At 42.2% G+C, this 471773-nt stretch overlaps 4 protein-coding genes and 1 long non-coding RNA gene across 14 annotated transcripts; 2 read left to right on the top strand and 3 right to left on the bottom strand.

Moving 5' to 3' along the window:
* The first annotated feature begins 79223 nt into the window (after nt 1–79223).
* lrrtm4l1 (leucine rich repeat transmembrane neuronal 4 like 1) lies at nt 79224–143706 on the top strand. Of its 2 annotated transcripts, none has more exons than XR_005077978.1 (3): nt 79224–79791; nt 106397–108093; nt 141839–141894. XR_005077978.1 is itself a non-coding variant. In XM_037116204.1 (3 exons), exons 1-3 carry the CDS (start codon nt 79788–79790, stop codon nt 141902–141904), a joined length of 1701 nt encoding a protein of 566 aa, XP_036972099.1. In that variant the 5' UTR covers nt 79224–79787; the 3' UTR covers nt 141905–143706. The 2 variants fall into 2 exon arrangements, 1 of the variants encoding a protein (XP_036972099.1); XM_037116204.1 differs by having other exon boundaries at nt 106397–108027; nt 141839–143706.
* Nucleotides 128893–133008, bottom strand: LOC119029412. The gene is made up of 3 exons (XR_005077979.1): nt 131469–133008; nt 131137–131347; nt 128893–130850 (listed from the first exon to the last, which is right to left on the bottom strand). It is a non-coding gene; the product is annotated as an uncharacterized LOC119029412 (long non-coding RNA).
* A 21028-nt stretch (nt 143707–164734) lies between the features above and the next one.
* si:ch211-127i16.2 (probable flavin-containing monoamine oxidase A) lies at nt 164735–210321 on the bottom strand. 2 transcript variants are annotated; one of them, XR_005078228.1, is made up of 13 exons: nt 210043–210321; nt 209830–209917; nt 207620–207800; nt 206942–207056; nt 204883–205040; nt 203510–203599; nt 200359–200443; nt 189835–189935; nt 181909–182067; nt 178581–178667; nt 176745–176845; nt 176233–176484; nt 167212–167347 (listed from the first exon to the last, which is right to left on the bottom strand). XR_005078228.1 is itself a non-coding variant. In XM_037117725.1 (12 exons), the coding sequence occupies exons 1-12, from the start codon at nt 210158–210160 to the stop codon at nt 167011–167013; spliced, it is 1620 nt and encodes a 539-aa protein (XP_036973620.1). In that variant the 5' UTR covers nt 210161–210314; the 3' UTR covers nt 164735–167010. The 2 variants fall into 2 exon arrangements, 1 of the variants encoding a protein (XP_036973620.1); XM_037117725.1 differs by lacking the exon at nt 176233–176484 and having other exon boundaries at nt 164735–167347; nt 210043–210314.
* Nucleotides 210322–216063: 5742 nt separating this feature from the next.
* Nucleotides 216064–237299, top strand: vsig8a (V-set and immunoglobulin domain containing 8a). The gene is made up of 8 exons (XM_037117458.1): nt 216064–216101; nt 216256–216387; nt 217803–217978; nt 218514–218718; nt 225258–225410; nt 227272–227394; nt 229672–229813; nt 235401–237299. Exons 2-8 carry the CDS (start codon nt 216294–216296, stop codon nt 235588–235590), a joined length of 1083 nt encoding a protein of 360 aa, XP_036973353.1. The 5' UTR covers nt 216064–216101; nt 216256–216293; the 3' UTR covers nt 235591–237299.
* Nucleotides 237300–237844: 545 nt separating this feature from the next.
* Nucleotides 237845–466307, bottom strand: vav2 (vav 2 guanine nucleotide exchange factor). 8 transcript variants are annotated; one of them, XM_037117175.1, is made up of 30 exons: nt 464880–466306; nt 404594–404710; nt 306737–306795; nt 292920–292988; nt 282648–282753; nt 281977–281991; nt 279988–280086; nt 277783–277851; nt 276376–276476; nt 267552–267651; nt 265111–265206; nt 259898–259966; nt 259598–259684; nt 258222–258310; nt 257556–257688; nt 257133–257147; nt 256700–256809; nt 256343–256444; nt 253948–254036; nt 252923–252936; nt 252720–252738; nt 251521–251648; nt 250166–250237; nt 249939–250000; nt 249528–249644; nt 248874–248961; nt 248626–248749; nt 244355–244441; nt 243706–243860; nt 237845–240828 (listed from the first exon to the last, which is right to left on the bottom strand). In XM_037117175.1, exons 1-30 carry the CDS (start codon nt 465081–465083, stop codon nt 240781–240783), a joined length of 2643 nt encoding a protein of 880 aa, XP_036973070.1. In that variant the 5' UTR covers nt 465084–466306; the 3' UTR covers nt 237845–240780. The 8 variants fall into 8 exon arrangements, with proteins under 8 accessions (XP_036973070.1, XP_036973071.1, XP_036973074.1 ...); XM_037117176.1 differs by having other exon boundaries at nt 258222–258307; nt 464880–465083; XM_037117179.1 differs by lacking the exon at nt 257133–257147 and having other exon boundaries at nt 258222–258307; nt 464880–466307.
* Between the last annotated feature and the right edge of the window lie 5466 nt (nt 466308–471773).

Here is a 471773-nt window from a genome sequence, read left to right on the forward strand (position 1 = left end):
GAAAGGGACAGAAGATGGGAACAAAAAATTAGTTCATGTTCAAAAGATGGTGGCTGCAACAGTGATTTACTGCTGTTTATATCTGCTGCGGAAGCACAAAGACAAGTTTCCTGCACATTCAGATGGTTTGCTTTGCTAAGAAAATGACTAATTTGCTGTTGATACTGCCAAAGAAAAAGGGGAAAAAAAGAAATTCCATCTGTATCCTTCATTTGATATAAAAGTGAACACTTTTTATAGAATTACACAAGTGCAAATAGTTCCATCTCCATTGGGTGTTTTTATTTTTTCAAGAATTATTTGCAAAACCACATTTCCTCCCCTAATTACAGACATCAGTCTCAGGGGGATGTATGTTGGGCAGAGTATTCCAGTTCATGCTCAAGTTGTGCACACTGGATCGCTGATCTCTGATGGCCCATCCACTGCCTATGAAATTGTATTCGAGATAACAATTTTAGGAGCGTGTTAATGAAGCGGCAATCACAGGTTGAGTGCATTTTGTTGTCGAGGTTTTCTCCATAGTATTGACATCTTGGTACAACACAAGACAAGCAAACTTCTGAAGGCACAATTACTTCGACTGTAATTTACTATTCACTACTTGATTATGGTAATGTCTTTGATGTGAAAGGCATTAAGTGTGTCTGTGGGAATTGGAGAGAAGCGGGAGTATGAATGATAATTATTTATTGGGGAATTAGATGCACATACGAATAAACTGATAGGCACAGAGACGTGTATTCTGTCAACATGTGGATGTTGTCGTTGATGATGCTTGAGAGTAACAAACAAGGGACCAGATTTATTCAAAATGAATGATAAAGTGCATTGATTTACCAGAGGCACAACAAGACAATGCACTCAAGCTTCATTACTTTTTGAGCAGCTGGGAGATCCTGCCCTCGCTCAGGGCAAAAGTGCCATAGACGTAGTCACTTCGTCGCCAAACTTCTGGTTCAACTTGAGTTTCTGTGTGTGTATCCCATCAACGGTTTCTCCTCTGTTTGTGTGAAGTACCATCTTCCACAAGTTACTTTTTTAAGTGGTACTAAATGGCAATGTTTTGTCATAGGGGCTTCCGTTCTTAGAATCCCAAAAACGACTTTAGAGGGTGAAAGGGGAAGGCTAGCAACGGAGTATGCAAGAGTTTGATGGTTCGCAATCGGTCAGAGTCACAGATTTGCATGTCAGAGTCCACTGGAGCTGAACTCCCTCTGCAAGCCAATCCTTGGATTGAGGAGGTCGCTTTAAAATGTATTTGTTTTGGGCTGAGATGTCGCCATGATAAATGCTGGGGTGCCTGAACCCTCCCAACCCGAGACTGAATTGATAACCCGCAGAACTTTTGCTAATTACAGTAAGTAGAGGCCCTGTTTACTGTGCAGTCAGTGAGCTCAAAAATCTAAAAATAATTTGCAAAACCTGCTGAGTCATGAGGTGGTCAATGTGCAGCAGGCAGTTTGGCGGGGGGGGGGGACTGGGAATGCCACCGCCCTTGTTAGAGAGATGACCAAAATGCAACATTCCCGTCAACCTGCCACCTGCCCTCTTGATTGCTGACTGGCTAAGGGTGTGCAGGGACGGAGTGGTTGTTTTAGCTGAATATCAGTGTCAGTCTGGTCTGCCTGACTCACCGATCCTTTCTCTAACTGAGGTTTGTGGTGGAATGTATGCCCCCGACCGAGGCTCTGAAACCAAAGGAACCAAAACCAAAAAGAGACAGTTGTCAAGTTATTGGTGTAAGACATGAATCCGGTTGCTTAACCCTGTTAAAAGAATGAACAAGCCTTATTGGTGATGTGGAAATGTGAGTGGGCAATTATAGGGCAAAGAGGAAAAAAAAAAACGGAATGAGACAGGGAGCGTCCTCTTGGCATCCACAACAGGTGCAAATTTAGTGATTTTATTGCACATGGTAAAAAGTTTTAGATCTATTGCCCTCAGACCTTGGGGAGCCTATGCCCTCACCCATAAGTAGGCAGCTCTGACTCTGAATATAAATGATGGTAGGACCTTAAAAAAGGTTTGAGACTGAGCGCTGCTGCTCACAGATAATCTTACAAGGCTACCTTTTAATCGACTTGTTCAATCAATACCAGCCCATGAGACCAAAGCATAAAACAGAGATGACTGAGATATTTGTACAAGTCTCAATTTTCTAACTATATTGAAGACACTGGCGCCTCTCAGGAAATACAGTTGATGGTTATTTTGCGAAGATTTTTTATTGAAAATTAAGTAATCAGAAAGCCGGAGTCAAGAGTCTGCAATGCTTGGCGTGTTTTAATCAAGACAGAGCAGCTTTACGCCATGGAGTCCATTGTATCCTCTATTAATAGCACAGTTCGATTGTAATAAATTATTGCATACATGTCATGTCTCAAGCTGTAGCATCCCTCAGGATAAGTATTGTGAGATAACTGTAGTAGTATAACAGCAGCTTTGTCAAGACATCAGTTTGCAACATTGATTTGTTTTTTTGAACTGGGAGGCCCAGAAGCACCGAAATGAGCTGACTGATGCAGATAGCTACCATCACATTCTATATCGAATTGTTAGTGCTAGCATGTTAGCAATCACATCCCTGCATTCCCTCCTGGCAGAGACACAACAGCATTGTCCTTCATTTTCAGATCACGTTGCTACCCATCTGATGAATGCAAGTCCCAAAGTTTTGGTCTCCGCCTGCTCCTAAGCAGCAATCTCTGGCTCTTAAGCAGCTAAATGTTCTATTTTTTTCTGACCAGCTAATCGCTAAGTTAGCGCTTGGCAGGTTGTGAACAGTTGGTTTCTCGCAGCTTGTTTTGTGTGAGCAGCTGCCTGCTGCTGTGAGCAGGATTCATTAAAAGAAAGAAATCAGATTGAACCATGTGCTACATAATGCATAATTTCTCTCTGATTCATAGCTATTGACATTACTCAGAGCCATTTGAGTCAGTCTTGTAATTACCTTCAAAGGAATGCATCAATTCATCAAAGAACAGTCAGTTTTACCTTTTTCACATAGAGTCAACCAGACTCAAGAGTTGATATCTAATATACCAAATTCGCCCCCTCCCTTTTAGTCAGTCACTTGCTAGCATAGTAGTGGTGATGTTGGAGATGCAGCTGCTAGAGATCGACCAATCAGTTTGGCTGATTGAATTAAACAAATCACACAGACAGATAACTGCCGTACATTAACGGTAGGTTCTGAGGGTGGCATTCAAATTCTTGTCCATGTGCACATAGCCCCCCCCACAGGTTATATAAAATTGCACATTTTAGGATCTTACTTACCCCAGGAATATGCACATTGACATTAATGGTTTATAAGAGTGGCATTTAACAGTGCAACAGGAGGATTATTCCTGGCCATTTCAGCCACAGAACAGCACATCGTCCACTGAAAATAGAATGGATTTCAAAGATGTAATCCACTAATTCACATGGTTCCAGACCTTGTGTCTTGATATCAAACACACAGCTACTGCTAGCTTTTCAACACAGACCAAAGACTGCGTCCTGCACATTTCTAAAGTGACCCTATTTTACTAACGTTACAAAGTCAGAGTTTCACCATAACTTATCACTGGGATGGTGGGAGGGGCGAGAGAGACGAATGTAATGTTTGGGTCAACAGCTCATAAGGTAATACCAAAGTTTGGTCAATTTTGACAGTGTTACATAAAAAAATTCATGAAAACATTTAAAATATTATCATAGATAATGATTTGCCTTAAAGGCCATCAAGGGAACTGCACTTGTATACCTCCAACCACTGATAAGACCACATGCCCCAGCCCAAGTACTTTGGTCTACTACGTCAGCTGGCCAGCTCGTACTGCCATCGCTGAGAGCAAACAAAGCTCGCTCAGCGAAGTTGGGGCTCCTCTCTGTTTTGGCACTTCAGTGGTAGAACGAACGCCTGACCAGTGTCAGGACAGCGGAATTACTCGCCATCCTCGTCAAAAGACTCAAGAATAATTTGTTCAGACTTCATCTTGATCCAGCATAGCCGGGACCTGGGAACAAAATGTATGTTCTTCTCCTTAGCACTTACATCACAGCACTTATGCACTTAAGGTATCCTTGATAATTAGCAGCTACGATGCTCAGACGAGGGCTTGGAAATAGTTTCTATTTTTTTTTTTTTACTCTGTCGACAGTGTTTTGGTTTCTTTCTTGTGACAAATGGACTTTATGTAAGTCACTATGGACAAAAGCATCTGCTGAATGCCCTAAATGTAAACGTTAATGTAAAATATGAATACAGATGACGATGTACCTATCCAGCTTTTACCAACCCAAAAATAATAATAATAACAATAATGATAATGATGATGATAATAATAATGATCATAATAATATATCTTGTTATTATTATGTATGTTATTTTTATTATTGGCCAATTTATTGCCTAATATGACCACACACAATTCTGACCTCCCCAAAACAGTGGTTCCTACCATCTGTACACACTGTACTGTACATACTGTGGCAGAAAACAGAATCAGATTCTTTAGCTAAATTATGCTGTTGATTAGATTGTATCCATAACAACAGCAAAAAGCTTTCAGGAGAATAGACAGTGCTATATCGAGCATCAAATGGAAGAGGCTATGCTCATCCACATATCTCCCTGCGCCAGTTTTTTTTTTTTTTTTCCTGACTTGACAGCATCCAACACTGACGTCTGAGATAAGAGCTGTTTTCTCATATAGAGAGTCATCCGTGGAAACATGCCGTGTTTATGTTTCCATCCTTTTATCCACTGCTGCTACGCTGCACCGAGACTTTTTCCCTTGCACAAAAGCATCTTGAGAGAGCTACATTTGAAGTCTCATCATCTTGCAGTCCTCACAGGACTCTATTCAACATTAAACTGTATTAAATATTTCATTGTCACTTGCACTGTCATTGACACTGAGTTATGGCTTTGTCTTGACAAGAGTTTTATACAGTGTCTCATGCCTGGCTACTTGTCCAAATTCATTCAATATACTCAGACCTATTACACTGTGCGTCTTTTATGTACCACAGGTATACAGTGCTATTGTCCTGCCTGGGGCTGATCGACAGTAAAGTTATAGTTGCAATTAAAATAGGGTGTTTGTTTGATTTTTGTTCGTCCATGTTAAAAAATGTTAAAAATGGTATTTGTTGAGTCAGTAAGACAACTGGATGAATTATACTCAAAAACAAATACTGACCCCTGCAGACAAATGTTAACCTCATAGCAGCGTTAAAGAAAAAACATGTACAGCAAATTTTGTGTCAGTCCATCAGACAGCTGTTGGGATATTTCGAGACAAAAAACATTCTGATTACCAAGATTATCTGTACAACACTTTATATTAATCACCCAATAGATGCTGGGATATTTCAACAGTTTAAATTGCCTAGATCAAGGTTGTGGACCAACCCAGACAGACCGACCAGCAGTGCCTTCTCTCGAGCCATGCCACTCGCATGCCTAAAAAAAAAAAAAAAAAAGCTGCTAGACGGCTAAAATAGTCCTTGCACGAAGAGCTCACAGTGCATCCATAAAAGCTTTGTTCCCCCAAGAAACTAAGAAGGTTTTTTTTTAAGTGTATCCACCTTTTCAAATGTCTATATGGATTAGTTGCACCCTGTGGAACAACAAAAGTAGCTAAAAGTCAACAAAAGTCAGACAGCTTTGGCTGATCTGTCCCCTGACAGAGCAGGGCTCTGGTTTTGGTTGGACTGCTTTATGTCTCCAGTTGTCTCGCAAAGACAAGTAAAATTAATGGGTTTGCATATGTCCATGTATTTACAGAGCACACAGGCCTCGACAGCAGATGTCAGGCAGCTGTTGCTGTATTGCTGTGCTTCTCATATTATGAGGCAAAAATAGACATTGTCTACTCAGAGTCATTGTCTGGCATTGGCAATAAGATTTCAGCAAATAAAATGTCATCTTTTGTGGGTAACACTTTCAGTTGGTGCCCTTGAGTTACTTCCTTCACAACATCTGCACAGAGAAACACATAGCAGACCAAAACCCTCTGAGAGAATGGTATGGACGAGTAACGTTTGTAAGAGCGGACAGTTAGAAAAGAAATCATGTCAAGTGGGAGGCAAGGCTGAATGACACAACCACAGCAGAGATGGAGAAGTGGAAAATTTAGGAAATTACAGTGAAGGTTTGGTACTGTGTGTATTCTAAAACATGTGGGATGGTGTTTCTTGTTTTCAAGTGTTTTGTTGCTGCTGTTTTTTCATCAGAACCTACATGAAGGTCTTTGCTCTTGAAATTGAATAAGAGCACATACTCAAAATGTTCATCTTCCGTTTTCAATGTGAATCGAAAGGAATAAAACAATTTAAACGCCTCCGCTTTTCGTGAGTAAGAGATCATGCACCATATTTTAAGGATATAATCAAGAAATCCTTGAAAATGAAATTAGGATGCCATATCCAACATGCTAGGAAAATGCAACACTCAGGGCTCTGAGTAGCCCACTCCGGAACTGGATATTGGACTTCCTCACAGATAGACCCCCGACAGTTACGACTGGCAGTCACACCTCCTCTACATTAGAGCTCAACCCTGGAGCACCCCGGGGTTGTCTGCTCTGCTCCCTATTGTTCACGTTAAATGTACTTCAAGACATCATGAGAACTCCAAAGTGAAGTATGCAGACAACACCACCCTGCAGGTGAAAATTAAGAAGAAAGTCCGTTAAATGATAAATAAATGCTCTTTGTAGCCTTTTAACCTAATCACACGTTTTTCCAAATGTATTCAGGGCTAATTTTAGTTAGTAGATTTTTGTTATCTAATGTAAGCTGTTACAACAGAGGCTTGACAGATTTCTTTTTAAAACTTCAGTTCTATTCTCGTAGTGGTGACGACTGGTTCTAATAGTAACAATTGCAGAGAAAACCTGAAGATATATGGAGCGACAAAAAAAGTGTCACTCCCTATTTATCTTTACTTTTACTCGGGAAAAAGAATAAGGAAGTTAAAAACCCAACTGTGATGTATTTAATCATAATTTGGATGTACAAACTTTTATTTGTTATTACTGATGTTTTAAATGAATCCAGCTGTCACGAATTGTGTGTGGTAGAGGTATACTGACATATTATAATGGCTAACTTGCATTTAATCTTTAAACCAATACAGCTGCTGCGTCTGCAGACGGCATTTTCGATTCACTCGGCTGCAGCAGCAACTGAGTTTGATAAAGTGCCGCTGACAGCTGCATTGGATTCCTCTTCCAAAAATCCTGTCACTTTAAAGCATCTTCCTGTTCGGGGACTGCAACATTCAACACAGCTCCCACTACAACAGCCTCCCGCTTATCCGTCTTGTCATATTACTCAGACTAACCAAATCTGCTCTCAAATTGAGAGTCAATAGAGATTGTTGAGCTGGCACAGTGGGAAGATTGAAGATTATTCACTTCGCTTAGCCCTGTCAACAAGTGCTGTTTGTAAGAGGCACAATCAAACCGGGAAGTCACAATTCTTCTCTCCATGTCGGTGTAAAAAAGGGTTACATTTTCATATCCAGCATGGTGATATGTAGTTTGTACATACATGATTCATTTACTTTTCGATTGCATGATAGATGTCAAAAACATGAGGTTCTTGAGGGAGAGCGACTTTCCAGGTTGGGAAATAAAACGATCTGAGGAGCATATGAACGCCAACAGGTTATTACTAATCCAGAGCCAATATAGATTACATTGCTGTGGCCGAAGCTACAAAAAAAACAAAAAAAAAACCAAGCCTAACCATAGAAGTCAGATTTGTCTGGGCTGTTCAGTATAATATAATGATGATGATAATGATAGTAACAATAAATGAATCATCTCCCTCTATTGACCAACTGCCCCTGAACAAACTGAACAAAACTACAGGTGGGAGAGAGTGTACTTAGTGCCTGAGGCAAAACTTTGCTCGGTGGCCATAACATCTATGCACACAAAAACACACATGCGCGCACATGCAAACTCAGCCGTGTCAAATAAATGACATTTTTTTTTGTTGTGAATTGATTAAAACAGAATACAGACGCTTGTGCCAAACCGATATTGCTACATCGCAGGTTTACAGTGAATGTGAGACATGGATAGAAAATAATAGATGTTCTTTGACAGTAGTTTACAACCTTTTTCCTCTGACATACTACCCATTTCCAATAGGACGAGTTCAAGTGCCCCTTTGTAAATGTGCTAAGTTATGCTATAGATTTTGTAAGGAATATTATAAACTTCTCTGAATCAGTTTCTGTTGTTCAGTAATACCTCACTTCCTATTTAAGTAAATACTGTATATTAATATACTGAAATCACATATCAGCTATTTGTGCTGGTGTGGTAATTGAAAGTGACACTCACTTAAGTATTCACTTCTTTATTAGCTTCTACGCTGCTGACACTTTTCTTTTTGAGAGATAAAAAGTGAATTTTGTCTGCTTGTCTGCGTGCGATCACACAGCAGTGTCTGCTCTAATTGAATTTATCAAACCACCTCATTTGGTAACACTTTGCGCGAGGGGTGCTTGATTTATTATGAATTCATGCACAAAGAGGAATTGATTAATTTTAATTCATATAGTATTTCATGAGTTAATCACAAGATTAACAGTATCTCACGCATGACTTGACAACAGCGATGTTGAGACAAATCTGCGGGAAATGGAACAGGCCCAAAAACTGACCACTCACAGCAGTGCACGCATATACATCATGTTGTAATCATGACCAAGTCACCAACTATGTGAGGGGCCACAAGCATGATTAAGTCATGAAAAAGTAATGCTTGGTAAATCATGACAATAACACTTCAATTAAACCGAAAATAAGTGTGCACTGCGGCGACTGGTCAGTTTATGGCCTGTCACTTTAACTGCAGAAGAAGAAGAAGAAGAGGAGGACGGGAACATGATTAATAAATCATGCCTTTGCTGCACCGCAGGACTTTCAGAGTCATGATATCGCTCTGCTCTCCACACTACACAACTCTCTTCCGGTCACCTGGGACTCAGACATCACATGCTCACACACATGTGCCACGGGGAGTGACGCAGTTATAGTAGATTGGCAGTGAAAAACAAACAAGAAAGTACAAGAAAAAGATTAAAGTTGCAAGCAGCGATGAACGGGCCCTCGCAGTCCACGCGCTTCGGGGTTGTGCTGCGTGGATGTGTTCAGGGCAAGACCCTCTACATGTCTGAGCAATCTGGAGTAGATGGCAAATTGTATGTGGAAGAATTGAGTTGATGGTTTTATGGCGAAGCATCAAAATGGAGCACGTCACCAGCTGTGACGTAGGTGAAAGCTTTTGATAAGTTAAGTCCACAGATGATACTTGCAAAGTTTGTTGCAAATCAGTCAAATGGCCGAGGAGGAGTTCGAAAAAGTTTGTTTGTCATTTTTTCACAGAGCCTTAGTGGCTCATGGGGAAGTAGTCACCTGAGTTTCATGTCATTGGGACAGACCAATGTGGCGATATATATGTACAGGAGGTTGTTATTTAATAACTTGAGTATTGTTTGGAATGTCAGAATTCTTTTAATAACTTCTTGTCAGGAAAGTCCATAGATGCTGTGTGCAAAGTTTCGTGCAAATCAGAGAAATTCCCTGGAAGGAGTTCAAAAAAGTAGGTTTGCGACATTTGGAGAATTTGGTAGGCGGAAATGGGCGTGGCCTATATCTCAGCGAGAGAGAGAGGGAGAGAGAGAGAGAGAGAGAGAGATCTGCTCTGACTGGCTGTGGCTCGCTCGTGGCCCTGTGACTCGGCCAGATGTTCGGCCTGCGAGGTCTACAACGCACAGCGAGCTGTCCCCGAGCTCCTGGATTGTGCTTTTCAAAAGGTTCACACATACACACAATTGTTCACGGGGCAGAGCTCTGGCTTTTTTTTGTCGCTACTTCTAACAAACCCTCAGGGAGTGGTAGGTCCTGTGGCGTGAATTTGGCATAAGTTGTAGCATTAATTTATACATCACTCTTGAATTAAGTCATGAGCGGGGCATGTTAACTCTTACCCATTGCTGAATGTTCATTTAGTATTACACAGGTGAAATTAATCTGACCTTTTTCATGCATGAATTCATGAGAATAAATGTTCTTCTAATTCATGTCATTAATGGACCCGCTCTTACACAGTCCTTTGGAATTCTTATCATTATTCCGATTATCATTATGATTGCTATTATGTTGTTGTAAGAAGCATCATAAGGATTTTTTTCGGAACTTTTCACACAGATCGGCAGTTTTAACCACCTCCTCATCATCAGCATCGTTGCTTCTTGTATCTCCACAAAAGGAAGAATAGCCCATCATCACTATGAACCTCAACAAAGATGGCCAACCTCATTAGGTATCAGCCTCATGAGCAGAGCCGTTTCTTGCTATATACGATCTATGCAGGTGCATAGGGGCCCCGCACCACTAGTGGGCCCCCTCAAGTTGCAAGGCCAGCCTCAATATCTGAGGAGTGTCCCGACAGAAAAGGTGTGAAAAGTACCTGGCACCTGGCTCGCTGATGGGTCAGATCTACTCTCTACCGACTGGTCAGGTCCGGTGTCTACTGAGCCTTGTCGCTATGACGACCAGTACTACTAAGCAAGGAGAGGCGAGGTAAGTTGCGTTGAGCCGTCGGCACTGGTTATTTTATGGCATGGCGTCCAAACAAACCTATTCATCTGGTTCAGACAAAAGAAAAACGCTCACAGGATGAAGGTAAGGTTTGCTTTCATGATGTGGGATGGAGGGAGATAATGCCGAATCTTTAGCTAGCTTAAGTGTTTGCTTTAGGAAGGTGCTAAAATAAAATGTAGACATCACATGTGAATGCCTGAAAACTGATTGACTGAGGATGTGTTGTTACTCAGGTGTCTGTCATGTCCGCTGGATCCTCATCCAGTGGAGCTGCTGTACCATCACAGACCTCCTCTGATGTTCAATGTTTGCCTCCAACATTCCTTTGGGATTGTTTTAGTGTGTCCTCAGTTTATAGCTCTCCAATGTGAAGTGTGCTAAACAACACTGATATGCATTAGGCCTATTGTGGATTATTATGGCAGTAGATTACTGCTCTAGGTGGATTATTATTTACTGAGTTAGTTGCAGTCTGTCTTTACCACATTGATTAGAATATTTATTGTGACCATATAATTTGAACAAATGTGCCTACATTCCTACAGTTTAGTTATGTTTTGATGTGTTACTTTATCAAATTAAAGTCAATTTAAAGTAAACTATACTGTATATGACCATTAGTTCTGCCCACAGAATATAGTTTAACACCATATCATCAGTTAGGCACAAATAGTCCACTTTGTAATACCCTTAATAATATTCCTTCAGTATCACATAGTGCTCATCAGTCATTTATCTTCGTTTCATAACTCTAACAAGTACAATGTGTCGGAAACTGCTTAAAAGTGACAACTTTGAAATTGGATGCATGCTATAAAGAGACACTGTACTGTATATTATAATGTTTAAAATAAAAGCAGATTATAAATTTCTGCAAAATAACTCACTTATAAAGCTTGAATATTTGCTTAGGATCTACTTTGCTTGGTAACCTGAGGACTTTTGTGTTTGCAAGAGCAAGTCTGAAATATTTTGGAGCTGTGGACCAGGAAGCAGCATAGCCGCCTTCAGCACCACCGGACCAGGATGTTTAAGTTTAAAAGTGTTTTACAATTTAAAATAAGCATTTTTGAGAACCATCAGTTTCATTTACTGACACATAGAGGATCCCCATTGTTTACCCTGTATTATCATTTTCAATCAGTTCAACTTGCTAGGGTGAGTCAACTTAAGATGCTTGATTTTAATTTGAGAGAGATATTTATGACTCTAGCCTGTTTTCCTCTTAAAATGTAGGAGATTGTTGCATCTTTGTGGATTACCTAGAATGGTTAGTAATCTATCCATCATAGTTTGACAACATAGAGGCCACCAAACAGCATCTTGCATAGGGCCCCCACAAAAGACAGAAACAGCCCTGCTCCTGAGTGAGGACATGGCTGTGACGAGGCTTCCTGTCACTGACAGAATGATGATCATATTTTCCTCTGCATATTGACTCGGTGATGTTTTGTAACAAAAAGTCTTGGTAACTTTAATCTGTGATACTGGTGGTTGGATGCTGTCATGCGTAGCTAGTCAGAAATCTAAACTAACACTCGCTTAAGCTGGTAGCAGTAACAGTCCATGCCTATGTTTCTGGAATGCATTAAAGTGTGTGTGTATAACTGAATGCGTTTCATTTTCAAACATTAAGGCAGATGTGAATATGTTTCTTTCATTAAATGATAACAAGCTTAAGTTGGACATTCTGACATTTTGTTTAGTTTCAATTTTGACTTCTGTGATTTACTACAATATCTAGCCAACACTCCACACACACACACACACACACACACACACGCCTTTCTGAAATCCCTGACATGTTTTCTAACCACACCAGAAGAAAGAAGGCACTGTAGATATCATAACCAGAGTAAGCATGCCACAGCTGTTAGCGTTCTTTGTGTCAAAAAATGTAATTCTGCTAAAATGTGATAATCTGGGAGAGGTCACTTTGTGTTCTGGAACACTTGCATTAGCGCTCAATCAGATAACTTCATGCAAAACGAGCTCAGTGTCCCCATTTGCTTAAAAGCTGTATGAAAAAAATGACAAGGACAGAAAGCTGAATAAGAAGATGTATAATTCATTGATATCTAATGAATTCACAAACATTCATTTAAAACACAGTAATAAATATAGCAGTAACAGATATAAAGTGGACATTAATGTATTTACAGTCATTTAAAACACTCATTTAACATGTCGCAACATTTTACAACATCCATTAAAATTCAACCAGTAGCGAGCAACTATTGGAAGAACTCATTATTAATTAGATTGCCCCTTAAATTCTCCATTCTGTTAAAATTGTAAGCCATTTTGAAAAAATAAAACAAAAAAATCAGCGAGAGACAATGAGATGAACTGATAATGAATTAGCTTTTCATTAAAAACTCTCTCAGTGTGTATTTTTCTTTTACCCAATAATGAAATCAACTTTAACACTCCTAAAATAATAATCTCTTTAATTTGATTAAAATAATGACACAAGTGATAATAGCTAGTTGAGATAGTCGACAGTCCCCCCCCCATAATATAACAGTCTAGGCACAGTGAATGATGAAGTCGGTGCTGTTATTAATCCGGGTATCTTGCTTCATTGACATATCACAGAATCACACCCACTACAACGCAAGTAGGCCCAACAGGGAATTTCAGTCCAGCAGCTTACTTCCTTGCAACCGCAGGGCACAGCCTACCTTTGCAGCCTTTACTTTTATTTATTTATTTTTTCACTGCCTTTGACCTGTAACCATAGACAACATAAGCTTCTACTAAATCCTCCAGCGGCACTGTGAGCACTACAACAAACACAATGTACTGTGCGTCTGACCACTGCACTAGCATACCATATCACTATCTTCTTAGGGTTTTACAGTCTTCTTTCTAAAAATCCCTGACCGATGGCAGGCCTCATTTTGCCCCCCTGGCCCCTTCCTGCCCCTTCATACCGATAGCTTTGACAGCCTGAAAGCTTTGAAAAGCTTGTCTCAAAAGAATGAATAGCAGGGTGTCTGGACTGGCCAGATTTTGGAACTTTCTGAAAAACTGTCAACCCAACAGCCACCACTCCAAAAAGCAATTAGCCAGGTGTTCACAGGTATAAAAAAAAAAAGTGGACAGAGCTTTGAATACACTTTAGGAGTTGGCATGGATAGAGTTTTTATTCAAAGAACAGATGGAGAGAGTGTGTCCGAAATCCAAAAAAGTCTCCATACCGCAGCAAAACAGAAATAATGGTTAGAAAGTGCCATCCAACAAAAGAATGTCAAATTGACTCCTGCTAGCATTTAATGATCTGCTACCTCTACGGTTAGTTAAAGGAATGGAAATATGTTTAAATCAACAGTTAAAATTCAGTTAGAAGGTAACACTTGTACCGTTATACCCATTATCAATATATGGTATTAATTATTTTACTGTTAGTGTGATGAAATGCTTTACAAAAACGTTGATCAACCACTTGCAAACTAGTCTAAATATCACCACTGTACAAGAGACAATTACTTAATAAATGGTTTGTAAAGCATTTAATTGTTAGTTCAGAGTAATTGTGTGAAATGTTTGCTTTTTATGTAAACATATTCCCATAAATATTTAATGTATATGTAAAAAAATATCCCTTATCAGCTTTTTTCCCCCCCTTTTGGCCTTTTTTATGGCTTAATTTGATAGGACAGGCAGAGAGTGACTCCCCCGGGGCCGGTGTGTGGAAGACAGAGGCCTCTGTTCATCCGGCCAAAACACTCTGCCAATGAGATACTGAGGCGCCCCAATTTTCCATCATTTTATTTTATGGCAGATATGGGCTTCCATAAACCCGAGCTTAACCTTTACATTTTCTGTAGTCCATTCATGATGTCTTGGACCGACAAATAATCCAACATCATTCCTGACTTCTCCATGAGCGCTCTACAAGAGCTTATTCAACTTGAGCTTTGTTTCAAATATTATATTATCTATGCGGAAAATAGGAACCTTATCATAAATGTCATCCAAATAGATATCTCTTTTAATTTTCTTTCTTACCCAAGAAGATCCTAATCCTTTATCAACAAGAGAAACTGTCTTCATATCGCTGTGGATAATCAACAACAGACCCATCCCCCCAATCCCCCAGCCCTCTCCAGGAGGATTGCTGATATTACGTGTAATGTACATCATATGTAATGGATTTGAGCTATTATAGTCTTCCAGGTAGGACATTAATGGGTAAAATCTTTTCAAATTCTCAGAGCGTGTTCTTGAGAATAATTCTTATTTTCTCTTTAATGCAGTTTCCGCCGGCTCAGCCAGAGTTTAACAGCTGGAACTTTCTTCTTCTTCCAAAATAAAAGCCCATTAGATAAAAGCCGTTGCTGAGCTACCTGCCGTCTCCTCAGTCCGTCTGATCTAAAAATCCACATCCAGAAGTTCTGAAAAGTGGTCTGGTAACATTTCTCACAGTGTGGTGAGATTTCAGGCAATATCCAGTGTCATGCATATTATACAGTGTAATTGTATTGTAATTGTATTAATCAGTGTCCTGTATTAATAAAACATACATGTACATACTTGGCTCTCATCCCAGATATCCTCAGTTGACTGTTCATCCAATTCTGTTTCCTTGCCCTGATGCTGTTGATCATAGATGGGGTTATTCTCCGCAACAGACCGTACAGACAGGAAATATTTTAGACACATCAAATGCTCTGTATATTTAGTTTTAGCCACCTCTCCACCTGTTTTCCACGCAGTTTTACAGTGCAGCAGTACCGACCGATAGGCAAACCTAATTGGGGACTTTCTCGAACAATAGACATTCTAGCGAAGTTTTCCAGTCTGTCCTTAGTCTTACACTTGGCAGCACCTGATCGCACAGTCGTTGGCAGCCGGCCCAGGGACGAAGAATCTACTGACTGAGCTGCTGGCGTGATGGAGAGAGGAGAGAGCTGGGGTGAAGGCGGAGGGAGCGAGAGGGAAAGAGAGAGAGAAAACGAAAGGATATTTAAACCCTACCCTCCATCTATCCGGTTGGGGGAAAGTGAGATCACTGGCAAAAAGAGATTGATGAGCTCCCTGCCTTGGTCAGGACCCAGCGGGGATATTGTGAATGCAGAGTTATGTGCTTCACAGAGTCTTTGCTACAGGGGAATACACCAGACTCTATGATCACACTCAAGGGTTTGATGCAAGCAGACACAGGGAATCAGAGCAGTAAAAATAAAGGAAGGGGCTTTTTTTTTCCTGTTTAAGTAATAATCTATCAAACACATCCTTTTCTCTGTGGAGATTTTTTCTTCCTGGGAAAGAAGAACGTGAAAATTGGATCCCATCTAAGAGGTTTCATGAGCAGTGATCACCCTTGTACAGGATCAGTCAGCACAGCCGGTTGTTTACAGTGCTCCATCTCCTCGACGCTCATCAGATAAGTGAAATGCAGGAGCAAGGTGAGATGCTAAGGGTATATAAAGCTTCATTAGTGAAAGTTCATCAGTCGATGACATCAGCAGGTGCTCCGCTGATTGGTTGGAAGAAAAACTCAAGCACTCTTTACCCTCTATGGATATTGATTGGACATCACCGGTGGAGGTGACTGAATACACATAAGCTGAACATATGAGGAGGCTGGAAAAGGTATTAGACATACGTCATTTTGGAGAGTGTAGTTCCAGAGTGAAGTTCACAGTGACAGAGACATTTCTTGCTCTTTTGGGTTGTCTGATTTAACTTAAAACCCTCATCATCAATAGGAAGCAGATGCGCTGGTATACACAGCTGAGCTACATCAAGTGTGCGGGTGGGTGATGTCAGTGTCCTGAACCGAGGCAGGTTTGTTTGGCTGATGGACTTGCATGTAGATTACACTGTATACACACCTTCTGTATATCAGCACTTAGCTGTCAGAGCTAACAGCAGTATTTAATAGTGCTGAAACTCTTTATCAGACATGCATGGATTGACAAAGAAAGTATTCAGCCATGTTGATAGTAGATCAGGGGGGTGTACCGTCACTGAAACAGGTACATGTCAAGAGCGTAAAGAGGAACAGGCGGATGGTATTAAAAGAGAATCCGTTTTTCAAAATAAAACAACTTTCAGAGTATGAAAGTCAATATAATGGAAATAAAATAACATATTAATTCTTTCTCTGCGGCCCGGTACCAAACGACCCACAGAGAACAGAGAACAAGAACCAGCAGATGAGTCATCTACTGCAGTGGTCCCTAAACACCGGGCCGCGGACCAGTACCGGTCCCGGTGTTTGGGGACCACTGCAGTAGATGACTCATCTGCTGGTTCTTTTTCTCAAATGTGAAGATTTTCTGCTTTTGCTTGATAGTTGTTAATTTAAAAATTGTGTTTTGGAATGTGCTCTGGACTCCTGGACAGAAAAAACAAGCAATCTGAAGTACCGTGGCCTTTTTTGACTAATGTATACAAACTGAAGACAGAAACAATTATGATCGGCAGATTAAATATACTGCAATAACTTTTAACTGGCTATGAAACTATTAAGTTATTGATATTGCCTGCCACTGTCTGAAATTTTGAAAATTAAAACAATTTGTTTTGGTGGAGTGCTGAGGACAAACTGAGGTGTCTTGCATGATCGATGATGATTGCTATGTTAGTGTTGTTGCTGGGACAACATAATTAAAGGTCATATTGATAAAAAAATAATAATAATAATCTGTTGACAAACAATGTTTCAAAAACAATTCATCTACAGGGCTCGCAGAAAGGTGAAGAATAAAAGTATTATTTTTCCTTGAAAACATTATTATGACTGTTTTGCTGGGTCCAGAGTGATTGTTACATTTATGTCTGTGTCAGGATTCAGAGAGCCTCTATCGAACCTTGTGAACCAGTAGTAATGTTGTTGGTATCACAGGGGGGTATCTGTGTTTTGTCAATGATCAACAGTCTTGGTAGTTGCCAGTTTGTGGAAAAACGTAGAAATGGCTGAGTTTTACAGTTTGCGCCCAGCATATTGTGTTTCCCTGAGAGAGTTTTCTTTCCTTGGAAAGCAGAACTGGAGAATTGGATCCCATTTAAAAGCTTTCATGAGCAGTGGATTGGTTGATCACACGGCACTGCAAGTTGTTTACGGTGCTCAATCTCCATCTCTCATCCAATGATATCAACAACACGTTGAATTTAGCTTTAGAGCCAATATTGCAACTGACCAATCACCTTTATGTGATGTCAAATGTATATGACTCAATGAAATAACCAGAAAAATACATGCATGCTTTCAAAACCTTGTTTTCCTTAACCTAATCAAGTATTTTCTCTCCTAAACCTAAACACATGGCAGAAACAGAACTATGTGTAAACATATTAACTGATCAGTACAAAATAAGTATAGTATGTAGTATAGTATATAATATATAGTAAAATAATATAGCATAAGTATACAGTGTATACAATAATAATAATAATAATAATAATAATAATAATAATAATAAAAATAATAATAATGAAAATGATGATTTGTTTCAACCAGGATACAAACAGATCGCTTAGGGCATTTTCTCATAATTAGAAATGAGAGTGGCAAATCTATACAGTATGATACAATACAACTTTATCGTCAGTTCACAGTGAAATTCAAGATGTATGCAAATTAGACATCACAACAGCACGATTGGTTGCTAGCAACGCTGGTTCTGAGACAACACCAACATGAATACCAGATACACTGAGGAGTCTCAAAGCCTGAGAAAAAAACCTGCTCTATAGTCTGGTTCTACGTCACAAATGCTTCTGCAATGCCAGATGGCAGCAAAAAAAAAAAAAAAAAGAAAAGAAAAAAAAAACTTGTTACATAACATTTAATTGACCTTAGATTATATCTAACATAGACACAAACTATAAGGTCACTTCTTAAGGCTTATTTTGTTTCACCATCCTCATATCAGACAGTTACATATTAAGGTTACATAGTTAAAAATATATAAAAGGCCTCACTGTTTTGCACCCTGCAAACACATTTATTGAAGAGAGAGTAGCTATATCCAACATGCTGATTTGAGAACAGCGGCATGCACCGGCCAAATGTTATTCCTGCTTCAATTATAATGACATTTTCTTCATGGTGCATGCCATCAGACAGAAATAGTGCACCGTTTTCCAACAGCCAGCCTCTGGATCACAATGGACATGTCGAGGAATAAGTGAGCTTTCAGGATGATGGAAAGCCAAAGGGCCTTGCCAGTCAAAAGAGAGCTGAAGAGGGGGCTAAAGCACAGCCAGAACACCTAGTGAGAGAAGACTGACAGCACGCTGCCGCAGTGAATCGAAAAGCAAGAAGCAGGAAAAGAAATGGTGCACAGTCAGCCGGATTATCAGGTCCATCATGTCCGTCACACCCGGGGGTCAGAGCCGCAGTGCTCTCCCCTGTCTCTGTCTTCGAAGGATGCTCGCCCCAGCCCGTGGCCTCCTTGTCACTGCCGCCCAGGTGAGGCAGCGGTTGGGTGCGAAATGCTAGGCAGCTAAGGAAGGCATGTCATGACTGCAGAGGAAGTAGGTCAAACTTACATCCCCCTCAGAGGAAGGTTCATGCAGTTTCACACCTTGATTCGTGAGACTCTGGCGTGAATCTTAGTGACCTAATGGGCCACGTGCAAATTCAATGTGTGAATGACCCAAAGGCGCAGATGTCTTATGAGCGCACAGTGTGGGGTCTTGATCTAAAGAGCACAAAATAAGAAAGTCATGGAGCTGATTTGCTCCCATGGACCTCTGTTGCATGGCACACCCCTCTTTCTTCCCTCATGTTTTTCTGCCTCTGTCTCCACAGCAAATCATCTAAAAAAAGACATAGTATATAAAAAAAAAACAACAAAGAGGGAGAGATGGATATAGTCAGTCTGTCTTCCTGCCAATTTGTTCCAGTATCCCACTGTGTTTTTGTGGCAAAAAAAAAAAAAAAAAAATCCACTGCAACACACAAAGCATTTTCTCTTTAAAAGGACAAACCATTCAGATTTAATATTCCAAAACTTTCTTAGAGCTTTTTTCAAGTGCATGTCATTATCTGAGTCCAGGGAGAACAAGCCATGGGTTCAGCGGTATGAAGACAATAGCATTTTCAAACCTCTTTTCCCCGGTGTGACGCTGTGAAAAAGTTGATAACCTGTCGCGCTGTCCCTGATTGGTTAGTTGTCACACGGAGGAAAACACAAACTGAGTGAAATGCATCAATAATGCCATGTGGGCAGATTCACTCAACCCACTTTTTAGGAGTGTCTGGGGGCAGGAGAGAGAAAGCAAACACAGGAAGAAGGTGTTCTAGGTTAGTGAATTAATCTGTGAGAAAGCATTCTCCAGGTTGTTGCAGTTATACAAAGCCCCTCTTGAGCAGACACTCAAATCCTCTCTCCGTCAGCTGCAGGAAGAACTCCAATTTTTTTTTTTCAGTCTGGTTTAATGAAGCTGGAAGGTGCAGTCATGTGCCAAAATATCAAGAACACAATGCTTTTCATTACTGCTTCAGGTCCTGCCCATACTCTCTCCCAATGCGACAAATACAGAGTCAGAGGCTCAATGCATTATCTATGAAGCTCAAGGTGCCCCTGGGGCATCATTTCTGGAAGGCTCCCTTTTGGCGTGAAAGTATAAAAAGTGAGAAAAGTCACCATCAAGGTCACAGGACTTCCACCCAGTAGACATAAATTTGAGTGTATAATCAAAAGTGGCGTAATTAATCTCACATACTCGTTTTAACCCTAAACCTCATCCTAGCCAAGTAGTTTTGGTGTTTAAACGTAACAAAACTATGACCATTTCCAACCTAAACACAAGAATAAATATGTGTTTGTGTAAACCACGGATGTGTTAATATAAAATATATGTTTCCTTATTTCACAACTTTCACAATGAAAAAGATCATCTGTTGGTTTGAAATACCTGTTTTGGCTTGGCACGAGGTCTTGTTAAAGACAAAAAACAGCTGGTTTTGTCACTGCAAGCTTCACTGGCGATGTCCCGACTTCTGGTCACAAACAACTCTTTTTTTGTGTTACCACAAACATGGCTGGAAGATGTTACCAGGTCCTTCTCAAAAACATCCAGTGGTGTCAGAATTAAAAATCTTGAAACCCTGTCCTGAACTGTGGTCACTGGCTCCCAGTTTTCCTATCTGTAGATCAGGAAATCAGAAAGTCAGGTCATACAAAAATGTTGTGAATGTGATGTGACACGCACTGTAGAAAGGTCAGTATGGTACTTATCCTATGAATCGTACAAATGCAAATGTATTGGTGGGTTGCAGAAACATTGCAAACATCTTATCCTGGCTGGAGCTGAGCTTTTCATGACATTAACAGTCCAAAAGTCATGATACGTGACATGTTACCATCAAGTAATATTTTGAAAGTCTGACCGAACGTTGCCCTAATTGCATGGATTCAATAGAGAGTTAGGTATAGCGTCATAGTTCGAAGTTAAGAGACCACTGACCAAAGCTGCCATTTTTGACGAGCTGGGATTAAGAACATGTTGCCAGGTCCCACGTCCATACATTCTGAGGCCAGTCGCTACAGTAGCATCTGTTGATTTGGCTCATCCTTGTCCAAGTATGCAAGTATGTGAACCTGGCAATGTGAGTTGTTTATCTCAGACTTGCAGAGCATATCATATAGTTGAGTCAGATCAAGGCTGGATCACATTCCCACCACAATGGAACCACTCCAAGGTTAGCACATGATCGGATGGAGGATTGGAGGAAAAGATCGTCCTGGTCAGCATCCAGGGTACCAATGATGTGCCTGCTTCTGTCCAATGAATGGTAACAAAATATATTTATTCCCAAAATAAAATTCTTTGGGAGAAAAACAAGCCCACACGCTGGTGGTAGGACATGCTGCATGGCCTGGCTGGTGCGTTGAGCCATGTGAATGTACACAGCTGCCCCGATTTCCACCCTTGACATCTGTCAGCGCTCCAGAAAAGCAGCAATTTTATCGCATGCTTGCAGACTGGCACATCTATGCCACCGACTCTCAAATGGTTATATGCTGCGCACGACATTGCAGGAGCATGAATAATACTGATGAGATGCCAAAACATGCCATTTCGGAGTAGCTTAAGCTGTCTTGAAAATAGCAATATATGGCGTTCCTGGCTGGAGCATATTGACTATGCAATTGGCCTAGAAATAAAGGGAGTGAAAGACAGCCTCGGGTTCAAAAGGTTAATGGGACTCATTGAGGGATCTCTGAAAGTGCTCTAACATCAGTGTTGAAACAGCGTGAATGCAAAGTGTTTAAGCACCATTTGGCGGTGTGTGTCTTCTCGCTCCTTCTCCAGCACCACTCACACTCTGTTGTGGAGGTGGACAAAATGATCACTATGCAGGGTGATGAGGTGAGGCTGGTACACTGCTACAAGAAGTTGGTAGAGCACGGCGGCATAAGAAAACTGGACTCGTGTGCACCTTCGCAAGGGAGGGTAGGCTCAGACAGTGACTTCAGGTCTTTTAAAATATGAGTAAGACAATATTAAATGTTCTACCAGTGACTTGCGGCGGGGCTAAATTGGTGCACTGCCTGCTGCAGTGGATGAAGAAGCTACAAAAAGACATGGGAAGGAAGGTAGGATAAAACGGCATGAAGAAAAAGCCTGACACCGACTGTGTGGCCAACATCCTCGCAACCCACAGTGATTCTTTTGATCCTTGAAAACAACAAGGAGGCCCATAGGATAGAGGTGTGGGAGCTGTACCTGTGGTGTGAAGAAAATAGCCTGTCTCTCAAAACTCATTGATTTTTGGGAAACTTTATTTTACCTTCACTTCACTGTCTATCTATGGTGTTGCTGTTGAGACTTGGAGCAGTTTTCAATTTTTCAAGATTTCAGGTGTATTACAGTCCTGCACTTGGACAGCCAAAAAAAAAATCCTGGATGTCTTTTGAAAACGGCGTGCCAATTAAAAAAATATGGTTAGGTTCTACTGGTGCACAACTGAAAACACCTGAAGGCTTAACAGTGTCACATGGCACCTCGACTGTCACATTTCTGAAGCAGCTCAGAGAGGCTGTAGTCTTGGTTTCATTAATGAAAGGAATGTGGCCCTTGGAAAAGTACAGCAAACAGTGTTATTATAATGAGGTACCTATCCAAGCCGTCATCTATTTACTACATTGTCACCATCTGAGGGTTGTTAAACACTATCAAGGCTCACACCACCTGCTTTAGGCGGTGAGACTCATCAGCAGTCAGCCCACGGGGTCACGGATGAGATACTCGCTGCTGATTATTCACGGATGAAATCAGTGGAACGTGTTGATTCTTAGCCACGTTGCGGTTTAAAACGATGGAGTGAGCCTATCTCGAGTCCCTCCTCTGATGATTTAATGTGTAAAATTGAAATGTAAGTGTTGTCATATTTGTTTAATGTGCAGTGTTTTGAGTTTCAATATGCAAAGTTGCACTCTTATTCATTCATTCACGGTCGGCTGGGTTGTAAGCTGTCCAGAGGGGTGTTGCCAGAGCTCAAGCATTTAATCGCATTGGAAGGCCTCGCTGTGCTTTTTAATGCGTGTGACAATAAACTGAACTGAAATGGTTCTGGGTCCAAGCTGGAGGAAGTGAAGAAAAAAAGAGCTGCCAAATTGGCCACCAGCGATATTACAGACCAGCCGACTGTGAGGTATTTGTTTACATTGCATATATTCATGCATATCAGAGGGAAATTAATGTTGATACTCTAAATGCTCTGTGTCAGCTGATGCTTACAGACAAAAAAAAAAAAAACCCTGAAGAAATCAGAAGTAAAACATTAATGCAGTTGCTCATATGAGGCATCATCGAATCGTTAGGTTAGGAAAATGCTGTGAATTATATTCAAGATTCATAATTAATTTAATCAACTTCATGCAATTCCAAGATTGTATAATAAAACTTGTGTTTGTCATTCCCTAAGAAAAGCTATACAGAGGAATCATAAATAGTGATAATAAATCAGAAAAATAAACTATTGATAGTGGAGCGTGGATGGTTAGGGTTGCTCTCACGGCCTGAAAAAGCAGCTGCTCTGTAGTCTGGTGGTGCGTCAGCGGATGCTTCTGTATCTCTTGCCAGGCAACAGCAGGTGGAGCAGGCTGTGGCTGGGGCGGGTGTTGTGTTTTTTAGTTTCCTTTGGGCTCTGTACAGACACCTCACCTCACCGATATCACTGATGCCAGTTATGTGCTGGATGGTTTTAATTACATTTTGCCGGTAATGTTGGTTTATGAATAAAAGTCTTATATATTGCTCCTTTATTGTAGGAATTTGAGGTTCCTCCAACCTGTGTTTCCAATTTGTGCTAATAAGGCCTTTGTGATGTGACTAGAGTGCCTGTGCCTACATCCAGCCCAGGACAGGAAAATGTTTTTAGCCTGTTTTTTCTATCATCAACACCCACTCCTCCCAAAATGAACTCAACTCGTTAAGCGGCCGATGATGGTGTTGTGATCTGCATACTTCATAATTGAGTTACCTCCATGTCTGGGATCGCAGTTATGCGTCTGTGTTTCGCTGTTGCGAGGTCTGAGCACAACCGAGCACCTTTTAGGAGACCTCTGAGTAATATTCCACCACACCATCATCAGAGCACTGACACAAATTAAGAGAAAAGTTTTTGGAGGAATACTGCTCATCCCGCGGGTGCCACAGACTTTTTAGAATCTATGACAAGAAGCACTGAAGCAGTTCTGGAGGCTCCTTACTGAGACTCTTCATGCTGATTTTTTTCTTCTCTGTTTTCCTGAATGTTCTGATGATGGTTAGAGCTGAAACACTTTGCTGATGTGTGTATTATACAACAGAAAAAGTATCACCACTTTTTAAATAACCAGTTAATTATTTGCTATTTCTAGCTTCACAAGAAGACATTGTTTTACCTTTTTCAGTTTGATGTCGCTACCTCCACCAAGGAGGTTACGCCGTCACGCATGGATGATTTGTTGGTTTGACAGCAGGGTTTCACAAAAACCACAAAACGGATTTCCACAAAACTTGGATGGAGGATGGGTCTCATCCCAGAATAGACCTGATTAACTTTTGGTGCTGATCCACATAAAGGGACGGAGCTTTTCTTACTTCGATTAACTTTATGAGATAGGGCTTTTTTTCTATGTCATGTTCATTTCCCAGGAATAATGCATGGCTTAGTGGGTGTATGAAGATGGCTGGTGTCTATGAGTGAATAAACCGCCCAGTGATGGGTGGCTTTTGAGTGATGGGTGGTTTTTAGAGTGATACAGGCCTATTCAGTGTGACTTGGTTGAATTGAAGGGGACTGTTTGGCCTTGGCAGAGGTATGTGCTCAACTGAGTGTCATTCTAATTAAATACTGAGCTTCACACAGTCGGTCTGTATATTTTTTGCTCATCTGTATTCAGTGGTAAAAGATCTGTAAAGACTGAAGTACTGAGTATTTAATAAATTGAAAAATGAACAGATATCAGTTATGAATAGAACTCCAAATGTCTCATGTATGAAAATTTTTGTTAAAAAAAAGGAACAAGCATTAATGAATGACAAAATATTTATGGTGTGTGTATTTCTAAAACATTTACATTTTTTTTTTTGGGGGGGGGGTTCTTTTATTGTGGAAGCTATATGTAGCAACATAATTTAATCTTTGTTCCTTGAATCAGGCTGCGCGACCCGCCGAGATTACTTTCCGCCATCTGCTTCATCATCGCTCGTCGTCACTCTTTCTAATATTTTCAAATCTCAATTCCCCCGCAAGTTTGGCATTAGGAGTGCAGCATGTGATGCTTTCACATTTAATTTATACAAACAGCTAATCGTCATGCATAATGCAGCGAGGCAAGTGTGGAAACAAGCTCACAGGCTTTGGGTAATGTTAATTGAATTTGAAGATGCAGTATCTCATAGACAAATTGTTTGTGACTTCATCTCATGCTGTAATCACTCATGTTAAATGAGAATAAAAAACACGGGACAATGTTAAAAATGCATTCCTCCACATACAAAAAAAACATGATATTTGCATTTCAGTCTCTCAGGGATTGCACATAATGCACATGGGCCATCTGCACGCCTTTGTTTATGTAAACCTGTAACGAGCGCACACGAAACTTTATAATTCATGTACACATTCAGGGTAAGTTATATACTACAGCTGTTTGCTAGGGAGCAAAGACTACAGTGTGCTGAGATGTCAACCTTTAGAGTCGATATGACAGTAACAATGAGAAAGTGCTTTTATATCTGTGTTAAACATGCCTTTGTTCGCCCACTTCAACCACTTTTTTTCTCAATAAAATTCTGAACAATTGGTCAATTCTTGATGTTCAATTCTTTAATTCAGCGACTCCACCAAAAAATGAAGTGATCAAAAGTCAGCGGCACGCTGTGTTTTAGAAACCGAGCACATCTTTCATGAAGTCCTTACAAAAAAGAAATCTTGTCTATGTTGTCGCTCTTCCAAAAGACGGCAATTAGAGTTACGGTTCTCATAGCTGCCAAATGTCACCAGAAAATGCTTGCTTCCAGCTAACTATCAGCTCATTCATGTAACGTACAGGCAATAATAATACCACAGAATATAAAGCGCGCTGTCAGGATTAATGAGACTTCCCCACACCTCCCACCCATGCATTCTGGAGCAAGACAACACACACACACACACACACACACACACACACACACACACACACACACACACACATACATACACACATACACACTGGGGCCACTGCATTTAAACTTTAGTCCAGTTGAAACAGATTGTATAGCCAATTGGTCCGGTCAACCAAAAAATGATTAACCCAGAGTAGGTTTCAACCCGATGAACGCGCCTTAAATGCCTCTGTGTCAGATAAAAACCTTCAAGTATTTTTTTTCTCAGCAACCTGGATCAGAGCAGCTGCTGACATGTCTATAGAAATGAATTGACACCTAACGAAATGGGCAAACAATTTTGTACTTACCCATAAAAAAACAAAGTCTCAACTAAGCTGGAGACCCTGTGATGCTCAAGTTGTGATGTTGACACTGATACAGCTTCTGGCTGAGTGGGTGGCGAGGCCCTGCAAGGGTTTCTGCACACTGTCTTCTGCTCAACTGGCAGCCTTCAGCCCAGTTCCCTTTACTCCCTTCTTCTTCTTCTTCCTCTTGGACTGCCTGTAATGTTTGGCGGGCTCCCAGCACGACTCATATTATGAAAATGTGTATTTCCCCTGAATCTATAGATTGCTAGTACAGAAGGCGAAATCTGTCAGTCTACTGTAGCACTGGTAAAACTATCTCATGATTTGCAGTGGTTTTCTTTATTCAATATTCAATCAATACTGAGTGTCCTATTGTATCTCATAAGAGCTGCAGGGAGCAATTCTGGAAAAAGACAGTTGATTATCTCTCTCCAGAATCTCTTCTTGCAGCTTAAAGGTTACCCTTATGTTAACATGTAGTGTTTCCTCACCACTTGCATTCCAAGTGTAAACCCACACGAGGTGACCATGAGAACCTGTCAATCACAAGGCTGCCATGCCCTGAAGCGTACCTTGCCTTATCGTCTGTTTTACCCCAAATGGGACCGTAATTTACAAATCAGCATAAAACTGAATTGAGAAAGACTTGAAACTATAGATTGAGAACATTGCATTCCTTAGGAAACTGTTTACTGAGGTAATAATTCAAGGCTGAAGGAGCATAATTTTCTCATAAGCTTACATATAATTGGACTTATTTTTGAAAATGCCGACACATCCTCACACATTACTGAATGAATAGGTCTAGGTCTGCCTCCCAAACCTGCATATACCAGCGTTCCCAACAACATGACCATTACAGCAGTACGGTACCACTGACATGCGTACGAAGCTGAACATTCACAGTTTGGTTAGGGTTTAGGCAAGAAAACTACTTGGTCATTTATGGAAACATTCTGGTTTGGAAAAAAATAACTGTTCCTTTCTGTAACTTGAGTTACAAAAGTACCTATGTTACAACCGTAACTTGAGTTACAATGTGTACATGACGTAACTTCACTAAATTAGCAAGTTTAAAGAATTCGCTATTGTCTTGTGGTTTCACACTGAACACAAACCAACCATCCCCAGCCTCCTCCCTAGGCAGACCGCTTCACTGCTGACACCACTTCGCCTGGCTTCCACCTTTCCGACTGCTTTCACACCCGACTGGATTCATCTATATTCTCACCCATATTTATTCTGCCACTTACTCAATGACACTTACACGATGGCTTCAGCTTATGTATTCAGGTCTCATTCTCCAGTTCCTCCGGTGGGAGGAGGCATTCCCAGTACAGATGGGATACATTATCCCACCAGCGTCTTCTGGGTTTATCTCATGGGTCTCTTCCCAGGTGGACATGACTGGACTGTAGACCTCTGAACATCCAATCTGGTATTAGGGGCGCATGTGGGAAAGAGGATTACATCCTTAAATCTATTACACGAAGAACTGGTGCCCATCATGCTGGACGAGTCTTGATTTTACTTTTTCATATCTGTCAAAAGGCTCAAAAGAGGTTATAAAGGGTTAGGATAGAGGAACATTATTTTTGAAGATGAATCCCAGAGGCAGAGTGCAGTGCAGCCATGCGTGCGTGTCTATCATACTGCCGGTTGCTGTTCGGGATCAACTGGATTGCAGTAATTGGTCTGGTTCCTTTTTGATGTGAACTTCCAGCGTATTTGCGGCTGTATCAAACTGTGCCTCCTGACATCACACGGTGGATTTTTCTGTGGATTTCCTGCCGCTCTAGCATCAGCTTATGAAACCCTCCTTGCGCTTGAAACTTTTTTCTCCCCAAAATAAGGCAAATAATCACTGCTTGAGGGCTGCTTGTCATTTTTTGTAGAATGGCGTTTTGTAGCCCATAAAAAAAAAAAAAAAAAAAAAAAAAAAAAAATTGAACATATTTTTTTTTTTCTTTTTTTTTGGTGCAAGGCTTGATTTGATGATTTGGAGTAGGAGAAAATATGTTGACACTTCTAGGTAAGAAGCTGTGTGATATCTGATTGAAGAGTTTTTTAGACATTCACGGTCACAGTATAACCTTTAACACCAATTTGTCTTGACTCCTGTTTGTGTTGTTCTTTGTTTCTGGTTTTTAGTTTTGGGTTTTGATTTGGGGTGGCTCGGGCATCTGTTTCGGATGCCCCCGGGACGCCTTCCACGGGAGGTGTTCCTGGCATGTCCCACTGGGAGGAGACCCCGGGGAAGACCCAGGACACGCTGGAGCGACTATGTCGCCCAGCTGGCCTGGGAACGCCTTGGGATCCTCCCAGAAGAGCTGGAGGAAGTGTCCGGGGTGAGGGAAGTCTGGGTGTCCCTGCTCAGACAGCTGCCCCCGCGACCCGGTAACGGATAAAGCGGTAGAAGATGGATGGATGGATGGATGGTTTTGATTTCATGTTCTTTTTTTTCTATGTCTTGTTGTGTTATGTGCTTTATTTTTCCTTGTCTTGTGTCTCATGTTCTGATTTTTCCATGCCCTCATGTGTCCTTTAAGTTCTCCTATGTTCTCCCCTCTGGCTCCCTCTGTCTGTTGTCTTGTTCCCTCCTGGTCTGTTCCTCTGTGCTCCTCCCCCTCATTATCACACCTGGCTTCCTTCCTCCTCTCTACTCACCTGTTCCTCATCATGTCATTAGTGTCTGTGTATTTAGTTTCTGTGTTCCCCTCACTCCTCGTCCAGTCATTGTTTTCTGTTGGCTGTTCTCTGTTTTCTGAATGCTCCTGTCCATGCTCCTGCCCCAGTTTGGTATGTTTTGGTTTCAAGATTTCCATGTTTGATTTGTACTTTGCCTCTTTCTTTTGTACTTTGTTGAACTGTTTTATTTTGCTACTTTGTCTAGTTGGTTTTGTTTGCTACTTTGCCTTTTGACCTTTTGTCTGCTTTTGGTTTTTTTGTAACAGCTTTAAATAAAGCTTGTCTTTTGTTCTCCTTATCTTGCCTCCATTAACTGCATTTGGGTCCACCTCCCTTTCCATAGTCTTTCCCCTTTAAAACCCCCACCTGACACAATTCAGTGACACTGTTTCAGCGTGTAGTCAGACACGTTTTAAATAAAACAGTTTCTGAAATATCCTTGAAACAAAACTGCACAATCTTTGATTCTGCAATCAAATTTGTCCCAGTCATAAGAGTCAGATATGCTTTGACCTTCATGTAATGTTAAGCACAGGAGGCATTCTTGTGACACGTTATCAAAGGAAAAAGAAACATCGGGTTAAGACGGATCAACAAGTGGAATCTTAAGCATCAGTCGCAAAATAATTCATGGCCTTCAGAACTGTAGTCTCTATGCCATGATGTTTTCAAAAGCCTGACTGAAACCTTCCATCAAGGAGTTTCTCATTTAAAGAGGAAACTCTGCCGTGCATAGACCACTGTCTCCAATACCTTGAAAAAAAAGGTAATTTGGTCCCAGAATCAATTTCTATGGTCGCGTCTTCAAATCAGGAAACAGGCATTTGAGATGGTAACGGACGGTTTTCATTTGTTGATCTTAGCAGTCTCCATTTCATTCACGATTGGTTCTCTCAGTTAATGGAGCGGAGAGAGGCACTTGAGACGAAGCACTCGAGAATGAGCATAGTCAGTCAGTCACATACTTTGGACTGTTGCAGAAAATCAAACCTCCTTCAGAAAGCGATCCACAGTCCGAGCAGCCTTAAACGTCCTAAACAAGGTTACAATCAGACCAGGACAGAACAGCACAGTGTCCGAAAAGATGGAGTCCAATTTGACAGAGGGAATACAGTACCACGGTGTTTTTCCTGCCAGAGTCTGAGTCCGCAAGGACCGCTTCCCGAGCTAACAGCAGCGAACCATATTCAGCAGCAGTAAATGTTTACTTTAGCGGTGATGCTACTGGTATCTGTCTACCAGAAAGATCCATAAATCAACATGGTACTCCAACAGGCCTCCGTCATTGTTCTCAGAGGACACGTATGGCCACGATCCAGAGGTGTTCACGGAGAAGCTGCTGGTTATCGGTAGATTTTTTATTTTTTTTTTGGCTTTATTGATAGAAGAGCTGAAGACTTGGGCAGGAAACAGGATGAGATAGAGAGGAGGAGTGACACGCAGCAAAGGGTCCCAGACTGGGAGTCGAACCCAGATCGGCAAAGTACACAGCCTCTGTACATGGGACACTTGCTCTACCAACAAACGGCACCCCGTCATCGGTACATTTTTAAGCGTAAACAAGCAACAAGTTAGAACAAGTAAAGTCCACATTACCTGTCCAGATGCTCAAGGCACTAAAACTCTAAAGAACCATTAAAAATACCTATCAAACTGCATTCTTTTGGCCTCGGTTGGGCCTGATGCTATGTAAAAAAAAACAAAAAAAAAAACACTTAAACATTTTGATTTCATGGGGACTTTAAGGAATCTGTCCTGAGCCCCTTCAAGATATCTGAGCCAAGAGGCACTGCATGAGAACCTCATTTCTGCCACGTGCGTCTAAGGCGCCATGCCGGTGGTCACTACCCACAGCTTGTCACGATAATTGCGGGTTGAAGCGCAGATGGACTGGTAAATTAAGAGCTTCAGCCTCAGCTCCTTGTTCAACGCGACAGTCCTGCATCTGCATTCCTCGGGATGCAGCACCAGCCTGCCCGATGAAAGCAAGCTCTATTTCATTCTCGCCAGGACCCTTCGCTCAACACCTCTCTCCCAACCCAGCCCATCCCCTCAGTCAGTATACAGAAAACACCACTTCGGACTTCAGACGAATGTTAGGCGACCAAGTGAGAAAGTTCAAGCTTGAAGGTGCAATGTGGAAGAATTGGTCACTCGCCAAATTTGTTCTCAAAACAAACAGGGGGCAGCATATCACCAGAGATGGAGTTATCATAACTAAGGATCAGGAACTGGACCACACCTAACCTCTCACCGACCTGCCACCCAGGTACACCTGATCAGACCACCTCCGCCTAATCAGCTCAACCACCTCCACCTCCACTGATCCCATCACCTGTGAAACCTACATAGGTAAGCCAAACCATCTCTCTCCCTTGTCTCAAGTTCTTATAACCCTCCCCCATCACCTATTAGGACGTGCACCTATCGAGACATACCCTCTCTCTGAGTCCTGCAGCCCCTCTAAAAGCCCTCTCTTCATCCACCAACCTCGACCCCTTTTCCTCATCCAACCACCCCGACACCTCTTCACTATCCTCTCCACATTTTTCCAACGTTTAAATAAACTACTTTAGACAGTAAAACTTGGCGTGGTCTTGTTAGTGAACAGCCGCTAACTGCTGCTCACTCAAGCTGCCGATAGCATTTTAGCTCAATTAGCCATGCAGTTAACATACTCGACTGAGGGCTTGGTGCAATGAGAAGGAGCTGGTGTTTACACCGCTAGCACAGCAGCTTTGGCTCATGATGGACAGAGGCTAGTTGGTTAGCAAGCTCACTTAATGTAGATATCATTGCAACACGATACAAAATTTCTTCAGATCTGTTTTTCTACATTTTTTATGTTTTCTACCAAGATTCTTCCGTATTGCACCTTTGAAGGACGTAACATATTCAACCCTGTGAAAACACACCTACAGTGGGTAGCTGTCGCTACGTCATGTTACATGCGGCACAAAATGTCATTTTGAAGGATCGAGAGAAACAGACTGAGTCAGTAGCCTCCGCTGCTGGTGTATTTTGCAGCTGTGAGCACTGAGCGGAGCATTTGAAGATTCTCGAGAAAATAACATCACAACGAGAGAAAACACCAATGCGGGCACAGGGGAAATATTTCTATAGCAGATGAAATCATCAAAACACTTCTGTCCCCCTGCTCATAAAAAATGAGCGTATCTCAAGAAGCTAAAATATGTATGTCACCCTCCGCTTCTGAGAGAACGCCGACTGGCGTAACCTCTCCACCGCCTCCCCAGGCGCTGTGATGTTTTAGTTGTAGTGGGGTGTTGTGGGGAGATGAGGGAGGCACCAGGCGGTTTGTGATCATATTTGAGACCTCGACTGCACTTTATTGGCTCACTGTGACAATCATCGTCTTTGCTGCTTTCCATGACAGTGACTGCTGACCTCATCACCTTTGTCAGCTGAAAGCAAGCTTCTTTTTTTTATACACAAATCTCACACTCAGACAATAATCTGGTATGCAAAAATAGTACATATAATTAAAGGGCTGAAATAAGTTCTGGGGTTACCACCGTGATATTGTGATATTCTCGTTTTGTTCTACGACATAAAGGTCTGCAAAGTGAAAGTCCACACCACAGGGAGTCAATGCTCCTGCACTGCCTGAAACACCTGGACTGGGGTCGGGCCTTTACTTCACCTTCTTATGTTCATCAGTTGTAACAGGCATTATATATAAAATTCATACATTCATATATATTCTAAAATATATAACAATGTACTGCAGTCATGCTTACCAGCTGTAGCTGTGTCGTTCTGAATGATTTATAACATCCCTGGATCAGACTATGTTGCTCAGCACGACCTACTCTGCCTCCGTTGGCTACGTCCTGCGCACCAAGCAATGCACAAGTGCAGCTCTCATCAAAGATTGAACAGAGGGGAGATGTCTCACACGGTAGCTAAAACGGAGCGTTCGAGACACGGTGAGGAAAAGGGATGCTGAAGTGATGCACCATATGAGAGTAATGTGTTTCTTTTTAAAATTAATATATGTTAACCTCTTCTATTTGGACCCCCCAAAATAAAAGTATGAACCTGACTTAGAACAAGATGACCTCTTGAAAAATATCCTTTGCTAACAAGTGGCTAAATGAGACACGGAGACTCATCTACTCAGTAGTCCGTCTCTACAGGCAGACAGTTACAAACTATTCTAACTTACAACTTGTAGTGAGATGCTTAGCGGCGACGTTCAAGTCATTTGACCTCAGTATAGCCTGTTTATAGCCCAACATTAGCTTTTTATTCTACCTTATTGAAAATCAGAAAAGTGGTGAACACCAGTGAAGATTATCTTGCTGAACAAATCATGTGTGTATCGCAAACAAAAATCCCACAGACTTTTTGTCATTGCTGGGATTTGGCGGATCACCTGCTTGCACAGTTCCCTTTTGTGCTGCACTGCCTAAACACCTGTAGCCCTCTTGACATTTTTCACTCAGACGTGGTCTATGGATGACATTCACATCACGAGGCGCGTGCTCCTATTTCTCTTTGCTACTTTCTAGCCTGGAGTGCTACATTAATCCTCCCCTTAAAAGGCCTGATTTAATTAAAGAAAAAAAAAAAGAAAACAAAAAAAAAGCAAAGCGCAGAGAATGAGCCGAAACTTGTGTCTTGTTTACCTCTCGGCTATTTGCTTGCCTCAGTTTAAACTTGTACCTTCCTTTAATTGGTTCTTGAAGTGCATTAATCCCTTAGAGATAGCTTTATAGCGCTCTATATTCAATGGCGGGCATTAGAGAGCCTGCAGCAGCACCTTGCCTCCTCCTCCTCTGAGACGGGGGGAAACAGTGGGTGCTTTCTCCGGAGAACAGACAGCCGTATTCATTAGGATATTCACGGGTGCAGAGGGAGCAGCTCACTGGCATACAGTATGCAAAGCAACAGTTTCACCAGGAAGGTGAGCGCTACACGAGTACATTTCCTGCCAATCGTGGATACATTTTACTCGATGACCACATGCACATGCCCTGTCCTTAAGTCATTAAGCCTGCCCCTGCTGCTGTTGCCAAAGTGTTCTGTCTAACTGTGCACAATAAGCAAACAAATTGTCTTTTAAGGCTGCATGTTCTTTTTTCCCCCCTGCCAGAGAGAAAATGTAGTCTCGACAGAGTTTCCATGGATGCATTCTGCAGCTTTTAGGCTGATGTGCAGCAGCGGGCAGCACCCCCCCCCCCCGATACAAAAAAAATACAACGTTGCCAAAAGAATGCTGCAAGGACACGCTGCCTGTCAGTGGCGTTCACCAGCCTAGACTCTGCATTTGGATTTCCACCTTTTTATTTATTTATTTATTTCCCCCCCACACACACACACACACACACACACACACACACACACACACAACCACGCACACACACAAACACACACTCATCCCATCCTACGTGCCCTCCCCCCACGGGAAAAAAGTGCCATTGTGGTGGAGTTTGAGCTGCAGTGCGAGTTAAATTGACGTGGTGAACACTGTGCACTGTTCACTAACAGTCATCAGCTGCCTGCTGAGGGGAGAGATGGTGATGACAGTGATGGCCGTGTGCGTGTGTGCGTGTGCGGAGGGTAAAGTGAGAGATGGGGGGGATTGCCATCACTCGCTGTGTCAGTGGGAGAATTAAAAAGCAGGCCGAGGCAAGGAGGAAGATATCAAGAGACAGCCAGAGAAAAGAGGTGAGGCGGGCTGCTCATTTCAGAACAGAAGGAAATGTAGCACTGTGTAGCTCTGGGGAAGAAACTTTCAACGAGAAGCAAAAGATCTTCATTGAGTGTGTTTTCATGCCTAAACAAACTTATTTTCATGTTTTCAAAAAACAACTGACCTTAAAGGACAGCACTGTTTCACGCTATTTTCCTTTGTTTATATGTGGCGGACCCAGCCACCTTTCTAGCTTCAAACAGTGTTCTGGGAACCTTAGTTTCGCCCTGAGAACAGCTTGTTTATTCAGTCACGGAAAACAACAATTCTCACCTCAGTAATACCGTATATTTTCTTTTTTTTTTTTTTAATTCTGAGTTTGAATTTCTTCTCCAAGAATGCACATTTGAAACTATTCAAGTCTCGAACAGTGAGGTAGAACGGACAAGAAAGAGTGCTGCAAAGAAAGGCGGTGAAGCGGAGCTGAGCTTCAGCATTTTGTGGAAGAGAAAACCTCAGGGGTCAGGACTGAAGATAAACACGTTATGTTGACAGTGAATGTTACCAATTACCAAAATACCAATACACTGTGTGTGTCCCGCTGGGGACCTGACTCCCCGGATGTAGACTGTCGGCAGAATTCAGACACTTTTTCAGTCTGCATTCCCCTCTTTTATGCTATCTGCATGTTACATGCATAAAAACTAGGCAGCAACCTACATGCTGAAATTGGTAAGGCAGGTTTATAAGCACAGTTCACAGGGCACAAGGCAACTCAAAGTGCTTTACAGTGGCATACCTTTACATTAAAATAATTTTAAAAAAGTAGGAAGACACCAAGAAACAACATTCAAACAAGTTGAAAATGGGACATGACAATAAAAGTTACAGTGCAGTTCAAGGTACTGATCAAAGCTTTAAAATTGCTGTGATAAAAGGCAGTGGGGAACATTTTTTCATCTTTTTTGGTTAGGTTTTTCTTTAGTTTTCAGAAAATATTTTGGGCTTCAGCCTTCAATCGCTTCTGGATTTGAACAGTGCTGAGGAAAATGTCAAGTTACCGTCACACTAGCCTGGTCACTATCTCACGAACGTTAACCAGCTTTGCTGTTTCTGGTGGAGGTTTAGATGTCTTAATACAGTACCAGGTTTTGCTGTTACACATGCAGATGATCGGCCAAAACATATACCCCTGACATTATTTTGCTGGGTCTCCTTCCATTGCTCTGTGGTCCCATGCAGAGCTGTGATGCATCGTGTGTCCTTCCACCTTTCTGTCTGAACCAGCTTTAACTTTTCCAGCAATTCGTGGTGCAGTAGCTCTTATGTGTTATCGCAAAACAAACTTTAACTTTGTTAAATACCATGTTTGGTTCATCCATCCTCGGAACATTAGCCTCCCTGATGAAGGCTGAATGACCAAAACATCATTTTGAATAAAGCTGATGAATGGCTCCCCGGGTGGAGCTCACGACTCATGCAGGCTACTGAGGTTGAGGCTCGGGGTTAGAATACACCCTGTAGCTTTTTTTGCATGAACTTCTTTCGACATCTGCAGCTGAAGCTGAGAAGACGTCTGAGATTACGTTGTTAAAACTTGACTTTGAACCCTGTAAAGGATGTCGCTCAGACATCAATAGCGAGCGCTGAAAAGACATCTGAGAAATGTCACAGACGCATTAATTTTGGCTCTCCATTGTGTCTTTTCAGTGTCATTAAAGATGCTGAATCGAAGTCTTTTGGCTATGCGTTTGCTCGCCATGTGTGCACTAACCGCTGCAGACGGGGAACACCCAACGAGACCTGCTTTTGGCCCTCGTCAAAGTCACTTTCGATCCTTTACGCCAGCCCATTTTCCCCACTTCCAACACATCGACTTCGAGGACAAAATTGCCGCACGCCGCCTAATATATATCCCACCCACTGACAGGTGCCATTGTAACGAGATAATCAATGTTATTCACTTCACCTGTCAGTGGTTATAATGTGACGACTGATCGGTGGATGGCCGCCACGAGCGCCACGAAATGATTCACCCATTTAGAATTCTTCCTCCACTTTATTTTTCTCTCAACAAGATTTTAGAATTTCATCCCTATGCTGATCAAAGTTTGCTTGCGGTATTAATCCATCAGATGAATGGAGAAAATAAAACCCGGGAAAGGCTTCGCTTAAAAAAAAAAAAAAAAAGAAAAGAAAAAATCTCCTCATTTAAATGAAAAACAACAAAGACTGCATGAATATCATTGAGCTTGACAGTTCATCCTTGAATAAGTGTTGCTGCTATAGTCCTGTGTAAAGTATAATATCATACTCCTCGCTGTGGTCTAGATCAGTGTGACTGGGGTTACTCTGCGTTTACATTTCACATTTAGATCGCTGTCTCACACGTGATATCAGTGCAAACATCCTGCACAACATCTGCATGATTGACATCTGACATGTACGCTCCTGCATGTCGAACAGAGGTGTGTGTGTGTGTGTGTGTGTGTGTGTGTGTGTGTGTGTGACTACGCAACCGTCCCAGTGTTACATGAAGAATGACGGGCTGGTCTCCTGTCTCATTAGGGGGAATGAGAACAGCTCGCTATCAGAGAAACATCTCTGTCACTCCGGCCGCCATATCCCTCCCCGCGCGCCCCGCCGCACGAGCTATTATTAGCCACCAGATGAAAGGTTGGACACCATTGACATATCATTATCACACTTTAATGAGAGGAAACACCTGAACTTATCACAGTGACATTTTTTGCTATGATTTGATGTGCAGGATTGGGGGTGGGGGGTGACATGGGGTATAATCAGCGTGACGCGGTTGCTAATTCCAGCTTAAATAAAAAAGGTTAATAACCGAAATATGAAATCTTTTTGCAGTTGAATACAGTGAAGCTGCTGTGAGGACCGGGTCTCTCAGTGCACTCTGTGTAAATGCTCAATGCTCAGTGTATTTTCAAGTTAAAAAAAAAAAAAAAAAAAAAACTGTAAGAGGAGCAGATAAAATCTAATTGACACCTCAGAGAAGCATTAACAAAAAGGTGTGAATCGCAGGCGAGGAACATAAGGATGGCTGAACCCTAACGTGTGCGTATGCAACACCTTATTTTTTTTACAGCCTGCTTCTTCTGATCCGCGCACTCGTAAAGAATCAATGAAATTTTAATTTCCATCTGCACAGAACTTTCAAAACTGCAGATCACTACATTTCAACCACTCCAGGAGCCCTCTTCCCATCGCTTTTGACGATTTCTTTTAGCAAATTTCCCCAAGTCAGATTTGAAGCTTTCTAGAATACAAAGCTGAGGCATTAAGCGTGAGGGAGAAAATGATAATTTGGGGAAAAAGAGACAAAAGCAACCGAATTATTTCTGTTCGGCAAATTGTAAGAGAAACATCAAAGCGGATCAGCTGTAAGAAACCAAGCTGTTTCAAGTCAGACATTATACTCTATCTGCCAGTTTACTTAAATGCGTCTTGACTCAACGAAGGCAGAACATTCAACAGCGACTATAATGTATAGGAAAGAACAAATAAAACAAAGGGAGAATCAGCAGCACGGGGAAGAAAATTCTAAGGTTCACCATGAAGGCGATGAACAGGTCTCAATAAAATAGCCTCAGTAATGAAATGAGGAGGACATTTAGAGCTGCAGCCATTCAAGGATACTGTACAAACTAAAGCTGCAGCATCCAATCAACTAAGCATTTCCTTTAAAGCAGAGTACTAACACTGTGTGAAGACTATCATGTTGCCGATATTATGTATATTTTGAGCGCTGCCGGGGTGATGCAAAGTAGGTACTGTGTGCTTACCGTGTTCTGCATCCTAGTTATCAGTGTTAGTTTGCGGATATCTGCTGATTAGTATCAAACCAGGAGCTGTAATACAGCTGAGACTAATGGGAATGTGATAGACTTTTTCAAACTTTGACTTTGATCTGGATGAAAAACCAAAGGATCACCAAAGTTATCACAGGCACATGTATGTGAGGGCCTGCGCCAAATTTCACGGCAGTCCATTTAGTCTTGTGCCGGATAGGTGAAGACTGTGACTTGCTGAGAGCGCGAGATGAAAAATCTGGTGGCGACTAAAGTAAAATTCATCCTGCGGGTACCGTAAATGTATTAGATTTCAGAGTAACCCCTCCAATAACTGTTGAGATACAGTCTGGAGGAAAGTGTGGAACAAACAACCGAAAGCTATTTGTGAGGGTTCATCTAATTTAGCTCGAGTCACCTTGACCTCTCCGCTGTGTTTGTGGTGTTTTAATGCTTATGTCGGACAAATGCCACGGTCCGCCGTACAGTTAATTGGACAAGCTGGAGCGGGAAGTGTTTGTAAAATCAGCATTTAATACCATACATTAAGATGTTTCTTTCTGTGTCAAAAGTGTTGGTTGGTCGTGGCATTGCTGTTAAAGCCAGTTTATTTTTCCTGTTTAAAGTTCACCCTGTCTGCTTCCCTGTCTGAAGTGCTTCTTGCCTGCCAGCAGCTGTTTGAACGCACTGTTGCAGCTGATTTCACCATTTGCGTCAGCAAACATTAAACTAATACAGGCTACTTCTTTGGAGGAAAAGGAAAGTGGAGAAAGTCACCAGATCCCCTTAGAAAAATCCCAATTTTGAGACTTGTTGCATTATGAAAAACTGTATGAACTGTGAAGCACTCTAAATGACACATCCTTGACTATGTTGGGCTTCTTGTCCATTCACCAAATGTTAAACATGAGTATATCTATATCTTTAAGAACCATTGTATCCTTCCTTTTGTCCCAGTCTTGCTCAGAATGCATCTGCTATCACCCTATGCATCTACATCTGTTCTTTTTAATTTGTTAATCATGTTAAGAGACTCCCACAAAGCTCAGACTATAACTTGAACCCTGACTGGAGGAACAAACAGCCAGAGTCAGGCGAGCATGTCTTCGGTTTAAAAACTGGGAGCAAAACATGGATTTATCCTTGGGTAGGAAAAGAAGAGACACCGGAGGATGATAGAAAGAAACAGAGCATCTAGTAGGTGCTAGTTTGGTAAGAAACAAACATGGTTCTTGAGAAACCTATGGGTGATGTCAGGGTGGCTGTGTCCACTGTTTTTACAGTCGATGCTTGGGAACCAGGGATCTGTTCTGACCGATACTGGATTATGAAGGAATTTTACTAGATTACCGACAACTGAGGGTTTTTCTAACCACTGTCACCTTCGACCATTAAAAGACACAGCCCTACATCAGTGGCAGAGGCTGACATGACCCACGATATTTCTCTGCTCAGCCATCCGCAAACACAGTCAAACACAGATGGAACAGCCATCAGGAGCAATTTGGGGGTTCAGTGACTTGCCCAGTCATATTTCAACATTCAGCAGGAGTGATCCAGTATCACTGACCCTCTGATTGGTAGACGGCTGGCTCTAACCTCATAAAAAAACCCCGACATTTGCATGTCGTTTACTGGAGTTTGTAGTAGTGCTGTGTTCGATCTCGTCTTTGTTTGATTCAGATTTGAATGGAGACATCAGCTCGGTTTTTCAAAAAAAAAACAAAACTAATGTGTGCTGCAGTTCACAATCTATTGCACAGTTTGCGATAACAAATTGTGTCCCAGATGGTGGGATTGGTGACTGTTGCTGCTTTACGCAAACGCAGCTTTAAAATAAATTGTTTAAAATGCAAAGAACTTCTCTGTCTATATAGACGATCAGAAAAACAACAGCTTCAGTCACATGCTGACAGATGGTCAAATGATTAATCAGCAAGGATCTCTTAGTTGGTGACTGACAGTACTGGATAAACAACAGCAGCTGTCGGTGAACAACAAACGACAAAGCACAGAGTGGGATGGAGTCAAGTGTCATTGTCATTTGTCATGCGCAGGCTCAAGAAGAATCAGGAAGGGTTTTCACGTCCAACAATGGAAACTGTCTCTGAAAAGAAACACGGCTGCCAACATGACCATACTCAGTTCCACTCTCAGGTCACGTGATCTGTGGTGACTGAGCGAGAGCCAAGCCCTAAAATAGACACAGTGCTGTTTCATGACAGAAATGTAATTACTGTTCAATATAACTCTATCCTGCTGATACTTTTATTTGGGGTTACTACTAGAATATCTTTACATGCCTTAGTGCTCGAAGAGCACATAAACCTTGTACCATCCAGTGCTGCACTGTATTCTCCCTGTTTGGAACGCTGTTTTAGTCTCTATAAGGCCCCGCCTCCGGAATACCCAGTCTCCTGTAACTGGTCATCTCACACATGCCCTGAGCCAGAGCAGCTGTGCCAAATTAATTATTTCGGGCCAAACTAGCTGCAAGGCATAAAGTATGTGGTTGAGTGACAAGGTGAGGTAGTTTGATGTCACAAAGTCATGGAATTAAATGCGGGACCACTGATGAGGCGTTACAGGAGCAGTGTTTTCAGTGTGAGAGAGGAGCTCTTCGTTGGTGCCAACTTTGGCCTTTGACTTTTAAGACTCTTGTAATGCACAAGAACATCTATAACACTGTGACGGATAAAGACAAATAATAAAAAAAAAGGAAAGAGATTTGCTTCAAAGGGGCACTATGTAGTTTTGGAGAAGAAATTTGTAATCAGAATTTCAATATTTACAATAACAATGACGTAACGATACAAACTCAGAAATGTTTATTCTTTCTGTATTGTATCTGTACTGCTTGTTTATTCAATTATGCAAAAAGTAAGTATTTCTGAGATTGTATTCTTTCCTCATTAATATCATAAATATTAAAACTTTGATTTTGAATTTCTTCTCCAAAACTACACAGTGCCCCTTTAATGTTAGGTGGACTGAACCAAGGCCAAGATGAGACTCTGGGAAGGGGTCCCTCGTCAACATTATACCATTTCAGCTATTCAGACACTGTGTTTTTCTTGGTTGGTATCCCACTGTGTTTTTGTGTCTTCAGCAAAAAAAAAAAAAAAAAAAAAAAAAATCTGGATAAAAAGTGTGTGCATGCACAGAAAATCCACAATAATGTATTCCGCAAACTTCTACCACTGTCAACCTTACTCATGCCGAGTTTCTTCTTGTTCCTCATTACCTTGAGACATGACTGCAGAAGGATGTGGGATGTGAAGCGCATAAAGGACAAGGAAGCACAGGTGGAGAATAAACGCTGATCCGGCAAAGGAAAGTGGATCCTGAGGGAAAGGCAAAGAAAGCACATATAAACAATATAAACAAGTTCCGTACACACATACACACACACGGAAAAATGTCGTTCTGAGACTTTCTTCACTAACTGTTGCACTTTTTCAAGAGTTCTTACACATTGAAAATATGGTTATGAGAACAGCTGATTGGATTTCGCCACTCTAATGTCAAAGTAAATAATCATCATAATTTCAGCACAGTAAGGCCACAGTGATAAGACACTGTTGCATGAGGCCGCTGCCTTCATAAGCCAAATGTAATGTTTGGAGCACATTCAAGGTCGGAACTTTCGTCTCGCCGATGCTGAATTACTTAAAACAAAAAGAGCGTCTGCCACGGTGGTGATCACAGGCGCTCTCATTCCACTCAGATGGTGACATGAAGCATGAACAGAGTTTTGTTGTTTTTTTTTGAGAGAGAGGATTTAGAAGTAAACAAATGCCAGAGTTGATGCCCCCCACCCCCCCATTATTGAGCGTGCCATATTGCCTCTAACTGCAACATAAATGTGCTGTGTGTCTATATACCATCTCCCCTAAGAGCATAAAGAATAAAGGGGAAAAGGCCTCCTATACCTTCTGCCTCGACTGTAAAGCTGGCCTTGTGTCTGCGCAGCTGTTCGCTAGATTTCCTTTTTGGCTTTGAAAGTGCATTTATTATCAGTCGAAAAGGCCTGGGGGGCCTGTCTCACAAGGCAAGTTGAACTACAGGGCAATCCTCTTCAGCAGTCTTCACAAACGCAAACAATGGCGAACCTGAATGAACCATCCTGAACCTCTGAATAGTCACTTCAAGGCAGCAGAGTGTTTGAGATGACCAAAACGATTAGTCAGACGTCCATTAACGACAATTTGGATAAGTGATTAATCGTGTCAGCCATTCCTCTATTCCATCCTGAGCGCTCGCTGCCTTTTATTAATCGAATATCTGTGATTTGGACTGCTGGTCGGACAAAACAAACAATTTGAAGTCATCAGTTTGGGCTCGTATAAACTGGGTCGGCCATGTTTGACTCCTGTTTGTTACTGAACAGACTAAATGATTAATCCATAAAAAAACAAAACAAAACAAAACATCCACATTCAAAAAATAATGTTTTTTTTTTTTCAAACGCGCTCCTTCCAGTTGCAAAGTGTCTGCGAGGGAGCCGAGGAAATGACGAACAATATGAATACGTGACCAAAATCTGAAAAAAAAAAATGTTGGAAGTAATAAAACAATCAGAGCAATATGCTGAATAATTGCTGGATATGTTAACACATGCGGGCAGACATTTTCGACAGATTAAGCAGACTGTGAAAACTGATATACAGCAGGGGAAACAAAATGACGTGTTCTGTGAAGAGGAGACAAACTATGTTGTGACTCTGCCGCCGAGCAATGCAAAAGACACACACACTGCTGCTGCTGTGGCTCAATTGAGAAAGGACCGCAGTGGGAAAAAAAAAGTGCCTTTAGTGAGAGTGTGTAAACAGGCTTATCACTGCCTGTCATTAAGGCGCAGTGTGGAGAAACCATCCATTGATACAACTCTGCGTCACAGCGAGTCTGGGAAAAAGATCTCCCATTCATCTGGTATTCTGCGGGGCTGTGGCGAGCGAGATACGGGGACAATCTGCTGCATCAATCACTGTGGGGGAACCTATGAAACTTGGGTGCATTAATATGCAACAGTAAATGTCATCCGTGATGGATAACTGCAGTCCGGCTACCTGAGAATCCTGAAACTGTGACAAACATTTCTGATGTGGTATCGATGATACTATTAATCATAGTGTAAAAACTAATGAGCTCTGAGCTCCACTGGCCTGCGAATAGACCTCCGCACCAAGTTCACTCTGCTACACGTCTGAACTCCTCTAATTAATTGTCATCCACTCATTTGAATGGAACCATTTTTCACTGCAGCGCAAGTTATTTGAATAATGTTAAAGTCTTCTATTTATAGAGCTGATTGCTGAGGACTAGGACTTACTTTTTGCAAAAAAAAAAAAAAAAAAGTAACAATTCATTTTTAATCTATTCAATGCTTTTTATATGTTACCGCCAGAATCTTAAGCCTCAGAAACACGCCGAGCAAAACAGTGAGGTGTCCCCCGTGGAACTGGGCCACACAAATGTAATAAATGGAAAAAAGCGGTTCAGCTCTACGCCTTGCACTAGAAAAATTGAGATTATTTTTACCTTTTATGTGCTCGAGCGAAAAACTGCTTGAAAAATAGGATGCACAAGACAATGGGATTGCTAGGCGACGTGTTTCTATGTAGCTCGAGATTTACTCCTCATTACCTTCTACTTGCTATTGAGTATAGACAGAGATATATTTAAATCCATTTGCAAGTTCACCACACCACTTGCTTTTGTCATTTCAATGAGAGTGAGATTTCAAGTGTCATTGCAAAGTTGTCAAACCGGTCAGCAAGATGGGGTGGGACCGAATCATTCTAGGAAAATTTGATTGATGACTACAGTGCACACGGCAGAGCGAGGAACGCTACTCGGCTGCAGAGAGTAAACGACATAATGTCATTTGATGTTGATGGAGCTGTGTGTTTTTCATCATGCTGAATGCTACTGTTAGCTGCAAACTTACTAGCCCCAATCTTAACTTTTGGCTTTTTACGTTTTTCTTTTTGTCTCTTTACCCTCACCTTAGTTACACCGCACTGATTTGAGGGTGGAGAGATGCGTGATGTCCTCATATCTAACCGACTAAATAGGTTGATTGCAAGAATGGCATATGTTGATGTAGCCTACAGTATATGACCGCTGGAGAGGACGGGCGACATGTGTTATGGACCTTTGCTGTGCCAAAACAGACGTTTGTGGTCACGGTCAAGGTGGTTGATATTATAAAATGTTTGCATACGTTTTTGCTTTAGACACTAAAGTTACTAGGTTTAGGAAAAGATCATGTATGTGATATAATTCAAGTTACATAGTTAGGTCTCATGATGAAGGTCTGGATTTTTTTTTAACCATCCATCAACCCGAGCCTCCTCCCGATAAGGACCTTGTCACTCTTTATCCCACATCACTTGCTCTATTCATTGTCGTCCCTTGACACAGCAGACATTTTGACTCAAAGCAAGACAAGCACGTGGAATTTCTAACATTAATGATGCCTCGTTTCGATTTAGTTGTGCTAGTTCCAGGACTCTGGTATCCTGCATGCTCACTGACTGACATGGCTTACTGTGAGACTGAATGGAACGGAGCATTTTTGCTGCCTAAATCCTACCCAAATATCTCTGCTGTCCAATCCTAACCACATTTTATTTGTTGCCTGAATCATGTTAAAAAGTGAGCCTGGGTGGAGTAACATTTCATCCCATTGAAGGGAATGTAGGTAGTTTCTGGTGACTGTTGCAGTAGGTGGGAAGGGTAAATAAAGTCAGAGTGACAGTGAAGTGACTGCAGTTGCGGCGCTTTTCCGAGATGAACCTGACATGCAGAGCCTCATACATTCTGTTTAATTTAAAGAGATTTGGAGATTATACCGGAATGGAAATATCTGGAGGTGCCACAAGAAAGTTATTAATGAAGCTTGTCACAGCTGGGCTCACACGTTTTCTCTCTGAGGAGCCGGTCTGACATGTGTGTCGCCTTGGTTCACGAGCAAGGCCGCTCCATTTACGGAGTTTTTACAATAACTCTGCCTTAATTGCAGCCGTCAGCTCAAAGGAAATTTGCATAACACCAAAAGGAGCAAATTATGAACTTCTAAGGATGTCATGCAGTAATCTGATATCAGTGACATCCTGTTAAATCATGTTTTGGAGTTTTTTTCAATAAGGCAAATTTATTCAGTGTTTTTTTTTTTTTTTTGCACAGGGATAGAAGCGAGTAGGCTACAAACAACAGGAGAACAGACAGGACTCTTTTACGTAAAGCTGATGACATCAGTGAAACTTTATTAAGTGTTGTGTGTGAATCTTTGAGGACTGTTCGACTTGAAGCATCGCAGAGCATATATAATCAGAATTAGAGGCAGCCGAAGCCCACAGAATGTCTGTGGTATGAAAAAAAAAAAAAGTGATTTAAATATCTAATTTTGTAAAACTGCTATAGGCTGTTATTCAGACTGTCTAATATGCTTAACAGAAGATACAGATCTCCGGAATATCAAAATTGTGAAAGTCCTTTTGTGTGTTCATCGCAGACACACTTGGGTCCAGCGCTGAAAGCGGAAAAGAACATGCAAGCCCATTCTTATCAACATAAGAACGTAGGGCAGCACGTACTGCGAGATAAGATTTTTCAGGAAACCGGGCTTGCGATGATGTAATTTCCCCTTCTTCCCCACGGTGTATAAAAAAAAAGTAGTTCACGTACAGAATTTAGTTTCTATATTTAATCATTAGAGGAGATCAAACCATTTGTATCATCAGCAGAAAACCAGGAAAACATTCCCTCTTTTTGTGTGAAACTGCAATTATTTCCCATGAAAGCACCGGTACAACAGAATGCTAGGTGTCGTAAGACAACTGCTCGCTTGCCGCATCTGATCAAGACGTATCATAACGACGGGGGGTGAGAGTGCCCCTGAGATCCTGTAACGCACATTCTTTTCATTACAAACATGACAACAAGACTAACAAAGTCAACGTGAAACTTCATGTCAGTGCCTTGCAGCAGTTTAAATGCTGCCAAGGAGCAGCACGCCCAATTAGACACTGGAATCTGAACAGCATCGCTGCTGAAAAGCCAAGCTGCCGGGGGCACAAATATTCCTAAGTGGCCTGGTAAAAACGTCAGCCATATATCCCAGGCTACAGCGGTGGAAGCTGCTCGGCTAAAACATTTAATTAGAGGGCAGGCTGCTATATTTTTCTGATGTGTCCAGGTCCAAAGGCAATCATCTGAATACCATCAGCATTCATGTCTTCTTTATCTTTAACCTGCTCTGGGCCACAAGGGATCAAAGAGGTCATGCACAGTTCAGTCGTTGCATGCAGTCTTATTGAGATCATCATGGTGATCACGGATGACAGTTTTACCAAGAGCTAACTTTGAGTAAACTTTGCATCAGTAAACGATGATGACGATTACGTCAATTACTTGACAAGAGCGATTATCAGCAAGAGCGGGGTCGAGTACGAGTTTGACATTAAACATCCTCTAGTTCCACATGCCATTATGCAAAATATCACGTCTAATGTATAATGTCATGATTCAGATGACCTTTAATTATATATATAATTATATATATATATGGTATGAATCAAGACTTGACTCACCATCCGATTAATCTGATGTTATCTAGGAAAAGTTCAAATGTTAAACATGCCACCACAGGGGTAGTGGTTGACTCTGTTTGAGGGGTAAAAAAATAAATAAATAAATAAAAGAGCACCAGCTGTGTGAGGTAGGGCACCGGCTCACAGGAAGTGGTCTGGTTTCATCGTAATCTAACTACCATAGGGGCATCCAAGAGGGCACTTTCACCACATTGTTTTGTGTTTTTTCATCACTGGGGGCACCAGGAGTGGCAGGTCCACAACAACAACAACAAAAAAGGTTGGTTATGCGTCTGAGATGTTACTTGTAAACCTGACCTGACCTTTTTCTGGAAAGTAATGCAATCTCATCTAGTTGTGCACAACACTAGCTAATCAAGACATACCAAAAAAAGAATTCCAGGTAGATTATTTTGAAATGCAGCCTCTCTATCCTTACCTTTACCTCTTTAGACCTCCTGGATAAGTCACAGTCCGACTGGTCAACACAGCTCCATAGAGATGCACAAGTCCTCACCTGATCCTGATATTTAAACAGGGGCATTGGTGATGTTTTATCTGATACGCTGCATTGCTACTTGTTGTTCCTGCGACATCACTATTAATGGGGCTCCAGGACCATTATGGCAAATGACCAACAATTCCACACAGAGCTCTCTCTCTCACTCTCTTCTGGTCAGTTGCAATAATGGTCCTGGTGCACCATTAATTGTGACATAGAGATCAGAGTTTGTGACCCGACTGGAGCATATCTTCATCTTGGTTGGGTTCAGCCAACAAATATAGGAAGGTTTGGTAATAATATCGTGGTTTGGCTTTAAATAGACTGTATTACAATGTCAAACAAATGTTAGAAAGGTTTACCCATATTTTCAATTTGTTTCCTCCCCAGGTTGGAAAGCCATGACCCTACAAAAATGTGATTGGTCAATTGCAATGATGGTCCTGGAGCAACAATAAATATGATGTTGCAGGAACTACACCTTGACATTAGATGTGCACTGGCTGATACCGAGCACAGACACGACACTTAAAGCCCATGAAAAATACAGAAATGTTTTTCTCTATATCACTTAATACTCATGATGCAATGGATCCAAAGCAATTTAATATTCTATCCCAGCTGGTCACTTTCTCACTCTCCTTTCTTCCTTCTCACTTTCTTTAAGGTGGCGAGATAGGGCGTTTTGATATTGTCTCAGGGAATGATGTACGGATCTTCCTGAAAAATAAAATCAGGTGTATTTATGTTGCTGGCATCTATAAGTGAGTATAATTTGATGGGGATCCCAATAAAAGCCTGTATCTTGCGGTTTTAAATTTCAGGCTTGATTGAATTAAAAAGGAACTGTTGGGCATTGGTGGAGTTTAAGTGCTCTCCTGAGTGCCATTCTAGTTTTCAAGTGTTACCCGGTGGCCAACATTCATTCAGCCAAGAAAAAAAGGCAAATCCTCTAAAAGAGTTTTTAATCCTGAGCTAACTGACCAGCAAAATACAAAAGACAAAACTAAAGATATCCAGTGTGACTTTTACTGTCAAACAGCCACAGCAGGACCCCTGTTAATGCAAATCCGCCCAGTCCCTCTTCAATTTATGAAAACTCGCCGTTTTCTCAAGAGCCAACTCCAACAATGCCTCAAGCTTTTCCTTTTTACCCCCACTTTCACACATGGGAGCCAATCACTACTCAGCGGGATCTTTATTAACCCAATCAGCTGCTCCTGCAGCCAACTGGCTTAAGCGGCCAGCGCTGGTGCCAACATCCGACCACCATCCTCCTCACCGGCATCCATCCAGGCTCACTGTGATTATCACCCGGCTGAGTGGTGACATCGCTCTCTGACTGCGGAGTTAGCTCTGAGTGGAGTCCATGGCAACGTTTGTCATATTCTAATAAAAACATCCAACACAAAGGCGTGACGTGACCATAAAAATGTGAAGCGTTTGTACGACTAAGCCTTACGGATTGCAAGGAATTTTACTTGTACATCAGTGGCAGCATTCACAGACATTCTCAAAGTACGCTTGGAGGGCCTTAAAAATGTAAGCAAGGAGTCCTAGCTAAGAAGAGATTTAGGAAACTTCTTTGAGCAACCCTGGGCAAGGAAGGGAAAGGATCTTTTATCTCAGTGAGGCATGATAGATCCCATTATTTGATGTGAAAGTGTCATTTTTCGTTCATTGTCCTTTAGAGAGCCTGCACGTGCCACTGCCATGTTTGACATGTTGTGACCCCCGTGACTTACCGAGAAAAAATAGACAAGGCAGTTTTAAGAGCGCCTTTGCTTTGAACCTTCACATAAGAAAAGGGAATTCTTCTCTCCGGGGCATCTGAAATGTGTTTACATAGTCTTCCTCCTATACATTTCTCTGTCTTTGTCTCACTCACCCAGGAGGACGAAGACAGCTGACTACAGGCAGCACACTGCCAGAAACAGGTGTTTATAACTAAAAGGGGAAAAAGGGTGAAAAATAGTCAGATATACAGGAGAAATACAGAACTGTGAGAGGAGAGAGGGCAAAAAATGGGCCTCCCCAAGGGAAAAATCTGGAGGGCTTGGCAAGTATATGGATATCTCTGTTGAAAAAATTATGAGCCGTACTTTAAAAAGGAGCCTGCAAAATGTTTGAGAACGGCATTGTGCCATGAGCTATTCACTTACTTGTAGACAGCTCAGTGCTATTTACTTACTTGTGCTTGACATGATGGTAATTATAGTAGGCCTACTTAATCTACAGTAGTTGGTATTAACAAATGTAAATCCAGTTTTCAAAGGAGCACACCGCAGTGTGATATGGGGGGGCGGGATGAAAAGCGCTGAAATTGCTTGTACAATTTCTCCACTGAAGAACGCCCTGTTGCATATTTACAGTTGCCAAATGTCTTAGTGCTGTGATCACTTTAATTTCGGCAGTTAGCGCACGATTGCTTTGGGTTGGCCCTTGGTCTTCGCCGCCATTTCCCCCTCCGCTCAAGATACTCATGAGGCTCTTTAAAGTCCTCCTCCAAACTCCTAACAGTTTTTCACCTCGGAAGCTGTCTTGGAGGTGCTTTTGATCACATTCAGCCGCTAAATGGGCAGCTCTATCTCCGCTCTTCCATCGCATTCACTTTACAACAGGGCTGTTGTTTGATTCAACTGCCGCCTCAAGCTGCTGTCTGTTTGTTGCCCTACCGGGGGGGAATACCGCTAATGATCCCAATGCCAGCTAGCCAGCATCAGGGGAGTGCAGAATACTGGGTGCACAGTGGTGAACTTTCCCACAACCCTGGCACCTGCCAAGATTCTTGATTTCTGACGAAACACAGATATACAGGAAAAGATATGCTTTTTTTCTTAACCTTTCCACAAGCTCTGTAGATGAATTAAAAAAAAGAGAGAAGACATAATTGACATAACACTGTCAATATGACCTTTAACGGTTGTTTTCGAGTCTTCACTTTAAAGGAAGTCTCCAAGGAAACCCCATCATTTCATCCCCAGGACCGACTCTTAACACAGGGAAGCTTTCTGAATACGGCCCCTGACTTTCATTCATTAACGCCCCTTCAGTTCTACTCATGGCTCTTTGATTTGTCAAAGCAAAATGACGGCATTATACAAAGTCAACCTCATGCATAGATGAGCACTTGAGGAAACAGTTTCACCCTGACAGGAAACCTAAGTGGTGTCATTGTGCTGATGTAAGATTGTGTAAAAAATGCCTTTCCAATTAATTTTCTTTTTTTTTCTTTTCTTTTCTTTTCTTTTCTTTTTTTTTTTTTTGCTGAAAAAGCTCTATAGGGAGAAAAAAGTTTACACAAGTGTTTCCTGCAGCAAACTGACTGGATAAGACTCCAGAGTTCCTTTTCGTGTTCTATAGGTTCACAAAAAAAAAAAAGGGACAAGAACAATTAAATGTCTCAATCTTTGCAAATTGCATCACACACTCTGCAATAAGCCGCTGTAGAAAACCTCTGTGAAATCCTTAAGGGACTAAGTTATGGTCCATCAGCTCGGCTATAAAGTCAGTGCCACGGGCTGCGTTTCAGTTGTGCTGAAAATATTACAGTCTCTTTGAGACAAATCACTGTGTGTGTGTGTGTGTGTGTGTGTGTGTGTGTGTGTGTGTGTGTCTGGTTGCTGGCATGCAGAAAGACAAAACATAAACCACTATAGCGGGCCTATGAATAAATTAATGTATTTCATGAAATTGCTATGTGTCTGATCTTCTTCACTGCGGGGATTTTATCCGCTCAGGAAAAAAAAAAAAAAAAAACCCATTCAGTTCATTTATTTCTAAGTATGTCTCAAAGGTGTTTATAGAAATATGTTTATCCAGATTAACAACAGCCATTACTGCGGGCTTGTTTCTCGGCACAGTGTGTGCATGTGTGATGTATGAAGAACAATATGTTGAATAAATTTGCAAATTTGTGATGCGGATTGGAAAGTATGGCTGGTATTTTAAGGAGAGTGGATAAGGGCCTAATATTGTGAAGACAAAGCAGCCCGGGTACATTCTGCGCAGATCAGAAATTCAGTCTGCAGTTTAAACTGAACTGCTCACCTCTCCACTGAGGCACTTCAGATGAGTTTGCTTGCAAACAAGCGTGAACGGTGTTCATGAGGTCAATTCAATCCGTGTAGTGTGTGTCATATTAGTCATTCGCTGCTTACAGACATCTGCTGGCTCCTATCCTATTCACCGGCTGCAAAACGACGACCTGGCACAATTATATCGGGGCAGGATTCTCCTTTCAGCCAATGTCGAGGGAGGTGAAAAATCAATGCCTGCTTATCTTGTCTGCTGTCACACGACTGGAGCAGCTGTTAGGAGTACGCTTTTCCACACAGACACTGATGCATGGGCAGCCCGGGAGTTTCATGCTGCTGGGTGTCTGGTCAACAGATTCACTTACCTCCTGCACCATGAGAAGCCATTAATGGTTTATTCTCATGAGCCAGAGGCAACGCTGTCACTCCTGCTCGTTTTCAGAGTCAGAAAAAGGAGAGGCATCGCTGTCGGGCGGCCGTGAATGAATCTCATTGACGGGCAGTGAAAAAAAGGCCGTCCAGGTCGGGGCGACACTTGGAATGTCGCGGGCACAGTGTTGACTGGAAGTAGGCCGAGGGGCGGGATTTGCAACTTGACAATTAAACGCTGCTGCGCTGGTGTGCCATCCACCAGGCACTCAAGAAAAATGGGGATATTTAGAATAATGAGCATCATCTATGCAAGCTGTCTTCCCTCTGGTTATAATCAGAAAGCCTCTCGTGCTTCCGCCCACACAGTGTGTTCTCAGCGCAGCATGGAGGCACACAACGGTTACCGTCAGCTGCGTCATATGTCCAGCCTCTGCATGGCAAAACTCGTATTTAAGCAATTGTTTCTCACCTTTCGTTTTCTTTTTGTTTTGCTTTAAAATGTGGTGGGGTTGGGGGGGGGGGGGGGGAATTTACTGCTGCTCCATGATCTGAGGAGGAGATGTTTTCAAAGCAGACAAAGATGAAGAGTATTTTCCCAAAGTATGTTCAAAGAAGTGAAAGCTACGGTTGAAGCCAATTAAAATTCATACAAAAGTGGGAAAAAAAGTATTTCTGAATATCAGAGGCTTCAAGATGGTGCGGACAAACTTGAGTGTCTCAGTCAAGGTGATTCTTTTTCAGCTGCTAAGACATACCATTAAATATTTAAAAGATGATTGTTATTTGAGCTGCAGACAAATGCACCATCCCCTTTATTACAATGACTAACAGTACTTTACAGTCGTGCTACACTGCATGTATGCTTTAATTTGATCTCAATTTCCTCTATTTCAGCAGCGACGCAGACGTTAAAGATTCACGTTTAAAAAGTGAAACGTTTTGTCGAATTCTTGTTGGTCCGCAAACACCTGTTGGTCTTGCATACAGCATGTTACATTACGGCTATCTTTTATTGGGGTTGGGGTTATCTTCCAAAACGGTTACATTTGAGAGCTCTGCTGCCAGGATTTTAACTACAACAAAAATGAGAGTGCATCGGCCTGTATCACCGGCTCTTTGTCGTGCTATTTTGTTTTATTTTATACAAGCTGTTACAAAAATACTACATTTTGCAGCTCATCTGTTGTTTAACCATGCACCAAAACTGGATCTTCCTACACTATGAAACATGCAAGTTCTGTGTATATCTTTAAATGACAAATGAAAACATATTTTTTTTGCCATTGCTTTTAACTCACTGGCATCATCCTTGTTTCCCATTTTGGTTTCAACTTGTAGTCGTTGTAGTTTACCTTTTTTCTCATTTCTTCACTTTATCAGAAAGCACCTGGCAACACAGGCTCACGTCAAAACAGCTGAATAGGTTTATTTGCCAGTGACTCACAATGTAGTTCTCAAAACAACATGAGAGGTGACGCATGCCAGCAACAGGTGTACTGAAGCTTTGTCACATGCTGGCAGTGTGACTAGGTTCAGACACTAACACTACTTTGTTAGGTTTCGGTAATAAAAGCATTTTGTTGGATTTGGAAACCAAATGTTTTTGTTAAGGTTTAAGCACTAAACCAGCTTGGTTAGGTGGAGGCACTAAAATTATTTGGTCAGATTTCAGCACTAAAATAATCTATTTAGATTTAGAGACTAAAACTACCTGGTTAGGTTTAGGAAAACATTGTGGTTTAGGTTAAAACCACTCAGGTACTTCTGTACCTTCAGTTACGTATGTAGCTACATTACGTTGGTACCTTCTGTTACAATATATAGGTGACCTAACCTACCAACATTAGCATGTCAAAAGAACTTCCTGTTGACTTCTGGTTTCACCCTGGACTTGAATAGTGATCTACTGGGTGAAAGTCCTGTGCTTGTTAGAGACCAACTCTCTACACAAACTTCGCTCATTATACCGCTTCACTTCCTCCTCTGCAGCTGTAATGATTACTACAGCTACTAGAAGTTGTCGCCTAAAGAGAAATGGAAATGTGGGTCTCAGTAAGCTGTTTTCATTTCCCTCTGCTTTTTGAATAAATCTTCTTCTTCTTCTTCTACTATGCCACTCACACTACGTGTTTGTTTGATTTGTGGTGATTAATTTCCTGGGAACATCTGTGGTTAAATTGGCTTCAGAGCCAAAGATACTGCCTCATCCTTTGAGCTCAATCTCGTTTAAACACCTTTTTTTCGAGCGCAAACTTTTGTCCTCGATCTTCAATAGGTGACGAATTCCTGGTCGGTGGGCTGCTGCTGCAGAGTGAAGTGTGTTTGATAGAGTCTGCGGGGGGTCCTGCTGAGCACCACCGCAGGCGGTCTTCTCTGAGCGACAATCACATGCAGCCAGCGGGAACCCAACTCACCCCTGAGGTGGAACTCCACCATGACTCGGGCAATCAATGGAGGCTTAAGTGCATTGTGGATGTCCAGTGGCATTGGTGCGGTCAGAAGCAGGGAGGTCCTGACATGGCTGCTGTATAACTAGGCCTACACTACCAGACATATCTTAACTGAGCTGACCTAGGACAGTTCATGCAGAATCACCCATTAATAAGGGGTGAGTGATGGGTTATAAAATCTCACCTCAGGGTGTATGGAATTTTATAACACAGTGTTAGTGATGTCCTTTCAAATTAACTCAATTAAGGAGAAACAAATAGTTATTTTCCACATAAGAATGCCTGTGGTAACTATTTATTCTAGCGTTCATTGATAAATGATAAATTCACAGTTAATTAAAGCTCTGGCTTAATCAGTAAATCAAATGCCTGCCAAATGTACTGTAAATTACCCACAATGTCAAGTGGCGCCACCTTCACAAGAAACCAACCCTACTGCCAGACGTGAACATCAATATTGTGCAAAGCTACCAATAACATTCAACTACAGTAGTGCATAACCGTGAAGTGGTTAATGTTTGAGTTTACCTTTATTCAAGTATGTCTTGTATGTACATTTGAAGCACTGTCTCTTTAAATCGCCCCCATTCATTGTGTGTGTGTGTGTGTGTGTGTGTGTGTGTGTGTGTGTGTGTGTGTGTGTGTGTGTGTGTGTGTGTGTGTGTTTGTGTGCGTGCGCTGTGGAAAGTTCTACTTTTCATTTTTTTCTGTTTTTCAGCACTGAGATGCGGGCCAAGGTCCACAGTCATTTGAAAGTTCAGCAGAAGATGGTCTGTGCAGATGAAGTGTGGGTCCTCCAAACTTCCTCTTTTTTTTTTTTGCAAGGCAAGGCAGTTTTATTTATACAGCAAGTTTCATACTCAGGGGTAGAATAAAGGTAGTATACAAATAAGACAGAATGACACAATCCAAAGTTGAAACAACATAAATGAATATACCAAAATAAAAGAGATAAACATAGAAATTACATCATACCTTAAACTAAAAAGCTTTAATAAGTTTAATAAATGAATGATGAGATTTTATTATTATTAATAGATTATCAGGCTTCGGCCACATAGTGCCCATAACTGCTTGATTGTGGTTATGGCAAACACGGTGTTGTTAAGCAGTGGTTAACTAAAACACTTGCATTCCCTTTACTGCACTTCATACTGTACTGCCTCTGTTGTGAGTGAAGTGTATTTGTTGGAGTAGTCATTTGGATGCCGGTAAGCCACGGCTCAGACTGCAGTTGTGAATGCTGATCTGAGGTCAGGGCATCAGAGCACTGACAATGAGCTGACTGAGGGTTGTGAGTTTGTCTGTTTATGCCGCGTGAATTCCCAACAGGTTTAACTTGATGAGCACTGTACCACAGAGTTGTCTCAGACTTTTTCTTTTATTTCCCAGTTCAGAGGCGGACAAAAAGTTCATGCACCCCACCTCACATTTTGCTTCAATGGATCATTAATACAGATCGCGAAGCAGATATTTTTTTTTTTTAAAAAAAGGACCCAGGGTTAATTTCAGCGGAGTTAAACTCCGACAGCATTGGCAAACTTGTGCTTGTTTGCCGTACATGGATCATGATGATTCAACTTAGTTCCACGCAGTAATTCTCCCCTTGCTCATCCACCACCACCACCCAAGCTTCCCACAGTTTGCCCCCCCCACCTCAGGTTGAGAGCCCCTGGTATAGGGTGTCACGTATCAAGACTACAGGTCCTCCTGCTTTATCCAAGTCACACTGATAAATATGTGCATTTGTCACTGACAGCCTTTTAACCACACGTGGTCTCTTTCAGGTAAGAGTCGAGAAGTGAATACAAATGTATAATGTATATTTATCGGAAGATTTATGATGACATTTTACATCATTACCTCCTAATTAGCCCAAATGAGCCGTGAGATATTAGATGTTTTCTTTGGAAATGTCAGGTTTATTCTTAGCCTTAGGTTTTCATTTGCACAAGTAATGTTCTTCTTTCAGCGTGCCCTCTGTAATACATAAGGGTTTGTAGAATTATGGGACAAACACAAGTTGTAGCCTTTATAATTCTTGATGTATGGTGTGATCATGATATGTGATTACTGCAAAGTGTGAGGACTCTGACATATCTTATTTTACATGATAGCACAGGAACAATGCATAACTGTTGATTTATTTGCTAAATGAAGACAGCAAGCACTATAGATTAGTTTTTTTGTGATCACACCGATAAAGACTACGTTGATCTGGTTTACATATACTTAATCATCTAATCAGGAGAAATAAAATACAAGTAGAAATAAATGGTAAAAAAAAAACTGAAGACTTTCTTTTAACGTGGTCATATAGTTTTGTTCTGTTTTGTACTCTTATTTGATTAGTTATTTTGAGGACTTACTTGCCTGAGCACTTGTTATTGTAAAGTAGCCAAACTTTCACTTCAGCTCACCTGTTTTTTTTTCACCGTGCTCACCGACACGCCCTTAATTTTCGTATGACTACGTGAGGGTTGGATGGGGGCTGATGGTTACAGACGAGAAGGCTACCAAGCCAGTGACCACAGCTCCAGACTGCGTTTCAACATCCGTAACTGTGAAACCACTGGATGACTTTAAGGAGACCTTTGAGAACATTTCATGTTTCATGTTTGTGTTGCCAAAGATCAGATATTTTTGACAAGCAGGGGGGAATCCTCCAGTCATGTTTGTGGCAACCAAAGCAGGTACACCAAAGTGAAAAAATAAGAGGTTTTTCTCAACCCGAGCCAAGTGGTTTTTGTGCATAAACCATAACCAGACCATAACCACAGTTATGTCAGTACATTTGACTGAAAATTGAACCTTAAGAAACGAAAAGCTGCAACATGACTAAATGCAAAAACACACATTCCCAACATTTATTCTGGTGAGCGGGTTGAAGAAGAACAAATATTTTCCATTAGGAACATTTCTTTATTATGTGGTTATTAGGTACAATGTGTCAGAATTGGCCACCTGTTGAATTAACTCTTCAAACAAGTGGGGGGCAGCATATCAACAGAGTAACTGCTGCCAGCTGTAGCGGCAGTAAGGCCAGTAAACTCAGTTAGGTTAGCAGTCAGTGTTCGACACTGGGTGCTCGGAGCATTTGGGGAGTATGGGTGTTGTTTGCACCACTATTACATTCGTTCTGGGCCACCAGGAGGCGGTTTCAGATAGCAAGAAGCAGGGCCATAACAAAATGTCAGAAGCAATTTTTTTTCTTCTTTTTTTTCCTTCATCATGTTGTTAATCTTAGTTTTACATTGTTTAAAACTTAAATTATTACACGTTGCACCTTTAAAGGGAATATAAACATATGTACAGGAAGTTTTACTGTAAAATATACTCTGGACAAACTGTAACGGTAATGTGAAATGAGAGGCTGTTTCTCAATCACCTCAAACACATCTTTGCATTTCTCTTCTCCGGTGTCTTGGTATCGTGCTTATGAATTGGACCGTAATAGGTGTATCTGTGATGATCACTGACTCCCTCGCATAGCTATTAATTTAATGACTCACCAATTTACTCACCTATTCATTTACCTCCCAGCCCATTTCCTTAATTACTCATTTACACACAGCAGACACTCCGTTTTAATTGATAGGCAGGTTAATTAAAAGTGGCAAAAAAATGTTTAAAAAAATATCGGGATGAGTCTCTGCAAACGCTTCAGGTGAGTCCAGGTGAGACAGATGGTCGGGTTAGCGGGAGGGGAGAAGGACTGGGACATCGCAGAGTGGGACAGAATGGGACAGGTCATATATTTGCACCTCTTAAGTGGATTTCCATGTTTGTCTGGAGACTCTGCAGAAACAGTGCCCCAAAAAAAAAAAAAAGAAAAAAAAAGGAGAACTCGATTCCTGCGTCCCTGAGTGCTTCTTCAAAGGTCACTATTCACAGCGTAATAATAAAGTGTGCTAATGGACCCCAGCATGGTGCGGGGTTAAGTGCATTATGTTTTCTAGGACACCAAATGACAGGAGAGAAAACTGTCATCAGTTCAGACACAGACTCAATGATTAGAATTGATTCGGCCAAGACTGGTTGGTCGCGGCAACCGATGGTCGCTTTTTCTGACGCGGAGCCACTTAGCCATTAGCATTAGCATAAATAATTAGAGGCACTGTTTCGGAGAGTGCTCTTAAAAAATAAAAGGGGGCGGGGGGGTTTCCACACACTGCTCCCTGCGCTGCTCGCAGGAGTGATGACAGTTTATAACCTATTCTTTCATTTGCATTCCTTTCCATCTGCAGCTGATATGCTGAGAGTGCTATGTTTAGGCTCGGTGACATCCTTTGGGGGAGGGGGGTGTCTCAGTGGTATCTCCTCTTTGAACAACACTAACAACGGTGAGGTGGAAGTTGGGAGTCGCCTGTAATAGAAACAGCACAGCATACAAATGTGCGTATACTCGCTGCAGCTTCGTGTTCCTCTCCTTTTGTTTGTGGATACTGGGTGGCAGCGGAGCATGTGCAGATTAAAGACTAATGGTAACCTGGGGAAAGTGGAAACGGAGGTGACAAACAAAACAAAACAAAAAAAAAAAAAGGAAAAGGAAAAACAATAATGGGTCTGCCGAGGAAAAGAATCAGCCACAAAGGCAGCAAAGGGAATATGAAGGTTAGGAATGTTTTATCAGAAGTTGAGTGGATGAGACTTTTTTATTTGTAAGAGTTTGACCCAGAACAGCTCAGAAGAATGCCAACAAAGACTTCTGCCCGGACTCTGTTTTGTATCAGAGAGAGATATTTCCTAGGAATTGAAGAAATTGTAAATATTCCCCATTGAGCACAGTCGAATTGCGTTTGACTGAACACTGAGGTTTTTTTTTTGTTTTGTTTTTGCCGATAGGTAAAAAGAAGAGAGGCGCCACAGGTTTAAACAAAAAAACCTCAGCGCCTGATTTATCACTGCAGGCTGATCACAGCGGAAAAGGAAATCACCTGAAATTTTACTCCAGAGAAAACATCCGAGTTTCTTTGCTCATTTGTGTGTCTGTGCATTTTCAATTTGCAGGAGATGGAAATCCAAATAAAGCTTTCAGCTCTGGCTGAGGAGGAAACTGATATGCAACAATCTCAGCCAACTCAATTAAAGACAGGGTGGGGGTGAAAAGACAGACCTGATCATTAGATCTGTGTAGAGCAATATGGACAATGTAACCTCTCTGAGGGTATTGTTGGAAACAGGGTTTTGTCCACACAACACACATGAAAACACATTCAAGTATTCACGTACACTGGGCGCGCCTGCTGTGTTGACAGGAGACCGATTCCATACTATACTCTGGTTGGCTGCTTAATTATAGAAAATACTGTGAACGAGGCAGAGAGACATGACTGCTCTCCACAAAACGTCTTGAACAACTTGTTGGCAAAACGCTACTGCCGTCTATTCCAATGCGCTATCAATGTCAGTTTGTGTCTTTCTAAATATACTGTTAAATGATACAACATCCGTTCAGTCATCATGCAAACTCTGGTACTCCGGTTCATGTCTTCCACTAATGTCACAAATACTGATGTCCTCCTCTTCATTTCCAAAAATCTCCTTTTCTGCCCGTCCAGGCATGAAACATTTCTAAATCTTCTCCCTGAAAGAGGTTTTCAAAGAGCACAACGTTCGGCAGCCTTGAGCGCTGTTTATGTGCATGAAAAAGTCAGAAGTGCATTGAAAAATCTTTGTTTTAATAGAAACCCGTGTGTGTGTGTGGAACATGGCATCAGATTAATACTTGAATCTAACAAACAACATATTTCCACCATGTTTTCAACATTGTTTTCTTTCATTCTCGGTCCGACTGGCACTCTGGAACTTTGTCATCCTGTTGCGCTCTCTTGTTCTGCAGTTTTTATGGCAACAGCCTGAAGAAACTGGTGCCACCGACTGTTTCTCTTGACGCACTCAGCTACTGATAATCACACAGAAGCAGTGGATGGAAGCGCACGTTCACCAGCATTTTCTTCTACATTCCTTTTTAAAAGATCGCACAAACTCTGTGTTGAAACATCACAGGTGATTGGAAATAGACAAAGTGAAAAGATGAACACAAATCAAAATGACGCGTGTTCACTCTGTCGGAGCTCTCAGCTCAGCACGACAACACGAGGCAAAATGAGCGACTTTGAAATGACTAGTCATTTTTTCACCAACCTACCTTCCCCTCTTGCCGAAGTTGCCTCTTGCTTACTTCTCTTGATTCATGCAGGCTGCCAGCAGTGATAGTCCGGTGCCACGTGACTGCAGCAGCCAGCAATACTAATTAAGGAGGACATTATTTATTTCTCATCCTTATGCAGAAACAATCCAGACTAAGGAGCGCGAAAAAGCGCCTCACTTATCTTTCGAGATTCAGTCGATCGCTGGTCCTTTTGTTGCGCCGACAACACGACGCCATTGTATGGTTTCCACTTATACAGCAGTTTAAGCTCTTGCAGGACCGATCGAGGCTTGCATTCCAGCATCTTTCTCAGTGGCTCTGGCTAATAATACCCCGCTGTAAAGGACGCTAAAAGCAACTTCGGACCTTAAACATACTGTATGTGCTAAACGTTTCATGGCGAATGTTTTCGGCTTTTTTGATGCATCACCTCATCTGTCACCCTGTCATGGCAGGTTCACCGTCGGACGCAAGGAGCGCCAGCTGAAAAGACATGCTGTATGAAATTGCACAGCATCATAACAAGCAATACAGATGAAGGCCCACTTTGAAAGAAATACGTCCTCTCCTCGCATTGGGGAAGCACAAAGATCACAGAGGTGGGAAGTATTTTTTCCACAGCAACATTTATTTTCTCCTCCGACTTATTCCATAGGCACAGATCATAGGCGTCAAACTCAATCACGGAAGGGGGCAACTGAAAAAAGCGAAACTGAATTTTGCTGGCAAGATGAGCTGGGGCACAGCCAGAACTTTCCACTGGCGTGGACGAGGCCGGACCAAGTGATTCCACTGGGGCGGCAAGAAATAACTTCCTAATAATAACTGAGTGATCCTCTCACACTGGAAGTTTTTAGCGCCACACATCGCTTCTGATGTTCCTCTTTTTGCACCAAACTGCTCTGCAGAGGAGAGCAGAGAAACCAAGAAAAGGTAAGGGGGATCTGGTGGCGTGGCCTCTGGGAATTTCATTGAAAATTACCTTTAAAATCCTAATTTTGGCTAATTTGCATCTATTTGCATTTCCAATTAACAGCTGGGTTTTCCTTAAGCGAGTGAGTAAATGATCGTTTCACTCGTCGGAACACCCCTCCTGTTTCAGTGGGTAGACATGGCAACGGGTTGGCTGAAAACGCAGAATGCTGCTGGGGTGTCTGGGGCATCGTGTTGTGGACAACACTGAAACAGGGAACTAGTCCGTACACAAATCCGGGGATATAGATGTAGACATCATATGCAACACATAACAACAAGCAGTGTTCAGGCATTTGAATGCAAGCTGTCCTAAGACGTGAAGACGCTTTTAACTTTAACTTTTTTAACCTGCTGTCTGTGTAACGTTACACTCGACGAGAGTGTCTAGGAAATCCCTGCTGCTCCAACAGAGGTGACAAACTTCAACACACAAGCCTTTACTATATGGATAGTGCCCCTGTAGGAGACCATTAAATGTTATTGATAAACTTGTCGCTCAGAGGACCAGCAGTGGATTATTGATAAATTATTATCATGACTGTTATAGTCAGGCGATGAATGACAAAATGCCAATGAAACAACAAAGCATGAAGTTGTTGTTGTTTTGTTTTTTTTATAATTCTTTTTTTTTGATAGTGCAGCTGGTCTCTTCAACACTGTCAGCTGGTATTGTCTGTGTGTGTTTGTGTGTGTGTGTGTGTGTGTGTCATTATGGCAAAATATGGTCTTCAGGACGTTTAGAGGGAATTAACACTGTAGTAATTTTGAGTACTTTATAGTTTATATGTTTGTCTCTCAGTGCCCAGATTTTTGTCACAGTATCACAACTATGCAAGATACAGTCATGAAATGTTTAAAGGTGACATTGGCCAGCTGCAGTTTGAGTCATTTTTAAAGACACCTGGTGACATTTCCGAATGTTTTTGTGGCGATCAAAATAAGCTATGTACCATAGAACCTCCGTATCCCTACACATTAGCACAACAGGGCATCCCCGCTCGCAGATTACCTGCATGGGTCAGAGTTTCAGCGTAGGGATACGGAGGTTCTACGGTTGAGAAAATGTAGTGCCAAAAGAAAGGGCAGTCTGACGGCGATGTAAAGCGGTGTGAATTTTCTCTATACAATGTACACTTGAACTGTTATAGATTTTTTAGGAGAGCCTTGTTTTAGGTGGTTAAATTTCGCTTTGCATCTGGACCCCGTTCACTGCAGTACAAAGCTTCTCCAAACTCAGGCTGCGCTGATTACCGTGACCGTGATTACGGTAGGGAACAGACCGACTATAGATATGCACCTTATATGACCCCACTTCAAAAAACACAAGCTATCCCTTTAAGATTACCACCCATATGGCGGCCCGAGCGTCACCAATCCACCTACCCTTGCTGCTGTCACTGTCAGCAGGCAGCACTGAGTCACTATGACTTGCCAACGCAATCATGGCGGCGCTGCGTGGTCGTCGGATTCGTCTACAGGCTTGAGAATTGGAATCATCACGCAGGCTGGTAAAACTTGTCCGACCAGCGGGCCTCGAGTCTGAAGCATATGATCTTGTTCAGTTTAATTGAGTGGGGAAGAGAGGGGCTGGACTACATCCACACTTTGAACCGTGCAAAAACCCAGACCTCTCCCGGTATTCTGCTCCACTCTGACAAAGCCGTGGCGCTGACACGCAGCTGGGGGCTGAGGTGTGCTGCTGGCGGGGGGTGGGGAAGAGTGCGGCTCCTGCCTGCAGACACCCCGCGGACCTGATTTTTGATTGCAGACAAAGAGGTTATATACATAAATGTTTGGCATGGCTTTTAAGTTGGGAAATTTACTAGGGCTGTCAAGACCACCCCTGTCGCACAATGCGTACGAGTTGAATGTGTGTGCTGCGGTGTGTCTTCGCCTAACTGGATGTGCAGAAAGTCCTGAACACTTTTGGAAAAAAAAGAAAAAAAAGCTTTGTTACACCTGTTAACCTTTTTTTCATTGTTTCCCCAGGGAATCGATGAATTTAAAGAGCTGCGATATGACATTCAGAGTAAAACACAAAGGAAAAAAACCACAACATACTGCACAGTGCCGACGCTCAGCCTCTGTGCGGTAGCCACACTGAGGGTAGTTGGTGCCATGTGGACTGAGGTAAACAGCAGCACTGAAAAGAACCTTTTCTTCTGCTGCTGCTGCGGCGGCTTCTCCCTCGCTGGTTCCCTTCGATGCGTAGCACTGTACACATTCACGGCTGCAGCCTAGCAACCAAATCTGCAGCTTATGCCTTTACATCAAGAACCGGGGACACCTACTTAGAGGCGGACAACACTGAGCAACATGGGAAACGCTCATTAGTTTGCCTCCCTCCCGCATGTAAGCCCCGTGGCATTGAGCAGCCCTTGTAAATATTGTCATGTATCCTGCTTTTCCTTCCGACACACGGTTAAACAAATATATGGCTGTTTAGCTGACCTTCATATCAATAACAAAAGCAGCCACTCTGTTCACCTGTGTGTGCTTTATAGCCGAGCTACACTCAGACTGTTTGCCACAGGAGAGCCATACAAATGAACATTGATGACTGTCTGCCAGATTGATGAGGAGTAGCATCTTTTCTCATTGTCTTTCCCTGTGTTTCTCCCTCTCCCGTCTCACACACACACCCACACACACACGCACGCACACACACCCACGGAAGATTCTATTAAGATTATCCTGTATGAAACGGTGCGAATTGAAAAACTGAAACTTCATCTTCGGCTCCAAATAAAGTACACTAAGCAAGAGGCTCTCCTTTTATCAGCTCGCTGAAAAGGAAGTCCTTGATTCTTTATCCTCAACAGATTAAAAACATCGAAAAAATCGCCTCAGCAATCTCTGAATACTTGCCAAGAGAAGTATGAAGGCACAGTAAATGTCGTTGATGAATTTAGGCATGAAAAACCTTATATGACCCTGAGAATCACCTTTTAAAAGTGTTTGGCCAAGCATTACACATGGATTTTGTACATTTTGTGTATTCTTAAATACACAATTTGTCAGACTGAAAAAAAAAAAACCCACACCACATGAAATGTATTATGTATTATTCATCCTTGAAATAGCAAAGCACCACTATATGTCCTTAATGCAGATAAATAAAAACATTGATTTTCGGCACAATGCATGTACACATATACACATCTTGGTGTCTTCTCAAAGTAAATAAAAGGCTGCTGTGGCTAAGGAAGTCAAGCAGGTCATCCACCGATCAAAGGGTGAGTCCACACGTTGAAGGGCACACACTTGGGCACAACGCTGAACCCCAAATTGCTACCAGTGGTCAAGTTCAGCACCCTGTCAGTGGTGCGTACATACATGGGTGACTGAGAGGCAAAAACTTGTCAAACACTTTGGATGAGGGTGCCATTTACTATTTATAGTCTACCCCTAGCGGGAAGGGCTGTGTATATATCTTTTCTTTTTTTTTACATTTTGCATCAACGTCCACTCAACATTGTGCCACTCAAAGCTGTTAACTGAACTTTCATTTTGTGTTGAGTCTGGCGGCCCCTGTGGACAAAGGCAGCATGAGCACCAGGGACTCCCGTCATGAACATTTAGATCAGTCTAGCTGTTCAGTCCATTTTTGACTAACTTTCTTTTTGGCAATCAGCATTAGGCAACACATCCTCATGTCAAAACGACTGAATAGGTCAATTGTCAGTGACTCAGTGTATAGAGTGCCAATGTCATCCCCCTTCTGGTGGACCTCATGGGACCATATTCCAAAATAATATTGTACAGTAGTTAGTTAGGGGAGACAAATGTATTTTGGATTGTGTCTGACTTGTGCCATGCTGTTTTCCAAGTCAAGAAAGTCAGTTTTCCGTAAATAAAGCAAAATATAGACAGTTTTGTGCTCCAATGTTCTGTGAACTGCATCCTCTCGCTCAACACACACGACATGGCCGCCAACTCGGCAGAGAAGAGGTACCATGAAATGTGAAAATCACAATAAATCTGGCCATATTGGCAACTGCAGTTACGTGAAAAGATGGGTTGTCAGTTTTGTGAGCTGCTAATATCCAAGAACAAGGTTTCAGTCATAAATTAACCATAAAATAGTTATTTTCACGGTTATATCTTATTATGGAAATTATCTGTAAAATGACCATCCATCCTTGGATACAATAACTCTTTGCTCTTTATCCTACTTGTCCTACAGGCCTAGAGGTTAACAGGAAACGCACATGTGGGTCGTAATAAGCTGCATTCACTTTCGACTATTCTATTCTGATGAGGACAGGCTCCAGTTAGGTTATCCACCTTTTTCATATGTGAGGTTAGAGCTCCAAAATGACGATGGTGAAACAAATTCAGTTCAGTTTTAGTCCCTTACAGTACGACCAGATGACAGCTTATTCCACTATAGCACTCCGCCATAGCAGTTTTTTTTTAAATTGTTTAACAATTTTAATTTTAATTTGACTTATTCAACCTGGATCCAGTACACTGAACTGTAATCCTTGTACAGAAATATCCAATCTTCTCGCTGATGGTATAGTTTCCTTATGTAGATCACATAGATGAAAGGTTTTTTAGTATATTTAAACGTTCAACAGAATGAAATGATAGGGTTAACGTTCAAAAACCCTTAAAAAGTGCTCACAGTGAAGGAGCAAGGCTATCCTCCCTGAATTCTGTGCTTTAATGTGAACACAGAAGTTGCCTTCATTTAAACTCACAAGAGCAAAAACAGGCGTATTAAATATTGCCAGGAGTCTTTGATCTGACAGGTTTTCCATCTAAACTATTCATTTTCTCGGCAGTGCCATCCCGCTTTTAGTCTGGCTGTTATGATTTTCTCTTGGTCTACAGTATGTGTTTTCAGCAGTCAGCTCTGCTTTTACCCGAGGTGCAGAGTCCAGTGTTCAACCATCAATGTCAGCAAGCCATAGGTACTTTTCACTGCACTGCCTTCTTGCATTGAAACTAAACATTACCATTGGTTGTAAATTGGCACACACCAGTTTGAGTATCTATAATTGCTAAAAATCTCTCTGTACCAAAGCTTTTTCACTGCCAGAGGTGGTGCTTTGCACAAGAGCTGCAGCCAGGCCCAATTATTTAACCGATGTCAACTGGTGGCCGTGGGAGTTGTGTGAGTATGGAAGAGAAAATGTTACAAGTCCCGAGCAAGGGTGTCCATTTATTTTAAGCTGACTCCCTGGCACTGTGGTCAAGCAGGGCGCTTTTTCTTTGGCTGTGCTTTTATTTTATATATATTAAATTCTATTTAAAAAGCAGGAGAAGCAGATTTGCAGTATTATTGGATTATTCATTGTGAGATGTGACAGAAAGGAGCGATTGCATTGTTTTTTGGGGTTCTATATAGCCTCCTAGAGTTTATGTATTAAAAACACAACACTGGCACTGATTCAGACTTTCGATTATTTTATGGTTCATTATTTTTTACTGCATTAATAGAATACAAAAACTATACAAATACAACAACTACTACTACTATTACTACTACTACTTATAATAATAATGTCAATCTTAATAATAATAACAAAGTTCTATACATGTGAAATAAAATACAAAAATGAATGACACAATTTACAAGAAAAGCAGATGACAAACCATGACAAACAAACCATTAAAAAAATGAAAACCAATAAAATAGACAGCCAAATTCAATAAAATCAGGGTTTGCTTTCCAGTAACACTACGATTTCAGAGGAGACTTAGACATGAGACATGGACTCAGACAGCCTTACTTCCCTGCGGCAGGTCATTACACAGCCTCAGGGCCCTGATGGCGAGAGCTCCGTCCCCTTTAGTTTTTATCCAAGAGTCTGGGAGAGATAGAAGACGAGTGCCCGAGGATCTGAAAGTGCATACAGGTACATTAGGGCTTTAAAGTTCTGAAGTACAATCTGGAGCCAGGCCACAAAGTGCTTTAAAGGTACTCAGTAAGATCTTAAGAAACATGATTCTAAAAAAACAAAGAGAGCAAATGTAAAGAGGCTAAAACAGGTCCGCTGTATCGCACTTCTTGGTTCTGTACAGTCTGCAGTCATTTCAAAGCTTTATGGTGAAGAGAAGAAAAGAGGCTGTTGAAATTTGCAAGGTTTAAGTGCACAACGGCAAGATATACTGTCGAAAACAAGTGACGTGAATCTAGAAGAAGTCTTATCTATTATGTTTCAAAAATAACATAAGCTCCTGTGAGCTATTAGCAAAGACTTGATATCCATAGTGGCAATTATTATGTAGATTATGTAGACATAGATTATGTCATTTCGAAAAATGCATTAATTCACCAAAACAAAATGAAGAGTAATAATTGATAATAGCCTCTGAGGTTCAAACCCCAGGGACCCTAAGCTGTAGTAGAAACTCAACAGTTGCGGTGTCGATGGGCTGAGACTGAGATGGAAAGTTGTTTTTAAGTTTGCTACTCCAGCAATGTTGAGTGTTTCACTGAGTCTCTTTGGCTTTGAGTCTCCACTCCACACTGCAGGAAGATGTGTTTGGAAGCTCAAACCATGTGATTGCCTCTGGAGTAGTTGAAACCAAGTTGTGAGAGTAATCTCAGGTAGCTGTGGTTGGTTTACTTTTCATTGTCTCCCAACATGGTGTGCTTAAGAGATCCACGGTTTACCTTGGCCTTTTTCAACCTGGACATGGTCATGATAGATCCCAATCTTATCTTGGTATTGATCACCTCAGAAAGTGGCTGAGGGTGCATACATGAAGAGCAATTGCAGTCTGCCAGGTTGGTGGATCTAAGCAGCATTTTTGTTTGCTGGCAAGCTACTTCCTTCTGTGGTCACCAAGAAGGCCAAGAAGTCAGGACCCATTGCCAAGACAGCAGACTTCTTTTATTGGCAACCGTCCTCTACACGGCTCCTCAATGCCTTGTTTGCAATTATATTCCCTCATTGCAAGACAGAGAGGTCGGATTGTGCCCTTGCATTCAGCTGAGGGGGATGTTTTATCCAACTGGAGTCTCAGACAACATCTTTTCTGACCAAGATGTGGGGAGGTAAGAAGGAGATGTTGGGAGCAGTGATCTAGCCTATAGTGTTATCTTTCTAGGAACGATAAAAATCACATGTAAGGAATTACAACTGGGAACCATTATAATGCCCATTAAAGGTCCCATATAAAGAGCGCAAGCTTTATGTGCATGCTTCGCTCCTTCTTCTCCGTTTTTGATGAATTTCAAGCACCACCTTTAAGGCCTGGAATATGAACTGCAGCGTTTTGAGTCATTTTCAGTGGATCCGTTTGGACACAAATATTCTTGAAAGGATGCCGAGGAAGACAGAGGAAAAAAAGATAATTTTGGTACATGTGGACAAGGCCTAAAAGTCGCTCAAGTGAGCTCTACTGACAGCAGGCTGTTTCTGTGCCTGCAACTTTAAATGCTAATGAGCTCTGTATGTCAATGCCTGCCTCGCCTGCTACAGGTCCCTCTACCACTACGAGAATGCCACTACACTAGCGGTAGCATTTGCTAATGTTTACGGTGGATGTATGCTATGGCTAGCAGAGATGCTTTCGTTCAACCATACCAGTTTGACCCAGAATCGGACCCAGAAGGAGAGGTTCCTGAAGTAGTACAGACTCTGTGGCTGCAGCAGGACGTTTCAGAATGGTTAGTGTGTCTGCATAATGTTAGTTTGTTTTTATGTGTTGTTACAGTTACTACAATGTAGCTAATGGCTAACTGCTAGCGAAAGCTGTGTTTGTCTCCAACACAGTCTCCAAACTCAGGCTGCTCGTTTCCAGACGTTTTACAGTGACAACCAAGCTCCATCGTAATATTATTAACATTAAACTCTCCGAAGCGGAGCTAACTAATTAGCCAATTTCCAGCTTACTTCACTATACTCATAGGCAACTGTAAATATTCTCAACTGTAGTGGCATTTTCCTTTGGCTCAGGTGCAGTTGCTGGGTCCTGTATGGTTGGGACTGATCCTTTTAAGAGGGTCAGTGTCAAGGCAAAGCCAGCTTTGTACTGACCCTCGTTACTGAAGCAGTCCGATGTGAAGTGGTTAGCAACCGTATACAAAAACTTACATGATCCACAGCCGGCACATTGTCATTAAAAATTAAACGCAACCACTGTCTCTTCTGTTGTTCAGTAGCAGAATAACAGAATATAGGCACTAATTTTGATTTTTACAACCAACAACAGAGTAATTTGCGTGTCTATCCTCAAGATCCTCAAGGCCTAATTTAAAAGTCTGTTCCAACTTTAAAGAAATTGCGGCAGTACTGCAGAGAGAAGCTAGCAGGTTGCGATTCATGCTGCTCCATAATGTTAGCTATAAACTATAATTTAGTGGGCAAGCTTACACTTGTGATTGAGCTGTGCATGTTTGCCGTCATGTTACCTTTCCCAGTCCTACATCACATGTTTTGCTGCTCTAAGTGGTTGTAGGTCTTGGAAATGATGAAAGAACTGAGAGGTTCCTGACTAATTTGCATCCTCAAATTGGTCTAGTGAGGCCAGGCTAGGGATAAGCTCATATCAGCTGGTATACGCTTGTAAAATGATCGGTTCAGTTCTGTTCTGAAAGAGGCCTATTTTTATGGATCATAGCCCCTTTTGCACAAGCATTCTGTTTGTCATCTGGTGAAGGGCATAGCAGTTCAGAGTGCACCCACCTGGGATTTTGCTAGCCTCCCTGTGTATCCACATGATGCATGGCAACTGCACTGGCCCTGCTGCAGGCAAGAGGAGTGTGAATTATCCCACATGTAGATGACTGATTGTTATTTTCCCATTCAAAGGCAATGAGGGACATCCAGCATCGGTGTCCCATGGTACTGATCATGGTGGCGATGTCAGTTCAACATGGTGTGTACTTGCATTTATTTTGAGGCTAGCTGACGACCGACCTCTTCTCCCCATATAGGCAACATTTGTTTACTTCTTATTCAATTATTAAAGGACAGGACCTTGCTGAGACTAGGGGACACATTTATGACTGACTCCTCAGTGGTTCTGCTGGATCTTCAGTCACTTTTGCCTCTTTAGATCTGGTTGACTGGTCTAAGTTAAAGGCTACAGAGTAGAAAGGATAACAGTTTAGTGTCTGGTTTTTAAAAAGTTTCAAGCGTGCTCGGGTCTTCTACAGATGGGCCTGTGGCGTAGTCATCTGTGATCGCCAAAATCACAGGTGACTCTACAGAGTACGATACTTAACTTGCATGAGATATCCAGCTTCAAAGCACAGCTCCTCGTACCGTAGTCATCCAGAATTCACAAAACCATCGTCTGTATCCCTACACCTTCATTGAGAAATTGCATTTCACACTAATTTGAGATAATACATGGGAATTATTTTTGGCTGTCAGTTCCATATTGACAAAACTTCATTGGACAGGATGACTGGTGGCATATTATGATAATGTGACCTTATCTGCTTGACTAACCTCCGCGTACAGCATTGAATAATTGATATGCGTGTTCACAAGTCATGTCAAATTTCACACGTACTACTTAGTCTGGTTGAGATCAAGATAAGGCCCGAAGCCTTAGCATGTAATTCTGAACTGATTTTATAAAGGGCATCACCCGCACTTAGTTTTTAATTGACTTGGAAATGACATGTTTATCCAGATTAAGCAACCATTGTTTTTCTTTTTTTTTTATCTTTGATGTGAAAATCTTTTTTTTAATATTGAATAAAACATGATTTATCTGTATATCAGTGTATTCAGTAAACTGTGGCTGCCTCTGTTTTTAATTTGTGTCTCACAAAGAGACATATTTTCATTGTTTTGCCATGTAAATTGATAAATCAATGTGTAACTCATTCAACCATTTGATCAGTAATCTGTGTCTCACCCACCCTCTTTATATCTCACACACCACCTGCATTCCTCTATCGTGACTCATGTTGAGCTGTATTGTCTTTACCTTATTTGGCACCCGCTGTTCCCATCAAGGGGAACAATTAATGAAAATGAATGAACGACAGAATAAGTAGCAGATGTAGAGAAATAAGTTTTTGTAAGCTTTGCTTCGTCACTTCACTATACATTCAGAACAATGCAAGTTAATGGAACTGCCCTGAAACGTCTGTAAATCCATAAAACAGTGAGACGACACTCGAACTATCACTTATGTGCCGTGTGTTTTCTCCTCAGAGAGCTCAATAAGGTTTGACGTGGGTTGCTATTGATTTTTGCTGCAATTTGAGTCATCCTTACAACTGATGTCATGAGTCAGGACATTTTTCAGCAGTCAATTAAGAAATGCTTCGGGGGAAGGTACGAGTGGTTTACTTTTGTCCTTCTATAAGTTGACATTGTTCACTGGTAAGATGGGTGGTTCCAAGAATATCTTTTCCCAATACACACTGGCTTTTGAGGTGTCATTTGCTTTGTGTTGTGAAATGTGACTGGAGAAAGTCAACAGCCTCGGTCGCTTAAAATGAACCCTGGGAGACTGAAGAGATTAATATCATGAAAATAATGACACAGAAACTTGTAGACAGCGGTGTCCTTAGTCTTACACCTAGCTGTGGATCGCAGCTGCTGCATTTCATTTCAGCCATCTAATAAGGGTATGATTTCAGACTTTGAAAACCAGACAAATGTAATTGTCAACTGAGCAGGATGGAAAACCAGCAGGGTTCTGTCTCTCGTGGGCTGACATTATGGAAAATATGCCTTGTTATGAGCTTGGCTAATGAAAGAAGACAGGAATCAGGGAAACAGTCAGACTGAGCCACACTAAAGTTCGACAGCACTGCCAGTGCCTCTAAAATTCACTAATTAACACATCTGATCTCTTTTGTTGAATTTATACACAAATCGAAATGTAAAGATTGCAAGTTCTGGAACAACCATAGGCGGACTGTGAGAGCAGCTTGTTCTGACACATATTTACGTTTACTGTCAGGCAGTGACCCCTAGTGGCCGCAGACAGCAGCAAAGGAGGAAGTCAGGTGTCCTAGTCGAGGGAGCAACAACCTCTGGGCTGGGAGGATGTAGAGGTAGATGGTGGGAGTTAAACAGACACTGGATATTCACCCAGGCGACTACTGTTTGTGTTTCTTGTGAAATTACAAATCATTGGTGAGTTATTTGAAATCTGTAGTCACACACGCAGCTTACATAATGTAAATTAAGTCACTTACATAACCTGAACCTGCGTATGTTAGTGTTACTAACTTAAGTAACATAATTATATCCCAAATCCCAACTTTCTTAAACCTAAGTAGTTATATTGCCTAAACCTATTCAAACTTCAGCCGTATGACAGAGGTTCAGTACGCCTGTTGCTGGTTTTCCTGCAATGGTGTAATGATCCTGTTGCTTTGGGAGTCACTGGCAATCAGTGTTTAGGAATGAGGATGTGTTGGAAGATTCATGTGAAAAAGTCTTCTACTCTAACTAACCCACAGACCTCTCCCTCAAACATAACTGGTATTTTTCTGTGAATTCAAGTGTTTCAAATGTCATGTTAACTTTATTGGAGTAGTGCTTGTCTGTTCTTACCCTTAGCATTTATTCATAGCACTCATGTCCTTAAGGTATCCTTGATAAATAGCAGCTATGCTACTATAGCTAGCTCCTATGCTCAGACAAGGACTTGTTTCCATTTTCTCATTCTTACTTTATCGACGGTGATATGCTGCAGTTTCTTTCGTGTGACAAATGTACTTATTGTAAGTCACTGTGGACAAAACCGCCTGCGAAATGTAAATGTAAATGTAGTGCTAAAGTATTCATTCAACTCTTTGATTGATGCGAATTTGAAAAACAATTTGGATCATCCTGGGCATATGGAGTAAGTCATTTGTAAGTAAGCCACTGCAGCAAGTCAAGCAATTGCAGATTGTTTTAGTGACATCCATATCAATATAAATTTTGTATCCTTGGGGTTTTTGGACTGTTTGTATGTTGAAAATAAGTGATTTTAAGAGCAAGCAATTAATCAACTTACGCGAAAAAGTATCTTCAGATTAACAATAACAAGTAAAATCATCAGTAGCTGCTAAATTTGTCGCAACAAAGGAAATCCCATTAACCTTTATTACAGTTACCAGCTCAAAACATGATTCTCAGGTGCAAATATAAAAACATCTGTTTGACTAAACTATAAAGGTGAGAGGGAAATATTTCTTTTGCATGCTATTCTTTAGCACTGAACAACAGTTCAGTTGCAATGCAAAAGTATATAATATATTCACAAGTGCATACTGGAACTAAAACTTTCATTTCATTTCAACCCAGTGAGAGAAGGTTTTCTACTCAGTTTTTACTGCAGCCTTGTGCTACCTCACTCAATCTGCACTTGTACTATTTAATAAAAAAATACTAGACTATTTAATGAAGCCATTCTTCTTTTCATTTTTGCTCCTTCTACTTTGTATTCTTGTACCACTGACCTTAAAGTGCATTTTACATCACCAATCAATTTGAACTCAAATGATATGATAGAAGCCATGTTTTAAATCTGGATTCTACATAAAAAATGAGAGCGCCCCCCATTCTTCTGTTCTTCAGAGTGGCTCTCTGGTGATCATTTTCTGACAGTAATGGCTTACAGCAGCAGGGGTGATGTGATGAAGAAAGATGGCTGCCTTGTTGAGACATTTAACATTTGTTATGCACAGTGCAAGATTTTGTTGTCCCAGATATGACAAAAGTTTTCACAGCTGAATTAAACTCGCAGCAGATTCAGCCACAGAATCACGCACAGATCCTTATCCTGATCACATCAAAAAACATTGTAGCGGTGAAAAAAATGTGGGGAACTCTGACGTCAACTTTAATCCTAAGCTAAATTAATGCAGAAATGTCTTGAAAGGAAGCGCCTCTTCTTGACACCCTACTTTTACACAACCTCACAGAAATTTTAACAAGTGGAGTTAATATTATGCAGAGTACAGAGAGCTCAACCTGTAACCAAATGCAATAAGAGAATTTCATCATGCACACCTGCAGGGGATGGACTTTGAAGGTGTTTTTGGGCTCTTGTACCATAACAGTTTTTATTTGTGCAAAATATTCTCATGCACAAACCATCAACAGAGGACACATCTCCCTGTGCTCCCAATGGACAATGGACAAGGGTTGTTCAAAGGTGACATCATGATACTAGGATTCCACAACTTTACCAGTCCATTGTTTTCCCTGTCCCAACTTTTGTGAAAAACACGTACTGTCAGCAAAATTAGAATAAGCATACATTTTTCCAAAGTAAATGATGAGGTTTATATATATATATATATATATATATATATATATATATATATATATATATATATATATATATATATATATATATATATATATATATTATTTAGTATTTTGGAATACTATATATATATATAGATATATATATATATATATATATATATATATATATATATATATATATATGTATGTATATAGTATTCCAATTAGGAGACACGAGTGAATGAAGTGAGGAAAATGTCTTTGTTGCTTAGTCTCTACTGGGAGATTTCATAATTGAGGTCCATCTGCCCTTAGCAGCAGCCCTAAGAATCCCCCCATGGAGTCCAGATACTTGGTACTTGGTGAGACATGAAAGCTGATGAGGCTGAAGAATCCGCCAAGACGTGGCAGTGATGGGGAGGTAGAAGGCGCATGGGACAGCGGCGCAAAGGCTGCGGTCAAACATGTGCAAAATCAACATTCACCTCCTGTTCATTTCCTTAGCGTGGAAGTGAGCGGAAAGGGGCAACAAAAGCATTCACACCCAGTGGAGAGGAAATTCCGCATCTTGGCTTCGCGCAGGGTTCAGCCAATAGTGAAGTGTAACCCCCCCCCCCACACGCACACAAGGACTACAAACAAGCAGACTGAATTCCGTTTTTCTTGTATCCTGCACTGAGACACAAACTAAAGGGAAAGAGAGAAACATTTAAAAAGGGGCAGCAGGAAGGTGATAAGCTAACATCGTGCTGTAGGTGTGTCGTCGTGCTCCTGGACAGATGGGAATCGAGGTAAAGGGAACATACTCAGCAGTGCAGGAGCGATGGTGGCTGACATCCTTGGCTTCTACTAAAAAGTATGTTTGGCACAAAGTATGTGAGGCTTCTCTCGTTTTCCCTCAAACCAGAATGACTTGGCCTCAATGCCTGTTGCTCTGCTGTGTTCATAAACAGAACATCATGAACAAATCCTTCGTGTTTTGTGTCCTTGCTCTCAACTTATTGAGGCTATATACTTCTGGAACCTCTCTAATAAACACTGCTTCACCTGGCATCGCCATTATTCTCATTGTCCAACCTAGTAATGGTAACTAAAGGAGGATGAAGGTTTCGATCAATTGCTGTTGTCGGATGTCGTTTTTGCTCATTCGATGATGTCGGTTGTTTTTGGCAGGACGCGCATCTGGTCGCACACCACTAAAGATAAAGTATGGAAATGCATTTGTTGTTATCGCAGACACCATATGTTGTGTCTCATGTCGCTCCTGTCACACGTTCGAGCTGCCAGCTCACCTGGGTGGTGTCACCACTCCTCCCCTCCGTGTTTAAACGGTTCCCGTCTGTCGCGCCGGCCTCCTTCCTGTATTTACCTGACATCTCTTTGCTGACACCACACTCTGTTGCAGCCTGGCCCTCCTCCTCCTTCTCCTTCTCCTCCTCCTCCTGCTCCTGCTCCTCCTCACCACCGGCATCAAGGCCCCAGTCCGTGGTCAAGGCGAAGGAGGGGGAAGGGGAGGGGGGAGATTCTCCGTAGCCCCGCTGATTTACGACACCGCCTCCTTGTGACTCTGGCTGCAGGCGGCCTGGGGCCAATGTCAAAGCTCCATCGGGCAGCTCCCTGCGCTTGTTAAATTCATTTTATGGCTCTTGTCACTCCTTGTCTCAAGTGTCTCTCCTAACCGAGCCACACTTCACACGATACAAGCGGATTATTCTTTTTTGAAAGATTGCAGCAGGACCTGGATGCTGTACAACACTATACTGTATGTAAAGCACTGAAGGGCCGACCCTGCGTAAACCTTGTCAGCTTGTCAGGGGAAGTTTGTCGTCTCCAAAAAAGTGCAGTTCCTAGCTTACGTGACTGGCTCAAAGAAACTGAACCGATCTGACATTCGGAAGGAGCTCTGACCCACAAAAGCATGTCGTCGTGACCGTATCACAAACCCAGATGCTGCAGCTGTTTTGCCCACAGCAGTGACAACAACTCGTTAGGAAGACATCGTGTCGTGTATCTCCGTTGCTTAGTTTCTGTTAAGATCTTTTCAGCTCTTCTTCCTGAAAGGCTTTCTATTTCAGATGCCTGCTGCTTTTAAATAACCGACCGAAGAGACAGAAATCAAGTAAGTGTGACTTTAAAGAACTGACACTCCTTAAGACAATGTTTCCTTTCAAGAATGAAAACAATGTTCGTTCAAGGAAGTCATTATGCTTCTTCAATTCTTGCTCCTTTGTTTATTTACATTCATGTCCATGTAAAAGATCTTGAAAGTTAAATAGTGCAAAGATGGCACCAACCAAACCCCCAAACCCCTTGTCAGTCATCTCACCTTAAATTCCGTGACCTTGTGACATCACACATCATCACCATGTCGCACGTTTGCATAATTTCTGCCTATATCCTCATGGTAGAGGTGAAACTAACTGGAAGCTGAAAATGTGACGGAGCCGACCAGCGACACGGTGAGCCTTTCTGGCCCAGGCGTGTGTGAGTGGACCAATGGGAGCAGACTGGGTCGTTGAGAAGGGGGCCTTAAAGGGACAGGAGTTCGTGGACGGATTGCATTTTTATGTCGAGAAATCAGTTTTTCAAAACTGCAGAACGTGTAGAAAGGTGCGAGATGAAAGTAAAAACATTGTGGTGATTGTAAAATTTTAATCCAAAAAATTTGTGCGGTCCAAAATGAAGGTTTTGTTTATCTCCGTGTCGGAACTCTGAAGTCTTGAGGCCTCCAACAAGGTTTGTGTACCAGTGGTATGACGCCTTGTGTTTTGTCAGCAATCAAGAGTCTTGCAAATGGGGAATAAAAAAAGGAACAATTGGTTAAAACGCCCGATTTCTTCATTATGCATCCAGCATACGGTGCCGCCTAACGTCAGCTAGCATTAGCAGTGTTATCGTGAGCTACAACCAACTGCCATCCACTTGAGCCTGCAGATGATTATAACGACAGCTGTATTGAGACATGAATGCAACGGGAGGGGGAGACGGAATGCCACATTTAGTATCTTAGTCTCATCAGCGACCCCTATAAAACAGAGCGATTAAGACAGAGCGTTATGAGAAAAACAGATGCACGTTAAAGCATAAAATCCTATTCTAATAGTATCCTAAAATAAGATCTGGTGCTTTGTGGAAAAGGTGATCAGGTGGTGGGTCCACCTGAACAGTAGGCTACATCGATATGTGATTGTTGAACATGTCATTACAGAACCGTCGGCATTAATATGCTGTAACAGCCCCGGCAGCTTAAATTTTCTTCTCAAGGCAAACCTCAAAGCCCGGCTGGAGACGGGGTGTATCGTCTGTGTTTGCTCACTTTGAGGCTCGTACTTTCACTGCTTTGCACTCATAAAACTTTCACTACACAGTATAACAAGGCTAAACCCAAAGTCAAGTCAGGCAGCTGTTTCATATGATATATCTTTTTTTATTTATTTATTTTTTTTGTCTCTTGTGTCTGAACCCTCCAAACTAAATAGCGACTGGAAGGCACCATCCCATGAACTGACCACAATGTGAAGTGTTCAAAGAACGTGGAATCTATTTAATCCGACATTTGACTGCATGAATAAAACTTCGAATTGGGGGGACATGTCATTGCAGGAAGGCTCTTCTGTTGTTGCCCCCCCCAAAAAACCCCTCAATTTTTAGTCATCCAAAAAATTGAAAAAGACATATCAGGGCTCCAAACAAACATCTTCCCCTCTGGATGGAACAATAGCAGGCTTCTTAATGAGAGGGAGAGTTTGCAAATGCTTCACCACAGTATAAATAAAGAAAATGTCTTGGAAAGCCCGTCCAACAGTCTCCTGGCTTCAGCTGAACTCTTGCATTTAAGCCTTCCCATCACAATAATTATGCAACAGGAGGTGGGATCAGGCAGGCTACCCACTCACGCTATAATGATGACCACATATATCCCTCAGCATATCCTCCACAACACCTGCATAATGGACTTACAGGAGAGAGAGAGAGAGAGAGAGAAAAGAGCATGGCAGAGCAGCAGACAGCTCCTGCAACGGTTTGTTTGTGTTGGTGTTGATGATGATGATGATAATGATGATGATGATGGAGAGCAGAGCAACAGAAAAACAAAAAGCAAATCCCAATCTGCCCGCAGCTCTTAAACACTGCATTAGATGCTCTCTCTCTCTCTGTCTCTCTCTCTGTCTCTCTCTCTCTCTCTCTCTCTCTCCCTCCTTTTTCTGTCTCCCACGTGCGCGAGAGGCGCGCACACGTCCCTCACGCAGCCGGGGCGCGCACACGAGAACCTGCTCGCCGATGCACCGCACAGGAGCCCTTGACAGTGGCCGTGTGCCTGCCCGTGATCGCTGCTGTCTGGCCGTCTCTGCCGCTCCTCTGGATGTTTGCGCAGAGGACACACGGCTCTGCGCTGAACAGCCCTCCACCTCTCCACCCTTTTTTAACTTTTGCGACGTGTGACGGTTCTTTTTTCTTTTCTTTTTCTTGTTTTTTTTTTTTTTTTTTAATCTGCTGACGGGCACCTGTTCCAAGACTATGTTCCCGTCGGCTGAGAGACATCTTTAAGAGCCAGGCGGTCTGAGTCTTCCAACTTGATGGCATGGTTTTTTGTGACCGGTGTGGAAAGTTGCGCTGCGCCAGGGAGCATGGGCGCAAAGTTTACGCTTTTTTCCGAATCGAGAGACAGTTTTTAGAATGAAGACAGGTGAGTCACCCCTCGCCTGAGAGGCGCGCACTGCTCCGGGGCTCTTCAGATACTGGGAAGGAAAAGAGCGGAGGAAGTCGTGATCTGTGCGGCGGATTGCGCCACGGAGGACGGAGGGAACGGACCGATGAGACATCATGGGTAAGTAAGCGGAGGGCTGCCTCACACTGAGACGAACGCGCGCAGATGATGAAGAGCCCTGCGAGTCTGCGTATTAATAGTTGGGCGCACTTGCGGTCAGAACAGTGTGGTTTGATTTTTCCTCCTCTGGCGCATCAGTGAGTGTGTGGATGATGAGAAAATCCCCCCCTCCACACACGCACACACACACACACACACACACACACACACACACACACACACACACACACACACACACACACAGAAAGCCTTTCGCGGCTTATTCCTGCGCAGCATCTCCAGTGTTCCAGAGCAGCACCTTTTTTTTTTTTCTTTTCTTTTGCAAATATTTCTAGAGACTTGAGACCAGCATCAGCTCTGGGTTTTGTTTTTCTCTCCTTTTTCTTTTCCAGAATGAAAAGAAAAGAAAAAAAAACAGAAAACAGAAAAAATACTGCGGGCGGGAGTGTTGGCGCTACTTGGGGAGGAGAGAGACAGCAATGATCTCACCTTTATGATGTGGATTGTGGAATGAGTTGAAGGCTTCACAGTAATCTGTCAGATGGCGTCCTTCTGTATCACCAAATCTCAATGTGACTTTAAATGGCCGATATTTGGTGAGATGTATGGATGAATCTGTTTCCTCCTCCTCCTCCTCCTCCTCTGCTCCCCCCTGACATGTTTTGACTCCGTCTTTTCTCTCTCTCTCTCCCCCCGCTCCCCTTCCTCCCCTCTTCTCCTGACAGCTCTGGGCACCTACAATCTTCTCATCCCACACTGCCTATCACCTCCTCCATTTTTACTGGCTGTGGGTGCTCCAAAATCTAAATTCACCGCTCAGCCTCATAATGCTCACAAACCCACACTTCCCCTCGGTGTTCCAGGAGCTCTGCGTTCCGCAGCCCCACTCCAGTTTTTCTTTTCTCTCTTTCTTTCTTTCTTTCTTTCTTTTTTTTTTTTTTAATTCTTGAAAATCTTCCTTTGCATAATTCCTTGAGGTGGGAGGGGGGGGGCTCGGAGAAGCTGTGGGTGTTCGGATTGTCACCGAGTCTGCGACGGCAATGATGTCGACTCTCATGCCGCATGAATAGAGAGTCGTCCTCACGATTGTTTCGAGCGTGCTTTCTCTCAGTGCAACTTCTGCCGTCAGGCTCCTCAGTCAAGGACTGCCATTCATGCGTTGGCACGCGGACGGACGGACGCGCGCGCACGCTCGGCACGGGGCACGTTTCATAGGTGCAGGGGAGAGAAGAGCCAGCTCCAGCTGTGATTCACTGTGTTTGTCTTGACTTCTCTCTCACTTGTTGGATTTGTGCTGCTGTGTGGTTCATTTGTGTGTGTGTGTGTGTGTGTGTGTGTGCGTGTTTTTGTTTGTTTACGCCTAAATTGAGTGAAAGGCTGACACATGCTGGAGGGATGCATGCTGCCCACACATCTGTGCAGAATGGTGGCATTTTTCCAAGTAATGAGCAGTTCAGTGCGACTAATGAGAACATGCTATTACAGTATGAATTGTGTCATCACGATTACTGTAGGCCAAGAGGAGCAGCGCTGTAAGGAAATACCCCGAAATTAAAGACATGGTGTTAACAGTATCACTTTGATAGGAGTCCCCGATACATATAACGCTGGAGTAAAAGTCTCGAAGCATCTGATATTAAATGTGCTCAAAGATGCATTAGAGTTGGGCTTGTTAGTTTATCTTCTCTCGTAATTTATCAAAAATGACGCTTAACGACGCTTCTGAACCACGAGTCGGTTTCAGTACGCAGAGGGTTTGCTGGCAATAGTTTTTACGATCTCTTAGTTCATCCATCGCAGTTGTTATGACGCCAACGAACAGAAGCCTAAATAATGAACAAATGAAGGATAAACGTGGGAATCATCCCTACGTGTATAAATTAATGATACATATCATTGCATGTATGTATCCAGGGATCGAGCGGTCATCGGGTCCTAGATTCAGTGTTTTCATGATGGTCAGAATCAGTGTTTTCTTTTGTTTGTTTATTTTTGCAGAAGAAATAAATGTAACTAAAAATGTGCACTCTACAAAGTAACTAGTAACTAAAGTTTGTAAAGTCATCAGATTAAAATGTACAATATTTGCCTCCAAAATGTAAAAAGGATTGGAGATAGTCAAGTGCAGTTAAAATACCTCAAAACTGAACGTTAGTGCGGTACTTGAGAGAATGTATTCACTAGAAATAAGTGGTTGCATTTGTCAGGATGTCAACACACTGAAGCCTGCTCATCGCAATGTCATCCAGCTGCTTGTTTTACTCGTACACAGGGAGACCATATGGAAAAGAAGAGTGTGTGTTGCCTTCAGGGATGGAGACTTCTCCAAGTAGCGGCAACCGCTAACGCATTTTTAAAGGCTACGGATAGATATTTGTTTGAGTGGTCTAATAATAGCTTCCATGTGTGAATAATGTCCCATCACAATTTCTTTTTAACTCCCGTCTGACCCAATGAACAACCTGCAGCACCAAAGTATTCAATTTACGATTATGTAAAAGCCACAAATCCTCCCATTCGAGAAGAGGAAACTCTAGTATATGTGGCCTGTTTGTTCAATAAATGAACGTGATGTTGTAGTCAAAATTGCATAAACCGATGCCAAGTCATGAAAAAACACATAGGGTTTAAAGGGTTGAGGCGAGAGCAAGATTTTGAGGTGTTGACACCAAGTCATGACAGAGACCAGACTGTATTGATATTAAGATGAGGCCAGACCTTTAGGGCTTGAGACCAAGTTTTGACAGGAACCAAAGTGTAATGACACCTAGAAAAGACCAAGATTTTAAGGTGCTGAGACTGAGTCATGAGCAAGACCGCAGTGTATCGAGATCAAGACACGATCAAGACTTTGAGGCACTGAGAGCAGCGCAGCCCAGACCAGTGTGAATCCCTCGCTGACTGACGCACAATCATCAGGCTCTCTAGGTGACTCATCTTTCAGTACACACCATCATGAAGTATTTTCCAAAAAAATATTCAGTGTGTGGTCTTTAGTGGTCTTGAGTGGTCTTAAAATAAAATCCAGAGTCCTCTTTGTCTCAGATCAGTCTCAAGACCACGATTACCGTCTGGTACGAGAACACATCTATTATTTCCAACAAATGTTCAAAATGCACTAGTTCAAATGTCAGTACGGTACTTGAGTTGATGTAGCCACTGGAAATAAGTGGTTGCATTTGTCAGGATATTAATACGCTGAAGCCTGCTCATCGCATTGTCATCCAGCTGCTTGTTTTACTCATACACAGAGAGAACATATGGGAAAGAAGACTGTGTGTTGCCTTCAGGGATGGAGACTTCTCCATCAAGTAATGTCATTTTATTTTCAAACGAATAACATCACTGGTCTGATCTTGACAAGGAAGAAGAAACTTCTGACAAACAAGACACTGATGAATCAAAAGTATATACATCCCCTCCTGCCACAACAGCATATCGTCCAAAGACCAAAGAATAGCGGGGGAAAGCAATGCAGGAGTCATTATGAATAACACAGAGGCCTGATCATCTCTGGTCAGACTGAATGCACTTGACTGTTGTAGAACTGTTAAGGCAAGAGCAATGTGGCAATTATGCTCAAATATCCTTCAATTTATTCAATAATCCATCAGCTTCCTCGAGCAGAGACAGTAATTGGTCCACGGAGCACATTTCTGTGAAAGCTAAGCAGGATTTCTTTTTAACAAAAGTAAAGTTTGTCTTTGTATGTCTTCGAGCCTTTACTAATGCACATAATTAGATGCCTCAGTGTTTGCCATTGGCACAAAACCAATAATTTTCCCTGGAGTTTGAAGACGATGAACATCGCCCTGGACAATGGATGTGGGTCTAGTTTCCCAGCTCTGTACATTGACTTTCATGGTCAAAATTGCCAAGATTTAAAAAAAAAAATCAGATAAACAGCTTAAACTGAAAAACAAGGTCTCTCTATTCTTTTAAGACTTAAGCACAAACACAACATAGTCTAACTGCATGCTAGACAGAAAAACCTGCCTTTATGAATAAAAAGGGAGATGCAAAAAAAATAACTAACCTTGAGTCTAAATGGCTGCAGCTGTAGCTCCCTTAAAAAAAAAAAAAAAAAAAAAAAAAAAAACTGAAGCCATCAATGAGGATTACTCTGTCAGTGTGAGGCATGTTTCCTCATTCTGAGCCTGACTGAAAGACTCCATCAGGCACTTTTTCGCAGCAGTTTGGGAATATTCATTTCACTACCACCCACACACGCATTCAAACCGTCATAACACGGCACATTACATACACTCTTTCACTCTACCTCTAGGTCATTCATATGAGTTTTAACTGCTGGACTGTCACGGCAGCATTTCTGAGTTCTGGTCTTTCTTCTCCTCATTTTCCCTCAAATTTGGAAATAACCATGAGAGACTTCACAAAACAATGTGTTGTCCTCCACGTTCAACTGAGACATGGGCAGAGGTGCCCAACTGAAAACAGTAGCAGTAAGCACTGAGCGCTGAGCTTGCAAAAAAAAAAAACCCGACTGCAACAAGAGGCACATGATATTGTGTTGTGTTTTTTGTATTTTGCTGAAGCACACTCCAGCCCACGTTTGGTTGTCATGGTTTTTCACATTTGATTATGCTGGCTTTTTCATATTGTGGATATATTTTCCAAGGTTTTAGTCCCTCAACCTAAATAACAAAAAGATCTTTGTCAATGCATTGCACAATAGTGTGTTCTCTGATCCACCACCAACGTGGTTACTGTTTGATTTAATCAATTAAAACTACTTATTTAAAGGGTAACTCCAACAATTTTACATATTTAAACAGTGTTTACAAGTGCTGGGCACAAGTACTGCATATCAAAAAAAAAAAAAAGAAAGAAAAAGGAAAAATGGTATGGAGACATTTTTTTTAGTCCAGATGAAGCTGCATGCAGTCTGATGAATTCAATGTGGGTATTGTAGGCAGCAGGCTTTGACAAAGAAAAATAAACTGTGAATTAAAAAAAAAAAGGCCACATCTCCTGTTCATCTGTATTGATTTTAGTCATTTTGTGACATTAGACCAGTGGACTGCTTTTTAAAACCTGGCGCCTACATTACCCACAATGCAACTAGTCTTGGTCATGGTTAAAAAGTAGGGCTACAACTGAGGGTTATTTTCATTCTCTATTAGTCTGCTGAGTATTTTCACAATCAATGTCTTCAAATGGCCTCTTCTGTCCAATCAGCAGCCCAGACTGAAAGCTTGTTTTATTGCTCTCATCATCATCATAATGGAGCCAGCAAAGGTTTGCTTGAACAGTGTGCAACTAATTTTCTTTCATACGAAGATCAAAAGATCGTTGCAGCTCTAGTCAAAAGAAACCAACGCCTACTGTTGCTGGTAGACAAGATGTTACAGTCACGTTATAACAACATGAAAATCCTCTGGCCTTTACAACTCAGTGACAACAGTCTCGATCTGTGCAGCCACAACATGTCGCTTATCAAAAAAAACAAAACAACAACCACCAAGGGTCATTTAAGTGTTTAAAGCCCCCCCCCCCCAAAAAAAAAATAACAGGTTTGAATACATATGAAAATATAGCACATTTTCTGGAGATTTGTATGCTTATATAACATGGTAAGGCCTCTCTCTCATTACATGTTGATTCATATTCTCAACAAATGCAAAATGTACTTGAGTAAGTGCATTGTATTTGCAATGCTATGTGCTCAATTGTTTTGAGCACTCGACTGCACTTTCGTGGCTCTCATCTGTAGACTCTCTCTGTGCTGTTTGAGGTGATTCTTGTGTGGGCGGCGAGAGAGGTTTCTAATGTTTGAGTCTGTTGCAGGGACCGGTCTGTGGGATAACTTGCAAAGTACGTTTTTTCTGGACTGTGTCAGTCATTTCATACCCAAACCACATACACACGATAAAGGCAGACCCTCTTTTGGATACTCGACCCTCTTTTAGCCTTTTGACCTAAAAGAGTGGCTCCGGTGTCTCATTCACTCCTCTCACCATTTGTTTGTGTTGCCCTAATGCAAATTTCCAACCCTCATCTGTACGTGCAGAGCAAAGTGTCCAAATGAGGAAAAAACATTGCCAGAAAGAGTGTGATTTGCAACACAGCAAAATAAATGATAGCGCCTATTACTGAACTGTATCTTTTTCTATCTTCACGGGATATATATATATATATATATATATATATATATATATATATATATATATATATATATATATATATATATATATATATATATATATATATATATATATATATATGATTGATGCACAACATCGCCTCTTTCCATCAGAGCCCCGCCCATGACAAACCTGTACCACCGATGTTGAATAGCCCGCACTGTTCCACCAAGTTCGGCAGAAAAAAAAATTGTGAGTTCATAGAGCAGCCAGTAGCTCACAATAAAATGCTGATTTAGAGATTAGGTCTCTGGGGCCTTTAAACAAATGACCGTTGCTTTCATTTTTCTGATGAGGACAGCCTCTTTGCGTGAAGTATGAAGCCCCAGAAGGGACATGGAGAAAAATAGAGATAGCAAGGAAGCTAATTTAAACATGCAGGCTAATGTTCACTGGGACATCTGGGAAACGGCAGTAACACGTTTTTGGTGTGCACCTATGGTATGAATGATGTTCAGATCAGGAGGAGTAATTTGATTTGTAAGCTATGTAGTTTTTCAGCCAAATGTTTTGTTTTTTTTTTCATATTGAGTTGCATTCCTTTACCATCTGTGTGCGTGGTGCTTTTGCATTTCATGCCTGAAAGAAAAATGGGTCTTTAACAACAACAACAATAACAACAACAACGATAGTAATGATAACAATAATAATAATAATAATAATAATAATAATAATAATAATAATAATAATAATAATAATAATACATTTATTTTATATAGTGCCTTTCAAGGTACTCAAAGAAACTTTACAGGTTGATCCCATCTACCATGTTTCCCTCCACATCCCTTCCAGCGGCTCCAGTTAGGTCTGGCGCGGGGCAGGGCAGCTCAGAAGGTAAGAACCCGAGGCTCAAACAAATAATAAATAAATATGTCGCTATAATTTATTTCACAAGGCAAAATGAGACGGTTACAGAATGTGCAGCAGGAATTATTAACTAGACTGTGCTCATCAGGGCGGACTAATCACTGACATAATGTCCTGAATTCTGATGAAAAGGGGTATTGCTTCCCACTCTCCTGAATTGGTTCGCTATTGACCTTCACTGACTACCAGAATAACTCACGCACACACTTATCAGTCATGATGTCGACTCCTCAGCCTTTACAACAGGCTCGCCTCACAGTAGCAAGCTTAAACATCTCGGGTTTGTGCTGATCTTTTGACACTGGCACTCATATCGATCAACAGTGCTCTATGCCTCGCCGCACACAGTTCTAAACCAATAACTTTTGTGTGTGTGTGTGTGTGTGTTGAGGTTCAGAGGAAGGCCAGAATCAGTCAAGGCCCTGATGTACGTGATACAATGGTGCCTGAGAAGAGTTTCAGCTGTCACTTTGTGACAGACCGAGTCTGGATGTTAAACGCTGTGGGCGTCAAGGTTGAAGACTTCGGGTGATATGGCTGATTTACTGGGTTTGACTATCACAGACACAAACTCTCTCCCTCATGCAGTTCCCTGCTGTATAATACAGAATGTGTGACTTAATAAACTCCACAGTTTGTACGCCTCCGTCCGTCTGTACGTCCTTCCAACTCTTGTGAACGTCCATCCAACTCTTGTATCTCAGGAACGCCTTAAGGGAATGTCTTCAAATTTGGAACAAATGTCCACTATGACTCAACTGATTAGAATTTGGTGGCCAAAGGACAGAGGTCAGGTCACTATGACCTTACAAAACACATTTTCATACAAAATATACAGTAAAATGTGTCAAACGTCAAAGAGGATTATCCAAAAGGTCAGAGGTTAAATGCGCTATGATACCATTATATTCTGCAAACAGTGCTCTGGCCATTATTCAACTCCCTGGAAGTTTAAGTTGATGGGTTTGCAGAGGCATGCAACCACGATTCAGTAATTCTAGTCTTATCAAGGAAATGTGTAGCGCCTGTTCCTTTATAAGGTGATCGTTTAACATATAGCCTAATAAGGATCAGGTCAACTAAAAGTCTAACCCCAACCAGTCAAACTTTCTTGAATATCTGAATCCAGGCGTGGATTGGCCATCTGGTGCATTCGAGAGAATTCCTGGTTGCCTGGCAAGCTAATTGGCCGAGAGTGTAAGAACTGTGTTAAAAGAGGAAGAAGAAAAAAAAGGTACACCGAAGAGAAAACAACACAGGGCAGCTAGTTAATAGTCAGCCTCTGATTGTATGATCCGAGTCTGCAATCACGGCGTAGCGTGTCGAGAAAATGGACAGCACAGGAGGGAGGGAGAACGAGAGAAAGAGAAAATGCAAAGCTGTGAAGGAGCGTATTAAGAGGAAGAAAAGCTCAGGAAAGTGCTTTGAAATTACACATATCACAGCAGGGGACATGGTTGGTGTTTAAAGTCGAGGGCTGCCCTCAGCACGCCATAACTACCTTTCCCAACTTGATACTATGTAATAGAAACTTAATCATGCTGTGGAGAGCAGAAGATGCAGATGCATGGACATGATCTAAAGAGCTGAATACAATTTTCCTGTGAAGAATGCACATACTTAAAAGTGCAGAATGCCAGACTTATACTCAAACAAATAGGGGGTATAATATCACTGGAGTAGCTGCCAACTGCTGCTAACTTTAGCTGCCATTAGCTACTGAGCTCTGTTAGCCCTAGCCAGCAGTCTGGACTGGGTGCTGGGAGAATGGGAGAGTGTTGGCGTTTAGCCAGGCTAGTGGGTTGGCATGCTAACGTCTGCAGCACCTGGCACAGACGTCATTGCGTCAAAACTGTTATTTCCTCTCATTCAGTTGATAATCCAAGCCAAAACTCCCCCCCAGCTAAAATTTGACGCACTGCCTCTTTAAGTATGGAATAGACAAACGCTTGACACTTGACTGGTTTTAACTATCTTGGATGTTTGCATCGGCTAAAAGTAATAGATATGTACTGGCACGAAAAATAATCTAAAAAATAATGGGGGGGGGGACAAAAAAACGCAGTCTGTGGTCTCTCGCGAATGCAGTGAACATGGACTGATAGTAAGATCCCCGCCTGAATAATTATCCCAGCCCGCCCCTGTCTGAGTCTTAAATTTAAAGATATTTCTTCCATATCAAATAGTTCCCACTTTGCTTTAATTAGCGGAGGGTAAGTAACCATTAAGCTTTGTGTATCTTTGACGGCGGAATGAAGCTACTGCTCGAAAAAAGATAAGAAGCGCGCGGTGGCTGGATAAAAAAGACGGGTATCAAGGCAAACATGCATACACTGTTTAATAACACAATTATATATTGCAGCAGTGTTTACGTCTTTCATGTATCTTTATCAGGCACCAACATCCCGTCGAGTTAAAAACATAGCAGGAGTAGATAGTTAAAGTTTTAACGGGAATATGAAGCAGCGTGCAGATGCCACTTTTGCCCCAACGTCACTTAAGTAGTTTTCACTTTCAGTTTTGCGGTGCATGGCGTTTTTGCGATGTTTTCATTAAAGCAGTGGGGCACACAAACCTTAAACAGATGTAGGATTACTGGATAATCACAAGGCTCAAAGTCACTGAGATATCAGGCAGCACTGCGGCTGAGAGGAGCCAGAGGCACCGGACCAGAATGATTTGGCCGAGGCTCCTCTTAAAGTCAGTTTTCCAAGTGGACTTCTGTCCAATATGTTTCATTAAGGCAGCATTTTTCTACAGCAGGCAGCTTTCACGGCCAGAGAAAAAAAAAAAGAAAAAAAGAAAGAAAAGAAAAACTGCTGGTGTAAAAATGTTGACATTCAAAAAATAACCAATTAGCCTTCCTAAAGGTTCCCTCCTCGCAAATTATATTTCATGCAAGCTGTGATTGCAAGTGATTTCTACAAATAACCGTCGGGCAATGATTTCTCAGACAACCGCGTCTGATTGACCTCGTTCATACCAACAGGAACTATTTATGAAGTATCTGTAATATTCAATACAGCTGCTCTGCTTCCAGCTTCCTATATGTGATGATTTGCTGCTTTTCAGTGTAAATCAAATGGCTTGTTAAAAGTAAAAAATAAACACACATGTTTAAGATGCCACTTCGAGTTCTGGGAAACAGCAGTTTTTTTCTGTTGTTGCTCAGTTCCTTAACTTGAACTGTGGTCAGAAGCACGCCTCACTGAAAAAAACAAACAAACAAAAACAAACAAACAAAAAAAAAACAGTCTAAATAAGGTTTATGAATGTTGAAATAATAACCATACACATGAAGACACCATTGCAATGACAACTTAGGAGGTTTTATTTTCCATCTACTATGTGCACTTGCCAACAAAATGCCCCTTTTACTTAGGTAACAACGATGTTTACCCTTGCTTTTAGGGTTTGGCACTGAACTGTGCACTTTCAAGGGGACCGAATTGCGTCGGTGCTACCAAGCACCAATTCACAATAAATCCAACAATGCCAAATTCTCATAAGCACGTGGGATGGAAGCAAAACGTCTCAGTGAGTCACTCGCTTTAGTGTTTGTATTGTAAAACGCAAAGTTGACCGAGGCAGTAGGTCTAACCTGAGGAAACGCCAGGTCAGAGGCACGCATTTAAAAGCCAAAGCGTGAACACTGTTCGTCAGCCTGAACTACCTGCAGCACCTCGGGGTCGTGTTAGCACGCCTGCAGCCAGCCAGTTAAACCCTCTCATGAAAGGGCAAGAACTTGAGTGAAGCTTCAACAACTTCATTAACATCTTGAAATAACTAACTAACAAACTAACTAACTGTAGAAGTTGTTGCTGGAAAAAATGCACTTTTTCCAGTGTCTTGGTGGACGTTATCTAAGTATTTTTACGGGGTCAAAAAAGGTCAAACTCAGCTGCTGGCCGTGACCGTTTTTCCTCACCGACATGCTGTTTAGTGCGACCAAACGGTATGTGAGATTTTTTTTTTTTTTTTTACGACATCCCAACCCCTTCAAGAGGAAGCCATCTGGTGAACTACTTTATTAAAACTTTCCGGCTGAGACGACATTAGCATACTCCCTCTCACACAGGCTGCAGTTTAATCCTCTCTCCCTCCACCTTTCTCTCTTCACTCTCACTCCTGTCCCCGTCGTCACACCATGACTTCCCCACATGTATGTATGTTCTACGTATCCCTCCGCTGCTGGCTTCACTGTGGCAAACACAGCTAATCATGACATTCCCGTGTCTCCTCCTCCTCCCACCGCGAATTGACTCAAGCGACAAGGTCTACATTGAAATGAAACATGTTTTAAATGAGATTTCACTGGTTTTCACATCGTGGGTATTTATTCTACCTTTTACGCAATAGAGCAAAACTGTTCAGCAAAGAGTCGCTGTCGCTGTCTTCAAACAACATGACGGTCTTAGGAGTCAGCTTATGCTGCGTGGTTACCAGAAGTCACGCCGTTATTCACAGTGGCCATGGAGTATATGAGAAATGATAAGACAAGTCAATCGATAGACATGGAGTCCAGCAGGGCAGGCCTGAACTTCCAGCGAGAACTTGATGTACGTTACAGGCAGTTCCTCTTCTAGATAAAAAAAAAAAGGAAAAGGAATTCTATATGTTGCTAATCCCATTGATCCTGAATGTTAGTGCCCAGACTTAGTAAATCAATACACCTAATCATGGCATTAGGTCTTTAAGTGGTTATAATTCAGAGCCTTCTCTTTTTTTTTCCCTACGAAGTGGCCAGCAGGCAGAGCTGGAGCAATCCGTCCGTCTTCATTACCCTCTTTCGCTGCTACGCTTGAGCGGGTCATGGACCACTAGACCTCGGTCACTACAGCCCGCGCTACTCCAGAAAGAATAACTAAGCAAACAAAATTGGCCGCTCATTTCAATTAAACTGGAATGGATGGCGCCCTGTTCAAGTGGTATTTTGCCATTACTGGTGTGATATTAACCGGCCGCGCTCCATTTTTTCCCCCTGTTGTAACATACAGCGAGGATTTCCAACTGGCAGCCTCCTCCCTTCTCCGCATGTTTGTGCAGCTCAAGTCATAGTAAAATAAGCTTTTATCGTAAATCAGCCATTTTATACTGCTCCGTGCATTTTGCTGCGAGTTGGAATTACAGCCGATTCCAATTTTCAAATTAATGGGCGTAAAATAATGGCTTTTAAGTGTGTAAAAGGTACTCCATTTCAATATTGTAATGCCACCGAGTCCAATTAATCACCGTAGCATGAGGGTGGCCCCGCGATCGGTAATATGTAACATACTTCTGTGCCCCGAAAGTATTTTTAATTTTACGTGCTTTAAATCTGAGTCAACACACTCAATAATGTAATAGATCACACATGCCGGGGTGCACAGAGATTCTGCTTGCCTAAGCTCAATCACGCGACACATGGTTTCAAAATCCCCCCACCCCGGCTCCTCCGTCAAGGAGGACGACAGTCTGGGAGGGGGAGGAAGGCAGGGGGTGGGGTCGGAGAGAATAATAAGTCCGTATCTGAAGCTTCAAGTTACGTAAAGGAGCACGACATCATGTACGGAACAGCCTCCCGGTCTTTCCCTCAGAAAAAATGCACCATGTATGTCTTTTATAGGCCATATTTTTAAGGAGGGCTGTCAAATTATAATTACAACAAATAATGTGCAATAACCCATATTTCAACATTGGCATTATTTTTTACACTATATATAGATACATTTCTAGTAGAATGCACATTTCTTATATTTTGATTCCATTTTTATTTTTCTTGCTTATATATAGTTTGTATTTCTCTGACTTCTGAATGGGAGCAGCTTTAAGGCGAGCGATTTTCCCCTCGGGGATCAATACAACAGTATTTCTGATTCTGATTCTGAAGATTAGAAAAAAGTGTGTTTGAGGTGGGGGAGCCACTTTGAAGAGACAAGTCATTTAATTTATTAAAAGAAAACAGTTTACAGCAAATTCCAGAAAAACGAACAGTTGCACATACAACTGTTAGTGAAAATAAAGCGAAATAAAGGACATAAAACAGGGTGAATTTGCATAAATATTTTTACGAAATATAAAATAAGATAAGTAAGTAAGGACATGGACAGATGGGTACATAAACAGGCCAATATAGACATCATTAGGATACATTTATTTTGAAATTACTCGTAAATGTATTTGTTTTATTGTTATTCGTGACTTCAATCAGTTATTCATGAGTGTATGAACGGTATCTTTAAGGTTGAAAGAGTGGACAAAGTTAGTAGGCGACCCTAGGTCTCAACAGATTTTCTGTCAAAAAAAGGGAGAGGTTGTTTCTATACTTTGTGTACAAAAGGAATGAGACACATCAACATCTGTAAATGTAGCAACGCAACATCTAACAGTGTGTTCAGTATGTACAATTTTGAAATGCTTCCTAAGCCTGGTTTGACATACAGCATATGCCAGGTCAGAGTCCAGCCCTTCTACATTTTATGTTCTCAAGCTTAGATATCTGGGAAAAAAAAAAAAAAAAAATCTTCCCAAGCAGAGTGTAATGACTCAAAAGCAAAGGTAAAAAGTGTAGCATGTAATGACTAAATCTATATCTAAAATGTCAGTTGTACATTTACGTGTATAACCTTGAAAAAGATGCCACAAAGGAGGCTTTCCTCCTAATGTGCTCAACCTTTGCCACAGTGGATCATTTAATAAGAAATGGTAGATACAGTGTATTTAGTTTAGGGTTTTTTTTGCGCACTTTTCATTTCTTTGAAGTGCTCCAGCATGCGGCCTTAGCACGGTTGGCCAACACACTCGGGCACTCTGGGTAATAGCCTTTGCATCAGTGCTCAGGGCAGCGTGCATTCAAATGAAATATCAACTTGTCGCACGGCCAAGGAAGAGGACAGCCGACTCCTTTGGTCCTGCCAGAACCCACTCCGTCCCCGGGGAGGGGAGGCGAGCTGAGGTGAGGGGAGGGAAGGGGAAGGTGGGGGGGCGACTGCTTACTTTTATGGGATTTCAGAGAGGTTGCCATTGGAACGCGACCGTAGGTGAGGTAATTGGGGTAAAAAAAAAAACAGACATGTTGGAGGGGACTGTATAATAATAAAACTCCTGCTTTGTTGTTCCCCATTTCAGTTGACATTTAGTGTGAGTGTTTGAGTCTAACTTCAGCTAACTGCTCTTAGTCAGTCAGTAGTTGAGCCCAGGGGGACACCGGAGCGCCGTGCCTGCTTTTCCTTTTTAATTGATATTTATTGGCTGCAATGGCATCTTCATCACACGTAATTTGTGTCGGCGCTTTGTTCGTGACAAGCACAGTAAAAAAGAAAAAGGAATCGTGCTGCAGTTCGCTTCGAGGCACAGCGACCCATTCCCCTGACTGGAGTGCAGTACACAGCGTTTGACTGGCTGAAGAATCCAAATTTTAAAACACCTTGAATAGAAGGATTTTACCGTTCCAAAAGAATGCGTGTTAATGAAACCTAGACCGAATAAAGACTTCAGAGGGATCAGCACCATTTTTTTATACCTCGAAGTCTATTTATAGGGTCTTGGGGAATAACAACTGCACAAAAAAAAAAGTTGTGTAAATCCTTTTGTGGCTCCAGAGGGGGAATGCGCAAAATCTGATAAACTGCCTCGAGTGATGGGAGAAGAATGCGCGGAATAAAAAAGGCTGATGTCTCCGCTTGTGCCGCATCGATCGCTGCACTAACTGCCCATCACAACACAGTGCTACAGGAGCGCAGCGCCGATACTGGTGCAGCTGTCTTCTTAATATGGGATCTGATCAATGCTTTAATATTAACCTCAGATTCAGATTTATCGCCTTCATCAGAATTCTTGTATTTTTTTCCTCCGAGGATTAAACAGAGATGCAGTTTTTTGAAGGATGGCAGAAAACCTTTGTTGGCCGAGTCTTAGAGGTGGAGATACCGCAGGCTCGGTCCGCTGTTCTGTGATAAAAAAAATATAAATCTAACACCAGCTTCTGACAAGAAGCTGAAAACAGCGGGAAGAAAATGACTCCAGACTTGGAAGCTGCTCGGAACAGATTTGCCCAAGTGATAATTGCACGAATGTGTCGTTCTGTGTTGCTGTAGTACAAGTTGTTCAAATCTCCAAGATACAACCTCCACCAGATATGAAATCTCTGAAACCCTCCGGGCGCTGATTGGTCATGCTCGGCTAAGAAGGGAGAGCCAGGTAAACAGATGTGGTTGTGTGTGTGCAGCTTACCACATGAGATCAGATCCAGAGGGGGAGCAGATAGCGCTGCCGGTCTGAACCACGGCTGCGGCATTTTATTTATTTATTTTTTTTTTAAGGCTCCGACCTCGTGTGTTTGTCCCGCGGTGAACACGAGAGTACAGATTTTGTATAATTCTGCTGGATAAAGTGTGGCATGTGTAGTCTGTGGTGCATAATGCTCAGCTGAAGAACTGAAAAGTCTGTTCCCATGAGCGCAAGACTGGAGTCGATCATCAAGCTTTATTTCACTTCGTATTTTCTTTGAGGCTGTGTTGGCGTCACTGCCGAGAACCACAAATCCCTTCGCACGTGGGGTCTGAAAGGACATATCGGGTGAATTTCAACCTTATTTCCCTGTATTGTATATATTGGGGTCGTGCTAACTTTGCACCTGCCACCTTGGTTGTAGAGATTTTTCGTGACGAGGACTCGCCCAAAACAATGTGTATATATATATCTGTGCAGGCCTCCCACAGCTTTTGACAATGGACTTGATTTGCACACAAATAAACTGAAACACGTGTCGGTGCGGACTAGAATTAAAATCAGAAATAGGCTGTTGGGGACGGCTAATGATGGCTAACTGCACAGGGATCCACAGCACATCTGGGGCCCTTATCATCCCGCACATCATGGCAGAGGAGACAGCTTTAGACCGGCAGGTGCTCAAAGTTGGAAGGTTGGCAACCGGAATATGATTTTAAAACACCATACACCAATATAATTTAACGTTTTCTAAAAAAAAGTGAAAGCACATACTCAGAAATACATGTGACCAATGACAAAAGACAATGAAAGTCTAGGGTGTGAATCTTTGGCAGTCCCATGATTCGATTTGATTCGATTCCGGTTTTTGGATGTTGGAGCAAGAATCGATTTTCAAATCTTAATCAGCTTTCGATTCTTGAGCGATTCTCGATTCAAGGAATAAAAATGGGGCACCATTTTCAGTCTTTGGCTTAATCTGCTAAAATTCAATGTGAAACACAACTGGTATTTAAGATAAATGATCTACAGCCCTTTAAAAAAAAAAGAACGAAAGTTAACAGCATCAGTAACTAAATGAACTGAAAGTAACTGAATTGTCAGCTGCTCTCGTTAGTTACTGCTGACCGCTGCTCCACTCTGTTAATGTTATATCCTAACATCTCGTGACACCATAAAAAGTATTCACCAACATGTTGCCTACATCAAATTCACCTCACTAAGGTAATTATTCAGTCACTAACAAAAAGTGATGATCGCAACCACTGCCTTTTTTGAAAGATGAGTAACTACCGTGTGCATTTAAAATTGTCCAGATGCTGCACTGCCCTACAGCTCAGGTCCGCATTCTTCGCTCCGTCAACATTACTCTATTATTCAACACTTTCAAAATGATTTCTGACAGTCATGAATTGATTCTTAGATTTCTTTTACCCACCCTCACAAAAGACTCACACACAGTGAGAGCGAAAATTGAAGCGTGTCATTCAGTGCTCCTATGGCTGCACAGCAGGCGTAAGATTTGACAAAGCCAACACCACGGAATCAGCAACATTTTGAGAAGAGTCATGTTGTACCCGTACTCCGTTTTTAGTGGCGAACAAAAAATAAGAACTCTGTTATTCCAACAGTCTCCTGCCTCCTCACACACACTCGCGAGGAGGCGACACTCGCATTTTTACATTTACTGAAATATCACAGATTTTTGCAAAAGCTTAATTTTGGTCATTACTGATGAGAGATTTTGAGGCACGGGGTTCAGCACCTCAAATTTCTCTCTCTCCCCCTCGCTGTCTCCTTCCCAACATGCACTGTGGCTGCAGAAAAAAAGCAACCACGATCACCGGGTCCTCATTTGACGTCCCGAATCAAAACCAGGTCAGAGTATTAGTTGCCAAGGCGATTTGACACGCTGCATAATGCTTCTGGCGTGCGTTCGGCCATTTAAAACAATAGGTGTGCTTCAAAAGACGTGCGTCAGGCGCTTTTGGCCCTGAAGACGAACAGAAACGAGGCGGCTGTCAAAACCTGCTCATTCTTTTATCCCTAACAGCAAAACTGTGTCATTACCCGGCAGCTAACTTGTACTTCTTGTGAAGTACGAGAACAACTTGCTCTCTACGTCTTGTAAACGACTGCAAACAATGCACACACAATGCCGCTGCGAACAGTTACAGGCAGTGGAAGTTTCCACAGTGGAATAAAATCCTCCCAATTATTTTATTTCTCCAGCTCATTTTATTAATGGCTCAATTATTACTAATTGTGAAGTGTCTCCCTTTATATTGGCCACAAGCAAAAAATATACTTTGCCGTGAGTGGACTTTGGACATCACTTCTACCCTTCTCCACACACTTCCTGCCGTTTATTTGCACATGCCAGTTTCTTCACAGTGACGGTTTACCATATTTATTCAGAGCACCCAGGCGAGAGGCCCGAATCAAATGGAAGAGGAGACATATGAATGGAGGAAGAACAACAAAGGCAACTGGACCGTGGAGAAACCTGTGGCGTTCCTGCGCTCGCTGGTCTCTGCAATCCAGTGAGGGGGAAAACGCTTGCTGCAGAGTGGGACTTGTTCATGCCAGACTTTGAAAATAGACGTGTCCACGGATGAGAGTGTCTGCAACTACAACAGATGGAACTGCAGCGCTCATCATCGCTGTCATCCTGTAAAAAATCTTCTGTAAGAAAAGGCCAAGGTTGAGGTCCATGAGGTAGAAAAAAAAAAAAAAAAAGACATTGCTAAAATACAAAAAAAAATTATAGCACCGGGTCACGAGTCATATCAGTGTTCACGTTAGCAGCAATGTGCTTTCCGGAGGTTACAATAAGAGTTCCTGCAAACAGAGAGCTCTGTTTTTCAGCAGGCCTAGCGACCACTTTGTCATTTACTGGTGTCATTTTTAGGTTCTGATATAAAAAAAAAAGTGTGGTCACGTGTTGCCAGAGATTGTCGCTGGAAGCTGTCTCTTGTTGTGGGGGTTTTCTCCATCATGTCATCGTGGTCAGTAAACAGGTGGTGCTCCTTTTTCTTCGACGCTGCTAGAGACTTGGCATCCACAGTAAAGGTGCTCCTCCAGGCTCTCCCCACCAACACTCGATGTCCACATTTGTGTGGCAAAGTACAATGTAGTTTACTGCCTGCAGTATATACAGTTTTTAATAAGAAATGTGAAACACACTCCTACTTTTTGAAACTCTCCTGACATGTCCAGTTCCCAAAGCGTCGGTATTTGAAAAGTTGGTTTGAGACTTGAAATAAATCTTTTTTTACATTCGGGCCCAGATAGACGAACAGGATGACAGCCAAACAGCTGTGTTCTGAGAGACAGAGAGCCCGTCAATTCACACCTGGCTTTAAATGCGTCTGGAGTGAACGGATCTCACTTCCTGGCTGTAGACCTATATGCAATTTTTTTTTACACAATCCAGGAAATATATTCATGTATAACATTTGCCAAATGAGCAAGAAGGCCTTGAATTATTTTGAGATTCTACAGCGTTTCTCAAAGTTTACACAGTTTCTTCTAAAGCAACAAGTCTCAAAATTGAGTGTTTTTTTTTTTTTTTTTCAAGAGAGTATTGTGGCTTTTTTCACCTTGTAGACAGGAATGCAGACAGGGAAAAAAACATCTCAGTGCATTGTATTTAATGCTGATTTTACAGAGAGGCACCAATTATTTATACTTTCACGTATCCGTTTCTCAAAGTTTGTTGAGTTTCTCTTACTCTTAACTCTTAAAATCACACGATTCATAAGGGAGTCTGGGACATTGCCGTTTCTAGTGACGTCACTACATTACCTGATCCATGTCCATGGCTTTCACATGCACACACACAGCATCCCACTCCTTGCAGCAATCCTGTAAAGCAGATCACAAAAACAGTCATTTCATTTAAAAGAGAAAAGGTATGACGGTACACACCCCAGAGAGAGAGACCTCCGTGGTCACTGTCATTTATGAGAGAATGTTGCGTAGCTCTGCCAGAAAATGTGATGATTTTAACCGATTTAAATCACCATTGTAAAAAAAAAAAAAAAAAAAAAAAAAAAAAAAAAATTGTTGGTTATGTAACAGTGATCCCCGCAGATGTATGATTTCATTGGAGCCCAGACCTGACCGTATGGGAGCTCAGCTTGATCCCTGGACTTGAAACCTGGATAAAGCGATCCACAGTCTCACACGTGTCAAACGGTGCACTACTTGAGCTGGATTTGTGGTTAGCGAGGCGGCTTCAGGGTTAACTCTGGGGTTCTCAGTGTTATGAAGCGGGATTCATTTCTTTCTGGGGTAAATCACCATGGTAACCTTTGCTGCACACCTTGCCTGCCCTGCAGCAGGTTATGTTAGAGATGAAAGATCAACACATGTAAATGCACTGCCTTGTGACGACCAATCAATACCCTGGAAAAGGGCCTCATCATTCATAGAAGATCCCGTAGAGCTCTTGCGAGGATTATGATTTTAACAGAGACGGATTGAGACCCTGATGACTTTGCTGTAAGATATAAAAGTAGGCAACTGCTTTGAATTACTTTTTTCTTCTATTTATTTTTGGATTTGTATTCAAGTGCGTTTGACACTGCAGGGGGTTGCAGCTGAAAGAGTAAAGCTGAAGCTAAAACTGCCACTCACACGCCTTAAGAATACATCAAGGCAACACGTTAAAGGAGCACTATGTAGTTTGGGGGAAGAAACTTCAATCGGAAGAGGAAGACCTTTACTCACTGTTTTATGACTCAAGAAACTATATAAATAAACTGTCTCACGTTGAAAGGACAGCACTGTTTCATACAGGTCTACTTTGTTTAAATTTGGTGGACCCTGTCACCTTTCTCGCTACAAGGGACCTTCAATAAATATGTCTGAGTTTGTTTATTGCCTCATTGTAATAATATAATAATTCATAATATTAAAATTCTGAGTTTGAATTTCCTCCAAAACCTCATAGTGTCGCTTTAATTCAATGGAATACACACATGTAGCCTAATCTAAAATCTGCCATCTTGTGTGCTAATGATGGGTCAGGGATATTGCCTATGAATCAACACATTCAGCAGTATGCAGTTTCTTTTTCACAGCTTTTCTTGTACAACCATGTTGCTTTAAGCCTGAACTCTGTGTTTAACTTCCTCCTCTATTCGTCTGATGGCTCGCTCTTGTTAAAGTATTCTGCTCCACCGCTAGTAGACGTGGCCATGTTTGCAATCACAGCTTCGTGTGACCGCTTGGCATGATCCTGACTGTTAAGGTCAGTAAAGCCAGATAAGAGAAACACATATCCAGGGTTTGTGGAGCTCGCTCCGTAACACAAGGCCGTACGTGCCGCTGTGATGGTCGTTCCCGGCAGCTCCCTTTATGTTCTCACTCAATCTGACTCAGAGTTTGAAATGATTCACATGAAAGTCATGCTAATTTGGAAACATGTAGGAGGGAACCCCAGTTCGCCCCATTATACATTGTTCAGGATGAGTCATCGTTCCCCTGAATCTCTCGGAGAGAGGGTGGTGAGTGCACAGTTACTATGGCCAGTTAATGCCCGATAGCCACTTCACACAAACTGATGCGTTAAGCGGAGAAAAACCTGTGGCTCAGAATATCGCATTGCATGAGTGGATTACCGTTAATCACAAATCTCCTCATCATGCCCTGTAAATCCTCCCATGGGAGCCCGGTGTACACATGTCCAGTGGGTTTTCATTACTCTTCTGTCTCCGCAGAAATCCATGCTGAACCAGTGAGTGCTAATTAAAAATGCTGTCATGCGGAGGCATCAGTGAGCCAGTGGCTGAGTGTTGTGGCTTTCTATCGCATCGCACAGCCTGGAGTTTTTCCGCCCTTCTAAAATATGTATGATTCCCCCCTCTCAGCTTTTTTGTTAGGGGTACAAGAACGCGAGTGTAGTTTCAGTGATACGGCGTGGTGAGGGTCTCCCTGAGGGGTTCACAACAGACCCCTCTAAATGCTCCAATGGGATTATCACTTAGGGAAAACTGATGACTGTGTATAGTGCAGTGGATGCTTGGCCACTCCACAGAGCACCTAATGGAGGTGATGGAAGTGGTGGTGCATCAATTGCTTGGAGGACCCTTATTTATAGCACACTCATATGGCTTCACTCTTTCTCATAGAGTCACAGTCATTAGAGCATCCGCTGCTTTTTTTTTTTTGTTGTTGCCTGCATTCTGGCACAATTCTTCCTCTTCGTAACTCACACTGAACATGAAGTCTAGTGCAACGCACTATTCGGTTGTCGGTCTGGTTGTTAGTAATTAGGAAATCTTAGAATTAACGGTGCACAAGTTTCTGGGAATTTTTGCCATTTAAACTGCTGCTTGGGTATGCAATGTTGGTCTGTCATGATGCACATGAATCACTTCCTGACACTGTGTATTATTAAAATTAAATTACAATGGATGGTAATTGGTATCTGCTTTAGAGCATATCCTTTAAATAGAGCAGGTCCATTAAGACGTGCAATTTTATGCTCTAGCACGCATACCCTAATTCATTCATGCACTTATAACTACCACATACAGCTTCCATCCACACCGTTCCAATGAATATGAGCTGCAGGCCACAAACCAAATTATGTATAAATTTGCAGATGCTGCTAACCGTTCCACCCTGGATTCATGGCAGCATCGAAGACATTCAAGCGGCAAAGGCAGTGAAATGCAGTGGCAAATGTTGGAACAAAACATGACATTTTATCAGGCCATTTCCCTCTTTGTTGTGCTTGTTCTTTGCTTGGCAATTTTATCACCCAAAACAAATCTAAATGAGCCAGAGCATAGCAGAATGCAGTGATCTTAATACTTTAAGAACTGAATAGGTAGATTGCCTTTGACTCTCAAACAATGTATGCGGTCGTTACCAGAACAACATGATGCTTAGAGTGTGCCAGCACCAGGTTTCACTGACTTTTGTTGTACTGTCACTGTTTGATTGCGTTTAGGCAAAAAAAAACAAAAAACTACTTTGTTGGGTTTCATTAACCATGCAGTTTGCCTTGAATTAACCAACCTAAGGTACATACATTATGTACCTATGTGGTGTTGTGGTACTCGAGATTGGTGCTGGTCTCAAGACTACCTTCTGAAGGTCTCATCCGGAACTCAACCACGTTTTTTACTCTGCCTCTGACAAAGAGTGTGACTGTTATCATATCAATGAATTTCAAGACCCTTCAAGACAGTTTATGTAGTTTATATTTTACAGTTAAGCATTAAGCTCACACAACCTACATCAGTTAACTAAAACAGTAGACTTTACTGTAAATGTACGGATGATAAATCACTCCGAGCATCTTTTTCTGCATGATGTTCTCTAAAGCCAAAAACTTTCACATTAGCTGACATTGGAAAATACATACACTGACACAGATATATCTGCTGGGCAATAATATATATTGCAATAAAAGAGACGATGCGTGTTTGCCACTGATTTAAAGAAACAGTTGTCACAACGCTGTATCATGCTGCTCAGGTTTTAGTATAATGATGCATAACAAGACAACACAGGAAGTTTTTTCTTTTCTTTCTTTTTTTTTTTTTTTTTTTTCTTTTCAGCCCAGATCAGCAGGTTAGCACACTAGTACACAGACTTGACTGTCTTTGATTTCTTTCTGTACATGAAACACTTCTGTCCCGGAGCTTCGCTTTATATCAAAGGGGCTCTGTGGAACTTCTGTGTTGTGCTGGAAGCCGCTCGTTAGTTGATATTAGCATGCGCCATTTGGTAGTTACCGCTGGTCTGTGTTTGCGGAGCAGAGAGGTGAGAAGACGAACGAGCATTTCACAACTAACTTACAAATCGTCCACAGGCATGTATAGGCCACCAAGAGGGACAGAGAAGTTCTCATTTTTCACGTCACATTACAGTGCGCACAGAAAGCGATTCAATCATGTTAATTGCTCCAAGTGCCCCAAGATTGTACTGAACATTTACACTATACTGTTTATTTACAGCTTTGTGAGGACTTGTCAACGTGCCTCACCAGTTCACGCAATTACCATCGTTATCGTAGTCTCGGTCAGTCTGTGTCTTTTTATTACCATCAGTCTGTCCACACAGTTTCAGAAAGCAATGTATCTCTCTCAAAATGATGTTGCACATTCTAGCACTATGGTGATGCATTTTTTGTTTTTGTATTCATGTCATTCACTTGCTGTCCTTTTACAAACCTGGTCCAAAGTCAAACAGTGGCTTCCTATGCATATACAAAAGAAAACACAGCATTTGGGCTGGCTGTGTGTGTGTGTGTGTGTGTGTGTGTGTGTGTGTGTGTGTGTGTGTGTGAGTGCTTTCCTACTTTGATTTTTTGTGGAGATCCATGAGACCTCAGCAGAGAGGACATTTTCACAAAGTGAGGATATTTTGCGCAGTCAGTACTTCTCTGAATGGCTGTTTGGGGGTTAGGACTTATTTTAATGGCTGAGGTGAGGGTTACGTTTGGATGAGGATTTAAGGGTAGTAGTGCACGGCCAATTTTTAGCTGCTAGTGAATGCACTGAGTCGGTGAGGGTCCTCAGAAGTGTAGTAGCACAAATGTGTGTGCCGTAAAACGTAGTATGCTACTTCAAAGCACAGATCTGGGACGGCTCACAGGAGGTCAACTGTTCATAAGTTACTTGAGCATGCATGAATTAATGCTAATGTTTCCTGAGGAATATCATTCCCCTGTTCTTTAAATTACATGTTCTCTCAAATTGGCAACCGCCGTGTTAGAGAAGACAAAGGTGATTGTATTCTTTTACTTGTATATAAAATATGTAGAGGAAATATGTGAAAAAAAAAAAAAAAAAAAAAAACATTAATTAAACATTGAATAATAACTGAATAAAAGCCACCATGTCAGCTGGGATCGGTTCCAGCCCCCCTGAAAAGGATAAGCGGTTTCAGATAATGGATGGATGAATGGAATACCTATAGCATGGTTTAATACAGCAAGATACACAAGTCGGAAGTTTTTCTCCGATGTATTTTAAATGCCCCACGTAAGAAATGTTTTCTCTCTCTTCCTCAAAGTACATAACTATCACTCCCACACACACATACAGATACACACACACACACACACACACACACACACACACACACACACACACACTTACCACCATACCAAACAATAAACCCTGAAATCCCCTATATTATTAAGAAAACAAATTAGATCCCTGTTCCGACTGCTGCCTTATACATCTCCACAATGCTGCTTGTCGTCTCTGCCTTCACCCACTTCCTACTCAGAAACACTGCCGTCTCAGCCTGTCCAAACATAATTAACACCCTTCCTCCCTTTATGCAGCCACAGACTGGCTCCTCATTGTTAATTGTCAAATCCGAAGGTCTTAATAGCAAAGCAGCTGCTGAGAGCAGACATGTGCCTGACGGCCAGTCCGCATTGCCTGTGCGTGCATGGCCGAACCTCTTGCTTTTCATTTCAGCATACATGTAAACAGGTCAGGGAGCGGCCACACAGCTTGCGCGAGCCTCGTGGCTTACGCAAGCTGTGTAGGGTAGGGGCTGCGGTGGCACATAATCTAGAGATTCAGCATCTTGCCTGTTTTTTTTTTTTTCTGCATTATGTATGTGGTTCTCGGCAAAAATAGACCTTAAGATGATTGGCATTTCGACAGCATACCAGCGTTTTTCATCATCTATAGAATATGTCACAGATATGAAAAGAACGTACGCATCTTGTGAATTGCAGTTTTTTCTCTCTCATGCTGCTTGTGCAGACAGTGTGACCCAGGAGCAGAGGTGGGGTAAAGGTTATTGAAAGGCACTGTTGTCCTGAGATAGGAACATCCTTTGAGTGGGCATTAGTAAAAGTGAGGTCAGATGAGAGCCCCAGGTCCAGTATGTGTCCCTTGACATACAGCGCAGTCAGAATTTGTTAGTACAGTGACACATCTTCTGACACGTTGGCTCTGTACCGCAAGATGTCAAATTTCAATTCAAACACGATTATAAGGTTAAAAGGCCAACTGTAAGCCTTAATTTGAAAGTATCTTATATCGAGTGAGTGACTTGGATAATCAAGAACAGTTGATGTTTTGGCAATAAAACAAAAAGAAAACCCTGGTTTAAGGCAACCTGTATATTGAGGATTATTGTCCAGCTGCATTAGTAATACATTAAATAATACATTTATTTTATATACTGCTTTTCAGGTACTCAAAGACGCTTTAAGGTTAAAACAGAAGTATGAAAACAACACACACGAAATAGAAAGAAAAGAACAGGAATAATAATAATATAATCAAAGGACTATGTATGTAGGGGGGCCCAAGAGAGTTTACTTGCTCTATACAGCTCTATACAAAAATTAAGATTCATATGATCTGTTGTTTCTGTTCCTTTTTAGGCTGGATCATACAAAGGACCAGGTGATTTAAGATAGAACTAATTTGGAGTGGACCATGAGTGGAGTTGGATCACATCCTCCAAACCTTTTACGAAAGAGAAACTTTATATTCATGCCAACTTAGTTATTCAGAAACTGAAAAGTCTGTGTAAAGGTCAAGACCCTGGAATCTTGTTCATTAATGGATTTTGGAACTATAGCGCTGCCATTACCCCAGTGTCCTTTTAAATATTCAAGTGGATGGAGGATTGTTAAACCTTCTTAAAATGGGACATGGTGTGGTCTAGCTTGTCTGAGAAAAAAGGAGACGGAGAGTGCCGACAACTCTGGAAGGAGAGTAAGAAATATTAGAGCATATCTCTCTGTGAAGTAAGAAAAGTGGCAAATTTTCCTTTAACACAGTGAAACATGTATCCAATTCACTTTTTAAACAGACACAGCAGTCAAAAGCGACTTGCAAATCACGGCAGATCTCCAAACCTGAGTGTGGAGGGCTTGTGCTACAGTGAACAGTACTTTGACATCACACTGCTACTCCTTGGTCTTCTCCGTTGATTACATCTAAGCTGTGAGTCTCGCGGCATCTTAACACTCGACAGATGTGTAGAATGTTTATCCAGATGGTCATCATCCTTGAGAAGCTTTATGATGCGAATATTAATATGTTTGCCAAGAGCAGCATCTCAGAAAGTTCACTTTTGAAGAAACCGGGGTTTTGATCGTAGTCTAGAATGTATTGTTGTTCTTTTCAAGTTATTTTCAAAACGTCAATAGATTGCAGTCAGCTTTTCCATGAATATTTAACCAAAAAAAATCCCTTCTCACACTGTTAATCTGTTTGAACAGTTGTGAATTATTTTTGCTTGAAAGAGGATGCACAATTATTGATTTGTCCTCAGCTTATTTGGACACCTTCGAAAAATGACTTGAACTTGAGTTCAGCCCTTAAATTTCTCTCCTCTGTGTCTCTCTGTCTTGTATTCTCTTCTAGGTTCATTGCTGTGTGATGGACGACTGACACACCTCCTCTTTCCTCTCCTCCTCCTTTTGCGGGCTCCCCTGTTGCTCAGCTTCGGTGAGCGCACCTGCCCCAATAGCTGCCGCTGTGAGGGAAAAACTGTCCATTGTGATTCAGCTGGCTTCGTAGATGTCCCAGAAAATGTCTCAGTAGGCTGCCAAGGCCTTTCTCTGCGCTACAATGAACTGCACACCCTGCTACCGTATCAATTTGCTCACCTCGGCCAGCTTCTTTGGATATACTTGGACCACAACCAGATTTCAGCTGTTGACAGCCGAGCATTCCAGGGGGTCCGCAGGCTTAAAGAGCTAATACTGAGCTCCAACAGGATCACATCCTTGCATAATTCAACATTCCATGGAATTCCCAATCTCCGCAGTCTGGACCTTTCATACAACAAACTGGAAATCCTGCAGCCGGGGCAATTCCATGGGTTACGAAAGCTACAAAACCTACACTTACGCTCAAATGGCCTCTCCAACATCCCAATTCGAGCCTTCCTGGAATGCAGAAGTTTGGAGTTCTTAGACTTGGGCTACAATCGAATCAAGGCTCTTACCCGTACCACCTTTTTGGGGCTACAGAGGCTGATGGAGTTGCACCTGGAACACAACCAGTTCTCACGGATCAACTTTTTTCTGTTTCCACGTTTAGCCAACCTGAGATCGCTCTATCTGCAGTGGAACCGCATTAGGGTGGTCAACCAGGGCCTTCCATGGACTTGGTATACACTGCAGAAACTTGATCTTTCTGGAAATGAAATCCAGACCCTGGACCCAGCTGTGTTTCACTGCTTGCCCAATCTTCAAGTCCTCAACCTGGAATCCAACAAATTGTCCAATGTGTCTCAGGAGGCAGTGTCAGCATGGATCTCACTAACCACCATCAGCCTTGCTGGGAACATGTGGGATTGTGGAACTGGCATCTGCCCACTTGTGGCTTGGTTGAGGAATTTTCGAGGAAGTAAAGACACCACCATGATATGCAGCAGCCCGAAGTATCTCCAGGGAGAAAAAATTATGGAAGCCACCAGGAGTCATGGTATTTGCGAGGAAACTGATTACGTTCTGACAGAAACCCCCTCACCAATGTCTGAGCTCATTTCTGAAGCAACCGCTGAACCAACCTATGCCCCTACGAGTGGGTCTCCACCTTTGCCACCAACCAATACCTTTGGTCCTCCTCCACCATTCAGACCTCGACCTATCCCTCATCCTACCTTTCCAGGGCATATGAGCAAAGACCCAAGAGACTCAGTTGCTCGCACTCGCCCCACTCCTATACCGCCCCCAGAACTGGAGCACATGACTCTGCACAAAGTGGTGGTGGGCAGCGTGGCACTCTTCTTCAGCATGTCCCTACTCTTGACAATTATCTATGTGCTGTGGCGGCGCTATCCAGGTGCAACCAGGTTGCTGCACCAGCGATCCATGGTGGGGCGGAAGCGTCGCAAAAAGAGTCCAGAGCCAGAGCAGAACCTGAGCTCCCAGCTACAAGAGTATTACATGAGCTACAACCCTGCTGCCACACCAGAGGCATTGGAGGTTCTAGGCAATGGCACTGGTTCCTGCACTTGCACAATTTCTGGCTCCAGGGAGTGTGAGGTATGATCCATCGCATCAGCCTAAAAATAAAAACTCAAAATCAAAATACAAAGGCTCAACAGAGAGGTAAATCCTTTATCAAGTATGCCCTGTAACAAGACACTGTTGAATCACAGCTAAGCACCCTTGACTATTTGTTCATAACACGCTTGACTTCAAATGTTAGATGTCTCCAATTATTCAGGCTTTAGTTTCAAACCCCTAAAGTGGGAAATAGAAAACAACTAATCTGGTCCAGGGGAAGCAATCTACAACATGGGTTCAGCTCTGAGGTTAATTGTGTGTGGCATTAATTACTCTTCTGCAACAAAATATTTTCCTCTCATTTGTTATCTAAATTTCCTTTTGCAAATGTTTTCATGGTTTGTCTACATCAAGGGTCCATGAATAATTGGATACTGTCTAACTGTGTTGCAAACACCTCCCCACATCAGCATGGCATGGATCGTACATGTTTTAAGCAATTTGTTTGGATTGCACTGATTGTTTGTGTGTGTGTGTGTGTGTTTGTGTGCGTGTCTGTCTGTGCATGTTCAGGATGGGATAAGATGCACTGCTACGTAACTGTGTCTACAGAACTTATTCTTATAATGGAAGATAATGGAAGATTCTAAATTGCCATAAGTCTATTCAGTTTGAAAGACACAATGTTGTCAATTTGTACAAAATTCAAAGCGAGGGTGGATTAAATGCACTGGTATTGATTAAGACTTGACAGTCTTTGCACGGCGAGTTTTAAGACACCTTTCACAGCTCTAAAAAAAGAGGAGCATGTTAACGTGTTCATAACATCCCTTAATGATGGCAAGGGTTTGTGATCTGCACGGCCCCACGTATGAATGTGCAGTGTAGCAGCCCTTTAGTGTAAACCTGGGTACCTCTGGAACATACTCCCTTGCTTGTGGGGGAAGATTTATGGTAACCTGCACGGAGGCGAGGCGGTACAGTAATCCCAAAGCTTATGTCATGGCTTAAAAGTTGATCCCTCCGCTGTGATAGGGAATATATTTATAAATCTGGGTAATTACAATCCCCAGCCTGAACACTAGTGGGTCGTCTTTATTTGTGCTCAGGAATCGTGCTTTTTTAAGAAAATGAGTGTACAGCTATGGCAGATTCACCAATGGGTCGGACAGAGGTTAATAAAAACATTTTTTGCTTCCTTCTTTCAGGCATTTTAAAAAGTACTCTGTCACTGTAAATAGTCCTAATTCGAGGAAATTGCCATAGCTTTGACTCCGTTTTCACAAAAAAGACTGAATTTGCTATATTCAGAAGGTATGTTCCCAACTTTGGGGCCAAATTGTATTATCTCATTATTGTGAAGGTACAGTAAATCATACATTGGCAGTAAGAAAAAAAATTGGATGCAAAAATTGAATAAGTAAGGATACTTTGTGACATTCTGAATTTGCTAATTACCATGTGCTAGATGATGTAGTTATATAAGGCAAGGCACATTGCTATTCATTATTGATTCGTTATCATCATTCAAAGCTTGGCAGTTACAAGGGATTTAGGTTACCTCTGTGATTGCCCCAACGTTTGGAGCTATAGTCAAATTGTTGTGATTGTTGTGGATTATGATTACATATAACATTTAAGTCACGGGTGAGAAGCAGTATTATCAGACCAAACAACATTGCGATGCACCGCTTAAAGTAAACAAACATGGAACTGCAATTTGTGCTTGCAGTCTAAGGTAGCAGCTAATCAAGCAATCAAAAGTGAGCAGGGCTTTCTTTGAGGTGCTTTCTTTGAGTGGAGGAATGCATCAAAAGGGTACACAACAGTGGTGGTTAAAGGACCAAACCAATGTAAAATAGCCAATTAGGACGCTATTCATGCAGATTCCTTTCAGACATTCAGAAATTCCACTCACATACTTTCAATTGCAGCTCATGTATCTGTGGCAGGGTGGAGAAGATTTCTCTTTTCAGTGATTGGAAAATTGTTATGTTGTGAGATGAGATGAGCCACAGTTCGTTGTAGCGCATGCCACAGAACTTCATTGTCACCCAAGGAACTACTGGAAACACATACTGTACAGTAATGATACCTTTGGTTTTGTCAACACAGAGCTGACTCCCTGAGCATGCCCAGCGGCATCTGCCTCTCCAGAGATTGAGAATGCAGTTGGCAGGAAGAAAGAACTAAAAATCTGTGCATGTGTGGGCTCGGCAGTTTGCTTACCCTGCTTTAACACCAAATATGCAAGTTTGTGTGGTGCGAGGACATTTTCTCAGAGTTCAGATTTTCTTGGCAGAATAAGCGGTTAAAGTTCAACTTGGACGTGCGCATTCTGGAACTGACAGCGGGCAGATGTTTGGTCTGTATGTTGATTTTGTGCCTCTCTCAATTCAGAGTTAATAAGTTCTACTCAACAGTCCCAACTGGACTTCGGTGAAAATACTCTGCCATTGCAGATGATTAATTTTGGGATTATTGACGTTCATAATTGGATAGCAGCATACAAGTTTTCTGCTTTGCAGTCTATATAAAACAACATCATTTATTTTTAAAGACACATAAATTAGATATGTCCCCAACCTGTCATTCATGTATAATCAATTTGAGGCTGCTGCTATGCTCTCTGCTAAATATATAGTATGTCATAAACAAATTAAGATTATGACATACTGATCTATTCTGGAACCTAAATAAGGTATAAGCACCCATCTCAGGCCGTGTTATGTATGATCCTGCTGTGTTAGTCATACATCTGGCACCAACAAGCAGCTCAACTGCAGTTTGCTACGAAACAAAAGCGGCGTTCTAATTTTCTCATCAACCACTGCAAGTATTTCTGGAGCAAGCAGCGCCAGTGTATTGTCTCTCACGATGCAACCCTAATCCAAATCTCATCATCTCAAAAACAATCTTTCCTTTTCAGCATCACTGACGGGTGTCACAGCATTTTGTTGCGGTGGGTGGGTGGGGGGGTAGGGGGGGGTCTACGCTGTTGCTTATTTCAGCCGTTTAATAATTGAGAAGCTGGCGTAAGCCTCGTTTAGTTTGATGAAAGTGCCACCTTGCTGGCCGGCGCAGCTGGCTGTGCCTTTCATTATGGCCCTGTGCAGCGCCAGCAGTCCCTGCGGATGGCAATGTGGAAAAACAAAAGGCAACACAACACATTTACCCTGCTGCGGCTAGGATTCAGTGAGGTATTGTGAAGACTGGCACAGAATAGTGTCAGTGCCCAGCAGGATACGGTTTCCGCTTTCGCACTGGTCCTGAAGGTTTTGCGGCTTGAGACTCCTAACTTAATAGGCTCTGCAAACCCAGACAGGTGTTATCATTTACTCTGGCTGATTAGACTTCTGCCAGGCTGAAGTTGGATGCAGCTTTGCAGGGAGTTTGCTGAGATCACCAGAATTCATTCACTAATGCCCCATTCATTTCACATTGTGCAGAATGTAAATGTGAGCGGTAAATACACTTCAGGTCGTCTCGAGGCAGAGTTATTTGGATTTTCTGACAGCTACAATATCTCTTACTTGGAGAAAAGAACAATTGAAGTGCAAACCAAGTGGTCCTGAAACGTCGGCAAAGCCATTAGCTGCAGACACACAGACAGTAGACATCAGCACATCCAGTAACACAATCAGCCATTTAAAAGAGAGCCTACATTTACATATGGTATGGCGGTATATTTAATTATGACTATTTCCCAATTATATTTCAAAGAGTGTAATATGTGAACCAAGGAGCTATATCGTACATATTTAACAGTGCCTGATTCAAATAAGACTGGAGGTTCTTGTCTTTTGCAATTTCAAATCAGTTTAGAGAAGTTAATCTTCAAAGAAGGCCTGTTTTTGGATCCGTTTCAGAGTTAAGAACTTGATTAATTGCTTTGCAGAGTGGAGTACATCATCACCGTTCAGCGTTATCGTGTGGATTACTGAACTCCAACGAAAGAGCTGACAAACCTACACACACCACTGCACCCTCTGACTAAACTTCATCCGAATCTGTTGAGGCCGAAGAACGACTCAGCTTGTTTCACTGTGACAGACCTGCGTCCGTACTGCTGCAGGCTTGTAGCACAGAGGGAATTCTCCACTGCCAGGGGTGTACGAACACAAGCTAACACTTTTTTTTTTTTTTTTTTGCGTACTCTGGAGCACATAAATCAACTTGTGCTTTACAAAAGACATTAAGTAAGCCAGCACATTAACATTACATTTCATTGGACAATGCTTATACAAGCAGAGGGCTGTAATATGCTTCCAGATGCAGTTAGTTTGAAATGCTTTCACACAGTTTTCTCTGCTTTATGCGTTCAGGTCAGACATTGAGACCAGTTAGCTGAACTGAGCTGTAGATCATTTATATTGTATTTCAGGGGACTGATTGAACATGTTAGCTGTGGGCTTGGTGAGCATTTCAAATGTAAACAGGACAATTTTAACAAAGGTCTAGGCGTCCCACCCTTGATAATGCCTTTTAACAGGTGGTTTAATACTTTATCTGGCTGTAGTAGCATGAGAAAAGTTATCAGAGAAAGTTGAAGATATTGAAATATGGAAATGTATTCAATGACTAATTTCTAATAGTTTTTTGGCAGAGGCTCATGAGGCACTATACTTTTTTGGATAAAAATACATATCTGCTAACATTTCAAATTAAAAATAACTTGAAATTCACCACATAGAACCAACACATTTGACGAAATATCTAAACTAATGAGGCAGTGAAGCACAAACAGTGACTTTTGCTGTTGCTTAGATATCCTAACCTCACACCATTACAAAGTGCCCAGTTGTATCATCTAATGTGAAGCTGGCACTGCAGTAACAGTTGCGACTTAAAGATTATGATAAAAAATTCCAAGCTTACAGCTACAGCTCCTGCCTTCATAGCCTTCATCCCTTTTTGTTTAGTTCGCCTCTTTCTTCCCTTTCTGTCTCTCCCTCTGCATCTCCTTTGCCGTATTCCGTTCCTCTTTCCTTTCATGTTTTCCCTACTTCCCACCTAGTTTATTATGTTTGTTGGAGGCTTTTTGTGGTGACACCGTCTGACCCACCTTCTCTCAGCTTCTGGGCATCTGCACTTCAGTGACTAGTTAACGTTTGTGGTGCATTGCTTGTGTGTGCTATTTGTCAAGCCACCTCGGCACGAGAGAGTTAAATACATTTTTCTCAGTAAGCAAGTGGAGCCTATTTATTAGCTTGTGAGGCGCCTGCCCAGTGCACGAGAGTAAGAGCCAGAATATCATGCAACAATATCGTTGTTTCATGCTTTTCATCTGTTGCTCAGTCAGGACCTCCAGGATTCAATCCTGTCAGTCTGTGAAGCTAACATGAAATTAAGCTCGAGCAGCTCCGGGGCACAGCTGTCAGCTGTATCACAGGGTAGTCTGAATAATATCAAAACATTGTCGGATGCAACTTCTGTGCTGTTTGACATACTAAATAGCTGTTATCAGTGATTAATTTTGAGTGATTATTGAGTAATGTCAAGTGTACCCATTCTGTAATATCTTCCTCAGAGCACTCAGAGCAACACAACAAGCAGTTCTGTTACTTGATCTGATTTTAAACATGTTTAAACAAATACAGGCCTGGAGCTTTATACCGGCAGAAAATAATATACATTTAAATTGTAATTGTAATAGCATCTAAACTCAGCGGTGCGTCTTTGAAGGCCTATTTTATTTGTAATCTATTCCAAATCTATCTGCAGTAAGACGCTTGGTGGTTGTTACGCCATGCGACTGCAATGTGGTTAAAAAAATCATCGCTTTTTCACTTCTGGGAATTGTAGTTGCCCTTCAAAAAATCATAAACGTAGAGATGATCTTGCTTAACAAAATAATTTCATTAATAATTTCTTTTTTCTTTAATAATCAAAAATCCAATTAAAACAATACCGTAGGCCTTTTGTCGAGGGTACCAGGGTGATGCTAACTTCCCTGTTGTCCTTCAAAAATGTGTAATCTCTGCAGCACTCCAAATTCTCCACTTGCATATTGTAGCGTGCCGTGTGTCAAATCTACAGTATATCTCTAAAGTTGTCCCTGTGCTTTTTCATCCATAACTTAAAATCATCCACAGTTAAAATACTTCACTTTTCGCAGTTCATTTCGTATATAAAGTTTACTGTTCATTTTCATATGTAGTGTTTTTATATCACCCATCAGATCTTCCAGTTGTTAAGGAATTGGTAACACAATAAGATAACAGTCACATTTTATTTTACTGTTGTGACTCAAAAATAGAAAATGGCAGTAAACCGCCAGGCTGTTGGCATGTTTCCCCCCACTCTGCTGTCATTAAGCAAATGTGTAAGTCAGAAAATGTCAATCAAGCTCAGTCTTTACACACCCACAGTGTCATTTGAAGGTCTAATCAGACAAAAACAGTCTGATTAGACCTATTCAAATAAGGATGTGGGTGAACCACACTCGAGATTTAAGATATGCCAAATACACAATCCACGGTGCGGTATGAAGTTTGGCTCCAATATACGTGAGATTACATTATTTTATAGCCCTCCTCTCAGATTTCTATTAAATTGTAATGTGGCACCAGAGAGTTTAAGGTCCATGTGATTGTGTTACAATAAGTCTCGACTGTGCTTATGAGCTTAGAGTCTTCATTCGTGAGCAGATGAAACACTGTGGTGTGCTTCAGGAATTGATAAACTAGGTTAGCAGTTAAAAATAATAAGTCTCATTTTCAGATGGGAATGTCCTTGGCTACATTAGGAGCTGTGGGGAAAAAAAAGCTAGTGTTCCTGACATAGTGAGTTCCTCAGTGGGATCTGTTTGTATTTCAACCATAACTGCTCTGTAGAACTGTAGTGTAATTGCTTTCAGGATAACATCTGTCTCATGCTCCAAGACTAAATGGAATATTTCCCTCATAAATGGAGCTTGTTTTATTGATTTAAGGTCTGGATTTAAAGCTATATCCTCTTTTTAAGAGACCACCAGAGCGTGATGAATAAAGTGAAGAGAAATGAAAAAAGATGATCGAACAGGAGCTTTCCAATGCCAGCTGTGGTTAGATAGCAGCTGCGGCTTGCATGAAATGGAAGCAATTTTAAAAAGGCCTAATTTTGATAAAGAAAAAATCAAAAAATTCAATTTATGAATTAGAGGAATGGTAATGGTTGCATTTCTGTAGCGCTTTTTCAGTCTACTGATTCCTCCAAGCCGACATGCTCATCAGGAGCAATTTTTCAGGGTTCAGTTTTTTGATCAAGGACACTTTGGCATGCGGCTAGGGGAGTTGGGATTCAAACCAGCGCTATTATGATTACTAGACAACCTTCTCTACCTCCTGAGATACAGCCGCCCTGCACTGAAATTCAATAGAAAAGGGTGTGACCTGTTTGTCCAATGTTATAAATTCATATGAAATAAATTTACTACACTGTGGTCAATTAGTACTTTTCAGCACACTAGTCAGTCAAGTAGTCTGGGTATCTGTTTTACTAGCTAACATAGCTTTTATTAAAACATATCCATTAGTTTTATTCATGTATAACAGCAATTCATCTCTTACCTTAATGAGCAGGTCCACTTTTTTGTGTGTGTTTTTGAGGGTTTTTATATCTTTCTGTAGTCTCCCAGTAGCGTTCCTTAAACAGACATTACGTTTTTTATATATAGAGTGGTAAAATGGGAACTTTTTGAGTCCTTTTTGCTACATAGAACAAAACAGTCTCTTTTATCATGTTGATGATGACTTGAGGAGCCTCAGCCTGGGGAATGATGCTGCTCCATAGTCTGGTAGTACGTCAGCAGACACTTCTTTGTGTTTTGTCAGATGGCAGCAGGGTGAACTGGCTGGGCTGGGTGTTCTCTTTTTTAGTGTCCTTTGGGTTCTGTGCAGACATCTCACTTGAGCGATATCACTGATGCCTGGTGGATGGGTTCCAATGATGTTCTGGGCAGTTTTAATCACCCTCTGTAGAGTAATGGCTATAGAACAATGACACCATCTGTGCTAAGATTGGATTCCTATAAACCCCGCTCTCGCTAAGCAATTTTGTCTGCCACTCGGCACGAAATCTCCCAAGAAAATGAAGCTGGCCGCTGGTGAGCTGGTATTTCCTGCTCTGAGGGAAACAAAAACCGATCAGGTTGTGTTTGCTACAGCGGCACCAACAATTATACGGTTGGAAATGCTAGGGCAGGGGTAAAGTTGTCTGTTTCTACTTTTAAGTATTCAGGTATTTTAGATTCAAAAACCTATTTTGCCAAGCCCACCTGAAATCTTTTTCCCTCATGGCATGTCTAGGTTTTTGCATGAAGACATTGCTTCATATAAACCCTTCAGTCTGCCAATGTGCCAGGACTGTGTCTGTCTGAACATGGCTAGGGGTGCAGCTGATCAACACACAAAGAATCAGGGCTGGCCAGCGGCCACTCACACAAAAGCTGGCAATGAGGCACCTTCCCCCAGGATTGTTTTCTGTTCTTTAGAATGTAACCGCCATCATGTAATGAAAAAATAATGTTTAATCGCCCTGATTGACTGCCTAGTCCAACTACCGTCGCTCCCTCTCCCCGGTTGGTAATTGACCGCTTGACCTCTGCTGCTCACTTTCCCTTGTTCTCCAATCTCCAATTTGTGTTTTTACAAACAGCAACCAACAAATCTTGCATAGTGTGCCTGTCAGTATTAATGATAATATAGCATCATCTTCCCAGCACCCTCATACTTTCAGTGTCAGCAGCCATCTGTGTCAGTTGACGTTGTGGAGGGGAGGGCATCAGTGCTCTGACCTGCATCACTGCTGTTACCATCGGCTGAATAGAGATGGAGGCGCTTTTGAAATTTGCAGAAAATTGCGAATGTGTCATTCCACCGCTGCCTGGGCCCTCAAGTGCCGACTGTAAGCAGTGTGCACATAAACGCATCAAAGCAGCTGCTGAGAAAAGGTATGAGAATGTCAACATAAAGAAGTTTTTGCATTTATGTCAGATTTTTCAACAAATATGGTGGCAAATAATACAAAACTGGGATAAAATGACATGTCTTTGCAGTGTCTATGGGCGTAGGAGGCATTTGAAACCCAGGTGGGACCATTTTAAAAGAGGGTCAGGGGTTCTCCCCTTGGAAATCTTTTAATAGAGTACATTTCATTTCATACATTCTAGTGCCATTGTAGGCCTACATTTTGCCTTTTCAGCCAGAGGAAATGCCCCAGATCAGATATTTGGAGATGATAAAAGGCAAAATGTATGTTAATCTATTCAATTTACTGTTCATTTATGGCTATAATACATATTTGCTAACATTTCACATAGAAAATCAGTTCAAACTGAACACACTGAACCAAAAAATCTAATGAAATATCTAAATTAATGTGAAGCAATTGACCACCACTAACGACTTTTGCTGTGTTCCATTTCACAAGTATCATAACCTCAGACTATTATAAAGCACCCAGTTGTATCATCTAATGTAACGGTGGCGCTGCTCGCCTTTTCCTTTCCTTTCCTTCCTTTGTTCCTTCTTCACCTCTTCCTTTCATCCCTTTCTTTTATCTCCCTGTTTTAGTCTAACGTTTGCCTTCTTCCCACCTAATTTACTTGGTAAGTGTCCGTAATGATCAGCAATTATTGCACCGCTGAAATGATCTGATGGGTTGGGTGAAATTGAACCAGAGCACGTGCAAGTCTGAAAGAACCCCGAAAAATGGATGGAAACACTCGGTACGGCATAAATGTGGCATAAACCATCGCAGGAGCAATCCAAGTAAAATCAGCACCACGTCGCCAAGGTTGGGGTTGTCTCTTGTTAGGGACCGGAAAAAGCGATTTGAGTTCACCACCTCTCTCCGGTCTTTTTCTCAAGCGCTCGCTGCCTCTTGGAGACGCTGCGCCCGCACCCCTCCTCCCCTCAGACAGCTTTGAAGACAGAAGGATGTCACACAGCCAGCCGCGGCGCTCACTTTGCATGTCCCCTGGCTAATTTTCCCCTCCAGTTCCGTTCCACTCGACAGGCGTTCCCTCTGAAAAACATTTAAAAGAACACTTTCATTTTCCGCTCCCTCTCCCCTTTACCTCATCAGTTTTCAGGAACCATTAAGGGCTTAAGTGTGAGCAGGCGTGCGCGGCGGAGAGATATCTCAATGAATATACAGTAGGCGTCATATTCCCGATTCCAGTAAAGTCATTCGCTTTTTTTTTTTTTTTTTTCATCCTCCTCCCATACTCATCCTTACCAGGCTCTGAAACAGCAGCTTTAATGTGTGCATCATGAAATCCACTCGGGCCTTGAATTATTAAATTCATAATTTCTGTGATCAAGCGAGATAAGAGTTTTAAAAGACTGAATTATTAAGAGGCTTTTATAGTTTATAGAAAGCTTTCTGTTGCTGTTCAATGCAGTTAATAAAATCCCAGCATGTTATACTTGAGTGGGAGTCAAGACTGTGAGGCTGCTTTCAGCTGTAAATGAGCCACTATTAATGGCAACAGGGGGCTAATGAAGACAAGATATATGTTTTTCATTTCTTGGCTCAAGTGTTTTGTTTTTCTGGTTGAAGAAACAGAGAAAAACGTCTCCATTCGTCATCGTTTTCAATATGCGGACAGTGAGAAGAGCAGCTCGGACGTCAATGCCGGCGAGCCCCTCCGTGATGCTCTTTCCACTTATCCGGCACAACAACCTCTAGTCTAAACCATCTCAGAGGGGCAATTTCATGCCCTCTTCCCTCGATTGCTGGGTCATCCTCAAAAGAAGTCGTCCCTGCAGAGGCCTGCGCCGGATGATGATGATGATGCATGTAGTGAAATGCTATAAATGTGCCTCTGCACCCCAGGCGCTCCTCCCTATCACACATGTGGAGATACAGTCGTACATAGTCAACGCAAACCCCAATGAGCGGTGTATTGTTAGCAGCATCTGGAGCTCGGCTTGGCCCTGCAGCGAAGACAAATAGGGATCTTATGTTCTTCTACTGGATATCACAAGTGAAGCAGAGAGAAGAGATTCTACAGCAGATTTTTGAAAGTGTGTGTGTGTGTGTGTGTGTGTGTGTGTGTGTGTGTGTGTGTGTGTGTGTGTGTGTGTGTGTGTGTGTGCGTGTGTGTGTGTTTGAGCCTTAAACTGTAAAGGGGAAAGCAGCCCAGTGGCACCTTACATAAAAAGATACACCCCCTCTATTGCCCTAAATTGAATTTTATAATCTCCTATCTGCCCCCCCCGTTTCCCTCTTGCCACAGGCTTTGGCAGCTGTGGCGTACTTCATCCTCAGATAACAGTAGCATCAACCCACCCACCTTCACTTGTTCTGTCAAAAACACACAAACATCTCATTCCACCACGGTCTTTGTGACTGCGAAAGTTGGCACCAGCACTTCTATATACTGGATGCGTGTATACTGGATTGTGAGTGATGAATGTAAATAGCGGTTCCCTTACATTACAGCGGTGCGCAGTGGAAGTGTAATTAAAATGAACAACACACCTGCCCACACACACTCACGGAGTCTCCTTACGAATAGCTTTCCTGCGATTTCACACATAGAAAGTGGTGAACTCGTTATGGCGCTGCAGCTGCTGACTGAATGACGGGCTGATCTGCATAAACATAAAAAAAACATTTTGGTAATCGTTTTACCTGTCTCGGTGCTATGAAAAGGCGGAGTCAAACATCTGGTTGTATTAATAATTAGGTGTGTTTTAATACTCACTGATCTGGTTGAGGGGCGGCTGTAGCTCAGCGGGTAGAGCAGGTCGACTAGTGATCGGAAGGACACTGGTTCAAATCCCGCCCTGGGCAGAGCTGAGCTGTATGTTGAAGTGTCCTTGAGCGAGACACTGAACCCCACATTGCTCACTAGTGAGGGCCCTGCGATGAGCTGGCGACTTATCCAGGGAGTACCCTGCCCTCGCCCTGAGACGAGGCTGGGATTGGCTCCAGCAGCAACACCCCGCAACCCCATGGAAAGGGATAAGCGGTTCGGACGATGACATGACATGACATGACATGATCTGGTTGAAAGAATGCTGGTCTGACTCTTGTTTTTATTAGGGGCAGATCGACATGACCTTTTTATTTGATGAATTTAGATACTGCATGGATTCAAATTATTTCATCGTTTCGAGGCTAGTAATTGTGATGTGTTACATTCTTTCAACCAGATCATGTCATGTCATGTCATTTCAGATAGTGTTGTGAGCAGGACATTGTGAGAGAAGACGTTGCATAAAAGCCAAAAGCAGCAATTTTTGTTGGTGTTTAATTTATTGGCAATCTGACAGGAATTACTGGGAAAAATGCTGAATATCAGCTGAGAAAATCCACCAGACCGATTATCGGTCTATCCCCAGTTACTGTCTCACTCCTTCTTCACCTGCTCCACCTCCTTGATCAGCAGGGTTCTTTTTCTTTTGCAGTGTAGAGTGTCCACAGTTACTTCAATTAATCCATTTTAACCTGGGGATAGTGACCAAGGAAAACACTGCCACTTTCTGTTTTGGTTGTGCAGTGGCAGACTTGCCAACTTTGTCCTGTAATGCGACCTTTATTGTTTTTAGTGCAGTGAAACCAAGGTTTATCAGTAACGGGACAATTCATAGACGATGACATTTTTCAGAATGATCAGTTAAAGCAAAAACAAACAAAAAAAGTTGTTTTTTGCGACCTCATAAGAGAGTTCAGTTGTAGGTCACATTGCAAGAAATTCCAAGAGAGTGCGTCACTAACACTAAAAGCAGTCTGTCTAGGATAAGTGCTGGCAAGAAACACCTGAAGAACCACTCAGTTACTGAAGCAAAGTTGACAACAATATGCAAAAAAAGAAGCAATCATGATGGTAATTACCAATCAGGACTTCAAAGATAAACTGATAGCAGTGATTAATACCTCTCCCAGACAGAGAACACCAACTGACCTTATCGTAGAGGAAGCGGTGGTAAGAATTGTTGCTATTATCACTTATAAATCTCAGGGCCGAGTGGCAGATAAAATCTAAGGGCCAAAGTGTGGAAAGAGCAGCATGCCTGTAAATAAAAAAGGCAGGTTCCTCATGGCCAGCTGTACACAATCCACAATACAATATATAACAGTATCAACAGCAAAAAAATGGGCCTGACTACAATCCCCAGAAGTGACACCACACATGTCAGTCAATTGTAAGCAGGATCATTAAAGATATTCAGATAGCTGGATTTGAATACTTAATTCTGCCTGTCCAATCTGGATTGAACATCTTGTACATGTATGCTGAAAGAGTCATCAGTTGCTATAACTGGCATGTGAAGGTCTGAAAAAAATGTATGAAAAATTAATGGGATGGTCAGAAAATATTAATCAGCTAAGAGACTAAATCCAGCTTTCAAATGTTGAAGATTCTTCTTTCTTTGTCTTTTGTGATAGTAAATGGAGCATAGATCATTTTGGTCTGCCATCCATCTGGCTACCTCCATGAGTCTTTCAGCTAGGGGAAGACCAATTACCGGATTGGCACTGGCCAGTTATTGGACTGATATTCACAAGAACCTCACACACAATGTCCCACCCATGATACTGTCTGATTGGTTACATGTTAAAATGAATAGCCTGTAGACACTGAATATTGGTCCCAAATATCAGTTTTCAGTCTTGATTTCTAACTATCTGAATCTGTATCGGCACTGGAAAAGCCATATTGGTTGGGCCCTGCACTCAGCATATGTGGCATGTATAAATAATCTGACAACCTCTCAGGTTTAGCCCTTGGAGGAGTTCCGAATCCTGGCCTGGAATGGCTGGACTAAATGATTAAGCACTAAAAATAATGATAAGTGTGAATGAAAACAGTTGTTAGATGGACCCCCAGTGTACCATTTCACTCCCGCAGGGATTTTCGATACACACCCGTAAACCCATTTGTCTTATGTAAGCTTCCCTTTGATTCCTCGTTTGCGGTTTTAGTGCCAACCGTGTGCCAGGTTAGACAACGTCAGAAAATAAAAGCCCGCAGGAAATCAGCTGGAATCAAAAGGGGAAAAGGAGGAGGCACCGCGCTACTCCAAGTGCTATTTGTGTCATGATGAGGTTGGTGGATGTGCAATCAGGCAGAAAGTACCATGAAATCACCTCTATGCAGGGGGAGCAGGGCTGCAGCTCCTTAAGGAGGTTTACAGCAATGCCCACTTTTGCCTATGAGGGAATCAGACAAAGCTGTCTCTGCCCGACATACTGAACGTCATGAGCCTCGAAACTGTGTGGGGTTTCACATGAAAGCCCAGACATGCCCAGCTCTTCTCTCTAGCTGAGTTAAATGTAACAGCAAGAGCTCTTTCTTAGAAGTTAATAGTATAATTTGATGTAATTTGTCATGTTGTGCTTCAAGGCCTTTTTTATAAAAAAACATGTTCATCCAGAGAGTTCAGACTCACTCTTGTTGTAAGGACAGACATTATTTTGTTTGTCCCCATTTTTTTTTTTTTTTTTTATCTGCCTTATTTGGGCCACAGTTGGATCCTATTATTCTGGAGTGCCAGTATTATTACAATTGCGAATATTGTACAACAATTCTTATCTTATACTTTGTGGCCTTTTCTTTCATTGGTCTTTTTGATGAGAATGTACTGTATTCGCAATATGTTTTGTTTTTTTTTCCTCCCTCTTGTCACATTAATTTTAATTTCACAAGGCTCTGCCTCTTTCTCAGCAAATGTTTGAATTATTAAAGTGTGGTTTTCAGAGGGGAGCAGAGACATTTGCGGAGATCACATATTTCTGAATGGTGCCCTATAGGCATATTGTTCATTTGCTGGAATCAGGCAGCAGCCACAACCACCCACGGAGGCTACTCCTTTTGTGTAAAGTTATTTCTCCACTTAAAGTGACCCCTGACAGTTTGAAAAGTTTTGTTATTCCTTTGTAACAGAGGGAAGAAATGTAGAGAGGAAATCTTGTTCCCTCTCTTGACTGTCAGCTCCGTCATGCCATTTAGCGTTCTGGAAAACAGCCCGATTCTCAAAAAGAGCTGCATTGATTTGTCGATCAATCGATCTGGCGTTAATAGTTTCCAGCTATTTTGAGAAACTGTTTAATCCTTTCAGTCAGTTGTCAGGCAAAAATGTGTGTCCTGAAGGAGGAGTCTTTGGGTTTTGGACTGCTGGAAGTAATCTGGAGACTTCAATTTGGGCTCTGGGAAATAGAGATGAGCATTTGACAGGTTTTTTGACATTTTATGAACTAGAGGATTAAAGGATTTATCATGAAAATCAGATGAATCAATGATGGGATGATCATTATTTGCAGCCCTTAGATTATAGGTTAGGTTTTTTTTTTTTTTTTTCAGCCGCATTTAAAATGCTGAGATAGCTGCTGTCAGCAACAACTATACTGCACAGTGGCGGAATCAGTACATTAAAGTATGTTTTTCGCCCTTGTGTTGCCACAGGGCTGAAAAAATAATAGTGCATCTCCTGTTTGCAGTGGGGAAACAGCTGGCTGGAAGGCGTGATGCATTTATACCCTAGAGGGCCGTTTATCATGTTTTATCTACACTAGACATGATAATAGAGTTAAAATGAAGTGAAACTATATAAATGTTAGATTATCATATTACATTTGCATTAACATTACATTACCAAATTCACTGAACAGGAAATGTAAAGCAGCTGTGATATGTGACTTTGTGAGTACAATATGTAGTGTATGAACAGAAACTAGTGAAAGGTAGTATATAGAGTAGACTGGTAATGTCACATTGAATTCAGTTTCAGATGACATTCACTAAACTGTGCTGTAGGTTTGGACTGCATGTTACCAAATATTGTACATTATGTGGCGCTAGTTAATCTGGCACAGTTTGTTCGCCATTTTACATGAGCAGACTGAATACATATTGTTTCTTCTTCCACACAATGTACCAGATTGCTCAGTTGCCGTTGGACTTCAATCAGTTCTTGTTAAAGTTAATGAGGCAAGAAACCCGTTAAGGCTGCACCCAACATGAACCTTAGCTCTTTACTCCACACGAGGCGTGTTGATGCCAACACATCATCACACATAAGAGCTCCACTTAAATGGCAAACACATGTAGAGGGTCAGTCTGAGGTTGCGGATCTACTGCGGGAGGAAAAACACACAAATATTCTTATTTCATGTTATGACAAAACATGTTTCTCAGTTTGTGTATTTAATTGTTGCAATTCATTGTGATCCTTTTCCTTCTATAGGTTTTATTTTTTATTTTGACTGTAAGTCAATGTGGCCAGTGTTGTGTCTTTTGGTTAAAAGAGCCAATCACGATGCACCAAGTGTGTTTCTGTATTGTGTCTTATTGTGTTTTTTTTTTATCACATTCATGATCATGATATAATTTGCATCACATATTTTGGTTAATGTTCAATACAAAAGCAATTTATGAACAAATGAGTGTCGTCATTTTCTTGTATTTACTCCAGACAACGTATGAAGAATCAGGTTTTGACCAACAGACGTTCCTTAATCTATTCTCTCCAGTTAACTAGTTTTTGGCGTCTCTGGCTACTACCACACTAATATGTTTTTGAAGTTATTGTGTCAAAATTTTCAAAAAATATATGTGTGGTCACTGAGTGTGGCATTCCATCACCTCTCATTTCCGAACACTGCTGTTATTCGAATCATCTACTCCCTTAAGTGGTTGCCAGTTTGTTGCGCTAGCTGTTGTTGCTCACAATAGCTAGCAAACTTTAACATTACTGACACTAGCTACCTAATGTTAAGTTTTGCCACTGTTGCTTCCGCTAGCTAAAAAATGTTAATGTTGCAAACACACAGTGCAGAACCTTTAAAAAAAAAAAAAAAATCTACAAACTGGCAACTACCAAGACTTAATTGCTGATGAAACACAGATACAGTGACACAAATGACGTTAACTATTGGCTGACCTTGTTAGAAGTTGGAACCAGTTACCAGAATTATTACATACATTTTTTTAAATGATTATTTTATGATCAAACAAATATATTAAGGGAAAGCAATACTTTCATTTCACTTTCTAGAAGCTGTATATATTTAAAAAAGCAATAACAGACCACCAATATAGATGAGCCCTTTTTATCATCTAACTAATTCAGACATTTGCGTTCTCGCATACAACTCCTCTGGGTAATGTCTAGCTAAGTCCAGGGTTGCGGTGCATGTGTGAAAGGGAATAATGACACTGTCACTAGTAGTTGTGGTAGAGTGCTAATTGCGCAATTGCACCCTCTGGCAAGTGTCAAAAGCCAAGTCAGTGGGAAGGGAAGGGAAATGTCCCCTGCAGCTACTTGGCAGTTCTTCAGGATCAAGTCCTATTATATCATGAAGTCACTAGTGATCTGAACAGGATTTGGATAAAGAACTTTTAACAAAGGACAAGAAGACAACAATCGTATGCCTTGCAGATGTCACTGGTGTCTAAATACATTACACAGAGCAAGACACAAACTGTTATTGGTACTGCTTCTGCGTGGCAGGGTTCACGCTGAAATTAAGCATATTAATTAATTTAGCTGTACAAAATTGAATATGTAAAACTTGATTAATCAGGCATGTACTTTTGGCCAGAGAACTAGGAAAATAGAGGCCTAAAAGCCTAACTTCAAAGAGCCCTCAGCCACAGTCCTGTTATATTTGGATGCATTTAAATGTCCATAGCATGTCTGTATCATCCCTTACAGACATCTAATTTGGGGCTATTTGAGTTTCATAATGTCATGTTCCATCCAATCTTATCCAAGCTGGGGAGCTAATGAGAGATCATGAACATTTGGCCCTCACAGTTAAACAAATCATTAGAAGTGACATGTCTATTTTTTGAAATACTGAAATGAAAATTCTATGTCATCAGATAGAAAGACAGATGCATGTCATAATTAACACAAGGCCACCCCGATCTTCATCAGACCGATAGAAATCTTTGACAGGCAGCCTTTTGATTAAAAGGTCAGAGCTGTTGCAGATTGAAGTGTGGAGAAGTGTATGAGTAACACTCTATTTCAACAAGCACAAAAAAAACAACTCATTCACTCTGAGCCTGGTCTCTGGTGAGTTCAGGTAATTTACACCAATGTCTTCAAATGCAAATGCCCTCCTTGCAGCATGTGAGAAAATTGTATTTTCCTCAGAGTGGAAGGTTTGCATGAATGAGATGAGTAGATGTGTTTGTTCGGAACTGCAATAGTGATGTATATAAGAGAAAACTTGACACTTTGGCCCCATTAGACGAGTCATTTCAACTGTCTGGCGTTATAAATTTAAAAAGATAAGATTTAATACACTGGGCAGCATATTTGTGTCTCTGTTGGCAGGATTGTAAACATGATTAACACAATCCATATTGGTTTTCCCGGAATGGCTTTCCCGGTCGGCTCTTCGCCACTCAGGGGTTGTGGTATAATCATAAACCTGATTGGTAACTACCAAAACTGCCCAAAGAGGAATGACATCTACACTGCGCAGCAATTTAGTTAGAATGCTCTCCCACCACATGAATCATTTGATGTTGCACTGATCAGGGATCAGATAAACACTACAACCGTTCAGTGTATCTTCTGTATGGTTGTATGTGGAAACTACTTTTGTTCTTTTTTTTCCCCGCAATGAGATACGAGCAGTACTTTGGTTCAAAACTCTTTACAATAGGGTACCTAAAAATGTGTGTAGGTACTAAAGAGCAAGTACGGCATGAATCAGGAATGAATTAATAACTTTATGGGATTCTATAGTAGATGATGATGAATTACTAGACACCAAACTGGGATATTCCATATGAATCAATCGGTAATGATGAGTTCGCTAATATCCGAAACGACATACTGACCACTTTCTTCATGAGGTGGTACTGATTAACTATAAACCGGCAATAATTACTTACTCTTTATGTGCACCTTCAAGTGAAGTGAAACTTAATACTTAAGTAGTTACCATAAAGAATATGTTTTAGCTTTGCAAAATAATTCATGATTTATTTGTATGATTAAGTTATTTAAGTAACTAGTATTTAATGAGTCCACTTTGTAACTACTTTGTATTATGTTGTTACTTGAAAGTACACAAAAAGTAATGATGTAGTAATTTGTAATTGATGAGTCATTACTAGTTTGTGCCACTCAGCAGGTGATAATCAGTAACAAATGTGATCAGAAGGTGGATTCACAGATATTTATGAATTTATCATTACTTAATGAGTCATTATAGTGTCTCCTAGTTTGATGTCTAGTAACTCATCATCATCTGCAATAAAGCCCTTGAATCAAAGTTATAGATTGGGCCTCATCTCTAAAAATGTTCTTAGATTTGTACTTGAGCCAAGATCATTTCTGATGGGGTGCTTACGTCACTTAAATCAAGACTAGACTTTTCTTAGAGATGAGATCATTTCAGCATCAGAGAAAGGTTTGAAATTAATTACTTTGGTTCTCTGGTTTTCTAAATAAGTCATAGCTGTGATCAAAATGGATCATAGGTCCTGGTCAGAGCTGCTGTAAATCACCTCTGTTGTCAAACTGGTTTCTGTCGGTCTCAGTCGGGAGGCTGCTGAGCCCCATTCCATGGTCTGTAGTGTACACACCAACACTTGCCGGTTGCTCTGAGTTACTCTGCTAATGTGGCCACTAAATGCATTGCTAACCGAGCTAGCTGTATCTAACCAGACTCAAACCACCTACAGTGTAACTGGATTTCAATCTCCCATAAATGCATGACATGAGAGAGCATTAATGGGCTCAGTGACATTGTTGCTGTGGTTTAATATCAAGTCCTGTAAAAGTCACCTGTTCAGTACCTCAGTATAATGTCATTTACTGCTGAGTAGTAAATCCAAGGCATGATGTTCTGTGGCAGCTAGCGTTTGACCCCCAAAATGTTCTTAGTGTGTTTAAATGAATTGGAAAACCCCTTCTTCTGCCTTGATGCCAAAGTTGACTCTTTAATACAAAGCCACCATCCATGTACAGCTGACACTGTAACTAAGGGCCCATGTCCAAATAACATGCACCAGCATCAGAATGTTTGCAGCAGTGTTGGGCCGCCTAGAGAAAGAACACCTCACCCAGCGTTTTCACAGCACTTTGCTGCTCCTAGTTGAAAATCCTTGAACTTTTCAGAAAGCTGCTGGGGCCCGTCACTGTTCAACCCAACGCTCCTAAGCTCACTGTCAGTGCTTTTCTACTAGAAAGAAATGTTATGGCTGGGTGAGTAATAATAGCCTTTAGTCAGCAGTTAATTAGCTTTGGTGAAAGTTACACCACATATTGTAAAACACCAGCTATACGTTTTAACCAAGAGCACAACTCTAGGATTGGGACCGTCTCACATTATCTACAGCCCGCTGTAACACTTCCATCAAAAAGCTATCAATATAAAGTATCTCCACTCACCAGCAGCTCTGCGTGGTCAAAATCAATTACTGAAGACACTATGTATAGTATATATGCTGTAGACTACAGCGGCGTTGCATTATGAATAAACAATGGCCCGTCTGAAAAAAGGCTTAACTCGAGTTGACTGATTTCTGTTTTGCCTCCAACAAAATGAGACCGCACCAAAATCTGCCCAAACAGAATATAATTCATCATCTAAAAAGGTTTTTATCAAGATCATTACATTGAGTCCATTTTAATTTACATCTTTTTCTCCCTCCTATCGATGCCAAAAGCTCGCTCCTGCAGCTAGTGGCCAAAATACTGTCCGATAGAAATAATGGAATAATAAAAGTGTTTACAACAATTCTATCATACTTAATCATCTTAAAATGCATCATATTGTATTGCATCGAGACAGGCCTGCACTGAATTTCAATCAGTCAACGAATACAGATTTGGATTCTATATAAAGATGTTTATTGAGTCAGTAGCGGGATACAAAACCAAAAATAAGTGACACTTTCTCACATCATCGAGATTAAAAATATCTTGTAGGACTGAGCACGACACACATTTTTGCATCACACTATAAAATCACAGACCAGGCTGTCGATTCTCTTTGTGAGGCCTCTGTGTGACTTATCCTTTCTAATGAAATGATGATGAATTGAACCATCTGCGACCACAGGAATAACACACATGAACTCTGATTTAGGGCGACCTCTCCTTTCCCCAATAAGTTATTATTGCATCACTTCTTAAAACAGGTCATCACGGTCCATCAGTGTCATTTCAGTCGAAAATTAAGCACATTGTGTGGCGCCCTCGCAGCTATGGTTAATCATGGTGTATTGACACATTTTACCTGTTACCCAGCTGTGACCCGCGACTCCAAAACACAGCTGAGGATGACCCAGAGGCTGGATAAACCCTTTTTTTTTTTTTTTTTTTTTTTTTTTAAATCGAGAACAAGAATAGAAACATAGTTGTAGAAGCTGACTGTTAGTGACAAAGAGGAGCTGAGGGAATGTCTTGATCAGAGGGAGCCAGAGGATCTGCAGGGAGCCAACATGACATACAGCAGAGCCCCTGCATGACTCAGTTTCAAACTGGGCCCCTTGAAGCCTTGAGGGAAAAAAAAAGTGATTCTGATCTTAACATATAGACACAGTCTTACTGTAGGACAGTGCACAGTATGAAGCGCAGCGTCATGGTATATGACTAGAGAAGATGGAAATTTGCCAACTGGCAAAGGATTTCTAAAGTGTTTCTTGTAAAGCTACCCTTGAACTATATGGAGTTGTATTAGATCATTCTATTACAGTAGGACTGCTTTATCAGGTATCAGGCTGAAGAATCTTTATAAGAAATTCCGTCCCCTTCAGTGAGTTTTATAGGTTCTTGTGCAGGTTTTGAATGTAAAGAAGCTCAAATGCCGCACCAGCAGTCGCTCCTCTCTCCCACAGAAAACACTGCTCCTGAAACGCCTCGCCTGTAGTCCCGCCTTTAATTCTGTGACTTGCTGACATCACTATGTCGCCATTGTTTTCATGATTTGCGGCTATTTTCACGATTGAAGTGCAGCTTACTGGAAGCTGGAAACAGGACAGTGGCGACTGGGGACATGGTGAGCGTTGCTGTCTCAGGCATGACCAATCAGAGCACACGGGGCATTTCAGGGAGGGGACCTTAAAGAGACAGGAGCTAAAACACAGCATCTGAGACAAAGGGGGGATACAGGGCTGCAGCCCTCACCAGTATGAGAAAACTGATTTATCCATCTATCCATCCATCCAATGAATATAATCATAAATATATATGTATGATAAATAAATCATTAAAACCTACTTCTAAGAGTAACTCAAATGAAAATTATGAACCTGAGAATGTGCAATATGTCTGCTTTAACTGGATCAGCCGCATAAATACATTCTAGTCCTGTTATTTTATCTGTCAACACATTCTTTGTTGGATTTCCAGAAAAAGTTATTCTCTCAATCTTTAGATGCAAGGATGAAAATGTTTGTTTTTCACCTATACAAACAATATGTGTTGTGAAAAGCAGTGAAGCATACCCTTAAGGCTGTGCTAAGGAGAAGGCAAAAATATGAAAGTATAAAAAAAATATAAATAAATAAAAGGAAAGAAGTGATAAATAAGAGTATAAATGCAGGATGTAAAACACATGCTCAATAATGCAGGGGGCATACCGAGGTCACCGTATGCAGTCCTGATGGCCTGAGGAAAGAAGCTTTATCTGAGTCGGTCCCTGTTGGACTGGTGGCTGAAGAGGTGTTGTCCTGAGCCTGGAAGCTTGAATAGCCTATAGCTATAGGGTAATGAGGAACCTCCATAATCTTACTAGTGCTGGTGCTGCATTTTGTGGTAAGTCCTGCAGTGAGGGGATTGAGCATAGATGGGCTCCTCCACCGGCGTTTTGGCCAAGCCGCAACACGCTGATTTGCGTTTCCATTTCCAGTTTTACCCAGATGTCTCACGACCGTGGCAGCCTCAGTTCCCGCCCTCAAACAAACAAGCACGTGAGGCAATACTCAACTCATGTCTGTGCAGGAAACCTAACCATGTGCGGCTTCAAACCGAATCTCTTTAGTTTCTGTCCCTGTTTCAGAATCTACTGTCACTGCTGGTGGAAACCCAACATTTCCATTATTGTGAAGAATTCATTGGAAGTGAAATGTGTTTATCACCTAATTAGATTTAACAAATAATAATACTGCAGGAAGGAAGCGTATTTACAGCCCTAACCCCACCCCTACTCAAATCAAGTGCATAGGTTTTAAAGACACACCTTTCAAGCTGGTAGCCCTGCTCAGCTGACATGCCGTATCAAACCGAGTCAAGCCAGGCCAGTCACCGTCACTTCCCAGAGGTGTGTGGTTCCTGTGGTGCTTCTTACCTGAATCAATGTCCAAACCCCCCTGGTTAAGTTGCCATCTAGTAAGTGCGCTTTTCCAACACGGATTGTCTCAAAGTGCACAATGTGGTTTGGATCTGTTTTCCTAAACACGCAGAAGAACTTGAGTGGATTTCAGAACAGCATGAAAATAACTTGCCGTCCCCTGAAAAGGACGATAAATGTCAGAGGATGTCGAGTATAAAGAACCGTACTTCACCACTTACCTGCCAAGCCGAAATAATTTGACTGGGTTTCTCTGAGCAGCGTGAAAAAAGATAAGTGTGAGGCAGTACAAGCGGCTTCGCTGATCACAACCATATAACTCGCTTCTGTAGGTGTCCGCAGGTCTGAAGGACAGATGTAGGTGAAAAGAAAAAAAAAAAAAAAAAAAGAAATTGTGGCCGAAACTGCTGAGGCTAACACGTCTTCACTTGCACAGATAATGGAGAGATGGGGAGAGTTCACAAGTTCAGGTGTGAGAGAGTGAGAGAGAGAGAGAGAGAGGGAAAAGAGAGCAGGAGGTCTAAAAGTTTGCCTTCTTGTGCACATGATAACTGAAGGGAGATGTAGAAAGTGTGATGAGCTGGTTAAACAGGGTCGCTCTCTGTTCGAGAGAGCCTTTCAACATCTTGCATCCTCTGTTCTTGTTGTCTAAGTGTGCATTTGCGACTTCGGAGCAGATAATCTCTGAAGCTGTGTATGATGAAACTTATTTCAAAATTGGTCAAGATTTGGAAAACAAAAAAAAAAAAAGAAAGAAAGAAAAGAAAAGCTGTAATCCCAGCACGGCCATAGACTTGACAAACTAATATCAGCCATGTTTAGCATTGGCTACATGTTGCCTAGCAACACAAGCAGCATGAATCGGAAGGCACAGGGAGTATTACTTTTCATGGTATTTATAACAAAAGAGCAGGATCAAAGCAAAGTTACACAAGCCTCCCAAAAACAACATGTCCAAAAATAATTTTAATATGATGACGTGGCACTTTGTAAGCAAGTATTGTATCATTGTAATGCCATGAGTAATGGATAATCCCTCCAGATGATACATGTGCGCTAACACGGCTGAGAAATCATTCCTCTGCTTTATTTATTTATGTATATTCATTGCAGACATGTAGAGCTGAATTTATTGTGCACCGCATAATATATATACAGCGAGAGACTTTGGGGAAAAAACCTCCTGCCGCTAATGTGGTCATCCATCACCTGCAGAATCACAATCATCATAAATCATGATGCTCAAGCACACACAAACATGCATGTGCATGCACTCACATAAATATGCGCACGTGCTGTGACATTTCCAGCTGGACGTGCTCAGTTTGCTCCCAGCCACAACTCGGTGGATCAGACCTCCTCGGGGAGATCTCCGGGCTCTGCCTATGGAGCACAGTTTCCATTGCTCGCTTAATGCACACACACACACACAATATCGCTCTCTGTCTGACATCAGATGATGTTCTTTTAGCGCAGCTTACTCTCACTGGCCCACTTACATGTGGGTCACTATGTCCTCGCTTCTTATGAATTTCACTTTGTGTTGTTAGAGAATGTGATAGCGGAGTGCGTAAACGCAGTGGAGCTCAGCAAAGCTTAGTTCTCTGCTTTTGTATAGTGAAATTACGCAACAGTGTGATGTCTTCATTATATCAATTTAAAATGAATAGTAATTCCACAAAAATACAGTGGTACTGCTGTGGTTATTCTTACAAATTAAAGGAACAGGTCAATGAAAATTCATTTTTGGGTGGCCAATGTGAAGCCAAGTCTGGTAGTCCACAGAACATTTATGGAGCTTCACATCAAAACAACATTGCAGCTCTCCTAAACAACCAAAGAATCAAAATCAGAATTCCTTTATTCATCCCACAAACAGGGAAATGTATGTGTCACAGCAGCCAAAGGACAGTAATATTACAATAAACAATGATAATAGTAAAAAGATTTAAAAAAAATAATACAAAGGTAGGTAATAGAATAGACATGTATATACATAATGTTGTACAGTATGAACAGTGTAAATGTAAACAGTAGATGTAGGTGAGGGACTTTGTGTTAAAAACAAAGCAAAAAACCTAAGTGAATAGAAAATAAAACAATAAAAATGACATGGCTCCATACAGCTAGTGCGGCAAAGTCTGCACACCTTTAAATGACAGTCCTGCACTGTATCCTCCAGCTAAAAGCATTAGCGCATGTAACAGGCAACAGTGATATACTAACACTGGTAAGTACAGACTGAGAGGAACTGTGTCATTAGTTAAAAGCTACTGTTTTACTAGCTGATGTTTTAAAAGACAGACGCATATCAGGTGCATTATTAACTATGTGACACAGCTACCCTATTAAATTTTGGTGCATGAGCTTGACCGCGTATTGAGGGCGTACATAGCGTCTTTTCAAATCAATTCGGGGCTTGTGATTACACTGGGCAAACTGTATGCCATTTTATGTTTTTTTTGTTTTTTTTTTATCAAAATTTTAAAAAAAGAGAATGCTACAATGCCATTTTACCGTGAAGCTCCAGAAACCGTTCGCTGAGTATGAGACGCCCAACCTTCCATCAGCAGGTGGCTTAGATACATTTATAGTCACTTTTGGGTGAACTGCTGCTTTAAATTTATCAATGGAGTTATTCCAGTGAAATAGAAAAAGAAACAAACAAACAAACAACAACAAAAAAAAAACAGTGTCTACAATTAAACAAAGTGGCTGTGACTGAATACGCGTCAGTTTGCGGCGACTCTGTTCACTGCACATCCAATGATTGCATGCGGATTTTGATGATGTATTCGTGGTGTTTTATCCACACAGTTTGCTCACCATCTGTTTTCCTTGCATATTTTCTTTTTGCTTGTCATTGCAAAGTTTGCATTTTTCGAGTCTAAGTCATAAAGTCATAAAGCATGACTGGAGGCAAAATATTGCAATAGCTGTCAAGATTTATATATTATACATCCATGCTCTCAGCACCAACATTAATCTGGGCACATATTATTTATATATTAAAAAATAGAGATAAGTGGGAGGCATTTCAACAAGAACATATATTTTGCATGATACAGTTTATGTATATCATTTTCTACCCTTTAATTCATATCAGACATGACATTTCCTCCTGGAAATAAGAAATGGGAGCCATAAGTTCCACAAAAAAGACACAATTAAGATAATTGAATTTACCCTTGATACATGTGTCGCGTCATTAATTTGTTGTGTTAATAGCCAGGCATGACTGCTGTGACCTTGCAGAAAACAAAATTAGAGGCCCTTAATGAATGGCTTTTTGTCAGACCATTAGCAGGAAGTCCATTAATTTAGCTTTTTATTTCCTCTGAACACTGTCTTTTTATCAAAGACAGGGTCCCATTACTCCGAACCAAACTCCCGCAGGCATTCACGGACATCTTTGTTTCGCAGTGGCTTATGCACCGTCATGTTCTTTTACCCACTCGTGAAACATCAAACAAAAATGAATCGACACCGCAATTTATTGAGAAAGAAATACCACTCAGTCTTCATATACCAGAGGCTTGAGTGTGTGTGTGTGTGTGTGTGTGTGTGTGTGTGTGTGTGTGTGTGTGTGTGTGTGTGTGTGTGTTTGGGAGGCAGTGAGGGAGAGCAAGAGCTTAAGAGAAAGTCTAAGTATCTGTGTTTGCAGAGATCAAGAGCTTACAGAGGCATCAGGCTCCCCACAAAGAGTCTCTTTATAAAATTGTTGTTCTTCTTTAAGCAGAAAGAAGTATATAGTGGACATGTACCGTATATATGTATATTTACATATATATATATACGGATGCATTTACAGAAAAGAGCAGCTGTGTTCATTGTAGACCTTGTTATTTCCGCACCAAATTTGCAGATTTTTAACCGTCTCACTGACTTGATTGTTCATGAGTAATTGGCACATTCAGTCCATTTCCTACTGTCGGCCTCTCTTTTCGTGGTCTTCGGGGAAAGAAGGAGCGTACGAACGTATACGGGCTGCAGGCGGGGAGATGGAACGGGGTAATTGGAGCCCTGAGTGGAGTAAGAGGCTTGTGATCCCTTTGAGAGTGGCTGGCATATGTCTGTGTTCCAGCTGCCCTGACCAACTGAAAGCGAGCTAATTACATCATGTTTGTATCCTTCTAATTAGTAGCCTAATTAAAAACACATAAAGGCGTTGAAGGGGGGGCGGATGAAAGTAGGTACAGCTCCGGACACGTAACCTGTGTTCTTGAAAAAAGCAGAGCTTAGCCCCGGCTCGTTTTCCTTTGCACTGGCTCTGCAGCGAGGCGACAGGAATTCATAATTATGCGCCTTTCAATTATGATTATCTATGCTGTTTTGTTGCGTATGCAGTGATCTCAAAGCAATGCGGACTGACCCGCATAACTCAAACTTTTGTGCTGGGCTATTTTTTTTGTTGTTCAGTTTCAGTATTCATCCAAATGAAAATACCCACAGTGCCTTTTTTTGTTTCTTTGAGAAAGACAGATGGATTCAAAATCGATTCGCTCAGGGAGTTTACACCCACACAAGCCCCAAAAAGTTGGTTTCCAGGCATAAGAGGACAGTGGTACTGAAATAAGGTCGTACTGTGACGGTCACAGCTCCAGGATCGCATGTGTGTTCTCTGAAGTGAACCGAGAATGGATTTTGGTTATTTTGTTCTGATGTTTGCAAAGTTATATTTCGTGGCCACATTGGGTTGGTATAACCAAACCTGCAAAATAAGAGAGAGAATTTTAATGTAATGTAGCGCCATACGAAATCCACCCTGGATCTCCTTATCAGATTTAGATGATGGACCCCCAAATAAATATGCTTTTCAGTTTCTGACTCTGGTCAAAACATCTTGATGGACAAATATCAAATAATGTTATTGTGGAAAAACAAGAGATACCAAACATTTTTGAAACTTCCAGCAACTATTTCATCCTCAGTTGCGTCCGCTGCATAATTTATTGAAACCAAAATGCTCTTAAAAAAAACAAAACAAAAACAAAAAACAACACCAATGCAGAGAGACATTGTATACCCTTTCACAGAAGGACCATTTTTTTCTGTGTTCTGACCAATGATATCACCCACTGCTGTTCATAGAACATACGAATAGTACATCCATGAATCCTTGTAAAGCGTAAGAATCATTCAAGTGCAGTACAAGGCTCTCTGTGCTTTCAAGGGCATTTTTTGTGTTTCCGTGTCAGTGCCCACCACTACCGGAGACAGTTCTAGGCTCACAAACCCTTGCCTCCCGGGATTTCACACTCTACGTTGGATGCTGTGAATGTCATTCATCCATTGTGACAATGTGTTAGCATACTGACCAGGCTGGTGGCCACTTCGGCCAAGTATCTCTGCCCTTCAAGGGAAGCTGTCCAGTCTGAAATTACCAGGATCACAGCTGGCTTCTTGTTGTCTTCGTTTCCCGACAACTAGAAGCTCATCCAGGAGATAGAGGGGGGTAGAGAAGCCTGACTTGCTGTAGCGTGTGTCCAAGCACAACACTCCCACGGGTGGATTGGTGGGACAGTTGGTGTTTGTCCCCGGGGTAAACACTTCCTCTTTCTCTCCAACGCTCGAAATCAGACTCAAATTTTCAGGATGCATCATTTCAACTCTTGGCTTGTCTCTGGACATCACATTAGCCCTGGAGTTTCAGTTGCCTGAAATCTAATGTGCTCTGTTGCAGAGAAGACTCCTTTCAGCCCAGGGACATGGGTTGCCTGAGATCTTGAACCGTATTAATAGCCAACAGCTACTATAACAACAAGCCGCAATCCTACTTGGTGGGAAGGAAGGACCCCGATCATGTTTGCCAAGGTTTTCCCTGAGCCCTTGCCAGCGTGTCTTAACTCCCACTTTAGCTAAGACCTTAGCCTTGAATAACTTGCCTTACTTTTGTGCTGTTTTCTTGGGAGTAGCAGCAGCTTTTTCAGCGGCTGCGACTGGCTGAAATTGCCCCTTCAGATGCCTCAAGATTGTTTCTCTGTTATGAACAGCCACTGGTGCTGTCAAGATTTCCTGGAGAACAATTCAGGAGAACTGGCAGCAAAAAGTTTTAGCTCCTTTTCTATCAGTGGAAATTTCCAGTGCTGAGAGAGTGCAGAAGTGGAGCTTGCGTCCCTGCTGACAGATGACAAAACCTCCTTCCTTGCCTCCATCAAGGAAGTGAGCGGTCAGTTTTGAACGCCAGCAAGAGGTAGTGATGAGGATTGGTGGGGTGTGGCAACAGCAACATAAGCATCAATAGCCATTTGGTCCTCTCTTGCAAGGTGATGTAAAACCACCGTCTCCAACTTATGGCAGAAAGCCATCAACGACTGACAAATGGCTTCCTGCAATTCAAGTGTCTGAAGAGTTGTGAGCAGGAGAGTGAATTGCAGCCCTCATTTAACCAAACACTTCACCATAATGAAGGAGAACAATGAGTTGAGTCAGTCAATGAGTCTGTGTCCATGAAGTAAACATTTGAGTTGTGCTGAAACAATACAGTGACAGCAACAAACTAGAGAAAACAGGAAATAAGGCCATAAAGTGAAGGGCACTGTCACTGAGAAGTGTAATTGCCGTGAGGTTGTATACATGTCTACAGTGGTGTTTGTTTGGGTGGTTGGGTGTCAAGTGGCATCCACATGAGTGCTATGTAGGACCCAAGGTTTCCCGGTGGAACATTACATTGTACTGGATGATAACTGTTATTTTCTTCCTCTGTTGGTGGTTTTAGCTTCTCTTAAGATATAGTTTAACACCTGAAAGAATGAAGGCACTTGCAAATGACATGGTAGTACAACATGCAAACTTTTTTTTTTTTTTTTTTGAACTGAAACACTGGCAAAGAGGAAGATCTCATTCTCATCTCATTTCATTCTTAACTACGAAGAAATCAAGTTTGACTTTTAACCAAACAGTAATACTAATCTCGTTTACTAAACATATATTCAATGCTGATCCATAGTAGAAACCATAAAGTGCACCTTTGGATTGATGGCAGAAACAACACTGAATGAAAATGCTCTTGGCTCATCTGGCTCGAAAGAATTTCAGTTACTGAACAGTTTGGGCTATACTTGCTCCCAAATTTGAACTGCTGACTGGACTGAAAACAAGTAAAACAACAGAAAAATATTCCAGACTTAAACAAAACAAACATTTACAATGATCTCTGTGCTTTCTACTCCCTGAAAGGAAAAGCAATTCAGACAAGCTTTCACAAAAGGCACATTTCAACTCACATGGCGGATGTAGCGCCTTCATGCTCATGTTAAAAAAGCATTACTTATTGATTATTGGGTTGTTTTGAATACCGTCAGAACAAAACCATAACTGCTTTTAGCAAAATCACTTGCACCAACTACACGGACAAAGTGGCTGCGTGGAAGTGTGTGGGATCGGCTCTGGAGAAAATGTCACCTTCAAATAAGGCGTAATGAGCCGTACAGCGGTTGGCCTTGTGACCACTACAGTGCATTCCTCCAGTCACTTACCTGGCGGCTAATGTGAAGAGCATCTTGTCGATTTAGATGTGACTACGATTACCTCCAACTTGCTGCCATGTTGCTGCATATGACCGCAGACTGGATCAGTTCATGTCTTACAAGGCAACATGTAAAATGAACATTCAGAGCTTTAACCAAATGCGAAACAAGACCGTAATATTGAACAACATAGTAGTTTGTTCACCTTGCAATCTTTTGCTCATCTCATACTAAACCTTTTGTAGCTCTTATTTCCATAGCGATAACGGAAAAACAAGCCTCTCAATGCCGGTGCATGCTCCATTACCAGTGGACCCATCTTTCTAACATTAATTCTTCTGTGTAATGACAAAAATGAAGTGGGTAGATGATCTACTCATTTCATGACATTAATAATCCCATCGTTCTTTCACCTCCTCATAGAATGAAGTGTTTCCTCCTGCTCAAAGTGTGGTATGCATCAGCTTTTGTGTGTATGTGTGTGTGTGTCGCTGGCTTCAGAGTTAATGTGCATGTGTTCACAGCAAATCCTGAGCGTCTGCTGCAAGCGGCTTCTGTTTTTTGTGCTCCGTCGAAATTGTCTGAGGTATGACAATTTGTGCGGCTGTCTTCGCTTCGCTCACATGCACCTGAGAGCTAGATAAAGAGTTGAGTGAAGACTTATCGGCCTGTTTGATACAGCTTAAATAAAAAATTCCGCTCAGGGCATACTCGTCTGAGCCCTGTGTTACAGAAATCTGCTTCACGCTGACAACAATCTCAGCGCAAGCAGCAAAAAAAAGTTGAGACAGGATAATTTCGAAGCAGATACTGAAAGCTTCGGTAAAACTGCTTAGTCCGGCAAAAAACTTGCAGCATTTGTGTTATTAAGGCAATGTGGATTTACGTGTAGCCAAGTAGCAAATAGGCTCTTTTAAAGGTTAAGTTGTAAAGTAGAGAGATTTTTTTTTTTTTTTTGTTTTTGTGGAGCACACAATGCTCAGAGGCAAACTCGGGTATGTGGGCTGAGTGTGCCTCTGCTGCTCTCAGTGTGGGGATCAATTCAAAGCTCGTGGCTCTTAAATGAGAGTAAAATGTCAAATTCTCTTACTAATTTGCAACATCTCAACAAGCTTGAGTTGACCTGTGGGAAAGGGCTGACATTTAAAGGTCCCCGAATCATTCACTTGTCGTGACTTCTAATGTTCTGTTCCCAGTGATACAAATGGGTTATGTGATAGAAACGAGCCTGTTTATTTCCAATAAACATGCTTTATAATGAGTATAACAACCATACATATTTGCATTGTCGACAAGTATTGTTTTTTTCTACAGTTTTTAGATTAAATCAATAGCTAATTTGGCCACTCCTCCGACCCCCAGTGTCAATAGTTCTATTGGATGAAGAAGAAAATGCTCTTGCAAACTAGCTCCCTGTTCAGGATAGGTGCGGTGATTTAGCTAATTATTAGGGTAGCTTGCTCATGTGATTGCACAGGGAATTATGGGTAGCCAACCAGAAATATATTATAACTTATTGTTTCACTGCTTCACTGAAAGTTATGCTCTGAAAGCCCTGATACCATTCCCACCTGGAAGTTTCCCAGTACAACCACAGTCTCATTTATGGTCACTGATTAGCTCCTCTGGGGTGGTCGGGGTTAAGGGCACCTTAGTAATGCTAACAATAATTTGGTGGCCCCCCTACAATAACTCGGACTCCCTAGAGTTCATGGGCCCCCTGTTAGAGAATCAGATTCTAAAGATAGACTTAATCTGAAAACAAAATTCTGGGGGAAAAACATGTGTTCACACTTGTCATGTAATTAACTTACAATATAAGATTTTTTGAACTTATGTATCTAAATCAGTTTTACAAAAACATTGTAGGAATAACCAATGGTACTTTCACAAAATATGAACATAATAGGGGGTTCTTGATACACACAACAGTATGAAATATGGATATGATGACTAAAGCTCTATTCACACAGATACTTGCAAGTATTACCAGGGAACTTCATGTGATTTGGAAATTATTCACCATTGTAGTGCCTTCACACAGGATAAATCATGTCTGAATTTCACTTGAATTCACTGACAGTATCCCCTGGATATGATGTCGAGGCATCCATCAAGTTTTCAGACCATCTGTTCTTCAGCAGCCACAGTATCTATAAAGTTTAGTGTTGTTTTGCCCTGCCATCTCTTTCAATTGTCACTCTAGCTGATCTCCCAGCAGACCTGTTGACTGCTGTTCAACACATTATGAGCTGTGATCAAATTCCTTTCATACAGAAAACAGATGTAAAAATCATCACGGAGATGTCGATTTGCTTGGGACTGATTATTATCTCGTCACCTCTGTTTGTGGTTAAATCAAGATTGCGCTGGATTTTTTACCTCACAAATTGCAGACATTGCAGGGGATGAAGATCACCGACAATAGCCACAATTATTTCAAATTGCTAGAGGTCCCAGTGTAATACTAGTCCTGTGGGAAAAAAGCTTAAGTGGTTTTCAAGACAAGTATTAGAACAAGTAGAAAGGTCTGGTAAGTGGAGAAAATGGCATCACTAATGCAGCCTTTAAAACAAGGAAAAGACAACACTTATGCCATATCCTGGTACAGCATTATCCAAAACCTGTGCAGATAAGAATTATATTGGTATCCTGCAGAGCCCTACTTACATACACCGAAGTAGTGAGAGTTGCTTTCCTAGCCAGCGTTCGGATGCTCTCAGCGCTCGACAAGAGGACTTTTGAAATATCTATTGTTACAAACTGTTGAGGTGGGCAGGTTCAATAGAACACATTTACTTCCACTTTAATTGACGTTTTGAAAAATGAACACTTGTAAGGGTTCTCTGCGCTGGGCTTCCATTTAATCTCTGGAAGACATTAGGGGAAGTCAGTCCAGCCTTCTAAGCTATCTCGGCACATGGGATTTCATCATTTGCTTAATTGCTCACCCTAATTTGCTTTGCTGGCACTGTCACAGCCCCATTGTACTGTTATCAAATCGCTGGGCACTGTAATTAACTTTACATTGTAACCACCACCTCTGTAAAGGGTGCAGACCAGCTGTTAAGCGGTTTTAATTGTATTGTCTTTTTTCCCCCCTTTTTCTCTTGTCTTTGCAGAATGACTACACATGTCCACGCCCCCTACCTGGTGCCTGGCTGGGAGATTTGCCGACCATCCATTAACCCCCGAGACAGGAACTGCTTTGGATGGTGCAGCAAACCTACAGTGAAACAGGGACACAGGAGCGAGAGACATATGCAGAACAACCCATCAGGATCCGACTCCCATAATTAACATTCAAGGATGCATTAACCAATGGTCCTCCACGCTAACAAGGGCAACCACTGACCAAGACAGAGAGGAGATAACACCGTCTTTTTTTCTTTTCCTTAAGATTTTATAACATCGTTCCTTTTTGGCCTGGGGTCGCTGGCCATCGGCTTTGCTGCATTCCATCACGCTTCATCACTAAACAAACACTGACACAGTTAGTTGTGGGAATGCGAAGCGGAGCCTTGGAAGAGACTCGTGAGCACTAATGGATGGTAACAACCAACACGGGAGCTTATTGTATAGACGTTAATAGCTTATTGTCTCCATGAGGACAACGTGGCATTGTTTTGAACGGAGGAAGACTGAACACATCCAAGAGGCTTTAAAAAAAAGTGTAAACTGAGCAACAAAACATTGATGAAAATGCACTGATCAGGTGGCTCTGGCCCCTCTGCGAACACAGCTGTGTATAATTTAAAGTGGGTTTCCATATTTTGATTCCATATGAAGCATCATGTTATCATCTTTTCAACTTTTTTTTTTTTTTTAAGAAAGACTAATCAAAGGCTAGGATGATGTACATGTGCCTCACTGGAGCAGAAAATTATGAAAGGAGTCACTGAGCTTCTGCACGCCTGTCAGTAAAGAGGCATCAGGTGGATTTCGAGTCAGCAGCTGGAAGATTGTTTGAAGCCGGCGAAAAAGTTGTGAGCAGAAAGCAAACTATCCCCCAGCCAGTGACTCTCTGTGAAGTTTTCAGGTTTTTTTTGTTGTTTTTTTTTTAAAGGAAATTTTTTTTTTTCTAAGTTGTTTCTTAATTGCAATCAAACCTCGACTATCTAGTTTGATTCGGAGGACTGAAAGGCCAATCAGAAGCAGGAGAGGGGAAAAAAATGAAAAAAAAAAGCTCCTGTCAAGGGTAAAATGTAATTTTCTGAAATTATAATGTTGTTAATGTTGTACTTTATGAATATGTGTTTCTGCCATTTTCAACACCAAATACCAAAGAGCCAAATGGAGCAATTTTTTTGGGGCTTTTGGCTCTCCCAGTCATGGGTTGTAACAGATCCAGGATTTGCTGTCTTAAAAGAAATCCACGATGACAAAAAAAAAAACAAAAAAAACAAAAAAAAAAACAAAAAAAAAAAGTGAAATAAGCCTCAACTTCCCTCACGTCCAAGCAGTGCTCCGAAACCGAATTGGCTTTTTTTTTCTTTTTTCATGTGTGTAACGTGTAAGTCTTTGTGAACAAACGGTCCTGCGGTGACGGCCTTCGTTAGGAAGCTCCCGTCCGAGAGACAGCTTCGAGCACTGCTTAAACTTTATGACTTGCGTTGAATTCATGCTTCACTTTTCTTAAAACGACCAGCCCCGTCTCCCCCCTCCACCCTGCACCCCCCATCCACCCACCCCGGGAGACTTGCAGATGTTGCTGTGCGCCGTTCCACGTGTGCTTGTGTTTCATACGTTATATGAGTTTTGAATTCTACTTCAGACAAATTGAGTTGTGGATTGTTTGTTTTCAACCTTCAAAACATAATCTTTCTACACCGGAAAATGGTAATTTTCTATTGTAAATTTCTGCTTTCCCCCCTTGGATTTGTTGATATTTAGTAAGCAGCTGTATTTCTTTGTTCACTTTCAACAGTATGTTTTATAATGAAAATAATGACTTTATTGGTGAGCAATATGAATTGGTCAAATTAAAATATTCATCAATCACTTGCTGTGTTCAGGCTGTGTGTGTGTGTGTGTGTTTGTGAAGCCTTTCCTGTCCACTGTAATTATTAAGCTCCTACCTTGTACCACGTCTCCGTTCGCAGGCGTTGGAGTGGTCCTGTTCCCCCGTGGATTTCCGGTGACGAGGCTGTCACATCAACATTAGCCTCATTAATTTAGAGAGCAGAGCATTGATCTCCGTTCGACCATTCTGTTCACGGTGACTGTGGGCCCCACCAGCCCTCTAATTATGCTTCCTGTGTAACGTGTTGCAGATCTCAGGAGGGGGGCCGTGCTTGGTGAATTTGCTCCATGTTCGCTGCACTCAGAACATGTCAAGCTGTCAGCTCAGAGATCCAGATGGCCGATCGGCCTGGCGCTCCCTGTGGTATTTTCACATACTCCTCTCTACCTATCTCCCCCTTGCTACCACATTTCTCCCTCTGCTCGTCTCATCCTCCTCTCCCACATCTCACTCACTTTCGGTTTCTTCTCATTATTCATGAAGTTTCTGGTCTTTTGGAGCTCTGTTTTGCTTTAATCCCTGCTCACTCCCCGTCTGTCTTAAAGGGTCAGTTCCCTCATACAACTGTAAGAGGTTTTTCCTCGAATCCCCAGCAGCATCTAGCCATGCAGTTAGTTTCAGTTTTACACCCAGTTGCCTGTGAATGGGACGGACAAAAAAAATGGACGCTTTCAACCCAAACAGAGTATTGTATGTTTCGTCAAGATAGGTTTTATGGAGGGACTGCTGTGTTAGACTAAAATATAATGGCAATCGAGAGTTAAGTCAAAGTCATTTTTGGATACGTCTTGCAACTCATCAGCCATCCTGGCAATGCCCTGGGCAGTTATTTCAGGATAACAAAGCTGGCGTCATCCTCAGCTCATCCCACCAGAGCACATGAACAAATGCGAGTTTAATATATTTGAATAACGTCACCATTCTCGGTAATCCTGTGCATTAGAGCGTTATCCTCCTCGTCCATGCTTATTAGAAATCCGTCTGCACCAACGCCAAACTGCGAATCACAACTGTGCACTCGCATCAGTGCAGTAATTCGATTGGCTGATAGGTTTCCTTTGTCAGCTGCTGTTATAAAGCTGATGATTGGCTTTGGGGTGAAGGGGCGGATACATGTCATTCAGCCACCATCTCTGGCGTCAAATTGCTTTAAGTGGTTTGTCTCCTCTCTTATTAATAGCTCTGGTGCAGCGCATGTCAAGGTTCTGGGAGTTCAGCTCCTACCCTGGGGATGTATTAAAGTTTGATTGCAGTGGTCGAAGCGCTGAAAAAAAAAAAATCCCACGAGAGTGCTGACAGTATAAATATTATCCAACCTAAACATGTTTCTGCAAAATCACACAATAATCAATTTTGCCAAATTCTGCAGCAATGATTTGGGACAAAACCCCATTTATCCACATTGTTTTGGGCTAGCAAAAGAACTCAAGAGATGGATTTCTCAAAGGCATGGTACCTAAAAGTAGAACTACCTGAGCCATTAATCAACAACGTGAGGAGACATGGGGAGAAGGGGCTGCAATTTATAATTATTTTAGTAATCCATTAATCCTGAATGGAGAAGTAAGTCTATGTAAGTGTTGTAAAATTATCTCAGTCCAGCATCACATTTTGACATGTCTTGTTTTGATAGTTAATTCATTGTAAATGTGTTATTCCTGAATAACTGTGATTCAAGGACTATTTGGTGTAATGATCAGTTACTGGAGAAGAGGCCACAAGATACCATATTGATGAATCATCAAGTAATGATTAGTTCATAAATATATGTAAATCAACATAATGACCACTTTATTCATGAATTGTTACTGACTGACTGCCAACTATCAACTATTAACAATTAATTATCTACCAAGTCATTCCTTTCTCACGTTTTCACATGCATCATTGTGAAAGGTTAGAGATTAATAAACTAATAGTTGCAGTGGCTGGAATCATTTACATTATGTGTATATTGAACAGCCATAAATGCTTCATGATTTTAGTCATTTATTAAGCAAAAACTCCACAATATATGCTGTGAGGGTTGTGAACTGAACATACTTGCATTTTGGAGTGGTGGTATGGAAAAACTACACACTTGCAGACATCACCTTAGGCTGTATGTAATTGCGAGGGTCCATTTTGTAAAATAAACATTAAATTAATTACAAAAAGAAAAACAAATTACCAGAATAGCCAGTGATGAAAAATAATCATTAGCTGCGGTCCTTGAAGTGCTGCATGAGACATATTTTTCTGAATATGAGTGAACTGACCCATAAAGCAGCTTGTCTTTTTTCCCCCTGTCATGCATTTTATTACATCTCTGCACTTGCTATTATCTTCTGTATATCTCTGTCCCCCTCTCTCCTCCCTGTGTATCCGTCTTATCCGCTGCTGTTCTCTATGATCTCAGTAACTCAGTCTCCGTCTTTGGCGCTGCATGTGCAGTGGCAGCACAGACAGGGCTGTATGCCTGCGAGCAGACGCCATGCATAATTCATGCGGCTTGGGCTCCCTGTTGACCCGAGTCCAAACAGTTGGCAGTCTATAACGCTTCCACAGAAAGGCCCCGAGAAGAAGATGTTGAGCTAGAGCAGCATACACCGATGTAAGATTTATTAAGCCACTTGCATGACAATATATACAACTTTCAGACACTGTCCCTATCTTCCATCTCAGATGAAAGGATAGGACATCTTAATGCGTGTGAAAGCGTTTGAAGCAACGACATACGGACCGAGCAAGACAATGGATTACAATACAGAGACGTGGGAACGATTTAAGCACAGAAGATTTGATAAGGAGGAGATTATCGTGTAACTTTATGGTGATTCGAGAGATGGTCAGATTCTGTTGCACGCCACAACGAAGATCAGAAGAAATTCAAAACAGGAACATTTTCTTAACCTCTATAAAAGATTTAACGGCATACAAAGGAGCAGCTTCTGCGAGAGACGATATCCACACAGACCAGGTCTGTGTGAGAAAAAAAACAGCCAATATCAACAACGCTTTTGAGCCTTGATGTATAGTCTTTCATCCCTTGGAAGACTTTTTTTTTCTGATTGGCAAAGGCGTAAAAGAAAACAAGCCCTTTGATTCCCGTGTTCCTCCTCCTCCTACTGGTCTCCACTTCAAACAAATGTGCCACTAATAACTTTGCGTAACCTGACGGCGGCTGACTCACCGTCAAATCATTCTTTTCAAGTAAGCCATGTTAATACGGTTTGACATTCGAATGTGAAGTCTCATTCAGGAGGCATTTTTAAAACAGCCGTGTGTGCGCCTCTCTAGGAATGATTCCTGATCACTCATAACCTCCACATAATCTCCAAGTTGGACTGCAGCTCGCCGGGTGGCTTTCACTTTAATTATGACCGTCGTAGCAATTAGTCAGCTACCGCTCAGGAGAAGGGAGTTAGACACTGAAATACCAAACTCCATCATCACGACCTTTTACATGAGCACCAGTTCTTTCAAAACTGTCACATCGCTGTTTTCGCAACCCACACCAGGAGTGCCGTTCAACAGATCATGTGCTGCAGCCATCTGCTCCTGACTGGGGGGGCTGCAGCGTTCTTGTTGAGATCATCTCCGATACCATCATCACCAACTGCTGGTCTGCTGCTTTCTGTCTGTTTCCGCCTTCTTTTTTTTTTCCATTTTTTCCAACCTTCAACCAGGATGAGCAAATAGTGCCATGGAAACTATGGAAATGTTTGCTTTCTGCCCATGTTTCATAGATTCTGAGAGCGCAGACTGTGAAGCAAGCCCCAATCCTCGGCATTCATCAAAGCGCACATCTGCAGCCTCCTCCAGAGCCCAGCAGCTGTTAGCACTCTGAGCTATGGTGATGAGATAAAACAGTTTACCTCCCTCCACGATGTTTTTTAAGAGCTATTCCAAAATGAAAACAGTTGGGATCATAGAGGAATGTAGGAAGATGCTGTACTTTCAGTTTAGATTTTGGGGGCCTGATGCCTGTAGCAGGGACTACAAAATTCTGTTTTCAATATATAAGCCTTGACTTTGGCAATGCCATTCCCAACAAGAACAGCAATCGTGGCAGTGTTTGGGCAGCATGCTCTCACTCCCAGCTGGCCAAATACAGCAGCTTGGTCAGTGGCTTTAAACTACAATGCTCTGCCTACCCCTCTAGCATCAATTTTGTCTGGAAGCCAATTATCCATAGTCAAGTTAGCAATCATGTGTTAAATGCATTGTCCAGTTAGACTTTCAAAAATAAGCTTGATGAGAAACACTTCACATATTTTGACAACCCGGGGTGTTGTTACTTTTGTCAAATGGTTGCAGTTTGGTTAGGTTTAGGCACAAAAACTACTTTTGTTTTAGGAAAAGATCATACTTTAGGAAAAGATCATACTTTGGGGTGAAATAACTACATTCAATCTTGTAACATCCATTACCTAATTATATCAGTAACATTAGTAAATGATGTAAGTTACGTCATTTACGTGGGTAGTAACTGACATTTAGTGTGATTTGGCGACAGGAGACACTTCTTATCCTATTATATGTCAGTATATCATCAAAAGGTTTCTACAGCTGTTCTGTTATGGTCAAATTGTGGCAAAATGCCACTTTAACCTACTTACGTAACATGGACTCATGGTCATAAACGAGACACAAACTCCAGTCCATGGGAAAGTCAACCACCATAAAAAGCTATGATGTCTAACTGTTAGACTCAACCCCCGGAACACAGCACATCTAACCATCGCATGGACACTCTATCTATACAATCGTGACGAACGGAATAATCCACCTGATATGCAGCAGCAGGCTGAGACATGTCAGCATCAGATGATTATCACCTGACGGATATTAAAATCAGAAATGTGTGCCTTGCAGGAGCAAACAGTCTCTTTTTATGAAATGTCACTTAGAGTTGGCACTCAGCAGATGACCATCAGTGAATAGCTACACGTTAACAATTTGCCATGAATGCAGCTGAGTGAAGCAGCAAGGTAAACCATTGAACAGGACCTCAGCAGTTAGATGGAATAATGACACAAAGAATAGCTACACCAGCTGTGGTATGAACACATTGATTTGAGCTGCATTATTTTCCTTTTCTATCGCAAACTATGAAGTTTGTAGGGAAAATGTGGAGGTGACAACCTCTCATGTACTGTATGAGATATTTTGATTGTCCTATGAAGCCAGTGATGGAAAATATGTCCCTGAAACATGACTACCTTGATGATAGATCAACATTTCCATTGGGCCAAAATAATTATCTCAGTCACAACTCACAATCAATACCAATACACAAGCACAACTGAGATAAAAGTATGGCATGACAGAAGAACAATCCAGTCACACACAAGGCGACAATCACAAGCTGATGACACACACCGACTAAACAGAGCCATCTGATGATTCACGTGTTAGCAGAAGCTGTTCTTGACTTGTTGGAGTAAAGCAGTGATCTCTGGTTGATGCTAAATCCCCTCCCTGGGAAAACTGAGGTGTTGACAACAGGGCAAGGAAAAGGCAGTTTGTGGGTTGAAGTGGCATTTGAGGCCAAGAGCTGTAATAACCATTTGCACTCTGAAGAGTGCCCTCCCAGAAGTGTGTTTTCTCCCTTCAGAAAAATGTTCTGAAGCGAAACAGTCACATAGTTGACAGGCTAGTGAGCTTAATGATGACATTCTACATGGGCTCATGATGCTGTGTTACCGTAGCCTAATTTACACTTCACACTGTAGACTTAGCAAAGGCGATGATCATTAAAATGTTCCACTGCTTTGCAAAAACGCTGGAAATCCAGCCAGCCACTAGCCAGTGGAGTGAGTCATGTGACTATAGCAAGGTGTCTGACTTGTTTGCCTTCGTTGCAATCACATTTAAGATAATAGTTCTTAAATATACCAATCATACATTTTCAATGTGGTTTTATGATTCAAGTATCATAGCCTTTTAGGGGGGTTGGTTTGATTTCAGTGGATTTCTCATTTCAAATGGACAGACCTACAATGAATTATAGAAATGTGAGACTGTGCTCAGCAACACATGCAAGTTGGGGTAGCTTTGTCCATTTTCGAACAGGAGTAAATGGCTGCCTGGCCACAAAGAACATCTTATTACAGCTAAAAAGTATATGAAAAGATTTATCTATAAGCATTTGCAGCATGAAATGGGCAATGCAGTAACAGAATCTTGATTCTGTATGGATCAGCCATGCCTAGTTTAACTTTTTGGATGGATCTGCTGAACGGACACAATTGGATAAACCTACAACCAATCCGAGCAGCCAATCCTGTCACATGTTTTTTTTTCTTTTCAAATCTTGACCAATGATGATCCTCCAGGGTTAGGGTTAGGGTTAAATACTAATATATATTATACAACTAACTACAGATTTAGCTCCAGCTAATCTGAATGAGATTGACATGTTTTAATCCTACAGCTATTCTAGGCTGTCTAAATGTAATCAGACCAAATGGATTTAATTATGATTTTGACTCAAGCCATTTGTGGATTTGTGTGTGTCCATGGTTTTACAGCTGCCTTTTCACCATGTAAGCTTATGAGAAAAATTCTTTCAGGGCAGCTGTGCATCACATGGTATTGTAATTTCACATCTTGGCCACTTATCGGCTTCAAAGTCTGCCACTCGTTCAGTAGGGGCTTGTTCTCCTCTATCAGTCATTATATGAAATCTGCGCAGCGTTAGATAAACAATTGTGATTGCCCCATCACAAACTAGGAGGAAGTGAAATCTATCTAAATTGATGGTCAGATGGATCTGCCAGAGCAAATAAACTGTGAACTCATAGATTCATCTGGTTCCCAGATGATTATTTTGCATCTTAACCTCCCTTTGTAAATACGTTTGGCATACTAATTTTTTGTTTTACAGTTTGATTGAATTGTTAAAGGTCTAATTAGTTCAAGGTAATTCAAAGACATAGTGGAATCATTTTGAAACTTGGCTGACAAATTTGACTTCTCAGGCCCTCAAAATGATCTAATACATTGTTGAAATATTTCCATTTATAAATGTTTTCAATGACGGCTCCTTGAGCATTACCTCATCATGTTACCTTGGCAGGATTTCTAACAGCTACCAATGAATATGTTGAGCATGTAATGACCAAATTAACCAAACTGACAGAGTGTCCATCACCCGTCTGTTAGAAACAGGTGTGCTGATATTTTCGGATATGAGTGCCTGAGATTAGCTTGCACACTGAAAGTGGGCCTTCATTTTTTTAACTGTGCCTCTGGGCAGTTTTGTGTGACAGATTGTGCGACAGTGTGTGCGTGTGCGTGTGTGAGCGCTGTAAGTGCCCAGTGACATTCTTGGTGCTCTCCAGAGTAATGGCCGTCTTGAGCAGTTCTACATAATAAAGTGATTTAAATGTTGACTCAATTAACTTCGGGACAAAATTTCTTCAGGGAGACTGGGATGTCTGAAATGAGAGTATATTTATTAAATATGCATGAAAAAAATCCAAACTTTTCATATAAGCATAGTGTGTGTGTGTGTGTGTGTGTGTGTGTGTGTGTGTGTGTGTGTGTGTGTGTGTATGCATTACATATATGCATTACTTTATATTTCTATTTTTCCCACATAGATGAATGGCAAATCTCTGGTATCTCAGTCCAAACAAAGTAAAGTTTATCTTAAAATCCGAGTTGAAAACAACAGTGGGTGATCAAAATGCTATAACACCACAAACCAAATACAGTTTTTCACAGCTGCAAAACAAATGATCATACATGCACAACACAAACATAAATACATTTACAGCCATGCTGACTTGCATAAGAATGTGTTTTTACATATTTGACTCAATAAGGTCTCTCGCGCAGTCTGGGGCTTTCAACCTCAAAAAAGGCTGAGCTCTCTGTGGAATCACCTAACCTAAAAGGACTGGGCCACCCAGCCTCTTTAAAGACTTCAAAACAAGCAGCAAAAACACTACAGTAACACAGAGTCAAGCTGGGAGCCAGTGAAGACAAAGCAGTATCAGGGTGAGGTCAAATCATGTTAGTGGTGTTCTACAGCAGCTGTAGACAGGACCCAGACAGGAAACTAATGATGCTGAAAGGGGAGTTCCCTCTCAATGGGAGACTATGTGAAAGTGGGTAAGCTCATCCATGACATTTCAGGGAAGTAATGCTGCTTTGACGGTGATCCTAGCTGAAATATAATGCTAATTAAGACGTCTACAGGGCTGCCTTAAAGATCAAAACAACTTTTTTGAAGGGTGACATAGATGACATCTGTCACTTTCTTAGAGCCTGAAGTGCTCATGCAGCTGGATATTTTCCACATGGCAACTTAAAGTTCCTTAATGTGAAACTCACCAAAATGCAACCTAGGCTTTTTTGTGAATGTATATGAGTCAAATCTTTGTGTAAAAGCATAATTGAAAGAGACACTTTTAAGATTTACCGTGTTTTCATTTTTGGGTTTTGTTCTCTCTTTTTATTAAACTCTGTGTACACAAACAACGTTCTCAATGCTTGTGTTCATGTTTAGAGACCTTGGTGATACTACGAGCAAAGTTTCATGTTGTGTCCAGCCTTCTTATTGTTTTTAAAATAGCAATTTTGATGCTATCGCTAATTTGCCCCAAACACTCCCATTGAAAATTAGTTTGACCCAAAAACGAAAATATGGCAAATCTTAAAAGTGCCTCTTTTGTCGTAATTATGCTTTTACACTAAGGTTTGACTCATATACATTCACAAAAAAAAAAAAAAAAAAATGGCAAGAGTTTCACTTTAACAGACTGAAGTCAATTAGTTGTGTCTCAGAAAAGGAGACATAAGGATGGATAAATAAGACCTAGAACTTATTCCTGTCAGTGGACATCCCAAAATGACATATATCACCATTCAGAAATACTACATGACTATTGCAGCAGATCAGTGACAGTCAAATCAGACTGATGTATGGTCACAGTTTCCCTAGGTTTAGGCTGGAAAACCACTTGGTTAGGTTTAGACAAGAAATATACTTGGTACAGTTTAGGTTAGAAAACTACTTGGTCAGGTTTAGGTGAGGAAACTAATTGGTTAGATTTTGGTAAGAAAGCCACCTGGTAAGGTTTGGGTTAGAAAGTTACTTGGTTCGGTTTAGGTAAGAAAACCACTTGGTTAAGTTTAGGTTAGAAGGCCACTTGGTTCAGTTTAGGTTAGAAAGCCACTTGGTTCGGTTTAGGTAAAAAAAAACAAAAAAACAAAAAAAACAAACACACTTGGTTCAGTTTAGGTTAGAAAGGTTTAGGTAAGAAACATACTTGGTTAGGTTTAGGTTAGAAAGCCACTTGGTTAAGTTTAGGTAAGAAACCCACTTGGTTCGGTTTAGGTTAGAAAACTACTTCGTTGGGTTCAGGTATGTAAACTACTTGGTTAAATACAGGAAAATATAGGGTTAAAATAAGTGTCACTTGCGTAACTAAAGTTACGTTTGCACATTATGTATGTGACTTCAGTAACTATGTTAGTAAGTTAAAATATCTCACTTGTGACCCTTGGTTTCATAATTGACAAGAACAATGATTTTATAGGTCTGTGCTTGTTTTACAGAACTACCAAGAAACATAGATATGGCTCATCATAAGCTGCTTGCACAGTCACTAGATGTAGTTATTCTGATGAGGATGAGCTGAGAAGGTAGGAGTACTCGTAATTCCAAGCTAAGAATTCAAATAGGTATGATAAAAATGTTCTGAAGTATACATATACTTTTGTTCAGCTGTCAACAACCTACGAAAAAATACATCAGACAACATCCTTCTTTGAGCACTAGACAAAACCACACACAAGCATCTATTGGGAATGGATCAAAGTCTAGCAGTCAGTCAACAGCTGCACAAAGGTCAAGGACTGTAACACATGTCTTGCCAGCTACAGTTTAGTAAATCTTCACAAGAATAATAAATTCTTCACTCTCGCACTGTCTCTTTCATGCTGATTTTCTTTTCGGTCCATTTGACCTTAGTAATTATTGAATATATATAACATGTTCCCTTGAAAGAAAATGTAAAAAGATGAATGAAAATGGGCCATCATTCCTCAGAAATGGTTCATACCAGATACTGCAAGGACATGGTTTAGAAATATTTATAGCAAGTAAAAAATGATTATACACCAATCCACCACAACAGTAAAAAAGAAAAAAAAAACACTGACAGGTGAAGTAAATAACATTGAATAAATGGTTAGAATGTGATTTTCTGCAGGGAAACCTTGAGTCCTGGCACCACTCACCCAAACCCCGTTGCACACCAATTTTACCCCTTCATACCAAGTGGCAGTGCCCCCCTTCAAGTAGGACAATGCACCCTGACCCACCACAAAATGTGCTCAGGAACGGCCAGAGGAACTTCACAATGAACTCAAGTTGGCCACCACATTCCCAGATCCCCAAATCACAAACTGAGAGAGCAGGCCCCACGACACAAGCCAATAGGAAACAAAGGATCAGCCACCAACGCCCTGGTGCCCAACACCACGGGACACCCATAGAGGTCCTGTGTCCATGACTCGACGGGTTTGAGCCAAGTCTGATCCACGGTTAGGCCTCCATGGATTGAAGTTGTTCAGGTATGCTGGATCGCATTGGGATGTGGGGAATTTGGAGGTTGGGTTAGTGTTTGAGATCTCTTTCTCACTCTTTGTCCAGTTTTTAGGTGTCACAGGGAGCATCATCCTGCTGGTGAGGCGACTGCCGTCAGGGAGTACTGTTGTCATGAGAAGGTGTACTTGGTCTGCAGTGGTGTTTGGTTGATGATTTACATCAAGTGGCATCCATTGGAATGCCAAGAGCCAGGGTTTTGTGCAGAAAATGTGATTTTAACAAGATAGTCAATGATAATCTTTCACCTGTCAGTGGTTTTAATGTTGTGGATGATTGGTATATTAATAATTGACTTGTTTGTGTATTCCATGGTGAACTACTTTTTTATTTTTAATAAATTTTTTTTCAATGGTCCTGGACTCCTACTGGATTTTCATAATCAAGGTAATGCATCTCACTCCATCAACCCATCCATTCACTTCACACAGTATATCACAGTATATCTGTGGCGGGGGGGGCTGGAGCCTTTCCCAGCACTAACTGGGAGAGAAGCCGAGTTAAGAGGTCACCAGTCTATCACAAACCATAAATAACCATGAAATAAAATTGTGTGCACACATGATTGATGAGATGAGCATGTGTTTGCCTCACATCCTGTAAACACATTCACTGAGCAGATTGAGATCATTTGCCCACTGAGCTCTAGGCATCTCCTATATCATATCTATAATATTGGCAGATGGCTGAGAAGTTAGTTCATTTTTATCCTCATCAACCATTCAGTGACTCCTTGCTTTTTTAACTCTCTTTGGATGTCTCTCTTGTTGTTTGTGCGCAACTGCACCTGCTCAGCGCGGTATGTAACAGACCATGATAGGATGTAAATTGTTTGATTGTGTCATGCAACAGAAACATCGCATTTGTTATGTTTTGCAGTCATTCGGGTCATTCAATCCAGCCATGACTTGCAATAGGAACAGGATATTTTTCAAAACATTTCCAATGTAGAAGAGCTCTCAGAATGCACAGACCTCTACCAAGACCAATAGTCCACCCTTCTGTGACATACAAATATGCAAGTTCAAACTTCACAGTGAATATTTAATGCTTGTTATCGTAAAGTTTAAACATTTTTCCTGAACTCTGATAGGGTTTATTGCTGATAATTTACATTTGGATGAGGTTAAGAGAGCAAATAACTGCATTATTAAATAGATATACCTTAATTTGAGATAAATGTTTTGTTACAATTGTACCTGTGTAGGTTGAGGTGCTGTTAACCAGCTGTGAATATGCAATATATCATTATGGAACATAACAGTCAAAAGTTTGGACACACCTTCTCATTTAATGGTTTTCTTTATTTTCATGACTATTTGCATTGTAGTTTCTCAGTGAAGGCATCAACACCATGAATGAACAGATATGGAATTATGTAGTAAACAACAAAGTGTGAAATAACTAAAAACCTGTTTTATATTTTAGATTCTTCAAAATAGCCACCCTTTGCTTTGTTGACAGGCCCTTGGCCTTCTCTCAGTGAGCTTCATGATGCAGGCACCTGAAATGGCTTTCACTTCACAGGTGTGCCTTGTCAGGGTTCACTGGTGTAATTTCTTGCCTTCTTCATGGGGTTGGGACCATCAGTTGTGTTGTGCAGAAGTCAGGTTGGTACACAGCTGACAGCCCTGTTTGACTATTAGAATTCATATCATGGCAAGAACCAATCAGCAAAGTAAAACAACAGTCCATCATCATTTTAAGAACTGAAGGTCAAAAACTTTGAATGTGTCCCCAAGTGCAGTCACAAAAACCATCAAGGACCACCCCAGGAAAGGAAGACCAAGAGTCACCTCTGCTGCTGAGGATAAGTTCAACAGCCATAGAAATCACAAGTTAACAGCACCTCAGATTAGAGATGAATGAATGCCACACAAAGTTCTAGTAGGAGACACATCTCTACATCAACTGTTCTGTGGAGAATCAGGCCTTTATGATCAAATAGCTGCTAAAAAAAAAAAAAATACCTCTGCTAAGGAAAAACAACAAGCAGAAGAGATTTGTTTGGGCCAAGAAACACAAGGAATGGACATTTAGACCAGTGGAAATCTGTGCTTTGGTCTGATGAGTCCAAATTTGAGATCTTTAGTTCCACCCGCCGTGTCTTTGTATGATGCAGAAAACGTGAACGGATGGTCAGCAGGACAATGACCCAAAACACACCTCCAGGCTGTTTAAAGGCTATTTGACAGAGAAGGAGAGTGATGGAGTGCTGCGCCAGGTGACCTGGCCTCCACAGTCACCTGACCTAAACCCAGTCGAGATGGTTTGGGATGAGATGGACTGCAGAGTGAAGGCAAAAGGTCCACCAAGCGCTCAGCATCTCTGGGAACTCCCTCAAGACTGTTGGAAAACCATTTCAGGTGACGACCTCATGAAGCTCATGGAGAGAATGCCAAGAGTGTGCAAGGTAGTAATCAAAGCAAAGGGTGGCTATTTTGAAGAATCTAAAATATTAAACATGTTTTAAGTTATTTCACATTTTTTTGTTTACTACATAGTTCCATATGTGTTCATTCATCGTTTTGATGCCTTCAGTGAGAATCTACACTGTGAATAGTCATGTAAATAAAGAAAACACATTAAATGAGAGGGTGTGTCCAGACTTTTGACTGTTAGTGTATACCTACAGTAGGTCACATTGGGACTTTTACCACCATCCACCAGATTTTATGATAGATTGTTTTTTAAATTGTTCTTTTCCAAATTTATAAAACCTATTTGGGAGAATGCAACCTGAAATAGGTGGCCATATGCAAGCAACAATGCGGTCAATTTAGCAATGTTTTGATCTATGATGGGTAAGTGTACATATATATCCCCTAAATTATTCGATGGGATTATTCTAAACCTAATAATCCCCAGATAATCACAGTTCTACGTTATATTTTGTTTAAAAAAACTTGAATAATGTCAAAAGATCATGTGTATGGAACAGGAATTGAGGTTTAACAATGGCTTGTTTGTTGGCAACCAGCAACAGTCTCACCATGCTTGGATCTTAATTTTACCAAAGTGAGACATTTCTGTTACCAACAAATATGTTCATCTTCCTTTTACTATCCTCACCGCAAGAACCCAGTAAAATAATAGAAACAAGAAATAACACGACCCTCTGAAACTCTCTCTCTGAACAGAACTCTCTGTTCATTACTTGTTGAGACGGCATCACAGACCACCAGCTCAAGATAAGTTTAGAAAACTAAAATTCTGTCCTTGAGACACTTTTTTGAGGTTGTAAACATGGTCACTGCTTTTCTTTGCCAATTCATATTGATTCTTTGGTTTCCTCCTGCCACACTTACAACAGTCATTTTAGGGTTTGTGAATGATTCACCAGTAGCAATATTCTCCTCTTGTTGAACCCTCTACAGCATGTTGTTATGACTTTCAATTTCTGACTGTCCCCTGAGGCATCAGCAGTGTGGAGTTCAATGACCTGGATGGAAACAGAAGGGATCGTAGAAGTGAAAGTGAAGAAGAAGTGGATGGCAGAGGCGGTAGGAGTTAGCTTGGGAGGAACGGAGAGTGTATCCTATCATTTTTGGGGATGGAAATATGCTAGTTTGGTGTGATTATTAAGCGCAGATGGTCAAGGCAAAGGAGCAATTCCGGAACTACAAGTAAACTGGGGGAATGGAGCTTGAAGGGCTGCAAGCTTGAAGGGCTGCAAGCAGGTGATTTCTAGATTACTTTACAGTGTGAGCATCAGGGAACTTGTTGAAAACTTGCAAGTGCTTAACAGTGCAGTCAAGAGTCCTAGGATAAGAGGTGTGGAGGAAAAGAGAGCCTGAAACAGTTTTGGTTGGATTATATACCAAGAACAGTGTATTTTTGGTTTTTAAAAACTAAATTAAATTGTGGCAGTAAACACAAGTGAGCAACTGAAACACTGTAACTGTGGAGGTGAACAGAGTGCTTCATATAGGGTTTGCAAAGTAATGAAACCTGAGGCAGAGGTCCAACAGATAAAAGTGAAGGAATAAGTCTCCCAAGCAGAGGTGGTTAAGATGCCTGGCCAGGAAAAACGGCCAAAGGGGAAAAACCGTAAACAAAAAGACATCTGGCATTAAATGTACAGTAGGCGTGTGGGCACAGAAAAATATGTTCCAAGGAACTGAAACAAGTCCAGTTGCCTACGATTCAGCGCTTAGAATTGTGTGAGTGACCTTTACAGGAGGAGTGGGAAACACAATAGCTCAGATTAACTTTCAAACTGAATTATTAAAGCTGTAGCAGTCCCGTCGTTTAAGAACTGCTGTCTTTCTTTGTTTTGGGCTGACTTTCAAACTCGCTCTGGACTAATTGCAGGGGATTCAGATCGCCTGTGTTCAGGCTGGGGCGACTGAATCAGCTGAGGATCAAGCTGAAGCAGCTTGGGGCATTTCCCTCCCAGCCAATCATGGTGTGGCAATGTCCTTTTTGTGAAGGCTTTAAAGAGATGGGGAATAGTGCACAGTTGGCTCTCACCCTCTCATTCTGAATCGGTCCCTGACTAGATGAGAAGCTCGGCCCCTTGGATTATGTGGAAACTGAGTTTATTCTTGAAACCCAAGCCCCTATACACCTTGAGTTTGACATTGTATTTCCCTAGTTTGATTATACCCTGAAAAGGCATTTGTTTATTGGTTTATTGTCCAAGTAGCGGACATTGGGCATTCCCCCTAGATTTACGTTTTTTTATATATATATATATATATATATATATATATATATATATATATATATATATATATATATATATATATATATATATATATATATATACACATATACATACATATTTGTGTTGACCTTCAGGGCCACCATATAAAATGAAGCATCTGGGAAATGACATCATCTCAAATGTGTATCTTCCTATTGTTGCTTTGTGTAATTATTATGCTCCTAAAACAAAAACTGGTGGACTGTTGGTGTCTTTACATTCAGTTTGAGTGAGCTGTCATCCTTATATTAAATGGGAATCACTAGCAATGAGATCTTCATTAGGTGTTTTGAGAAAGGTAGCCCTGCACATTTACAATTACAGTTTATATGTATTCATTTTTGGTTCTTTTATATAATTCCTCCTCATCTAATTATTGTAAATATCTTCAGATATTCACATAAATATGCACATAATAATGAAAGCCATCAGCTGCTCGAAAAATGTTGCCAGATACACAAGGCAACTGTTTTTTTTTTTTTTCTTTTTCTTAGAGATAGATTTGTTACCTTGACTGGAAAGTCTTCAAATTAATGTTGATCTCCTACAAGGAAAGCTTAAGATCATTGAATGCGGGTCATGAAAGTCAAATCAGTGTTTGCCAAAAATCACCATGGCATTCTTCCACTGGGTGAATTATGCACAGCACTTCTCATGACCTGGGCTGAAACCCGGTCATGGATAAAACACTTCCTGCCGACAGTAGAGCTCTCGTGTTAACTCTGTTCCGTCACTTGTGGTCTTCGCCAGAAATTGCATTAATATTAAGTGGATGCAGGATGACGTCTGCTAATCTTAGCCAGCGAAGTGTTGCTTATGTTAGCTAACTGCAATTAGAATCTAGGAGGCTGTTATCTTACGATAAACATTTACTAAAGCTGTTAACATTAGAGTCTAGTGACTGGATCATAAAAAGCAGTCATGTCATCAGCCTACCATCAAGAAGGTTCAGGAAACACCGCAAATGAGCAGGGTCCGATGCCAGATACTGTGTCGCTTGCGGGAACAGTTTGCTCCCGTCTTTTATCACTTGAATGATGGGCCTGTGACATAGCGATTCAAGCTCTCACGCTGTAAACACAGCTTTACCAAGCTCGTTTATACAAACAGACCTGGCTCAATTGCAAGATTATCAATTTAAGAAGCGAGACTGGTTGGGATTCACTGACAACACAGATGCTAACGCATGTTCCCATCAATTATGACAGCACTGCCACGGGCATGTGATTCCTCACTGCATTCAAACATGCTCTATCTGTTACTGGCACATATGGAAAAGCTGGTTTCAACTCTCACGCAACATCATTGAGCCGTGTTCCACTCATGGACGGCCCAGTTAGTGCAGCTGGCATTGAAGTGAGAACTTCGATAAGTGCACTAATGACTGGAAAGCTGTCATCCTCACACAGCTCAGCACAGACACGTACTGCCTTCAGCATTATTTTTTTGTGAGTGGAATTGATTTTTTAACCCGTGTTACTGCTACTGCGCCTCTGTGTATTGTTTATGATGACAAATAGATGTATGCCTGTATATATGTCTTACATCCACACTGTCTCACACTGCCTGTGTGTGCTCATGAATGTTCGCTCTGATTGATCGCATCCAGCTGTTACGTGCATGTCCCCCCTGTGGAAATCTGAACAGAAATCTGCCTGTCAGACACACAAGCGTACATGGAGATGTTGACTTGTTGGCCTTGATTCAGCCTGGAAAGGCTTAAATGAAACCACTGGAGAACAGGCAGCTGATCCAGTGTGAGCTAGTGATAACAAAGACAAATAGTAAGCCATGGCACCAGGCGACTGGTTTAGTGGGTGTTGGAGGGGACAGTCAAAAATCCTTTCAATCAACGGTGCAATCAAGTGATAACGACAAAAACACTTTCATTTAGATGTTTTCATTGTATGACTGGTCTACGATCAGGTCAGTTTTGCCATTTTTAAACATTAAATCCCAAATGAACTGGCATGTGATAAGGTGAATTCCTCTTCATCCTGTGCTCGACTCGTCTGATACAGCAAAAAGTAGTGCAGGGAGCCTCCCTCAGTAAATCAAACTGCAGGAAGTTTTCGCCTGATTCTGATCTCAAATGTGATTGCTGTGGCAGTGGACAAGCAAACCTCTGTCATATGTTTTGGTCTTGCCCTAAGCTTGGAACATATTGATCTGTAATCTTCTAAATACTTTCAAAGCTGTTGAACAGCAGCATACAGGCTTTCCTACAGAGTGGTGTAGTCTGTAGTTTCTCCATAAATGAATGGCACAACACAGGGATCCCACCCCTCTGGTCAGGACTCTGCTGTGCAGAGAAAAATCATCCATTTGAGGACAAAGTAAACATGTTGGCCTGAGAAGACAGATGGAAAGAGGAGGAAAAGACTGGGATGACCGTCTTTGTACAGAGGAGGCGGCCTACAGCATTACTTATCACCCACCAACAATGCAGCACTGAGTTCTCTCCCCAGAGAGCTTGATGAGCATTCACACCTGGGCTCACCTAGCATAAGCAACCCACATGAAGGTGGGTTTGACCAACAACCCACAAGTGACCCTAACGACTGTGAAACCAAGAGCTCACAAGTGTCCTTAACAACTCTGTAAGGACACTCCCACACGGAGGTTAAAAGCCTCCAGTTAGAACTGTAGAAGTCCAGCTGCCTACAATACAGCACCTAGATTTACCATGATCTGGATGACTAAGAACCTAGACATCAGTCTGTACTGTTGGTCCTCCGGTTCCCTTGTCTCAAATTCAGTGAGGTTTTTGAGTCACAACATGGAGAACATCAGTTACAAACTATTCTGTGTCTAACTTTAAAACTTGAAGATTAACCAATTCACAGAAAACGTGTTTCACTGTTGTGTAGTAAGATGCTTACAGCACTGTGTTCTGGGAATAAAGCTTGAACTATGGTACCTGTACCCCGGGAGTTGTGTTAATTGTTTGCACATGCTTTTCACTGATGACAATCTTTGAAAAGGAGATTAAAAAATAAATGGATAAATTAAAAAAAAAACAAAAAAAAAACAGTGATCTGAAAATATGTCATTGCAACTAGAATATCATGGTATGTTAAGGTAAAACAGCTAAGAAATACTGCATCAAAAAAGCATTAACGTGGGAGTCCGCAACACACCTGTTTCTCACACCAAACTGTTGGCACTTGAGTTGTCATGCATTGACAAGGAAGAAGGCATGGAATTAAAAAAAACACATCCCTGACTCATCTATCAAGAGTCCAATGGGGAAAGTACAATGCTACATCAGTGGACTGCTATTTATTAATTATGGTCACGGTCATGGATACCAGTGAATGGTGGATGGCGCAGCGTGCCCATCAGCCCCCTCAGCTCCACGCCGTTACTTTCCACTTGACTAGATAAAGGACATTGTTGAATGTCGGTAAATTGGTGCTGCCGAATAACACAGTATGAACCTAATTCCAATGAAAACAAGTCCTTAATTTTCAGGCAACTTAATCACAGCTGCACAAGCAGCTGTGCAAATGACTCATTAAGTTTTCAAAACAGCCTCAAAAATCATGATGTATGTTAAATACAGGAGAGCTGCTTTGGCAAAGAGGAGCAGGGGCCATAAGTAAACACTTGCTAACATTAGCTGAACGGCACTTGAGACATTTGCATAAGAACGGAATGGAATGCAGTCTTAACAATGTTGCCAGAGTTAAAATCAACACCCTGCTGACATAATTTGAAATAGATTAATATTATAAGTTTAAGCATGTCAGTATTTATGCCAGTGGTGCTGACTTGCGTAATCATAATGGTTGTCTTGTTACAACTCTGTATGACTAGACAAAAGTGAGCATAACGTAACACCATTGTATGACAGTGCTGTACGTACATGTGCTGAGACAAACGGGCTGCGGTCTTACTTCTGAGAAAACAGTTGTTTTCACAAATATTGATTACACCGCGCTGCGGCGTATGAATTTTTAAAGTTGGTGCTATCGCCCGAAGGCAAACACTAAGGCAAGTGCTATGACATTTATTTACAGGGGCTACAGTAATTACAGCAACATTTCCGGAAATCTTTTATTGGATATGTAAAGGAAACGAGGCAGAAAATGCTGCACACAGAAACACGTTCCACTGGGCAGAGTCGGCCGTGAAGGTGAAAGATGCTCATCTGTTCTGCCTGTTTTTAATTCATGTGCTATGATTTTTTTTTTTTTTTTTTTTTTTTTTTAATTTTGAGGATCTGAAAAAGTTACCGTTGAATTTCGTTTCAGCCAAAACAATCTGCCCACCTTGGGAGCATCGAAATATAAAGCAAACTGTCCTCCCTCCTGAGTCACTGCGAAACAAAATGAATACCCAACATGATGAGTGTGTATTGTATGATTCAAAATACTGAGGCTTGAACAAATGATGCTGACTGTAAGCATTCAGACGTCATGAAGGCTGAAGTGGCGAAATGTGACCATGGCCTTCATTAAACAATGATAGCTGTTGCTTTATTTCTTCAAGTCTAAAACATCTGTTATCACTCCCGTACGCAATGTCAGTTCGAGTGTTAAAACTTCACACAGAAGCGTGCAAGACTTGCTCTATGAAAACGCTCATCCTTTCACAATGATCGTGCATTAATCGCACGACCTACAAAACAGCTACTGAGGCAAGCTGCCAGTTCCCCCAGATGGTACATTACTGTATGCATGCCTGGAGCTGGAGATACAGTGTAAGAGGGAACCTCAGAGCAGGACTGTGAAGTCCTTGAAATGTCACGCCCATCCACTATACCCTTCCTCTCAGTGGGGTCAAGTCATAAGTGAGGGAAGTATATATCAACTTTATCTTAAATTAAACTCGACACTAAGAGCCACGTGTTGTGCCATTACTCTTGTGACAACCAAAAGCGACCCAAATCAGTGACCAAATGGTGCCAAAAAAAACAAAACAAACAGAAATCAAATCTTACGTACTGACATGTTAAGCTGTTGGTCTTGATTCAGCCTGGACTGGCTTAAATGAAACCAGGGAGACTGGGCAGTTGCTCCAGTCCAAGCTGGTGATAAAGACAAATGGCAAAGCATGGTTCCACTGGACTACCGTGCAATGATCAGTGGGAGTTTGAGATACTCTCCGGGAGAGACATGGGGACTGACAAAAATCCTTTCAATCAACTGTGCAATCAAGTGATAGCGATTAAATCACTTTCTCTGGGACGTTATCATTGTGTGACCGGTTCATCCATCCAACGCTCAATCCGAATGTCTGTGTGTTGGTGGTTTGGTGGGCGAATAAACGAGCGTATGGCTCTGCTCCAAGCCTCTCAAGCAGGTTTTATGGCTCTCTGGGAAACAAAGCAAAGACATGGAGTATATGGAAGCTCCATTTTCTCACCGCAAACTGGTTTATACACGACATGATCGCTCCGAAGCCCGGAAAGCTTACAAGCACAGCCTAAGTGTTACGGTCACAAATTTTAAATGTCACACCGGCAAATGGGATACAATTATGCCTCAACTGTAAATACCTCTGGTTAATTTCTGTAGGTATTCTTTTCATGTCACAAGATGACAAATAATGATAAAATAATTTAAGTAGAAAAAAAGAGGAGAAAAGGAAGACAGAAAAAAAGAAAACATTGCAAGTGAGGGTCTCACATTATAACACATTTTCTACCAGAGGTTTTATTCTAAATTTGCATTAGGAGGGGAAAACTTCAAAAAAGGATTTGGGGAGGAGATGATTCTTTTTTTTATGAAAAGTCATTCAGTACATCATGTTTCATTAATAAACCAGCGCACTTTTTATCCTGCGAATACACTTAGTGCGGCTGTCAACATTCACAAAGTCTGAAAGCATAGCTGAAAATGCAGAAATGTGAAATGAAATGATGATAAAAGCTTGCTGTTTTAGAAAGGTAGTGAGGTGTCATTGAAGCATAAATGTCCCCCAAAGAGTTGAATATTTTGACATTATCTACGAGTCATTGTACAGGAAGCAGTATTTGGGTGGAACAAGCCTTTTTTTTAAACATCAACCATGGTTCCAGTCAGCGTTCATTAAGCAGACCTCCCTGGAGTCTGAAGCAAGGTCTGCTGTGTGTCGCAGTCCACTACAACCCTTCCTCCTTAAACAAGTTTGCTATCAGTCGGTCTGAGAATAAGTTAAGATTGGCTACACAAAACAGAATTAACTGTGAATAAATAATATTTTCTAATCTTTTGATCAATGACTATTAACATTATGCTGGCAAGAACCAAGTACCACCCACCTCCCAAAGAAGGGGAAATATCACCATCAGCGGGCGCGTGCCCCGGTGCGCTGCGGTGCAGTGCACTCTGGTTGTCGTAGGTTTTCTACCTTTCGCGCAAAAGAGAATACCACACCTCCTTTTTTTCCCGTTATCTTTTTTCCCAAATCCAAACATAATGTCTTTCTGCAGCAGTCCAGTTTCATGCAGGCGCCATCTTTACAGCAGCAAAGTACTTATTTAAATAATATATAAACTGAGAGAGATATAGGTTCAGACTTGAGATCTGCATTAGTAGCACTCTAAAAAAACAGAGGACTTCACTGTCGAAATAGCTTAACATAAAGTGTAAAAATGGCAGGGAAATCACACGCCTCATTCTGGCTCTTCGGAATCCTGTGTGTGACGTCACAGTGTCTCTGTCCACTATTTTGTTTATTTTTATAAGGGTTTTTTGTTTGTTTTTCTTTTTTTTCAGTTTTTATGTCAATAGTTAAATACTATTTCCTTTAAGCACTGCACAATTCATCCACCCCAAAACAGATGGTCCTCCAGCACGCACCACGTGACGCTGCATGCTTACTTGACAGCAGCACTGCCCTTCAGACCTGACCCCTGATAAACAGTCACACCTGACACCCCAGTGCTGCCACTACAAACCTTCTTCATTTAAACAGTTTGCTCCATCTGTCAGTGTCAGAGTGAACAGATCTTGGCCACACAAAACAAAATCAGCAGAATCATACAAAAACAACATTTACTGAGTTGATTATTAATGTTCACATAGAAATTGTAGAAAATCACAAATGTGTATTAATGAAATTATTTTGGAGCTTTAGGTCTGAAAATGCTTAAAATCAGATGTGTTAATGTCACTAAAGAGCTGAAGATGTGATGCAGAAATGTGAAATGAATTGTCTGAAAGATTATAAAACTGAATGATAAACTACATGGTCAAAAACCTGGAAGTCAAACTGTGTTAGCCTAAGAATGTGGACAAAGAGATTAAGTGCATTGCAAGGAAAGATTGGAGGTCACTGGATTATTGTCAGAGCTAAAGACTGAAATGAGTTACCTGGAAATGTCAATATTGCGATGACAAAAATGAATAAGTTGCAAAAAAGCATAGTATTTTAAAAGCATTATAGGAGGGAAACGAAGGAGAAACAAGTCACAATCACACTTACACTCAAACTGTAGGTCCCACGTAACCTCACTGTGATCAATGCCTTGCTGAAGAGTTCAGTGTAATAAAGGTAAATCCCAGTTCAAGGAGTCACCACATTTCTGTTTTTCTGAAGACTGTGAACTGTAACTATGATTGGAACCTGATGCTGATACTGGAACAGATTGGTCCCATCTCTGTTTTTAAAAAATCAGAAAACAGAATGTTGTTTATCAACATTTGTTTTTGCAGTACATACGATAAACACCATAAAATAATGATGCCATCATAAATATACACCAACAGCAACGTTCTAAATTAAAACAGTCATATTTTTGATAAAAGTTTTATATTAAATACCAGAATACACATATCATTTTCATGATACAGATATCAAAATTCATCTAGCTCAGTCTAACTTGTTATACATTTGCAGTGTGTGGTCCAAAGCCCAGGAAAAGGAAAAGGGAAAGAAAAGAAAAATATCAGAGATGAGGATGTAATTTGTTCTCTGGAGCCCCAGCAAAAACCCTAAACCTGAAATATGAAACTGTTTTCACAGTTTCCTCTTACAATAGGAATATGTTATGCCGGGCTGTTGTGAATACATTCGTCAGGTAAGTTTTGACCTTTAGCAATGCATTTTGATGCCGCGCCAGCAACAGAGCAGCACCGATCGTCACTGTTGCTATGACCATAGCCCTGCTTGTAGACGTGAGTTTGGGTGATTGAGTCAGCTCGGCCCCGACGTTTTCCCTCTGCTGCAAAGCGTCCTGCTCCTCCTGGGTCAGGGCCATTGGGCGGAGTTCAGCGAGCACTTCTAAAGCTGCTCGCTGACCAGATTGCACCGCGCCACTCATGTACCCACACCACTGGGTGGCTGTCTCCGTGCCTGCCCAGTGAATCCTGTAAATCGAGAAAATCAGTGAGCCGTACACAAAACACAAAGTGAAGAAAAAAGAAAAATGCATTCAGTTTAATCTCTTTCGGAGCAATGATTTCCCGCTTTGCACATTTTATATTGTCATTTAACAGCAATTTGCATTATCAGCTTTGCAGCGTACATGTTCGAAGGTGTTGAGTGGTAAGATTTCCTCTCTGTTGAACTGATACAGGTTACATTTTGCTCTTTAAGGGTCTCCGCCTGCTTCAACGCTCCATTTCTCTTCGCACTCAAATTTGCAAGTACACGCACAGCAAATTAGGCTGAGCCTGTTCAACCGTGTAGGGGGTTGATCACTAGGAAAAAAAACAAAAAAAAACCACAATAACAATGCTACTCCAAATCCACTTTTCTTCTCCTTGTAATGACAGCAAAGTCAAAGTCGTCTTATAAACCTCATGCATTTACTGCCCACGGTTCCCAGGTTCGTTGTCAACATCTGTCCACATCATGTGGAGTTGAACACGCTGCTGTCACAGCTAAATGTCAGCCGGAGTATGCAGCCTGCAGGGCTTTGTCATTGGCAAGATGGTAGCATTGTGGGTTTGATTGTGTGAGATCAAATGTGGCAGTGGATGCTGCCGCTGCCAACTACCAGCCCCCCCGAGAGGTTAAAGACAATGGCTACGGAGCTGCACATGACGCATTGCTGACTTCCTAGCAGTGGTATCTTGGAAACACACCACTCACAACCCGCCCCCAAATGGAGGCACCTTAGCTGTTTTTTTTTTTGTTTTTTTTTTATCAAAGCCTGAGTCCATTTGCCAAGGAAGCAAAAGTGAGGAGTGGTAAAGAGCTTTTGTAGTCGATCTTGTAACCTGTCTGGCTACGAGATGGAATGCAAATGCGAGCTTGCGAGATGAAGCATAAAATGATATAAAACCCTTCCTCATCCCTTGATCCTGACACCGTCACCATGCCACACTGCATGGGGTGGTGGTGAAGAGCAGAGAAATCTCAGTGCTCTTCCTGCACTGTTGGTTCACATGGAAAAAAAAAAAAAAAGGGAAGGCCACTGCTCTGGTGTACAGATGGAGGGGCTGGTCTTTTGGCCAGTTTCTGAGCCCCGGCTGATTAATGAGATGGGGCCAAGCCAGATCTTAGCCTTCTACAGGATACTCTACCTGTCAGAGATGGCGAAAACAGAGGTGGGAACAAAAGCGGCCTACCAGAGACCAGCTCCTGCTCCACAGCTGGCTGGCTGGCTGGCTGGCTGGACTGATAGATATCAAAAGTGATGGCATGGAAGTGGAGTGGATGGGCACTTTGATTAGGTTATGTTAAGCTCCTCAGTTTTCCTCCGAGGTTAGTTGAAGGACTCACTCACTCAGTCTCTTCAGATAATAGAGAGGCCCTGATCTAGGGGGGGTTAAAGTGCTCCACAGACAGTAGCAATTTCCTCAAGACTGTTATTTAGTAATTGTGTAATGGTGGGATTATAAATAGGCATTCCAATCGGCTGTCTTTGGATGCTTGTGATTCCGCATGCCTCAAGGCTGCAGTCTGCTAATCTAGGGCATAAGGATTAGGCACGTTCACTTGGCTTTCTTATGTTCTTTTACCTACGTTGACTCAAACATTATGTTACCCGCTTGCTGACAAGGAACTGCCTCAACTTATCCATTTGCTTTACACTCGAGTCTTCCCAATGCAGCGTCGGGATATGGAGGCTGTTGTCTCCCCTATAAGCCCCTGCACACTACTGTAGCACGTCTTAAGTGTAATGAGGCTATATGTGTTACATGTATAACATGCCTCTGGAGAGCTATAATCCCGGCCATACTGAGGGAGGATAATGGACTAAACAAGCTAAGCGTCTGGTTCTGTGCATTTTAAACCTATATGCAGCGCTGGAAATACAGAGGTTGGCAGGGATCGCTGTTCCCAGAGCAAAAGTTGGGGAGGGGAATGGCTTTCCAACTCAGATTTTGTAAATCTAGTCAATGTTTTTTATAGATTGCTGCTTTCGGTTTTGAAGAAATTAAAATATTCATTTTTCTTTTTTTTTTTTTTCACTACTTCCAATCCAGTAGAGAGATCTGTCTTATTTATAAACTTGTCATCCGTGCGATGTCTCCCAGCAGCTCTCAGACCCTGCTCCGAGGATGATGCGTTTAAAAGTCTGGTTGAACTTGACTAGAATCAATGTGGACAATGCTCGTTGCCACAAGAGTATCAAGTCTTTTGCGTGTAAGGGATGGAAACATCTAGCAAGAGCGCGTCAGAGACATACAGGTAGACCAATGCACAGTTTAGTCTGGTTTCCCCACTTAACTATACAAACGTGTGGTTAAAAGTAACCACTGGCCATCTGATTATTGAGCTATCAGCTCTAGTCATAAATGGCTTCTCATAAATTCACAGAGCCTGTGTCAGAGTGCTCAGAGCCTCGTTTGTATGGAAGATATTTTGTGGTCATAATTAAAATGAAAAGTCCAAACAGAAAGTTAAAAGAGATCAATTAAAGGAAAGTTTTATCGCACCAGGCAACTAGGAATAATGAGGCTGTCATTAAACTTAAAAAGAAAAGGGAAGTTGAAAAAGAAAAACGCTAATTAGAAAATGTAATGTGAGTAAAACAATTTGAAATGCAAAAGCGAAAGTGGATATGCTCGAGATGAAAAGCTTAAATAGTGAAGATGAAATCGTTTCAAGTCTGACATTAATAAAAACAAGGGGAAATAATCAGTTTGATTAGCATCATCAACTTGTGAAATAGCATTAACCTGATTATTAAAAGAAAAACTGTGAATGTAAGTGATTAGTGACTATCTATAGTGTTACCCCAGTAAAACACAGCCACTTCCGCCACTGCCTGTATGTGCTGCTGAGCCACAAAATGTCTCACTAACTCACCATTTAAAGGACCGTGTACACATATGACGGATTACTCGTCACGTATTCCTGAGCTCATCGCGCTTTAATCATCAGCATCATCATGCTTTAATGCTCCTCCACAAAACCAGCTCCCACCCGTCCTACCAATCAGGAGCAGAGAAGGGCTCCCTCTTGGCACCTTTAATCTGGCCAGGATCCCCAATGATTAATTTCATCATCTAGGTCATCTGAGCAGCACCAGAGGTAGAGGCCTTGACAGCAAACAGACTGGCTCTGGATTCCACACACACACACACACACACACACACATCTCTGATGATGTTCTAAAGCAGGACATGACAATGAATTCAAAGGGATTTTACCTTCCAGCGAAGGTGCTCAAAAGAAATTGGGTGACTAGAAAAGAACAGATGATCAGTGTGTGCCAGGCTGCAATGAGAAATGTTTAGAAGCGTTCTGATTGTTCAGTCCAGCCGACTAAAAGATGCCACGGGAGGTTTTATCAGCAGAATGTCTGAGACTTTTAGGCCTCATACTGAAAGGCCCTTTGGCAACATGTCAACAAGCTTGAAGTTTGGTTAAACACACCACCTGCCTGCCTTTCCTCTGAGAGCCTGTCTGCTCTCCTCAACGTGATGAACACTAAGTTTTAGACATTCTGAAGAACTTGAAGTTTTTGTTACAGAAGTCAAGCTGGCTTCCCCCCCTAAAGTTTTGCCCTTTCACAAGTCTCAGTCGACTTAAATGCTACACGCTCAGCAAATTAGACTGAGTCCGTTGAAGCGTGTAGGGGTTGATCACTGGAAAAGCACAATAACGATGCTCCTCCTCGCACCTTCTTGCGATGACATGACCCGTGATGCAAGGTTTGCTGTCAACGTCGCTTCACGTCGCGTGGAATAGAACAATGTGCTGTCGCAGCTAAATGTCAGCTGAAAAATGAGTTGGCTGCTTTTGTTGAAGTTACCTGACACCATCCCGGATGTAGGGCCATTTACAGCAACATGTGGATATACTCTTTTGTCTGAGGGTGCTCTGTAAGGGGCTTTATTTGGCTGTGAGGCAGTGGGCGACATACCCAAAGATCACCGAGATGTACTATATAGAAATGCAAATGAAAACGTAGAGGAGTGCATTCAGCAAGTACAGCGACGAGACATGGTAGAGGCAGGACTGCTGTGAGGAGAAATCAATCAACACTGCGTTCACAATGGCAGGATTATGAAAAGAAGAGTGAGACCTTGATAAATTGATAGTCTTATTGAGCCTTGATTGGCGTGATGTTTACATCGGTGATTTATAAAGCAAGAGTCAAAGGAGACATATAATGCTTCATGTTTTGTTTTTTTTTCTTTTCAGTTCCCTTCCATGTGTTATATAGGGTCTAGTGTAGAAGATCTTGAAAGTTAATAAACTTGAAGTCCTTGCCAACAGTAAACACCACTCCTGAAGTGCCTGAAATGCCTCGTCAGTGGTCCCGTCTTTAATTCTGCGACACTGACGCTGCAGAATGGAGATGTGGTGAGTTGTGCTGGCTCAGGCGTGCATCAGTGGACCAATCAGAGCAGATGGGCATTTGGGAAGGGGGGGCCTAAAACAGAGCGTTTGAGCTGATGTGGTTTTTTTTAGCATTAAAGCCTGAAAACCCTCTAATAGTAACCCGACATAAAACTATGACTTGAAAATGAGCACAGTATGTCTCCTTTAAGGAAAACCGATCAATTGGCATCACCCACTGCTGTCGTGCTCTGTCAAAATTAACACTATTCTTTGTTTTTTGTAAATTACTGAGAAGGGTAAAGCATGCAAATATAGAGGTCCAACTTGGGCAAATCCAAAAATGCACAATTATGAGATTAATCCAATCTCCAAACATGGGAATAAAGATCAAAGAAGCCCTCTGAGCCAGTGGGATATCATTTTTTGACCTCCACTGTGTACAAACCATTCTGCTGTGTTCAATTTAATCATATTTCCCAGTGGGCTGAGTCAGATACCATAAAAGCAGATGAACAAAATGGATTTAGAAAGAAACTGGTCCACATTGTCACATTAAGCACTAATACAGACTCAGGGATGAATACCGCTTTCTTCCTATTTCACCGTTAACCTTTCTCAAGCATTTTATCACGCTGACTAAAGCATTCTCTGGGATGCGCTGGTGTTTCTTGTTGTCAAATAAAATGAAATCCCTTATGTCGGTGTATGGGAATATGAAGTGTTGCATAAACTGTCTGACAGATTAAAATTAATATTGATACTTTAGAGACGAGGACTTCATTGTATCCATGTCCCTGCTATAATAAAGTGTATCTGACACTCAGTGCCCAAATAACTATGAGTGCTTATATCTCTCCACGACCTAATGGATTACAAAGACAGACACCTTCATCATCTTTCAGATGTTCTAAATTAAGATCTGTTGTAATGCCCATTGCTTGATTGTCTTACAGATGGTTCCTCGCTGCTCTTATTATCCAATCTTGTCACTGGTACGCTCAGGGAGACATAATGCAATAATATCTCAGCATATTGCTCTGAACTGCACTGACAAGAAGTTTCTATGTGGTGGATACTTTAGGTGTATGGATCACGGGCAGATATGTGTTCAGTGTTGCAAAATCACACATTTCAATTCATAAAATCAATTCACACACTTGTTCTCAGCCTAATCTTTGTGTATTTTGTAATATTGTATAATTCCCTGATGTGTGAGTGTTAGTACAGACTGCAATTAAAATATTTAATGCACTGATTGAATTTGAACTATTATAATGCCTTCATAACGTGTCTTCATCCAAACTTTAGCTCAGATTTCTGTCCTGTCAATGTATAAAAAAACACATATCTAATTAGATAGCTCATATGTATATCTTAACATCACATACCAGAAAACAGACAACCTATTGTGCTTTTTTTTCTTTACTTCAGTGTGTTATATAAGTTCTTGCAAATGTAGAAGCTTGAACTAGCAGGAGCTCCTCTCTCCCCCAGAGAACACCGCTCCTGAAGTACAGTCAGTAGTCCCGCCTTTAATTCCGTGACATTGTGACATCATGCTACACCAGCATGTCTCATATTTGCATCATGTATGCCTTGCTGCTAGTTCGACACGTAAGAATTAATATTGTTGCTGTTAGCAGTACTGGCTCAGCCGTGTCTGAGCTGACCAATCAGAGCACACTGGGCATTCAAAAGGGGGGCCTTAAAGAGACAGGAGCTAAACAGCATTTCAGACGGAAGGGGACTACAGTGATTCTGCACTGGACCATATGAGAAAACTGATGTATTATTGAGTATTAAAGCATGTAAACGTATTCTAGCGATAACCCCAAATAAAGTTATGAACCTTCAAATTAGCACTATTAGCAATACTGTGTGTCTCCTTTATCACAAGTAATAACCCCTGTAGGTTTCATGCTGATATCTGTAAGATACGTTTTTCGCGCTGTTCCCCATTTTCTGTCTAAAATGGTATGACATTTTACAGTGCATACCTTGTAAGGCCATTTTCTCAAAATGTGTTGTGTCTCATAGTCTCAGCCATAAATCTCCACTTCAGTAGCATTTACCTACACCAAACTGTCCAATTCTCTTATTATCTACTGTATAGTTCTAAAGTTATTACTGAGGGGTTTGTTCAGAAATCATTCATCGCATATTCAAATGTAATAAACTTGTACTGTAATACAAAAAAATAATAATAATTGTATTGTATAATATTAAAAGTTCTCAGACTCTGTTGTTTTAGCTGAAAGTTTAACGTGCATTGTTTCCCCCTGAAAGACATCAGTAAATGTTTTCATCTGTCAGCAATAGTGTCACAGCTTTCAGGTTGCTATTGTGCGCTGGCAGGATTGTGTTGTTTTGCAGAATGAGGTCCTTTCCCCCTCTGAGTTATATCGGAAGATAAGTGAGACTTGTTCTTTCAACAACTTGTCAGTTGGCACCAGGGGAATCTCACTGTTTGCTTCTTGCTTACTTTTCCATCTCAAATTCATTTAATTGGATTGTCCTTGTATAAACAGATGCTCTGCTTTTGGCCTTTGTGTTGACATAGCACAATCACACTGTATGTGTTGGCAGTATGAAGTCCTGCCAGTGCTTTTTCTATGTAAAGCAGCATTTTTGCCGTCTCAGTGTGGGGTGAGTGAGGGAGATTTGTGCAGCACTTCTGTGGCTACAGATTTGACCAGTTGTATGTTGAGGCATGTTGCCCGCTAATGTGGCTACTCCCAGTCTGGTGCGATGTTGGACTAATGCGTGACTTTTAAGTCTTGTTGGAGCAATCTATATTATGAGCACAAACTTTTATAACAGCAATTGTTTTTTCGTGACACTTTTTGTGTCGATAACGTTTCTGCAGTGCTAGCTCAGCTAGCATAAGCTTAGCTGTTATATGAAACCTGTTTTGCCATTGGAGGCTCATTGGTATGTGCATGTGTGTTGCTGCTGTAGGTACAAAAAAAAAGTCAATCTGCAGATAACATTCAAAAACAGATCACATTCCTTCTTAAAGTTGTGGGGTGATGAAGTTTTCGCTTTTAAAGCAGTTCTTGTTGAGATATTCACAGTAGAAGTGGCTCTGAATAAGGGCTAACATTTCCATTTTTGAATTTAAAACTGAGACATATTCAGTTTCGTCAAACAAAATTTAATGCAGTATTGACAAAAACTCTCAGAAGGACTTCATGGTCCATTTAGGCGTGCTCCGTGAAAGACATGTGCGCTGATGGGGGCTTCATGTTTCGTTCAAGTGGACCTCGTAAAAAAATGTTAAATCAAAAATTTAGGCTGGAAAAAAGAGACAGGAGCTAAAACGGAGCATGTCAGACCGACAGTGCTGCAGGGACTGGGACTTAAATTGACATTGGGCCTTAAGTGCTTGTGCATGTTTTGTTGCCCAATTGCAACATTTTAGTATACGGGGTACTGTGCTTGACCTTATGATAAGACAGAAGGAGCATGTTACGCAGCATGCAGTCATTTTTTTACATGTGCATACTCGAGGTTGGCACGAGGCCTGTGTAAACAAGAATAATTGGTGTTGTTACTCTCTTTCTTTGTGCACAAATGAGACTCACTAAAGAGTCATTCTGGCATTTCAGGATGAGGAGCCGTGTTGTTGCAGAGGGTGGTGAAGGATGGACAGGCTAATCCCGAAATGGCTGAACGGATGCAAACATCAATGTGCGAACTCACAGAGATCGACGACTGAGCCTGCAGAGCTCTGATGGAGAGCTGCTCTTGTCATCGTAGAGTGGCGTTACACTAGTTATCCATTGCTCTTTATTATAATTAGCACCAATTTCTAACATCGTAAAGCTGAAACATCAGATATCATTTGCCACTGGACTGACAGACAGGATTTCAGATGTATTCCGTTTCACTGAGTGTATCATAGGTTGAATGAACTAATCCTTCTCTGTTCCCAACAACGTGAGGAGAAGTACAAACCAATTTTTGCTGTGAAAAAGTTTTGCTGCAGTGTTTATGCTCCACACATTTTCAAGCTGTTAATTTAGTAAGGCATGAACCTGCTGAGGTCACTTTCATCAGTTCTTGCAGCTTTTCTTTCCGTTTACTCATCTAGAATTCAGCAGGGAGGGCCTCTCTGTAAATCTCACATACTGACCGCTCAGGCATGCTATCCAGTGAGCATAATTACTCGAAAACCACAAACCCGAGACTGTTTAAGTGTTACTCAGTATTGAGATTTATGCCATCCCAAGAAAAAAAGCCCATGATCCACCAAGACAAGACTGGAATCTGTTGCTGTGTCAGAGTGTGGTGGAAGCACCTGCAGCTTTTAAGTCAACCAAGCATGGACTTAGGTTCATTACATGTGCTGGATTTGTGTCAAGGTTATAGCATGTCCTTGAGTATCCATTTTCTATATGGGGTAGGAGTGTGGATAAGGGCTACAGCCCCATGCTGCTGTTTGAGTTAGGTTATGTAATGAGCTTCTTCTGCTCCCCAAGGACTTAATGTCATTACGGAAATACATTACCTGGATCCCCCTCCCCAACGCTCGCTCTCCTTCGTTCAGCTTTGTGCATCTCTGAACAGGCCATTAGAAATGGATTATAGGACGTTGTCCTATGAGAATGCCTCTCCTGACGACCTCCAACCATTTCTTTAGAACTGGACTAATGTGTATCAGTGAAGGCATAATCACTCCCACGACTCATGTCAATGATCTGTAGGCACTGGCTGCTGGTGAGTAATACCTGGTCGGCAGGTTGAAGTGCAGATATGGTTTCTGTGGTGTAAAAATAGCAGGAGCATTCAGCAGCCACCGTCAGTATCTCTCATACTGTCATCTAAAGTGTACAATGATACTATTTACTGAACTATGAACGCTAAATGTAGCTCTTGGAAAGATTTATATCGAAGATTAAGAAAGTGTCATGTTGGTTATCTCCACTACATACCTCCACATAAGAGCAGAGGGGAGGGGAGACTATGGGGCAAAGAAAAGGTGTGATGCTGTGGTGTATTTGTTATCACTGGGGTGATTACCTGCCACAGGGCTTCCTCAGGCTAGGGTGGTAATATGTCAGCATGCCTGGTACCATGACATTAACGGGGCAGCCCCCGCTATAGTCCTCCTTAGCCCAGTCCTGCACAGTAGAATAGTTAAATTATATTATTATTGTAGTACTTCATGGCACAGTAAAATCAAGGCTTTGTTTCACAAAATGACCCTTGATCACGCTCCCCAAGTATAACACAGTGTAATTAACATTTTTAAGCACAATTCATGAAAAAGCATACAGTAGTCTAGGGGTTTTTTAAAGTCTTATTTTTTATTTATAGTTGAAACTAGCGACTGAGATCACAACCTCATTCAGAAACTGTTTACCGAGGTGATAATTCAAGTCAAAAGTATGGACATTTTCTCATAAGCTTACATACAATCTGACCTTTTGAAACCAGTGAAGTTACCCCTTACTGGCCATCAGACAGAATGCAGGTTTAAGATGAGTTAATGATCAGTCAGTGATCTGAGACTGTAGAGCCTCAGACAACACTGAGACCTGTCCCCAATGGACCAAACTCTAAAATCATTTTTACCAAAACCAGACATTAGTTTTGGCTTGTTATCATGACGTCTTTTATGAATCTATGATGGAGCTCATTGTTCACTGTTGATGGGGTTAAGTTACTTACAGTAATATCATTCCATTCTTGTATAGTATAATTTGGTTCACATGACATGATTCTAAAAATATAAACATGAAATACTGGACATATTTAAACTGGTTGAGTAGGTTCTGAAATATAGATTAGCAGAATTAAAACTCTTTGGCTTGTCATGTGGAATGCAGCACAGCTGGTTTTTCAGTATGTCTCCTATTTTAAATCATAACAAGTACAGCAGTAATTGGTATAAAATATCAATAAAGTCTCTCTGGGCTACCATAAAACCAGGCCAAATATGCCTCTCAACATCGTACCATCATTTTATGGGCTTTTTTTTTTTTGTCTTCACTGAGTTCTAAATGGATGTTGTTATTGTATTCTATAATTGCACGCTCCCGTTGAGTCTCCAAAAGTACAGTCGTGATGTCTCCCTCAACGTTCCTGCCTCCAGTTACCTCAGGGCAACTTTCCATACTGCCATTCAAAAGTGAGGAAAAAGCAGTCGAGGGACTAAAATCATAAATCTGCATGACTAATGTACTCTTTCAGTCTGATGAAGTAGGCTGCACATCATGTAATGTAGCTAAGTAATTCCAGATGTTTGTGGCACATTATTTACCAAGAAGGATATCTACTGCATGTACTATGTTCTTTACCTGTAGTTGTCTATGATGGATGTGCGCAGATCCTTTGGAAGTATGTTGCACTGCCATCCCTCAGGAGGTTTTTAAACCCACCTTCCATGGACTTTTAAGGACCTTTTCCATTTGTATTCTTTAACATGAAAACTGTTTGAGAAATGAGTGGGTATGCGCTCGAAGGTTGCTTCAGTCTAAGAAATTAGGTTGCACTGAAAGAAACTGTCTGTAAAAGAACTACTCAAAATACCTCCAAGAAACATGGGTGGAGGATGGGTCCCGGCCCATAATAGACCCTGTTAACTTTTACTGCAGATCCAGATAAAGGGACGGATGTGGAAATGTTTTTCTTAACTTTTTTTGACATTGTGAGATAAGGAAGTTTTTTTTCAGCATTTTGATGAACTCCTCTGGAAATAATGTCCATTTAAATAAATAAGCTTCAGTTTCAGTTTTCTTCAATACAAAGTAGCTTTCCTCTCTTTACTTCAGGGTAAACATTTGAACTTGAAATCTCTTTCAAAACAAAACATATACACTTTTCACATAAGATGTCTGCCACTGAGCAACTTACCTTCTCTTCATAGTGGATGAAAGACGCGGCCTCTGGACCGAGGTATTTGACCAGACTGGAAACCACAGCGTTTCTTCTCTCTCCACCCTGCAAACCAAAGAAAACACCTGAGCCCACACAATACTTATATTACATTTGCTCATCACTCTGAATTATTACAGCAGGCTGCTGAAATATGAATGCATACTTTAGAAACACATCCAAGCTGAACACAGGCAGCAGGAGTCTAATTGAACAGCTCGAGCATGGTCAGCACATGCTCCTGGTTGTATTAGTTCACACAGTGAGTTATGTACAGAGCGGCGGAGGCCTGAGGTCCAACTGGACGGATCATCATAAAACACCCTGACAGATGATGCAGAATTATCTAAGATCCTTCATCTGCATGCCACTGTACCTTTGCTCCGAGCACATCCCTGTGCAATAATTTGGAGCCGAGACTCATAGTCTCTTAATACACTCCTTACAGAAGGACAAAGAGGGAATTGAAGCATGGTGCCAAATTGCTTTCGCTTGAGGAATTTAAACAAAAAAAGCAAAAAAAAAAAAAAAAAAAAAAAAAAAAACTCATACAAACATAGTTACTTTGCTGCAGGTCTGCCGGTAGTGTCAGCCGAAAATTGTGTGAAATTACATAGCAAAGAGATGCCCTTTAGCATATAATTCTGCCAGTGCAACAAACAAAAACAAAACAAAACAATAAACCAAAAGTCCAACAACAGACGAATATTAAAAAAAAAATTAAAATGACACTTAACTTAATATTAACAAGTGAATCCTATTCAAACAGCATAAACAAACAGTGTAATTGCAACAGTGGTGTCCACTGGCCTCACATACACTAGCGCTGTTTTCCTCCGTATAGCAGTGAGGTAGCAAGTGGGGGTTAATTATTTACCACCCTGTGCCGCATGACACAGCAGGGAGACAGCTACTCTCAAGCTGTGGTAGCAAGTCAGACTAATGACCGAAATGCCAAAAAAACAGGAGAGACGGGCCGTATTTATTTATTTATTTTATTTTTCAGGTAAAGGGAAGGCATTGGGACTAAATGAAAATGTCAACACAGAGGGAAAGTAAGGACAAAAGAAAAGAAAGTGATAGGAGCAGAGTGTGCGAAAGGTCTGTATGGGAGAACAAGAGGATTGCATCTGTCAATAGCACGTGGGCATAAAGGTAGCATATTGTATCGATTCTTTAATATAAATATACAATGTAAGAAATATTTAAGCGATTGAATGGCTCCTTCCAATAAAACCATTTCCATTGCACATCAAGTAGTCCCGACTATGCAGTCGGATTGGTTAAGTAGACATTAAGATTGTGTTAAAAATCAGAATGATTGCAAAAAATATTATTCTGCCATTTCTATGGCATCATTGTAACTGACTGAACCGGGTGCACAACACTCATCATTTGTGTGGAGAAAGAAGTTCGTTAATAAAGGTTGGCCTACCCGCTGGAGCAGTAAAATAGGTTTCATCACTGACGTGACTGTTCTCCAGTTATTAGTCAGACCCCATGTATTTGCATGAAAACAGGGACTAGCTTTTAATGACTAACAGACCGTATTTCCTCTAATATGGGAAGCTAAAAATGTTGTACAGCTGTGTTTTCAGGTTGCTAGCCATATAAAATCTGACAAACCATTTCACTGCTTCCTGATTGATTAATACCTGAAAGTACAATGGATAGTGAAAGTCCGGAGGGACATCGGGCGATATTTCGGGATAAATCAAAATATCTGATAACTTATTAGCTTTTTAGACAACAACTAACGTTGGGATCCAACCTAACGGTGCAATTTGTTAGTGCTACAAGCTACGATAATAATGTCATAACAAAAAAAAATTCTAAAATATCAGCACACCTCTTCAACACATTTAATTAAACCTATAAGTAAAGCCCAGTGGATGTAATGAAACAGTAATGTTAGCAAACTGGTTATCAAATATGTTTTATGTTTTATTATCTTGAAATATGGCCCGATGCTCCTATGATTAGCAACCTGAAACACGACGGCACAACATTATCCCAGCATTTGAGGATCCCACCCTGAGGACGTCATCAGAGGGAAACAGCCACTGTGTGAATGTGGTCCACGGTCCACAACATCCATTTATAATATATGTGTGACAGTGCTTCTGTCAAGCACCTGGGGGGAATGAAAATTGCCTGCCAGTGCTGAGCATGGACAGTGCAGAATGTAACGCACCCAGTACTAAGTTTGTAGTCATATTGAGGCGTCAACCACATACCCACCCACACACACACACACACTCACATAAACACACATCTTTCCTGCTGGTTGATGTCAAAGTTCACCACAATTAAACTCCAAACTAAGCTCAAATACGCATGGATGGATGTCAATTCATTTTAAAAACAAACTTGCCCCTTCACTTGCTTAGAATGAAACTGAATGGGAGTCAAACGTTGAGTTTGCATGTGTAATGTGTGATGCCTTCCACCATGTGCAATCATAATGGTTGTCTGAGCTGAAAATTACAAAAAAGTACAAATTAACAGAAAGGGTGTCAGTGCCCGATGCAAGTAGTGCTAAAAATAAATCAATAAATCAAAAGCCAGTTGTAAAACTGTTTTACCCCTGTGTTTCACATATTCTTTGAAGTAAACCTGAGTGAAATTGGCACGGCGTCCATCCAACCGTTCACAGTCTTATAGACTATACACTGTGCTGTTTCAGAGCTCAGATGGTGCACAATCTCACATGCGACTTCCGCAACGTTGCCCCAGGGCATTTTGTTTGGCACAATTACATAATTCTAACAATGCACACTATCTTGCGTGTGCCTGCACGCAACATTATGTTCCAGGTTTTAATCCTAAACATGCATGAAAAACTAGTTAAAGCACTATGTGATGCTGAAAACTCATCTGTTCTGTTCTGATTTCTTTCATGGTGAGAAACTAACTGACATGATTTAACTTCAGAGTCACATGCAAGAACAATAATAGCTCTTGATGATAGATTCTTTCATGCCTACCCACATTTGAGCCCACATCTTGCAAACCACACTGTCCTCTAAAAACTCACATATATGATTTTATAATTATAATGCCTCACCTCAATGATGGACATAATATGCGCCAATTACTTCATTTTCATTTACTAAGTATGTGTCAGGAATTTCTATGAGATCATTTTTCTATGGTGGCGTACAGTTTCTATTTCATATATATGTATATGTATATGTATATATATATTTATATATATATATATATATATATATATATATATATATATATATATATATATATATATATATATATATGTCAATCCATGTCCATGTGGACAATCCATTACCTCCTTGGAGGTCCACTGAGAGGCCTGCAGGCCGGCAATGAAGCCAACCAAGGCTGCATTGCCACTGGGGCTTGTGGCATCAAAAGTAACACAGAATGGACAGTCAATGGATGATCCTGCCACTATTTCTCCAGAGAAGCCCTTCTCCTTCCAAAAAGCCTGCAGAGAAAAAGAGACAGCTTCATCATGTACAGTGTAGGTAATCACAGTAGTTTACCTGAAAGGTAGTGCAAGTCATATCGCACGGCGTCGCTTTCAGTCCTGGCCTGAAGGCTGAAGAGATCCATCTGGCAACAAAACATCTTTCACTCAAGGGTTTGTTCTGTTATTGTCAAGTGCATATAGCTGTCGGGATACTGTACGTTGCAAGTGTACCTTTGCCCCAACACCATTCAGTGAGAATCAAAAAAGTCAGCTGAGGATGACAGCAATTCGCATGGTTGAATTGCCTCATGATCTCTCAGCATCCTCGAGCAAGCAGGTGTTGTCTGGGCCAATGTCCCTGCTCCTTATGCAAAGAAATAGTACTTCACAAATAATACTTGATATTCAATACAAGACGAGCATGCTTCCCCTCAGGGCCAGCAAACACAAGCAGCACAACATAGCTACACCACCATTGTTACCTTCCAACGTCAGCATATGCCAGGAAATATGGCATATGCTATTGTCTTCTATACAGTAGTTGCTAGAGGCAGATTAAAAACACCATTTGAAATGTTAAGAAAATAAATAATCATATCTACTTTGATTGCACCGGGAAAAAGTTGTGAAAAGTACCTGGTACTTTTCTTTCATTGTACCTCTGCTGAGGTTCCAAGCCAGCCAAGATGATACGACCGCTGACTGGTCAGTGAAAATCATCATCCAACCAGAGCTTCACGGCCAGCGTCTCTATGACGACCAGCTACGCTACTAAGCGAGGAGAGGCGAGGCGAGGCGAGGCGAGGCGAGATGAGCCGGTACTGGTCATTTGCATTAGTGAGGATAATGACAATGGAATTATCGTGGCATCAAAACAAACCCTATTCATCTGGTTAATAAACAAGAACAATATTTTTTGCTATCTTAAGTGTTTGCTTTAGGGAAGGGCTAACATGAAATTTATATGTCACAAGTGAATGGCATAAGACTGACTGACTGAAATGACACCCGTTTTAAGGAATTACAGCAGGTCCAGCATGTTGCCATTACATTTGGGAGGGAGGGTGTGTTGTTAGGCAGATGTCTGTCATGTCCACTGTATCCTCGTCCAGTGGAGCTGCTGTTCCATCATAGACCTCCTCCGCTGTTCAATACTTGCCATGTAACATTACTTTAGGATTATTTCCATGATTAATTTATCACTTTTAGTGTGTCCTCAGTTTATAGGTCTACAGACCTGTGAAGTGTGCTAAACAACACTAATACATATTAAGCCTATTGTGGGTTATTATGGACTATTGTGGCAGTAGATTACTGCTCTGAGTGGATTATTGTTAAAACTACTGAGTTAGTTGCAGTCTGTCTTTACCACATTGATTAGAATATTTATTGTGACAATATAATTTGAACAAATTTGCCTACATTCCTACAGTTTAGTTATGTGTTTGATGTGTTACTTTGTTTTATTCAAAAAGAAATTTGTCAATTTAAAGTAAACTATTCTCTATATGACCGTTAGTTCTGCCCACAGGATACTTTCTAATGCCCTGCGAAATATACACAAAAATACATCAGTCATTGATCTTCGTTTTTATAACTCTAACAAGTACAATGTGTCAAACTGCTTAAAAGTGAGAAGTGTGAAATTGTGTACATGCTTTGAAGGGGCACTGTACTGTATATTGCAATGTTCAATATAAAACAGATTTTGAATTGCTGTATTAGTGCAACATACAACAACAACTCAATTATGTAGTATGAATATTTGCTTAGGATCTCGTTTGCTTGGTAACCTGGAAGTCCAACCATCCATCCATTATCTGAAACCGCTCATCCTTTTCAGGGTCACGGGTTGGTTGTATCCGATCCCAGATGTATTGCATGGAAGTGAGAAATAAAAGTCATTTAACCAACATACAGTGTAGCATAGCTGTGTAATACAAAACTGAACCACACACAAACACACACGGTACAAAGAAAAAGCATAATCTTGTCTGAGATCTGTTTAAAGGGGACCTTAATATCTTGACATGTTTTATAATTACAACATCTTTTCTTTGGTACTTCCTAAGATGGCATGAGACCTACAAATGGAAATTAAATGTCTCATTAAATAATAAGTATCTGGCTTTCTTGCACACGCTATGTGTAGCCTGCTGGCAAATTTGTGGCCTCATGTAATAATAAGGGACTCTGAAGTACCTGCAACCAAGGCATTTGGCCAGAACAGAGTGTTTTGAGTCTGCATCAAATGACACATGAATTTGACATTTCTTATTTATGCAAACATTCATTTTGGGACTTACTTTGATGTTTTAAAGCTGCAATAATTAAATCAGCAATCTTTGTGTCACTTCTGCTAACTGTTGTGTGTATGTGTGGATGTGCTTATGCATTTACATATGCATGTGCATGCATATGTCCGCCTACATCAAGATGTATTAAAATATGTTTTCACTTATTCATGTATCCAGATATACTTTATCTCTAACACTGTTGGCAAATGTGAGCCTGACACACAACTTTTGCATATTTATTTATGCATGTTACTTTCACTTATCACTATGCGTTTTCAAATAAATAGGTCTGCTGACTTTATTTGAGAAATGATCATGGAAGAAGTGGAAGCAATAATCAAGTTGTCTTTCATAATCTTGCCTAATTGCCTAAAAAAAGACATTTTGCCACGACTGCAACATAACAACTAAGCTTAGTGTAACCGCAGAGAGTAAAAAACTAAACTTATTGACATTGCCCTGTGCCGTAACGCTCTCAAGCGTGGCATAAGAACAATGGACCATTCTAATTTTACACCACACTAAAAAAATTATTTGAAGTAGCAAAAGCACTCTAAATCATATAAGATTTAGCTATGGCAAGATACCAAATAGTTTCTTAAGGGCCAGACCCATCCATTTTCTGCAAAGGAAGTCTCAGCTGCCCTGCCAAGGAGCACTGTCAGGGAGGCTAATTTGACTGATCAACAAGCGTGAAGTATGATGGCATACCTTCATCCAATTCTAGACTTCAAGAGACACTCTGAAGAGAAGAGGCTGTTCCTGGCAGCACACAGTGAGTACACAGTGCCAGCCCATTCTCAATCCCAACACGTCAAACACAGCAGCCTGTTCACCAGGCCTACACTTCTACGCTTGATGATGTAGATACACGGTCGCATCACTTCTTGAAGCACCTCCCTAGTGCCGTAATATAAAGAGCAATGAAAGTCAGAGTCAGGTGGTGGGTTATTCACATGGCATTCCCTCTGGAGACCAAGGTTCACATCCAATCTGTGAGTTCAAAGTAATGTTTTATTCTTTTTTAATTTATGTTATGTAAGTATGTTAACCTATGTAAATGACTTAACTGATGCCATGTACATCCATGGGTGATGTAACAACCCTGATAATAACCCTAACACTCACATGACATGTGTTATGCAACTTACTGAATGTAGCAAGACTGAATATAATTAATTTAACCCAATAGTATAATCTTTTCCTAAACCTAACCAAGCACCTCAGCATCAAGGGGGGTTAGGGGTTTCTTTTTGCCTAAACCTACACTACTATCTACACTTGAAGGTGTACATTGATGTGCAAAACTGACGCTTGAAATGTAGGTAGATCACCGTGGTTTATAATCTTAAGGGCACCAACCAAGCTGTCCAATTTGAGGGGTTGGGAATGAGAACGCTTTGACAGTGCAGAGCATACCGGACAAGCATGTAGTTCTGTAAACACACGCTATGAGTGAGGATCCTGCCCTAGTCAGGAATGCCTCAGCTATCTCATGTTGTTCTCCTATGTGAATCTTTATACCTCGAGGCAGGACTACTGTGCCACCTGCCACCCAACTGGTCACCCCTCAACGATCCACCATTGCAATTTGATGGTTTCAGAGAATAATGGAGGCGCAACATCCTTACATTTTTATTTGGACACTACAATAGGAATAATTTTGAGTAGCAAAAGCACTCTAAATCACATAAGATGCAGCTTCACGGACAAACCTAACACAGGTTACTTGTTTTAAATCATTTCTTCAGGGCCACCATCATTCACTGTCTGCAGGTGCACTGCCAAGGAGCACTGTAAGTGAGGCTAATTTCACTGATCAACAAGGGTGAAGTATGATGGCATGCCTTCATCCAATTCTAGAGCTCCAGAGGCACTCTGAAGAGAAGAACCTGTTCCTGGCAATATGAAGTCACAGTTATAGACTCCCCATGAGTGAGAACCCTGCTATAGTCAAGGGTGCCTAATCTACCTCCCTTTGTCACTGCTGGACCTTGTCCATGTACCCATACAGTATGTGAATCGTTTTACCTCAGGGCAGGACACCTGCTACACCTACCGCCTGACCTGTCACCTCACAATTATCCACAGTTGGGACTGGATGGGTTTGCCCAGGCTCCCTCAGGCTACACAATATGCTGTAGCTCAGCCATTTGCACACAGGCCTTACATAAACTCCATATAATGCAGATATGATTCAGCTGCTGGAGGACTTGTCCTGGCAAATTACCCAACACTGGGAAGAGTCATCACAGGTAAGTGAAGAGACAGATGTGATGCCCAGCCCGAGGCCGCCTCCAAGGATCCTGAGAGGGACAAGCTTCTGCTTCTTGGTTTGTCCCCCACTGTGGAGAAGATCATCCAAGGCAGGAATGCAGACTTAGCTATTTATGATGAAAAGGCAACATCCTTGGGCTTGCACAAGTGATGTGACAAGAGCGTTTCCGTGAACTGCTCAGTCAGCTCTCTTTTCTTTTTTTTTTTCTTTTTTTTTTTTTACATCTGCTAGAGAAATGTCTGCTGCCATCTGCTCTCCCCTGAAATGTGTGCGACAGGGAATGAGATGGCAGTGTCCACGACTAAGCACACTCTTCTTATCCCATCAGTGGGAATTGCTGGTGGTTCTTCATTTCCTAGAAATGGATTTGTTTGTATGCCCTGTGTGCTTCCCTCTCAAGCTGTTTTCAATCAAAACACCAATGCTGCTCGCTCTTACTTCAGCTAACATGATGTGGAGTGTCTAAATATTCATATATAATTTAAACCATGGGTTTCATTGCTTTATCCTAACAGTGTTCAGAAATCTTCCAGACTCTCAGATCTTGTGGCACTTATTGACCACTGCATGTTTGTCGTGGAACAGCTTGTCATCACCTTGTGTAACTAGTGCCAGAGTGATGATGGGGCAAATTTGGTTGTTTCAACCAATCAGCGATGTTACCGACGTGCAGACTCTGACTTGTCTGCAATAGCTTACTCAGTTGTCTTGACATTTAGTGCCTGCTTCTGCTTCGATGCACCTTGGCGTCAAACCTTTTGCTAACCAAAAGCAAACATTGAGCAAAAATATGATGTATTTTGTCCCAAGGCACAGCTTTAGGAAAGAATTAGTATGAGTGATTCAATATTTCACATCAAGGATAATCTTATTCTTTTCAATGAATCCAATTTATGATTAACATCAATACATCGTAACGATACAACGTTCAATGCCACTGTTAAAAATCACGACTGTCCCTCGATCACAATAAATGACAACAACTTCAGCCGGATGTGGAGCTATCTGACCCACTGCTTCACGCAGAACTACTAGCAGTCAGTGACACTCATGGGTTTTCAAGCATGAACAACTTTTCTCAGGTCCACAAAGTACATCTAAAGGGACTTTGGCCGAGGTGAGAGGCCTACAGATCAGTGTACTTTACTCTGCCTGATAACGCTTCTACAAGGTGCTTTTGACCATGGCCTATGCGCTTCTTTAGTCAGTACACTGACAGTTACTGATGGCAAGGGCCATGTTTCAGAGGGAAGGATTGGCTGAAATCAGACCTGATTGGTAATCAGTGTATTCAAAAAGATGGCCCTAATGGTATTCAGTTCAATTGAGAGGGAGTTGGCCTGCTCATTCTAACCTTAAGATTTCTGCAGATATAACCACATAGAGGCCAGATTATATTGAGGTAAGAATGTGGTCAAATGTAACACAGAAATCAAATGGTGGCTTTAGATGTCAAGCATAGAAACAATCACGCTGTCAGTAGGGGTGAGATGGCGCATCAGAGGGATGACAGCATTGTTTTTTGTAGTTCTCTCAGTCTGTTGAGAGTGTTGAGACATCCACACTGCCACAGTGCAACTCTTGTTGTACATGCACTTTCAAAATAACACCACTCAGCAGCAGTGGTGACGGGTCCTGTCGTGGCATGCATGGTTGAAGGCTGTACCAAAATGTTCACAGCGACATCGGTCTGCCATCATGTCAAGTTAAACTGTGCAATGTGTGATGACATGAGACGGAAATTCACAGGTGTACAATAGTTGTTGCATGATAAAAAAGGATTGCATTCTATAGGGGAGTTTTGCATGCTAACTTAATATCACTTAACACCCTTTACAGACCCATTTTGATTGTCAGTAAAACGTTTCTGTATAGTTGTCAATGATATCAACAGCTCCTAAAAGAATTCACATTGGCAATTTGTGTTCATTTTTAAGCCAAAAGACTATTTACTTGTACATCATAATAATAAAAGAGATCCATAAATATGTATTTGTGCTTTTTATCTAAATTGTGTCTCCTCTAGGCTTGATCAATTGTGCATTTGGACTGGCACGCTAGAGGTTACTAAAGCAAGCTTGTAAAGTCTGTGAGTCTGGAAGTTTGGGCAAGGCCACACAGAGAAGAGGACAATCAAATAATTCATATTCTAGATCAGTGACCAATATTTTCATGTGTTTATCAGACTCCGAACGCATCTTGGCAAGACACCAAGGCACAGATCTAATAAGTGTTTTCCATGAGCGCTAATGATTTCGTGTTCATTATGGTAGGCGCATTTAATCTACTAACAAGGTGCAAGAGCATTTTGTTAATTAATTGTGTGGCTGTAAAGTGCAAAATGGAAAAGATTAAACAAATCAAATTTCATGTGCTAGAAGCTCCTTGTGTACATAGTACTGACACCCATACAGAACTTGGGCCAAACGACTCGACTGCTGTCTGCTGCTGACATTTTTTCTTTCTTTTTATGAAAATGAAAAAACAAATACATGTTTGAAAGTGATTTTCCCTCACTTCTCTCTAAGGCCACTGCTGGGTAACATTTTTGCCTTCGAATGAAAGAAGATATGGCACAGTTGGACTGTATTTCTGGCCATGAATGACTGAATACTACACACTTGGTGTTTTGATACAGTTTTGATACAGATTATCCAAATACAGGGGCCTCTTTCACCACATTTGCGACATTCAGTCTACAATTTGCAATAAGAGCATTTCATCCTCTGCTCATTTCCATGAATATCACTAATCAAAACAAATGTTGCATCTGATGCCCTGTAGGACTCATAAATTTATCTGCAATTTGCAATCAATTCTAAAACGTGACACAGCCATTGCTTGTGATCTGTGTGTAAGCAGCGCTCTAAAATTGCTTTTTGGGGAAATGGGCCTCAGTGGTGCAACTGTAAAATATCAAATTTGACAAGCATGAAGTGTAATTAGATGTTTTTTTATCATCTGCATTGGGTTTGGAAATCCACCAAATGCTGTTTTCCATTAACCAGAGAGAAAGCTTCACATCCAGCCATTTATAAGTAGGAATTTAATAATACACTTCAAAAATTGCTTTTCTTTTCTTAATAGTTGTAGCATCCATCACATCATTTGAGTTTAATGATTGTTTTAAATGAATGTTTCTGTGTTTGTATCATGAAACCATTATTAATGTCAGAATCTGTTCAAATTGTGATTCATATTACTCACCGTCTGGTAGGTGATGATGAATTTTATCATGTGGCCCACAGGCATGTTCTGTGTAAGGAATTCTCTCTGGCTGGGCAGGGCTGGCTGGTAGCAGATCTTCGCTGTTGGGAGAACAACAGAACAACATGAATCCCCCCCAAAAAACAGTATGCTCTATTTAATTCCATTCAATCCACCTTCCTTGGTCTCACCTGCTCTAATTTATTTATAAATTGGCGAGCAAATCTCTGCTTTATTTGAGAGTCTGAGTAAAAGAGGAAAATAAAAATAACTTAAGACGGATAGCACACTTGAGCTAATCCCTCTATCGATCAGGAGGGTTTTATCTTGAATCATTGACTATCATTAATGGCCTTGCAAAGAAATCCCCATGACCTAATAGTGCTCCGGCTGTTGCTGTGCTCCAGAGTACTAATCACAGCACTTACATCTGTAAAAGCTCCATCTTACACTGATGTGAGAGCAGTCAAATAACTCCATCAGTACCATGAGAGCAAGTGTATGTCACGCATGCAGAGAAGCCAGACTGCCTCTGTGCTCGCTCTGGCAAGTAAAGCAACATCTGGCCTAAAGCCAGGCTTTTAACGAATGAACCAGTGGAAGATGTGAAACATTATTTAGAAACTGTCAAGAGCCTGTCAGCAACCTCAAAATAATGCCCTTAATGCTAAACAAAATTGATGAGCCTGGAGCAGTAAAATTGAAAAACAGTGACATGATAAGTGGCTCCGAACTAATTTGACATGGTCACTTAGACGTTTAAATGACAGCACTGTACACATGACATAGGACCTGTCAAGTAGTGTCATATTCATAATGCTATTTGTTTTGACACCAAAACCGTCTGAGCTGATAGCAAGAGACGCCTTCTACCTCATTATTCGTCAGACAGATGTTAAATTGTCATGGGCTAAATAAGACATATTCTGGCATCTTATTCTTTAGAACGGTAAAGTGCTCTTCAGCGACAAGGCTGTCATCCACTCTTACACACACAAATCTGCTGTGACACTTTCGTGGAACTTTTCGTGCGAGTCAGCATCACATTTAAACCAAGATGACGTGAATAAACAGGTTCAGTGGGAAGGCAGTTTATATAACTATACTGGAAGAGTGCCCTCAGAAGAGTCAAGTCAAGGTGGCAGGGATTATTCATCTCATTTTGTGCCTAATTTAGTGGATAATAACACGTCAGATGTTAACATCTCCACGGGATGAATACTGAGAATTTCCTCTTAGACATTTGAACCTAAAGTGGCCCCTGCAACTCCACACAACAGTGCAGTATTTGCTGCTGGGTAAGCACTTCAAACTGTACACACAAACAGAGGAAAGGCAAACGTGTATGATGCTGGTCATAAATTAAACATATTACCTTATTTTACTTTGGAGTTAATGTGTTTTAGCATATCGCTCAGAGGGCAGTGTTGGTTGATCGGTCGGTCGGTTGGTCCACCTCTTTGGTGCAGACTGAAATATCTAAAAAAAATTGCTGTATGAATTGCCATGACATTTTCCACAGAATCCCTTGACTTTACCTAGAGGCTGACATTTGTGAAATGTCTCAATGAACTGTTGGATGGATTTATATTTGGTAAACACGTCCATGTCCCCTTCAAGATGGACTGTAATGACTCAAGGGTTCTTCTGACTTTCACTCGAACATCACCGTCAACCCAAAATGTCACATTGTCCAGTACTTTATGAAATACCTGAAAAAATAGTGACATTCCAATCATTATCAATTACTTTCTATGGTCATACCACTCGGCCCTTTTTACTATTCAGAGCTGCGTGCATTTTGACTCAATCACAAACCCATGCATTAAAGATCTGTAAGAAAGTTGATTATTGAGCCTCATTCCTAACTTTGGGATGGCCACATCAATATCTGATGAGTTGCGGAACCTAAAGCATAAAAACATTTGACCTTTTAATGAACATGCTGCTATTAAAAAAAAAAAAAAAAAAAATGGGAGTTTTATGTATAGTTATGAACTATCTCTATGGTGTCAGTCAGAGTCCTGAACCATTTTAGTCAAAGAGCACCTGTGTCATAGTTTGACCAGAGGATAAAATGATAAAGACATCCTTAGACCGGACGCAGAGAAGTGCGTCAGGTTCCCTCTAAAAGATGCTGACACACTCCCCTCTAACAGTGCTCTCATTTGACAGTTCATCAAAAAGCTTTTTCTTGCATCACTCAGTCATCTTTGGAAAATAGATTTAAGTTCAAGAGCATCCCAGGGCTCCGGAGTAATCTGCACAACTGCTAGTTCCTGACCCCTGACACCCTGACTTCTGAGTACACAGCTGCCCCAGAGTGGTTTCCTTTCAGTCTTTTCATCCCCTTACTGTCGTTCTGAATCTCACTTTCCTCCTCTTAAAATACTGTGACATTGGAGCTGCTCTGTCTTCAGTTTTGTGAGGGCACTAGTGGTCAGCGTTGACCTTGCTTTCCCACTTCGCCGACCTGAGAGTCACGTCTGTGCTAGCCTCCAGCAAGGGGGCTTCAGAAATTTCCATTATTTTCTCACTCTGAACTTTTATCATGGTGCACAGAACCTTTAGTGTCTTTGTCAGTGGGATGAGAAAAGCCAAACATGAAAAGCCACTCAAATCACGACATAACATCAAAGGGATGATGATCCACAGATGCAGTTTCTGAATGGCAATTTATAAAGAGGGGTGCATGGAAACTTTCAAAAGTATGAAAATGGCTTAAGCTAGCTAGAGATGAGGTGTAGTTCGTGGCTGTGCCAGTGTAGGCTGTGAAATTGGATCATCTCTTTCATCCAGAAAAGCCAGCAGAGCATTGCGAGGCATGTAACAACCTGTTGTGGAGAAAAAGAAGAAGTAACTAAGGTATAACCTCTCACTTGCCTGATGATGCTTTTTCAACCATCCAGCATGTGAGCCTTTTGATAAAGGATATAAGGGTCTTTTATACAATACCACCAGGCATGTATCCATAATATCCATAGTATCCAGAAGGTCAATGCAAAGCAATGAAGCACTTATATGGATACAAACAACAAAAGATAACAGCTCCCTATCATTAAATCTGTCAGAAATATGCAGCACAATTCACCAGCCATTTACTCCAAATGTTAAAGATGGAGTCCCGTATCTACGGGCGCATTACATCACATATCTTTTATTGAATTATGCATGTAGCCCCTTGACACTTATTGAAATTGAAAGCTGGGAAGTAGCAGCAGACACCCTCCCCCATCTTTCTCTCGCCACACACACACACACGCACTATAGCTCCAACATTTCTTAATAATTTCTGCTGTTGGTCTCGACAAAAGCAGACTCAGGGAGGAGGACCCTTTCGGCTAAAATTGCTCTCATTAGTTTATGAATTCATTTAACTGTGGTCTGATATCGGATGGCTTTTAATCTCCTATGAATAAATAGCTCACTAACCAAAGCTGGTGGACCACAAACAGAAAATAGCTGGGAATGTTTTCTCGACCAGAGTGGTGAGGCTCTAGATGAGCACACTATTATCTGCTACGCTTACAGCACTGCTGGTTATTTCCTCATGAGGTTTGTGCCTCTGAGGTTTGTCTGTGCTCGTCTCACTGCTTTGGATAGGTCAGGCCTGTGTTGGACAAAGGTGACGTGTGGTATCTTTGTGCACTGATCAGAATCTAGGAATGCAAGACCTGAAGTCTGACCGTTGTTGTGTTGTTTGCTCATGTTAAGTGAGGGGTAGACCAGTGTGTGTGCCAGTCCATCAGAATGAAAACACAATGCACGACTCTACTCCAATATACCATGTATTATTCTTGGACTGTCCCCAATTTTCGAAGAACAGAGTCGAAGAGTGCAAGTTCTTCAAGTATAGATATCACTCGAATCTATTTGATATAATATAGATATACATGAGCAGCTGCCCTACCAGCTGAGTCACCAGGATTACACATTGGTTGCCTAAGTACCATATTGACATCTTTACAAAACATGTCCTATCACATTTCCATTACCGACTGTCATATCTGGAGGCGGAGCAGATGGAGGTGGAGTTACAGGTGAGAATGCTGCCAAGCCAATGACCTCCGCTCGAGACTGTGTTACAACATCTGGAGGCGTGAAACTACTGGATCCTGTTGAGGAGACCTCAGGATGATGTCCAGCCATGTTACTGTCGACAACACCAGTCGTTTTTGTCGTGACCTCGAAACATCTCCAGCTGTGTTTGTGCCAACCAAACCCTAACCCTAAGTGATACTTGTGTCTAAACCTTTTCGGAGCATAGGCACTGCATTGTCACAACATAAAATAGAAAACTGAACCTGAAGAAATGTATGTTGCAGCATAAAGAAAGAGAAAAGAAAGAGCAAGGGTGCCTGAAGGACTGTCAACTTGAAAGTGACCAAAGAAGGATACTGTACACTCATCTGTGGATATGTAAGGATTCTATCTGGCATTGGAATCTTACTATGTCAACTGTGTTGACCTGCGTGATCCTGAAATCACGCTGTGTGATCCTCAGCTCACATGTAATACACTCCAGTCTGCCTGGAAGGGTCTGAAACTGAGTACATCACATATTGGCACCGGTTGCCCTGGAGACAGAGGCAACATTTGCTAGGACAGCTGCCCAAACCAGTCACACCCAGGAAAAACACAGAGTTCCTGGTTGTAGTTAAGTTATGCACCACAGAGCATCTGTCCTGCTGCCGGGCTGCTTCCAGCACTCTCGGCCAAACCCTGGCAGACTCCAGCAATCTGAGGGGCACAAAAAAAGTCAAAAGGGCACCAATCTGCAGAAAACTCTGATGCATTTATGGTGAAAGAGTTTTAGTATGTGACTCGGATTTGTCGGTTAACTATGACAGCTCCGTAGTAAATACACACAGGGACCTATTAAATATCTAACCATTAGGGACAGGCAGGGGCTAACTTATTTCCTGAATGTTGGGCAGCTTACACGGAACTACATCACGTTCTCTCCACCAGAAGGACACCCAGAGGACAGTTCACAACAGTGATACAACAGGCAAAGTGCATGCTGAGCAGCCCTATTTTAACCCCACATACATTCACCACGCTGATAAAAGTAAGAGAGCCAAAAATGCTCAGGGAGTACAAAGATGGCACATGATAGATGGGTTGTGTATACTTGTTTGCTTATGCAGCCAGAGACAACACAATTGTCAGTCAAATCTAATCAAACAACACCACACCACACACAGTCCCAGGAAAGCAAATTAATTGTGTTTTTGAGTGTGAACTGTTTTTCATTTATGTGAGGAACTTATATTCATGCTTTTATTTTAGACACCTATCATGAATCTTTAGGGTTTTTTTTTAACTGTCTAAATAAGTGGACCTCTACTCTACTGTACCTTTACTGTAAACTACTACTGTAATTACTATGGGAGGAAAGGAGAAAGTCAGGCAAAGTAGTATAGTTAAGACTGAGGAAGACTGCACAGGGAGGACTATGGGACGGATGGTCGGTCGAACAAGGACAGGTAAATCAGTGGGGAGTTATTTTAACTTACAGCAATTAATTGTCATCATGTACAAAAAGAAACCTTACCATGGTAGGTACATTTTAACTGAAGTGGGGTAGTTATTTAAACCCAAAATCAGATATTTTCTTTGTTGGTTTTTTTTTCGCCTTAACTTAACCAAATATTTCACGCACAACGAAGGTCACTGGCACACTTCAACAGTATTGTTGTTGTAACCGGAACAGTGATTTATGTCCTTTTGGGAGTGTACGGTAATTGACCTATTCAGTTGCTTGGGTATGAGGATGTGTTGCTGTTGAGGTACAGACTGTTTTTATAGGACTGGACAGGCCAGGGCTACCTCGTTAGTGCAATGACTTCAGTGGACATCACTGCAACACAGTGCATAGACATTTTTGACATAATGTCAAAATTGTTGTTTCTTCCCATTCGGTTCATAATTTTAGTTCATTTTAAAAAAAAACAAAAAACATTGTAACACAAATTTTGTCCATATCTTTCATTTTGCCACTTGTCAGATTTTTTATAATGCTATACATTATGTATGTTTATGTCAAAGAATGCCTTATTTAGAAATGATTTAGACATATATTCAGTATGTGCCTCAGAATTACACTTTTGTCACACAGAAATAACAAGAGACTATTGACCACAGTATTTACAACACCAACATGTGAACAAAGCTTTGCAAAGCCACATCTACTATATTTGCCTGCTCATCAAGACTTGCTATATTGCTCTCCAGACGAGATGCAAAATACACACAGATATGGATTTATAGCTCGGATAGATAAAAATCTGACTGCAACGAGTTATCTTCACAATCGCTTCCGCTCCCACTTTGTGTTTAATCCCTAAATTATACCCCATTAGTTTCATTCACAGCACAGCGGATAGTCCTGCCTCACAGTGTCAGTTGACAAATCAATGCCAATGCGCCGCTTACCTGTTTTCTACAAGTGTAAACAAGGCTCTGGACTAAAGCGTGAGTGGCAGCTGTAATAGTTTCCTCGCCACTGCCCAAGCCTGCCTGTCATTACCGCAGCTCCTCCTCCATGAGAAGATGGATGGCAACATCAGATATAGTGTTGCTTGGCTGCCTGTCAAGTTCAGTTGCAATCAGATAAAATCTCCTTCGACCTCAGAAAGTGACGTCAAGAACTTCAGCTTCACCTACTCGACAATGAATATGTGTGCGCATAATACACATGGCCACCTAGACACACGTGCACACAGAGTCGGACAGTCATGCTTTGTTGGGGAAGTCACGCTTGATAAGGAGAGGCAGAAGAACACATTGAAATGAAATGTTAATTGAGTAAATGTAGAGCTGTCTCTCTAACTATCACTGAATGTTAGCCCGTGCGCGTAATTGCATCATACTCCAACTGCATGCTGTGAAAGCCTAATTGGCTTCTTTTTTTTTCTTCCTTTTTTTTTGCTCACAATGAATATACATGGGAACCTATTTGCCCACCGAAACATGCACATAATTCAACTATCCTTTCCAAAGTCAACACATAGCCAAAATTCCCATTTCCAAGCTCATCCTTTTCATGCATAACAATCTCATATAAACCAGACGGTTCATAAATCATTGAGGTGAGTGAGAGAAGTGGTAACAAAAAGAAGGGGGGGAGAAAAAAACTGACGGAACTCATTATAAAAGATGGATGGATGAATGGGGAGATAAATCCAGGAGCCAAGAACAGGACAAACTTGATATATTAGGGAATGCAGAGCTCGTAGTTGTGTGTGTGTGTGTGTGTGTGTGTGTGTGAGAGAGAATGTATTGTTGGCCTATTGATGCCACACTGCTTCTTGAACTCTTGAAAAAAAAAGTACTCATTTTTTTTTTTCCTTTCCTTTCATTCTTTTTCATCCATCTGCCCATTGATTCGAAACCAAGTGGCCTGAGAATTCATTAAGAATGTCAGACTGGCCTAATACACTCCAAGACAGCTAACTTTACCGAAATATGGAAACCCTGTCTTGAATATGTAAATGTCAATGTGTCTAACCCTTTATATGAAGTACATGAAATGCCAAGAACTGAATACAGAGGTTGTTGTGGCCCAATCTCACTTCAGGTACAGGGTTCGAATTATGGGGTTGATGAGGGTGGGGGGTCTGACAAGGCACATTAATTTGTGATTTTAACACGCACCAGGGCCGCAGTACAAGACTGAGTTTAAATTCCTTGTTGTTGCACAACCCGAAGAAAGAAGCTGCTCCGTAGTTTGTTAATACAGCAAGAAATACTAGGGTTGGGCCGATGAAGGATGCCGTTGTCCATACTAATCCCTAGCCTTCGTAACATTGTGATTCAAAAGGCCCACCACAAGAGAGCACCATCAAGTGGCGTGTCTCCTCAGAGCTGCCATAAGCCAACAGTTGTTGTCGTTTGTGATATGTGGGAAGAGGAAATGAAAAGAAGTATGTTGCTGCTCAGTGAACCAAAATTACATCTCCATGTCTTGTTTATTATTTTCTTATGAAAGCAGCTCAGCTAGGCAAACCCCAGACGCTTGGTTAAACTTGAGGCAGCAGTGTTTCTTTTCCTGCAGGCCTCTGTTTCCAACATTGTTTCATGCATATGAGGCTGAACAAAGTGAAGTTATGGACTCGTGGTGTGGAGTCGAGGACGATTTTAAACCTGGTACAGGGATGTATGTCAGGGGTAACGGGATATCATTTCCTCTGCATGGTGAGACAGTTGGAGATTCATTTCAGAGCAACGGTGGGAAAGAGCGGCGGCTACAGTGGTGAGATAATATTGCAATTGCTGCCAACACGCTGCCTCAAATTCATAAACAACAATGTCACCGTCCATCACGATGTTTCAACTCAAACATCACCCAACCCTAACGGATACTGTTGTATTTTTTTTGGTGACTTGATTATCATTCACCAGTTAGTCCATATAGTTTTGTTTTTGTGTTTACCTTTGGGAATTACAACAGAAATGTAATTTTACAATCTCGTGTTCCAGAAAGTCAGTTAAATTCATCTTGAACCATTAATCTTTAATGTTTCTCTCGTGGGCATCAGCTATTACAGTATATGGGGGTTAGACAAGTCCAATTCATTCTCTAAAATTATTTGCTTAGACTACTTTACTTTTGACATTTTGAAAATCCCCCTGGCGCTCATTTCTGAGAAGTGATCAAAGATAAATGTAGTTTATTGGAAAATGCATGGGAGCACTTTGACTACAATCGTCCTCTCCACTCAACGTATTGATTTTATAACGTGAAATATATTGATTTAACTGAAATTGCAAGTGCATGCAAGCATTAGAGATCTTCAAGTTTGAATAAAAAATGAGTGGTTATTATTAGAGATGGATCTGAGTTAGTCATTGAATCAATGTCTGTTCTTTCAGCATTTTAATATCTTCAAATATGCAATCTGGGGCCAAATACTCTCTCTTGATGAAATTAAAAGATGTACCCTTTAGTTTTTTTTTTTATTCTCATGCTAGTATAGCCAGATAAAAGGATGAAATCACCTCAAAGCATGCCAGTGGTTCTGTTAGAACAGCCTCAAAATCACGCGCAATGTTTGACAGATCTGACTGCAGAGAGTGTTTTGTTTTGCCCCTTCTTTTTCTTTATTGTCTACGCTGAGCTGCACAGTGCAACGCTCGCAATCATTGTTATCCTTTTCGCTTGTCTTTTGCTTGTTAAATGGAAAACAGAAAATTCAATAAAATCCATTTGAAAAGATAAAAGGAATGTCAGAAACGTACACAAAAAGAAAACCCAAAATGAGAGGTTATGGAGAGTAAGAACAATCCTTTAAACTGCTACTGTCCAAGGGAGGCTCGGAATCATCTAGAGTCATTATCATCCTCCCCGCCGCCTGCGGTGTTAAGCTCTCTTCTTCCCTCCCCCACTAACCGCAAAGCTTCTCAGGTCTGCCCACTTCTGCGACATTCAAATGAAGCGTGTCACGCCGATGGCTTCAAGCAGCAACCCTCTCTTTAATTTATCCTCGCCTCCTTTTGGGAGAGGTGACGTCTCAATCGCCGGCCCGACTTTGGCTTTTCAAAGACCCCGTCAATCTCCCCCGCACTGATTTAAGGCCAAACCATGGCACTGTGGCACCCGAGCCAGAGCAATCCATGCTGCATAATTCAACACCGCTCTCAAACCTGTCTCATTAAGGATCCTGGCCATGGTCCATGGCTCTGAGTATGAGGTTTTGAGTGACAGATCTGTTGCCAGCTTAGTGCAAACAGGCACCAAACCCAGAGCAGGCCCGTGCTTCACCTTCGGACGCTTCCAAAACTGGCGAACGGTCGCTGTGGCTCTGGGCCTCAACATCAACCGGCACCCGCTTCTGTGTCCTGCACAACACCAGCTCAACTGCCAACATTAAATCAGACCCCCAGTCAACACAAGTTCACCCTGCAGTTGATTGGAAGTTGGACAGCAGGATTGCTATTTTCTGACCAGGCAAAACAATGAAAAAGTGGATTCTACTTGCCTGCACAACATGATGTCAAATGCACATGGCTGCAGTAATGTGTGCTGTTGTGCTGAAGTTTGATTTTCAACATGACATGTTTCAATATGCTATGTGAGACGGTTCAATTAAAAATGTTCTGCTTCTCGTGAGCAGCCGGAAAAACACTTCACTGCAGGGGGCCAGATTTTTCCCTCCTTGGTAGCTGACTTGCAGAGAGAATGGTAATGACGTGTTTGTCACTTTCAACTTCCCACCGCCGACCATAACGAATGTCGCATTAGCCCCCAGTTGAAGTTCTGGCCTTAACTCTTGCTCTGGTTCCAGAATCCAATCCAGGCAATTCCTCAGCCGAGAGCCCCAACCTCAGACAGAGTTTACGCCAGCCAAAGTGATTGCCACACCCCACAGCCGAAAAAGATTTAGGGAAATCAAAGATTTATCTGCATGGAAGAGGAGTTTGCCACATTTGACAGACATGGTGAGAGAGGAGGATATTTGCCTCCTGCATCAGTGAGAATTTCATTTAGCGAGTCGACAGAGGCGGGAGACGAGCACTGACCTGCCAAATGAGGGGGGCAGGTGACAATTACGGCTCTGCACAAGAAGGTGTTGGTTGTAGACGTCACCCTGGCCCACTCAGCATCCTGTTGAAACATATAAACAGAAACAGAGCTTTGGTTAAATTAAGCCTGTGGCACACATTTGTTAATGTGTTACATCCTCTTGAGTGGTCAGTTGTTGATGAGTGTGATTTGGGGCGAAATTTATCTCAAATATAGGATGCTCAAACTGTATCTGTACTTGCCTTAACAGCTTCAAAATCATGTTGATGGTAGTGTCTTGTAACAGGATCAATAGGGTGTCTATTACTTGTTTCAGCACAAAATGCTAATTTCTACACAATGTTCCTTTAACTTAACTGGTGACTTCTTTGCAGTTGCTGACCCCGTATTGCCCCAAGTATGTAACTGTGCTAAATTGTTTTTCAGAGCTTAGTTCTGCACTTCTGCATAGCATTAATGCAGAAATGCTGAATAATTTGTCTACACATCCTCCTTGAACCTCCCTCCTTGTCACTGATCATTAAATGCCAGGCATGCTACTGTGTGTGTTCAGCATGTACTGAACAGTGAAGGACATGTAGATTCTAAGGAGACAATCAAGCTTTCTTTCTATGATATTGTGTTTGCTATTTTTATGGAAGCCGGTTCTCACAGTCTGTGAAGAGAAGGAGATTTTCTGGTAATCTGTGCAATTGACAAGGTGCACAGACTTTAAAAAGGTGGTTGCATGACACTGAAGGATTATTTAAATCACTGCAGACAGTCTTGCTGTTGCAGAGCTCTTAAGTGTCCGGCTCCCTTGGTCTGGCATGTATTTCCACTAAACTTAAGCCTCTGGTGATAATTAATTCTCACCGCACCACAGAGCGCCACTGCGCAACAAAGAAAGCTCCCGTCTTCAGAGACTGTAAACCAGCTAGATATTTTTGGATGCTGAAATTTAAGATTTAAAAAAAAGAAGAAAAAAAAAAGAAAGAAATCAGTATAGAGAGCTGAAATACTGTGAACTAAATTCCTAACACCGTAAAGGTTCTCTGTAATTAGGACTTCATATCTTCCAGCGACTCTGCAACACCCTCTCAGCTTATAAAATGCATCGGGGTCAGCGCTAAATTAGAAAGGTGTCGGAGCTCTTCGAGTTTAGACAAGATTTTCTCGAAACTTCAGGGAAACCATGTCATTTATTTTCACTAAAGTTTTAATTAAATGATTCCATATCTTTTATTTTGGCATGCACGCTGTCCCATCGCCTCGCAGCAAGGAGGTCCTGGATGTGAAGCCAGCCAGGCCAACCGGGGCCTCTCTCTCTCTCTCTCTCTCTCTCTCTGTAGTTTCCCCTGCCTGTGTGGGTTTCTTGCGAATGCTCCGGTTCAGCTTAGGTCAACGGGAAAACTCTTAAGTTGCCCGTAGCTGTGAATGTGAGTCTGTCTGTCAATACGTGTTAGCCCTGTGATACACTGGCAAAATGTCAAGGGTGCCCTGTCTGTCACCCAAAGCATGCTTGGATAGGCAGTGACCCTGTATAATACGTGGGCATAAAAAACAAACAAAAAAAAAGTCTTCATTCTTATTGTAACTGTAATGTTCGTGGGTATAGGACTGTAATTAATGATTATTTTTAGTATTGATTCATTCCATTATTATTCATTGTGAAAAATGTAGACAACTATTTTTTTAATGATCGAACTGCAATTCATTTACTTGATTAATCATTTGGTCCCTACACCACAGTTAAATGTGTCCTGTCAACGGTCTAAAATGCACAGATATCAATTCACTATCACAGATGGGAAAGAAAACCAGCAAACACTCCCAAATTGAAAGGTTGAAGATTGTGTGTTGATTGACTAATTGATTAATCAAATGGAGCTCAGCGTAAGTTCAATCAGGAAGGCTATCTTTGTATCGTTCATCTCTCTCTCTCTCTATCTCTGCTCCTTCCTTATCAGCTGACTGTGGGGGGGTTCTGCTTTTCTTTTTTCTCCCCTCTTCATTTAAGCATCCAGATTTCATCAAGATAACTCCAAGCCATTCATACCCCTGCTGTCGAACTTTAAATCCGTTTGCTCTGCTGCTGCCAGCTGTCATTTCAGTGCAAATTACGCGACCACTTCTCAACCCCGCCGGCCCTCCTGCTCTCGCTATCCAGAGTGCAGGTTGTGCTCTTCAGCAGTGTTCTTCACCACCTCCTCAAATATGACAAAATCGCGATCTGCCAATTATTTGTACATTCTCTTGCTGTGCACATTGGAATGAAAGTGTATCGTTCACTCAGAATGGAGACCCTCCTGACTGATTAGTTTCCCTACATGGTGAAATCTAGGATTTCTGTTTTTCACACCTTGTCCGGCCACATGTCCAGTACCCAAATATATCAGCTCTACTATGAGCCAGAAAGACACCAAATTCCCTCTTTTAAGACACGGCAACAAGTTCATTCTGGGCATCTTTTCTTGATGATTGACCAAATTACCAAAACAGTTTTCAATAATTTCCTGTAACTAAATGGATTAGATGGTCAATAAGTTTTGGAGAAGAAATTCAAACTCAGAAAAGTTTATTTTTCCCATAACTGAACAAGCAATCTGTTCTCAGAGGGAAATAAGGTCCCCAGAACACTGTTTGGAGCCAGAAAGGTGGCAGGGTATGAAACTGTGTTGTCCTCTAAGGTCACTTTATTCATTCAGTCATGTAAATGAAGAGAGTTTGTTTATTTAGTTAATTCATTTTAGGCTTTAAACAAACAGACAATGGAGATCTTTTGATCTCTTCTGATTAAAATGTCTCCTCCAAAACGACATAGCGCTCCTTCAAGCTTTACCTTGGAGCTGGTCAACTGACAGTGTCATAACTGGTTGGATTTGTATTCAAGCAAGGATTCTGTAGTCTACCATCCAATAATTTAAATTCTATCAAACAATCAATAAATGCAAATGTTGCAGAAACGGTAGAAATAGACGGTACGCTGAGGTAAATCCACTCTTTAGGGTGCATGGCGCCTTCGTGGGCTCCCAGATGTGGATAAGGGAGACAGTCAGGCGGAACAGACAGTGCCTTCACAGGAGACGGCCTGTTTCCCCATCTAGGAAGCTGTTATCTCTGTGTCGCGCCTCATCAATCCCTGAGTGAGCTGTTACTGTACTCTACCTGCCATATGGCCGTCACAGCAGAACCCAGCCGGACATTCTTCCACCCGATACGGTCTGCCAGACACTCCGAAAGCTGTTGGGTGCCTCCCTGTGGAGAGACAGATATTACACTTCAAGGTGGGCTTAAAATCCGTAGATGACCCCCCCTACCCCCAGGTGGACACGGTGTTTGAAGTAAAAGGGTCACTTCACCCAAATCACAAAACAACAAACCCCTGGTGGTGTACAGCCAGCCATGCAGATCATTTGGTAGCACTTGCCAAGATTTTGATGCATGTGTCTGAGAGACCTCTGCCAAAACCACAATGCAATAAAGCATTATGTTTGTGGTTGTCAAGCAATTAGAAATGACATTTTGGAAAACTCATCAGCTGGAAATATATTCTGGTGATTCTATATCAGCCACAGAACTGGCTGTGAACACTTCTCAGTCACAACTATTTTCTTCCACATCTAAAGGAGTGCTTACTTTCAGGTGAAAATGTGTTTAAAATTGTCTCTATCTAAAATCAATACATATATATTTGTGAATTATTTTGTGGGAGCAAGGCATGTAGCTGAGATGCATGCACCCTGATGTTACCAGCCAGTAAACGAAAAGGCGAGCCCATGACACGCTTTGAATGACAGTTGCTTCATTTCCAGAATGAAGCTGAAATGTGCGGAGAAAAAAAGAAAAAGAAGTAGAGGAAAGGAAGAAAATGCAGAAATAAATAAGGTAAAAGAAATTGAATGAAGGGAATAAACAAACAAATACATTTTAGTTATTGAGAGATTCCTATAACTTGTTTTAGGCAGTTTGGGTCCTCCATACCTTGCACCATTGTTAGACATGTACAGTGCAACTGATAAGAGCAGGGCCACTTCAGTGCTCAGTTGATGCTACTTTTGCTGTACCTGAGGTGTTGTCATGCTCGCTGCACTGCTCATTATAATTCCTTCAGGAAATAGCTCTTAAATAACAAAATTGTTGCGGATGAAAAAAAGATTGTTGCAGTTTCCTTTAAGGCCTTGCGTGTCTCTTTTTCCGGCCTGCGGTCCTTTCACACTCCACCACTGTGAGGAGAGACAAGGTTCAGAAGCACTGCCCACGAAAAATAGAACAGTCTGAAACCTCAACGTTCACGCTGAGGGAGCACACAGAAAATCGGGAAAATCCAATACAAGACCACAGCTCTGAGTGTTTAAGCGGCTCCAATCGATGATGATTTCGCAATCGAGGTTTTTGAGACAGGGCTGGACTGAGCTGTGCCGTTCGAGAGGCTGGGATTCTAAGTATTATTAGAGTAGGGGAAGAAATGTGATGTCCAGATTGTTATAAGGCACCAGAGTCAACAATATGCACTCTGGGGGAGGATATGAGCTGTGTACCTTTATCTTGAACTCCTGAGCTGAACCTGGAGTGCACTCCAGCAGAGGCAGAAGCCCTCCAGCTGCTGCTGCATACATGAGGAAGAATAGGAAGGACATCTGGGATGGCTCCATGCCAAAGACGGACCTGCTGCACAGTCCCATCTCCTCTTTTAACTCTGGCAGGGGGGGGTGATTGAGAAGACACTTCAGCTCACACACAGGTAGTGATAATATGCAATTCCCCCCCCAATGACAGTGTTCTGCAAAATTGTTGCCCGTTACATAGATAACCACAATACAGTGCCACGTCAAAAGACTGGGATTCGTACTGTCGAAAGAGAATTGACAAAGACACACCTGAGAGTTTAATGATGGTTATTTTTGAAATCAAATCAAATTCATCGAACCTATCCTAAAATGCAGACTTGGTCAGCAGTCAATACATCTGATACTGCAGTGCGTTGTTTGATTTGGCCCAGGAATTCAAGCTATGCAAGAATCTGTACTCAAACATTTCATGTACTTACACTGCCACAATGATCCACACTGACATATCTCCACTACCACTGGATGGACTGCCTCGCAAACTGCCTTACAAGATTCCTCGCGGAACAATGCTAATGACTCTACTGATCTCCTGACCTTACATCAAGTGCCATGATTAGGTCAGACTTCCAGCGTATCCGATGCTGATTTCATAATGAACGCCTGCAAAACGAATGGCATTTCCATCGTCCCAAGCCTCACCTAGGGTAAGCAGATTAGAGTAAGGGGTAGGTGGGCGGGCATGGCCTCCTGTACATTATAAACTGTGAAACACACAAAACTCAACACGAAAATGTATACTTTTGTTTGACGTGAACTGTCTGACAATAAAAAAGAAAGACTGTGATTGCAGCAGTGTTTAAAGGTCAGAATACTCCTTCTCTGTGGCTGCGTGCCTGCAGGACCACAGGACAAGGCTGGAGAACAAAATGAAAAAGACAGCCATAATTTGTGTGGGCTGCAGAATTTCAGAATGTAAAACACTGCGCTGCTAGAATGCTATGAACCTCCCTTTGTGTCCTTTTAAAGGTAATTATCTTTTAACTTATTATCTTGCTATAGATAAGCTGTCATTATTTTAGAATAGATTTGTTTTAGGTATACACTTTTATTTTGACATCAACTAGGAAAGCTTAAAATACTTAGAGGTACAAAAAAAGGGATCCTTTTTTTGTTTGTTTGTTTTTTTTCATCACGTCAGTTCCTGTAGCACCTCTACAGCCCCTCTAGAGTAGCCCAGTCTGCTCTGATTGGTCAGTTTGAATGGGCCCGAGCAGCCCCCACCGTGTTTCTGCTTCACCTCTACCGATGTTTTGGCACCCACAGGTTACGGGGCGTGGCTGAGGGCGGTGACGTTATGGCTGTGACAGCTCATTTGAAACTAGTTTCTCCGTGGATTGAGCTAATGGGAGCAGTTAGCGGGTACTTTTGTGATTACGCTACCCTCAGTTTGTGTGGAAGATAAATTGACAGGTGGTCAATTCTCACATACTGCACCTCTTATTAATAGGTGACTGTTAACACAACAGTGACATTAGCTTTATAAACCATTTGTTAAGCAATTGTAAAGGTATGTAAGATTCAAGATCAACTACACAGTATCTATAATCTATTTATACAGTATTATAAACATCAGTTACACTTTACAATAAACATTTGCTTAACAATTGTTAAGAAAGCATTTCATTGTTGGTTAACAGTTAAGATGCTACAGACTAATGTTTAATTAAACATAAATTAACCCAATATTAATGATTTTTCTCATGAAATGTTGATTTGTAATTGATTTCTCCCCCTAACCCGTTCATCTATTTTTTAAATATATATATATATATATATATATATATATATATATATATATATATATATATATATATATATATATATATATATATATATATATATATATATATATATATACTGCTATGCTGCATAAAATGTCATTATTAACAAGAACACAAATCACTATTTTGTCAAAGACCAGCACAAAGTAAGAGGACGTCAATGTGTTAAAACTGCTCCTAACCCTGACCTGCTGTCCAAGCGTGTTGCTCAATGTACGAGTGCAGAGTCATACTGTCCAGCTCGACGGCGTCCGGAGTCCTCCAAGGATCCTGGACACATACTGTGGCACATAATCTGTCAATCTGATTGAAACATTCAGTCACCACAACACACCCACACACGACGATTCACGGCTGTGAAGCAAAAGCATCCCATTGATATGCTTAGGAAAAAAAAAAAAAAAGTATAGATACAGTTGGAGGCTGCCAAATGTGATTCTACTCGGGCGTTCTCCCCCACGTTCTCTACTTCCCACTGCTACTGTAGCCATTTATCCGGGGCAGAACATTTTTGTTCACTGTGTGATAAATGAGCTATCAATTTGAAAGCATACAGCCTTATAAATGTGAAATACCATTTCCACATTCATTTGGGACTTCTTATCTCCCAGCACGATAAGGATATTGGACAATACAGCTGATTATAAAATATGGTTGTTAAAGCTCCAGAGAAAACGATATTTCAGCTGATATGTGGTCCGTATATCATCTCATTCTTGGTACACATTTAAAAGTCAACAAGAAATTAATTAAACCCCTCTTCAGAGTTGTAAATAACATATTTGTCCACTGAGAGCTGTGGATATTGAATCTTATCAGCTCTAACTGAACATGGACCTCAGTACAGTATGCAAGTCTTGCCTCACCTTCCACAGGAGCTGGGTGAGGTCAATTAGCACCACTGGGGACAGAGCAGGGATACTGCTTCTGTAGGTGCGAACTTTGGCACCTGGGCCACCCATGTGGTGCACCTTCCTGCCAAGATTGAACTGCTGATAGGTCTCTAAGCCCAGCTCCTTTATCAGCTCCAAGATGTGCGTTTGGGTGCTGAAAGAGAAAAGATAATAATTTCTATTAAGCTTATTGGAGGGTTAATGCACTAGTTTAGTGGGGCCCCAGAGTTCAACATTAATTGTGCAAGTCCCTGAACAACTGGAAAAACACTTTTAAATGTGGTAAAATGGAGACACAAAGCACCTGAGAGATGCTCTCTCTTCTTGTAATTGAACTGTTGTCATTGTTCTCTTGAACACTATCCTTAACAATGATTGACAATAGGTTGTAGCCTTGTGGCTAGACAGCTCTTGCACAAACTCCAAGTTTGTTACTCTGATCAGAGAAGTTTTTGCTGCGAAGCGGCATGAATCAGTAGCGCTTCTCATACAGGGGCTCCTGTTGTTGACACAGAACCAAGCAGCACTGCCGCTCTTATACATTTTTTTTTCAAGTTCCCAGAGACAGTCACTACAACAATACAATAGTGAGAAGTTGAAAAAAAGTTTTTGCTTTTTATCGTGTCACATAATCACCGCCATTCAACTGCAGGGGCCACCTGGCTCTGCTGCTCCTGGGGACAGACGCAGTTTTACGGGCAGGGATGTGACTGGAGTCTATGTTTGTTTTTTTTTTTACTCACATAAGTTGCCAAAGACACTACCAGTTACCATGTTACTGCTGTTTGGCTTTCAGACTGTGAACACCATCAGATCAACATGCCCCTGATCCATGCCTCCGGCTTTTCCATTCACACAGACGCCAGGTCGACTCTGCTGCAGCTCTAACACTACCTCCAGAGGTGCAACAGAGCCGATATCATGAAACTAACCAACCTGCATCCGTATGATGAAGGTCCAGTTGCAACGGTCATCTTGTTTTGATAAAGGTGATAAAGTTAATTTTGTGAGTTGCTGACAGCTGACCTATTCAGTCGTTTTCCTGAGGATCTGTACATTGTATTCTGAAGGCTGATGAAGATAACAACCATGAAGCCAGTATTAAAGTGTCTCTTATCTTTTTATTGTCATTGCTGTTTGTGTCATTGACATCAGTATTGTGAAACTCAAAGCAACACTTTTTTAATTTAAAATCACGTTGATGGTTCATTTATTATATTCATTTCTAATAGGGCGAATAGTGTCTCTGTCTTAGCCAATCCGCCCCCGCTCTCGGTCACTCGTTTCCGCACGATGTAACTTCAGTGAGAGGGCAGGATCACAGTATTACATACATGTTTACTTCAAGATACAAGCTTTCAGCACATATCATTGTTATGACATGATGAGTTTTGTTTGCAGTTAGCACTTATATTACATCTGAGAAATTGTCACAGACCTGGGATTTGTATTTACGACAGTGTTGTTGCACAACTGACAGTGTTGTCAGAAATTCCGGTGGGGCGGGGGGGTGATGCTAACTCGTCTAGCTGATGTAAAGTTTGGACTGTTCTGGCGTTACAGGCCTTGATGATTTGCTTCTAGACTACATGCTGAAAATGGTAAATATTTGACTGACTTTCAATTGCGCAGTAACAGCTTGCTCACAGATCACTGGTTTGACATTTGACTCGCGTTCAGTGCAACCCTGCTGCATTTCAATTGCTACTATCGTGTATTCAGCATCATACGTAAAACGACAAATTTCTATCATGAAGAAAATGTTCATCTGAGGTTTGTTCCTATCGGCTGGAAGATCTCAGCAAGACTTAATTAAACAACAGACGGGGGGCCTTTAACTTAAAGGTGTAGTATGTAAGAGATTTAGGTGAAAATATGCGTAACTTAACAAAACTTATCAACCGACTGTGAATAACAGTAACACCATTATGACGTCTATATATTGTGCTGCAAAGATGGTTAGCTAACCTGCTACTGCTAGCTGCACGGCTAACTGAGCCAACAGGCTAACAGCAGCAATACATAGTGGCAGTTAGCGGTTGCTTCAGTGACATGCCGCCCCCATTTGTTTTGAATATGAATTCAACATGTGGTCAACGCATGTTTACTTACATGTTGCACCTTTAACATTTTACTTTAGCGTAAATTCTTTTGACTTCCACTTTGTTTATGATCGACATTACCTTCCTACCCACTGCCCTCCAAAGTCCCAGCGATCCACACCATTGGCTGCTGGTATTTCAGTGGACAGAGTGCGACCTCCCACCCGATCTGCACGGCACACAAGACATGATTCAGTCAGAGCGAAGTCTCTTCACATTTAGAGCATAAAGTAAAGACTGACTCACTGCATCAGGCTTTATAACTGCCTTCAACAGTGATACACCTCTACATACCTTTTCCCTCCAGTATTAATACTCTCAACGCCGCGTTCCTTTTTTTGAGCAGATGAGCTGCACTCAGTCCAGACAGTCCGGCGCCAACAACAATAACATCCCAAATTTCTGCAGTCATAGTGAAGCTCAGGCGTCTATGTTTTGTATACTTAGCGTGTGCTGGTAGTAGAGTCAGAAACAGGAAATCCAACTTGTGTTCCCCTTTTTCCTCTTCGTATCAATATGGTTATCTCGTGAAGCCTGGGCTGTTTTCATAACAGTGCACTTTGGAACTGTGAACAACTGAGCTGCTGACCTACTTGGCAGAGACTGGGCCGTATCAGTTCCAGCAATAAAAGCCAGGGGGGAGGCTTTTGATGTCTAAACAGTAGAGACACTGTCAGCTGTAAAGTCTTATAAGGCTGTGTTTCAACAAAAACATGCAAATGTTCAATATATTAATATTAAAACCATCCATTCAGTAAGATAGTAATTAAGATTTTCAGATATCAAGCAAGAGGTTTTTGGTGTCAGCGTGAGTGGTGATTTTATGGAAGCATTTAACTTATCACCCCGTCACAGTTGTCAATTACTTTTGATTAAAAAAAAAACAAAACAAACAAACAACAAAAAACATTGGATGTCTTTTTAACTACCTCAGCTCCAAGTCTGAAAGAAAGCACAATGTCCCTAATAACCCACTAACTTTTTTAAAGAGAGCAAATGTTAAAAGATTAATTTTTTTCTGTATCTATAATTAAGATGTACTTGAAAAAACAACCATCACTCCTCAGAAAATACATAATTGATGCCCAGTATGGAATGATTAAAAGTAAATCAGCAGCATAATTATATCAGGCTGATGCCAGTAAGGCACGTAACAGTGGTGTGTAAAATAGTCTAAGCTTGGACAATATATTGAGAATGAAGCAGAAAAGAAAGAGTCCTCCTTTTATATATTCATATTTACTAAATATTCTTTTGGTTACAGCACAAAAATGTACAACTGGATCTTGGCTCAGTGAAGATGCGCCAAGCAGCGTCCTCCCAGGCTGAAAAACGAAAACCACATGGAGGTGCCAAATATGCACTTTCTCGAATGGCTACTTGTGGCTGGCTGCTAAAGCTAGTAACTCCCCAAAGAGCCCCATGCTAGAATGGCCAGCTTTACAGTAGGAATAAACATGTTTATAGCCTGGAACAAAACATGGTGTTACCTCTGGTAAATGTTCTCTGTGCATTTTTACTCACGCATTAGCGATTTAAGTCATCCATAATTAAGGTTGTGGGTGCTCTGAGTGACAGCTAGCAGTTAGCTCTCTAGCTAGCTGTCAACAAACATGCTTCCTTTGGCTCAACCCAACTCCGTCTTGGCCCACCACTACCCAAGCAGATATAATAAAGTGTATAAAATGGAAAATAATTGGATAAACCTGAGACTTTTGACCTAAAAGCTGGCCTAAGCTTGTTTCCGTTTAGGATAACTTCCTGTCCATTTTGCTGTGAGCAATCCCCTCCCTCCTCTCCATGTCTCTACAATAGCACAAATCCTTACATTTTTTTCGAGGCAGCTCTCTTTGCCACTTTGTTTTCTTTAAGTGTTTTTTCTTTGCTCGCCCTGACGGGACCGCCTCTTTTTGGACCTCTCTGTCCTGATTGGATAAAGCAGGCAGGGATGCCAGAAAATGCATTTTCTCTTTTAGAAACATGGGTCTCTTGGAGAAACACGGGTTACGCTGTTGGTGTAACGAATTATTTAACACTTAATAGAAAAAAATATCACCCACAGCAGCTTTAAAATGTTTGATATATAATGTCTCATGTTCATGAAACGTGTTCATTTTAAATGTTAATGGTGTGTAATGATGAACATCTAAATCCATCTATTTTTATTTGATTAATTGCACTTTGGATTTTTTTTCTTTATCTGTCTATCCATCGTCTAATTTCTGCTGCTGCATGTCTCAGATCATTTTTGTAAACTGCTATGAGAAAATTGAAATACACAAGTTGAAATAGAGAAAAGAATAAAATACCTGGGATGTGGAGGTAAAAGATAGTAAAGTGATAGCATGGGCTTTTTTGATGTGCAGTTGTATGAGGTACTTGTCCCTAGCCATTGTATTACCCGCGGCAGAAGACAGTCAGGCTTCCCCCTGTGTGGAGAAGCAGTGCATGGCATCGACAGGGAAGCAGAGCATTGAGCTGCTAAATGAGACGGACGGCAAGATTTATTGTAGCCAGCTAAAAAAAGGCCCACCTAAAAACATATCAATCTGTTTTCAGTCTGCGCACTTTACATCGGCATCAGAGAGTCCTTTCCTTTGGGACTGCATCCCCTCAACCTTACACCGTCCATATTCCTATGCATTAGCACTGGTGTGCTTGCCCTGCACTGTATTTTTGGCTCTCTAATGGTATGTAAAGCAGCAAAAATGTTCAATGCTGTTTAGCACTACAATGCTTTCATCTCCTGTTGGTGCTACGTGCTGCAACTCCACACAAGGGGAGAGCTGACAGCCATCTACTGCAGGTAACACAGGGGCTAGGGACTGAGTATATGTCACATAAGTAACCCCACATCAAAAGACTCAATCTGTCACTGTAATAACAGTACAAACCACAAGCCATTGACTGCCAAAATGCTCAAAATTACTCAGCATTGCCACTGATTTGATTTGCGCAGAGCACCAAAGACACCAAAGCGAAGGAAACAAGAACAATCAGATGGAGTTTTCATCTGGCTGCGCCTTCACAAAATGACAATGACATTTCAATTATTGTCCAAAGAAGAGAAAAACAAAAGAGTACAACACTGTTGCACAAGAAGCATGCCAACAAGGACAGCTTATGTGTTAGTATTTTTCCAGGAAACTCCCCGCTGTATTTGCTGGATTGTCTGTTTTTCTTGTTTATATTTTTCTCCACTAAAGCTGTTTCCTGGCTGAAGAAACATTAATCCCAGAGAAGCCAAACTTGGCATGCATGTGCGTATGGTGTCCAACTACTTAGGCAAGGCCAAAAAAACTTGTGTTGCACAATGCTTATACACATTTGTGATTTCATCTTAACAGTGACTGTGAAGGTAACCGCATGCTCCTGTGCATCTGATTCATAATTTGCAGCTCTCTAGCTCAGTAGCTAGTAATTAGCAGTCACAGTTTCAACTGTGAGCAGGGATGTGTTCCAGTGACCTGCTCTGGTGTGGGTTTGGCTCCAAGTTGGTATAACACCTACTCCTGTTTATTCTGGCATGCAGCAGACAGCTTTAGCATTTATACAGAGTCATGTTTGTGTCCATCTGATGCATGTAAAGGCAATATTCACTCCCCATTCAGCTCCCAGCTCCCACAATAATGGACACCCGGTGCAAGTTCTAATTGCGGAGGCCATACGCCACAAGATAAGCACTGTATTCAACAATGAATATGGCGTAGCTTTTGTGCTGTGACATGCGATGACAGTCAAGTTGAACAATCGAATCTTTGTTTTCCTGATGTTTCGTGCTTAGCAGGCAATTCATACCTCCCAGTATCAGGTGGTAATAATGAAGGAGCAGGCAACATTTTTCTTCCCGGTCCCGACCCGGTCCGACTCAGTTAATATGAGCCGAAGCACCACCAGCACTGCCCTGTCATGCAGTTGTTTCCATGGTTACAACTTGACTTATTACCTTGATTGCAGACATGTACAGTTTAGATGATCGTGAAAAGGCTTTTTTCTATGCATGTAGATATACTAAATATACATATTTTACAGCCAGTGGTGGACTCTTTGTGGGGATGGAGTAAAAAAAAGTGACAACCCCATACCTCATGTATGCAGTGGGGCCCAGTAAGCAGGAAGTTGTTATACATACATACATTATACATTTAGTGACTTTATTGTGTTTTATCCACTGTACCATAGGTGTGTCCAAGGGGGCACTTTCCCAATGTAAATGGAATGGAGGCACCATTTATTTATTTATTTAATTATTTTTACACTATATTTTCACTAAAAGTACCTGAGAGTACCATGTCAATTGACATGACCATCGATTCTAAAAGTAAATTTGAACCCAGACCAAATTGCCTCCTTTCTGTCCCCCCCACCCTCATATAAACATGCACCTGAGATAAACAGAAGAGCAGTGATCATTCAAAACCTGCTCTTATGTTTTGAAAACCAGATGATTACATCTGCTCTCTGAGCGGGACCACCACCACCCGAAGCAGCAGGAGGACTCCCAGCTCCTGTTGACAGACACTTGAATCTCACCCCCAGTTCTTGCTGAAGAATGCCACCACACTACAGCGAGTTATTGCATTATCCATTCTGTGTATGTTCCCCACGAGATCACGCGAGCGAGATCATAATGTGAGTTGGCTTCAGGCAACTTTTAAAACAGGCCAGTTTTCCAAAAAGAGAAAGAGAATGGAACCACAGTCTGCAGAGGATGAGCCAGCCAGACAGGAGGTCAATAAATGTCGAGAGAGGCGAAGGGTTGCACGAAGTGGAGTGAAAATTTGGAAGCACATCCCTTCTTCTTTGGACCAGTTTCAGGCATCCTCAGCAGCAGAGGGTTTAAGAGAGTGCAGCGTTGAGTGACGCACGTCAAGCGGGGTCGTTTGTGGAACACTTATCTCTGCCTTTGGGTTTGGTTTGCCAGTTGTTGAGGCGAGACAAACACCCCACACAGAAACTGAGAAACACCCTTTTGATTTGTATCACTATGACACTGGGAGATTAGCATGAGGAGGGTTACTAATCAGGAGCACTGCGGGAGAAAAGGTTAACAGGAGGGACGCTTCCTGAGTGTTGGCAGGTATGGTAATGTAACGTACCGGAGGAAGTCCTCAACTGTTAAGTCAGACTGTTCTTTTTTTTTTCCCCTCCATAATAAAGTAATTGTAGAAATGCGATCGTCATCCACCTCATTCCCTTCAGTAGCACTTTCTTTGCAGTTTTCGTTTTGAGCTGCTCGAATTTTGAGTGATTTCTTTTGAGTGGGCGTGCGAGGTCGGAGAGGAGTTGAGCTGGTGTTTCCGATGGATCTGGCTCCGTCTCTGACAACTCCACTTCAGCAGCTGGTGGGTATAAATACAAATATTTTTCAAAGGTATCACCCAAAGCCGGCAAAATAAACGTGGTGAATTCGCAAGTGTTCCATACTTTTTATACAACTGGAGATAAAGCTCTTTATCCGTTATGACTAATCCATTTTCTGCATGTTTCTACCGGAGAACACCCCACTGTTACTTATTTACAAAAGCTGTCTCCCTCCAGATTTGGCACTGAGAAAAGCCTTGTAGTTTTTTAAATTTTTTTTATTACATCCTGGTAATGTATACAAAGCTCGCTGGCTCGAGCTTTTGGCTGAACAACCGGTTTCTCGTCACTTGAGACGTCTTTGTGTCTTTCTTATTATTTGAAAGCAGGAGCAACTAACAACTGAGAGGTGTTCAAGTTGTGTGCGGCGCTTTGTGTATGCAACAAATCATAGGGGGTGTGCGATGGCTGCAAGTGTTTCCTTGTGTCAGTGGGGGCAGATAACCTTCTCTTTATTTTCAAATTTCAAAAGTTTCAAAGTTTTCTTTTTTTTTTTTTTTTGGCCAGTTAAATGAAACGCTCCAAATAAACAGAAAGTTGAGCCCGGGTTTTCGTGACGGCACACATGAGCATCTGCAAATCATCATTGACTACAGACAAAGCAGCATTGTGTTGCGGATGTGTCGGTTTCAGTGTGGTTCATTTCTCGTGAAACCACTCAAATCCCTCATCTACCAAGGCCAGAGGGATGGTGTGCTCGAGCACATTTTCACTGGTTTGTCTAAAATTGTCTATTAAAGTGTTACTTCCCATTATTTTGTTTCCCTTGGCGAGGTGGTTGTGATCGATTTTTCAGCGGCTGTATTGCAGCTCCAGGGAAACTTGCTGGCAAACAGGTAAAACAGGTGGAGCAACCATCCAATCAGAGGGCTTTTGTTGTGATGGGGGGGCGGGGGGAGTAAAGGAGGAGCTCCCTGTAAGGCAACAGCTCCAGGCAGCACACTGCTTGATCCTTTGTATTCCACTACCAGACGCTTGGATATCTGCAGGTAATATCAATTTAAACCTCTACATCCAGTGCTTTCTGATTTCTCTCTTCTCTCTTAATTGCTTTTCTCAGAGAGCACAGTCCTTTACGGATGATCAATTTCAAATGTCAATTGGTTTTATACGTGTAAACAAACTGTACTGCCTGCTTGTTAGAATTTCAGTGGCCCTGTCTGATTCGAACCAGGACAGCTATGTTCAGACAAGGCTGCAGGTCAGCAGCCCCCCTCTGCGGCCCACCCTGGGCTTCTGTCCTCTTGTTATGCACTGCAGGTCTCTTGAGCACAGGTAAGAACACAGACATGCAAGCAATATAAAACACAAGCGCACGCATACAGGAAGAGTGGGCTGTGTTATCCCCTGCACTGCTTACCGTGTATGTTACGACATTATTGTATGAAGCATCTTTTTCTTTTTTTTTATTTAAACGATCAGCAAGACCTCTGTGCCTCTTCTCTGACGAACGCTGCCGAGCTGTAGGCATTAGAGGCGTAAGCTTCCCAATGTGTTACCGGGGTGATCGCTGCCAGTCCAACCAGGTTTAGAGAGTGTGTCTCCAGACATCTGTTGGATCCCAGGGGATTGAGTTCACATGATGTCTTTTTTTTCCCTTTAGGGTGGGGCTCTTAAAGGTCCAATGTGTAGGATTTTGAGGCAGAAATGGAATATGATGTCCACAATTATGTTAAACTGAGAATCATTGTGTGTGTTTGTTACTTTAGAATGAGCCTTTAAACCTGCAGATGTGTTCTCACGCCCAACTCATCAAATTACAGCATGCCAACGCTTCCTATCCCTCTAGCAGCAGCTTTAGGCATGCAGGGTTTCACTGTCAAGTAAGCTATACTAAATATGCATAGTAAGTATGCATGGTCTGGTCAGACTTTCAAAAAAATGCTTGCTGCCAACAAATATACATATTGTTACTTCTGGGCCGTTATGAATGTTATGGTTTGGTTAGGGTTTTGGCACAAAAACTACTTGGTAAGGTTTCGGCACCAACGGGGCTCAAAGGGATACCTTCAGTCCACTATGTTCCACAGCCATGTTTGCGCAGCAGCAAGAGGGAATAAAAGAACAAGAACCAAACACTGGCTCTAGGGAGGCCTTTTTGCATGCCAACACAGGAGACTGAGGCGAGGGATACGTCATTTGGTTGCAACCTCTTGCAACCCTTTTTGAAATAAATGAAGAAGAAACCTTAACAGAAATGCTGTCTTTGTTTCAAGACTCTGAACGTGAGTCCATGGTTCAAATATAACGAGGTAAATCATTCCTCTTCTTCCCGCATGGAGCAACTCCAGAAAGAGCTTTGGGATACTGTGAATACTTAGTGAAAGAGCCATTAAAAAGCTAAGTAAAATTAATTTTGCAAGAGTCATATGCCTATACTTCTCCGTTGTTTTCTAAAGTGCTCCTTGTTGTGCTCTTTTTTTAAACTATTATATCACAAAGCTCTTAAAGTAATTCTAGCTTGTCATTTAATTGCAACTATTATGTTGGTGTTTTTTTGCTCTTGCCTAGACCTCATTTGTGAAAAGAATCTCAGTTATACCCACCAAAATGTCTGCAAGGAAACTGTTATGTGGCTCACTGACTGTGCAAGAATCAGAATCCATAATATCTATCAGTGAGCACTACAGTAAGATCTTAAGTACCAGTAAATGTGTGCCTGCGATGAATTGATTGATCAATTTCTTAAGAGTTGAAAGGTGCCCAAGGGATGCAGGTGACGTCCACGGGCCCGCAGACCATCCAGAAGGCCGAGGGAGAGAGTGTGACTCTAGGCTGCAGCTACACACTGAGCCCTTTCGACTCTGGGGAACTCGACATTGAATGGTCCGTGGTCAGTCCGGACACCACACAGAAAGACCTGATGGTAAGGAGCAGAGTGAGAGTGGTGCAAGTTATACTGTAAGTGTGTGTGTAGGGCCTGATGGGGACTGGTTAATGTATGCAACGAAATCCCTTCGCTAAAATTTCACATGTGAAAATTAAATAATGTCAAACATGGAAACAAAACATGGCACATGAAATCAAATGAAATTTGAATTATATTTGGCTCTTTTCATATATGAATGGAAATTTCTACATGAAATATTTACATTTTTACACACGTGTGGGTTAGAATTTTAGGGTTAGGATTAGTGTGTCATGTGTGCTTTATGTCTTTATTTTTGCCTTTATTTAAATCTGATATTGAAAACCTATAAACATGCACACGCAATACATTAACTAACCTAACTAATGAAGGTCTGAAAGACACATTCCCTATTAGTGGGTAAACAATCCAACTCTTGGTGAATTTTCAACATGAATATAAACTTTATGCATGTTTAATTAGTTCACCTCAATTAAAAGTGCATTTCAGAGTAATTTGTTGACTCTTTGTTGTGTGTCCTGTTTTCCATCAGCTCATATCTTACACAAGCGGCACTAAATATACCCATGGCGACCATGCTCTTGCAACAGGACTCAACTTTGCTGCCCGTGACCCCTCAATGGGTGACGCCTCGCTCTCCATCTCTCGGCTGTCACCCGCCCAAAGCGCCACCTACCAGTGTAAGGTGAAGAAATCACCCGGAGTGGACATGCGCAAGGTGACACTGGTGGTAATGGGTAAGACAGGGCATTGGGTTGCATCCTGGGGTGGGCACATGTCACCCGGCTACATTATTTATACCCATCACCTTTGACAACTACGGCACTGTTAAAGAAAAGGGAGCTACATGTATTCACTTTTACCACTTGCGGGATATTTCACAATTCCTTGTCAGTATGCATTGCACAGTGCCACGAGACTAATTTCAAGGTACTTGACGTGCTTTTATCTTTTGAGACTACTAGTAACAACAAGTAAGGTTTTTCAGTTAAAATACACCCTTCATCTTAAATATTTAAAAGGGGTGAAGTGGGGTAATGATGATGAAACGTTATATGATAGAACTTCTAAATTAAAGGGGTTACACCCTCACCATAGGCTACAAGCTCAGTGTACATAGACTGAGGCAACGTCACAGAGCAATTATGACTAAATTACCAATAAACTCCTTTTCTTTTGAATGGTACTTTGCAGCCTTTGCACACAGCTCATTATCAGTTATAAATATACAGCTGCCTTCCTCGGTGTAGCCTCACTAGAATTAATTCAGTAGAGTAGACACCAAACTCAGGCAATTAAGCAAAATGACAACAATCAAAAATAAAGACTGATGATGCTAAGGCCACATAAATGAAATAATGCCACTTTGAAAGCAGTATAAAGCATCAGCCAAGGCAGACTACACAGAGATGTACTATGGCAATATAAAGTCAGCAGCTACCGCACAAACACGCTCATTAAAGCAAAAAGACAGCCCGCACACACTGCACTTCACTGCATAGACCAGACACACACATATATTACTCAACGTTGCTAGGCAACAAAAGTGGTTGTTGATGTTCTCCTCTGGAGTTTGAGTTACATGCGTCACTGACGGAATCGCACTGACCTGTTGGTGCCTCGGGTGTTACGCACCGCAAAGTCCTCCATGATCTGCTCGGTTCAGCTTCTCTGCTCTCTCACTTCATTCACAACTCCGATGCATGATATAAACTCTCTCAACCTCTCTTGTCCTACTGCGCTCCTCAAACTTTTCAAAAACTTTTAGAGCTGAATGATCACTCAGCGCTGCTCGGCACAGAAAATCAAACCAGCAGCCTCTTCTGTGCTACATTTGCTGATTTGGTGATTCTCTTTAGTTCCACTCTCACATGGTATATCATGAATTTTCATGTGACTTTTCTTGTCACTGTGTAACTATTGTGACTTAAAATGTGGGCCGAGCGTAGTGCAATACTTGAAAACGGAAGTACAAGTCAAACAAACTCAAAAAAGTTACAGTAAGGGAAGGATTTCTTTCTTTTTTTTTTTTTTTTACCATTGCTGATTAGTTTGTTGCTTTTGTAAGTTGTTTTTTTATTGTTTATCATCAACTCATCAAATACTGATGCTGCGGGGTTCCCAGAGCAAAAGTATTTGATGAGTTCGGAGTGAGACTCAACAATCAACTTTCTTTCAAATTGGACCTTTAAAGGTCTCAGTGAGAGCTAAGATAAAAGCCCTCTCGGTGACCACTGCTCTAACAGGATTTTACCAGTCAGGCATTTGTTCTGTTAAAGCAACAATTTTTATTCAATCACAAATTGCTTCCCAAATTCTGATCAATTTGCGCAATTTTCTCTACTGCTTTACCCTTCAATATAAATAGAATTAAATTACCTTGTTATGAGAGAACATGGATTTTTCTTCTTGGAGAAGAAACACAATGCACATAACCAAAGTGGGCTGGGATGATAATACAGACGGAGAATCTAACATGCATTCAGACTGCATAAAGTTGATGATGACTCTGTTTAACTGAATGAGCAAAATATACTCTATACTCTATTTAACTTGTGCAGGAGGAGCGCTGCAGTGCTTCTTTGTGTGCCTAATGTGTGCGGATCTCAGACATGCAGACTTTCATTCTGATTAATAGGGGATGGATTGTGGGTAAAATTATTCATCTCTTCTGTTTTGCGATCTGCGGACAAGTGACTCTACAGGGCCACCCACACCAAGATCAAAAACTAGACTATAACAATAACTATGTAAACAGCGGCACCAAGAACGCACTGCACAACTGTATCAGTGTGTGAAAATAACATGGATATTGATTCAATTACAAAACATGTAGGGCCTACTTATACACATTCAAATGACCTCTTAGAATTTTTTTAATCAGTTACTATAATAACGACATATCAAAAAAAAAAAAAGAAAGAAAATGCCATTAGGATATGGCAACAATCACAGAATTGTATCATATCACAGTATCCCCAAATTATCCCAAAGAATTATTCATTATAATATATCAAATGGTATTCTTTTCTGTTGGTTTACTGACTACTAAAGTCATGCATACTGAATACAAGGGATTTTATCTGGATCTGGACAACGTAGCCTGATTCTGCACTCAGTATTGACATTCCATCAGCCCATAACGTTACGTGATCTTTTCTGTTGCTATGGCAACAAGTGGCAACTGCCTCTATTTAAAGGGAGACATATTATGCTCCTTTTCAGGTTCATAATTTTATTTGGGGTTACTACTGGAATAGATTTGCACACTTTAATCCTTAAAAACAAATCAGTTCTCTCATGCTGTCCGCTGCTGCAGCACTATGTTTTCCCTCTGTCTGAAACGCTCAATTTTAGCTCCTGTCTCTTTAAGGCCCCCAGTAGTCAGTCTCCTCAGACTGGTCAGGTCACTCGAGCCTGAGCCACTATCGCTAACAACAGCAGAGCAGCTGTGCGGAGAACATTTTTACATGCCAAACAAGCCGATGGGTATAAATCATGTAAATGTTTGACATGGCGATGTTGTGTGATGTCACAAAGTCGCGGAATTAATTACGGGACCACTGATGAGACGTCTCAGGAGCAGTTTTTTTTTTTCTTTTCTGTGGGAGAGAGGAGCAGACTCTTTTAACTTTCAAGACCTCTTATATGCAAAATGAACCCTGAAGGGGGAAAAACATGATAGCATAATAGATTTCCTTCAAGTTAACTGTTAATACAAGTAAAAAAAAAAAAAAATGTTCACACTGAAACATTTAGTTTGAAATATATTTCTTGTGTATGCTTGGAGTGTTTGTTTTGTACCTGGTGTTTCTACAGAGCCCTGATGTGACATAAATGTATCATTATGATGCTCTGGTAGCTGATCCTTCCGCCTGATAGAAGCATGAGCGCATGTTTCTGCAACACAGTAGAACTCAGAAAGGTTGGCTTTCACATAATTACATGCGGATGACAGCCTGCTGGTGTGTTTCAGCTTCTTGTAACACCAATCGTGTCCCCTGCTCATAATGCCTGTAATTTTAAAACATTTAGCTGCACTTTGAAAAGGCGACTGCAATTTTAATTGACAACGACAAAAAGCCATCTGTCCGTGTGTTCAGTCACAAAGGGGAATCCTGGTACTTTTAAACCTGGGCCTTGTATCTGATTGTCTGGTGTGTAAATGATTCATACTTACCAAAAGTTTTCGAATTGGTCCATCGATCAAGGTTACGTCCATCAAAAGTGCTTTTTTTTGCCACTGACGAGCTGAGGTTGTTACGCTAAGTGACAAAATCACAGGTACGATTCCTGTTAGAGTAAGACTCTCGCTCTCAATAAAAGAATTGGAGACAGTGTCTAAATGAGGCAGCGACTGTCACAACTCACCTGGGGATATTTCAGAGCAAGACTTCTCACAGAGCAAAGCTCGTCCTTTTGGTTACAAAAAGGATCTCATAAAAGGTCTAGTTCTGTAAGTGTTGGACACTTAGAATAACAATCTCAGCCTGTCTTCTGCACAGACAGTGAGTGGATGTAACTTTGACTGTCCTATTTGACCCAAATGATCACACTGCAGTCACTGTAGCCGTGTTGCAGCAGCCAGCTGAAGCAATCTACTGTGCCCGTTTTAAAAGGTATGAATCACTGACACGGTAACACATGTAACAAAAGAAATAATAATTAAAAAATAAAGAAGAAGAAGAGATAAGGCTGAGGTATGAAATTACTTGAATTCCTCCTTGAAGTACATTGATGCAAGTCCAATTTATTTTGTCTGAAGTGTGCTCATAAAGTGGAGTAGAGGCGGAGGTCACATCATTAGCAGATGTATTTACCTTGATTTGAAAGATGGGAGGCCGTACTCTGTTTTATGACTGAGCAGAATATGTGTCCCAGTTTAAGATAAATAAATAAAATCTGATGCATTTTGAGAGAAAAATCAAGCAGAATTACAAGACAGTATAATAAAGTATCCATCTATACATGGTCACATTATGCTATATAAGAAATGAGACTGACAACTTTAACAACAACACAACAGCACAACTTTAATAGCGCAATCTGTCGCAGAATGGAAAAAGCAAGCCCTTAAGGAGTGTGAATATGGGTGTGTGTCTCCATGGTTGGCTTTCGCTGTTTTGCCACATGTCTGAACTTTGCCCTCCTCTCTTCTTCAGCTGTCTGTTGCCCTTTTTATACAGCGACGCCACATTAATTCCAGAGCGGTGGTTCGCCAATTCTCCGCCGATGGTGATTCACACAGAGCGAAGCCTTTCCGTGTGTAATCCACACAGAAAGCGCTGCGGCTCCTAAAGAGGCGTCATGATGATGACGTCGGTGTGTTTTCAAGGAGTTTCCCAGGTGTCCCCCCTGTCAATCTAAACCCACGGACAGTTTCTAATCATGCGGTTGTGTCGTGATTGAGATCCTGACCCACCAGACAGCCTGAAAAGTGACAAAGTTCCATTTTTCGCACTAAATTACATAATTAGGCTACATAATCGCCACCAGTAAACTGGAAGCCGTCTGACTCACTCCCGGGGACGGAGGCTGTTTTCTGAAGTCTGAAGTCTTGGTCCGGAGGGCGGACCGTCGCAGTGATTTATTGTCATCCCCAACACTCGGTGAGTTTAAGTTTTTTGCCGGTGACAGATGCTGTCGGACAGACAGGAGGACGGACGCCTCTCTGCGTACAGCTGCGGTATTTTTTTCCTCATATAAAGTTGCCAAAGACAGTTACAGTTACTGTGTTACTTTTGTTTGGTCCCGTAACGTTGCTTTGTGGGACACCTCTCTGTATTAAGTTGAGTGAAGGACCTGTGTAGTTAACCGACCGTCTGATCTACATGCCCCCGCTCCGCACGTTTACACTGGTTCAGTTCACCAATAATACGGCCCTTATACTACCTCCAGAGATCATGTCTTATGGTCTGCCGAGCACTGCCAGATGCTTGGGAGCCATACTTGCTCTGCTGCTGCTTTTCTTTCTAATTCACCCTCTGCCGACCTTTGTATGTGGCTGCTGCAAAGTTAATGTTCCTGCATACTATTTGGTCCACCTCCCCGAACTTTACATCCTCCCTTCAGAGGAGCTGCACGGCTGTCTTCTTCATGGGCTACAGGGTGTGCTTGACCGTCTGGAATGCATTAATCATTCATTTTAGAAAAGTTGTTTTTTATCGAATTCAAGGCTCCCCTCAGGCGCCCACATGTTTGCAGTTTACTGATAATCTCTGGTATACCTCCATGTCCCATCCATATCCCCGCCCCCCCCCAAAAAAAAAAAAAAATCTACACGATCCACATAGGTCACCTATTTTGGTTTGGTTGGTCAAAATGGCGAATTTCGCCGAAAGGTGAGTGATTTTCATTTTTTAAAGGAAAGGATTTTTTTGTAGGAAATAGTTTTTGTCATTCATTATCATTTACCATGATACCCCAGATTTAATTTTGCTTTGACGCTGTCTATATGGCCCAAAGTAACCCCTTCAAAGCAGACCACCTACATGTCACCGTCTTAATGCAACAAATGTCCCAGGTGTTTGAGGCTTGGAGTTTGGACTTCATTTCATAGAAGACATGGATTTCGATCGATAGCTGTGTTTATTCCACATCATCCTCGGGGCAGCTTTAACTGACTTTGCTCTGTCTTCAGCATTTCTCAGGTCTTCACTCTCGCTCTCAACTGGCTATCAAAACTGCATCAGATGGAATCACCTCCCCTGCTGAAAACTAGCAGATTGTTGAAGTAAACATCAATAAAGAAAAAGGCCTCGCACATCAAATGAAAGTCTGAAGCTGTTTTCATACTAGTGGGAATACAGATAAAATAAGAGTCAGCTACTCATTCAGTGGACGTGATGTTCTTTGTATGACAGGGGACAGTATTAGCATTTCACACATGTGAAATGTCACGCTTTAAACAACCCTTCCGATCTTTTCTTCACAAGCATCCATGTAATATAATCAGTCTCACCTTAATTCTCACCAATTTCTGCGCTCATTTGGATTCTTCAAAACAGAAAAGTACCCCTCCTTCCTGCATTATCTTAAGCTTGCATCCCACAAAGATGTGGTGTCTGTTTCTGTGGCTCTATCTTTTATCTATGAGTGATAAAATGCATCACATTGACCCGTCTATATATGGCGCGAATCAGTGTCATTACAGCCCAAAGAATCCAAATGCTTTCCGCCCTTTTCTGTCCCCCGGAGCTATGACGCGGTACTGTTTCCCGCAAGAAATGGACTGGCGATGGCAGCGTGAAATGATCCATTTGTTGTGTGATTTCAGCGAAGCCGTCCGTGCCTAAATGCTGGGTGGAGGGAGGCGAGCTGGTCGGCAAGGCTGCGTCGCTGCGCTGCAAGTCTGCAAGGGGCTCCACTCCCTTAGCCTACACGTGGAGGAGAGAGAGCGGAGGCCCCATGCCTGCTGCAGCCACACAGGGTAAGCGTGACCTCTGCTGACGTCATGATGCTACTGCACATCAAAGATTGTGTGTGTGTGTGTGTGTGTGTGCATGTGTGTGTTTGTTGGTGTGGGGGCCGAGGACAGATGGTGCTTGAGTATTCCATTCCGTGGGAGCAAAACACAATGGAAACCCTTTTTTTTTTTGTGGTTGTTGTTGAATTTACAGTACATGCTCATGATGTTTACAGGAAGCAAATGCAACTTCAAAAAATAACAAATACAAGCTGTGTCTTGCTTGCAGCGAGTAAAACTAGTAACAGAAGTGGAAATTTGTCTTAAAACGAGTCCCTGCAGAGGCGATCACGATGTTTGTTGTGCCTGCGTCACGCATTGCCTTACATGCAATTGAACTGTTCCTTTTTCATGATGTTATTTCAGAGGGTATACATCTAATTCGTCGCAAAATGCACGTTTGATGCTTTTTCATATTTAATAAACAACAACACATTTCGCTGGTTTACTTCAAGGGCCTTCAGTTAAAAAATGCTCCAAAATTCACCAAAATTATCAACAGTTTTGACATCATGATATCTGTGTATTGTGCTGCAGAGATATATACTGAAGTTAGAATGCTAACCAACTAGGGTTAGGGGATAAGCTCCTTTGCCAGGTCAACACCAACACTCCCCTCATCCCAGAGCTCCCAATCTGCACATTTGTGTTACCTTTTGGGCCACAGACTGAAAATGTAGCAGGAAGTCTAAAATTGTGTATATATCAAAAACGCTAGCAAAGCAACACTGATCATAAAACTAGAGTGGCACTCAGTACAGTGCATACCTCTGCAGAGGCCCAACAGTTCCCTTTAATTCAATCAAGCCCAATCCAACATCAAAACTGATAGCCCTGTATCACTCAATCTGAATCCTTATGCCTGATCTTTTGTCACCAAGATCCAATCAATATTCCCCCCGAAGTCAAAAAACACTCCATCTTGCGACGTTAAAGAAAGTGAGCAAAAGTTCACGAACCCGCGAGTTAATGGGCTCTATTCTTGGCTGGGTCCCATCCTCCATCACAGTTCAGTTCCGTTCATCTGTTCGGTCTGTTCAGTAGTTTTATCTGTCAAGGTCACAGCAAACGTCAAAGTTTCTGCAAATGACAACAGTAATAAACAAGTTCGCCAAAGTCACATCTGCCAAATCAATCGGCAGTTGTTGTTGTTGTTGTTGTGACTTCATATAGACTTCGGTCTATACCTCACTGAAATGTAACCTTCTGTGATATTTGGAGAATGCTAATTACTTTTCATAGTTCTGACCAGAAATCTGATAAACACACTTGGTGAAATGTTTAGCATTTGCAGTCTTGCTTTTCATTCTTCCATCAGGATGAAGTATTTCAGGCACGTATCTGTGTTTTTATGGGAAAAAAAAAAAGATTCTAACAATATATGAAAATGACAGAAAGTCCAGGTGAAAACTTTATGAGGAAATAATGAGAGCCTCAGCGAGACACTCTCAAGTTCAACAGTTTACTGTCTTATAGGGGCTCTGACGCATAATGAGCAGTCATTTGCATTCCCTCCCTATTTTCTTCACACTGACTTTTCAACACAAAACATTCATTGAAACGTTCTCCAAGCTGTTTACTGTAAACCCCATTGATCTGTGTCCTCTTGAAGCCAGATACCCAGCCAATTTTGGCTGCATGCAAAATCTGTGCGCAGGTCTTCTCTGTTTGCGAAAAAGTATTAAGTATACATCGCTTTAACTATACTGCTTCTACTCCTATTCCTCCTAGAATCCCTCTATTTATTCCGCCCTCTTATACTGTATGCACAGCACATGTACTGTACATGTGTTTCACCCGTGTTTGTTGTTGTGTGTTCTCTCAGACAGCGTGACTGGGGAGCTGAAAATCAGCAACCACTCGCAGAGCGCTGCAGGGATCTACCTCTGCGAGGTGAACAATGCTGTGGGAGCCGAGCGCTGCAGGATCAACCTGAAAGCGAACAAACGTAAGGGAATGCATCACTCGCACGCTCCGTGTCTGTCCACATTCATCTGCACACGACACGCACATGTGATCATGAAAGACCTAGATTTCTCTATCCTCTCAAGTCGCCCGTCTTTGTAGTTGCGCCACAATCTCCCCGTTGCTCCAATTCTCACGCGCGGGGCTTTCTGCAGCGGCCTTTGAAACATCAACGTGTTATCCTAATTATGTTGTCTAATGACGACAGCGGATGGCAAGTATCTGTACTCACCGAGGGCAGAACCTTGTTCGCGCCGTCGTGTCGTGAAGTAACACGGGTGATGCTCAAATGATTCCGCTGCCTTGTATGTCGATAGTTCCTCGCTTTATATAAGTGTAAATGAAACAGGAGGAAAAATGGCAGTAAGGGAAAAAAAAGTGGACTCATTAAAAGAACCTCTGAACAGACGGAGCAGACAAATACCAGAGCTGTCTCACAGGGAATCAATCTGGTGACTGCTGGAAGTGCTAACTATGGAGTAGTCAATGATTCAGCGTGGAATAAATCATCTCTGGGTTGAGGCTCCAACAAGCGCTCTCCGTTCTGCAGATCCATAAAATGAGTTTGTCTTTGTGTGCCTCATGATCTCTGGAGCAGACCCTGAGAATACATCACGTCGGGCCCATAACTTCCAGTGCTCAGATATTTTAGCTTCGGGCGGGGAATTGTTCATTTCCACTTCAAGTGCAGGGTGCCATCCTCAAGCACACGTCCCATCCCTGAGGCTTGTGGTTTGCAAAAGGATTTCCAACATTTTGGAACTGGATTAAGGTTTTAACCAAAGTAAAAAAAAACAAAAAAACAAATCAAACACACACACAAAAAAAAAAACAAGTGTACAGGCTTTTAAACCCTGTGTGGGAGCGTCCTTACACAGTCGTTAAAGACACGTGAGTTCTGACGCTGCACGTTTCTGCCAGCTAGGATGTGTTGAAACGTTACATTTCCTGATGTGACATCTCTGTTTCTTTAGCTTCTGTGGGAGGATTAGAAGATTATGTTTTTGCTTGAAATACCTGCTTTGGTCACCACTGGTGGACTGGACATGTCCCGAGGTCCTGTTGAAAACATGTCATCACAAACACCGCAGGAAAATTGTCCGTTTCATGGCCCTGTCATTTCCTTTTATATATTTCATTGGAGTGTTATGTGTTTTCTGGGTCTTCGTGGAGTCTTTTGCCCCGTCTCCCTCCTGTTTTTCTTGCGCTCCTCACCGGCCTGATTTTCCTTCCATACCCGTCTTCCGCCTGTCTAATGCATCCAGCCCTATTCCCTGTGTTCCTCCCCATCTGCTCTGCCCCCACACCTGCACCACATCTTCTTTTTTTAGCCCAGCCACGTTCCTAGTGTTTTCCCAGCCTGTCAGCTCCTCCCCTGTTGCTAGCGTTTTTCCACTTGTTACCCTCACCTGTGTTTCTCCGCACAGCTCCACCTGCACCCTATCCCCTCGTTAGATTGTATCTTAGTCCAGTTGTGTCATTGGTTGTGATCTGTTCCGTTTCTCTGATCCTGTCGTGCTTCCCTTATGTTCCTTTGTGTCTAATCCTAGCGTGACAGTTCCAAGGTCTCCTTATAAACATCCAGTGGCTTCACACAATGTTGAGAATGCAGTCCTGATCCGCAGTCATGGGCTCGGCGGCCTTTAGTCGGGTCTATGAAATGTAAATGTGAATGCAATATGACACGTATTGTAGAAATGGTAATGTGGTGAGCACAACACCTTCAAAAGTGAACGTATATGTGGTTTGTAGAACCGTTTACCGGCAACATTTTATCTTGGCGACTGGGCTGAGTGATCCCAGCCGGATCGCCATGTTTTCTGTGGGTTCAGACAGTTCTCATACAGGCTGAAGCAAACGCCTCTTAACATCACTGACTGATCAAATCATCACTTCTCTTTGATAAACTACACTTACTTGCTGCTAGAAGTAGCTTCACATATGGCATACAGATGACAGTGGCATTGATCCTCTTATCTAACTCTCAGGGGGAAAAAAATCAGAGCGGCATCTTTCCCCCGAATGCTGAACTATTCTATTACATAAGGGGTTTTCTTGTTTAATAGAATGAATTATGCAATATGTAATTTTTAATTTCATTAAGATGTCGCCCTGTGAGCAGACAGGACCAAAGGCCAAAAAAGCTAGAAACCTCTACTCCAGAGGATAAGAACAGTAGCATTAAATGTATTTTTCACACTCTTTTTTTGCCACAAACCCCTGAGAAAATAATTCTTCGTTCTCCTCACCGACTTCGCAGCTCCGAACAGAGCCGCGGTGATCGTCGGCGTCACTGTGGGCTCTCTGCTCCTCATCTTCGTCTTGCTGGTCTTCATCGCGCTCCTTTACTGGAAGTTGAGCAACCTGCGCCGCCATGAGAAGGAGTTCTCCAACGATATCAGGTAATGTGCAGCACTGCAGCCTGGAACGGTTTCTCCTAGTGTTCATTTATAATGAAAAAATGAGGAAGAAGCTTCTGCCTCTGTTAGGGTTGAGCAGTTTGGTTGAAGGGAATGCACGATCTGGATTAAACATTATTCTGTGTGATTTTTAGATCTGCATAAATTAGTAATGACAAAAAAATGCTTTTGGCTTAACAACCCAAAACAAGCTAGAACAAACATCGAGAGCCAAACTTTATAAGACGACGAGGTGACAATCAGTGTGTGTTACAACATATAACACAACACATATCAAAGCCGGTCAGATAAGAGAAACGAAATCCCAGGATTGAAGAAACCAGGGTAGAAACATAAATGTATTAAAAATACAGATGGAGAAAAATAAGATTGCCTCGTCTGTGCATTGCGGAGAGCAATTTTAATGAAACCCTTTTTGAAATCCAAGGTTTGTGTGTGCTCTAAGTGCAGAAACAAACACATTCTCTAAAGGTATATAGATGCAAACATAACTGCCGACTCTATGAATAACATCAGTTATGTGCCAAATGTATGCCTCATCTGAATGCCCAATGTGAGTGGGATTCATTAAAAGTTGCCATCTCGTTCCGCTTGTTGATCTTCTCCATCTCCTCTTCAAACTTGGAAACATGAGAGACGCTCTACTGTCAACAAACACTCCTAGTTGTTCTTGTCTTAAACCTGCAGTATTAATAAGCAGTTTATTAAATCTTGGAAAAAACACTGGAGAGTGGCATTTCAGAACTGATAACAGAATCTGCCTGCAGTGTCTCTAAAAGCTATTTACAGTTTGCCTCAGGCTTCATTCAGACCAATGACGGAGTGGGAACAAAAAACGGCCCTGGCATTTCCACCCACCAGCGGGGGGTGGGGCGGGGGGTGGCGACTCTCTCAGATGGAACTTTTGATGCACGGAAAGAACACACAACCCCGCACAACCACAACCCCGATGCATAACAAAAACTGATACATCACTAGAGCCAGCCGCTCCATAATTAAAACATTTCTTCTGCTAATCCGCATTCTGACCCACAGCGGGGGTACAAAACAATGCAGACTGATGTAAAAGTAAAATGTTAAATGTGTAAAATGTGACTGTAGACTGTAGAGGTAACCACGGCTGTGATATAGAGACTCATGTGGTATGTAGGTAGGTGTGAAGGAAGTGGACAAATTTGGCCAACACCTAAGAACATTATTGACGCTTGAAAGGGGGCCGAGAGAAATGATCTCGGGGCCGTCGTTTACAATTAAGGGGCCACATGGCTGCGACATTCATGCTGCTCTCTGATTGATCAGCTGGCCCACGAGGGCCCACGCCCCCTCTGGCATCTGCCCAAATTCCAGATTACCAGTCTGTTACTGATTCAGACCAAATGAGGAGTTATGGTTGTGCAGCAATGTGGGAGTGTCATTCTGATGTCCAATTTTTGTGCTCCTGCAAAGCAGAGTGTGGCAGGATTGCATAGGATCGCCTATTAAACAACAGTGGAGAAGCTGCCATGTTGCCATGCCATTTGTCTTGAAGTAAACATACATGCAAAGGACATTCCTTGCGTTCGGGTCATGCGTGCTGCTAGTATGTTCATCAGCTTATGTGACTGGATCAGGATGCATCCACTTAAGGTTGCAGTGCAAGCTACTGATATGTTGAACCTTTCCACGTTTCCATGTTGCAGCTTCAGTTTTCTATTTAATGCTGTGGCAGCACTGTGATAGTGGTCTGGTTAGGGTTAGGAAAAGAGATTTGGTCACCACAAAGACAGATGGAAATTGTTCCGGGCTCTCCACCTCAGCTGTGTCTTCATATTTAACAGAGAGAGCGTCAACAATCTCCTCATCTGACTCCAGAAAGCCAGTTAAAATAAAAAAATCATTGTTCCTTTGAGAGAACACACTGTGCACTTTTCTTCAAGGGGGAGCTCAGGTTTCCTCTCTGTGTTGTGTCTGCTCTCCCACTCTCATATGACTATTTAAATGTCTTGAGAGTCCTGAGGTGAATGTGAAGTTCCTTACCATCTTGCCTAAAGAATGGAGATAAATCTAGTCTACAGTACAGTTCCATAAATCTGGGGTTTGAATGACTTTTTCTTTTTTCACAGTAAGTGCTCTGACCTGCCAATACCCCAGCTTTAAACAAGAGGAAACCACTTAAATGATGCATATCAAAATTGGTCAGGGCCAACTCTGAGTGTGATATACCTCGTCATACAAACTGGAAGAGATAAACAGAACTAATGTATGGTTGTACTTGGAAGTTTGTTTGTTCAGGGAGCTGTAGGCAAGGTCAGTTTCTGGTGAGGGAAAAAAAACCCCAAAAAACTTAGCTATTCTTTTAATGGCTTTTTCTTCAATGTGTGTTTATTCCTAGAGCACCTATCAGGAGGTGCTTTATGAAATGAAAAGAAATGCATTAGGACTGACACTTTGGATGCTGACATCTGACACGGCGACAAATCTCCACAGTACAAGGGTGCGAGAACCCAATTTTCAAATTTTTCGCTTCACACGTTCGAGCTGAAATTCATTTGGTTGTGGCGCCTCTCCTCGAACGGAACGATGCAAACTACTGTATGTAAACCGTTTAAAAGGGCAGCTTGGGATACCGTGTCTCTAAAGGAAAGTCCTTGTTCGGCCCCTTTTCTCCCCCCCATCTGATGACCTAAATCTGTGAGCAGGATGCAGAGCTCCTCTAGGGCTGATGTTCTGCAGCCGATCTCCCATCCTGACACCTCTGAGCGGATTTCTCCTCTTCCAAATAGAAAGTGTCCCCCCCCTCCACAGTAAATATATAAATAACAATATTAAAGTTACGGTTCATATGCAGTTGAAAACAGCCCACATGCTTTAAAGCAGATGGCTGGAATGGGAGCAGTGTCAGTGTGGGAGGACAGCGTTGTGTACGAGAGACAGAGAAGCACTTCTAGCCACAACCCCGACAGGGCCTTCTCCATATCTGTGACATTCAGGAGTTCAGGCCTCTTCACGTGAACGGGGCATCATGGTGGAAAAAAAACAAAAAAACCCCCAAAAAAGCTCATGGGAGAGCGACGGCGAAGCAGTAATCATCTGAGCCATGATAACAATGGTTCCTCTCACATCTGTCAGTTGCAGCCTGAGTAGGGGGGTGGGGGGTTCAGCGATGAGTCATAGCGAGGATTAAATCAGTTCAAGTACAGTATTCTCTGAGTCTAAAAGCGACGCAAACAAGACTCCGACTCCGCGTCACGACGAAGAGCTGCGAGGGCAAAGCTGAACATGAAATATAGTTAATGGCAGAATATTAATACGGACAAACCCATGAATCGATACAATGTGAACGGCTTTTATCTCAACGCAGAGAGTCACCTCTGGAGCATTTTTACTCCCACCACATTCCCTTTCGCTCCTTTGCTTATTATACACAGATGCGCTTCTAATTATACAAACGTCACAGTGCGCACCAGCCTCTGACCAGCAGCCGTGCCACTGGCTGGACAGATGGTTCTGTGTACAGTGATGCCATAACCCAAGTCAAAACATGTGCGGCATCTAACTGTGTGATAAGAGGGTGTCGGATTATGTTTAAACCCACATTAACGTAACTCTGGGAATATTACACTTAATAATGTTAAAATTGGCAAAGAGGTTTGCTTACAGTTGCTTATCTATAAATCTGGAAAGCAGCAACATTAGGATTCATTGAAATTGGGTATCTTTACATCATTTATGTACTTTTAGCTATAGTTTGGTTTCCACTATACATTCTATGGGGGAATACTTGGCTATTTAGCTGCCACAACTTCACCAGCAAATTGATTTCACTTTAAAATAATCTAGTGGACTCTACTTGTCTTTTCTCATTAACTTAACCTAGTTTTTTAAAAATTATTATTATTTCAAGATAGAAATGTTAAGTCCTGTAAACTAAATTATCATCTCATTTCCATGATTTCTTTCTTTTTTTTTTTTTTTTTGTCTTGAATCTTTACAAAATTACCTCAATTTATCTTCTCATATTCAGTCTGGACTTTTTTTAAAGGGATATTCTGCTGTAAATTGAATCCGTGGTCTAACACTAACGGTGTGGTCTAACAGTGTGTTAGACCACGGATGCGTCAGGGCTTCCCCACAACAAGCAAGCTGCTGCAGGAGAGTGGTGAGCTGTGTTGTCTTTTCAATAGAAATCCAGCTAAGCTAGCAGATGTTTGATACCTCGAACTATGTGCTGCGGCCCTATTTATACTTTATTGTAGTAATTCATGTGGAAAATGTCGTCAAAGCAGCTTGAAATAAGTACACACCTCAGTGATAGTGGAAGATTTTACAGTTGTTCCCAGAAATAGTGAGAAATAGGGTTTCAAATATAGTCCTTCCCTAAACATTTATTGGTAAGAACAAGAAGCCACAGCCTTGCATAATTCCTTCCTGGATAATGTCATGCAAAGGTTGAAATAACTTCACCTGCAGAACGAAACATTTGTATGTGGCAATTCTTAGATTAACTGGTGTTTAAATTGTATTTACTGTATCTGGTTCCTACTCATTCAGGTTCACAGCAGTCCTGTTGTGTTGCATGGCAACACATACACACACACAAACACACACACACCCAAGAAGCCCTGAAGACCTGATGCATATTTTCCCGCATGATACTTTAACAAAAGCAACTGTATTCCCTTTACTAGCTCAAAGTCGGAGTCTCAGGCCTCCACAGAAAATGCCAAAGTCGATCAGATGTGCAGATTTGAGGAGCAGATCCCAGCTGGTTCTGCAAAGTTACATAAATGCAGAATGCAAAGTAGCTTCTGAGCTTCGATGTTGGCACCGGCGTTGACGAGGGAAAGTTTGGACTGTTCGCTTCCTGTCAGTTGAAGCGAACACCGCGGCAAATTTTATCCTTCACAATCAGAGGAAGAGAAGGAGTGAAAGGCTGCGTCTCAGCGAGAGTGGGCTCCCCTGAGAGGAGCCAAATGAGCGAAGACAACAAAGCTCTGAGCTCTTCACCGACAGGGCAGCATTGTTTTGCTTGCTAAATACTCTGCATCCACTGTGATAAATATAGATAAGAATGCACAGGAGGAAACTGAATCGTGTTTCTCAGTCATCTCAGTTAGCAGCAGCTTCATGATTGCGCAGTGGAACACATTAGCCAAAGATTTTCAGGTTTTAAAAGTGAGTATTTTTTATTTAATTTAATTTTTTTTTTTTTTTTTTACTTTTCTGAAAATTTACCTTTTCCATTGAACTGGACCACTACACATTTTACTGACCAAAGAATGCTTTGGTCGTGAACTTATTCTCAGCCACAAGAATGAGTACAAACTAAGCCAGTTTCAATAAAAGAATCCTATTCACACAACGCTTTATGCAGCTCTACCGCAATGCTCCATAAATGAGTTTTACAGTTATGATTTCAGACTATAAAAGCTCAGTCCATTAAACTCAGCTTCTACAGTTGCCTCCTAAGCCTTTAAATTAAACACCAATTCCCTGAATTCAATGACCCAAACTCCAAAAATGTCCTTGGTAGTAAAATCCTTTAACTTCCTTGTGTTTTCTCCCTCTGTCCTGCTCTGATATCACACAGAGAGGACTCTCCTCCTCCTGAGAGCCGCCCGGCCAGTCGCCGTACGAACCGGAGCGCCAGTCAGCACCCACAGGTTACTTACTCTCCGGTGGGTGGGGCTGATGTGAGCTCTTTCAACGGAGGATACCCACACACTCTATCCAGCAGGCCACCAGTGGAATACGACAGCAGATACGGATATGGAGTCTGACGAAAAACAACAGAGCTGAACTGAGAGACTTTTGGCTTTGATTGCGTCGTTTGGGGACAAGATTCATGACAGTTTGGACACTTGAAACTGAAAAAGATACAAAACATGTGTGTAATTACCTGATTGCAAGGCTGTGCGGATTACCGTCCATTTTGATTACCTTAAAATTATCATAGGCAAGCAGCCCACACGGAAAGAACCTATATGACGATATATGCGCATATATGAAAACTATGTGCAGCTTATCTGCACATATATACAGCATATATACAGCATGCCCATATATGATAATAGATATGCCGCACATAGGCTGCATATAGGCCAAATTCAGGTGCATATATGTGCATATACAGGGCATATAGGTCCCTATATTGCTTCTTTATATCCACATATAAGCCATATATGTACATACAAGGTATGTCTCCTATATAGCTCATATACCCAGAGGCAGCTTCTGTTTGTCATTCCTACTGTATAGCTCATATCTAACTTTTGCAACTGTCATACATGATGCCTGGCTCATATTTTTATTCTCAAGGTAATACCTGCATATTTGTCCAAGGAGAAAGAAATAATTTCATGCAATAACTTATTAATCGCATGTGAACACTTGAAATTGGCATCCCATTTGATCCTAACGCTATATGGAAACCAGTCATTATTAACTAAGTTACTGCCCCCTTTACATCAGTTTGTTGTTACATATTAATTATTGAAAATTGTCGTCATAGAATAATATACACACTTTCCTTTTTTGTTTATTCCCAACATTTTTAGAGGCAACTAACATCATGTAACACTAGCCAAGTGTTGCATAATTGATGACATCACCCTCATGAGCAGAACAAGCAGAAGCAGCTGGGAGCAAAAATGGCCCTATCACCCTCGGAGATCAGATATGCCCTGCTTGAAGGGTGGGGATAGAGGGGCACATAGTATTTTGGCCCTTGACTGTGTCCGCAATTTTTCAGTTAAAGATTTTTTGGAGGGGACTGATAAGGGAGCCGAGGAGCACTTCATATATGTATATGTAAATATATGTACATATATGTTCATATATAATATATGAAAAAGGCCAATTTTGTGTATGTCACATATATTCGAAAACCTATATTAAAAGTTATATGTTTATATAGGTTCTTCCCATGTGGGAGTAGGTTCTGTTATGACATGCAGTATCTGTTGTCATGGAAAATTCAGGTAAACGCTCATATCACCATGACAGACAGCTTGTTGTAGGACTCCTTATTTTCACAAAAAAATATACTGTTTTCTGAAAGTTCGACATCAATGATTGGGTATTTTCTATCACTTCCGATGAAGCCTTAAAGGAGCTCTATGTTACAATTTGTAACAATTTTTTACATGTATTTTTCATTTTTTGATTGGCCAATACGTGAGCAGATTTTAGCGCAGAGAGCACAGTAGCCAACCTAAGTTTGAAAGTTGAGCTTTCCTACGCAAAAACATGCTTCCACAACAGAACCAAAGTTCCACAGAGCCTCGTCAAACACTCAGAATACAAATCAAGATTCAAAAAGGCTCAGCCTCAAATTTAAACCAAAAGAGAAATATTTATTTCATGATAGACCTCATTTGGAAATACTCAACCATTCAAAAAAATGGACACGTTTAAGTACTTTTTTTTTTTCGAGGATGTAATTGACAGGAGTTGAAATATCAACAGCCACATGCAATGGGTTTTTGTCCACTACATAAACAGTGACGAGATCCCCCTCCCCCCCCCCCCACCCCCACACCCACCCATCCCCACCCCCACCCTTCATTATATACAACATGGAGGCCTCCTGTGCGTCTCCCTCACACAGTGGTAAGACTTTGTGTTTTTCGGGGCAGTCAGCCATTGCAATTACACACACATCATAGACAGTCAAAAGTTTAGTAGCTAAACATATCATCATCTTCAGCTCCGTAAGTCTCTGTGAACCAGCCAGAGTTGATGTGCTCAGTGTTTGCACCATACTTCTCAGTGCGGTGTGCGAACACTATTGAGAGTTAGATGAAGATCTAAAATATTTAACATTTCCGCTGTAAAATGTCCAAAATGTACTTGAGCTTTACTTAATATTTTATTGAACTGCGTTCATACTGACAACAGGCAAAATGTGCCACATTTGAAGTGCTGTGTTAACTTTTTCATATAAGCATGAATCTTAGTTCAGTGTATGGTTTGGGGCCCTGGAGATTTTCAGGGATGCCATCACAAAAGTGGCAGCGTACTTATGGATCCCACTGTTTTTTTTTTTTTGGACTCTGATTGAACTACCCTTACCCTTTCTATGCTTGATTTAAACAGTGAATTCATAGTCCTGTCAGCTCTGGTTGGTTCTGTTCTTCGCATGGCTCAGCGGTTTATGAACTGTTGTATTCCCAATAAACACGCCGACCTCTTCAAGAGGCCAAGATGCAAGGCAAACTATGATGGTGTGTTTACCGGAGAAAATACAGGGTTTTTTTTTGTGTCAGCTCCATCACTGCCAGTTGTTTGTTTTAAAACCAAGAGAAACACAGACAATACCATTAACACCAGACCCTGACTGTACATGCAGATAGGAAGAAGCACCCTGGATCTATCAGGATCACAAGAATCTGTCAACTTACTTGCCAAGGCTACTTTGACAGTAACCTTTAACACTGCATTTCTTGCCACTATATGGATGTTTTAAACACGGAATCAGGGTACCACCAGGACCACAAAGCTGTCGAGGCTTCTGGTGAATACGATAAACGCAAGCCATCACAGGCAAATAAGGGCAGGTCTTGCAAGAAAAGCAGTGGGATCCATTTAACAACTCAGCGTATGGGCCCATTTCTGTGAATGTTCAGGGGTTCAAGTGTATCCAATTTCATGCTTGTATGAAAAAGTGAACATTAATTTTGCACAACACCTGAACTAGGTTATGGTGTGTTTTACTTAGTAACTTCCATTGAAACAGCTGATGATGCGTCAAAGAGCAAAGAAGGAAGTCCATGGACATTAATTTAAGGTAGATTAAATTTACTTAATTTTTACATAACTTAATCTGTGAAAAATTGCCAGAGTCACTTCTCATGAATTTGCACTGGCAATGGTGGTTGTTTAACAGGGAAGTCCACTACCCTGCAACTTCATGACATCATCAAACTATGTCTTCTTTTTTTTCATTGTTTTGATTAAAAGGCCGTTTTGAAAAGGTAGAAATGATTTACTGTGTGATTAAAATTGACTTATTTTGAACCCATTTGCAGCAAGAGAACAGTCTCCAATAAACATCAGTCTTTAGCGACTCTATAAAATTTCCCATTTCCAGTAAAGCATTTATTATTTTCTTGTGTACTGTGATATTTTCAAATGCGAGGAAAAAAAAAACAGTTAAGTACCAAAGTTCAATACTGAAATGTGTAGGAGGCAGATATAGAGGTTAATGGTAAGGCCATATAAACAGAGCTGGAGTCAATATACTGTATATTAAATGAGTTAACAGGGACAATAAACAACTGAATATCTATATAATTAAAATTAGAAAGTGGTCTGGCACATCTAGACTCTCAATAGAAGACTGATGAAAGGTGTACGCCAACACACTGCGGACTATGGCTGTAAATCTGTAAAAGTTTTTTATAGCATTATGAAATTACTGGAAGCAAACACTGAGCACTGCATCTCGAGAATAATCACAAAACGATTAGGGGCTCCTTCCGTGGATTCGCGTTGATCAGCACACAAAGTTTTCCTTCAGATTCAAAACCTTCCGCCGCGATTATTAGATTTTCACCAGTCTGCACAGCACCAAAAATGGATTTCACACATGAGAAAATGATTAACATTAAGGGAAAAAGAAAAATCCCGTCACCTGATCATCTGTAAAAATAAGGCAAAGTACAAAAAAATCATAACAATCGAGCAAACTCCATGCAGACATTAAAACATGGCTGAATTTGGCTTCAAATAAACAAAACACATTAGTCCAGTTCTCAAAACTTAAAAAATAATCTTGATTCTGTGCAAAGAACTCAAACAACGAAACAATGAACACCGAGTTTTTTAAAAGTGTGAAGTGGTAGTCGAGTGGAATGTCTTGATGTTTCCCTTTTGCGCATCCAGCTGACTGCACCCGTTGACTCGTGATGCCCCGACCGACAAGAACTGTGTATGTGATGGTTGTTGGCTATAAAAACCCTCCACCTGTCTCGGTGAGTCCATCCAGCCAGCAGTCAGTATAAGTTAAATGCTTCGCCGTGTTGTTTTTTTTTTAATTCCGATGGCTCGGAGGGTGAGTTTTCCCCAGTATGTTGTATGAGCGCCTCCCCCCTCCTTCAGCAGAGCCCCGTGGACGTGGACCAAACTGTCTGTTCGGGTGGGATGGCAATGTTCTTTTCACTGGCTGATGTTGAGGTTCAGTAAGCGACCATTCTTCAAAGGCACCGTACTGTACATTGTGTGTGTGTTTGTGTGGGCCGCACATGGGCACATGCATACATGGAGAAGTAAAACCAGTCAACAAAGTCGATTCCCTCCACTGGTGTCAGCCCACAAGGCATCACCATGACAACTAAGGCAAAATCTCTCAACATGGAAACGGAGCATCTGTTTTTTTTTTTGTTTTTTTTTTTTCCTTTTTCTTATTTTAGTTTTTTTTCCTCATCTGATTCCTGGCTGCTAAAAATCAACTTCCCCACAATAATCATTAGTAATGATAATAATCTCTATTCAATAAATTATCTATACTGTACAATTATTTCACCGCGCATAGACCTGCAACAAAGGGGGAGCCTTTTTGTTTTTTCAAAGTAAAGCTATCCACAGTCAGTTTTTGCTGTTTCCTCAGTTCAATAAAGCCTCTGCAGAGCACACACAGAGCCTGACAGACAGCGAGCCAGGTTTTTTTTTTTCTTCTTTCCTGTACAGAAATTAAACAGGACATCCTCCCGAAAAAAATAAAAAAAAATAATAAAATGAAACAAAAAGCTAATCCAAACAGAAAGCAAAGCATAATTGAAGATAGAGAAACGGGGTAGAAACACTCGCTGAAAACTGAGTATCCGGTGAAAACAACGACAAAAAAAAAAAAAAAAAAGAAGTTCTTATTTCCTTGTGTTATTTTCCTGGAGGGAGTGAGTAATTTTCTCTGAGAACAGTAGATAAAAGATGGTTCCTGATTTAAAGCCAGGCCAGCAGACGCCCACGCCTTACTGCACTCCTTCTTCGTCCACGTAGGTTGAGGGAAACCATCCAATCTGAAAAATAAAGCAGTGATTTTCAGAGAAAAGAATAAGGAGGCTAATTGAGGTCAGTCAGATGCATTTTACATCCAGTTTAGCCATACAAGCAGTATAAATATATAAATATATGGTCAGAGTAGAGTGTATTACCAACAGCAGCATCAGACCAAGGCCACATACTTTCTTCTTCTTCCTTTTGGACGGAGGATGCGCATTTTATTTTTATTTTTTGAAGCACAGCTGAGATGTAGCAGCCTCACCCCCTAAAAAATACTTGAAGGCTACTTCAAATACTACCTCAGCTGTTGCTAGGCAACAACTTTTACTTCGTGTCTGAAAAGTGAGCGAGTGGTAAACTAATGGAGATGGGACTCCCTGAGAACGTGGGCCAGGACAGGCGTGGTTCGGCGTGACGCTGCAGGGTGCGTTTCTGAGAGCTCCGTGCCGCCTCTGAGTTTTCCACGACGGAGGGTGAGTGACACACGTTATGAGACGAGTTCATTGGATGCAAGTCAAGTAAGACAGCACAAAGAATGCTATTCATGTCTTCCTATAATCTGTGAATGTGCCAACCTTGAGACCTCAAAATTATGAAGGCTTCTGAAGATGTGGTGAAGCGCCCTCTCTGCACTACTTTCTGTGCGCATGGAAACAGATATTCTGCCACGTGAGCCGGTTTGGTCTATGCATCTACTGATATTATGCATACTAATGGAGTGGATGAGTGGATTTTTATTGTTGGACATAATTTATTCCATCTAAATGTCAATATATTTTAGTACTACTCAGGTGTGTGTACTTTCCAATCTGCAGGGAAGTCTAGTCGCTGTTGCGGCCATGCCAGCAGCACATGGAACAAAATCATGCATCTTCTTAAATCAACAATTACCAACTCTGTGAGGTGTCTCTGAGCTTTAATCCTGTGGTTAAGTCTGCATAAGATAAGACTTTCACACAACACTGACTGGCTTTAAAAGGATATGTAATTATAGAGCTTTTTCATTTTTTTTTATTTGAACAATCATAAGAAATTACTGTAAAAGTGGAATAAATGCACTTTCATCCATGTCGTTATGAAAAATAATGCACTCATCGACGCCTGCATGTTGTTTCAGTAGCTGTTTGCCGAAGCACTGACAGCACAAACCACCTCCCTTCATTTCTTTGAGGTGTATTTTTTTTACATCGTTCCAGTCAACCCACTCCTGTTTCATTATGATTATACCTGAGTTATAATCTCGATATATGGTAATGATCCATTTGCAATGAGCAGGTAAATATTTGTATGTGTTTATTTACTGTATGTTTTTTGGTGGGCATGGGAGCAGGGGAGCTTTAGCCCGTGAATGTGTGATAACATTTGTCTTATTTTGTTTAAAGGGACACTATGTTGTTTTGAAGTGAAACTCAAAATTGTATTATTTAGAATATTAAAAAGACAATAATACAGATATATTCATTTTTTTCTTTTGCTGTCCTGACAATAAGGTCCCCAGATTACTGTTTGAAGCTAGAAAGTTGGCAGGGTCCGCCACATATAAACAGAGTCAAACAGTATGAAATTGTGTTGTCCTTTAGAGTCAGTTTCTTTACTCAGAAGAACAGTTTGTTTGTTTTGTTTAGTTCAGGCACTAACAGATTTCTCTCGTCTGATTAAAATCAGAACATCAGCACCTTTAATGTGCTGCATTTTATGTCTGTTTGTGTTAGGACCCTCTCTAACCCTAAAAATAAATTGACTAACACTGCTGCATCAAAGTGACCCCATCCCTCCCCACCAACAAGAGAGTTAATGGGGAAAAAAAGGCCAAACTGAGACCCCCAGTTACACCTGATGCTGTATCTGGATAATGGGATCTGGTCGTCGGGGAGTTACACTGTTACACTGCATTGTGATTGCGACTGAACAACAAACACAGTGGGGCCCAGGTCAAGGGAAGCGCTGCTGCTCTGTTGGGTTTCTTTGTAGCTTTTTCTCTGGGTCACTGAGTCAAGTGACCTTCCATCTGGCTGGGGGGACATTTTTCTAATTATGGATCCAAACTGTACCGAGTGCATTTCCACCTGACTGAGACATGATAACGACGCAAACCACAGCACTTCCAGATGTTTGAGTTGCACTGATGCTTGCACGTGATCTCATGCACTTACATAAAGCAGTCTCTTCTTTTAGTAACATATCTGCGCATATTTACTACCTCAACACGGAAAGCCAACATGATTATATGTGCAGTGGTAGGCACGCAGATGAATTTGCTGAGACAGGGTCTCCCAGTGTCAGTAATGTATGACGATGTAATTTAAAACTTAGTTCATTAAAGGTCCCTGATGACGTAAAAGCAAGCTGCGATAATAAAGTCAAAAATTAGACAGCTGTGGGGCCTCGACACCAGACTGCACGCCCCGGTTTAGCACAATGGTTAAGTGGATGCACTCACTCCGGATCCACGGCATCACATTAACACTGTCAAGTTTATAACCTAATGTAGAACATCCCCAGAATAAAAAGCTGACATCACATTCAGTTTTACTGCCTGCCTTTTGAACTGGCACTTTTCCCAGCAGGCAGGCTTTTACCTCCTCCTCCTCTCTCAACCTCCTTTTTTTTTTTTTTTTAAGGAGTGCTTTCAATATCAGTGGTTCAATTGTTAAATTCACCAACACCATTGCCCGCAAGAGCCCACATCAGTGGTGCACTTCTGAAAGTGAAGAGCCCTGATTTCGGGGCTGTTTTGTCTTCCGCGCGCAATGGACTTAATGAAACCAGAAGTGGGATCTGTTTCTAATCAAGTGGAAAACACTTCCAATCTGCATATCTAATCTGAGATCTTTTATTGCCCCTGGGCAGTTTTTCTCACCCACAAATGAACAGACTCTTCAGATATTACTCACTCGTCCGTTGGCCTCTCCTTTCCACCAGCCCTGGTCCCCGCCGATCTTGCTGTAGATTTTGACGATGTCCCCTTCTCGCAGTGACAGCTCTCTCATGTCCCGTGCCGCAAAGTTATACCTGGCCACCGCTGTGCTGACCACCCGGGGTGTAAACACTGCGGAAATGGAATACAATGGGGGCTCAATCCCTTCACACTGTCAGAATGAGAACGGCTCATTTCACACGCAGGCCTGTATATAATATAATACGTAAAGACATTCATCACCAGCATTAAGGAGGATGTTATACTGGAAATGGTGGTAATAGCTAGATGTAAAGAATGAATGAGGCAGAGGTCAGTTGAGTGTTCAGCATGCCACAGTGCAGTCTCACAATGAAAAATTAGCATGTTGGAAGAGGGCAAGTCGTTTCATCGCGAGGGAGGAAATTGGTTTTCTTTCCTTGATTTAATGAGGAACCGCCGTCATGGGAAGAGCTGAAATGTTCCCACTAATGAAAAGCGCACCGCGGAGAAGAAGAAAACGAGGTCGCGAGCGCAGAGGCTTGTTATGAAATTGCAGGGTCGATGAGGTGAGGTGATGACAACAGTAGCGAGAGAAAAGAGTGAGAGAGAGAGCGAGAGAGAGAGAGAGAAAAAAAAAGGAGTACCTGACCAAAAGGGAGCTGAGCTCTGAGAGGAGAAGTTGAGGCCCTGCGGACTGAGGAAGGAGAAGTTGTAGGAGGCGCAGGTGGCTGCTGAGAGGAGACGACAAAGAGAAAAGAAGGAAGAAATAAAGCTGGAAAACATTTTGGAGGAGCTTGCATGCAGAGCAGGAGGCAAAGAAGCAGTTTTTTTTTGTTTTTTTTTAAAGGAGTGCCTGTGCTTTGTCTCTTAAAGACAGGGTTCTCTTTTCAGAATATTTAAACGTAATAATTTTGTTGTCATCATTTGACACATTAATGGTGTGACTGAAAACAACAATTTGTTATTTTTCTAAAAAAAAAAAAAGTGTACTCGAGGTGCCTTCTCGAACACTGAATTCAAGGTCTTTTTGAGCACTTTTCGGGGTCCAGTTCCCTCGAATTCAATTACCCAACAGGTCGTTGCTTGTGACACGGATCAAAGTAACGCTGAGAATTTTTATAACGAGAACAAGCAGGCCTTGCAGAAGCTCACAGACACTGAGGGGGAGATTCGCATTCATGTGTGAGCACCTCTCGAGTCACAGCAATGGGAAAAAACGAGTACGAATGTAGAGAAAGTCGTCGATGTAGTCACGTAAAGGTTAAACATTTCAACATTTCATATAAATCTAAGTCACCTCAAGGATTAATGGCTCGTCATGTTAAATCATAACAACTAACAGCTAATCAACTTCATAGGAACATTAATTGTAGCCTAATACATTTCTTTTAGATGTTTATATAGCATTACAAATACATTTATTAAGTATGATTAACTTACCTATTTTGTCATTGTTAGCATACAAAGCTTTTTATTGCTTAATGCAAGGGGCACTATGTCGTTTCTGAGAAGAAATTCAAGCATAAGACATTAGTTACTGGTACTTACAATCTGAATGAGGTAATACTATATTAACTATTGATATATGTGTCTCTTCATTCCATAACTGAATAAAGGTCCTCAGAACACTGTATGAAGTGAGAAAGGTGGCAGGGTCCGCCAAATGGAAACATAGTATGAAACTGTGTCGTCCTTTAAGGCCAGCTTGTTTATTAAGTTTGTTTACACATTAAAAAAATAAATAAATAAAAATCTGTCGATGAACACCTTTCTCCTCTGACTGAAATGTCTTTCCCAAAACTACATAGTGCACCTTTAAGACTAAACCACAGACCAGTTAAAATGCACCTTCTCCCAGTTAACTTTACATTTGCAGCAACTGGATCAGATGATCGGAACAATGTCTTATAAAGGTTAATAAATCCATTCATATACGAGTTCTTAAGATCACCAAAATTGGCTTTTGCTGGGTTAGGTTTGGACATCCTCTACCACACTTAGCAATGTTTTCAAGCAGTGCTCATAAAAGTCTTATAAGTAAATAAATAAATAAAATAAAATAAATATAAATGTTTTTGTGATGCTGTTATTTAAAACTTTAGTCTTTTATTCAGTGTTAGTAAGCATCTTATAATAGCCTGATTATTACCTATCAACTCATCTGATTACAAGGCGCTCAATACAAAGACTTACCAAAGAGTCTCTTGTTTTAATAGAGTCAATCATTACTTTTTCATATATTGTTCAAAGAAGCTCACTGCTTTAGAATGAAAACAAAACTGTGGAACATCACATAGACTGACAAAATTATGACCAACTGTGTGAAACTGACATGTATTTGTCTATCTTAATATTTTTGCACAATTGTGTCCAGCCTCCCAGAGAACATTTGCCTGGACTGTCACTACATCACCATACTGTCAGTACAGTACCTTTGAGAGCAGAAAGCCTTGTTTTTTATAATGAGCGAGAGAAGGCGATGTCATTGGTCATGGCTTTCACCGCCCTTGAACAAATCCAATGAAAGCATAGCGCATGACCATAGATGCGTCCTTATTATAATAAGTCCTTCCTAATCCCACCACTGTTACAGAAATACAAAAGAGACCGAAAGAGCGAGTGCTCATCATCATCAGTAAAGACTCAATTTGTTCCATTCGTTGCCTTTGTCAGAACAATACAGAGGGGAAACAATCACGCTGTAGTGGCCAGTTAGAACAAAGGCAGACTGAATGTAGGACAGTGGCCAGTGCAAGGCCACAGCCAGTATTGATGCAGTCTGATGGGCAGAGATGGCTGCCAATTCACACAGCCAGTCCACAGATCTCTGACTTCGCTGACAAACTCTTCCTCTTTGTCTTTATCTACTTCACACGGCTAGCCTCCGTTTCTGCCCCGTTCCCCTCCGGGCTTCCTTTTCTCCCTCTCTGTGTGAGTCAGGAGAGTCAGTGGCCCGGGGAGGAGGGAAGACAAAGACGGAGGGAGGGAGTCTGCCTCATTTATTTTACCTGTCTCTGAATCCACAGCCGAGATGCCAAGAGATCGAATCTGTAAGCTGTACCTGAGCATTATAATGGCTCTCCAGTCAAATTAGTATTGTCATAATCATTTACAGAAGCAGGCAGATACGTAAGTGGACATACAACGTGCTATTTAGTTGTCGAGCCAATTATCTATCCACTCATTGTCCAATGCGTATCCAGGTCTGGCTCACGATGGCAGCGGGTTAACCAAGGAAGCCCATACATCTTTCTTCCTAACGATATCCTTCAGCTTTTCCCGGGGTAATCAACGTCGTCCCAGGCCAAATGGGTGTGTAATTTCTCCGGCGTGCTCCGGCTCTGCCCAGTGGTCTCGGCCCAGCTGAACATGCGATGTGTCCAGCAAGAATCTGAAACAGATGCCTGAACCAACACGACTGACTTCTTATGATGCAGAGGAGGAGCAGTTCAGCTCAGAGCTCCTTCCAGCTGTCTGAGCTCCTCACCCCATCGCTTTTGCCCACCTCTGTCTGTGATTTAATTCTTTTGGGCATTTCCTAAAGTTCATGGCCACAGGTGAGAGTTGCAGCCGAGATCAACTCATAAATATAAAGAGATTCTGTAACCTTTACGGAGCAAATAATTTATCTCACTCAGAATAGGAAGAACGGGGCCCTCGCCTAGAGCCCGGTCCAAGAGAAAGGTTCAATGACGAGTACTTGGTGGCCGGGCCAACACCAATAGGGGCCTGATCCCTTTTAGTGTAAAGACACAATATCGGACTGCCACCTTGTGGCTCACCACTTGCAAGCCTGGACTTAAGGGTTGGCTGTGTTGGATCAAAACAGGGGCTGTGTCTTTGCTGCAGCAGCCCAGGATTTGAAACCGACCAGTGACCCTTTGCTGCTTGTCATCCCTCCTCTCTCTCTCTCACCCCATTTCCGGTGACTCTTAAGCTGTCCTGTCAAATAAAGCCATGGGAGGCCAAACAATAACAACAAAACACAAATCCCCCCCCCCCCCCCCACCACCACCACCACCACCACCAGACAGACAACAGTTCAGTCACAGTAGATCAAAAAATATTATATTCCAGCACACACCAGAGTGGATCGACACTATTTCTTTATCAGTGAGAGTGAACTACGTGTTTCGGCTGCAGCTTCGCCAGATAGCAAGGGTTCAGTCCCTTCACCTCCACCTCCTCCACATATGAACATCAACTATTCTGTTGAAATGATCTTCCAGCCACCTAGACCTATAGGTCATCACACAACATAAGACAACACACAACAACTAAAACCTCCAACACAGTACATGGTAGTGGTTACTTGTGGTGAGCTGTTTCCCCCTAATCTGTGTTCCGTTTGTTTGGTACGTGCACATGAAGAATCAGTCCTGACACGATTCCACTGATCAAAAAGTGAGTTGTGCTGCAGTGCGCAAGCAAAGACAAAGGAAGAAGACAGCAAGCCGGTAAACAATGCCGGATTTTCAGGCGGATGGAAATGTCTTCTTCAAGGTTACACAAAATTGGTTTTGGTGATTAACACAGAATGTCAGCGTAACTTTTCTTTGTTCACAGGAATACTCCACAGAGGCCCTTTCCTTTTCAGTGCCGTCGAGGCTGGAAGTGAATCTATTGTTCGTGAAACAAAATTGCATCATCAAAGTGAGAAAAGAAGCATGGGAATCGGACTCTTCTGACGAAATGCTGGTCAACTCTCCCCCTTAATGATTCCCATTGATCAACTGACCTTACCTGGTTGCTCATTACTGCCGAAAATGTACAGTATCTACATGGGCGGGCTGTGACTTTGCATCGGGTGATATTTGACATCGCATCCCATTCTTACTTTGCGTCTGTGGCTCAGGCTCACCGGTCAAGGTCAAAGTTTACTCCTGGGAAAAGGAGGAACATTTGGAAGTCTTACCTGGTGAGCGTGTGCTGGCCCGGGTTAGCGAGCGTTCTCTCGACTTGTAGGGGTATCTTAATGTGGTATCTAACAACTTGAAGCTTTCTTTCAGCGAATGGGCCTGGTAGTACTCCACCAGTTCCTGTCGTATCAAACAGTACAGAAGGACAGGAAATGTGACCATCTGGTTAGTTGCTGTTTATTTTCACACCGACATCAAGCTACACAGGAGATATTCGCGTTTGGGAGTAGAACATATGACTCACTAAGAGACTCTCGAACTTCTTGGCCTCGGTGATGTGGATCCAGCTGTCTTTCTCGATGACTTTGATGTGTTTTACCTCATCGTTGAATCTGTGGAGAAGAGAAGAGTTTTTCACAACTGTAATTCGTCTGAAAACATTTTGTACATAGCTGTTACTTGTTGTTGTGCCTTCGTTCTCATGTGCCTGTTGGCTAATGTTTCCAGCTGCTATCGGTGTAAAATATTTAGTCGTATACCTGAAGGACTAATGAACCAAAATAAAGTTAAAGCCGTCCGTCTGCGGGACTTAAATTATTTGTCTGGTCCCAACAGTCCCTTCGCACCTGTCTGACAGACCCGAGGACAAGTCTGAAAAAGCCTTTCTCCCTGTAAGTCACTGTATGGCAGCTCCAGGAAGAGCTCAAACATTACTTCTCTGCTGGATGCATTTTCTCAGAGGAAATGTACACATACACACACACACACACACACACAAAAAAAAAAAAAACAGGATTAGAAAAAAAGCAATTACAGAGCAGGTAATTAGCCGGAGCTAAAAGATGCAAGGGAAAAGAGCTGACTGGGGCACCCCGTGAGAATTTTTATTTCACATGAGGTGCGGATAAAAACCGTCCCTTGAGATTTTCCTTCTCCCGCAAGATGAGAAAACACTCACTTGATGCTGATGGCAAACCGCTCTGCCTCAGCTGTCCTCTCTCTGATAAGGTAGGTCCCGCTGCTGTGGGATTTTAAGAGGTTGTCGGCCTGCTGGCGCTCCATGTTCCCTGCAAACCTGCGGGGGGAAGGGGGGGTGCAGAGGGGGAAGGTCGTGACCTCCGAATCAAAAGTTCCATAATCGGCTTTACAAATGATTTGACACCAAACAGTCGTGTCCCGATTGATCCTTTGGATGCGGTCACATTTGGGGTTAGTAAGCTTTACATTGAGCAAGAGGGTGATGTTAATGGTATACTGGCGTTAACATTAATAGATCTAATTAAAGGACAGTCATGATAGCGTACGGTGTACAGGGCCTTGTATACGTATATGGATATATCATTTTTCCTTCGGAAATTAAAGATCTTACCAAGGATATCCATAGTAGTCTGCTTCCCTGGATGACTGTCGGCTGGATAATGACTGGAAGGGCTGTCACGAATTACAGACAGTGCATATTAAATAACTTATCAATAGAGTACAGCATTAGGGTAAACAGGACTGCTCTGATATGTCCTCAGAATTCACACATATAATTTAATGATTCCCTTCAAATGCATTCCTTAGTGTACATGTACACTATACAGGGTGACTTACCTTTGGGTCCAAATAAGGTTTGACACACGAGCTGGGGAAGAAGCCACTCTTTTGCGTTTGTATCAGTTTCCCCTGCAAGGAGAGAGCAAGCCACGATTACTTGCGCTGCAGTTCAAATACCGGGGCGAATAAAAGTGCTTTACTTAAGACAAACAGATGGATTAGAGCATTTGAAAACACAATGAGAAGGATATTAAAATCAATTGAGTAGTGTCAGTGTACTAAGAGTGTAATCGATAATTGCGCTAAGTTTAAATTGGAAAAGCTAGCCTGATAAAATAAGCTGAAGGTATGAGTCAGCAGCGAGTGTCAAAAGTGCCCAGAGCCATAAGGTGTTACAGCTCCTGTCATCCAGGTTAATACACTGTAGAGCCCCCAGGTTTGTAGGTACAGTTCATCGATCTTTAACTGAGACAGGGTTAATGCCGTTATGCCGAAAGATGCATAGAAGTTTCCAGCTTGCTCAAAGATGTCAGAATAATTGTCGTTGCAGCATCGTCTGTGAATCTCAAATTCAGAAAACCCTGCATGCACAAGCGTGTGACGGGTTGCATTGGAAGGCGCAACTTATAAGAATCCCATGAGTGGGGAAGCTGGTGCTGAGAAAGCGATAGAAGTACAAGAGCACGCTGGAGTTTCAACTTCAGAATCTCAAGAATCACATGTTTACTGCCTGAGAATGATGAGACATGACGAGGAAGTGAAATCCAGTTCTGCCGGAAGACAACTACCATCTCATTATATCATACAAAATCTTTTTTTTTTTTTATATATATGTTCTCTTGCATCTGTTAACAACAACAACAACAACCCCAAACCCGTCACCCTAACCCTAAGGTAACAAAAATCCGTGTCAAATCTAGTTTGTTTAATCCGGACAAAAACTGAATTGTAAGAACAACAAGTTGTGGCTTTCTGGGGTGTTTTGTGCCAGACTATTTCTTGGCCTTGCCACTGACTTTCTGGAGTCTCAGCTGCTTGCCTGGCAACCTCATGTCGATTGCGAGACTCCAGGAAGTCACTGCACCCTGCCAAGAGAAAACATTGGTTTTTGTATGGATTACACAAACAAAACGGTAATTAGTTGGCTTTGGAGGGGCTGGTAGTCGGATTCTGTTACATTTGGACCGAACCAGCGTGGCCTGTAAGAGCTGTAGCTCTTTTCATACACAACCAGCAGGGTGAAAAGGGTTCACTCTGCATAGATGTGGTCGCTGTTAATTTAAAAGTCCATGATGTGTTTCAAATCCAATTAAATGAAGTCTCAGTTCGCCGGGTTGCAGATTCAACAACAACACCTTCGCACTTTCATGTATCAAAGTAAGACACAGTTTCAGATAGATGTGGTCGACTACCTCCCACCACGTCGTGTCAGGATCTCCCTTCAGCAGCTCAATAAAATCTCCCGTTTGAAAACAGAGCGGCGTCTTCCCCGCAGCCGCTGGTGTGCCGTGGTAGTTCCTCACTGCCACCATCTTGGGACCTGGAAACATAATCAGGCATTTGAAGTGAGTGCTAATAGAGGTGAGCAGCAGTAACAGTTGGGCTGGATAAAAGAAGGTCTGCTCTTGGGTTTCATGTGTAACATAGTGATTCGGGCTGATAAGGGCAGGACTGTTTTTGCATTGAAGTCTTGCCCGCTGAGTGATTCAGTGGTCTTAGAAACACACAATAAAAGCACAACATCCTGGGTTTTAAATCTGGGGCAGGATCTTTGCTGCATGGTATCCGTTTCTCTATCCACTTTGAAGTATTGTATGAGGCAAAGATGCCAGAAATTCTAAAGGAAATGTGACCGAGAGAAACTGTACTTCAAACTGTAGATCATTCCCTTCAAACTGAACTCTGTGTATATGATTATGAAGTTATTTTATAATCGTGTAGTACCTTTATACACAGATAGTTAACAAAAAATAAAGGGAATCCAACACTAAGTGTCTCAGTAAGGTGTTTAGCCACCATATGCTACCAGAACCACTTAATTGCGCAAAAGCATTGATTCTGAGGAGCTCTACTGGAGAGATGAAACACAGTTTTGTCCAAAGTTTTTCCCCTTATTTCCTGTTTTGGCGAGTGCCGTCAAACAAATCGGTCCTAAATCTCCCAATTTGGTTGAGATCTGGTAACTTGGAAAACCCTTGCATGTGATTCAAATCATGCTCTCCCTTATTATCACTGAAACTCTCATCCTGGAAGAGACCACTAGCATTGCATTGTTCATCACAGAATAAAGATCACTCAGAAGAATTCTGCACTGATTTGAAGTGACCCTTCCCTCTAAGAGGACACGTGGACCACAGAGCCGCTGTCTGTCATGTTGCCCTTGGATTTATCACTCGTCTGTATACACAGTGCGCAGTGCCACCCACTCTACATGGTTGATTATGTTGTTGTAATTCATGTGAAGCAGTGTCCTCCACTAGATGGCACTAGAGAGCCATGGTGCTCAGTAAGAGCTTATTCCACAACAAACTTGTTACATGACAGCTGCCAGAGTATCCAGCTCAGTGTGAAGCGTTCTCCATCGTGCTCAGGTGACGGGAGGAGTTCTTACCTGATGACATCCCAGGTTCCTGTCAAAGAAACGAGCAATTGATCATCAATAAAGCTACATTTACTTACAACATCACTATGAGGGTAAAACTGCAATTAAATAATACAAATATGATGATAATGATGATGGTGATGATGATGATGATGATGACGATGATGATGATGATACTGCGAGTACATTGAACTAGTAGAGGATCTACTTACCAAGTCAAGCGGATCTGAAACAAGACAAAATGAACAGAGCATTATTGATCAGCTGAACACTGAGTACGACAATTCTCACAATGTTTAACGTCCACAAGATCTATGTAGAATGCAAACACATTTTCTCCCTAGTGCCCGGTCCCATTCATTATTCATCAATCCCCCTTATCTGGCAACATTTTATAATAACCATCATTAATACACTGTAAATGTACAGTTAATTACACTTTAGTTAACAGTTGTTTCACTGTTAACAAACTGAAATGTTGCATAAATCCTGTATTAAGCAGTTTTAACGGTTTAATAACATCAGTTGCAACTTCATAATTCTTGTCCAAATAATATTTACAGATGAACTACACAGTATTTATTAACCGTTTTCACACCGACTAAATCCAGTATTAAGGTACAATTTTAACTACAGAACCATAACATGACCGCAGTTTGAGAAAACAGGCGTACGATTTTATGCATTTATGTTGAGTTAATGCGTGGTCCTCCTTCAAGGTGTAGTGAACAGGAAGAAAAAAAAAAACATTCATTAAATTTAGTTTTGTAGATGTTTGTTGACTTCCTTTGTTGCTGTGGATAACTGGATCATTTACATCTTTAGGCCTCTAAGATGGATAGAAGAACACATAGAACTGATCACTGAGTCACAAGTAAGCATTACTTTGTTTTAAAGGGTTACAAGCCAAAAACTTAAGATACAAGGTGTCTAATAATGGGGGCTTGAACCTTACAGGACTCACTGGCTATATTTCTGGTGGATAAAGTGACCTACAAGCAGTGCGTTGTTCAGTGACTACTTGAACATTTTACAGATCATTATTTATTTCATCAAAACAAGACCAAAAAAAAAACAACAAAAAAACAATGCCCTCACATCACAGTGTCATAACAATCAATGAGGCCTGTAACAGTGAACTCTGTATCATTAATCAATTCTGCTCTGCCCTGATATCGACTCCTCACAAGTCAACCTGAATCAGGAGTTCTGCTCGAAGATTAGAGGGAACACCTACTGATTTTACAGATGGTGATGACTTCCAGACACTCTTTGTGTGCTCCTGTTCCACAGCGAGAGCAGTAGTAGCCCTGATAGAAGATGCCCCTGGAGAACACACACAAAAACACACACACACACACACACACACATTAGTAAAGCAAACAGGAAGCGTCTCAGACACAAATGAATGTGACAGTAAAAAACACAAGCGGAGCTGCTGCTTGTTGCTGTAAGCCTGCGATGGTGGTTACATATGCTCAATCCTTTCCACTCTGCAATGTTTTTAAAATCACAACATCAGCTCACTCTGTTAAAGACCATGTCCTCCGGAACTGTATTTATTGCAGATACTCTAACACTGCCCACGTAGCACACTGCCATGTTAAATAGCTAAGTGCCATAAATCACGATGGGATCTGCTGGGGCCGCAGCAGTAATTAGCATCTAGCAGGGAGTGAGAACGTCGGTCCCCACTTCCACTGGCTCTGCGAATTTAGGTCAGCCAAGCCTTGAAATTTGTGGGTCAACACACAGAGTGGAGTTTAGCCTGCTGACTGTTACAGAGGTCAAAGTGGTGATTCTGTGACACTGGTTATCCCTGCCGCAGTCCGGCAGCGCTCTCACATGGGAGGAGGCCGCTCTCAGCAATGCAGTGGGCGGTGCTGGGAAGGGGAATGGTTAAAAATATCATTCGTCTGCCTCAGTCACACTTAGCAGAATCTTTTTTTTTTTTTTTTTTTTTTTTCCAAAGACCAGCCTTGCACTGATGAGGGGCTACGTTAGCCAAAAAACATATTCCCTCTGTGATTTACGCCTGTTTGTTTATTTGCTCACCAAATGTGGCTGAATTTCACTTCTGCACTTCAATATGAGTTGTGTTACATTTAACACTATATTGGCTAAGAACGTACAGTGCTCACTGCTATATCACTGTTAGATCATAGCGTAGTATCGCACATTTTTTCTGCTGCCTTACACTCCACCACAGGTCTCAGGGATGTGTAGTCTCACTGCGGCACATTTATGCGGCGGCAGTAGATACAAATGGCTTTTTAGGATAGCATTTTATGGGGTTAGGGTTAGTTAATTAGGGCTAGGCAATGAAAAACTTGTGATATATCCAATTAAATTGCCAGACAGTACATTAAAGGGACAGTTGACCCTAAAATCAGAAGAAAATAAAATAAAATTTGGGTGGTGTTTATCCGTCTTAATTATTTTGGTGTGAGTTCTGGAGATATCGGCTGTAAAGATGTCTGTCCACTAGATGGAACTTGGCTTGTGTTGCTAAAAGCGGCATGAAGAACTCTGCTGCTGGTGGTGGTCTCCTACTGCTGATCTGATTGGCTGGCCCATGATAGACGGCGATCGAAAGTTAGTCTGTCCGATCATCTGCCCTCTTCCAAACAGTTTCTCGCTGCACTTTTCCAGATAGTTCTGTGTTACAAACCATCTGGCACGGTAGGTTAGCAACCGAAACAATCTAAATGGATGAATAGTGCTATAGGTAAGGGGTGCAACATGTATTTTTGATTTTGGCATGAATTGACTCTTTAAAGGTGCTAGTTGTAAGAAAACTGGATTTTTGAGTCTCATACCAACTTCTCACAGGTTGGCCACCATCCCAAAGTGTCTTTGAGGCATTGGGAGCTAGACTAAAAATACATTTCACTATCAAATAGGGTCTTTAAGTAGACATAATTATGGCATCTTTTTTGGTTTTGTATGAATCAGGTACCAGTGAACTACTTAAAGGTTCATACCAGGGATTAAATTGTAGGTACTTTATTTAATTTATTGTTCCTTTCCTTAAAATGTCCAGCTGTTCCTCCTTTGTTCCCATTAGTCTTGCTCTTTTCCACTTTACGTATATCTAAGTGGAAGTAGGAGCCGTAAAGTATTTTATTAGTGCTTGATTCACACAGTGAAATCACAGCCTAATCCACAGGTTGTGTTATAAAACGCTGTCATATGAAAGCTTGAGGTTTCACCCCTGAACTGCACAAAACTCTCTCCTCTCACTAAATCACTTTTCTGCAGCTTTCAATCTAATCACAGTATTCACCTGCAGAGATGTTGGCAGGCAGATTTACCCACTTCACTTTGAGTAACATTTTCAAAGCAGGACTGTACAAGTATTTTTACATTCCTGTACTGCTAGATTAATGATCAGACTGCTGCAGTATCTTTGTAGAAATGTTAAATAACCCGTGTCTGGGTGCATAAAATCTCTTATTACACACCCGACATACAAGTGTCTACTGAGATAGTGAAAATAACACTGAAAAAGAAATGTCTTTTACTGCCGAATATTTTTGGATACTTGATCGTCCTTTGAAAGTCTATGAGGAGATGCATTCATTATTCAGTGTGGAATATGAGCGCGCTGTTATACACATCAGGGCCGTTACCTCAGGAGCATCTTGCAGGCTCGACAGTTGGTGTTCTTATCGAATGTGTGCATTTGGAAGTTATGCTGATTGGCCGTGGCTCTCTCTGGCTTGATGTTGGACCTGGAAGCAAATAATAATGAATGAGAGGCGCTGATTGGACAAAGGCAGGCTGTTTTTGTCATGGAGTAATTTGATTTTTCTGGCATTCTATTCACTGGATTAGTGAAAAAAACATACGTTCCCATCTGGTTATTTTATCGACAGACAACTTTCCGATTAAATTTACCAGAAATCTCACAAATCAAACTGTACAATCTAAAATGACATATACCATGACGGAAGGTGCTACTCATGTCGCCAACCCTTCATACTCACATGGCCATGTCAAACTGCTCCATCCACTTCCTTTTTGTCTCCTCAGTTTTACAAAAGAACTGGAAGCCCTGCTTCCCTTGCAGGTGGATCAGGTAGAAACCATAAGACCACTAGAGAGAAGAAGTGAGTGAGGAACAGATGGCAGAGAGATATGCGGATGGCAATGGCAGACATAGGCAGAGAAGCTTGTGACGCCTGCATTTTTGAATAAATATATGTACTAAAACTTCAAACAAATATGATCAATTTTCAATTTAGAACTAAGATTTGCTCCACATGCTTTAGCGATGCATTTGATCAAAAAGCCGGAGGGCGAGTCACAGAGTCTGTTGGGTGCACGTGCAATCACGGCATGACGCCCCAAAAAGCACCACTACCAAAAATAAGTCTGTGTGAGACGATGAGTTAAATAAAGGATTTCACTTGAGCTTACCATTTTTCCACTTGACTGGTAAGCATGCAAAAAGAAAGACACCAGAGAAAGACCCAGTTACACATGCAAACATGGACGGACACATGCAGATTAAAAAAAATAAATAAAAATAAGCCATGTTAGATCAGCGGTGCAATGCACTGCAGCACGTTTTCATGAATCCTAAATGACCTTCATTGCATTTACATGGTCTTCCAAGCATGGGCGAGCAAAAATGCATATCTGACACTTCGATGCATTACTCATAAGTTCCATATCTGAAATTACCATCAACAAGGTCCTTGAGCACAAGGGCGCCATTTGCACTGATTACACATGATGTTTCATCACCTGCACCAAGCAACGCTGCCTTTTTACAAAGATCTCACTGCCTAGGAAATGATTCTGCTGCCTATCCTTTCAAAGTAAAAGGGTGATTCTTACCTTTTTCATGTCTCTGTTGTTCATGGGGTCGTCCGACATTTTATATGACTGCAGTTCAATAATCTCTTTGAGCTCATAGCTATAGCCCTTCCTCTTGCAGACAATGACCACTTTATCAAACAGGAATATATACCTGAAGACATACACACACGTTCATTGTTAATAAGCATACATAAGAATACTAATGATGGCATAGAGAGGCGAAGTCCCGTCCCTTCCAGTTTGCCAGATAGAACTTTAGTTTGGAAAAAAAAGTAGAAACAAACAAAATCATTTATGATCCTGTTTCAAATTGAGATAATCTACATATATGTTTGTCAATGAAAAAGATAATTTTGCATTCAAGAAAGTCACAGTTTGTTGTGAAGATTGCAAAAACCACATTCAGTTTTGTGTAAAACCACATGTGAACTACATCGTCTCTCTCAATATATGTCATCAAGTAAACACTGAAACCAAATTTTAAGAAATTCCTTCAATATGTTTTTCACATTTCATGTACAGATGCTTAAAAAATATTTGTCTCTCACCATTCACTACCATACATATTTTTTCAACAACAAGGTCCTATGGTGGGTCACTGGAGGGGGCCTGACTTCGCCTACTTATTGGATGACTTCAATTGTCATTTCCATTGGGAAGTTTTTCTGTAGAGTTTGGACTCACCGGTCCTGTTTCGTTCGGTTGACGATGGAGCAAACCTTCAGCTCTCCGTCTATCTTTGGCCTCCCGTACTCCTCCAGTTTCACCTGCTGCTTAGGTCACAAGGACATCGCAGAACATCAATCCACTGCATACTATAACTTCTAAATGTTATAAATAATTCAGCTACACTTGAATTTTAGTGTGATCCAAGTGTGTGTGTGTATATATATATATATATATATATATATATATATATATATATATATATATATATATATATATATATAGACACACACACACACACACACACACACACACAAAATTAGAGGGATGAGGAGGAATGAGAGTGGAGGTAAAGTCCGACAAAGAGAAAATGAGAGTGGTGTGAGAACCATCAGTCTGGAATGTACTCTACAAAGCTTGTCTTGCTCGTGCTCTGCAGGACTAAATGATTTATAGGGGACAGTATGAAAGCAGAGTATGATGACAGGTGCTGGAAGCAAAAGATGCCAGTGTTCTTAGCAGAAGGAAGAAAACACGGACATTTTAAACAATGGGTTAGTGCTCTGTGATGCTCTGTAACTAATCACACTGACAAACTTTCAATTCCAGCTTGGTGATAACATTAGTGCCGGTGTATGCAGAAACCCAACTTCTACAGAGGTGTCAAATCTAGCACTGTAAAAGACAAGAGAAGCTGGAAAATTGGATTATAAGTGATTCAAGGTTAACAAAAAATGTGTTTGTTTTATCTTATTTACTGTGGTACTATGGTAGTGTGATGGTGTTACATTTAAGTGCTGGGAGTCAATTCCTGATCCAAAAAGTGAAAGTCAGAAGTAAAACTGCTACTATAACATTAAAGCAAGAGGCTGACATTCTAGGGAGAGATAAGAAACCAGTACCACTCTCATATCTCAAATTAGGATTCCCTTGGTCATTAGACAGTGGCCCAGGCAGTTAGCAGTTAGCCATGCTGCTAATACTTTTTTTTGTGATAGCAGCGCCAACATTAATACCAGAGGGAAATGCTAGGAAGAGGGAATTCTGGAAATAAAGCAGGGAATTCTGCTTTAAGAGATTCTGGTGTTTTTTTTGTTTTTTACTTTTTGACAGAGCTAGGTTAGCCGTATGAAATCTTAGCCTAACTAAGCTAGCCAGCCAGCTAGCTGCTGATTTACACTGGTTAGTTTACATGCGAGTGGTGTCAAACTTCTCATCAAACTCTTGTCAAGAAAGCAAATGAGTGATGAGCCTTGGCTTCTAAAATGTGTGTTTGGATAGCCAAAGACAAAGACAAAGACTTTTAGACATTTCTTAAGTCAATTGTAAAAAAAAAAGAAAGAAAAAAAGAAAAAAACTCTTGATGAAAGAGAAGTGGTGCTCACAATACTTACAAGATTTTCTATTGAACTTTGGAATTCGCTGATTTTCTTCAGTGTTTCATTGTCCCTCTTGACTTCATTGATGTACATGGCCAGGTCCTAGGAGACAAGGGCAAGCATTTTTTCAGGCTTTAGACGGGAAATCTTTCTGACATCTGTCATATCATTGTAGATTTACAGTCCTTAGAGCCACAGTAGCTGTAGGAATCGCATTTACACAGCCTTGGCTTTGGGCATTCTGGAGATGTTATGTAATATTCTTTTTAAAGCTCGCTCACGAACATGCAATAGCGCACAATGTGTAACACAGACCTGCATAGCCTCCAGAGCCTCCTTGAGTTGTTGTCTCTCTGGTCTGTCAGTTGAGTGACTCAAAAGTTCCTGTGGAGGAAGATTATTACAATTATTAGAAAAAAAAAGAAAAAAAAAAAGATGAGATCTCTTTAACTAACGCTAGCTTCATCAGAAAAGATATAAACAACTTTAGACACAGACCCACAGTATGCTTAATTGAAATGTATGATCCTATAATGTGAGTGGGTTGATGATGTGACTGAGAATAAGTTTCAGCCGAGCACCATCGACAACAACGTAAATGAAAATAAAAGAACAGGAGGAAGCCGCAGAGATTGCTTACTAGCCGCCAGGTCTGCCTGTTCTTTATGGTAACAAGATAATGGTAAACGTGTTGTCCCCCGCAAATCATGTTGCCCTTCACATCGCCAATCAATAACAAATATATTACACTGTTTTGATCTGTGATTGTCTGCATCCTCCAGTGGCTCATCGAGGTGATTTATAGAACACTGTGGAGCCGTGGTGAGACAAAGTGCATTCCGCGATAAAGAGAGAAGCAAAGCTTGTTAATCGTTTTTTGGGTAAACACAAATGAAACTGTGACAGCCTCTAACCAGATGGCAAAATTAATCAGTAGTGTTCTAAGAATCATATTGTGACGCATAACGTTTTATTGCTACCACAGTTGCTGGTTGGAACTGGAAAATCTAAAAGGAATTCAGCCAGTTCTTAATGGCAATCATTACACATGTGCTTTTGGCTGCCATGATCAATCAGAATGTCAGCCTTGATGACGGTATTTTCCCCTGCATTACAGTTCCTCTTACTTGGCAGGGTCACCAGAGGCCCCTCACACTGAGGATACTATCCCCCTCATGTCTTCTACTCATGTAGCTTGAACAGTCATTAGAGCGGAGACAAGGACATTATCCCTCAGTGGCGTAACTACAAGCTGTCCCCATTAGACAAAAACAACCATATGGGGTGACCATGCAAGCAGCTTGTTCCCACCAACATATACGTTTCTTCTTAGGCAGTACTTTGGTGGCCATAGAAATATTAGGTCAGCAAAGGAGGAAGTCAGGTGAGATGGTAAAAGACTGACAAGTCCATTTTGCTCAGATTATTGAGTAAAAATCACACAAGAGATTGTTGTTTGCTGAGTCGAGTGTGAAACCAAAAGTTCATCTGGTTGGATTTTATCATACTAACGTAGTGACCTTACATTGCATACAGTTGCAGAAGTGTTAGTGCCTAAACCTTCTGAAGCACTTTAAGTTCCTAAACCTACACCAAGTAATGTTACTAACCAAACAGCATGTCAGATAAGCCTGCTGCTGGACGTTGCTGTGGGAACAGTGATTTGGGTTTTGGGTGTCACTCGCATTGAGCTATTGAATTATTTTGTCAAGAGGAAATGTTGCACAACCAGGAAGGATTGTTCAATTTTTTGGGCCCCATTTCACCTTAATTGAATTTACTTTTATCCAAGTGACCTGCTGACTCAGCAGACCTTTTCAATACCCTGCTCTGTTACTTTCACAGGAGCGAGAGCAGCCACAGTGACAACATGCTGCAGCACAGCCCATAAACTCAACTTTATAAGATATGAGCAAAGGGGTTTATAAAAAACACTGCAAATTCATCAAATATTCAAACCCTGCTCGAGGAGAATTACTTATGAGATGACTTTGCTGAATTCACTTTACTCAGAGTGCAGCTACAGTACATAAAAGATGAAGAGAGCAGAGCATTCACACCATGACTGAACAGGGAAACAGTGCCGTGATGATATCTATTGAAAATCGACTGAGGATGTGCCCTTAGTCATGACTGGACACACACACACACACGCACATACACACACACACACACACACACACACATACACACACACACACACACACACACACACACACACACACACACACACACACACACACACTCACAAACAGGACTTGTCAGTCTGAAGCTCCCCTAGGCCACAGCATACAACAGTGTTTCACCGCAAAGCTGTGGGAAGCAGTGAAATGGGGTGCGTTTAATCTGATCAGTGCACGGTTGATTTGACCTCAATGCCTTGCTGAGAGTCCTGCAGGGGGGTTCGAATCAAACTGATAGAGAAGTCGCAGCGGCCTCTGTGTAGTCCTGCAATCACCTGACGCAAACACTCGCCTCCATCCCAGTCCATTACGCACCGCATCATGAACTCATATGCTCATCCATAATTGAGATGCAAAGTCAATTAATCATGGGGAATATTACTGTGGCCAGCTTGTTTTATACATGAACGCCAGGAGGGTGGCTCCAGGGAGGAAATGTTGGCTGCGATATGAGTGGTCAGACATCGTGCTTAAATACATTTGCATATCAGGTCAGTCTGCATCAGCGCATGAATGATTATCGCTACCAGTAGCTTATTAATGCTTACCGATAGTTCAAAACACCTAAGGAATTGAGCTGGAAACATACAAGCGTGCATGTTTGAGAGGCAGAAATCCTATAAATGTCTTACATCCTACGTTCTCATTTGATAAAATACTCAAAACGATTAGTCAGTGAAATTGTCAGATCATTTTTTACCAATAAACTGAGTGACCTGATGCAATACTAGTGGATCTATGATAGACTTGAGGTAGAATTTTAAAACTAATAAAAAAAATTTAAAAATAACCCTTCTAAAATGAGATATAGGCAAAATGCAAATTAAATAATTTAGAAGAAAGAAAACTGTTTTTCATAACTCTTTGAACCTTGAATTTGAAGTAAGAATCTAACTGTCATGCAAAACACCAGAAAGTTAGTATATATACTGCTGAGGAACACAAGGCAACAACCTTCGGCTAAATAGTTGCTTTTTATGATGAAAAGCCTTTTTGTGATAAAAGTTTCACACACAAGGCAGAGCAACAACAATGGCCACGATAAATAAAAAACAGACATGAAACAAAGCAGCCACACAGGACAAGCTGTATTAGTTTAAATGCCAAGCAGTGGTAAGTGTCACAGCAGTGACTACTTGAAGTTGCAAAGAGCAAGTAACAGTTTCCAAAAAAGGACAAAGCAGTTGGTCCCCAAATTGCTGGTGAACTGGTCACAAAAAAAACACAGGCAATTTCATGTGGTGAGGCTCAAAGCCTGGCAAGCTGTGACAGAAAAGGAGGGGAAAAAAAACAACTGTCACCAGTCAAATATCACTGACAGGAAATGACAGACTAGATGCAGGATAGTTGTTAAGCATCGGCCAAAATGACAGCAGAAATGAATCATCATCTCTATGATGAAATCTCAACAAAACAGGAGTCTCACAATGCGGCCTGCTATTCAAAGACTGCTTGAGTCTACTTCTTACAAACAAAAATGTATATTTGGTGTGTGGAGAAGAAAACCTCGACCTTTGAAAGGTCCTACAGCGTGGTTTTCCCTACATTTCGAAATGTTCACATTTTGAGGAAAAAAGCCACCAATGCTTTTAATCCAGACAGTGCTGGAATACGTGTTCGAACCCTTTATTAAGTAAACGTATTAATACAAAACAGTCAAAATATATGCTAAAAGTAAAGCATTGCAAACTGTAATTAAATAAAAGTATGCAAGCATCAAAAGAACTTAATCTACAGTAAAATGTTCCCCGTCAGTGCAGCTGTTTAAGGTTGTACTACTTTTAAAACTGTTGAGCAGTTTAATCTACAGCAGTGCATCATTATGTTTCAATCTCTGAAAGGTCAATTTCTCACGAGCTCAGAAAGACAGCCCTCTTTTCAGGTTTGTGACCACATTTTCTAAACTCACAATAGAACACTCCATCCTTCAATTTATCACACACATTCTAAATCATCTAAAAATTAAACAACAAAATCTGGCAGACAGATACAGTGTATTAAAAGTTTTCAAAAAGAAATTTGGGAAAGAAGTGGAGGTATAAAATGGCATACAATGAAAATACTGATGTGAAGCACAAGTAACTCAGATGTGTACTTACAAAGTTAGTTACATTCAACCACTGAACTGGATCTACTGTATAATACGTATGTCCTCTATTCTATGTTTAAACATCATCCTTCCAGACACAGTCTCAGGTAGAAAGTCATATCTTGTGTATTTTAAACAGAACATCTGTTCACGTAAAGTGCTGCATCTGCTTTATGGATCACAGACGGAGGCAGCTGTCTTGTTTTTGGACATTATGCTCTGAAGAGTCTGTATATTTCCCCAGGAGCGCAAGGGTCTATAAAAACCGGGGGATGGAAATTGACAATCATTGCTTTACCAATAAATCGCTGAATACGCCACTTCTGTCGGAGCTTTACAGTCCGCGGTGGAGTGGGTATAACTGAAGGACAAGTCTGAGTTGCTATCGTCATTCTTCTTTGTCACAGTGAAACTCGGCCACTGTTCAGGCACACTGACTGTGACTGCTGTGAATCTGCAGCTTCCTCCTCGAACGAGCACGCTGCAAAACTATTCAGAGCCACCTTTCAAACCTGCAATGTGAGTGTTTGATATTTAAAAAGTGGAAAGTAAAGAGTGAAAAAGCAATTTCTGTTCTGTTCAAGTGATAAATTCTTCCTAAAACCAAGGACATCTTTTTACTTTTTGCTTCTTTTTTTGTTGCTTTCTGTTCCCTTAAGCAGCGAGCTGTGTCGCTCTCTCACTGTCACCCCTCTCTAGCGTTCTCCTCCTCCTCGCCCTCGGGGAACATCTCTCTCTCCTGGCTCCCATATCGAAGGATCCGGATCGTCTTACTGTGGGCTCCGATGGATCATTGCTCTCCTATGTTTTACCATCTCCTCTCAGATCTGTGCTTTTGTAAATTTGATGCCTCTTCATTCTGATGTTTTCGTTTTTTATTGCCAATTATCTTGGATGGCCTGCACTCTTCCCTCCTCTGTGGCTCTTCTTCCACCATTTTTTCCCCCCTGCTAAAGTTTTTATTTTCTTCCCTCAGTATCCCTCGATTCCGGGGGGGTCTAAGGACAGAGGATGTTGTTCACTGAACAGATTGTAAAGCTCGCCAAAGCAACGTAATCGTGATTTTGGGCTGATTTGATTTGACATTCAAAGAGCTGTGGAGCAATCGAAGATGGATTAAATCTGTTGCGAAAGCCAATTATGGTCCTATTTAGGCTTAACTTTTCTATGATAGTTGTTTCCTTTACCTTCATGTTCTCTCTGTGGGACTAAATGTTGTCAGTATGACTGTACTGCAGTTGTGAGATGCCTCGTACCTTCAGTAGTAGGTGGTACTTCAGCACCCTCTGCATGGGAACCACCAGAAGATCCTGCAGCTTGAACTTCCCCTCCTGCACCTTCATAGTACATTCCTGTGGAACAACGACACGAGCACAAGGGCCAATTATCACGAGTTGCATGATGCCGCATTGCACAATTTCCTACTAACAAGCATCAATTCACGGCTCAATAATTCATTGTGTCTTGTTGCATCGACTGTGACCGCTTCCACACATTTCACGGGGGCATACCATTAGCCACAACGGGGCCAGTTGATTCTTCTGGGGGCACAAAAGGTCCGGTCGAGGCAGAGCCGCCCCGCGCGCTGACTGGGAAATTCTTACGACTAATGAATACATTTCTATAAACTGCACCGGCTCTGTGAGAAACTGCCTTTTGTGAGCAGCATCCTATAAGGTTCCCTCACAGCGGTTTGTGTAGGCGTCTGTATTCAATTTCTGTAACCATGCAGCGACGAGGACAGCTTATCCCTCTTTTAAAAAACAAGGACAGTACGACGCTGTTTCACCCCGTTACAAAGCTCTCCTATTTTGAGAGAAAGTATCTGTATGTCAACGACCCGGGCAGTAATCACTTCTTTCTTTTTCTTTCTTTTTTTTTTTTTGCCAACAGCCCAGGGAGCCAATCCTCTGGCCATTACTCCCACTATTACAGGGGAGTTCTTCTATAATCAGTTTAGATTCTTGTAAAGCGTCCTGGAGGAGAGAGGATGAGATATATGCAGACAAAACAGACTCCAACTATCACCCAGATTTGTCTCGTCAACAGTTGTGAAGTCAAATAAATTTAGGAAGGCAGCGACATGACAAACAGGAAGCCACTTAACTAAACTGCATGAAGGCAGCCACTACAAATCCTCTCCACGCTTAACTTATTACAATATCATAAATCAAACAGCTCTGTATTTGCAAATTACATTATCTGCCTCTCTGATTTAATCACAATCCGTCCTCAAAAATGGCACATTTAGACCACATCTATTATGTATTTAAATCATTAATTAGTCAGTGTCGTCATTTGTTTAACGGTGAAATGTGCAGTGATATTTATCTAATATTTGTTTGGTAAATTTGCATAATTGCTTATGAAGCATAGTTGCACGTCATGGTTTTAGTTTTTGGTTTGTCACTTCCTGTTTTATTTTGTAGATTCGCCCTCGCGTGTCCCTTGTGTATTAGGTCTATTTCCCTCTCTGTCACTACGCCTGCATCTCCCGCTTCTCTTGCGTTCCCCTGCATGTTCCCCCGACCCATGTATGTCGCCTGTCTTCCCGCTGTGTTCTCTGTAGCTTCTGGTTTGTTTTCAGTTTTGTATTTCTCTTTGGTTCTCTTCCTTGGACTTTCATTTGCTTGCCTTCTGTTGTTTGGCTTTTGGGACTGTGTGTATTAGCTCATCATGAAAGCTTGTTTTCTGTTACATCTTCCTGGCTGCCTCTGTGTCCGCACCATAGATGCAAACCAAAACACTGGATTTTAGAAGGCAGCAGTCGTTTCGATTTTCATTTCAACAATGTTTCTTTTGTTTTGAAACCACGCAGATCTCTACTGTGTTGCTCACTGTGACATCAGCCTTTTATTGCTGAATAGTCAGCAGTTTTTAAAACTTTTATTAGTTGCACATCTGTAGGAAACTGGTTTGTTGTTCACCTAAAAAAATATCAAAACTGACTATTATATACTATAATATCAAAGCGCACTATTATACAGTACAAGGGTCAATTCAAATAATTACATTTTAGAAGCTTGAACTGGTGAATGTTTGTCACTTTCGCACAGTGAAACAGGTAACAAGATAATCAGCTATAAAAACAGCTGCCAATAGGGGCATCATGGTAGAGCACACAGCCCATGTATGGAAGCCTGTCTGACTCTCCCTGGCTGTCCTACCAAAATAAAAGCTGAGAGCCCAAAGCTTATCTTGAAAAAATAAAAGTTGCTTAGGAATTTTCTGCTGACCAGTAAATGGTTTCAGCTCTAATGGCTGCCACACACTGATCCGAATAGGCTCATGACATGATGTCCACTTAGCTGCTTGTCATTATTATTTTTTCCTGGTGTTATGCTGCACATACCAGGAAGGGGTTGCCTGATATGAGAAATGCTTTCGTCTGTTAATACACTCGGGTAAAACAGATTATGTATTCTGTTTAATGCACTGCAACACCTTTTTTGTGAGTCGCATGGCTTTTTTCTACCATCAGGTGTTTTTCTGTGAGACAACCTCCCAGCTAAAACTGCTTAAAAGCATTCAAATGATCCCTTCAAGGGTTCCATATCACAGGATTTTTAGTTAATTATTCCCATAAACAGCCAGATGTGTGGGTTAACCTTACCTGCTCAGTCATTTGTATTCACTCTGAAACAGAAGCTACGCTGTGTTTTTCACTAAAATGCATCAGTTCCATGAAGGACATTACCTCTACTTTGATCTTGACGTCCTCTCTCGTCGCTATCAACTCATCCAGTGTCTTCTGGGCGTTCTCCATGTGGCTGCAGTACTGCCCGTAGATCAACAACCTGTTGAGGGACACAAAGCAATGAGAGCTGTTAATCTTGATTCACTGTCACAGCACGCCGTCCTGCATGGGGCACAGTGAGGAAGTGACACATTCCGACAAAGGCAAAACTGTTGGATAAATGTTTGACAAACCTACAGCTGAGACATTTTTCTGCTTCTCCTCTGCGGCGATTATGGGCGCATTTGAAGACATGTGGGCTAATGAAACCTGTTCAAAGCCTATGGTGAAAATCTAAAAATGAGAACTAATGAGGCTCTTGGTGATTTTCAAAATGTTGGAAATGTGTCACCTCTTTGTAAAAACACAGAGACAAAGGAGCTGTGAACTGATTCACGTCTTGGAGCCTCTGGGCAGCGTACGGCACAATAATGTGAAGATTGATAACACAGTTTGAGAGGTCAGCCTCAGAGTCATTTGGCACTATAGGGGGTGGATAAATTAATATGTGAATACATGTATTACAATGAGGAATATATGTGAATATCATGAATAAGTAATGACCGGATTCTGATCCCCAGGCAATATTTGGAGGGGCGGCATCTTCTTGCCAATAAACTGTAATCACAGGGCTCTAATGAACGACGCTGCTTTATATCAGCGACTTCGCAGAGCTCCTCTTATCAGCATGTGAGGGAGAAAAAAAAAAAATCTCTTAATTTCGGGCAGCGAGGATATGAGAGCTGTGTTCATTAGATATTACAATGGGACCCTGACACAGATCTGTGGGTTCAGCTGGGAGGAAGTTCAAAGTCATCTTGCCTGGAGGATGCCACTGCACGTGGCACACATTTTCATCTCGCACACTCACTGAGTCAAAGTAGGGCATTGGCACGGCTTGTACATGGCGAGACCCCCCTCCCACCCCGACTCCCCCACTGAGCTGGCACTCTGGTCTCTTAATCTGAATCTTGAGTGGGGCGAGGCGGTGCAGAGAGCTGGCGCGCTGAAGTCTAATCAAGCCTCTGATAGATCTGCGATGCAGACAAGAGCAGCACTGCAAACAAACCAACCAGGGGAGGTTTATATGACGGAGCAGTGGTGGAGCAACAGGGGATCCGTCTACAACATGATTTTTGACGTATTTTCAGTTTCAAACCGATTTTCTCTTCACGGCTTCATGCTTCCAGAATCTGTTTCCCGCTGGAGGAGGACGCAGTTCACTGTAGTTCACTGTAAAGGTCCTCTAGTGACAAGCACAGCTCCAAAATCACAGCATCACGCACAGCTTATGAACGACAACACTTTTTTTCATGATGTTATTTCAAACATCTAATTAATCTAATCTCATCTGCATGGTTGATGCTGTCATAGCTCATTGGTAAAAACACATTCACCAACATTAGGTAGGAGATGTAATTTACCTGTTGGGCCACTGACTAAAGAAAGTGACATCCTGAGTTTATCCCAAACTGGCAGTTACTCGGAGATGTCACTTTTGGGTTGGTATCAAAGATGCTGGCAAAGCAACACAGTACATAAAATAAGCTGTGCAGAAACGTCAGAGTTGTGACTGAATACTGAAATCAAGTGCCAGTTGTCTACCCGGAAGTGGCATGTCAATCTTTGTGCCATATCATAGTGATTTAGTCTATTAGAGCTATGGCAATTAGTAGATTTATCAGTCGGGAAAAAAAACAGCAACTAGTTTCATAATTGATGTATAATTTCATTTTTCATTAAAACATGTCAAATGTTTGGTGGTTCCAGCTTCTCAGATGTGATGACTGGCTTCCTATATATATATATATATATATATACACATATATATATATATATATACACATATATATATATATATATATATATATATATATATATATATATATATATATATATATATATATATATATATATATATATATATATATACACACATATATATAACCCTAACCCTCTTTAATATTTGGACTTTCTGGAATTTTCACTGTTCATTAAAAATTGGGTTGCTTTAAAGTGGAAACAGGCGCTTTCGCTTTCCCTCCAAGTCACAAAACAAACAACAACACATGACATAATTTTAGTTTATCCATCCATTCAGTCCATCTGACATGACAGTACAAAAAAAAAAAAAAGAAACTGTAAGCCCTCGTTTTCCTGGGATATTTAGTGTCCAGTAGCAGATTAAATTTCAAGATGAATTCAAGATCTATAGGGAACAATCTAACGGCCGTAGTGTCATTATTCTATGCTCTTTATATTGTATGATCACTATTTACTTCATAAGGAATAAAGTATGGTTAAAAGAAATACAAATGATGGAGTGCCACATGCATTAAGACTTCTTAAACTATTACAGCTTGACTCCAGTGCATTAGAATAAACTGAATCTCCATTATTAATACATAAACATCTGTTTCTGTATATGTTTGCGATGTAAAACTGTGTTTCAGTGTCGTACTTTTCCAGTGGAATGCTGAGCCGAAATCCTCATTTTGAAAGCAGCGTTTCTGTCAGACCCAGTCACCAGTCAATCATCCTCTGCCGCTCAGAGCTCCACTACTGATCACTGGAGCTTCACTGGAGCCAAGGAGGAGTTTTGACTCCAGCCCCCCTGCAGTGAGGCTCCTACCCCGTTTAAACTGGCCCTGGGCTAACAAGCCCCTGATTAAGACTTGATCTACACTAAGGGAGACAGCTGCCCTCAACTCCCACCCCTTAAGGACGACAAAGTGATTGAGATTAATGGGTCCTTGATCAATTAGAAAATGGCAGGCGGGCTGTGCAGCGTTGGGGGTATCCAGAGGCACCCATCATATACTGAGTTAACAGGACACAATGTGACATGAAGGTCTTCTTTAAAGAAGCTGCCATATGACAGGAATGCAAAGGGCTCAAGCTTCTGGCATGAAATGGGGGACTCATAGTAGCGTAGGAGCTTAAGTGATGTAACCTATGACTGTCAGTCACGAGTAGCAGAGATGATTAAAAGGAGAGATATAAGCATACTGAAGAAATCTGGGTAACAATTTACTAAATCAGTAAGCATAGCAGTGTCCTCACTCAGGATCTCGATGGCCTGAGTCGAGAGTCAGCCTTGCTGTGCTCAGTGTTGTTAGGAGTAGTGAATGAGTCTAATGGGTACTATTGCAGCATTTTCAGGAAGCTCCCTGAACTGTTGTCCAGATGGGTAAGTGCCATGTGCAGGATGAAGTTTGTGACGTCGTCAGATGACCTGTTGGAGTCAGGTCTTGGGTGCTGAGTAGTATTAAGTAGATGGTGTCTTTTATCAGCTGCTGAAAGCACTTGACAGCCACGTGGACTGTGTCAGGGATAGACTGAATACCATCATATACACTGGTGCTAATTAGCGCAGTCCTTGAATATGTGACTTGAGATGCCGACTGGCTATTCATGTGAAAGCCCACCTTGTGTTTTTCTCTGAGAATGTGTTTAGCGGCTGGAATCGGGGCTCCAATTTGTCTCTGTACTGCCTCATAGCTTACCTAACCCCTCTCTCTCTCCGTCTTGGGATGCTCTTGTTTACCTCGACATTGCCAGAAGCCAGCCCTGAGACGCATGAAGCGGTCTGCCCCTGCCTGCCTAGGGTTTCTGATTAAGGAATGTTTTAACTGTGACTTAAAACAGAGCTGTCCAACAATTTACGGATAAGCAGCGACTTTTGAGAAATGTTCTTCCTAAAAGGACCTGTCTTGTCTGAAGGCTAGATAAAAAAGAATTTTGTTTGCATGCTCATTTATGCTAATCAGTGCGTGGCCTTAATACGGGAAATTTGCTTAAAGGAAGAGTTTCTTTCACAGTAATGGCAAGAGATAGATGAATGAATATGATTAAGCGAGTGATTTGTTTGCTCATTGGGCTGAGTTGAAAAGAAGGCCATCCTTTTGTGTGTGTTTGCACTTGTGAATTTGTCTTTTTAAGTGTACAACCGTGTGCCCCGAGCTAAGAGCTCATTCACTGATAAACCCTGATTTACCCACTGTGCACCACCTGTTTAACGGCAGCATTAACGGCAGGCATAGAAAGTTTGTGATCAAAAAACTAAAACCAAAAGTGGAGCATGTAGCAGCTAAAGTGCCAGTTGTATATTTATATTGGACTAACATCCATCCACTGAAAGCACACGCTCAAGTTCTCAGTGTTAAAGCTGGTTAATTTTGAGTCATTTGAGACGTACAATAAGCCACAGCCACCACATTAAAACAGCTGACAGGAGATGTAAGTAACCCTGATCGTCTCATTACAATGCCATGTTCTGCTGAGAATCCTTGGTCCCTGGCATTTATGTGGATGCAACTTGGGTGGTGTTTGTCACCCATCCAAACATGTTTGTGGACAAAGTAAATTCCCCACACGACAATGGCATCCGATGGCAGTGGCCCCCCAGTAGGTAAATGCACCATGCCACACCACAAAAACTGCTCAGGAATAGCTTGTGGAACACTTCAGAGAGCCCGAGGTGTTGACGGGGCCTCCAAATTCCTCAGCCCTTGAACTGATGGACCATCTGTGGTCCGATTCCATGGAGGCCCCACTCCCCAACATACAGGACCGAAAGGATCCAGGACAAACGTCCTGTTGCCAGACACCACAGGTCACCCCCAGAAAATGCTGTTCTGGCTTTAAACACTAAAACAAAAACTGGTATGCAAGAACATCAGCTTCATCAAATATGTCATTTGGCAATATCAGAGTGCAATGAGAGTCTGAGTGTATGATTTGACCATGTCCTGGATATAAGATGGGCTTTTGGGACTTAATTTAAGAAAATACACAATACTATCAAAGCACTTATGTTCTTTTGAGCATTAGTTGTGTGTTCAGCATGTTAGAAGGGTGAGGAGTAAAGCCCTGTGTGTATGTAAGATAAAACAGTCTCTTTCATCTCTTTCTGGCACCACAACATTACTTATGCATTTTGTCACACAATAACTGGATCCTCAGACGCCGCATTGTGTGGAAACAAGTTATACATATATTTCACACATTTAATAACAATAAATAGCCTTTCATATGAGACTCGAGAGGCCAGTCAGAGGCTCTGGCCGCTTCACTGAGACAGGCAGTGGAACAAAAGGCCTAATGACACCCAAACACACTGCTGCGTGTACCCACTCTTGGCTCAGTCATCCATAATTAGTCCATGACACGGTTATAAGCACACTCCTTACTTGACAACTATGTGTGGACACATCGCTGTGGGAGGGCACCCGTCACCATTTCCTGTTTTCTGCTTGCAGCTCAGCTCTAAAATAGTATATAGCACATGCATGTATGGAAAATAATGGATTCCAAAGAAGAAGGTCTGTTCTAACGTCTGCATTGTGTTTATTGCAGTGTTTTATGACGTCTTTGACTTCTTATGCATTTAAGAAAATGTGCTATGTTTTTATGTTAAAGGAGACAGCAAAGACAAAGCTGTCCCAATCCGTATCCCTGAGGTCCAACACAAGTGCTAAGTGCACTTCTTTCCTCAAAGAACATTTGCAAAGCAGATTTTAAAAGCATTTAAAGGGCTGTATTGTTCAGATTCATGTTTACAAGCGTCCACTTCTCTCCCCTGCCTTTACCGATGTCATGCATGTTTTAGTTTTAACTAGTAGCTGGCAAATAAAAGCTGACAATTTCCGTATCTGAGGAAGGAAAATCAGTGCAGACACCTCTGAACAGCAGAGTTGCTAGAGACAGTTTTCCTTTGGGTCAGGGAGTTTGGCGGTGCAGTGAAAACTTGCTTTCTGCGTTTATGTTCTCGTCAGTGACGGTGATATTGCCCCGCTGTGCTGGCCTGTTTCATAATAAGGATGCTGTCGTGCATGTTATTTCACAGAAAATGCAATTTTGAGTAACTGCGCCCTGGGCCTTCACCCCCACCCCTCATGGAGCCTCGCGAGCTGAGCCAGGCGACCGAGGAAATCTCCAAGCAAACCAGAAGTGACAGGCTGTGGAGCCGGCTAATATTCTCTGACACATGGCATTGGGACCCCCTCACCTCCACTCAGCATATCCAGCACACGGCAAATGAAGTAGAACATAGAGCAAAGACCTCCAATAAAGAGGCTCATAGTGCGGCCATGATTAGGCACCGCGAGGATATCAGGAAGCCAGATTACTCCGCAAATGAGTTGGGGGAATGTCGCAAATGAGGATATCAACAAGAGGGTACTTAGGTGCCCATTTAGTTTATACAGCTCTCTTTTAGCACACTTTTCCATTGAGCCCTGGCTCTGGCTGTTTAAGAATCAAGAAGTGGTCGAGATAAACCGGTGACATTTTCAGCGTGGCATTCAGTTCAATGACAAATAGAACAAAAAAAAAAGAAAAAAGAAAAGAAAAAAAGAAAAGAAAAGCTTTTCATCTTTTGCACCGACGTGTGCAAAAAAAAAAAACAACATACAAGCACATTGTTGTAAAGGTCACGGGGACTTACACGCGTAGATAACCAAATTAATTATGCACAGCCAGGTCCTCAGGAAAATCGCCAAGATGCCTGATGAGAGCCGTGCTGTGCGAGTGCAAATCCCCTGGTCACCGGTGCTCATCACCACAGTCAGACAAGAACGCCCAAGTGGCTCATAATGAGACAGGTATATATGTCAATCACATGCAGCCTGTGACGCACAGGATCTGCAAATCTAATGAACCTTTTCTTAAAATAACCCTGCGCTGTATTTCAGAGAATGACACAAAAGGCAAACATTCACAATGAACTGAATGTCATAAACAGATCTGTTTATGAACAGAGAGTGTCTGTCAGAGCTAGAGGGTTAGAACCAATTAAAAGTTCCAATTAATATAACGCTCAATGCAACGGTACACTTTTTTTTTTTTTTGTTTAGTGTGATCCCAACCTTTTTGCCAACAGATTAAAATGTTTAGGTTATCACGACAATGTCTCAGTCCACAAAGTCAACTCCATAAAGAAATGTTTTTCGAAGTTTGGCTGAATGGGAACAAATCCCTGCAGTAGGCATGGCATGATGAGAACAATTCCCGCCATGATTATCTCTGCCAAAATAATTCTGATTTGTAATATTGTCCCGCTATATATTTACCAATAGCCTACTTACAAAGGATACTAAAAGACAACACCCATCTCAGCCTGAGTCTGTTCACCCTGCTGTCGTCTGGCAAAAGATACATAAGTGTCTGCTGCCGTATCACCAGACAACATAGCAATGTACATTCTCATGTAGCATGAGGGGACATATATTATGGAATTATTCGTAGTGATTTTAACTTCAACAAGGCATTTTTTTAAACCAGTTTTACCATCTTTTCTGTACACCATTCAAAAAAGACAACCCAAAATCCTGATCATCAAAACAAGGTTGAATCCACTCAATCGACAATGAAAGTGTGCTGCATACAGTTATATTTTCCACGTTTTTCTCCCTCCAAGAGCATCTTGTCAGCCTTCACAGGGACCTTTGGCTTGCCGCACAGTGTCTGGGATCGCGTGTAAATGAAGATTATCAAACCTACGCTCAATCAGATCAGGGAGTCAGATGAGCTAAAACCAGGAAGGAGATACAGTGGGAGTGTGTGCATGCGTGTGGGAAACGGAGGGAGAGAGTATGTGCCTGCCTCTATCTATTAGTAGAAAAAAAAAAGAGTCTGTAGTGTCACACTAACTTTGTGTTACACGGCCCTCCGGGCTGAAGGAAGAGGCCTGCGATGAGCCTATTACCTATGCAAACTGACTGTCGCCCAGAGAAATACTGTGACTGCCAGTTTCAGGTCGGACGGAAGGAGAGCATGGAGGAAAAAAAATAAAAAAATATGTGTGCTATCAGGATCACTGCGCAGGGGAATATAATAAGTACTTATATATGCAAGAACAGGTACAGTGTGTGTGACTCACTCTCGCAGTAATGGCTGTATCATTTGAGAAGTGTGTCATATCCACGGCTGTGTATGGAATCATGGCCGGGGCCAGAACCTATCATCACCATCATTACCATTACCTATGAAGCAGCCGCACTCCGCTCAGCAGGGAGGCAAATCACTGCTCCCCTCAGGGATGCAAATTATCCACACGTTGCTCAGCAGCTGGCCATGACAGAGAGAAAATCCTTCTTTTTTTAGCTGATAAAACTCAGCCTGGTCGCAGCTTTTTCTACTCCCCACATTGCAGAAATCTCCTTTTTATCAAGCCACTTCTGTACTTTTCTCAATATTTCTTTGTATCTTGAAATAGTACAGATAAGAAAATGACACCTGATTTTAGCATACACTTGAAACAAGCTGATTTAGCAGGAGCAGTATGAATTATTCTTGTTCTTGTTCTTGCCGAACTGGGATTTTTTTCTTTTCTGTATATTGTAAGAATATAAAGCTTGTAAATTATATCACAGACAAAATTTACTGGATGTGCAAGAAGAACGCATGTAAAACTGAGAAATTCAGGCTGTTTGAGAACTTGAGTTAAGTTCATATATACGGAGTATGCTCTGCAACAAAAAGAATGATGTGTTAGTGTAAGAGGAGAGAGACAACAGTGCAGGAATATAACTGACTATCCAAAGCGGTCTTGAGTGGATTTACTCTGATCGTTTTAGTTGAATGGGGAACAATTGGTTTTTAATGCTCTCTCAGCTTTTTCCTCTAACGTACTTTGTTCTAATTGACTTATTCTTTGAACGCTAATCTCAGCAATCCTCCGACTGATCTGTGGATACTTAACTTTGATGCTGCCTCCTGAACCTGAAGAAGCTTTTCTTCAAACACAAGTGGAGAGCTCAACATGTGCATGTGGGTTACTTGCCTTTCCTTGAAGTCGAGGAAGATCTTGCCCAGGCCACTTCCTCCACTCACCATGTTCAGGTCGATGGCTCGCAGGAGGGCAAAGTGGACTTTAATTACATCCTGGGTGAGCATCAGAGTAAACATTAGAATCCATCAAGTCTTATGCATGTTCCTTCCTTTAAACACAGTTACAAGCCCATATGGATACATTTATACGTATATCTGTAGATAGTTTTTTCTCTTGGATATACTACAGTATAACAGCGGTGCAATGGCAGTACTCATCCCAAAATGTTCTAACAAGACATTTCTTAAGGTAGCCTTTGATTCAAAACGTTGCAGTCTTCTTTGTAAATGCAGTCTAATTATGAGCTGTACAGTACTGATTAGAGAGCTGGTTCACCCCCAAATCAAAAGGATACACTTTTCCTCTAACTCTCATCTGAAGGGTTATCTATTGATCTCGATTGTTGGTGTATATTCCAGAAATTTGGAGATCTGGCTTCTGTTGAGAATAATGGAACTAGATGGCACTATTTCCTTTCTGCATCACTGCACAAAAGGATCAGGGGCGGCTATGGCTCAGGTGTAAGCCAGTGTCTTGTTATCATAAGGTAGCTGGTTTAAATCTATATACTAGAGACTGAGCCCCAAACTGCTCCAGATGTGCTGGTTGGTATCTGGCATGGCAAAGAACTACAGAAACTCACACCAAGACAGGCTTGATGGATAAATAGCACCACAGATAAGAGGGCACGCCTGTAGTTTTGATTAGGGGTGAACTGTCCCTTTAAAGGTTAAAGCTGATGTTATTCAAAATGTTTCTTATTGTCATCATACGCTATGAAAAGTTGTGAGACCCATCCTCCACCGAAGTTGTGGGAAAATCTGATCAGTAGTTTTTGTGTAATCCTGCTGACAAACCAATGAAACAACCAACCAACCAACAAACAGACACTGATGAAAACATAACCTTCATGGCAGAGGTAATATTTCTAAAAATACTGGACAGTAAGAACTGGGTTGGGAGATTTAAGCCAATGCTCAAAGAGCATGCTATTATTTTTTTTTAGTTGTTTTAGTAGTTTGCAACAGTACTGAAATGTTACTTTTCATCTCATACATTGATTATTGATAATGTTGTATACCAAGCATCACAGTCCACTGTTACATTTTTCAAAAGGAATAAAAATAAGTCTTATGGTTTCCCTCCACTGTGATGAAAACACATAACCATGACACCAGCGTCTCTGTGCATTTCGAACCGTGAACTTCGCATGTCGTTACCCCACCAATATGCATACATACAACACATCCTGGCATCCGTGCAGCCATCCATACACATATTGAATTATTCACATGGTGTGGGACACATCTAAGCGTATGCTGTATAGACATTGTTTTCTTCATGTGAGTGGCTACTCACCTCAAGATTGACAAAGATAGCCTCCATGTCCTGTGGACTCAACACTTGCTTCAATGGGATCATGTAATTCTGCAGAGAAACAAGAGAAGAAGCGGGGAAAATGTATGTCAGTCATAAAAAAAAAAAAGAAAAAAAGCAAATACTGTATCTCAGAGTTCTCATTTCCTTCTGTTGAAATGTATAGATATAATGAAATAAAACTCTGGGCAAGCTTTTAGCAGATCTATAAGTGTTTATTTGAAAGAGCACAACTGAAAGTTAACTGCAGCAACAGAGAAAATCAATACCAGGCCTCGCTGTAAAAGATGGAGCACATGCCTACCTTTGTGTTGGCCGACTGTATAAAATTTTTCAATTTCAGGATATTAAACCGCGTCTGCCGTAAGTACATGCTATACAGCTGTTCTCTACGCTGAACTTATGCTTACAGAAGAAATACCTGCCTACTGTGTCTCTAAGGTTGTTTTATGGTTGTCACATTCCATCATCATAATAATAACAAATAGATCAACTAAGAAGCAACGGAGAGATGACAGGCTTTATTAACCCCAACTCAATTAAGCTTAACGGGTCCTCTGATCGTAAGAAGGTTATTTATTCTCATTTAGTCTCATGTCGGTCTGACGTGGGAAATACAGGATACACATTTGGTTTAATGAAATTAGTGAAGCGGGTGATTTGTGGCGCGCCATCAAATCGCGAATGAAATCTGTCAACGTGGAAAGTAATGTGTTAGCAGCGCTGATGTCAACAATGGTTCATTATCACACTGAGAGAGATTGTGTGTGTCCATGTGTGTGTGTGTCTAGGTGTTTGTGTGTGTGTGTGTGTACTTACTACAAAAAGAAGACCACGTTATTTTAACCAACAACTGAGGACACTTTTGGGAAGCGGGGACGTTTTGTCCTCTCAACTTGAAAGGGCTGTTATAGGGTTAAGACTTGGCTTTAACTGTTAGGTAAGAATTAGTTTAGAATAAGGGTTTGGGTGAGGCATTTAGTTGTGATGGATAAGGTAAGGGTAAGGGGCTGAGGAACTAGAGTATGGCGGAGGTTGCATTTTTCTGTCTGAACTTTCTGTCTGTCAGTCTTTTTTTGTTTTTTTTAATCCAAAATAGATTCAAGCTAGATGTGAGTAATGTAATCTGAAGCAGTGTGTTTGTTACACTTCATCCTGGGGAATATTTGCCTTGACAAATGGCCTCTGCGTTGCATTCAAAGTGTAGTGACGTAAATGACAAATTCCAGCACTTAACAGTACATATAGACCCTACAAGGACAGTTGGTCTATCAGTTAGTTACTTAATATAATTTATTTTAACACTGGGGTAATTTTACACGTATTTACACCAAAAAAAAAAAAATTGTCAATTCAACCTATTTTTACCCTATATTTTCACAAAAAGAAAGAACAATTTCAATTGAATTGAAATTTCAATTCACTTGAAAGCACAAGATCACTTTAGCCTATTCTTCAACTAAGTTTTCACCAAAGGAATTCAAAAGCACCAGTCCAAACCCTAGGCAGCCCGTCCAGTCCAGGTGGTTTCGGGTCAGGTATGCATGCTCTATGGGAAATGCATTAACTCAGTCATGGTCCTCACAACTTCACAAGCAGGTGTGTAAGCTAGTTTTTTATTCTTTGATTCAGAATTTTTAAATTTAAAATTTTTATTTCACAGGGATGTGACTTAAGTCTTTAAGCAGCAGTGCTGAAACAAGTCCAATGGTATCACTAACAGCAGAAGTACATGAAGAAGAAAGAGTGTGCCTAGGGCATGTGCACACTACATCAAGAAGAGGGAAGGATGTATGTCACTAAGAAAATATTTTTCAATTCAATTTCATTATATATTTTATTAATATTTTGAATGTTTAAATATATTGACATTTTATTTCCACTTTTAAGGTAACTTCCCAAACACCGGTTGCCAATATGCATGTGTCTGTGTGTGTCCTTGCGCCTGTGATGTGTAGGTCCATATTTAAAGCCCTAGGGCTCCGCGGCTCCTGTCGAGGCTGAGCCATTAATAACCAAATCGATCAGCTCCTGTGACATTTGTGCTCTCCAATGAATCTGCCAATAGCTGACATTTCCATGCTGTGACCCAGCCCACAGGCCTGAGACACCAACAAAGAAGAAGTGACAATGGGAAAGCTTGTGCCCGGACAAAAACACACTTTTATCTGCACATTCAGCACTCACCTTCTCAATGTCCTCTAAAGTCTTGTAGTACTTTGCTTCAGTCTCCTGAATTTCCACTAAGCAGCAATTTCTCTTGTCATCTTCTGTCATACCCATTTTCTAAAATGAGAAAATAAATGTGAATGAGTAAGGACAATTAGTTGCATTTTTAGGTTACTGACCATCTTTTACTATGGAACATAGTCAAGAGATTAAAAAAAAAAAAATACCCATGTTTTTAGCATAGTTAATTAGGATGAGGTTTCTTGTTTATTTAGTGGTTATTTAATATCTTATAATACGTAAATAGAATATCCATACAATATGCCAGGTGCCCATACAGTATTTAAATATATGACATGCAAACACTTGTTTTTAATATTTCTTAACATGTCCCCTACCATTCCAGGTGCAAATTGATTTCTCTTTATTTCCACACGGTATACAATCTATAAATGCACTCTCGAAAATTGCTCGAGCTGTGTAATCCATCATATTGCATTATCTGCATGAGATAATGCATTGCAGACGTTTCCAATTATTTTACACTTTAACTTCATTGCCATGCAACCACAATGGTGCCATTGACAAAAATTAATGCTGACTTGATGTTGACCGTGATGGATTAGACGTCTCAGGCAGGTCTCTAATGTCTGTTTAATTTCAATTTACCAAGATAATCCACTCATTATCAAGAGTCCTGGGTATAAAATTGATTGGATTAGTTAGTTGATATTCATACTGTCAGAATGAATGAAAATGAATGGAAACCAAAAGTTGCAATATATAAAAAAACCCTGAAAAGCAGGGGTGCCCAAAATGGGGCACACTAGCCCACAATAAAGCTTTGCTTGGTCTGCCAGATGATTTTAGTGGAAAAAATAAACATGTTTAATACAAATTTACAGCAATTTTATGTTTTGGGAGGTAAAAATATAATTTCTGAAGTTGGGATCCTGGGACCATTTTGTGTCTTATCAATAAAACACGGAACAACAGGCTTGCTTTTGGCCCGTAGCCAATAATAAGGCAACGCCTTTCGGTAAAGTGTTAAAAAATGCTTAGGGAAACAATAAAAACGGTGTGCAGTACTGGAGCTACTGTGCTGTAATTTTGGTTGGACTGTGCTCTACAGCCATTTCTAAACTTGAACCACATCAACATGTTCACCCACACTGACTGGATGCAGCTGACTTTAGTGAGAAGGGGAGGTGTGTGAGCTGCTGAGCCTTTGTTTGTTGTGTGTGTGGGCAGGCGGGCTGAACAAAGCATATGTATGTAGCCTACATGTAGACTCCTCAAGGGGTTTTTAATTTAAAATCATGCAAACAGGAACATTGTGAGGGGGTGGTGAAGGAGGAGGAAGAAATACAAACTTATCTACATGGATTGCTCTCATGAGACCTCATGCCTGAGTCTCTGTGAAGAAACATGTGTATGTAATTAACTGTACACAGTGCATGGGTTTCTTCGAAAGAACAATATACTGTAAGGCATATTGTCAGTGACTCCCACAAATGACCATGGTAAAAACATCCATTTTCTCTGCTGTGGTGGTGACATGAGCAGCCTGAGTGTGCAATAGCTAACACTGCCATCTGGGAGAGATTTGGCTGTTGATAACTAGCGCTGATAATAATGAAACTGGGGCTAACAGTGTCGAAACACAGGTCCAGTCCAGGCCTCAATCCAGCATGTGATAAACCAATCAGAATCACAGCTCCAAGCCAGCAGGATAATGCTTATTTGTTTTGTGCTCTGGGGTGTCCATGCAGCAGCTGGTGGTCCTCGCTGACGTCAGCTAACACTGCAGTCAGCGAGCTGAAGTCACAACTGTCTCTGAGTCAGACCCCAGATGGGTTCGCCATGGTTTCCCCAATATGCACGGGTCAGTAATCTAACTGGCAGGTCGCTCTCTTGGGATGCTGGGAGTTTGTTTTAAATGAAGTGGCGGAGGGAGTTAGCTGACAGGTTGGGGTGGGGGTGAGTCAGAAGCATAGCGGCACTCACCTGCATGTATCTGATCTGCAGCATGGGAAAGGCAAAGCAGTGCAAGTCAGAAGTCAAACGTATCACCAGTTATGTAAGAGACATCTAAGGGCGTTTTTGAGATGAGATGTCATGCAAATACTGTGCGATGGTCCCAGAGGCATTGACAATACACATCACAGAAATAATGTAAGTGTGTGGTTTCTCTTCTACTAAATAATAATAATAATTATTAATAAAATTAATAAATAATAGGTCAGATTACGTGTGCCAAAAGGACACAGGCACACTTAAAGGTGCAATATGTAAGAACCGGCCACCTGTAGAATTCATATTTAAAAATAAATGGCTGCAGAGAAACCACTAATTGCTGGTAAATGTAGCTGCCATTAGGTAGTTAGCTCAGTTAGCCATGCAGCTAGCAGTCCATAGCTGCGAGCACCAGGATAGTGTTTATTCAGTTATGGAAATATTTCTGAGTATGTATTGTCTCCTCACTTATATTGTAGATATCACATTTCTGAGTTTGAATTTCTTCCCCACACAATGTGTTTTTGAGTGTGGTTGGGTCCCCCCCTTCTAATGCCTCACAGTGCTCTGTTTAAATGTTTTTAACCAGAATTCTTACATATTGCAGCTTTAGGGTGAATATTAATGTCATCACTGAACAGACTGCTGGCAACGGCTCTCACCATGGGTTGTCGTACTTCCACCTTAATGATGTCCTCGTAGATGTCATCCCCATCGTCCTCACACGGCACGCAGTCGTAGATGTCATCCTCACCCAAGTCATGCTCACTGGGGAAAAAAAACAAAAAAACACATGCACACAAGTAAGATGACGAGATGTATGAGAACATAACCTGAGCTCACAGGATGAATCATTTAAATTCTGCCACCAAAAAAAGCTGATACAGTATGTCCACTCTGAAAGCTGAAAGGCAACAAGTGCAAACTCATTACCTTTCATAAGCCCAGACTGGAGAGTGACACTGGCGTTACAGGCAAGGGGACAGAGTTCCTGATGTTCACAAACCTCCATCGACTCGGTGATATTGAGTGGCATTTCCCTTTAATGTGTTTATGTTGCTTTGGCACCCAGCTAGCTAACTGACCTTTAATTAGGCAAGCTGCCAGCAGAGCAGCGACAGTTACTGTGGAGAGGAGCGTCTTCTGGGACGGATCCTCAGGCTCCGGCAGCGCCGCACTGTATCTACCTCTGCTCTGTGAAAGCAATTATTGTTTGGGAAATTTATTGAGGCGGTGGAGGAGCCTCAGCAGGAACACGATATGGCAATGGGCCCATATCGATGGAGTTAATAAAGATGGAACCGTGGGTCACCGAAAAGGAAATAAATGCTTAAATACTGTAAATAAATAAAGGTTGTGAGAACTGCCTTCTGAATAATGGAGGACTGGGGTTTAAGCCTGTCAGCTGCTTGCTTGTTTAAATGAAAAATCAATTCACTGCCATTGTATTGAGGTGGAAGACATGTAATGCTCATGTTGAATGCAAAAAACATAATTTAAAGTGTGCAGCATTAAATACTAGCACTCCCTCTTTTAATCTAGTCATGGATGTGTCTGGATTACTTTGATACTGAAGAAACATATTGTGTAACATTTATTGTGATGATTCTCAGGCAAGTTCTGGAGTTGAAACAAGCATCCTTTGTCTATGATGACTGAATAGCGTAATGGACAAGTATTTCTGATGGACATGAAGATAATGATTTCTATTGAAAGTGTAGGTCACGTCCCATCAACGTCATGTGCATTATGTCTGTGTTTTCTGATCTGATTCAATTATGTTGCGTTACATATAAGTTCCCAATCTGCACTGCCTCTGCATGCTCAGAAAAAAAGGACTGGTGAGTTATACTGAAAGACTTTTAAAAAAAAAAAAAGGAAAAAACAAACAAAAAGAAAAAAGTCTGGTTGCTTATCAGGATGCAGCATAATTATTAGTAGTCCCTGTTTGCAGTGTAATCCATTTAAAGTATGCAGAATTATCCATTGACAGCCTGTGTTTGTAATGTGCCAATGGTTGTAAATACAGCTATCACTGGATTGTTTTGATACTGAAGAAAACTCAGACAAGTTCTGCATCCTTTGTCAATGATCTATGGATATGTACTTGTCATGAAAAGAGAGATAAAGTTATCTACAGAAATTGTAAGTCACACCAAGATAGCAGTCCAGACCACCTAAACACAGACCAGGTCACGACCAAGACCAGAGTGCATCAAGAGCATTACCAGGTAAGGCGAGACCAAGCTGAAAAAAAACTCACAATTTTTATTGAACACTCTATTTTTCAATGTTTTACCAACAACCTAACACAGCACATTTTTTTTTTTTTTTTTATTCCCAAGGTTTTCTCGGTGACCTTCTTCTTTGCCATAGAGTCCTCCTTGTCTGAGACCAAGACGAGACAAAGTAAAACTGCCGGTCGATTTCGAGACGAAACTGCGACCTTCAAAAAGTGGTCTTGAGAACAAGACCAATCTCGAGCACTACAACACTGAGTCACACTGAATCCAACAATGTGTGTAGCTTAGGTCTGTGTGTTCTGCTTTGATTGAGTTATACTGAGTTACATAAGATCTCCGATCTCTGAGGGCGGCACTTGCACAGGACAAGGAGGACCAGGGTTCAAGATCCACAAGTGGCCACTCTCCTCACTTTGCTTCAATGTCCTTGAGCAGAACACTTAATGCTTTCCAGCTTGAGGGATGCCATTTTTTACTTTGACCCGGCCTGAGTGGGGGCAAGCCAAAAGAGGATTTCTCTTCTTGGATGAATGATGCCTCATCCAAATGCATCGGCCCTTGATCTCCAGCATGTATACCTTCCTGTTCAAGCATTCTTCAGACAGATAGATAGAGCTGTGTGAGCACCAAACCAACCACCTTTAGGTCAGGAAATGTAATTTCACTTTAAATCCCAGAAATAGGATATTCTGTAGGGATTTTATATACTTTATTAATTCATGACTATTCTAAAAAAAAACATTTATGGGCACAAGTCTAAAAATACAGGTTCTGTGACTTGGCTTCATATGACCTTCTGCATCTACCATCATTGCTGAAATATCCCTCATTTCACTGCCTGTGAGAAGAGTGGATAAAAAAAAAAAAAAAGAAAAAAAAGAAAAAAACTCAGAGAAGATAGAACTGCCCTCAATCAAATATTCAGCCTTGTCGTCATGCTCATGCAAGCGTTATTTGAAGTTTTAATTGAGGTGGCTTGGTTCACTCTCAGCACTGTGCGTCTTCTTTCTTCATTAATTTAAAGTGGCTCATGTTGAATACTGAGAAGGCTGGGTGGGAGGACAACGGCCAGCTGGAGCTGTCCCATCGGTGTCTCCTCTCTGAACCCTGAGACGGCAGTGGGCTCCACAGGGACTGGTGTGCTGGACGGCAAGGAAGCGTTTTCAGAAAGCAGATGTTGTACTTCATTTTGCTCTTATCCCTTGGAGATAGTATTATACGACGGAGGTCTGGTGCAGTCTTATGAATATGACTCGTGGAAGGATTTCCAAGGAGAGCATGGAGGAGGAGTCCGGGGGCAGTCGGAGTGTGATTTTTTTTCATACAATATAAGATTAAAAATTGCTATTAATAACACTGAAAAAGAAAATAGTGACCGTGATTTCTATCGATCCTGTACTTGAATGATATTAGTGAGAGGTTGTCAAAGGGAAATACTGTATTGATCAACAGTGACATTAAGCCTCCTCCATTTTCGCTGAGGGTTTTTTTTTTGTCATTTTCCAATGCTCCTTTGGGCCAATCAGTCAACTTAAAATATTTGTAGTGCTTTTCATCAGTGATTACTCATTGATTGCTATATTGCGCTAATGCTACTGAGGGCTCAACACATCAGGAGATAAGGCTTCTTATCGACTGATTTGATTTTTCCAACTATGGCCATGGATGCCTCTATATATATACGTATCTACAATTTAAAACCTCCTTCCGATTTCTAATTGGTGATGTCATTAATTGACCTCTTAGCTGACTGGTGGTTTCCACTGTCAATATGCATTGATCTTAAAGTCAAATAATTCTAATCAACCCCATAACAAAATCTAAATGTAGCAACAACTAATCTATGGTACTGGATTTGTGGGATTGAAATTGCCCTCACACACAAGAGATTCACAGGAAATGGACAATTACACTGATCAAAAATATAAATGCAACACTTTAGTTTAGTTGGAAAGATGGAGAGAGATCATAAAAGATTTAAGACTGTATTTATGCACAGAAAAATAATAGTTTATCTCCAATTTATGAAAAATTGTTAGCACTGCTGATTCAGCAGCATGATTAGTGCACAGGGTGGACACGGTGCAAGTCCACTCTAAGTGACATTTACTGAGCATGTGCTGAAATGCCAGAAAACTAGTCAGAATCTGATTTGACCACTATGTCTCACACAGTGTGACACATCTCATTTGCATAGAGCTGATCAGGTCGTTGATCATGGCCTGCAGCTCCTGTGAAAAATTGGATCAAAACAAAATCATTGCATTTATATTTTTGTTGAGTGTAGATAGGGACAAAACTATGAGCCTTTTTTTGGATCTTGAGGTCAAAGTGGGGTTTACATTCAGGTATCAGTATAGATCCCAAGGGTGTAGCTCATTGAGCATGGGCACAGGTAAAAAAAAAAGGGAAAAATATACAAGTATAAATAAACTCAAAAAGATTCAATTTAGGATTTGGGGGCTGGAAAAAAATGATACTAGCCTCACCATTTGCTCTTACTTATGAGCAAATGGTCCCATAAAATATTGATTGGATAAGGTGGGGGGCCTGGTTAAAGTTCGTTTCAAGTATCAGGGTAGGGAATTGTTTATTATGAGGTATAGGGGTAGGGTTAGGTGTGTTGCAACCACTGTCAAAGAGAAGGTTAAGGTTAGAATAATGGTTAGGGGATAGGCTAACTGAAGGGGCCACAGAAATGTTGACCTTGAAGCCCTTCAACGTCACTGACACAGGTCATCAGACAGAAGAGTGCCCTCCACTGGGTGAATATAAATTGTTAAAAAGAAAATATTAGACAAAATGTGATAAAATTAAAATGACAGACCACACAGGTCCCATTATCAATGAAGTGGCTGGGGTTAAGGCTTGTCTATTCGATGGTTGTGGTTAATGTTTCAGGTGCCAGGGTTTACATTAGTGCAAGTGTTTGTGTAAAAACAGAGAGAAGAGAGGATAGAGGGACATAATTCTTGCCACTGTAGTAAATCTGTCACACCGTAACTTCACCATTTACATCGTTTTCATCTCCTGGGCTTTTGTAGACATTAATAAATCATTCAAATGCATGTATGTGTGCTTGTTTGTGTGTGCTTGTGCATGTGTATGCATCGTAATGTATCACTGAGATAGAGTGGGAGCAGAGTCCCGAGGACTCATGAATTAGGTCTTATTTTCTGTCTGATTACACAGTGACAGGCCAGAGGGTGTCCAGTGCATGCGTTTGCACGCAATCGGCCCGCTAGCAGAGGTTAGCGGGCCTTAGAGCTACATCAGTGTGGAGTAGGGACGGAGCATGACTCACCATATCAGAGCTACTGAGCATATGTCCCCAAAGGCTGGGCTGTCATCCAGGTTTTCTGTTACTTTAATGTGATTTTTTTATACAGAAAGTCTTGATATTCCGTGTAGGGAGCTCCAGCACCGGACACTCCTTGACAGCCCGGTAATACTTCCAAACAGCATCTAAACTAAACTAAAACAAATACATTTAAAAGACAACCCTAAAAGAAGTAATAGTCTAAGGTTGCATACATCACTATGCCTCACAATGTAAACATGAAGGACAACATACTGGTGAGTTTGATATTCAACCCCTTCAAACAAGATTTTCGAAGGCTGAAGCTAGATGGTTGCCCTGCACAGCAGTTAACCATAGTTCAGATGTTCCTATGAGCCGCACTTGCCAATGTCAACCCTGGCCAATCAATAGGGAGTCATGCTCAGGTCCCTTAACAGAGAGAAGCGGAAATAGGTGCCACAGTGTCTTGGAGCAGTCAGTGAGGTACTGGCTTAAGATCCAGCGGATTCATGTCCAGCATGTTCCATGTGTGGACAGATACTGTAGCTTGAGAGGTGCCAGTTTACCTCTGAGATGCCCATGACCAAGACCCCAGACCTCTAAATGTCTCTAAATAACATTTAAATGGTAAATGGTGATGGTAAATCTAATGCATAAATATCATAACCAAGTTCTTAATATCACTTTTGCTTTGTCTTTCAAGTGGAAAACCTTGTTATTGATGGTGCCACTGTTGCAACCACCAACAACACAAGACAAAACATGAGTTTGTTAAGTCTATAGTGGAGATGTGAAAGCAGATAGAAATGGTGCCAGGCTGCATGCCTGACTGGACCACAAGTCAGCTTTCATTTTTCATCCTTCCCATGAGATTTCATGCCCACTGGAAGATCAAATTCAATATGGAGGGCAAGGTTTTTAAGGAACCAATCTAAATGCCCATGGTTTCTCATTATTTACTTTACATTTGAAAAATGGTATCTACAATCTATATTCTTAGAGGCTTTCTGTTGTTTCAAAATGCTTGATTCTGAATTTGATCAGATGGTAATACAGTTTAATTCGACATTTCTGTGACTTAATACCTTGCAGTAAATAATACCGTGGCTTAGCTCTATCCATTCTCAAGCTATCGACTTCTCATGTCAACCTGCCCAAGGGATTAATGGAGCAAAATAAACTGCAAAAGAGTGACAAAAAGGGCTTGTGACACTCTTTGCTTCGGAATGGAAATCTATGTGGGCCTTTCACAGAGGAAAAAGTCCCTTGGCGACTGTAAACCCCCCCAGCTCCCCCCCTCCCCCATTTCATGCTTTGTCAACTCCAGGATAGAGTCATTCCAGACGGGGAGGATTCCGAGTTAAGCGATGTGAGGACTTGACATCACAAAGCCAGAGGGAGGAAGTATGGATCAGGTATACCACATTAACCCAAGAGACCTCAATTAGGTAGTAGCTGGCCTCTACCTGAGTCGGACACAAACAGATATAGTCCTGCAGAATGCAAAAACCGGAGCATCCTCCTATCACAGAATCTCAATGGCATCCATTTACAGCGCCAATTTCCAATTGACAGCTTAAAGCCTCAATCCAACTCACCTGAACGTGAATTCTTCTGACATGATATTGTAAATATGGAAATCATCCAGCACGGTGAGCGACCTCTACTTAACCTAGAATGATACAGTCAATCCAGAATTTTCTGTCTCACTTTTTAGGCCAAGCTGCTGGATGCTGAACAGTCATATCTCACCAAAAGCCTCAAGAAAACCCCTACTAAATGGGTTATACCTATAAATACATGGTGCCATCATTACATTAGTGAAGATTGAACTTGCAGCTGTCCCCACAGACCTACGAGGGTGCACCAGTTTGAGTCTTTTGGCTGCTCCAGTGGAAAATGAATCACTGATCGATATCAGGCACTGGCTGCTGCAACAGTCTCTCCATTTAATGTTTGGTCTGCTGGCATTAGCTCGGTTATTAAACCTCACCTCAGAATCCATTTTTATAGATTGCTTTCCAAAGCAGTTATCTTTTGTCGTCTTTACCACTGAACTTAATGATGCCACTTTATCGATTTTTATTGTTTGCTATTACATGTTTTGCCCATCTGTTTAGCTTTATTCTCTCACACTAGATATTTTTGGGAACAATATTCCGTTTTTATTCCTTGCATGTTGTTTTTATGGCACCATATGTCCTGCCCTCATATTATTTCTTTCCTCTGGGGTCCTGAACGGTTTATCTGTTAAAATGGACTATTATTGTGCTGCACGATCATCATTGCCCTCACCCTCCCTGCCTCCCTCCCGCAGCTCAGTCAAGCACTCATCTAAATTATGAATGCATTAATATTTCAGGCTAATTAATAAGTCTTTGAGAGCAGGGTTATTGTAAGTGTGTCCAACTGTATTAGGCGCAGGACCTGCTGATGAATCAATTATGCAGTCGTCCATTGATGAAACGAAATGCATACATGTTCTCTGCAAAAGGTCAAGAGCAGATGTGCAGCAGGGCGGTATGATTAATTCAATAAGAGCCAGCCCTCTGCACCTACAGGTTGCACAAAGAGCACTGGGTTACAGCACCACTGACCATTAAAGGAAAAAGAAAAAAAAAAAGCTTAAGACTTATTATGGCTTTAAGGGAACAAAATCTATTAATGGAAAAGAGGAGATTTTGCGGGTTAGAGGTGTAGGGGAAATTAAAGACATAACCTCTAGCTATAGAAATAACCCTGTATACGGGTTGCTGTGGCTCAGGGGTAGAGCCAGCAGTTGGTACTGGAAGGTCACTGGTTCAATTCCCCTGGTCTGCATGTCGAAGTGTCCTTGGGTGAGATACTTAACCCCAAATTGCTTCTGATGTGCTGGTCGGCACCCTGCATGGCAGCCACCACCATCAGTGTACAAATAAACAACTGTCAGTCGCTTTGGACAAACGCGTCTGCTAAATGCCCTAAAATGTAAATTGATATACCATGTATATATATATATATATATATATATATATATATATATATATATATATATATATATATATATATATATACATGGTATCAAAACCTCACTTCTGTGCTCACTTGCTCTGCTGGTGGATTAATCACTCCATGCACTTGCTATGGCCACTGGATCTTTCAAAAGTAATTTACAAATTTACGCAGCCTCTATACAAGTTGCATTGCTTTATGATGGATTTACAATCAAATAAGGAACAGCAAAGCTAACTTTAGCCCCTTTGACATGTCCTAATGCATTTAGGGCCAAGTCTTAGCCTAAACCTTACCACCAAGTAAATATGGGGACCAGAATGACGAATCTTACTCCTTTTTACTGACACAGAAAAAAAACATCCAATTGTGAGCTCTTTTTTTTCTATGAGAACATTTTGATCCGTGTTTGTTGTTAGTAATTCCTCTACTCTCTTCAGGATCACTTTTGGTGGAAGATCCAGCTCGGTTGTCAAGGTAAGGGCCTACGTTCAAAGCTTGCGGCGCTACGTGTTTGGCTAAGACGCACTCTAATCCAGTATTAGCCTGCTTAGCTTTGCGCTCCTCTCCTCTGCTCTCTAGCGAGAGCACATTCATTCCTCATCCCCTAAAGAACGACACAATCATGTATTCAGCGGGCATATATCTATACCCAGCATGCCCTGCTTTCTATCTCCCGCTCTCGCTCCCTCCTATCTTCATGTGATGAATGACACCCATCTCAGAGCGGTTAACTAATTATTCTCCATTAATCTGAGGCGAGCAGCCGCTGTCACCGCGGGAAACCGGTGCCAACACCGAGACCCTTCGACTCTCTTTCACACCCAGGAAAAGTCGCCCATCCACCTAACGAACACCGAGCCAGTAGGCCAGCCACACAGGCCGGCCGGCGGAGAGGCAGTCAAGCCAGAAGCCAGGGCAGAGCCAGTGTCGCCATGGCAACGGGCAGAGTGACAGAGGGCTTATGTAATTAGGCAGTTAGAGGAAATTGGAAGAAGTGACAATCAGAGTTCACTCCGAAACATCACAAGATGTGTGCTGCATACGTGATGGGAGAGAACTGTAATGTATTCAGATATGATTTTCTGTACATCCAGAAATCGTTTGTGCTCACATTGTGTAGAAGAATACAACATTAAATATGTCAATCATGCAGAAAGAGCAAATATTCTGTTGTTTCTGTCCTCATTTGTAGACGGGCCTATAAACTATAATAGTACGTTTATGGCTGATTTGCTGCATAATCAGAAGGTATTTTGCATTTAATTTCCTCCACTTTAAAAGCGTTCAGAGCCGTTCTCATCGCGAAAGAAGCATTTTTACCATAAAACGCAGGAAGAAATGTCCTTTTTGCAGCAGGAAACAGCATTTTTTTCAATCTGTAATATACTTTTTTTTAAATCTGAGAAGCTAAACACCATCAAGGATCTGTGTTAATTAGTGTTGTGTGTAAATGTATTGATCGCATCGTGAGGACAATAATGTCAATCAATATTCTGGTCCTGCATTGCCTATTTCCTGCCTCAAATGTTTTCAGAAACATATTTTGTTTAGTGTACTGTTTAGCGCTCAGTGCTCCGTCACTCTTTTCATTGCTGTGTTTGGTTGTAGTATATCCATCTACATACATGTAGAGGCCATTTGGTGTGTGCCCGTTCATTCAACAGCCCTTGTAAAATAGAAAATGAAATGAGAATTAGTCTGGCAATGTTGGGCCATGTTTACAGTCACGTTAGGAATTTGCCAACTCTTTAGGGACTGTGCCCAGAAGGTGAACCATTAAATTTTACAGTTCAGACTTGACTTTTAGTTCAAGATTAGCTTGAGGTTTAGGTAAAGAAAAGGTTAGGGTTGAGGTAGGCATGTGGGTTTTTTTTTGCAGGGGGTTGTCACATTAAACCTTTTTAGGTAGAAAAGGCGGCACATTTGCTCTAAGGTAAGGCGACAATGTGCCACCCTGTCTTTCTAAAACGGAGGCATGATATTCCTCCTTTTCCAAAAGCTGCTACTGAGGTAGGCATAAACATGAGACGTGACATGAAGCACCAAAGCTGGGCAATGAACAGTGACAAAGAATTGGTCTTCAAAATAAGAGCTTTACATTGCACCCCATTGGAGTTTAGAGCTGGGTTCTTAACGGGGGGCTTTTAATTTGAAAGTAGTGACCATTCGTAGCTTGCCGCTACAACAACAAGCGGACACAACCAAACAGCTACAGAGACCGAGGAATCCCTCGGTTTGATGTGTGCCTCTGTTTGGAGGACCAAGTAGCCATTACATCTATTCATACCCCCTAGACGTGAGTGGGGAAAAATAGAGGGGCAGGGCTCAGTTGCAAGGGCAACTTTATAAAATGAAAAAAACAAGAAGTTTGTGTGGGTGTTTTGTTGTTTACTTACTCTGCCAACTCCTCAAGGCTCCGGTACACATCATCCTCATTCAGAGCTGTGTCCTCCGATGGAAAGGGCCTGGTAGACAGACAAAACACACACACACACACACACACACACACACACAAAGAGTGAGAGAGGGTACAAAACAGTTTATTACTGCACACACCGTGTCACAGGTAGAAAAATAACCGGTCAGAAACTGCGTGCTCTATCTGCCAGGTTGTCACTCTGAGCCCCAGCACTTCGGCAGGATGTATCCAACAGAGGACCCCATCAGTCACACACAACACTGTCAAAACACATCAACACAGCGCTGCTGACAGATAAAAAACACAGCATCTTCCCACAGCCAAGTTTCTCAGGAATTCTTGGGGGAAAACAGCCTTTTTTTTTTTTCAGATGGATGACCAGGTGTCTTTTAAATCCTCTCAGGGGGTTTGGGCTGCTTTCAAGAACCCTCAGGGACAAAGACGAGATTTATAAAATATTGAAACTGACAAGTTTAGAGCTGTAGATTTTTTCATTTTGTTTTGTTTTCACAGCAAAAGTGACCTTCTCCGCTTGTACACTTTTTTGTTATGAAACAAAATGATTATGAAAAACACTGCAAGCTGAATAAAAGCTAGATAAAAGCATCCATGTCAGCCCATCGGGCGATAATCTGAATAATTTATCCTCGCCTTCAATTTCTCACTCCTGTTCACTCAGTGTCAACAAACACAATACTCCCAGGAAGTGGCAGATCATAAACGTGGATGACTAATCAATTATCTCATTAAACAGAGTGGATTTATTTCTAATCTTTTTAAAGATATCTGCTTCCTGCAAACATTATAAAGTGCATGATTGGATCTCGATTGCCCGGTCGAGTTGATGGTGCCTTTTCTTTTTTTTTTTTTTTAATTTGTCTTTCACGAGTGCTGATTGCTACAAATTATAGCCTATTAGCTTAATGTTGTGCACAATTGAAGCTCATTAAAATCAGCAAGGTCACGATCGGTGCTAATCATCAACCACACTTACATTACCGGAGCAGAAATGGCCTGTATTATTAAAATGAATCCGGAGTATCTCTTCTGTTTATAGGAGATGCTCTCAGGCTTCTGCAATCCTCCGAGCTGAAAACTGTTTTTTTTTTATTAAAAACACTTTGCAGCTTTCAAAGTTACAGAATGCCTCAATACCGTTTCATTTTTCAGTAGAAGGAATTTGTTCTTCATTTTTTAGGACCGTTTGTTTGCCTTTCACCGTGTTTGCAGCATGCTGCTGTTTTCCAACCTCTCCTCGAGCAATAAATCCCACACAGAGCGGCAGCCAGCAGTGGTTTCTGTTACGGTAAACAGCCCCGCAAGGTTGACCTTGAATCTCTTTCTATAATGTAACTACTGAACGCATGATTTGTTTTCCTACTGTCAAAGAGTCATTGGAGACACACACACACAAACGCACACGTGTGGCGCAAATATCGCCACCATCATTCACGAAAAAGATGGAGAACTTAGCTCGAGCAGTCTTGTGGTTGTAGATTGCAACCAACTGAACACCCCTGATCTCATTATCTCCTACAGTGGCTACTAAAAAAACAAAAAAAGAAACAAGAAATAAATGCAAAAAGGCCTTCCCCAGGTCCAGTGTTCTCCAGAACTGTGTTATTTTGCAAGGTGGCGGGGTCGTCCACATATAAACAAAGTAAAACAGCAGGAAACTGTGTTGTTCTTTAAGGTGAGTTTGTTTATTCAGTGCATTTCTCTATTGGTTAAAATGTCCTTCCCTTTAGCTACATTGCACACCTTTAAAATTTGCTAGAGTAGGAAGTGATGAAATGTATCCCAGTAGCTGTGCTCCTTTCAGTACTGTAAAAGTACAAGTACAATTTTGAAGTCGTTGTAAACTTGATACCTCTGCGGCATTTTTTTTTTACCAAAATAATATCCCATCACAATATCTTTACGTTTACCCTTTACTCCCTTTGGTTTAGTCATCTTGATATCTTCTGTTCTAGCCCTTTTAATAAAAGATGTCTTTTATTTGAAAGCCTGTGTGCCATGTTTTGGAGACGGATCATTTTGTGTTGGGCTTCCTGAGGAAGTGTTTTGTGCATGTTTGTGTGTCTGTGTTACTCCATCTCCTGCAGTTACTTAATACAACTTGCTGTTGTGCAAGCAAACATCATATACCCTTGAGAAAGGGGTGATATTTGTACCACATAGGGAGGTGGTAAGAGCATGTGTGCGGGGAGTTTTTTCAAGGGATCAAGGGAGTCACGGCTTTAACAGACTCTAAAGCCCGAAAGCGCGAAAACATTCTGTGATTCTAAGATATGTGAATAAATAAAGTAAATACTGCGGTGAATACATTCTATGAACACTGCATCTTATTGTGTGAAAAGGTTCAACAGAGATGTTAAAGCAGGAGAGAGAGAACAAGGAGAGAAAGAATGAACGTCCGTGTGCCGAGGCTGACTGTAAAATGAGCTGGGAGACGTTACGGAGAGTTCAGCGTAGGAGACCGAACGCTCCAGAGCTCTCTGCTCTCTGCAAGCACTCGGCTTTAAAAATCATCTGCCTGTGTTTAATCCTAAGATACGATCAGACGACTGGGGCGTTAATAATGGTACCACGCGCAGGCGACAGCAGTGACCTGGTGGCCACGCACGACGGTGAAAGTTACACTGTGAGTGCAAAAAGAGCAACAAGCAATAAAACGCAGTCGTCTATTTGATCATTTTAGTTGCGGACGTGGCAGGTTTGTGAGTGTGTGTGTGTGTCAAGCTGTGTGTGTCCTTGTGACACCGCCAATTAGCCTGTGTGTGATTAAAGCAGTGGTCACAGTGAAACAGAGTGTCAGCCATCAAGTTAATGAATGCTCAGCTAGATAGTCAAAGGTCAGTTGGTCACCCTTAAGCACACACACACACACACACACACACACACACACACCCTCCACAGTCTTCCTCTGATTCATTAACCGTGCAACCGTTTCCTTGTTTGAAGCGGCTGACTTCATTAAAACCTCTGTATTTTGGCGAGCTAATTACGAGTACTATTATTAAAGAAATAATAACACAAAAACGGCCTCCTCTGATTTATGTAACTTCCTCACTCGCCGTTATGAGCAGGAGCGCAGCGCAGAAGGCGCGTCCTCCGGAGTGTGATAACACACCCACATCTGATGGCCCCCTACAATGAAGTGTGCATTATATTATAAGTTATTAATGGAGTCCCGCCGGGCAAAATTTAATTACATAGTAGTTTGTGGAGATGTGCGCTCGCATCAATTGCTCCGGTGTTGTTTTGCGGAGCCAAGCACTGTCCAACGCTGCCGTTTTCATTTCGGTTATGACACAACCAGGTGTAATTGAACCATGTTTATAATTTCATCAGAGCTCCAATGATGAGCCGTCTCCTGGCTATTCAGCACTGCTCTATTGTCTTTCCTGCAAGCTTGTTACTTCAGATTGCGGGTCTGTGCACAGTGTGGTAAGCCAGAAAAGTTTATTTATTTATTTATTTATTTTTTCCGAAGCCTTGGTTGCACAGGGCTTCTATTACCAGGGGACCTCGTGTCATATAGACATGGATGTCGCACCCATTATACCTCGGGGGGGTTTGGACCCCCCAACTATGTTCCTATGTTGAACATGTACATATTTCAGATCAATACGTCTGTGTTTCATTTGCTACTAAATCCATTACACTACCTTATTAAGACAATGAACAAATTAATGAAAACTTCATACGACATTTTCACTGCTGCCTTGCACCGAAGCACACTGACTGATCTTAGCTACTAATGTTCTTGCAAGACCGGACCTCCTCTGCCTCTGACTTGTTGGCTCTGATTGGTTGGTTTGACTCAGGCTATTAACTCACACACAGTCAATATGGTAATTTGTATTTTTGGTGGTTTATAAACTGTAGTTTTGCAGGTAAACACACCGGATTCTTCGGCTTCTCTTTTTGACAACCCTAACCCTAACCCCAACACACACAAATTTTAGGGGAGAACCCTAACCCTAAAGTAAAATTATCCCTCCCACAATGTGAAAGCTTGATATGGCAGCTGTGGCTCATAGAGAGCCAGTGTCTTGTTATCGCTGGTTCGATTCCCCTGGTATGCATGTCGAGGTGCCTTTGGGTGGGATACTGAACCCCAAACTGCTCCTGATGTGCTTGTTGGCACCTTTATTGGCAGCTACAGTCATGTATGAATGTCAGTATGAATTACTGCAAGTCGCTTTGGACAAAAAGCATCTGCTAAATGCCCTGAATGTAAATGTAAATACGCCCCTTAAAGTCTGTGCATGAATTCACTGACATTATATTACGTTGATGTGATGTCAAGGCTGTGTAACATCAGCTTTCAGGAGTAAAACATACTGTATGTTTTATCAGCAGGCAACACAAGCTTGATTTGATCACTTCGCATAAATTCACATTTGCAGCTCACTCGGATCAAGTGAACGATGCCCTGTAGCTACACTTTCATCGCTCAGAACCCTCTCTGTCATTAAATCATTTTAAAACGTCAAAAGAGCCAATCTGGCAGCAGGACTGTTGACTGCTGTTCGTCATGTTGAGAGGCGTGATCGCATTTCATACTTGTTCAGTTGTCTGACAAATAAAAAACAGATGGTTCAAAGAAATATGACCCCCAAATTACAGAGATGCTGATTTGCATGGGAATAATATCATCACATGACACCAAAACATAGCTGGTATTTTGCAGTGTAATCTTTATTTTACAAATTACAGACATGGCAGATTTGCATGGGATGAAGATCGTGGGCAATACCATTGCATATATTGTAAATGATTTGAAATCCCCAGGTGATGTTAGTCCTGTGTGAATAGGGCATCAGTAATCAACTGTAGCAGGTATTTTTACATATAGCACAAGAATATGTCTCAGTTTAAATTTTAGCCAAAGGAGTTCTGTTTGGTACTTGGCACATCTGACCATGTTTTAAGGATTCATTTTCTGCCGCAACCAATGAAACGGTTTCCCTGTTTATACCTCCCTCCATGTTTGATGGGCTGTATTGTACTGTTTGTGTGTTTGTCAGTTCGGTTTGGTTGGGCATCTCCGTAGTGTGTTCTATTTTGCTTCCATTAGTCCGTCATTTCTCAATAATTTGGTACCCCATTAAAAAAGCATAGAGACAACACTAGTAAGTAATTCCATTTGCGAGCCCTAGCAGAGAGTCTTTTGGGAAGTACAGCACATTTATATTTATCTACCGGCAAGCATAAAATTCATTATACATAAAAAAAAATAAGGAATCATCTGTAAAAACTGAATGATTGAGCTGAATTTAAATTGAATATTAGTTTTGGGGAAATGGATAATTGTCTTACGGCTCTGCCACAACTGCTATTTTCCTAAAAACAAATCCATGAACCCGTGGTGGCATCCCTGGCTCAGGACATCTTGGAAGGAGTTGGTCTTCAACGCAAATGCTGCTATAAGATATTAAATGTAGAGCTGGTAAATTAAACATTACCCGCTTTTAAAAATGATTGTTGATGGCTTGTTTTGTTTTGTCGCTGCGCTCCAGCGTGGGTTGTTGATGCTTTCCTGAGCATTTGAAGGTTAACAACCATGGAACATCGAAGAGGAAAACCGTCTTTTGCACCTAATGAATGTAATAAATGAGGGCCCACGTTTCTCTGACCAAACTCTTCAATCTCTCTTTCTTTCCTTCCTTCGTGCCCTGCCTATTCCTGGCTAATTTCACACTACGCTCTATAATTTCTCCATCGCTGTTCGATGCTGTTGTAAAGGGAGTTGTTGTGCGCACGTGTGCAAGACATAGCCGCAGTGGGCCGGTCCCATTGATCAACTACTGTCGAACAGCAGAACAACAGTGTAGTCGTTAGGTGTGAACGCAGCTCAAACCACCGGCGTTGGCAGCAGTTTCACGTCCCAGGACACGGCTGGGTTTCTGCGGGGGTCAATAAATCGCTGCAACTCGAGCAAAGCTAGTGCACCTCGCCACTTATTGTACCATGCCTGTCCATAAACCCTCCCCGGTCTTCTTTTAAACCTGGTATATGCAGTTTCACTCCCAAGCCGCTCTCGCCAAGGGAGTGTGTGTGAGTTCGTGTGTGTGTGTGCGTGTGTGTGTTTGCAAAGTAACACATGAGTAAGAGCCTCTTTCTTTACATGTGTGAGTTATTTTTTTTCACAACATTTACATTCTGTATTAGCAGACACGATGCATTCAATTGCCATGTGTAAAAAATGGAGAAGTGGATGTGCGATGTGATAACTGCACACTAATGGGAGTGTGGGGGGGGGGGGGGTGATACAGTTATGCTTGTCCTACGCTGTGAAGTTGCTGTGAAGTGCAGCCTGCTCATCTTGAAAATAAATGTAATGTAGAAACAAGTGCATTTTTGTATTGTTTTTGTGCAAAAATAAAGAGGAAACAATGTCTCTAAGCAGTAAAATTACATAAATTATTACTCCGTTTTTATTTTATTTTTATACAAGATGCACATTTCCATTTCAAATCACATATGTCTTTTCAACTTGGAATGAAGGATTTCAGTTGGAACTGAAACAATTCATCTATTACTTGATCAACGGCAACAACAACAAAAAATAATAAAATATAATATTAGAAAAGCCAAATATTTTGGCTACAGCTTCTCAACTGTTTGTTGCTTTAATGTCAACGGAAATTGTATATCTCTGTAACATAAGAAGCAATTTTCAAAGCATCATGACTATTATAAACTATTATAGATTGACAAGAAATGCCAAATATTCTCTGGCTACAGCCTCTCAACTGTGTGGATTTGTTGCTTTTCCCTCTTTCATTTCAATTCATAAATGTATCTATGACATAAGAGGCTATTTCCAAAACATCATCACAGGCTTTAGGAAATTAAGAATATTATTTTCTTTTTTCATATTTGAAGATTTTCTTTGACTAAACTGCGAAATGTCTTTCTTATCTTAACTTCAATGACCCATTATTATGGTTTCTCTCTTTATTACCCTTTTTGCACGTGATGATGTTTGTTGGGATGTATGATATGCATGGATTGCTAGGTCTTTTAGTTTGGTTTAATTATTTATAACTTTTTCTTCTACTTTCAGTAATGTGGATTCGCAAAAATGTACAAAAGAGTTGTTTTTTTGTTTTTTTTAAATTTACATTTTACATTTTCTCTACTGACCAGTTTGCTTCTGTTAGGGTTGGTTACATATACTGTATGACATACATATAGTCAGGGTTGGGCCGGGAACTTCAAAAAATGTATACCGATAGTTATTAATTACCTGTTAAAAATGTCACAATATTAAAGTAATGAAGCCTCATTACTTTCGGTTACTGTTTTTTGAAATATCAATGACATGACTTGTAATTAACCTCAATAACAAGTGTGCATTTTGAATAGAGGATATACACTCATGTATTTGGGTTCACCTGAGACCAGAGTGGTCATGAAGTGTTGTGTCGTGTGTGGGCATTTGTGTTATTCTCTATTTTAAAATCGTAATTCTGTTATTCACCCCACTTTTTACTAAATGTACCTGTAATTTAACTGCATGTTTTTTTTTTTTTTCTGTAACTTCACCAGAATACAATACCTTTTTATCATTTCCTGATCATGTGATTTCACAACATGTATTTCATTGCTCACCACACCTGCACACATACAACCTGTATAATTCATCTTCATAATAAAAAAGCACTCTTAAATTCGAAGAGTCACTCAATAGCATTAGTCTCACAAATAATCAAATAGTTTTAATTATTGAAGTTTACATATGATAATTGAGTGTAACTGGAAGGGTTTTAGAGGACTATCATTATGTAAAGCCCTCCTAAAACTTCCTCCTCATCTACTCTTTGTCTAGCCGTTGATCTGATGTCTCTAGAACTCTGTGACCCTGATCCCCGGTGCCCATCACACACACTCTGCCTGCAGGGATCGGCGATGAACTAGTTGAGGAGTGCGAGGTGGGTGAAGGTTAGAGAGGGGTCAGCTGAGGACAGTGAAGATAAGGAGGGGTGGGGGTCTGAATAACAGAAGAGAGGATGACGCAGGGCTCGCACTGTAGATAAGCCGTGAGAAGCACAAGGTCAGCTCCCAGGGCGCGAAGGGACGGGGACGACACAAAGAGGATTTAGGATCTCAGATAAAAAGAGAGAACACTGGAATCAGCTTTTGTTTTGGGTCGACAGGTCTGGCGATAGATTGTGTAGAGATGGAGAGATGCAGACGGTATGAAGGATGGAGGTTTGTTTCAGAAGGGGGAGGAGGGGTAGACAGTAAAGTCAGAGGTTCTTCAACAAGACCCCCCCCCCCCCCCCCGAAAAAACAAACAAACAAAAAAAAAAAACAACGTATAAATCAAAATGTATTTTTGTAGAACCTTTCCCGGAGAAATCAGAGAAACCTCTATCAGCTGAGATATAGTGTATTACACCAGCTGGGCAGCCCAGTTTAGAGAGATTTGACTAACTTAATCACAGTTTAATCTTAAATAAAGATGCAAGGAAAAAAGTGTTGGAATACTGAAATAAGAGAAGGACATGCCTCTAATTTACCATGCCATATATGCTCTTGAACTTAATGGAAACATTTGTGCTGGCTGCAAGATTTCAAATAAGGATGCTGATAAAAGACAGGATAGAAACTAAAGAATGCCAGGGGTGGGAGTGTACTGTGTGTGAGGAAATGCGACAGCGTGTCTGGTGTATCTCTCAATGTGCAGGATAGCTAGAATGCTGACGCTGACATGAACTGTTGCTGTCCGATTACAGGGAACCAACATCAGAGAGGAGATCAATGAGCTTCAACGGAACGTCGATGGACATGCCTGTGGCAATGTTGCCCGGAGATTTAACACAGTGAGGAACTCTCCGCTCACTGGACGGCCTGAAGCGGTGCCCAGATGAACATGATTTAAGACCGGTGGGGTTATTATCCCAGCATCAAGGCCTCCACCATGAGGAACTGAAGCTGGGGAAGATCCTTGAAATCACTTTCAGAGACAACTTCCTTAATACACCGTGTTTGTCTCCACTAACCTCCAACACATTAAGTTCATTTCATTCATCTTGGCCTTATCTGTTTCACATAAGCACCTGTAATTTGTAGATGAAATACTAAATCCCTCTAATCCCTCTGTGGCTCTACAGGCAGTATCCCGTCACATGTGGAGATGAAAAATAGATTAAAGTCAAGTACAGTTGAATTCAAACTGGATCAGCTACATAGTGGGATAGTTTCCCCATGTGGAGATTCTGAATGTATGTCTTTCACATGCGAAAATGTTCCGATCGCAGGTGAGATTATTATTATTTTCACATGTTGATATTCAAGTTCACATGTGAAAACAGCCAATCGTATGTTGGGAATGTACAGAAATTGTGCAGTTCACAGAACAGAAGCACATTTCACAAGCTTTCATGTGCTATGATTTGATTCCACATATGGAAATTCAAATCCACAAGTAATGAAAAAAAAACAATCACATGTGAGCGTATGAGATATGTGAAAATATAACTATCTTGTGCAAATTTTCATTCAATAGCTAATGAGAACATTTTTAGAACATATGAACTGAAATCTTAACCTGAAAATGTGGTTACTTTTGTTGATGGTTGTTAATTGTTACCTCTTATGCTTATATTGTATTTTCTTTTAATCATTGATTGTTGCCTCTGACTGTTTATCTTTTAGTAGCTTTTGTTAACAGCTGATGATTGTGACATTAGACTCTTTGTTTAAATTGACTTTTTCAGTCCTTTGATAATTTGTTTTTATTCACTTTTATTTTTGCGTTTGACTGTTCATCTTATTTTTTCCTGTTGATTGTTTTCTCTGTCAGTTTGTTTATCAGTTACTTTACCATGTATCATCAACTGCTGTTTAATATGGCATCACTAGTGCCATATTCAGCACTTGTTACATTTGGTTATTCCATTTGATTGGCTATAAAGTGACACCTGAAAGAAAAAATCTAGAGCTCAAGTTATGTTCAAGTTTTTGTCAATTTAAATTGCATCTCAGATTATTTACATTTAAAAAAAAAAGGTGGGGTATCAAGCATTGCAGTAAATCGCCTGTTTTCTCTTCTCTTACTGTTGTTATTTCTAAATTATATGAAGCTTTAACTGATTTAATTACTTTAAAGCACTTTACAAATTGGCACCTAGGTTGGGCTCATAGGTCTCTCGTGAGATTAACGCATTAAGCTTCGACCTGCTTGTGAGAGCCAGCTCAAGGCAAACTTTGGCTGTTGCAAGAGAACAAGAGAAATCCATACCTGAGAACGCAAGACTTGCAGATTCAGTATCAATTATTAAATCCCTGGCTTTCATGAAGAATAACAAGTAAAACCACAAATATAAGACACGTTCATGTTGTCATTAGTCTAATTTATTCAATTTCATTTGATTCTATTTTTGTTTGTTTCTGTTATCCTCATTATCCATGTAGTTAGAATCCTATTCATAAAGGTGCCACACTAGGCCACACCACTGTACTGGTAAGCCTGGAAGGCATGCACTGCCTACATGGTACAGGGCTTTTGATGCCGGTATGGTGCTGGAATGAGTTATGGCTGCTGTCAGGCCTGTGCGTAGTTGACAGAGGCTTTGAAGCGAGACAGAAGAGGTGTGACAGGTCCTCGGACCTTTGAAAGCGGCTGACCTCACCCTCAGCAAGAAACGGTGAGAGGATCCCTCAGAAAAGGCCAATTGGGGTCAGCGATCATCCACGTAAGTGCTCTCCTTGATAGTAGCAGTCTGTTCATGTTGGATCGTACACTACATTGCCCCTGACCTCATCATGCATTAATCCCCATGCCTATCTATAAATCATGGAGCAAAGGCAGCAACAGATACACAATGGCTTAAACACCATCATAGATATGTACACTGAATATGCACTCACGCTAATACCATTGATTATCAATGCATTGCATTGATTAAAATCATAGATGTCAGTAACTTTGCATCATCCGCTCCTCAGAGATGTCTCCATATCAATCCATGTGAAGCCTCTCACAGCATACCAGACAAGCCTTTGGTGCATGGGGTAGAACATCCAGGAATTTCAGAGACTCTAACAAGATTTCCTAATGAACTGGAGGTAAAAACTCACAGCTAGCAGGCGAACAAATAATGTGTAGATGGTGAGAACAGAGTTGGTATTTCAGTTAAGGTTATTACTTATCATAAACTCATCCGGTGTAAGGTGAGGAAGGCAACTTTTGTGGTCAGAAACAAATGAGGGAGAAACTTTAAATTTGCTGCGCAGAAGATGGTTTACATTTCAAGTCACACATTTAAGGTACAGTATGATTTTTAGTTTAAAACTTTCAGGAATGAGCAAGATACATTATATATATATATATATATATACACTATATTACCAAAAGTATTCGCTCACCTGCCTTTACTCATTCTATGAACTGAAGTGCCATCCCATTCCTAACTCATAGAATTCAATATGATGTCGGTCCACCTTTTGCAGCTATTACAGCTTCAACTCTTCTGGGAAGACTGTCCACAAGGTTGAGGAGAGTGTTTATAGGAATTTTTGACCATTCTTCCAAAAGCGCATTGGTGAGGTCACACACTGATGTTGGTCGAGAAGGCCTGGCTCTCAGTCTCCGCTCTAATTCATCCCAAAGGTGTTCTATCGGGTTCAGGTCAGGACTCTGTGCAGGCCAGTCAAGTTCATCCACACCAGACTCTGTCATCCACGTCTTTATGGACCTTGCTTTGTGCACTGGTGCACAGTCATGTTGGAAGAGGAAGGGGCCCGCTCCAAACTGTTCCCACAAGGTTGGGAGCATGGAATTGTCCAAAATGTTTTGGTATCCTGAAGCATTCAATGTTCCTTTCACTGGAACTAAGGGGCCAAGCCCAGCTCCTGAAAAACAACCCCATACCATAATTCCTCCTCCACCAAATTTCACAGTTGGCACAATGCAATCTGAAATGTACCGTTCTCCTGGCAACCTCCAAACCCAGACTCGTCCATCAGATTGCCAGATGGAAAAGCGTGATTCATCACTCCAGAGAACGCGTCTCCACTGCTCTAGAGGCCAGTGACGGCGTGCTTTACACCATTGCATCCGACGCCTTGCATTGCACTTGGTGATGTGTGGCTTGGCTGCAGCTGCTCGGCCATGGAAACCCATTCCATGAAGCTCTCTGCGTACTGTACTTGGGCTAATCTGAAGGTCACATGAAGTTTGTAGCTCTCTAGCAATTGACTGTGCAGAAAGTCGGCGACCTCTTTGCACTATGTGCTTCAGCATCCGCTGACCCCTCTCCGTCACTTTACGTGGCCTACCACTTCGTGGCTGAGTTGCTGTTGTTCCCAAACGCTTCCATTTTGTTATAATAGAGCTGACAGTTGACTGTGGAATATTTAGGAGCGAGGAAATTTCACGACTGGATTTGTTGCACAAGTGGCATCCTATGACAGTTCCACGCTGGAATTCACTGAGCTCCTGAGAGCGGCCCATTCTTTCACAAATGTCTTGTTTCACAGTCTGCATGCCTGAGTGCTTGAATTTATACACCTGGGGCCAGGCCAAGTGATTAGAACACCTGATTCTGATCATTTGAATGGGTGAGCGAATACTTTTGGTAATATAGTGTATATATATATATATATATATATATATATATATAAATTTTTTATTATTTATTTATTTAATCTTTTTTTTTAAATCAATTTTAAATTGAAAGATCCCCCCGGGACATTGCAGTTCAGTGTACCATTCAAATCACCTTAGTCAATGTTTTCTTGTTCAAGCCAAGGGCCCGACCTTACTTAATTAGGTCACATTTCATTAATCCCCATGAGGCAATTGTATTTCTACTTCCATAGCGTGGTAAGAGGTCACGGTAACCCTCGGGGCTGAGAGGAAAACATTGCTTTGCTCAAGGACACATCAGTGTTCAGGTGCTTGTCCCTCTGTTGAAGGACAATTTCAAACACAAGCCTTATGAAAACCCGGTATTCCGTTTTGGACAGAGCTAGGCTCATAACCATCTGGGTTCCGATCCGCACAGTTTGACAATCTGGAATTTAAATAAAAGTGTAGAGCTGAATTAGTTTTCTGATTCGCTGAGATTAAAGTAACACGGGATCAGCAAGTCCAACGTGTGATTTGTACTGAGGTTACAGGAGCCTTGCTTTCAACACCTCACAGCGAAATGGTCAGTGTGGACAGGCTGTGAATTAGCCAGCACTCAGCAGGTTGTGCTGTCTTTATTAATGGCAGGGGACCTGCTCTTTCTCTGTCCCTCTCCCTCTGTCTCTCTCTTCTTCATCCCCTCATTTCTTGGCATGGCTCCTAATGGGCGCGCTCCATCAACTCCTTACTCAGACGAATAAAATGGCTTTTTATGTGGCGCCGGTGAGCCGCCAAGCTCCAAGCAGATTGAGCAAACGAAGAGAAAATCAGACGCCAATACCAGCCCTGATACAGCAGTGTGTCGGATTTCCACAGCTTCACATCATCTGTGTGCAGTGTGCAATGTATTCTGACCTGCACTACTGAATTTCTACAATTTCTACTGTGTGAATGACAGATGGAAGTGTGTTGTGAATTATTTTGCATCCGGCAAGATAACACTGGCTAAAAGCTGCAGCTAATTGCTTAAAAATGCAAATCGACTTCTAAATGAGCAGCAGATGTTAATGGCCACCTCCATCTTAATATAGGCCCGCAAGTAAAATGTGGAATACATCCTAATGGTTTTCTTTGATGCTGATACCAGTGATTGCTTTGGCTGTTTGAATAATAAATGCGAGCGCCACGAGGGAGACACGTACCTGATGCCTTTGATCTGTGCGATGCTGTGGTGGGAGATCCTCGACAGAGCGGAGATTACCTGAAACGAATGAAGAGATAAATAGTCAAACAAAACCCGTTTTTAATGGAGCTCAAATTCATATGAGGAATCAATTAATTGAATTTGTGACATTTGTTTATGATACTGTATTAGTTCATGCAGACGCCAGGGTTACTAAAAACTTTGGGGAAGCTAAAGGGCATCAGATGAAACAAACAAAACAGGAATTAATAGAACAAAATTAAAATAAAAGATAAGAGATCAAGGTCAGTGATCAGCTATAACAGCAGAGCCATCAAAAATAACAATTAAAAGTAATTGAAGATCGAAGTGTCAGAGACAACAATCCACAGCAAAAGAAACAAAGAAAGTGCTCGAGGGCAGCAATAAAATATAAATGTAACTTAAAATGTAATTGTCAAAGGCAAAAAACAACTACTAATATAACCAAACAAATAATAAAAGAGAATCAACTGAACAGGTTACTATAAACAAATTGTCAAATGCAAAAAACAACCACCAACAAAGGGACTTAAAGATGAACGGTCTGACGCATCAGTCAGCTATAAAGCTAAATAAAAACACTTATCAAAAGAAAACCATCAAGAGCCATCATCAAAAGTAACTAAGAGATAAAGAATCATGGGTAAACAACCAGCAACAACAGCCAGTACCAAGCTACATCGTACGTGCTATCAGATAAAAGAAAATATGTCGATTTCAGCTGAATATTCACTGTTCAAGGTTTATCATCCGACACACTTGCATGTTTCTCAGCGAACCCTCCCAGGCATATGCATCGCCACACAGGACTGTGTGTAAACATAATGCGGGCCACCGTGTTAATGGTGACATCCAAAGACATGTGCACAGTCACGGATGGCTGCGTACACCCGCACTCGGTCACACACTAGACCAACCGCTGTACGTTCACTTGTAATTTATTACGTCCATGTTAAGGTTTTCTGCAAACCTCCTTACCGTGTCCTGTTTCATTTTTTTTTTTTTTTTCCAGGAGAAGAAGGTTAAATGTGTGCCACTATTTAAGCTGATTTCACAGCAGCTTGTGAGTCACACGTAAGTGGGCTTATGGCTGAGGACTACAGATGGAGCGCTTGCAGGGTCTACACAGGCTAGTTCAGGAGGAGGAGGGGAATCACCGTCCTAAAACACACACAGACCTGCGCACGAAAATGCAAACCCCCGTCACCTACGCCTCATTACCCACTCCTGGGTGCATTTCGGCTTGCATCACCGTGGCAATGCCAGCTGTCTCCCTGACAGGGAGGGGAAAATTGTTATCTCACCCCCTCTTCCTCGGCAGGTGTGTCATCCACAGCCTCTCATCAAACTCCCCCTTGTCTGAACACACAATGCAGCGTCTAACAACTCGCGGTGTCAACGTTCAAGATGGGCCGGCGCCAACGGCTGCGGTGAAGAGAAGCCCTCGCTTTAGGAGCGTGGAGTACCGGCGTTAAAGCCCTCTTGACTGAAACCTTGCAATCTCTCTATTCAAGCTGTACTCATAGTTAACATGATCGGGTGTAGAGGGTGGAGGGATTGCGCGGAGCATGTCTACATCACATTCATTAAAATCAAACCTCTCTGTGGAGGGGAGAAACCTCGACGGGGACTACCGCTCGACAGGAAGACAAGAGGTTTTTTTCTCTGTGTCGCTAAAGACCCATGTAATAGGCAGTTGCATTCATGTTTATTGGTTCCAATATGGGGCAGGTCCACCATTACACACCTCCTTAACGCATATTCTAACTGCGCTTTGCAGTCAGAGACCGAAGGAAAGGGAGGCAGACAAAGGTAGAGTGGACGAATAAATAGCTAATTTAGCCAGTGGTTAGGGTGTTTAATAAATCACCGTGGATAAACCCATTGTGCTGCTGGGTGGCATGCTGCCCACCTGCCCGTGCCGCAGGGAGGGATCACATATGGCATACTGCCCCAGAATCCTTATTAGCCCCATTTCTTCTGGTCTTATTAGCCGTCATTGTCTTTGTGGGAGGTTGATGGACAAAATGCCAGAAAAAAAAAAAAAAAGGAAACACAAAAATGCAAATGAAGTAGCTTGCATGGATTTACAGATAAATTTAGTCTTCAGTGGCGATTCATATTTAATGCTGGGCGGTGTGATCAGCTGTCGTCTGATCCGGCTTAATGCAGCTGGTTTCAGGCAGGTCTGTCCAGGTTCAAAGGATAGCAGAGCTGCTGGTTCAGAGCCAGCGAGGTCACAGCAGGACCTGCTTGGGCCCGACGAGACGAGGCAGCACGTGCCAACGCCAAGTACACTATAGTGTGACTTCCACACACCATAAACATAACAAAACGCTGAATTAACTTTCAGTTACTTTTGTTGAAAGTAGTTGTTTGTTACCTTTGATCACTTGTTTTTAGCTTCTCTTTTAGTTACTTCAGTTGATGTTTAATCAAGACATCATTAATCTAAGACATCAATCAGGTGATTGATGTCTTAGACTGTTTATCTTTTAGATACTTTTGTCGACTGTTGCTGATGGTTGCCATTGATCAGTTACATTTATAGTTGATTGTTAGCTTTAATAAACAGAAACACAACAATCAAATAAGACAAATCAACAACCATCAACAGAAGTAACAAAAAGATAAACTAAAGATAAATCGAAAAACAAATGAAGTAACAATCAGCAACGAACGTAACTGAAAACCAAATTATCAAAGGCAACAATCGACAACAACCAACAAATGTAACTAAATGGTAGTCTGGGGCAAAAATCTGCTAAAAATTAAAAACAAAAAAACAAAAAAACAATCGTCAGACAAGACAATCAACATCCATCATAGAAAGTAACAAACAGATAAAAAAAACACATTATCAAAAGTAACAATCAACAATAAATGCAACTGGAAACCAAATGATCAAAGGACAATCGACAACAAAAAACCAACAAAAGTCACCAAACGATAAACAGTCTGAAGTAAAAATCTGCAATAAAATACAAAAAAAAACAACAAAAAACTGTCATAGGCAACAATCAACAACCATCATAGAAAGCAACAAACAGATAACAACCACAGGCAACAATAAACAACACAGACAATATATCCCACTGAGGAGAGCCAAGATCCAACCATATTGTATATTGTATCTTTAGTCAGTGCTTATGGGTCTTCAAGTAAGATCATCAAACGTTACTTAATACTGGGTAGTGTGATCAGCTACTGTATGGTCAGATCTGGCTCAACACAGCCGGCTTCAGAAAGTCTGTCCAGGTTCAAAGGATAGCAGAGCTGCTGGCTCAGAGCCAGAGAGGTCACAGCAGGGCCGAGGCCTGCGTGGCCCCGCGAGGCGAGGTCTTGAGTGTGCCAACGCTTAGCAGGCTAGCGTGACTTCCACACACCATTAAGTGTAGTCTGTTACAATTAAATCTGTTAAGTTTCCTTAACATTAAGGAGTTTGTTCTGTTTTTTTTCTCTGCTCATGTTAGACTCACACGCCATTACGCGTCTCGAGACCGGGAGTGCTGGCAGTTCGTGGCTCCCTCTGGCTTTGATAAGAAATGCTAATGTGCAATCTGTTTTTCGGGGCAGCTGAGGAAGTACAGATTTGTTTGCACATTGTGACGAGTGCCCAAAATGGCAGTTACATTTCTCATTGTTGGGCCATATTGCATCTGTGGATGACAGGGCAAATTCTCCACCCAAAAAAGCTATGTGGAAGGTGCCCCCTTCAGGCCTAGAGGCTCTGAGTGATACTCAAGGTTTTCAGTGGAGTAGCCCTTTGATTGCTGATCTCTTTAAAACACTTTTTTTTTGGGCGCTGCCTCCTTTTATCTGCCTCATAATGCCACTCCTCTTGCTCCCCTCAAAGGTGGCCCGTCTGCCTGATTGGGCTCTCCTCTCCCTGCCCGTGTTTCTGTTTCCCCTTCCTGCCTCTAATACACCCTCTTCACCCTCCTCTGATCCTTTGGCTCAGTCAAAGCCTTTGAGTCTCTACACATTATTAATTTCCCTCTCATCTCGTACTCCCCGGGGGGTCTTAACGCTGGGGCTAGCCAGAGAATAAAGCTTCTTTCACCCCTCTAGGAATAAGGGGAAAGACAACTCACGCGAAGGAGTGATAGCTAAGATATCCAAAGCTCACGGACCAATATCTCACCTTAATCACCACCCCTCTGCTCCACCCCCCTGGCATCTCCTCACCCACATCTGACCCTTTCTGTCAGTCAGAGGGAGGAGTGAAACTGAAGACACATGTTAAGCGATGCTCGCACGCAACATTTTGTGATCCATTTACTGCATTAAACGTATGAGCGTGTCTGTGTGTGCGTGTGGACAGGGCCGGGTGGGTGAGGGAGGGGTTGGGGGAGCAGGGATGAGAACTGCACCCACAGATTAACCGCGAGGCGAGCCAAGTGTTTGCAAACACACACGCCACCCTTACACCTCTCCAGCCCGGCCACATGTGCCCTCTGTCGCAGCCGGGGGGCCAAGCAAAGCCTCATGTGACCACCCTCGCAGCCAATGGGAAAGACCTGAAGGGCCTCGTTACCCCTGGCAACCGGGCTTGACTGAATATGCATGGTCATCAATTACGAGTCGAATGAAATCAAACCTGCAGCCATATGCCATTAACAGTGGGAGGGCGGGGCCGGTGATTTGATTTACATCTGAAAACCTTGCACGAAGAGGGCTATTGACGGCACGTCACAAAAACACACCCCGCCGTCAATCCTGTTTATATCTAATGCAGTCATGACGTGATTATATCTCGCGCCGCAAATCAATGCACGTGTTGGAAGCCGTCCAACAAAGAGGCTGAATTAATGAAAGATTCATCGCATCACTGCAGCGCCTTTTCTCATTTTTCTCTGTCTCTCGGCTCTTCCTCCGACAGCTAACTCCCCGATAGTGTGAGATATTCATGAAGTGTTCACACTTTGATAGGACGGCATTGCTCTGCTTATGCCAGCCTGCCAAAGTGGTAGGCATGAAGCAAAAAGGGGCACCGAGTGGGAGAGCTGAGAACAGATGGCTGAGTGGGAACCCTGCGTGCCCAACATCAATAATAGACAGACAGAGGAGGGACGGCTGAGCCCGTCCGCGTGTGTGTGTGTGTGTGTGTGTGTGTGTGTGTGTGTGTGTGTGTGTGTGTGTGCCACTGTCCCACTGCCTCCGGGAGTTTCTGTCTTTTACAAACCGTCTCTTTTTCCTGTGTTTTTTTTTTTTCCCTTTTTGTTTGCTCACACTCTTTCTTCGCTCCCTTTCATAGTTAAATTTTCCGATTTGCACGCACATCTCACAGAAAATATTGCATGTGCCAAAAAAGAAAAAAAAAAAAAAAAAAAAAAAAACTTTGAGTGAACGCCCAGAGGAAGGTTTTAGGTATTCAAATCATTTAACCTTTATTCGTTCAAGCTGGCCCAAGAGATTTGTTTAAAATGTTCTGCAAAAAACTTTAAGACAAACATTCAAAATATACATGGATCCATGCCAAACAGATGGGAAAGGAGATTGAATTTAACAATATCTGATCAAAGCCAAGCATAGTCATAAATGTGAGAGTGATGCAAAATATATAAATATAAGAATTAAAATGGTGGTAAATGAGTACTTTTTCAATAAAATAAAATATTCAGTAATATATAAGTTAATAACCAAATACAACATAAAGACAGGCTTCTACCCTCTTGGACAAAAGCAGAAGTTTTAAAAAGCAGCACAAACGCAGGTCCTGCGGCATGTGTTAGAGTACGCTCACATCTCTGATGAGCTCTTGTGTACCTTGTGTGTGACACACCGCGATGCTGTGCGAGACAAGCGCATGAATGACTGTAACAAGTCTCCGAGCATCAGCTCAGGCGAAAGTTGCTGAATGCCATCAGGAGCCGGGCCCGTGTAAATCCTGATTGCAGTCAGATTGGCATCGGCCCACGCTACACTAAATCCCCTCAAAGCAGACCTTCCAGCTGCTTGATTACAGGGGATTTCACTACGTATGTCCCAGTAAGAAAAGCCTCCGGGTTGGCCTGAGGGAGCAGAAAGAGCGCGGCTGCTGCTGACCCAAAGACCCCATTTAACACCAGAGCCAGACCGAATGTCTGTAAGCCTACAGAGGGCATTCAGCCCACATACAAAATGTACAGGGCTCTGACTTATGTCACTGACCCAAAATGTAGCTTAGCTTAACATAATGCACATGCCGCTAAAGCCTTTTGGAAAAAAAGTTGGAGAGGCAGATTTCCATGCATTTCCCCCAACTGTCGATATGAGCTATTGACGTGAACAAGTTTTCTCCAGATCAATTCTAGAGCTTATTTAGCTTCGAGACCCACCGCATTGATCTGATCTGAACCCGCGCTGCTTGAAGAAGAAAGGGCAACTGTGGCTAATATGTGCAAATTGTACTCTATAGATCGCATCAGCCTGGTCAGCACCTGCCGATGCGCTGCGGCCCCGTCCATGACCTGTCCCATTTCACGCCAAATCACAGCACATGGGTCTGCTCACTTATGCGTGAGTACGCCTGTGTGTCGCAGGGTGTTTGGACATGTGGGCATCGGTGTGCACACACGCCCAGGCTGGAACATCATTCACATGAGCATGCATGAGCTTACACTTTTTCCCACACACCAGAACTGACAGATTGATGGTGTACTTGCCCTAGAGAGGATGCAGTATCGGTGAAGAGACAGGTCCTGGAAGGGACGGGGCTTAAGAGACATTGTTCCAGGCGTCTAAGTCTTAGATAAGTCAATAGTGATAGGAAAAACATGTAGAGTGGTACCTCTTTCTCTGTATTTGACTACAAAAATGAGGCTCAAATGCAAGCTCGAAGTTGTAATAGCATTTGATAGAATTTGCACCCATATATATGCCAGAAATTGTTAGCCTCAGCCCTGAAATTCCCCAAAGATTAGACAAAGCATTAGGACAATAATCCTACACATACACAGCTTTACTGATGTGTTTCACCCACTGAAGACCAGACCGAAGGCAAAAAGCCCCCAGAGGAAGCACAAATCAGGCCAGAGCATCTCCATAATATACGGCACGTCTGCTGATCTCTGTGGGCTGAAGACCTCAGCTCAGACAGTCCACTGGCAGCAAAGCATGAGACAGGAAAAATCTGTTAACGAGCCCTTAGACATAGATCCAAACCCCTTTTTCACAAGTTTTGAGTCGTTATTTGACTCTAAACGTGCTGGGGTTCAGAGTCATAACAACTAAAAAAAACATCTTGATACTTCAAGTCTTAATGCCGTCTGGCCACTCTGTAAAACAGAACAGCAGGAGGTGCCATGGATTTACTCGCTTTGCGTGCAGCGTTTCTTCTCACCACAAACCAAGCTGAATGGTTTGGCTTAAAGGTTGACAGAAATGCTGCCTGAATAGCTCCGCTGAGTAAATCTACATTTAAGCCAGCTGTGCCAAGCGGCTTTAACAATCCTTATGAAATTAGCCCAAATCAAACAACAACAGCATGAAAAGATGCTGCTTCACACGACAGAAACAGTATTGAATCCCGCAGTTTTTGTGATGCCGACAGCTTATTTGCTGCACAGCCAGTCCATTTGTAATGAATGAGGAGTCGGTGCATTCAGAGAGTCGAGGGCGAGCGAGTAGGTGGGATGTTTAGGGAGTGAGGGGGCGGTGAGAGGAACTCGCAGGCATTTGGTGACTCAGCAGCAGGAGTCGGACTGAGTTCCCTCCACTGACGAGCTCCGCTGACCAGGCACAAAACCAAGTTGTGGCTAGTACAGGTGTTGAGATGTGGTTGGCATCAGCTGCCTTTCGTCTTGAGACCAAGTTGTGGATATATAAGCAATTCTGATAAAAGGTATCAAATAGCCTTTATTGAGCAAATGCGAAATATTTTCTCATTCCAGCTTCTCAAATCAGAGAATCTGCTGCTTTTCTCTGTTACATGTCACTGTAAATAGAACACATTTGTTTTTTGGACTGTAAGTCCCACAAAACAAACTGGAGACATTACCTTAGTCTCTTGTCAAAGGCGTTTCTGACATTCTGTAACATTCTGCCAAGCAACCGTATAATTAACTGAATCATAACATGAAGGTAGATATATGTGGTCGGTTATATACAGTATGTGAGAAACACGTCTCCAATTTTAAACCACAATCCTTGACAATCAACAAGTGAAGATGCAAATAAATTCCTGTTTGCACCCACTACCATAATGGGTTGGTTCACCAAGATGTGCAGCAGGTGGCACCAGTCCCAGTTGGGAGAGATTATAACATTGCAGAAGAGGACGGTGAAACAAGATGATGGAATTAAATTTGTGCTGGTGAAAACAGCGAAAAACAATGTAGAACACACAATGGACATATGGCACTTGTGTTCATGTCATGTATCTATTTAATAAACATTACACAACTGATGTTTTGGTCTGCTGCCACTTTTCATCCATGAATGTTCAAGTCACATGCTTCATGTTCAATTACATTTAAATTTAGGGCATTGAGCAGATCCTTTAGTCCAAAATGACTTACAGTCACGTACATGTGCATTATCATGCATTTGTGCATGCAAGTCTGTTTCCACTGAACTGTGCCTTTATTGCTTTTATCACTACTTTATACAACTTTTTGCATCTCAACATAGGTTGATTTGTGTGCAAAACTGAAAATGCACAAAAAGCATTGGGAATCAAGACCAAGACTTTATGTGCATGTGTGTGCACTGACTTCCTGCAAATGTCAAAATGCATTTCCTGAAGACTCCCAAAGGTGAGAGTTCAATTAAATGTTAATTGAAGTCTTGCGTGTGGCTGCGATGTGATATCTGTGTGGCTAGAGGAACTCTTGGAGCCCAAAGGCTCAAATCAGAGAGGTGAGTAAATAAACCCCTCTAACTCCCTTTCACATTTTAGCCTGGCTCTTAATCTCATCCTGCAGGCATGAAATGCCTGACCTGTCTAGAGGGGTGTCATGGTGAGTATGATGGCAACAGGACAACTTTGCACTCGGCAATTCATTGATGACGCCTGCATTTACACAGGTTTGAACAAAACAGCTCTTTAGGGACGCAGCGGCGGCTGACAAAACAGTAAATGGTGTGAACAAGTGATGTAGAACAACCCCTCACGCCTGTAGATGAATTTGCGAGCCAAACTGAGCTGACACCTTTCATGAAAAACACAGATGCAGAACACAACGCATGAAATTATCTCACAATGAGCTGAAACGCATCCGTGATTGAAAGTGAGAGCTGAGCCAACACAAGGTAGAAACGATAAATGAATGACTAAATTCATCTGCAGGGCACATTTTTGATTACAGAACTATCAAAACAGGGTGGGTTTTAACTTCTGGTCTGTCTTTGGTCTTTGGCTGCAAGTTACCCTGCAGATAGAAATGAGCCGAGATCAGACGTGCAATCTGTCTGCTGCTGCTTTTTCAGCAAAACAGCAGGTCCATTCCTTGCACTATTACTCACAATCTCAACACACTGCTGAGAAAAATCACACCCCTGCTCAAGTGCTGAAAAGGCTCCACTAAAACAAAAATAGAGGAGGAAATGAGAAAATGTGTGAGTGTGCAGAGGCGTGAGCGTATCTGTTTGTGACTGCTTGCGTGTTTTGCTTGGCCCAGATTTTTGCCTCGTCCAAAACATGTGTTTGACATTTGCATGCTAGAACGACCGGACTGCCTGCTGTGATGAAAATTTCCCAAGTGCCAAGCCATGTTTTAGACACTTTGATCAGCTGTTAGAAACGCCCAACCTCCTAGATTGCCAGTGCTGTTTCATCAGCGCCTCTCCACAGGGCAATCTATGACTTCATGAGTCCTCAAGAATAATGCTGTTATGTCATTGACGGTTAGGTTAAGCCTTGGAAGACAAACAGCTGTAAGAAAGACGCTAAGAGGCAATTTTGTGCAGTGAAGCAAGGTGTGTCAATTAGGTCTGAAACACAGACAAATCCAGCTTTGTAATATGGCTCAATTGCTCTCCGAGGAAGCGTGGATCTTTGGGTTGGAGCACAACCAATATGCTTGCAAGCTGACTTTATTTCAGCATATATCGCCGTGTATGTTGGCAGGTTTTTTGCAAAGATACCGACACAAAGATGACAATGTCCGCCTGTTGGTTGGTTTGATGATCAGCCCACCAATTTAGTCCAGACTGTAAAACTACTGAATGGAGTGTCATAACATTCATGGTGTCCAACTAACTTTAATCATTCTCTGACAATTTATGTCCCACTACCAGCAGGTCAAAGTTTTGTTATATACCCTATGAAATAATTCTAATATTATATCTAGACATTCGCAATTTGAAATTTGACATCTATTCATTAGATCGCCATGAAATTTGGTACAGCCATTCTTGTCCACCTCAGGATGGCTTGGAATCATGTGGATAACTTTGATTTGAGTGTAAATATATCTAAAGATTGAAAGACAGTCCCAGCAGCCTTAGTACTACATGTTTGCTAACAAGCCTAACTAAGAAGTATAAAGAGCAAGAAAAAATGTTTCTTGGGAGTGATTGGGGCAGTTGGATGCATCATATGCTGGACTTGACCTCTGGTGACAAGGGACCCTGTCTTGCTTTTGAACAGTAGTCAGGAGTAAACAGTTCTCAATTTATGTCATGCTATCAAGTTAACTTATGTAAATGAAGTACTACATACTAACATCGCTTATTTCACTTGAGTGACTTCACTTACAACTGCATGTAATTATTTCTACCCCAAGTATGAGCCTTTACTACACCTAACTAAGAAGTTTTGGTGCCTAAACCTAACCCAACTATGACCAAACTTTATTTTGGAAGTTATTTTGCGGAGCCCTTCAAGGGCAAAACTGATGCTCAAGGGGTAGGCAGAGCATCATAGTTTGAAGCTTCATGTCACTGACCAAACTGCTGTATTCAATGGGTTGGGAGTCAATACATGTTGGCTGTCGATCACTGTGTAACAGAGCATAACATCCAAAACACATGCAAGATTTTGTGTTGTTTTCTTCTGCGCAGCTCTGCAACAAAAAGGCTGCATTCTAAATCGACCTATAATTTGAATTCATTTTAAACTCTGCACTTGATTTGTCTTGAAGTTCAATGACAGCTTAACCATCATTAACGTCATTCAGTGCTGAGTCAACTATCTCTTGCTCCTCACAAGAGGCCAGAGGGAAAATATGTTCCTTCACCAAGAACAAATCATGCAGATGAAGCCAAAACAGACTGGGTTTATTTCTTTTACTTGAGGGGGGAAATTAAACCGTTCCCCCTCTTACACTTCGGTTTCTACGTCTATATACCCGTGGGGAACGTGCATTTGTTTATGCTCATGTGCATGCATCTCCTCGCATTTGGTTAATTGCTCAAAACTGTATGCATGCCTTGCATCATGTCTGCGTGTGATTCTCCTGATGTTGCAGTATTATTTTAGGCTTGTCAAAGCTATAATTTGTTTTGTCTGCTCGCTTGTTTGCAGAGCAGTTCCGGTCAGGCTGCCATACAACACTGTCTGGCTCACATCTCAACAGCAAACAGCTGCTGCCCTCAGCCAATCCGTTAGTTATTACGCAGCCTTTGCTCGTCATTTTTCAGCTGTGGTGGGCAAACACAGCAGGAAAACTGCTGTTACCACAAGCAAAGAATGTGAAAATAAAACCCATTATGATTTAGCTCAATTCCCAGAAGAGAACAAGTATGCTCCAGTCCAATATTAACAAAAGCAATGCAATAAAGATAAAGTAACCAATTAAAAAAAACAAGTTTTTTGGCAAAACATTTTGCGGCAAAGGCAAAAGTGATAGTTGCGAGGAAAACAGGCTGAACAAACCATATTCCACCTCTCACTCTTTTCTATGGCACTCCACAGACTATGTCTCCACAGGAGAACAGATATAAGACACTTTGTCTAACACAGTTTATCTTGCAAGAAAAATTGGAAGAACTACTACATCAGGTACTATTTTGACAAAAAAGCCACACAAATACAAGACAAAATGAAGCGGGGTTCACCTGCCACACATTTGTTACTATATAATCAAACCATGTCAGACAGAGGATTTGAAACCCAGAGGCAGACATGTAAACTGACTCAGAGGAAGTTCATTTAAGGATATAATTAGGAAGGTGAGTTAAAAAGATATATACACATTTATGTTTTGGTTCCTGAAATATACTGCCCTCGTGTCTGGGCTGTGACCTGTCAGATAGTCCAGAAACTGTTCGGCCGTAGCGCTTTGACTGTGTTCCAGGCCGACGGAGCGCGGGACGAGGAGAGCTGGACTCTGTGTTTACAACTTTGATGCTCGGTGCTCAAAGCGGATGGACAGTGTCTCCCTGATGTTGTACTTTTGATGTGAAGATACAGACCATGTTGTCACTGCCATCACTTAGTTGCCGTTTACAGTTACCCCTCCGCAAACTCAAAAAATGCACTACATGTTTTAGTGTATTTGCATATAAATAACTGGGGATGTCCTGTAATCTATGTAGCATGAAGATGTTTATGACCTTCAATTTTGGTATGCAACCCTGTGTTGCACAGTGAAGATTAAATTACCTTCTACCTTATGAACATAAGGGGCATTCAGCTGTGTTATATTTAAACTGATCCTTGACACAATGAGTGCATCTCACATGCCCGGATGGAGTTTAGAGTCTATCATTATTTCTTCCATGAGAGATCTGAGATACACTGAACATGCTTTTAATCTCAAGTTTCCTACTTGGCAAACTTATCATGTATTTATGTGATTCAGAAAACAAGCAGAGGGTTTGACAGGAGATGTCTCAATGTTTTTTTTTTTTTCCTTTTTTTTTTAAATTCCTCTGCCTTGTTATTGTAGAGGGGCATACTCAATTCTGACAAGATGGAGCTTTTTGATCAAATCAGTGTTTTAAATGAAGTTGTTTGACAACAGAGGCTAAAATGCCACATATATAGAACAAGAACACAGAATTATATCATTAGCGATAGCGAAACAAAAAGCAAGTGGTCATACAGGAAGTTGTTTAACCAAATTAGATAACCCGGCCATGCCCTTATGTCCTTAATGCACAAGGGGGCAGAGAGAAGAAAAATACAAACTTTTAAAACATTGCTTCCGATGTATCCGCCCTCGTGTGCACATCAGATGATGATCCCTGACACTGGGCTGTTAGGGGCGTGATGTGACACAAGGGTTTAAGGCTTTGGAGCAGGTTGTGGCGATAAGGGCAAACTGGGGATCATGGGAGGAAACGGGATTTCCTATGATGTGTTGGGTTTGAGCTGATGAGGCTAATACTTCAACATCCAGTCCTTATCAGACGCAGGCACCTGAGCCTGCTTGTGTGTGTGTGTGTGTGTGTGTGTGTGTGTGTGTGTGTGTGTGTGTGAGACCTGAGCACATGATGGTCCAGTACGTGTCACTCTGACAGAGAGCACAGAGAGAATGAATGGGATTAGACCAACATGTGTAATCCAGCTGGCCTGTGGGAGGGAGGTCTGCCCACACCCCTCTGCTGGAGGAGATAAGAAAAACTGGGGAAGGTGGAGTGTAAACCACCACCTCATGCAACCATTTGAGCTTATCTTAAAGCAAAATTATGTCAGAATTTTACACAAAAAGTCGGTCTACTCTTGGGGAGGGCTACTCACCCGTCTGAGAGAGTAACCCTGATGGTGTGATCAGGGGTGCAGGGTTTGGACAATACAAATGTAGAAAACCTGCATTACAAGCTAAGGGCATTGAGTTTGAAAGATGTGAGCATCCAGCAGAGAGACAGAGGGACTGATGAAAGATGATAAAAGTTGCATTAGGGGAAAGCTCAGGGGAAATAAATCAGTACATCTCAGCATGTCTGTCCCTTGTTGGTTTTTCAACTTTCTGAAGTGGAATTGCCAGCAGGTAACAGCCGGAGTGCACTGTCAACATTCTAAAAGTGCTTATTCTTATTCTCTTAGGAGAACAATGATTCATTATAACTGAAATATCAACATCTTTTTTTCTGATTTGAGAGCTAAATTCTACAAAGCCGTAGAAGTTGAGAGCAAAAACTTGAGTATTCTTCCAGTCGGAACAATTCTTTCTATGCAGTATGGATGACTTTACCTATCATAATACACCTTAAGTTTTTTAGCAATTTTCCCCCACGGATGGTTTGTGTCGTTTCATGTTGTTCTGACTACGGTGATGTAAGTTCATTATTCGGACAACCCTGGTTTTAAGTAGTAATTTGACGCTTTAAAAGGGAGGTGAGATTCAACAGCTGAGCCCTGCTCGCAGCTGAGCAGCCCCGGTATGGGCAAGACCTCAATACTGTGGGTACTATGAGTCAGGGACATCAACAAAGGAACACAGGAGGGAGCAGAACACTAGGAGCACAGGTGAGCAGGAGGTAGAGAGTGAACACAAGTCACAAGAGGGTATAACAACAAAATAAAACAGGAAGTCATCAAACCAAAAACTCTCAAGCCGTGACACTATGCAGAACGTGTCTGTATAAACGATGGTTGTGGGATATTTTGGCTTCAATTTTGTAAAGTAGGAGGCAGCAGATCAATTTCTCTCTAAATATTGGATTGCTAACGGACAGAGGGAATGATCCTCACCAGTACACAACAACCACATTCCAACATACTGTACATGTGCATCCATGAACAAACACTAAGGTGAAGTAACAACCATAATCTAGTTTTAAAAAATCTAATTCAATATAGCAGTCTTTTATTACCATCATTGATATTTCACTAATTAGCATAATAGCATTAAGTGCCATTGTTCAGACAGTCGGACTGAAACATTTTCATATGGACGTGCCTGCAGCACAATTACGCTCCAAAATTCTCGCAGTTAACACCCCTCCAGAGTGCACGGCTTATTGGTGTCTTTTTTCATACACAACTGGATGACTTTCCTCCCTCTGACTTTAAGTCCTGCTCCCCGGTCTTTAGAGAAGTAGTATTTCTGTGAGATGAATCCTTACAGCGACCCACTGGTGCTTTATATACCAACTGGCTGCGGCTGAGCGCAGAGATACAGATGATCTCTTTTTTATTTTTTATTTTTTTTTCCTCGCCGCTTCCCAACTCTGCCATCACTCCCTTCTCTATAAAACCCTTATCACACACCGCAGTGTTTACCCAGTGGGGTAGAGGCATGTAGCCAGGGCTACCTTTATATTCACCTCGTAGAGAGTCGAGTGGGAGGTATTCAGATCCACTTCAGGGAGGGGATAAGCTGCGAACTCTGGCATCCACATGAAGGAATATCAAAAGACTAAGGCTTTTATTCCGTGCATCACCAAAGGATATCTCAATACTGCAACAATACAGCCTTGCTTTCGTTTTTGGATACACAGGGAGGCAATCTTGTTAATAGCATATTTCCTCGATTATGACACAAAAGGTAATTTTCCATTGACCTGTCACACCATGCAAATGTGCTCAAAGTTGATCCCTGACTGGTAAAGCAAACTGAGTGAGCGATAAAGAGAGCAACTGTGGATAGTTCAGTGTGATAGATGCCTTTAGTCCAGCAGTGACAGGAGCGCAGTGGCCTCTACCTGAAGGGTTCGTCTGATTGGCCGGCAGGATGTTTCCATGGGAGCAGTGAAAGTGACAAGTGGACAAAGGGTTTCCATTAGAGGCCCTGTCCCCTGCGCTCCGCTGCTATTAAGACCCTGTCTGTGGGACACCTAATGCTGCTGACTGATGAAGAGGAGCACGAGGCAACAGGGAGCAATCCAACCCATCAGGACAGACTGCATTCACAGCTGCAGCTAAATGTCTGAACTATATATATATATATATATATATATATATATATATATATATATATATATATATATATATATATATATATATATATATATATATATATATACACACACACATATAGAAGCTGTGAGACAGTGAAGTGCAGAGTTTATTTTCTTTTGGAGCAAAAATATCAGTAGATATTCAAGGTTATTTTCTAAGATCTTGTTTGATGAAAACACTGTTTTTGTTAAAAGGGTAGAGCGGTTTCAAGTGATGATTACTCAAATATGATGTCACCATTACATGTTGAAGTAAATTATGTCTGGAGAGAACTTAGGTATCTCCCCTTACACCAAATATTGACAAGCTTGACCCCCTACAAAGAGCCCACACCGAGCACTTAATGCACTGTTTCCCACACATATACTTTACTTCTGTGGGTTGCCCGGTTATAAAAAAAAACAAAAAAAAAAACCAGCTGCCCGAGTATAGCTGTATGTATGTTGTAGTATCATTTTTATTTGCTCAAGAGAACAAGGCTAAACACAATCAATACACTTGCACTTTCCTTTCCATCTACTGTCAGTCACACATGATTTGCAGAGAAAGAGACTCTCTCTGGTATTACATCACTCCTGTTAATGCCCTGGTTGTGATTTGAATCTCATTCTAATCAAACACACAGCCGTTCTGTGGGAAACACTGTCCGTACAAACAGACTTGAGAATGAGAGAGATGGCTCATTTTCTGTATTGCAGTCCAGATATGATACACTTAATGCACTTAAAATGTGCTCCATTTATGCTGACTTCCTGTAGCTGGATGATTATGAAAACCTTGAGTAGTGCATCAGCAAGGGAACCTTTTTCATTGCAGATTTTGTTTGACAGGCTCCGAAGAGAAGGCATAATATCTAAGACCGAGCTACAAAATAACCTGTCATTACCTTCACAAAGGAGGTTATGTTTTTCATGCCCATTTGCTGATTGGTTGGTTTGTCAGCAGGACTGCACAAAAACTACAGGGCGGATTTCCATGCAACTTAGATAAGGATGGGTCTCAACCCAGAGAAGACCCCAGTAACTTTTGTCGAGGATCCGGATAAGGAGAGACATTCCAAGACCTTTATCTCATTTTCTTTAGCATTGCAAGATAGGGTGTTTTTAATAAATTTATAATGTATGGATCTTGATGAAAATCTGGCGTATTTTGCTATCTATGACTGAGAACATTTCGATGCAGATCCTATTAAAAATGATGATCCGGATCTTGCAGAGTTAAATATAGGCCTTGGCGGACGTACGTGCTCTACTTAGTGCCCTTCTAATTTTGTTATGAAACCAGAGTGTTTACTGCTGCATCTGTGCTTTTGGTTTCTTGTAAACAGGAGGCCTAGGCACTCTGCTATCTTTCATTTTTGTGAAAACAATCAATCAATCAATCAATCAACAAACTGGCAAAAACATTCTTTTTAGACTAAAGTCTGAAAGAAGCCGCTCAAAATCGCAGCAGCATGCTTTTTCAATCAAAACTAGACGGGTATATTCATGAATCCCAATCTCTCACAAATTGGAAGCTCTTTCATTGGAACTTAATTATCATGAATTATGCCATATTACTGAACGGAGAACATAATCATAATCCTTCAGACTTTAATGACTTTGCAGAAGAGGCAACTATAAAGGGGGATTTTAGAAACGTGGCGCTGAAATATTCACTGGTGAGACCTACAGTTCCGTACCGAGAGCGATGCCAATTACAGCCTCACAAAGAGCTGACAAATGGAAAACGGTCGCCTCGCAAGCACACGTATGTCGCCGGCATCTGAGAAGAGGACTGTGCGATAAGTTAAAGGACCGTGGTTTGATTTACTAATGTTCAATGAAACACATCACAGCTAGAAAAGGCACCGTTGTCGAAACACGGGGGGAGGAAAGAACACTAAAACACAAAGTATGACGTCCATTTTTTCAGCCGCTAATAGTCCGTAATTGCCAAATGAAAGAAGAAAGGTCACCGGAATTAGATTTCAAACAGTTTTTTTCAATACAAGCAATAAAAGAAATCTCTGGGTGGTGTCAAAATTAATTTTATACACAATAAAATTCATCGAGACATTCAATGAGTCGACAAACATGATGCGATATAAAAACATCACCAAAGACTTGTGTGGCAGACAAATCATGATTAAACCTGCGGTTTGCAACACAGCGAATGTAATGAAAAAGCCAGATTGAATATTTAAACTGACTTAATGCAGCTCAAGGTCTTAGACATCCTCTAATATCCACACAAGTAATCTGCTTTACCCCACCTTTACATTATTCAAGAGATCAACAAGACAGTGTGTCTCGTGGCTGCTTCCTGCCTCCGTAAGAACCATATGGCTCCGCATAAAGGGGATGTGGGTATCCATAGACCGCAGACGCTAACCACATGGGTTACAAACACCTTCATTGTCAGGTCAGCGGTTCGTGAATGCGTTTGTATAAAAGCCCCAAATACGTGCTGGGTGTAACAGGATCAGCATGGACTGTCCACAGGCATGTCAATCACAGTCAGGCCCCCATAGAGCTGCCAGGCACAGGAAGCGGGTAGGAGGACAGTAATGTATCCTATCTGCCTGGGAGCTGTTCGATGCTCGGAAAAAAAAAAAAAAAAAAAAAACACGAGCTGGGGAACCATCAGATGGGGAGTACACATCCCAATGTGCAACATATATGCCACCAGGGTTGCATGTGAAAGATGGCACTGTTTTTTATGGCCATGTAGAGAGAAAAAAAAATCAGACCTAATCTGTTTGTGTTAATGAGTCAGTCAAAATATTAACCCTTCATATAACTAATGCATGTTCTTGTTCAATTGTTCAACCGAAACACGCTCCTGTAAGTCATGCGTGAGGACTACTGAACCACCTGCACCAGCGTGTGTTCCTGTGGCTTGTTAACAGAGGCAACCGCTTGGGTTTAAACTACTGCTGAGCACTCTGTCATCGCTGCAGTGGTACTGAGCACACATCCAGCCTGAGATCCATTCGTCACAATATCACCACTAGCTGCCCATCTCTCTGACATTTAACAGGAAGCTTTAACTTAAGACCTGCCAACTGGTCTAAAAGTGAGAAAATGCTCAGAAAATGTTTAAAACTGAGTACTATTTGAAGCATTTTATATTAATCATCATTAGTAATATGGTTAATTTATTGTTAAACTGCAGCTAATAGTTAATTCACTGTTATTACCATTTATTAAGCAGTTGTAAAGGTTTATAAAAAAAACAGGTGTGACATTATAAGATCCATCAAGTTAGTGTCCATAGATAAACTACTCAGTATTTATCAAAAATGTACAAGAAAATGCTAAACAATGCTAATAACGTAATTAATGATTTCTTCAACATGCAATTGTCAAATACCTATATTTAATACCTATGTTTAATTCACTATTTGGCCACTATTTAACAACATTTGAAGAGGAGGACAGGACATTTCAGGGCTGATTACACAAATTAAATGTGCACACTGACAAAAAACAAAAGTAATCTTTAATATGTCAGTATTACTTGAGCCGACTATCAAGGGTAGCAGCATTTAATTGTCTACAGGGGTAGTTGCAAATACCACTACCTCGAAATCCTCACTAAAGTAATGTTGGCCCTTGCTGCAGTTGAAGGATGTTATGGTTCGGTTAAAGCTGGGCACGTATAGAGCACAATTTAAGTTTAGAAAAAGCTCGAGGGAATAAATCAACTCCAAAAGCTGTCTTTTCTCACGCCTGCGTGGGTTGTATGGCCCATACTGGGTGTGTGAGAAGTGAGTGTGTTTCCATCTGCGCCTACAGATGGGCATGTTCACGTCTTGCTTGTAAGGGCACTTGTACAAAACACGCACAGACAAATGGATGTGCAAATGCGTCTCCACTCGGGGAGCAAGAAATCTGTATTTGGACAAGATTAAAAAAAAAAAAAACTCAGTCAGTGAAGTCAATATACTTTGTCATCGTGGCGTCGGTGCACCAGACTGTTAATTTGCAGGGTTTACTGAGCAAACGGTGACTCGGGTGGTATCGCCACAGCTTCACATTCAGAGCAGAGAGTCAGAGGAAAGGAGGAAGCGCATCTTTAAGCCACAGGACAGGGAGGAGGAGGGACATATTTGACGACCAGTCTGACACGCGCCTTGCAAGGAGGTGTGAAATGAGCCGGGGGTCTGAGGGGAGGTGAAAAAGAAGTCAAGTTCATCTTCATCTAGACCCCAAATCATTACATATCATTGACTGTAAATGATGTCCTCCTCTGATACTGGGTGATTCTAAAAAAAAAGTGGGAGAAATGAGGAAATGAGCTGCTCATTATACACTAAATTCTGTCTCAAATTCCAATATTCACATGAATGAGAACACGGGGAGAAATAACGACTTCCTCGACGTATTGTATTGAATTATTTTTTGTGTGACAGGCATGTTACATCACCTCTAAATTCAACTCAACAGATCAACGTGTGACCCGACAGGAAAGCCCCCCACCACCACCACACCGTACTCACACTGCGGAGGTGAGAGGGCCAGCGAGTACTGTATCACACCAGAGGGGGGATTCACAGCACGCTACGGGAGATCAAATCTGTGAGGCGTGGAGGGGGATCCTCTCCCTCTCGCTGGGGGCAGGGAGGCGTCACCAGGGGCTTAAATCCAGAATATTTTCAGCGAAGCATCTTCATCATGTGACACCAGATCACATGTATGTAGGAACAAATGTGTTTGAAGATAAAACAGAGCCCCTCCCCCTGCCTAGTGAAGTCCTTTCGCTCAACCTTTTGCTAATTTTATAGCGCTTACATACAGTGCAGTGCAGTGTCACCCCACTGTATTTAAGATTGTAATATTTATAGCCTGAAAATGATGATAATGAAACAAAAAACAAATAAATAAAACAGCTGTAAGGCCTACAGGGTTTGGTTACATCTAGTTTAAAATAAATGCTTTCTATTTCTTTTCCTTTTATATCCTATTCTGCTGGCATACTGTGAATTTATCACGCGGTTCAAAGTGGTTGCAGGAAATGTGAGAAAGAGAGAGAGAGAGAGAAAAAAAAAACAAAGCACACACACACACCTATCCCCACCTTATATGCAGTTGGGAAAAATAAAAAAAGAAAATAAAAAAACTACAAAGGATAACAGGGGCGCTGGGGTGCAGTGCGTTCTCAGCAACTGGATAAAGGCCATTTGGATTACACATTAAGAGGACACCTTTGGGTAAGCGGGGCCCTCTTGCAGCGCTCCCGTATGCACAGAGGGAGCCCGAATGTGTGGGAGTGTATGTTAAAAGGTGGGAGGAGGAGGTGTTATTCTCAGGGATGATTATGTCAGTTCAGATCTGACAGCCCACAGCCACACTTCAAAAAGGGACTCATTTCTTATTAATGAAGGGAGACATTCATGCATTCCTGCTGTGCAGTGTTGGGGCGGGGGGGCTGACCAAATGCAATTGTGTGGTGCATGTGTATGAATGTTTGTTGCGTGCTTCTGTGTGTGTGTGTGTGTGTGTGTGTGTGCATGTTCCTTAATGCATGCGTGTGTCTGTGTGTGACAGATCAGAAGGGGGCAAAAATCCAGTATATAATAAATTGGGTCCCCTTTGTGCTGCCACTCTATATGATGTCCTACACAACAGAAAGTGAAAGATCCCTCCCATGGCCCCGAGTTCATGAACCGTGAAAGGCCGACACATCAAACCCGGGTGACGGCAGTGGGGAGAGTGTCATGTCACATCGGACGGAGGCGAGGTTGGTGCCTGTTAACCTTTCAGGACGGCCAGACACATCGGCAACACAACGGCTGGCAGCCAGTGTGGCGTTGCACTTCCAAGCCCCCACCCTCTTTTTTCTCTCATCTTGCCCCCCCCACCGCTTCTCGCTGAATATTTTCACATTCCCTGACTCTGAAAGCACTGTTAACAGCCCCCGCGACAGCGAGCGAGAGAGCGTCAAGAGTGAGGAAAATGTGTGTGCTGTATGTGTGATGTGGCTTTTCGAGCTCCGGGCTACGCCAACCACAGTGCACTCGACAGCCAATGTGAACAGACGCCCAAAAAAGAATAATGCATGCTGATGAGGGCGGGGGGGGGTGCAGAGGGACCGGGCTGAGGCTTGAAAGTTAGGTGGCCACCATTGTTTGGCTCCGCACTGGTGAATAATTCTCTCTCATGAGGGAGGGTTAATGCAGCGGCGGCGTGTCACTCAAGGAACACAGTGGCATTTTGTTGTTGCCACAGTTGAGTTTAGACCTCTGTTCTACCTCTGTTTCATCTCAATTATTTGATGTTGTTGGACATTTCAATTTGAAAGGCGGCTGCGTTAGCTGCTGTGAGATGCTAGCAGCGGAGTAGCAGCTAGCGCACAGGTCCTCGCTAGGTCCACAGGTTTGACTTTTATCCAGTTAACTGGATTTAAAACGTTACGAAAGACCATCTGAGTGACAAAATGATGGCAGCACTAACTGGCGATTCCATCTTTACCAACATAGTGTTAGCTAAAACACATGTCTGTAAGTAATTCTAGCAAGCTTAAAAGCTATTTGCTAACAGAACACGCTATCAAATGAAAGTAATTTTAACACCAAAACGAATAACAATGACTGACTGAACAAACTGTACAGTCTGATGAGGGAGTATATTCACATATAATTTCCCAGTTGTGATTGTAATCTAACGTTTTATGTAAATTTCTAATATAAGACCTAATTCTAATATTGGCCCTGCTAATGCGGTTAGCTTAAGTTAGCTATCATGTTGGACAACCCAGCAATTTAATGTGGAACTGAGTTTGGTGGTCAATGAACTTAATGTTAAATGCCATTATGCGACCCATCCTAAATCATACAACAAATTTTTGGGATGGAAAAATTTGCCATGGAATTCAACAATTTGTTAATGTTAATTTGTTATATTTTCTATTCTTTAAATAGTTTATATTGTTAATTTGTTATATTTTCACTTAATAGTTATTTGATGCATGCACCAATATCACCACAACAAATTCCTCGTATGTGTAACATCGTACTTGGCAATAAAGCTTTTTCTGATTCTGATTCTGATTCTGATTCTGATTCTGATTTAAGAAGGTTTGAGCCAGGTAAGTAAGTTTAATGGTTTAATTACTTTTATTGCAATGACTGTAGTGGCCGTTCCAGTTTTTTGTACAGTAACAAAAGGTGCACAATGTTGTTGCCACTTGTTGAATTCATGCTTAAAACAAATCGGGAGCAGCATATCTCCAGAATATCTCCAAACTGTAGCTGCTGTTAGCTAATTAGCTCAGTTAACTATGCAGCTAGCAGCCTGGACAGCGACTACTGCCAAAATATTTGTGATTTATGGAAATTATCAAGTGTTTTTTTATTGTTTTTTATTTTTTTTATTTTTTCTCTGTGGTAACTCTACCTAGACTTCAACATCCATTTCCCTGCTAAGAAAGCATGTAACGTCTGCCACGCTGTACTTGATCCCTGTTTGTAGTGCTGCAGAGCTCAGGGGAAGCAGTGATGTTGCATCAAGGGAATGTTTTTAGACGGAGACAGCCAGGTCGAGCCGAGTGCGGTGAGATAAGTGCAGGAATCAGAGGCTTCACGCAGCGTCTGTGGTCGCAGTGCAAACACTCGCTAAGGTTTGGAGGGCGCTCTCTAAACAGGATGTGGGAAGTATTGCTTTTTTGGTGTTTTCACTTCTTTTAGCGTATGGGTGTGCAATCAAGCATGTGTGACAGTACGTCTGCTTGCAAATTTCCATGAGCATGTGTTCACGTGTGTGTGTGTGTGTGTGTGTGTGTGTGTGTGTGTGTGTGTGTGTGTGTGTGTGTGTTCTCTCTGACTGTGTGAGCCGGAGAGAAGAAAACGCTTCTTGAGGGATTCACCACAGTCCGGCTGTCAATCTCAGATGGGTGGGGTCAGCTATAAAAAAGACGAGGATGATGTACGCTGTGTTTCCTCAAGACAACAGTTATGTTTTGACCAAAATTATAGAAAAATTGCTACTCGACATGTCACAAAGTCACAAATCTCCGGAGGGTGATCGGCAAGTGTCAACCACAGTCTCCACCCGGGATGAAAAACACACTTGGGACAGAAATATGGCTAAAATAAAAACAGGCCAAATGTGAGACAGAAAAGGAAAACCTGACGCTCGGCTGCGGCCGTCTAACATGAGTCAACGTGGGCCTTTTGGGACAAGTTTAAATTTGCTCTAACACAAAGTGCCCACTGTTAGTTAGACTACAATCCCCCCACTTGTTACTGCATGGACATAATAGGGCTTGGGAAGCGCTGCATGTCATGACATACACTCGAGCGAATGTATGAGCAGATATAAAAGGTCCAAGGCAGTAAGGCACACTATTCAAATGTAAAAAAAATCTATTCTGCATACATTGCGGCGGCCATTCACTCTGTGTATGATCAATAAATGCTGTGTAACGCATCGCACGGCAACAATAATCATACTTGTCCTCAGTCGATGGATGATTGAAGACAACTTATTATCTGAACAAGGCAAAAGCCTAACAGGAGCAAGAACTTCAACATTTCCTCTGATCATTCACAGCTCAGTACCAGTATATGTCTGAACATGTTCCATCGTCATAGGAGGTAGCAGGTATTCCAAACATGGCAACACAATAAGAAATATCCTCACTTAAATATGTGGAATGCCATGGTTATTTCTTTCCCCACCGGTTACTAACTCGTATTAACTTACATTAGACTTTTTACGAGAAGACATTCACTGATGTTCAGTGTCTGTAGAGCACCGACTTTGATCTTTGACATCAGATTTTACAACTGCGGCTGTCCACATATGAGTTTTAAGGTAACCCTTACTTGGTTAAGACAAATTAGGAGCTGCTTACACCTTCATAGGAATGCACTGGACAACAGAATACTTTTCACTTTTAAGTCTGCCAGCACATCACAACTTTTTACTGTTGCTGGGGCTCTGCGTCATCACCCTTCTGGATGACTTTACTCTATACAACCATATCCAGGCGTCAAGCAAAATTATTCCAGCCACCGATTACTCCGCTTTCAAGGTAAATCTGACTCCTGCTTTTGCTAAGGCTCTTGTCCAAGTAAAAGGGGCCAGAACTACAGCGTCACAATGGGGCAAGATGTTATCAAGTTTGTTTTTCACACTTTTACTTGATACCTGAGCGTAGCATGTCACACATGTCACCTTTGTCAACATCAACAAAAAAAGCTTATTGCACGTTTGCACTTTTGATTGCCTACTTTGGCATACTTCCAGGTTAGTTCCTCAGACGTTGTGCAATGGGGACTCATTAGTTCAAGTGCACTTTACCACATCAGTATCCTTTAAAGCAGAAATAACACGTGAAGCTCAACAAATGGCATGTTTTAAATGACAGATGACATTAAATGTGTCGTGTTGCTCCAGTACCAGCGTGCAGGCTTACACATTTGGTGCAGACTTCTTGAGACTGCACCAGAGCTCGTCCGACCAACATTCTGCGGTGGAACTAAACCCAGGAGTCTGGACCACAACACACTCAAGCTCAGCAACAGCTTTCACACATCACCAAACACCAAACTCTTAAATTCTCTGGGAGACCGTCTCTGGTCCTCAGTCGGATTGTTGTGGATTAAAACCAATGATCGTCTAGAAATAAGCTCTCTCCGTGAGCTTTTGCAATATCAGTACCGAGTGACGGATGACTTCAGGTTCATCAGTATGCTTCCTCAGATGTCGAAGCAGACGTTGCACTTCCAGTCAGGGGCTGTTGTTCCTGCTGCCGCTGCCAGACACATGTGCTCTCGCCAACTGCCACACTTACCCTAATGAAAAACAAACTCTGCTCCGTACTAGAGGGACCGCACGTTTTGGCGTCTAAATTGAGCAATTTGCAACGATGCATAGCATAGCTTCAGAGGGTGACAGACACACAGGGAGCGAACCAAAGTGTTTGCTGCGATTGTTCTGAGGAGGGCGGAAGCTCATGATGCAATCCCTACAGTAGCGTACGACAGGAGTGATGTAAAACTCTAACTGATTTCCAAACAAAGAATGAGCAAAGCTAGGAGTCAGAGATTACAAAAAAAAAAAAACAAAAAACACAGTTTTCACTGTTGCGTAGACGGGTGACGAAGCACGTAACACGAATCCAGGCCACACGACCCCACTGAAGGAGGCCTGAATCTCTTCCATCCCCTCGTGGCAGTTGGAAGCAGTTCTAGGGAGGAATCCCTTTATTCTGCACGCAGACGTCTGGGGGGAGAGAGAGAGGGAGAGAGGAGCCCTTCACGAGTGACACATCACAGCCTCAGACAGCTCAGTGTGTCAGCTGGAACAGACAGAGGCTCATTATTGGTCTCCATTCAGCATGTCTCACCAGGGACAGCGTTGAAGAGACTGGGGGAAGGGAGAGGATACAGAAAAAGGGGATCCACAACTAGGATTTCATTCTTTTTTTTTTTTTCATTCCAAAAGAAGATGAAGACAGAGGAGTCCTTGGCAGATCAGAAACAATGAGTAAAGGGTGGTGCAAAAGTCAGCTTCGATGAGGGAAGATGCCTTTGCGGGTTGCAGACGCATGATTTTGGTATTTCGCTGATTTCAGGGTTAATAATGTGGATTCCCGGACGCGACACATTGCCCATTCCACGTCTCTCCCGATCAGCGCACTTTGACGGAAACTTGAAGCAATATTTTCAGGGAGGTGGCAACGATTCTCACAGCTAAACGGCAAAACTGATTATTTTGTGGCGTCTGTTATTAAAACTGCCATAAGTAATTTATGGGTCACTCTGCGGCTGCAGAAACAAGTGGTGAGCACAGAAGTGATTTAGTGGCATCTCACAGTGAGGTTGCAGTTTACAACCAACTGAATGAACACTGACCCCAGAATCATATAATTATGACAAGTGATTATACACTAATGAAATACAATCATGAATATTGTATCACATTTTTGCTTCCAGATCCTCAGAAATACCCATAAATTCTACATACTGGACCTGACAACCTATTCCCACGTCCAGGGGGGGCAAGAGAGACATCTCTATCAACAGATATCTGCAGCTGAGTGCAAGTTCTGCTGGCACGGGACAAGCAGGGCTCCAGGGTGTGACTCTGTTGCTCTGCAATTTAAATGTAACTTTTATTATTAATGACGAGGAATTAAATCAAAATGTGTTATTGGGTGCACCTAAATGATATGCTGGTGAGCCAAAATGAAAAAGTCAGATGCACCAGTGCATTCAGCATACAGAAACAGCCTGGAGTCCTGACAGGAGTTTGATATCAGAGGCACTCCAGTTCACTTTTTGTGGCCGCAGTCGTTTTGACCTATCACATTTAATTCCGGCTGCATGCAGGTAAACGGTCCACGTGGAGAGCCAAAGAGGTGGAAAGTACTGGACAAATGCAAACCCGGAAACCATCAGCTACTGTCTGTCTGTGATGTTTGTTCACAGTTATCGATCTGTATTCATATGCGGATGAATATCAGGTTGTAGACATCCTCTCTCAGCTCCATTCTCGTGTCTCAGATTGCTAATTGGACTGTAAAGAACGACCGGTGCACAGCACAGGAAGTCTTGGCCTGGGTGACCTTCATCTGGATATCCGCTGGCTACACCGGAAGCCCTGAAACATTGACCATGACCCCAGAGATTGAACTGCCATCATATGACCTATGAGGGGTTCTGAGATCGGGGGCGGTTTCTGTCAACCTGATTATAATAATAAGTGCAAAATTAACTCTACTTTTAGCTCTGTTTTGTTCTCCACCCTCCTGTGCTGTAGCTGCTATATGGCCCCCAGAAAATCTAAGAAAATGAGCCAGAAGATGCAAAATAAACATAGGCTGGTATGAACGTTTGATCCCTTGAAGACTGTCCTGGTGCCTTCAGGGACTAACCATGTAACTGTAACGTCCAAACCAGTCAATCACATTACATCCAACACGTCTCACATACATAATGATGCTGTTTTCTCCGAGAAATGATGCTGAGAGGTTAACAACACACTGCAAAGCTTGAAGCTGGGACAAAAAGCCACTATGTAACAATGAGGAAAAATATAGCTCGCCTATACCAAACCTCTTCCCTTATACCCCCTCTGGGTTTCTGACCATTAGTGGTGTTCTGACAAGCTGGTCTCCATATTGTTTTCATCTTGTAAACATGCACGGAAGAGCATATGCCAGGAAGAGAACAATAAAAACAAGTGTCTAGGCATAAAAAAAGACAGCTTTGTGAATGTAAATGCAAACAAGTTTTTGTGAGAGACGCCAAATGGAAACACCTCATTATTTTTACACTGAAAATCCCACAGGATGCTTTTAAGTAACAATATGTACACCTCATTGTGATGAATTAATCGTGGAGCCAAATAACGAGAAGAACTTCTCTTGTCAATCTGGTGGTCCGTACCCCAGAGGAGCTCTCAATTATTCATTTGTCACTTTTCGCACAAGAGATATGGAACAGGTAAACTTCCTCTCTCAAACTGACGATGAAATGTCAGGCTGATGACGGATGAACTCCGGGTTTTTCTCAGACCACTCCACCCCCCCATAGGACGTCATGAGTGTGAATGTCTCCGCATGGGAGCCACGGTCAGGCCTGGTCTTGTGCTCCTCTATCTTCTGTCAGATTTGAAACGCTGGAAACATACCCTGAGTGGCACCATCCCTTCAGCCTGGTCACATGCAAGAAGAAGAAGTATCTTTCTTTTCTAATGAAGAATTTTTGACTTTTGTACTTTGACAGATATGCGAGCAGGAAAGCAGGTTCACGGCCCCGTCACTGGCTCCGCTTTCTCTCCCACAATGACGCTCAAGGGATTTTAAATGGGGCTTTCAAACCAGGGAAATCCATTAAGTTGTCAGCTGTTGCGAAGAGATGGGAAAGTGCCGTACATAATCACACCTGTCTAATTTTACATACTCTTTGCAATGATGGCAGCATTGTTAGAGCGCATTAGAAAAGGCTATAGAATCACTACTGCTCTATAAAATCGTTTCCACAACCTGCCCCCATTGCAGTGTACTATTTAAGAGCAACAAAGAGGTGTACAGATCTTAATAATTTAAGACAATCTGCAACAAGGCCATTGCCAGTAAGCGACCCAGCCTTTTTCCCTATTTGTCACACTGGTTAGAGAACCATATCATAAAGTAGACACGATTTTGTTTGGTTTACTGTGCCCATTTCTCTCTCCTTACTGCGGCTGTCACAATTTCAACTCTAAATAGAAATAAATCAGACAAAACAAACGTTAAACTTTGACAACTTTTCTTCTCTTCACCTCAACCTACTCAAGCAACAAAAAACACACATGGCAAAGCAAAAACAAAATGCGTTTTATCATTTCTATCAATAGTTGAATTTGATGATTATCATTAGGGGAGTGCTATCTCCAGCTGAACACATCTTCGTTGGATAACCCTCAGGTGAGTGTTGTTATGTAGCTAACCCCTCACTAACCAGTGAGCATGACATGGTTGGTACCAATGAACCGTTGTGCTAGCTTTTTAAAAAAGCACCACGCCACAATGTCTAAATGAGGCTAATGTACGACACAGCTTGCTTACCAGTAGCCTGCAACTTTGTTTTTAGAGATCCTATATTGATTTGTTTGGGAAGATGGTTTCCTCAGAACATATTCAAGAAACCACACTCTGCAAGAGTTTGCTTTTTTAAGCTTAACTCTGGAATGCTGGGTGAATATTAGTTGAACTTGTTTATCCCTAACCTTCAAAAAGCCAAGCTTTTGTTTTAATATACCCCTATGTTCTAAAAGAAGAATTTTAAAATACAAAGGAGAGTTGTCGGGGCATAAAACCAAAGAGCTGTTGATCTTTACAAATCAAGATGCAGTAAGTGCTAGAAGAAAATAAATAGTTTAGTTATGAGAATCATGACTTCTTTTCATGTAGAGTTTGTAAAGATTGTAAAAAAAATAGTTGACTAAGATTATATAGCTCAAACCCAGCCTCACGCTCTTGATGTCCACTTGATGCCATCCTATAGTGCACACCTGCTCCCAGCTATCAGAGCACGTCACTCAGAATCGTCCTCAAAATCCCAAACAATAAATCAAAGGTAGACGTGAACACAGAACAATATCGGGGCAATATCCTGCACTTCAGCATTGCCACCTCAGTGGTGTTACTGGTGTCAAGAATGTCATCGCGTGGGTCCCTCTCACGCATCGAACAATCCAGCTTGACAGCTGGTTTTATTATTAATGTGACGGTTTATCTCTCCGAAGACGCCACTGACCTGTCTGTCACTTAGATGGTAGCCCAGATCACAACATCCCAGAGTGGACGGGACAGCTGCATACACATATAGGCAGTTCATACTGTACGCTGGCACACACAGTGTCAAGAAAATAAGCACACAAAAGATAAAGCTTGGAGAGAAGGTTCACGCAAACGTCTGTGCATCTGTGCACACCCACGAGCGCGCACACACACTCCTGAGCACAAAGCGAAAGAGACAGTGACACTCTCAATAACCCTGGATCTAGCGGGCCTGGAACAATCTGACAAGCGGTCCTGTCATCTACGGGGGAGGGTTGGAGGCTACTTGAATCCATGGCTATTACCAGTCTTTTCATTCAATCTCTGGAGAAAACAGCAACATCACAACAAGCACGAATGTACCTTTTATCTATTCACTCTTGCATCAGAGCAGGTCCTTACAACTGGATTCCTTTGTGGCACTCAGCACACTCACACACACACACATAAAAGTGCGCGTGTTTTTGCACATGTTGAATGTGGTGTGTCATCCGTAAGTGTTTTCTCAATCCAGTATGCATATCATTGCTGCAGGGGAAGGGTCGCCTCTTAAAGCACTCAGGATGATGTAATCTGGCCATGAGGCGGCTGACATGACACCAATGGACAGATCTGGCAACCGCAATCGCCGTTAGCCGAGCACAAAGCAGCCTAGACGCAGTGCTCGTGCTGGCCAAAACCGCTGCTAAAACAAGAGTGGAACAAGAGGGGATGGAGGAAACCACAGAAGACCATGGAGAGGTCAGCAAGGTACTGGAAGTAGCTCTCAGTCTTGATTGAAATGTTAGACTAACTTTATGTAATCCTGCAAAAATATCCTGCTAATAGCACTGTGTGAGTGAAAACAGTTTCATTTGATGATTACCATTTGGGGACTTGTATAAGTTGGATGGAGCGCTTGCCATGTTAAAAGTGAGGCCAACGCTGACGTGCCTTATTCTGGCATTCTTTATCCTCCCCAGCAGGGGGCGGCTCAACTTGTTTTAAAGAGAAGTGCAACTGTATGTAAGCTTATGAGAAGAATGACCCTAATGCTTGTTTGATTTATTATGCCATGTAAACAGTTTCGTTATGATGTTTATGGTCTCTGACAAAAGAGTTCCGTAAGTTTGCCCCCAAAATAAGGTTTAAAATAAGGGGAAAGGGGCGGGACATGTATGATTCTACCACCAATTCTGGCTGGTTAAAGACTTCTCCATTCAAAAGTGTCAAGTCTCTGTCCTATAATGTCAATGCTAACTCAAGGCTGCAAAATGGAAGTCCAAAAACCAGTGGGTGACATCACAGTCTGTTCACACTTGGTATAATTGTATTTTATCACTGTCATACATTAAAACAACACTTTTTATGTAAAAGATTGCCAGAGTATCTTCTTGGATATTATGAGCAATGATGTTGGTAGCATTTATTTAAAAATGCATTAACAGATTAAGAGAAGAACCACGGAACAACAGGGATGAAATTACATTTTTAAGGTCGATATGATTATCACTTTGGCAGTTTCAGTCTTTTTGGTCTTTCCCAACACCTTAAAGGTTCCGCTGTCAGATGCTCCACTTTCTACTCCAGAAATCGCTGCACACTATGGCTTTGAAAGGGGCTGATGAGAGCAGTAAGACTGTAGCACTCTGCTCTTAAGGAGGACCAAAAAGATCTGTGAAGCTCCTGAATCAGAAATCTACCATTGTGTGTGCGGCTAAACACACATTTCTGCACCTAAAATCACAAATAGACAACACTGTCCTGCGACCCTGAACCGTCACCACGGTCAAACCCATTTCCCATGAGCCTTCAGGCCTACAGTGAGGAGGACCAAGGTCGTGGCTGTGACAAAGCCAGTCACTGTTAAATGAATAATGCAAGAGGCCTGAAAGGAGGTGCCTTTTGTATTGCATGTGACAAGAGTGGGTTTTAGTGTATATTCTTTCTTATTGAGCCAGACCTCGTGGCGTCAATGCACTCTCAGTAATGAGCAATAGTCAGCTCTTCTTTAATGTGTGTAAAGTGAGAAAGCGTGTTGAGCTTGACATTAGCTACAACTTCAACCAGCCTGCGTTCTTTCAAAGTTACGTGCTGGGTGATCACAATAACTGCCCTCAACGTAGGGCTCAAGAGTGTTGGGCTTTCATTGTGTGAACTGTGAACAAGAGGACCTAATTTCCTCCTGTAAACTATGGTGGTTAGAGTCTTCTTGCAGCAAAGAAAACAAACTTTTGGTGGGAACATAGAATCTGGATGAAAAATTGCTTACAGGTCCAAATTTGTAAGATTAGCTATCCTAAACTTTGGGATTGAAGGGCGGGTCGGCTGCCATTGCATAGCGTCGGTTTGGGATGAGACTCAAAACTCAACTTATCTCACAAATTGTGCACAAATCTAAAATGCTAGTGTTTGGTAGTACTTTCTGTGAAAATTAAACAAAAAAAAACCAAAACAAGGCTGCTTCTTTGAACATACAATTTCAATAACTCAGCTGGTTTCAATGGTTGATTTTCAGGCAGTCCTCCTTCCTCCATACTGCATCACGTAACGGCGCCTTAATGCAGCAAATGGCTGTGCCTACTCCCCCCGCTCTCCTGTGCCCCGCTATCCCCTGCTCCCCATATTCAAACACATTAAGCCGCTATGACAGCTGACGTTGCCCTCTGAAAAGCATCTGCTCCGAGCTCTACCTTAGTGGAATAAGAGGTAATTTGTTTAATGTCTGAAGGAGCACAAACAAGGCTGAAAGGCAGGGGAAAGCCATTACAATAATGTGTTTTCTCCTGTTATTGTCCCAGGGGAGCACCCTTAGATTCCCACAGAAAGATAGTAAGAATAGAGACGTGTAAACCAAGAGGTTAAATTCAGTTACGTGACATGTTGTCTTGAATCAGAGGTGAACATTTGGACCACCAGGGGATGTTCTGGTCCAGTCGTTTCACACAGGACTCCTGCCTCGACTACTGATGAAGCGTTTCAATGGCTTACATAGCTGCTACCGTCAAGGACATGATGACAGTGCATTATTTTGTTTTTTTTTTAAATTCTATTTCATTAAATGGTACATTAGCCTAAATGTACCTGGGAGGAAGGGGGTAGGCCGAGGATGGGCGGGGTTGGGGTGTGCTGGAGGGAGTGCTATAGGAAGAACAGCAGATGGAAGGAAACATAAAAGCAATAATATCGTGTTTCCAGATCAGTGGGCTACAAGCCGCTTCAATTACTTTTTTTCTCATCCTATTTTCTCGATCCTTCTCTCCCTCTTTTTGTCATATCTTCCTCCCCACCTGCCACCAAAGAAGATCAGATCAGTTGGTGGGTTTCGTTTGTTTTATAACCCTTCGATAATGGAAGATGGCGTATCCTGATCAGGCAGCGACTGACCAGTCCAGGAAATGGGCCTTGTCAACGAGGCATGAGGCAGGACGGACGTGACCGAGCCAGACATGTGGAGGCACACCGCCCTACGTGTTCAGGCTCTGGGTTGTGCATGTAATACTTGCTTCCCCTATTGTTTATTCATTGCTTCCTGGACCTCACAGAGTATTGGAAAGAACACAGAGAAAAAGAATAAGGGCAGACGATTGCTGTTTCTCTTGCTTGGTGACATTTCTGTTCCTTAGAGAAACATACAGCACATGGCCAACTGCTCCAGGCAGGCCCCCTCTCATGGTTTAGAGTTTGGGCTTTAATAGGAGACACTTGAGTGTTGGTGACGCTTTATAGCGGTCGAGCCTTCGGAAACAAGTCGTAAAGGAGAAAAGATGGGCAGCCTTGCTCAGACTGCAACAGAGGAAACAAACAAAGCCAGATCTCCTGCAGATACTCTAATGAGACGATCTGTACTACGATTTCTGCGACCCACACAGTCTCACGTGAAGGGTCTGGGGTGCAGGGTTTAGCTGGAATACACATTATCAGAGCAATCACGTTGCTCACAATTTGCTTATGTAACTTCCAACCCTTCATGCCTGTGTTACCATGGCCACCAAGAGCCAAAAAACACTGCCACTTTTTACATGGCCTTGAAACACAAAAGGCTATAATCAACCTCTCTCTACCTTTGTGGCTCTTAAATCTTCGAGTTCCCTTCTTAGAATCATCCACGAAGATTAATATGCACTTTGAGAGATAAATACTGCCGCTTTTGGATTGCTGCCGACCCGACCTACAATTCCAAAGTGTCAGGTATTTGACAAGTTGGGCAAGACACTACTTTCTAACAAATTGGACATTTAAACATCCCAGATATTATGTTCCCCTCCAAAAAAAAAAAATGTTTTTCTTTGCTGCAAGAAGACACTAACCACGATAGTTTACAGGAGGAAACAAGGTCCTCTTGTTTTTTTTGCGACAAACCCCAGCAATGCTTTTTGGTCAACACACTGTGTTGGCTGATCAAATAAGCACAAATGAACATTGCAGGTGGAAAACCTTTGAATATAAACATCAAGGTCCAAAAGATATATGTTTGTGGTTATGACAAGCAAATTCCAACACAGGGGAGTTTACATAGTTTACAAAGACGATTTCTCACAAACAGAAATCACATACCTACAAGCTTGTCAATTCCTTTCATTTGATGCTGGCATGACCTCTCTGACAGTTGGACATTGCAGAATGGTGTCAAACTCATGTTGCCTATGCTGCTGGAAACTTGCAATTACAAGTAGTCATGGCGAAGAGGAAGATGGACAGTCCAGAGCCTGGTTTCATTACATGACGAGAGATGACAACGGTTCTAGTTGTGTTTTCTGCTAAATGAACATTTCAACTAAGGGTGGACACACCGTTAATATGCCAAAACAGTTTTCTACAAACTATGGGCTTGACTTCCAGCAATGCCATATATATTTGACTCTCAAGATATACCGAGCTCGAGCCACCCATTGTTAATCAGGAATCAAATCAAAAATAAAATCTTATCAACTTCCACCCCTATGCAACAAAAATATTTCCCCAGTTTGTGATGTCACGCTCCAATTATGTTGTTTTATATAAAAGACAAAATTCAACACTGCAGCTTTTATCCAGTTCAGCATATACTCTACCCCTCTGGCTCTGAAGGTGACAACAAGGCATTTCCATGGCTGCAAAGGTCGAAATGAGATGCAGCTATTTCACTGCAGCAGTAATCTGTTGCAGACGACTAATTCATTCATGAGGACATTTTCCCTACTGTTCAATTTCTCCAAGCCATAAGCCACTTTATTAAGAGAACAAAGCACGGAGGTTTCTGACATAAAAAAACAAAAAAACCAAAAAAAAAACAAACAAAAAACCTGTATGAATCCCATTAGGGCTTTTGTGAGCAGCTGATGAGTGCTGGCTGATAGCTTTAGCATGCTTAATGTCTTACATAATTTAGCGTGAAATCGCTATCTGCAAAAAAAGGCAGAAACAGTATTCTGATCCAAGTGGCTGTATCAGACTCTTTTTAAGTAAGGTAGTTCGTCCCTCAATCAACTGACTCGTTCATTAAGACGTTTTGAACCATTCGTTTCCTTAAGATTTGCCGCAGGGTTGGGAAACGTTTAAGCTGGCGGTCTGAGGACAAACAGCAGCTTGTGGGGTTTTAAAATGGCTCAAAGATAATTTACCCTGGCAGCTTTTATTGTCCAACTGTAAATCTTTCTGTTTATTCTCTATTAGAGTGATATATTGATATCTATGGGCCACGGCAGAAAAAGGCCTGTCTACCGGCTAAACAGTCAACTACTGTACATGTTGAAATGTACCATATATGCATGTACAGATGAATTCCTGTAATTGCTACATGGTTGGTCTATTATTCATGTTTTCATATTATAACTATGAAAGCAAAAGTTATTTTTGTTTATGGTCTGATGCCTACATATATCTATGTTACATTTAGCCCTCTAAGTTGCATATCCCCAGTTTTCTAACCCACAAGTGCGAACCCCGTCGGGATGCGATAGAGCTGGGCAAGGACTTGCTGTGAATCCTAAGGGATGTAATAACAGCAGTGCTGTGGAGTGGAGAGTCTGCAGAGGCTCGGCCTAATTGGCAGGTCAGAGCGCTCAGCAGTGTGCTCATAAAGCCCGGCTTCTTCCTGAGGAAAAGGCTCATTTTGGAGGCAGGCAGGCGAGCATGCAGCAGCAAGCCTGCGGACAGAGCTGCACAGTGGAGGAAACTGTCTCAGTTCCAACCTCACACGCCTCTACCTCTGCGCCTCTGACTGCAAGCCTGGCAAACGCATGAGTACTTAACACCCGGGAGGGGTTCTGGCTTCACATGTGCATTGTGTGTATGTCAGCTTGCGGGCTAAGAGCCGCTGCACTACTATATATGTGAGTGACCAGTGTATAAAACGTGTGTGCATCTGCAAGCATGTGTGTATGACATCTCTATGGTCACCAAATCCCCCCCTCCCCCTCTCTGGGGACTCGGTGCTGGCAGAGAGAATGAAGCAGACAGAGGCAGCTCTGTGTGTGTGTGTGGCCAAAGTATTGACTTTATGTAGAGTCCATGTACGGGAGGCAGCTGCACCAGTTGGCATTTCCACTGGGGAACTGTACTGTAATGAAAAAGACAGACCTCTGTGCCTGTGTGTCAGTGTCATAGACAGAGGCTTATCAAACACAGCTAATCAAGACAGGAGACATTTGTGTCCAGAAAGTGACTTACGTATAGGCCAGTGGTGTCAGTTAGGGTTATTTATTTGGCATTCTACATAAATCTGAGATGTCACAAACATGCTGTTCAGGTCAGAGAGCATTTTCTTGAACTGCAAATTTGGCGGAAACGCAGGATGTTCAAAATCTGTCCATTCTGAAATGATTCTCAAAAAGTCATAGCAGCATTTCTAACGTTGGCTAATAAGCTCTAAACTAAAAGTACAGCCAAGGCTGATAAAAATACCAGAAGTTTTGCAGGTAATTGGTCATCACCTAGCCTGGCATTGTGACAGCTCTTTAAAAATGGACCCAAATGTAGACAGAGGCAGGCAGGCCTAGCAACAAAGAGAAAATCCTCCCAACTCTGGACACCATTATGTCATCCTTCATGTACCATTACTTCATTCTTACTGTGTGTAATCATTTCTAGTCCACATGGGAGCTCACCCTTATCACATTTCATACCAGTTACCGTTGACACCATGACCTCCTGTCTTTCGAGTCATCATGACCTTAAACACATACCTCCTGACACACTTGTCTACTAGCACAAATAAAGAGAAAAGAGGATGAATAATGTATTAGTTAAATATGTACAAATATTTCCAACAAAGTCCAACGAGAAAACTACAGGGAAGTACAAAACTGAAGACAAACCAAAGGCCACTGAGAACAAAGTGGGTACACAGAGGACAGAGGACGGCAGAGGAACAGGCACAAGAACACAATAGACTCAGGATGAAAACAGATGAAGTACAAACGAAACACACGTTTTCACTGAAGGAGTGGAGAAAAAAGACAAAGACAGGAAGTGGAAAGTAAAACATGACACTTGAATCTAAACTTTCAATACAAAACAGGAAATCAACTGAATCAAACCCTATTTACTGTATTCATTTAATATTGTGCCAAATTCGTAGCATTTTTCTTTCTTGAACTTTTAATCTTTAGTGCTATTTCTATATCTTGTTGGTGTTTAACAGTGCTAATCTAGTCTTGTTGAGATTTCCACCTCGGTGGGCAGTCAAGTTCTGTTCCATTCCATCCATCAGTTGGGTCTTATCTATCTGTTATACTGTGGGAAGTTTGAGGCAGCCCCACTGTGGGACTCTCAGATCCATTAGGCATCAGTTCAGTGAAGAGTCCTGCTGCTCCACAGGCACAGACCACATGGCACATCCTGCCCTCAAAGCAGTGACGGCCGTTTTAGCAGTCAGGGAATCATGCTTAACGAAAGGACGACCTCAACTTCAAGCCGCTTACCCTCACCGTCAGGGGAGGCCTCAGAGGAGGAGAGTGCAACGACAGACCGGCGTGTGCAAGAGGATGAGGGCTCATGAGTCCAATGCCTGAAGGGCCTGCCATTAAAAATAAATGAAAAGTACACCGAGATACGCCACCTGTGGAGTGGAAAGTTTGCCCGGAAAACACAGAGAGCCGTACTCTGTTTGAACGAATCAAACTGATCAAACAGTTTGCAGAGAAAAGGAGGGAGGTCACGAGGGAGAGTAAATGCTCGTTGACAGAATTTTATCCCCGCGTGGAGATAGCCTGTGGTGTTTTGCAAGGGAAAGACAGGGGCTCTCTTTCCTCGATCCAACTGAATTTTTTGTATTTGCATAAAGAAATAAAACCTTTCAGCATAAATCTTTGACTTGTGAGATATATATGTAGAAAAAGTGGCCTATTGTAATCGAAAGCCGTAAACAGTAAATCTTGCCAGCTTTCACAGGTTGTCACGTCATATCTTTTACTGCATCTACAGAGGAAGTAAACCTGACACTTATAAAATGTTAATTGCAGTTATGTTGAAGGATGCACAGATGGAAGAGATCGCCGTCTCTTGGAGGTCCTTCACGCTGTACGTCAGCTGCAGGTACCCTTGAACTATGTGTCACCATGTGCTACGAAATGCGTTGAGTTGTCAACAGCGCCACGCAGACAAAACTTGGAATGTTTTAAATAAAGAAATAAAAAAAAAAAACCTGAAATATTTGGATTCAGAGCTGGATTCAGAGCTGCCAGCCCCAACAATAGCCGTATTCCTGCCCGGAAGAAACTCAATCTGTGCAGACGAAAATAGCAATCATAATAATCATGACATCTAGCACCAAAGTGGATCAGAGAGAGGACAGGCGGACAGAAAAAGTCGGATGACCTCCACACTGCCGTATCAGCCTTGTGGTTTATACATTTCTAGAGGCAATATATCTGAGGCCATCTAAACTAATAATAAGAGTAGTGGCCTCCACAGTGGAAGAGGACGGTATCTCATTGGAGAAGCTCGGGAGCAGCTGGAGTTCAAACAAAACATATTATTCAGAAAAAAGACACTCCATTTCCAGTCGGTGGTATGAGACATTTTGAATTCATTGTGAAAACATTGGATTTTGTTTCATTCATCAGAATACAACTAAAACCTGCCAGTTTCGACAGTTTCCGAGGCGCATGTATTCGACTGGAACTCATACTCACATACACGAACATACATATCCATAAGAAGATAATACATTTGGTTACATGGTTTTCTAACCAGCCACAGCACTTTCTACACTTTGCTGAGCCTATGTAGTGTTGTAACAGATGCACGATGATGCAAGTTTTCAACAACAGTGCACAAAACAACATCATAAATGGATCGAGCTGATATCCATCAAAAATGGACTCCGCGTGAGGACAAACGCATGTTGACGCAGGGCGTAAATGCATCGTGATCGGAATGTGATTGGATCAGCCTGACCCCCATCAGGAGGTTATATGGCTTGTATTGTGTTTCTCTCTTAGGTACGACGTGCTGGCATCAGCACATAAAATAACACTGATACAGTCACTTGTTTTCAGCTATGAAATACTGGTTGCTGATGTGTTTCACCGACTTCTGTGGGAAATGAATGACACGGAGAGAGAAATAGCTGTGTTTGGGATGGTGTGTGTTGCACTCATACGACTGGTGTGCTCTTAATAAAGCACATACACTTTCTAGTCACATAAGTCACAGAAGAGTAGGTGATTAGAGTAACATGTCAGGACAAACTGACATCATATTCATTATTCATAGACAGTGTTTTATATGAGTATATTAAGTTCTACTATAACTCAATAACTTACAAAACTTTGAGAATTTTCAATTTGCCACTAATTAAAATTACTCACAGGGAAGATTTGTACTGGAAAACGGAGATCTGATCTCAATGAGGATCATGAGAATGCATTAAAAATAGCAGGTGTAAATGCAAAGGCAGCATCTGATTTAATACCAGGTGTTTAATGGGGTGCTGGATGGGCCAAAAATCCAGATCAGTGCAGACTGGCACCCTCCTCACCCTGCCAAACATTCACCGATCCCTTTGCAACGATGCCGAACTCGTTGGCACTGATGTGGTAAAAAAAAAGGCGTAATGAACGCAGCACATAACATGAAACAAAACTTTGCTAACTCGTGTGACTCAGTCTGAGGCGTGGGTCATCTGCGTGAGTGGCAGGGAACCCAAACAGCCGCAAGGGGTGTCTGGCCTGTGTCCATCTCTGTGTTTTTTTCTGTCTGTCTCAGTGCCTCTGCGCCCCCTCCACTCATCTTCGGCTGCTCCACGGGGGGTGTCAAGACGAAACAGTTCCCTCGGGACTGATGTGTTCTCGTGCAGACTGCTGGCTCTGCATTAATCCGAGATGTGGCAGAGCTGTGCCCATCATTTCCAGCAGGAAGAGCAAATTAAGACACAGCTGTTTGCAGCTGAACAATGGCTTCTGTTTCTTGGCTCTCAAGTGAATTGCAACTGCTTCTGTAACAACTAATTTAGGTACAATTGTATATGACTTATATGGTCCTTGTGGCACACACATCAAAAATGAGATCCCTGCCAGCCTGGACCCTCACCTGCATGCTTTCGGAAACAACAAATCTGCAGAGGATGCCATATCTACTGCTCCCAGTTCAGTCTCCACACACCTTGAGAATAAAATAATCTTCATCAGAATAAACAAATACTAGTTATAAATGGTTTTAATAACACTATCAAACCTATCTGTTTGTAAACCAAGAAACTGGCGCATCTTGCTACAGAACAGGCATCTTTATTATCTTTATTTGCTCACCTCAGCAATAAAAAAAGTACAAGCTGCAACCAGAGCGTCAAAAATTGACTGATTGTAAAAAGTGTGTGAATTTAATGAAAAAGTAAAGATTCACATTTTGGAAAAAGCACGTTCTGACTTTGTACCATTGTGTCTACCTTATCCAGGCGCCTCTTCTTGCACGACTGATAAGAAAGAAATGGGGTGGCCCATCGTTTTCTTTTATCCCTCCGCTGTCTCCTCACTGCCACTCACACAGGTCCTGAGAATGAGTTCTTATCTGCTGTGTGTGGCCTCTGAGTACACACACACACACACACTCACACACACGCACACACACACACAAACACACACGGGACCAGCATAACAAGCAGAACCGCCTGAGAGATGGGCCACAGAGATACCAATACAAGCGAGCAGGAATACATTAATAGTCGAGTGAGATGAACCATGCAATATTAATCAGAGCATTATCAAACATCATCTCAGATTGACTCTCACGTACTGAGTAGCTCCACAGAAACACACACACACACACACACACACACACACACACACACACGCACACACACGTTTCGCGAACAAAACCCGAAGTGGCTCTCTGCGGGAGGTAATTGAGATTAATTGAAGGAAAACTGGAGGGAGATCACTATTGTTGGTATAAGTTCGTTGGCATATCCGGTGTCATGGAAATATGGCGACACGGCAATTCCCTCAAGTGCCGGAGAGCCGTGTTGCACTAGTATATAAGCACTGAGCCATCTGTGAGGGTAGAGGGAGGTTTATATCAGGGCCGCCGCGGGATTTAACCGCTCAAGTGAAGCAAGGAGGGAAGCAGCATGTTCCCATGATGCCTCGCCTCTACAGATAAGCACACAGACACACGCACGTTAACACCTCTACTAGGTCATGCATTAGCAGTGGGAGCGAGGTGACATTGGCTGGGTGGCGAGGGGGGTGAAGGACACGGCTTGGGCTCGTTTCAGTGGAGCTCAGCAAAAGAATGGAGCCGGTATCTCCCAGCGCTGACCCTTATCACGAGGCTCTTCAATTTATCTTTACGGTATATGGCGCTTAGTCTAGAGTGCAAGGCGCTAGTGTGTTCAGGGCACGTCCAACTCTGTGTTTGCTAGTTACACGGTATATAATCTGGACACAAAGTGAGGTGCGCAGAACAAAGGGGTTGTATTTAGACTTTGAATTGGACATGGGTGTGTTTTTGGCGGGAGCATAAATTGATCCAATACAAGCACCATCTCCTATTCCCTTTCGAAATGCTGTCCTCCTCCGCCGTTTCGCAAGCCATTTTTTTGAAAATGACTTTGAAAGTAATGAGTCAGGGACGTTCTGACGTGATCATAGCTGGCTGGACAGCCTCCCCTATCTAGCTTGCTTCCAAGAAATCCAGTCAGCGTAATCACACATTCACGGGCCAAAACCACACGAGGCGAGGGGCAAAGACCGGTCAACGAGAAGTAACTGACGTCGAGGATCTTTAAACTCCATCCTCCTGATGAATCTCCTCAGGTGCCCTCGAGGCCGAGGTGGAGCCTGTCAGGCCACATTGGCTGGTATTTACGTGAGTGGGTGGGGGCAGTAGCCCACAGCATGCTTCGCCTCACACCTCCATGCGGTGTGCATCTGCAGAAAGGTGGCGACCAGCAGTAACCAGCTCGGACAGTCGGCAGCAGAACCGGGGGATCGCAGCGAGGCAGCTGTTCCTCATCACCGCCACCTCTGGAGGTCAGACTGAGTGTTAAAATAGTTTAGCAGCTAAAGCGTGGCTTCATGTGATACCCGTTGTCATCTTTGTAGCAACAAGACACTCGTTGGGTCTGTTTACATGGCACAAAAAATCGGAAGCAAAGAGTCTGCATCCTCTTTTGAGGAAGATAAAGGAAGCCAAAGGGAAAGTGATCAGTGTGTCCTGCTAAACACACATTAGAAATCTATGGGAGACACGATGTTGTCCCTTCATATTTCTGTTTGTCAACCACTACCACAAGCTAGCTGAAACATATGATGCGCTGAATTAGGGGGGACAGATTTATTAAAATGTTTTACAGCAAAGTCATCCCAGTTCTGTAAGCCACAAGAACATCTAATGAATCATGAAGGAGAAAACCCTAAAGACACACACAAAAAAAAAAAAAACTGCATAAATCTGCCTGCTCGCTGCACTAAATACCCCCACACAAGCTTTGATTCTGCTCTGCTTCTGATGAAATGCTCTGCAGAAGCCAAAAATCCTCGCACAAAACAACACAGTTTGACAAAATGCCACACACTGAGGCATCCTGCTCATATTTCGCTCACTCCGCTGGTTTGTTTACGCTGACAGAGTCACATAAATTATTACACTTAATCGGATGCATCTGGAACGGGTTTTTCAACCGGAAGCCGGCCTATGATTTTTCGCTGTTGTGACGTCAAGTTGATTAGCTCGGTTCGTTCCGTGTAAAAAAAAAAAACACGACCCAAATGCATAGAAATGGGCCCATGATGTGCTTAGTCACACAAGAATACCTTTCAGGCGTGCTCCCGGGCACGCACAGAAGGAAAATAGTGTTTTTCATTGCATACGGTTGGATGACTTACACTGAGCTGCAATAACCCAAGGATGCAACAAGCCATAAATCCTAAATCACTAAGCAGCGGGGTGAAAATGAGCACGAGACAGAGTGTAACAGAGAAATATGGCAACAGGACCACTGTTGTTAACTTTCTCAAACTGTATTGTTTTACAGGCGCTGCGGTGTTTGTGTAGAGGCGGGAGAGAAATTATATCTTGAGTTCGTGCGCGTGTGTGTGTGTGTCATGAGTGAAAGTAACCAAACAACACGGAATAGGCTAATTCGAAGCTATGGAGGAAAACTGTTGTCGAAGGACTGATGACTTACGATGTTGCTTTAAATGCAAGCGTTTCAGCATATGAAGGAAAATCAAGGTAAGGCTGGCGAGTCCATCTACATCAGCAAGAGATTTAGTTACAGTCAAACATGTACGTAGTTGTAAATTTTCATTAACTCAGATTCATGTCCAAACACTTCAAACATTCACTTAAATTTAGAAAAAGTGTATACATATGTAAGTATCATAAGTACCACGTGTGTATAGTAATTGGAAAATATACATACTCTAATTATAAAAATCATAAATATGATTACATAATATACACCTAGTTACCTGATTACGGCGCACTACAACACTCCACTTAAAGTCCCTCCTTGAAACTGTCTTACATGGGTGCTGGTTCGGCTGGGTGTTTATGTTAATGTTTGAAAAGTTTTTAAAATACACATTGCAAGAAAGATATTTACAAGAGAAAGAGTACATGCTCCTGCACTATACGTCTTCTAATAAACTACACTTTCCATCTGGGTGATTCCAATGTTTTTCCCTCTGCTACTCCAGTCTGCGGTTGAATGATGTGCTGTTGGGAATACCTTGTTTACTGTTCTTTTAACCCCCTTGTCAGCAAACACTGCTTAATATAGTTATGGAACCAAAACGCAGAGGTTGAAGCCGAGCTGCACAACAAAACAGCGGATGATGAAAACAGTGGGTATGTGCCGCGCTGGCTTTCATTCCTCTCCTCTGCAGATCCATCTCCTCCTATCGGCTCTCGCAGGACTCCAAAGAGTCATTTCCCCGGTCTGTCAGAGGGCTTGAAAGAGATCCCATAAGAAACTGCCATTTCTGCAGCAAATACAGTAAATTCCGTATTCACGCCTTCAGACTTATCGTTTTTCTTTTACTACTCCATCACAGAGGCAGAGGAAGTAATTTAGTGAGGGAATATGGAGAGTGTCGGCCAGTGGGAGATAAAGATGCCGGTGCCTCTTCCCCCGAGGGAGAAAAAGGACTTTTTTTTTTTTTTTCCTTTTTTACAGACAGAGCTGCTTTCCACCATGAGAAGCTGCAGTTGGTTGCTAAGCAATATACTGTTGGAAGTATTAAACCTCTGAATATCGCACCTCGTAAGCTGTCATGTCAGATCTGGCTGGGTGTTAGAGAGACGATGCAACATGGTTTCAACCAACTGTCAGGGGATGTGAGAGCAGCGGGATGTGACGACAATACTGATGGACCACGACTGCTTTAAAGAGCACGCATCCTGTTGAATCCATACTCAAAACAAATACAGGGCAGCATATCAGCAGAACAAATAACTGCTGCCATTAGCCTAGTTAGCGGGATTAGACACGCAGCTCGCATCCCAGGATGGGAGCTCCAGGGGAGTGTTGCTGTTGGGCGATTGTTGGAGTTTACACAGTTTGCACAGGAGGTTTGGACCCGAACCGGCTGGGGCTTACTTCAGTGGATATCTCAGCAACACAATCCATAGACGACACAATGTCAAAACTGTTATTTCTTCAGAGAAAGAAACTGGCAAAAAATTGGCTCAGTACAGGAAGTGAAGGTCCGTCTGCCCTGTTAAGATCCTGAGGGTGACCAGCCCATCTATCCTGGCCTCGACCCCCTTTTCTTTGCGTACTGGTACTTTTTAAAGTGTGTGTTGTCAGGTATGGTGTTGTCAGCAACTTGAGTTTATTCGAAAGGATTAAGACTTGACACCATAAGCATACGGAGACGAGGATGAAGTCGAGAACTGGAGGAAAGAAATAGAAAAAAACTGGAATCTGACTCAGAAAATACTCTATAAAGCCACTTAAGAAAATTAAATAGGAGGTTTACAGGGAGAGGACTGTTGAAGTGCATTGAAATTGAATGCAAAGCAAATTTTCAGTCAAAGGCCAAACTTGGCTATATGCTGTTCGGAGTACACAAACAAAGTAATGTTATAACTGTATAGAAGACAGCCTAGATTTACATTGATCTCAGAACTCACAAAGAACAGCACTTCTGTGAGTTCTGTGTTCGTCTGTACTAGTATTCCTAATTTATTTTGCTCAAGGTGAAACATCTTTTTTTTTTTTCACTTGCGTGAATGGTCTTCACATCAATTTGCGCTTTCTAGAGCACATCCATATCTGTTCATGTCCGCTCATGTCCTCCTATCGATTTTGTGTAAAATCAAAGAAGTCAGTGGAATGTCATTTGCAGGTCCTATACTGTCGGATTCACACACATTGATTGATTCTCTGACCTGATATTTAGCCTCTACAAAGGAAAACAATTCTGTTTTGCCAAAAACCACATCAAATCAAAACTGCAAACTACATGCTGTATGGCTCCTTTATGAGAGTCTTGTTTTTTTTTGTGGTGCTGCCATAACGATATTGAGTATTGCAGAGGAAAGAGCCTCCCCGCTAATTGATCTGATATGAGGTGAAGGGCCCATGTGCGTCTCTGTTGTTTCTAACGGCGAGATAATCATGATCCATTTCCCAGGCGGCCATCCAGGGCCAAGATGTTGCATCCTAATATAATCCATCGAGCCGGGTTTTGTCTGGTCAGATAAGTGCCCTAATTAATTAAATTAAAGGGGGGAAACTTCATTAGTTAGCTAGACCTCGGCCGCAGCACGCCTCAGCCGGAGAACCTCACGAGCGTGACTGCAGAAATATGCACACAAGCTTCAGTGATTATTTTCACGCAAGTGTTCGTTCGCATGTTTACGCTCGTTGTCCCCAAAGGAAAACAGGAATCATTTACCCTTGTGCTGCACTGAGTCAAGGTTTAAGCAGACACTTTTTTTTTATGAAATAACTAGAATGAGACTCACTGTATTTTAAACTGGGAACTCGAGGTACCAGAATAATTCAATGCAATTCTGGGAACTCAAATTGCTTTTTGCACCCTGAAGTTATCCGACTGTATGTTTTGGAAAGACTTTTTGCTCGGGGGAAAGGTTGATAAAAGTTTCCCCGAATAAAAGACGCATAATTTAGCATTCGCTTTGAAATCATCACGGCAGAAAACCTATGGTGATGTCGGTGGAGCTCTATATAAAATATACAAAAACAGCTATCTTAACATCACCACTACTTGTGTGTGCAGCATGTGTTCTGTTTGGCCTATTTTGCATCCATATTAGTGCAACTCCCACAGGGGCAGAGAGCATGTAACCATATCATGTGTCACACTGTACGTAAAATGTCACAGGGGATCAGCAAAATGTCAAGTCGACTCTCCCGAGAAGTGACGACCGAGGCCGAGGGGCCGACTGCCATGTGACTAAAGGAGGGTCGGGAGGGGGGAGAAAAAAAAAGTACATGTGGGCACTGACCTCTGCAGCATCACTGAACCCTCTGGAAACAACTCTTTCACCCGCCTCGCTACCATAGGTGGAGGCTGACAGGCTGCTACTGAAACACATCAGTGAATCCAGGGGATGTGCCATATGTACAGTGTGCTTTTTCATGTCAGACCCAAAAGGATAGAAGGAAAAAAAAAAAAGTTCATCCAACTGACACAATGAAGTAATTTATAGCACTCGCTAGTTCGGAACAATCATTCGAAAGACAAGAAACAGAAACATTTAGGTTGCAGCTAAGTAATTAATCTTAAATTCTGATTCTTCGGCTGTGATTCTTTGACACAAACACATAGTCTAGTCTGCAGTGCAACAGCTGAGAGAACGTGACACAACTGTGACAAAGCAATATTGACAGAGATCATAAACCTTTTCCAAATGGAAACCAAACGGTCTTGACCCTCGAGCGACAACCGGCACGCTCGAGCAGCCACTTAACAATTACTGCAGCCTGATGAACTCATAGGACACGGGGCTTTGTTCTACACACACTATATTAATGACACGAGTACACAAGACGGATCAACAGCTGGACCTGCAGAATCAATAAAATATTCAGCCGGCGGCTCCACGCTCAGCCAAACATCAGCGCTGGCCTCGTTGCTTATTCAGAGGAGCAGCGGCTTGTTTGTCCATAATGAGCTTCCTCATTAAGGTATGGAAGGACGGATGGGGAGAACGGGTGTGTGTCAGAGGGCAGGTGTGTGTGTGTGGAGGGAGAGAGATGCTGCTGATGGGAGGGTTTGGCATGTGTTTGTGCTGCCGGTGTACCGAGCAGCATTCTGGACTCTTCAGAGTTTGGAGGTGATTAGAACCAGCACGGAGCCAAAACAATGATTGCCTTTTCTGTTTGCCTCTTTTCTGCCGCTTGCTCCTCTCATGATAAATGGAACTCACATTCACCCAACGAGGTAAACAAACATGATTAGTTTCAAGCTGCAGCTAATGTTTTGGGGTTTTTTAATGTCTAATTAATCTATACAATGTCAGAAAGTGGTGAAAATCGCCCTTACACACAGCAAAAGGTTTTCAAATTATTTGTCTGACAGACAATCCAAAACCTCAGGCACCTTTATTATGTTTTTAAAAAGCTCCACATCTTGACGATTGATATGCATCAGTTTAGTTCAGTTTATTGTTTCAGATGTCCATTGTTTGTGAAAAACTATGAATGCCTCCTTGAGGGTCCTTATCCAGCTGGGTTTTTTTTGATTGATGGCACTTGGCAACTGTAACAACCCAGTTCCTCATTAGGAATAATAAGGTAGGTGCTATTTGCGCCGGGGCTGTGGTAATTGTGTTGCCTGAGCCTAACAAAACTGCAGCTACAGACTCGAATAATTGAAGCTCAATACCAATTCTGGACACAAACTAGTTGGCGGCCGGGGGCACATTTTTCTTTTTGAATCCGACCAAGTCTGAAAGCAATAGCCTAGCCTGACCAAAAATCAACGGGCGATCTTTGTTTTTTACATCCAGACTCAATTGCAGCCCCACACAGCTCAATTATTCTCGACAAGACAAATTAAAATTTGCAACTTCTTGCAAAGTACCGGCCTGCAAAGTTCTGATAAACTGCTGCTAGTAGAGACAGTGTATAATATCAATTGCGACGACTCTCTGCACTTCGGTGCTAACTCGGGTTTTTATTATAGCTGGATATAATTTGAAGCATCTTAGGGTTTGGGTTTTAAGCTGGGTCAAAGTCTTGTGTCCGACCAACTCAGCCACCATGATTCCATCACTACACTCCTCCGGAATATTAAAACGCTCCACGCAATCTGAGAAGTTGAGGTGATGAGCACGAATCAGAAGTGATAGTCGCTTTCGATAAAAACTCTAATCAAGTCACGCAACATTCAGTTAAGTCACCTCGTCTTTGATCGGCACCTTGAACGCTGATTAGACTAATACAGCGTGACAGAAAGCGCTGACAGATGGTGAAACCTCTTTTGTTTTTCAACCATATCCTCCGATCAAAATGCCTTTGTAGTCATCAAAACACTGCAACATTTATCTTTCAATCTCTGAATCCATCCTTTTCATCCAATCAGTTAATAATTCTTCACCACACTTTGCTATTTACATTTCATTGCGTCAATTTGTCCTTGTTATTCTTTGCTGACTTCCATCTCCAATGCTCCTCCTCGCTCTCTTTGTTTACATGTATCTCTCTTTGTTTCACTGCCTCTGCCTAATTTTGTGCCCACCCACCCCCCCGCCCCTCTCCCGCTCTCATCGCTCTCTTCTGTCAGTCTTTTGGGATGATGTCGGGGTTGAACGAGAGGCCGGGGAGTCCCGCTGCATGGAAGAATTGATCGTAAAGCTGTGGGAAGAGCAGAAACTAACTGGGGTTGCAGACAGAACAACTCCCGCCCCGCTGGGGGAACACAAGGATTCTCTCCCTGCTGGAATGCGGTACAGATGAAAACACACCGACTTAAGCACACAAACACTACGGATCCAAGGACAGGGCATTGGCAGGGTAGGGAACGTGGTCAGGATTAGCAGCGGAAAACAACAGGAGGATAAATCCACAAACAATATCATTTTTCATCCTTAAGCATCCCTGAGCTAATATACGATGCAGGTTTACATCAGCTTGGGGCCGCAAAACACCACCAGGCTTCAAGGTCCCATTCAGACCAAAAGAGGTGTAGAACAGTAATCCAATGGGAGCGTCAGACGTGTCCTTCGCAGGTATAAACAAGCAGGTCGGAGGTTAAACCGTCGGGGGAAGGCCAGAATCCGCTTAAATCTCCAACCGCACTTTGTGATGAGCTGAAAGTAGGCTAGCAAGGTCTATAAGGGATTCCAGGGCTATCTATAGTGAGTGTGTAATGATAACCCACCACGCAATAAAGTATCTATTCCAGGAGGTCTTACAGAACAGATTTCATGAGGGAAATTAGTCATTCTAACAACCACTTTATCTACTCCTGCTCTCCGAAGACTTTCTTCTTTTGCCTCAGCCACTTCCTTCTCCTCGCTGTCACCTCAACACGTGCAATATTACTTATTCTTTTTTTTTTTTTTTATGTTTTCCATTAAGCAAAGAAAAATATTTTTTTGCTCTACCTCTTCCCCTGGGCTTCATATATTACAGATCCCCAAAGGCACTCTGTTGAACAGTCTGCTCCTGTGCTGCTCTGGTTGGCCCTTTAGAGAATTTTTACTCCCTTCTCTGACTTTAATGGGTTTACTTCTTATCTCTATCAGCTTTTGGACTCTTAAAATGAGCATAGTGCTGATCCCCTACTGGGCACACTCTTTTGCTCTTAGCAGTAATTCTCCTGCAGCCGTCCTTAAGACTTTGCCCTGCCATCAAGTTTAGCGCGAGCGTGGCAGTTATAATTAATGAAGCCATCTTAATCAGCTGCGAGCATCAGAGAGTGACGCGAGTGTTGATGGACACCATGTATCTATTTAAGAGCCACGCATCAGCTGCTTCTGCCCTCTGTCCTGACATTGAGAGGCTCATCATGATCTCTGTGGTTCGTTTATGTGTCGCTTTGACTGTTACAGCATAGCGGTGTCAAGACCTCCCTATGCTGGATTGTGGATGTATGTGTGTACGTGGTTAGGACATGAAGTAAAGACAAATCCCTGCGTTGCAAAGAATCCTCTTTGCTCCAAGTGTATCATTCTCAGGCAGAAGAGCAAAGCTACCACTCCCCTCATCTGTTCTGGCTCAGCCTACCGGGGACAGTCACTGAAGCATTACTATGGATCCCAGTCCCTTCCTTGCTAAACCACCCTCGACTCTGCCTCTGAGTGGTTGACTTTGTTGGTTGGGTATCAGCATTAGGGGTGAGAATAACTAATCCTAACCCAAAGCCAATAGGTGTTTGGCTAGGGTGAAGACAACAAGTACCTGTCAATCCAAGGTAAAGTAAAGTAGGTCTTGGCATACAAAGGAACTGGGTCAATTAGAACAAGTTACCAAACCCTAACTTGGTTTAAATTTAGGTTGTGCGCTATTCTGTAGCGACTGCTTTTACTGCTTTATAACTGATGTTTGTATGTTTGCATAGCACAGTAGCATCAGATGCATGTAAATATTGGGTAATTCCAATACCGTGGTGTGTATGTAGTGAGGTCGGACAGACAAGAGTGTGAAGGTTGGGGTGGCCGATGGCCGTGAAGTGCTTTATGTGAAGAGAACATATTTTGCATTATAGGCACTTGGTGCACCACTTTGATTCAGACTGAGCACAACAACAACTGGATGGACTGCCATGAAATGTGGCACTTATATCCAAAGTCCTAAAGACTTTAGTGATCCTATTTGTGACTTTTCATGTAGCACCACCAGCTGGAGTTAAATGTATCAACAACTGTCGGATGAATCACCATTACGCTTCGACATACCACTTTGGTGACATCCCAACTCGCAACTACCATTGGCGCCATCGTTCAGTCAATTTAGTTTATGTATCAAACTGTTTGGTTTTCTTCACAGTGACCATAACAGCCGCACAGAGCAGGTAATCCTTCCTTAACATAAACCACATGTTTAAGTGCCTACCTTTTACCATATTTTAGCAAAAGCTGATTTGCTAAGACCTCAATCTTTCCTGACTGTAACCATACTGAACAAACCGTTCCGATATTAAATGGAATAAATGGATGAGTATGTTGGCATATACTGTTTAATTAGTGGTTTTGCAGAATCCCCAAATAACAGCATGATTGTGTAATGATAGGGTTGGTTTACAATGGTTATTTTTTAAAATAACATTCAAATAAAATCATTTTTTTCAAATATGTCAATGGATTTTCCAGCACATTCTCAGCTACTTGCTACCTGCCACAATTAAATGCTCCAACAGCTTTATCTGAATTCACAACATTTAGCTCAAAATAATCCCAAATGGGTATAATTTTCTCCCAAATATTTTTTTGCATAATTTGAGCAAACAGTGAAGCTGTTGTCAGCGGGAGGAGAGCTGTTTCTGTGTGTTAAACTGAGGCACCGTGTGAACAGCAAAAGCAGTGGAAGGAAGAAGTGTTCACTCTCAGGAGAGTTTCTGAGTTTTATTCTTTAAATCCTGACAATTTGCAAAAAAAAAACCATAACATACTGTTTGTTTAAATAACTTTGTATGGAAGTTAAACTCTATATGGAAGACACGTAAGGACTGTGTATTTCAATGCAAGGGTTGGAGGTGACAGGCCACACTTCTGGACTCTGACAGTTCTCAGGAAGCTTTAGCGTGTCCGGTGAAGTAAAGGTAATCCCAGAGGGAAGCGGCACAGGGGACACCGGGGACTCTCAAACTGACAAGAGTCCACATGGGACAGCATGGCAGGTCACAGCTCTGTTTTCTAGTGCCCGGAGAAAGATGTCAGGTGTTCACCTCGGAAACTCTCACTTGATTAATATGGCATGAGCAGCCCAGTATATAGGATGGCATGTCAGCATATAGAATAAAAGTGTGAAAAGTATTAATAATTCAACACGGGGCTTTAAAAATAAGAAACAAAGGGAAACGGCTGCCCAGGACCACACACTGAAAATCGATGTATCGGAGAATAAGTTGGCTTGCTCTTTGCTCCCTGTCTGACCTGATCTTGATGTTATTTTGGTTTGCAGATTTGCCCACGGCTCAATTAGCTGCCTTGGAAGGCGGCTGTTGAAAACACAGGCCAGTCGTCGCTGCTTGGCATCCAGACCCTGAAGGACGGATGATGCTTCAAAGTCTGCAGAGAGCCCCACAGTGGAAGTGAGAGCAGAGAGAAGGAATAAAAAAAAGGGGGGGGGGTTATGTGGGGAGAAATAATCCAAGCAGGTGCTGATTGATTTGTTTTTCTGCAGCGTTTTGCACATTGCCACCCAGCGCCGACTTACATCAAGAGGGCAGCAGGGCGGTGATGACACCATTCTGCTGCACGCTGGCATGTCGCCACAGATGTACGGTCCAACCCTCGGGCTACAACAGCGCGTGGAGAAGAAAAAAAAAAAAAAAAAGGGTTCTCACCAAGAAAATTGCAGTCCTGTATGTAGAAAAATCTGTTCCACCAAACACAAAGAGATTTTGTGTGGATGTGCGTGGTTTTGCCTTTGTGCAAACAATGTCAGCGGCTGCATCATCATTTATATATTCTGTATGAATGTAATGTTAATAACTCAGTAAAGACGTTAGCATCGCGATAGTTTGTCACCTTCCAGTCTGCTGACCCCCAGCTGTGTCATGACTCATCCTGTCCTCCTGATGTGTCTCTGATACGATGATGTGATGCTGCATTAGCCTCACTGCTGTGTTTAGTTGATGTCATGTTCTTGTCCTCTATGCGGCATTACATCTGACTCTGGAGCGCTCCATTAGGTCTCACTGTGTCTCACATTATATGTAATGTGAATCTGGCAGTGCACGTCATTATCTGTCTGTCTCTTAAGCGGCCTGTTTTACACCTGTGATTCCCTGAGAGCCCTCATTAAAACCATTTCCTATAGCAAACACGACTGCTGAGTGGGATAATGCTCGCCGCATTTTCGCTCATCGGATCTGGGTCAAAAACAGGTGGCGCTCCATTTGCGAGTGCAAAATCGATGAAAAGTTAATGAAAGCTAGGATTAGTCACAGTTCAACTCGGTCCAAGCCCATCCTACACTTTATACCCCTTGATCACTATATCCCTGAAATACCCAAGTATGTTCAAATCATGCCAAGTACTTTGCACTTTGGTCCAAGCCCCCCTCTCAAGTCATGAATTGCTGTATTTCGGCAAATGCCCCTTTATTTTAACACAAATGGTCAAAGGATTCATCAACATGTGTACGCTGCAAAAAGAAAGAAAGAAAGAAAGAAAGAAAGAAAGAAAGAAAGAAAGAAAGATAATCCAAGATTATAAATTACTAATGGATGTTCAGGCCCTCGCGGCTTTTTGTCACCCAGGATTTCATTCTAATGACAATGATTAGAAGGAAGACTGAAAGGATAAATGGAAGTGAAAAAAAACCTATCCATTTTCAGCAAGGACTTGTAAAATGTGATCTATTCTGCCACGGTAATCTCTTAATACCTTTGTAAAACCTGTACCGTGTGATACTAATGATGGCCCGGAGACATGGGCACTGATCCGCACGGGCACGAGTTGTAATAGCGGCGGGTAATGAAGCTGAAAGGTGTCTGCGTCAAACGTGACTCCAACTCATCTCTCGGCGGTATCGCTTTGTCTCCACCACTTTTGAGATTATATTAGCATCCATTAATGACCAAAGCCATACTGCAGCAGTCAGAGCTTCTTTTGTTTCCCGCTGTGCAATGACATTCATGTTGTCACATTCGCTTTGATTAAGGAATTGCATCAGAAACGGGCCCTCTTCAATAAATTCACACTGGGATAAAAAACATTGTCTCTGCCGGTGAGGGAAGACGGATCCAGACAAATGAGAGCTGCTAAATGCAACGGAGACAGCAGACTAAAATGTCTCCAAGCTTCAAGTGTCTTTGGTGGAGCTGCTCGGTGAGCAGTGGAAAGATACCCCGGGGGCCTGTTTGACGGGCTCGCGCAGACTGATCTTCCTCAGACTGATACTTAGGCGGAGAAGAGCAGGTGAGACTTGGACTTGTATTGGGACCGGGGAATCGGGACTTTATCACTGATCTATAATGGATCAAACCCCAGAGAAGAAGAAAAGAGGAAGAGACAGGGTAGGAAGACGCAAAAACGAGCCAGACATAGATGGCGAGGGCGAGGAAGAGAGACGTAGAAGAAAAAAAAAGCATGGCGATGATTGAACTAGATCATTAAATTGTCTTTCCCTCAGATTTAAAGGACCATATAGTGGTTTTGCATGTTTCAGGCAATGCAATACAAATTGCAAATCCTGCCCGCAAGGCGTACTGTAAAGTTTTTAGATTGGTAGCATATATGCAGACACTGGTTGTTTTAATACCCCATAAAATCAACCTGCACAGTTTAACCCTTCCACTATCTTTAGAAAAGCACAAACTCGATAATGAAAAACCTTCTTTGAAATGAAAAGGATGCTTCAAACAACGTTTAAGCCCTCTATGCAACTACCTACTCAATGAAAAGAATGTTTCCATACTATGCCTTACAAGCTGACGGCAGGGATGTCACAAGCCAGTAGTGTAAAATTGATGCAACACATGAAAAACCTTGGCCATTACTATAGGTGAGTGTCATCTTATTTGCCCATAGGCCAGTACCAGACCAATACAGCAGACCATTAAGCGGTGCATCCTTCAGCATGCCTTAAAGATGTTTCACTAGCGACTGTAGCCTAAAATCGTCTTAAGAAATCTTTAGTGCAGGAACAGACCCGTCCAAATCATCCGTAAAGCTGCAAATAAGTACCGCTGTCACAGAATGTCACAACGAGGACAGATAAAATGTCTTAAAACTGCCAGAGCAAGCGATCCTGACCCGCTAACAAGAGTCTGACAGGGGAGTGTGTGCTCGTTAGACAAGCTGTCCGAATGTGGGTGAAGATTTTCCACCTCCACAAGAGAAAAGGGTTAGATGTGCTTAGTGTCTTCAAAAAGAACCCAGACAGATGGCAGAAAAGGCTGGTTGTTTCAACTAATTGCAGTCATGACTTATTTCATTTCTAAGTCAATAAATAAGTGATCAACTGCTTAATTTATAAAATGCTGTGAGCAAGTCAATTTTTTTTTTTCCAACAATCCAAAGCCCAACGAAATTGAAAATATCATGACATAAAACGGAGAAAAGCTGAAAATTGTGACAGGTAAGAGGCTGGAAACAGGAAATCTGTTGCATTCTCGTTTGATCATTGGCCTCCATGATGACTCAGTTATCAAAATAACTGTAACCTTGTACACTGAAGCGTCCTTGAATGCATCATTGGCGAGGTTTTCAGAACAGTTTGGGCACAAAAACATATTTTTCTCTTAAAAAACATGACGATTCCTACACTTCCTGAGCGCTGATGACATGTTAATGACCTCTGGTGTGTGACGAAAGCAGCTAATTCATTCAAAAGCCACCAACCACTCACCCGAGTGCGGGCGTGGCACTGAGCTGTTGCTCCTGTCCTGCAGTACCTCCAAACACAAAATATCTGACAGCAACTATACATCTGAATGTGCGCGTCGGGATTTGTATTGAAAAAAGGATGACACGCAACGCGAACGAGGATGACACGTTTTGATGCGTTTCCTCCACCGCACATCGCATTGATTAACATTCATCTCTGTGCGAGTGCGAGGAGACAGCGGAGAGCTTGCACTGCATCTTCGCCGATCGATCCGGCCATAGGCTGACGAACGGCGGAGAAAAAAAAAACAAAAGACACAGAATCGAAGGAGGCTGTGAGTCTTATTGCTGAGAGGATGAGAGAGACGGTGGCGAGAAGAGTACAGTGTAAGGAAAAGAGAGAGAGAGAGGCGTAAGAGAAAAAAAAATAGATGAAATTAAAAAAAAAAAAAAAGTTGGAAAAAGCTTTTAACCAGGCCTGCAGAGGCCCAGCAAGTAAGCTACTCCATTAGCGCCTGTACCGAGGCACTAATGACTGTGAAGACGGCAGATAGCACACCTTCACACCAGGTGAAGTGTGCTGCTGCACAAGCTGTGTTATAGTTGCCGAGGACGATTAAAGACCTCGGTTTGCAGATGGTGGATCGAACACGGAGAGAGAGGCATCAGCACAGAATTAAACTTCAAATCAAATTAACATTAGGAGGCGGGAGCTTTCACACAGCCGGTATCTCGTTTGCCCGCTTGAACTCTAAAACAGACTATTTTTACTTCAGTGTGTACTTTACAGACAGAATTGTGTTCTGGGGTTTTGTCTGCTTTGTGGTTTGGTCTCGAACACTTAGCTCCAATTCAAGGCAATGTTAATGCTATACTGTAGCATCGAGTGTGTTTCTGTTCAATGAAATGGTTTCGTTGTTTGGTTTGGGTGAAGATGATTATTCTAGGATTGGCCAACGTCAACCCCATTAAACACCTATAAGGCAAGGCTCTTCTCATAAACATCTAGTTGTGCCAGAGGGGCAGAGTTAAAAAAACAAAAAAGCTGCCACCATGGCGTGTTCCCACCCTCTTGTTATTAAGCAAATTTTGAAGTGCAGTGGAAACAGACTTGCCAAGTAAACCATTACATGTGACTTAAACATCTACTGAAGTCTCTGCTCAGCTGAGTGGACCAATTATAGTAGCAGACTAAACTGTTAATGTTTTATTCCGTGTTTTCTCTCCAGTTTTCCGCTGTCTCAGATCTGACTGGTCCTCAGCCATGAAATAAAGACAACTATTCAGCAGCGCAGTGTCTCCTAATGCAACGTGAGTCAATGGAAACGTGCATTAGTTAGCATTTTCTAACGGTGATTTTCTGGAAGTTCGGTTTAAGTCTGAGCTACATTTTAATGAAAACCCGACTGAGAGTGAGAAGCGCAAGACTCATTCAAATGAGGGAAGGCCAGAAACGTTTGGAGAGTCTTGCTACGAAGGCAGTCGTAGCCAGACCCTGCCTACTTTCTGCCCTCCACACACCCGGCCAATTGTTGCATCAACTGAGTATGAGTTAGAGTTGGGACCAATTTGATCCAATACAATATCCATATTAGATGCCAATTCAGACATGACGCACTTCGGGTATCGGAGTGTACAAAAATGTACTTACTATTTCCTTTGCAATTCATTTGAGTGCATTTTTTATGCATTTTTATGTTTGCAAATATCCACATTTAGATACCATAATCAGATAAGAACTGGCAAAAAAAAAAAAAAAAAAAAAAAGATTTTTCATCTCCAACTCGAATGTCAAGTCATCAGTCAGCGATTGTTGCAATCTGGCCCATTCCAACCTTAGAAAGCTATTTTTGGAGGGCATTTTAGGTGCAGAGGGACCATCTGACAAGCACTTCTGCAGAGAGATACCGATGTCTTTAGAGTAAACTGCAGCCCGGTCTCATCGCCCACAGCATCAGGGGCCGGCCTCATTACTGCTTTTGTGTTTGAATGGGAACAAATCCCTCCAGTCAGGTCCCGAAATGTTGCTGAAAACCTCCTTGGAACACCGGAGGCAGCAGACTAATTCCCTTGTTTTTGGAATGCGATGCAATGTTTGGGTGTAGACTTACTTTGCCATGTGGTGTGCATAAAAGAAAGTCGCAAAAAAACTACAGTATTATGACAGATTATCAATAAATCTTTTGTTTACTATTTCCCAATTTAGTCTCTTAAGTCTTTAAAATGTCGGAAAACACGGGATAAAGCAATGCAAGTTGAATGAAAAACAGATGTTTACATGTCTGTGGAGTTGTCGGCAACAGTCGAACGTTTGGAGGAGAATCCAGAAGCGAGAGTGATGTTCGTTCGTCTGAGCCCTCTGCTGCTGTGTGGTCGACGCCGTTACCTGCTTAATCACCGCGCTCTCCCCGCGTAACCCTCCTGACTCTCTCTCCGTTTCATCTTTGTTTCATCCCACTTTCCAGACTCTCAGCAGACAGTCATCAAACATAGATGGCCTGTTTTGCGCTCCATCATTAGTTTGACTTCGCTCCCCTCCATCTTTGTGCCCACTCTCTTCCTCGCTCTCATCTCTTGCCGTCTAAGCAAAACAGTGTCTTGACACCTGATTTGACTTGATTCAAGCCCGAGACAGGCGGCTCGGTGGGACGTCGCATTCCGACTTTTGCCGTAAAAAAAAAACATTATCGGTACGTTCCGAGAGTGCAGCGTCGCGCATTGTTGCCGGGTAATTAATGGAGTCATTATTTTAGAAGATGGTTCTCTCTGCAGCTGCATAGTGGTGGCTTGTATCTGGTGATTAATAACATCTGAGGAACTCGATCATCTGACTTTGCGTATGACTAGCGCCTTTATTGATTAGCCGAAAGTGACGGTGCCCTTGGGGTATACCCATTATTTTTGCATAAATGCATCCCACCAGACAGCTAGTTTAAACACTACATTTAGAAATAAATATACTTTGGAACACAGTTGTGCATGACAAGAAAGCTGAAAAATCTGCCCAAGGGCTATTTGTCTCCGGATGAGCCCTGCAGGTGTGTGGGTGTGTGCGCCTGAGGCATGTAGAGCAGCATTTCTTCCTCTAGAATAGGCCGCGTGTCAGCCAGAGGAGGAATCACGGTTGCTTTGTCTGACATGTTATCATATCTCAGGCCATGAAAAAACTCAGGGAGTGGGTCCCTAGCCTATCATAAAACTGCTACGACCAAATTGGCCTCGCTCTGAGATTCCTGCTCCGCGCATCGACTCGTCTTACAGCATCGAACGGCTCCTCTCTCAATCCGGATCGGGTTTACATCACAGATCAAACTGTACTTGTTCTTACCGGCTGTGTGTAGTTAATAGTGCCAAGGCACTGACCTCATGAATTTGTCAGACAAAGAAAGCGTGTCGACTCGACAGTGCTGTGTGAAATCAAGGAGGAGCACTCAAGTCCGCACGGTGGCTGATTCAACCTCCCTGATCATCGGGACCACGTAAACAGAGTCGATAATCTGTGCCAAAGCTGAATGGCTCCAGCAGAGTGCCTCTTATTTTGGCATAATCTGCTTTGTAATGGCTGGTTAGCCTCACGGTTAATGGTAGACAATCCAGCCCACATTACAGTCATATCATGATCATTCCCTCCTCTCAAACACCCAATCAAACTGCCTTTAAAAACACAAAGAACAGGAAGAAGTGCAGCTTTGTTTACCGCTCTCAGCCTCGCTCACAACATTTTTCCCCATCGAACATCTCATTTCTGCCTCCGAATACCCACTAAAGTGGATTTACGGCTGTGATCATTTCTTTTTTTTAATGTTATGTGGCTCGCAGCTGTCAGGAAACCTCCAAAATAAGAGCGTGTACCCTCCCAGTGCTGTAAAAACACTCAAATGTTGAATTCTGTGTCTTACAATCGCATTGTTTGTCTCACTTGAAGATCTCTTCTCCTGCAATATTCTGTTTCACTATTATTTGGGACTGTTGTTCTGTTCTGCTAATCTTTGAAGCCACCACTTCATGTTATAGAGAGCTTAAGCCCTGAGTGCCTTCAGCATAATCTCCCGAAACATGCTGTTATTGAATCAGGCCTTAAACGTTACTGTGTGACACATTTACGGCTCATAGTTTAATCTTTAGGTTTTTGTTGTTGTTGTTTTTTTTTTTTTCCTCTCTACCTTGTGGACACAAACACGCCATGTCACTACACGATTACAGAAACCTTAACAAGAACTCAGCGGTCCATTATCTCCATCGCACATTCACAAAACACGCTCCCCTTTGAAATAAGCGTGCAACAAAGCAAATAACCCCGGCAAATCAATTAGAAGTGTGCCGCGTGTGTGTGACTGTGCCTGTGTATCTGTGTGTGTGTTTGAGCGTTTCTGTGTGCATGTTTGTTTTACTCGAATAGGTCACAGAGATTATTCCGCTATTACGGCTCATTTAGATGGTCATTTATGTGTTAATCCTGAGTCAACACGAGACCGTGGAGGCGGTCGATGGGCAGGATGCTGTGGAGGATGAATCAGTAGATCACCGAGGCCGCAGACGTAAATCCTGCGGGCGTTTGCAGCTCCGCTAACACACTGTGTGGAGGATTAGCTTTCCGCCAGACTGTACTGTTTCTCGCCACTTTTTAGCACATTGTCATTCGTTTCACCAGGGACACATTAATGGTGCTACTAGGATTTTTCCAACAGCTCTTGACAAAGAATTAGCTTCATAACAATAAATACTTGCAGAGAAAATCTCTGCCTGAAAAAAGTTTGTGTAGTTTTGTTATCGGGCCAACATATACAGTATCCTGCATCCCTGACAAGACTTGTGCAAGAATTGTCCCTTACTGTGTGGCTGTGTGTTTTGATGGCATCTAGAATCAATTGTAACTACTGTGATTCAGAGCCATAAGCAGCTCCCGTCCTCCTTATGAAAACTTTTCAGAGCCGCTTTTCTTCCTTAAACAACTTTAAAATTGGATCCCTGTAAATAACCCACACTAACAGCTCTCAGCAGGAATGCGTGCCTTCTTCAGTGCATATTGGAGGCTGGCGCCACTGCAGATAATCATCAGGTTTATTAATTCCCCATGTGTGACAAAGGAGGCCGATTTCTTCTTGCAGCAAGTGGGTTAAGGACTGATGAGGCCAAAGGCCTGTCATGAGTCACCCAATCTGCGATCATGGCACTGTCATCTTCGTTTGAAAGAGGGCGTTCTGAAGAGAAAACACAATTTTGCCTCTCGTGTGAGCGCAACTATTAAAAAGCAGCTGTCAACATAGAGCCTTCACTGCTCGTGGCATGATGAAGGCACATTAGGGCCGCCAGGAAAAGACAGGATGAGAGATGACCATCACAGTGACGGGGCTGATGGCAGAGACAAGGACACCCAGGGCCCAGACTGTGCCATCTTGGTTCCCTGGAGAAAGCAGACTAAGTGCACTTGACCTGCGTACTTGCTCCCTGACAAGGACATGCCCCAAGTGGGGTGATAACCTTCTATACACCTGGGGCACAGTTTTCCCAGACATAACTAGGGCATGTACAGTGTGTTCACAGAAACCAAAAGATCTGGAAAAGATGGAAAAAAAAAAAACATGGCTGTGGATGTTCGGGAATCCAGTGGGAAATGTTATGACACACTAAGGAGGGAGGAGATGATGATGCTGTGCAGGTGGGCGGGGGGGGAGTCTAACACCTGAGCTGCAAAAACTTCTTAGAATCCGGTGAGTAACTGCAGTAGGCTTAACCCTTTCATGCACGGGCTATCAAATCAAAGGATTGTTTTTCAAAAATCGTCCCTGTAACGGTTTTCATTATACAGCATTTTGAAAAGTTACATAAAAATCCGCTGCAGTGGACACAATATGGAGCATATGGTCTATGGACTTACATTTCTACAGCGCTTGGCACGTATATCACATACTGATGAGTGAACCTACTCATCATGAGCAATTTGGGGTTCAGCATCTTGATCAAGGATAGTTCGACATGCAGCTGGGGGAGCTGTGGAGTCGAACCAGCGACCTTGACTGGATGACCCGCTCAGTCTCCAGAGCAACATCATTAATCAACTGTATGAAAAGGCATACAAGAATACCTGTGAAATCCTTTTACTCTTAGAAAACCAGATAGGTTAAAACTATATTTTTCAACACAATAAGTCATGTTTTTGTGCCATTATTTTTGACAGGGCAGCTATAGAGCTGACAGGAAGGTGGAGAGTGGGGATGTCATGCAGCGGAAAGGTCCACAGGTCAGCCACTGCAGCGAGGACACAGCCTCTGCACATGGAGCTCTACCAACTGAGTTACTGAGCCGCTCCTTAACAAGAATGTAATAATGTTTTTCTTGTACATCTTGTTTGTGATTGAAAATATATCCGTTGTCTCCACTGGATGTTACAGCATGTGCTAAAGGGTGTATTCTGCCTATGCTTCTTTATTTAGAGAAAACGGCCTATACTTACACACAGTGTGAAGGACTATTTTAAAGAGCTGTTTAATTAAACCATTCAACCATAGACAATATCATAACTTTAAATGAGAAATGCAAAACGAGGCATTATCCAGATGGGCAGAATATAGCCTTTGGTGCATAATGTCTGCTGGAGAGGACAGATGTGTTTTCACTCACAAAAATATACAAGAAATAGAAAAGAAAAAAAAACAAGAAAAATATTTAAATATAGACATGGTTTTTTTTTGGGTGGGGGTCCTGAGAATACAAGTATTTAACAGATATTCTGAGGTACTTGGCGCATCTTGTCTTCCCTCCGCCATTTTGAATTTATGATTCCATACTTCAAAATGACAAAGCAATAGAAGGATAATGCTAACATGTAGCTGTGGACAAGGCTGTTGGGATCATCTGGTGATCATGCTACTTTAACTTTAATGGATATAAATGGCTTCCAAATATCTGCCCACTGCAGTAGACACCACATGTGAGAGGACAAGTAAGGAATGTACTTTTCAGCGCCTATGTTTGGGGGACATGAACGTGTTTGAATTAGGGCTGGGTGACATAGCTTTAAAAAGGGGCGCAATATTCTTAGGCTTTATTGCGATACACAATATTTACCTCAATATTTTGAAATCTACTCAACCATAAAATCAAATATCACGATATTTTTATCGAAATACCTCAAACATACTGTTAGACTGAAAACTGGTACTTTCACACTCTCAAAACAATTAGATTATTTTGATAAGTAATCATCAATAATGTGGGTATAATGTGGGTAAAGGTAAGTATAAAAACAAGTAGAACAGGCTGGTAAGTTCACTTTACTGTAATACATCCTTTGAATCGCTTATTTCATATCAAGATATATCAATCCAAATGATCCATAATCTTGGACAATTTAAAGTCTTATATCATCAGCCCCAGTTAAACCTAGTTTTCTCATGCAACACAATGTTCCAAATTGCTCAATGCTGCAACAGATATTTTTGTCGCTGTCATTGTCAAATTCTAAAATATGCAGCACACCACGGAGAGTGGTGCAGGAGTAGTGCAACTGCATGTTCTTCCCAAGAAAGCAAGAAAGAAAGTGTTTATTTGCCTTTTATCATGTATAATACAAAAGCTGCAAATCCAAGAAAAGAAGTGCTGTTCGCTGCTGTGTTAGTTTTCCCTGGCAGCTGCCATAAGAACACGCTCATGCATTATTAACTACTTTTCACACCTTTTTAAGAAATGTGTTTAACAATCAGTTTGCTCTGATATGAAGAAGAACAAAAAAATGGAAAAATAGAGAAAAACATCTTATCGTTGACCAAGTCTTCTTGACGGCGCGTCTTGACGGAAACAAAGAAGATTGATTCAGCAGGATCTTTTTCTCGGGGCTGCGAATTATAGCCTGTCATTGATTTCCACTTTATGGCCCAGTGCAGACAATGGCTCCCTATCTCTGGGACAAATAAAATAAATAAATAGACTAAACGAAAACAAATGCGGCCACTGTGTTGTGTTTAAGCCCGGGGTTATTACTTCACGGGGAGATATTTCTATTCATCCTCACTCGGCAGGAGCGTCACCAATCACGATCTCACGCACGGCGACAAATAAAGAGCCAACGCAAATTCATTCATGCGCACGCTCACAGATAGGAGACCTGCTCCGTGTCCTCATAATCTCCCAGATCCCAGGGTGTCCGATCTCATCAGTATTTAAGTGATGGACTTAATAAGCATGGCTCCGAAGCCCAGAAGAGCTGATGGTTCTATGAAAGACCGAGGGGGTTTGTGGCTGGGCGGTGGAAAGCAAAGCTGTCTGAGCCCCAAAACTGTTTGATGTGACACTGAAATAAATCACACATCGCAGAGAGACTTCAGTCTGAACGAAGGTGGGGGGATTAAGGGTTTTGCTCAGGAGACATTCGGGGTTAGAGGAGATTGAACCAAAAACTTTCTATTTACAAACAGACTTCCCACTTCCAACCTCTGAGTCACCCTGCGAGCATCAGTAATACTGAGGAAATGAGAAATACGTCAATGTCATAGAGATTTTTTTAATATCCGTCCCTCTACTGAGAGCTTGAGGCTGATTGTTGTTCAAAGTGTGTGAATGGAGCAATGCAACACTGCAGGCTCTTGCAGACAGATACATAATTCAGAACAATCTCAGCCATATATTGACAATCCAAAAGTCACATTTTTGGTAACTTATGAAAATGTATTGATCAATCTTGTTCTAATTAATTGATAAATATAATTAATAATTAGTTTTAAATGTAAGAAATTAAGGATACTGCAAATTTGCAAAGCAGATACAATAAATTAAACCACAGATTTTTTTTTGTTGTTTCATTTTCCCCTTAATATCACTTTGTTACATTTCATGAAATTTAAACAAATGTTGATTATTGTGACACACAAACACACACGCTCCCTGAACAGGAACAAGGATAGAGGACTATTCATGCCAGTCCACCATGTCCCTGTCACATTAGGCCTTTAACACAGTCTCATTCTGTGGTTTCAACTTACGCTTTCAAAATCAAATGAACTGACACCAATGTCTGTTGGCTTCAGATGGGATTCGAACCCTGGTCCCCTTGGTGAAATTCCCACCCAACCCCAACATTCTTGCATTTTAAACTACATTCATCCTTTGTTCCAATCTCCATCGTCAAATTAGTCAACCAATTTGTGTGTTCTGCCATCAGACTCAGTCTCTACTGCATTACACGTTGGACAGTTGGCTCCAGTTGATGATATGGATGGATATCTTAACAATATTCATTTGATTTACACTATATTACCAAAAGTATTCGCTCACCCATTCAAATGATCAGAATCAGGTGTTCTAATCACTTGGCCTGGCCCCAGGTGTATAAATTCAAGCACTCAGGCATGCAGACTGTGAAACAAGACATTTGTGAAAGAATGGGCCGCTCTCAGGAGCTCAGTGAATTCCAGCGTGGAACTGTCATAGGATGCCACTTGTGCAACAAATCCAGTCGTGAAATTTCCTCGCTCCTAAATATTCCACAGTCAACTGTCAGCTCTATTATAACAAAATGGAAGCGTTTGGGAACAACAGCAACTCAGCCACGAAGTGGTAGGCCACGTAAAGTGACGGAGAGGGGTCAGCGGATGCTGAAGCGCATAGTGCAAAGAGGTCGCCGACTTTCTGCACAGTCAATTGCTAGAGAGCTACAAACTTCATGTGACCTTCAGATTAGCCCAAGTACAGTACGCAGAGAGCTTCATGGAATGGGTTTCCATGGCCGAGCAGCTGCAGCCAAGCCACACATCACCAAGTGCAATGCAAGGCGTCGGATGCAATGATGTAAAGCACGCCGTCACTGGCCTCTAGAGCAGTGGAGACGCGTTCTCTGGAGTGATGAATCACGCTTTTCCATCTGGCAATCTGATGGACGAGTCTGGGTTTGGAGGTTGCCAGGAGAACGGTACATTTCAGATTGCATTGTGCCAACTGTGAAATTTGGTGGAGGAGGAATTATGGTATGGGGTTGTTTTTCAGGAGCTGGGCTTGGCCCCTTAGTTCCAGTGAAAGGAACATTGAATGCTTCAGGATACCAAAACATTTTGGACAATTCCATGCTCCCAACCTTGTGGGAACAGTTTGGAGCGGGCCCCTTCCTCTTCCAACATGACTGTGCACCAGTGCACAAAGCAAGGTCCATAAAGACGTGGATGACAGAGTCTGGTGTGGATGAACTTGACTGGCCTGCACAGAGTCCTGACCTGAACCCGATAGAACACCTTTGGGATGAATTAGAGCGGAGACTGAGAGCCAGGCCTTCTCGACCAACATCAGTGTGTGACCTCACCAATGCGCTTTTGGAAGAATGGTCAAAAATTCCTATAAACACTCTCCTCAACCTTGTGGACAGTCTTCCCAGAAGAGTTGAAGCTGTAATAGCTGCAAAAGGTGGACCGACATCATATTGAATTCTATGAGTTAGGAATGGGATGGCACTTCAGTTCATAGAATGAGTAAAGGCAGGTGAGCGAATACTTTTGGTAATATAGTGTATATATTAAACCCTGTTTATGACAATAGCCTGAACACATAATGGGGAAAGAGTGGAAAAAAAAACAAAACTAGAAGATAAAGTTTGCCAATAATGTTGAAGCTACTGGGCACTTCACAGGTTCTTTCCAATGTCCAAGACAACGCTTTAAAAAAGGTAAAATTAAAAAAACTGTTCTCAGGACAGCTTGCATTCAAATGTGCGAATAATGTAGAGAGACACCACTGCAGTAATGATGACTTGTCTACTTCTTGTGATTCCCCAGATTTGTGTACAGTTACTGAACCTTCATGCATTAATGTACTTTTCATTTTGTCACACGCTATTCCTCTAATGGATCAGCAGGACTATTGAACACGTTGGAATGAGGGCGCCCATTAGCTCAGTTGCTGGAGTGGGTGTCCCACGTACACGGCTTTGTTGTCATTGCAGCGACCCCAGGTTTGAGACCCGGCCTGGGGCACTTTGCTGCGTGTCATTCCCCTCTTTCTCATCCTGTTTCCTGTCATCTGTGAAGCTGTCCTGTCAATAAAGCTACACAGAGGCCAAACAAAAATAAAAAAATACCAATAGTCCATACACGGATGCCGCAAAGTCAATACTCAGGCCAACTGTGAGTTATAGCAGTGACAAGGAGAAAATATCCTTTAAACGGTCATTAAAACTACCATTGAAGCTCAAGAGATAAAAACGTGAAATGCCAAAGGGAAAGGTGGACGTCCAGCGACAAATTCCAGAGCTTTCAGCAGCTGGAATATTTAGAAAACGTAAGCAAAGGCTTAATAGCGCGACAACTTTAATTGTGATGGTTTTCCTATTTGTGTGATTGCAGCAGCATCCCGGTGCCTGATTATCTGTCTGGAATCAGCAGATGAACGCACAGCTGCACGTGTGTGATGGGCGAGCGGGACACACACATGAAGAGACAGTGGGAACGCGTGAGCATGAGAATCAGCATGATTGTTTACATGAATCTCCTTTTTTGTGTGACTGAAGCAGACTGAGCGTGTGCACACAAGCGTGTATGTCTTTGCGCTCTATATGCAAATGCACGTGTCTGTACATTGATGTATGCAGATGTGCGTGTCTTCGCGTGGAACTGCATGCCAGTACGGGGGGGGTCTCATCAGACGGAGAATATGTTGTCCAGAGGGCAGAATACCATCGAGACACCTGTCACTCCACTTTGCTCTGCCGTGACTTTGACCCTGACAAATCCACTTCCACCATTGTTTCCATCCTCTCCTGGCTTCAGGCTACAGACAGAGCTCTGCCAAACCCCCGACACCCTGCTCTAACCTTCCTCAGAGCAGCGAGCCCCGGAGAGATTCGCAGCTGATGAATTGTTGGAAATGTTAAAGACAGCTAAATTAGGATCTGTAACTGGCAATTTACGGGGGCGGGTGTTAGCTGACATATCTGACAGGTCACTGTCAACCCGAGGAGGCCTTACTTTAATCAGCACCACTCCTTCCCCTTCCTGTCGAACAACCTCGACTTGAACCCCGCCGAGGGGTGGGTGGCTCTGTGAATCCCTACAGGTTCGTCATCTGTGGGCTGCTCAAGAAAGACTGGCAGGCCGTGTGATGGGCGCTTATTTCTGGCATCTCGAGGGTTTCCAGGGCTCGAAGTCAAGGATTGCAGGAACAAGAATAAATACACGCAGTAAATATCAAATATTTTGGTATCAATTTTTGGTCATAGGCATATACTGTAACTATCAGTCCACCTCCTTGTTATAGCCTGCTACAATACAATGTTGAACATGGTAACATTATGCCTGATAAATTACATGTCAGCACTGTCACTCTGTTAGCATTGTCACTCAGCATTTAGCACCACTGACCCAAATGAAGCCAGATTAAAGAGCTGTTAAAACAGAGATCCCATGATCTCAAGACCTTTAAATCCAAATTTAAAACTCATCTTTTACTCAATTAGCTGCTCGTTCCTTGATTACTTCAGGCCTTGTTCCTGTCATCATCAACCTTCCCTCGTGTTGGTCTCTGCCTCAATTATTCTATTAAGCCTAGTACTGAGAATCCATGCATCGCTCTGACCCTTTGTTCGCACGTTGTCCCACAAGCACTTTTTCCTCTGTTAAAGTGGTTTTATGGGGGTAGTTTTCCGTGTCTGAATCAAGGGTCTAAGGATACAGGTTGCGGATGGTAATTTTCAGATCGTATTATATGGCACTAATCTTGTTTTGTGGTGAAAACTGTGTACTATTTCATATGTAGCTTAGTCTGTAATGTTCCAAAATGGAAAATGGTAAGAGTACTTTAAGTACCCCTCCAGTCAAAAATCTATTTTCAGTTGAATGTTTGAGGATCACTGTGTTTAAAGTATGAGTTTGAAACTCACAGGCTGTTTTCACTTTCATTGCTCAAAGTGTACATTTTCTCTGTGCTCTCTGACTGTCTGATTTGGAGAGGGGGGCCTACGCGCATGTTCCGTGACATCACAAGATTACAAACAGATTATTAAAAAAAACATGTATCAATATGACCTTTAAATAAGGTCATTATACTTATTCTGTAAGACACATATTGGCTCTTTTTTATGAATGCTTTAAACATTGTGTGGAAGGGAAATTTAAATATCATATACAAGAATAATTTACAAAAGAAGAGGAATGGCCTTCAAAAACATGTAATTAGCTAATAATCATCACAGCAACATAGCTGAGGGTGTGAAAGTACACGGTGAGAACAAATCCTTTTTTTTGGGGGGGTGGGGGGGGGGGGCTCATTAAAAAGGTCCACCTGCCAGCCGGCGATTAGCGTTATGTTTGCTAATTGTCTGCTGCTGCAGGTAAATACAGCAGCGTAGCCTTTGCCGTCCGCCTCTAGTCTCATTATCCCACAGAATTAGAAGGCCAATTACAGGGCATTACCTTGACAGCAGGATACTCAAATCCCCTTTACTGTTAGATTACACATAAAACTACTGCCCAGCTAGCTTCAAAGGGCACACAGAGAAGGGTAGATGGATGGAATTAGTTAGATTGCTCCTGCCCATTAGCTTTGTTAAGCATGAAATCACATCGTGGAACATCTTAACTGATAAAAGGACTATTTGTATGCCGGGTAAATTAGCTCTCCTGGTAACAGCGCTGCAAATATGACAGCTATTGATATCTTAATTTTAGCGCTCTCAGACGGGTGAGCCGAGGAACACAGAGTCGAGGATGAGTTCTGTTAATGAGCCTCGCGTTGCCACTGAGGGGTTCACAGATGAAAACCCACGCTCGGCCGCAGCAAGTTTCGCCGCTTTGCCTGAATTTCCAAATCTGGCCGGAGATGAACGCGCACAAAGAGAGGACGCTGATGATGGGGAGAGGTCGCTCGTGGTGACCGATGCTCTTCATTAAATCACCAGTTCTGGGAATAGATGGAGTCGGATGAGGGGGGGAGGAGGAGGTGAACAAAGGAGAGGAGATGGAGAGAGGGGAGCTAGACATAGGGTAGTCATGTCCCCTGGGAGGGGTATTAACAGACAGATGAGACGAACAAAGGGGGGACATGGCAGCTTTGGTCAGGTGAGGTCATGACGGGGACAACAAAGACATCCTCAGGCGTGACACCGCTGCACATTTCAAAGTCTATCTTTAAGCCCGACTGTGATCTAACCTTTGACCCACGTAGGACCAAAGCTTGGAGCAGCACACGCACTGAGTTACAGTTTGAATTCACCCCACAAGCTTTCTTTATTTCATTATTTCAAACCCATTAGCTTATTCAGCTTGAGAGTGTATTGACAGTAATTTCGGCTGTGCTGGGAGCAGCAGCGTGTTGCGGATCACTTTCTATTGTTTCTTTAATCAGCCAGATGGTGAAATACTTTTACCTGTTTTATTCTTGGCAGAGACTCCTACGGTATTGAGTCGCAGCAGGCGGGCGAGTCTGCTCCGCTTTTGGCACGTTCATTATTTTTATGTGGGAGATTTTACACTCGGAGCTTAAGTGCACGCATCCAGAACGACATATGCTCCATCGAAGACATTTTTAGCCCGTCTCGTTGCCGTCTGATGTCTGCACTAGGCCTGCCTGTCAGTGAGTCTCAGCTGTCAGACAGGTATTTCTTTCTTGGCATTGTTGTATGTATTTTTGTTATTCATTAATTTCTTGCCCTCTCAGTCTGTTACATCGAGCCAACTGTGAGGCGTATGGAGGCTTTCAAATGAGCACAATGAGGTAGCATCGATGAGGTTGACAGCCTTCACTTTCATGTTGAAACAAACCTTAAACCGTAAAAGTACACCTTTGTGACAGAAAGCAAGATGACATTCTTAACAACCAAACAATAACACGCAAGAGCAACAATGGACAAACGAAACTGCAGAAATCTGATCCGACCTTCTGATCACTTAAACATTATCCTCCACCGGTTTGTCTTATATCTCCTGTACACTGTGAATTTTAAGTTTACTTTTAAAAACTCAGAATAACAAAGTAAAATAGACTATCAAATTTAAGAGGTACGAGCGAAATTTCAGCTTAAAATTATTAGTGATCGCTGTCCGATTTTACAGTGTACGGACGTTGATTTGGCTGTGTCACCTGTTGTACTACCGTTAATATCTTGACTCATGAATAATCTGTCAGTAACAATATCTGTTATCTGAAGACATGGCTTCCTGAAGGAAACAGATTTATGGCCTAAATTAATGCACAATCCCACTGAGAGTAAGACAAAAAAAAACAACAAAACAGCTGCAAAAAAACAAAAAAAAAACCCAAAAAATGAAATCTTGCAGGCAGGCACGCATTAACACCAACCAGCCACACAACTTGATTGACTTACAGGCATATTTGACATGCAGCACCCACCCAGACATGGTTACAGACTCAAGTACGCCCCTCATGGCAACCCTGCCACACCACAAAAAAACTGCAGAGGAACAAAGAGTACAACGCGTTAACCAATTCCCCAAGTATGTCATAAAATAAAATCCAAATCAAGTGTCAAATTGAAAAATGGATACTCAAATGTATTAATGTTAAGGTTGGCTGGGCCTGCAGGGTCCAGATAGGCTCTTCTGAGTATAATCATGGTGCTGGGGTTAAAATATGTAAGCGCGTTTTTTAATGCTACATCACACGACACCGTTCTTAGTGCTTGTAAGAAGCTGAGATGACTTTCTTGTACGAGTCAACATGGATATTTTTAAAAGCCTCGCAATAGACAACAGCCGAACAAATTGCACCGTTCAGCTGACAACACTATTACTTCCACCAACATGAGTGCACACGGGAGCCCACTGCATTATGATTCCTCTCCGTGTTCAGCTCCAGTCGTATTTGTATTGTCCTGTCAGATTCTATCCCTGATCTATGACTCGCTTCAGATGCATCCTCTCTAGCATTAAAAAAAAAAAATCTCACGGCCTGTTTGCCTCGCTGTCTGTCCACAGTCACGGATCAGTAGTGCCAAAAATGAGCTCCGATCCAACCCCGATATAAATATGCTCCGGATTTTCTTTTTTTTTTCCATCCCTTTTTTGTCTAATTTCACAACAAACGGAGTTAAGTTTATCTGCTGCGGGCAGATAGAGTTGTATTGTCATGGATCAAGCCCTGATGGAGAGGATGTGGCCCATCAAGGTGCTTCTGTGCATGTGTGTGCAGTTTATTTGGGGGGTGGTGGGGCTGGGAGTCTCAGTGCCAGCCTGTCAGCCCCTGATAAATGATTCCAATGCGAAATATCTCCATTAAATCTGCCTTTATCGGGGAAAGGAGCCCGTTCAGCCTCGCCATTAGCATTGCAATTTATGGGACAGCTCCCAGGCTCAACAAACCAATTCCCAAGTGCGCGTGGGCCAATTCAGGCCAGATTAGCCAAAATTAGGCAGGGCAGGTTTTAATAACGTGTCTGATGATTAGCGCAGCGTCGAGATATCGTCGGCTTTCACCCCGTTTCACACACTTTGCTGCTCCTTTGTAGCTTGTAAACCAGCGTCCCACTGTGGCGTTTTCTTTTCTTTTATTGTTTGTGCTGCTTGCAGAGCACAATGGCATTAAAGCCCACGGCTCCTACTGATGCTGCTATGTCAGCACTGCAGACGGAGAATATTACTCGCAGAAATGCTGCCAATAACAAACCCAGAGACAACACTGCTGGAATGGACTCAGCAATTTGTAACAAAGAAGCCTCAAGACCTCAATCTTGTTTGTCGGCTTTAAAAAACATAAGAATATCGAGGTTTTACTTTTATTTTGATGAGATGTTCATGTCTGCCTGCTGCCATTCACAATGGGAAAGACGTCAGAAAGAAGGAGACAAAAACGCACATGCTACCTCCACAAGCATCTCTTGAAAAAACAAGCTTTTGTTGATTTTGAATTCATTTGTGTCAACATCGACTCACCGGAGACCTTTATCTCACCGGAGACCTTTATCTATGTGTGCGAGGGCTTTGTGCATCTGTGACAAAACACATGTATGTGTGTGACGGAGCATGTGGCTTCTTGTTTTCGTTTCCTCTGCCCTTTTTTTGGCCTCGCCTCGTCTCGTCTGCACTTTTCGCTGCTCTTGCGTCTCCCTGCTCCTCCCTGGCTGCCTCTGGAGGCACATTCTGATTCGCTGTAGATGACGTTCAGCTGGGGGGGGGCGATGCTTTTGTGGGCAAACCAGAAAGCCTTGTCGTTTCAATTGCAAAGAAGGTGTAGGGGCAGTATTAAAAGAATTGAAAATTAAAATTTTAAACATGCTTAATCCAAAGAGAAATCAACAAAGGCCACACTCGCAGACTGTGCCGTCGAACGAGGTATGGGACTTCGGAAAAGGTTGTGGTATCACAACTACATAGTCACCGCCCCTCCGAACGGCCGAAGTTTGCAAAAACACAGACAGAGCACAGGCTCAGGCCTGTAAGAGCTGACCAATGAGAGCAGCCTGGGCTTTTAGGGGACATACTAATGTCCATTTTTCCATGGACAAATCAGTTAATACCACTCTGGAATCAGTTGTCCTGTCAGAGAGCCAGTTCTCCAGCTGTCATAATGCAAAGGAAGTATCTCACTGGTTCCGAATCAGCACCTGAACAGCCTTTTGTCCAAATCCACTGACCTTAGATCCTTGTGGCTTTTGTAGCGGACCAGACTGCAGTAAATGAGACCACACACATGAAGAGAAGAGGCGGAGATTCATTATCAATCGGCAGCCGGGGGGGGGGGGGCTTATCAAACCCCAGAAGATGCCAAACGGGACCGACAAGCTGTGAGAAATGGCTGCCCTTAAAATGGGATGGAAGAGGGCTCCGCGAGGAGAAGAAGAATTTTCTTGTCCAAGAGGGGGCAAATACAAAACAGGAGAGTATAAATAGCATGCCCTGCGTCCTAGCCAGCTCCTTTGCACGAATTCAAAAAGGCAAGAGTTTAAAATAAGTCGCCCAAAAACATCTCCCAGCGGAGCGTTCCCTCACGTGTGCCATTTTGACCCGAGATGACACGTACACAGCCCTGAAAAAAGCACCCAAATGTCAAGCTGATGAGCGCTTGCACACACACTTGTATTTGCATGCGCTGGTTGTGTGTTACTTATTTTTTTTATTTATTTATTTATTTTAATGTGTATGTTTCCAGCCACAGGCAGGGGGGCCGTGCTGATTGGATTATATATTTCCCCAGTGCAGGAGAGAGGCTGCTATTAAGGTCAGGAGCCCGGCGGTGGAAGGGGACGGAGAGGTGAAAAAGAGGAAGAGAGAGGAAGGGGGAACTGTAATGTAAATCTGCGGCGGCTCGAGACGCGCGCTGTCTCTTCGCCTCTCGTCACTGTCACTGTCCTCTGCAACACCCAGCATCCTCAGATAGACAAGAAGTGCTCCCAGCAATCACCCGGCAACAGCTGATAGCAACTGACATTATTAACATCATGACTCCGCATCATATCAGCATGCAAATGTAACTCATCCATTCCCCGCCGCTGAAACACTGCCACAATTAGAAAACACTCGGACTGAGTGATGGGGTTTTTTTTAAGGTTAACATGATTCTCAATTGAATGTGCCTCGGTTTGAGTGTTTGATATGTTTTTTTGGTAGGGAAATGGGAAAATGTCAAGTTGCTGTGCGAGTGTATTAGCTGACATTAAGAGAAAATGCATCACGACATTACAGGGATATCTCCATTACTGGAAGCTAGGGGTTGAATATATTCAAGCCATGAATAAATCAACAAATCAAAATATATCTTTAATAATATCCCTGCATCCCTCACATGAAAAATGTTGTATGAACCCCCTCTCTGCTCGATGCGGTATGCAGTAACTGGCTCTTAAATTTAAAATCTCATCACAAATGATCACCATATCGTGACTCAGTCCTCACATAAGAGAGTAAACCAAGTATACAGACCAGATAAGTTAATTTTCCTCCTTTTTCATATCAATGCCAAATTAATTTTCATCTCTGGAAGCGTGTTAGTCATTTCGAAACACTGCAGTAAACTTCAGGAGGATGTGAGTCATACTTGGACATCAGAGTAGCACTGTTCTTGTGTTCAGACCATGACGACACCCACCCTTCAATTTGCATTTACAGCCATCACAGCTTGTTTTTTTGGAGGGCAAAAGTGTCCTCATTTGGATGAAAGGTTGGAGCCGGGGAGGATTTCCTGATCGGATCTGCCTGAGAAGCCGATAACGTGTCGTGGTACTGACTTCAATCACAAGGTGGCCGTGCTCTTAATTACACCCTGCTTTATCATTTACTCTAAATGGGACCATGACGTACAGAATGAACATCCTGATATAGTGAAGAAGACCTGAGACTTGTGATTGAAATTCTTTACTGAGGGAATAATTAAAGTGAGAAGTAGACTCACTTTGTCATAAGTTTTTTTGCAACCAGTGAAGTTGCAAACTGCTGGTCATTAGAAAGAATGCAGGTTAAAGGCACTTTGGTATCAGCTTCCCTTTTCAGACTCAGAAGCTCCATTCACTTTTTCAGTCACAACCTGGTAGTTGCATTTGGTTTAGTTACTCTACATCCAAACGGTTCAAACCGAATCTAGACTCTTTGTGAGTTTGAATATGTGTATGTGGCTTTTCTGTTATCGGCCATTAAAGCCCACTTCTCCATGAGTATTTGGAAAACATGGTCAACATCGTGTTTGAGATCATTTAGAGTATTGTGATGATGTTCACCAATTAGTTTATTATAATTAAGATTTTGTGGGTTTTTAGGATACATGTTGACAGTTAACAGTGCAGATCAGAGAGACAACATGGGTCATGAGAGAGAGAGCGAGGGTACGCAACGACAGATCCCCGGCCAGAACTGAACCATGGACCCTGCAATTGCATGGTGTGTGCCACTGTAGCCATTAGGAAATTTGAATATCTCCTGTTCAGAATGAAGAATCAAAAGGAAATTAAAGCAATGCTGATCAAAAAGATTGTATTTCTCATCAGATTTTAGTATCAGCTAAAATGAAAAGAGAAAAACATCAGCATGAGAAAAACACGCTGTTGTGAATATGCTTACATGCGATCGGTCGATGTTTTAAACAAAACTGAATTGCCCTCAATCGTGTTTTGGAGATGGAACATCTCACAACTGCAGCACGTAAGACCAACATTGTTTGCATGATTATATTGGCACCAACAGGAATGACTTAGAAAGTACATGTTGTTAGTTGGCTCAATTAGAAAAAAATAAAATAAAAATGGATGACAATCTGTGCACAGATTTTCCTCCATGTGCTACGTTGGTTCCCTGCATCAGTTCACCTTGTGTGTTTTGTGTACCTGTACACCTGCTGAACAGAAATTAATAGATGTTGGCCATCAAGGTAAAATGCTGAGCAGGTCACGGTAGTTTATGCATCTGTATCAAACAGAAGGTCCGTAATGTTGAGACCAGAGCAGCAGAATTGAAATGCAGATGAGTGGGAAAGTGTGTCGAGGTCACAAGCAGGGTGCAGAGACACCCCTCTGTGCTTCCTCTGACACAGCACCCTGCCTGGGTCTGGCTGCAATGGGTCCTGACCTCCGTACGCAGCCCTGCTTCCTCCCTGCCTCAGCAAGGAGCCAGATTATCTTAGCTTAGTTGACCCCGGTCGACCCCCCCCCCACCCCCACCCCCAGTGCCAACTGCATAATGACTTTGCAGCAACATGTAATGATGCAGAGGCTCCTGTAAACACTGAGGCGGCAGCGATGAACAGCCTAGACCCCGGGCTACGAATGCTCCATCTCCTCTCACCAATGCAGACGAACATTTTCATGATTTAAAGAGCAAAAGAATTTTCCATATTCAGCTAACAACAAACTATCTTTTAAGGATAAAGAGTCTCAGCCCGCCTCAAAAACCCATCATAAATAAATCCTCACTCAACTTTCTAAAAAAAAATTCAGAGCTGTACATATGATAGCAGAGCAGAGGGGGGATGAAGGAGAGAGAGGGAGAGAGCGAGAGAGCAATGTCGACTATACATAAAAACACAAATGAGGGAGAGCAACACACTCAAAAAACAAGACGTTAAGGCTTTGAAAAACCTGAAGGCGCTCCATTTCCCCGGGCTACATAAATCTCATTACTTTCCCCAGCATTGCCTCAGCACATAAGGTGAATATCACTGCATTTTAATATGAAGTGCTGAGTAATACAAAGGTATTCGAGCTGCTGTTTGGGGAAAATTAAAACGTTTAGCTGAGCCGAGCGACACTTTGATTTGAGTCGACTCGTTTCAAAAGGCAACACGGAGACTTTCTTTTCTTTCTTCTTTGTTTTTGTTATATTACTATAATCGTGGGAACGGTGGGAGGGACTGCTGGTCGAGGTTAAAGCCCGGGGCTGAACTGAATCAGAACTCCTGAAGCTAAGCCTAAAAAAGAGGGATGCTTTTCACTACTTTCAGGCTTAATTTCCATTTAAGGAGAAAGAGAGGTCAACTATAGTTTTACTGAGACATTAGTTAGGACCGTATGGGTTGACGGTAAAAAAGACATTTGGGTTAAGTGTGTTTTGAACAAGGCCAAAGGCTAAAGCTGTTGTGTGTTGCCATTGGTCAGTTTTGCAGGAATAAACTCAGAAACTCATGGGATTTAAAAAAGCCACAAGGACTTTAGTGGGAATAGAAGCATGCATTAAGCACGCACATGTATATAAAACTAAACATTGTTTGTTTTTGTGTGGTCCATCTTAGTTTAGCCAGTTAGATTGTTAACATTTGCTAATTAGCACTTAACACAATGTATAGCTGTTTTTTTTTTTGTTTTTTTTTCCTTCAAAAATAGAAGAAATGTGAGTCATGATTGTTCTAGATAAGTCAGGGGTCAGGGGATTAAAGTCATCTGGTAGGGGCGGGCGATCCGACGAATTCAGATCATGATCGATCTTGAAGGCATACACTGCTTTTCAAAACTTTTTTCCAAACTTGACAGAACGTCACTGACTGGATGATACACACTCAACACACTTCCTCTCCCAACCTGTCAAATACGGCAGCCTGGTCAACGGCCTGAAGCTGCGAACTTCGAAGCTCCATCAACCCCTGTAGTGTCAGTATCGCACGCGCCGGGCTCAACGGTCGAGTTAGCACTAATGAATATGCATCAACTGTTTAGACTTTCAATTATGACTTCTGAATTGTATTTAACATTGTAAAAAAGGTTGTGTTTTGCTTTGGTTTAGGCATCAAAACTACTTGGTTATGTTTAGGATAAGACCATGATTACAGTCTTGTGACGAAAGTGACACAAGTACATCAGTTAAGCAAGCTATGCTAACGTTAACTAATATGTAACATAATTTAAAAACAGGTCACTCCTGATTGTTCGGCACAAAGCTGGCTGTATTGATAAATGACTTCATGTTGCCCTTTCTTGGGTGGTGAACTGCAAACATGAGTTATCCAGTGGCTTGGCAGATGAGGAGTTTGAACAGAACTATCTTTGATGCAAGTATAGAAATTCATAGGCCAGTTCAAGTTTGGTTATCCTCTACATGGCATTTCAAAATCGACATTCAATCGACATTTTTGACCAAACACTCCTGCAAGACATTCAAGATGACATTATATTCTACTCTATAGTCCGGCTCTGCCACCTTTTCTAAAGGATGATATACAGTTTAATGATTAATCAAATGTTTTACGGTTATTTCAGTCTGTCGATAACATCAGTGTTAATTCCTCCTTTACCGTTTGTTCCAGCTTCCTCTTACAAACTGCCACATGGTGTCGGATGGCAAATCATTCATTTCCCTCCTGCTGCTCCACTATACAGAAGCAGTGGCTGACCCACACTGGACATATTGTCTACTCCTCCCCATTAATACACACTGGCAAACACACACACACACACACACACACACACACACACACACACACACACACACACACACACACACACACACACACACACACACACACTTCAGGCTAAAAACATCATGTTCTCTTCAGCAGAGTGACTCGAGTCAAATTAAGTCTTGTGGGGAAGTGAACTTGTGAGTTCTTGCCTATGCAGACATATGATATGAGAGAAACTAAATGAAGCAAAGCAACAACACGCATATACAGTGTGTCCCTATGTGTGGCTTCCCATGTTTGTGTGTGTGAGTGTGTGTGAACCCCGTGCTCATGAACCGTAGCCTGGCCCCCTGCCTCAGCTCCGGCTACGACTTGTGCAGTGCAGACACCCTGGGAGCAAGATCAATGCCGGAGCTTTCACACTGGGGGGAAAGAGGAAACAACTCTCTATGGTCCATAAGACTTTCTGCACTACAATGATTTTCCATTTCTGGGAGCTGGGCTCAACCCAAAATGGCCTGAAATGACGAAAAACAAAAGAACGATCCAGGCGCTCAGATGCTGAGTGCAGCACAGAATGAGCTGCGAAACCCTTTTGAAAACAACAGAACCGAGTGATATTGGAAAAGCCAGAAGGAGGAGGAGGAGGAGGAGGTGATATATTAGACTGCCAGCAGAACAGTGCAGCACAGCCACTTGTTCTCTTTGTTGGGGGAATAAAAAAATGTGTGTGTGGCAGAGATTTGGCTTTGGGGGAAGCTCCACAGTTCCCTTTAGTTGTTTTTTTAATGTGCCCACTACTGCTGCGGGATTCAGCGTAGTAAAGTTTCCTTTTGTTTCCGTGTCACACTAAACTTTGAGGGCTTTGGAATGGTGTTCCTGGGCTCTTTTCCCACTTCATAACCGCATTTAAGAGACTTCAAACACGCCATGCATTAGAACTGTGTAACTTTAAATCCAAACCTCATGGAGTAAATATGGTCCGCAGCCAAGCATCACAAACATCATGAAAATGCAGCATTTCTTTTCTTTTCACAACTCCAATCGAGCATTCCTGTTGATTCATAAAGTGTCCTTAAGAGTGTCGATCAATAAAATAAAGCTGTCTTTCTGTCAGCTAGGGTTTTATGTCTGAAACTGTGAATGCATAATATGTAACAATCAAAAAATGTCAAACAAAAGAAGCTGTTTGATGATTTCATGAAGTCATCAGGATTATGGGAGTTGTTGTCTTCACTGTTGGACAACATTGCAGATGAAAATCTGTCTAATGTGACTCAGGCAGCAATGTTCTGTAATAGAGTTACTTCCTCAGTCTTTGACATATCATCTGATGTTTCCCCAGAAACAACAGGCAACCACATGAAATGCACTGTCACATTAAAGGTGCAATGTGTACAAAAACATTCTAAAAGTAACTACAATCATCAACAGAATGTGAAGACATAACGGATTGTGCCAAGAAGTCTACGTATTGTCTTGTAGAGGTAGCTACTGATGTTAGCATGCTAACCTGCTAGCCCAGGGCTTGAAAGCCTCTCGCTCCCATTCGTCAAAACGTCTTGTGCTAGCGGTGTGAAAACCAACGCTCCAGCACGATTCAAGGCTGACTAAGCTAACAAGCCAACAGTGGCTAGAGTCATAAACAGAATACAGCTAGCAGCATTTAGGTACTCTGGTTATATGGTGCTCCTTATTTGTTTGGAGTATGAGTTTAACCTTTAAGTAAAATTATGAATTTCTCTTGTTGGAAATGTTTGGGATTATGAAAGTGCACAGCTGGTCTAGTCGTATGTAGACAATTTAAATGTGCAAACGTTGCGTATTGTATCTTTAAATCCGATGCCAGGGACCACGTGTGAGAACATAATTTTTAAATTGACCGTGAACTCTGCAGAATGATTGTCTCCAACGATCCCTCTGTAATGAATACAATCCACTGTGACTGCTGGCTGCATGCATGTGTGTCCGCACAATGCTACAACAAGCGCGCACAACGGCCACACTGTTCTAGCCAGGGTGGAAAACATGCTGTACTGGGAAAGCGCGACCGTGCCAGCAGGCCAACAAAGTCTCCACTGTGTGCGCGTTTGAGTGTGTGAGTGTGTCGGACCCCGAAAAAAAACACTCCAGACCATGCTGGAGCAGCTTTGCAGGTGTGGGCGGACGGCGATTTGATTTTGGCCTTTAATGTTGCGCACAGCTTGGCACCTTCTGCGACACAGTGCAAATCCCACTGAGCTGAACTTAACAACAAATGTTTCCCTTTCTGAGAGGGGATCGGACTAAATAAACAACCCGAGCAAGGAATTATTTCTGCATCAGTGAATGTCTGACTGCAGAGTGCAAACTGATGCTGACACTGGCAGCTAGAAACTGGAGGGTCATTTCTTCAAGGGTTACATTCAACTGGCTAATAGAAGCTTTTTGGTTGTTCATATCTTTATAGAGTAAATGTTGTTTGCTGAATAAGGCCTATAAATCTCTCTTTTCACTGTGCTCAAACAGAGAGGATGCTCTGGATTCAGCCTCACGAATGTAAGGATTTACTGTTGTTTTTTTTTTGTTTTGTTTTGTTTTTTTTTACATAATTTTAAACTGAATATTACACTTGGAGAAACCACATGTGGCTCAGAGATCTTGAGTGAGGCATTTCTCTCAATATCGCTGACACGTCGTGCATCAGACCATTCACTGGAAATTCAAATGAAAATGAAAAGGTGTTGTTTTTCTAATCAATTCTCATTAAACCGGCGAAAGACGAGTTTGCTGCTTTAGTGAATTGTTATGAAGTTAATGCTCATTGCACAATGTAATGGCTATAGAATAATGACACCATCTGCTCGTCGACAGGTTCCCTGTAAACTTTGCTTCTCTATACTATCTTGTCTGCCAACATGCACAAAATCTCCCGGGAAAGTGAAGGCTGGCTGGTGATCTATTCACGCTGGCGGCCTTCCACTTTTATCTGCTTTCATGTCTCTAGTTTAGAATAAAAGAGTGAATACTCTGGTTGTGACAGCAGCGCCAACAATAACCGACTTGGGAATGCTAGGAGGAGAAAATTTGTCCATTTCCACTTTAAAGTACACTTATTACTAATAATCCCTGAATACTTTTTTTTTTTTTTTACAAATATTCACTGCTTACAGCTGCTCAGATTTGAGAATTTGCTGTTATTGTGCTTTTTATCATTGCAAGTTGAATACTAAAGACTAGACATTTTTGGTTGTGGACTAAGAGACACTGTTATGGGCATTTCACTCTATTTCATTATGTTTTATAGACTGTGCAAGTTATTAAAGAAAATTGACAAATTATTTATATTATAAAAGTATCATAATGACTTGAATGTATATAACTATTAGTAATATTCAATGAAAAACATGCAATCAAATGAAAGAAAATATCTTCATAAAAAGCTTATCTATGTTTTTTTATGTATAGTTTCATCTCAAACACAACATAATTGAAAAATAAACAAATCGTCATGTGTCAGGTCACGAGTCTTTAAAGTCATCAGAACAGTGGCGTGATTTTGAGGCACAATGACTCAGGTCCACAACTCTGAGTAACACTAACATATAATGGAATCAATCTTGTATGATTTGCATTTGAATTGGACACGCCTGAATAGAGGAGAAAAGCTTATACTGTGCAACGCTCTAAAAACAAAACAAAACAAAAAAAAAGCCTAATCAAATCGTGTGTAGCAGAAAATGTCTGCTCTCTTTCCTGTTCATCTTGTGACCCCTTGGGGGGATCCTGACCCCCAGGCTGGGAACCAATGGCCTGAAACATAATGACATATTCATGCAGTGCACAAAGAAAATATGACTAAACAGGAAAAGCACTGACACACGCGGCACGTACATCTCAGCACTGTGACTCCGACTGCGGCTCAGTCTGCAGCCCTCTCAGAGTGAAACTGACTGAGGGGATTATTGATTGTTGTCATTTAGGCTGACACAGGCCCAGTGTGGCCGTAAGCTTCCTATCCTCCCAGCCATTGTCTGCCCTGCAACCACTCTCCTTCATCACAAAGGGCACTGAGGGGCCCAGCTGAGTGAGCGCTCTCCCACTACGGCGGGAGTGACAGCACTGTCACTCTTCATTCTCTCCGTCTCTCCTTCGTCTCCATTATGTCCTCAAGTATCTTTTTAACTGTCTTTCTTACGCTCTTATTTCAATCCACCGCAATTAGCTTGTCTGCTCCTGTCTGGATCCCGTCCATTTTGCCTCCAACTTTGTTCTTTCACAACATTTGAAAGTCCTGCCAAATGCTTGACCTTTGTCTGGCCGTGTTTTTGTCTTGGCTTCAGGGTCTTTGTCACCTCTGTGGCCCCTTTTTTCTCTGTGGGTGTCCTCTCACTTCATCTCTCTCTCTCTGTATGTCTTAATCTTGCAAATCCTATTCCTCAAACCTGAGCACAAAAGTTAGTCAAAAACAGGGCTGATATACGATCCTTATATTATAAAGTCTGAATTTAAAGGCCATGTTGATAACATCTTAATGTAAACAAATATGAAAAAAAAATATTTATTTTTTGTTTTTTTGAACATGAGTTTGCTAGGTAGCGTTAGCAAATTTTGCCAGTGCAAGAAACCGGCAACCACTTAACGGGTCAGATGTTGCGGACAACAGCAGTGTTGTGGCGTGAATACAATGATGGGGGTGATGTAAATCAAGAACATATTTAAAGAGAGATTGGCAATTAGATCCATATAATGTCTCATTATCAAGACAACTGTCTATCGCACCTCCTCTGAGCCAGATGTGGCATCTCCGGGTTCAATTCAGTTCGCCGTGATATCAAACAGCAGTGAATCCCCTCGTCTGAGACGCTGAATCCAGAGCATGTTGGTCTTTTTCGCACCATAAAAAGTCGTAAACAAGGAACCGATGATCAGAATAGCTGTTGGTGCCTTTTTCTAATTGTTTCGGTGCTGCTCCGGACCGCTGTGAGTTTGAGTAGACGGATGACTGACTAAGCAAGATTAGTCTGTTTCTGCCCCTCAACACTCTCTCCGTCCTCCTCTCGCCTCCCTCTCTCCTAATCCCTCTGTCTTACTCTCCCCCTTCCCTTTGAGCCTTTGGGGGGATCATCCAGAAGCAAACTAATTTCCCTTCCCCGGAGCCTCGGCACACTCACCGTCTCCCCCCTCTCCGCCTCCCCTCTACCTCTTTGTCAATCTTTCACCCCTAATCTCCATAATGCAGTCTCTGGCAGGAGTATGCTGCTTTTGCTTTGTCCAGGGCTGGGCGCAGGCTCCAGGATGATGAGCAGGTAGCTACGGGCACTCTCTGCGCTGGTAATTGCAGCTGAGGCAGACGGAGCGCAGCATGGGGGTAAGGAAAGCACAGACACACACACACACTCAGACACACACACACACACACACACACACACACACACACACACACCATGAAGCCAAGCTCAGTGTGCAGGAGACTGCCTCACTGGGTCAGAGGTTGGAGAAATAATAGAAGTGGTCATCCTGAATACGCACATCCCTCCTCCCTCAAACAAGCCTTGAGGCGTCAGCCCGCGGTCAGATACAAGGAGTGCTGGCTAATACCGCTCATTGTTTGCGGCGCAGATTATCTGTTCTTACACTCTTCGTCTATTTTTCATGACATGACGGGAACTATGGCTAATCTCTTCTCCCCATGTTTATTTTCACTTCCTGTCACTGAAAGCACACTCTGATAATAATTACACGTAAACTGTGCAAGATATCCAGCAACTGTTTTTTATGTATTCGTGCAGTTAAGCTAATTTATTAGTACAGTCTCCATTAACACACAAGTTAGATGATATAATAGGCCATTATTGGTTTCAGTGTGTGTATTGCAAATATGCACAAATCATGCAATAAATGAATTAATGGCATCACGGTTTTTGTATATTTGTCTTTAAAGGTGCTCTGTTGAGATTGTGACCACTAGAGGCGCTACAGAGCAATGACATACATGTGGGTCTCTAGCAGAGATTTCAAAAAGAAATGGTGAACACAAAGATGGCGCCAATTCAGTCCAGGAAGAACTGCTCACCTGGCACATAGTTTCCTAGCTCCCAGTTTAACTTCCTGGTTACGCGGCTGACTATGCTCTGGCCCCACTCAGCCAAAAGCCTTTAGATTAAGATAATGTCACAGATATTTAAATCAAAAAGAAAATAAAAAATCTCCATGGATCAGACTGAAATAGTCACAGTTTGTTAAGTGTAAGGGGTAGTGTGGCTGTTTTGTATTACTGTAATAACTCAACTTTGGTTTTGCTCATCTGCAGTTAAAATTCCATAGAGGCCAACGGTTGTTGGTTTCATTTTGTTCAGGTCAGTGGAGATGGAGCTGGTAGAGTTTCAGTTTATTGTGCAGGGATAATTCACCAAAGAACTGAACCTGAGCCCTGTCCCAAAGCACACAATCTCTGCAAATGTCAGCAGTGTACATGTTTTGGGCAAATATTATACCAGAAATCCAAGCATTTCATTTTTTATTGCACTACACAAAACAACAAAAGTTAATATTTCAATGGAACATTAAGCCAAATGTGAGGCACAGGCTTCATTCAAGAGCATTTTTTTCGAAAACTTTGACGCGTCAAAGGTCACAACTGACCTCGTTTGAGGTGTCTTGTCACCAAACAATCACGTCATAGCCAGCTCTAAATAGCATATTTGGGCCCCTGGTTTCCCACTATGGTAATTTCTTTATACTTGAAAACTCTACTGATGCAGCCTTAATTCTAATATTCATTCACAATGACATCTGCTGTTCAAGTTGGGGGAGTGTTGGTGTTTGCACTGCCAGCAGAGGACCTCTAGAAGGGGTGAGATTGGGCTAGCTGGTTAGCATGCTAAATTCAGTAGATTAGATATATCTGCAACACAATATGCAGGCATGAAATCTGTTATTTCTTAATTTTCCGTTGATATAATCATAGTTATTTTTTTAATGTTTTCATCTTAAATTATGACAATCTTAAAAAAAATATATATTATTCATTCAGTTTTTGTTTGACGTTTATCCACCCAACTATATCTTCTATTTCCATTCTTTTTTTTTCTTCTCCACTTTTATGTGGCTTATTATATTTGGGGACAGTGGCGGCTCGCAACAACAAGCATACAAATGCGGCAATTTATACGATTATTGTCCCAGCTGTAATGTTGCTCATGCTCAAAATGTGGGCAGTATTCCCTCGAGGGGGAACGTTTTACCTTTACCTACACATCAGGCAGTCTCCCCCATTGGCCACACACGGGCTGTGCATCATTACTACCTGCTATGAGGCACCTGCAGGGAAATAAATGAATGGAAGCTTGGAGGAGGGCATCAGTTTAGTGGGCACTGTAGGGGGTGTTTATAACACCTGGCAAGCTCCCCAACACGGCACAATAAGGATGCTGGCTGCTAGCTTTTTATCAGCCGTATCAAATTACCATGTGCCACGCTGAACACAAGCCTCGGCCACGGATAAAAAACACAATAAGGGTAACCAAAGGGGATCAGAGGCGAGAAAGTAAAAGTGAGAACATGAAATCCGGTGGGGGGAGGAGGAATGTGTGAGAAAATGAAGTGGCGAGGAACATATTGACCATACAATCAAGAATCTGGCAGAGGGAGGTGGTGCGGCAGGAGGATGAGGGTGGATTAACAGAATCCGTAAAAGGTAAGAGGGCAGGAGCATCTCGCCAGTATCGGTTTATCGCCATCAGACTCAAACGTTTTGCTACAACTTTCTACAATCGGTGCTGTGGATAATGAGAGACCATGTCATCCATTAAGTCTCATTTCCATTTTACAGCCCTTTGATAGGAGGAATCAGAGAGCACTGGCTCCAGCAGAGACTTTATAGCCCTTGGCTTCACTGTGTGTGTGTGTGTGTGTGTGTGTGTGTGTCCATCTCTGCATGTGCCTGTGTGTCATCTAGCACTCTGATGGGCTCCTTTTGATGAACTGGACCGTATAAAAAGCAATGACAAATTTAATGGCTGCCATAGACAGTGCTGTCGATGTTCCAATTGAGTAAAGTGGTTATTTCCACTTCTACGGTCACTCATATCCAACACGGTCATTTTTTTTGGTCAGGGCATCAGGTAATCCTGTGTTCATGCACCCGACCGAATCAGTTCGGAAATAAGGTTAGTTCGGGTCTTTGTATTATCGTGATAACACCGTCTCGTCTGCAGCTTTTGGGACCTTTGATTTCACTCATATGCAGTTTAAATCCCGAAGAGGGCTGCAGGTGTTGGTCTCATTTTGTTAAGGTCAGTGGAGCCGGCGCTGGTATAGTTTCGGCTCATTGCTCAAGCATCCTTCACCAAAGTCGACATCCGGCGATAAGAATGGAGCTTGAGCCCTGTCCCAAAGCATACCATCTGTACAAATGTCAGCAGTGTATATTTTTAGCAAACAGTGTCCCAAAAATCCGTACATTGCTGTTTTACTTCAAATAAAACTAACAAAAAGTTAATGTTTCAATGAAAATACGTAAAGCAGACGCTTTATTCAAGAGTTGCAGTTTTTCAAGAAATCTGATGTTGAGATGGTGTCTTCTCTTGTAATGGGGGCTCGACAATATCACTGTCCAAATATGAGAAGGTCTTCCCAAAGACTACCAATTAAGATTCTAAAGTTTGCCATTACAGCCTTAACATTCTTGGTTTTTTTTTTTTAGTCATTTTTAGACACAAAGTTGGAACTCAGGGTGGTTTCCTAAGTGATTCTGACCACACAAGGACCCAGTGATGAGCCAAGGAAGTGACTTTTATAATCATAAGGTAGCCACTTCATTAATCATACCCTGCTTTATCCTCTCTTTTACTCTTAATGTGACTATAATTCACCAAATGAACATCATGTTTTTTTTATGAGGAGGACTCAAAACTAGCAATTGAGACCATAGATTGATCAGGAAACTATTTACTCAGGTAATAAATCCAATGAGAAGCAGGGTAATATTTTCATAAGCTTACACAGAATCTGACTTCTTTTTGAAACCAGTGGAGTTGCCCCCTTGCTGCCATTAGAAATAATGCAGGATTTCAGCCACTTTGGTTTCAAATTAACTTTTTTGACCCAAAATCTGTATCCGTGTTTTATACAGTCCATCACCCTAACTGCTGTACCCAAGCTTCTTTAATCCTAAAAACTGCCTTTTCTGAGAAGCACAGACAATTGACGTTGTCTTGCTGTAGTACTGTCAGATAATGTAACATTTCTGTGTGTCATTCCAGGTGATTTGCTGTTAGGATCCAAGCCAGACCTTAATGACTGAGTGCAACCAAATGAGTGCAAATAACTGACAGAGCAATACGTCATATCTGTATCATCTAATACTACAAATCTGTCTGCTCTTTCCCCTCAATACCAATGTTTAGAGCTCACTACCAAATGAAACAACCCACAAAAAACAGTACAAAGACAAAAGCCTGATTAAATCCAGAGAGTATCCCGTGCAATCTGTTTGTTTCGGGACATTTTTTGGAGTGAATCCCCGCTGTCAACAAACACAGCGGATTCCTTTTACGTGACACAGTCTGCCATTTGGTTACTCTCATGATTTAATCATGGTTTTTGAAAAGCAGCTTATTGTGATGATCCTGCAAAGCTACCTTGGCATTCTGGCGCTCTGTGTGCCAACTGTCTCCCAAAAATAACATCTCCTGCCACCGTTCACAGGGAAATTATTCCAAATTTGAGGGCAAATAGCATCATCATTGCGTAACCCAAAGTGCACACCGAAATGCACGTTCAAATCTGTGCACGATAAGTGTGATTTATGAGCCAAGTGGGTTTTGCCTTTCAGCTCCATATGAGAGTAATCCCTGTGCAATAAAAAGATGATTGAGGATGGGCTCCCTCTTTGGCGATTTTTCTTCTTTTTCTCATGCCAGCGATTCCTCTGAGAAAGTACCTGTCCATCACAGCTGTGCCTTTGGGGCCTTGGAGGGAGGAATCAGGGGAGGAGAAATAATGAGAGCTCACACCCGCTGCAAGGAATTCAGAGACTCCTACCCTGTGGGGGCTCTTCCTCTTTACCCCCACCCGCTTTAGTCCTGCAGCACTCCAAAGGCACCACCCTTACAACAGGGACACGCCCTCCAGTGACCGCTGACTCACAATCCAAAAAAAAGGCGAGAGAGGGCTGTGATCACACCTACGGCAGCCCTTTTGGGTTCTCGGCACAGTGGAACAGAGAGCTGCAGAACTTCAAATAGGCATGCTGAGCACAGATTTTGGGCCAAAATCACGTTGTCTCCGTCTATCGGTTTGTCTAGCAACACATGGTAACATTTGCTGACACTCAAAACAAAAGAGGCCAATTATTTCCACAATAGGATTCAAACTGCACCAGGGTTTTCAAAGTTCAATAAACGATTTTTATACAGCCATCCACTTTTCTCCTCTCTCCTCTGGTGGATTTAAATGTCCCCATTGTGCAGCGCTATCAGGGGGAAAACAGTACCAAAATAACCAAATAAAGGGTGAAAAAAAATAAATAAAACAGCAATAAAGACAGAATGCTTATTGTGAGTAAAATGCCTCCACTTAATTTGGAAGGTGCTGCTTTTTCAGTTACAAGAGTGAAGAACAGAAACAGGTTAATACCAACCAAGAAAAAAGGGAACGTTCTTGCAAATCTACGACCTATCATCTCATAAAACAATACAACTACAACAGGATTATAATGCATGACAGGTCTGACAGCATCACAGAGCAAGTGTCACATCTCCACCCCAATAAAGAGAGTTCAGAAAAAGGGTTGGGTGGAGTCGCAATGTTACGATGGCAGTCGGCAATGGATGATTGCATCTTCCAAATGGCATTGTTTAGGCACAAGCCAGGACAGAAAGGCTCTACAGCAGGTGATTAAAACCGGCCAGAACATCATCAGTACTCATCTACTGAACATCAATGATATCCATGCAGTGAGGATCATGCTCAGAACCCAAAGGATACTAAAAGAAGACACCCAGACCAGCCACAGTGTGTTCATCCTGCTGCATCTGGCAAGCAATACAAAAGTTATCTGCTGCTGTACCACTAGGCTACGGAGCAGCTTCTTTCCTTAGGCTTAGAGACTTGGTGGAGCATATCTCTTTATTTTGTGAAGATCTTGCAATTGGGAGATGTTTAAGTCAAATTTATGGGTTACAGCATTGGAGAAAACGTCTCCAATTGCTTTCTCCCATCTGACAGTAATGTGCTGACTTAAACCGGGGAATTCATGTGCAACTGCAAAGCTTCACTACAGAGCAGGTGGGTGAAGAACAGCTGGAGGGAATCAAGATGGCACTAAGATTTCATTCAAATGTAACAATTTCGGGTCAGCTCGACCTCAAGCGTTTGCTCATTCAACACGCAAAACCAGGGGACAGTTTGAGGGGAATAAGAGCAGACGCCATCATAAATCAATCACACCTCGTCTCTATTGTTACTGCAAGTGTGAACTCAGACACCTAGCAACCTAACTGGACGCCTTCAGACAGTCAGCGTCCCTGAGCCGAGCACTGACACGGGCCGTAACACGGTCTATTGCCCAGCAACCACCTGTTTCTGCGGGTATCACGGTAACGAGCTGCAGGAATAATGAGGTCGTGGGAGTGGAGCATGGAAGGGAGAGAGGGAAGGGGGTCTGAACACAGGAAGGGAGAGGAAGTTCCCATTTATAATTCATGTCAGGAGAATTATCATCAGCACCGTGGCATTTGGAATGAATTATTGATTGTGGCTTGGAAGCTTTATGTAAAAACTTGCAGTTTGGGGGTCATGATGGACAGGGTGTGCAGTAAAAGGGTACAGGGACAGAAGAAACAGCCACAAAACTGTCTGCTGAGGCAGGAGGATGTGTTTCCAGAGAGGCTTATGGAGATAAATTCTCTCTTAGGGGAGCACTGAGTCTGATCTTGGCTCACGGCATATGGTGCTGGGGAATGGGCGGTAGTTAAGGTATTCGGAACATTGTGAGTAACAGAAACAATATCACAATGTAGGTAAAGATTGTACATTACCTTATTGCATCTACAATTTATCCTGTTTTATGAACTGATTGTGCGGTTTTGTACAAAAAAATCTCTGCAAAATAAGCAGGAAGTAGTGTCAAATGCTTCAAGCTTCTTCCTCTGTCACACGCACAACAATCACATAGATGCAGTCCTTGGCAATTAAATTCTCGTTCTCGGGCTACCTTTGACAAGACTCATAGAAGATGTAGTGTAAGAAAAGTGCAGTATCCACCGATTACATGTAGTGCAGTCCAGGGGATGGGTTGGTGGTCAGAACTCGATAAAAGTGCAAAAAATATCTCTGGGCAAACGTGGTCTTTATGTCAGGTGAACCACCACATACCTACCAGGGGTGATAAAGAACATGGAATGATTTACTTTGCTTATAAATGAAAAAAAAGAAGTAAAAGAAACTATAACTAGAATTTATGTTAATTTTCCTAATTTCATCATATTCTAACCAACATTTGAAGTAAGCAGTCCATACAGTGCACTTGAAGGAGAGGTAACAAGAGAAATGATGGCTCTCAAAGTGCACTTTGGTCTGGACAGTAAAGGACTGCTGCCAAGGACGTGGTCACTTATGGATGTGTGTGACCCTGACTGCTTGCCCCCTACACCTCCTTCTATAACATACTGCAGTCTCTCTAGCATCAGCCTGACAGGCATGAATCTACTACCTTTTCAACCACTGTATATCAAAACCAGCATACAATGAAGGTAATCCCCCTCAGTGAATCGACATGTCCAGTAACATTGTACAATTTGTCTTGGAAAGAACAAACAAATAAAGCAATGTCTCTGAATGTCTGAATTTCAAACTTTCTGACCCTAAATTAAGACCCCTCACAAAAATCTAAGTACTAAGGGACTAATGAAATGAGACTGAAAATGAACCTGAAATGTATTGTAGACTTCATATCCATGGTCACAAATTGAACAGAAAGCGCCGACAGCTAATGCAGCTTGACGATCGACGGTGCAGTTTTGCTAAAATGTGAACAACCTTATGCTACAAATCAAAACAGACCTCAGGCGTAGCCTGCAACAAACTCAATTTCTTCAAGGCAAGACTACACTTCTAGTTTTAGCCCAAAGATGGAAATTTGAGTCCAAAAACGCAAATCATAGAGAGAGAGAGATAGAGGAACAGAGAGAAGAGAAACAAGAGAAACCAGAGAAGCAACAAAATCATTGTAATTTATTTGTTTCTTTTTCAAATTTTACACCATCCATCCATTTTTAAGTCTATTAAGTGGTTCTGAAATGTGTGCTAGAACATGACACTTATTTTTAGCCACTCAAATGCCAGCTGGATTGCATTTCCCAGCAGCCAAACTTATCCTAAAAAGCAAGCTTTACTACCATGTTCAGTAACTGAGCCGTAACCCTGTAAATACAGCACAGCTTTCCTAGGTTAAATGTTACTTTGCATGATTGAAAATGTTCACATCGTTTGAAAGAATGAGCAAAGGGCCAGCCTGAGGGCTTGTCACTGAGGTTAAAAAACCCTACTTCAGTAAATAGCACTCGGCCAAGCGGGCCAACGGTGGCTGAAGGCGCGTTCCAGATGTTAGTAACACTGGGTGTGGATGCTAAGCAACTAGCTATTTTTAGCCACGGAGCACAGGAAGGAAATGAAAGGAGCAGAGTTCAGTGTGCACGGGATTCAGAGCGGCAGAGAGGGTAATCAAACACTGCCGACCAATGGCAATCACGCCGTCCTGACACAATGGCGGCTCGCCTGCCGCTGGCTTAGTCTTATCACAACATACTCGCGCTCAGAGTGGGTGTGAGATGAATGAGTGGGGAGAGGAGGACAGTGAGGGAGAGGGGGAGAGATGGATGGGGGAAGTGAGAGGGAGAGAAAAGGAGCTGAAAAGGGAGCAGTGAGTCCAAATTGAATCAGGGGATTGGTGTGTTTCCGTCTCAATCTGTCCTGCGTGTTTGCTGTACTCAGTATTAAGTAAACTGAGTACAGAATGAGATTCACATTTCTGAGACATCTGAACGATAAAACATCTGATTCCATTCGGAGAACACGCAGTCAGCTACTTACGGTGGCCAAAGCAAAAACAGCCAATTCAACCCATCGCAATTCATTTTCGAATCACCCGTGTGAGGTTGCTGCTGTCCTGCCAAATGATCGCTGCTTCGTGTACAGTAAATGATGACCCTGCACTGAAATTCAATTTAAATCCCGCTCAAACGCCGCGCAAAAATCACATCCATTCACCTTGACGTTGTACTTTCACATGGATGAGCATCACTCAGACACCACGCGAGTCAAGATTCCAAGGCTGTTTAGACGAGACAGAAATGGATGCGTGCCACGCTATCTGCATTTCAAACAAACGACGCTCCTCTCTTTAATGAAGATGGCAAATCTGTCAGAAAGCTTCCTTCCCTCACTGCTCTCCAGTCACAGACGGAAAATTACCAAACTGTTGATCGATGGTTAACAGGTGCAGGCTAATTATGCTAATCACGGCAACAGCCAAATAAACTGATTGCCATGTTCATTTAAATGACAGCAATGTTCCTTTGGTGGCTAATTAAAACTGGTTGGGAAGAGGGGAAACGAGACGGCTGGGTTCGGATAGAGGGAGGTGTTTAAATAAAAGCGTCCTCTCGGGTCTACTGTAATAAGCTGTATTTCATTGGTTTAATGATGTCATAATGAATTTCTAATGAGGGGGGATGGGTTTGGGTGTGAAGTAGGGAAGTGTGATGAAACCATACAGCATACTTTTTTTTTTTTTCCCCACCGCATTCTCGAGAGGGCCCCTGCTTACGTTGCGTGTGGTCGAGGGTACTGCTGGTTGAAATGTGTTAAGTAATGAAAATAAAAATCAGTAGAGGGCATCAAGCAGGGTGTGTGCTCCATCTGTTTCAACACTAGCCCCACTGGAAAGGGGTAGGGGGAAGGTTCTGAAGGGGCTATTACTTCTTTTTTACAGCGTTGGGCCCTAGTCTGCATTTACATGTGACCCAAGAAAAGGCATCATTAGAGTGAGAGATGGCGTTCAGAGGCCAGGGGACAGGAACTCTGGGGGCCCCTGGCAGCCACACTGGAGGTGTGAAAGGTGGAGAGGGGCTGATTAATGTTTATAGATGCAGCAACCATCAAAACCCACTCTCCCCAACCGCCTCTGTTTTAATTCCACTCTTCTAGAGGAGATTAAAAATATATAGTTTAGGCTCTTTGCCACCAGGGACATATTGAGAATTCCAGTCTTTCTGTCTCCATTTAATTGTATTTCTTTGTCTCCTTGTTCCCAAGAGGTAAAACACCTGGAGGACCAACACTTGGCTTATATCGGGATGTTCATACACCTGATGATCAGCACAGATTGGATATAAAGCACACACATTACATACGAGTGCTCTGTTATTACATTTTTATATTGTTTAAACTGCTGTTGCAGCAACACTGTCTCTAAAATTTGGTATTCCGATCACGGCGCAGGGGAAGAGAACCTAAAGATGCACTCAAGCAAAAAACTGTCAGCTGACGTCTCTTTGCAGGGACCGGTCACACAACTGACATCCAATGTGACTGACATCTACTGTAAGACTGCACCACTCTTCCTAATTTAAATGGTCAGCGGTAAAGCTCAGGATTTAGAGAGCTTTATGGAAATCCTCCAGTGTCATGCAGAAGAATATATGAGGGCTGGCTGAAAAGTTCATGGGCTAAAGTATAAGGAGATGTGTTATACAGCTCTTGTTAATGAAAGTGCAGTGCCTATATGCGAAAAAAAAGTTTTAAGTTAAAAGCTTTTGTGGTATTTCTAGTCATTAAGAATTGCAAGTCCACAGTGCCAATGGCTGCCATCCAGTAATGCAGATTAGAACTCATCCAACATCCGGCCTATTCGCCTGATTTGGCACCTTCATACTACTACCTCTTCATTTCAGAAGCGATGATGATGTTATTGCTGATGTAGACAACTTTCTGCAGGTCCATGATGTCGACTTCTACCAAGAAGGCAGTATGATCCAAAAGTGCTTGAATAAGTGTGTAAATGAAGGAGGGCACTATGCTGAAATGTTGAAAACTAAACCGAAATATAATGCTACGAAAGGTTCAACCATTATCTCCGAAGACATGGCCATATAGGTCGACTATGAAAGCAGCTTTCTCCAACCAATAATGTTAATGTTTATTTGTTTATTGTTAGGCAGTGGCCTCTAGTGGCTATGGAATTTTTGGCTGAAGCAAAGGAAGAAGTGCCGTGACGTAGTATCAACAGCAACAAAGTCTGTGTAGGGTTGGATGGATGGGTTAAACAAAGGACTTTCACCCAGGAGGCTGCTGTTTGTGTTCTCTGTGAACCATGAAGTCAATGCTAACATATTTCAAATTAGTTACTTAAGTCAACTCATATCTTGTGCTTAATTTGCACTAATATGAAATGCTAATTAACTTACGTTCTTAAAGGTAGGGAAAGCGATTTCAGAGAAAGATAGTTGATACCACAATCTTTCCCTTAACCAAACCAAGTAGTTTTGGTACCTGAACCTAACCAGACTACGCTGTTTCACAATAACCAAGTATTTATCATTATGAAGATGACATACCCAAACTGTAACTGTTTTGCCATGGCTGTCACTGTTGTCCAATGGTCATACTTTTGGAATCACCGGCAAGTTCCATGATGGTATGAGGATGTGTTGATTTATTTCAGAAGTTATTTAAAGGAACTTAATTCTCATCTGTATGTTATATAAGCACTATGAGGGCTTTCTAGATCTCTTGGTTGGTAAGGGTGCATCCTTTTATCCAATCGGAACAAGCACCGAAGCTGGTTCACTTTTCAACAAAACATAATTGTCTAAATCCTTTTGCCAAGCGTTTCCTTCTATTTCTTCTCCATGAAAGATGAAAACAAAAGAAATAATAAAAGAATGATATGGGAAGAAGATGATACTCCACTATGATATATGTGATGGAAGTCAGAATTCCCCTTTTGTTTGCTATCAGATGGGCGCACAAAGAAACTTTTGTATCAAGGCAACAAAAGGGGAAAGAGCACATCCAGTGATGAGCCGCGAAAGAAAAGAACTAAGAAAGACTAACTGCAGGAATAAAACTGCCCCCTTTTATCTTCCGTTTATGAGGCATTCTCACTATTTAAATGTATGCCACATTAGTAGGGATCTACTCAATTCAATATATTATAATGTGATGTTTGGCCTTAATGGAAAATCAATGACGAGACAAGCCCGCCACTGCTGAGACCATACAAAAGCAATTTCCAAATTGACATATGGAGGGCCTGTGTGATTGATTCTGACTGCTGTTGGATTTTAATACCGTTCACTGCGAGCTCATTGACTCTCAGACATCGTCTTGCGGTTTATCTGCAAACTGCCAAATGAGTCCGCGTCTCCCTTTTCTTCCCTCTCATCTTTTCCCTTTTCCTTTTCCTACATCTTTCTTCGCACCTCTTTTCAGCGAAAAGCAGGGAGAGTGGATATGTTGAATTAGGTATGTTAGATAAATGAGCGGGTAACTTTCCCGCGAATGCATCCTCTGTGATCGATCACAGCAAGATGTAAGACGTTTTTGTCAGATCTCACCTCTGCCGAGTAATCCCCACCGCTGTAGTGCAAATTCTACATGTTCCTTCAATCAGCTGGAAAAGCTGCACTGTTAACATTCCCACCGCAGCAGCCCTAGCACAATAGCATCGGCTGTCATCATCAATTTAATGACTTCATACTATGCCTGGCGCTTGTTTTAACAGCCTAGCAGCCCAGAAAGACGCTACATCCCCCAGCCTCTTCCTCTGCAGCTACACACAAACACACACACACACACACAAACACACACACGCACACACACACACACACACACACACACAGATAGGCAAGGGATTAGGAATTACAGAGAAACAATTCACTTTCAGGAGGTGAGGCCAACAGGGGATGCTGATCATGGATTACCAGATTACCCCCCCCCAAACACACTTATCACCCATTTGCTTTCTTCTTTCATCGTCAGTCTCATGAGAGGAAACAATGTGAGAATCTGTTGCCAGTGATTTATCTATACTTGGTTATCATATAAACTCCCTACCGTAATTCCATATTTGATGATTTACAACCACAAACTTTAAAGCAACCCAAAGACATGGAATTCTGACAGCCCTCTCGAGACTTCTTGGTCAATATCGAGCACAGCAAACTGGATGGATACATGACCACGTCATCACTGAAGTAAGACACCTGGATCAGATCCCGAACCACCGCTCAATCCCAAAGAGCAGCTTTCTCCCTCTGGATGTCTGCGCTCCAAGAGTGCCCACTCAAACTCCATGTCCCCAGCCTCCCCGGGATGAAGGGATAAAAATGACCATACAGGCAGTGGCCTGCTGACGACCCATTTAATGAACACAGAAATCCACTCGAATGCCCCATAAAAAAAATAAATAAATAAAAAAACCTCACTAAAGCTAGCATGATGTGTGAGTGAGTCAGCCACCTTTACTGCTGAGCCAACACACGCACATCCACACTTGTATTCCAACAGCAGACTGTTAGGAAAGCGCAGTTCAACTCTAGTACGCAGCGACATGAGATGAGATTGCTGACCCCGAAGTGTTACACCAAATGCTCACTGAAAGCCCCTCGCTCTGCATTACGTTTAATGTAACTGACAGATTTGACTTTGAACTATCATCAAACCCACGCAAATCACATGGGCATGATAGAGATGCACAGTGCACTCGCACACTCTGGCACCCTTCCAGCACACACACAAGCTTCTTATGAGGTAGTGTGGGCAAAAGTTCATCAGCACATATAGCCAAGAGCCTTATGTCTTATGTGGAATTTAGAGATATTTGATTTAATAACCATGCATTTCACTGGTAAGAGTCATAAACTGCAGTATATCAGCTCATCTGATCGTAAGAATTCCATCCACCGTATTGCAGGATTCCATCTGACAACAGAAGGACGGAGCTCCGGCTGTAAATGATATTATCAGTGATACAAGCAGCATCATGTCTCATGGCGCCCGCCGTAGTTAGAATTATAGCCTCTGGGTAGCACCATTCTTTGAGCTGATCACAGTGTCGGTTCAAGTGCAGAGCTTTTTTTTTTGGAAGCGGAGAAGTAGATCACCCATCCACACGTGTAAAGTTTAACTCACCTTGCCGAAGTCCCTGACGTCAAAGAGGTCAAAAGGGTCGAACAGCTCGCTGTTGCGCAGGCCGAACTTGTCATGGCACACCTTGAGGAATGTCCGGATGTTCTTCAAACACAGGAACTACAACAGAAGGACAGAGAGAAAGGGGAAAGAAAAAAGAAAAAAAAACATGAATGCATGCTAAAATTAAACCTCTCATTCACAATTCCAGTGACAGCGAAAAGAAAACATATTGGATTCAAACTGGTGCTGTAACAGTATGATTACAGGATGAATAATTGCCCACAGAAACATGTTCCACCAGTCTGTTTAATACCCACTATCAATGCAACAGCAATTTTGTGGATATTTAATTTCCTGGTTGATGATTGGCAGGCTCTCCCGGTGTATGTGTGATTACTCAGCACCAGAAGGTAAGCTGGCTGATTGCTGCTCCTGAAGCTGATGGGCTGCCTCTCTGATCCAGATAAGGACAGCCACGGAGGAGCCTGTCTCCTGACATCAGAGCATAGACGAGCCCACCGGCAAAGAGCTAAAAGGTGGCCCGCTGGACTGAGACACTGGCCTCACACTAAAAAAAGGTCACAGATCACAAATCTGACATATGTCCCATGGAAATGCCCTTCTCTTACCGGAGGGTATCAAGACCAAGACCCAACCAAGGCTTTGAGGTGTTAATACCAAGTCAAGACCAAGATCAAGGCAGGACATGACCAAGCCAACCCCACACTGCATGACACCTGCAAACCATAGTGACCCACAGTTGAAAACTCTTCTTCATTTACCCTTTTTGTTGCCATTTATGCTATATTTGTCTATGTGTACCATGAGCAGTGTCTTGATAAAATAAGGAAAAGGCATTGAAGGTGAATCTTTCGTGTGGGAATTTTCTATGAGCAAATATATACAAACACATATGAGCCGAAAGCTTTATTTAACAGTCCCTTTCCACTTTTTACAACCGATCTAACACACACACACACACACACACACACACACACACACCCTTCCATTTTTCTTATTGGAGGCTTGTCTTTCTATGGAAACCATCACTAACTGCAGTACACACCAAACAACACAGTGGTATCTCTGCTGTAGCGGTCTTGACTGACATTAAAGCCAGAAAAGGCCAAAAAAAAAATACTTTTAAAAAAGTGCTCTTGAGACCAGACTAATTGTCGAGGCCCAAGTTGAAGATGGTTCTTTAGTGTGTGTTTTGCCCGTCTTCTGATGAGTGGGCCTTACAACTCATGGAAGCGTTCTCTTCCGTAATCTCGATTTTTAAGTCTCTATTTACAATCTTGTGCAGCAAATCCCTCGTATTTTCAAACTACAAAGGCTCAAACAAACACATCTAATCTGTAGTGTATGTTAGATAAAATGGCCAATCCAATAAACTGCCCGATATTAGCTTCTTGCAGATTAGTATCTTTGGTATATGCAGATAAAGCATAACTGGGTCTGATACGGAAAACATGGGGAACGGTTGAGATCACAGGGACACGGTGGCAGCTACGAATACTCATTAAAAAAAAAACTGCATAATAAATACTCTCTGGTCACGAATATTGGTGGTCCCAGTGCCTAAAATATGCCATCACACAGATAAACCTCAAGGCCTGGAGAACAGACCAATAACTGCACAGGAGTACTGAAATATTAATGATAAGCCTAACTGCCTCCCCATCTCCCATCTCCGTGTGTATGTGTGTGTGTGGAAAACACATTACCTAGCATGTAAATCCAGATGCTGCTCAGATATGCCCTTTCATTTCTCTGCGCGTGACAGATATGAACTGGCGGCCATGGCAGCGAAATGTACACCGGGAGAGACGTGAGTGAGAGAGAGCTTACATGGAGCAAAACGCCTGATTGCCAATTGTGAGCAAACGTCAACCTCATAAGGGGGCTGCTGTGCAAAAAGCAACCAGCAGTGTTCTCGAGTCACAATTCACATTCCGGTTAATGTCAGCGCGCCTTCGAGGGCCGGTGGGTTGTTTCAGGTGCAGTTATACGCCGCAGAAGCGCTGCAAAAGTGCACAATGGTCTCATTTAAAACCTGATGTCGGCTTGATGAGCAACACTGCTTTCCTGTTGCTACAATGAATGGACCGTGTGAGGCATCACCCACATCAGCCCGGGGCCCTAATTAGCTTTCACGCTTTGGAAAAGACACAGCACAGATCAACTCACTGTTACCTCTCCAGTCAGTTTTCAGACACAAAGCACCAGTTCCATCTGATATGGTTTCCTGGTATTTTGTGGCATTTCACTCGGCCTCCCCCTGGCCACACCTGAGAGCCCTGCTGACTCATTCTCATTCATGTGCGCACATCTGTCTCAGTCCCAGTGTCATGGGTGTGAACCCCATAACAGAGCCCGCACTGGCCAGTGAAAAGAAACGCGATTGGCTGGCTAGCCGAAGTGACATTTGCAGTTCGGCGGCGAAGGTTATCGTGTCTGCAGATCCTCACGTGCAGTGGGGAGAAAGAAGAAGAAGAAGGAAAAAAAAAAAAAGCTTATTTTCCCAGCCCAGATATGAAATGGTAACATTTGCTGGAGTGGTTTGGAGAGAGAGAGAGAGAGAGAGAGAGAGAGAGAGAGAGAGAGAGAGAGAGAGAGAGCGAGAAAGAGAGAGAGAGAGAGAGAGAGGCTCTGCAGATAAGGATCAGGAGGGGAGAGATGTGTCTGACATTCTAATGTATGTTTGGCGATAAGCGAGCCGGGGTAGGGGTAAGGAGAATTGCTATGATCTTGATGAAAAATGCACCATTTTCTTGTGGAGTGGAGAGCGCGAGTGCACCTGGGAATAAACAGGCTGCGGTCATCTCCTAAGGCTGGGGGCTGGCCTCAGCACGATCCATCTGGAATTACCTCACTGTGGTCTGCAACACATTCAAGGCCAGGCGCGGATATTCCTCCGTTTTTTGGGGGGTTTTTTGCATCATGCACACACTCACAGAGACATAAACCGTAATAAACCGACTGCAGCTCTGCTAGAACTCTTGCATGCACGTGTACACTTAAAACAACAGCTTTGATAACAAAGTAAACGCTGGCTGGTGAGTTTTCAGCTCTTTCTGTCATCCACAAATGCTTCATCTGATTTCATCCGGTAACTGCTGCAAATTAAACTTTCCATTTTCGGGGGGGCCTGCAGATTGGATCGTTATTGCAGTACTGGTTTTAATCTATTTCATTACTCCAGAATCCTGTGATTGCTGTTTCGAGCAACACAGAGAAACCAACTCCCACATATGGCTGTACAATTAAAACAAAGTGCAATAAAAAGACGAATGTGAGTGGAGGAAGCGTGCAGGTGTTTGCGCACCTGTCGCTTGAGACTCCTTTTTAAGGCTGCAAAACATCATCTTCCTCACCTGTGTCATGCAAGTGCAAACTGCAGAACAGTGGTGGAAATCCAGACTATGATACCAGATACTATGGCGTTATGGTGACATCAGACCAAGTTTGGTCTGTTTTTTGTTTTTTTTAATCAGGTCATGGCATGAGTGTTGTCTTTTTGTGTTGCCTTACTTCATTTGTATTAGAACAAGAACAGTCTTTTTTGTGTCTGTGTTCGTGTATGTATGTATATTAATTTTGTGAAATGTTTGCTTTAATACTTCTTTAATATACCATAAGCACTTTATCTACTTCAACGCCTTTATAATACTGACCCATTAAGAGGTGTGTGTCTGTGTCTGTGTGTGTTGTTTGTGTTGTCTTATTTCTGTGTGCTTTGATTGCATTTCATCTTATAAGCACTTATTCTAATATCCTGTCCAATTCTGTCCATGTATTCTTTTATTCCCTATTCACCTTTTTATCATGTTGCTTTTATTCTCCTGCCTTTCGAATAACGGTCACATTAAAACATGTCGATTTTTGTCCTTTTTAAAAACCTCGGCAAGGACGCCATGGGAGCCAGGACATTTTTTTACATTAAACTTCCCCTGCCCGACGCTGATCCATATTCCTGTGTTTTAAACCTTTATTCAAGACACCTTTTTATCAATATTTCCTCTTTTGCGTCACGGCCCCCATTGCGCCGGCCATGTCAACGAACTGGGCCGTTCAAACAGATCCCAAATCAGATCCGTGTGCAGGTTATGGAGCTGCAGCGGGTCAGGTCAGCATCTGTTCGATTTTCTCTGCATGCTGCGAGCTAATCTGGACAGAAAACCACCTGATAGTCTATTAGAAAGCGCCACTGCTGTTTGTGATTTTTTTTTTATTTTTTTTTTTTCACGTATGTATTCCTCAGAGATGAGCGGACACGCAGAGGCTCCCTGCGGATCAACACGCATGCCCATGGTCTTGTTGACTTCATTGTTGCAGTAGAGGCGAAACAACCCATGAATAACATACGAAAGTAATGAGGTTATTATGGAGAAGAGCTGTGGTTAGTGAAGAGCCAAAACACTGAGAAGCATATCATGTAAGCGACATAGCCTCCCTTTTAAGGGCACATCGCGCAGCCCTAGTAAAATCTTCATAAACGGATCAGAAACAACATGCGTGGAAACATTCGGTATGCGTGTCCGTGTGTGCATTTTCTGATCAGACAGTTGAGTGTGTGCCACGCGCTTCGAGTGTTTCCAATTTGAAGCTACCGTTGTGTCAACCCCCACGACTTGTGGCTCACTCAGCGCTTTGACTAGCTGCTGAAACGATGCTCCTCAAGGCCTTCAGTCACCGCTGAGAGAGCAGTATTCATCAGGTCCGAAACTCGCCAAATACATGTGTACTGAATGCAGCTTCTTTTTTTTTTGTTTGTTTGTTTCTTTGTTCACAATTATTGAAGAAAAGAGAAGGTCAAGATGAGATGAAGACTGAATGGGGAAAAGGGACGGCGATACGAGGGAGTCGGTGAGAGAAATATTGAAGGGAAGGAAAAGACTTCCCGCAGGTGGTCTCAGGTGTAGTACAGCAGTCGACTCTCTGCACGGTGGCTCGTGTGCTCCACTGGAGCGACAGCTCTGATTTTGACTCCTCAGTCAAGAGCAAACAACTCTTGAAAGAGGCAGACTTGTCGCGAGGAAGGCGGGGAGGAGGGGAGAGTGCAGAGAGGGGAAGGAAGCGGGAGGGAGAGGAGCAGCAAAGAGGAAAGAGTCAGGTAACAAAGAGCCGTCACATCCCTGACAAGCCCCTCCACCATATCGCTGCGCTACATCACACAGAGAATAACGCATTGATCCTCGGGGGGGGTGGCCCTTATCTGCACACACATCCCACATGCTCATATCAGCGGCGGTACAAATTAGAGCTTCCTCATCACACTTGAACACCAGCAAATGGAAGGAATGGGATGCGGGAGAAGGTGTGTGGGACACGGATGACGGAGAGGTGGGTTGTTTTGGCAAAACTGAACCCCCTTTGGTGTCAGGGAAAGGGGGTTGAGGAGGGGGAAAGCCAAAGGAGAAAAACAACCCAGCCAAAGGGAGCAGGAAGGTGCAGGGAAGGCTTAGAAACTAGAGGAGCCGTTTACAAAAGCGCCAGAACGGATCCGATCAGAAGACGGTTCCTCCGTCAGTGACTTAAAATAAAATTTAAAGAAACGAAAAAAGTCAGTCTTTCATGCGAAGGCATCGTGACATGTTGTACACAGAGATCAATGACGGCAACTGAAAACACAGTTTGAACCACACCCGTTCAAAAGTATAACACATGCTATAATGCAAAATATGTGGGTTACGTTTGAATCTAACAGCTGCTGCTAACGATTAAAATCATTATAGGGTCTGTCATGATTCCCCAAGTACATGATTCAACTTTTTATCTTTTTTATTCTTCTTTGAAAAGACCGAGGTATTTTTGGAGAGCTCCAGCAGCTCAGTGGGTAGAGCATGCATCCCATGTGCAGAGGCTCAGTCCTTGTTGCAGCAGCCCAGGGCCTTTTACTATGTGTCATCCCCCCTCTCTCTCTCATCCCCATTTCCTGTCATCTCTATAAGCTGTCCTATGAATAAAGTCACGAAAAGGCCAAAAAAAACAAAACAAAAGGTATCTTAAAACAAAAACTTGACCTCATTCTGGTGACTTTTTCATTTTTGTTAGCCAAGTTCAAATGACACTCACCAAAAGTAAAGATTCCACAGTTCAACAAAAAATACAAGCCCTCAGTGTTAAACATCAAAAGACAGAAATTCTGTTTGTTACAAACTTCAGTGTCTCCAACCTCTCCAGTGGGCACAGACCGTCTTTTCAAGCGACTCAATGGATTTCAATCATCACTACTTTAAAATTGAAATTGTGACATCCTATTCATCAATGATTTATGTGCAGGTCAGTTACACTCCTCACTGAATCGTCTAACATACATAAAATATCAACAAATAAAAAAAAAAGTCAAAAAAGCTCATCACAGTTTCACAGTGGCGTCTTCACATTGCATCCTTTTGTGCATGAACTGCCATAACATGACAGAAAAGACAAGCACGTTCAAGGAGATGAAACCTGCAAATGTTTGTCATCTCTGCTTAAAAAAAGAAAAAAATAATACTAATAACTGAAACGATTCACTGGATAGCAAAAAACACTTGCAGCTCTATTTAACATGATAAACAGAACATGGCACATGGTGCAAACAAAGAGAAAACAACAGGTAGAGCAACAAAGGAGATACGTTAATGCAGGTGGGGGTTAATGCTGGTGTATTCCTGCTTTGTCTGACCCCGCAGCTAACTGGCAACCACGGACGCGAATGAAATCTGGTGAAACAAAACAAGACACGAGTCCAAACACGATCGCGGGATGCTGAGGCGTGGCTTGCAGATAAAGTTGCAGATGCAGATCGTGCACTTGGCCTGGTCTTATTTCCCACGGTGGACATAACACCTCCCGTCATCTCGGGAAATAAGCCGTTAGGTTTTAATTTAATAAAATGTACTAAATCATCAAAACAAGAGGGCATCATTTTGTCAGTTTCAGCGTCATTCGCTCAGCCCCGGGAGAGACATAACGCCACTACAGGTGCTTTTTGAAGACGAGAAATAATTAGCGGGAGGAGCAATTAATGCTCGTTCCCGCTGCCCGCTGTTGTCAAGTTTCAGTTAGAACTGCACAACGATCTGACTCTTCTCCTCATGACCAATGAGAGAGGGGAGGAGAGGAGTTATATCCAGCAGGCTGGGGTGAGTCAGACGGATGATCAGATGCTCAGACAGCCAGTCAGAGAATTGAAGTCAATGGAGGAGACTGATGCCTGTCTGGGAAGTGTGAGGCAGCCAAATACTCATTCACACGCGCGCGCACGCACACACACACACACACACACACACACACACACACACACACACAATCCCCCTCATGTTGTGTTTAGGGCATTGAATCATTCCGCAGCATCAGAACAACAGGAAGGGAGCTCTCAGCAGGTGAAAAAGCAGCAACAGCGAGCTCACATGACCACAAAAAAAAGAAAAAAAAGAAAAAAAATCTGGCTGAGCTGTTTCCAACAATCTACAGACACACACACAGAAGTACACACACATACACACACACCACATTTACGCCCAGATGCCAGGTAGAGGTGATGATGGATCTCGTAAACTTCAGGATTGGTTAATGAGCCCGCAGTCAGGGTGCTGATTACTTTCTGGTAAGGAGAGATTTATGCCCGGCAGTGATCAGCTACTCAACCTCTCCGAATAAAAACCTCACCCAAACGCTCGGCTGTACCGCACGGCTCATGTCCATTACACAATGCTGGCAATAGCTCATTCAGCGTGAGGAGCTTTCATTTGTTAAACGGCCAAAAAATAACAAAGAGGAGAATGAAAATATACTCCTGAGAAACATCTGCTCACAGGGTAATCACACTCTCTCGCACTTTCACAGAAGTTTGCACTATGAAATGTTTCCAGTAATGTACACATGTAATACATGTATCAGTAGGTTAAACTCTCCTCTTCAGAGTCATTTTTACAGAGAATAGCCTGTCATGAAGACAATCTGTGTAAACTGCAAGCATACTATTAAAGATACCTGTTGAAAAACTTGCATAACTTGCCCTCTATAATCTTCCGCCAGAGCAAATCGCAATTAACCTAATAATCAGGTGAGAGAAGTGATGTAGGCTTTTTGTTGACATTTTGTATCCTGAGTTTTTGCCCTCTTAGGTCCCAGACACACCAGATGTGTCATTTGTTTTTACCTTTTCATATCTTTATCGGACAGATCAGCTGATGAGAAACAGTCTCTCGCCCTTCCAGCTGAGCCACTGGGGCACCGACAAACAGCAACACTTGAACATGAGACACAGACTAAAGCCGACGGCCGACTAGCTTGTCAGTGCTATTCAAAAAAAGAAACAGGAACACTGAAGACTGTGGATATACACATTATGATGATAAAGCAGCGCCACTCCTAATCAAGAATGTGTCTGACTGAAAGTTTCAAGTGGCACATGTGGAGATGTGGAGGTGAGAGTGACGGAGAGACAACTGGTAAAATGGGTGAAGTCATAGATATTATAGCAGCAGACTCAAGGGTCTTCCCCCTTCCCCCTGTTTTCTTTTTTTTCCGTTTCACCTCTCATGCACCGATTCGGCTTCCGCTGCAAATCCAGCATGTTCAGTCTAGCAACAAGCCGCCAACAAAGGCCGACTTGTGCCAATGACTCAGGTTACCTCGGAGGTTGCTGGAGCTGGGATATCTGGAATATGACATTTTCTATCAGTTCTATCAGGGACAGTGAGTAGGTTTTCAAGAGCGCAGACCTCCTCCCTGTGATCGCTGACATTCCCTTGTTTGAAATCAATATCTGCTTTGATGAATATTTTAAGCCAGCAAACCGCTCTTCTGAGTTTCCACGGCTACAGACTTTGCGAGGGCTGGCGGAAGAGAACACAGTACGCCAATGCAGAATAACGCTCTGTGTGGAACAGAACTAAGAGTTTGATGGCTCACAATGAAAAATGGAAACATTTGTATTTCGGGAGGTGCAGGCCCTTTGCACCGCCCGTCTGCTTCAGGTTTGTAAATGTTTAGGTGGCATGTGCCGGGGACACCCAGATGGGATTAATGAGCGCCGGGGCTCTTCCCTTCTACCGTTTCCAGGTCACCCAGATGTTAAAGTCAGCGCGGAGAGAGGCCCTGCTCCTGCAAATTAGAGAAGAGGAACGCCGCATGAATAATGCATCGCAAATAGTATGCAAATGTGTTAATCTTATCCTATTACCCCCTAAAAGCCTGTAAGAAGGCGCGGATTGACCACGGTCTTAAATCTCATACAACCCACAGCAGACGAGGCGGAACTGCTTAGTTTAGCGGGGCCCACGTGGCCTCGTGTTAAAATATGGAAGTTAAAGAGGCTAAGTGCGGTTTTTAGTGAGGTTAATCTCCATTACAAAAGACGATAACTCAGGACTCTGGAGGGAGAGGAGTCGCCGAGATTGCGGGAGCATGGCCGCATAATTAAATCGAGCCTACCTTCACCTTTACACTGGCTACTCATCAAAACACAAGCGCACGCTCTAATTGCGTGTAGGGCAGGCCTGGGATAAAGGAAGAGGAAGAAAGCATTAGCTGAACTCCTGTAACATGCCATCACTAACATGCTCGCCACACGGACACATATTAGGTCATTCGTGAGGAATAGCGAGGCAGTGAACCTGAAGCTAACTAAAAAAGGAGACCCCCCCCCACCTTCCTGGTAGAGAAAGGCTTTTGTGTGGGAGAGAGAGTGCAAGAGAAAGAAGAAGTGATATGTCTTCAAGGTACTGCTCTTTCTTTCCTCTCTCTAGTGAAGCGGAAACCACGACAGCCGGGAACAAAGAATCTGTTCTGCTGGATAATGAAGAGAAAGAGGAGAAGGGGCCAGTTTCTCAACACTTGAGAGCGCTTCGAGACGTCGGCCAGGAACGCTAAGCACAACGTCATGTTTACATTTCATCATCTCTTATCTTGATACGATACTTTACACGCATTTAGCAGATGCTTTTACCCGAAGCGACGTACAGTAATTCATACACTGATGGTGGTGGCTGCGGTGCAAGGTGGCGGCCAAGGACACTTTGACATGCAGACCAGGGGAATCAAACCTGTGACCTTCCGTTAACAAGACACTGGTTCCACCCCTGAGCCACAGCCGCCCCTATACAGAGATAGTTCTAACCAAGCTGGCTGTTTGGCCATATGGATGGCAGTGTTGCTCCCATGAATCTTCCTTTGGAGCTTCATGTTTGGTTTTGAAGTCAAGGCTGTTGTTTCTTCCCATTCATTGATAACTTCAGTTAACTCTTTTCAAATCTGACAATCAAGTCCTTAGATACTGCACCACGTCATGATGGATAAAAGACTGTCTGCAGGAAGGAAAAACAGTACCCCAATGTTTTGTAGACTGAACAAACCAACCCAGAAGTCCTCCCTCTGCAGACTGCAGTAACTTAACCCATTTTTTCCTCTTTTGTTCCCAAATGTCTTCATTACTATGGCTGCTACAGGGGCCTTTTCAGACGGACCTCAAGAAAACGAATTCCCTTATTTTTTCATCTCCGTTCCTTACTCTCCTTCCTTCTGTGAATGTTGGCCCTGTAACATCATGATCCCTTAAAAGATTCACGTCTCCCGAGAGTTTTGAAAGTGATAAAATATTATGTATATATTTCTTTTGATGTTTCTAATGCGGCTCCCTTTCAAAAACCTTGACCTTTAATCATTTTACACAACGGGCATTACTACTCGATGCATTAGATTACAGAGCCGTTGAACTGCTGAATGCATCCCAGTCATGTAAATCTGGTTTTGTGAAGAGTGAGATCACGCACGGCAATGAAGAACGAGCACTGATGAGTTCCATATGTATAAATAAAGACTACTGTTATCTAAATTCTACCTGACCTGTTTTTATTTCTATTTCCTCTAACCTTAGTGTGTGTTTTTCTCTGCTTTCTCTGTGGACCAGGAATAATTCATAAAGCTTCTTTCCTCTGAAGAGGTACAAACAACACGCAAAAGATTTCCACTCTTTTTTTTTTTGTAGTTGTTTTGGCTTTGTGCGAGCGAGGCTTCACCTTTGCATGACCGCCTCCGTCTCTGTTTGCACCGTCGAATGCGGGCATCCACTTTTCGCAAGGAGCCTATAATAAATATCATCGCCATCTGCCTGGATGCCCTCCTGGCTTGTCTGCGTTTCATTCCTGGACCGCCGCTCAGGCAGTCTCAAGCTTTATCAGCCTCAAGACGGAAGAGGAGGAAAATAGATGTGTTTTGTTCTGTGCTATGAAAAGCATTCAGACGATATCAAAATCAGAAATGTGACGCGGGGCCGATGTGCCAAAACATCTCCGTGCATAATACAGTCCTCCAGGTTCAACCCGCTCTTCGTGATAAAAAAAAAAAAAAAGAAGAAGAAAAAAAAATTACTAATAAATAAACAAATCTGTGTTGTATCCAAGCAACACGGTATGCTGCAGAGAGGAGAGTGCATCTGTGGCATTTCCACTCGGGCTCGGCTGCAGACTCCAGGCTTGATGAATGTGAGAAGGAGGTCCGCCGAGAGTCCCAGACACCCATGGATCAATGGCCAGGTAATTTATGACATCAGACCGCGGAGCCGAAGACTGCATCTATCTTTTTCCCCGGTGAGTTTCCCTCACAACTTAAGGCTCATTGCAGTGATTTAGATCCCCCATAAGAAACATTTCCCCTCACAAAACAAACTTAAGTAACGTAACAGATGAGTTAAACATTATCAAGATAAAGATCCTAACTTCTGTGAGCACGGCCGCCTTTACAGCGCATTAAGTTCCCCAGTTTTAAACAATCTTTGGCAGGGCTGTGTTATCTCGGGGGCCGAGACACACACACATGCGGAACCATGAAGTAACGAGGATTGGAATCGGAGCAGATTTGAGCGTTTGACAACGGCGCTCACTTCACACTTCAGATTCATCTTAGGAGCTTAATCAAAAAAGACTGCCGTGGCTCCAAACCAAGTCATGTCGTGCTCTCGAGTACATTGAGAATCACAGCTGTATGAATACATACTCACTTTTGTGAGACCCACATTGATGACAAAACACTAAAGAAGTGAATTTCCTGCCATACCCTCAAAATGACCTTCTCCTTCCTCTCTTTTTTGGCAGAATCCTATTAAGTACGGTAACTAAACTTTCACTCAGTGTTACCTGCATGTTTATTTCACATCATGTCACTTCGCTCAAAATCCTTGTGCGTACACATGGCACAGGGCGGAAAAGGTACTTACTATTTAATTAGCAGATAAGGTACTCATACAAAACAAACAAGCTCATGCCATATAATAAATTTGTTTGAACTTACAACTCAACATTTGTTTTTTTTCAGCACTGATGGCTGTGCCTCTGTTGGACAACCAAGTCTTTATTTGTAATGATCACTAGATCCTTCGATAGAGCTTGAAAAGCCATTTTTAAGCTATTTAAAATTGACATCGCATAAAAATTCTCTGGTTTCAGTTTCTCAAGTGGGAATGTGTGTTGCTCAACTTACACCTCTATTATAATTTGAGCATCTTTGGTTTTTGAACTGCTGGTTAGACAAATGGCAACTAATGATTACCTGTTTTTCATAGATTCATTCATTAATCTGCTAGCTGTTTTAAAAGTGAATTTATGTCCAAATGCCATAAATGCTCATCACAGTCAGCCTTGGCACAACAGCACAAAACCCAAAGACCGAAAGGCCTCAGAGCGGACAGATTGAATAGACAACCAGACGGACCAACAACGATTGACTGCTGTTATTTAACAACAAGAATCTTGATTCACATTCGCTCAGCACTGACTTCAGAGGGACAGGTTGACCTGAACGGACCAGCAGCATGGACACAACCAGAGCAGCCCTACAACTGATCGGAGAAACGAAACCTGTAATCGTGACTTTTCAAAATTTGGGCCAGTGTAGCTACCAAAAACAAGGCATACTAGATAGTTTGTGATTGGCCCCGTTTCAAACCAGGATGGAGGAAAAGCTGTGCGATTGGGAGGGAGGGCCAGACACAACATCTGGCAGAGCAAATGAAACATGAGCGTGCAGACTGGTTGATCCCCTGGCTAACATTTTATTGGTCAAAAGAACACTTAGGAGGAAATAATCATGAGGTTAATTGATAATAAAAAAAAGAATCTTTAGTCGTAGCCCTGATTGCCACTGGTAAGATCTGATTATGTGCTCTGTTGGCGGTATCTTGTTATTCCCAGCAGCAAGCAAGAAACATTTTGAAAGGCCCTTTATTTATTAATTACATTATTAACACAGTAGAAATTCAAAAGGCCAGAACCTAAAAGCTTTGTGAGTGCCGGATGTTTGCCAGTCCTTTGTTTAAGGAGTCTATCAGGTACACAGGGGGGCGGCAGCTCTGTGCTCTTGATGGCTGCGATTATCTCCAAGGTGACTAATGCTATTAACATGGAGAACAGCCTGTTAATTACCCGACCGGCTCTGGGACTGAGCTCAGCCCGCTTTAATCATCATACCCACAGCTTGGATAAACAATCATTCAATCACCACGCAGCGATGCCTGCGACACACAATACAGCAATCAGCCAATTTACAGATTAAGCGATTGGACGGGTGGATACCGTGTGATACGGTTTGCATCCACTCAGCGGCGCGATGGACGGTGGAGAGTTTTCCAACGGGCACTCAACCGGAGTGAGTGCAGCACGAGACCACGGTTCGACGTACAGTTTGGCTTCGCGTGACGCCACCTGAACGACCAACCCCTTTGCAGACAGTATTACTATAAAACAATCAAGGAGGATTCTGTGAAGGGCAGTCAGGATTCCCTGCCTCAATAATTGAACTGTCTGTAACTTAGCAACCAACCATAGATTATATACAATCTTCTTCCCGTTTGCACCGGCACGCGCGTGCCTTCGGTACATGAATGGCCGCACGATATGCGTCGTCAGGTGTGTTAGTATGGTTGGAGATTATTCTGAAGTGGTGCTAAACAGCCCATCTGGACAGGTCGTTTCTGTTATCCAACCCTGCTTCCAAAAATAGCGGCATACATGTCGACCTGTCCTCAGGCAGTTCTTGTGTGAGAGACAATGTCCGTGAATTTGTTTTGTTTATTGTTAAAGGTGCACTATGTAGTTTTAGGGCAGAAATTCTAATCAGAAGAGAAAATATCAACACTGACTGATTTTTGTGCATCTACAAACTTTGTTTATATGTGGCGGACCCTGCCACCTTTCTAGCTTCAAAGACTGTTCTGGGCACCGTATTTTTTCCTCTGAGAACAGCTTGTTTATTCAGTTATGGTGCTTGAATTTCGTCTCCAAAAACAGCACAGTGCCCCTTTAAATAAAAAAGGGGCTCTGCTGAGTAAGTATGGTGATGGAAAAATCTAACGAGACCAATCAGCAGCGTTGGTGAGCTCCTTGCTTTGACAGAGCGACTGCTCGACACTTTATAACGTGGTGAGGCCAGTGTCAGTACAAATGAGTCACAGTTAGCTGGTCCTACTGCCTTTTGTGACCTACTAATGAGGGCCTAATTTGAGTGGGCGTGCTAAGACTTTTTTTTGGGTGCCCTCCCACCGACTCTGAACCCCGTCAACTTAATTAGGCGACCGTGTTAACACTTTTGCATCACAGCTTAAGGTCAGTGAATACTGTCCTCTGTCACTTTGTATCGCAATGTCACAACTTCTTTCACTTTCTTTTTTTCTTCTTTTTTTTTTGCCCTCTGTAGTCACTGTCAACAACATTACGCGGTGGGAGCGACTTCCTGTTTATGCTTCCCCCTGCAAATTACCTTGGAAAGCTTGTTGGCACTGTCCCTCGCAATTAATCACAGCTGCGATAAAAGCATTGTCACAGCAGCTTAAGTGGAGGAGGCATAGTGGGGTGACATGCATTTTTTTTTTCTTTTTTTGGTGTTTTTTTTTTTTTTGTGTGTGTATTCACGAGCGTTATACAAAGATGTAGAGGGAGTGTGGCTTTTGAAAACCTCTCGTCTTCATGACAGTTAATTATCATTTACATTTCCCCTCCTATTATCCGAGGAAAGGAGCCCATAAATGATCCGCACCTGTCTCTGTGATCTTCTCTGCACCATTCTCGGGGAAATTGAATTAACATCTCACATATCTGCGACCCAGCTGCACTGCCCGCTCCCAGGTAGACTGCAGCCAAGTTCCGAGACATCAAATGGCAGACAGTGAAAAAAAAAAAAAGGCTTAACTCTTATCTTTTTCTTAAAGACGGACAGAGTGAGAAACATCGAGGAGTCTGGGAGAGGAGGAGATACAAAGAGCCTTGTCAGACGGATATAGCCGCGGTGGAAGGCAAGGCAGGATCAAACGTCCAGTCTCTGCCGGTAATCCTCCTCGAGAGGAGAAACGGGAGGGGAGATGGAGGAGAGGAGCGGAGGAGAGGCTGGTTGCCGTGCTACAGAAAGCACATGTTACTGGCTGTTCCATCCAGCAGGCGAAGCGACGCCAGCCCCTCCACAGCTCTCCAGACAGTCTGGCACAGGGGCCACAGGAGGAAACCTTTGGAAAGATCAGAGCCCCCAGCCTCGAGCGTGGAAAGAGTATGTGTGCGTACACTGCGTGTGAGACGGCGACGCTGTGTGTTTGCCCATATGTAGCTGCTTATGCCTTTCAGATGTAACTCTGTGCCTGTTCTATAATTGGACGTTTTAGCCCACATACAATGTCTGAAATCCTCAACATGGCAGCGGTGCAAAGAAATCCAAGAAAAGGCTCAGGGTTATCCTCCTTTTTTATAGTGCAACGATAGCATGAGAACATGTGTACTGTATTTAGTAATTCAGCAGATATGTCACATAGTGTATCATCAGGGCGCTGGGCATGAAACATTCAACATTAGCTCTAAAAATATCAGGAATCCTTTCTTCCGGCCAAGTCATTGTTCACTTCAAAAAAAGAGACTACAAAGGATGGCGGCGTTTCCCTCTCCCTGAATTTGTCTTCTCAGGCAAGCTTCTTTTGTGCGGCTCCAACAAAGCTTTTTCTTTATGAGGTTACTACTTACTGAATCATTTCTATATCAATAACTTAATGGAACCCAATCAAATTACAGAGCTCGGTGTCGTCTCTCTCTATCATGCTCACAAGCGAAGCAAATACCTTGGAGGCCGAATTCAAGGAAATACAGTAATTAGAGGAACAATCAACTTCCCGATCAGCTAATGCTGCTTTCAGACTACCGCTGTCAAAGCAACAGGCTCCAAGTCATTTTCAGTGGAGGCCGGCTATATGACGCCTGAAATGACACCCAGCTCTTGCTGCGTGTCGGGCGTGGCGTGCTTCGAATCAAAGCTGGGCAGGCCTAAACTTTCAACGGTGGCTCAGCAACAATGTAGCAGGTCACAGTCGGGCGTTTTGTAACGGTGGCGCTTGCGGTAAGAACGTAACATGTAATACTTAATAAAGAGACTGGAGAGGAATTGAGCTCGCCGTCATCTCTTGCGAACAAGATCGGAATCAAAACAATCGCTTAGAGGCTGAAATCAGGGACATATAGATATAAGAGAAACATTTAACCCCCTGGCCAGCTGGTTATGTGTTCAGACCACTGGTGACTGTTTCATTACTTAGCTGCTTACTTGTAGCAGGAACATAACATAACACAAGCTCGTGTCTACAAACTCAACAGCGTGCCAGCAGGTCACTCTCAAGATACTAAGAAATTCCAAGCACGTCCTCATCCAAAAAAAAACAACTATATAGGTCAACTGTGAAAGCAGCTTATTATAAAACACATAGACGTTTCTTGTTAAGCTGGAAAGCAAAGCAGGAAGTCAGGTCAAGAGGTGTATAGGGTTATGGCAACGGGTTAGGGCAGTGGGAGGTCAGGAAAGAACTTTAACCCAGGATGGTGATGTGAAAGCAAATGTCAAAGGCGAGTTCATTTCATTTATGAATGTAGCGAGGCAGCATCACGTACATTATGTGATGCAGGTACACTGGTACCTTAAGTTATATAAGTAAGGGACTTATATGAAGCTAAACCACAATGTTTTCCTAAACCTAACCAAGTAGCTTTCTTGCTTAAACCTAACAAAGAGTTACGAGTGTGTGACCAGAGGTCCCGTCATTGGTAAACCTCAGTCATTTTGACCAAGTGACCTATTCAGTCGCTTTGAACTGACATGTTATCTAACCATATTGCCACAATTCACTGCAAAATTTAAAAAAAAAAAAAAAAAAAAAAAAAAAAAGAAACCTCAAGATCCTGCAGGGACCGACTAGGATGTGGCCGGCAAGTCGACAGATTAGCGAAAGAGCAGCGCGGCCACTTGTCAACAGCTGAGCGACGCTATGAGCTATGGTTTCAGGAGCGTCCCAGAGGGCAGAGGTGAGAAAATCTACGAGGCAGAAGCAGCTTGATAAACCAGCTCCCTCCTCTCCGTCTCCCACGCAGTTGGACACCGCCTGCAGCACCTCTTTAAAAATAGGAGGCAGAAAAAGCTGTCACTCTGGATTTAGCCTACTTTCCAACATGCCCATTAATTTCAAAGCAGATGGCAAAAAAAAAAAAAAAACGAGAGTGGGTTGGAGGGAGGGACATTTACTAAGCTGCTGAATAACAGAGTGGAGAGCTTCAGATGGAAGAGACTTTGGTGACCTAAGGAAAGAGGGATAGCAGTTATTTTAAAGCAGATTAGAGCCTCATCATTTATGAATTTGGAGGAATTTACCGTTATTAGATGTCGGTATATGCAGCCCAGGCTGGCAGCATCAAAGAGTGAGACTGTGCAAAGCGTTACTCTGCTCAGACTTTTATCGATCTGTGTATCCGAACTTCCCTTGTAGGCACTTATCATCTAAGCCCGTCTGGGGGGGATTTACGAGGTGAGAGGTCCGAGTATAAATCAAAGATATTTTCTGAAATGAAATAAAAAGGGAGGCAGACATGGAGAAGTAGGCCTGAGGGCGGATACGTCTCTGTAGTGAGATGTAAACATTCCCCTGCAGACCAGGTGAAATTGCCAGCAGTAAACGGCGCTGCCATAAAGGCCTTACAACCCCACACGGCGCTGATAAAGCTGTTCCTATACGCAGGGAGAGCAAGGTATATCAATCAACTCGAGCTGCAATCAGTCTGTCCCTAATTAATTAACATGCGAGCCCATTGCACATTCAGCTAATGCACTGCAAGTTTGGTAAATCATATCACAAACAAGACGTCCTCAAGGACAATCATTAATCAGGAGATCTGCCGACATGACGGGCGTCCTTGGGGCATTTTTGGAAGCCATGAATTTACAGGCCTACCCGACGGTTTCCACACCGTGGTACCAACACCGTATGGGACTTTCCTCATGTATTCATTCTTTTTTTTTTTAACTGCTAAAGCATGTCTGCTTTTACTGTCAAGACACCACTGAGAGATAAGGGGGAAGACTGAGGGGAAAGAGGAGGAGGAGGAGGAGGAGATGGATGCACGGAAAGTGAGAGAAGAGGTGGAGGAGGTGAGGTGAACTCTGTCCATCTCCAGGAGGACCAACGCAGAGGAATAAACTCCCCTCCCGGACTAATCGAACAAGCCTGTGACATGACGTCACCGGCTCCCACGCCAGGACACCAGTCATCCTCATTAAAGGGGAGAAACCCAGCTGAACGAGGCAGGAGGCCAGCAGCCAGTAAATCAAGCCATGTTTGTAGACTGCAGCGCCAAAAATATTTTATTGACATGTACACTGGTCTGAACCCTCAGCTACGGGCTGCAGGGCAGCACCGAGATTAGATAAGACCCGCGTCCGAGTCCCCTCCCATTCAGGCAGATCGGCTTAAATTGATTTGTGGCCAGATCTGATGCCCTGACCCACCCCAAAGTTTCTCACGGCAAAAAGACCCTCATACTTCTTGGAGGAACAACGGTGGGACATCCGGGGTTTAAGGTACATTTATGTTTTGTTTTGGTGTCAGTGCTGCGTGTTATACTGCTTGACCATGCTGACAGACACGTGATTAACAGCTGTGACACGTTGCCTAGCAACAGCACAACACCTCTCTGTGCAAAGCAGATAGAAATGGGTCAACATTAAAATAAGATGAAATAAATCAATAATCACAACAAAAAGGGATCACAGGTTGTTGTTTTTTTGTTTTTTTTATGACCAGAGCTGCAGGGGAGGAAAACAACTGCAGTCCACCTGAGCAAACATTTGACTAAAAATAGCAGTGTAATAAAAGTGAGCATCAGACTCACTTGGGGGGCGGGTTGTAATGAAACCAGCCCACATACCCAGCACAATTCCAGAACTCTAAATATGACCTAACCAAACTTTATACTGTACACTACACTGTCCAATGCATTGTAATATCTACAAAGTAATACCGTAAACGTTTTAAGTGCCAGCAATAGAAAAAAAAAAAGTTCCTTCACCTTGGTCCTTAAATAGTGTTATCTAAGTAGAAACAGTACATTACACAGCATATCAGTTATCACAGCTACTCCACAACTTCTGTATTAGGGCCTTATATACTATCTCTTACTTAATATAATTGCAACTCTAACTTTTATGAGTCTGACTCAGACTGTAGGTGCCAGTGAGAAAATTAAATATGACCGAGCAGGTCCATTTTGAGTAATACAACCATGACATTAAATGGTAATCGGAAGCCAAAAAACTGTGGAGTGTGTTTTTTTTTTTTTTTTTTTAATATCTTGAGACGAAACATCTGGGATGTTATTAAGGCGACAATCATTTTATTCTCTGTCGCAACAATCGCACAGCAAACAGAAGAATTAAACTTGCAGTGTGCAGAAATGCCAACACTGACATAGTGGAGATATTTCAGTATTGGCTTACATGTTGTCCAATATGTGCCGATACTAAAACATTTTTTCAACAGAACATAAGATACATAAGATGCTTTATTTATAATGTCCCTGTCACAAGGGTTTGGTAACCACATTTAAGGGCTCTTATCAACAGAGATATTGATATTGGAATATATTTTGGATATATTATTCGGACTTGCAGATGCAGTATTTGGCACTGTGAACAAATGTGCAATCAAGCACTCAGGAGAGCAAGTGCAGTAGAAGAAAGCAGGCAAAGCCACAAAAATACACCACCTGAGACACTAACTTGCTTCCTTGTTCTACACATCAGTAAAATACTTAGGTAATCTGATCACTGGCTTGTTTTGGGAAGAGGCAGAAGAGAACGTGATTGGGTCAGGGGTACCCGAGACAGGTGCGCTGTCAGTATGTAACTGCAGCGGATCGTGGAAGAAGCATGCGGTAGCCCGAACACTGTTAAAATGACAAAGAATACTACCAGGAATTTCTCACCGCTTGCCTGAATGGTACTGGATGATGTTGCATTCTGTGCGGCAAATGGTGAGGGTTTTTTTTTTCCACTGGCGACTTCTGGGTCTGGAGTCTGCTGTGTCAACACATCTGCCTCACTGAAATGTGTCCGTCTGAACTGGAATAGTTAAACTGCAGTGTTGTATGCTTTTCTTAAAAACCTGATACATCCCCCAACTAGAGCTCTAGCTTTTCCATGATTTTGACCTTTGACCCCCCTGAGCAGGGGCTGCCCTGAGGACTTCCCTATGAAAATCAATAACACATCACAGCAGCTCCACACACAACAAATACACCTCGGGTTCCGAGACGGCAGCTTCCCACAGAATCACACATGTTCCCGCAAAACAACGCACCAAATCAACACATGATCAAAAACACTCAATGCAAAGCAACACGGTTACTGAAGCCCTGACAGATCCTGAGCTTGTGTGACTGTACCGCGACGGAATAATCATTTCTCTCAGCCCTGTGTACACATGAGGTGTCACACGAGCGGCCAAGGCTGGAGCTGGCTGCTGAGAGCAGATGTGGGGAGAGGTAATTATTTGGATACTGTTGCAAGCGCGTGGGAGTGTGGAGAGTCTAATACTATTTGGACATGGATCTGGTCCACTCTATTACATGCAGGGGGGGGGAAAGCTGGCAGAGTAATGGAATATTTGATCAGCACGGACGGCTCAAACACTGTAGGGCTAATACCTGGGTGTCGGACAAGTCAACCGTCATTTTTTTTCATTACCCTGATGCCGAAAAACCAAACATGACGCGATGAATACTACGTTTCTCCAGGTCAGATTCACAGCACAGGCTTAGAAAGATTCAAGATTGCACCATCTGAGCAGTGTCAACCATGACTTCAGGAACCATCTTCGAGACCGAGGGAAGACCTTTGAAAGAGGGTGGGCAGGAAAGAGCTAGTTGAGTTGTTTCTGACTCCTTCAAGTCGGCATGTGACAGGCTGACAGCGGTCCAAAAACATCTGAACTCTGCTCTTGGCTCCTGAGCTGCTGACAGTTTGTTTGTCTCCAATCGCACTTACACCATCTGAGATCCACCCATCCCAACCAGGGCTGGATGTTCTTGTTGAAATCCCGATGTCAGTGAGCCGATTTGCTGACGTCAAGCTGTATTCCAGATGAAAAAAATAAATAATGGGAAAGCATCTATCTGTTACTTCAAACTCATAAATGCTTAGAATGAATCTAATTTAATTGGACAAAAGACTGTTGTAACCTCGCCTTACTTCTGACAGACTGATGTATAGACCACACACACACACACACACACACACACACACACACACATCCACCACACGCTGACGGGTAAAATATGAGGTCCACATCCAGATTAAGCCTTTTGGCTGCTCATATGTACATCTGTGCATATGTATCCCCTCCTCCCCAGATAAAAAAAAATGGATCTCATTTCATCTGACATAACAAATACATGTCTTCTTTCCAACACAGTCTTATCTGCTCGGCTCTCATGTGAAAGCACAGCTGCACTTCCTGACAAAAATCACAGTTTCTGCGTATGTGTGTTTTCTGCATCTGCTGTGTGCAGCGATTTGCACAAGACCAGAGATGACAGGTTGCATCATGACTCAAGGTTGTGTCAGCTGGCACAGTAACCATGCTCCTCTTCACTTAATTTAGTAAAGGTCTTGTGTGGGAGAGGAGGAGATGGTTAGAAAAGTGAAGCACAAGACTTTGGAGGAGGACACGGGAGGATCTTGCGCCCAGTAGGTCGTAAACATCTCTTAAAAGTCGGGGGAAAATACTGTGGTTGCGCTTGAATACTGAATAAGGGCCATGTCGATGTCACCCATTGGTTTGCAGACCACCGTTTTGAAGCCTTGAGTTGGTATAGCAGTGGCCGCATTGTGGCTGTTCGTCGCCAGAATTGACCTAATCTGGAAGTAAGGGTGGAACTGGTGAGGATATCCTGATTGGATCTAACCAAGAGCCTGATGTCAAGCCATGGTCGAGACTTGTCAATCACAAGTTAGCCATACTCCAACTTATACTCTGCTTTACTGTTTATTTCATCTTAAATGATAATTTACTAAATGAACATGATGCTGCAGTGAGGCAGACTTGAAACGACACAATAAACGCATAAGGAAAAATGTTTACAAAGGTAATGAATCAAGTGAGAATTAGGGTCATTCTCTCATAAGCTTACATACAATCAGATTGTTTTTCAAACCAGTGTGCTTTCCCCCTGCTGGTCATTAGTAAAATTGCAGCACTGGTCATAGTCAGTGAGTCCCATCTCGTGCTTTAAGTCAGCATGGATGTTTTTACTATTTAACCTCAAACTTACCATAAAGTTAAAGATTGATTTTGGATTGCGCAGACCTAAAGATGTATGAAGTAAGATGTCGATGAAGAAGTTACGCCACACTAAAACAACAGCTGGTCAACATACTGTTCACAGATTTCTTTATAAAATTGATGAGAACGACCACATTTGAATTTTGGCTTCATGCACTGCAATATCTTGGTCTAATCGTTCTCATATTTGACTTGTACAGCTGATTATTTCCCTGGGCCTGCTGCCCAAATTTGGAATCACTGCTTTGAATTTATAACATCTCTACATGTGAGCGTCTGTGTTTTGTCTGTGCCTTTGTTGCGAGTGTGTACTCTGATGTGACTGAGATAACGCAAGAGACAAACAGTCCATTTAGCCTTATCGAAGAAGTTATCGCGCTGACTAAGAGAAAACATATAAAGGCAAATAAACCGCAGATACTATCTCGGTATAGCTACACACTGCACTTACACAAACTTTTATCCCCTCTGCACACACAGCGCAGACACGGCGCTCCAGGCGACTCGTTAATGGCTCAATAGAATGGTCGATATGGCAGGCACATGTATACTCTATGCTGAACACAGGGCTTAGTTTATGGCCCTCCCTGTTATAGTTAATGGGGCGAAACGTGAGGTAGAATACTAGAAAAAAGATGTCTATGATTCAGAACTAAAGTGCAAACTGTTACATTACATCGACATATAATCAGGTCAGATTAAAAGTGAAGCGGAGAAAGAGATTTTTGGAGTATATCTACAATGTTCTTAAGCTTACATGCAACTTAAAGTGAGGCTGCAACAGTGAAAAGTATCTACCCCTATAGCCTGAGAATCTGTTTGTTTTCCAAAATAAATGTATCAACGGGCATCAGTCTTTCATTCAGGAACTAAGAATAAAACATAAATGTTGAATATAAACTACCCCCTAAACAGCAGCAGGTACATCCTTCATCTCGAGGAGGATCTTTTGTCTCTCAGGCCTTTGATTTCCATTGGTATAGAGCAACAGACAGTAGCCACAGGCCAGATGTAGCTGACGTGTCTACATAAAAAGAGTGCATGCACTGTGCTGTACAAAGAAAGCTATTTATAAAGAATGTGCCGTGAGAATGTGCATACCTCTGAGCATGTTTTGCACTACACTTTTGCAATGGGTCCAATACTGGCAAAAAGAAAAGGGGCCTTTTTTTTTGGTCTTTTACAGTCAGGTTTTGATTGCCAACACCCGCAGTGATAATGTAATGTTTCTGAACCATTTGGCTTCCAACATTACTTTGTGTAAAGCCGATCCCAATTTGCATGAAGTGAAGTGGCAGGATTTAGGATGGAATCTGTCAAAGTGGTTCAGCAAATTATGCTGGTGATGACGCGTTTAACAGTTAAGTTATGCATACACATAGCTATTAAACTACTCAAAATGTATATTTATGCTTTTGTGCATAAAGTCAAACAGACTATTGTGCATCTGCCCTCAGGTCGGTGGTGGAGATGCTCTGCGTTGTTGAAATGAATCACATTACAGGGGTTGGGGGGAAAACATTTTTGAAAAGATTAACATTTTTAGAATAACACTTACTTTAATGACTGGTTGCAAAACACAAAAGGTTCCATGGGATGTTTTGGCAGAAACGCGCTGTTATAAACAGGTATACAAATGAGATGTGTGTTATTCAGCAACTATGTGATTAGCAATGCTACTGTTGCTACTCGGCACCAGAAACACTCAGTTAAACATATTACCATTGTTTGAATGAATAACTTTGTGTGTCAACAAATCATTTTGGAAAGGTACAGAATTAAGAATCTTCCTAACGTTAGCTAGCGAGTGTTAGGGTATTTACCTTAGCTAACATTAGAAATGTCAACATTACCTAGAAAGCACTGGCAACTTCAACATTAGCGAGCGAACATTAGCAACATTAACTTTTACTACATTGGGTAGGCGACGGTAGCTAACTCGCATTAGCAACATGAGCTAGTGCAACAAACTGGCAACCACTTGAGGGGGCAGATGATTCGAACAACATCGGTGTTGTGACGGAAGAGAGGTGATGGATGACAAATGTGATCAGTCAAAGCTTTAAATTGTGTTAATTGTGTACTGTTTTCTCACTTTTAGACTAGTCCTGGTGTCTGTGTAGAAAACTTCAGGGAAATTAGTTGTTAGTAACCTCCCTAGTTTTTAAGTGAGATACCACTGAAGTGAAGGCATTGCAAAAACCCATGTTTGAACCTCTGTGGAAGACAGACGGTCATCTCCGGGTTGGCTTATCATAACAGCAGGAGAACAGCTATTTGCTGATAAAGGCGTTATAGTAATAAGAGGCTCCACTACAACAGACTTTTCTCTACAGGAGGCTAATGATAATTAGACATATACTACTGTCGATCCGTCCATCACGCGGTGGGGAGGGAGAGATCTATTGTACGAGTTTGTCCTCTTTCCTTAAGACACACGTGGATACAAAGTGATTTGAGTGGTTATCGCATGTGTGCTCAAGGAGAGCAGCAGGAGGGATTATGTTCGGATCAAGGCAACAAATTTTGACGATTACGCTCACACTGCACACCATAAAAAATACACATCCGACGCAACATCTTTGCTGATGCTCACCATAAAAAACATACATCCTTTCATCACCGAGGTGTAATTCTTTCTGTGGATTTATGCTATACTCATAAAGTCGATTCCTGCCAACCGCTCTTGTTTCACAGCGAGTAAAACTCCCGCCGTCAAATAAGGGAGCAGCATTCATTAACATATAACACTCCTAGCACTTCGAGCTAACACTCCCTGTGTTTTTTTTTGTTTTTTTGTTTTTTTTAAGACGTCTTGTAAATTCCTATCCGGATGCTAATTACAAATGAGGTCTATCCATCTAGTGACAGTCAGATAACAAGCTTTTTTCCCCCCTCGCAGCAACCACAGTCGTTATTCCGCTCAGCTTTGCTCCATCATCCAAACGGCATCACTCACAGCAGTCCCGACGTTCTCCCGCAAATTAACTACCTGATGAACCCTCGATCACCAGATGAGCTCGCGCAGCTGTCATGCAAACGAACCGCGACCCTCCCTCCCTCTCTCTCTCTGCTCGCCGTTTCCCAAGCATCCCAGGGGCAGGAGTTGGAGAAAACCGAGGCTTTAAACTTAATTTGGGTCCATTATTTGGGACACAGGCGTGTTTTCTCACACTTTGGATAATAGATAGTTAATTGTATGTTATTGGAGATAATTAAGTACATTTGTATGGTTTTAATTGTTTCAATATTGGCGAGAGGGAAAGAAAATCAGGGGAAATATGGAGGGAAAAAAAAAAGATGCAATAGCTCATATTCCTCACCCTCACTTGGGTTGTCATTTCATATTGCGCAATTTGAGATGCAACTCCAGGGCACAATGCCTTTTGAGTGCGAGCATATTACAAAACAGCATGGTGGCACAGCGTTTACTGAGGAAATTACACATTATGCCGCTGTGTCCCATAAGAACATTTTTCAATTGCACTTTCATTGCGTTTGTTGATGCGGGTTTCCTCAGAAAATTAATGTCAATGGCTGTTGGGAATAACGCATTAACAGATGGAGAGGAAGAGGAGGGCAGAACGCACAGATGGAGGTCAGGCATCTTTATTTTGATGCCGACTTATGAAATGTGACCGGTGTGGAGATCCACAGTGCGGTGACAGATGTGGAAGAACAAGTGGAGCATACAGTTGCAGAAGGGGGCTAGAGGATGATAAGGGGAGATGGATGGATGGGATAGAAGAGGAAGACAGTGTGAAAGAGGCAGGAAAATAAAGGGGGGGGGGGGGGGGTCTAAATGATGAAGTTTGCTCTGTGTGACATGCCGGGGAGCTCCTGTTCTCAGAACTCCAAGGCGACATGCTCTTAACTATGAACTGTATCTGGACCGGCATGAGCATCATAAATAGCTCTCAGGGCTACAGGGGAGAATCACTGAATTATTAGCTTTAAGTAAGCCAGTGGAGCAAATATGCACTTGGAGAACTTTTGAAACTTTTAAGGTTTTAATGTTTAATTGAGACCCCATCTGAGAAGACGCAGGAGATGTGGGTTAGTCCGCTGGTATCTGGCGGATGCAGGAGTGATACAGACGAAGGCTGGTAGATGAGATGATTTCACCAGAAAAACACAAACGGAGAAATGTTTTTATCACTAACATTTAAGTGTAAAGATGAATCATTACCAACCATTGGAAAGACATTGCATCATGTCTTTCCAACTTTCTCATAATGCCAGTGCGTGAGTTCACAGCTAAATTCATGTTTTCAAGCTACTGCTAGCTTAACTAAACTCAACTCAAGTTTTCTGGGGAGGCTACGGGAGGAACAATTATGGGTCATCCATTGCTTGACAGAACTAGCGTTAAGTGACATAGTATGATAATAGCTGGCTCAGCAGAGGCATTTTTAAAGCTTTAGTAGCGTTAGATTAGCAGGCTATGCTAGTGTCAGAAGCCTGGTATTCACTTAATAAAGTCACTAGCCTAGATTGTTGCGGACTGATGAAATGCCATACCAAATGCTCTAAGACAGAGCATTAGCATCCTGTAGTTTCAAGTTAATGGACAGATTGTGCCAGAAGAAGTTGCGGCCATAATTTTCGCAACATTTCATAGCTTCCACCAAAATCTGGATATGCTAATCAGTATACTGACATTAGCAGGACAGTAGCGATGTTTATGACCCCAGAATTTCATATCTGACTCCAGCATTAGCAGCTCACGCACTGAGGAAGAGTCAAAATGTTATTTTTTACCTGCTTCACTATCTCAGAGATGTCTACTTTCCACCCTGCGTTATGAAGCACTTTTCTGAGGTGAAGCTGTAGTTTAAATCCACGTGCTGCCCTGCTCTGCTCTTTTTCCTCGCTGGAATGTAGTCCAGGCAATTGGGCTGGGGCAGTGGCAGTTGTGAAATATTAAATTTAAACATTGGTTTCATCCCAGGTGAACAATTTATCATTCCCGGCAGATGGAAGACTATTACAAATATCTTTAAAGGAACAATCCAAGCTCTAGATTTACAAATGATGGGGAAATGGTTCCGGTACATCAAAGTGTAAGCTGCCTGTTAAAACCACACTGGCAGAACTCAGATTGTCATGTACTTGTACTTAAAGCCATGTGTATCATGAAAAATGGACTGCATGTGACCACGGCGCTGTGGTGACAGCATGTACCGACTGTACCATGCCGCTTTGTAAGACAAAGGTAAAACTTTGGATGAGATTTACAGGGAGCCTTTTATTGATACTTGTCACAAATGTCCGAAATTCAGCTGGGCAACCTGAGGAAATATTACCTTGGCACACTCCAGCTGTTTACTGTTGATGCAATATAGTGTGTCCCTGAGTGCAGGTGATGTAGTGTCACCGACAGACTGGAATCGGCCAATTTGCCAGGCTTTCAGGGTATACTCTGCACTTAAGCCTTGGCTGAACTGTGCATTGTACTGTGAATGAGGGTGTTTGTCGGAGGTTAAGAAATGTTGCAGTAAATCCATTCTGCTCTTTCTTGTGGCTGCCGCCCAGATATCAGGATGTTGCCAGCCTTTAACAAACAGGCTCTATGTGCTATCAGCCCTAGTTATCAGCCCGTCACACTGTATGGGGAAGATAAATCTAGGCAATTAAAATTTAAATTGCCGTGTGCACTGCCGTGACTTCCCCCTTTCCGTGTGTCTCCACATCTCTCTCTGGCACCCGGTAAGGACTGCGCCGGTCCTGTCAGAGGCAAACAGAAAAAGGCGCGCTGCCGGGGATGGAAAACACGCTGGTCAAACACAGATACATCTCACTTCTTGGAGAACCCTAGTGCTTTGCCCTGAAGCATGATTTCTGTCGCCATTACTTCTACTCTGCTGGTAGCTAGTTAAGTGCTTTTGCTTTCTACCCAAATGCCTCTGACTGTGTTTTTTAAAAAGAGGTCGTACGATAGTAAGTTTATCAAAGAGATAAGATGAGAGATAAGATGACATGATCTAGTTGGGGGAAGTTAATGAGTGGCATGCATTAAATACGTTTAAGTGTCTAAGAACAATCACTGGGCCCTCGACTACCGAGGTGGAAATGCTCAGTGATTTGAGGGTTAAAATGATGAATAAATTCATTCACAATGGCCAGTTTGCTGCATTTCTGTATATCATTGTAAACTGATTGGACTGTTGGTCAAATAGGTACCTATTCTCCCCCCTACCCCCACAACACCACTCCTCTCATATAACTAATTTCAGATCAAAGATGCTCTGGAGGCGAGGGGAGCTTGTACAATTCACCCCAGACAGCTTTTACGAAGAACTCCCAAGAGGCTCTTCAGTCATCCTTTTGGATCAGTTCTCCCACCTGCTCAAAGCCAGCAGCCACTTCTCGTTTAGCTCCAGAAAACACCGAGGGGGGTAGAAGGGTGAAAATAGCAATCACATGTAGGGTAATTCGCTACCTAAGGTAACATCGGTGCAACACCGTCTCTCTGCTGCATCAGACAACCACGGGATCGCAGGGGTGACGGGGGGATAGAAGAAGGGAGGCTCTGAATACTTGGAAAGCCAACTCAATGTGACAAGTGCTCCTTAGTGGTTCTAAGTGTCGATTCCAAAGGTGTTCCTCCAAAGGGGGATGTGGGTTACGACGAGACAAGGATGAAAGACCAGCATGACAATATGGGGTCTGAGGATAGATGATGTTGTAAGTTGTACAGATTGAAAAACTCGCTAATCCTTTTCTGGTTTTGGGATATACGATTGCATTATCTTGTTGAAGGCACTTTTCTGTATTTCTAAAAGGAGCTCCTAACCTGTAGGTTATACCCACCTGAGGGTACTAAGGCCTAAGGTGTAGTGAACAAAGATGGATGATTTATTATTCTTAAGCTTTAGTAACATTTGTTGTGTTGAAACGTTTCCCTCCTCTCTAAACCCTTGTGGAACATAGATTACAAATTGCAATCATGTTGTCTTCCTCCTCCTTGTGTATCGGTGGGTCATAAACCAACCAGATTCATACCACCACCTACTATATCACTGTTCTTTTTAAGTCAATGACAAAAATTTGGCTTTATAGTACTTATAGTACCACCCGATACCAATTAAGAGCCAATAATATACATTTCAAAGTTTCCCTGGTTGGAATTGATGATTCTAATGATAATTTAACATCTAACCCTAACCCAACATCAAATATTGATAAGCCCAAAAGCTCTAAATAATGTCATGAATCTACTTTGCTCTGGGCCCAAACTACCACAGCAGAGTGAAATAAGTAAGAAAGAAGGCAACTGTGACCAGCCAAATATAAATACAAATAATAAAAACAAGAAGAAGAAGAAGAAGAAGAACCACATTTTTAAACCCAGCCAATAATTGGGAAATTAGGTGGCAAACACCTGTTGTTTCTAGCTGAGTAACACAAGGCGTGGAGTACAACACAGACTCTCAACTCGTCCACATTATCGCTTCTCCTGCTGGCTGAGGCATCTGTGTCTCTATTCAACTCGCTGATCAATAGCAATAGATCTAACCCTGGAGCTGCTTTCGCTGTTATCAGTGCACATATTGACAGCGTGGTGGATCAGCGTCAGCAACCAATTCAGGCCCAGAGAGTCAACATTATTAAACAGCTAAGGATAGTGCACATGTAGTTTTTTATTCTTCCTGTTGTTTTTTTTTTTTTTTTTTTTTGATTTGTTTTTTTTGTTGTTGTTTTTTTGTGAGGGTGTTGAAGTTACTAAATAAAAAGAAAGTGCTCGGATTGATTTAAGTTTAATGGGTACGAATCTGCTATTTTTAACAGCCCGCTCTCAAATCGACCATTCACTCCTTGCAAATAGGATTTAGGCCGAGAATAAAACCAAGTCAGATACGGCAACATTTAAAGGGCCCGCACTCATCTCCCACACACACACACACACACACACACGACGTCAAACACAAATTGCCTCAAAGCCTCGGGCAACGCAAAGCTTAGCCCTGAATTTTCATGCGCCTGTTTGCTTTAACTGCCTCTCCGTCATCACACAGACAATCTTTGATCTTTGATCCATGACAATGGTTTGGCCTTTCCTTGTGCCTCCTCCTCCTCCTCCTCCTCCTCCTCTCTGTCTCTCTTTGCACTGTATCCATCCATGTGGAATAACAACAGTAACATCTCACTACCAGCAATCAGTAAATCCAACACAATGCAGTCACTGTGCCCAGATAATGCAAACGACCCGATAAGCATTAGAGTGATAACCTCACACACACACACACACACACACACACACACACACACACACAAAGGGTCTTAAAGATGCAAAGAGCCTGGCAGCAGCACAACACGGGGCCGTGCGAGGCCTCTATGAAAGCAGGAGATATGAGGATGATGAAGTCTCAGAGGTGCGGTGGAGAGGCGCGATAATAGAAGAGCTTTTCCATCTGCTGGAGGAAGAGGCCAGGAGCCCAGGCGTGACAGAGCGTCGGTGGACACGCCCAGGAAGAGCGAGCGCATGCAAAAGCACCGAGAGAGTCAAAGAGGATGAATGGAAACGTGAGGAACGGGGAAAAGAGACATCCCTCATTTTTCACACCGGGCTCCGGCCCTGTGATAAATCCCCATCCACTTTGCGGCGATCCATCTCGCTAATGGTACCGCTCTCTTATCCAAACCGCTATGTAAATATCATCCGTTATAGCCCGTGGGCGAAAGGGTGCCAACAAAGCACCTGCACCTTTGTGTGTTTGCGCGTATCTACAGTACAAGTGTGTGTGTGCGTGTGTGTGCGTGTGTGCGTGTGTGTTTGCACAATAAAGCAGAGCAGTAAGGCAGATCAAATGGTTTCATATAGGCCAAAGCGGTTCAAATAGTTTCCACCCGATTTGTTTTACAGACCTTGATGACACACAACCGCATCATCGTTAATATACAGCAAAGCGCACATCATATTGAATGCCCTGGAGGTGAGTAAATCACACCTGAAAGTCTGTCCGTCTGTCTGTTTCTCAGGCTTTTTATTTTTTATTTTTTCAAAGGGTCTCTGCAGTCCACTACACACCATGTTGCTAATCAGCAACCGGCTGAATGCTAATTGTGAACACAGCGCGAGTTGTTGTCACGGTGATGCTAGCGAGAGCCGGAGCACTCCACTCCAGGCGTGACCGCCCGTGTGGCAACCTCAATTTAAAAACACACAGAACTGCCAGCGTGAACTCCCTGATCTCATCACGCGACAAAAAAAAAAAAAAAAAAAAAAAAATGAAAACCATTCTCTAGGCCCTCGCAGCTCTTTAAGGGTTTTCCACCCCAGGAAGAACATATTACAGAGGATGAACGTGGTGTGCTTTTTATCAGCCACGTGAGGCTTTTGGCTGTTATTGCCGTAATTATGTGACACGGAGAAAAGTCCATCATCATTAAAAACATGAAAATGCAAGGGCAACTTCCAGAGCAGCCCGTAACAGTGTCATCACAGAACACAAGCAAAACTCCAGCCAGCGCCGATGATGACCTCAGCAGCAGAAAAAAAGGGGTTTTCCCACAGCGAGGGGGCAATGCAAACGTTTCTTTTTTACGGGCACGACTCCGGGATACTCGCTACATTCAAAGACCGTAAAATGAGTCACAGGCCCAGACATGAAATCATTTATGGGGCTTCCTCTGGCTGTTTGGTTGACTGGGAGAGCTGCACAGAGAAGGGAAAGACCTCTCTGCCCTATAAATAAACAGCCCTCAGTCCTGACTTCCTCTGCGCCCATGCAACAGGAGCGTTGCGGAGCTTGAAACTCGCGGCGGGCCAATAAACTTACATAACGCCGCGGACAAGCTTGGTTAATCATGTCTGAAAGTAAGATCTAAGGGCAAAGAACAATATAAGCTTGGCTGTTGTCAGCAAATAATGAGGCCAATATGTCCTCACCCCGAGGTAAAGCAGTTGCAAAGAAGCTTGGCCTGGGTGCAATTGCTCCAAACAAGCCCCATAAACGTTAGATATGTGAGGTCAAGGCATCGGAGCTAGTGTTACGTATGAGGGCCAACTTTTTTCCTTGAAGTAGCTACAAGAAACATACACTTTTTATGATTCTGGCAGCCGCTGTGGACAAAAGTAAGCGTAAAGTCTTGGGATTAAAGTTTGCTGTTTCTGTTCTCAAACACCTACTTTACATTGAATCCTACAGTTAACACATTTGGTTGCTTGGTAGTCTAATGTGAATTTTGCTGAGCTGAAGCTGAAGCCGTCAACATTCTTTAGCGATGTCGTGTCTTCAAAAAAATGAACCAACGGCAATTTAAAGATCAGTAGCGATGCCAGCTGAAAATATGAAATCATAAACCAGTTGCTCTTGTCTGGCCCTACCGCCAGACTACAGAGCAGCTTCTTTCCTCAGGTTTATACACTCTTCAGTTCATCGCCAGCGCTACGCCGTTTAGTTTTCGGGATCCAACCAAATGACATGAACACGTTTTCTCAAAACTTTCTTGTGTTTTGTGTTGTCATAAAAAAACATTTTACGGTAAGTCAGTTCCCCAGAGCCAATGGAGACGTCTTCAAACATAGTGTTTTCTCCTATCAACAGTCCAAAACTAAAATATATTGAGTTTGCAATGGTACAAAACCAAGAAAAACTGAACATCCTCACAGAAGAGGAGCAGGAACATGCACATCTTTTGCCATTTCTGCTTGAAAAATTATTAGTTTCCCAAGAGTTCCTGATATCTAAGATTTAAGAAAACAAAGAAATCATTGATTAATGGAGAATGTGGAGTGCAAATTCCATTTTCATTTATAGTGTTATCTTTAAATAACAAAAAGTCAAAAATCCTATGTCTGTTTTAGTCTGCTCATCTAAGCTTTTCCTTCCAAGAGCCTGTCCTCACACTCTGGTTCCCCCAAATGAAACATCCAAGTCGATATTCATCGACATTTCTTAAAATCTAATCTGTTGGAGCTCTTCCCGGAGGAGTTACATCACAACTTCCTCCCAGCGGGGTCAGCGGTCCCTGTGGTCACTCCAGAGGTCGTCCCTCCCAGATTCCAAACCCCGCGCTCCGGCACGTCAACCCCCTGCGACCCCGCTAAAACCGGAAACCCCCCCGTCCCTCCCTCCTCCCTGCTCCTGATTATTTTAGCATTACATTAGAAGCCTGGCCATTAGACGGACAAGCATGTTTCCCCTCCACATCCATTAGAGGCTCGGCCCGCGGCGGCGGACGGGGATTGGCAGGGAGGGACTAACAGCTCTGAGCATTAAATCAGAGCAGCCACTCAGCCACACAGAGAGAGACGCGCTGTGGGAACTCCATAATTCATAGCTCATAATAGAGTAAAGGGGCTTCTAAATAGAAATGACGGGATTTGAGGCGAGGCATTTGTCTGCGAGCATCTGAGTCTTAAACCTGTGGTGAGTTTAGGACTGGGAACAAGGAGCAGTATTGGTGGCTGGTTTTGATTTGGGCCTTTTGTGTGCATCAAGAACAGAGTTACGTGTTACAAGGCTTCAACAAATGATCATTTCCATCATCTGCTTATCAGCTGATTATACTTTCTGATTAGCTGAATAACTGCTTAGTCTACAACATGTCCCTAAGACCTAATTTCATCTTCAAACTGTTTGTTTTGTCCTGCCAACATTAAAATTCCATGTTTATAATCAAATTGCACGTTTTTCTATTTGCAAAGCTGAAACTTATCCCTAAACGCCAAACGCAATCCTAACCCTGACCCTGCTAATATTTGGGATTTATACTTGAATGAAGCAAATTCATCGATTATCAGAACTGCTGATTCACTTCTAGCCAATCATTCGATCAAGCCCGCTGTATTTAATCGTAGAAAAACCCTGAGACAGGCACATAATTAAAAGGCATCATTGCAGGGCCAAGAAACTGCCAGGATGTTGTTTTTTTTAGTTGTTAATGACTTCCCCTCTCTGCTCTGCTTATTTCTGACAGCATTAGGCAAGTTGCTCTGGCTGAGGCATGATGTCAGCCGCTGATTTATATCTGAACGTGACACAGCATGCCGCAGGGGTGTATTCTGACACACGGACATTCCTCGGGCATCTGGCCCTGAGATGATAAATAACACTTTTGTCAACGAGAGAGAACATCCGGTTGTCAAAAATGAAGAGCAATAACAGAGTTTTTTTTTTTTTCCATCAAATGTTTGCAGCGGTCAAAAAAAACTGATGTCAGTCTGGAAGTTGCAAAACAGATTTGCAATTTAAATTTGGCGCTCCCGTTACTGGACGTTAGTGGAAATTCTGCAGAAGAGTCACACAGATGTAAATTTAATTCCACAGAACTCAACAGTGCTCTCCCTTCCTTTCTGACATTTAAGCCCTGGAACAAAACACACTGTATGTATATATATATATATATATATATATATATATATATATATATATATATACATATATATATATATATATATATATATATATCAAATATATCAATGTGTGAATTTACTGTATATATTTCCAGAGGGGCAAGAACTGCTGAGTCATCATCCACATTTAAATTATTCATTAAACCTCGAGCCAGACCCGCCCGCTCCAGCTTTCTGATCAATTTCTCCGGGCAACAGTGCTGTAACGAGCCTGCTCACACTTTCGGCCCTTCCACCAGCAGCAAACCGATCACCGTGTTTGCTTTGGTCCTGCAAGCCATCCATCACAATCTGGCAACCTATGCAGATGGCTGTGGGAAGAACAGTGGGTAAATATGACTCGGCAGACTGTTGAAAAAGGCTTATGTTGGAGAATGCTGGAGCGGAGCTTGAATTAGATCTCTTTTTGTTGCAACAAATGGGTGCGGCTTGAGAATAAAAGTAACCCTGAGCCCACACAAGTAACAAAAGGTGCACAAGAGTCTGTAGCAAAAGGGTTAAAATGTAACTGTAAACTTGTTAACAGTATTTACAGACGGCACGTGCGCATGAATCTGCATAAGTGCGCGGCGTTCAGCGCGCATGGCTGAACACGTCGGAGCCCAGTCCTCCCGTCGCTGATCTGTAGGACGCTGTGTGCGCTCATTGTCTCGTCATTCTGCGGTGCTAATCTAATTTGACTGTCTGGGTGCTTTACGTGCTCGGTAATAAATGGTAAACACACAACACATCAGAGGGATGTCCTGAGGAGGAAGTGAACGCCAACAGATGGCTTTAATATTCAGCAAATGATCAGGCGGGATCTTTCACACACGCACTCGGAATGGGCCAAAATGAGGCAGAAATGCAAACAAGGCAGACACCGCACCCCTCTTTGATTTGCTCAAGGGCTACAGTTTGGCCTTGAACAAAGAACAAAGGTGGACTCGGATGAAAAGGTGGGAGGAGTTCCAAAAATCACCGAAAGTCTCCAAAAGCAACAATCCATCACTTCGTGTCAGGTGTGTTTAGTTGTGAGAAGGGGCTGATTTACAAGCATATGTGTTTCTAACACAAACACTGTTGCTCACACAATACAATAAACTTTTAAACAGCAAAATCAACATCTAAATATGAGCACACAGCCAGCACTGACAGACACTGGGCCCTTTGTGAGTCCTTTAACACCTAAAATCAGCTGGCATTTCTTCACTTCTGGTTCCCTCGTCTTGTTATCGGAAGGTCTCTGGTTAGATTCCCCTGGTCAGCATGTTGAAGTGTCCCTGGGCAAGATACTGAACTCCAAACTGTCCCCTGATGAGCTGGTCAGCATGTTTCACGTCAGCCCCCACCATCAATGCCGTCAATGTAAATGCTGAAGTTGATGGATTTTGTGTATGGGTATTTTACTTAGATGTCTGAAGTAAGGTCTGTGGTTAACACAACATTTTCACATTTTGTTCTACGGTATTACATACACCTTTCAGCCTGTAAATTGTTCAATTCAGAGCAAAGTGTACAGTACAATGTAGTTACATGCTTGTTGGTGGTGATTTGAGTTTAGGCAACCACCGTGTAGTTTGTTCAAAGGCTAATGTTAGCTTTTAACATCAGCGACTTCACTCACGCGGGAAAATCATAAAAAAAAAAAAGTGGTGTTCCTTTGTGACCGTGCTGGACAAAACATGCAAGTATTATAATTGTATGTTTGAGACAAAGCTAAATACCCCCAAGAAGTGTGCGTTTACAACAGATTCAGTCCCCTTTCAGAAGTGCCCTCTCATGATGTTAGCAAAAGACACGTTTAACTGCTGGATATGATACAGTTCAGAGTAGTTACACTGCATGTTGTGAGCAAGGGAACAACGGCAGGTCAAAAAAAGAACCTTATTAAGTTTTCATTATGCATCGATGGCGCCAGCAATCAGGTTTCTGTCCAGAACGTGGAAGTTAATTTCACATTCTGACGCACAACCAACAACTTTCACACAGACGCTATAGTACATCAGGCTCGGATAATTAACTAAACATTAATCATTACCTGCCAGACAGTAGTCAATCAATAACCGTTATGTGCATCCGCTGAAGCAGAAGCTTCACTGTCAATCTTCCCTTCCTGTTAAATTAAGCAGATGCACAAACCATGTCTTCTTTTTTTCTTTTTTTTTTGTCTCTCCTTCATGATGCTCGTCTGTTACTTCTATTTTTAATATAGCTCAACTGCTCTGACATCATGTTGCTCGCCCCACTTTTGAGTTGAGCCTCTCAGCGTACAATGTACAACTTGTTGGCTGCCCGACGTGGTCAGAGCTGCACTGTCAGCTGTCTGTAGCTGATTCAAAGCCTTGGGTTGGGCGAGTGTTTATTCGGTGCGTCTCTTTTTGCTGAGAACAACGCCCATTGCCCAATTTGAAAAGTCAACAAATATTGCAAAAGTCATAAAAAAAAAATAAAAAAAGCATCCAACATCAGTCAGTTTGACTCATACACTATGTTTGACCCGCAAGCCAATCGGAAAGAGTCTTTTTCTGTGGCCGTGACACAATGGACGGCACACAGTCTTAAATGAACGCTTTCGCCGCCGCAGACCATTCAATAACAAGTGAGTCTCCAACAGCTGTAATGACAGTTGTGATTGCTGCTGTGCAAACAAGAAACAGGCCTAATGATCTCAGACAGTTAAATAATTCAAGAAGCAGATGCTGTGGAGCGGAGTAAAGTCTTGCAGGAGACAACTTTCTAGTCCTTTCCGGCTTAATCAACTGTTTGGGGATGCAGCTGTGGAAAACAGCACGGCTATCCCGATGAAAACTTTTAAGCTGCTCTGCCGTGGGGCACTGCAGTATAGGGCGCCGCTAAAAAAGGGCATTAAAAACAAAATAGCCAATTAATCAAGCGCATCGTTAAAGTCGGCGTAAAACAAATGGCGGGGTATCTTGAGTTCCCATCGCATTTTGTTGTCTAGCAAGCCATCCTATTGTTTTTCCTCATTACCCAGCCTTCTCGTCTATCCTGGGGGCGTCGAGGAACCTGTCATTAGGCAGATGAGAAAATGGAAAACGTCTTCCGTTTATTTCCGCTGGTTTGATTGGGCTTCTGAAATGCATCGGTTCCGTGGAGGATCCTGCTTGTTCGCAAGAAAACGCTCGCGCTGGCTCGGATTTAATTAGGAGTTAAGCACTCCAAGGTTAGGGCCTCATAAAGTGTTTGCGTTCCCACACTCCTCTTAGTGCGTTTTATCCTTTGTATCTCAATAATGTGCGAAGAAGGCAGGTAATAATTGCTGTTATCTCATCACCCTGATAGAAGTGCTTCTACTGCCACAGAGAGACGGGTTGTTTGTTCGACTGGGGCCACTTCAGCTGCTGACATGTTTTAAGGATGCTGTTTTCAAGCTGAATTGCTTGTAAGGACTTAACTCATGTAACTGACACTTGGATCGAGGTAAACAGGTAATGATTACAGGTATAACACTTCACAATAAACAGTTTTATTCTGTTATTATCTCTGTTTCAACCCAAGCCACTGATTCATCCTTCTCTCCTTAAGTCTGTAATCCCAGAACGATAAATCCTTCTAGAGTACTTTCAGGTTTGAAACTGTACATTTGGGAAAATTTGTAAATGTTTAAAAATTCTCTCAGATGTCTTCAACCAGAGATAATGCACAAGTGCTCCAGTTAAATATTTCAGTGTTCTTTCCTCTGCTGGCCGGCAGTGGCAGCCAGGCCTAGTCTAATTATTGGAGGAGGAAGCGCAGTAGACAGGAGTGTCAGCAGGGATGCACAGGGGTCGGAGGACTCTAACACTCAGCTGTCAGGTTTCATGGAGTTCTTCCATGAGGAAGTTAGTTTTTGTTGCCCCGAAGACCTTCACCACCACCCCCTCACACGAAGGTCCTGTAGTGATAAGGAGATGAGGGGTGACAGCCAAACCTTCACCCCAATCAAACCTCCTCGGGGACTAACACGTTTATGATGTCTCACACATGGGCACGCAATGTTGACCATGCAACTGCTTTGGGGAACGCAAATCTAAAGTTCTACTTCTTTTTTTTTTTTCCTCCAGATTTTTGCTAACTGACACGTAAAGAACTGTGCTCAGAAAATGCTCTCTGCAACTGGAAGTGAGCAGGAAGAAAGAGGAAAAAGGGAATATATACATAGCCAACTAACCTTGACAAAAATGGCCATCGCATTTGTATAACAAATAAGAATCTGCAGTCATTCCATCTGTGAGGCTGTATTAAGGCAGTTAAAAGGATAGCTACAGCAATTCTACAGACTAATGTGTGTTTAAAGGTCCTGGGGAAGACTACTGCATATGTGAAAAAAAGTGTTATAATACCATTGGTGGCTCCAGAGGAAGCTGCATGTAATCTAATAAAGTGCATACAGTGATGTCACTCAGGTCACATTGCATTGTGGGTAATGTAGGCGCCAGGTTTCAAAAAGGAGGAAGAATGCTTAGAACAAACAAGGTGATATCTCTGGTTTTGTTGCATGTAATGGTTTTGTTGCATGTAAAAAATGCAGACCTGTGGACTGCTTTTAAAAAGCTGGCCCCTCCATTACCCACAATGCAACACAGCCACTGAATGACATCACTGGAGGCAATTTATGAAATTACACACAGGTTCCTCTGGAGCCACAAAAGGCTTTATACTACTTTTTTCACATATGCAGTAGCACTCCTCAAGACCTGTAAACACACTTTATTGTGCACAATTAGCGATTACCACCGAAACGCTAACACGATGACAGGAAAACATGCTAATGGGAAACAAGTATATTGTTTGGCATGTTCACCATCTAAGTTTAGTTTAGTTTAGTTTAGATTTTTCCTTCTGGGTAAAGCATCATCTGGAGAAGATAAATGTAGGCATATGAACCAATTATAAGAAAATTCATCCAATGGCTGTACCCAAAAGCAATGCCACCATCATGGCTTAAAGCAATGGTTCTTACAAAACACAGCGTTGACTGAGGTTTCTACTGCTTGCCAGTGCTCAACATGTGACAAAATCTAAAAAAAACCCAACAACCTGAAAACCACAGGACATGGTGCCATTTCTGTAGGGGGAGATAAGGTCGTTACAACCGCACACGCAACAGGATTTCCAGTATGCTGATAATATCATTATTTACATGCCCAAGCGGTCCAGACATGTAAATGAGCAGACTGTTATATAAATGAGATTAAGATGCACCAGAGCATTGAGACGCTCTGGTGTTTCTAACCGGCGTAATTAAATGATAATCAACTAATCAACATTATTCTTATTAATAGAGGGTCACAAATTACATGCATGCCGGCCCTTCCTTTACAACGTCCACAGAAAATTACGACGGGGTTGCGGCCGACTATTTTGCTTCCCACAAATTAACACACGAGCGCGAGTGACAGACCAAAGCCCCGGAGCATATTTGTAAGTTATCAATCAAAACCAGTGTTCAGCGATGCTGCGGATTTCTGAAAGGTTGCCTCCATGATTACACAAATTAAATTCCACCAGGAGAAAATGTATCAGTTCTGCCAGTCAAACAGCCAATCATCAGTGCCATTCAGCTGTCTGGTTAGAAGTAAGCTCATTTAAGCCAGCGAGGCCTGTAATGATAGTATAGTATCATCGCTCGCGCTGACATTTAAAGACAATTAAATACCTAGTCGATGCAATATGTCTATGTGCTCGCCTCTAAACCAATACCATGTCTGGATTAACAGGGAACATCGTTGTACGCTTCCAAGCTCCACTGTTGGACTATGTTTCTAGAAGAAGACACTAACTTGATATTTTCTTGGAAAAGTCTTGTGTCTTTGAATAGAATTAAAGACAAAACAGGCCTTCTGTCTCTCAAAGAGTTTCCTTTTTTTTTTCTCTCAACTGCACGTATCTCATTTCCTGCCCGTCTAAACTGGAACAAAGGCGGCCGAGAGAGGAGGGGAGGGCTGTTAAAGAGGAGAGGAGGCGCACGTGGGAAAGATGGATGTCACCGGACCCTGCAGTTCATCATCTCAGATCATATGAGGGGTGGCGGTCAGGGAGGATGCGAAACCCATACAAAGCCCCCCTACATTCCTCTGTCAAGGTCAAGTCATATTGGGGAAAGAAAAAAAAAAAAAAACAAGGTAAGGATGAGAGAAATGAAGGAGCACTGCCCGGGGGCAAAGACGAGCAGGTCAGACTCGACATACAATTCAGCCCCTCAGTTAAATATTGAAGTGGGATACAATACACTGTATACAGAGGGCTAGAACTTCAGCAAGGAAGGCTTGACCGTGGAGACAGCAGAGGGTTTCATGAATTCTGTTTTGAGGGAAGCCTATTCTCGATGAGTTAATGGATACACGGTGGAGGACACGAGGGAGGGAAGGACACAGTTTCATTGTGGGACGGTGCGAACACAAAGAGCTAAATGCTGGTTAATCTTGTGAATGCCTGGTTTCTGTTTCCACAGTCGGCAGCTTTTGTGTTGGGCCTTTGTCAACTGAGGACTGACAGATTTTATGTTATGTATTTTTTTATTCATTTTATCTATGAATCGCATATATCTATTAGTTAAATTAATCTACAGGCTTGGATTTACGAACAGGATGTTCTTTCAGCATTATCAGAAACATACAGTACCTTGTTCCTATATGAATATTATCAACTAAAACAATGCAGTGGCTTGTTGTAGCCTACAGATTAATTTTCAGTTGATGTTGGTTGGATCTTGCACTGCAATGATCTTGTGTTTGCTTCTGCTTCTAAACATATTACATCATTGATAACGGACATGATACTGAAACCTCCTTCAATTTGAAAAGTGCCCTCTTACTATAAAGGTTCATCATGAAACCTTATAGAACAGAATGAGAATATACTCTTGAGAATAAATACGGTTCTATAAATAAAGCATAAATGTTACATCACTTGCACGAGTCTGGGGGAAACGCATCCTCGGCATCAGACACCGTGACTTGACACGGCAGGTGGGCCCGTCCCAATTCGCTGCACAGACACGAGCAGGAACGAACAGAAACCGAAACAGACACAGTTGACTGAAAAAGGCAAATGTAAGAGTCTTGTAAAAAGCAGAAGTCAGCCCGGTTTATTCCACCAGTTCTAAATCTGGCTGCAGCACCTGCGCTGCATACTCACATGGGATCAATGATGTAGAAAAAGGCGTGTGTGACATAAGTATGGGGAGCTTTCCGCATGAAACTTAAAGCTTGAAGTCTTAAGACACATGCGCTGCGGAAGCTGGCGAACGCAAACAAGATCCAAGATCCCCAAAAAAAAAAAAAAAAAGAACTTGTTGGAATGCAGCTGTGATCGCAAACAAGATCCAAGATCCCAAAAAATTAAAAAAAAAGAACTTGTTGGAATGCAGCCAGTCAATGATGGAGGACTAAAGTGAGACACCACTTCAACATGTGAAAATGAGTGAGAAAACACACCTGACAACCTGAAGATACACAATATTAAAACCTCTGGACAAACGGTTTCAGCTCGCCAGGATCGAAAAGCAGAGGGGAAAATAACACCTTTTACCCCACTCAGAGAGAGAAAATTACACACTTTGCCCAAACACAGCGAGCACTTGACAACAGCGTACACCCACGCGTTCTTCTCAGAAAAAATCAGCAGAGTCACGATAAGAATGCGCAGGGCTTGGTAGGATAACACCAGGGTGTCCAGACTCCGAGCGCTCAGACCGAGCCAAGCATTGTTGGACTCATCCGAGGTGGGGATGGGTGCGCTCTGAACTCTCTGTTCTCCGTCCAGATGTTTCTTGTTGTCTGGCTAAGCGAAGGGGAAGGGAGGGCAGGGGGATTACACAACTCGTTCTCTCCCTCTCCAGCCCACCGAGCGCCTGTGCTGAGAGGGAAGTGGGAAGCTGTGATTGTCCTCAGAAAAGGAAAAGGGGAAACTTAGATAAACAGACACGGGGAGATGAATCAGCCTGTCACTGCTGATTGCATTTTACTTTTCTGCTCTAGTCTACCGTCACACAGTAATTAAACCAACACCTCAAAGAAATACTGTAATATTTATGAAGGTGGAATTTAGTTCAGGGTCGTTGTGTTAGTCTTTTCGTTTTTGCTAGCTGGACCTAGTGAACTGGCAAGGCCGCCAGCTGACCATTGTGTCAATTATTACTCTTTATATTGTGAATTATTAAACTCTATGGTACACTGGATCCTGGAATGAGACACTAACGACGATGTGTCTGACAGAAGTCAACACGGAAGGGAAGTCTCCAGCCGGTGCTGGTGCTGGTTGAGCAACTTGAAAGGGTGCCATCCAGTATATCCAGCGCTCTCGGAACACGTCCATGCAGCCAGAAAACAATTAAAGGGTAACTTCAAACAGTTTATACATGAAAGTGTGTTCATAGGTATTGCAGAGCTTTAAACAGCAGTTTAAAACCTTTTGTGGCTCCAGACAAAGCTGCATGTTATCTGGTAAATTAACTCCAGCAATGTCACTCAGGGGCTCAGTGGCATTGTGGGTAATGTAGGTGACAGTTTGGTTTGTTGTTGCTTGTTTTCAAGGAGGATGAACGTGTGGAATCAAAGAGGTGATATCTCTGGTTCTCTGTTTTGATTTCTGCTCTACAAATAGAGTCCAACAGTGTTACAGGAGTACAGTGCTAAACCAGAGGACTGTTTTTTAAAAACATTTTTAAAAAATCATTTTTAAAGGATCCTTTAAAATCCATCGAAGTTGATTTGGATACAGTTTCTGGAAGCCTTCCAAAGGTACGCAGAAAATCAATATGTATTAACAAGCGTATTAATGATTGACTTGTCGATTTGTGGAATTCCAAAGGTAAGAAAGACATAGGTGTATTAACAGATGTACTGACAGATGTATCAATTATTGACTATATATAACAACCCTGAGTAAAGTCCTTTTTTTTTTTTTTTTTTGTAAAACAGAACAACACCCAGCCAACTGTCTCCAAACAGAAAGCACTGGGATAAAGAGAAGCATTAACAGATGTTTTCCTCCTAGTTCTGCTTGCACCGGTTTGTGTACAGGTCTGTAGACCCAGAGACCACCGCAGCATCTGTCAATCCTGCTAGTTGTCACGGCCCTGTGTATTTAATGCAAATCTCCGTCTGCTAATGGAGGGCCTGTTGCAGAGAACCAGATGAGTGGTGTGCGTCAGCGTGAGGGACATGCTCAATTTCACCAGAGAAAGCCACTCAAAGCCTCCCCTCAATCAGATCCTCTGTGACGCCACCGTCTGTGCGCTTTTTTCTCCCTTTGTTTTCCCCAGGAGCTTCTGCCATTAATTCTGAATTGTTTCGCTTTTTTCCCCGTCTTCACACTCGGTTGCTTTCATTATGCTAACACCGAGCCGGTGGCAGGTTTAATGTTTTGTGCTTCACCTTCTTTAGATGGGAAACGGGATTGAGGAGGCTCACCTGCCTTCCTCAAGCTGGCACTTATGAGAAATTGGTTTTTAGAAATATCATCAATCACAGACGGAAAAAGGACAACTTGTCTGCGATACAGAAAACCATAGAGATAGTCAATTTTGTCCCTCCCTTTTCTCAGCCGCTGAATCATAATGTCTAGAGTGAGTGGGCTGACAAATGCGGGAACAACTGCAGTTCTTACAAGGACACTAAATAATGCAGACTTTTAATTAAAAGGCAGTGATCAGACAAGCAACAGGAGATAATCAAATGATTTAACTGGCAATGCAACCGGGGTACAGCCCTTCAAATGTCTGAAAGAAACCGCTAACAATGAAACTAGGCTGCAGCTAACATCATCAGCCTTACATGCCAAACTCAGGCATATGCACAGGCTATATGCAAATTTGTGAAATGGTGACATAGCGTGATGTCACAAAGTCACAGATTTGAGGTGAGGTGATTCAAAAGCAGTGTTTTTCTTTTGCCGTGGATGGATGCGCAATATTTAACATGCACAAGAGCACATGTAAGACACTGAAAGGAAAAAAAAAAAAAAAAAAAACTTAATAAGCATAATATGTCTCATTTAATAGTTAACACCTAATGAATTGACCTATATTAATCGAATGTGTGCCAAAGCAGCTTTGCTTATCCGGATGTAATTAGATGAATCCAGCTATGATTGTTTTACCATTGAGATGATACAAATGCACTAGAGAAAGGTGCAATGCCTCACAGGGAGACAGTGACACACCAAGTGCGGGATGAGAGGCAAGCAGGCCGTCACACAGCGCTACAGTAGACTAAATACAAACACAACTGCACATATACAGCTCTGAGGAGTTGCTTTCAGTGTTGCAACACCCTACGTTGCCGTAATCCTAACAGTCTCACAAGTGATCATTGTCTGATTTCGGGTTTTTTTTTTTTGTTTTTTTTTACTCTCTCTCTCTCCCCAAAGCTTTTACTCTCTCATCTTTCCTCTCCACCAGAAAGAAAAGGCTTCCTTAAATTGCTACGAACATTCAGCAAGATAACTTCCAAAGAGGATAATAGCTTAGAGTGGGTTTTTGTGGCCTTTGTTAACTGTGACAATTACAACTCCATTAGTATGCAAGATGGCAGCTTATTTCGGAAACATTAACGGGAAAAAAGAAAGAGAAAAAAGTAGAATTTTAAGGAGAGTGCTGGTTTAAACCTGCAGAATACAAATCGATGTCTGTTAAAGCCTGACAAGGTGGCTTTGTGTTCTCTGTACCATGATAGTCCACTGGTTAAAGAGGCCGACCTTCAGCTGAGCAACTTGAGTTGAGTCCCTGCTGACAAGACTCTGCCCTGCCAAAGTGTCCTTGAGCGAGATACTGCTGCTGCTGCTGCTGCTGCTGCTGCTGCTGCCGGCGGCGGTGGTGGTGTAACACGTAACGCATCACATCACATAGAGATTATTTCTCTAAGCCTGTAATCACTCATCTGATTCATTTCATTTGTGGGAACTTGGATTACATCCAGCAACGGAATAGAATTCACAGGCTCTAGTTCATATTACACAGTTTAATAAAGTGGTCGTTCAGTTGAACAGAAAGCGGGAACTGTTATTTAAAATTCCACATTTTAGTTAACTGCACCTGCCGGCTAACAAAAATTCAGAGATCGGCTTGTTTTCTTCTTTTGATTTTACGGCATTTTGTGATTAACAGATAATAAAATAAAAGAGTTACTATCTTTGTTGGCTGGCTACGCAGCACGGGACCTATGAAAAATATGAGGCATTAAAATAAGACAGGATGCCGTAAACTGACTATCGAGGGGGGCACATCATATTTTAATGCCACATTGGAACAACAAATCTGCTTTGATACGTGAACAACCCGTGGGTGGCAGAGTACTGCAGTGGGTTTAGCTTAGGGAGCTAATGGCTAATGGAGCGAGTAGAACTAAAAGCAGAACTGTTTAACAAAGCTTTAAACATGAGCTGCAGTTTAAAGCTGCTGTAAACTTTGTCGCTTCCTGTTTGCTGTTGGAAAATACAGCTATTTAACACTTATTTTAACAATAACGCTTGCAGCAGCTTTAATGTGTCAGCACAACATGTTAACACATGTACTAAAGTACATTAACTGAGTATTGTTTGGAGGTAAAATTACTTTGCATGCTAATACTTTACTTCCTTGATATCGTCTATAGTTTAAAGTCTTAGTAAAAAATATTGGATTATCAGTAAAGAAACGATATTTTTGATTTTTGCACTGTTTACATACACTTACAGGGAATGATTCTGCGATGGTAGTGATAAGAGTTAGCATGGAGCCCTGGCTTAAACGACGCGTCATTTTTTTAAACTGAAAAAGAAAACATGCATCAGAAGACAGTACTGGTAACAGAACACGTGCTTGAAAGACAGACTAACAAAACAGCAAGAGCGCTCTCAGAAATGGTTTCAATGACGAATGGCGAGGCAGCGCAGCCCGAGCATAAGGTGGAGCATCAGGAAATGATCTCTTCCACCCTCTATAACCCGCGACACACTGTTCCACTTTGTTTGCATGATTAACAAGAGAATGAGCCGTGGGGAAGATCAATAAGCCCCGGCCTTTTATGGGACGGATTCTAGCGCTGTAACCCTACCTTTGTGCCCTTCCTATTCCACAGCCAATTATGTGATATGATCAATACGCATCAGTAATTGGATATCAGGGCTTCTTGTGGCAAAGTCCTGAAAAATCTATGGCTAGTGCAACATATAAACACTCCTACTATACTTAGTCACCACCAGGCAGTGCGTCGCAGGGGCTGCACATTATCTGTTTCATTTGGCAAAGAGATAGAGAAAATATAAAGCTGTTTATCTTCCCCCCAGAAAGAGGCTGCTAATGTATTACAGTGTGTGTGTGTGTGTGTGTGTGTGTGTGTGTGTGTGTGCAGCTAGGGTTGGGGGTGTCCACGGGGAGGGGGTGGGGACTGCTGCGACTCTTCCCCGGAGCACAATCCAGATCCTAATCTGTTCTCTACCACAGGAAAACAGCAACAATCAGCGTACCACCACCAGAACTTAAATTAGACTCCCGGAAACAGCGCAGTCCTGACAACAACTCAACATCCAACAAGCCGGGTGACACCGCTGACAGTTGCGGGCGAAGACGGGTGCCAGTCAAGGCCCTGGAAAGAAAACCTGACGACTCATTAGCGACTAAACAGTCAAAATTAATTAAAAACGACAGAAGAAGAGATCTTCTGAGGCCTGGTTTGAGAAGAACGGTGGGGGAGAGATTCAGCCATCTGGCTCGCCATTACGGGGATGGGACCGTGGCCTCCTCTCTTTCATTTCTCCATGGAGCGATGGCGCCCAGCAGAGCATAGCTGGCTCTGGGAAGATCCAGGCGCCATTCCACTGCATGGCCACGCTAATCACCCCCAACAACCGCTATGCAGATGGAGCCTCTTTAGAAATCAGACGGTGTCCATAAGGCTCCGTGATCTCTTTGTCCTTCTCTACTGGAATGGCAAAACTGACAGCGTGTTGTCATGGTGCATCGGTTTCCTCCAAGTGTAACGTCGCCCCGTGAGGTACGCTGGGGTAGATACACTATATTACCAAAAGTATTCGCTCACCCATTCAAATGATCAGAATCAGGTGTTCTAATCACTTGGCCTGGCCCCAGGTGTATAAATTCAAGCACTCAGGCATGCAGACTGTGAAACAAGACATTTGTGAAAGAATGGGCCGCTCTCAGGAGCTCAGTGAATTCCAGCGTGGAACTGTCATAGGATGCCACTTGTGCAACAAATCCAGTCGTGAAATTTCCTCGCTCCTAAATATTCCACAGTCAACTGTCAGCTCTATTATAACAAAATGGAAGCGTTTGGGAACAACAGCAACTCAGCCACGAAGTGGTAGGCCACGTAAAGTGACGGAGAGGGGTCAGCGGATGCTGAAGCGCATAGTGCAAAGAGGTCGCCGACTTTCTGCACAGTCAATTGCTAGAGAGCTACAAACTTCATGTGACCTTCAGATTAGCCCAAGTACAGTACGCAGAGAGCTTCATGGAATGGGTTTCCATGGCCGAGCAGCTGCAGCCAAGCCACACATCACCAAGTGCAATGCAAGGCGTCGGATGCAATGGTGTAAAGCACGCCGTCACTGGCCTCTAGAGCAGTGGAGACGCGTTCTCTGGAGTGATGAATCACGCTTTTCCATCTGGCAATCTGATGGACGAGTCTGGGTTTGGAGGTTGCCAGGAGAACGGTACATTTCAGATTGCATTGTGCCAACTGTGAAATTTGGTGGAGGAGGAATTATGGTATGGGGTTGTTTTTCAGGAGCTGGGCTTGGCCCCTTAGTTCCAGTGAAAGGAACATTGAATGCTTCAGGATACCAAAACATTTTGGACAATTCCATGCTCCCAACCTTGTGGGAACAGTTTGGAGCGGGCCCCTTCCTCTTCCAACATGACTGTGCACCAGTGCACAAAGCAAGGTCCATAAAGACGTGGATGACAGAGTCTGGTGTGGATGAACTTGACTGGCCTGCACAGAGTCCTGACCTGAACCCGATAGAACACCTTTGGGATGAATTAGAGCGGAGACTGAGAGCCAGGCCTTCTCGACCAACATCAGTGTGTGACCTCACCAATGCGCTCTTGGAAGAATGGTCAAAAATTCCTATAAACACTCTCCTCAACCTTGTGGACAGTCTTCCCAGAAGAGTTGAAGCTGTAATAGCTGCAAAAGGTGGACCGACATCATATTGAATTCTATGAGTTAGGAATGGGATGGCACTTCAGTTCATAGAATGAGTAAAGGCAGGTGAGCGAATACTTTTGGTAATATAGTGTAATTGTGAGGAGGGACACAAACAGAATGATCTGAGGATTCAAGGTGTCGGTTGTAAAATACGCCCTCCACTTCTGACACCGAAACGCTCTTTTACAAGCATTTCTGCACGCTGCCTTTACATGACATCACCTCAATTCTCCCCCTCTCGGTCTGAGAGATTAGGTCACATCGGAGTTCCCCGGACAAACACTGCGCTCGCATTTCAGACTAACATCGTTCCCTGAGGAATGCAGGGAAGAGAGAGAAGGAAGAGGCAGATGAAATGTTCCACAGGCCTAAGGTGGGGGGGGGGAGTGCTTTTAAATACACATGATAAACTGCAAAGCTCTGGTTTTCTGCGCAGATTGGCTGAGTCATGCTCAGGCCGCCGCAAAACAAAAAAGAAAAACAGTCCGAGATGATACATAATGGCTTGATGTATTGCGATGTGGTTTAAGAGCTTGCATCACTGAGCAGAAACACTTCACTTTATCTGCCACAGCTGTGATTACTCCGCGTCAGACGTCTGATGGTGCTGCTATGTAAGGCATTTGACTTTTGGATGTTAAATAATTCACCACTCTTCTCTGGCCGATAACACGGGAGGGACATTTTCCCTCCACCTTACATGGTGCCTAATTAATTACCTCACCTCCAATGCTGGTTGGGCACACGTTGCCATTTGTACAAAATTCAGTCCTGTTTGGATTACACAGGATTTTTGACGTTGATTGCGAGGTAGATACTTGGAGTCTACAACCCCTTCGCACTACCCCTCTGTTTTGCACATATCACTTCTAGGGATTGGCTGAGATTTTGTTGAGATTATGTCCTTTTCGACACCGGTTTTACCACTCCTCTAAGACCAATGCAGACTGGCTGGGTAGGAGAAGGGGTCAGTAATGTTAGCATAGAAAACCGCGCTGACTTTAGCAGCGTGTACCTTTACCATTCATATACTTCACTTTCTTCTAATGTATCAGCTGATGCACACATAGAGACCAGTATATCTGCAAGTTAGCTCATGGGCTAACCCACCCAGGGAGCAAGCTAATCAGCAAGAAATTCTGAGCCTCTGACTTTAAGAGCTTTTCTTTCTGCCAGGTTTGTGGTTTACATTTTTGTGTCAACCGCTACCACTGTCTTCTATGTAGAGTGCAACAGTGCTAATAAAATGTGAGCCAACTGTTTCGAATATTAGTGGTAGCCTACAGCTAAAAATGACTCCAGAGGCTTGAAAAACATGCCTTTGGTTTATTGATTTCCTTGTTGGATTAGAGCTGGTACATCATGTGCCGAGGCATGTAAAACGAACGCAAGATGACATAATGTTTGTTGGTCCTTCTCTAAATCAAAAAAAAATGGTCACAACTTTCTGAAACTTGCACGCTCTCTGTCTATTTGAAAACGCTCTGGATCAAAATGCTCAACCCCGGAGTGCTCTGCAGCAGCCTTTCCACTCCAGTTGTCACATCATGGACCACATGTGCCACATTCAAACTGGGGCACATGCAGCTGGATGCTAACTGCTCGTATTTGGATGTAGAACATTTGGAGTTTTATGGTCTAGGCCGAGAGAGTTAACTTGTGCTCCAATCAAGGGTAGAGCTTGGTAACTTGATTCTGGCCAAACTATCACTAGTTAAGCTGTAAGAACTATATTACTTAACTATACTTTACTATAATAATAATAATACCTAAATCTACATCTTTTTGAATATCGGGTTATGCCCAATGCAAATGCTTCAGGGGGATTAGAGAGTTTGCATTGTGACTCAAATCTGTTTTAGCACCACTTCCTGTGGTGGTGGCCGTGGTCTGGTTTACACGCAGCACACACAGATGAGACGGGCGTTTACCATAATAGACAGTCAGAGATGAAGGGGCTCGTTTGAATTCCAAATTCACTTCCTGCTTCTTTGTAACACTGCAAAGGCAGCAGACCTGCAGAACCGCATTAGGATTTAATGAATAACCTTGTGTTCCATTCAACTGTTGCTTTATACTTACTGGGTACTTTTTTTTTTTTTTTTTTCCCCCTGTTTTCATCTGCGCCATGCATTCCTCCTCTCGTATAAAAGAGCTGCGCGCCTTCGCAGCCTCGTAATTATTCGAGCTGTGAGGGCCTATGGCAGACCGTGATGCGCTATCAAGCTAATTAACGAGTAGAAAAGCTGAAACCTTACGTTCCTCCGCGTTTAGAGGCAAACCTTCCTTTAATCCTTCTCCCTTACATCTCACTGCTGCTTGTGCTTCCTGCCCAAGAAATTGAAATTAATAATGTCGCAGCATCCACGATACGGCCATTGGGAAGAAAACAGGTATTTTTGTGACAGATAAAAAGTAATTTGGATGTGAAATAATAACCAACATGGTTTTGGCTGTTTACACTTTTATCTATTAAAAAATAGCAGGTTGCAGTGGTGGTGGGGTCAAGAGCTACGACCTAATTATAATTTTTCAAAGCGCCTGAGGTAAGAAATGATAAACAATTAAGGTATAGAGTCCAGCATTATATTAAATTGGCCTTTGCTTAAGCAGGAAGTAAGAGCAACGAATCTGCTAAATTGTATCTTGGAATTTAATTTCTTGTTCAGTCCATCAGCTCCTTTTTTTTTAAAAGTGTTTTTTTTTTTTTTTTTTTCCAGCAAGCAGTCATCACACCTCCTCTTCCTGCTCGTCAGACGGCAGGGAGGTACTTTCCTAAAGCGGCATTTGACAAGATTTCGACAATGAAGTCAAAATCAAATCTCTTAAAAAGCGGCTTTTCTTGCTCTTCTCACCACTGTCAAAGTTCAGCTTGTTTCTGCATCTATTACACAGAAAATACAATACAAAACTGGATCCAGTTCATTGAACTGACGTGTGTTATCATAATGGTCTTTAACAGTTCTTTTGAACTGAGCCTGATGTTCACACCTGGATGACAGCACTAGACGATAAACGGGGGATTTACAGGATGAGGATTAGAGTTTTTCATAAAAGCACTCCGAAGAACGGGAGTGTAAAAGAGTGTACAAATCCCATTTAATTGAAGTGCTTAGATAATATCAAATTGTTTCTTTCACTTTTTTATTGTTGGAATATATTCCAACGTTCCTTGCCCACCCCATCTTTCCATACACTGAAGGTCACACGACCACTTCACCACAGAGGTATGAACAAGCCTTTCAACACCTCTTCTCTGTTCTAGCACTGCTGAGGACAGCTCTTGAGGCAATACTTTGGAGAGAATGTTCAGATGCACTTGTGTGGCTGACACACGGGGGTATACATGCTTTCCTCCTTTGATTTTAATTCTTGTATTTCTGTTTGGAGGAGTGGGTATCGAGGAGTCGGGAGGCCGCCCAGAGGAGGCAGGAGCGAGGGTGCGAGAGAGCGGATATAAATAGAAAAATAAAACAGGGGCAAAAGCTGTAAAATTCCAGCTGTGCAGCCTTCATTAGAAACTTACATCACTTCAGCCGTAAATGTGGAATTTCTCTAAAGACACGATTCCTCACTTCTTTAGTGGAAGGGGCTCAGATGCAAGGAAACATGAGGGAAACATGGATGCACCTACAGATAAACGTTATTTAAAGAGGGTACATTCTTACATTCAAATGTTGTACATGGAAAAGAAGTTACTAGGCAGAAGCATGCAAAAAAAAAACAAAAAAACCCTTCACTGTTTTTTTTTTTTTTTTTTTACACCGTCTCACTCCTGTTTCTAAGGGAATATCTATTTTTAGACCGAGTGGATACCAAGACTGTCCTTCAACTTGACAAAGTTCAAGCTTCTTCCTGCTGCGAGGCATCCGGTCCCGGTGAAGTGACCTTGGACAAGACAATGAATTCCTACCAGCTCCCGGAGTACTCCTCTCTACTCAGCAATGCAATTTTACCTCAGTGCGAAAAGAGGTATGATGCCAAAAGAAGCGATCAATGCAGTGCTGTGTCCTCTGATAAATCCCCTGGGATTAAATGGATATGATTTATTTATTTATCTGTTCATAGCTTTGGCCATTATTGCAATTGGTAATACTATCATTTCTCTCATACCTCCATTATCAGCCATCTACAGATAAGGCAACATCACAAAATAAACACATACAAATGGCCTCACATGTTGTCTAATTTAGTTCATTAACATGTAAATTTTCAGCTAGGAATTGTTAAATAGTTAAAAATCCTACTGCCCCTGAAATATACACAAGTCACTGTGAAAGACACTGCTTGCCAGTGACACAAGCAAGTTGAGCGAAAGGGTTCGTCCATTCCCTCAAGAAATGGCATGTTGTTTGAAGGCCAGTCGTGAAAATGTCATCACACAAGCCACACAAATACCAAAAGTTACAGTTAAAATGATTTTCCTGACCTAAGGAGCAGGATTAGCTCACACAAGAGGTTAGAAAACCCTGGCCTGGACGCATTCCCTCCTTGTCAATCCTATTAGTTTCCAGTGGCACCGTCCCAGCTGTGCAGCCGAGGACGTGTCCCTAACGAGCTCCATTAGTAGTATTACCTGCATCCGGCGGGTGCCGGGGTCACGGGGTCAACAGTAGACCAAACGCTGAGATTAAATTACCCCTGAGGGAGACGCGGGTGGGTGGCTGGCTACAGTAGTCGCCATCCCCCACCCCAAAATGGTCACAGACAGAGATTTCAGAATAGTAGGTGGCCTTGCATGTCATTTACTGGGTTATACACCCTCTCTGATCTTATTTCCAACCCTGCAGAGCTCATTAGGACCAAAGTTTTGGAGTTATAAGCAGGGGGGAGTTGTAGAGTCAGTGACGATCCACGTCTTGTTTTTTTTCCACAACCTGAAGGACATTCAGATTACGGTCACAGAGGATTTAAGAAACCAGAAACATTCACATTTAAGAAGATGAGAGTTTTACTGTAAGGTGCAATATGTTTGCTACAATTTTCGCTCAAAACCTTTGAAAATTAACAAATTATCCACAGATTGTAAAGGAATAACCTTTCTCTTTGTGTCTTTGTGGTGTAGAAGAGATATCTACTGTAGTTAGCATGCTAACCAGCAAGCCGCAGGCCTTGAAAAGCCTCTTTCTCCAAGCTGTCCGAAGCTCCTGTGCTGCGCTGTAAACACCAACACTCCCCTGCTAGTGCGTTAGCCGTAACAACTTCAAAAAGCAGTCAGTTTACGTCCAGTGCTAACTTTGCTAGACACCAGTTAGCTAACTTGTTAGCCATAACATTATCAGGGGGTTCTTCTATGTCCATTAGGTTAATGTTTTAATAATTCTTCTGTTGTTCTGGCACGTCTATGTTTGTGTTCACTGCGTTATGTTTTGTTTATGTACAGGTGACAGTTCTGAGAATATGGCTGAACTATTATGGTCAGCCAATAGCTGACAGTGGTGAGCTAATACGCAACCGCCTTAAGACAACACTGAGGGGACACGCTGCATCAAATTCATAAACAACAATGTCATCGTCCATCACTTAGACATCGTCACGTGCCAATTCCGACTGCAAACTACACCACATTTTAGAGCAGCAGTTTATAAGAGGGGCGCTTCACTGTACATGTATTTAGATAGATCTCTGTGGGGACACATGATGTTACTTCTTCCAACAAAAGGCAAAGTATTGTGCACATGGAAGCAGCTTTTTCTGCTCAGAATTAGCTTGTGCGTGAATGTGAACGTCAGGTTCAGCTGAAATCTCTGGCATTACTGGACAGTTCAGAAACAGGCTAGAGACTGAGGTTCATTATGTATGCCAACCCCCAACACCGATCACAAGGGCGCCATAGTTTACATCAAAAAGGTGCCAATCTTGCTGCAGTGCACGCTGCCATTTCTTATGCATGAATCGAATAATTCAAAAAAAAAATAAAGGAAAACTGTACTTCAATCAACTCCTGTTACTTGCCAGCAGCTGCCAATATTTCTGGTGGGAGCTGGACAAAGAGGAAGAACCTCAATTACCGTGAGTGGAAGCGGCAGGCTCTGTGTGAGATCTGGAGCCCCGCGGAGCATCGAGACGCTCCAGGAGAGCTCAGGGCCCAGCCAACAGTGATTCAGTCTGAACACAGGTAGGCTACTGTAACATCTCTCTCTCTCTCTCTCTCTCTCTCTCTCTCACACACACACACACACACACACACACACACACACACACACACACACACACACACACACACACACACACTTACAGACGTAACCATAACAAGCACGTGCGCACACACATACACAGCACAAAAACAAAAGCACAGCGGCACACACATACATATCCGCCTGAGTCATCCCAAAGGCATTCACAACTACCTCACTAACAGGAAGAAAAAAAAAGAATGAGAATGGCTGAGTGAAAAAAAAAAAAAACACTGCAGAACACACAAAAGGCTTCAGAGAGCAGAGCTCAGTCTTGTCTTTCAGACGCAGCCTGAGGCTCTGGATTCTTGATAGGTACACCAAGCGTCTCCGAACACCAGCGCTCATTAGACATCCATTTAGGACCCCAAGGTACGCCATCTTTTTAAAAAAATACTATCAGGGATTGACTTGACCACCTAAATGAAGGTCATCTTGACAGTTTCTTTGCTGGGGGGCACTCCTCTTCTGCACACATTAAGGCAGAGAAATACATATTTTGACCGCACACACATATTTTACAGTTTCTTTCCGTGATATTACTGCCACACTTTTAAGCCACACATACAGACAGTTCCTTCAGATATCAGTCCACCGTTTTACATGTATGTTCAGTTCACTGCCTCATGATTTACTTCGTGAATATGACAATAAGCGGCGCGACTTCCCCACCGGGAACTGGAAGGGATGCCTGAATGGACATTTCCCCCTTTCAAGTTTTCAGCCGTTATTTATTCAGTCACACTCTGCTGAGCGCTGATTTCACAGCGACCTTCCTCATTTTCATGCCAGCAGATACGTTCGCACCTGCGTGTCGAGCCAAGACTTCAGCGAGTCACCTTCCAGCCTCCTTTCAGTAGGTGCTAATTGTGTTTGCTTCTTGTTTACAGGTACAACAGCCATACTGATTTTTTTTTTTTTTTTTTTGCTTTGTTTTGTTTTCTCACAGGCAGACCGAGAGTTCAAATGTTTCAGTCACTGTTCAACAGAAAATGTCAAGTGTTTCTGCATTCCTACAGTTGTTACCAATGCTTCTTTTTTCCCATAATTTTAAACACCACAAGAGGGTGGACCAATCCCAGCATGCACTTGGCAACAGGTCATCAGTCCATTACCGCGATGCTGCACATCGCTAGACGACTGCACTCACGCGGGCGATTCATGGACCAGTTCACCCAACTTACATTCCTTTCGACTGCAGGAGCGAAGCCACGGAGCCTAGTGATTCATTTCTGTTGTTTTGTCTAGAAAATGTCAGAAAACCATGAAAAGTCATCATAACTTATCTTACATTGCCTCAGCCCATCGAAGATTGCGCCCTCAACACGCTTGCTTTGTCCCCGTAGCGGTACACAACACAAAGATGTTCAGTGTACAAGGACAGGAACCATTTTCACCTGATAAATGATTCTCGTCGACGCATCAAGGCATTTTTGCGGTGCACGTGAAAAACTCTTTCAGTGTGGTTAAAAGGCTTCTTTTTTTAAAGCAGTCAACTAATGTGAAAAGTCCATGTGGAGCCCTGCTAACTGATCCATTTACTTGGTGTTTCAGCACTAAAACCCATGCAGACATGAGGAGAACGTGCAAACTCAACACAGAAACTCCCCCTTTTTGGCTTGGTTTGGTTTTGGACCTCCTTTAGCCACTGTGCTGGCCAAGTCAAGGTACGACAATTCAAATAAACCCTTCACCGCCTCATATTGACCAAATCATCCACCCGCAAACCATTTAAAAACCTCCAATTAAAGTTCAACTTTGAATCTCATTCCCTGGCTCCGACACTTTGGGATTAGAGGTCAGGAACGGGTGCCATCCCAGAGCTGCAGCATTTGATGAGTTGGGAATGAGACTCGAAATCAACTTTCTTGCAAAGTGGACCTTTAAGAGTAGAAAGCCCTTTTTAAAAAGTCACGGCTGGATGGCGCACTCAACATGTGGTACTGCAATTACAGATGCCAGTTTATAGCGCACACACTTCTTGATAAATGCCTTCCAGTAACAGCACGCTACGTACTCACTGGCGCTACGATGACTTCCCTTTGAGCTCGACAGAAAGCAGTCAGACAATGATAATGCACTGGTGCACAAACTGGGATCGGTGCCAAAGTGTAAAGCATTACTGTGATGAGAACCTGTTAACAGCATCAACTGAACAGAATAGAAGTGGGCTGCTGTAAAGGAGAAGCGCATCCCGTCTGACTGAATGTTGCTCTTTCACCTAAAGCTCTGCATGCGACGCGGGTCACACGGCGTCCTAACCTCCGCCAACACCTGCCCCCCCAAAGTCGAAGTTATCAGAGCATGCAATGGCTGTTAAACTGCGAGTCACATTCAGAGACAAAAGTCAATTTCCTAAAGTATTAGCCTCCACGCAGGACGAGAAGAGACATTTCATCCCGGGCAAATCATGTAATTATTCAGCTTCTGCTCCTCTTCACCCGGCTAAGCCACTGACTCGGTGTGTTCGGGGTGTTAAAGCACATGCGCTCTGACCTTTCCCTTATCATAAATCACACACCACTGTTCTGCTGCCAGGGTTTTGTTTAACCCAATTTGTCTCTGAGGACACCCCTTCCACCCTCGCCGCAGATCGACACAGTGGGACTGGGAGCATGGGATTAGTGGGCGGATCAAAGCATGCCATCCAGACCTCTCGCTCGCCTTGTAATCATGGGAGGCAGTAGCTTCTGCAGCTGATAAGTCGAGGCCAGGGGTGGTTCCGAGGGAAAAGGGAGAGAGCGCCGCGACTGACATTTATTTTTCAGTAATTCATCTCTCATGTTAATGCATTTCGTTGGTGAAATTAGACAAGAGATTGACCCTCACCTGTTCCCGGACCCCAGCTTTAACTTTGACTTCATATTTTTTTGCATTTCTGCTCGGTGAATTCAATAATCAACTTGTTCATTTTTTTTGTGCATGTAGCCAAAACTCTACTATTCTGGATCCTGTTTAATCCTGATCCCAGGCCTCTGTGGGCCACCAGATCACCAAGATAAATATCGGCAATGTACGTTTCTGCAAATCAAGGATGTGGTGGAACTGCACTGGTAATAAAAATATTTAGCAGTTTCACGGTTACATGTTGAAACTAGGGCTATCAATATAATTTTTCTTTTTTTAAAATCACAGATTAATCATGCTCTATGACGGGTCTTGACCTTACGTCACTGAAAACGTTCCCTTCTTGTTTTTTTTTTTTGTTTTTTTTTTCCCTTTACTACATTGATTTTTGGAGCTTGTGTACATTTGCGAGGCTCCGTGCTTTCAAATGATAATAATTTGTCAGGACTTTGCGAGTATTCAGCTGGATGCCGTCCTTACTTCTGTGACAAACCGACGCTCGCAATCAGTATTCTGCTGCTCGTCAGGGGTTTACCTATCATCAAAATCGCTGTCAGTATGTTTTCTCTCCCCCTCCCCGACTACTGGATTTAATGCTGCTTAAAAAAACATAAAGGAGAAAAAAAGGCAAAGAATATTTACTCGAAAGCAACCACCAACAACACAGACTGGAAGCCAGACAGACAGACAGACGCAACACACACACACACACACACACACACACACTCACACATTCACACATTATTATGACAGAAACGGGTCACGGAAGGTGTGCCAAGAATATCAGACAAATGTGCTGTCAGAGGGCAACCGCTCTGGTGCGATAGCTGTTTTTCGGCCTCCGCGGGCACGACATCGAGAGTAACCGCGATCCATTCACAGCGCCGATCCCCCGCACTCCTCATCGTACAGTCATAGAGGGCTCAGCCACTTAAGACCAGACTTCAGGGTGAATAAAAGTCAATAGGGATGTTTGCCACAGCACACTTTTACTCCGCTTACACACTCTGCTGTGGTCGCGTAAACTTCCTGCGGCACGCTACACTTCCTCACACTGGCTTTGGAAGCAGGGCTGAGCTGAGGTGGGGAGCGAGCTTCCACATAAACTGAGCTGCGCGACGATCCAAACCTCTAATAGCGCCACTGCGTAGACGCATGTTTGGGTTTGAGTGTAACTAAACACCGATGTTCCTCTTTAAGTTCCTCCGCAAAAGGACTCGCAGTCAGCTTCGGTTTGTCCTTTCCCGCCTACTCTCCTGCGCCGTGACGCGGGTAAAGTCCAAACGCACCTCAACCTCAGCTTTGGATTTAAACTCCCACCGCCATCAGGGTGGTGTTTACTAGGATCAAGAAGGCTGGCAGCAGAACTTTCCAACAAACATGGCAACCCTCTGTTTTTTTTTTTGTTTTTGTTTTTTTCGGCAGACAAGTTCACCAAAAGTTAAAAAAAAGGGACCTGTTTCAGATTGTTGGATTCAGGGGTGGTGAGCGCTTTACTCGCTCCTCTTTCAGCAGATTATCATGTCGGGTGCCTTCCGCTTGGAGCGAAACTGACAGGATAATAGTTAATTAAGAGCCCTCTAATCAAAAGCAAATGAAGATGTTGCAGCTGTCATTGCAGAGCGACTGCGACTTCATTTCCCTGACTCATCCTGACGACTGACAACGAGCAGAGTGTGCGGAGGAACGCAGTTCGCTCAACAATAAACCTGCTTTATGGTCAGAAAGTGAAACAACAAGCCCGGAAGAAAGAGGAAAAACAAAATAAAACAAAACAACACAGTTCCAGAGGTGAGATCGACTTGAGATCTGGCAGGAGGCAACCAGCACTTATCTGCTGGGGTGGCACCTCGTTCCCTCACCTGTGCAAACCTGAGCAAACCTTGAGATGTGCTGTGTTGCACTGATAGTGTCTCTGAACCTGGGCTTGTTGCAACAGGAAGGTTTCCGGTTAGAAATCTGTCAAAAACTCAGGAATGAGATGCTTTCCAAAACAATCAAGGCAATGCATGGAACCCCAAGGAAGCAAAGCAGTGCATACAGTGGGGAGAAGAAAAAAAAAAAAAAAGACATAGCCTGGGGTGAGGGTGAGGGTGCGGGGGGGTTAAATCCACCCATCCACCCATCATGTGCAGGTTGGACTCACCTGTGACATCTGGGGTCTGAAGTTGATCTCCTTCAGGTCCACAGATCCCGGTGAGAGGTTGTGCAACATCTGGCACAGGAGCACCCCGTCTCGCAGGGCCTGTGCCAAGTCGAAGACGGCCGCCGAGGGCCACACGACCCGGTGGTTGGGGGGCAGGACCTTGCAGTCTATCAACCACCGCCCGCATTGTCTCCACTCCTCCATATCGGCTCCGGAGGACCTCCTCGCAAAGCGGGCGAACCCGAGTCCCTCGAAGTGCTTCTGGTTTCGCAGGCGCGCAGGCAGGCGGGCGGGCGCTACACGGTCGGCTCCCCTCGCCGCTCACTCATTCACTATCAGCTCGCTAATCGGGCAATTTCGCGTTAATCGCAGCAGGTCACCGCGCTATATCCCCCATCCCAGACGCATGTCAGCTCCGCTCTCGCCACAGCATGGAACTGACGAGGGGCTCGAAAAACACTAAAACAACAACAACAACAACACCGTGTCAACAGATCCACTCCAGCAGACGTGAAACAGAGGCGTGCTACGGGAATTTTCTCCTCTTCATTCTTGAAAACTTTTCTTCGCATATCCAATCCAAAAAGGCGTGAATGAAGGCTCGCAGCGCGGCGGAGCGGCGGCGGCTAACGAAACAGCTGGATGCAGCGGTTTGTCATGTGTCGACTTCGCTGGTGTCTCACATTTCAGTGAACCAAACAGCACAGCCCGGTATACAAATGTGGGGAGGAAGAGAGCGAGAGGGAGAGGGAGAGAGAGAGAGAGAGAGAGAAAGCAGCGTTTCAAGTCCGTACGCCGGGACTCACCTACCGCATTTGCATCTACGCTTGAACGCCACAGACGAGAACTTTGCGTAATTTCCACGGCGGACAATAAAGAAAAAGAGGAGATAACACACGGAGCGCTCTCTCCACAGCGCCGGGATCAGTCTCCTCCACCGCGACACAGTCTGAACAACGCTGCCCGGCAGCGGAAACGTGTCCAAGCAGAGAGGGGGAAAAAATAGCAGTGTTTACATTTATCCCGTGAACGTTACTTTGTTTTGCGCCTTTACGCACGCCCGAATCCGCGTCTTACGCGTGTATCCAGCTTCGCCTTTCACTGATTTCTGCCTTCCCTTCCGCTCATGTCCTCTCCCCTCTCGCGACTCCACTCTCCTCGTTTCCCCTCCTCGGACGGAGATGTTTAGCGGTCCCAACTCCCGACCCCGAGCTGCCGCTGCACAGATCCTGAGGAGGAGGAAGCGTCCGCGGCGAGCCAGGTGTTCCGAGCGAGCTCACGCGGGCCGGTTACCTCAGGCAAAGGTGAAGAGTTGGGTGGTGTGTCCACACTTTGTCAAAGTGGCTCCATACTCCGAGAATGTGAGTTTCAGGGATTTTTTTTTTTTTTTGAGCTGGGAGCTGAGGACGCGCCCTCTGACGGAGGAAGCGCGCACTGCAGGGGCTGCTGGAACAAGGGGGTTAAAGGGCCATTTCAAACAGAAACTCAAAAATCATAATGATTTGTGTGTGTGTGTGTGTGAGAGAGAGAGCGAGAGAGAGAGAGAGAGGTATTTAGGACACATTGTTCCAATAAACATACCGACTCACGTCAAAGACAAACACATACATGATGTTCACATGACCATACTAGACAAATGATTTTGGACATACACAATTTAAAGGTCAAAATCACCAGGGTCACCGACAGTCTTGCTCCTGCCAGATCTCGAAAAGTCCCCCCTCTGGGGTAGAGGGTCCTCGTGGACTGTCCCATGACCAGTGCCAGGAGCAACTGACCTGGTGTCATCCCATTTGTCAGCTGCCCTCACAGCGAATACTACACAGTGACAATTTAGAAAGAAAAGCTGGGCTACAAACTGGGATGGTTGAGTTTAAAGGACACAAAGGGAAAACAGAAAAGAGTGTATAACAAGAAGTCATTATCGAGCTGTGTTATGGAAAATGAAGGATTCACTGTCTTTGACGCTTGAGACTAAAAGAGAGACAAGACATGAATAATTATATGTCGGCCTCTGCTACTTTGATTCGACCCTTTATTTTAGATGCTGTATCTTGATAATCCCAACCTTATGTGCAATAATGTCAGTATGGACCCCATCAGCACAAATACAAAAAAAACAAACACTTTAATTACCAGGAAACAAGGATTTTCTGTTATTTCAACTAAAGACAGATGAGCTTACCTGGTTATAAGAAATAGACACATAACTATTTAGATTTTTGACAGTAGCATTTTGGTGAAATTTAGAACAAAATAACCATGAGCCAGTGAGATTCTTTAAAAAGACTGCAGGCTTGGTGAAAGAACAGGCTTCTCTTTCAGGCTTTTTTTTTTTTTTTTTTTTTTAGGAGACACTGAAGATTATTTCATAAAACAAACACGTAAAACAAGCATTTCCTAGGTAAGTTGTTCTGATATGCATACAAAAATGATGAGATAAATGTTCTGTGTATTATCAGAGAGAGAGCTCCGATCAGCTAATGATGTGCCAAGTGACCCCGCACCTTTCCTCTCAAAAGGTTCATCTATTTATTCATGTATCCATGTGTTTGCTTATTTATTAAGTTAAATTTGCATATATTGTGGAAGAGTATCTACACAACACACACGCCGCAGGAAACGCTTGTCGTGACTTGTCCCATCATGCCTGTCATCTGTGATGATGCCACAAAGTCTGAGCCTCTCCGGAAAGTGGCACTCTTTGATCCATGATTATACTTTCACAGAAAGGCCTTTTTTCACAGGAGACACTTTGACACGTTGCGCAGTGAAAAGCACAGGTGTAAATAATAAACTAAAGATGGCTGAATTCCATTTCGCTGCTTCTCCCTCAATATCTTGGCACTGTGCTGGAACCCTTGAGTGCCACAGAGCCATCATTAGTGTTATTAGTGACACCTGTGCTTTTACTATATGACATGTTTAAAAACCCATCACACTTCGTTGGCATGTGTAGGCTATTTTCCAGGGTTTACAAAGGCAGATTTGAAAAAAAAAAAGAAGAAAAAAAAACATTACCATTGGATCAAATGATTATGTAAAAGCAAGCAGCCCAAAATTATCACCAACTCTGCAGTTCCTGTCAGCTCGATGCAGCATTTCAGCGTCTTTCAGCTGATTGTTTTGGTTTCTCTGGTAGCAACTTCGATGTTCGGTTGACTCTCATCAGCATCATTTTCAGACACCTACCAACAGAGTTAGCATCTGGCTGGTGAACATACCAGGGCTTTAAGCAGCTAAAGAGCCAGAAGTTGTCGGTGGAGCCCAAAACAGAGCTAAAAGGGAGGCCAGTGATGGACTTGGTGGAAATTAGAAACACAACTCCAAATGAATGCTGGTGTCGCTGCGTGGCTCTTTGATTTGTTAATAAGAAACATTTCAGGCAAGCGTCCTAAATCTATTTAAAAGACTATGTGATTGTTTTGCTTACAGCTTGTTGCAGCTGCTCATAAGTGCCCAAAGGATTTGCTAATGCAACGTTAAGCTAACTGATGCAAACATTGACAGACTTCGAGCACATATGCTCTCTCCAACTTGTTCATGTTGTTCTGTGACTACTGATCTAATCCCTGGCCACCATCACTCTAATTCTTCTAATTGTTCGGATACTTTGGGTTTTAATTTGCTCAGTTTTTAATTTGGCACTTCCCCTGCTTGTTCCCAATCTGTCTCCTCTTCCTTAGATTTCCCAATGTCAGTCCTTCTTGATGAAATAATCCCACTTGGTCAATTAATCCACTTAATTGTCATTAACATCAATATGCCACCTGTTTCTTGTTAAACCCTCTCTGTCATGTCTCATTACTTTCTCGACTCAGTCACCATCGTCCCTTCCCACCTTCAGATTTCCACAGGGACGTAATACATTTGGCTAATTTATGTCAAGACATAAAAAAAAAAAAACTGTAGCGCTGCACAGGAAAAGACTGGAGTTCTCTGCTTCTTTTGTATTTGAAAGAGGATTTTTTTTTTTTTGAGGATAGCAAAGCTACAAGTGGAGGAATTGAAATGATCAATATGCACGGCTTGAGGAATATTTCAAACAGCCACTTTCATGGCCTCTACTTCTTCTTCTTCAGCCTTCTCTGTTGCTTAGTTTGGCACCGGCCAGTAAAATAATCGCCGCCCACTCAAATGTGTTACGACTCAATTGGTTGTCAGGAGGGCAGAGAGATACGCGCACGGCATACGGGATATCTTAAGAATGAATCACAGCCAAAAGGTTGACCATCTTTTCTTACTGCCCCTGACCCCGTACCAGTGGAGTCCTCCTCGAGCTGTTGGAGGTGGTGAATTTTAATCACAGCGTCTTCGTCTTGCATTCATCGAAAGTATGAGCCTCTCAAGAGGAGGGCCTGCAGGCTAAAAAAAATCAATTGCCTAGCTGACTCGGGCTGAGTTTTGACTGAGTATGGGCTCTGTCCATATCTTGAAATAGGTATCAACTGTTTTCATGATGGCAGCCACACATATTTTCTAACCCAGAGGTCCGAAACCTGCTGTTCAACAGGCACAAACTTAAACCGCTGCCTTTCTGTTAGACATTTTCGTTCATGGTCAAACATGTCAGTATCGTTCACAACCAAGCTGACAAGCCTTAACCACTAGTTGCAAAGTTTGCAGGAATATGATGAAATGCAGGCGCTTTGGCCCGGTATTCGGCCTGAATTTCTGACCCAAAGCATCAGAATTTGACAACCTAGGAATAAGGACTCAACAACCAACTATCTTTTTCCCAGAATTGCAATCCCTACCTTCAAATCAAATCAGTGTTATTTATATAGGCCAAAATCACAAGCATATTGCCTCAGCGGGCTTCACAATCTGTGCAGCGAGCGACATCTTCTGTCCTTTCTCGACTCTCGATTCGAGTGAGGAAAAATTGCCATATTGAGAAATACAAACCTATTAACAGGTTTTCGCATGGTATCAAGATGCTTATCCTTGTTCTCAGAGCAACTGGTACAGCATATCATACACTCATTAAGATTTAGGTCATCATATCCCCAGGGAACTTGGGGTTAGAGAGCCTGTAAACAGAATTCCAGTTGGACTTCAAGTCTCATTTAGAATGGCCCAAGAAGCCCGAACAGTGATTTTGGCATTTCGATTTAAACCTCTTGTGCAGTTTCACACATTTACTCACCGTGGTGGACAGGACCACTGAGAGGCCTGAGGCACTTTTTCTACCATTTACAGCAAATGTTGATATGGTCAGTTCTCAAGACTTCCTGCAGCAGCTTCTGATTGCTGGTTGCGTATCTTCCAGTCCACCTCAGGCCACGAGGCCCAAAGGTTTAACCGCATCATCTACCAGCAGACCTAAAGTCTTCATGGAATCACCTGGAGATACATTTTGGGTGCAGTTCGACAGCAGGATAAGATCCCCCCCTACAATTCTTATCTGTAGAGCGTATATACAGTCAATACAATCCATGGGCAGTCATCCCTCAGGGCTTCCCTTCCCTTAAAACCAGTTCTTGGTGGTATTCCTATATTTTCATTGGTCAAAGCAGACAAATAGAAGGCTGGCTATCATTATGAGTGGAATCTATGTTTTAATGTATTGTTTAAGATCGTACCAGGTCTGTAGTCTTAATGGTTAACTAAAACCTTAACTATGACACGGCTCTGTTATATTGGGGCGTATAAAAATAGGCGAGCCGGGCGAATGGCCTTTGATAAAGTCCTTTGCGAAATGCACTCTGTGATGTACAAATGGTCTCTGACTTGAGCTGATGGGGCCATGAGATCACTTAACCTTTAAAGACCTTTTGAACAGTGCCCTCGGCCTAAAATACGGCTTATAAATCTTTAAGCAGGCCTTTCTCCAAGGAGGAACGCTGTTGCCATGCTTCACAGCAGTTCCAGAGCGGGTTGGAAAAAGGTAGCTTTAGCTGAGAGTTTGGAGAAGATTGTTGCTCATTCTTAACCTCAGGACCTAAACCTCCCTGACCACATCAGAGGAACCAAGTGTACCAGACAATTGTGTTTTAGGTACATACTTCCTTTTGTGCAGTGATAAGGAGAGAAAATGGTTCCTACAAGGTCAGTAGATTTTCATGTGTAACCAGATCAGGATTTCTGGAGAGATGCGTCATCGTTTTGGCAAACTTCCCATCCGTTAAGCAGTTAGCAATCCCCTCCCTCCTCTCCACGTCACCATATGGACAGTGGAGTGCCAATCGCAAGACAGAGGAGGAGGATGGATGGAGGATCCTGCTCTCTGCAAGTTCATGGGCAGACCAGACTTTATGGCGTTCTCTGTTCTGACTGGATAAAGTGGGCAGGGATACCAGAAAATTATGTATGTTTTTTTGTTTTCTTTTAATGCATGAGTGGGGGGTGTGGGGAGCAGAGACCTGGATGACTGACCAAACACACAACAGTGATTACTGTAACATGACATGGCTATGTATTGTTGGGGGCTTTGAAAACCACAAGCCAAGCACCATCCAGTTGCACTAGATTCAAGAGAGGGCGGACATCTCTATGGCTGAAAACTTGTCAACACACACCGACAACCAGAAGGTGTCAGGGTCTCTGAAGGTGTCAGAGACCCTGACACCTTCTGGAGTAAAAAAGCACCTGGATCTCAGGGTGTTCTTTTACAAAGTCCTGTTAAACCTAACTAATCAAACCTATAACCAAATTCCATACAATCCAGATGGATAAGTCATACAGGTAACAGGAAAAAAATGCATTTTGGATTTGGAGGTGAACTGTCCCTTTAAAGCCAGGACAAAAGTTTTTTTTTTTTTGTTTTTGTTTTTTTTTTTTTCCATTTTACTGAAAACAAATAGATGACATTCAAGGAAAACACACATTTCTCAGAGGACCTGGTGGACACCTGTGACCTGTTAGAGAAACAGGGTTATGACCAGGGTGCCC

Source organism: Acanthopagrus latus, chromosome 12, assembly GCF_904848185.1.
Source record: "Acanthopagrus latus isolate v.2019 chromosome 12, fAcaLat1.1, whole genome shotgun sequence".
Lineage (NCBI taxonomy): Eukaryota > Metazoa > Chordata > Actinopteri > Spariformes > Sparidae > Acanthopagrus > Acanthopagrus latus.

Excerpts from the sequence above, each read along its gene's own strand:
- lrrtm4l1 (XM_037116204.1), top strand. Across the intron at positions 108,028-141,838 it reads CTGGCTCCAGGGAGTGTGAG|AATGACTACACATGTCCACG; the intron begins GTATGATCCATC and ends TTGTCTTTGCAG.
- si:ch211-127i16.2 (XM_037117725.1), bottom strand. The coding sequence starts at position 210,160 with ATGACTGCAGAAATTTGGGATGTTATTGTTGTTGGCGCCGGACTGTCT. Across the intron at positions 209,918-210,042 it reads ATTAATACTGGAGGGAAAAG|ATCGGGTGGGAGGTCGCACT; the intron begins GTATGTAGAGGT and ends TGTGCCGTGCAG. Across the intron at positions 205,041-206,941 it reads GCAACACGCTTGGACAGCAG|AGTTAAAAGAGGAGATGGGA; the intron begins GTCAGGGTTAGG and ends CCCCCCTGCCAG.
- vsig8a (XM_037117458.1), top strand. The coding sequence starts at position 216,294 with ATGTTCAGACAAGGCTGCAGGTCAGCAGCCCCCCTCTGCGGCCCACCC. Across the intron at positions 218,719-225,257 it reads GGTGACACTGGTGGTAATGG|CGAAGCCGTCCGTGCCTAAA; the intron begins GTAAGACAGGGC and ends GTGTGATTTCAG. Across the intron at positions 225,411-227,271 it reads GCCTGCTGCAGCCACACAGG|ACAGCGTGACTGGGGAGCTG; the intron begins GTAAGCGTGACC and ends GTGTTCTCTCAG.
- vav2 (XM_037117175.1), bottom strand. The coding sequence starts at position 465,083 with ATGGAGGAGTGGAGACAATGCGGGCGGTGGTTGATAGACTGCAAGGTC. Across the intron at positions 248,750-248,873 it reads AGAAGTTCGAGAGTCTCTTA|GAACTGGTGGAGTACTACCA; the intron begins GTGAGTCATATG and ends TTGATACGACAG. Across the intron at positions 240,829-243,705 it reads AAGGAGAGGCCAACGGACGA|ATTGGATGGTTTCCCTCAAC; the intron begins GTGAGTAATATC and ends TTTATTTTTCAG.